The sequence below is a fragment of the Aythya marila genome (genome assembly GCF_965140915.1).
Source record: "Aythya marila genome assembly, chromosome: 2".
Lineage (NCBI taxonomy): Eukaryota > Metazoa > Chordata > Aves > Anseriformes > Anatidae > Aythya > Aythya marila.
Window position 1 is genome coordinate 20,587,830 of NC_139043.1, and position 452,689 is coordinate 21,040,518.

General features: G+C 35.6%; 4 protein-coding genes across 13 annotated transcripts in view; 1 reads left to right on the plus strand and 3 right to left on the minus strand.

Moving 5' to 3' along the window:
- Positions 1 to 1,093: 1,093 nt before the first annotated feature.
- On the minus strand, positions 1,094 to 251,889 carry MALRD1 (MAM and LDL receptor class A domain containing 1; the record flags this gene model as incomplete). The annotated part of the gene is made up of 40 exons (XM_082753206.1): positions 1,094 to 1,210; positions 1,987 to 2,043; positions 3,692 to 3,767; positions 13,187 to 13,277; positions 13,368 to 13,450; positions 46,180 to 46,246; positions 47,307 to 47,432; positions 55,293 to 55,568; positions 71,120 to 71,321; positions 76,862 to 77,019; positions 83,325 to 83,486; positions 88,739 to 88,867; positions 98,773 to 98,953; positions 123,992 to 124,149; positions 127,210 to 127,455; positions 144,563 to 144,860; positions 150,344 to 150,591; positions 154,686 to 154,899; positions 155,859 to 155,969; positions 159,658 to 159,814; positions 172,490 to 172,667; positions 175,240 to 175,437; positions 178,013 to 178,100; positions 189,137 to 189,549; positions 191,184 to 191,551; positions 192,829 to 192,934; positions 193,100 to 193,252; positions 203,053 to 203,182; positions 204,464 to 204,631; positions 209,435 to 209,544; positions 212,639 to 212,785; positions 220,880 to 221,087; positions 224,316 to 224,408; positions 229,940 to 230,097; positions 234,825 to 234,968; positions 239,310 to 239,403; positions 244,795 to 244,953; positions 245,033 to 245,124; positions 248,246 to 248,376; positions 251,717 to 251,889. The coding sequence occupies 40 exons, from the start codon at positions 251,887 to 251,889 to the stop codon at positions 1,094 to 1,096; spliced, it is 6,468 nt and encodes a 2,155-aa protein (XP_082609332.1).
- A 97,729-nt stretch (positions 251,890 to 349,618) lies between these two features.
- Positions 349,619 to 365,539, minus strand: ARL5B (ARF like GTPase 5B). The gene is made up of 6 exons (XM_082753869.1): positions 365,413 to 365,539; positions 358,314 to 358,374; positions 356,889 to 357,036; positions 353,965 to 354,048; positions 352,610 to 352,761; positions 349,619 to 351,556 (listed from the first exon to the last, which is right to left on the minus strand). Exons 1-6 carry the CDS (start codon positions 365,456 to 365,458, stop codon positions 351,508 to 351,510), a joined length of 540 nt encoding a protein of 179 aa, XP_082609995.1. The 5' UTR covers positions 365,459 to 365,539; the 3' UTR covers positions 349,619 to 351,507.
- Positions 365,540 to 365,775: 236 nt separating this feature from the next.
- NSUN6 (NOP2/Sun RNA methyltransferase 6) lies at positions 365,776 to 388,146 on the plus strand. 4 transcript variants are annotated; one of them, XM_082752612.1, is made up of 13 exons: positions 365,776 to 365,960; positions 366,196 to 366,362; positions 367,157 to 367,265; positions 368,014 to 368,169; positions 369,832 to 369,911; positions 370,721 to 370,830; positions 373,488 to 373,641; positions 375,294 to 375,375; positions 377,875 to 377,994; positions 378,900 to 379,044; positions 380,872 to 381,020; positions 382,957 to 383,082; positions 386,027 to 388,146. In XM_082752612.1, the coding sequence occupies exons 3-13, from the start codon at positions 367,191 to 367,193 to the stop codon at positions 386,237 to 386,239; spliced, it is 1,410 nt and encodes a 469-aa protein (XP_082608738.1). In that variant the 5' UTR covers positions 365,776 to 365,960; positions 366,196 to 366,362; positions 367,157 to 367,190; the 3' UTR covers positions 386,240 to 388,146. The 4 variants fall into 4 exon arrangements, with proteins under 4 accessions (XP_082608738.1, XP_082608739.1, XP_082608740.1 ...); XM_082752613.1 differs by having other exon boundaries at positions 365,776 to 366,362; XM_082752614.1 differs by lacking the exon at positions 366,196 to 366,362.
- Positions 388,147 to 388,204: 58 nt separating this feature from the next.
- CACNB2 (calcium voltage-gated channel auxiliary subunit beta 2) overlaps positions 388,205 to 452,689 on the minus strand; it is a 246,102-nt gene continuing 181,617 nt past the window's right edge. For 3 of the 7 annotated variants that reach the window (XM_082753052.1, XM_082753054.1, XM_082753057.1), the window contains 11 exons: positions 431,133 to 431,255; positions 426,020 to 426,156; positions 424,248 to 424,324; positions 420,310 to 420,443; positions 416,827 to 416,907; positions 416,446 to 416,504; positions 414,015 to 414,124; positions 401,562 to 401,713; positions 400,655 to 400,750; positions 399,108 to 399,293; positions 388,205 to 394,435 (listed from right to left, as the gene is read on the minus strand). In XM_082753052.1, coding sequence (XP_082609178.1) covers positions 393,947 to 394,435; positions 399,108 to 399,293; positions 400,655 to 400,750; positions 401,562 to 401,713; positions 414,015 to 414,124; positions 416,446 to 416,504; positions 416,827 to 416,907; positions 420,310 to 420,443; positions 424,248 to 424,324; positions 426,020 to 426,156; positions 431,133 to 431,255 — 1,644 coding nt within the window. In that variant the 3' untranslated portion in view covers positions 388,205 to 393,946. Of the gene's footprint in view, positions 394,436 to 399,107; positions 399,294 to 400,654; positions 400,751 to 401,561; positions 401,714 to 414,014; positions 414,125 to 416,445; positions 416,505 to 416,826; positions 416,908 to 420,144; positions 420,165 to 420,309; positions 420,444 to 424,247; positions 424,325 to 426,019; positions 426,157 to 431,132; positions 431,256 to 452,689 lie in introns of all 7 variants that reach the window. The other 4 variants (XM_082753053.1, XM_082753058.1, XM_082753056.1 and 1 more) reach the window with 3 other exon arrangements.

Here is a 452,689-nt window from a genome sequence, read left to right on the forward strand (position 1 = left end):
TATTAAGAAAAAAATAAAAATAAAAGAAAAACAAACAAACAGACCGAAACCCAAGACCACCACCCAAAACTAAGCAGTCTCATGAATGATGGAATGAAGCCAGGCTTCCATGTGCTTTTTTGTGTGGAGACTTGAAAGTCTAATAAATGTCAAGCATTTCAGATTTCCCTAAATTAACACAGATACTATCTGCTATCCAGATGTTTATTTTAATAAGTATGAAGGAGTACTATATATCTTTGAAACTTTCCAATGGGTTTTAAATTAAGTGAAAATACAGTAAGGGAAGAAAACATAAGCACAGCAGGAACACTTAAACCTTAAAATTGAAAACGACCACTAGATAATTAAAGTGGGCATTATAGAAGATGCTATATTCTAGTTTCTCTAGAAAAGACAGTTCTCTGTAAATCACTAAGCTAAAAACACCAGTAGCACTGTGGTAACCATTGTAGAGCTGACCAGAGGGAATTTGGTCAGACATGGCTTTCAAGGTTAACAATAAATATACTTAGTTAAAATAAATGTACATACCAGTATGTCACATTGCTGAACCACATACTTGAGCTGATATTCATATCCATGATTTATGACCATTTTTGATTAGCTTGATATGCTTCTAATTATAAAAATACTTCCCTTTTTCTTCTGCCCCTTGGAACACTAAAACAGCTATTTAAAATCCCTTTCTAATATAAAAATACAGAAATATTTGTTACAGAAATATTTGTCATCATTTCTCAAATAATAGGCACAAAATTATGATTCTCAGACCTCAGGAATCTGGATTGGATTAAACATTTTATTAACATACTGGAATTTAAATTGCCCAAATGTAAAATGAATTCACAGTTATAGTTACCAATACATTTCTGCATCAACAGAAATATGAAAGAAGACTACATATGTATATATGGATTTATATATATATATATTTATAGATTCCATTTTAATGTAATGTTACATTCTGAATATAATTATACCAATAAAAGAGTTATTATGTAGAGAGTTATTCATCATATTGCAAATGCTGCAGTATCATAACATACTTTCAGATTTTAGAACAAATCTTCAGGCAGAGTCACAAGCAATATTAATCCTGTTTTTTGTCTATTTTCAAGGAACTCCATAATTTCTCCATGTCTTCTGTTGCCTCACCATAGAGAGGATTTAGAAAAGAGGTAGCATTCACACCTTCATTAAATGGATACTAAAAGTAAAAACAGAACAAAATTTAAAGAAACAACTAATTCAATTCATTAGTTAGAGCATAAAAATGGCTGTAGATTTCCAAGTGTCAAAGTAATACAGGAAGTTCAAATAAATCAATAAAATCTCTTAACATTCTAGACCAGATTTTCAGCTGACAAAAGATAGCATAGCTCCACCAAAAATCATCATCAACCATTTACACCTGACTAAATCACTTAACCTTCTTCTGCATCTGTTCCCACTTTGTTTTATTTGTCTGCAGAGCTCCTTCTCCAACATATAGTATTATTTTGGGAGAATCCATGTACAGTAAAGTAACCAAAGTAGGTCACTAATTTTGTTACATGGTATTGTAATTTAAAGGAGAAACAATGTAGACATATATCTCTTGAAAGATACTTCAGTTCATTAACAGTTCTAAGTTTCTTGGCTGATGAACATATCAGGTAAAAAAAAATATAATATGAACTCTTCAGGCAAGGACTTTAATTGTTTTAAATATTTTATTCAGCATCTGTCTTACTGGAAATTTTTGAACTACTGTATGACATAACAAGCAGCTACATTAAATAGTATTGATGAAATTTCTATCTTGAGGACCTTGGTGGCCATTACAGCCCTGGTCATCTTTCTCAGAGTTCCAGAGGTGCGAATACAATGAACTACAGTATACCTTTAACTTGAAGTGGTTTCTTTCTATTACCTCTACTATAGCATTTTATTTAATAGCCCAACACATATCCTACTTTAGAAGAGAAATATTTTATTACATACCTCATGCCATGGAGAAACACTGATTTGAACAGTGGGTGAGGTGGTGTACCTGGGAGACTGTAAAAAGACACAACTGTTTCAGAATATTTTTATTGAGCTGCAAGTGATATTCAGGAAATACCATTCCATGTGGTTGTCAAAGTAACACACCCTGTGAATGCAGAAGTGCAAACAATAGTGTAGACAAGTGTGTCTCAACACTAGGTTTGCATAGTTTAAATGTTCAGAAAAAGTACAGTGAGAATTGTTCTTTCTTTATGAAATATAGATGCCCACAAATACTTAACTTGTGGGTATTCAGTCTGAGATAAGAGTTGTCGCTCATGTTTTATAGTATCTTTTGATTGGTGATACGTCATTTGGATGTAAGGTTCATCAGTCTTAGGCAAAACTCCTGACATAACTCCTGTTTTCTCCTTTAAAGGAAGAATTAGTGAAAACACATATATTCACAGCCTTAAGGAAAACAGGAAAATCTGGTACAGCATTGGACTTCAAACACAGTGCCTGGAGCTGTCTTCTATGAAAATCTCTCTCCAGATATTGTGCTTCTGTTTTTTGAGCTTGCTACTAAATGAAGCATGTCAGGAATCTATTTTAACTAAAATACAAACGTCCTGATAAATTGGACATTATTGTGATGGGAACATTTCCAACGTGGAGCTCTCACAAATCCAAGCCTATAAGTGAATTAACTTGATCTAATCTCTCTAAAATAATGTGTACAACTTTTATAAAAAGTAAATGAGATGACATAATTAATCCTGTTCAAAACTGTGGTGGAATCTTATATTATTGACTGTGGAAAGGACAAGGAAATTTTATTTTTTTTTCTATTTCTAACCAAACCTAATCATTTCAATGCTAATAGTATCAAACTGAAGATGTTTTAAATTTTATTTGGTTCCTAGTAAATCCAAGGTCTGTATTATTTTCAACAATAAATAGCAGACAGCTACATTTTAAGTCAATTATATTTCTCTTGTTACATGTAAAACATAAAGTTTAGCTACCACTCTAATGTGATAGTTAAATCTAGCCTTGAAATATTTTACTGCACTATGTTCACTTTTAGACATATATTTTGTTCGCAAACTTCTTTATTACTACAGAAGTCTCTTAATGATGATCACCAAATGGCATGAAGGAAAAACATGGTCAAGGATCAGATACTGTGTAGACTTGTTTGTTTAGTTTCAAGATGAATTTTATAGTGATGGAAACAGTAATGCACATTTTATTAAATTTATGTGAGTGTGCAAAGACAATTTGAGTGATGAATCGTGTAAATCATGTATTATGTTTGTAGTATTGTTTTATTTTATTTTATTTTGTTTTGTTTTGTTTTATTTTATTTCATTTAATTTCATTTTTTTCCAGAAGCAAAACATGGACATAAGTCCCAGTGAGCTTTTCTTTGATATGTTTAGCCAAATACTTAACGTAAAACCTCTTTTTCTTTTTTTCAGATTCAATAGCCCACAGCCAGTATTTGTTTAAAACATGTTCACAGAACTGAATTGATTTCAAATCTGCCTCTGTACTGAAAATGTACTGGAACTGATCTGAGTGATGCAACAGTTTAGTCTTCTTTTATCAAATAGCATTTAGTGAGGAATTACACAGTTTGTTTTAATGGGAAAACTATTTGATATTAACAACCTCATATTTTTCTGAATGTATAGGAACAGCTATTGCTGCTTACCTTTGCTTTCCCAGGTGAATTAAGGTCTTCATACAATGGGTTGGCAAATGAAGTATTAGTCGGTTCCTCTAGTTTCCTTGAAAAGTCAAGAAAAACAACAGCAACAAAACACAATATCACACAGGTTGTCAAAGAACCAGGTAATTTCATGATGAAAAAGCCTTTTTTTTTTTTTTTAAAAAAAAAAAAAAAAAAAAAAGATGGCTAAATATATTCCCAATTGAGCTCTACTGAAATTAATGAAAATAAACCAATGTTCTGTATAAGTGTGATACATTAAAATAATTATTTTTCATTTGTTTCTGTTAAAAAATATAAAGCTATTAAATATTCATTAAATGCAAGTACCGCTATACATTAGACAAAACAAGATATTAGCTAACAAATTGCATTGCTATAATGTGTATGAACTTTTAAAATTTATTCATGAAAACTTACATTTTAGGCCATTTAAATAATCAGAAAGTTCTAAAGTTATAAGAGTTCTTCATAATTTTGCTGGAAAGTCAGGAATATTTTAAGAATCACTGAAGTTATTGGAATACCAATATGATCGAATGCAATGCCATAAGCAATTTATAATAGACAAATAGGAGAAATTGTGCTAATTATGGGTCTCCTGTTCATTACCTCAGCTGGAAGGTTTTTGTTTGTTTGCTTGTTTGTTTGTTTGTTTGTTTTATCATGAAAGACGTGGCTACTGATTCTGCAAAAGCAATGTCTATTTGGGGATAGCACTTTCTACCTAGATCTTTTTTTTTTTTTTTCCCATATGGTTGACTTCAGAAGAGCTCCATTTAGCTTTTGGGTATTTTTTTCCTAATGCTTTTATGATTAAGAGCATATGCATAGCTTTGTGTATACAGAAAGCTGTATTTGTATTTGCTTTAAGCATTATCTCCCTATTGACTGTTAGACGGGCTCTGAAAGGCAGCAGTGAAGGGACAAGAGCAGCCACCGAGATACGGCTGATGGAGTGGTTGGGAAGGGAAGCTGTTGTTCCTCAGTGAGAGCTGGGGGCGAGACACACCACTTGATTTCTTTTGCAAAAAAATTGAAACCAGAATGGATGCTTAGAACAATGACACAGGTAGGCTACAAAAATATATCCCCTTATGAGTTAAATCGGTGCAAGAAAGGCTAACAAAGATATGTCTCCTCAAATTCTTTCACTGGACTATCAGAAAGCGATTCCTTCTAAGGTTAGTTTCATTATTCAGTTTGATTACCTGCCATGACAATGAGAAGAACTGAAAATTTCAACCTGTTGATTTGTTCGTGTGGTCTTAATCATAACCTTAATTATTCACGGTATTCTGATGCTTTTAGTTAGTTTAGTGAATCTATAATATGTTGGATTATTTATATGCATCTTAAGTGTATATTTGCATACTAATCCTCCTGAATAAAGGCCATAAAAATTACACAGAATAGATTTTTACTCCAAAATCACACTATGTTTCACAAAACCTGAGGCCAAAAGAAAACCAAGATAAGAAGTTTTCAAGAAACTTGACTTTGCTTGTAAACCAGTGCCCAAAGGGCCAGATTTGCATGCCTTAATTCTGGTGTCTCATTTAGACATCAAAAACCAACTGTATGGGATAACAACATGATAAGGAATTAAACACTTAGGTTCTGCTTATAGTCAGCAGAGGCACTTCCAAAGGACGAGTCACACAATTCACAGTGGGAACCACCTTTAAAGTGCTGGTAGGAAGTGATATGAATAGGGATGGCTCTAATTCTCTTTCATTCCCTACTCCCCCATTGACCTTACAGAACCTGTGCAAGGCATATACATATTACATATCTGAGCAAGAACACATTGAGTACTTAGGTGTGTCCTGATGGAAAGGAGACTGAACACACGTCTCCAGCTTCCTCTGCAAATCCATTAACCACCAGGGTGTTGCACAAAACTGTGGGCACAAACAAACAAACAACAACAACAAAAAAAAAACCACCAAAAAAGCATTGACTATTTTCTTCAACAAATTCTCTCTCCTTGCTGTATTTAGAACTGAAAATGGTGGTCCTGCCTGTGTGTATGAGGTTTTCTTAAGCATAACAATTCAAACTTGCTCAGAGTGTCCAGCATATTTCAGATGTCCCTTCACTTTGGGTCTGAATCACAAAAGAGCTTATGTAGTTGGGCACCTAATCTGAGGGGACCACGGGAATTTTATGTGCATAATACGGGCATTGTTTGAATTTACACAACCCAGATTCAGATGAAGTGGAGAGTAAGCTTTGTTAATTGCTATCCTGTTCTTAGGATTTATTTATTTTTTTCAAAACAGTATTTTGGATGTCACTTTAAGTGTATTACCTTGCATATTACATATAGACTATACATATATGCATATATATCCCGTATTCAAAGGTATTTATACAAACATATGTATGGATGCACTCTGTTTGTGAATGTAGCAAAAAATTATTTTAAAGTCTATACCTTAAAAATAAGGATAAAGTCTTATCCTTAAAAATTTCTGAAATCTTTTGGATGACTTAAAAGACCTCAAAGAATATACAAATGAAACTTTAGTCACATGTTTACACAAATGTTATAATCCATCAGCTGGATGAGGTGGTAATTGCCTGAAGAACGTGCTTAGGAAGTGAGATGATGCACTCGTTACTTTACATGTTGTACGTACATCCCTAGAAATGCAACACATTATATTTTTTGTTAATTAGAAACATGAAGCTTTCCTTATTAGAGTAAAGCTGTGTAATGCTCACTCCACTACTCTGTCTCCAATATAGTTACTGCTAAGGAAAGCAAAAAAGTGCAGTATTACTCAGTAGGATAAGTATTGCCATCTGGTCATCAGTTTACATCCTAATTTTAAACTGCCTGATTGGGCAGCTGAACTAAATGTATTATAGTAGCTTGAGTTAAGCTAATTGTTGCAGTGCTTGCTGTGACTTGTTATAACTGAAATATTACCCTCATTGGAAATATTAACCTCATTGCTACAGTAAGTATATACAGTATACATACAGTATATGACCATCATGAAGTCTCATGATGGGAAAAAAGTTACGTATGTGTTACCACTCTACAATAAGGGCAAAGGTAACCCATCACTCACAAAAACAATGAGTCAGAATAAATTTGAAATGTTGATAAATGTCATTTATGTAGAAAAGCCATAAATGCCAAGTTCAGGAAATTGTAACAAATAGAGAATGAGAATAATTAGTGTTAAAAAGCCAAGCATATGATGCTTTAGGAAAGGAGAAAAAAAAAAAAAAGACAAAAAAAGACTCAAAAGTGGGTGTTTGAGTTCCAGAGGGAGGTGGGTTTTCTAACATAACCATAAATACCACAATAGGAAAGGAGAGGATTAATCATCTTGGAATGCACACCAGGTCACGTGGGTCATAGCTTTGCTAAAGTCATCTGTATTCCTTAGTAACAAAAAATACTACCTTGTCATATAGGGTTTTCCATACAACCCTGATGGGAGAAAATTATATACTCCACAAAATACCTTCAAGAGTAGAAAGGGACTGTTGAGTAACATCATGATTTCTAAAATCAAAGTATCTAGAAAATCAAAGTATCTAGATTTGATTGATTTGGATGTAGCAAATCAGAATTCTTCACTTTTCCATGTACCTCTCAAAGAAAAATCAAGTATTTCTCTTTGTCAGTGCACAATTTTGTAGGTAATATATAATACAGAAGAATGTTTATCCTCAGGTTTATAACAACAAAATTCTAGTGAACCAAAATCACAGAATCACAGAATCATCCAGGTTGGAAGAGACCTCCAAGATCACCGAGTCCAACCTCTGACCTACACTAACAAGTCCTTCACTAAACCATATCACTAAGATCTAAGAGTCTATTACAATTAAAATACTAATTAAAATAATCCCTTAAAATAATCCTTTATACTGGTTTCAAAGCTTCTGTTCTAAATAGTAACAATAACTCAATATCTCAATTTACAAAGCATTTATAAAACTTTTTAAATTAAATGTACATTTGCAACAGTAAAGTACGTTTTGCATATCCCACAGAAGAAATGGGAGACAAGATGCAAGGAGGGAAGACACTCCAAAAGCTTAATTTGGAATCACTCTAAGTCACTTGGTTGCTTGATTAAGTTATTAATATCCTGCCTGGGCTTCCTAGGTCTGTATCTTTTACAGTTTTGGTCACTTAGGAAACGTTATATGTATATGTATATGTATATGTATATGTATATGTATATGTATATGTATATGTATATGTATATATGTGTGTGTGTGTGTGTATATATGTATGTATGTATATGTATATATGTATATATATAGTCCTTTGTATCTTGGTGACACTGAAGGCTCCAGACCAACCAATTTCTTCTATTCTTTCAGCATGTGATCTTCATTTTCTTTGCTTTCTTTCCTATGTGTGATGGCCATGAAATTTCAGAAAAACTCTGAATAACAGCAGAAAGAACCGAGTATCTCTTGTTATAGCACTGTTTTTTATGCTTCAGGAAAAAAAAAATCTATGGAAGGAATGGATTAGGACAGAAAAACTAGACTAATAAAATAACAAATATGTCTCTCTCTTTTTTTTTTTTTTTCTTCACAACTACATCTTTTTCTCTTATTCCACACAAAGAATATCTGTTTCCCTCCTAGTTCACAAGTGGAAAACAACTGAAATAAATGTTGAAATAATTATCTTATAATCTGTTTATCACTTTGAGACATAGGAACAGAAGTATAGCAGCAACCACCTCTAGCAGTCTTTCAGATGTCCCTTGAGAACCTTCCCTGGAATACACTATCTATTCCGCCACACCAAACTTCCACATGGCTTCCAAGCCATGTGGCCTAATTGGAGAGGGTACTGAGGACAGCAACTGGGAATGTTCATATTTGTAAGGAACATTTAACTGTGAAGAAAGGCTGAAAGCACCGAGCTTGCTCAGACTAAAGAAAGCAGACTGTAAGGACTATAAAATTTGCCTTCAAGTATATAACAAGATTTTTGCAGGGATGAGGGGAATGTTCATTTGTACATCTCCATGGCAAAAGGACATGAAGTATTGAACTTAAATTGCAGAAAGACATTTTAGCAGTTAGAAAAACTTTTTAAGTTTCTATCTGTAGTACCAAGATTGCCTGAGGAGGCCATCAAATCCATGTTGCTAGAGGTCTTTAAGTGATGTATTTGAGTCCCTCTGTAACAGGATGAAGGATGACATTTGTGTGTCCTATTTCCCCATGATTTTCTGTCATTCTAAAATACTTTCTCCAAAGTGCTGTTTTTCACTCTCTTGCCTGTGTGATACAATATAGTATGAGTATTCTTTGGAAAAATTTGTGTTCCATGCTCATTTTGACATTAAGCACGTTAGTGCATTATCATTGCAGCTGATGGCACAGAAGAAACAAGCTGAAAGGATCCAAAGACATTGACTGCATTGGAGCCAATCACAAAGAAACACAGCTTAGCTGGATAGAAGGCATTTGAGTTTCTTTGTGTGTGTGTGTGTGTGTGTGTGTGTGTTTTGTTCTTGAAAGTAAAATGAAGCATGAGAAGGCAGCTGCAATAAATAAAAGCCAAAGTGAAGTTTTATTTCTATTCGGTCAATAGAGACAGATGCCACTGAAGGAGTGAAGTAACTGGCAGCCTTCCCTTCTAACCTAGAACACGTCATCTCTGGAGCATGTACAGGAATGTGAGAAACATAAGCTTCCTCCAATTTGGGTATTCTATACAAAAGTTTCACATATCCCCAGCTGGGATCTGGGAAGTTGCTTGCATATCTGAATGCCACTGTGGTAATGAAATCCACTGCTGCCAAGCCATGTGGCAGGCTGCTTTTGTCCATTAGTAAATAAACTTATGTGATGACTTCCAGCAACTCCCACTCAGGCACTGAAGATTTTAAAGCCTGCAGATCAGAGATGAAATTATTGCTAAAGAGAGTGAACATACTTTCTGGGTTGGAGAGAGGGGATAAGGCACTAACACTCCTTCCAGTGAAGAAAAGAAGGATGTAATGTAACTGTCAGGTTCTCACCACTGCTAGCAACACTTTCTAAGGCTGCAGGTGACTAAGGAGTCACCAGCCTATCCCTTCTGCTTGCTGGCTAGTTTGCTAGTGAAAAACAAATTAGTTCTGTTGGACTCTAAAACTTTTCCTCTAGTTCTTGTGCACACTCTTGTGCCATTTTCTTTGAGCTACAGATGGATCTGCACTCCATTTAAAAATGTTCTAAGAGCTAGCACACATTAGTGTGCTTCTTTGAGGAGCATCTACAAATGCCTGCACATGTGGTTCTATAGCAGGAAGGAACAAAGGAGACTCTTACAGAAGTTATTAAAAAATAGCCAGCAAAAGAATTTATCAAAAATCAGTAAACTTTTGCTCAAGTTTGCGAAAGCTTCATTGTGAAAAAGTGGCCAAGCAGGCAACCTTATGTATGGAGTATGTATGGAGTATGGAGTTCCTCTAATGCCTAACACCTTTAAGAAGACAACATGACCTAGGAAGTCTAAGAGTGGACACAAACCTTTGAAACAAAAATGAGTTGTAGGAAAGCATAGTGTGCATAATTTAATGCCTCAAGTTCATCAAATTGCCTTTAAAAAAATGAGGAGAAAAATCTTATGCCTCTGTGTGGTGCTGTCACATTGTACATTTCCAGCCTTATGCGAACACAAGTCACTTCTTATTCTAAAGCTTTATCTTAAAGTTCCAAACACTGGCTACATTTTGGCTTGTCACTGCTGATTGCTGATTAAGTAGTTAAGGAATAAATTGCATTAGTTTACTGCTATGCTTCCAGCTATGATTTTTATATACAAAATCATGCTAGTTACTAGGTAGTTGAAGATGGAGAGACCATCTGGATGAGTTTATGTTCTCAAATTCAAAGTTTCAGATATAATTGTTTTCACAAATTCACAATTTCAATCAAATTATCATTCAGTAGTTAGACTAGTTCTTGATGAAGACTATAAAATGCATTTTAACTAACATTTTAAGTCAACTATAATTAAAAACAATGAACATATAAATTTAGATTCTGTACCATGGGTTAAAATCTCCATCATTATAATTTACCGTTTTGGCTCCAGTGAAAACAATCAAAACCAGAATGAACTCTTCTGTGTAAACAATCTAACCTGATTCTCTTCATTTCAGAGCTGTTTCCTTAGTGCAATAGTGAGAAGATACTTGTTCAACTCTGTTTAACTTCATACCTAACAAGAGTCTAAAATGTTCAGTATGTTGCAACATGGTACCTTTTCATGTACAAAAGCAAACAAAGAAACTCGAATCCCCACCTCTCTAGGTGTTTTTGTTTGTTTGTTTGTTTGTTTTAGGGCGTATATAATTACAAGAAATAAAAAAAAATAAATCCCTGAATAGAGATATGAAGGTGGAAGAGAAGTAGAAGACACTGCAGTAAACCTTGACAAACATTCATGAAAGCAAATCATAAAAGAAGGTGTTTAGAGCACAAGAAAAGTAGCTTAAGAAAATAATATGATTAATAAAACAAACAAGTTTTATTTGCAAAAATATTAATTGAAATTACAAAAAATAAAATCAAGCAGCTCTTGTAATACACCTTATCTTGCACCTGTGAGGTGCTTTTCCATATGTGTACTTTAGCAGGTTGTATAAATGGAAATGAATTAATTCTTAAAGCCTCTGTGAAGTAAGATAAGGCAATGCTATTATTCCCACTTAACAGAAGGTGAAGCAGACATAAAGAAAGTAGGTGAAGCTATGCACTCAATTAACAGTAGCACAACTACTAAAAGTTCTTGCTTCCCCATTTTCCTTCTGTGTTTATAGACAACTATCTGTCAAGGGTAATGTGCAGTGTTAGGAAAGGTGTCAGCAGCAATAACATCATTATAGGAGTCTGTACAGTTGAGTAGATCATTTGGGAGATAACATCCCCAAAGAGAGAAAGATTTATAGCAAAGAAGAGGCTTAAGGAAAAGAGACATATTTGAAGATGAATTCTGGAGAAAAAAATGTGGGGTGAGAGAAATCTAACACAAAAATGCGAAAGGCAATTCACTACAGGAATTCCTGAAATGGACAACACTGTTAGGTACCCGCTGATAGAAAAGGATCTAGCAGAATACATAAAGAGATAGGCAGAGAGAGAAATACAAATGTTATAGGAAAATAAAAAAATAGGAAAAAAAAAAATCTTATCTTAGGAAGATGAGAGAAACTAGAACTTATCAGAGAAGGAAGTGCTAAGAGAAAAGGGATCTGTGAAACAATGAACCATCAGTCAGGGGTATGTCTTAAATAAACTGGAATCAAATAACTGGATACACAGAGATCCCTTTACCAGTACTACCAGTAATGTTATCCAAAGCACTTGAAATAAATTTTGAAATAAAACAACACCAATTTTGTTGTTTTGTTGCTGTTGTTGTTGTTGCTTTATTCAGTAAAGATGATCTCTATGCAGTGGGCTGTCAATATAATGACTAATTAGTACTTGCTGTTTACACAGTACTAATAGCAAGCATAATACTAGATGGAAGAAACATGTATTCGGGAAGAAAAATTGCCATCTAGAGCTCTCCTTCACCATGAGTAAGACCAGTACTTGAACCACAAGCCAAGAGTCTGTACTGGGGTGGTGCTAGTGAAAGACTAGACAATGGGTGTGAGATGAAGAGGTAGAGGAAGTGGGTGGAAGGAACAGATAACATGTCATTGGTGAGGCACATCTAAAGAACCACTGATTAAGAGGCCTAATACAAAATTAAACAGAAAATCAGATTGTGAGTGTCTGTAGGAAGTAAAGGAGAGAAAACAAACACAATCATTTGTGGATAAGGTCACATGATTCTGCAGTTTATCAGCTTGTATTTTTCCAATTTATCAGAGACTTTTATACAAAACACTAGTCTTTTAAAGTGGAGAAAAAAAAACTAACACTTCTTCCATCCAGTTATGACAGGTAAAGGGAGAGTTCTCGTATGTCTGTAAGTGTTGAAATATTTAGGGCAAAACTGTTCCTTTAAGGCAAAACCATTCCTTTAGGGCAAAACCGTTCCTTTAGGGTAAAAATGTTCCCCCAGGGAAAATTCTTAACAGTAGCTTCAAGAAGAGCTGTGAACCTGCCTTTAAAAAACTAATTTAGCCCCAGAGATTTCAAGAAACCACAAATACATCAAATTTTTCATATTTAAATGCCATGTACAAAAATCAGGACTACTGCTCTTAGGATGGATTAATTTTATAATTTAAGAATAATTATATAAAGTTTAATCAAACTAATCTAAAAGTTAAGCTATAACTCATTGTCTCCAGTCCGGGTTCCACTAAGATCAAAACTAGGTTGTTGCAAAATTAGGTTTTATGTTTAGTGTTGCATATGTAGGCACACAGACTGTGGGGATATTTAAAAGTTGAAACCAAGGAGACTGGGCAGTTAGCCATTGTTTTGTGCCACATTTGTGTCTGCTTTACACAAAATAAAAGTTTCACTTACATTTCAGGCTCTTTCTTCTTCCATAGGAAACACAAGGCAGCAGCTGCAATTTTAATCAGCAAGAAACTGATACACAACCCAATCCAAATATCTGCAAAAATCAGAGCAATCAAAGGCAGTAATAAGAAAAAGGAAACACTTGAAGAATGAATAGAAAGGTATTTCTTTTTTCCAGACCCACCTTTTCGAAGGAGACTTGAAATTGGAGGTTGAAGAGGCTTAGCACTTATGTGACAACGGTTTCCTTTCCATTCTTTTCCACATCTGTGAATAAAACAAAAATTTCTGAAAAAGTGAGAAGCAAGAATCATAAGCTGTGATGAGCAAAGAAGAAATAAAAATCCTTCAAGCTTTTCTGCCAGTGACCAAAGCTCAATAAGGAGTCACAAAGACTTATAGAATGAAATTTAAGTTAGAAATACATGAAACAAAGAATCCTCCCCACACAAAACAAAACAAACAAAAACAAAACATAAACCCATCAAAATTCAGACTAGAATTGTCTTCCTTACCCATGTTGACATAGTATAGTTATCCTCACAGTAAAATAAATCTGACTCATTTCACTTCTCATTTCCCTACTTTCCCTCATGTGAGGGTTAAATACATTTCTGAACTGGGGATCTGGGACCCTAATATAGAGAAAGATACACAATTAGAGATGAGAAAGTTTTCTCTCCGTATCTGTCTCTTTTTTTGTTTTTCTATTTCATTGTAAAAAAGATATCCATTCAACAAATGTCTCTTCAAAACCTAAATACTCAATTTGAGCTAACAACTGTAACCATATCAAATTATAGTAAATTTGCTGTTTAATTCAAATGCAATCTTAATTTGAAGGAACCAAAATACAAACTGACATGAGCTTTAAAGTTCTTGCATAACAGTTAATTACAGTGCCCAAGTGTGTATCATTTCTCTCTTTATTTGTTTTAGCTTTGGGCTAGTAGCTTTTATTTTGTCCTTCACTACCGGGGTAAAGAGAACTGGGTCTCGTCTGCCTCTGGTGAGATGTGGCCATTTGGATTGCTCCACACAGTTCTTCTGGGTACTCCAAGGAATCACAAATTGCACTAGGTACCTATACGTACACACCCCAAATCAAGATTAGTGTGAAGGGTACTTTACACTGTAAAGGTTCTTTATATTGTAGAGGTATAGCTGTGTATTGACAACTAAATTTCAGGCATCACATTTAATGATCTGAATCCCACTGTGACTGTCTCACTGGGTTAACTTCTATCAGCTTTTCAATTATCTGAGTGACTGGTGGTTTAAGAACTCCAAATTGTATTTTATTATTTTTTTTAAGAAAGAAGTGACAGCAGTAATCCAGTTTCAGTCCTACTGATGTTGCATGAATAGGAAAATAATTTCACTTCTCGTGTCTTCTTTTTACGCTTTCACAAGCAATTAATTTGGGGGAATTTTACACTGAGCAGCTTTCTCACTGTAATATCAACATTTTTTTCATAGTCACCAATTTTTATGATGTGACTTCATAACTGTGATTTGCTCTCCTACCCTTATATGTATAATATGAAATTTCTTATATACACAATTCAATCTTTAAATTAATGTTGTTTTATCTGAACACATGAGAAAGAATGCTGAGCTGTTTTTCATGGGTTAGTACATGTTATTGTCTATGTGCTGTATCCTAGCAGCTGCACTCTAGGTTAACTGAGGCATTCTGGAGAGAGGGGAGTATTTCACTTTCCTGGAAAACAACGGAGTGTGTTCAGATGTATGTAGGGAGAGGCCAGTTAGGATGATAGGAGCATCAAGCATATGTCTGCAGCCTCACTGAAATTTTGGAGAATCCTGAAAGGATCAGGTTGTGTCTGAACACAGATTTATATCCTAGTCTCAGGGATGACTAGAGAAAGATGACTTCACCAAAGACCAAAAGAAACTGATGTGGAATTTGTTTTGACTTATGGGACCATGTTGTATGAAAAGTACCAAGCCTACTCAGACAAAGATAGCAAAGATTTGTATAATCCATCTTGTACCACAGACCTGAGTTTTCTCCGGTTAAGGAGTTACTTTGTTCAAGGTTAGTAACTGGTATATTAATGAAGCCTAGCATTAGAGACTAGAGCCAGTAGTATCTTCTGACATTCATTTTAAAGGAAAAGTGGAACAATTTCAGCTGACAGCTCAAGCTGTGCTCGAGACCCATTGTACTCAGTGACTGAAAATACCTGGTCCCTTTAGTCCTCCTTCTTCTTCAGGATACTACAAAAAATCATGTCATCCATAAGCTGTTCTTTTATGCAGACTGATGATTTTATACAAATGTGAAATTGCTCTTGGGCTCATACCAAGCCCTGTGGATCCATGTAGAAACATTGCAATCTGATGGTAATCACCCATCAAAATCATTTTCTGATTGCTCTCGATTGTATAATTTCCTTTCTTCCCATTTGCCAGATTTTCTGCTGAGCTAGATATGCTTTTAACCAAAATTGCCCTCTTTCTTGTCACTGCAGAACTTACTTGACTGTAAAAGTAAGAAAGAGAAAACAGATTTGCAGCTGTGCACAAGCACTACTCAGATATGGCAAAAGAGGTGCCATCTGTTGCACTGCAGCCACCAGGGCATGGTGCACCTCAGAGCTGCAAAGACATAAGCAAATGTTTATACTGGTATGAGTATGGTGAAAACCTACTACCTAGTAATAACTAATTATATTTTCATGTGCTATTATGTTCCCATTTAATGATGAAATATATCTATTTATTCAGGCTATCTGTATTCGAATAATGGATAACTGTCAAATACCTTTTAGTCTTACAGGAATTTTATCTTTTTATACATTTTAATATATTTTATAATTGACTATGAACTAACTTATGTTGGCTACTTATTCTCCTCTAAATGCCTCAATCCTAACAGAATGGTTTTATGTTTCATGGCACATACCAATTCGGTAACTGATTTCTGACTATCAGTGTGTAATTTTGGCCAGTGAAATGACTTTCCACTGTGTGAAACTGCGTTGCTATTGCAAATGTCCTCTAACATCTGCATTTTAATGTCCTCTAATATCTGCATTTAAAAAAAAAAAAAGTGACAAATGGATTAAGTTGGGGTAAGAATAGTATTCTAAAACTTGGTAAGTAATTTGGAGAAGTTCAAAAACAAATTGGTAGGGAAAAACATTGTGAGGCAAGTAGCATGGTAAGTATTTATAAGAGGTAGAAGACAAAGAAAAAAATGATAGTAAGGCCAATATAGCTAATTATCAAAACAAAACAAAACAAAAAACTGAAGATGGAAAAGGATTACTAAGGAACAAAAACCCTGAAAAATGATTGTATAGGTTGGTGAAGATTTTCTACTTTTAGCTTTGTGCATATATTTATTTGTTCATTTTCATCTTTGGAAGGGGAAATTAGCAATCATCCCCACCAGTGAGTTAAAATATTAAGTTATCAGAAAAATCCAAGTTATAATTTGAAAAGCCACTGAACTCTTTTTAAGAATTGGCTGTTCATACATAATTTGCAAACATCTTCTCAAGTAAAAAACAAGAGAAAAATAGAGCTACAGCTTGTTGAGAAGCCTACAGCTTTCAGTAAAGCTGGGAAAAAACAAACAAACAAACAAACAAAATCTGTTCATTAACATCTTTGTCTCTCAACTGATACAGATGCTGCATGAGGCTTCTGCTGAAAAGAAGCATTTCTGTGCACAGAGCAGGGAGAACTTGCATTAAATATCTCAAACAAGATTGTTTTATTGATGTTTTACAAGACTTTTATCCTTTTATGTTTATCTTACTCTGTAGAAACTATAGCTGACTACAGTGCTATCATTGTGGCAGAACTATTACTCACTAACTTGAGGGGAGAAAATAGAATGAAACTTTCAGTGGTACCGGAATCTGCTGATAACTCAGATTAGAGGATATAACAGTTCTAGATCTTGAATTTAAAATAACATACAAATAATTCTAAACAAGTTACTCCAGTTATTTCATTGCAAAATGAATAAATACTATAGATGTTACCTTATTTAGGATAACAGGAGATGCAGATAAGAAATCCACAATAATGAGACTATTCTACAGGTCTTCAGATGATATATATAATCTTTTATATATATATAAATATATATATTTATATAATATTTATAATATTATATATATATATATATAATCTTATCCTCTGTATATTATCTCTGCTATACAATAGTTGGATAGCATTAGCAGCCGCTAGATTAGCATCTGGATGAGCTGAACATGAGAGAGGGAGAGGAGAAGAGAAGCAACATTTGATGAACTTGTCCTGAATGCCTCACAGCATTTCCCACTGTTGCTGAGTTCTCAAACAGTTGCAGACTTGATAACACTAGTATTAATATTAGTAAGAGAAGCAATAATAACATTCTATTTTACTGTAGCGATAAAAATGTGACTTCAGTGAATCATCAAACATATACATATACATGAAAGAACCTTTATTTAGCCAAGCCCACCTGCTCTGAGGCCCCAGAAAGTTCCACAAGGATGACATGAATTTATACATTCTCAAAACAAAATCCAGAAGCCATTGCAGGCCATCCTTTTCAGCAAGGAATCAAATAGAAATACCAGGAAAAAAATGGGAAAAGGCAAGTTCCAAACCAGACATGGTATTACTTCAAGGAAGAGGTTCCCTTAGATACTTCTACTGAGGGCACAGAACATATCCTCCTATGCTTTTGCATTCATAACAATACAGTCTGAACCACAAGACTTGGTCTTTGGCTGATATTGCAAAGCTGTATTAGTGAATAACAGTAATAATAGTAGGCAGCTATATATGACATTAAGTCTAACTTCAACTTTCTGTTGTGCTGTGCTTGGCATATGAAATACTGAAGTGAACTTTAATTACTCCAGGTAGGTCATAGCAGCCTGTGGCACACACCTAAGAGATGGCTTACTTGAAGTGTAGTTAATGGAAGAGAACACTTAATTATCTACTCACTGCTGTGCAAGGACTGTATTTACAGTGCTTTACTTTCAGATGTGAGGCAGAGCAGTTGCTTCTTCAAAGTCACTATTAGCTTCCTGTTTGACGGGAGCAGCTGGGAGTACATGGATGATGATGTGGTGGAAGGACCTTTCAGAGCACAGATCAACCATATCTTCTGGGAAATGCATTAAATTTTCATTATCAGGGTAATGGGAATTTTGAAGAGGTTCCTTAAAAATTCTGCTATTTTATTTTTAAGACAGGCAACTCTGAAAAGGACCTGAGTTCACTGTTCGAGCCGTGAAGCTGAAACTTTACATCATTTGTGTACAATTAATTTCCTTGAACTAATTACATCTAGACTAATTAGCAGCAACATATTTTACATAAGTCTTAAGCTTATCTGAAATAGCCATTGCAATCCATTCAGACAGGAAGCTCCTCACAGTTGAAACAGGAAGGCCAGGAGAGAAAGACAGATGAAACAGTATTTGAATCCTTCCATCCCAGTGCACATCCTAATCTATCCTGCCTGACAAAATGTCTTCTGCTATTAGAAAGTTCTTACAAGAAAGTGACCCTGCAGGAGAGAATGTTAACTCTCCGAGTTTTGTTGTAGAATTTCCAGCTCATCATTTCCTAATACAGATATTGGTGATGCAGAGGAATGAACTTTAACATTGCTCATGTTGCTGCATCCTGTGCCTGGGGTTATGCCTCATTTCACTCAAAAAATGAAAAACAGACATGTTTTTCATTGTTTTTTTATGTTCATTCAGGACAAGTTTAATTTACAAGAATGTGTCTGGCTGACATAGTGCTGCATTTCAGAATATCAAACTTTATGCTGTATTATAGATAGTATATGCAAAACTCAAAATAAATGCAGATGTGTACTTGATTGCTTATTTTCCTACTGACATCTGATCCTTACTTGTGCAATTATTTCCTTCAGTGTGAGATAGATAAAAAATTCTACCACTCTAATGCATCAGTATTACACATGGGTCTTGAATAGTGACCCATGACAGGAGGAAATCTTGACAGAAGGCAACCAAGACCATGACCTCCAAGAGCAAGCATGAACACAGTGCCTTGTTAACTTGGAAAGAGAAAGTTCCAACAAGCTGTATTTTCAAAGAAGACTTTAAAGCATGTGAAAAACTGAATGCTGAAATCTGTTTTCTTTCTTTTTTCTGTTTTCTTTTTTTTTTTTTCTTTTTGCTTATTTGCTTGCTTTCCCCCCCCCCCAACAGTAATTATTAACATTTTACAATGAATAAGGTTGTTTAGTATAAAACAGTGTTCTATATTTTAAATATGTTAACTTTTGCAAACGTATGTTTCACCTTTTTCAAGAGTCCTCATATTTTATGTTGCATCTGATATAAAAGGTAAAAAAGCATTAAATCATAGGTAATGTTAATGTAGCAGCATTCAAAGCATTAATTGCATTAATTACTAAGTATACATTCAGCATCTCCTCTGCACGTCTTCAGATTTTATAATTTAATTGCAATTTCCTTTAAAAGTTTGCATTAATACACAGATTGAACATCAAAAAATATCATGAAAAGTTAATAATCTTTTGTGATCATGGAAATGCCTACAGAAATTTTATTTTTACCTATTTATTTACATCTACACGTGTAAAAGGAATTGCTTGACAAGTCATGGAGACAAAACAGAAAAAAAGTAACTGCTATACAAACAACAGTAACCAAAGCTGTTTCTGTATACAGAAATTTCCTAAGTAGATTGGAGTGAGATAAACTTAGCATGTGATAAATGTAAAAACAATACTAGTTCCTATTTTTGTCTACAAGTGTCAGTAGCATAACTCACTCAGTTACTGACAGAAAACAGTTAACAAATGGGAAGTGCAGAATTAACCATTTCTACTTGCCTCCATCAATCCCACCAGTAACTCTTGGCCAAAAAAAAAACAACAACAGTTTTTCTCTGTTTCAAGACACATCTGTTTTGCTTATTTTTCTCTGAAACATTTGCCATACAAAAAAACTACTCTGCTATGTCATGTGTACATTTAGAGTGACCAACAGTCAGCTAACCATTTAATGCAGATTATAAACTTTGCTATGTTTATAATACGTAACATGGGGATCATTACATATATGAGTGTTGACATTATTCAGGAGCAGTGCCGTCCCAATTGGAGTACAGCCTGCTCCAGAAGAGATGACCAAAAAAAAAAAAATACATAGAGAAAAAAAAAAGAAAAAAAAAGGAGTTCTCTCCAGAAAACAGACTTTATGTCCCTCTGTTATATCAGTGTAGAAGAAGCTTCTCTGTTCACTAGCCTTTATAGTCAATATTATGCAAAATAAGCTTCACTAGATATTTATGAGTATGATGAAAACAGCAACTCTTCATTCCACTGTAAGAAAAAGTAAACTCTACCTCAGAAAGGTAGTTATGCGCTTGCACTGTCTGTTATTAATAATGTACTCAAATAAATAAAAAATAATCATATTCTCTCATTAGTCTTTAATGCTGATCCAAAATATACAATATTCCAACAGCAAAAATTGCAGGAATAGCCTCAGAAGATATCATACTTATCATGAATACTTTTGCCAGCTCTCTGTAGCTGGAACAAGGACACACATGATTACCTCTGTGGTTAAAATCACAGGACATGTGGGACAAGGAGAAAACTCTCTTGGAAAAGATGTGTGAAGTGGGTGATAATCTTGAATGTCAAGAGCTTCAGATCAAGCATTCAAACACCACAGCTAGAGAGGCAAACAGAGAATCCCTGAGATCCAGAGATGGATTTTGAAACTATTCCTCATGATATCCTTGTCTCTAGATTGGAGAGACATGGATTTGATGGATGGACCACTCAGTAAATAAGGAATTAACTGGATGGTTGCACTAAAAGAGTTGCAGTCAATGGAAATGTCCAAATGGAGATCAGTAATGAGTGGTGTTCCTCAAGGGTCAGTATGAGGACCAGCACTGTTTATCATCTTTGTCAGTGACATGGATAGTGAAATCAAGTGCATCCTCAGAAAGTTTGCCAAAGACACCATGTTGTGTAGTATGGTGGACAAGCTGAGGGAAGGGATGCCATCTGGAGGGGCCTGAGCAGGATTGAGAAGTGAGCCTGTGCGAACCTCATGCGGTTAAACAAGGTCAAGTTTGATGCAAGGTCCTGCACCTGGGCTCGGGCAATCCTGAACACAAATACGGGCTGGGTGGAGACTGAGTTGAGAGCAGCCTTGAGGAGAAAGACCTGGGGGTGTTGTTGGATGACAAGCTCAACATGAGCCAGCAACGTGCGCTTGCAGCCCAGAAAGCCAACTGTTTTCCTGAGCTGCATCAAAAGCAGCGTGGCCAGCAGGGCAGGGTAGTTGTTTCTCCCTTTCTGCTCTGCTTTTCTGAGACCGTACTTGGAGGGCTACATTCAGCTCTGGGGCCCCCAGCACTAGAAGGGCATGGACCTCTTAGATCAAATCCAGAGAAGGGCCATAAGGATGATCAGAGGGCTGGAGCAGCACTCCTATGAAGACAGACTGAGGGAGTTGGGATTGTTCAACCTGGAGAAGAGCAGGCTTTGGGGAGACTTTATAGTGGCCTGCTAGTACCTAAAGGGGGCCTACAGGAAAGCTGGGAAGGGACTCTTTGTCAGGGGGTATAGGGATAGGACAAGCGGTAATGGTTTTAAACTAAAACAGGGTAGATTTAGATTAGATATTGGAGAGAAAATCTTTAGTCTGAGGGTGGTGAGGCATTGGCACAGGCTGCCCAGAGAAGCTTTGGATGCCCCATCCCTGGAGGTGTTCAAGTCCAGGATGGATGAGGCTTTGAGCAACCTGGTCTGGTGGGAGGTGTCCCAGCCCATGGCAGGGGTATTGAGACTGGATGGTCTTTAACATCCTTCATTCCATGATTCTACTACTAACAAAAAAATATACCTTTGTACAAACTTTCGTGTGCTGCTTCCTACAACCATTGAACCACTGGGTGGAGATGGCAGAGGAAGTAAAATATTTAGATATATTACCAGAGTACTATGAATTATCAATACAGTGCAACCTTTGGGGGTGGGGGGTGCGGGGGAGTGAAAACAAAATAAAAAGGTGTAGCATGTAAAAAAGGACACAGTAACCCACTGGGAAAGAACTGGACATTCTTTGAAACACTGTGTGCAGTTCTGGTTGCTCTTGTTCAGAAAGACGCATTCAGAGGACTACTAAACAGAGTAGACAAACAGAAAGTCTTTCTTTCAAGAGGATTCCAAAAGAGTTCAGCCTGTTTAGTCTACTGAAAGAAGAGCCAAAAGGCATATGGTTTTTCTCTAGAAACACTTTGGATAAACAACAGAGGTATTCATGTTAATGAAGAATACTGGCACACACAATTGGGTATAAAATGGCTACGAATAAATTTATGAAAAAATATTAGCATTAAAGCAGAAGAGAAAGCCTTTTATCTGTCCTTCATTTCCCATAGCACATTGCTTCAGAAGAGTCAGCCATCTAGCTGGTATCCTCTGTACCTGGTGCCATGTACATCAAAGAACCTCAGGTATTGGAAATTCACAGTAAAACAGCATGGTAAAGAGGAATATTCAAGCCAGGAATTCCCCATAATTGGTCATAAAATGAATCTAACTAAATTTCTGAGTAAAATTATATGATGAGATTGTGTGTGATAACAAGGGCCTGGATTTGCTGACCCAGATATATGCTTTTATTCTGAAAACTGCCAAATTCATAGCTGACAAGTACAGAAGAATTAACATGAGGCAGAATAATATGGGGTATAAACAGGTTCTAAATCAAATGTAAGCACTCTGAGAAAAGACCTGGGAATCCTCATAGATTATTTAATGAAAGTAAGTGCTCAATTTGTATCATAAAAACATACTAGGCATAAAAACTATAATAGAAAATATTAGAGATTACAATGATTAAAATCATATGGCAGAGACTGAAAAGATCAGTTGTAATTTATACAGAAGATGAGTGGGAGTAGATATGCTAAAGGTAAACAAAATGATATATGGTAAATGGAAGAAAAATTGCTTGTTGCTGTCTATCCTCTAGAGCATTCAATCAAAATGAAAGGAAATACATCTTAAACTAATAATAAAGAAGCTATTTGTCACATACTGCTTAACTGACCTGGGGGAGTCCTTGCCATAATAAGTCTTAGAAACCAAGAACTCAACGCTATGTACTGGAGACGGATCCTTAAAACAGAGAATGAAATTCTTTAGAGACTGCAGAGCTTTAAGTTCTAACTGATGGTAAATTAGAAGAAAATGCTTATATAGGCATGATCATTTTCTACATTTCTCTCTCTCTCTCTCTCTCTTTTTTTTTTTTTTTTTTAAACACTCCCAGGGCATGCTATCATATCAGGTACTCCCAGGTCCCCAGTGTGATACATTGATTGCCCACTGCTTTTACAGTCACAATGAGAAGTTTTAATTACAGCCTACATAGAATAAGAACAATACCTGTTAGAAGAAGGGACTCAGTCAGTATATCTGCTTGCTGTTAACTGTTTAAATGAAAAATATACGAGGTCTAATGTAGGAGTACAAAGGTGAGCTTTGTATCACAGACAGCTTGCGAATGTCCAGGCAATGTCCTGTTAGGTCTAGGCAATGCATTTATTAGAGATGGAAAGGTAAATACTGTCTCCAGATTCAATCATTTTAAATAGCAATGATTGGAAATTTTAGAGCAAATATTTCTTCACTGAAATTAGCAGTCACATGAAAAACCTTATATTTCACAGAGAGTTTGAATTTAATTTTTAAAGAAACTCCATTGGTGTCTGAAACCTGCATGATTTCCTGATAGCTTTATTGTCTGGCTACTATCTTAAAACCTCAGAACAAATGCAGATTTTGAAATTATTCTGCTCATTATTAGATTGATTTAAAATACAAAATGCTTTATGAGTTCAGTAGACCTCTTCCTGATTCAAACCAGCATGATAGTCTTGTACATGAACCATTTTTTTTCTGTGTATTTTATTTTATCAAAAGGAAATAAAGACCTATACTAAATTTTTTGTGGCTTTACTCTTCAATGAAACAGTCCCCAGAATTCATTGATGGGTTGTGTGTAGCATGTACTCTTTCTGATGGCACAGATTCCTTCAGCTAAAGCAATGAAGCATAGGTATTCACTCATGGCAGATGGTCAGACCTGAAATTCATCATTTCAAATATTTATGCTCATTTTAATGCTATCTTTTCTCACCTTCTTAGATAATAGTTTTCTGGTTACAGACTTCCTATTATAATGAACACTGATGGTTAAAAGCCCCAGTGAGACAAATTATAAAGCTACTCCTGGCAATGAAGAAAGTATTTGGTGTTAGATTCAACAGAGAAATGACTATCCATTTCTCTAGCCATTAAACAAAATAAAACTCTTCAAATTTAAAAAAAAAACAAAAACAAAAACAAACAAAAAACAACAAACAAACAAAAAAGCACAAAACAACAACAGAAAATGACAACAACAACCAACTACAAAAGCATTTTTTGCTTGTTTTATGTGATTTTTCAATAGAACTTTCTCTAAGACAAAAGTAATATTTCAACCCAACCTTGTTCAAAGGTCAAACCATCAGAAAGCATATTGTTTAATTCTAACTGATGCTAACATGAGACACTGACACAATTGGAAATAAATAGCTTGAAGCAGTGTTGTTGGTACATTGATCACTGACCAAGGGAGATCAGAGTTCAAATTGTCATTGAGTCCTAAGTGAGTATCAATCCACTCCATTTGAGTTTGGAACTGTGCTTTGTAAAAATTGGTAATCAGAATAAATAACCTCACCTATAAAAAAAAAAAAAAATCTTGCTATTTTTAGTAAGGATAAAACACTGAAACACAGTCATTCTGTGAAATAGGATTAAAAGGCTGGGAATGCAGGGCTGGCACCATGTTAGCTGAGGAAACTTTGGTGCAGGTACGTCAAATGACAGAATGACAGAATCATGGAATCATTAAGGTTGGAAAAGATCTCCAAGATCATCTGGCCCAACCACCCCCCTACCACCAATATCACACACTAGACCATGCCACTAAGCACCAAGCACAGCATTCAATCTTTCCTTAAACACCCTCAGGGATGGTGACTCCAACATCTCCTAGCACAGAGCTAGCACAGAGACATTTCACCAGTAAAAAGGGGCATATCACCATTTTTTTATTACTCTAATATGAAACTAGGAGATTGAATTTATTAAAAAAAAAAAAAGTTTTTACAATATGAAGTAAATCTACTCAAGAAGTCTATGTCAGTACAGAGGTATCTGAACTGCTGCAACAAAGTACCAGCTTACAGTAAAGAACCAGTGCTTTATGCCAGTCTGGCTGTCCATCTTGTTTTCAATTCTCACTTCACATTTCTTTTTTCTTTCTTTCTTACTTTTTTGGGTCTAATTTTCTGCCTTTCTTTTGTTCCCCTCTTGTGTTCCTTTGTTCATCTTTCCCTCCTCCCTTCCTTTTGCTACTCATGGAACACAGGTTTGGAACTGATGCTTGATATGCTCTTGAAGTATATTCCAAGAAGAGGGAGAGGGAGCAAGGACAAGGTGACAGAAAAACAGAAATCTCAAAAAAAAAAAAAAAAATCTGCTTTTTGCATGTTTGTTTTCAATATAGCCCAGGGCTGCAATTTCTAGAGGACTGAACAAAGATTAAGAAAAGACCTAACAGAAAGTCTGACCATGCAGGTGTATTGACAGCTGGTAGCAAAATCCATTTGCTTTCAGAAATGGCACTGATTTCAAATTTAGGTAAAATTAGAAAAACTATAGAGGAAATAATGCAATGAAGTATAGAACAGAAAACTAATCTTAAGACAGATCTGTTAGATTTCAAAGAAAAAACAAAACAACAAAAAACAAACAAACAACAAAAAAAAACACCTTTTTGCTTAAATAAGAGTTCTGTTGATAGAAGAGATGGAGTTAAGTATCATTAGAAAGCCTAATAAGAATCTGAATATATTTACAGTGGATAGATTTTTTCCTTAGTGACCTTTCCTTTCCTGCTTATTTTTTTCTATATATTTTTAAATCTTTATTCTTATTGTCTTTTATCAAACTGCAACTCTACTGCATAGTGTCTAGTTTATTACCTTCACTACATTTAGTTGGGAAAGAAATAATAGATATTTACTACAAAGTTCACGTATCTGTTTTTTACTTATATTTACTCTCTGAATAGCTTTCATATGGATGAACCTGTAATTCCCTAGTGAAAAAAAAAAAAATTATTATTTTAAAACCTTGAACAATGAATGTTTTTTTTTTGTCTGTATTAAACCACATATATGATGCAATAATAAAAATATAAAATTGTTTTCTTTCCTTCTCCCTCACCTCCCTTCTAGCATTGGTGTACTCTTTTTATCAGCTGAAATGGTCTGTTTTAGCCACAGCCTGCCAACACAGGACATCGCTCATGGTAGGTGGATTGTAGTACATATTAGAGATTATAAATCATTTTGTCATTCCCAGACAGTCATAAATTTATCTGCTTACATGGGAGACACCACTATACAATAACATCTGATGCTTCTGCTTCTCAGCATTGTACAAATGTGATGCACAAGCACAGGCTAGGATTATATCAACACATACTGATATTTTCTTTTTTTCTTTTTTTTTTTTTTTTTCTTTTCTATATTTTAAATGTATACCTATAAGAAAACAAAACCAAAAAGCCAAAAAAGTTTTGTTTTGCTTACCATCCATCTAATACACAGACATTGGTTTAAACTCCATTTGAATCATTCTTCAGAAAAGGCCAGCATTAAATTTAACATGTGCCAATGTGATCCATGCAAAAAAAAATCATGTTGGGACTCATAATGAAAATGAATTCCACAGAAGCATGGGGAATTCACTCTCTAGCATCATGCTAAGAAGTTAGAATTATGAAATTTTCAGAAAAATGACCTTTAAACAATTTATGAGAACCTAAGACACTTCAGATGCAATAAAAATAATTTCATCATAACCTTTCTCCCAGCTCCACATTCTCTTAGCGTTGTTATGGTTACAGAGTCAAGATTTCAGAATTTAGGAGAGGCTGGTGTTAAGGATTCCCATGCATTTTCAATTCAAACCCTCACGCATACTTGTTCAGACACAGTATTTAATTGGAAGATCATAAACTCCCTGGCACCTCCCTCTCAAAAACTTCAATTCTGGTATTCAGCTGCAATGAGAGTATTATCATGGCATACAGCAGAGGTAATTTACTTAACAGAAACCAGAAAAAAATATTGTTATTATGAGTAGCTAAATCATCTCTTCTGTCATCAGTGCTCAAATCTTCAAAACTTCAGCACTGAATACTAGTTTATTAGTTGACATTAAGAAAATTGTGAACTCCAAGTGCATTCTTGAAACTTTTGCTGAGGAAAATAGATCAAAATCTGGCTCATTTGTTTGAATTCAATAAAGGACCGAACAGCTTATTCCAATGTTATACTTGGCACTTTGATAAAGCAAAATCCTTCCCATGGTCTTTACTGCATATTATTTTTAATAATGTATGCTGAGATATTGCTAACGATAGAAGAATTTCAAACAGCATTCAGTTTATTCATTCAATAAACTCTTTCTTGATTGCAGCCAAGGAATATGTAGTACAGATGAAAAATGCAGAACTACTCCCCTGATGTTAATACTGCTGTGCAAGAATCACTGTACTTGAACCACTGAGAACAGACTTTATGCTCCTTTAATGTGTACCACCAGGCAGAATTAAAACCAAACCTAGTTAACCTGTACTGTTGGTAAAAAGTCTGAACTGATGGAGGTAGCATCCTAACAATCTTTGAAGTCAATGAATTCTTGCTGTGTTCTGTTTTTCTACTGATAGTCTTATGTCAGCAGTTGGGATAAGGTGGCAGGGAGCCACAACAAACATTCTGCATTAATAAGGGACAGATTTAATTTTGTGAAGGCACAGTGTTAGTGGAGTAAGACTTAGGACCAAGACTTATATAAGCTGAAGTCAGATGAAAAACTGACCTCATCAACCCCCCCTTTTTTTTTTTTTTTTTTTTTCTCTGAATGCAAGCACATTGCAATTTTTCATCAATTTGAAATAATAAAATATTTCTGCATGGTTCTGGCAGATGATATTTTTTTGCTGCTCTTGAAACAGACTATTACAAAGCTGGCACAAGGCTTTGCCTTTATTCTTCTACATCAAATAACTGAAAGAAGTGATATCTTAATTTCACAAAACTTTTCCAAGAATGAGAGCAAGAAATGTATCATGTTACTGCACATCAATCACTTCTTTTACACTTATAATAAATAAATTCACACTATATCCAAGGATGACATATTTGAAAATGTGTTCGTAAAGATTACCTGAGTAAGCTACCTCATACGTAGTATGTAAAAGTAGACTGAACATATTTACATATAAGTTTTCCATCTTTTGACACAGACTAAACATTAATGTTTTCTATTTTTTTTTGTGTAGTTTTTCTTACTAGAAAGATTTTCTCTTAGCAATTCTTTTGAATGTTATGTCATTTTTTCTCCTTTTCATGATGTACTTGATGACCTGTTTTACAGTTGCCATTTTTGTCATCTAAACATTTCCTGCCCACTTTTTTCTGTCCTTTTGTCCTGAAAAGAAGGGAAGAAAGAACAGGAAGAAAGGGAAAGAAATCAGGGCTGAGGGGAAATTTCTCTAGGGCCAGAGGAGAAAAACCTCTCAGAAAGCGTTGAAATTAACCACAACAAAACCAGGAAGCAAGGTCATGCCTACAAGGACATATAGGCAATGGGACAGCAGTGAGTAAATCCTTTTATGTCTACTCCGTCAGCCCTATTATCACTGAGTTTTCTCTATTTAGTGTCCTGATTCAGATTCCAATAAAATCTGTCTTTTAGTTTAAGAGCCTTTTTGTATTTGGTCTGGGCACATCCATTTTTAAGACAGAGCATATTACAAGTACATCTTAACGGACCCCCCCCAAAAAAAAAAAAAGCACAACATTGCTAAAAACAAACAAAAAAAAAACAACAAAAACAGCAAAAGTTTTCTCCTTGCCCTGGGTTTGACTTTGGGGTCAAACTGCAAGATTGCAATGTTGGCAGCCACAGAACTACAGCTTCCTTTTGAGGTACCCATCTTGTGTGTGTGACAATATGGTCAAAATTCCAGAAAAATTTGCTACCCCCAGGTAGCAGCTGCATCTGAGCTGCATCTGTAGACATTTTCCATATACAAGTAGAAGAGGAGACATTCAGCTACTGGGAATGGGCAGGAACTGAGCCTGCCTCTGTTCCTCTGCCTCTGAAAAGGGGACAGGCCAGAAGAAAAAGTCTTGATTGATGGACAATGTGAGACAATGAGACAACTGTGAGACAATGGTTGGAAATTAGTTTTGAAACTTTTTTTTTTTTTTTTTTTTTTTTACAGATTCAAGCAATCTCCAGCCACAAATTGCAGTATAAGTGCTAAGAATGCGCATTTTTCCTTATTCCCTAGATTGTCTCTTTATTAAAACTTTTAGTATCTTGAAATATTACATTCTATATAGTGCTGATTATGAACACTTTATGAAAAGATGTTCTGCTAACAATGGATCTAATAATGGCTGGCTTCCTATTCCTATTATGCCCATTCATATTCACAATACCATCAGTTTTCTCGTCATGTCTTCATGATTTCCTCCATCTTCACCCTACAGCTCCCTCACATAAACTGATACTGCTGGACAAGAGTTTGTGTGGTACCACAAAATGAATGTGTGTTGATTTGTTGGTCAAAGTATGCAGGCCAAAGAGGACAGCTGTCTATTGAGTTCATGCTGTCATTTTGTCTATTTTGGAGAAAAAAAGAGAAGTAAAAATTAGGTTGTCATAAGCATCTATAGTTTGTTTGTTTGTTTGTTTGTTTGTTTTGTTTTGTTTTGTTTTTTTCCCAGAAAGTTATAAAGATATAACATCCTTGTTACCTCTATCATCTCCATCACGATTGGTTAAAATTGGCTTGCAGTCTAAATATGCATTTAGGTGCAAAGTATTGTGGACAAATACCATAGCAGTACAGTCACATTAACCTTGTTTCCTCAGGGTTTAAGGTAAAAAGGTTAACAATGTAGAATTTCTCTATTCTGCCTGTAACTCTGTCCAATGTCCCTTAAGATACTGGTATGTCCCAATAATGGTCTCAGACATACCTTTTCTCATAAACCATTGAGTCTGAAAAGACTAAGGGATGGCTCACGGGTTATTTACTATAAATCACAGACAGCAGTCCTGGGCTAGAGTTGAAACCTCTCACAGGCATAAGCTTCAGTGATGTACAGACATGCTTTCAACGTAGGCAGCTACCACTGTACACCGTGACAGGGACAGTTAGTGCCCAGAATTTCTGGTGATTTCTCTTCTTTCTTCCTTCTTTCCTTTCTTCCCTTCCACTCTATTTGTCTTCCCAGCAATCTAGTTAAGTATTCAGGCTCATCCCAGAGGAAATAAAAAGGAAAAACAATGTTGGTTTTCTTCTCTTTGCTCTTAGTGGGGTACAACGCTAACGAGGATGGAAGAAAACAATATATCGCCAATATTTACATGTCTATCTCCTTATCATCATTAATGTGCTATCTTCAACTTAATTTTTAGCTCATCAGACCATCCACCTGTATCTATATCATCTCCAGTTTTAAGTTACTAATGAAACATATCCATCTTTTAGTTAAAGGTCTTAAAAAGTTATCTTTTCAGATCACAGAGCTCCACCAGTTTACAAACACTCCTACATATCCCCACAGGAGAGATTTCACTCCTACACTGCCTGACCATGCCTCTCTTTCCAGATTTCTCATCCTACCTGAGCCTAACTAAGCAAGACAGGTAGGGATAATTGACTACAAAAAAAAATAAGATCAAATAAGCTATGTTAGGAGTCTTGAAAACCATGGGTTTTTAAAACTGGGAGACACTATCAAAAATATAAAATAAATTATTTGAATATTCGAAAATGACAACTGTTATCCAAACACGTAATGTGTACGTGAAGGATTGGGTTTTGTCACAAACATCAAATCAAGATTAAAAAACAAAACAAAACAATAACAACAAAACAAACAAACAAAAAAACTTAATATAAACAATATAGAATCTTATCTTTAAGTAGCTTATACAGCTCAATACCATGAGTTAACGGTTTATTTGTTCAACAGACCAGCACCTAAACATTATATCTGTCAAGGACTGTTTAGCAGTAAGTTCAACATTAAAAGGAAACATGAATACCACATTTTCTTCAAAAACAGCGAATCGATTAAAAACAAGGCGTTGTTTCAAAGTAAGTCCTTTTGAACTCGAACAAAATCCTCCCTGACTTACAGGCTGTTTTTTTCACTCTACACTTCCAGATGGAGGTACGATGGAGGTACATCATCTGAAGAATTGGCCCAATTATTAGTGTGGCGTTACTTACTACTATGAGCTTTTTTTAGTGCTCCAGAACAAAGCCAGAAATAGAAAACCTATGTACTGATAAGAGTTGAAACTGAATTTGTTGTAGGAATTTAAAAATCACAGAACCTGAATGAACACCAGTGCAAGCTAAAGGATCTACTCAATTTGGTAAACTGAGGGTCTATCCTATTTAGTTTTGATTTCACCATTGAAATGTTGCTATTATCTCAGATTATCCTCAGTCTATTCTTGAGAGGTTAAGGGTTAACATGAGATCAACAGCGTTCATGAACACGGTGTTTTCATGAATGACCCCTTAAATGAGTTTATTTACTTTTGTGGTGAATTGTTTTTTTACCTGAGAGTTTAATGCTGTTTTAGAGGTTGTCCCTAAGCAATACTGTTCTAGCTCATCTTTCATTTCTTCTTCAAGAAATAAACTTTGAGTACTTACTTTCCATGAGGATTCAATAAAAACAGCCTTCCTGTTGCTCTGGTCACCCACACAGCAAAAAGGAAGTTAAACTGTTTGCTGACATATCTCTTATGGTTTGGGCCTGAGCCTTTGCTCATGATCAGGCTGCCAGAAGTTTGACTTGCACAGACAATACTTTGTGGGTGGTGACTTCACTGGAGATTGAGAGCCAAGAACTGGGGAAATGTCCTGTGTGCCATATCTGTGGTGATTAGAAAAACATTACTGGATGCACACTTTTAAAGTTACAGCAGATGTGCTTATTTTGTGGGAACCATGCAGTGGAAGAAAGCTGTTCTCTGGCCCTTAAGCCCCAGTTTAGCTAATCATAAAGAAGGTAAGCAAATGCAGTATTTTTCTCATGACATTTTATAAACACAGGGTTTCAAAATGAACGTGGATGGAAAGAGAAATAATCCCTTCATCCCTTGTCATCTGCATATAATTGTGGTTTGCCTGAACTGGATGAAAGCTCAGGGTAATTATTTGGAAAGATCAGCCTTGCTTAGAGAGCTAACTGTATTAATTTCTGTCTTACCTATGAATTGCTTGAGAAAACACAGATGAATGTTGCTATATTCATCTCTAGGAAATATGTAAAGTACCTGTGTTATCCTAGATCCTGATGTGGAATTTCTATTATTATCACTGATACTTCCCTACAAGGAACTTAGCTCATGGTCAGCCCTAAGAAAGCAGATATGGAAACATTAACTAACATTTACTAACAAGTGAGCAGAAATTAAAAATGTAGAGATATCAATAACTATTTAGCCTAAAGATATCTGATTTACTCCTGTTTATACTATATGACATTACAAACACAAAGGTAAAAGCTCCAGCAACAGTTAAACACTGATTCCAGGTAGAATAAGCCATTCCAATTTTGCTTATGTACATTACTGAAAATAACCTTTACTGAATATTCTTAGCTCAAATCTACAACTTCATTGCTAAAGTCTAGCAGTTTATTTATCCTACTGTTATGTACATCTATTATTGCCTCACTCCAGCACCAGGCTTCCAGAAGCTTCAATAGTGTTAAAAAATAAACAGCAAAAGTGTGCTGCTTTTAATTCAGTTTCCAATCCTTTTGAAATAAGCAAATAAGAAAATCCAAGTGTTCTGCAAGAATACATATTATGCTTTTGCATTTTTACAGCTGTAAGTCATAGTTTTTTGTTTATTTGTTTTGTTTTTTACTTTTTATTTTTTCCCCAGAAAGTGATTAACTAGCTTCTGAGGATACTCAGAAGTCTCAAAGAACATGCAGGACCTTAACACTTGTTTATGCACTTAAAAAATACAATTGCAGGTCCTGTCTCATTGTAAGCGGTCCCAGTTTCATCAAGGCAAACAAAACTCCAGAGTCCCTTTCTTGAAGAGCTTGAAACAAACAGGACAGAAAAGGCTGGGGAAGAGGGAACACTGTTATATTCTCATTACTGATGAAGTAAGTATCAGAAAGGAAAAGGGTGAACTGTAATAATATCCAAGTAGTATTATGTCAAAAAGCCTTTTGAAGTAAGAAGGACATGGACTTTTAAGTTGCTTCTGTACCTTGGAAGAACTTATATTAGGGGAGCTGCACTAGCTGGACTCTGAAGCCCTCATTTCCAGACCTGTATTTTAATCTCCTGAATGGTTTTTATACCCTCATAGAAGCAGAGTGAACACTTACTGAAGCACCGTAAGTGTTCAATTGCTAAAGCACTTTTCTCTGTGGCTTTAGAATTTTTACTTCAAAAATTTGTTTTAAAGATGACTGGTCAGTCATCTTTCCTGCCAAGTTTCATGAATCTGTGCCTGAAACTTGTGCTTGAACTGCCCTAAAAATAACAACGGGAGGGAAAAAAAATATCCATGTGGGCTCTTTGTTGCAGAAGAGAGAAATCAGTCATGAGTAATGCACACACTGGCACAGCTCTGAACACTTAGCTCCAATAATTTTTGTAACCACAAAAAAAAAATAAATAAATAAAAAATACAATTTTTCTGTGCTTCCTGTTGCCCTGATACACCAGAATATATGCTACAGATGAAATGGTCTTCTTGCAACTGTTGTATTCTGGTAACATTAGAAGGGAGACTGTTTTGGGATATTATGTGGAAATGTTTTGTAATAAGTACACGCTTTATTTACATGAAGGAAATTATTTTTAGGATGTTCAAGAACTTGCAACTCTCTTGAGAACCTCTTCCCTTCATTGTGTAATACGTATTTGCTTCTGATGTATTTGTACAGTGACAGCCCAAAGCTAGTACTGAGGACAGGGAATGTTGAATAGATATTTCCTTGAAATTTATATTAAAAAAAAAAAAAAAAAGTAAGCAAGCAAACAAACAAGAAAAAAATAAAAAGTACAATATAAGAATGAGAATGAAGACAAGTATTCTTCCTTTCTAATGATTGTAGATTGCACAGATTTTTTTCGCTAGGACAAATGGGATGTTTTCTCTAAAAAATTACTTTGTAGACACTTTTTGACGAGACAGATTTTTTTCAGAATATTTTGTTGAAATTTCTGTTTTTCATCAAAAACCTGTGAAATATTTGTTATTATAGTGAAAAATAAATTATCTCTTCTCTTGAGAATTTGTTCAAGAATAACTATATTCTCATTTTTCTTAATATGTGTGTGTGTGGGGGGAGATTGAAAGGAGAAAAAGTTAGTACTTCTTCAGCTAACTTTAATTCCAGAATACAATGTTTAGCAAATTTGAGTTCACAGAATTAGGGTTAATTCAGTCTATCTAAGAAATAATATTAGTTCCCTATTGCTCTTCACATTGAAATCAAATTGTTCTTCTCCCAGCTCCAATTTAAAAAAAAAAACTATACAAAAAAGGGTGCTTAGCCCATGGCATTAACAAAGTTTTTGTTTGTTTGTTTGTTTGTTTGTTTCCCAGAAGCCTCATGAACTACAAATTACTTTCTTAAACCAACGTGAAAAAGAGGAGAGTTTTTCTTTTGATTATTATGGCACCACACCTGTGCTTCTGAAATGTCAGCAGAGCTTTGTATGTTGAAGACTAGCCTGACTACAAAATTTTACAGTTCTCTGCTGTACTTTTTTTTTTTTTTTTTTTTTTTTTTTTTTTTTTTAATACTTGTACATTCTTCACAGTTATAAGAAAAAAATATTCCAAAAAAGATGGCCTGGAAAATTTATGAAAGTAATTGCTCTGGCTTTTGCATGCCAATACCAGCTGTGAGGGCTTTGTTACCAGAACAAAGTAGGTTATTAAAAACGAAAGCTAGAGATTGAAGATGAAAAAGTTGTAAAAGAAGCTCAAATGTCAAAGGCAAGGTTATTGTACTATGCTTTGATTCTCTGGGTTTATAGGTAAATCATATGCCTAATTCCTTCCTGTGCTTAGTCCGTGTTTCATGTACATTTTGAATGAAGTTGTTTTGAAAGACATTCTTACTTTCTGTTCAGTAAATATGAAGTATTTTGCCACATTGTGCTTTAAATGTTCACAAGGGCGCAAAGACCTGTTAGAATATAGAAAATGAGTTGCTATGTTTCTGCTCTGGAAAGGGCACAGGCTTTGTTGTCCATATTACACCCTCAACTAGCATCCAGTATTTAAAACATGTTCAAATTATATTTGTTAAGCGAGTCATAACAGATGGAGTGGGAAAAATTATGAAGACTGTGAAAGCAGAATCAATAATTGACATTTGAAGCAAAAGAGGGAGCAGTGAGATGCAAAAAGAAGAATTATATGGTCAACGCAATGATCAGAAGAGTACTCTCTGCAGCTGCTTTCTGAGGATCAACCTAGCAACCCTGCAGTCATCTAGGCAAGAAGTGACAGTGCTGTAGTAACTGAGGCACATAGTAAAGACAGCTTGGGCAAGAACATTTGTTAGATGTGACTGGTAAGAATGCATTCTAAAATGCTAAATTATCAAAGAATGTGTGAGGTTTAGACACAACCTGCCTGTAGGTAAAAGGGAAGGTTCAGAGTGGAGATTAAATTGATAAAATTCCTATAATAGCACCTGTGCCTCAAAAAATATTTTACCAAATCACCTCACTTTCACCTCTGGAAGCAAAAGGGATGTGAAGGCAACCTCAGTAGATTTCTATGACAATGTAAACACAATATTTATCATATACTAAAATATTAAACAAGTTTGGGGAAATTCTTGTTCCATCTTCCTAAGTCCCAAATAAATTGAACATTAATAAAGTATTAATTTATCAAAAGGGAGGGAGGGAGGGAGGGAGGCTTTAATACCTGATAACATGAGTACCTAAAAACGTGAAAATGCAATTGCTGTAGTTGAAATAACTATATAAAAAATAGAATTCTACTCTATGCAAAACATGTGTTAGCATGTTTTCAATTTAACAACACTTAAAAATCGTTTTGTTTAGCTCCTAGTCATGAAAAGCTGTACTTTCAGTGGCTTGTGCAGGAAAGTCAGGTATGCCAGGACTGCACAATACAGGTTCCATTTTTGAAACTAGTTGTTGGCAGTCATCTTTTTGTTAGCTTCATTTTATTACCCCAATAAATTTTTATTTATGTATTTATTTTTATTTGCTTTTGCTACTAAATGCAGTACCGCAGAAATTTCATCAATGGAAAATACAATAGCTAATAAAGAAAAGTGAGGAAGGTACAAAACTGAAATGTTCTAAATGGAAACAAGGGAACTTACATAGAAATAAAATTATTTTTCTAATATATTAACAAACCAGAACTTGAACATAATTTATGTTAGAATTTAGACAATTCTTCCTGTATAATCTCACCTAGCACTTACATTAAAGAAGCCATTATCACCTATGGCTGGCTCCAATACTGTTTTCTTTTCTAACAGGAACTTTACAAAGATTAATCTATGTGCAAAGGACATAGTTTCATAGGTCATACATAGTTGATACCTGCAGTACATCCAAGGAATTTGTACGGCCTCCAAGGTACTCTAAATATGTACAGTACTAGATAGAAAAATGTAGGAACCTATTTGGGCTCTTTGACAGTCCCCTCTCACTGACCACTAGCAGAATCACCAGTCTGGCTTCCATGTGGCTGGACAGAAGGTGAGTTAAGACATCGTTTGTTTGAGGGTGATTAGGTAGCCATCTGATGACTTTCCAGAAATCTGACATGTGATTTATCTGTGTTATTTGTTATCTAATCTGTCGATGCAAAAGCACACATATTCCAAGTAAACAAAGACAAAACAAAATATTATGTGTCCTGGCCAATTCATTTTCTCATCCACAGAGAAATAGTACAGTTAAATCCAAACTTTTTTCACCTCCATCATTTAAAAGCAAATGATCAAAACATCAGTCTGCTGTAATTTATTCCTGATGTTTATTCTGGAGTAACACTGCTGAGATCAATATTGAAACTCTTGCATGAACCAGCTTACCTTTACGTACTTAAAAAAAAAAATTTTGAAAGTTCACAACTTCAATCCATATTTTTGAAAGAGAAATATTTCTGTACATTGAAAGTATGACTTGCAGACTAGAAGTGGGCAAAATTATTTTTTCTTTAATGTATATGTACTTTTCCTTGGAGTAATATAAAAAAGTCTGTGTGGGAATGGCACATAGTTACTGCTTCCCTCTTAGAGATGCAGCCTGGTAGCTGATTAGAGCAATAGCAAACATGAAAAGATCCTTCCAAGCATTGAGAAAAATCCTCTATGTTAGCATGTGTTTAAAATTAAAATGCATGGAGCTTTCCAGATCAGTCAACACTACAAAAGCCAGGAAGAAAAGTTCAAAAGTTCTTAATTTAGTAGAATTTGCTGCTTTTAGGCAATCCCTTAGCCACCTAGCAACAGCACAAAGGGTATAATTCTTGGAGACTTAAATTCACTGTGGCTGAATAAGAGGGAAAATTGTAAACCTGCAAGATAGCTTGAGGACATTGTAACACCAGGGAGTTTTGTGGGTTAGAGTCATTAGGACACATACCAGGATGTAGTTAGTACATAATAGAAGCTAGCTGTCTTTCCTACACAATTTATATAATAACACATTATCAAATACAGATCTCCACCATCCTCACCTTTCCTCCCACCATAAGCACAGGCATAAATGCATTGAAACCTTCCTCAATGCAGTGAAAGTTCAAAATTCTTAATAATTTTCTTGATTTTATATAGATTTTACAAAAATCTCTAAGTCCCTAACAACTTCTATAAAATATTGTGCATTGTATTAGGTATACTCAACCTGTAGCATCCAGGTACCTCCTAGAGAGATCTCTAGTGATGAGCTGATCCTAAGCAATGAAGTTTTGATAGGCAGACATGCAGAGATAATCTTAGGATATGAGAATACTATATTCAGACAAGGTACTGTTTTCTATTCATTTAAATCTAGAATGACTTAATCTGAAAGGTAAGTAAGAATATCTGAACCTAGAGTGTATTAACAGTTGTTTGATGTCATATATATAATTTATGGGCCTATGAATGGATATACCAAGATGTTTTTAAATTCAAAAAAGCAGCTGCATGAATGTGAAGAAGAAAGGGCTTTAGCACAGTAATCTTTGCAAACCTTGTGTTAATGTTTCCTTCACTGGTATGTAATTCTTCAACTGTTGTCAGGTTTTGTTTTTATTGAAAAGTATTTCTGTGAATTTACACCTATTCCTTCCTGTTATGAGTAAATCAGATTCAAAAATGTTATGATTTTAAGCTTTTCATCTATTTCTCCTACTCTTCAGCATCTGGTGTTCATAGGACTAACCCTTTGTGGAACCCTCATACTTTGGCAAGCATCCAGTATCCAACATTAATTAACATCCTCCCCTGTAAAAACCTCTCTCATTATCACTCAATAAGCATCCTCTCTGACAGATATATTTCCTAGATCCTAAACTTGTCCCTCTTGTAGACAAAACTGTCTCCTGAATTTTAAGTGCAATGATGTTTATAGTCTTGGGGTATAGGTCATTCAGAGGTAAAGGTGCTCTTAAGACATTTTTCTTCATTTAGTAATAATAAAATCTTCCTATGGTAGAAACCTTATTTCACTTTGATTTTGTTTTTAAAGAGGGAATAGAAAATCAAAATAGAAATATAGGATATTTATCAGAGAGGCTGAATGTTTTTAGCATCTCAAGCACTTCTGATACTAAGATTTCTTAGTAGAGGAAAGAGGGAGACAAAAACCAACTGAACAGATTTTTTTTTCCCATAAGCATTCTTATATGCCTAAGTAATTTTCACTGTATCTGCTAAATTATGTCTATTTGCATATACTCTTATGAATAAGATTACATATATACATCATTATGTTTTAATATTATATATTAAAACATAATTTATTTTGATCAAACTCTAAATATAAGTCTCACTTTGATTTTTAGAGTTGCAGTGGGGTTGGTAAAGTACTAATTCAGGAATAAACTATTCCCCTGGTACAGGGAACAATTAAAGAATATTTACAAATTTTAGAAATATTTTAGACTGTAAAAGAAGGGCATTATACCTAGATCACATATATAATGATTCTTTTGTATTACTTGTATTCTTAATGCAAGAATGAAAACATTAATTATTAATGTTTGAGTGTATAAAATTCCACAAACCTCTAGCTGAACTCAACTGATCATTTCATATGTCTGCCAAAAGCAAACACAGAAGTTTTAAACATGACAAATTTATTTTTAAATTAAAACACTTGGTGGAAAAAAAAATCACTATTCCCTCTCTCTCTCTATATATCGGCAGCCATGCAAGAAATATTACTGGGAGATGGCTCAGTTTAGGTTGCATATACTTCTGCTGTTTACATAACTCTACCGCTTTTTTATGAAATGGGAAACATTCCTGAAGAGTTCAATTTCCTGTGATGCTTAGTGTTCTGTTATCCCATATATATTCTTAATGACATGATTGTCTGTCTTGGGAAAGACTATGAAGTCAGAAACATGAAAATCAAGAAGCAATAGGATTACTTAATCAGAAATAAACATCTTGATATCATGAAACTTTTCTGAATAAGATACAAAATGAACAGAAAATAATAAAGGAAATAGAGATTTTAGGAAAGAGTTTTACATAAGCATCAATATACTGTACATTTTATTTCACAATAAGCTGTGTCTTGTTTATTCTGGAGAATAGAGATTTTGTCCTTTCATTCTCAAATTAACCCAACTCAGGCAAACTGAATTTGTTATTTTATCTGCATCAACATCACTTTTCAGATGGCTCTTGGGTAATGGAAGGTTATGAACATGCTTTTCTAAGTCAGCTATGTATGCTTGTATATGTGCTTACATATGTCTAAAGGCATATAAAAATATTCCTTTGTCTTCATTCCCCAGAAGTCAAATCTTAGCATAACATCCCTTTTCAATGTCTTATCTTTTTGACTTCTTGTGATAGTTTTCCTTTTCATTCATAGCTACACCCTTGTTCCATTCCTTCCCTATCTAAAAGTACTTCTGCATGACTAACACTTTCTTTGGTAGATATGTAGGCTCTAAACAGCTTTACCAATTTAGCTATATCGTATTTGTTCAGCAAATCTAAAAGAAAATTCTTACAAAAATTGTGAACTCAGTAGCAGTTTGCTTTGCTTCAGCAGGTTGTAACCCGCAGTGATTCAGCAGCTGTTACACCAGCAATCCTGCCTGCAACTGAGGTGGGAATCTCTGAGATCAGCAGGACAAACAGCTGAAATGGGAATCGTCATCTTCTCCCATTGTAAACTCATTTTAATAATGAATTGGATGCATCTGTCTTGTCACTCTCTGGGCTTTATATTTTCACCAGATGACAGGCTAGATGCTTCCAAGCATTTTATTTTCTTAGTTGGGAATACTTTTTCATGGTATACTTTCTGATATTTAAACAAGTCCCCTACTTTTCGTTTTTAAACACAACTATCAGCATCCCTCCTCAAAAATCCACAGCACATGTTAGAGTAGATCCAAGGGCAAGAGTCTAGAAAAATGCAGTCATTCCTCACTGGAAGACATTGCCCAGACAGGACGTGAAATTTCCGTCATTTGGCACACATGATACTTGTCTGGAAAATGCATTGAACAAGTCTCCTATGACATTATTTAAAGTTGCATGCCACCTTGTAGGGTTTCTTCTCAAAAAAATGTATTTTGCACAGCAGAAGTAAGCACTTTGAAGACAAAATCAGATTCTGAGAAAATGTCTCAACTACTACAAAGTAATGTTTTCATATTTGTAGAATAGTGTTATTGTGCCACTGGGGATAAAATACTGTATTTGTCCATTAAAACACACCAGTTGTGATTAGAATAAAGGGCTCATTTGAGAAAGGAGGAGGAGAGAGGTAAAAAATAGGCGATCAAATAGACTATAGCTTTTCTAAGCAGAATAAGCAAAATCTGAACCAATTATAACCTTGCAAAATATATTCTTTTCTAAAAAGTAAAAAGAAAAGGCAACTCTTTCACAATTATCAATCAAAGCAAACAAACAAAATAATTTAATTTCTGTATTTGGGGCCAGATCAGCATTTAGATACACAACTACAAAGATAACATTAAATAATTATCTATCAATAAAGAGTCCTTGAAATTCTTATCTCTAGAGCTTCATTAGCTAGATGGTACATATTCAAAATTGTTTAATGAAGATGTATTTCTAATTTATAACATGACTGTTTAATTACAGGGCAGTAAATGTAATTACATTTTCTGTTTAAGGATAGAGCTTTCTTAGGCCAGGAATTAATAAAAGCACTCTCTTTATACTCTTTTGTATAGTACACGTACAGTGCAACTACTCTGAATTTTGGTATATTACATAGAAAGTGTTTATATAAAATAAAAGGAATAGCAAGCACTATAATGAGTTTATTATATGTAAGTTTTAGTATGTTTTATATGTGAATATATCTTAATCTTGTCTAATTGGTATGAGAGTTAAAATATTGCATTATTGGTCTGGGAAGGAACATTTTTATACTATTCTCAGTGTGGTTCATTTTGGTGGTGGTGGTGTTTTTTTGTTTGTTTGTTGTTTGTTTGTTGTTGTTTGTTTTTCCAGCACTAATACAGTCTTTGAAGCCTCACCTTTCCATTTCAGTGGGTTACAAAGACACATTTCCCAGATTGTTTCCCTATATTTCCAGAGCTCTGTGGTCTTTATTTTTAAAAAATAAATAAATAACTAACTAAATAAAAATGAAAATAGAGAAGGTACATGTAAAAAGTGAAAAGAAAATTTTGGAAATAAGACCTTTGTATGTACGAAAAATCTAGCATTATTGCTCAAATTATGATTATTTGCATGTGCAACCATATGATTGCCAGCACTAGCCCAGTAGCTACTTGGCTACACATCTACTACAAAAGGGAACTAAGGACAAACAGAAGCCACGTTTTGTGAAATAAGAGTGACCATAGTGTTTGAGTTCCATCGAGTCTGGCAGTCAAAAAGCACACCCAAGAAACAGTAAGAACAAGATAAACATGTTTTACGTGTATTCCAAATACTCTTCCAACCATATAGGAGAAATGAACACAAATGGCTCTCAAACCTATCAGAGAAAACCAGCACAGCCATCAAGCTGGGTTCATTCAAGTAGCAAGCTAATAATCACCTGCAAAGCACCATTGCTCTGCAGACTCTCACTGAGGACATTCACCGCGATAACTTTCTTAAACACTGTGGATTCGCACTGAGGTTACAACATGCATTACCAGCTAAGAAAAGCTATTTTCAGTAACATCAGAAATGACAACAACCCTATATATCAACCCTGTTACCCACTCCAGTAAATGCTGAACTTTTCTAGAGTTCTATCCACAGTTATCTTTTCCACCTGGTCTACTGGTAGCTCTTCATAATAGGATTTTGGAGCTCACCTTCTACCTTCTACAGAACCCACTTAGTTACAAGCTGCTGAAGTCAGGTTCACATCCTTAATATTCATGTTATATATCTAGCAACAATGGAGAATTCATATAAAATTATACAGCACCAAAAGCACTTGAGAAGTAGTAAATGTACAAAATCTCATATATTTATACATATAATCTACTATCAACTCTCAATCTCTTTAAATGTTTTATTTATTTTGCTTAAGCAGCTACTGCAAATTCGTTCTGTTTCCCTGCTGACATATTGAGCTATTTGGAGGAATGTATACAGCTAACTAGTTCAACCACATTGCATTAAAAACACAGAAAAAAAACACATCACCCCTTGTCATCAATAAAAATGCTTTCCAGACACTGTATTTTTTCAATCAAAGTACCTCAGATTGAGATAAAATCAACAGGGATTTGGGTTTTCATAGGACCGTGATGGAGCCTTGAATCAGCCAAAGCTTTGCAATCTGACCAGGCTTTATTTTGCTAAACCAAGTGCCTCAGAGAAGGCCAAAGGCACTTTTTACTTCCAGAGCCAGGTTTTATTTAACAGGAACTAGAACAAAAGTATCTCAAGTAGTCGAAGACCAGAATTCATTGTGTATGCAAAATAGAAAAAGAAAAAGAAGGATATGCCAACACAAAATCTTGCTCTCTGTGTCACTGAAGAGTAAGTCCTGTTCATTTTACTCAAACTCAGTGACTTTTGGGGTCACTTTACCTCCACGGTTACAGCTGGGTATCTAGGAAGTATCTGTCATTTCTGAGTCAGGGCATTATCTTCTGCACTCTCCTCTCTTCAGGATTCTCCTTGCTGTCCCACAGACTTCCTGCCTTTTTTTTTTTTTTTTCTCCTGATCTAGCCTGCAGTCTGGAGTAGCAGTTGCTGTGGAGAATAAATCTCCATACAATTCTGTCATCCTTTTCATCCTTTTTTTTTTTTTTTTTTTACTCTAGAAAAACTGCAGTACTTTTACATTTCTGCATTCAAGATACATTTTTGTTCATTTTTTTCTTTTCATAATGCTGGTGTGGGGGTTTCAAATATACAGAGGTTTATTTCAGGAAAGGCTAACTCCTCTGTTATTATATGTATGCTTAATTCCTTTAAAACATTATAAAGTTTTGATTGGTACTATATTTGGTTTACGTGTCAAAGTTTTGGAAGCAGGAGGGCTTCAGGAGTGGCTTCTGTAAGAACAGCTGACAGGACTGCCCCATGTTAAGGACTAGTTTCAACCGGCTTCAAAAGGGAACTGCTTCTGGCTAAAGCTGAGCTAGTGAGTGATGTTAGTTGTGCCTCTGTGAGAGCAGATTTAAGAAATGGAAAAAAAAACCTGCTGCATAGCACCAGCTAGGAGAGCAAGGAGTGAGAGCCAGCCCTGCAGACCCCAAGGTGAGTGCAGCAGGAGGGCAGGAGGTGCTCCAGGAATGGAGCAGAAGCTCCCTTGCAGCCTATGGAGAGGCCCCTGGTGGAGCAGGCTGTACCCCTGCAGCCCATCAGTCCCACATGGAGCAGATCTCCACGCTGCAGCACCCCCATGGAGGAGTCCCTGGTGGAGCAGGTGGATGTGGCCTGGAGGAGGCTGAGGCCCATGGAGAGGCCCCGGGCTGGAGCTGCCGCTCATGGGGGACAGGTGCTGGAGCAGTTTGCTCCTTGGAGATGGGTGGACCCTGTTGTACGGAGCCATGTGGGAGCAATTCTTGAAGAGCTGCTGTCTGTGGGAAGCCCCTGCAGGATCAGTTCAGGAAGGAGAGCATCCTGTGGGAGGCACTCCTCGCGGAGCAGGGGCAGAGAGTGACAAAGCATTACAGAGCGAATGCAATCTCCTGTGCTACTTGGGGAAAAGAGGTAGAAGAGGGTGGAGGGAGAAGGGAGGGTGTTTTTTGGTTGCTTTTAATTTCTCCCTGCTCTAGCCTGTTAGTAGTAGGCAATAAACTACATGAATCTATGTAGGGTTTGTTTTGCCCATGATGGTAATCGATGAGTGATCTCCCTGTATGTATTTCAGTCCTTGACCCCTTTCTCACTGTATTTTCTCACACAGTTCCTTTTGGAAGGGGGATTGAGAGCACAACTGTTCAACTGCCCAGTAGGGTAAAACCACCACGGGTTTCCCAATCCCTCTTTTTCCTCTGGTTATCCATTACATGTTATCTGCAACCTCCCCCATGTTTTCATTCCTCTTTCTCTCTGTGTACCAGGAAGTTTTGAAACAGCCATCTTGACAAAATTCCAAGCATCTGGCAGAGGCCATTCTCTATGCTATACTACTGGACATTGTTTTGGAAATCTGTATATAATTAACAATGTTTTCTGGGAGTTAAATCAAAGTATTCATATATGAAAGTCATCATGTATGAAATGCCTTTATTTTCTGAGTATGTTATTTATAACATTCTGTCAATCAGCAATGGATACATCTCTCATGAAAGATACAGGCTCTTCAATAACTGAAATTTTGTCAGTAGGCTTATTAACGTGAGTTACCTAGAGACTAAGAGACAAACCTCAATGTCTGGTCATGACTAAGACAGATAGACTGATAAGACAGTCACTTTTCTACTTTTCTAGTAATTTGGCAAACTCTTTGGCAAGATCCACTAAAATACATGAAGGACAAAACTGTGATAAAGAACAACATTGTTTTCTTTGCACTTTAAAAGTCTCCTGTAATTTCCCAGTGGGAAACAGACTGATACGTTGTGTAAATGAAAACTGTCAGATATCTCAAGACACTTTCTAATGATTCTTACATTCCACAACAGAAGTGTTTGTTTGTTTGTTTTCAACATAGAACATTTCCAGAAAAAATACAAGCATATATTTAATGCTTTATAACAGAAATACGGTACAAGTTCAGGCACCAACAAGAATATGGCCTGTTATAAATCTCATCTGAGGGACACAATACCTGCTGTATATAATATATCAATTTTCATAGAAATACATGTTGTTAAATGTGAAGCATAAGACAAAGAAAGGCATCAGGCAAACAGGCTGTCCCATGTAAAGATGGATGAAAGTTACAGAAAATTCTACTGAATAAGTAACATTCTTCTCAAAATACTCTTTCATTCAGCAACTGTAAATAAATGTATGCTAGTTATGGAGACGTTTAAAAATACATTTCTACTGAGTGTCATTTCAGTCCATAGGGGGGAAAAAAATACTCTTTCAACAGTTCCTTTACCCAGTCTGAACTGCAGATCAATCCCCATGAAACTTACTGGCATAAGGGAATGTCATCTTTGATGATGCAGGTTCCTCCATTTTTGCAGTATTCTTCAGGACAGACTACAAAAATAAAAGTAAAAATTTCAATGGAATTCCCCATCTCACCCGAGCATCACCCTCATTATTATATTTATCATTCATTATTATATTTCTCATTTATCATTTCATATCATGAAAAAAAAAAGAATCCATTCTATTTACACGGTGTTTACAGTAACTGGTAAAATACAAATATTTTTTCCAGTTAGATAAATGACTGTCAAATACTACAACAATGTGTAATCACAGCACAACAGTATATATTCTTCTATGGTTTAATATGATATTTATGCATAATAAAAGCAAATGTAATACATTAAATTAAGTCTAATTCTTTGATTTTGAGGTATATGCCACATAAAATCATTTGCTGAGACAAATAAATATAGTTTTATTCATTGTGGACACCTACAGTTTTAAGAAATGTTGGAAAGCCAATTACTTAAAAGATGTGTTGTCTGAAAAAAAAATAGTGGAAGGTTTTTAATTTACTGTCATGAAAGTCTATGAGTTTATGTTCTGTATTCTTCTACATTGAGCTAATTTCTGAATACATTCCTTTTCACTGACAATATTCCTTATCAATCATATTTAACAAGTACATATTCTCTCTGCATTGTAAACTTGTTAAATTTTGCTGTTAAAACATGATGTTTTCTCTCATATTCAAGAACTACTCCCCACACCTCCATATATATAGCAAAGACATAACAAACTTCTGGGCAAGTTATTTTACCAATAAGTCAGAAATGCTGATTTTACTTAGGTGGGTTATTCAAATGGCAAAATCAAGAGTGCCTTAAGAGTGCGCATGTTACAGAGACCTTTTATTTTATTTTTTTATTTAATTTTTTAAACAATGTGTTTATAGCTAAAGAAAAGCCCCTTGTGCACATGTTAACATGTTATTTTCTGTGTTTTTCTCACTATTACTGTTTGACATGTTCATCAGGCAAATTCATGCCTGATGAAAACCGGTTAACAGAGGGAATTCAGTCTAGTTTGTGGGCTGCCTCTGGTTTCATTAATAAACTACTGTATTTTTGTGTTGCTAATGACATTTTTATGGAAAACTAAGTACCTGAACAGCTGGACTCATCAAGACTGAAATCAATGCAGTCTGCAATGCCATCACAACGCTGGGAGACTGCTATGCATCGATTAGTTGACGCGCATAACACAGAACCATTGAAACAATCTGTAAGGGCTGGAAGGAAAAGTAACATGGCAGTTATTGTCAGCTATATTCCCTTTTCTCATTGTTAAAAAGCTATCAGAAAACTTTATTTGTATTATAGTTTATAATCTTGGGTCCACATGACCTTTAAAAGCTTTCGTCTTTAAAGTCGTACAGCTTTATTATTGAGTAGCTAAATAGGTAAACAAACACAGAATACAGATGCTGTTTTTTCCCATGTTGTATTTGTGAAGGAGAGGGGGCATATTTATTCAAAACATTGAAAGAATAAGATGCAAAATGCCAATGAAATCCCATAAAAACTATCACACAACATAGTCAACTCCCAGGCATAATGTAGTTTTAAAATTATGAAGTTAATTTTTAAGCACAAAACAAAAATTGACTTCATATAGTTTCCTCCTAATACAAGAAACAAAATACTGAGATATATTTAATGTATAAAAAGCAGAAAAATGTTATACTAAAAAACCGGAACTTGCACACCTTTATTTTCTTGGGCATTCAGTTGTCTTTTCTAAATTTTTGCAGAATTCTTATGAAAGGAAAATCTTGATGGGAATCATGTAAGCCTCTGGGTACTGATTTATTACTGACTCACTGGTATACAGGAAATACCCAATAGTCCTGAATCGTCCTGTAGAGGATAGCATTGTTTTGTCATTTTATCTAACACAATATTCTCTTATGCTTTCTTGAAGTATTATTTTTAAATGTTTTCGTTTAGGTAATATGAACTGAAATCTTCCACTGTAAAACTAATCCAAATCAGAAGGAATTCTGACTCCATTAAAGTTAGATGTATTCACATTAATTTTGGTTAGGAGAGAAAGAATCTAGAAATATTAACAATACCCCAGTGCCAAATCTAAATTTCATACTACTTTCCTACTCCTGGGTTCAAGAGCCACTTTATACAGCAATGAGCAATCCAGCTTGAACAGCCAGGCACTTGTGCTATAGGATATACCTGTTCCACCCTTAGGTATAGTCTAAATCACTGGCCTACACACTACAAGAGTAAGCTACACTTAAAATGCTGCAGTTGGATTTTAGACTGCAACAGTGGAGTTAAATCCTTCCTATTCTTGCCAGTTTTGATATTCTTACAGAATTATGAAATTGCTCATCTGATTAAGGGTTTGTGGGATCAAACCTTTTAATTATGTGTACTGACCATTTCATAGAATCATAGAATCAATTCAAGATCATCTGCTCCAAACATCACCCTACTACCAATGTCACCAAAAAAACCATGTCCCTAAGCACCAGGTCAAAGAAAAATCTGTAGAAGACTATTAAATTTTGTTTCAAATTTTAATTCATCTTTTAAGAACTTAAAAGTTTTGGCTGATTTTTAAACAATCACAACAATGTTCTACAACTGGAGAAGTCATAATAGAGAAGAGGGAATTTGCTGCTGGTGACAGCAGGATAAAAACAACCACTATTATTTCCTTTTCTAGCACACGTCCAAATGAAAGCTCTCTTTTACAATGCCAAATACATCCCTTGCTAAGTGGAGTCCACACTGTCACTTACTCATGGATATCACATTTTTCCAGTCCCTTCTGTTATGTATGTAGATTCTGTTGTGTAACTCTTCCCTTGCTCTGTCTGCTCTCTGTTCCCTATTCCCTCACTCTTGTCTGCTCTCTATTCCCTTGACCACTCAGTCTCGCCAAATAGGTCTTGGCAGACAGAAAAAAAACAACAGATTACAGCATCACTCCACTTATGTGGTGCTTTCCATGATCCACACTTGTAGCATATCCTACCATCTATCTCAGGATCTTGTCAGCTTTCCAGAATGTAACTGGCAGTCCCATGCCCTCTGCTGCACTTTCCTAACCAAATAATAATTTCATATTTACTTTGTATGCAATCAGATCCAAATCCTTGACAATCTTTGCAATTTGGGGGATGATGTCCCAATGGCATTTGAACTAGTTTTGTAAGTGTTCATTTGCACAAAAATACCCAGCCTGTAAATATAACTGCATGCTCAGACTAGAGCTTCAACAGAAACAAAGTTGGAAATTTGACATAAAGCATGTTTGTAAACTCAACAATTCTTTGTATGTGCTTTAGATCTTACATGCCTGCACACATATTTTGAGGAGACCACAAACGTGGATATAAAGTACTGTTTCTGTTTTGTCATGTATATTATGACTTACACAGAGATTCAGTTCCTGAGCTTTTACTTGCATTGAGGGTTGTGGTAAGAAGAGTGAGTGTCATTCTTTTTGACACTTCTTTAATTCCCCTAGGCCTGGCCTGGCTGCTCTACTCATACTTGAAGTAGAAGATAGAAGAAATACTAATTATTTTTGGTCCATTTATAACTGTTGATCATCAAGGTGGTCTTGATGTATCCCTTTAGCCTGAACAAGCTTGTTGCATTGAGATTTTTATACCACTTACAGAGGGAGCCTTCATAGCAATGGATCTGACTGCGCAATGCTTTGTGCAGATCCAGCATTTAAGAGAAAAAGGATTATAACACTAAATTATTGGTACAGAGATAAGTAATGTTAAGAACACATTTTAAAGATGTTATTTCTCTCATTGCATTAAAACTAAAATTAATATTGATTACTGTTAAAACAGTTGCAAGTAGCCTCAAATTTCTCCTACTAATTATTCTTTACTTTTGTGAAAGGCCTTCAAGTGCTTTTGGGATAAAGATATTAAAGACATTAATAACAGTGAAGATATTAAAGTGAAAATATATTTTCACCTATATATCATTTATCCAGTCTAAATTAAAACTCTCAAAAGGATAAAAATCTCACAGTCCACTTATCATAGAATGGTTTGGGTTGGAAGGGAGCTCAAAGATCATCTAGTTCCAAGCCCCCTGCCATAGGCAGGGACAACTTCCACTGTACCAGGTTGCCCAGGGCCTTGTCCAAACTGTCTTTGAACACCTCCAGGAATGAGGCACCTACAGCTTCTCTGGGCAGCCTGTACCAGTGCCTCACCACACTCTAAGTAAAGAATTCTCTCCTAACCTCTAATTTAAATCTCCCCCACTTCTATTTTAATACCATTCCCCCTTGTCCTGCCATTATCTGACTGAGCAAAAAGTTGCTTCTATTTTTTTTATAAGCCCCCTCTAAGCACTGAAAAGCTGCAATAAGGTCACCCTGGAGCCTTCTCTTCTTTAGGTTGAGCAGCCCCAGCTCTCAGCCTTTCTTTCATAGGAAAGATGCTCCAGCCCTCTGATCATCTTTGTGGTGCTCCTAAGGACCCACTCTAAAGATCAACATACTTCTTGTGCTGGAGGACCAAGCCTGGACACAGTACTCCAAGTGAGGCCTCACAAGGGCAAAGTAGAGGGGGACAATCACCTCCCTTGACCTGCTGGCTATGCCTCTGTTGATGCAGATGGTCCTCTGGTCTGCAAGCGCAGACTTATGGCCCATGTCAAGCTTTTCATCCACCAAAACCCCTACGTCTTTCTCTACAGGGATGCTCTCAATGAGTTCTCCACCCAGTCTGTGTTTTTGTCTGGGATTTCCCCAGCCCAGGTACAGCACCTTGAACTTAGATCAACCATAGTTGCACTTGTTGAACGTTGTTAGGTTCACACGGGCCCACTTTTCAAGCTTCTCTAGGTCCCTTTAGATAGCATCCCTTCCTTCTGTCATATCAACTGCACTGCTCAACTTGGTGTCATCTGCAAACTTGCTGGGGATGCACTCGATCCCATCGTCTATGTCATTGATAGAGGTATTAAACAGTACCAGTCCCAAGACAGACCCCTGAGGGACCCCTCTCATCACTGGCCTCCACCTGGATATAGAACCATTGACCACTGCTCTCTAGCTGCAGCTTCAAGCCAATTCCTTATCCACTGAATTGTTCACATTTCAAATTCATCTCTCTCCAATTTGGAGATCAGGATGTCATGTGGGAATGTGTCAAAGACTTTGCAGAAGTCCATGTACGTAACATCAGTTGGTCTACCCTTGTCAACTGATGAAGTTACTCCATCATAGAAAGCCACCAGATTAGTGGCTTACTAAAGGCAGGATTTGACCTTGATTAAGCCTTGCTGGCTGTCACGTATCACCTCTGTACTGCATTTGCCTTGACATTGCTTCCAGGAGGATCTGTTCCATGATCTTGCCAGGCACAGAGGTGAGGCTCACTAGTGTGTAGTTCTCTGGGTCCTTCTTTCTATCCTTTTTAAAACTGGGAGTGGTTTCCCCCTTTTTTTTTTTTTTTTTTTTTTTTTTTTCCAGTCACCAGGGACTTCACCTGACTTGCAGGATTTTTCAAATATGACGGAGAGTGGCTTGGCAGCTACATCAGCCAGTTCCCTCAGGATGCATCCTTGGGATGCATGTTATCGGGCCCTGTCCAGTTTAGTGAGGTGGTCTCAAACCTGCTCTTTGCTTACAGTGGGAGGGACTTGGCTCCCCCAGCCATGATGACTACAGTTTCAGGGAAATGAGAGACATGGAAAGGCTGGCTGGCAGTGAAATCTGAGGCAAATAAGTTATTGAGTACCTCAGCCTTCTTCATGTCTGTTACCAATTCTCCCTTCTCATCTATCAGACGGGGTACACTCTCCTTTGCCTTTCTTTTCTGGCCAATGTACCTATAGAATCCCTTCTTGTTATGTTTTGCATTCCTTGCCAAGGTTGGTTCCAGCTGTGCCTTGGCTTTCCTGATCCCATCCCTGCACATCTGGACGGCATCCCTGTACTGTTCCCAGGCCACATGTCCCTGCTTCCACTGCCTATGCAGTTCCTTATTGTGCCTCAGTTTTCCCAGTAGGTTCCTGCACAACCATCCTAGTTTTCTCCTCACTTTCTTACACAGGGGGACTGAGAGTTCTTGTGTTCCAAGAAAAATAACCTTAAAAAGTTGCCAGCTCTGTTTAGCTCTTTTGTTCCTAAAAACAGTGTTCCAGGAGATCTCATCCACTAGGTCTTTAAATAGCTTGAAGTTCACTCTTCAGAAGTTCAGGGTCCTTTGTTCTTCACCAGGCCCGTATTCCTTGAGATCACAAACTCAACCAGGGAGCAGTCACTACAGCCCAGACTGCCTCCAATCTTAACTTCTCTAATGAGCTCTTCTGCATTGGTACACACCAGGTCCAGTTAACTCTTATTCTCTGGCTGGTCTATTATATACCACTTGAAAGTATATAATTTTTAATATTTACAAGGTAATTAAAATTTAACAGAACTACAACAAATATGTTTTAGAGCACTTTGGAGTACTACAGAGAACTGAGAAATCATTGTTTATTCCTTGCTATTAGCACATGGGTTAGATGTTATTGCATCCTGTGGAAAATACACACGTTAATATACATGTATTTATTTTATACTCTTACCATTATAATCAACCAACTTAAAAAATAGATTAAATAGGTGAGATAAAGTGCTCTTCACCATAGTTGTCAGTGAGAAGAGGGATGGCCAAGTAGAACATCTATAACTGGAAAACAATTCCAAGATTTTTTTGTTAAAAGCAGCTAGTAACAAAGTCTACCATGTTAGTAAGTATAATACGGTATTAGCACTGTACAACTTAACTGCTGAGTAAATGCTACAGGAAATTCTGCCTGCATAAATCTCTAAATCATGCAGAAAAGCATTCCTGTGGTAGAAATGGTGGTTGTAGTAGAGATCTGACTAAAGCATTTTTGTTTGTTTTCCTTTGTGCTGGCCTACTTTTGCACTTTATACTTAATTTTGGCAGGACATGGAAGATAAATCTCTCTGATGAATTCCTGGAATCAGAAGTCAGAACACTTTTGAACATTTATTGTTACACTTAAATGAATGAAATTGTTAAGAGACATGGAATACACATAATGGAAAGCGTCAGCAATTCCCAAATTTAAAATTTCTAAGATTATCAGGAAGACATGATCTTCACCAAGAAAACATAAACCCACAGCCTGCTGCTGAAATCCTACTCTGTGTTCATAACTGCTTAAGAAAAAGAATAAATCAATTTCAGGTCTCTCCAAAATCTGAAAAGAAACCTCACAGTCTATTATTACAGTACATGTAGACTAGAGTTACTAGCATAGCACTCAATGATTTTATAGATTATGCAAATATTTCAATACATGTATAACAAATTTTTTTTAGTATATTTCCTTTTCCTCTCACTCATTTTCCCCATTGACAAACTTACATGGCATTTCACAAGTTAAAAGTAGAGAGCTAGAGATGAAATTATGTGCTTTCATAGCATATACATTTCGGTGGGAGAACTGAGTGCATGGCAGTAATCACCTTTTCACTGATTCCATTCCAAATCACTACTAACCACTTACTTTTTGCTTTGCCCTGCAACCAATACCTTCATAGAAAAACACAAGTTGCTGCTTTTGTATTCCCATCTCATATTGTCAAAACTTACACGTTTGTATCCTCAAAACTGAATATTGGAGTAGCAATGTGATTACAGATGTGACAGAGTTCCCACCTCACATACAGTTCCAAGGTTTATAATAACTACAGAGAATTTTTGTTCCTTGAATAGACCAGGAGTTCATTTCCCCTCTTTGTCTGGGCATTGCTTAGAAGTCAAAGGCAATGAAATGATATCTCAGTTGTTTGGAAGCACACATTAGCTACTCTGGTCTGGCATTGGGATGTACGTGTAATGGGATAGAGCAGAGAGGTCTCTACTAGAGGAGGGGCTGAGGAGGAAACAAGATAGAATGAAGATAAATTAAGAGGTGTGTATTTGATCTTTAGGGCAATTAGAATTTTCACATGCTTTTGGGGCACACAGACTTTAAAGCCTCTTAGAAAATCATATTTTTCACCAACAAAACCATGTATACAGATAGGCTGCAAAGTCCATGCTATGTATACAGAGGCATTTTTAAAAGAAATTGCTTGTGTACTGTATATTCCTTAGTTTTGATCTAAATGATTAAAGAACTGTAATTTCTAGCTTACTGGAAACTGATATTTTACTATTTATTTATTTTATTTTTTTTTTAGTTCTAATCAGGTGAAAAATAAAAAGTTAAAAAACAAAAACAAAAATGTACAGAATTAAAAGATTAGAAAAGAATGCTCTCCTATGTGTAAAAAACTATGTAGCTAATTATTTTGGCTTTCTTGTAATGAAACATCTGGTCAAGCACTGATACAGGCTTCCTATAGAGGTGGTGGATGCCCCATGTTTATCGGTGTTCAAGACATTTAGACAATGCCCTCAGTAATGTACTTTAACTTTCGGTTAGCCCTGAAGAGGTTACGTAGTTGGACTAGATGGTCTTCCAACTGAATTATTCAATTTGGCTTCAGTTCATCTGCCAAAAATGAAACATTCTGAAATGGGCAGATGCTCACTTTTGTGTCTATCTGAAACTTCATGGTGTCTTTTTATAGTTACAGTTCAGAGCCTGTTATTCTTGTTTTATTGTAGGCCATTCTCCTTGGTCAGGGCACAGATTGCTGCTACTAGATGAACAGACTTGCTTTTGAAATCCTTGAAAGAACAGGAGTTCTGTGAATGGTACTGAATTGCAGAAATCTCTCTGTCATATTGTAAAGACATGAGGCAATGAAAATGCAACTCACCGATCTATGGAAAACAGTGGAAATGCTTTCAATTATTAAGAGAAATACAATGCAAACATTTTCAAGCATTTGTCAAAGTTGATAGCCAGGGAGTAAGAAACCATAAACAAAATTGTTTGCAAATGTAGAGTGACTCTCCAAGTAACACATTATAGGCAATATAAACAATGTTTTTTCTTGACTAGGGAATAACGAATTCTACACTACATTATGTTGCTCTTTTTCATGTCACTGTTTTAGGAAAGAAAGTTAGCATGGTAGCATAGCTATAGCTGTAGCAATAAAACCAACTTACAGCAGCCAACTTCATCTTCGTTAAGGGGGCAGTCAGGCACACCGTCGCATATCAGGAGGGCTGGGATGCAGCCTTTGGAAGGACACAGGAACTCCATTTGTTTGCAGGAGTTTGGAGACACAGTGGAAGGGGTCCTTGTGGGACAGTACATTTCATCACTTCCATCCACACAATCTTCAACACCATTACATTTTGCATCAAGGGATAAACACTGCTGCACATATGCACATGTGAACTGGTTACTGCTGCAAGCTGGAGGTCGTGGTTCAGCTGGTCCTGCAAGGAAAAAAAAAAAAACAAAGCCGAGAAAGGAATATTTATTGGTTATCTTCTTTCAGTAATCACCTATACTGCTTCTGAGAGGCAGTATAGGCACTGTTGGAAAGGCAGCTGATTTTGAATATAAAATCTTTAAAAAAGTTGAAATAACTTGTATAAAAGCAGAGGCCCTAAGCATAGAATACTGTTAAAACACCCACTTTGTCACGTTGTACTAGCTACATTGTTGCTGTTGCAGTATTTGGCTACTAAAGCTCAAATCCAGCATTTCTTCTGATCCCATTATTGCTTCTACCATGTTTGTATAGAAAGGTTAATAACAAAGTATTACGGAAACTTACCGGTATCAGGAAAAGGTTAAAAAATATTATTGAAACCCCTCAAGATCTTCCTCTATTTGTATATTGAATGGATAAAAAAATATTCAAAGATATTCATCATACACGGGTATGATCAACAAGAAACTTATTTCATACAAAGCTGTTATCCATAGTAATGTCTGAACCACCAGAAAAGTAAGAAACAAAGATTTTTTACTAATAATTTATTATCATTTGGATTCCGTAGCTTTGCTTGACTTGATAGGGAATTAAATCAAATGAATGACTAGGTAACATTTTCCAGAGCACAACAAGACAAAAATTATTTTTAAATTTAAAAATTTAACTTATTCAGACAACTGACAAAGGAAGAAGTGTTCCATTTTTGCTTGCTGGAAAAAATACCAGAAAACAAAACAAAACACAATTTTCTGCGATCATTTACACAAATTAATTGAAGACATTTAAGCTCCCCTTTCTTCCTACTAAAATCACTGCAACTGAATGTTACCAGTAGAAACATCAGAACTATTTGTGAAAGCTGAATTCTAAGAAACGGTTAACCTTATGTTCTTCCCACTACCAGTGTCTCCCAGGGGAGAAATGTAACTTTTTTTTTTTTTTTTTTTTTTTTTTTTTATGTGTGGGGAAAGGAAAAACAATGTCTAGAATTTCATCATGTGCATTTAATCTTTTTCTAGGTCAATTTGTGACAGATGAGTAAAGAAACTATTAATATCAAAATATGAAAATCATAAGCAACAAGGGAAAGACAAATTTATGACACCACCTCTGAAAAAGATAGTATGATGCTGAAGGAGAGCAGATCAAATGCAAAAGTTCATGGGTGGGTCTTAGCTTGTCTTTTGAGAAAGTGCAAGCCCTCTGACCTCAGAAGTCAAATGCTACAGCTGCATGAAGATACGACACACTGTAAGGGGATACATGGATTTTTGCATTATTTTGCTACTTTTAATCTAATCAACATAAGATTATGTACCAGGATGCAGTTTTATGTGGTGAAACATGCTCTGTTTCTAAAATAATTGCATCATGAGTATCAACAGTATTTTGGCCAAAGATGTGTTGATAATATATTCAGATAAACTGAATATATAATATTAGTTTACCATCTTGTCACTAGCAAAACAATTACAAGGAAGAAGAGCTCAAACTCTGCTGTATAACGGTGACCCTTACAAGCTTAGCAATCCTTTATCTTCATGTTGAGTCAGATAATCACAAATGAATAGCTTCATACAATATTCCTGATATCATTTTATACTGATAGTATAAATTCATGCTGCCAGAAAAGATGTATTTCATACATTGATCATAATATGCACATAAAACAACAATAATGGATTTTGACACAGTAAAAATAATAACCTACTGATTTTTTTTTTGCTTGTTTGAATTCAGAATTAAATCATAAATCCCCTAAGGGCATGTACTTTTAAAAGGGATGAAAAAGATTACATTCATGATGTGTTCTATAAATGTGTTACTCAAAAAATTACTTTCACTTTTCACTTATGCTACTTCAAAAGGAATATGAAAGTTGTCTCTGATAGTTAACTATAGAAATTTTAATAACACACTGAATTTATTTATAAAAGAAGTTAATATTTTATTTTTTTTTAACTTTTAATCCTATGTTTTAGCAAATCTTTTCAAAAAAAAAAAAAAAAGAATTATTTTATAATCTTAGTTTGTATTTTCTTTTAAAAAAATAGTGGAATTGTGATATTAGATAACTATATTTTTCTTTTGTTACTTCTGATTCTTTTCATCATAGTACCTAGGAAGTATTTAAGAAGTGAAAATGACTTAAGCTGCAGTCAGTTCCGCTAAGGGATGCACTTCTGCATAGTTGAGTTTTAATTTGCCTGGGCTTGTTCTGTTACAGTGGAAATTAACCCCACAAAACTTCTTATCAAATTGCAGCTATACTGCTAATACATTTCCTATGGTCACTTATTGCAGGAACAATTGTATTTATAAAACATTTGTGAGTATTTTTAACACAATTTGTTTTCCTATAACTGTTATATTCATTACATGTTTGCTAGTAGGTTTTTACCTGAGTTTTTTCTGCAATAAAATTTTAAATTTATTCTTAAATAAATAATGCTTGAATGTGTTGTTACAAATCTGGTCTTGTGTGCTAAACTATCTTCAGGCTTTTGTAGCACTGATTTAGCCTTATAATCTCAATCATAAAAAGTACACATGCATGTAAATGACCCCTTACTAAATTCAGTAGTTAAGCAAATGCTTGAGTGCTTTATTAAATGGGGGGTGATTATTATTTTTTTCTGTCATGATTCCCTATTGTTGTTAGAAAATAATGTACAGAAACAAATTCTTCCTGACTTGCACACCAATTACTTTAGTGTGCAGTATTCACCAAGAGCAGTGAAGACGTCTTTATACTGAATTAAGTTACATTAGGGGTAGGGTTACCAAGGGTCTTGTTAACTCTGTTTTATGTTTTCAGTACATTCATAAACATTCAAAGCAATATCCTGAAATCAGCAAAATCATTTTGGATCATAAATAAGATGGGAACATACCTCAAAGGCCACAAGAATATCACCTTTTTTACTAAGTCACATTACGTATTAGTTAGTTCTTGCCTACTTGGTTTCAGATTCACTATGAAAATTGCTCTGGACAACAGTCTATAAATTGTTATGATTGCTGTGATCTGCAAAAGCTGTACGCCTTAGTTCAATCTAGTTTCCTTACATAAAGTAGGCAATATTTTTTCTTAATTATAAATTGTGTCTGCTTTAAGGAAATTAAAATTTATAAAACATTCATTAGTATTTACCTAACAGTTAAAACTGACTAATTGGAAATATAAAAATCTAGAAAATCATTAACTAATTCCAATCTGAAAAGAAATTGTAAGCAACATATTGTTAATGCAAAACTAATTACTTGCATTTAAAGCTGCTATCTACGTAGCCATTTATATTAGGCTCATTGTTGCAGTATCTACTGTTGACATGTTTCGTTCTTAATAGTGGCAATATTCATTCTGTTTCCTTGCTACAGGGAAGATTTGAACTAAAATGTTAACACTCCAATATGGTTTGCAGGGAAAAACAAGCTTGCACTAATGAAAGACTCATAATAAATATCTTTCACTGTCCTGAGTTGCACTCACCTTGCTCAGCCTTAGAAGTTAACTTTCAATTTCAGCATATACTTGAGTACTATATCCAGTCTGTAGATATATATGACAATTATGTAAACAATAGAATCTTTTTTTTTTTTTTTTTCAGTACTAATTAGGCTATCCATCTGTGGGGCTCATGGGCCATTTCAGTAACTTAAAAAATCATACGATTTAACAGTTGCCTAACCCTGGCATGCCAGAAAAATATTTCCCTCACCTTTCACCAAGTGTGGAAAAGATGTTCCCAATCCACCACTCATCTCATTAGTGTTGTGTGGCTCTAATTTTCAAACCACGTTCAGGAGTGGGAGAGATATTGTACAGGTTTTTTTTTTTTTTTTTTTTTTTTATCTATTTGAAGCTGTTTAAGGATTTGGAGATAAATCTACTGACAGTGGTGTGTTCTAAGAAACACAAGATAAAAGCTTAGCTTTCTGTATCCAAGCTGCATGATCACCGAAAACCAGGACTGGAGATACTCAGGAATACTTTCAGTATTATCACACAGATGAAAAGCAGACTAATCAAAAACAATTTCAGAGAAAACACCCTCTGCTCTTTTGAACGCTGTGTCTGGATTTAGAACTGCAAGAAAACAGCAGCAAATTGTTGAAGTTTCATTATAGCTAAGGAATCATGATTTTTTTAAGTAGCAAGCTCATAACACGTATTTATTTATTTTACTTTGCACTTTTTTTTTTTTTACATTTATTTTTATGTTGTATATGGCAAATAATCAAAATTAAAGGGTTTTAAAAAGTTCATATACATTCTACTTGTACACCATAAAAAGACATTTTAATTATGAGTTTATTTGGGTCCTAAAATTCTTTGTGAAAATTACTCATGCAACTATGTTTGGTGAGTAATAACTTAAGGACCAAGAAATGCTACCCTACCAGCATTCTCACACATCAAAGAGAAATTGGGTAGCTGAGTGTGGTGGTTTCACACTGATGGCTGGCTAAACTTCACCACACTGCTCCCTCACTTCCCTTCCTCAGAGGAACTAGGGGAGAAAATACAATGAAAAAGCACTGAAGGGTTCAGATAAGGACAGAGAGATTGCTCGCCAATTACCATCGCAGGCAAAACAGACTCGATTAATGTAAGTTATTGTCTATTACTAAAAGACTAGACGAGCAAGAAATTAAAAGCAAACTAAAAACACATCCCCCTCCACCCAACTCCTTCCCCTGAGTGGCACAGAGCAAATGGGGAATGGGGGCTGCAGTCAGTCACTAACAATTTCTGCCACTCCTTCATGGTCACTTTCTGCCCCTGCTTCAATATGGGGTCCCTGCCACAACATGCCATCTTTCCTGAACTGATCTTGCAGGGGCTTCTCACAGGCAATAGCTCTTCAAGAACTGCTCCCACAGGGCTCCATACCATGGGGTCCATCCATCAGGAGCAAACTGCTCCAGCACAGGTCCCCCACAGGTGGCAACTCCCCCCAGACCCTCTGCTCCTGTGTGGGCTCCTCTCCACGGGCTGCAGCTCCGGCTCAGGGCCTGCTCCTGCAGGGGCTCTCCATGGGCCGCAGCCTCCTCCAGGCCACATCCACCTGCTCCACCGGGGGCTCCTCCACGGGCTGCAGCCTGGAGATCCGCTCCGTGTGGGACCCATGGGCTGCAGGGGGACAGCCTGCTCCACCATGGGCCTCTCCACAGGCCGCAGGGGAACTGCTGCTGTGTGCCTGGAGCACCTCCTGCCCTCCTGCTGCACTCACCTGGGGGATGCAGGGCTGCTTCTCTCAGAAACATACAAAGATACTTAAATTACATGAAACAAGACCTCCATGATATGCATTTATTTTGTCTTCCTTATTCAGATACCAAGATTCCTGCAGAGTTCCTGCAGAGTCCCCCGTATATTCATGTATCATCTATTAACAGTGAATTCTAATTAAGACTAGTAGACATTGGCATTAAAATCAACATCAGAAAGCATGAAATAATGTTACCACACACTATTATGCAGCATTAGCTCAGTTGTGTGAGAGCTTGCTCTAAAGTCCATTTAGGCAAATAGGCAGACATTGATTTTAATGGGTCTTGCATCAGACCCTTGAAAACTAACAACCTGTGTGATACATTTGCATAAGTAGTTTGCCTACTAAATCTAATAAAAACTGCAGACCTATTAACAGTAGCTAAAAGAGTCAAAAATAACCCCCTCCAACAGTTTCCATTAGACAAGAGTATAAATTAATTTCAGACCCAATCCAGTGCATTAATTAAGTTGAAGTAAGTGGCAGTCTTCACTTCAGTACATGCTGGATCAGGGCATGAAATCAGCCTATTCAAGGTGGCTGCAAGGAAGCAACCTTATTTAAAAAATAAATAAATGCACTGAACTCGTTCAAATACTTTTAGAAGCTGTCCATGAGTCTTTATCTATGTAAGTAAGGCTTCTGCAACAAAATAAAATGTACATGTATGTGGGGAATTGAGCATGGATAATTGAATATATAGTTCTCTTTCTCACTTGAGAATATAGAAGTATAGGGCAGGGTGCTGGAAAAGATCCCAAAAACTCTGTTACAAAGACAAATTTAACAAATCCAGAACTTGTCCCATTGACATCACAGTTTTATGTATCTGTGCAGAATGTATTTTAAAGGAACCTTATTTGCATAAGAGAAAACACATAAAGAACATGCTGCTAGTAAAATCAAGCTATACAATTTCCACTCAGAGATCTACCACCATCTATGAACAGCCATAGCAATATTTATCACATTTCTGCTAAGAGCAGTCCAGAAATTGCAAGCTATGCCTGTTATCATAATGTATTTATTAAGAGCAACAAAGAACTGGAGAAACTGTGAAGCTTTAGTTTCCAGCAAAGTGATAGGCGACAGGCTTAGAGTAGAGAAAAGAACAACTAGTTATCAGGACAATTTTCATTGATGGAGCCGTAACACAATGTTATGCTTTTTTAAATTTTTTTTCTCAGCCTAAATTCTAATGAAAAGCATTTTGTACAGCTACAAATTTTTCATCACCTAATAAGAATCTCCTGAAGAAAAACTATGTTAAACTCTTCATAATTTGATAAATCTGAGCTTTACTCTAGATGACGAGAAAAGTAAGTCTTACTTAATGAACAATCTGAGAATTTTCTTCTCTCCAACAGTCTTGTGAAAATAATTATTTCCAATAATGTTTTTTAATGAACAAACTAAATTTAAAGCATCACCTCTCTGATCTGAGTCTTCTTTTTTTTTTTTTTATTGTTGTGCATGTGTATGTAAATAAATGAGACTATTTTAAAACACTATTAATAAATCCAAAGACTTTTAATTTCTTAAAAAGCATCTAGCTTGACTCAGAAGATTTCAATATTATGGAAGTATAAGAATGCAGGGAGAAACTGTAGAATTTGGACAAATGTTTATTTATGCATGATACAATTGCATTCAGGACTTGCCACTAATTATGCTAGTTTATGTTCTATAATTGTCTCATCCTAGAAATATTCCCTACTTCTCTTCCTATGAAATTTGCAAAAAAAATGTGGCTTCACTGCCAGCTAGGCCTGTGCACAGGAAGATACTGAAATAGACTGAAGAATCTCTCTAAGGTGCTGTTCTGCACCATATCTTTTGTTTCTCTTTAAAAATGCAGAAATGCCCTATCTCTGCCAAGCAAAGAGGATCTAAACCACATTCTTATTATTTTCAGGGAGAGACTAGTTAACTAGAGAAACTATTCACAAATATCCCCAGTCCTCTATCACTTCTTCCTTGCTTCTCTCTTCCAGTCCTTTGACTCCCCCAGCTTTCCCTGAATCATCTCTTGCCCTTGAGGAAAGAAACTCCCTGAGCTCTCAATCTGAGAGAGATTTCTGCTTTACTACAGCATGAGCAGACAAGCTAACAGTGATTCCCCTGGCTCTGCAACTTAAAGAAATCAGAAATTAAGTCTCCTCTACAGAGTTTTTCCCCATGATCTAATGCTGTAGTACGAGCAGCTCAGACAGTTAACCATTCCAGTGTCTCCTGCAATCAGGCTCTGGGAGTTTCAGAGGTGGATTATCAACTCCCTCTAAGCTTTTGTCAGATGAGCTCTGTTCTCCTGCAGAATTTTCTATCACTTCACATGCACACATGCAGAGTCTTCACTATGGCTTTTTGGGTTGATAGATACATGAATGAATTATGAATTCAGGTGTGAATCATGCTATGAGACCTAGTGAAATGATATTTACTTAAAGAGCCCGAGAACATTTAAAGTTACCTGTCAATGCACACTTTTTCTAGGCTGATTATTAGACTAGTTTGGCCTATAATACTTTTGCTGGTCTGCCAGTTATGTAGAAACATTATGTCAATGTTGTATTTTGCTTCTTGTTTAAATTCAAGATTATTTATTTTTCTGACTCTGAAAAGCAAAATTTTGGAGATGCCCAAAGATATAGACATTATTTTGTCACTGTCTTTTTAGTTGGCAGTTTTGTTTTAGTTTTAGATAGCATCATGCAATAGACAATAATTATGGAAGTAATTATCACATATTTTTGAAATATTTGGGCACAGTAGCTATAAGGTGTATAGAAAACCTCGTAACAAAGATAAATAACTCTGCATTCAGAGGAGTACTTGAATAGCATGCATGCATAGAACCAGAAATTCAATTATCTCTCATCTCTTTCTCTGTATTGAAGGAAAAGAAAAAAAAAAAAAAAAAAAAAGCAGAGGAAGCAGAGGGTCTTGTGAATAAAATAGGCTTCAATAATTTGATTAAAGATTATGTCAATGTATATGAACACAGATCTTGTTGGAAAGCAAATATAAGTCTGTGGCAAGAAGAGCAGAGAAAGGTTTATAGATGATCTGGATTCAAAGAGTGTGTCCCATGAAACAGAAAAAAAAAAAAAAAGAAAAAAGAAAAAAAGAAAAATCCTCAGTATATGTTGGAGAGAAATGAATAAATAACTATTAGCCAAGATGTTACAGAACTAGAATTTTGCTTTGTGGTGTCTAATCTGAAATGACAAGGGACTCAATTTCTGAAGAATGACTACTCAATATTTTCTGAAAATTAGATACCTTTAGGATAACACAGAACAATTAAAATTATAGTAGCTCAGAGCTAACTATTAGTGTATATATACAGACCTACTATAAGTAGCTCAGGCAAAATATCAGGGGAATCAGCACATGCAGTTCTCCTTCTGTTATATTCTTCCCCAGACATCCATCCTTAGTTGGCTACTACTGGGAACAGGTTATGGTACAAGCTGGACCTTTTTCATGTGATGACTGATCTGAAGTTCTGAACATATCTGTCCTAAATTTTAGGACTAAAATACAATTTCCTTTGTCAAAGCTCTTCATTGCAACATTATCTCCCAGGGAAAGTTAGAAAAGACAATCCATAGGAATAGATCCACCCACCTTTCATGATGATGGCTCAAAGTGCAGATTTAAGTTTCTAGAGTATATTAGGTTTTGGGGTAGTGAGAAGCTTTTTGGGCTTTTTTTAATTAAAGTATTATTTGGCTTGGGTTTGCACTTTTAATTCACAGATTCTGATGTGCTTTTCTTTACAACAAGTGAAAGCTTGCTCAAAGCAAGGATTACTTAAAACTTTTGTAGCAGGTCTGGTTTATATTTTTCTGCAAAGCAATGGGAAGATTTGGACACGTTATGGCTTGTCAAAGCCATCTTTTCACCGAAGCGAAAGTAGTCAACAACCACTGATTTTACTGTACTTGAGCACCTACATGGCAGATCATAGAATCATAGAATATCCTGAGTTGGAAGGGACCCTTAAGGATCATCAAGTCCAACTCTTGACACCGCACAGGTCTACCCAAAAGTTCAGACCATGAACTTTTCAGATCTCTGACCATTTTGTTGGTAACCCGTGTGGTGAAGTCAAGAGCCATGACAACATTAGACAAAAGAGTATTTCACACAACTCTGGGAAATAACACTGAGTTTTAATTCCACCATAATAGATGGCACAGAAACAGCATGTTCTGTCTGTACCGACTGCTTTCTATTATTTGAGTTACCCCTTTATCTGCAATGTATCCTTCCATAATGCTATTTCCTGTTGTACACACGTCTTCCAGGTGAAAATGAAGCTGCAGTAGGGTACAGGAGGATAGCTGTAGCACTGGCAGTCCTTTCTCATGTATTAAGCTAATAGGTTTAAATATATTTTTAACATTTTGTAGAGGAAAGAATGTATGAAAAAACAGAAGTAGAAAAGGGTCTACAATAAAATTATTATAAAAAGTAGTTCATGAAACAGAAAAGGTAAAATACTTTAGAGCATTGAGCAGGAACAAGAAGTTAACTATGAAAGAAGGCAGAACAAAAGCAAATGAAAAATACAGTGTTAAGCAAAAGTTGAAGAGAGGCAACAGAAACCCATTAAGATTTATTTCTCTTCAACTTGTTAGTTATTTCACTAAATAATGTTGATACTGAACTGGTGACAAACACTGAAAGCTTGACTAATGGTGGAAAAGCAAATACTGTTTTCTCAAACACTCTGGAGGCTAGGGTGCTGGATGATGTTTGCACTTCTGTTCATATCAGTGCACCCAAATATTCATCCTGAAGTATCAACTGAGCATGTCTTTTTTGTTTTGTTTTTTAATAAGTGAACACAATGTGCTTATTTAAAGCATTACCAGAATTTAGAACTGCAAGTATTAAGGAAGTACTAGAATTTCTAAGTATTTAGAAGTATAAGTTCACAAAGAAGCATTAGTAGAAGACTTCACTTCATGACAGGCCGCAGAAGCAGCCAGTGATGACTTTGTAGTGAGATTTATGTTCTACCTGCAGACAGTCTCCACAAACACAAATATTTTGCTTGGGTGATCTTTGGAAGAGATCACAAAAGCAAATATTTGTCTTTGTTTATGACAAAACAATGAATTGTCATGAGGCATAAATATTTATAAACAATTAAAGTAGTTCTATATGCCTATATTTTATTAAGAAAGCCTTAAGATCCTGCTTTTGGTGCATAGAGGTATGTGTAATTTATGAGTGTTTTGAGGGACCACTAGCACTTGAAATATTTGGGTTTGATAGGACTGGAAATGATGGCCACCTCAGCAATTGTAAATGGAGAGAAAGTTGTCTCCTTTATTCTGAAGTTCTGCAGCTGTGTAATATCAACCTCCAAGGAAGCATCAGTTTGTTTAATTAAAAATAATTATCTGTAGAAACTGTGACAAGCCAAATGCAGATATGGCAAGCCAAATGTACTATATATGAAGAACACTTGATAAACATGCTATTTCATGGGTGGAAATTTGAATCAATATTGAGAGTGTAAAACATGCATGTATTTATTTATTAGGCTTAATGATTCTGGATTATCAGCCAGATAAATTCTTTAAAATATATTTATTACTTGTTCACTTCCTGAGAAAACTCTCCAAAAACATAAAAGCACTGGAACTAATATCTCAATATTTAAGTAACACATACATTTTTCTTCCATTTTACTTCTTCAATGAGTGAAGAAATATATCATTCTGATTTATGTGAGTGGACTAAAGTTTGCATGTTAGGCATCTTCATAATGTTTTAATGTTAACTTGGGGATATAAATTCGGAAAAAAAGACTAAGAATTTCTGTAATGCCTCCTATTTTCAGCTGAATTACAAGAGAAAAATATTTAAAATATCTGACTCAATACTTCAGTATTCTTGGTCCCTCTGAAACAAGGAATGTAAGGGTATTTTAACTTCTGTTGTTAAAAATAAAATTATTAAATAAATTAATCAAAATTCTAAACAGTTTAAAATTAAAATATATTTAGAAATGGGTTAAAATTAAGTTTTGCAGTCAATAAGGTTCACTGATTCCTGTATTAATTTTTTGGTTTGTTGGTGGAAAATATAAAGACTTTACAAACATTTATCAGCAGAAAATAGCTGACCTTGGAAATGGTAAGAGTACATCTCATTCAGCTGTTAATGCTGAACTATGGTAGATCCTATGCTACTGGCAGCTGGCACTGCACCTTTCTCCATGCACGAGCATCAGCTACAAGTTACTTCTGTGGAAAGCCGGAGACTAGCTTGATCACATTTTGTTCAAATGTTCAGAAATATTCTTCGATCTGAAGAAACTCATGGCTAACGATGGCTGAATATTTAAAAAAACAAAACACAACTCATCCGAATTAGAGCTGCTGGTAATGCTTTAATGCTTAGAGCTCCCAACTAGCTAAATTGTGATTGCTTCTATTTAGAACATGTTGCCTGAGGAAACCCAGAGTAATTAAAGAAAAGCTGAAAAATAATAATACAGACGGGAGGAAAATCTTCAGTAGCAAAGCTATCTTCTGAAAGAAATAATTCTACAAAAAACCTGTACTGCAGGTATACATGTACACACTTCCTTGGGCTAAGTCTTTGAATAAACATGAAGAGCAAAAATCAAAGCAGGTCTGGAAGCAGAGTAGGTAAACTTTCCCACCATTTCTACTAAAGCAAAATGCTCTTGCTCAAACGTCTGCAAGAACTGCATACTGAACTCCCTTTACAGGGCAGTTATTTTGTACTATTTGTAGGACATTTCAAATTTTACGGTCTCAGTTTTTAAATCATTAGTGAAAAATAGAGCCACCTCCTGAGTAGCTACTCTTTGCCAATCATGTCTTTGTCTTGATTAAAATGTCACAGTTCTGTTCTTCCTCCTGAACAACTGGATTTATTTAATTATACGGATTTTCTGTGGTTCTCTCACCTCTTTGCAAGCACAGATTTGGCCTACCTAGCCAGAAAGCATGACTAGGAAAGGACAGTTCTTTGCATCACAAAACTGTTAGATAAATCAAAATTCAGAACACATGGAAGTAGTATAATGTAAATATTATTTCTTATCTGATGATATATCGAGTCACAAACTCACTAGGAGATTGCCTTTCATTATACAATTTATTATTCCTTATTATTGTTAGACTGGGGGAGAAATACACACCTGGGGCAACAGAAAGAGTAACTATAACATTAGAGGAGGCTGGCTGCCAGAAGAAACTGGCAGAATTGTCAGGGTGCACATACCACTGTGGGGTGGTTGGAGGAAGCAGAGAATGTTCAAGATCCTTGAGTTCAAGAAGTGTTGGACAACACTATGACTGATATGGCCTGATTTTCTGGGTGGTCCTTTGGGGACCCAGGAGTTGGACTTGATGATCCTCGTGGGTTCCTTCTAACTCAGGATATTCTATGATTCTATGAGAATGTGTGGAGAATATGAAATTAGAAGGCCTGAGAATGGATGACTGGCTAAGTGGAGATGACTGGAGATGCATTCACAAAATTTGGAATTCTGGAAGTGTCAGGATTGAGCAGGATGGATCTGGAATATTTAACACAAACTGTAGGTTACAATTGGAGCTATAAAAAATATTGTAAGGATAGAAGGCTTAATACCCTAATTCCACACAATGAGCTTAAATGAATAGAAGAGAATTTACAACAGACTATGGAAGAGAGATATTACATGACAGGAATTAAAAACCATGAAAAAGACTTCCTGCAACTAATGTATGTTAATTGATTTATTTCCAATAATCACTAAATGCTATATTATTTTCCGATAATAACTGTGTATATTCAGAAAGAATTTGTTAATTTGTAGGAGAAGAAGCAGTTGAGAGGTATCAGAATACACGACCTTCAGAACTTCAGAAGTTCTGTTAACCAAATTAATGCAAGTTAGGAAATATCTCTTTTTGGGGGGTGGAGATAGGACAAAGGGGGGGGGGGGGCAGTATTTTATTCTTCATTCATTTTAATATCCATTCATTTTGATATCCTTTATTTATGTAGGGGGAGGGAGGTAAGTAGAAACAAAACCTTACCTACGCTGTTTTTAGGGTAATCTATGTCACTTTTGGAAGAGCATAAAAAAAACAAACAAACAGTATTTCATACAGAATTTGTGTAGAGATCTGACTTATACCATAAAATCAACATTAAAATGTATGCTCCAGTTTCTACACAAGTGAATGTGAAGACGAGTATCCTGCACCTAAGTTAAGCATGTCCACAAAGTTCTTTTTCAGATAAGAAAACAATATTATAATGCAGAATACAGCAAGACTACTATTTCCTTCTTTTAAGTATTGCAGCTTGTAAGAACTTATTCCAGACTGCTTGCCAGCTTATCATAGAAAGGAATAAGTTGACCCCTGGAGACATCTGTCTGTTCTGCAGCTGGACAAGGAGCCTAGATAACCAAATAAGACTATGTGATTTATTTTTAGGTGGCTGCATGTAGATAAGATGATTTTGACTCATATTGGTTACATAAGTAAACAATTTAGTTAATCATATTTGAGTATTTTTGAATCATATTGGTTACTTCTATATAATTATCAATATAGCTAATAAGTTTTATGATATACCATATTTTCAAGGAGTAAAGAGTATGACACAGGTAGATACTTGGAAGTATTCTACAATGGGAAAATCTCTGAAGCCAATCAGAAAACATTACTTCATAAAAATTACATTATTTTTATAGTTACAATTTCAAGATACCTTAGCATGCATTTTCCAAGGAAGACTTTTTTCCTCCCTCTGAATTCATGATTGTTCATAATAAATTGCCAGAGTACCATAAAAACAGAAAGTTGCTTTATATACGTTATTGGAATATAGATCAAAATATATCATTTGACATTTTCACTTTCTGTTCTGCTATATTTAGGCATTTCCATGCATAATAATTCTTAAGGTATGATTAACAGAAGTTATTAAGACTATAAGGGTAGAACGAGCACTTATTTATTTATGTGGTTTGCAGCTCATTGTAGTGCATTCCAAAATAATATTTTCCTGAACCTACTGGTGGGAAAATAAAAACTTCTGTTGCTATTGAGATGGAGCAAATGCCACCTAAATTACTTGAACATATATTTCATTTGAAGCTTTAATCAGTGTGTGGTTAATTCTCCAAGGATCTGCTTAATCATCACAGTAAGAAAAACTGTATTGAACAGATTCACAACTAATTTATACACAAGCTATCCTATCTGAACAGTAAGAGCTGTATAAATAGAAGTGTCATTCAAGAGCATTTTTAAAACATCTGTATTACCTTTTATTTAGCCATAATCATTTGTTGTTGTTTCTTATGAATGAAAATCTACACAGAAACTTTCTGATTCTTCATTCGCTCCCCCTCTTCCTTTTCTCCTTAGGAAATGGGATGGCTGATATTCCTATGAGAATCCCTATTCACATGCATACTTTCTTTTTTAAAAATAAATATGACATTATAAGGTATTAGAATTTAACTCATTTTCTTTACAGAGTTAAAGTCACTTCATTTGTCTAGCAGAATTTATGTTACAAACTCTCAAAGAGCTTGATGACAAGGTAAGTTTGTTATACTGAGATATTTGATGAAGAGAAAAAATACAAGAGTTAATCATTTTCTTTTTAAAATAATTGTGAATCACGTTGATACTCATAAAACCCTTCCATCTCAAATTATGTACTACTTTGACTATTTTCATACAACAGAAAATTGTTACAGTTGAGCAATGATAAATCCCTCTTGAACATGCTTCATAAAAATACTTACAGGCCCTCAATGCCAGTAACATACTGAGTTGCTATAATTAACGATACGTTCAGATGCAAGTTTTAACATAAAACTGCCTTTTACAATCACAAGCAAATACATTTATCCAGACATTGCATACAACCAACAAATAGATAGGAATCACTCTGATAGGTATACTAGCTCATTTCCTTTAGAGGAAAAAGCACTACTTAAAAATCTGCCATGTGTGTTATATATGATAAATTTGATTTTCTCTCCTTTGCACATTTTTCTTTCCTTAGAAAGCACACCATTGCATGATCTTGCGGTTATTTCTTTTTGCTATTTTTTAATGTGATAAAAATATAATAGAACTGCTGTTATTTAAAAACGTAAAAACAAGATTTTGTATCTACAATACATAGAGATATGAAATGTTCCAATTTTCCTCTTCTTGAAAATAAAATGGATATTGTAAATATTTGTGTAATAACATACCTCCATCCATACACTCTGGGGTGAAAGAAATGTCATCAAGAGCAAATTCTGTGGGTTCACTCTGCCCCACTTCAGCTTCAAAAGCAACTCTGAAAGGGTTGTTACTGGAGAGGACCACGTTTGCATACATCCATTTGTTTTCTTCATTTCTACTAGAAGACCACATTAGAATATCCATTCCATGTTCTTCAACGGTGTATACCTATTGACAATGAAAGAGATGCAACTGAATCAGCATTCAGCGACAGAGGAATGAAGCTAGCTGGAGTAACGTAGCCCAAGCCAAATAGCGCAGCAAGCAGTTGAAGTACTACTGACCTTCTTAAGTAAGATTTAAATCCACACCTGCACCTTTCACCTTTGCTAATGTTAGCTCAGCTGCGAGTAAAAAGGTACTCTTAAAAAAAAAAAATATGCTAATACAATCACTAATTGGAAAACCTACAGACTGATAGAAGCTAATGAGTAAGGACCTAACACAAATTTCACCTGAACATTGAAGAAAAGACTCAGAAGGTTCTAGAGCTATCCTTTCTTCTCTAAAGGGTGACCTTCTTATAGTTGTTAGGCTGATTTTCCAGTGACCCTGGGGTTCATGTTCCCACTTTAGTGCCTCAGTTTAACAATGGGACACACACACACACAAAGAAACAAACAACATACAAAACCTTTAAGTCTGAAGAAAGTTATAGACTTAAATTTATAAATAATTATATGTATATTACCTACCTTTGACTCTCCCAGACAGCCTGTTGAGACAAACAAGGTAAAAACCCAAATGACACAACGAACCACATGCTTTATGGAAGTTGCTGTATTGACCAAAATATCAGTAATTACTTAATACTCATGTACATTGTTTCTGTGTTGGAGTAAAGGAGAAGTAAGAGGACTGACATACAATAATCCAAATTAGGATCCAACTTAGTCAAGCCTGATGTTCTGCTACAGGACTGTGTAACAGCACTATCCAGCATCAATATTCTAAAAACCAAGCTGGAATACAATGAGAAGTGTTGAGAAGAAACAGACAATTAAAGCCAAAAAAACAATGGATTACAATAGAGTTCAGATAAAATGTGAAGCCCCAAATGTCTGTTTCTTTATCTGGGGATATAGACCCAATACTCTCAAAGATTATGCCCACAGAAAGTGAAAGATGTATTCTTCAGTGAGGTTACTTTTGTCAGTGAGGGTCTGAAGCATCTTCTGAGTCAGGAAATATACTTAGTGTCTACAAGATTTTTGCTGACCTTTTCAGAAGGATATACATAATGCAACTGTTGGGTAAGGAATAAGTATGCCACTAATAGTGACATAGAAAGAAACAGGAGCATAGTTTCTCTTCAGCTGTACATTTATGTACATTTATGTGTAAATGTACAAAATGTACATTTACACATGTACATTTACACATGTACAAACCCAGCAGCACATGAAAAGTACAGCAAATTCTCATAGATATAAGTTCCCTAGAGTCCTGGAGAGTTACAGCTCTGTAATGCTTAGTGTCTCCAGAGACTCCAACACCTCCCCACACACCATCCTATGAATTGTTTACAAGTCAGTCTGGTAGTGGAAACAATTTAAAGATGAAGGGGGAAGGGAAGGGGGGAAAGGGAAAGGAAAGGGAGGGGAGGGGAGAGAAAAGGAAAATCTACCAGCCTGAGTAGAATATGCTCAATCTTATACTGATCTAGTTGTAGGCTAAATTCCATCATTTTAATTTACAAGTAACAAGCATGTATTGTACTAACTAGGCATCGTCTACTGATACCACTTCTTAGAGTGCACACACAATCTAAATCATAAAGAACAGGAATAAGCATTAGTAAAGCTATCACATCATTTACTGTGGAGTGAAAAGCTCAAGAGTGAAAATATCCCAGTACACACTTTATGGTGATTTTAAAAAGAATTTAGCATGATAATCTCCATGATGTAAATGCATGAGTGAAGCTTTTATACTTGTTTCTTGGTGTTTCTCCAAGGTGCCTTTGCCAGCTGGTTCATTTGTAGTCCATATGTGAACAGTATTCTCTCACAAAACCCATTTTCCTGCCTTAAAATCATGACTCAGTTCTAATTCACCACAGCATGTCCCGTGTGTTAGAGACTCTTGAATTCCTTTTTCAGCTTCTATCTCAATCTGTGGGTGGGGAAAGTGCATGTACTTTTGAAGGTTACAAAATACACACTGCTATTTTCTACTTAGTCATCAGCAGTTACAACTCATGTGGCTATTCTATACCCTCATGCTGACTTTCCAAGATAACATATCATCTTCCTGATCTTCCCTGACTTTAGCAGTTGGCATGCTGGAGACTACTACTATGCTCTGTCTAGAAGGTTAATTAATTGGCTAATAATCAAGAAGCCAATGCAGATTTGAGGGGTGCATAGCAAGGGGTGTATTCTCCCAACATTCCCATCCTGTTGTCTGTAATCAGCAGCCAAGGAAGCAGAAGAATCTTGGGAAAGACAACACATATTTTCACTTCACTAGGCATCAGACACATATGTCAGCTGAGAAAAGCTCCCACTAACTCCAGTGAATAATGATACTAAGTTTTCCACTCTACATCCTCAAGATCATGCCTTCAAAATGTTCTTGTTCCTCAGCAGTCATTATTTCATGTCTTCATTGGGGATAAAGCTACACTACAGGAATATTGAAATTGTTTCTCCAAAGCCCACAGAACAGATTAGCAAAATTGTATCACCATTCACTGATATCACCATTTGATTGTATTTGAAAAATTGTATCACCATTAGAGAAACACTTCAGAAAGTTATGCCCTTTTTCTCTTTATCTCTTTAAACATGGGTTTGAAGTAATAAAAAATTAGTCATTTTAAGTGAAATTGACCTGTACTATACAAAAATTTACCACACCTCAGTTCTTTTAGTATCAACAAATATCAATTTGGCTTTTAAATTAAATTTGGCTTTTAAATCTCAATTGTGTGACAAATTCCTGGAATAAACTGATAGAGAAAGCTTGCTGCAGCTTAATGAAAGCTGCATGCTTTCTGTCTAACAGATAATTAATAGGATCACCACTGAATAAAACAGGTGTTAAAATAACCTCAATTTCTTGCTGAAATGTCTCTACTATTTCATTAATCAAAATGTAAAGAGAAATTAATTTTCTAAATTTACATTTGTAGCATATATGTAATAAAAACTGTTTATATTTAGAGCTATTCTTTAAGCATATTCATGCTTAAAGACTTTAGACTAGTCTTGTGTTTAATGCTGAATAACTCATCCCTCAAAGGCTGCTGTCAAGTACTTCTAAGGAAAGCTAATGTTTTCATAACAAATCATTATGATTTTTTTTTTTATTATTATTATTTTGTTGGCTAACAACTGAACAATGAAGCATCAGTATTCAGATCTTTTAAAATAACTTTCACTCTTAGTGTAAGAGTTGTTGTAGATCTTGTATTTTTTCTAAAGGCAATAATAATAATAGCTTATGCTTTTATTTCCCCTGTAAAAAATTACAAAGTTTATGGCAATAGAATTCTCCCAGAGAAACGTGCATTGTGAATAAAGAAGAGAAGCAACTTTAATACCTACTCTTCTAATCTTGGTGAATATTCTTTTTTTTAAGTTTGTGTAGTTCAACATTATCTATTTCCAATACTGAGACATCCTTCATTTTTTTTTTATCTTTCTTTTAACCAAATTGGTGATTTTAATCATTCATCTCTGCTTATATTCTGTCTTTGTGGTCTTTCCTTTTTTCTTTTTCTTTTTCCTTTTTTAAAATCCAGACATGACATAAATGTTGCAGATAGCTGTATTTCAGATAATAGCTACATCATCATCTGTTGCAGTGACATAACTATATTCTAATACATTATTCAGATTTCCTATTACCATTTGACTTTTTTCTTTTTTTAACCTCCATTGCAACTTGAGCACAAAAAAAAGGGGAAAAAAAAAAAAAAAGAAAAAAAAAACACAGACTGCCTGTCTGACTAACTCCACATACATAGGCCGTATACACCTGCTTATTCACTAACTCTAAGGGTGCTGTAGTACTTGAAAAATTTCAGTTCAGAAGCTCCTTCAAAAAAATTTTGTCTGCTTTCTTGCACAGTAAATTTAAACAAATCTTTCATAGATGATCTTGGAGTATTTCAGTTACTAACTGATCCATAAGGTAATCACTGTTTGCTTTTTACTTCAATTTAATCTGGAACTGCTCTCAACCTTTACTTACTGCTCTGTTTACTTAATCTTAATGTGCAAAGTTTGAGTATATGAAGGTATAAATAATTGAAACTGGGAAGAATGGACTTGAGGACATGGCCTAGTACTTTAAAAGCTATATTCAAATACTAAAATTACAATATTGATATAAACTCTTCTAAAAATTCATATTGAATATCTGAAATATCTTTGCGAAAAATAAGGTTTTGAGAATTTTTATTGACTTAGTAGTGAGAAATGTTAAAATAAAATTACCTGAAAATTCATTAAAAATCAGTTTTAAAAAGCAGGCTGAATTTTGGCTAGGATTGAGTTAATTTTCTTCCTAGTAGCTGGTATGGTGCTGTGTTTTAGATTTAGGATAAGAATAATGTTGAAGGACCTGCTGCTTATAATAACTTTATGTATATTTTTTTCTCTATTTACTCTTAATTAAGTGCCCATGAACTAAGTGACAGAGATAAAAATACCATCCCATAATCATATACTTTAAAAGGACAGACAAAAAGTTGAATGAAAGGTAACATTATTCTTTGAATGGATATAAGAAGTAAATATTTCATGCTGAGGGCAGCCAAGCAGTGGCAGGGGTTGCCCAGAGGAATTGGGTAGTTTCCATTTCTGGAGGTTTTCACCTAGTCTGATCTTGCAGCTGACCCTGCTTTGAGCAGGAGTTTGGACTAGAGACCTCTTGAAGTCCAGTACAAATTATACTGTATTCCTATTGAATTGTGCTATGATCCTTTTCAGTGGGGATGAACATAAGGAAGAAAACCAAAGATAAAGATTGTCAATACAAAAACACTGGTAATGTATACATTTTTTTTTATATTCCATCACATGTAATAAAACTGACATAAATACATGTCTGAAAATACAGGTTAACAAGCTGGCACAGATAGGAGTCTTGCTCAGGCCTGTAAAAAAGGTGTTATGCAACATATTTATTCAGTGAGCCATGTGAAATGAATTATTTGCCAAGGATACACATCACTGCTTGAGATTTTACAAAAAGAATTAACAACTAAGAGTTGGCCCACTGAGGATGCTTGGGGAACAGCAAGAAGATATTTGAACTATAATCATAAATATGGTTAAATGCTTTATTGCCAGTTATTTCAATCAAACACCCTTGATACATGGTGACATTAATTTGTTTAACACTTGTCTTTTAAACTGCATATCTTGTTTTTGTCCTAAACTTTGGAAACTAACACGATTTGATGTTAAATAGTGGATTGTGCAGTGTTGATGTTCAGTAGGTCTGAGAATGATAGATAGGCAGTGTTAATTTTTGCACATATAGCAAAAGGGCTTCAAGTGAAATTAAGAGTAGAACAAAATTGTCCCTGTTGATCTTGACAGAAAATTTTTCTATATGGGTGTAGTGACAGTGAAATTGTGAAGAAGTATAGCTAACAGCCTCTGAGATTTAGATCATTTTAGACACAGAAATGCAAATACTACTAGTGCAATTATTACTGTGGCATGAATTGGTAGACTTGCTTTTTCTCTTACCTTTAAGACTCCTGTTTGCCTAGAAGCAAACATCCAGAACCAGAACCGAACTCTGCAGATCCCAAGGCTGGCTGGGAAGAATTTGGTAGTAATTATCTTCGCTCTATTTCCTTCCTTCTGGTTAGATGAGTTTACATACAAAAAACGTTGTCCTTTACCTCAATAAAAAGATTAAAATAATTTATAGTTTTTCAGTACTATTTTATGCTCTAAAGGAAAAGCATTTTTACCCACATAGATACTAGTATCTGTTACAATGTACATGTATACCCATACATTACAGAGATGTTCTGGGTTAAAACTGTGTATTTCTGTTTATTACATACATATAATATTAAGGTAACCATCAGATCTCACTGTGCCTTTTTTACCCACGTGTAAATACTTGATTCATATTAATAATAAATATGAATAATAAATTTAAATCATGTTGCAAGCACCAACACTCACTCACAGATTCTGAAAACTCAGTAAGTAGGAGCTTCTGCATATGAACTCCAAACATTACTGTCCCAAAACACTAATATCTTCTTCAATACTCTTCAGAAAGTCAGCCAATCAATTCTTTCTGATTTTAAATTACATAAATGTGTGAAATGATGGAATATGTTGGTAAGGTACAAATAACAGAATTAGTAAGCCTGCTTACAAAACTTTATCTCAGGAAGAACTTCCTGATTAAGCAAACTTTCTCAAAAATCTATTTTAAAACTTTTAAAATACCTGTTATTCAAATAAGAACTTTTTTTTTTAATTAATTATTATTTTTTTTTTTAAGGGGGAGGGGTGTGGGGTGGAGGGCAGATCATGCTTAGTCTTCTCAGGAGAAGTTAAAAGTTCAGAATTTTTAATCTAAGGAATGAATCCTAATTGCTCTTTTCAGGGACATAAGACATACCAAACATTCAGAATCATAACAGTATGCCAGTCAACCTCATGTAAGCTCTTATAAACCTTTCTGTAAATAAGTGATTAACAAATGGTATATCCAAAAAAGATTGACTCTCTGCAATCCTTTTCCTTCGTCTTATAAATAAAAGTTAATGAACATTTTGTAAAGAAGATGGCAGTCCCTGTGGAAAGGGATTTTAAATTAAGTTTCAGATAAACTTAAGTGAATTGCTAATCTTTTAGTAATCATCTTTTCTTTCTTAGGTCAATGAATTCTCAAATCCTTAAAAATAAACTGTCACCTTCACACCCACCCTGTTTATGTTTCATGTATAAAACATACATGCATATTCATACTCTGCAGCTGAATTTAAGAGCTTCATATGCTCGTCAATTTACAGTTTCACAAAAATTATTCTGCACTACTACAATACTTCGGTAATTCAAGGATGCAGATTTGGGAAAAATATGGTATAAGATTTTTGTGTCTGTTGTGAATGTAATTTTTAAGATGCTGTAATTGTAAAGAGAGCAGCAATCATGATGGTCTTGGGGTAAGTACACAAAACAAAACAAACAAAAAACACCATTTCCAGAATTGTTATTCTGGAAAGGAAATAAATATTTGTGGAACAAACCAAATAGGCATGGATCCAAAATGTTTTTTAAAACCTAGTTACTCCCTATATTGACAACTTAGCAAAACAGTTTAAGTGTTATATGCAAGGTCATGATCGCTAAATTTTCAGGCAGATTAGTGACAGTCCCCTGTCTGGCAGCTTTATTATAAGGCCTAAAAGACAATTGATATCTTTCTCCAAATCCTATTCTGTCATTTAAAAAATTCTGTTAGAAAAATATATATATATATATATATGTATATATATATTTCAGTTTGTAAGATCCATAAAAGACACAATCTGTCACTTATTAGTAGGGAGACAAATAGTGCTTTTAAGAAAGCAAAAAAAAGATGCTCACTCCTTTGTCACTTCAAGAGCCAGACTCACTTGGACTGCAGTTAAAATATCAAAAGTAATTTCTCATCTGAAGTGAGTTGCAGTTATTTCCACCTAAAATTGATTGCAATTTTAGTCCTTTGACTCATAAAGTGAGCTATGTAATGGGTTTTCAAACTGCTATTCGACATGCCATTCTCACAGACCTGTAAATGAACGTTAGTTCAGAGTGAGAATTATTCAGTTTGAATGTCAGTGGAAGGAAACCCAGAATTTGAACAATTTGTAAATGGTAGCAACTGTCAAGGAATTGCTCTTAGTTTCTATTGTTGCCTTCGAAGCAATCTTATTTGAGATGATATTTTCAAGTGGGATTATCTGGGTATCATGTTATGCCTCAAACTTTTTTAGGAAATGTAAATTTTCTCAGGTGAGAAAAAGCTATTTGAAAGATTACAGTGACATGGATATATTACATTCTTCATAAGTAGAATGGTGCTGAATATTTGCACACTAAATAACAGACTGGAAAGCCAGGGTGCCTGCCTACATATTACATAATATATGACATATGGCATAATGATATACATATGATATACAGCATATGTATACGATATACAGCAAAAGTTAAATAGACATGCTTTTTTAGTTGGTTGATATTTTTGAAGTTCAAACATTCTGGACTTGAGCAGTAACATCCTCAGAGTGTTTCAATAGCTCATGGATACTGTGGCTAAAGGCTGAAAGTGTCTTGTTTTGGGGCAGGAAAGAATAGTATGATAAGGAAATTTATGGAAATAATTTTTAAAAGTGAGACCTGAATAAGAGACATCTCAGTCAAATTGCAGAATGTTAGACATAGCTGTAATATAGTCGTTATTTTTCACAAAATGTCTTTCTGTTCAAATCACAGGATTTATCTTATCCTTGAGACTGTTCTAATGCAGTAAGTTAGTTATGTTAAACTAATGCAAATTTTTCAGAAATTAATATTGTTACCCATCTGAAATCTGTAATGTTAGTTTAGATTTTGCTAGATGAGGCAGTATGACACATTTACAACCAAACCTACACACAAAGCTGTTCCAATATACATAGTACATGGTTGGTATAATACCACAGGATTCATTCTATTGCTATAATGGCACTCGTGATCTGTGCAACAAATTTATATGCTTAGTAACTAGAGGAAATGAATTTGGAACTAGAAGAAATTGGTTTGGACCAGGAACGGACTGACAGATATTGCTGGACATTACAGAGAGTCTGTATCTAGACTGCTGGCAATTCTAACAAGTGATTCTTTTTCATTATAGCTAATGTGAATATTTCTTGCCCACTTAATTTACAAGTAAATTACAAATCTAGACAATTTTGTAAACACATTTGCTGTAATTCCATTTTACTTTTTCCTTTCTTTTTGTTAACTTTATTCTTCTTACAATTCCTGGGTAATTTCAAAGATGCAAAGAAGAATCAATTAAGTAAGAGGAACTGAAATAGAAAAACACACAAAATCTCCTTGAAGAGCCAAGGGCTAGAGGTTGTTTTATCATCACATTGCATCACAGGAAGAGCAAGAAAGCAAGTCAGACTACTGATTTACAAAGAACAGCTTGCTTGGGACAGCTGAATTAGTTTCTACCTCTACCCTGTCTGTTCTGTCCCTTTCCAAGAGGAACTTCCACAATTATAGCCAACAGACTATCTGCTTCCTATAAAATGACAAATTGTGATGTGTGGCAGTTAAACAGTTCCCTCATGATCAGGTGAACAGTTCCTGCATCAGGTGCAGGATCTGCCAAACAAAAAGGGAAGATAAATGAGTAGGACAGAAATGGTTACAGCCACCTGCTTATAAGATGTCTCTGTTGAGTTTGGAAATGTAAAACAAACAAACAAAAAAATCCACCTGCAGATCATGCTGGATACAAATTCAAGATTAAACCAGTAAAGATTGTGACACCTGTACAGTGAATCTGAACTATTCTTTGCTAATAAAATAAAAATTAGAACTGGTTAGGATTCCTAATAAATAAAATTTCTGGAAAAGAAAATTAAGCACTTCTCAATAGCAATTGGTACCTTTATGATGGAAATTAAATTTCCATTCAGATTTATAATAAATACAGAAAGAAATATAATACAATATAATTTTATATTTATTTAGTATATAATTATAATTTGCTGTCTCATAGCACAGATAACTGGAACGGCCCATTAGTACATTTTGTTATGCTGATAATCAGTAGGCATTCTGTTAGTAGTCTGGCTGTATCATCCTATAGGAACATGTTAATAGAGGAGATGTTTCTACATTAAGATATCTGGCATGCCAATAACAGGGAGAAAAGTTAAGACCTTACTTATGAACCTTAAGCATTTCACATGCATCCACACACACTGCTCATCAGTTGCTCTTTAAGTGTATGACACTACAGGAAAAGCAGATTATTCCAACTATTGACAAGTAGAGCATCATGAGTATCAGGATCTAACACAAAAGGTTTCATAACACGGATTTCATTTGAATCCAGTAGCTTCTTTGAGGAGCGAAAAAAAATACTAGTGATAGGTGAGAAAAATACAGAGCTGATGATCAGGAGAAGGAAATATAACAATAGACTAAACTGGGTTCTCAGAAAATCTATTTTTTGAACATGAGTTAGCTAAAGGTTTGCAAGATGTCCAACTATTTTGTCAGGGTGCAAGCTGATACTGGAAACAGAGAACTGGTACCGTGTTGAAACTGCCTGAAAAAAAGCCTACAATGCCACAAATTTTTCCAGAGATCGACTACAGCACAGCTAGGGTCATTGGATAGTCTCATTCAAGGTACTATTCAATACAAATCCATATTGCCTGCTTAGGTGACTAAAAAGAAATGGATGGCTGGACTACTATTTTTACCTTTGTTTATCCAAATTTGTTCAGTCATTCAACAGTACATGGATACACTGCCACAGCATTTCTGAACAAGGCCCAATACATTAACTTAGTAACGCATGGATAATGACAGATATATCCTCTTTTATGGTATTAAAATTTTCATATCGGTATTTTTTAAACATTTTTTCAAGTAGACCCTTAAATAAAAATCTCATTGAAGACTTATCAACAACAACTGCACTTGTAGAAGTATGCTGTACTGCTTTAGAAAGAGTTCTGTTATGTCCCAGATGGGATGATTAATTAGATACTTTATATCGTATTTAGCAGCTCATTGTTTTGGAAATGACTAAATGAATGCATCAAGCTAAAGTGGAGTATTAAGAATGATATAATCAAGATCATTTTGAAAATAGTAGTCTTTAAAATTACAGTGCTGCTGAAACCACAATTAAAAATATGGGCAATGGGCTGTTATGCAAGTTTTTTATTTATTTTTTTTATTTATTTTAAATCTGAGTTCAGATGGAACTAGAAATTATCAGATAGTATAAATGACAGGATTCAGTTTGTTAAAACATTTAATATTTTTGTCGTAGCTTTTTATGTATCCTTAGTTGTAATTTTAATATAAAAGGAAGTGTTTTAAACACTCACTGGAACTTTAAATATCGTAATAACCTTCGCGAACTGTACTAATTTTTCACTATTACTTGTCTGTATTACAATAAGCTCAACAGATCACATTGAGGTTTCATAGAATCATAGAAACATTTAGGTTGGAAAAGACCTTCAAGAACATCAAGTCCAACTATCAGTCTGACCTATCATGTTCCATCACAAACTATGTCCTTAGTGCAATGCCCACCCATGTCTTAAATACCTCCAAACATGGGGACTTCAATGCTTCCCTTGGCAGCCTATCACAGAATCACAGAATTTCTAGGTTGGAAGAGACCTCAAGATCATCAACTCCAACCTCTGACCTAATGCTAGCAGTCCCCACTAAACCATATCCCTAAGCTCTACATCTAAACGTCTTTTGAAGACTTCCAGGGATGGTGACTCCACCACTTCCCTGAGCAGCCTGTTCCAACGCCTCACAACCCTTTCAGTGAAGAAGTTCTTCCTAACATCTAACCTAAAACTCCCTTGCTTCACCTCCCTTCCCATGAAGAAATTGTTCCTAATATCTAACCTAAACCTCAGCTAGTGCAACCTGAGAACATTTTATTGCAATCTATCATTTTCCACCTGAGAAAAGAGATTGACACCCTCCTCACTGCAACCTTCTTTCACGTAGTTGTAGAGAGTGATGAGGTCAACGTGCTTTTCTCCAGACTAAACAACCCCAGTTCCCTCAGTCGATCCTCATAAATCTTGTTTTCTAGTCCCTTCACCAACTTCATTGCTCTTCTCAACACATACTCTAGAAACCCAACATCCTTTTTTTTTTTTTTTTTTTTGCAGTGAGGGGCCCAAAACTGAACACAGTACTTGAGGTGCACTCTACGTAAAAAGGGACAATCTCTTCCCTAGTCCTACTGGCCATGCTATTTCTGATGAAGGCCAGGATATCATTGGCCTTCCTGACCACATGGGCACACTGCTCACTTATGTGCAGCTGACTGTTGACTAATTGATGCTAATTTATGGGACAGTGTTTTTTGGAGTTCAGTGAATATTTAATTTTCCCTACAGTTATGTAGGACACATGGCAATACCTGGTGTATGGTCAGTATCAGGACCCGTTTGTCCAAAGTCACCACCTTTGCTAACATTCCAGTCAAAATCATCCCTAGAGTCTTGTATTAATCCACATACAGTGGTCCATTCTTGCTCTTGTGTTTCAAAGTTACAGCTTCCAGGAATACTTGTGTAGTAACCTGAAAATATAACAGGAAGTAAATTATCATCTCTACAAGACTGTAATGAACTTATTGTACATGGTAATGGAGAGAATTCTATTTGGCTAATACTATGATTCCTTGCACTCCCATGTACTGACATAAATAATATATGGTAGTGAGTTAGAAACAAACAAAATAACCTACCCCTTCCCAGACACACACACACAAAAGCCACCATCCTTTGCTTTCTGAAGGTGTAAACAGTGTTAAAAGTTATTGTAGACACATGGCCATGTAAGCCTTGAGGACAAAGCTGTAACCACCAATTTTAGCTATTATTCAAGGTGAATGGACAGAATGATTTCTAGCAAATTAGCTAGTAAAAATGTACTCCACTTCCCCAGTGGTGTTTCTCATTGACATATGTTGGATGACCCTTGTGAGTGTTATGTATGAAGGTAACTTTGGGATGAGAGAGAAGTTCTAGTGATTAGGACACTGGAATGAATTCAGGATATCTTTGTTAGACTTTCTGTTTTTAGATTTGTCTCTGATTTTTTAAAATGACTTTGGAAAAGTAATTTGTCAACAAAATTGTACAAATGCTGTCGAAGAGATTAATTTCTATCAGAAACACTTTTTTTGCTTTTAAAGTTCTTTTCCTTAGTTAAAAATTGTTCCTTGATCATCATACGGAAGACATGAATTTTCCAAGAGCAAATTTTTCTTTTTTTTTTCTTTTTTTTTTTTTTTTTTTTTTTCAGGTTAGAATTTGAGCAGAGGCAGCTACATGATTGCTGAGTAAAAGCAAAGACTTCCTCTGTAAAAGGACTCTGGGGAAAGATTCCAAACTATTAAACATCATGGTCAGTCATGCATTTGAGAAGCAGGTCTGACTGTGACTATTTCAGAACCTCAAATGGATTTGAGGAATTAGAGTTAATTTCTTGATTTAGAAGTATTCTGCAACATTAAAATACAATTATTTATGTATCATTGTCTAGGTATAAAATATATAGATAGAAAAAAAAAACAAACATGTAAATTGTAGACAACTTTTAGAACTTTTATCACTATCAACTTGTATTGTATGAACAAGATCTGCATACACACAGACTGTAAAGCTTTTGGACTTGCTTTTCTGTAAATATTTCTCACCATAGTTAAACGTCTAGGACAAATATCTTAAAAGAAGAATAACCTTTATTGAACCTATATCTCATTGAATGCTAGAAGAAAGATCTGTACTGTTTTGTAATGTACTGTACTCTTACTTTACTACAAGAGACTGACGTATCTATCATAAGGAGAGACTGAGAGAGCTGGGACTTTTCAGCCCAGAGAAGAACAGGCATAGTGTGCGTCAGTGGGCATAAATAATTGCTTTGAGGGTTTAAAGAAGACAAATCCAGACTCTTCTCAGTGATGCCTAATATCAGGACAAGAGGCAGTGGGCATAAATTTAAATACAGGAAATTCCATTGAAGGATAAAAAATTATATGATTTTATTTTCCTTTACTTATACTGTTGCACTGGCCATACACTTGTCTGTGTTGTCCAGGCAAGTTGCTGAGTCTCCGTTCTTGGAGATATTTTAAACAGGTCACAGCCCTGGGCAACCTGTTTTAATGGATCCTGTTTTGAACAGGAGGTTGGACTAGATCTGCAGAGGTGCTTTCCAACCTCAGCCATTCTGTTAGTGCTATTTGCAGCATGACCTTTGGAAATTGTGAAAGGAATACACAAATACACTGAGTGTTCACACTGACACTGCATTACAATCTTCATGGAAACTCAGTGAAGCATGGCAGAGCAAAGAAGGGAATCCATTAATCTCAACAGGAATTACAATTTTCTTGTACAGTTCTAAAAAGATAAAAGTCCAAACGAATTTATATATGGAATTTATACTATTCATAATAGATTACCTGTCCTCAGGAATTTTACCCTAATATTTTAACAGTACATTTAGAAAGTAATTATGTTAAATATTTATAATCAGTATTTACAGGGTTGATGGAATCACCTGACATATATGCACCTCCTGGGTACTTTTTATTTTTAGGGTAAACAGAACGTACTTAGAAGCCTTCAGAAGACAATTGTTCCATTTATCTGAAAAATTGCTTTTATTTCAATAATTCAAGCACTCCTCTAGTTGGTTCATCAACAGTGAGGTTTGCTATTAATCAAATCTGGGTGTATAATTGAGTGCAGTTCATTAAAATTGAAACTGCTTTCATGTGTGCTTTTTTCACCTCAGTACTTCCAATGGGTTATTGAAAGAGAATGAAAATTTTGCAAGATTGCCTGAATGAATGGAATGAAGCATAGAGTAATTTCTTTGAGTTTATTTTATTTTTTTATAAAAGACTTCACCAGGCTATGCGGATACAATTTAGTTTATCCAGATTACATGTATATTTTAAATCCTGCACAAGGGAATTGCTCTTCAGGAGATTATCACCCATTGGCTTCTTTGGAATTACACTGGTATAAAGTTATAGTAGAAAATGAGCCTGGAATTTGAACTCTGAGAAAATAAGAAAATTGTAGGCAAATGTGGCCATAACAACTTGCCATGGGGCAGGTTTGACTACGAAGGGCTTTCTCTGTGGGTATTTACTCTTTTGTGATAAAAGAGTTAACTTTTTTTTTTCCTTAAAAAAAAATTCCTTAAAATATTAGGTTTCTATTTCCAGATGGAAATAGTTAGACAACTCTTTCTGTTATGTAAAATATTTATGTTTTATGTATTTATGTTATGTAAAATAATTGTGCTTTTTAGGTAAATCCTGATGTTCTGCTTGAGTGAACCTACTTTATAAACATAAATGTACTTTGGTCAAAGTTTTCAGAGCTGATAGCAGGTAACTATGGACTAAAGAAAAATAGCATTAAAAATAGAGGATTATATATATATATATATATATATATATGTGTGTGTATATATATACCTGTATATATATATATATATTATATACCTGTATATATATATATTATATACAGGTATATAATATATATATATTATTATATATTATATACCTGTGTATATATATATATATACCTGTATATTTGCCTCTTAATGTTTATTTGAGTCTATATGCTTGAGAAAATGTGCATTTACCCAAATGTTAATTTGTTTTTCATTTTCAAATGTTTTCAAATGTTCATTTTTTTCATCATTACTTCATTTGTTCGATCTAATATATCTGGTAGGGTAACATTATACTTGAGACTTATCTGGGTACTTTGTACATGAGATTACATTACATTCTGTCTCTTATTTTGCCATGTTATTTTGTCACTTCTGCAGCAACACCTGGACCAAAGAGAGATGAAAATGTTTTGATGTAATTTCAAAATTTCATTGTAGCTTTTCCATGTACAATGAAAGGGTATTTCACTGTATTTATTTAAAGAGATCAGTTTGTTTTTTGTCTGTTTGTTTCCCTTGGAAAAAGTTTTTTGCACTATTGCACACTAGGTTGCTTTACTGTGATTCAATAAAAATTATGGCCTGAAATATCACCATTTATTATCTGACTAAGAAAAGAAAGTTGATGCCATTACAGCCCCTCCAGACAACACAGGCAAGCCTTTCTAAGGAAACTACTATATCCTGTAACAATATTTACAGAATAAATTATATTCCTTGATAGTTTTCTGATCATTATTTTGCTATTTACTTTGGACAGCAATTCCGATTTACTGGGTCTTTGTTAGGTCTGTAAAATGTTAAAAGGATGAGTTTACAGTGTATTTTGCTATACTTACTTTGTTTAATTACTGAAAAAATATGCATACTACAGACAGGAAATATGGAATATCTGTTTAAAAATTGTCTAGTTGAAAAAGATACCCTCTGGAAGTTATCATTCAACTTTTCATTTCCGCCCACATGGTTCACAAAAATTCACTGGAATGCAAAGCACTGCAGTAGAAGCAAAACCAGAAACAGAGACACCAGCATCAGCATATGTACTTCAGAATTGCCATTTACTTTTACAAAAACAATAAAGAGGGAGAAAGTCCAAGTTAAATGTCATGTAGTGACATTTTCATGTCTACTAAAATCTATTGTCTGTCTAAAACAGTGTAATTTACATGACCAGGTAATGGGTCATTATTTCTGTACCCAGTCCAGTCAAAGCATTTAGCAAAAATATGTGAGAGGAAATGCCTTTGATTTTCAAGGGAGTGCCAAGTGTTGGTGAATTTCGATTGAGTAAATTTCAATTGAGTACTTGGGCTTCAATGCAGTATGAACATTGATGTATGTGATTCCATTATTTTCTCTGTCTATCAAGATTACTTTTAACCATATGTGTAATATGGCAGAATTTGGTCTGGCAGTTTGAAGATTGAGAATTAGATTTATTACTGAATTACATATATGGACTGTTTAAACTTCCTGCTCCAAATGTCTGGTCTGGAAAATTATTGTCAAAAAAAAAAAAAAAATGGAGGAAGAAAACAGCACAACATTTTACTGCTTTTCAATTTCAAATCTGAATTGGAAAGACTGTTAATTTGATCTGGATTTTTAAAATTGTGCTGTGTCCGTCCATCTCAAATAGCATTAGTAAAGAATTCCTGCAGGCAAATTTTGTCTCAGTCTTCACCAGGATTGCAGAAATATAAACACACTGGATTTTGTCCAATCATTCTGAATAATGTAATAGGAAGAATACACTGTCATAGCTCTGCAGTAGTAGCAAGAACAAAGAACAATGAATATGTGGTAGCAACATGACTCAGATTGCAAAAACAGGATTAATCTGAAAGATGGACTTGTTTATGCATAATCACTTTTTTAATAACAGAATCACACCTAAATGCTCTTGTGCATTAATTTGGTTATTTAGCTTTTTTTAATTATTATTATTCAACATTGACAGCCTAAAAAGCTTTCAATTAAATAAATAAGTTTATGTATCTTTTCAGAGTAAATTTGGATTGTAATCTATGGATTTTATTCCTTAAATAAAAGGGTTTTTTTTGTTTGTTTGTTTGTTTGTTTTTGTTTTTGTTTTTGTTTTTGTTTTTTTTCTATATAATCTTTGTAATGACTAGGTTACATTTTTGTGCCCAAATGACACAAATATTTTTTGTGCAGTAAACATCTCTGAGGATCTTAAAATATCAGACCTTCTGTGCTGGGGGAACAGGCAACCAGCTTGTAATTATCTTCTGAGCAGCTGCATGAATCCACCTGAGCTATGCTACAGAATTTAAAGTTATAATTTTAACTGGAGATTACATTAACACACAAAGAGATACTTACTGCAGTCAGCTTCATCCGATAGGTCTTCACAGTCTGGTTTATAGTCACAGACAAAATGAGATTCTATACAATCCTTATTCCAACACAAAAAATCAGTGAGGGCAGGGCATTCCTTGGGATCCTCTCCAGCTGAAAACAACAGGACATTAAAATCAAAATTACAATTAAATCAAAGAATGCTCTTTTTAATTTTTTTTAGCCATTATACACCATGACTTTTGTCATGGTGTATACTTCCAACAGATGTTATTTGGTCACACTCTTTTAATGCTGCATTATCTGTGCCTAGACTACTGCACTGGCCTAGCAGGGCAGGGAAGGAAATCCAAATCAGCATCAGCATGACTGTTTCCCTTCTTTATTTGTTGTGTACATTCCATAAAATAGGATCCATGAGCCTACAAAAGGTAGACAAGTCAAAGTCTTTATACTAGTCATAATTACAGGACATCACATGGAAAATAAGACAATTTTAAATGGGGAAAATACAATACTTTACAACATTTGTGTGATACATACACTTCTAAAACCTTTATTTTTTTATTTTTATTTTTATTTTTTTTTTTAAGAGAGTAGAGAAACTTCATCAGTGTGACTTAAATTGCTTAACAACAGAAAATATTTAAAGGTAGAACTATTGGGATACAACAATTTTCACATCTTATTTCACCGCATGTGACATAGATATGTTATTACCATGCTGAAGAATTAAGAAAAAAAAATGACATTTTTCATTAGTTCTACTTTTCTGACTATATTATTCTACAGTTATTTTTGGGAAGCTACAACAATAAAATGCATCAGTGAGCCATGGAAAGAAAAGGAATGAGCTGGTTCCACATACGAAAATGTCAAAGGTGGAAAACAGTGAAATATATGATATCAAAACACGGATTTGTCACACAATGGAAATGAGAGAAATTACAGGAGGTGAATTTTTTTTTGGTATGTACTAAGCTTTTTTCTGAATATGCTATGAAAAATTTAAACAGAGCTGAAATATCTGAGATATCTAAAAGCAAAATAAAGCCTTTCATTTTAATTTAAGAAAACCATTGACTAAAAATAAACTTGCATTGAATGTTGCATTTAATGAAAAAGACTCCCCCCCTCCCCTTTTTTTTTTTACTTTCCCTTTTCCCTGATCTTTGACATAGGCACTAAACTGAACAATATATTATTTGATCCATTATACAAAGAATTTTACATAATGAAAAACATCCATACAGATACAGAATGCTGGTTTACAGTCCTAGCATAAGTAATAAAGGAATTGCTCAGAGCAATGGAAGGCCTTTTGTTGTTGTTCTTTAAATGAGAACAGAATCTCCACATTTCTATTATTCTAATTATATTATTGAAATATCTACTAATTTCCAGCACTATTGCATACTGTGTGAGTTAATTTCATTCTTCATTATGCTTTTCTCTCCCTTCTTTTAAGGGGGTCTGAAGACTATACAGATAGGCAGCAAATCAAAAGACTATGAAGGTCTAACTTTAATTTTCATGTTTCTAACATGCAAATAACACTAGTAGTGAAATTAGACATGATGCCAGAAAAAGAGAAGAAAAAGAGAAGAGAAGAGAAGAGAAGAGAAGAGAAGAGAAGAGAAGAGAAGAGAAGAGAAGAGAAGAGAAGAGAAGAGAAGAGAAGAGAAGAGAAGAGAAGAGAAGAGAAGAGAAGAGAAGAGAAGAGAAGAGAAGAGAAGAGAAGAGAAGAGAAGAGAAGAGACGAATAAGTACAAAAGGTTCTATTGGTACAATGGAAATTCCTCCATTGTTTTTCTTAACAGTCAAAATATACCTTCTCTTAGAAACAGATATTCTTCCATTCCTTTCCCACAAAAAGAGAATATTTAAAATAACAAAACCACAGACCAAAATAATAGAGAATATAAAATCAAAAAATGATTTAAAAAGATAGAGGACTTTTCTTAGCTTACAACTGAGCACTAGATCAGTAGAGAAACAACTAGATTAACAAGAATTGGTTGAGCAGTTAAACTGTTGATCTTCTCCTAGATAAAATTTGCCACACATATTCTTGTAGACCAATTTATTTACCCTTACAGTGATTAGGATTAGATTCTTATAAGCTAAAAGATTAAAATTGCTTAGCAAAATGGTAATCATTTATCATTTTCCTTTTATTTGTTTCCTCCTTGGAATGGCAGCATTTCCTGAAAACCAGGACACCACAAGAAACTATCACAGGACTTCATGTTATGCAAATCCCTAAGCCAAATGAAATGACAGTACTTGAAAAACAAAAAAGCATACACAGGTTATCACTTTTCAGTTAAGTACAATTTGGATTGATACAGCAAAAGCCATATAATCTTCTAAGTAGCTTTTAAGAGACCAACAGAATTGACTTGGCTTGTTGATCACTAAATCCTACAAAAGAAGTATGTTACTGACAGTTGCTGCAGGAACTTACGTTTACATACACTCACTTTCATTGCTAAATGTTTTGTTTTGTACAGTCAGAGTACCAGCAAAGATAAGAATTTCCCTCCTAAAAATATATGTGTGTTTGTATATATACATAAAACAAGAAAGACAGGCTTGAACAAATGTGTACACACCACAAATAAACTGAAACTCTAATCTGGATTCATCACCAGCTATATATTTACATTTTTCCAGCTCCAGTCTGTAAGTTATTTATGAAATACTAGTTCATATAGTACTCCCATAACGTATAAGCACGATGAGATGCATTTGAAGATAGTCAATAAATACATGAATATGAATCCAGACACTTTGTTTCAATTACCAGGAAAAGATCAAATATAAAAGAATTCTCAAAAATGGTCTTCTTTCCTTTATGGTTGCTACTAGAGGACTATAAATGCAAGACCTTTCTTTTACAAAGCTGTATAAGATAAAAATACTCCTGTGATATCAATCACATCTAAAAAAAAAAAAAAAAGGAAACAAACAAAAGACAAAAAAAAAAACAAAAAACCACAGGTCTTTAGTATTACGACACTTTAGATTTACAGTAGTTGTGTTTGACCATATGTGACTTTTTTGACTATGTGACTGCGAAAGGTAAAGGGTAAATCTCAAGTTAATTATTGGCTAAGACTACAGAGAACAAGACGTTGAGCTGTTTTGAGAAGCAATGCATAACTCAAACACAAGTACACTGAACTGATGCTCACTAAGAGTCTCACTTTTCTGCTCTCTCCAAGAGGAATACATGCCTTCACTTAACAATAAAATGGCACCATGTCAACAGTAAGAAACGAAACATGTATATTCAAGGTAAATAATACTTTTTAATTATTCTCTTTTTAGAAATCCTATCTGAGTAGAAATGTTTTCAAATTACAGCTGAAAATTCACCACTTTTTATTATTTGTTGTTTAAATTGTGCTCAACAGTGAGAATATATAATTTCTCTCTCTGCTTTCAAAATACCTGAAACATAGGAATAATTGAACTAAAAAAAATAAATTTAAAAAGTGTTATTGAAAATATTACTTGAGTATTTTCCCCGAAGTTTCACTCCGCTTAAATTAAAATGTATGAATAAGAAACTCCTAGAAGGCTTCATTAGATCTGCAACTCAACTACATTCAGCACTGTGAAGTTCAGAATTTATGAAACACAATTTGCATCAAGCTTGTCATTTGCTTACCTCAACTGTTTAGTACCATTTTCTACATGACTTTTTATGTAACATTATAACGCCATTAACATACTCATCAATAATGTTTCTGTTCATGAATGACCTTGGCAATCTTCTGCAGGGAAAGCTAGATGAAAAGTTTATACTGATGCAAGCTAGATATCATTTCAAATAAAGTTCTTTTGTATTTCAAAAACTGTAGGGAATTCTACTCACAATATGTGTCATTGAAAAGGCCAGATTTAATCTGAAATAATTGCTTCTGACATAAACAGCAGATCTAACAAATTATACTTACTCTTAGGAGAGAATTTCACCTGTAGATATCAAAGTCTGCTAATGGGCTTCCTAAAGATGCTCAAGGCAAGTTGGAGTTTGCCAAACTGGAAGAATAAAAACTGAATCCATAGTTCTGGAAATGTACAACTGGCTCTGGTTCAAGCAATAGGAAAGATTAGAAAAAAATTCTCTTCAACTTCTTGCACTGATACACATGTCAGGCAAAGTCAGAATATTTTATATTTATTTAAGAATGAGAAACTCTGTGTAGGCTGTATCAGCAAGATAAGGAGCTCATGCTTACAGTACACTAATGTAGAAAGGGGCAATATTTTGCTAAATTCTAAATAAGACATTAAGGAGAAGCGCTGAGAACTGAGGAATGACTAATGTTCTGGTATTCCAGGCTTTACCCTTTAGAAGTCTACAAGTGGTAACAGAGAGAAGAGGGGACAGCAAAAAATCAAGTGATTCTTTTGCAGAAAATTCTACTTCCCAATAATTATGCAAGTTCAATCACAGAGAATATTATCTCCTGAAAACATTTGACACGTGGTCTCTGCCTCATGATCATTTCCCCTCTCCCTGCACCAATGACATCCTGATTCCAGTGCAGAAAACTAGATTACATCTCAAAAAGTTCATCTGAATAGATTACTTTCAGACCTTTTCAACAATATTTAACCTACAAAATTACTGTTAATGTCATTTGCATTGTGGTGTAAAAGAATCTTGCCACTCAGTAACAGAACTCACTCCTCCCCTCCCCTGCCCTCCCCTCCTCTTTTTTTCACAGATTCCTTAGAAACATCTCATGTGAATATTATGGAGGTTGTTTAATATATGGGCTTGTGCCTGTGTGGTCCACAGGTGTTGTTGTTAACAGTGCAATGGAGTACAGCACACAGGTGCAAATCACATTATTTGCAACAAGAAGGCACTTCCTTCCTTGGTCTTGCAAAGCCATCATTAGATATGAAATTGTTACCTGGACAGGTCCCAGAGTGACCTGGACAAGCTTGAGAAGTGGAGCCAAGTGAACCTAATGAGGTTCAACAAGTCTATGTTTCAAGGTGCTGCACCTGGGTCAGGGCAATCCCAGACATGCAGACAGATTAGGTAGAGAATTCATTGAGAGTAGGACTTGGGGGTTCTGGTGGAAAAAAAACCTCTACACGAGTCAGAAGTGTATACTTATTGCCCAGAAAGCCAACAGTATCCTGAGCTGCATCAACAGAGGCATGGCCAGCAGGTTGAGGGAGGTGATTGTCCCCCTCTGCTCTGCCCTTGTGAGGTCGCACATGCATGAGGACCTACTGCATCCAGATGTGGGGCCCCCAGCACAAGAAAGATGTGGATCTGTTAGAGTGGTCCAGAGGAGGGCCATGAGGATGATCGGAGGTGTTGGAGCACCTCTCCTATGAAGAAAGACTGAGAGAGCTGGAGATGTTCAGCCTAGAGAAGAGAATGCTTCATGGAGACCTCATTGTGGCCTTTTAGTACTTAATGGGAGCTTATAAAAAGGATGGATAGAGACTTACACAGATAGTGATACAATAAGGGGAAACTGTTTAAAAGTGAAAAAGAGAAGATTTAGATTAGATATTAGGAAGAAATTCTTTACCCATGGGGTGGTCTGGAACGGGTTGCCCAGAGAAGCTGTGGATGCCCCATTCTTGGAGGTGCTCAAGGCCAGGCTGGATGGGGCTTTGAGCAACCTGGTGAAGTGGGAGGTGTTCCTGCCCATGGCAGGGGGTTGGAACTAGATGATCTTTAAGGTCCATTCCAACCTAAGCCATTCTATGATTTTATGATTCCACATTCTATGAAGTCTGCAGAGTTAACCTGTCTCCATGCAGATTCCCTTATGATGTGTACGGCTCCTTCCTATAACATGCTGTATGAAAGCAAGCTGAAAGCAAACACATGCACAATAAAATAAACCTTTGGATTTATTAAACTCTGCTATAAATATTGAATATTACTATACTGCAAAAAACAATTCTAATATTCACATGGCCTTACATAGACTGTCCCTCTCTTCCTTCTTTGCTCTCTTCAATGAAGTACATTATTTCTGTGAAGAGGCAATTATTTTGTTGTGTTGACTATAAACCATGAACTATGAATATTATTCAGCAGATTCTGAAAGGACAGTTTGTGTGGAGGAAAAGGCTACCCCAAAACATCCCAAAGCTTCAGAATTGATCTGAAATCCTTGCCCACTGGGAAGCAGCTAAACTTTCAGTGTTTTCCCATGCTTTTTCCTATTTAAGGCTTTCTTATTTCCATTCCTTGCTGTTTATTTCAAACCTGTTATTCAAGTTTTAATTTTCAACTATATTTTAGGTTTTTCTGTGCATGGTCTATTCCTCTGCTTATGTAATTACCTTGGCTAGAATATCTATAATACTGTATGAGATTTTAGTTTAATCTAAAAAGTCTCAGCGCAAAATACAGATGTGGCCTCCAGATATGGGACCCTGGCCATGTGTCAGGTCAGCAATTCTGCAGCTACAAACATGGTACATGAATAAGTGCTTTAAATCAAGTCAACCCCTGACCGGTTCTGGTCTGTATGCTACTCTTCTTGGGTTTGGCCACAATAAGATTGTGGTTGCTGTCTTTTAGCTTTGTTACAACAACCACAATAAATATGTGAACTCTGTGATGAAAAACAAAAACAAAAACAATTTAGACATGACATGCTTTCTCTGTCCTGAATGCCCCAGGCCTGGGTCAGACGGGAAATGTTGTTTTTGAGAATCTGACAAAATGTATTTTGTTTGTCTGTTCTACAAAGGTGAAGAATCAATAACAATAAAAAAGAAAAAGGTGAGATCAGGCTCCTTCATGTCATCATGCCAACAGCATACCAAAAATCTTGAGAAAATTAAGCAAACAGATTTCATCTTGTGGAGTACAAGGCAAAAAATATCATACACGGAGCTGAAGTGAAAGGCACTAACAGCGATGCAATGATCCCTCTTTAATTTGAGTCCCAGTTGTACTGTGGATATAGAAAATTAATGGGGGGTGGCTTGCTTTTTTTGTTTGTTTGATTGTTTTTTGTTGTTTTCAGATGTGCACTTGTTTTCTTCCCCCCACCTCTTTTTTTTTTTTTCTTTCTTTTTTTTTTTTTTTTTTTCATATGTTAAAAAGCAGGTATATAACAGGGTTCTGATCCTGCTGAAAAGGCATAAGCATAAACACATTCCAATAGGATACAGGCACCTAAACTTCCATGAAAACTCTGCTGTGCATAGTATAAGCTACTGAAGATGTTTTGAGTGATTTCTTTATCATATAAAGATAGTGTCTTAAATGCAAAAACATACACCATGCAAGTGACAATTCTATGAAAGATTGTTATCTCGGGATTCCAACTAACTTTTCTAAACCAATCTTTTAAAAAATGTTATTTGGATTGTATTTTGAACTGCAACTGTGCATTTTAAACTCCATGAGAAAAGCCTCCTTTGAATCACCCATCTTCATACACATTAATTTTCTGAATACTACACAGGCCTTTTCCTATGCAGAAGCTTTAAGTATGTAAAAATCATTAGTGCAAATGGTGCAACTGCTTTTCCAACAGAGGTTCTTGCTGAAATAATGCTATAAAACAAATAGTTGCTATACTGTAACAAACACAAGTTACTTTCTGATCTGGTTCTCTGCCAAGGTATTTTCATGCAGTACTGGATGTAATACACTATTAACATTCAGACTTGCAGTGTCATAGATTAAAACCAAAGTAAATTTCAGCAATTTTAGCATTTTGGGAGCTTTAAGCTCCTTCATATGACACCTTTCCAACTCCCTACTCAAACAACTTTCTTAAGCACAATGACAACTCTGTGGATTTTTTCTAGTAATATTCTTATAACAACTATTTTCAGATTATCATAAAATACATGGCGTTAAAAGTAAGCAGCAGTATTTCTACATTTTAGAAAATATGTTGATACCGTCCTTATGAATTTAATGGGGAGTCATCTTCTTAAAGAAGTAATCCTGCTACTTTTATTTGATGAATATGTTCATGTAAGTGACTGTGTAAGTGAAATTTTTCTAGCCCCCAGATGGGACAGAAAATCCCAGGAATGGAGTTTAACTAGACCCTACCTTATGAAATAATATGTCTGAGCAGAATTTGGAAACAAACTTCAAGAAAGATCAATGTCCTTTTTTTCATTCAAGAGTTATAGGGGAATGATGATCTCCCATCTCTCATTAGGGCATCCTTACCCATTTCACAGAATTTCTAGGTTGGAAGAGACCTCAAGATCATCGAGTCCAACCTCTGACCTAACACTAGCAGTCCCCACTAAACCATATCCCTAAGCTCTACATCTAAACGTCTTTTGAAGACTTCCAGGGATGGTGACTCCACCACTTCCCATTTTCCCAAAGAACATTTATTCATGTCCTTTGGAAAATGATAGCATACCTAGCTATGGGAACAAAGTGGCACTTTAAAAAAGTATGAGGGAATCACAAGCATTCATGTTTCTAAAAGAGCTTGTGAGGGTACACCACCCTTAGAATTTTATTTAAGTTCAGTTTGAAGTAGATCCCAAGTTGTATCCATTCTCACAGAATCACACAGAATCATAGAATCATCTAGGTTGGAAGAGACCTCCAAGATCACCTAGTTCAACCTCTAATCTAACACTAACAAGTCCTCCACTAAACCATATCACTAAGCTCTACATCTAAATGTCTTTTAAAGATGTACAGGGATGGTGACTCCACCACTTCCCTGGGCAGCCCATTCCAATGCCTAACAACCTTTTCGGCAAAGAAGTTTTTCCTAATATCCAATCTAAACCTCCCCTGGCACAACTTTAGCCCATTACCCCTTGTCCTGTCACCAGGCATGTGGGAGAATAGACCAATCCCCACCTCACTACAGCCTCCTTTAAGGTACCTATAGAGCGATAAGGTTGCCCCCGAGCCTCCTTTTCTCCAGGCTGAACAATCCAAGCTTCTGCTGCTGCTCCTCATAAGACTTGTTCTCCAGACCCCTCACCAGCTTCATTGCCCTCCTCTGGACTCTCTCGAGCACTTCCATGTCCTTCTTGTAGCGAGGGGCCCAAAACTGAACACAGTACTCCATTTGAACACAGAACATTTTCTATGTCTTGCTTTACACCACAGACACCAAATGGAAAAACTACATTTTTTTTTTTTTCAGATGAAATTAGGTAAAAAGATAACAGAATTACAGAATCACAGAATTGTAGGGGTTGGAAGGGACTTCAAGAGATCATCGGGTCCAACCCCCCTGCCCAAGCAGGCTCCCTAGAGAAACAGATGCACTCTAGAACTGTACTTTCCATGCTCTAGCCAGAACATGGGCATCTAGATCATGGCAGGAGATTCAATTCAGCCTAAATAACCTCCCCCAAATCCATACAGTATTGATATGTGGTCTTATCAATGCTTTTGTTACTCAACCAATCTGCTTTTATTGTCACACTGTTTCCTACCAGGGACAGAGACCACAATCTTCCTTAATTGAAACCACAATCCACTCAGTTTTCTACTTTTCTTAGTTATTGATTGATTAAAGGAAAACTGTCTATGTCCACGAAGAGATGCATTTAATAGGATGAATACCCTGTGATGGAGTCACAGGTTTTGTTTTACTTTGCTGGCCCTAACATTTGAACTGAAAAAGGAGTAGTGACAGTGGTTCATCTGTAGTCTCAACTCATTTTTATGGGAAGAGTCTTTACAATAAAATAGGGAGGCCACAGGTTTCACTTAATATAATCTGACATAATTTATATGAAACTATTATGTACAAAACCAGATACTCAATAACTGAGCAATGAGTTAAACAGAAGTTCTTACTCAAAACTGAGTAATGAAACATAAATTCAGACTTTTATTGGATTTATCTGCAGTATTTTACTAGCACTAATGCTAGACTTACTGTATGAATAGAACACTAATAAAGTTATAAAAAGGAAAACAATGTATTCATAACTGATTTTATGGATAAAGACACCATGATAAAATCAGTAAAACCATTACATACTTGAGCAAGAACATCTTACATGTCCTTTTAGCATCCCTTTAGAAACTTCCCTCTTGAATTTACCTGTGGTACAGTCGTTGAACTCTATGTCATCTATTGCTGCTCCTCCTCCTAGGTCTCTGGTACGAATGCCTTCAAAGATAACTTCAAAATTTCTCAGCTTCCCCAAGTGTAACTCAACTTTGTTCCATTCATCACCATAATTTCCTGATTCACTCCATATTTTCATGGTTCCAACATCAGTCTGAAGTTTGAATAAAATATATACAGTAAAACACATAAGCAAGGATTATCAAATACCAGTTTTTGTATAAAAATATAGAGAAGTCTGTAACATGCCCCTTCATTTTCATCAAGAAATGGTAAACATATATTTTGCTGGGATATTAGGAAAAATAGCAAAATGAGATGATTACCATAGAAATCACAAACATCAATAATAGATCAAGTCTTGATACAGAAATTACTGTGTGTATGATTGAACTCCAAAACATTTGGTAGAGTGCTATTTAAATTTATATAATACTGAGATGCTTTGTGTTTAGAATACATGACTAAATGCAAGGTTGCTTTTCCATTTTAAAATTAGAGCATCTGATAAGAAGAATCTTTAATAATTGTGACAAAGGTAGGACAAGGGGAAACAACTAACAAATGTCAAATATTCATGTTTAGTATAGTTTATCTGAAGTTAAATAAGAACATTCTGACTTTCAAATATGTTAATATATTAAAAAGAATCTTTAAATATTCAATCATATCACCTAACTAGCAAGTCAGCAGCAAAAATCATGCATCATTTTTTAATAGCGGTATTAGAATGCAGATATACCAGCTTCAATTGCTGTGAATAGATGATCCATATAGATGATGACACTGACAATAAATATTTGCAAAAGTTTTTTATATGTCCCAATTTAAATTTTTTATGACTGTATGTCTAATCATCCAAATCGTAAAACAGACATTTTTTGCCTTTTTTTTTTAACCAAAACCCATTAGTACTCCATCTAGGGTTAATACAAACATTGTGCAATGCATGAAACAAGTAAATGTAATGCATAACAAAGGCTCTAAGAAAGCAGTACATGAAGAAACAAGATCTAAGGAAAATAGTTACAACAGTAAAAAATAGCCAGGGAAGTAAAAGACTTGCATTTCTTTCTATATAGTGAACCTGTTAGATCAGATTTATGTTAATAAGATTGTCTGATGCATATTTATGATGAGAAGATGAAGCTGGGTGCTTTTGATATTGTATGCCGAATAAGAAAGCGCAGACAAGCATGCACAAAAATATTATATTAGCTGTTTCAGAACCAGGGAATTCACAGAATTATTGACAGAAGGTCCTCAAACCTACCATAGCATAGTTACTGAGGTACGGCTTGATGATGGCATTTTGGTGTTTTGGAAAATCTTCATTAAGAAATATATTTAATTGCATATACTCATTTATTCATTAAATTGTTAAATAGAAAAGAAAACACCAGGAATGATCTCCATAACTGTGTGACTGTGTGAAACTTTTACTCCATAAATATTCAGCTGAACAAATCTATTGGTGTATATCTAATGGTACTGCACCAGCAGCAATAACATCTCTTTGTAAGTCATGATGATTGATCACACAAACAAGTACAGAGGCAATCTTAGGCATTGCTTCTTCAGTGATGTCTCATTGGTTTAAAGCTCAAAGTGAAAATAACATAATAGGACATTGTTGGTGCTTTGCACCACTAATTCCACATATGACAACTGGTTATGGTATCCGCAAGGTATTTCTCGCAGTGAAAGTCCTGACTTTTATGTGCCATCATATCAGACATCCATTTATTCTATAGGGTGCCAGATGCCTATATTATCAGTTCGCTGTTAATCAACTTAGGGCGATTGAAACCAGAATGAATACTAGACCCTTTCTAAAAATTCCACTTCAACTGCTATTTGGAAATGTGTAGAGGAATCTACATTAACAAACTGCTCAACAATAGTAAATACTGTAATTTATGCTGATTTTAGCAGAGGTAAAACAGTTTTTCAAATCTAACAAATTTACTCATATTATTTTTGTTCATCAAATATGCAGTCAACAATATAATTTAATTATTCTGGTAACCCTGAAGTCTCCATTCCTTTGATTTTAACCTTTTTGAATAACTTCCAAAAGAGTATTAAATATTACTGGGGTAATTTGTTTAGTTTGAAAATATCTATTCACAACAAGAATAAAACGCATGGTTATGATGAGTTATATTTGGCTTTAAGGTTTCCAACATAGACTACAAATCTTAGAAGAGAAGAACTTTTTAACATTTTATTAATTTGTTGTTCTGGAAACTCTTTTGTCTGCCCTTGGAAAATGGAAAAAAAAAAAAAAAAAAAAAACCTCAGACATTATCTATAAGAAACTATTCATTAATTTTACAAAAGCAGTTCAGTGCTGTGTATTAGTAGTGAATTTAGGAGATTTAATAAGGGAATTCCTTTCAATTTATGCATTTTAATGAGATAGAAACATTCAAAACTTTTATGTATCACAACATTAATCTCCAAATCTATAAAAAAAATTAAGTTCAGATATATAGAAGTCAGTGGAACTTCTTTAAACGTACAGAGATAAATATTTATGTAAATTCTGAAAATGTTAAATGTAGCATAGTTAACCATAATATAAGCCTCAGTTGTGTGGCATAACCATGAAATATAAAGTCTTTATGTACTTACAGAACTAGAGTTTTCTTCTTATTAATATTTTTTATCCCTTCCCCCCTCCATATCTCCTAGAGAGACACTGAAATATACAGAAAACTTTTTGCTAGAATGAAGATTTTTCAAATTTTTCAAATAGAAATTTTACAAAAAATAAAAACAAACAAACAAACAAGCAAAGGTGTCCGTGTCTTTGCATTTCACAAACTCTCAAATATGGGCATGCTAGCAAATAGAAAGCCATTTCTTCCTCTGAGTTCAACAGTAACAGTTCCTATACAACAGCAGCATTTCAAAAAGCATGAAAGGCTGATTTTTCACTCGCTCAGCCATAGCTTTACAGAGCAAAATGACAAAAAAAACACATCCCCTATATAACTGAATGAAGGCTGTTCTAATCTAGAGTGCAAAGTCCCTTCAAAAATACAAGCACACTGTCTGTATGAAACAACTAAGAAGAGGTAGGAAACGGAGTGACAGGCAGGCTGTCGGCTCTCCTCCTCAGGTCCAGGCAGTGGAGATGGCTTGGCTAAGGGATGTAAGCTATACATTTTTTTTGTTTATATACTTGGCATGCAGGAATCATAGTTTGTACTCTTTGCAGATTCCATGTTATGAATTATTATTTTGTTTTCTTTATTCATTTAATCTGTCTGGTGCTTTGGCATTTCTTTCATATCTTTGGAATGTGTTTGCTTCAAAAACATAAATGCAGCCTGGGGGTGGGAGGAAATCAGTCTGTGCTTTGGCCTTCCCTCTGCATCCAGAAATCCTGTGACCTTTTTTCCTTTTTTTTTTTTTTTTTTTTTTCATTTCAATCTACACATATTTATGTAAAAGAGATATATGACAATCAGAGAAATGTATCTCAGCATAGAGCATGCTTGAGGCCATGCTTGAGGCCAAAGAGTCACATTTCTTTCTGTTTTGATGAGGCTGTTATACTGACATGTCTGGATTGCTCTTCTTCCTGGCCTGATGGCAACAGGTCCAGTCTAACTCTATGCTCCACTAGAATGATAAAAGATAATTAAGATTTGTGGCTTTGGCTGATAATATCAACACTGTCCATGTGTGGGGGTTGATCACACTGGCTATTGGTCAGGGCAAAAATCCTATTTTCCTACTAAGGTAAGTAAACTTGCAGGATTCTAGTTGCATGTAGTCCTTTACAAAATAAATATACATATACATATATATATATTTTTTAAAAAAAGTTACGATCTGTCTTGCTGCCACTCATCCACATCTGGTTTCAACCCTCTTCTGCATTGTAAACATCATACCCTAAGCAACACATTCCCTTCTTAGCTACAATTGCTTGAACTTAAGCTAGTCTCTTTTCCTCATGCCAATACATTTGTATCAAAGCCATATGTGTATCTTTCTTACATGTCATGACATTCACCTTGGCCTTCCTTCCAGTTCAGTTTTGTTCACCTCACACTCTAACTTCCACTACTCCCTTTCATATCTACAACGAGGTCATCATCCACTTTCCCACATGCATTGTTGCCAGCACTTCCACTCCAGCTAAGCACAATGTTAAGATACTTGTATCACTTGTACTATTACCATCCCTCCATTCTCAGCCTAAGGAGATGTTTCAAAGAAACAAAAAAAAAAAAAACAGCATCCGGAAAAGAGCGTATATGAAAGGAAAACCCATCTTCTCAAATAGAAGGCTAAACTAAATTTGGAACCATGAGACCTGATTATGACTTTTGTCTATTACGGACTCAAGTCTTTGAAGGAGAACAGAGGGTTTCAGATCTCACTGATGCAGAGCACACAAGCAAAATATATATACTTGCCCCTGAAAACTTGGTAAGTCTACTTTTTAGCAAAATATCACATTTGACAGCAAAGCCTTAACAATATCATATCACTTCTAATACATGACAACCACCATTCTTTTTTTCTATTCCTACTGAACTGTCTCATTGATATTTTTCTTCCTCAAACACACACTGAGACTACTAAAACCATATGTGAAGAGGATGTTTTGGTTTCATGCTCTGAAAAATTGTTATTAATTGTATGTCACTGCCCTCTATGGGTCGAACACAGTGGAAGGCCAAGCTGAGGTGATAAACCAACCTTAGGGAAAGTTTAATGTTTAAAAGACATATTTCTATTGACTTGTAGCATTTTTATTGACTTGTAGTCCTGGTCTTCCACTGTCCCATCAAGCTCATCAATAAAGGTTGTCAAAGACTGCGAGAATTGCAGTCCAAGAAAACCATGAACTGCTTAGATCTGTACAATTATATGTCTTGCCACATTGGAAAATTCCTATTCATATGCAGGGGAATTTTTTTTACCTACCCTCTGATACTCTGAGGGGAATATTTCTTAACAGTTTCATTACATGGCAATTCAGAATCTTCTCCATGCTTGCCTTCATCTGAAGACAATGATCTAAGTGCTTACAACCACACTTCTGAGAACATCATGGGGATGTAGTATATCTTACTGGTCTCAATGTCCTCATGAACTCACTTGAGGACACTAAAAATGAAGGAAATGGGAGAATTTCTTCCTCTCATAGAGTTCCTTTTACTTTGTGGCTGGGTTTAACATTTTCCCTATGCAGCAGAGGCCCCTATTATTCTTAAGGCTACATTTCTAATGCAGTCAGAACAGTATTAGAAACTGAATCCAGAGCATGCAATAGGAGCATGTACATGTAATTCTCCCTCACAAGATATTGGAAAGTTCTTATGCATCCACTCTCCACCAGAGAAATACAGTAAGAATTCCAGAATGAATATAAAGGTTCTGACATGAGACAATCTGCTTTGTTAATTCTACAGTGAAATAGCAACAAAATCCAGGTTTTGCTCTCAGTCTGTACCTTTCCTATTCATGTTGTGAGCTGAGAAGAATTCAGAACCTTTCCCTGGCTCATTTACATCGATATTTGTTTCAGTAGAGCCACAGGAAATGAAGCCGAGCTTACCAAACAGATGGAGGCAATAAAAACATTTGCTAAATATTCCTGGACTCCTCAAATCAAATATACTAGAGGGTTTTTTAATCAGAGAGAGAATATTTTTAAATGAATAATCAAAAAATATTAACTGTTTATTATTAATACTATATAAAGACTTTTCAGATTCACAGTATCAAAAGGCTTCCTGAAATCTTTCTGTGGAACCATTTTGACTTTTGAAAGAAGTCTAACTCTTTTAAAATTATTTTTAAACATTTAGGAAAAACCTTTTCTCCTCTGCTTTCACATACATTTGAAAACTGCATCTTCCTGACAAATTGTTGCCATACAGATTTTTTTTTTTAAGCAGAACATATGCTATACAAAGCACAAAAACATATTATAGAAACAACATGATGCAAGTTTAACTGTCACTGTTCATTTCTCTACTTTTTCATGCATGCTAATCCTTCTGTTTCACACAAGTATCAAGAAGGAAGTTTATTTTTCAGGCTGTCTTCTTGGTTCTGAATCAAAAGTATTTTAATGATGCGCAAATTAAGTTTACTAATAAATATGTTTTTAATGAAGTTTTATTTTCTTTGCAGTAATATCATCATTAGAGATTTTGATGGCTGACCATGTAGTTTAAAGTGGGACATTGCACAAATACTGCTTCTCTGCTTCTCCCTTTTACTCAGCAAGGAGTGGAGCAGTCCTGCACTTTTACATGTACATCCAATAAACAAGACATAGCAGGAAGAAAAAACACAATTTTTCCTCATTTGCCCGTATTTTAAAGACATTTTCTGTGAAGCAGTAGCTCTCTAAATCAAAAATCAGTGAATATCTTTTCTGACATTTTTAATACTATCTATCTGCTTATTTAGTTCTCACTGCTTGAGAGTTAGCCTTTCAGAAGGTGCTGAGCACCTTCTATATGGATTTTGGCAGTCATTACCTCAACACTGCAGTGCACAGAATACTTGTATATTTTTAAAGATATTGGTTCCTAGGACTAAGTTTTTCTTATTTTTCTAAGTTTTTATTTTTATTTTTAATTTTATTCTTATTCCTATTTTTTTTCTTTTCTTTTTTTTTTTTTTTGTTTTTGTTTTTTCCCTCCAAAAGAACTACGAGAAAGCATTACCATTTGATTTGTATATGCTTCCCTGGCTTGTGTGGACTTTTTTTTTTTTTTTCCTAATTCAGTGGCAGAAGAATTCTGATAGAACTATCTATTGTTTTGAAATTTCAGTGTTGGAGATGATGGACAATCACAGAATCACAGAATTGTAGGGGTTGGAAGGGACCTCAAGACATCATTGGGTCCAAGCCCCCTGCCAAAGCAGGTTCCCTACAGCAGGTTGCCCAGGTAGGTGTCCAGACGGGCCTTGAATAAGAATAACTCAAAAGAAAAGTCTATATATTTAGAACACTCCAACTGGTGTCAGGATCGGATAATCCTGGGAGGGATTTCTGCTGGTTTCTTAGACTGTATGAGAACAATCTGAGAAACCCAAGCTGAAAAAAGAATTAAAAATGTCTTAATACAGGAAAAAAAAAATCAAGATGAGGAAATAAAAGGAGATTTTTCAGGAAGCTGGAGACATGAAAAAAGGTAAGAGCAGATAATAAAGTCATGGAGATGTGAGTTATGAATGAGCACGTCTTCTGGCATGCTGTCAATCACCATGCTGATAACAATAACAATAACAAACAGTTCAGTGGCACTTTATAACAGTACTAGTTACAACAAGTCTTCTCAGTTTTGACAGTCTACTTTCTTTTAGAGAAAGACATGTACTCTGTATAGTAAGTGTAAGTGTATGCAAAGGCCAATAAAGCATTTACACATGTTGTGAATCACGTACAAAAATCCACTACAACAATTGCTACATACTATTCTTTTAGCTACTGCTTTGAAAATTTGTCCCTCTCTTTAAATAAGCTTGCAGAGACTTTTGGTTAATATAACTGTTAAATTTCAAAAATTACTGTGAATTATCTGAAGATTGAAGTTCTGCATCAAACATATAATAACATATAATTCCAAAAGTATTAAGTCCATGTAGAAGAGCTCTGAGAGAGACAAATAGGAACAATTTCAATGTAGGGAGAGCTTTTAAGGTCGAACTTTACACTTTCAATCCCTATGCTGAGGAATTCTGAAATCTTCAGAGAAACAGAGTTAACTAATAAAATAAATAAATAAAGGGAGAGGGGAGAATGAGATAACAGAATTTAACAGTCCACAGTTTAGTGTCTCAAAGGACAGGAAAATGTACGTGATGAGTAATGAAACAGCAAATTTTACTTTAGGAATATATCAGTGGAGAGTGATGAGCTTACTCAAGTCAAAATTACTTCAATGGAGATTTATGATTCTCAGCACTGAAAATAATTAATTAAAAATAAGTTTCTCTTTAATTTTTCAGAGTTATATTTTGACAGAAACCAGAAATGCTATTTAGTATGCCTCTGCCTTCTATAAAAACAATTGAAGAAGAAACTTCAAACTGATCAAATGGTATCTTTAAGAAATTATTTGATCCAGGCAAAATGTATACTGCATAAATACATTAGCATGCAAGAAAAATTGACTTCACTTTAAAGGATAACTTACAGAATCATATAATTGCATTTCCACAGTGCATTATAGAAAAGATGAAAACAGCAAGATGAAACACTGATATTTCAGCCTCTGAGCCTTTTATTAGATAGTTTGCATATATTAGTCTCAGCAGGTTTACGTAATAATAGTTAATGACAAAGCCCATTCATCCATCCCTTTCATTTTCTCCTTTGTGCAAAGCAGTAAGATGATTTTCATTCTCTGAAATATCTTGTCCATAATTTTAATTTTTAAAATTAACATTACTATTATAAAAGAATATTCATTATAATGAGAAATTTTGATAAAGCTTATACCACTGATGACATTCCTTTTTTTTTTTTTTTTTTTTTTTTTTCAAATGCACCAGTTGAGGAATTCAGCAGGAATCTCATAGTGAATTCCTTCAGATTCCTTCACTCCTTCACAGTATCAGAAGACTCACCCTGTTTAGAGTGCCAGCAATTGTGATATTTCTAGGAGCTAAATGGTAAGACTCTGCTCTTTCTTAATTGTTGTAAATGCAGAGTTGAGAAAAGCCAGTTTCAAAAACACTTTGATAAAAAGTGACTGGTAATTCATTTGGAGACATAATTTTGTTTCAAGCAGGTAGTCATTTCAAGGAATGACAAGTTGCAAAGATGAATTTATTGCTAAAAAACTCTTATTTTGGAGAAGGAATCTATATTGGGAATACAAGAATAATTTACTGATTGTCTTTGAGATATTCTATCAGTATCATCTTCTTAAAAACTTGATTTATCCTGTCACAACTATTAAAACTGTTAGATTTCATTGTAGTCAGCTTTCATTTATAACCAAGCAAACACATTTGTTTCTTGTTTGCATCTTTCTAGATTCCCCTGATACGCTTGCCATCATATATATATATCTACATGTTTAGGTTGTCCAAATACATCTTCATTCCCTATGTTATCCTTATCAATCAGAACAGTGCAATAAAATGGCTCCTCTTTTTTAAAAGAGCATTCATTATGCACCTTGTACTACTACCTCCTGCCTTAGTTTCCCTGCCCTCCTTTATCCTCATGTACAAAATTTTCTTCTTTATTCCCGTGTATAATCCACCTTTCTGTGATTGTTTTTTTTTTTAGGTAGATTAAGGGATACAACTGTGATTCCTTCCCTTCCCTTCCCTTCCCTTCCCTTCCCTTCCCTTCCCTTCCCTTCCCTTCCCTTCCCTTCCCTTCCCTTCCCTTCCCTTCCCTTCCCTTCCCTTCCCTTCCCTTCCCTTCCCTTCCCTTCCCTTCCCTTCCCTTCCCTTCCCTTCCCTTCCCTTCCCTTCCCTTCCCTTCCCTTCCCTTCCCTTCCCTTCCCTTCCCTTCCCTTCCCTTCCCTTCCCTTCCCTTCCCTTCGTTTTACTGCAAAGACTAACAAAAGCATCAAAGACGTTTTATAAGACAATTAATATAATGAGCAACTTAGTTTCACTTAGTCTGAAACTTTCCCACACCTTTGTTTTAGCCATGCTTTACAGGTTTCCGCAGTTTATTCCCATCTTAGTGTTGAGGCAACTATAATTCTGTGGAAAAGCAAACTCATGGGAAATAACATTATAAAAAATAGAAAAACTTTGGGCAACTATGACAACAACCTGTAGTGCCAATGTAAAGACAATATGCTAGGCATCATGCAGTGCTAAATTTCTTGGACTATGATAGAAAAGTCAAACCTTTATTTATACCAACTTCCTAAAAAAAATGCAGAACATGTTCAGTATCAGATGTCACAAAAGTTTATGAATCAAAATAATAAAAAGACATTTGCAGATGTGAGATAACTTGAAATCTGTCATGTTTTTCCACCTATAGAGCATATGTTAAAGTCACGACATTGGAATACGTGAGAGGCAAAACCACATTCCAGTTTGTTTTTGTTTATCAGCTTTAACTCATTTTCACCAGATCTCAAGTGTAAAAAGCAAGTATCTTCAAAATAGTCTTGACAGCTCTTAAAAAGACTTATTTTCCTCTAAGAACCATATTTTATCTCTTAAAGAAGTATACATTGGTGTCTTCTTTTATCAGTTGAGATACTGAATGAGAGATAGGCTGCAAATTTGTTTTCCAAGTACAAGCTACTTGCTCTTAATAGCTTTAGAACTTGAAGTGACATCCAGGCTGCATCCTAACCTCAGAGCACCTGGGGGGAGATGGTAAGCACAGACCTCCTTCCCACTCATCCCCAACCACAAAGGCCACTCTGAGCAGCCATGGTGAAACTGAGACATGGGCAAAACTCACATCTTGGGATCACAGAGCACACCGTCTACTGCCAAGATATGCACAGGGTGTTTTTAAAATGATGATGAACCAGCAGAAAGAAATTTTGTTTAGGTGTGTGCCCATGTATATGCATACACCATCTGAAATCAGTCAGGTGGTGCTGAGTTGTTTGGCACGTTCATTGCCTTTACTGAATGTAGAGTAAAGCTTTCAGACAGGGCAGAAAGTCTTGATGAGCTGCATCAAAAAAAGCGATTTTGTCAGTCTTCCCGGTGGCCACTGTAACAGTAAGAAAATACAGAACTCTCCTAAAAATGAAAGAGATTAATCTGGTCTAGATACTCTGACACTGAATCAGTGTTCATACAAACTAAATGGAAAGATTGACAGATTCCTTGACTCAGGTAATTACCTGCCAGTTTGGATAATTATTCAGTGTTTAACTGAACTTTTCAGGCAGTGGTACCAAAATCTTATTCATCAACACACCTCATCTTAGAGCAACTGATCACTGTACATGGTTCACTCCTGGGCAAAGATCTGCTTGGAAGTTGAGCACCTTAGTACAGCCAACCACAGGCCTCTAAGTACTGTCTGAGTGACACAGTGGGCAGACAGAAACTTTGCTGTTGGGTATGACTTTTTTCTCTGAAGTTTTGACAACGAGTGGTGAAGGGACCTTATTTTTCCCTTGAATTGCTAGACAGCTTTTATGGTAACATTACAATTACTCCTGCAGGAATCACTTGATTGTATTTGTAGAGTAATAACTTAAACCAGTATATCTCCAAAGTTTACATACATACTGGAACAAAATCTTTTGCCCAAAGAGGAAAATCTTTGACCTTTCCAATTTTGTGATAAGTATACATGGTAAGCGTATGAAAACTCTTTCCTGCTGTACCAGGGAATCAGACTTGATGTCTCAGAAGCTGTTCTTAAGCCATATGTTCCTCTGTCTAATATTTATCCCCCTTCTGGCAGCCCTCAGAAGTGGGTTTTCTGACTGTCATCACACTCTGTAGTGGCTGTAATTGTACAGATTAACTAAGTCTGACTGACTCCTTCACAAACTGATGATCACCAGACCACATAAACCTCTTTGTCTGTACTGAAATTCATTCCTGTTAACATTCCTGTGAATGTTAACATGACAGGAAGATCAGAAGCATTTTTCCATTCACAGTGTTACAAAATCAGTTGTACTAGGGGAATCATGGTATAATTCAGTACAAAGTCTACACTGCTCTTCAAAATATGAAGATTTGCTCATGAAGAATTCTAGTACTCTCCTTACTTTTGGCTTCAAAAATAAAAGTCCCAAAGCAAAGCTAATTCAGCTAAACACCAATATTTGGAATCTTTCAGGGATTTTGTTTGCTTTAATCAATTTTTCAATTTAGCAATTCACCTCAAATAAAACTTTGATTCATTATATATATTAAAAAAAAAAAAAAAAAAAAAAAGAATGTAAGAAATGGAAAAGCATATCTTTACAGGGACTTCTGCTGAGAATTTACAGATTTGATAAAAGATGGAAAACAGGTACATATATCTGCTATAAACTAAGGAAATTTGTTGAGAAAAAAGAGTTAGGGCAGTAGAATAAGATTGTAAGACTAACAACAATAATTCTTAAGACTAATAATGGTAACTTAATTCTTGTATAATTGCTTTCAAATGTTCAAGTTTTTACTAAATATTTCAGTTGTAATTTTTTCAAAGCGATAAGTCTGCAGGACAAGGATTAACATGAATATTCACTACTAATCATCAAAGAGGATCTTATTATGCTTTTCCAGAAGTATGAGAATGATTACTGTCAGTTAGATGTCACCCCTACTTTGATGTAGTGGGATGTTCACTGGGATGTAACTGTACTTTTTTCTTTGTGACATTTACAGACTATTCTTATTCCTATTGGAATGTTCTTATCAATTTGCTTGAAGCTTTTGGGCTTGTAGAAATATAGAACAGATTTCTAGTGTATTAGATGAACTGGACAGGCTCAGGAGAATCAAAACACTAAGGCTGAAAATAATGGCAAGCTCTTTAAACAGTCAAGACTTGATTAAATATTGTTAAGCCACACTGAATTGATCCCGAGCAGAGACATCTTTAAGAGGAATGCTCAAGCCCCACCTCTGCAATATTTGATGGATACAATTATTTATTTCATAGAGAATGATAAAACAAAAACCAAACAAACCAACAAAAACTGAGATCTGATTTAAATTTTTAAACTGTGGTTATAAAATGTATTCTTTACAAATTGAGGGCTCTCATAACTGACATTTCTCATTATATTAAAGCACTTCAGTGACATTCCATCTCTTACCCTAATACTCTCCCCAGTGACCATTACTTTACATGTTCAAAAACATAAAGTTAGAAGTATATAAGTATACATAAAATTAGGGATGTAGAAGATAAAGGTTTGTAAGATTTACGAGATCTTGGTGTTTAAATTGCCACCATAAATATGAACTATCTATGAAAGTATTCAATATACTTAGTGAAGTATCTAAAACTTGAATATTTGTCCAATAGCATTCCAGAATGTACACAAATTCACCTATAGAATGCTATATATTACTGTGTATTAAGATATACTATATACAGTTACATGCCTACAGGAAGCTATATGGAAAGCAATAGTCACTGTCGTTTGACCTCTTGTAGATGCTTACAGAGATAAATCACACACAAGTCTCCCTTAAACAGTGAGTAAAATTCCACCAAGAGCAGTGAGAGGCCTGGGTGCCTGACATAGTATCTGCACGGCAGGCATTTATGACTTCCAGTCACAGGAATCCCATCCATATTGTGACAGATTATAATTTAACAGCAGGTCTTGCAATCTTAATGTATTTCTTTAAAAATTAATCTAATTGCTGGAGAAAGTGCAGAAATCTCAAAGATTTCTTTCCTGTTGTAACATAGAAATAATTGGTTGGATGACACAGAGGCAAAGTGATAGATCTGAAAACAAGCATCAGCCAGACTTCAAATGTATAAAAGAGAATTTATAATAACTTTCAACCTGTCAAACAAATATAAATAGAACTAAGAAAAAGCAGGAAATTCAGTGGCATTTCTTCCCTCCTTACAGGACCACAAAAGGGTTTGGCAGAGCTTCTCCCATTAATTTTTTAGTCTTCAATGAAAAAACAAGGGGTCCATACTGGGTTCCCTCAGATATTTCTTCCAAATGCAGCAGTTGTTGCACAATCCACTTCTGTTTTACAGATTTAGTAACTGTGATAACCCTAGTTTCCCATTTCCACTTTTTCAGTTTTTCCCTATATGTTACAGACAGTGCAGAAGCGGAAGCACTGTCTGAATTTTCTAAATGGGTTCATTCCCTACAGCAAATAAACGTAGAACTAATTATCACAGAAATATAAATCTCCTTGTGTGAACTAAAGAAACATTGTGACACTACAAAAAAAAAATATATATATATAAATATATATATATATATATATATAAACACTAAGTGACAAAGCAACAGGAATAAGAGAATTTGTGGATCAGTATATTTGTGGGAGAATGCCTTTCCCACTCCTACAGCAGAAATTCACTCTGCATGGAAGAGGATATCTTATAATGAAGTAAGGAGTTTCTATATCAGTAGCATACAAGATGTACCACCAAAGACTTTTAGCCATCAGATTGGCATATTTAAACAGGTGAACTAGATGGTATGTTTTAAGTTACTTTAACATGCTTTGAGATGGCAGCGTGCCTTCTTTTGTCTCCCTATGTGGCTTCCTGCACTTTTCTTTCTCATATGACCACACCTTCTTTGGATATCATTTGTAAGGCCTTTCAGGATCTTCATCTACTCACACCACAAGTCTTCTTTTCAAGCTGAAAAGATTGACTCTGAGATAGATCTATTCAAGATAGCTTACCTCTTTGGAGTGGTCTCACTGTATCACTACTGTCAAGAGATTTCAAATCCTACCTGAAGAAATACCTAATATCTCTATACAAATAAAAATCTTGGTACAGCTTGGAAGGAGACAGCAATTTGTACAGAGATTAACTTCCACATGTACTGACTTAAACTCACTACCATGCTACACTACTGACTTGGGCAAAGTCTAAGGCTCTAAGGGAAAAAAAAAAAAAAAAAAAGTGCATCTGGTAAATCAGTGAATAATTTTATTTTTATTATTTTTTATTTCCTTACCATAGCCCACAAAATCCTAAAGCAGCCAGGAATGACTAAATAAATAAGCACTAAAAAAACCTGTCATTCTTTTAAGAACACTTGAAGAACACATCTTGTGTGTAGAGATGGAAATCCACTTAAATCATTCTGTGACTGCTAATAAACTTCTTGATAACATACTCCCTCTGAACTCCCACTGAACACAATTCTAAACTGAATCACACCGTCAAACTTCTCAGTAATGTTGTGCACAGCAGAATCCTTCAAATCTAATGAGTATTTCCACGTCATAAATAACAAGAGTCGTCTTCTGTTCACTGATCAATGAAATGAAGTAGATGGTTCATGTATCAAAATTTAAATACCACTTCTTCTGGATCACATAAAAAATTCTTGTTCAAAGAACCTCTTCTCCCATACAGATCAAACCACATGAAGTTAGAAAACAGCAAGATACTAGGTTCTGCTAGTCGGTGGAAGGCAGCAGTGAGCAGCTGAAGTGAAAAACAACATCTAGTATAGATGTATGGGCTGCAGATTTTCATTGGATAAATGGCAGAGCAGCTTAATCATACCAACATTCAGTTGAAAATGCAATATTTTTAGCTGCCCAGATGAGAGGGTATAAATGTAAAGAATACAAGACTAAACAAATTACTGAAAAGTTGCAACATTCTTTGTACCTTGATGTATTAATTCAGCTAAATATACATTGTGTGCCTGGCCCATTTCACTGTAATTTCAAACAACAAAACACAGTTTATAGAAAACATTGATAATTTAGCTACATAAAATGAATAGGTACGGTTGTATAAGAGTAATTTTCCACTGTGGTTTCATAAAACCTTTCCACAACAGCTGCCTCCTCTTACTTTTCAATGAGGATAGCAATTGCCATCCAAAAACTGTTTATAATTATTAATCATAAGATGGCACCTGTGGCATCAAACTTTCCCTATCATTATAATGAGAAATGCAAGGTGACATTTAATGTTTTATAGAAAATGGATTATTTTGCAAGTAACTAAAAATAATGGTTTGTTTTCATTGTTTTCTTGTTATCATGAGTGTTAGAATTAAAACTACTCTAAAATATTTCACTGAATTCATTCACCACCAGCCAACAGATAAAATCTAGTCTTACAGCTATTTATTGTGAAATTTTGAAAGGTATCCATGTTTTTTTTTTAGAAAATGCACTTTTCTTACAGTTTAGTCTCAAGGTTGTTGTTTTGTTATTGGTGTTTTGTTGTTGTTGCTGATTGTTTGTTTTTTTTTGTATCTTAATTCTCTTCAAAAAACAAGACTCCAGTTCTTTTAATTCTTTATGGACCTTATCCTGGTTTCAGCTAGGATAGAGTTAATTTTCCTTCTTGTAGCTGGTAGGGTGGTATGTTTTGGATTAGGATAAGAGTGCTGATAACATGCTGATGTTTTAGTTGCTGCAGAGCAGTGCTTACACCAAGCCAAGGACTTTTCAGCTTCTTGCTCTGTCCTGCCAGCCGGCAGGCTGGGGTTGCAGCAGGAGCTGGGAGGGGACAGACCCAGGACAGCTGACCCAAACTTGCCAAAGGGGTATTCCATACCCTCTGACGTCATGCTACACAATATATAGGGGTGGCTAGCTGGGATGGGGGGGCAGCTGCTAAGGGATAGTCTGGGCATCAGTCAGCAGGTGGTGAGCAATTGCGTTGTGCATCACTTGTTTCATACACATTATTATTATTAGTATTATTATCATTATTATTATAATTATTTTCCTGTCTTAATAATAAACTGTCTTTATTTCAACCCACAGGCTTCACTTTCCCATTTCTCTCCCCCATCCCGGGGGGGGGGGGGGGGGGGGGGGGCACGGGTTGCAAATGGCTGTGTGGTGCTTTTTTTATTTTTATTCCTTAGGATCCAAGCTATGGAATACAGGTCATATATAAAAGGCCATTCTTTTTTTTTTTTTCAGTTGCATTAGCCTTTGAAAACTTTCCACATTGTCTAAAATTACTGGAGCTAAAGCAAAATAAGTATCACAGATTAAAAACACTAACTGCTCTGATATGTGGGAAAGCCAAAAATGTAATTTTAAGTATACATTTCTTTCTTTACTGTTCTGGTTGAAAGGGAATATCAAATATACTGTGCAGACCACACAGTTACACCCATATATTCCAGGAATTTATGCCAAAAATGTTTTTAATTCCTTATTTCAGTAGTACTACAGTATAATTTCTTATTAGGATGTTTTACTCTGTTAGAAAGCCTTAAATGTTAAGAGCAGTACTAAAATTATAATATTAGCTCTTCAGTTTTTTAATACAGATACAGCCTGGCAAAACTTCGAATGAGGCATGCTTGGAAGTGTTGAGGATAGCTGGACAGCCCAAGGTGTGTGGCTGAACTGTAGGAAAAATTTGAGTCTGAAAAGGTAGATAAGAAACCTGAATACTCAGAGAGGCTATGATGGGATTAAATACAAAATGCAACATAGAACACTTCTGATTGTGTTTACTGGTTTGCATGGTATGTCTCACAATCTTTTTCATATCATATATTCATGTCTGTCAACAGTTTTACTTAGCCAGTATCAATCTTGGATGAAGAGCTGTTGATGCAGCAAGAAGTTAACATCTTTTAATGTGGTGCTGGCAAGAGGAGGTCGTAACAATTTATAACCAGCTTTTACAACTGATACATCAAAATGTGTCTAATCTCAGGCATTAAAGATAGGAATACAAATACGAAGTTAACTTAAAATATTTTGCCATATCCTGCCTTTTGCATATACATGCCATTCCACAGTTGCAACTGAGCTAAGAATGTGCTTAATTTCTTCCTTTCAAACTTTAAATTCAAGAGCTTCATCTGAGAGTTATTTTCTTACCACATAAGCTGTTTACAGCACTAGTCATTTTCATCACCATTTTTTTCCTCTTCTTACATGGTCTTACCATTCATGTATCAGAAGGAGGATGCATTAATACAGTCTAGGGCATGACTGCCAATCTTTGAAGTCAAGAAAAAAAAAAAAAAACACACCAATAAATAACAAACCAAACAAAAACAAAACAAAACAACAAACAACAACAACCAAAACTACTTATAAAAAGCATACATTGTTGCTTGCTCCTTAACCAATGGAGAGATATGCAGAATCATAAATTCTGATATATCCAATTCCTGTTATCACAGTTTTACACTTCTCATTAATCTTGTTCCCATAATCTTATTTAAAATATTGTTAAAAGATTGCTCTATTGAAAAGACTAAATGTTTTAAATTTCTCAATAACACAGTAGTAGATCATTCTATAAGTCATTTGATGCACTGCACACAGGCAATATTCCTAACAGTAATTTCTGAATGGGTCTTGATCCCCATCAGATTGAGACTTTCTCTAAAACTAAACCTTATAAAGTTACCTATCATGGAATAATTCAGCTAAAATACTACATTTTGACAATATAAACTACTGAATAAAGGGTCTCATTGAAAACACCAAATAACCTTAAATATGGGCAGTGACACCTAATCTTTCCGTAATAATTAAAGAAAAAAAATATGAGAAAGAGATTGTTGTAGGATTACTGACATGACTATAGAAGCTATCCTGTGTGTAATATAAATCTTGAGCCTTGGAATGTAAAATATTCATAATGTCTTATGCCAGTGTCTTTATTTATTATAACAGATTATTTGGGAAACTTTAAGTTTATTTTAAAATTTTAAAAAGGAACTTTTTTTAAAATTTCACAGAATAAGAGAACGTCAGGGATTGGAAGGGACCTTGAAAGATCATCCAATCCCCCTGCTGGAGCAGGAACACCTAGATCAGGTCACACAAGAATGCCTCCAGGTGGGTTTTGAATATCTCCAGAGAAAGAGACTCCATAACCACCCTGGGCAGCCCGTTCCAGTATTCTGTCACCCTCACTGTGAAACAGTTTTCTCTCATATTTCAGCAGAACTTCCTATATTCCAGCTTGTACCCATCGCCCCTTGTCCTATCATTAGACGTCACTGAGAAGAGCCTGGCTCCATACTCCTGACACTCACCCTTTCCATATTTATAAACATTAATAAGGTCACCCCTCAGCTGTTCCTCATAAGGGAACTTATGAGGAACTCCCTTAATCATCTTTGTGGCTCTGCACTGGACTCTCTCAAACAGTTCCCTGTCCTTCTTGAACTGAGGGGCCCAGAACCGTATTTAATACATGCAACATTAAAGCACATCTTTTACAGGGAGCCCGTACAGAGGGCACTCAGGATTTGGCACTAGGATAACATTGCAAGCAATCTCCGTGTTACTACTCAGACTTACGGACTGAATCTGATAAACTTGTCAGGGAGCACATGCAAGTTTGTGTAGTATTTCACAGATCCATTCTCAATTCATTCTTCTTGTACATTTATTTTTCTTATATGCATTTTATGCAAAACTAGTAAGTATGTGCAATTAACAGAATGCCATTTGTTTTATCAAGTTATGCCACTGATTAAAGAAGGGAAAGAAGATTAAATTTTAGAACTGTAATTGCAACATAATCAAGAAAAATAAAAAATAGAAACATTAATCAAGGAAACAGGAAAATAAAGAAAATGTCCAGTTTGTTTGGATAACCTTCTGAATTTCCCAGCTTAAAAAATAACAAAATCAAATAAAAAAGGATGAGAAAACAAACAACAAGAACTTTCATCTCAACTGAGAGGTCATGCAAAGTGTTTGGTACTTTCTGAGTTTGTTTCTTTATATTAAGAAAATAAGAAAAGGACAGTATGTCAAATTAGGCTGTAGAGACCAATTTCACTAGCTAAGGAGTCAGTACGCAAGGATTCTCAATAGACAATCAAATTTTAATAATATATCTTATTGCTTTATGTGTTGCAATTCTGTTCTTGTATTCAGTTTTAACCATATTCTTTCACCCTTAAATTTTACCTGATGATTAAAAATGTCTCTTCCACAGCATCTTATTCCTCTGGGTATGGAGAATCCATCATTATGAGATAGTGTAACAACTATGAATGGACTATGGAGTTTCCATGAGACTGCAGACAATTTGCCTCTGCACTAACCCTCTCACAGGCAGGTAATACAAAGTTATCAGGTTATGGAAAAGTATGTCTCCATGGTAAGTAAGAGTGGGAAGAAACTTAGGTTACTCAAAGTTCTTCTTACATTGACTGCTGTGAATGATCATCTCTGCCACCATGGTAGAATGTCAGTGCATGCAATGATTTAACAACTACTTAAAGCAGTCTTTCATTTTTCATTTAATTCATCATTACCTAACACAAAGGGGTCAACATACAAGTACACACATAGATTATTCACAGTGTAACAGGTGCTAAAACCTGTCTAGTCTGACCCTTGCATAAAACAAATTGGAATCAGATACCTCTATCTTTATGAAATAAATTATAGAAAAACAACAACAAAAACATAACCACTGCCTTGCCTTGTTTTCCCTTTCCTTTCCTTCTTCTTTTTCTCTCTCCCTTTTCCCCTCTTTCTCTGTTTCTTTTCCTTCTTTTATTTATTTCTTTCTGTTCTTGAAGATACTGTGAGTTGGAAGCTGAAGGCCAGAAAGAGAAAAGATTTCTGTAACCACAAAAATAATTCTTTTCATGCTAAGACCTTTTATTGATACATCAAAGTAATTTTAAGCACACTACAGCTTGATACTACAGGCCTGAGAAAGATCAAAGACTACCAGAAACTAAAACAACTTCAAGACAGTAAAAACAAACAGTGAATTAAAAATGGAAGTTGTATTAAAGGAGGAAAAAACTGGAAACAAATCAATGTTCTGCAATGAGCATCAGTGTTACTTCAGTCCTCGTGGAAGTTTTGCTAACTTAACAACAGTGCAGTTCAGTTTGTCTCACAACAGGAATAATTTTCTTAGTAGAAGACCTAGGTATCTTGTGGTATGAAAGAAAGGAAAGGAAAAAGGAAAAAAGGAAGATTTTCCACCTCTCTGATGTTAAATGGAGCTCTTGCAAATGCTTGGTTTTTATTATTTATTTATTTTTCTGTTGTTTTTGATTGGTTGTTTTTCTAGGTAGAGCTGTTCTTCAGGAAGATTATGTCTTGGGATTTCAGGTCTGACAATGCTATGTGCTTTCTAAAAGGCACCAGCAGGCAACAGGTTATACTGCATTATATATATATATATATATTAAAGAAAATATACGCTAATATAATTTCAAATTTTTCCCATTTAGAAGAAGAGATTTGAAAGAAACAGCTCAGACCTCAAAGCTACACCTAATCATTTAGAAAAAAAATCCCTTTGTCTTCATAATATTTTTTTTTCACAGCTGCTATATAAAAAAATCTAATTTTGATGTCCGTTGCTTCAGTAAAAATCATTCAATAGCAGCTCTATGATCCTTAAAAGACTTTTCCTGAGATATGCTTAAGTCATGACTTTCACTGTTGAATGTCTGCACTGCAAGGTGTTAGAAAAAGAACAAAAAAAGTGTGACTTGCAGAGATTCCCTATATACTTCAAAGCCTTATATGCTAAAAAAGCAGCTATGTAACCACTACCACTCTTTGAGATTATGAGCCCACAAATCAATAAAGTAAACCACTGGCAGAGATCTCTGATTTAAGGAATCAGTTGAATGAAAAAACACTGGAGAGCTGTGCAGCGTGGAAGAGACTGAAAGTGCATTTTTCATATCTGTCATATTGTATAATACTGTGCCAGGCTGGAATAGAAAACGGCATATTTCAGTCAGAGAGGCAGGGCTTATTGTTCCGATTGTAATATCACAGGATATTGTTATGTTACTTTGATTATTCAGTATGCATCGTGCTGTCTAAATATGTCAGACTGCTAAATTCTCTAATACAGCACTGCCCTGCATGACAGATGTGCCCTTAGTCACACTAAACCTTTACTACTCATCATCATTACCTCCCAGGGGAGATAAAAGTCATATTCTCAAAGAATTTAAACAAATAAAAAAATACTAAATAGTTCACATACAGACAATTTCTCTTATATGCCTTTCTCAAACCATCATGATTATAAATTACAAATGCTCTGATGAACCGCTTGTATTCATAAGCAAGATTCCAAAATACAAGGGTGATTCTTTAATCCTTCTTCATAATATATATATTTGTCTTCTTCAAGCATGTCCAAATGTACTATTCTGGCTCACCAAGCGTTTTGGAAAGAATGCTTATATTTGGTTTTAGTAAAAGAATACAGTGAATTACATATTATTACAATATAATATATACATATATATTATTTTCAGTAATTTGCAGGTAAGAAGATTGAAATGACTTCACAATAATCCAAGAATATAAAGTGTACTGAATGGGGTCTGTCCTATCTAGGGTTGTGCATATTTGTCTTGTCATTCTAAATTAACTATTTTTGAGAAATGATGCTTCCCCTGAAAACTGACTCATTCCTATTTAATCACTGATTCAGTCTCAATTTACTTGGACATATCCCTATATCCTTCATGGGGCCAAATTCAATTCAGTAACAACCCTCTCTGAAACAAAGCCTAAAAAAGTGGAAAAAAGCTGTTAATAGTGCTGTTATTAGATTCTGCATTCACATGTAAATGTAAAATTATCTTGTTCTTGGAAGTAAAGCTACCATAAATGTTAATCTTCCTTTTTTCTTGGCAAGTAATACTGGATTTCAGAGTAGCCCCACTGATTTCCTTTACAGCTCCTGGGACTAGGTTAGTTCTTTCTTACTCTCACTTATTAGTGCTTCCTCAGATCACACATTTTAGCAATTCAAATATAATTTTTAATAACAATTCACAGATCAACAATGAGAGTAAAGAATTTTAAATTGTTGGGTTTTGGCAGCTGTATAGATACTCATTAAATAAAGGCCACTACACCATGATGTTAAGACAAACCAGATTCTGCTGAATATCTATTTTCCTGGATTTAATAAAGAAAAACTATTTTAAATAAACAACATACTAGGACACAAACAAAGATAAATGTAAACTACTGAACATTAAAAACAAAAAACAAACAAACAAAAAAACTAGAAAACTTTATCTTTTGCATAAGATAAAGAAACTTCTCTAGAAAGTTTATTAGGTCTAGAAGGGTAAGTGAAAAATCTGTACATTTTCTACATTGTCTGGAGTATGCTTTGGATTTCAGCAGTCCCTCAAGTAAAACCTTCACGCAAATCTTTGAAACTGGAAAGTTTTTTCCCCTAGCTAAATAGAAGTCAGATAATCTGAAGGCAACACGAACCCAATGAAATCTATAACTTCTATATTAATGTGAGGAGTTGATTGTTTTTCACGCAGCCAGTGAGAAGAATCAATGCAGAAATAGACTATTTTGAGCTATGAGGCAGAGTAAGCTGTTTCCTCAGACTTTATTCTTGAGTGACTTCCCAAATAAGTAAGTAAAGTCAATGATATTGATTTGTAAAAATTTCATTTTAAACTACTCTATCCTAGAAATACAAATATCCAGAAGAAATCAGTGGGCATCTGCAGCATCTCTACTGTACGTTCACCTGTTGAAAACTCAGGACAGTGGGTTGCTTTACTAAAAATAATCAGGGACTTACAAAAAACACCCTCTGAGTCACTTATATCTGAGCAGTGACACCTGCTAGATATACATTTCTACAGCTGTAACTCTCTCCTCTCCTTTCCACCTTAGACAAGCTAAATACAATAACAATATTAAGGAAACAACTGCGGTAGCTTCTAGCTTTTGCTGAAAAGCCACAGCAACCAAGTGATGAGGTCTGTGCTCTACCAGTCTGCTAGCAGCTGGAGGAGAAGGGCTGCCAGCACCAGCTGTTTGGTGCATCAGCCTGGTTGGTCTGTCACTGTGGTGGTGCCAGTGGAGCTCTGCTTCACTTGCTGTGAGTTTGCCAGGACTTTTGCCCTGAATATCATTATGTCTTTGCTCATCTGTAACAGGATAGAATTAATTCACAATGACAAACGCTTCAGTAAGGTCCCCTGGAACTTCCTAAAAAGATCTTGTGTATATTGGCCTTGTCACATTCAGTGGAGAAAGTTACTAATGGCTAGTTTCACCTTCCGCATAAACCTGCATACATCTGCATATTCAGACTTTTATTTCAAATCCTCGTAAGAGGTCTCCCTTACTGTAAAATACTTAAATCTTCTTTTTAATTTTTATTTTCTATACAAAGGGTGAATTATCATTCATCCTCAAAAAAATATCTTCAACAAATGTTTTCTATCCTTTGATTATTGTTCCTTTCCTATTGTGATACCTAATTTTTTTTTTTTTTTTTTTTTTAAATAACAGAAACAATCTAAGTGGGATTAGGAAATATATCTTCATATCAGCATAAAAATAAAACTTCTGTCTTTCCTTTCACCTGATTTTTTTTGCTTAACTCCTTAGAAATATGTTCCAAAATTAAAGTTTCCTTCTGTCTGTGAGTCAGTATAAGACTGCTGAATAAGATGGTGGGGACCATCACCACTAAAACAGATACACTGAACTTTTTCTTACCGTAATTTTGCTTCAAAATATCTCTTACAATATACTTCTCTTGCACCTGCCTTGAAGTATAGTAGGAATATCTCAAAATACTACTTTCAGTAGAAAAGTTCACCAAAACAATTTATATCCCAATATTTTATTAGAGACACCGAAGAGAAGGTAACAGCTTTGTGGCTAGTAAATTGCACCATTGATTTGAACTTGGATAATGAGCACTTCCTGTACATATACAGGTAAGCACAAATACACAAACTCATTTGCAAAAGTTTCTTCTGCATCTAAATTTGGAATATTTGGCCATTGTACTGGAATACTATTTAAATGCCCCATGGTGACATAGCATGCACAGGGAGTTGAAATATACACATTTGCTACACTGATAATAAATTTCTGTATTTTATTCATGATAAAAATGGTTTAAAACTTACTTTTACAAGCATTTAGTGTTTTTTTTTTTTTTTTTTTTTTTTTTCCTCCTTTTTCTTTAACATGCAATGAACAGCATGGCCAATTTTTAAAGAAGGTACCAGTTTTTATTTGTAACTGAATAATTTTAAATAGGTTTTGCTTTCTTCCATTTTTTATGTCATCCCACAATTAGTAAAGAAAATGACATTTCTAAAGAAAACCAATTATATATTCTGTGCCTGTCTACATCAAAAAGACAAATAATTTAATACATGCATACTTTTGCATTTTCTTCCCACTTTGTGTTGGCTGCTATTTTTTGGTGGTTATCATTCTATCAGAATTATAGGGTTGCAAACATGTAACTACTGATACATATGACAGCAAAATAATAAAATAGCTCTGATATGGAGAGTGTCAAAGAGAAAGGTAAAATGGAAAGAAGTTCTAAAAAGTTTTTCTGTTACTTTTCAGAGAAACATATTTTGGAAGAGAAATGGCAAATGCATTTTTAAGAGACTGGAATAACAACAACAACAAAAAAGCTGCACTAAGAGGTGCCTGGGAGACACAAGCAGTGAGAGCTCTTTCAGTCTACAAGCCACTCTAACAGAGCCAAACTACTCTGCTGAAGCACACACACCTTAACAGATACCAGGTATTCAAAAGAAAGCAAATTTTTGATTACCTTAATCAGAACCTGAATACATCCTGCGGCTTTTGATGACTTAAAGTACCAGAAGCTCATCACACAACTCCTGCTTGACTCTTTCAATCTGGAACTCTTCACATGGGCTTTTTCATCTTTTAGCCCTATTGCAGTGGCCTCAAGATATAGGAATTTTCCTGAAATGAAATTACGTATTCCTGAAAAATTGTTTTTGACATTCAAATTAGATTCTATGACCAAAATTCAGCAATACAAATGCAGAGATATGAAACATGGTTCCCAAATGCATCCTGTGCTAGTGAACCTCTACCTAGGTTAAAGAATTACCCGATAATTTTCCTTGTATACTTGTTATATCAGGAATAAGCTGGGAACAGAGAATAATTCCATGTTTCCCAGATACCTTGGTCATATCTCCTTGTTCAACAACACTAGTTGCTATTTTGACAGTATATAATGCCCACACAGTGATAAATTTCATGATTAATTTTTTCTGAAAGATAACCTTCAAAATATCAAGTCAAGCCATAGAAAAAAACCACATATAAATCATTAGGTATCCCTAAGGATTCCCATTACTTTTGGCCAGCTGTACTCATTATTGTATGAACATTAAATCAAATTTAAATTATTTACTCAGAGGAAGTTGCAAAGACAAATGCCTACAGTTAATATATTCTGAAACTGATATGCTCCCTGAGTTTCCCATTCTTATTTTAATCAGAAGTATAATAAGTTCTGCAGGTTTCTGTTTTTTTTTTGTTGTTGTTTTTTTTTTTCCTTTGTGCAAGCAACGAACTTATAGTTCACATAACATAAGCATTGTATAAACAGCACACTGACAAATTATAACTGCACATCAATTGAATTTTGTATATGAATTAGAGATAAAAGCCCCATGGAGTAAAAAACATTCATTCTAACTTTGACACTTCTCTAGCTCACTTATGGCTATAGATGTTTGCCATAATATTAGGGGGTGAGAACATTGCTTCATCCCTGAGGCCAAGCATAGTCTTAACAAATGTAGTGACATTTTTGAGATAAATATTTTATTTTAAAATATACGTAGAAAACACAAATGAAAATTTCTTTTTTTTCCACATCTGCTGTTTTGTGTGTTAAAAACAGCCATGTACATAAACACCATGAGATATCAAAAGCACACCATAACATGGTGTTGATGTTTGCTAGGAAGCTTTGGCTAGGATGGATTGAGTGCTTCACATGTTGATGTTTATATTAACACCTATTTCATACTAGGAAAATGATTTCTTTTTGGAGGGAAACACACAAACAAATAAAAACCTACCAGTCTTCCTTGGAAGGAAACTTGACTGAGTGAGGGGCAGACTCGAGATGTAGTATGCTCTGCCTGCCAACTGGTCATGGCTAGCCAAGCTTGGCTAGGAAGTAATTGAAAGTCACTTAATTCCAATGAGAGTGGGATAATTCTAATTCTAATCAAATTCTCAACAATTTGATGTTGATAAGCGAGGCACTAATTAGGGGAGCCAGAAATAAACAATTGCTAGGTGCAAGCTCAAGAACTGTGGTTTTGGAAGTAAGGGTTGAAATCCCTCTTTCTTTGTACGAGGACCAGAAGGATCCCTGAATAACACAGTCTCTATCCCATAAGAGAAAATTTTAACAATTGAACTGAATTTTGTTTTGGTTCTCTCATGATGAACGCACTTATTAAGAGCTATCAGTTCTAATGATACAGCCATCACCTTTAAACTTTTGGCTACAGTAAAATTGTCAAAAGTGAAACGAATTCTGCCTCAGTGTGACATTATTGCAGTTTTTTAGTACTTAAAGGTGGCTTGTAAAAAAATGGAGAGCAACTTTTTGCTCAGGCAGACAATGACAAGGGGAAATGGTTTTAAACTAAAAGAGGGGAGCTTTAGATTAGAGGTTAGAAGGAAATTCTTTACTCAGAGGGTGGTGAGGCTCTGAAACAGGTTGCCCAGAGATATGGATTCCCCATCCCTGGAAGTGTTCAAGGCCAGGTTGGATGGTGCCCTGGGCAACCTGACCTACTGCGTGGCATCCCTGCCCATGGCAAGGGGATTGGAATTAGATGATCTTTAAGTTCCCTTCCAATCCAAGCCATTCTATGATATGATTCTATGATATTTGAAAGCATGATATCAAGACTAAAAAACATTTTATTCATTTTTTAAAGCCAATTCAGTATATACAACACAGACATGCATAAATCTGTGTTGTACCAGAACCAGATATTTTTAAAGATAAATGAAAGATAGTCCCTACATATCCTTGGTTTTATTTAATTTTGTCCTACACATACACCCTACACCTTCACCTGCTGTGGCATATTTCGTATTAAGATCAGGTCTGAGCTCAGCTTCAGTAACAACTTTGCCTGGGCTATGGGAACTTCAAAGACAAAGGAAGAAGGCATGGAGCCTGCAGCAAGAATGAGAAGAGGCTGCTTTGCCAGAACAAGTCAAGGAGCTGCACTGTTGCCTATAAGGGAGATATGTTTGTTTAAATGTATTTTCTTTAAATTATCCCAAATTGAACTATAAATAGTCATTGTCGGTAACTTCAAAATTTGAGATAATTTCTTAACTCCTAAATAGCCATTTTCCATCTCTTATCAGGTCACACTAGATATGACTAAGGAGAATAAATAAGGATTTTCCTAAGGTAAAAAAGCATTCACAGGTGTTCTCTTTAATTAATTCTCAGGGAGAAATTAAAATGTATTATTACCTTTTAAAAATCACCCCTATAAGTAATTTTGTTGCCACTCAGAAGTACTAATAACCAGTATGCAAGATATTGTATACCAGTTTGTTTGTTTGTTTGCTTGCTTTCCTCATGTTCAGAACAGCATTACACACTCTGACATGAACTGGAGCTTCCTGGAAATGAGCTCAGACTCTGGAGGAGTGGGACCCAGTGGATCTCAGATCTGAGCTAGTGCACAGATCTTTGTAGGCTGCACCCAGATCAAATGCCTCTCTAAAAAAATTATTTTGGTGTACTCATACAGAAATAGTTAAAGGCAAAACAATTAAGAATCTTTTTTTTTCCTAACTTAAAATTATTTTACAACAGTAATTAATATTTGGATACTGTTACACATGCCATTTATTAAAAATGACACCCTAATTAGACATGTAGAACCCCCCTGTTGCCTCTGAAGGGAGGTATGAGAAGATCCACAAAAACAATTACATCTCGTTTATGAACTGACAACATACCAGTTCTATTTCCAAGCGTGTGGTCCCTGGGAGGTCTTAGACTTTGAGGTGAGCCGACCCCCAGCACCCAGTCAAAATTGTCTGCCAGGGAATTTTGCCAGCCACAGCTGCCGTTCTCAAAGGTGCAGGAAGTGCCGCATTCACTCTCATCTGTATTATCCCCACAGTTGTCTTCAAAATCGCAGCTTTGTTCTGGTCTGTAACACTTGCCGTTCTGACATTGCCAATAGCCATGTGAGCAGGAGCCTGAAAGGAGAAGAATGGGGGTATCCTGGTGAATCACACTGCCATGCATTCCAGCAAGGTTACTGGAAGGTTACATCACAGAGAGTTTGATATTTAGGAGGAGGAGGGTGGTCCACGGCAGTTTTATTAAAAGCCTTTGGTTCCCCTGAAGTGCCAATCCATTATCAGTTTATTTCTTTTGTATTTTGTCAAGAGATTGCCTAAATAAATGACTGTTTTCCTTGTAAAGCCTTTGAGGGCAAGTTCCAGCCAGGCATTCCTTCACTAACAAAGCTTTCTAGTCTGACTTAATTGCTGACATTCTCCTTTCATGTGGTGTAGGATTAAACCATTCTATTTTAGCTGCAAAGTTGAGCTTAGTTTAGCAGCCCCAATTTGGAAGAAAAAGCTTTTATATTTTAACTACAGAGGTTTGCCTTTTAATGCATTTTTCTTTTGCAAACGAGTTCAATGGGGTGATGTTGTCCTTTTTGTGCAGTAGTCCTGGCATTATTTAAGGATAATTCTGCTATTGTACAGCTTCAACACTGGAGGACTAATTTTACAGGATCCATTTCCAAGCTTTAAGTTTTCATTTCAGATCAGTTTCCGCAGGTCTGTGGATAAAAAGCAGCACCTACAGTATATTCTCTAACCAGGAAGGGAGACAAACACAAAATTCTGAAAAGGACTCCCCATTCTCATTTTCCATTGTGCTCTGACACAAATAAATGCACAAGCAGAATTTGATTTACAAATAGAACTGACACTATATTAGCTCACAGACATTAAATGATAATATGCACATATATGAAAGTGCAGGCAGAATTTGAATTAACTGATGGTAAAAAATCATACAGGGTTAAAAATATATTTCCAGTACCACTATCTTAATATAAAGGAGGATCTGATAGACCTAAATAAAATTCAGCTGCAGCTGGGTTTTATTGTGAGTCCAAAGCAACAGGTTTATTAACAAAAAGAAAATAAGAGATGGTGTATTCAGCTGGAGTGTTGGCAACCTTTGTCTCTAAAGACTCTCTTTAGGCCAGAGTGTAAATTGCAAATGACTCAAACCAAGTGAAAGAGAATTGTCAACTGAGAATTGTCACACCCCTTTGCTGCATGCATTGGGTAAGTTAAAAACAAGACTTGAATCACCACATGTACAAACAAGGATTAGACACTTTTTTAAATAAATAAAAAAATCCTCCTAATAGATGTGCTTTAAAAAATAAAAATGACTTTTAACAGTTGCTCAAAGAAGGAAGAAAAAATCCTTAACAGAGGGGTGGAAGCCAGAATAAAGCTCTGATATGTACTTAGAAGAGTGAAGAAGATTAGGCAAGGGTTTCCGCAGCTGGAGACAAGGAAAATGGGTAGGCTCTGAGTAGAAGAAAAAGACCTGTATGAAGTTCATTGTTACAAGTTTATGGAAGCATCAATGTGGTTTTTATTAAACAAAATGTATGAAAACAATCCTACCCAAAAGAATGCATTCATCATATCAATACATAAGTCAAGGTTTAGTTATTGTAACTTGCAAAACAGTTGAAGTACATCAGAAACCTATCCCCTTTAACAATCTGTAGTATTAAATGCAAACTGCAGATAAAAACTATTAGGAGAGATATCTGGCAATCACCTCCATTCAGCTTATATTCCTTTGGAAGGCAGTGTATACCACAAACTTTTTGAGGGAAGCAATCTTCAGAATTTCAGTTATGTGTGTTGTTCCCCAAAGAATGATATAAATTTGTTATTAAATCTCTGCCTAACTTAGATGGCATCAATTTTTAGGATGGCATCAATTTTTAGGAGCTAGATATTATAATCTCTAAATTTTTTTTTATGTAATTGCCCTAAGAATTTAAACTTTTAAATTTATTTTCTTCAAACAAGGAATTTAAATTTTAGGATGCGGTCCATGCTTGGAAACCCTTTACCTTGTTCTTCATCATGATCAATAATTGCAATACCTATAGCATTTTAAGGTCCCTTTGCTTCCAATTTCATGTTGAAAATAAAGTGGTGTTGAAAAGTGGAACTCTTTGTTATTTGAGGCAAAAGAAAAATCTATCTTGAATCCTGGCATGAATGACTCTATTCAAGCATGTGTAATGAATGATATTACACTGTCTAACTGAGTCTGTAACGTGACTTGTTTCTGGATGTACTTCCACAGTATGTTTGTATGTTTTCTGTTTAAATGTCATATTTCATAACTGGGCAGGGAACAACTGTAAGAAAAGTTTTTTGGAGATCTCTTCCTTTCCTCTCTACTTTTATTCTCAACCCAATGAATGTAAACATTATATAGGTTATTGTGGGTGAAATAGAGAAAATTAATTGAAAGGGACTTCTACCTAGTAAGGCTCAGTAACTTCTTCATCTGAACAGTGTTTCTTAAAAATTATTAGCATGTAGGTTTTTTCCCCTATGTACTAATTACATCGACACACTAGACTGTAATGGACTCAAAGGATCTCTTAGTGTCTTTCAGATCAATAATCTCCATATTGAGAATTTATACAAAAGAGGAGAACTGCTGCGTTGGTCAATAATCCCCTTGTTTAAATGACTTGAGCAAAATTAATAGATAGAACATCTATATTTTAAAATACATAATTAGGGCAATCAATAATAACCTTTAATTATAAAGGTGCTTCTCTTAGATTTTGAGAAAAAATTGTTCCTGCAAACATCAAGAGAGAAAATAATCCTACTAGCAGAAATAGAGTATGGCTAATCTTCTAGATCAATGAACTTTAAAAGATTTAGAATAGTAATAAAGATAACATGGTATTTACATTGTAGCATTGAAGCAGAACAGCAATAAATTATGGAAAATACATTTATATTAAGAAACAGCATCAGCATGTCTTATTCATGTAAATTTCTAAATCTAGCAAGAATGGTTTGTTTCCTTAAAGAAGTAATTCCAGAGAGGGAAAAAATATTCTGTAATCTTTGAAACCATATGTTGTGCCATAACAGGACTTTTATATGAGCTGGATAATTTTTATATCAGTCTATGTCATTAGTACAAACTTCACTACTTTTTCAGGTTGTGTCTGAGCTGCGTTCTGCATTGTCCTCAGCATGATACTAGCATGTTTAATGATTATTCCAGTGCTAGTAGGGTGGATTAAGTCTCATATACATGTATATATATAGTATAGTGTGTATATATATATATATATATATATGTATATATATATATATAGTATATATATGTATACTTTCCTAGGAAAGTTGATGTCTATGGATAATGTGAACAGGAATACAGCAATTCTTATATACAATATACAATATTCCCTTTCCAAATCCAAGCAGAAATATACAACCTATCTTGTTGAAGAAAGACAAAGAAACACAGACAAAAAAGCAATCCACATGTACTTTAAGCAAAAGCTTTTTTCCAGAAAAAAATAGTATCATCATCATCATATGCATTTACTACCTTAAGAAAAATTAAATACTGATCTTAAAAGCTTAAATCACTTACTTGAGTCAACTCCTAGAAAATAAAATGAAATAAAATGAAATGAAATTTAGGTTTGCAATATATTAAGCCTAAATACTCCCAGCTTGAACTCCTTAGCAAGAACACAAGCAGAAGAAACGTTGCTTATATACAAAATCCAAAATACTTAAAATATGTTCAATAATTTAAAATATTTTGAGACTTTAAACTATTTAAATGTTTTCCTTTTGCATATGCATTCTTGTATCAAAAGGCTTAAACTCATTCTGCGCCTCCAGCTCTCCACCATAGAAGTCAGACAAACAAACCCTGTGCTCTGTGCTCATGTGAGAATATCTTGGTTCAGCAGCTCTGTGATGAAGCCAGTAAAGTTGGCTTCTGAAGGTCTCCAGGCTTGACTTGAACTTGAATCACGCACTTTAGAAGTACAGCTCACCTAAACTATGCTTTATAACTGTACATTGAAACCTTGCCCGGACAGCTAAATGTTACAGTGTTTGGATCAAAGCCAGGAGTGATGCATAGCTGATGACATTTCTGACTTAGAGACCAATGTGGTTTAGTTATAACCTCTGGTTTAAAGATCTAATTGCTATTTGCTTGCTAAAGGGTTGTTGCCCAAAGCATATGGTGTAAGGGCATTGACCTGAAATGCATTGATAAATCTGTTTTGTACAATTTGCCAGAGATGCTGGACTGTGCTCAGTAAAAGTGACAGGTGGAAAATGCTTCCCTCAAATTCTACGCAAAGCCTGGCCTACCAGCTCTCATTTACAATCACATCCCTGACTCTTGAGGCCAGAGGATGTTCTTTTGTAGGGATCAGACCTAGCTGAGACAAAGTGACAGACATGGAGTCCCAGGGTCTGAGCACCCCTGGTTCCTCAGCTAGAAGGAGCAGAATAGACTACTTTTAGGAACCCTTTCTCTAGTAAATAACAAAAAAGACATAGTTTAACCAGTAAAGTACAAAATAGTCACTGACTGTTAAGTGTCCTCAAGATTATATTGAGACTTCAGAAGTCTCCTCCAGGAACTGTTTTTTTGTTTGTTTGTTTGTTTGTTTTTTAGAAGTTAGACACTGTGAGGTGGTTCAGAAAAGTCTTTAAATTGGCATAAGACTGTCTAGTGTTCAAAGGGGAAGATACTGAATGATGTATATGTATCATTAGTTTGGGATTATTCCCATTTACAAATATCAATCTAATCACTTTAATCAGTGTTAATATTCAACAATATAAACATGTAGAATACAAAGGAATCCTCAAAGAAATATCCTTAGTGATGTACAAATGGATGTACAGAACTGCAGTAAATATAATTTGGTGAGAACCGTATAATCAATTGTACAGAACTGCAGCAAATATAATTTGGGGAGAAATCCTATGAACAATTGCAGAATTTAAAACCAGCTCTATATAAAGTCTTCAGCAATACTTGAGTAAGAGTCAGATGTAGGCTAAACTAAAAAAGTCCAAAACTGATTAAACTGAATCTCATGGCACCTATAAATCCTAAATCTCTCATTGCTCAGAAGGAATAAATTTTGGGATTTGGGATTCACCAGATGATATTACAGAACTTTCTATCCGTCTCACACAGAATGCTATACTGAGCTAAAGAGAACAAGATGATTAAAAGATTTTATTGATGCCTTGACCAGGTTTCCACACACCTTTGAGCTTCCACTAGAAAGGCCAATAGAAAAATGAAAAATGCGTTATGCTTTGCGGAAGGGAAAGATACCAACCAACTCTAATCACTCAGTATCTCAAAGAAACACGTATCTTCTAATATGGTCATCTTTTCCCTTTCCTCTGTGTAACAGTCATGTTTGTTGTTAGACAATGAAAGTGAAGAGGATGAAAATTATACTTATGAAGTTAGCGTAAGTAGTCTGAGGTGAGATTCTGCAAGTAAAGGTTGTATTAGGAACCTGTATATTCCAAATGTCACTGGTACTGTTAACATCTCCTAATGTGATTAAGTAGTTCTGCTCCTTACGTTTCTCCAGAACAATATATTTTAGCATTAAAACCATTAAAACAAAAGCAATTTTTATTGATTATCCTCATTTATATCTTCCAACCAAGCACAATGATTTATTTCCCTGAGCAATGATAGCTCGATTAATTGTACCTCAATTCAGAATGCATTCATCTGTAGCGGCACTTTTTGAGGCACACAAGCTTAACAAGTGATTGAACAAAGAAAGAACAGAAAAGTTTAAGATTGGAAAGAGAACCCTCATGAAATTCTACTTCATGGGAAACTGGGTCTTAAAAGAAATCACTCAAATCACTCAAATCACTCAAATCACAAAGTCCAGTTTGGTGTTATGAAAGGTAACCATCTCAAGCAATTCCTCTTCCTTCAATATAACTAGTAAATTTCTCCATTGTCGCTACCAGAACACTATTTTTTGGTCTTTATATAAGGAACATTTTTAGCATCTAGCCTAAATTTACATATGATCAGTTCAGATGCACTCATTCCTTTGCAAGCTCTGCCATTCAGCTGTTCTCTGCTGAGAAAGGAAGGTAAGGGAAACAAACAAAAAAGTATAAATAGATCTGAAAATTAATAACCAGTAATCACAAAACTCATATTTATCTGACACAAACTTTCACCTGCAAGTCCCACAGAAGCTAAATACTTTCTTAAAATATTCTTTTGAAGCCTAGCCAACAGTAGCCAACTTCAAAATATGGACGAATTCTAAGCTATGGTTGTGATGAAATCATTAGAATCATGTGGCATTCTAATTTATGATGAATTAGGTCTCATTAGTTCAAAGTTAAGAAACCAAATTCAAGATTCTTTTTGCATCCAAAATATATCTCTGAATCTTTCCAAGTCGACAAATCAGTAGATGATGCTTTGTATGCACCGTACAGAACTACAACACTAGATACTAATTTGATAACCAAGCTCTCAAATTAGCATTTCTAACTGATAGAAATTGTTATCTCCACTAAGGTGCCAATCCTCTCTCAGAATTCAGGAGGTCAGTCTTGGGTTGTTCCTCAAGGACAAAAGGCAAGAATTATGCTCTCCCTTGGTTAAAGCAGCCTTACTACTTTAACTTCATGACTGAAATAGATTTTTGACCGATATATATCATCTACCTGGAAGTTATTCTCTTTGGAAATTGCATTTGGATACATCTGAATGGCTCCTAAAAGTCACTATACAGAATCATGTAAGAATCTTTCACAGAAATTGATTCCAGAGGGAGTAAATTGTCTGATGTACATGAATCCATCTCTGGCCCTGCCTGGCACAGAACAGCAATATCTCTGGTACAGAAGGGATCTTTTCCTCTTTGTATAAGGAGGGAGACAAAATGTTCACTTAAGATAGCACAGATAGGACTACTCTTAAGAAAAAAAATATGCATTGACATTCTGGGTCTCATTCACTGAAATTGATGGAAACTTTTTCTTAATGCAACACCTTGTCATACTAAATCATCCGCATGTTCATCACATAAAATAGATTGCTTTGTTTTTTGTAGAAAAACATTTCTCAAGTCAGCTTTTATCAGTCTAATAAAATAATTTGTGATATCACATCTTTTAATGCTTTTTCATTCTCTATCCAGTTACACAAAGTGCTCTGTATGACACTGAACAAAATATGTGTTTATAAACTATATTGCTCAACAAGTGTAAGCACACATTCAACCAGTGAAAAGGTCTGAAATGAAAAACAATAAAAATAAAGCAGTAGAGTTAACTTTAAATTTATTGGATGACAACAAGTTTTTCATGCAACCCTGCAAAATCACAAATACCTCCTTAAAAACATGTAAGAAGTGGAGAATGGGAAAATATCATATTGTACACAACTGCAAAGAGCGCTATTACGAGAAAGGTATTTGGCTGTTGTGCTATCAGCAGGCCTTGTAATTTAATTTGGCTACATAGAATAACATTTACTACAAATACCCTGGAAACCTTTCTGTCAAATTGACTAGTGGTGTTCCCCAGGGGTTGGTGCTGGGTCTGGTCTCATTCAACATCTTCATCAATGGCCTTGATGAGGGAATAGTGTCTGCCCTCAGCAAGTATGCCAATGGCACAAAGCTAGGAGGAGTGGCTGACACACCAGAAGGCTGTGCTGCCATTCAGCGAGACCTGGACCAGCTGGAGAGATGGGAAGGAAGAAACCAAATGAGGTTTAGTAAGAGCAAGTGTAGAGTCCTGCACCTGGGAAGGAACAACCACATATACCAGTACAGGCTGGGGGATGACCTGCTGGAGAGGAGCTCTGAGGAGAAGGACCTGGGGGTCCTGGTGGACGACAGGTTGACCATGAGCCAGCACTGTGCCCTTGTGGCCAAGAGGGCCAATGGGATCCTGGCATCCATTAAAAGGAGCAAGGCCAGCAGGTCAAGGGAGGTGAACCTCTCCCTCTACTCTGCCCTGGTCAGGCCTCATCTGGAGTCCTGTGTCCAGTTCCTGGCTCCCTGGTACCAAAAAGACAGGGATCTCCTGGAAAGAGTCCAGCGGAAGGCCACAATGATGATACAGGACCTGAAACATCTTCCTTATGAGGAATGGCTGAGAGACCTGTGTCTGTTCAGCCTGGAGAAAAGAAGACTGAGAGGGGATCTCATCAATGTGTATAAATACCTGAGGTGTGGGAGACAGAGGGATATGGCCAACCTCTTTGCAGTGGTTTGCGGGGATTTACAAGGGGTAACGGCCACAAGATAGAGAACAGGAAGTTCCACACTGACATGCGAAAGAACTTCTTCATGGTGAGGGTGATGGAGCACTGGAACAGGCTGCCCAGGGAGGTTGTGGAGTCTCCTTCTGTGGAGGTATTCAAGGCCTGTCTGGACATCTACCTGGGCAGCCTGCTCTAAGGAACCTGCTTTGGCAGGGGGTTGGACCCAATGATCTTTCAAGGTCCCTTCCAACTCCTTCAATTCTGTGATTCTGTGAAATAATACTTTTCTATTATTTGACAAAAGATTTAAATTATTCTTTAGTTATACTCAAGCTGAGATGTAATACCTGAGATTTAATTGTTTTAAGGCAAAGGTGTGATAAATTTGAAATTTTATGCAGAAAATTCATAGACACTTCACCAAGATTAGAAAAAAAAAATAAAAGTACTACAATACTAGGTATCTGACAAAAAAAAAAAAAAAAGGCAGTGCTGGATAAATCACACAGAATATTAAAGATATTGAAGTCTACCATTATTTCAATTACATTAAAGTCCTTAAAAGAAATAGAAAGATCTTCAAAGCAAATGCAAATTAAACAAGAAACCATGTTTGAAGGACTTTTCCCATACCAGCTATAAATTAACCCTAATCTCTTAATTTCTATTATTTGAAAGCCAGTATTCTGAATTTTTAAATTCTCTTCTGCAGCTAATCTGGTATCAACCATCATCCTCAGCCTCTGCCATGAACCTTGCTGCATGTGGACACCATACCTGTTATCTGTCATCTGAGTAACAGTGGATTAATGCAACTAAAGAAATTTTACCTTGAGCTTTCCTTCTCTGATTTTGCCTTATGTGTCCACAAGTAATTTGCACAGTAATATCAGAGGTGTTACTTTCCTTAGTATTACTTGCCAGAGACCATTCAGTCTGAATTTAATGTCTAGAATCTAAATTAGTGTCTTGAATCTAAATTATTGTCTCCTTAATTTCTGGCTTGAATAACTGCAGCATCCAGGTGTGGGGCAATGCTACTGCAGTTCTGTATACAAAAATGTCTTTGACCTGGTCTGAGCAGAAATAGATGAGGGACTGAAGGCCTGAAATTACACCCTGTAAAAGCAGATAAAAAGCAAAAGGATTTCAAAGGGAGAAGATTGGAATAGAAGGATCTAATGAGAAAATATTTATTTATTTATTTATTTATTTTAAATCAACTCATCTCTTTGTTAGATGTATGAAGAAGGGAATACAGCCACTCCAAGCAGCAGGTTGCAGCCACTGGACATGACCAGAAGCAGACATCAGAGGGAGAGTACCTCATGCACTGCCACCCCACAACTGCTTAAGCTACAGCTAAAAGAATGTGTGTCACATCCTACACAAGATGCTGCACCAATGTTATAATAAACAGTCTCTGAGGCTGTCAACTTAACTCCTCAATGTCACATCACTTGGCAGTCATTTCTGCTTAAGCTAGCAGCAAAGCAAATCAGAAATAATTTCTGGTAAGTATAAACAAGTGTTGGAAAAAGAGACATAAAATTAAATATGTGAAAAAAAGAGTTCTAAAAAAAAAAAAACAAAACAAAAAAAAAAAACACAACACCATTCAGCTCACAGAAAGATATACATTTATGCTGTGTCTAAATTCCCATTAAAACTGATTGGGATCTAGTTGGTATAATCATTGGATTTCAAAGAGTGATGACATCAAGCTAAAATAGAAGCCTAGAGTTTTATTTGATTCCTCACACATAGAGCAGAATATTCTTCCTCATTAGCAGCTGCTCCACCTGAGGGCATAGGCTTTCCTTATATCCTGTGCTACACATCTGTCAGCACCACAGAGATTTCTCCTGAGTGGCTGGGCAGCAAAAGAGCAATATAGTATACTGTCTATAGTTGGAATTTAGATACATAACACATTGAATCACATCTAGACATCTGATATAAGTCTTGGAGCTCAATCCCACACTAAATAGTTCAAGTCTTATATAAGCCTATAAAATTTGGATTTACTTTTTGTAAAGATTCATTATGCACATTAAGCTGGTTTTATCATCTCTCTCCTTCACCCGAACTTCATTTTCACTCAGAGAACTAAAAATGCAACACACCAATATGAGGGATTTCCTCAAACAAATAAGTATTTACTAAAATGGAAACACAGAAAGAACCTCTCATCTCTCCATTTCACTAACGTATTTCCTACCTGGTCTGGCAAAAAAGAAAATCTAATTTTTTTTGTTCTTGTTGTTGTTTTGTTTGTGTGCTTGGTGAAGAGCATGTGACCTCAATCAATAACCTTCCATCTTTTTTTTCTGGAGGATAGCTTCTATGATTATTGGTGACATACCCTTTGTCTGTGTTCTGGGTTGCTTGGAAGTTTCCATATATCAAAAAAGCACTTTCTCAGTTTCCATTTCTTCAATCCCTTTTCCCTGCGTGAAGCACATTAGGTGATCTGACTTTTGATCGGTTGAGCGTGGTATTTCCACACTCAGAAATGCCTTGAGCATTTTGACTGCTAACAGTCTTTATGCCACTTATTTGTCTACCCTACCACTGAACCCCAAAATAGACACATTAGGTATTTTTTCTGAGAGCTACAGTATCATTCCACTTGGGAGATATACTCTGTTGAAAAGTTTGCAAACAAAATAAATCCCCTAATGAAAATGAAGCTGTGCAGTGAAATGCCTCTACTCTTAAACTGAGCTTCCAAATAACATTTACAAATAGATAGTGAAAAATAACATTTTTGTTTTCACTCCTGTATATATAATATTGAAAATGCAAACATTTTGACTGGGGAAGTAAAACACAGTCTGGATTAATTATTGATAACATGTGTTGAATAGCCTCTTCAGATTGTTGCTACAATTAGAGAGGGAGAGAAAAGAAATACATACATGCCTGCAGGCTTAACCACACATGGAAATGTTGTTCCAGAATATCTAGGTATTTGAAAAGCCCAACAAAGATGTATTTTACTGAAGGTAAAGTAGGATTAGATCCTGTGAAATTTAACTTTACATTCATAGAGAAAAACAACAACAACAGCAAAAACCTCTTTATACTTCTAAGAATATCCTATATTGCAGCATTATTTATCTACCTGTATGTGTGTAAGTGAAAAATAATATCAAGACTCTAGTAAGAGAAATTGTTTAGCCAGTCCTTGGAATGTAAAGGGTTAGAACTTAAGTCTTCCCAGTAAGGTGAAAATAAGAGTGGGGTTTTTTAACAGGGAGTCTCCTTTATAAGTATACTATCAGGAATTATACTTTGCCATTTCAACAGGCTGTGTCACCTGCTGCTTAAGAAACTCATTCTAGCCTTGAAAAAAAATTTCTCCTGACCTGACATTTATTTCTTTGACTGGATCTCCATGGCAAGGTTTTTGAATGCAGGGGTGGCTTAGAAGAATCTAAGAAGCTGCCCCATGGGTGATTAGGGCCAGTTTCATCTGTCTCCAAAAGGGATGGGCCACTGTCTGGAGTTGAATCAGTAAGCAAATCTGTGTGCACCTCTGTGAGAGCAGATTTAAGAAAGGCAAAGACAAACAAACAAATAAAAACTGCTGTGCAACAACAGTTGGGAGAGACAGTGAGCACCAGCCCTGCAGTCCCCAAGGTGAGTGCAGCAGGAGGGCAGGAGGTGCTTCAGGCACACAGCAGCAGTTCCCCTTAGGCCTGTGGAGAGGCCCCTGGTGGAGCAGGCTGTCCCCCTGCAGCCCATGGATCCCACATGGAGCAGATCTCCACGCAGCCCATGGAGGAGCCCCCAGTGGATCAGGTGGATGTGGCCTGGAGGAGGCTGCGGCCCATGGAGAGCCCCTGCAGGAGCAGGCCCCGGGCAGGAGCTGCAGCCTGTGAAGAGGAGCCCATGCAGCAGCAGGGGATCTGGAGGGAGCTGCCACCCATGAGGGACCCGTGCTGGAGCAGTTTGCTCCTGGGCGATGGACCCAGTGGGACAGAGCCATGTGGGAGCAGTGCTTGAACAGCTGCAGCCTGTGGGCAGCCCCCGCAGGCTCAGTTTGGGAAGGACAGCATCCCGTGGGAGGGGCCCCACATGGAGCAGGGGCAGAGAGTGACTGAAGGAGTGGGGGAGACAAAGCCGTGAAGGAGTGACAGAGATGAAGTTTTATGGACTGACCACAGCTCCCGTTTCCCATTCCCCTGTGCTGGTTGTGGGGAGGAGGTAGAAAAGCGTGGTTGGGGGGTGGGAGGTGTTTGCTTTTAGTTTCTCACTGCTCCAGTCTGTTAGTAATAAGGAATAAATTACATTAATCACCCTATGGTGAGTCTGCTTTGCCCATGACGATGACTGGGGAGTGATCTACCTGTCCTTGAGCCCTTTACATTGTATTTCTGCCCCCTTTCCCGTTGAGGAGAGGAGGAGTGAGACAGCAGTTATGGAGCTCAGCTGCCCAGCTGAGTAAAACCACCACACTGTTCTGTGACACATTTCACAGAAACAGATCTGCAGAGGCCCAAGAGCTAAAGAAATTTCTGGAGACTTTAAACTGTTCTGCGAAAAAGGAAAACAAGTGCTGACAGTGCCCTGTCTCCAAGGACCTTAGATGACATTAATCATGGTTTCTGTCCACTATCCAGAGTTGTAATCAGTTACGGGACAAATCTAGGCTCTGCTCTGACTGCTGAGTTCACAGCCCTGCATTTAATTCACGTCTCTGTCTACCTAATGTAGGGAAAGCCTTTATCCACTGTGATGTTTCAGATAACATGTTTTGTCACATTCTAGCGATAAATTAAACATGTCAGCATTATAACTGAGAATTTTAGTCTAGTTTTTCATTTTTTTTTTTAGTTACCTGCAAATGTGTAGCATAAAAATCTACTCTAACTGCTATTTTTTGTTGAATAGCTCAAGCCCCCATCAACTGAAATTTGGAACACATTGTTTCCTTTACAATAAGAATCTGTGATGATTATACCTTTTCCAAGGGACAACTCTGATAGATTCCTTATGCCTTAATCCCGGATCTGTCACTGACTCACTATGCAGCCTGAGGCAAGTCACTCATACTGCCTCAGGCTTCTCCAGTGTCAAATAAACACAGTAGCATTTACTTCACTTTTAAGTAATAAAAAGTGTACTTGCATAACTAAGAGAAAACTACAAACAGAAATGAATCCTAACCTGAACTCCTAATAACACATTTACAACATTAGGAGTTAAAAAATAAAATAAAATTGCTATTGACAGTAAAATGATCAAAAGTCTGTTTAACTGAGAACATTGCTGCCTATACATACATATAGGTAAACCTCTATATTATATAGGTATATTCTATTCTGTCTACAAAACTTCAGGAGCATATCAGAAGTTATGAGTATTCTTCATAGGCTTACTGTTGTTTTTTGTTTGTTTGTTTTTCCCCCAGCACTGGTTTTAAAGTGCTTTAGATATTTTACCTTGTTTAATGTTCTCTTCTCTCAGACAGTGGTCAAGACTGGCTGCTTCAAAGGCAGATATAAATTCTTTGTTATTCAATTCATTGTACATAAGGAGACATTTTTTTCTTCTGTAGGACACCACATTATGCACAGAAGCATAAAATGTGATTTTTCTTATATATTGATTAGAATAACTGCCAAGATTATTCCTATTTATAGGTCTTAAATTTTTTACAAACTGCAAAAGAGTGATTTAATCAGTATCTCTTGGTCTTTAGATTACATGCAGTTGGGGGTAATATCTCAAAAAGATTTTGGCAAATCTGATTTAATGACACTTTTTTTTTTCCTTTGCCTTTATTGTCATCTTTAGCTATGTTGCCAAAATCTCTATGTATTTTTTTTATGAATTAGACATTTGTACTAGAACGATTCAAAAACCTGTTTAAAAACAAACAAACCCACAGCCTTAGACAAGGCTGTATTCTTTAATGTCTACTCTTGAATGACCAGAAACATTCATGAGCAATGAAGTAAGAAACTTTGCTAGTGATAGGAAGTTAGCTGGGGTGATATGGGCTACACACAGCACCACTGCAGGACATGAACAAAACTTGATATTCTTCCATACTCTATTTATAGAGTGAGGAGTTGATAAGCACCAACCTAAAATGATGCTTATTTTTTCTCAGGCACGATGTTTTAAATGGCTCTCGTTGACTTGCCACTTCAGCATCACTGTTGCTAAGTAGCATCATGAGGACAGTTTACAGCATGCTGTCAGTCTAAAGAAAATAACAATGCTAAATTTGAAAATGATTTTTTCTAGTTGTTCAGCACACTCTTTCAGCTCTTTCAGCCTTTAAGCATTACTTTTATTTGTCCAGGGGAAAAAAAAAAAAAAAAAAAAAAAACACTTCAATGTATATTTGTATACATTTAGAACTTCAAAGAGTTGGCATACATTCAGGGGCCAATCCTTCCAAAAAGTCAGAATCCCATCCCTGTCCTGGATGCACAGATATGGATATTCAATAACTCTATTCTATTTAGTCCTTACACTATCCCATTGCATAGCATGCTATAGCATTCTGTGTGCAGAAATAACAAGCACAGGACACCTTGTTACTGCTCATAAGACTCAGAAGCATCTCCCTTGACATGTGTAATACAGTAAATTTTGAATTAAAAATAAATAAACAAATAAGAATAGTATAATAAGAATAGTATAATAAGAATAGTATTACTTTTTTTTTTTTTTTCTTTTTTCCATGTGGCTTGTTGAGTTAGTGGAAAATGAATTGCAGATTTCAGGTATTTCATAAAAAATACAAAGCAAGCTCTAAAAACAGTGAGAACAGAAAGTGCTGAATAGCAAACTTCATTTGGGTCAGAGAAGCAGTAAAAAGCATTAGGACAGTCAATATTCACTGTGCTATTTTGAGTACCTAAAATGAAGGAAACTTTCCTTGCCAGACCTGAAAAAAGGAAACAAATACCCAAATATAAAAGAGAGAGCATATTAACCAGATGGATAAATAAGTGGCTATATCAATTCTGCATCGTCATGGGAATAGACGCCAAGAACTATGAATCTTTGAGATAAAACATTTCAATTTTCTTAGCCAATATTCTCTCCAACTAAAGACATGAAAACAGATCTTCTGCATCCTCAGAAACTTTTAACAAATTTGAGCAATAGATATAAGTGTATAAGCGTTTCACTTCTGGTTAAAGCCTTTTCGTCTCTGCATATAAACAGAGAAGTCTAGGAGTCCAGATTTTTGCATCTGATTACCACATCCATTTTAACTGTCTCTAGTTATATAGTTAGATCACAGAGCTCTTTGCATAGCCCCCATTTTTCTACTGTACAGAACATTTCTGTATGCAGGAGTAGATGTCATACTCTGATTTCTAAGTCCCCATTTCAAGCAGTGATCCAAACAGATGTCACTGTTAATTAGTTGCTGTAAGTTGGAACCCTCAGTAGTTAATGTAAATTCTTTACCAGGACAAGTAAAAATTGTTGACATAGAAAAGATGGTATGTTATAAGGATGATTTTAGACCATTATCTTAAAGTGTTGTGTATCTACAAAGTTCACAAAGTACATCTTACATGAGCTACACCAAGAAATCAGTCTCTGGTGGCTTTTTCCTGAGATTTTAGTAGCTTTTTTATTATACACATCATAAAAGTATTTTGGAACATCCTTTACTATCAAAACTAAAGCTTTTAAAGTTTCCAATGTTGCCACAGAGACTCACATCTACCATTAAGCGGATAGAGTTTGAAAACATCAAAAATAAGAAATCAGAAATCTCAGATAGTGTTCCTCTTGGGGTAACATTCATATAAAACTGAACTTTAAAATACAAATCTCATTTGCAATAAATATCCATGACTGTTTTTGTCAGAAGTAGAGAGCCAATAGTGTATACTGTAAAGATTTGGTAATTTTTCAGCATATGTCTGGAAACTATTACCCACATCTTTCCTGCTTATCTAATGGACAAAGCACAGTATAATTTTTTAGGTTTGATGTAGTCTCATCAGTGGTATATTCCAGTGCCTGAGCAGTGCTTAATGATATCCTAAAGGGGAAGGCTACTCATTAGCAGCAGTAACAAAGCAAAGCAGCTCACATAAATTAATGATCCATTCTCCCAGTACTCCTTGACATTGGGAAATATTAGCTTTGTTTTATTCATCAGAAAGACAGAGAAGCTAAATAAAATGACTTGCCACAGCTATGCAGGAAATTTGTAGTAGGCCCAGGAAATCTCCCACATTCCACTTTGGGAGTTTAAATTTCAGCAAGGCTAGATGTGGAAGTAGGAAGATTTTTTGTGTTCTGTCAGAAAGAGTTTCTCCTTTACCATCCAAGGAAATATTGTTAATGAATATCATCAGTGCTATTAGGAGCAGCTATTACTTTGAGGATAGTGGGATCTGTGCCCATCAGAACTTTATAATCTGGGTAATATTTTTATAAGTCTTATTTCCTTTATGCAGTAAGTGAGGATAATGCAAATAATAGCTCCTCTGCTGATACCATATCACAAGGGAACAAGATGTGTATGGTGCCAGCTCTCAGTACAGTTTCCTACTAGCCAAAAAGCCTTAGAGCTATTCCTATGTACTTACTGATGACCTTATTACGAGATGGGTGTGTTGGCTCTGTCCTACTTGTAGTTCTTTATTCAACAATAACTATATTTTACAAGTAAATATTGATAAATAAATTCCACTGAATTAGCACGATATTGTCTAAACATACTTGGCAGAACATATGTCCTACAGATTCATAAGAATTAACTTAATACCACAAAAGTTATGTCATGAAAATAATATCAACATTTCAAAGAGCTGCTTAAAAGCATGTTGGTTTCAACATGCCATTACCAAGATATGCGTTCTATTTTTATTTTGAAGGAGAGACAAAGAAATGAAAGCAATACTTCTATGTATTCTTTCAGAATTTAGAGACATACATTCATGCATGGTTTTATCTCTAGCAAGAACATACCTGTTGGAGGCAGTGCTGTGGGTTCTGCTGGTAAAAACTCCTGGAACGGTAAACACTCCTTAGATAATGTGATGTCATCAAGTGCTATGCCATCTTTGGGACCTTTTCCAGCTATCCCTTCAAAGATGACTTGGAAATCTTCCTCTCCATCTCCAGTCAGGTTCAGTGCCTTTCTCTGCCAGAAATTTCCCTGGTTTCCAGTAAGACTAAGGAGGATTCTTTCATGTTTTGACATAGTCCTCTGGTAGACAATCAATGATCCAATGTGAGCTCCATACATATGGTAATAGAAAAGTATCTGTAAACAAGAGCAATAGCCTCAACTATAAAATTTGGTGAGTTCAGACATACTCTGCTACAGTATTTACTCTATTTTTTAAATGGAGCAGCATTAGCAGAATTCAGACTAGCTCTGTGTTTTACTAATTCAAAGACAATTTAATTAAAACACACACGAAAATGACTTACTAGTGAAAAAAATTTAATTATTCCATAAGTCAATCTTGGAAATCAGCATTACAATACTGTGACAGCTGATCTTGCATCTCTTTTGAATAACTTCCATGTGTAAATGTGAAAGAAAGAGAACACTTGGTAAAAATAAAAATTAAAAATAATTAAAAAAAAAAGAGGAATAGAGCTGTTTACAATTTTGGAAATAACTTCAGTTTTCTCGTGTTAATAGTGTTTGTGATAGATTACAGAGTGTATAATTAGTAAATAATATTATATAATCTATTATGGGAGCAAAATGACCTGTATAAATGCCAAATAATGAAATAAAAAGTAAGTAGTCCTTGGATCAGAAAACTGTGAATTTCAGTAAAAATGGGAAAAACAAATTAGTAAGTCCTAAAGTAAGATCAAATAGACACAGAACATAGAAATAAAAACACTGCAAAAGGTAGTCACCATTGACTTCTCTCCACTATTTTCAATTCAAGAGCAAAGTAACAGTTGTATTTGATTATATTAATTCTTAGGGTAGTTCAACATTGTTTCTGACAAATAGAGAATATTTCCAAGAATGATGTAATACCTTGAAAGAAGGCAATTCATGCTACATTATGCAAGAACGCCCCTATAGCTCATTTTTTTTCCTAATCTAATGCAAACCCTGAAGAATGAAAACATCTTATTTATTATAGTTATAAAAAACATAATAGCAAATATTATGATACCCATGTAAATGTTAAGTCACCACCCTCTGTATTACCTAGTGCTACAGGATTTCATAAGCTTCTGCAGTCTTTTGCAAAACATACACTTAAAATAATAATAATAATAATAATTTTACTTAATTGATCTCTGCAATTGATTAGTAAATCCATCAAGGGCTTTGTGTTACAATTCTTATGAAAATTTTATTATGGTCACTTTCAGAATATCTTCTGTGCAATAAAGTAGTCCAATATAATTTTTATTAATTAGGTTTCTTGCATGGAACTATTCATATTTACCTGCTGGTTTCCTGTTTCCAACTATATTTCTCTTAAACTCCTTTTTTAAATTAAGTTTGTGCATTCAGTATATGTGTATATCATTAAATTATACAATACTTTTCACATTTTTAAGACTAATCTCTATTCCTTTTTACTATAGCTAAATTTTGTTTCATTTTCTGACATTAAATTTTGAGCTGATATTTTCATAGAACCGCACACCACTCTGCTTCTTGATTGGCTACAGTTCCTTTCAAAGCTACCAAACTGTATTATGCCTGTTTTTCTTTTATGATCATTGAATTTTTCTTTCCCTCACCATGATTCACACACACACACACACACACACACACTCTCTCTCTCTCTCTCTCTCTCTCTCTCTCTCTCTCTCTCTCTCTCTCTCTCTCTCTCTCTCTCTCTCTCTGTCTCTCTCTCCTGGTGCAACTTGAAGCCATTCCCTCTTGTCCTAACACTCATTATCTGTGAGAAGACGCCAACTCCCAGCTTCTATTTTCTATATCTATTTTTATAAACTTTTTTCCAAATTACATTGAATAATTGAATTGGTATGTGGAAATAACATACTGATATTCTGTAATGTCACATCATTTTGAGGTATCATATATAGTTGTAATGTCACTATTGCAAACAGTTATAAATATAGTTATAAGCATGACTACAAGTCCTTTTAGAACCGGGACTGCACATATATGACTTACTCTGAGCCAGGCTGGAGCCCACTATTAATTCCTATACAGAATTTCCCTTGCATCAGAATGCAGGCTAGCTCTCTAGCCTTCATTCTCCAAGGTTCTCTAGATGTGGTCATTTATCTTGGCTACTTAATCTTTTCAGGTCTATCCTGAAGAATTTTTTCACATATTTTTGATTTATGCATTTATTTTTAAATAACTACGGGCTTTTGTGGTGACTAAATATCAGATACCACATGCAAGAAAATTCAGGAAATACAGATAAAAACAGCCTCCCTCCCCCATGTTCTTTCTGTCATGCGTCCTCTTAAAGAATTGATTTTTTTGACATTTTTCATATATTTTATTGAAACTTCTTGGCTTCATTCTTAAATTCTCCCAGAATTTATATTTAATTTATTCTCCCAGGTGTATACCACCTGCTTTGCTTACATAGTGCAATTAAAATTAAGACTTTTTTCCAATACCATCTTTTTTGGTGTCATAGTCTCTAACAATGCTGCTTCAAGGTTCAAAGGAGTAGATCTCAGGCTAGTACTTCCACAATTCCCTGTAGTGAATATTAATCCAAATAAGGTATTTAAACTTTCCCGCAACATTTTCAACATAATTATTTCCTTATTTCACTCTAGTATATATAGGTTAGGTGGTTTTCTTATAGATTCCATTTCCAAGTAGTAAAATTATGTGTCACTGACAACTTGACACTGAATTTTCCCTTTTCTTTCCCAGATTTATTTTGGCATATTCTCATTTTCTTTCTACTTGGCCAATTTTCCCCAGCTTTCTGTTCTTTTTTTCAAGGTACAGCTTGGTTTGTATACAAAAACAAAACAACAACAAAAAAAACACCACCACTTTTTTTTTTTTCCTCCCATGTACTTCCCTTTATGTTTGCTTATATATATTTGTTTTATTGGCACAAAACTCTTGTTGTCCCGATGATGTAAAAGTTCATCTTCTGTTGACTTGAATGGGCCTAAAATTCCAAACTAAGTCTGAAATAATATATGATGTAGCATTTCCTTCTCTAGTAACTCACAGAAAAAATACTTTTGGGACCATCTAATCTGCTGGGGTGAAGCTGTTGCTTGGAACAGTTGTTCATTACATACATTTTCCGTTATAAGAAATCTCACTTCCCTTGGTTAGCTGCATAAATCAAAGCTTCAGAACTTCTCAGAACTTCAAAAACAAAACAAAACAATAATAAAAAAAAAAACAAAACACTGAAATGTCATTATTTAGTTACACTTTTAGGCTTCATCATGGATGTAGAAGTTTTGTCTGTAGAAAGTACATAGACACACTGTTTTTTGTAGATGTTTTTTGAAATGACAAAAATAACCATTTCCAATAGTTATGTTTCGATCACTTCATTATATTTAATGTGTGATACATTATGAATATTCAGACACAATCCTGTCATCCTCAGTTCTTCTGCTTTGTTTTGTGTATATATTTTACTGTTCACAAATATAAGTTAAATAGTGGAAATGTTTTTGTTTGTTTGTTTTGTTTATTTAACCATAAAAAGAGATAAGGTCAAGAAATAGATGTTTTCAAATACAAAACTAAATAAAGAGGCAAACATCTACAAGCTCAGGTGAGCAGAATTTGTCTAAATTTATAAATACATTTTAGCCAATTTAGAAAATGTACTTAGAAAATATGAGACACAAATTTGAAGACATTTTTTAATGGCTAGATAAATTTTTGCTACTGACTATTCATGTTTTGTTTGGATCATAAAATCACCCCACTTATGTTTAAAACTTCATTATTTTCTTATCTATAAAGGCGTTTGAGAATTATCAAACAACTAGAAGAAATTCAGTGAAATTGACTGATCAGAAATCTCAAAACAATCATAACTCTAAGTTTCAGAAAGAAACTTTACAGGTTTTGATTTTCCTTGTAAATGAGACTAAAAGTGAGATAAATGGACATAGAAGCAGATGATTGGTAATTTTTAACAGAGATGTCATCAATTGTAAAACATTTTAGGACTATATAAAGCTAAGATAGCCCTCATTCAGTGACTATGGTGATGTTATCACATAACTAGCTTGAAGTTGTTTTTTGTTTGTTTGTTTAAATAATTCCTCTTCATGTATATTTTTCTCTTGAGAGAGCTAGTTACTAAGGCAAGGTACAGTACTGAGTACTAAGGACAAAATTCTAATATAAAATGATTATCTATCCTGTTTTACTAAATGAAATTTTACATCTTCTATAAATATAAAGAAATTGATATTTCTCAGGCCAGCACAGAGATACAAGACCAGTATCACTCAAACTAACAGAGTAAGATTTCCAATTGTGGCATCAGGAGTAGAGATGTTCCAGATGCTGGAGAACAAAGTGGTTCTTTTATGCTAAGACCATTAAAAAGCTGTTGAACAAATGTAATTGGGTAAAGGTAAAGAGCCAATAAACACTTATAAACACTTCTGCTGCCAAGTTAGAAAGATCTTCATGTGTGAATAGCAATGCAATTAGCAAAACAGTAGTTTGAATGTTGTTTTCGGTCACAGTAGTTCCAAAATTCTTTACCGTAGATTCGAGTGTGGCATAATGCTTAGACCAGTATTCATTTGTTCACAGTTCCTTTCAACTCTAATAATTCACAGAAAGGAAGGAGTGTCTTATTTGTTAGGAGAAAGTCCAGAATCTTAACTGATAGAAAAAGTAATTCCTTAATCTCAAATAAAATGGTTAAATTATACGTTAATACCTCCCTTTTCTCTTAACTATTTTTTCTGTTTGTTTGCTTTTTCTTTTTCTTCTTTTCTCTTATCCAGATCAGCTCTTTAATTCAGGAAATCCATTCCCAAATTTATCCTAAAAATTTTAAGCCATTGTCTGCTCCTCTAATTTTCTTATGTCTTTCTAAATACACAGAGGAGAAATACTATTTCAAAGTAGCACATAGTTCAACTTCCTGGAAAATTCCCTGAATTTTCAAAATATAGCAGTTTCTCAGAGATGTGTTTTGAAAGCTGTATTATGAAACTACAAATTACCATTTCAGTACAGACTGTAAAATATGTATCAAAACTGTAAAACCTTTTAAACCAGATTTGCAAAGAAATGATCAGGATCAAATCACAACAGTATGTTATAACACCTTGGAAAATAAAAGATTACTTTTTTACTTTTTTTACTTTTTTTTTTTTTTTTTTTTTTTTTTTTTAGAAAAGAGTCAAAGACAAGGCCTTCTGTCATGCAGTGTCCCTTTTGAACCTGCATTCTTTTAAAGCAACTTGTTACTGTATTTTTACACATTTTCTCCATTAAAGCACATACATAGTTTTAGGCTACTCAGGGCTGGAGTTGCATAAGGCATATTCTAAATTACATATTGCTTTCATTGCTGACCTCATTTCAATCTCCTCTGTTGTGTGCTTATGTACAGAAATCATTCTTCTCCAATAACTAGCAATGAGATTCATGTTTTCTTATGATTCCAAGGTGGAAATAAGACCAGGTTTTGCTTCTTCCACAACATGTTTGTTTTTATCAAGATATATCTCAGTGATTGTCGTTATTTATTTTAGGGATATTATCTTGGTGTAATCTAGAAATCAAATTCTGCATTCCTGCTAGTATGACACCCCACGTACCTTGCAGTTTTTATTCCTTCTGCTTAGCACAGGGCTAGCAATCCTGGCTTTCTGTCCTGGCAGATGAAGAAATGAACTCTTTATAAAAATATAATGACCAGATGGCTCTTGCAATGTATGATCAGCAGCTGGTCCAGTGCCCAATTTTGTAGTACTGCTAGTTCTGAGGCTCCAGTCAAAATCATCATTTTCATCTTGCTTCCATCCACAAATATCAAACTCAAAATCACAATGCCCAATAGAGGTACCTGAAGGATATTTGCAAACACATGAAAACTTAGTGTAACCAACATTGCTGTAAGTATAAAAAATAAAAGTAACTTAATACGTCAATCTATTTTAGGACAAATTTCCTAGCTCTAGTTTTATAAGCCAATTCATGCCCTCCATAGAGCACCCAAGACATCTGCAGAAAACTAGCCTCTTTTTGGAGGAATACTTTAAAGCCAGGTGAGATCTCAGTAGTGCTGAAAAGGATAAAAAATGCCTATATTTATGGAACAAAACCCCATCCAATTAAAAGTACAGAGCACTAGAGAGACACATCCTCCATGCAGACACAAACAGGTAAAACATAAATGTAGGAGTATTTACTTTGAACTAAATCATACCCGCAGTTAGTTTACTTTAATATATTTCCAGAAGAATTCACTGGTAATTTATTAGACAATATGCAAACAGAGATGATTATCTAAGTTTCTTCTTGAATTGCTTTTAATGCCTAGAAAAATAGAAGGTTGTGATAATTTTGATTGATTTTTATATGCCACGAAATGTATGCTCTTCACTGATTTTCTAGCTTTGAACGTCAAAACAGCCAATGTGGTTAGCCAACTGCCCACATAAATTAAGGTTAAGTCAATTACACTGGTCCAAAAGTTTAAGCTGCATATATTTCTCTACAATGCATCTATAACTTCATTATAATGATTACCAAGCAAGACTAAACTTGCTGAAATAAGCTGGAATTTTGCCAGAGCCTTCAAGAGACTGTGCCCTGAGTGTTCTTACTATTATTGCTGGAAAGGAAAGTACTTTGAAGATAAGTAGGGAAACTGAATAGATCATTTGGTCTGACAGTGTAAGAAATGACAAAAGCTTTCTCCTAAAATATAAACAAAACTTGAACCTCTTCTAGGGTTTGATAAAGTTCAGCCACTTACAAGTAACTTTATTTAATTGGCAGCTGGTCAGAAGCCTCAGTAATGAGGCCAAGGAGTCAACATCCATGGAGTCTACATGTGGACCAAAACAGTACAGACAGCTGCCTCTTAAATTTGAGGCTGAAATCAGGTGAAAGATTTATTTTTTTCTATTTTTCTTTGTGAAGATCACATGGGTGGAAGAGAACTCTGAAACATTTTCTTATAAATATGAACTAGTAAGCAAAAAATAACTTCACTTTTATCTTTGTGTGCAAATACAACACTAAATTAAATATTAATAATAACAACAAATCCCCAATGTGCTATAGGATTTTCATTTATGCAAAACATAGATAATAATTTACCCCAACTGAATATAACTGTCCTCATCTTTTGTCATTTGAGCATTTCATTACATAATATTTCAGGATCCTAGCTAAAGCAATTTCTTCAATTACTCACAAATTTCATCTCTGGTCAACAAAAATCATTCATGCAACTGACCATTTTAATTTAAAGTCATGTTTTAAAGAATCAAGGCCCTTATATAAATCCCCTTTAAACAACAAAAGCATAAAGACTTTTCTCCCTCTGACAAGATAGTAGGTAACCTCCATTCCCTATCCACCTGTTTCACATAGGGATAGAAATTTCATACTCTTGATGTTTTCTTCCCTTATGTATGACTTAGAAAGTTGAGATGCTACATGTTTATGATTCTATGTGGTAGGCATATGGTTCTAATTGTATATGTCCCTTAGTAGTTGATGAAATAAGTTAATATTGGCAGTGTTTACCTAACATTAAATTTATTCTCAAATGCATGGAAATAAAAAAAAAAATCTGAAGAAAATTACTGCTTCAGCTGAGTTGCTACTCACACATCTCAGGGTAAAACAGCTATGTCTAGAGGAACAAGCAGTACAGAACTACAGAAACAGATTTGTAGAGCTAAGGACCTGGTATTGGGAACCTGAACATACTTGGGACAGTGGGGAAAAGGCCAAGAAAGAGGACTGAAGTGTGCACAGGCTGAATGAGCAGCAGAGGTTAGAATGCATTTGATGCTCTCCTGGGCATCTCTACCAGTCATTACCTCTTCCAGCAACATAGTGATCTATTTTGTTCTCAAGTACATGCAGTCAGAAAACCATACTCGTGGCATTGCATTTAAAGAAAACTCTGAGCACATACCACTCATTTAGTGTCAAATGGAATAATTTCTAAACATTGGGGTCCTCAATAGCTCTGTAAAAGAGTATACTTGAATTATTTTACAGCATTGAAGTCATGCAGCTAGCTAAAAAGAACTTTCAAGAAAGAAAACAAAAACAAGGTACAGATCTCTCAATAGTAATTTAGCAACTTTATGAGGCATAGTTTATATCTCAGCATCTAGGTTATATCTAGACATTGCTAATTAGACTTTGTGAGTATCAGCATGTGATATGGTCCTATTAACAGTTTAGAATTTCAGGAATATTACAGAGATTAGGGACTAGTTTATTTTCAATATTTCATATTTCATTAACTAGGTTATGACGACTCTTTGTATACATAGCAAACAACATCTGTGGTTAGGGGTAGTGATCCATGAAGGCTTACTGCTAAAAGGTGCTTTGGAGAAGTCTTGAAACTACACAATTTTCATGTTTTTTAAACACAGTTGCCATGCATACCTATGTAGTGTTTCCTGTCATTTTTAACTGTACTAATGCATTTCCTTCTAAGTTTCAATTATTCAATCTATTATTCTATGGGTCAGCAATGATAAAACAGCTCTTCTCTGCTAGCTGCAAGGAATGAAAAGATGTCACAACGCGTAAATACGTGCTTCCTAAAGTTGGTCTCTTCAGAGGCAGTCTGTCTTATGAAAAAGCTGTGAAAGCATAACTAGCCTTTTTCTGTGTTCAGGGTACTAGCCTTACAGTCAGTGTGGTAGGAAATGTGGTAGGAAATTAATAAAGTCCACCACCTCGTAGTTGAAATATTAGCCTTGGGATGATTTGTCCTGGTTTGTGACCTAAAAATAAAAACTTTATAGGTCATCTTTGAAATGGGCTGACTAGAAAAAAACAGGTCATGAAACTAATTAATTATGATGACAATGAAATCTTTTTTTGTCATCACAATATGTATTGTGATAAATGTGTATGCCATTTTTGCAAAAAGAATATTTTCAGCAATTGCTGTTATACATTTCTATTTTATTAAATATATAAGGCAGTACCAAGAAAGGAAACCAAAATTCTTCAGTACATAGTGAAAACTTAAAATGTTTTCATAAAATATTTCAAGTTTGGGGTGAAAACAAGGAAAAAAGGAAAAGAGAAAGGGAAAAGGGAAAAAAAAGAAAAGTAAGGGAAAGCCAAAATTAAAGTCCAGTTCCTGTTGTTGTTACTGAAAATTCTATTAAATAACTTAGTGACATGCTGTCCCTGGTTTGGAAAAAGTTTATTAGTAAGAAAGCCAGTCAAAAAACATAGTTTCTTTGCCTAGTAGCTCCACTTCAAATGATATCAGTGGATTTGTGTACCTTTGCTTCACAGAACTGTATTCACTAAGAAATTGATAAATTGTGTTCATAACCTCCATAAAAATGAGGCTACTTTTCATACTGTAGCAAACAATGGAGATTTGATTGTGTGAGAATTTTCTACAATTTTATGAGAAAAAAAAAGAAAGTGTTAGTACTACCTAAACAATATATGTGATCCTTTTCTCCAGAGGAAAACCCATTTCTTATTAAACACCATTCTTTGTATCCAATACTACAGATGCTGTTTCTTGATATCTCTCGTAAAACTAAAATTGTACTGTATTCATACTAAAATAATTTGCTAAGAGATCTGGCAATCCTTGAAATATCAAAGAAGGTAACTCCCTATATCCCAAAGATATTATACTTCATACATTTTTTCAGCTTTAATACATTCTTTTCATATGGAAAGCAGATTTTTACTGTGCTTTTAAAGACAGTAGAGAAATTCACTAACAGCACTTTTTATTTTCCATCATATTATTTCAAAGTAAATAATAGTAATTTAAAATCCATAAAAGCCAAATAATATAATTAAATTATTACCTTCATCTTTGCTGTCTTTGGTGATGAGCTGCCAGCAGTGTTCAAGTATTAACAATTCACAACAGGCATGGTTATTTGTGATAATTATGTTTTAAAAAACTACCATACTTACTGCAAATGGCAGAGCTCTCATCTGAGTTATCTGCACAATCATTTACAAAATCACAAAGATTATCCTTTGGGATGCAGTACTTGTTGGCACATGTGAATTCCTGTAATGTGCAAGGTCTGTCTGGGATGAGCAAAGGGGAACAATCTTCAAAAGTAATATCATCCACTGCCACATCTCCCATGTAACTGACACCACGTTTTGTCCTGAAAATAATCTAATAAAAATTATAGAGATATTACAGTGAAGCATGGGTAAGATATGCATGCAACATGAATAGAACAGAAAACAATTGTTCCTTCAAATCTTGGAAGTGGTCAATTCTTATTCTTGTAGCATTGTCCTATGCATGCTTGTACCACTGTGTGTACAGATCTGTCACTACAGTTATTGAAGGACCATTACCACAGGAAAGAAAATGGGTAATACAAATAGATACTAGCTCCTGCTGTTCCTGAATTAATAGCAAGGGTTCCACTTACTTCTGCAAAGCGTGAAATATATTAATCTTTCACCCGTTATTCCCATGAAAGTTACTAGTTAAAGTTCAGTTAAAAGCCATCCAAGACAGAAGGGCAATATAACATATTTTTAAATGTTCCAGCCTGTCTCTCTGTTTGTTTTATTTTGTTGTTGTTTTGTTGTTGGTGGTGGTTGGTTGAGTTTTTGTTGTTGTTTGGGTTTTGTTTGTTTGTTTGCTTGTTTTAGAATGATAAAATTAAGCATGGCATACTCATGACTAACCATCTCTAAGGTGCTGAAGGATCAGATTATATTTCAAAGTGGATATCATGCTCAAGACTCTTTTTTTTTTCTCAATCAAATGCAAAAATACAATTCTACTGCACACTAAAGAGAAGGAAGTGGAATGGTTCTAAACCAAGTCAGTTTCAAGGATAGAAGGGAATTCTGTCTTAAATGTCTGTCTAAAATCGAAGAGAGTGAGAAATTTACGAAAACTTGTGTTCAGTTCAGGTAAATGAACAGACAGCCAAAAATATTACTTTTTTTTGTTGTTGTTATTCAGAAGGGGAGACAGAGCCGGGGGGGGGGGGGGGGGGGGCGGAGGGGGGGGGGGCGGAGGGGGGGGAGGAAGGGAAATAAGAGGGTAAAAGCAAATCATGAAAGTATCTAAAGCCAAACTGTCTGGAGAGAACATAAAACATGAATACACACCTGAAAATTTGAGCGAATTCCCAAGAACACTTCTGCTCTGTTCCATTGTGGACCTTGGGTGCCACTTTGGGTCCATAGTTTAGAAGTCTTGTTACCAGTTTTACAGAGTACCTGAAAAGGAAATAATTACTGGTCACAAAAAATCTTTCCATTACCAACACACTGCAGGTTCCTTAATTTTGTCTAGAGTATCCTGTATAATTGATCTCTGTACCAACATTAAATATCAAGCACAAAGGGATTTGCCAGTGTAAGCCACTATTCAAATAATGCTTTAAAACTTTCTGATCTGCTCATGAACACACTCTGCTCTGGGACTTACCCAGGTTAATTCACCCACTAATTTAGCTGGAACAGTTAACCACAAATAAAAATTGCTCAGGAAAGGGTCAAGATCCATTTGTAAAACATGGAAATCAGCACTAACAACACATATTAATAGTTCATGCATTTACTACATGGCATTAGATTGCTACATTGTAATTCCAGAAGAGATTTAATGTCCTGATTCTATATGATCATATGAATGATTTTTTTATTTTTTTTCCCTACAGATAAAAATTTGTTCTTCCCTTCTTAAGATCATATTTTACTTGTTTGGATAATAGAAGACTCACAAATACCTATAAGCCTTTGAATAGCCATTGAACTGGAGAAACCTAACTTCAACATTAGCACATTAGCACAAAGTCTTACATATGCTTTACTCCATCCTCTCAGGCATCCAAATTAATCTGAGCTAATAACAACCCGATCAGAGTTTGATGATGTGTCAAGTTGTGCCTTCAATCAGTAATCACAGAGTACTCAGTTCACCAGTTTATCAGTTCACCAGTTGCTTGTACCACTTCTGCTTCCAAGGATTTATTGCTACTTTGTGTAATCTTTTTAGGATTGCCCACATATTTTTGAAATGAAAAACATGCTTTTTTTGAAAATTTATGTAGTCCCATGTGTGTGCATGGTATTGTATAACAGGTAAGTTCTGGCAAGCAAATAGCAGATCATCCCAGTGAAGAATTTTCATTCCATAGGAACAAAAGAAACCAATGCTTCTGAATGGAATGGAAAACAAAATGACACCTGGCTTTATAGACAAGAAAACTGCTCCCAGAAGACATGAATTTTAAGGCAAAAAAAAATAAAAACATAGAAAAACAGAGGTTACAGATATTATTTGAGAGAATATGGGGTGCTGAATAAGAGATTTTTCTTACTCTTACATACATGCTATACAGGTGTATGAATATAAATATGAATGTTTGGGGCAATAAAGACAGATGTACAATTTTCCACAAACTGTACATTACCTACTAAATTATAAAACCAATTCCTTCATCAGTAATTCATATTTTCTCTCATATCATGCTAAAGGTTACAATTTTAAAGTTGAACATGCCCATAAATTTATATCCTATTAAAATCCAGGGCTTCTCTGTACCCTAATTTACCTGAAAGCTTTGCAAGTTGTTGAAAAATGGCTTCTAATTCTTTGGTAGAGTTAGCAATAGAAACCAGACAAAAATGTTTCCAACAATTATTCAAACTGAAGTTGCACAATAAAGTGACAACTAATCAGTGTTTAAGAAAGCCACAGAAACACAGGAAGACATACACTCATGCAAGTAGCAGGAGCTTTCAACATTTACATTACATTTGATGGTATAGACACAGACTAAGATGGAATAATCCAAACTTGTGAACTAAATAAAAATGTGATAGTCATGAGGGAGACTAACAGAAGAACATCAGTGATATTCAGCCACAGAAAAGATTCAAAATTGTATAATACTTATAATATTTAAAAGAAAATAAATAAAATAAATAAATAATTATATTTTCTCTCTCTAAGGAGAGCCCAGCAGCTGCCCCATGTCAGATCAGATCCAGCTCCAGCTGGCTCCAAAAGGGACGTGGTCAGAGCCAAGCCAATAAGCGATGTTGTTTGTGCCTCTGTGAGAGCAGATTTAAGAAAGCATTAGGGATTAACCATAGCCCCCATTCTCTGTTCCCCTGCTCTGTTTGGGGAGAGAAGGTAGAGGAGATGGTGAGGGAAAGGTGTTTTCAGTTTGGTTTTAGTTTCTCCCTGCTCTAGACTAGTTAGTAACAGGCAATAAATTACATTAACCTCCCTATGCTGTCCCTGTTTTGCCCATAATGGCAATTGTTAAGCAACCTCCGTGTCCTTATCTCAACCATCGATCCCTTTTCCATGCTATTTTCTCTCCCTTTTCCTTTGAAGATGTGGAGTCAGAAAGCAATGTGGTGGAGTTTACTTGCCAGTTAAGGTGAAACCACCACAATAATGAAGCAATTGAAATGCTACAATTTACAATGTTTACAATGTTTATTTACAATATTTAAAATTAAATGGTATTGTGATTTTCCTTTGGTACATCTTAAAATCAACTAAGTTAGAGAGGGGGGAAAGTCAATTACATAATAGAGGGACATAGTCTCCTACTAGAGGCAGCGGTTGGAACTGAGAGAAAAAAAAATCTCACTATGTTTGTCTTTTGTGGTGGTACCTTCATCCTGTGATTAACTGGGCTGTTAATTTCTGCAAAAGCATCTGTGGACTTACTTCGAAGTAACATGGATGCCTGCACACTTCAGAAGCTCTGGGACACTGGGGCAAATGGAAAGAAGTCAAAACACATTGATTTGTCCCAAAACCTTAAACTGAGGACAAATCATCTTTATACTCTGAACTCCCCCTAATTCTGATGAACTGAAATTTGAATACCTGCCAGTGCCCTAGGAAGATCTCTATTACTTTGGAGAAATTCAGTGATATTTTAAAAAATTGTTTAAAAATTCAAGGAAACACAAAATATGCTTCCTCTGAATACCTAGCAAGACAAATGCATTGGCTGGAGGACACCTAGTTCTCTATTGTCAACATACATTTTAATTTCACCTTCAAAATGGTTGAATTCTGCCAGCTTTTATTATATATGTTTTTATTATTATTATTCAGAGTAACTGAGAGTGAGAATTTATTAATAAAATTAAATTCACTGGCCACAACTAATTTGATACTCACTGCACACGATTGGGTATTATAACCTGAGTATTTTTTAAAAAAACATTTATGATGCTGTAAGTTATTGTGTAACACTCATGGGAAATTCTGTTATACTTAATATGATGTGTGGAAAAAAAATGTTGAGAACAACTTTGCTGTTTTATTCAGTCACTTTGCAGTGACTCATTTGATCTATAAGCTGCTGAACAGTTAGATTTCCTTTACAGAAGTATTTTTATTTTAAATGGAGTGTAGAAAATGGTATTGCTAAGAAAGCTTGTTATTGTTAAGTCCTAGAAATGACTCAAAGTTTCTTACATTAATATAATTAACTATTGAAAAATATATGTTAAGCTTTTGAAGGAATAACATAGCAATAAGGCATTTCTACAAAATTTCACTGTGAATTTTGAAACTACTGCTTTTTTCTAACTCCCACAATCAGCCAAAAACCTCAATTTCCAAATACATACTGATGATTCTCAGTTAAGGGGTATTATACAGTACAAGACTTTTGCCTACACAGAAGTTCCAACCATGATACATGTATAAAGGTCATCATTTTGGTGTGCTGTAGAAACTTATATTTTCCACAGTTTACACAACTAATGCTTCCTTCAAATCTTAACATATTGAGAGCAGTAGAGTGTTAGCAATTATTCATTTTTGTTTACTAGCAGCCTCATCTCTAATGAAACTAAATGACAAAACATTAATTTCCCAGCAATTTCATAGAGTAAGGATAAATCAAAATAAAGAATATCCCCATACCTCTAGAGAACCTACTGTTGAACCATTCATATGGTTCCAGAACACGATTTTGCACTTGGGCCCCGTAAGGGAGATGACTGGAGTAGCAATGTCAGCAGTGTGACCAAATTCTCCATTCGAGCTGTCTGCAAACAAATACCAACCTTCTACAGTATACCTGTTCAGAGAGAAAGATACTAATTTATTAAAAGATAATATTTAATCAACATTAAGTTAAAGTCATATTGAAGTGGTAATATTTCTTTATCCAGATATAGAACTTTCTAGCTGAGTGTCTGGATGCACTTTAATCCGTGTATTACCAGAATTCCATGAAATCCCTTGAAAAGTCATCTAGTACTTTTATATCACATCCAGACAAAATACAGAGCTGAAGACTGCCTTTACCCACAGTGTCCCATCACAGCAGCTGGAGGGCCTTTGAGCCCATCCTCCCCCACGTCACCCATCCATCCTCCTTCATAAAGAAAAGTAGAGGCCTACTCAAAGCTGGGGTATACATGGATATTTTCCTGCTTGAAGTTAAGAAATCCCAAGATATTGGGTGAAACTCTTCCTGCTGGGAAAGACAAGGCTGCCTGTGTGGTATACATCAGATTCTGAGCATATGCAGAGAGTTTTAGGGTTCTGGGTTGCTCATATTTGGTTCCTGAAACACTTTCCTTTCAAAGAAAAAAAGTGGCTGTTGACCAAATACAAGATTCTGTTCTCTTTAATGGAGATGCTACACACTCCATTGCTGAAAAGATCCTTTCCAGCAAGGGCTTATAGACTTGACTATAGGACCTATATTTCTTAAAAGGTCCTTACCTGAAATACCTTTATTAGGATTTCCTGGATTTTCAGTTTGCCTGTTTGGCCAAGCTCTGAGCTACAGCTCCGAAAAGTAGCATCACTACAATCGTGAGAAGGCACTGCCAAGAGAAATGTGGGGTATACCCAGAGGTTCTTCCCAGACTGGAAGTTTTTGCAAATAGGAATGGCGAGGACTACAAGGTACAGATTTAAGAACATATTTTTAATTCACAAGACTGCTCTAAGTAGTTAGACTTAGAACAACATAAAGGTCTATAACACTGTTGTCTGTGGTATGACTCAGCAGTAACTTAGCTGTCTTTGCTGTGCCAGCAATATTAAACAAATATTGCAAAACCTTTTTTTTTTCAATAATGTCTTGAAGTCTCTTTGAAAAAATCTGATAAGCAATTTTTTTCTTTAAAAGATGTTATAAATTAAAAAAATAGTAATTTGAAAAAAACTCTCAGATTAGAATGCTTACATTGAACTCAACATGTACTATTTAAATGATAAAATAAATCTGACATTAGCACATACAGGTTTATCATTGTAAAGTTACCACAAAGTTTGTATATTATTTTTTCTGTGTATAATAATTAGCATTTAATAATAACAAATAGCATACATGTATTAAGGTTCATAACTTGTAGGTCAAGGAGAGTCTGAATTGCACCTTATATTCAGTCATTTTAGGAGTAGCATAATCTAACTAGAGGTACTACATAGTATAAGACAGGCTAGAAACAGGTAAAATTATCTCTATATTCACAGCAATTTCCTCTGAGGATTTGAAGTCTGTTAATTCATTCTTTCATCCTTAGAATCAAGTATGCAGTAACTTATATCTAATATGACCAGTGACAGACTGATGGTCTGAAAATAGCTTGATCTTCCTGGGTAGCGCAGGGCAAAGAATTTTGCACAGTATCTCCTTTAGGTTATAGTACTTCCTATGGTTGCTCATAAACATATATTTAAATGAAAATCCTGTTCCATCTCTTTCTCTTTCTTGACAGAAAAGACCGCTAAAATTTTCCTTCAAAGGGAAAATTAAAACCTAGTAATAACCACTGACATAAAACAGCCCTTGAAAAATCTTTGCAAATCAGCATCTGGTTCACTGCTTGTTATGTAGAGTACTGCTTCCACCTTCCCTGGTCTCCTATCAGGAAAAAAAATAGATTAAACAGATAACTGCTTTAACTATGGGAAAGTACAGAAAACATTTTAGTAGATGAAAATTGCAGACAATTCTGACACTATAAATCTTTTTAGTACAGAAATTATAGTCTACGTCCTTCAGCAGGGCTGAAGAAACATGTTATTATAACTTCCATGGATCAGTAAGAGTGGGAGCACTTCTACGAGTTAGTTAATCAGCCACAGTACAATCCTTTGGTCATTAAGCACCTTCTGGAGGTTTCCCCAAACCTTATCTAACATGCAAGAATGAGAGAATAATTCTTTTTGTAGATATTGTTAAAGATGTGTGTAAATTAGTGAAAAGAAGTGGGTTATTCCCATAATTTATTTTTAGCCAGGGAAAATGATTCTCTAAACTGTTAATATATTTGCTTTATTTAAATATTAAGTGGAATACTAAAATATCTCATAAAGGAATTTATGCAGGAAAAGATAACATCATTTTGCAGACAGTTTCTTACATGCTAATTGGAGAACATGAAGTACATATGATTCATAATCAAAAATGAAGACTTTTACATAAAAATTCAATAGTCTGTGGGGTGGGTTTCCAATGTTTAGATAGAAATCAGATACTTGCAAGAAAGTCATTGTCATGATCAGAGTTAACATCTTCTACTGCAACCCATAAAATAGTTATCCACTCTGAAGAATTATAATGTTCCTTTCTTATAAAAGAAAAGCCCAAAATTTTATAGAAAAACAAACAAACAAAAACCATTTCTGAGCAATATACAGGTATGTATTTCTGAAGGAGTAAAAATGTTTTAAAAACAAATCTCAAAATGTGGGTCAAACCTTCATTTGGCATAGGTCAGACACATTAAAGGTGAAACCTCTAGGGATTGTTGGTAAAGATAAGAGGTGTTGTTCTGGTAGTGTTCTAGGGAAAAATGTATGATCTGGGAAAATCTGAATCTTCCCACAATCTTATTTTTGTTTTCATTCAGAAGCAGAAGAGAGGACTGGCTCTAAAGCTTTTCTTTTATCACAGAATCATAGAACCACAGAAGAGTTGGGAAACCTTGAAAGACCATCAGGTCCAACCTTTCATGGGAAAAGGGGGCCTAGATACTTTGAATTTCTAAAAATAAAATAATACTGAATGTTAAGAGCTGTATCTCAAGGAAGGAAATCCATACGTCCTGAATTACTATCCTTTTATCCTGGCAATTTAGACATCTTTATAATTACTACGTTCATTTACATCATCCTTGAGAAAGTTAGAAGTGAACTACTCAGAAAATAAGCACAGAATAGAATAAAATATATACAAGCCTTAGGGTAATACTAAAGCCTTCAGTAATACTAAATCCAAAATAAAAAGTAATAAAACATTTTTGTTAAAACAGCTTCTAATAAGCTGCAGTGACAACTGAAGTAGAAACCTACATAGGTTACAGATTTTTCAAGCAAGTTTGAATTTGAAATATTCATTCATTTCCCTCTTTTCTTCTGAAGAAAGATGTTGCTTCAATGTAGTAATATTTAATTTCTTTTGTCATTTTTTTTTTTTTGTCCCTCAGCTCTGAGTTTTCTACTGGAGTCTTGCCTAGAGATAGAAGAATATCCAGTTCTCTTAAGGTTTGCAAAAACACTTAAAAATTCAGAATTTACTCTGCTGCTGGAAATTCATGTTTTCAGTGTCCTAAGACTATCAGTACAATATTTAGAACAACATTCAAGAGGGCTGTTTAAACTCAGCAGAATGATAAAGAGGTCTGAAAAGCAATAACACTTAAAAACCTCTTACTTCCCAGAATGTTCAGTATCAAGTTCAGACCTCTCAGTGAGATTAGTTTGAAAGAGCAGTAGGGTACAATCTGTGCTCTGATGAAATTCAGACATCCATCTCTTATTTGGTGCATTCAGTCTGAAGCATTCTAAAATCATATCTGTCTAGATAATTCATGTCCCATAGTGCATACTCAATATTATTTTTGCCCTTGTTTCAGTGTTCACTATAAGGTTACATTTAAAACTAGTAAACCAGATTAAGGTCCCTTTGGTGATACACTTGAGTGCTACCCACACAGTGGGTAGGTCACAGGGAGAGTATGTGGTTGCAAGAGAATATTAAGTATGTGCAGGAAAGTAAAGAAAAATGGAAAGATCAGAAGGGGCTAGATAAATCTGTGGAGAGCATCCTTGTTTATGTAATCTTCACTCTTATCACTGATGACCTATCTATCTATGTTGCTGTTTAAAAGGAAAGCTTTCTGCTAATGTCACTGACATTAACTTGTAGCACATTTGCTCACAGAGCAAAGGAATCTCTATATTTATAAAGTCTTTAAGATGGCTGGCATAGAAACATAGAATTTACAGGAAGATAAACATACAATAGGGAGAAGAGTTTGAAAGAAGCAATAAGAAATTACATTGGCATATAGTTCACATGTTAGAGTACTGGCATCCCCTACAGATGTATCCTTTATAGCAAAGGCAGCTAATACGTATGTGATCCCCTGTTCAGTCTGCCAAGCTGTGACTTTAAAGTGAACTATTTCTTAGTTGGCATATATATGCAGTCATTCGGTATTCCAAAACTTTCCATAAACCCAAAAATATCAGTCTTTCTTACTTTGTACAAAAGTTTTTCTCTTCTTCCCCATCTTTATTCTTTGAATGATTTTCAGAAAATGTAATAGTTTCTTTATTCATTCTCCTGTGAAGACAGGCTGAGATAGGTGGGGATATTCAGCCTGGAGAAGAGAAGGCTCTGGGGATACCTTGTTGTAGCTTTTCATGACTTAAACGAGGTCTTATAAAAAACAAGAAGAGCAACTTTTTTGCTCAGGCAGACAATGACAGGACAAGGGGGAATGGTTTTAAACTAAAAGATTCAGATTAGAGGTTAGGAAGAAATTCTTCACTCAGAGGGTGGTGAGGCATTGGCACAGGTTGTCCAGAGAAGCTGTGAATGCCCTATCCCTGGAGGTGTTCAAGGCCAGGCTGGATGGGGCTTTGAGCAACCTGATCTGGTGGGTGGCATCCCTGCCCATGGCATGGATGATCTATAAGGTTCTTTCCAACCCAAGCCATCCTATGATTCTGTGATTGCACAATTTACTGACCTGACCCCTCCTTAAATTCCTTTCTTTCCTATTCCAAAAACTACTCCCCACTTCTATTATTATTATTATTCTTTAAACAAGATCTCTAGAAATCAATGATCTTGACTTCTTGATATGAAGGTGAGTAAATCTGACATTGCCTGTATATCTTATGCAAGTGCTGAAATTCAGCATAATAAGTATGCTGACTCTTAAAGTGTTGGCAGCAACAATAGGTTTCATTAAAATCTTGATATTTGCCCTTTGAAAATAATTAATTTTACCTCTTCTCAGTACTGCAAGCACTTCCTATATAGTGAGATTCCTATGACAGTGTAATTATCCTAATTAGTTTCATACGGAAATTGCCAACATTTTAATGGATATAAAAATTTCAACATAAGCAACTTTACATATTTTCATACTGTGATTTTGTTAATAACTTAATACTGAAAGTATCTTTTAACATAGTGTTAGCAAAGAACGTGCATATATAAAAAGATCCTTGCTGTATTTCCCCTTTCAAGGCATTCAGGAGAACACTGGGAACTGAAAGCACTAAATGGGAATTGATAACGAGGGAAAGATCAGGTGTGTTAACAACAACAACAACCAGTTGGAGCCCATCCAAAGAACTAGACCTAGCTGAAATCTGCAAATGTTATTTACCTGTAGTGTTGTCAGGTAAAGTCTCATGTTCTGACTTGCTTGTTTCACAGTAGTAATTATTGTGATGTTTGAAAGCAGATCAAAAATTAATCAGCTGAACTTTCCTATACACAGAGTCAGAAAGTTTAAAATCTAACTTCATTTAGTGTTGGACATCTCTCAGATTTTGGTAATTCATCTATGTATCTTCCACAAATTGTTTGTGATTCCCTGATTGAGTGTTTAGATGGATGCATAAGATACCCTTTACTCTCTGGTTTTCATTTAGAGTGAAATCTAAATCTGGTTGGAGAGCAAACAACTCCTTTTCATAAGTAAGTTCCAATTTCTCCCAATTCTTAAGTATAACAAGAAAACAAAAAGGCAAACAAAATAGAAATTCCAGCTTCCTGAGAGGAGTAAGCATGTCAATGATTAGCACGTGATAGAAAATTTGACATTCAAACAGCAGCAGCTACCAGTTTCTTTTCCATTTTCCTGGGTACATATTCCTGCATATAAACAATGTGTGATAAACAATCTATACAGTAAATCAGAGACCCAAAGACATGTCTATGATATACAGGGCCTATTATATAATTATAAAGCGTTATTCTTCAGCTCTCCAACAATATTTGTCCAAGATCTGCTTAGCCAGTGATCCAGTATCAGTCCGGTGGTCTAAACTAAACTAAAACTGACTGCTAAAACTAGTAGAACAACAGTAGAGCTCTAGTTTACATGCAAAATAAGCACACTTGACATATCAGCAGAATATGGGGCATCAAAGCTCAAGGTGGTGGTTTGAATCAGACAAGACATTGGCTTCAGGTTGCATTTATCACATGCCATGCATCCTTTAAGATGGTAGCAGCGTTGGGGTAATTAACTGTTTACTGTTACTGTATCTGTTTACTTTCTGCCAAGATCATAGGTAATCAGCTGACAAAACTTTTGCCAAGGTTAAGGAGGTATATACAGGATAATTTGAGTCTTACATGAACTGAGATTTTCTAGTTGGAAAACTTTTCATCAAAAGATTTCTGCACAAATTTCTGAGATTTTTTCATTAGCTAAGAGAGAATTAAAATCCTCCATTCTTTCTTTCAAACTAAAATATTTATGAGAAAAAAAAAAAAAAAAGATTCTGATGTTATTTTTTGTTGATGTCAACAAAGTATAGTATTGAAATTTTAATACCTTATACAAGTTGTTTGTAAACTGTGATACTTTGAACTTTCCATCACTCTGGCTTCATTTTATGTTGGTTCCTATTATTTCTTTTTTATAGTGTCAAAAAGCAGATGATGTGAAAATTCTGGTAAAAATTTAAGTAGGTATAAACATAAAAGCCTGTATTACAAGCCTTTAAAAAAGATTGTACCATTTCACACTTTTTGGCCACAAAGGTTGCAACAGAATCTACCCAGATGACACCCATCAATAAAAAATGACACAGAATTGGTATTGCAAGCATTTCTTGTGGTATATTGCAATGAGGTTTGGTTTGTGTCTTCAAGAAGTTATTTCTTAATAGGGGCTTTTTTTTTCTTTTTTTTTTTTCTTCCTCCTTTTGGTTGGAACACAGACAATTATTTTTAATATAAGTTCTTTCAAATCAGTTTCATATATTTTAAATGCATTTGAGCTGCTTTGGGAATTGTCTTTATAAAACAGGTTCTGATTACAGGATAAAAATTTGAAAGGGTTGGAGCTTTTATGTTTGTTTTAATAAATTAATGAGAAAAAAAGGTGAATAATAATTCCATTATTGTGTGTGTACTGTTAATGAATGTATAATTTGCTAAAATTACAAAAGAAGCATAAATCTCCTCTAGGAGAGTTTTGATACATAAATTTAAAACAAAAAACACATCTAAACTGTCAAGAGTATACTATGAACAAAGTATTCGTTTGTAAAATTGCAGTTTCTCCTCTAAAGCTAATTACTTTTTGGTAGATTCTCCAGTCAGTACTATTAAAATAAGAAGAAAAGAATATAAAGTGTCATGACCAGGCAGACCTGACTGGAGAACAGTCTGGAAAATTGGTACGCAAAAACATAAATTTGGTGCTTTAGATTAGTGAGAGATAAGTTACTGTATAATCACAGCAGAAGAAAGATGAATAAGGTATAACCACCTAAGTCTTTGCTTAGTGCTCCAGCACAATTTTGTATATTGTGCTGAGTGCCACACTTCCATATTACAGCTATATTACCAGCAGTATCTAAAATTAAGTGGGAATCAGAATACTCACATTAGTACACTTGAAATACAGCACTGACACCAAACTTACAGCCAGAGAGCAAGGTGCACAATGCTAAATGAACTACAAATGAAATGAAGTACTTCGAATCTTGTTCTCTTTCTCATACTAGCTAAGCAGAACATCTTGGAAATAGTAACCAATATCAAAATAGTTTCAAAAAACATTAGATTTCTTTCTCAAAGCATGATCTCTGCACACTCCTGAAAATACAGCAGTGCTTTCTCTATGGATTGTGCATTTTCACATTTCCAAAATCTCTGAACTGAGCTCTAGACATGCCTTTTAAAACTGCACAATTTCACCTTTTAAAATTGTATAGTGTTTGGTACTTTAAGAGCACAAACTGTATCATTGGTTTAAGGCTACCTTAAAATAGCATAAGACAGACAGACCATACAGACCATTCCAAACTAAAGCATAATAAACTTAGCTGCAAACAAACAAGCCTTTGTAACTGAATAGTAGAGCAAACATTAGTATATATCTAACCAGCCTAATCCCCACCACCACCTTTTTTTTTTTTTTTTTTGGTTTGTTCTGTCATTGTTCTCAGAGAATATCTGTTAAAACTCTCCCAAGATTTACCAATAGCACTTAAAAGTATTGCAGCGTACCAACCACTATGCAAAGCAAATGACCTCAGAGATGAAAGATTCCATGTTTTGATCATAACACAGCAGTCACCGGCTGTTAGTTAGATTTTCTCCATTGGAGATTTTAGCCTGATGGCTTCTGACTGACACAGAGCTGAGATTAATTCATGGCATTTCCATGGCTCATCTGAACTTGACACAACTCATTAACATTCTGTCATATCTCCATAAATCCTGTGAGGCTGAAGGCAAAGGGAAACAATAGGAACGAGCTTCCTTCTCAAATAACCAAGCTTGAGGTGAAAAAGCCAACCTTAATTTCTAATCACTATGGGCATTAGTTTTAATTAGCAATTTTCTGCATATCAGTATAGTATCAAATTGTACTTTACTGTAAAAGCTCCTCAGTAACTAGATATGTGCTTAGCATCAAATGTCTAATACCTATGGTCTTGTTACTTGCCTTATTGTCACCCCAGATATTTGCCAATGTGCACACAACACATTACCTGTGATGATTCTGATTACCTGTGGTACTTTCTTAGTGCTTTAATGAAGTACTAACACAAATTAGTCCATCTTTCACAGCCAGAGAACAAGCATATTCTAAGCTACACCTTGTTCAGAAAATACTCCAGAGAAAAAAATGTTTTCTGAATCTTGAATATGTGAGTTTTTCTTCTCTGAAAAAATCCTAATTAAACCAAAAAGGATTATAGAATTAATTGTTGCAGACTTCTCTGTAAATGATTTTGTCAAGATTTCTGGCAAATCTCTATCAGTAATAATACAAATATAATAATAAATATAAAAGTAGGAATTTTCTTGACCTTACTGGATAGATAGGCTAAACTTCTGTGGTTTTTGTTTGTTTGTTTGTTTTTGTTTGTTTGTTATTTTAAGAAAAAATAAAAAGAAAATAAGCTGTCTCTTCCTGTGACTTCTGCATAGCAAGTGAATCTAGAATCATTTTGTTCACCTCACCCTTCAGTTTACAACTCCACAGTTTGCCTTTTACTTCCAACTTTGCACTCTTCCATCCAGGCACTATCAGGATCCTGCAGCAACGATTTTCTCCTTGTTGTACTTATGGATTGTTCTCCTGCCCTTGCACCCATGAATCCTGAGACAGTGCTGTATCTATTAAATGAGGTTTCCCTATGGGGTAGTGATTGCCACTCACGAGAGGAAAAAAAAAGTCTTTAATTCTTTTTCCTATTCCTTGTTTTACAACTTTCAATTCATAACTGAACTAAGGGGAGAGGGGACACAACAACAAAAGCAACTGCAGTACATGGTGAATAAAATTATAGGTAATAAACACTTGAATTATTATATACAAAAAATATACATACAAAAAGTTAAAAACTGGTCAGTATTCAGTTCTTGCCTTTGACCACAGTGTGTTCCAATAATAATAAGATGATCTTAAGCAGGGAAAAACAAATAAAATAAAAACAGTAGGAAGATCAAGAAGATCCTGATGAAACACAATTAGTTTCTAACTTCTATTGTAAAAGTTATAGGGGAAAATATGCTGTACTGAAGAGGATGTTTAGTTCAGGGAACCTGTATTACTTCTGTTCCTGGCTAGTCATTTTTCCCGCTAATCTTTTGTGTTTTGATAGTTTAATATAAAAAGAAAACCTCACCTTTAGGTTCAATGTATCCAATCAGCTATTGGATATTCCAAAAAAATAAAATTCTGCATGTTGCCACCAGCCAGCTGCATCCCTTGCACAACACTTTCTAACTCATAGTTGATGAGGTCTTTGTCCCTTTCACACAAACTATTCCTTAACCAGACTTCACTGTTTTGGAGACTACATAGTATTTACCATGCACCCAAAGACATATTTCAAAGACACATTTCAATGTTGCTTTTGTTTTCAGTCCTCTGTCAAGGTTAATGGCACAAAACAAGGGAGACATATACAATATAACAAGACAATATAAAGATGTTTTTAGTAATGTCAAATAAGTGAAACACAATATGAAAAAAATTATAATTTCCTTTAAGGAGTGAAATTCAGCTTTCTCCTCCCCTCTCCTTTCTTTTATTTAATTTTTTTTTTTTTTTTGATGAGCAGTTCACTATGGAATTATAATTTTCTCATTTCTCTAAGAACTTCTTAAAGTTCTTAGACTCTCAACTCTCCAGCAGTCAAGAACTGTTTTTAAGAATATTACTTAAAAACTTTAATTTTTCCAAATTTTTCCTATGCTAAATACAGATAACGATTGTCTGAAAAGACAAAATCAAGACAGATGTGCTCAACATATGGTGATCAAGGTAATTATTTACAGAGCAATAATTATAATGTGAACTTTGAATTTTTGTTCTACATCCTTTTTGGTTTTGCTTCATTAGTTCTGATGACATATTTGGGTATGAATTATCATATCAATTACGTGCCTATGTTTTCAAATAACAGCCATCCCCAAATATCATTATTAATGTTAAAGAATTTACCATACCACTACCCAGTTTCTCTCAAATTTAAAATGGAACAAGCTGTTCTATCCTCCATTTCTCAAGTCATTATTTTCAGTTAATTAACGTAATTACAGGTTCAAATGCATATACCTCCTCCTTACAACTCATCAGCCTACATGTGGTTGGCCCAGATGTGTATTCTATGAGAAACTGGTGGTTTGGATCTCCAGCAATTCACAGGTATTCTGCTGAAAGGGGTCATTGTAAACTGTATTGTACCCCATTCTTGTATCAGGATGAATCTAGTAATTTCCATACGAAATCATCATGTTTTACTTTAGACAGCAAATACACAAGATGGAGTATTAGAGCTTCTGTCATCTAAACCATGGGAATTTGGGGAAAAAAGAGGAGAAAATAAAACATTTCACAGTTTTAATTCAACAAAATTCTGCTCAGTATTCCCTGCAGTAATTTGGAGGCCTCATGCTCCCATTCTGTTCTATAAGTCAAGAGAGACAGAGAGAGAGAGAATGAGGAAACAGCACAACCAAATTGCAAATGATGTGAAACATCACAACAGCAATTCATTTCAGTGTTGCCAGCAAACTGCGATCTTTATGGATCATTTAAGTTCACTTTTTATCGGTCCTTTTAAATATATAGTTAGTTTCATTAAACTTGGAAAACCAAGAAGTAACGGCTCCCATCAGTGATCTGATAAATAGTATTTTGACAAGGAATAACAACTAGTCACATTTTGTTGGAAACTGAAATACTACACACATAAAAGCAACACTAGGAATGTCTTAGCAGAGCAATAATATTTTTTATTTTTTTTAATGCAGTGATATCATTTATCAGAAATGCATATATGTATATATGTATATATACATATATATAAACTAAGCTGAACTTAACTCTAACTACAGGTGTTTGTTTGCTTTTTCATACTACAGTAGTTAATTATTAATTGACAGCTGAATTCACCAGACCCTTCCTTGGGGAAACATGTACTGTCCACCCCTGGCAAAATTGCATGGATAACAGTAGCTAGTAAGACATTAAAGAAAGTCTATACCATCTGAAAAGGAATTATTCTCAAACTAATCAAGATGATGACCACCATAAGCCAAATTAAACAATAAGCAATGAATTGCAAAGTCTGCTTTCAAGCTAATGAGGAGTCAGCTTGCAAAGAATTAGCATGAAAAATTTGAAATAGTGAAGAGAGTGGAAACAGCAGCAGCCAAAACTTGATTTTGTTATTCCAAAAGTTGCTTTGCTGGTTAAACAGACCTGCACAGACCAGAGCATCCTCCTCACTGGACGCTACAAGCAGTCCACATCCAACTGGTGAGATGACAATTGAGGTGCTATGAGGGGGCTGATTTCTCATGGCTTATGTATAAGTGGATTGTAGGCAGTGGCATGGATACATGTAAAGCTGGAACAGCCATGTCTCCAAACTGGAATAGTGTACAAAAATTGTCTTCGCAAAAGGGGGAACACATTTGTACCCTGCACATTCTCTGGCAGAGGAGGTGCATATGTATTACTCTAGAAAGGGAGCTGTTAGAATCTTTGGACATTGCTTATACAAGAGCATTTAAAAAATTGTACCTATTTATTAATATTTTATAACTTGATTCATCTGTTGTGTTGACAATGCTGGCCCTGTTTATCCTCAGTTAATTACATGTCAATAATAAATCAGTAAACTGCTTCAATACTGAGAACTGGGCATTTTTTTCCTGTGGTTATCCATATATGGCTAAACTCAAACTGTGCAAGAGACAGTCAAGTACCTGAAAAACTTTACTCACGTAGTATGATCAGTTGATGGGCAGTGTTCTTCTTCCCCAGGATATAGATTTGCTCCACTTCCAAGTTCCCACTTAAATATATTTGTGTCATGGATGGAATCTATTCTTGAATTTTGTTCAAAGGCTGGTTGATACCATCCGCACAGGGTTTTATCCTCAAAATTGCAGACTTCCATGGCTTTAGAGATGAACAGTGAATAATACTTCATGTTTATATAAAAATAGGGAATCATTAATTTACATTATGATAAAATAAATAACCTGGCAATAAAAATATTCAATTTAAAGTATACAGTGTATGCTTACTCACTACGAATATGCATAGTTTTTCCCTCTACAGATAAAATACCAATGATGACCTTGAGGTCTCTTCCAACCTAGAAAAATTCTGTGATTCTGTGATTCTGTGATTCTGTGATATTTTCCATATTCTTTTCTAAGGCACAGATTATTCTTTTAATAATACTGTAGTTCTTTTGCACGTTGGTACCTAACATCATATGTATTCTGACCAGATTTCAGGCTATTCAAATAATCTGTTGATTATTTGCGATTATATGCGATACACACTGGAATGTGTGTAAAATTCATCAGCTATGTATCTGATATGATTCTGTATTATTATTTCATCAGCCTAATACACTGATGACATTAGCAACCCATTGCATATTGGATACAAAATCCTCCACAGAAACTCTGAAAAAAAAAAAAAAAATCTTTGTTTCAAGCAGTCCCTGAAATACCTGAAAGTTACACGATAATGCAGCTATTTGGCATTGGTGTCAAGTACTGAATAGTTATCTTAATAAATAAATATGCAGCTGCTTGTGCCTCAGTTTTTTTGATTTCCAGAGCAACTGGACAGGAAAAGTAGGATCACTACCAACTGTTCCTCCAATGAATCCCCCTGAAAGAATGTTTAGATGAAAAAACAAACAAACAAACAAACAAACAAACAAACAAACAAACAAAAAACACGAACAAACTGATTTTTGTTTTGCTACTTATTGAATACTTATTCTCTAGTACACACTTCCTGAATATTCTGCAGAAATTTTGATTACAGATGATAATAGACTGAGGAGTGAGTTTTAATTTATAGCTTTTATATTTCCATTAATGAAGCAAACTACAACCAGTGTGGTTACTCATATAAAGATGTGATGTTTCTTGAGACTGACGAGTGATAGTATTAAGGTTTCTTTCTTTCTTTCTGTTTCTTTCTTCCTTCCTTCTTTCCTTCCCTTCCTCCCTTCTTTCTTCCTTCCTTTCAAATTCCTTTTAAATTGCTTTAAAAACATTGTTTCAAATGCCTCTGAGAAAGATAACACCTTCCTGAGAACAGATTTCTGCCCTTAATCAGGACATACTTAACTCCTATTCCAGCATTGTCATTTGAGTGATAAATTGCCATCATTGCTATAGTGATTGGAGACTTCAGACAGAGCAAATATATGAAAGTGTATTCTCCCCAGTACTTATCTCTCTCAGAAGGAAAGGATGTTTTGTGAAACAATGTAAATTTCTGAGGAAAAAAAAATCTTCTATACAAAGGGCCTTGCACATATTTTTCAGTGCAGTTTTTCAAAGGTTGGTGTTTTTGCACTCTATAAGAAATTACCCAACTGACATTTATATCATGGATTAATTCATGTAAGAAATAGACAGACGGGAGCCTAATGATACTTTTCCTAGTTGAGTCTTCAGCCCTGAAAGAAGTGATTGGAGTTTCTACACCATGTGTAATGAATGCAGAGTTTTGATCATCAGTGAGAATACGTTAGCTTGCAAAGACAGATGAGGTCAATGTCTCTAGATGTCTGTCCTTCTCATTAGTCATCTTCCGAACAACAGTAATTTCAACTATTGTGCTTTAAGGGAAAACAAAGTCTTTCACAGTTTCTTTTCTCCTAAAATGCTGTAGTGGGAACAGCCTTAACTCAAAAGCAACCAGAAAATGTCTTAGACCTCAGTGGACAACAGACAGTGTCTGGTGAACCTGTTCATTGTCCCAGCTTCACTATTCCCATCTGACTGTTCAATGAGCTTTGGGAATTTCAAGGCTGGGATTTGCTGACGTTTATGTGAGTATGCCACTCCACATACTCTAGCCTAACAGCTGGCATATACAGCAGGGTTAAATGTATTATCTTTCTGACCTAGGAGTCAGTAACTCTAGGGTAACTCTAGGTTCCTCTGCCAATTCAAGGTTTACAACTTATTTGGATGCAGAACAAAATCAGAGTTGTCAAATAAACAAAGAGGTGATGGCATAACTGAATTTCACAATCTCTGCTGCTTAAAATACTTTGGGGGGGGGGGTAGGGGGGTGGAGAGTCAATGAAGTAAGAAATGGACCCAAGTCTCCTAGATATGTGACCCAAATATAAGACTATAGAATTATTCTCTCTTCAAGTCTGGCTATTGAACATTCAAATTATAAATGTATCATTTAGTTTGAGAAACTGTGTTCACTTAAAAAAAAATAAATAAAATTTTTTCACTTTGGTAGTAAGTTGAATTGGAATATAAAGTACCATGTCTAAATCAGCCCATTAGAAAGCAGAAAGTGCATATCTCACATTTGCTTATTAAACGCAAAATGTTACTCTTTTTCTGGGGAAAATCATGTTAAAAAATAACACCTAGATAATATTATCAAATGTCAAAGGTAAAGAAACAGGTGTTAAGCAATATATTGAATAGCCACAAACTAATAAGATAACAAATAGAAGATTTAGTACACTCACCACAATCTGATTCATCAGACATATCAGAGCAGTCAGGTCTAAAATCACACCTCTGGATCATCTGAATGCAATGTCCAGAGGCTCTACAGACAAACTCATTCTCTGTGCAGTTGTTCACAGGGAGTGTCGCAGGAACTGAAGTTCCTGATAGAGTTGTAGATATTGTTGGCAAGTTTCCTTTAAGAAATGAACAAATTTCTGAGAAACAGAACCAAGGCACATACGTTTTTAACAACTTCTACACTTACCACTCACATCCTTTCTCAAGGATAAAGTTTTACTGGAAACAAGCCTGGGTGGTCATGTTGAATGTCTTAAATAACTCCCATTGGGAAGTGAATTGAATGTGTAATGGCTGGATTTCCTCAGTGGAAAGTGCTACATTGCCAACTACCGTTTAGCCAACTACCGTTTGTAAAATCCTCTACACTTGTAGGAATTTATTTATGCCTCTTACATTTCTTTCAAATTTAAATGAAATTGGTCAGTCATTTCAAAAACTGTCACAGAGACTGAAAGAACAATCAGAAAAAAATAATTTGTGAAGAAAAACTAACAGATTATTAGATTAAAATGGTCTTTTTTCAACACAACAATTACTGCAACTGACTGTGGAAATTACTATATAATTTCCTTAACTTTAAATTTCATCATTGAAAAAAATAGTTTTTCCCAGTAGAAGAATTGAGGTTATCGGCTTGTCCCACTACTTCTTTTCTGTTTCATTCACACTCATTACCATATCTTTTAAGTCCATTGTCTTTGTCTTTTATTCTTTACTATGCAAACTATGCACCTTTCTTCAGACTAACTCCCATTTCTTGGAAACCTTTGCTATCATTGTCCATAAAAAGAATTTTCATTATACAATTCCTTGTTTAAATCCAATCATTATTGAAATCATTAGCTGTAGTGCACAAAGCACTACAGTAATAGTAATACAATAAAGTAATACACCTGAGTTAATTAAAAAGTACATGTGAAGACTTTGATATAAAATGTATCTGGAACAGCAAAGATTTTTTTCCCCCCTTAAGGCATAGAGCACCAAGACTGATAATGAGGGAGGAGGAAAAACTTTTTGAATGAATAATTAAATGATATAATAAATAGATCTACAACTCATACTAGCATCAAGGACTGTATTGGTCAGAAATTTTTAAATACAGATGGAACATTCAGGTCCCTGCTCCTGCTCCCACTCCACTGGAACAAGAGAAGACTTTTTCAAACACCATAACCTTCGGAATGGAATTAACTCATTTCCCTCATTTGAAATAACCCATTTTGTAAAATTTATGAAACACCACTTTGTCTAGAGCAAATATCATTTAATAGCTTATATTTCAGGAATTCAAATGATTCATCAAAACTGTATGCTCAAGTTTCTACATCTTTAATGTTACTTATGATTGACTACCATCAGAGGCTATCAAGCCCATCCATGGTCTGTATTTCTGTATCTAGTTACAAGTGGGACAATACCAGCTGGGCTGCCAGTACTTAATTCAAGGGTTCAGGAATGAGATGTGACTGCCCAGTTTTTTGTCCCTGGTCCAACTCATTAAATCTGGTGGAAAGTGTTATAGTTATTGACTGCTTTGCCTACTATTCCCACAGTCTCTTTAAATCTTTTTTGTTTGTTTGGATTTTTTATGGTGTGGAGGAAGTAGAGGTAGTAAAATAGAAAAAGAAGGATTGTGAAATGTGTCAAAAATTACTCCAAATACTGTGTAAAAAGCACAAAGGTTTTTTCCTGTTCAGTAGTCTACTATTACAGTTGACCAGTTTAGTTTCATTTTTGCACAAAAAATAAACATTTTTTTCTCATTTTTGAACTTTGAAACTCTAATACACTTTGTACTTTGCAATTTTCTTGTTTATTTTTATATTTATGTATAACTCATTTGAAAATATGTAGAGATTTTTGCAAGGTTTTCTTCCTCAAATATAAAGCATTGTACAGTAATTGTGTATTTGAAATTTGTTCTGAATTGCAATTTACATGCAAAATTTTATAATAAATATCATTGCACACTGTATAGACATGGCAAAATTTGAGTTACTTATCTGCAAAGAAATATGCCACAAATATTCCTACTAGACCTAATTATGTATCTAAAAGAATTTTTAGAATAGCAGAATAAAACACATCTGCACCAAGATGTTTTAGACTTAGTGCTAAGATACTGATATTTAGAAGAAAAAAACTTGTTCTCAGTTGTTTGCTGTTCTGCAGCCTTTTTATGAGTGTAGCTGCAGCTAATAGTCCTCCTAAAACCCCTTCTGTGACAGAGGTAATGTTCTACAATTCTGTAGGCATTGTACTAGGTAGCAATGACTTCTGAGAACAAGCTGCCCTATCATCAGAAGTGTGCTGTAGAGTGAGACCAATTGACACTGTAACATTAAAAATTATTCAGGAGAGAAGGAAGGCCGTATGAAACTGATTTTGCTAAATGAAAGGTCAGTTTGCTTGTACACAGTAAAGTTTGTTTTTCCTTTTAGGAATCAAAAATCCAAAGAGAATGGAAGCTCCATACCTGTTAAGCACTTGTTAAAGCAGGTTTATTTAGGACCTTATGAGCACAGCAGAAACTATTTCCTGTTAATGCCTAGATATGAGGTAGGAAGGAAGGAAACAAGTCTAAATTTCCTTGTCAGATGTGATTAGTTTGATCTGGTTTTGTTTCTCCAGTAGCAATACTTACGAACGATGGAAAACAATCAGCACAGATAAGAGATTTACATGTAACTTTAATTCTGCTCTTACCATTATAAAGAGTACAGCCTAGAAAGGACATGTCATCAAGTCCAATATCTCCAGTGAAGCCATCTCCTACTGTACCTTTCACCAAGATCTGGGGAAAAAGCAATTACAAAAACATTTTTCAGTATATAGTAGACTTCCACTTCTCATTAAATATTTCATATTGATAGAACATTTGCCATGTTTCATACTTAAAATTAGATTAAAATTGTTCTATGGGATATATTCTATTTAGTGACACTTTACAGAAGAGACTGATTATTATCAGCTTTCACTGGTGGTCACATTAATCATGGTAAACCATAACACTTGCTGGCTTTACAATCATGTAAATCCACTGAAACATCATTGTGATATAAAATGATGGCAAGACATTATCATAAGTGGCACATTATGATTAGCTCCTTTGGTACTTATTGTAGTAACATTAATCATGATTAATTATCATAATGTTCATGTGAATACATTATATACCCTTATACAAATCTCACTGTGATGAAAACAATTAAACAGGCTATAGATGTGCTCTGGAACACTTTAAAGAAAAATGTTCTACAAATTTATTAGAATTTCCAATGCTATATATGCTTATTTTCTCATTAATGTCTACTGAGGAGGAATAGGAGATGTTAGTATTTCTGAATTACTCTCTGGATGACTGAATAAGCCTCGTTTCTTCTGACTGGTATTGAACTATAAAAATCCAAGCAGGTGATTATGAAAAGATTTAGTGATAATTTCCTTGATGTAACTAATTTATAAAACCCATAAAAGAAGAAAAATGTCCTCCTAAAAACACACTTCAAAAAATATTTTAGCTGATCCACTGGACTTCAAATATTAAAATTGCTTCTTTGCTTTTTATTTTGAAAAATGCTTTTGTGTCACCTTCCCCACCCACATAAACATTCATGCTACTACAAGAAGATAGATATATGTCCCTTACTATGGATATGCTGCAGATTACTTAATTTAGGATAAAACATCTAAAGTGAACAATGTAAAATGACTGTATTACTTATTACAGGTTTCATCTAGTATGAGATTCTTACTTTTCCCTCAGAATATCCACTTTTTTTTTCATGTTTAACTAATTAACTGTTTTAATGGTTAACTATTTGCCAACATAAATAGCACAAAAATGCTTAGAAACAGAAACAATCAAGATATCTATTATCTAGAAATGTCATGCATGAAACTTTATTATTCCAAAATGACAACATTCCCTTCAGTTTAATTTTGACTGTCATACACACAGGATCTTAACTAAAATCTTGACTTTATTTTTAAGCATGAGTTACTATCCACTCATAATTAAATTAACTGTGAGCTAAAATTCAGTCTTAGAGGCAGAGTGTTTGTTAAACTTACCTGTATAGTTATTACTAGGACAAAAGCAAGGTCCATAAAACTACACTATTTTTCAAGTAGCATTGTGCTGAACTCTGACTAATGTGAATCAGTAGGTTGAGATTCTCTCCCCATCTTTGTCCCTGTGCACATCTCTCCATCCACAACATTCACACATTCTGAGGATATGCTCATCTATCATCTTCTACCAACCTTTACCTGTAGGAGGTAGCATTCCTGCATCTTACATAGCAATACTTAGTGACAAAAGTGGCATTCCACAGCTTACTGTAGAAGTAACACAATTTAGAAACCTCTTTATTGTTATGATGATGATTATTGTTACATTACATAGCATTACATAGCTGTCCGCTTCCCCCCCACCCCCTTTTTTTTTGGTCTTTCATTATTTATTTATTTGCTCAAAGAGCCTGACACTTGGTCATATAGCATGAATTCAGTTAGTGAGAGAGAAAAATACAACATATAGGTATATATTCAATAGATATTCATCAACGAAGGAATAGAACTAGATATTCCTTAACTTTGAGTACATTCAGGCATAGAAGTAGAGTTCTAATCAACATAAGGGAGGCATAATCTATATGAAATTTATGATTTCTTTATAGATTTTAGAAATGAGGACCATATTGTATTGCATTTGATAGCTTACAATTGAAAATAGTATCAATTTATGATCTAGTTATGCAGTATAAAACTTCTGTCTGCACTGTGGTTAAACATTGACCACTTAAATTAATTTGCCTGCTGAAATTCTGCAAACTTCATAAGCTATTATTAAACAACCTCCAGGAAACTCATCTACCATGAAGCTCATTTCACATCTCATTTATAATTTGAATGAGGATAAATTGTTCCCAATTTCTCCAGCTTTCAGAATTTTAGAGATCCAGTCTGAATCCACTGAAAGTTTGATTCACTAAAAAGGTGGCAAAACATATGTTACATAAAAGAAGTGAAAATACTCCAGAAGGAGCAAAATTTCACTTTGGAATGACACTTAGTGTACAAAAAGAGGATGATTTTTTTATATATTTTGAATAAAGAACATTATGACAAATGTTAATAGAATAATTATGTGTGACATCGTTCTGTATAAGTGTTCCATTTACACAGTAATGCTCATTTCTGTCACTAGCCCTCTGAAGGTTAACAAAATTAAACCTGGATTTCCATGCAAACATAGTTTTAAGTAGAATTGAATTCATTGCAAAATCTGCAAGGTGCTGAAAATTCTAGATATCTGACTGTGTAGGAAATACTGATCTTAGTTCTGAAGTACTTAACTAGTCATGTAGCCAAACAGTATCTCAGGTTTGTCATAGGAAGTGTCAACTGTGTTACTTAGTGATTTTATTAGAAGTTAGAACTTGCTAATTTTAATTAGGGTTATTATTATTATTTCTGATAAGAAAACGTAGTTTACTTTGAAGAACAGAGAACAACCACACAAGTATATAATAGTACAAATAAATTACAAATATTTTGTCATAACTTACTGAAAGCAAATGCAGGATAGAAATTAGTTTATTTCAGAAATAGGCAATGAAATGCATATGAATCTATATTTTAGTGCTATGCATATACAAAGGAAAACATTTCATGCCATCAAGAAAACTAAACAATTTCTTAAGAGATGATAGAATTTTTGTAATTACAGGTAATGGACAAACTGTAGAGCCATCCATTCCATGAAATCTGTAACGAAATTTCATCCTTCATAAATCCTTGTAATGAAGATATCTTCATGTAATATACAAGTCACAATAAGTCTTCACTTTATGACCATTTTTTCAAGAATAAGTAGAATGATATCTCAACAAGTACAGTGAGAAGGGAAACTATTTAACAAATGAAGACAAATTCTCAGAATAATTGTGATAAAATCTGTGAAATTTAGATTTAATTTTGACTTCTTAAATTATTAGTTTATAGTTTCTTTGATAAGTGATTCTGAACATGTTAATTTTTTCCTTTCTAGTTTTGTTTGTCTGTTTCATCTGCCGTCAAAGAAGTCTGCTCTGCAGGGCCTGAGACCTTTGATCCCAAACGTTTGATCTAAGCTTCCAGTAGTTGCATTCTAAATATGTGGCACTGAACTCTTCTGTTCCTTCCATGCATGGTGTTCCTTGAAAGAAGTGCACTGGCAATAAAGGGTGTCACAGTACGTTGTATTAACCCTGGGAGGATTAATGACCAGGCAGTCAGGGCTACAGGTATAATGTGTACTTCTACCCCTTAAAACAGGCACAAGTAGAAAAAGCTCATCAGTTGGAAAAAACGTCAGCCTTATGTAACTACAACATTCCAACACTACAAGTACAGAAGATTGAGATTCTATTGACCATTTTCAATAGCCTGTCAGTCCTTTCCTTTTGTTTCCATGAAAGACACATTAGAAATGATTACTTCAAAATTTTCAAAGTTGAATTTTCAATGTCTTTTTCATGCAAGGTTCCAAATTCATTCTTATAAATGATCTTAAGGATATATACAACAAATATTGTGACAAATCTTGTGACAGATACTTGATGCTTTACAGTGCTTGGTTTTACAAGATACTAACATCAGCTCTGATCCAGTACAGCACTTTATCATGCTTCATTATTGCTTGTGCTCGTTTACTTATTGTTAGCTTATTGCTTCATGCTTGTTAACCCTCATGCTACTTTCTGATGTTTTTCCAAGCATTTCCCTAAAGTACAGGGAAGTATTGCATTTCTATCATTTTCCTGGCCACTCCTTGGTGCCATTGGAACTGCTCACATTTGTAATAAGTGTTTACATATAGTGGAACTCACTACGTTGCTGTATTAAAGCTTCCTTCCATTGTACAAATCTTCCTTCAAGATAAAATATCCTGTTTCCACTGTATAATATTAACATTGGAAGGATTATTGCAGATGTAATATACATATGTATATATATATATATACATATATAGTAAATTCCTAAAATTTTGAGAGAATCTAGTTTAATGAAAGAGCATGGTTAGCCTGCCCACTTGGGAGACATCTATCTGCTAATTATAATGCTAAAACTAAACTTAAATTGGTTTAAATACAAAGTTAGTTTTGACTTCATCTACAAAGATTTAGAGAAGACTCCTCTAACTAAAAAAAAAAAAAAAGCCTTAATGAGATTATTTTCAAAAGCAATCGAGATTGTAAATATGAAGTGCTTAAAAATAAAAACCACACATGCACAAAAAAGTAAAACACAGCTCTTCATTCCCCCCCCAAACAAACAAGATGACATAAACCCACACAACTGCCCCGCAAATAAAACTCATCACAGAAAAACACAAGCACACCAAACAAAAAAATAAACTTCAACAAAATCAAAACAACAGCAAAAAAAACACACCACAAACACAAGCTTCCCTCGCTCAATCTGCATATCACTTTTAATTTCAATTAATTTATTATCCATGCCTTTTTTTTTTTTTTTTTAAAGCTGGCAACAGGGGCTTAAAATTGTGAAAAATGCATATGTACCCTTTAGGTATTCCACTTGTTAATAACATTTAAAATGTTAATGTTTTATTTTCCTAAAGAGGATGGATGATGTTTTTTTTTAATTACTTAAAATTTGCTAAATAGTGAAAATACTTGGTAATGATATACTGAAAAGCAATACTAAAACATGTATGGCTAACTGGTCAAGGCCAAATTTAGTTACATACTATACACACACACACCAGAAGATACAGTAAATTTTCTCCCACTACTAAAGTACATTTCCCTTTAGTGTTCCCATATAAATGTGGTTTTGCAATTTTTTAAAAAAGCTTCAGTTGTTTCATATAGTCAATATAGTTAAACCTATAATAATATAGTTAATTACGCAACATTATTTACCTATAAAGACTTGTGCAGGTTCAGCAGTTTACATACAGATTCGCTTATACTCTATAGAGATTCTTTTTTTTCCTCCCAGCTACAATGTCCCCATGTTTAGAAAAATAAAAGTAAAAAATAAATTTAGAGGACTCTGGCTGAGTTACTATGTCACATTCCTAGGATCTGTGGTCCTAAAAGATACATCCCATATAAAACCAGAATGGCTTGTTACAACCATTTTTTTCTCCCTCTCTTTTTCCTTTTGGAGCATGTCAAAATGTCAAGGGCTGCATAAAGATGTCCCCACAGCAGGCTATCAAGAAAAGCCTGAATGGCCCTTCATTGACAGACTTGCATCTGACCTGTTCAAATGCTTACTGCTAAGACAATCCTTCCATGCTGAGCTAAGAATTATCCTGAGAGAAAATATGCATCACATTTTTTTCAAATGCTTATGAAAACATTTGTGCTGATAACTGAGTAAATTACCTGTTTGGCACCAAATACTCATGAGCACTATTACATCTTTGGCCTGAAAATGTGGACCCTTCCTTGTCCAAATCATTCTGTCTGACAGAGACAGAACGTAACATAACATTGCTGCTGCTACAGCCATACACGTGGATTCAAACTCCCAAAGAAAGAAAACAGTAACCAAGGGATATCATCAAAATATATAACCCACTATGAAGCCCTGTCTCATTAAAGATTTTTATCAGTTGTAGAATTTCTATACTGTTTCCTAATTCTGCTGCAGATATACTCTATAGATCGTCACAAATTAGTAATAAATAAATAAATAAATAAATAAAATGTGTTTCACTTAAAGCATAGAACAAGGGAAGGAGACAAAGATTCAGTGAAGTACTTCAGCTTTCCTGTGACCACTTTGAAACCTTTTCAAAGATGCCTTCTAGATCTAGTGAAGAAGGGGGAAAAAAAATCTCTAGCATTTTTCATCTTTTTGTAAAGATGTCTAAATCTTATTTTCCTATTCAGCAATTCCTCGTTAGTAATACAACACCAGTAGAAGATTTAAGACAATATTCCTAAATTTCAGAAAAGCAAAATTCCTGCTGTCCTGCTGTTTCCCTTAAATTCAAATAGCCAAACTGTTATGTAGTCTCTCTGTTGTGAAAGGTTGTGAAAATATTTAATTACTTCATGTTTTCCATATTTAAAATGGACCGATAAATACATAGATACATAAATACATAGAAGCATAGAATGTCCTGAGTTGGAAGGGACCCATAAGGATCATAGAATCATAGAAACACAAGATTGGAAAGGACCTACAAGATCATCAAGTTCAAATGTCTTCCTATCACCAATACTATCCACTAAGCTATTAAATCATATCTCGTAGTACCACTTCTAGGTGATTATTGAATGCTGTTGTTCAACTCAGCCTATAAAAATATGAAGAAATTTTGTTTAACATTGCATGCATCATTGAGTCCAACTCCTGGCACTGCACAGGTCTTCCCAAAAATTCAGACCATATGACTAAGAGCACAGTCTAAATGCTTCTTAAACTCTGACAGGCTTGGTGCCATGACTGCTTCCATGGGGAGCCTGTTCCAGTGCACAACAACACTCTCAGTGAAGAACCTCTTCTTGATATCCAGCCTGAACCTCCCCTGTTGCAGTGTGACACCATTCCCATGGGTCCTATCGCTGGTCACTAAAGAGAATAGATCAACGCCTGCCCCTCCACTCCCTCTCATGAGGAAGCTGTAGACCACAATGAAGTCTCCCCTTAGCCTCCTCTTTTCCAGGCTGAACAAGCCAAGTGACTTCAGCCACTCCTTGTACATCTTCCCCTTTAGGCCCTTCGCCATCTTTGTAGCCCTTCTCTGGACACTCTCCAACAGTTTTATGTCCTTTGGTGCCCAGAACTGCACACAGTACTCAAGGTGAGGCCACACCAGCAGAGTAGAGTGGGACAATCACTTCTCTTGACCGACTAGCGATGCCTTGCTTCATGCACCCCAGGATATGGTTGGCCCTCCTGGCTGCCAGGGCACACTGTTGGCTTCAGCTTGCTATCAGCCACAACCCCCAGATCCCTCTCTGCGGGGATGCTCTCTAGCATCTCGTCACCTATATAACCTGTCCATATAGCCAGGGTTGCCCTGTCCCAGGTGCAGGACCCAACACTAAAAAAATAAATAGACTCCTAAACACTAATCTCGGTAAATAATTGGGAAAAGCACAAAGAATAAGACTAGGAAAAGGAAGCCAAGCAATGACAAATGGAAAGTTAAAAATGAAGCTATTGCTAGAGTGGAAATCCATTACAACTAAATCCTTGTGTGAAAATTACTATCAGGAAATGGATCAAAGTGAAAATGAAAAAATGATCACAGGTGGGTATTAGAAGTCTAAAAACAGATAAGTCCTTGATAGTTTTCAGACCGGCTTCCAACACCAGATTTTAATGAAATAAATGAATTAGGCCAAATAAACATTAATGAACTCCAACTATGATGTGAGCATACACATTGAAATTGAGGCCTCAAACACGGAAGCAAGCAGATAATCAAATCAAGCCAGAAGGCTAGCAGTTCCTGACAGCAATAAACTTGGCTCCATAAGGGAAAAATGACTGCAGAAAATCTGGAATAGTAGTTAGTATATCAGAAAGGGTGAGCTTCTTGATGCATCTCAACCCGTTTGCAGCGTAATACTTCAATGTACAAGAACAGCCACACCAGAGATCAGATCACTAACTGCAGTGTGTTAACAGTATTAACAGAATATAGTTAAAATTTTTCAGCTTCATTTTAACCAGCGTAAGCCCAGATATTAAATCTGAAACCTATCAATTAATGTTTAGAGAAGACCGAAAAGAACTCTACATTTATCTGGAACTAAAAATATATTGAAATTTCAAATGCCACTGCAAACTGAGAAACCTAGAACCTTAAATTTCAATAGTTTTGATGCTTGTTATGCAGGAAATAAAAATTGAAATTTTCTCTCTTCCAAGATATACTTGGCAAAAAAGCTTAGAAAGCCATTGTCTCTTGCTACAAAGGGAACTACATGATCTTTAAAGTCCCTTCCAACCCAAATCTTTTAATGATGCTATCATATTATAACTTCTCCTGCTATATTATTTAAGTCTAAAATATGTTTTTCACCACTAGAAATGTGTAAAATAAAAATATTTATTTCTAAAGTTTCAATATTTGAAATATCATTCTTTTTGTTTGATACAGAACTCAGAAGCATTTTAAATTTTATTTGTAAAGTGCACTTATATTTGTAAAGTGCACTTACCCCCCCAAAACCTCTTTTTTCCCCATTATAACTGTTTTATTTGTTTGTTTTTTGATTTTATATATACTACAGATTTTTTTTTTTTTTTGAGGGGGGGGAGGTTAAGCAATCTTCTCTCTTCTCAGAAAAAGTAATTGCAACAAATAGTTAGAATCACAGAAATAACCAGAGTGAGATGTTTTCCTTATTACTGAGCTGTTTACCAGAATCTCCAAGCAAGAATCACTACTTCATCTCACTAAGAAAAGAAAAGGCAGCGAGTTGAGGTAAAGGTAGATATTACTTATGTAACTGTGATCAGTTACCTAGTAGTACCCCATATACTTTCTTTGTAAAACATGCCTTCACGTTACTTTGTCTAAAGCCTACAGTTTTCTCTTCACTAGGACCCTCCAGGAAAAATAAATGAATAGTCATTTCCTTTCTAACATGAAGGAGGCCTATGAGACATCAAGTACTTCAAGTTGTGGAAACACCAAAACATTTGAGAGCATGTGGGGAAAACAAGATAATAAACACGAAGACTAGAAATGTATTACTGTTATCGAATCAGAAGATGACCTAAAACTAAATAAGAGGCTATTCTAGCACACATCTCAGCAGAAATATGGCTTCAGGGAAAAAGCAGTAACAAGGTGCTGAGATCTTTCCCAAACACGTTTTTAGCCCTAGAAGGATCCTGACACTCTTCACTTAGAAGGAAGAACAGAAAGAAGTCAGATTTTGACAAGTTATTAACAACAGAGTAAGTCTCTCTCTTTAAAATTTCTGAGTATTGAAGGGTGATGGGTTGTGACACAGCACACTCCATCATTGGAAATAGAATACACAATAACGAACATCAGATCCTGAACTTTCTCTTCAGGACAAACTATTAAATGATACCTTACACCTCATGTTCCTCAAAAATTAGCATTAAAAAAAAAGGCAAAAATTCATTAAGAGAATATAGGATCCTGCAGAGAACTAGGCAAGTAAAATAGAAAGCCCTACGATAAGTAAGACAAAATATTTTCAGTTACCAAACAGACCTTCCTAACCTTCAGGAGGATAAATGTTGGACGCAGTCTTATAGTTCTTTAGAGAAACTACCAGACATAGAATGTTTCCTTAAATATATATATTTTTATCAAGTATGTACAGCTTATTTTATGCTAGAATTGCATGATAGTATATCAAAATTATTTTTTTTTGCCAAATGCCTTTGACCACTTTCAGCATAAATTGATCATAGATACACACTTATGAAGCTTCCATGATAAAAGTCCCAACATTAAAAATAAGTAGTGAAAATTTATTTTGAAAGATTTTTTGTTCAATCAAATGAAATGCTGCCACATTTGAGATTTAGTTCTTTCATTTTTACAAATGTATAACATTAGAAACTGTATGCAAATCAATGGACCTACATTACTAGAAGAACAACAAAAATAAGAGAAGAATCAGCTTGTCAGCAAAAAAAAACATTCAACTTTGCCGCATGTTGGATGAAAAGGAAAAGAAATCGGGGCTTCACAATACTTTCAACCTAGCAGTTGTCATTGACGCCAACATACCACTATCACAATAGTGCATGGTCCAGCCCTAGGCCAAATTATTGTCAGAGACGAGTTAAAAGAATGATTTTTCTATTTAAACATAAACAAATAAAATTTATTATGGTCACACCCTCTAAAACTCTATAAATTAATATGGCTTTGTTAGGATTATATAAGATACTCCTTTACATTTATACAAATGGTGTTGGCAAAAATTATGTCCTTCCAGGGGGCTCTGTGCAGTCGAAGTAGTATAAGGGTTCTTTCAAATACAGTAGAACTTTTATCAAACTGAAAATAATCCATTGGGAAACAAATATGGGACAGTCTAAAGCAGATACTGCATTTTATATTGCATTATATGCAGATACAAAATGAAGGTTTTTTTTTGGTTGGTTGGTTGGTTTGTTTTGATCTCACAGGGAGGGATGCTGTTTTTTTAAGTCAATTTTACAACCAGTTGGCAGTCAAATGAATCAACATCTACTCTAGTAAACATGCAAGTACATTAACCCAACCAGAATAAACAGACCACATGTAGCAAAGATAAATAACATGCACAACTTTAAAAGACAAGAAAGGAAAGCAAAATTTGTAGTTTAAACTTACAATAACTTCTTTACTTAAATGGTATTTGATTGTTCACCCACCCTTGCAACCAAATATTTTGAAATAAAAAATATTTTTGTCTGGAATTATAAAATTAAAGATTAATATGTAACTATGGAAAAGTCACCCATAGAAAAGCCTATTCTTTTTAACTGTCCTTTTTCCTTGAATTAAATTTTTGTGAATCTGTTACAAAACAGTCTGGAAAATAAATTTGTTCTGACCAATAGTCAAAAGCCAGAAGTCGCAGCACCTATTTTATATACCATTTGTTCATATTCAAAATATTATAATCATCTTTTTAGAGGGGAAAAAATAAATTCCACAAAAAATAACATCAGCCATATTTCCTCAAAGAAATATTACTCACAAATGGATTTCAAAGTCAACAGCTACTAACAGCTTTAAATAGTAGTCATTTATATGTTTCCACTGTTATACAATGCAGCAAATAAACATAACACAACCAAGAAGGACCATACCTGAAATGGTTTATAGCTGCTGATGTACAGTGTCTGTCTTATCCATCTGTTTCCTTGATTTCCAAACTTGTACCACAACAGCCATCCCTTGGTGTTACTCACAGTTCTCTGGAAGACTGACAGCAAGTAAACTTGCTTTCCATACATATGATAATGAAAGCGGAAAATGCAGGTTCCATTCCCAGAAGGGTTGAAGAGAGGACTAAGCAAAACTGCTCTATCTTCAAATTCGTGTGGCTCAGAGGACTCCATGTATAGATAGTGTCCCCTGCCTGTGCCTGTTGTGTGATCCTTTGACGGGCCTGTATTAACCGTTGGGGTTGGACCCTGTATTCTGATCCAGTCAAAGTCATCTTCAGTGTCCTGCTCCCAATTGCATAAACCATTTTCAAAGTTACACTGTAGGTCAGGGTCTGAAAAGCAAGCAGAACAGATGGTCAAGTGAAGGCAGTATCAAAAGGCAGTACTGTTTTAATGTACTCCCCATTCACTTTCTTCCTAGTATAGAAATAAAATATTTTCTTTTTCTCCTTACAAAAATTTCTAATATAGATAAAAGCCCATTTACTTTTTGCAAAAGTTTCCCTCCAAGGAACAAATTTACACTTATATGAACAAAAATAAAATAAAAACCTTTAGTTAATTACTTCCTCTTTCAGTATACATCTGGCAAACATTACATAATTAATTTATTGAATAAACAGAACTGTGAAGACCATGTTACTATTCACGTATTAGATATATTTATGCATTTTAAAGCATCTGAAGTCCTTTAACTCCTTTGGACAGTTAAGTTTCAGGTAAAACTGAGGATAACTGGATGAAATAAATCAAAAAATTTAGCTTTGTAGATAGATGTAATAAGTGATCTAATATGTTTTTGCAAAGCAGAAGTAGTCTCAACAGCTTTATAAAAGATAAATTTCAGGCATTTATAACACAACTGCACTTCACATGATATCAAGCCAAAATATATTGATTTGACCAATTACTTTTAATGCAAAAAAAGAAAGTTTATCATAGGTGTTGAACTTGTGTTCCACCCTTGCATCTGCCTTTCATAAACTAACTGAAATAATTTCTTTATTAAATAAAATTATTTTTTTAATTATTATTAAGCTTTTATTTATTACGATGTTTAAAACTGCAAAATCATCTAGTACTTTCTTACTATCAAAATGGGTTAAAAGAAGATAGGCATTTTACAAGAGGGAAAAACTGAGATAGAATGGAAAGCCTACGCTGTCTTTGAAATTCAGATGTTTAAATTTGACATTCAGCAGATATCAGCGCAGGCTAGTATCCCCTCAAGCATGTAAGGTATCCATTGCTTCTCAAACTCACTCTGATTTACATAATTTGGTTACCTCGGGATGTGATAAAGCACCAGTTAGTTAATTTTCTTTTATATTAATGTTCTTGAGTTCTTAAAATTGATGAATGTGTGCCTGGGGGAGAAAATCATCAACACTGCCCTTCAGCACTGCAAGGTGAATGTCAAAAATGTGAATGACCTATAGCTTTTCTCAATTCCTACAAGCTCTTTCTCTGAAAGGGACAATTGGGTCCAGTATGACTAGAATGTTATAGTAATACAGATATTTTAATATTTTCTGGTTAGAGAGGGTTATACAGAGATAGGACATGCCCTTCTCTCACTCCATATAATATCTTGCATCGCATTTCTGTCAGTGTAACCATAAACAGCACATTCACCCAGATTAATTTGCAGACTGCGAATTCTCTCCTTAAAAAAAAAAAAAGGTAAAAAATGCTTAAATGCATGTATTTTAGAAAAATTAAAGAAAATTATCTTATTAGAATAAAGCAGATTGAATGACATTTACTCTCAGATGTGATAAATTATATGCATTTAAGTTAATAATTTTCAGTGTTTCAGCAGTAAATATATTCAGTTGCATCATCTCTGGTTATGACACTGATAGACTGTACTAGTATTGTACTTTTTTGCTCCAGAAATGAACATGGCAACTAATTTTTTTTTTTTTTTTTGGCAATAAAGTAAGCATTAATGGAAAATACTCACTACAGTTCTCTTCATCAGATCCATCCCCACAGTCATCCACAAGATCACACACCCATAACCTGTCAATACACGCTTTTGTGCTTCTGCACCAGAAATGATTAGGACCTTCACAGCTTGATGCAGGTGGTGGAAGAGCACAATTTTCAAATGTAATATCATCAATTGCTGAGACGCCATCATAAAAACCCAGGCTGATCTTATTGACTGAAAACTGGAAGGGATGTGAAAGGCGTCCAAGCTGAATGAATGTCTTCAACCATTGATTTCCATGATTGTAATATACTCTCCAAAGGACAGTAGGTTCTTTCAGCCCATCCACAAGCAATTGCATCTCTGCTGCTCCAACTGACTGACCGTAATTGTAATACCTAAAATGATAGAAACAAAGTTAGAGGTGTAAATGATGAGAATCAAGTATGCTGGAACATCTTTTTTTATGACATCTTTTTTGTCATAGCTCTGTGAAATACGGGACATCTACTATGCCTATTTCCAGTTGCCTCTAATTCACTTTCCGTACTGATAGTAAATAGGTATAAAAGAGAATATTATATCAAGAATTGAAAACTGTGGGAGAAGAAGCAAACTTCATTAAATTATAAACCATAACTGAAGAGACACATTGCTTTCATATTAAGCAATGAACACTGTTCATTCAGATGCATAATATGCCTTCTACAAATTTAATTTAAGACATAATTATAAAGTTTCCAGAAGGAAAAAATGAGCATTTATTCAATGCAAAAGCACTCCTTCCAACTGTACTAGTTATTATTAACATGCTGCATTTTTTACAGTATTTTTTGAGAACATCACAACATTTTAAAATGATAAATGCATAAATGAGCAATCATACAACAAAACTCGAAACTTAACCAGAAGTGTATAATTTCCAGGCCTATACTGCAAGTCTTTGATAAAATGACATTTTCTCTTTCTATGGTAGATGTATTTGACATTGCAAAGAAACACTACACTGCATAATGCAGAAGTCATACAAACAGTTATTTATACTCCACCACCATCTTTGATTTAAGTATACAAATTATCACAGATTATTTCTTCTGTCCCTCTTTGACAAGATTGAATAGAGATTGTGATAAGAAAATAGTTGAAAGAATTTTTTTTTTCCCTGTGTATTTCAGGGTAAAGGATTGAAATTGAAGCTAGCATGCTTGCACTGGAGCTTCCTTTCAAAGATGATACAACCCAAATTTGAATATTCTTTTGATAATCCAGCTGGTAACCTCATGAGCTATTAGATTTTTGGAAGGTTTCTGATTCTTGAGAAAAATTCCATAATGTTTTCAAATCAATTTTAACCTAAGTTGAAATATTATCACAATTATGGTGGTTTTTGTCCATGTGCATGCAGATACAATCCTTTAACATAATTTTGACCAAAGCCTTATAACAAAGAAGTCCCAAGTTTCAGTTCTGAAGCTGTTCTACAGCTTCAGCTTTTTTCTGCATATTTGTATAAGACTAAAATATTAAGAAATAGAAAGAGACAATACTGCACAGAAGAGTGTATATATTACTTCAAATTATAACCACAATTTCAATCCAAGAGAAACAATCTGAGATGGTCCATAAATTTAAAACTCTTTTTTCTTTTTTTTTTCTTTTTTTTTTTTTTTCATACCAAAAAGACATCGTGCAGTTTGATCCAGCTTGCCTGAACTTTGGGCTTTGTAGCTGAGCAATTTGTGAAATGCTGCTGCTGTTTTTCAGAATGAACATAAAATGACCTATCAAAAGAAAACAGAAAACAACTTTTCAGGCTTAACAAAGAAATAATTTCTAAGCATTTGGAAAAAGTTCACAGTCCCCACTTTAAATACGATTAAAGAGTAGGTACTATTTATACACTCTTTATATGCCAGTTCTCTATTTCAAGGCTTGTCTTGTCTTACCTTCAGACTTGTTGTAGGTGTGATCCTGCAGAGGAGCTTGATTCTTAAAAGCAGGTGCAAGAGCACTACTGGAACTTCGTACCCAGTCAAATCCATCTGCACTTGCGGTTTCAAACCAGCCACAGTTATCTCTTTCAAAGTCACATACAGCAGCTGAAATGAAATAAGAAACATTTCAGTTTGACTCTGTACATGACATGATTAAGGGAGCTTTACATGACTAAGGGAGCTTTACAGTATGAAAAGGAAATTAAACATTTCCAATATGTCACTGGTATTTTAGACAAATGTCTAGAAAAGGGGTAGGGGGATGAGATGGCATATTTGTTTTATAACCGTTGTGTAAGACAACAGTCCCACAGGAACAACCAAGCTATCTCTGTACAAAATGTATTCATAAAGCATTCTCTCTAAAGACACTGCAGCCAAAGTACAAAAAGCAGTCAGAAAGAAGCTGAAAACAGACCTTGCAGTCCTCATGCTGCACAGCAGAACACAGAGCACGCAAAGCAATAACAAGAATTCTGCAAGCTCTTTTAAGGAATAGATGCTGGAACCAGAAATAAAGTCCCTTATTTCCTGAATCTCTGCGAGTATGCTAATGATAGCAAAACCATTCTTCTAGTTGGAATAGAAATCAAGCTGAATATCAGGCTTTACTGAGATGCTATGTTATGGTAAAAAGAAGACATCTCTGAAACACAAAGTGCTGTGGTGACAAAGATTTGAAAAATATATTCAGCTGTATTCTTCAATTCCTCATTTAAAAGAATAGAAATAATTTAGAAATATACATAATGCAAAAGAAATAAAATGAAAGGAAGAAGACGTTTGAATGTAATTTCACAAATATTTATGACGTTAAAATGATGAAATGTCATATTTTCCTCTTCTGCACTTAAAAAATTCCTCACTATGTCACAAAATGATATGCTTGTTACTGTAATTAGAACAGGCATTTGATGGAAAGCATAAGGAAAACTATTTCAGGAAATTTAACCAATTGTTCATTTACTATGCATATAGAATAAACCCCAAAATATTCAGACAGTCATGATTGTCAGTTCCAGCATTATAATATAAAGATTTATAACCAGTTGCAGTGGCCATAACATTATGAAATAGAAAATTCACATTTCAGAACCAAATGATGTCTCTTGGTAAACAGAATTATATAAATGTTTATTGATAGGGAAGGGCATTGGCTTTTGTTGTTTGTCTTAGTCTTACTGAAAAACCTTTCCCATTTTAGGTTATATATCATGTGTTAGAAAGAATGAAGAAATTTTAACGTATTATAATTGTTGGTTAGGGTTTCTAAAAAGATGAGATTTTTGTGGGTTATTAAGCAAAGCATACGGAAATGCATAGTTATGGATTTTGCTTCAAAAAAAAAAATAATCCACAAATATGAAAGGCCAAATAATATTTAAGGGATCAAAAAATGTGTTTTCTATACTTATAATGTACATTGTTCACAAATGAACTACATCATTTTATGATTGACAAGCGTAATAAAAAATAAGGATGATTTTTTTTTGAAATAACACTTTTCTATAATAAAAGATAAAATTATTTATGGATATACTCATATAGGTACAATGGGAATGTCTGATAATCCACTGGCAGAATATAATGATAAGGAGATACGGAAAGCTATTTCTGCTTTTCCTTTTGATTGCTATAGGCTTTAAGAAAAAAAAGAAACTGGCCCATATCCCCAGGGGAACATCAAAAAAGAATATGACAAACTTTAGACACAGATGGTTATACCAAAAGATGAAAAAAAAAAAAAAAAAGATAAAACAGTTAAGTCTCTGAGCACAGACTTGCATCTGTAACTGGAAACAAGGATAAAAATGAAAGAAAAGATGCATTTAACTTAAGCATGGATGAATACTCTGAGATAAAATAGCCCTCAAACTTCCAACTAAATCTTAAACCAACTTTTTTTTAAAAAATAGGGAAGATACAAGAATAGCATAAGCTGGTACAGCCTGGGTGAAATGCAGTTGTTTTTAATGTTTGATAGAGCTTCAATTATTTAACTGTCTCATAACCTGTTTGACTGGCACTTCTGTTTCAAAAAGACTGCCCAGAGAGAAAGGCTGTTACCTGGGTACCTCTAAAGTTCCTCTCACAGTAAACACACACAAATTAATCTACTATCTCTCCTAATACCTTACTTTCTGCCTTTCTCCTATTTCTTATTTTCTTACATGTTCTATTTTGATGGAGTCCACCCTCAGTAAGTTTGCAGAAGACACCAACTTAGGCCCAAGTGTTGATCTGCTCAAAGAAGACTCTGCAGAGGCATCTGGGTAGGACAGACCGATGGGCCTAGGCCAACTGTGTGAGGGTCAACAAGGCTAAGGGCTGGGTCCTGCACTTGGGGCACAATGACCTTATGTTACAGGCTGGGGGAATAGTGGCTGGAAAGCTGCCTGACAGAAGGGGACCTGGGGGTATCGGTCAGTAGCCAGCTGAATATGAGCTAGCAGAGCTCTCATGTCACTCAGAAGGCCAACAGCATCCTGGCTTGTATCAGAAATAGTGTAGCCAGCAGGACTAGGGAGGTGATTGCTCCTCTTTACTCAGCTGTGGTGAGGCTGCACCTCCAGTTCTGTGTTCAGTTTTGGGCCTGTCACTACAAGAAGGGCATCGAGGTGCTGGAGCATGTCCAGAGAAGGGCTCCAAAGCTGGTGAAGGACCTGGACAACATGTCTGATGAGGAGAGGTTAAGGTAGCTGGGGCTGTTTAGCTTGAATAAAAGAAGGCTTAGGAGAGATCTTAATGTACTTTACAATTACCTTAAAGGAAGTGAGGTGGGGATTGAGCTCTTCTCCCAGGCACCAATTGATAAGAGGAGGAGAAATGCCCTCATGTACCAGGGGAAGTTTAGGCTAGATATTAGGAAAAAATTTCTTTACTGAAAAGGTTGTGTGGCATTGGAAGAGGCTGCCCAGGGAAGTGGTTGAGTCACCATCCCTGGAGGTCTTCAAGAAACATGTAGATGTAGAACTTAATAGCATGGTTTAGTGGTGGACTTTTCTGTACTAGGTTAAAAGTTGGACTAGATGATCTTAGAGGTCTTTTCCAACCTGAATGGTTCTATGATTCTATCAAGATGCTAACTATCAAGCAATCTTAAGGACTCTGACAGGCTTTCTGCTTCTTCTGTGTAAGGAATTTATTGCTAGTTTTTCCTTAAACAATTTTTGGTCATCCTTACGGTGTTTTGCATGTCACCCACCACAACCTATAATCATCCTCATCCTTTTTTTTTTTTTTTTTTTTTTTTAATCTGTACATTAGTTCAGCTATTTGTTTGATGCCTTTTTTGCCTTTTTGCTTCAAATAGTCTCCATGCCACCTTTATGCATTTATTTCTCTGCTGTCCCTTTTAGCTTCTTACTTAACATGCTCCCTCAGTAATCATGAAGGAACCAGAGTAATACCGTGAACGTACCATTTCAGGATTCCACAATCCTTATTTTTCCTAATTAATTAGAAATTATATAATATAAAATAATAATATAAAATCCTTAAAAAAAAAAAAAAAAAAAAAAAAAAGAAGAATTAATTTTTATTAATCCTAATCTTTATTAATATTTTGAGAGAGCTGTCTTTACAGTGTCAGCAGATTTAGTCTTCTCTGAGATGATTTGTTATCACAAAAGTCTAGATTTCTTGCTGATTCTTGGTTCTTATAAAGTGATTTTACTCTTTTCTGTTTCAAGGAACTTCACCCAAGAGCCTCCACAAATCACATACATAGTTCTCTGTAAACTGAATCAATGCCTAACAAGAATTTAAGAAAAGTTCCTGTTAAAAACAGTACTTTAAAGTGAATGCTTAAAATGGTAGCATTTCTGCAAGACTGCAGTATCATAAATCTCTACATCCCCCAAAAAATCTTTCACTATTTGGCAATGCATGCGTATTTACTCATACTGCACCATTCTAAGAAAAACCTGACATGAAAAAATCCAGGTGAGATGATATCATCATCATTACTGGCTTTCAACTTTCTCCTTTACTTAGAAGTTGTTTAAAAAGACTCTCATGTGTCAATAGACTTTCAACCTTTTTTTTTTTTTTTTTTTTTCTTTTTAATAATCAAATTTAAGATTAAATTTAAAGATATAGATAGATGTCATGAGGACAACAATTTATTGGCAACTTCATATCTAGGAACAACAACAACAAAAAAAAACAGCTTATCAATGGCCATATACATCCTAATAAGTTATTTTAATGCCCTTTCTGACATAATCACACTGAATAGTTTTATATCTGCCTTCCCAGGTTTATGATTTCTCACACTGATACTTTTCGCTAATGCCATGATAAATAAACTCAGGTAATGCATGACAGTACTTTGTGGGTGTAACAGCATAATTTCTACAGTAAAAAATGAATAGTATTCACTAAAAAACACAAAAGTTCAGTAGTAACAAATGAGAATAACTGAAACATACAACAACAACAGCAAAAAAAAAAAAAACTAACAAAGTTCAAGTCTGTTTGAAGGTTGACAAGTCTGATCTTTACAAAATCCCAAGAACAGTTCCCCCTTCCCTCACTTTCCGTCCACAAATATTATTGCCTACAGCTCTGAAATAATTTAAAACTACTTCCTTATAAAGGCTAAAAATTGAATGTAAACACAATTTGCACAATTATATTCTCATATATTTAAAATCATACTTTAAATCTAACAATCACTCGGTGTAGATGGATACGGTAGTCTCCTCTGTAGATGCCTAGAGAAAACAAAACAGTCCAGAACATTTTCTTCCACTCTTTTTTTTGGGACATTTATTTCAATAGCCGTGAAATTGCAGCAGACCTACTTGTGATTTCAGTCACATGGGCTTTTTTAGTAATAGACAACCATGACTTGCAGATAACAACCGTGTATATATCTCCTATGTAATGGGGAAGAGTATGGCATATAAGATGGACAAAATGTACTGAGGGGAAAAAAAAAAATGCTATAAATAGCACTACTGATTTCACCTTGTGCCTATACTTTTAACAAGTTGACCACAGTACATTCCCTAACACTGTATAGTTTAGCTATAGGACTTGGAGATTCAGACTTTTATAGGGGGAATATAATGTTCTGTGTGTTCACATGCAACACTAATCAACCCCAATCTAAATATTGCCCCCCCCCCCCAAAAAAAAAAAAAAAAAGAGTAACATTGCAGTCACATGCATTTGCTACAACTTAATTTTGATGAGGCAGATATGCAATCATCTAGGTAGTTGCCTAACAGCATTTTTAAGTGAAACAGAACACACTGATTTGTTAGATCTGACATTTTCTGGAAATTCCTCAGTTCATAAGATATTATCATTTGCAAATGCTTCTCAGGTTCTGAATGTGAGTGATTAGTATACTGATATGGGAAATAGTCTCAAAACAGTAAGAGCCTCCAAAATAATCAACTGATGTTTTCATTGGAAATTTAGCAAATTAGGTCCAAAACTGTTCTTTATTCTAAAATATTAGTGTAGTCAGAAGAAAATTAAATTTCTAAAACAATGAAATAATCTGGTAATTTAGGAAGCTGGATACTCAGGTCCACGCAAAATAAAATAAGAGAAACATAGGTATTTTTTAACAATCAAGTGCTTTCTACATCAATTAGAGTGTTCCTTCTGTGTTACTGAAAGGGAAAGGATTTTTTTTTTGTTACTAAATTTTTTGTAAAAAAAAAAAAATTGTTACTACATTTTTTGTAAAAGTACAAAATTTAGGTTCATGATTTTTGGGTTCTATAGCAATTCTGAAAGTGTCTGTGGTCTCAGGCAGAAAAATGCTCTTGCTAATTCTTCAGTGCTCTTCCTTTCCACAATGTACTTCCCACTTCCCCACTCAGCTCCTTGTTCCCAGACCTCTAAGATCTCAGTTCTTTGCCACTTACAGCAAAGCTTTATGCTCTTCCCTCCCAAAGCATCACTGCTCTACATCTATATTTCTCATTCTCCTTCTCTCTGTGTTTTCTCTCTCTCCCCAAACTTTTTTTTTTTTTTTCATTATTTTTTTTCTCTCCCGTTACCCCATCACTGGCTTTTTGACCTTCTAGTCTTAATATACCCCCCCCCTGCTTCCTTCCCTGGCTTCTTCAAACCCCCTGATTACTTCTCTCCCATATTAGTGAGCTCAAGCAACGTAGTTGTCTATCAGATTATTTTCCCATTTGATCTTATTTTCTACACCATCAACATAGTTTTTAGATTGGAAAGGTAAGCATTTAAACTCCACCAAAAGCATATGGTGTAGACCTTATAAAATTTGCTATACATTCACCTTCCAGAGCACGAACACACAATGTGATAGGTATGTTAGGTCACTGTTATAAATCTGCAGCTTGAAAAAGGCAGTCAATTTTCTCTTCTACTTTAATGCATGGTAGTCATGTATAACACTTTATAGCCACCGTAAATTCTTCAGCTGTGGAAGTAAAGCTGTGAACTGATAGTCAGGAGTAGCACCACTCAAAAAATAAAACATTTCATAGATTATATTTTGTATTGTTTTTACTTTTCTCTACTATGTAGAATAAATCTAAAGGACATTTTCTAATCTGGGACATGTAATTTTGTACAATGCAACTAGGAACCCGGAAGAAGAGTCTAAAATTTATTATAATAAAAATGATAATTTTTAAAATCACATTATTGCAGCAGAACAAGATGAGGTAAACTAATTTTTAGACCACAAGTCACACGATAACAAAATACTTTCACAGTAAGTAAAGTCAGCTTTGGACCAGAAGAACCTACCAACTGCATTTGTACCTACTAAGTAAGTGCTTTTCTTACATATGGCATAAAATTATTCTCATTAAAATGTGTTGACAAAGAACACCGCCAAGATTGAAGCTTCCCAGGGATTAAATCAAAGTAGAGAGTTACAAAAAAAAAAAAAAAAAAAAAAAAAAAAAAAAAAAGTTGGTGTTAATTAAAGTTAGAATAGACCGTGCAATGAGGAAATTACTGTATGTTAATTTGCAGTAGGTTAGTCTCATAATGATTTTGAGAAAATGAGGAAAATAGATTCTTATGAAATGCCTGAGAGTTTTAGTAAGGATGAATAAAGAAATTGTTATAGATTGAAATATACAAAGAAAGCACATGCAAATAAGGTGTCAGAGAATACAAAGTCAAATAACTGATGAGCACCTCTGTAATGAAATAGAAGCCTGAAATGTTCCAGGAAGCATTTTTTCTTCTTCATGAAAAAGCAAAATTAAGTTCTAGAGCAGGTGGCTGCCTGATGGCAAAAAAGTAAGTAATTCAAGAGAAGCAGAAGCCTCCCCACCACCACCAGTGTAGAAGACATTGAACAAGGACACCTGTCCTCAGGTGGGCTAGCCATATGACACAAGTAATTAACTCATTTGAGGCCAATGGCAGATTTCTCACCTGGACTAGTCCCCACAAATATATGAATTATCTTGACCAACGTAAACACTGCTCCTGTGATACTGAAAACCTGTGGCATGAAGGTGTTTAAAGGGGGGTTTAAAACACATGTGCAGATGTAAATTTGCCATAATTTGTCAATAGGCAATGACAAATCTGAAACTAATCTCCTATTATTTTGGAAGGATTAAACACAATGACTAGGTTATTTAAATTATTAACTTCTAATCCAAGGCCCCTGAGAGATCAAGGTTGCAAGTGAAATGGCCATTAGACAACTAAGAGGAAATACTATGCTGTTTTCATGCGGGGAGGTCCTTAGATCCTATTCAGCGATGAGAATTGTTTTGGTACTGGCAGTGATTTGGGTGTCTATCAATAACAAACAGTGAAAAACACTGGGAAATTTTACTGTCATTCTCAAACAATAAAGTACTAAACTGTGTATTTATGTGTCATGACAAACGTGTTGACAGTGGAACCCCAGAAATATTGTATAATTTTGTTTGTAATTCAAAAGCATATACAGGAAGGTCCAAAGGTTTTGTTTCAAGTGTTTGTTGTTAGTGTTGTTGGGTTTTGTTTCTTTGTTTTGTTGTTTTTTGATTGATCTTATAATGCTCTTATCAGAATTATGAGTTGTTGATAGGTAAGTATGATAGAAAGGGTCTCATTTTCAAAGATAAAAAAATATAACCATCGTTTCTTATGCAGAACAAGTAATTGAATTAATTAAAAAATATTTCTGAAGGTATATGTTAGAGGCCCTGAAACGTTCCCAAGGTCCCTTTTGACTGTGCACTGCAGAGGGATTCTGAGATGCACCAAGATATTCCATGTGTTAGTTTCCATGCAGAGAAAACCTAGGAACATAGCCAAGATGGAAATATTGACACAGCCTAAATATCTTTGATCTGTGCATGGATGCTTTATTTACCTGTCCAGCTGAGGTATTGGCACATCCAAATTAAGTATATAAAACTCACAGTTTGAACAAAAGTCTGTACAGTACATTTTCAATGCCTTCTATCTCACTGTTGTCTTTAACTGAAGGAGTGTGTAACCATTAAGAGGTACTTAACACAGTGCTGCCACAGAATTTCCAAATTTGTATATATGTAATGTACTTTCCTTTCCTTTCATTTTATTAGCTTAGTTTTGTATATGTGAGAGCATGTGTGAAGCATGTTTTGCTTCACAATAGCTTCTGGAATCAACTTCCAATATCTTAAGATTAGGACTTAATTTGGTATAACACTATACCTGGTACTTAACATCTTAAGAATTAAAAAATAAAACACTGTATATTAAGACCATTATTCTAGTTTTAGTAGTAAGAGGGACATAGTTGTTAAAGAAAATAAAGGGAAAAAAATCACAATAGAATCAAAATGAAGTAACTATTTCTCAAGAGTTTTTAGTTAAATTATAGCATTTATGAAGTTACAGAACCCTGACAAGTAGGATGTACAAACATATTGACAGGAAACTAATAACCTAGATTATTAAAATTTTCACTTACAACACTTGGCTTCATCATGGCTATTTGAACAGTCAGGTGTAAAATCACAGAGTTTGTCAGGTGAAATACATTGTCCATCCCCACATGAAAAAAGTTCCGGTGAACAGTAAAGAGATGAAGAATTAGTTTCTTCCATTTCTGTTCCCCCTAAGGAAGGAAAAATAAAAATAAAAAATAAAAAATAAAAAATAAAAGGAAGAAAAATCTAGATATATCACAATGGATAAGAAATACAGCTGATACCTTATGCTTTTAAGCTATATATCATTCTCAACAATATTCAAGCAGACAAGAGAAAAATTATCAAAAAAAAAAAAAAAAAAAAAAAAAAAAAAAGAAAAACAACAACTTTGAATGGCCTGGCTCCAGTTCAGAGGCCAGGTTTTGTGTACAACCATTGTCTCACAGAGAATCAGGCAGCTTGCTGTGCTCCCCATGTCTGCAAGCAAGTCTTTCACAAAAGCTTTGTGAAAAGCTTTCACAATAGCTGTTGTCTCCCTGAGTTCAGTACACAATGAAACTTCCAATAAGCCAAAATTTTTGTGTTGCACCACTAATGGCTTGCAAAATACACATTAGAAAACAACCCAAACTTCAATGAATGGGGAAGGGAAGGGGAGGGGAAGGATTTGACAGTGATGATGGAAAAACTCTCTTGCCCTAAAGATAATGCAATGGAATTTGCTCTTCAGTGGAAGATGTAAGTTGATTTGCTTCTGTCTCTGCATCCAAGTGTGTATATGTACAGGTTCTAGTCAGTGATATCTGGAAATTCCCATCATAACTTTCTTCACAGAACTACTGCAAACTACCTAAAGCACCTACTAGGTAACGTAGGATGAAAATTTTCATTATAGACAATTCATTACAACAGATGGAAAATTTCCTCAGATTATTGTCTTCTTTCTTACACGTGTCTTGAAACTGTCATATGAATCCAATTATACATAGCAGACTTAGTGGAAAATGTTTTGAAAACCACAGAACTTACCTTCACTTTGTTGCCTGACAGCTGAAACAGCTGATAGTGATTTATTTACAACTCTACATTCTTCTGTTACACTGATGTCATCAATAGCAACAGTAGCATTCATTGTTAGAATGGTAGCTCGGAAAATAATCTGTAAAAAATAGAAAAAGTAAAAAAATAAAAATAAATAAATAAAAAGAAATAAGCAAGCCTATTAATGGTGACATGATAAAAATACATATATATTTCTTTATAATTTAACTCTCTCTCCACAAGAAGTAATACCACCTAGAACCACCTTTGATTATCAGTCAGCAAAAACTAAGATTGAAATTTGATCAAATTCAGAAATTTATTCTTCAACTGTCAAACCCATAACTACATTTACTTATTGAAAGTTATGTAACCCAGGAAACCTTGCTTCAATCTCAGGTGATAATAGCCAACACTGCTTGAATGAACTGCCTTCCTGCTGGAACTGTTAAAAGTTATACACCTTGTAAAATGAGCTGTTCAGGATAACCAGACATGGTGGTTTACAACTCTGTTTAATTGAGTTCTATACTATGTCTGCTGAAGTGAATGAGACATTTCCATGCAAGAAATCTATTTGGTGTGATGTCTATAAAATATATATCTTAACAACAACCAGAACAACAAATCATATTTCAGATTTTCTTCCAGCTAGTAAATTCATTATTCATTCTCCCCATTTCTAGTTTTCTACTAATAAATGCAGATAAAGGTACAGTACATTATTTGAGAGAGAGAGAGAGGGGGGTTGTAGGATTTTGTTGGTTGGTTGGTTGGTTTGATTTTTATTTTCTACATATGGTACCATTAATGTAACAATTACAAGTTTACATTTGCAAATACAAAGAAATTTTCAGGAGATTACAAATGGAAGTTCAGTTAAAACTTATCAGTGATGAGAAGTTCATTCTTTTAGATTGTTTTATAGATGACAGACAAAAGGAAGAAACCAAACTAGGAATTTTGCTGATTCCCCTACCAGTTCCTTCTGAGCTGTAGAAAAGTCTAGCAGGCTGAGATTATATAAAAGTAAAATTAAACTAAAAAACTGCTCATTATTTCTGAAATTAATGCTCTAAATTGAAGATCTGCACTTCTCTTCCCTTTAGCCAACATAAACAGGCCCTCACTTTTTTTGAAGTTCTTTTTATTGAAAACTCTGTATTAATGTTTCTTATTTTTGTTTAATAATAATAAAATGTTGTTCTTTAGTAGTTACACCTACTTAAAAAGGGATTTTTTTTGATGAGCACTAAAGAATAGAAGTTCTCTTTTCATATTTTATTGTGAAAGTAATTTAATTCTAAATACCAAGTTAAGTAAAAAAAAAAAAAAAAATAAGAAAAAAAAAAAGCAATGTAAATCTAACAAAGACATTGAAAATGTAATTTCTAATTACCTGAAAAGGTATGTCCCCAGCTGCACTGTCTATTGGTATAGTCACTTTTGTCCACTGCATTTCAGACAGTCCTGAAATGTCACACAGTTTTTCCAAATTTCCATCCAGGGTAGTTCTCTTAAAGACAGAAAGCTGGGAACCCTGGGACAGCCGATACCAAAATCTTACCTGTTGAAAGAGTTTTTAATCAAACACTTTAAAAACTACATCGTCAATCTGCAATATGTTTAATACCAACTCAGATACATACATTGTAACACAAAATGATTGACAGGTCTATACACTGGCTTGACATAAAAGAAAGAGGTTTATGAAACTATGGTGTGTCAGGGAGCAATATTATGTCCAAAGGTAAAACTACAATAAAAAGAAAAACTTGCCTTAAAACTTACTTCAAACTTGTATCTCTCAAGGGGTACAGACTAATTGATATGACCTCCCTTAAACTCTTTTCAGTTCAGTAAAGACTTAGAAAATTCTCAAAGATTATTTTGCTCTGCGAATGCAGAATATAGGGTAGCTTCATGAGTATGTTAATCTTTGAAGTCTTACAGCTGAGTTACTTATATGTAGGGAGCCTTATGATCCTCTTCTTCCACAATCAATGAAAATTACAATTACATGAAGACAATACTCTATTGATCAATAACATTCTGATCACATGAAACAAGTGGATTGACCACTACATGGGAAGAAAAAAAATATCTGCAGCAGGGAGGCTATAAAAAATTGCTTACCAAACAGAAAATAGAGAGAATCCTAGCACACTATGTCTGCCCTGAAATACAAAATAAACCTGATACATTTATTTTTTTATTTATTTTTTAAATACAACCCAGACAAAAATTCAGCTGAGAAGTACAGGGAAAAAAAATAAGATTTTCAAAGGTGAGTCTTTCCTGCTTTTTCACATACTGAAGGACTAAATTTTCATCAGCTGCAGACTTTCAGCTTCCCTGAAAAATCTTTTATAATTCTTGAATCTTAGTGAAGGTAAACCAAGCTGCTGTACAGTTTTCTGCCCATCTTCACATGATCTTACGCCATGCATCTTGGATTGTCACATTATATAGAGAAAATTTCCTTAAATTTCCTTTTTATTATTCCCTCCTCCCATTGCATCAACTTTTAAGCAAACTTAAAAAATGCAGACCATTTTAGGCTAATGGCTAAATGAAGTCTGTCTTTTGCCTCAGGACAATCACAGATCAATGTGTTATCCAGCTTTCAGTTAGATGCAGGAAACAACTGAAGTCTTTTATTTAAGTGAGACAGTTGACACATAATACTTTTCGAGAACCTGTTGGGACTATTAATATGCAAAACAGTGCAGTGTGTGTGTGCACATGTAATTTTTACTTAATTTATTGTGAAGAAATACAAATTTCTAATCACTAATTAGGAAAAAAAGAAAAAAAAAAAAAAAAAAAAGAAAAGAAAACAAATATGTCCTCTCAAAGCATGGATCATTTTGTTCACAGGATCACAGAATCACAGAATGGCTGAGCTTGGAAGGGACCTGTGGAGATCATCTAGTCTAATGCCCCTGATTAACAGGGTCACCTAGAGCACATTGTGCAGGGTGGCATCCAGGTAGGTTTTGAATATCTCCAGAGGAGACTTCACAACCTCTCTAGGCAGTCCTCTGTCCAGTGCTCTGTCGTCCTCGCATTTTCTCACATTCAGATGGAACCTCCTGTGCTTCAGTTTGTGCCCACTGACTCTTGTCCTGTCACTGCACACAACTGAAAAGAATGGCTCCATCCTCTCGACACCCTCTTCTCAGATACATGTTGATGACGTCTCCCTTCAACCTTTTCCAGCCATGTCCTGATCAAGATCCAAGCACCTCTCCCTGCTTGTCCCCAAGACATCTCCCCAGCCAAGTCCTTTCACATATCTCTTCCCCTAGAGGCCACTGCTTTTTCTGAAGGCTATCTGAGCAGCAGCAATGCTCAGAATAAATTTTTTTCAGGACACTAAATCTGTAAAGCATGGAAATAAACATTAATTCATACATATATGGTCAATTCTATTTATTTATTTATTCATTTATGTTAAGGGAAGTAGTGGTTTTAGGATAACCAGTCTTCAAAAGGAGTTTTTCCTCATTATCATATTTACTGTTATGTTAGAGCTGTAGGCCATTACTGTGCCTACCAAGTCAAAGAGCAGGACTAGTCAATTTGAGAACTCCTTACATGCAAATCATCAGCTAATAATCTGAAAGTCAGCATGTGTGTGCATGCACTACCTTTCACTTCACACACCAAATTTAATCCTTTAAAAAGGCAAGTGCATGAAAGATACAACTTTTATGTATCAAAGGAGAGTTTCTTTTGACTTTTGTTACATAGGACAAGGTAGGTCAGCAGTCACTGATGGAAATATTATTTGTTACAACACACTACACTATTTTTTAGTGTAGTACTCCTTTTTTCCCCACTCATGGAAATTATGTATTGTGTAAAGTAATGCTAAGATTTTAAAATAATTTTAAATACTTTCATGTAGCTTTTTCCCCCAACAGACATCTTAAGGGATACAGTGCAGCAGGTATTCAAACTCTTTTCAAAATGAGCTGTTTGAACAACTATACTCTAAACAATCAAATAGCTTTTCAAATGATTTTTTATTTTTTTTTTTCCGGGTTTCCTTATATAAGAAATAAAACTACTTTTGCTCAGTATGACTACATGTTCTACTTCAGAATGACTTCTCTGTCCATTAGGAACATAAACAGAGTTGGGATTAGAAATTTGATTCTACAACTCTTAAACCTTGATCTAAATGAAGATGTTTCTTACCTGACAACTACCGAAAAACTCAGCTACAAGAAGCTGCACAAAGAATTTACTTCTAAGCTTCAATTAACTAGTAAAGCACAATATAAGACTACTATCCCTCAACTTTGATTTTCCTTTTCCTTTATTTTTTTTTTTTTTTTCCTTTTTTTGCCACTGCAGCCAAAGAACTTGTAAAGCTTTTAATAAACATAGATCTCTTTATGCAGATCCCTTTATCCTCTCAGTGGGACATCCAGCATAGGACAACATCTCCCATTTATACACAGAGAGCATAACACACCAATACCCTTCCTAATGAGCAACCACTATTTCTTGCTCTTTCTGAGATATAAAAGTCCACAGGGAAAATGTGGCAGAAAGCCAAGATTCCAGTCTTCAGAAACACTCTTTTTCAGACCTGTATAGCTGGATAAGAACTTGCACTAGTTTTTGCTGAATCTCCAAACTTTAAATACATACAGTATGTGCATATTCAAAATTGAAAATAGCTAATTTTCTAACTTTGTACTAGAGAAGGGTATGTACATCCCCACTGCATTTATATTTATTTGGAATACAGAGCCAACTCTGCAAGACGTCTTAACTGGAATGATTCATTGATTCACACACCAGTTGTGCCCAGCTAACCTTAAGGGATTCTAAGATAAGTTCATTTGAACTTGAAAGGTGCTTATCTACCCAGTATCAAAGTCTACAAAAGAGATGTGAAGCTGCCTGAATGAATGCACTGTGTGTATAAAGGTTGTTGGTTTCCCAGGTCCCATGCAACATGCGGGATTCCAATGGGATGCTGAGAGGCCTTCTGTGCTCCCTGCAGCACCATTCTGCTTGATTTCATTCTGCATCTATTTTATTTCTGATTCTTTAGAACAGTATGATGACATGTGAAGATTAAAAAGTGAGAGACTGTGTTCAATGATATCAAGCTATTCTTAAGTTATTTAAGATTATTTGTTGGACTTTCTATTTGCTGTTCCTCCATATACTGTTTAGTGACTTTTATTTGGGGGGGGGGGGGGAGGAATAATAATAATATATATCTATATTTCCTAAATGAAATTACAGTTTTTATTGTACATTGGGTTTGAAAAAGCAATCAGTCTCAGTTTTATTCTGTTTCTCTAAAGCCTCTTCTTAACCACTAACACAGGAAAATGATTAAATGATTTTGATGTGCTTTCACTCTTTTCCTTTCCTCTTATGTGACTTCTTAAATCAGCAGGCATCATAAAGTAGCAGAAAACATAACTCTGGAATCACATATCTTAACATCTCCTCAATATATCAGAAGGTTTGAAAAGTTAAGTGATGTAAAACTAAAAAAGACTCATGAAAAAAGAAAATGCTTACATAAAGATGTACAGAATCTATTCACTTTATTCAGTGAGCAAAAATATACAAAATGTAGTTAAAAGCTGTTATATATGTATTTATTTAATTGTATATATTTCTTCAATTTCAGTTTTGAAAAAAAAAAAAATTGTCAAATGTTCCAACATTTCAATCATAAAATGGTATTTTCATTTTTTCTTCCAGATTTTTTTTCTTTATGAACAGTCCCGACCCCTTGGTTCCAGAGGTACAAGATACTTGACCAAAAAAAATCACTTCAAGGTAGGCTTTTAATGACTGCTCAGATCAGCTTAATAAACATCCCCCTCTAACTATTACTAAAATTTAGTATGTCTGGAGTACGGTAACCAACTCCCTCCAATCACTCCAACTTATTTAATCTGTATACCAACCACAGATCTCCAGGAATGGAAAGTTGGATGTAAGAGTATTTTCTGCTTACAGACAAGCGCATGATGATTCTTTGGCAGCTTTTCCTCATAAGGCAGGCTGATTTGACTGTGAGCAAATATAGCTCTAGCAATGTCCAGCTATGTTTTTCATAGCATAGAAAAATCTGAAGTATAGCCTTAAATCTGAGTCACCTTGTGGATGCTTTAGAAAGAGTAATAATCAGATATACATGTAAGCCAGTAAAGCAGTAAAAAGCCTCCTGCAACTCCCTCCTCCCAAGGAATGAATCGTCTGCTTCTTCTGCTGTTATTCAAATGGAGCTAGTTTTTCTTCAGCAATACTAACAGCAAGAAAAATACCATATCAACATGGGACAGATAGCTTACAAAGGTGGGGACACTTCCTATCAAACTGTTACCTGACAGCAGGAAAGCCCAGGGGACAGCTTGACAAGGAAGGGGCTCCCCAGATGAGACATTGCCATCTCTGTGTACATCTGATGTGATCCATTGAAGTAAATGAATGTTCCTGTAAACAAAATTCAAAGAAATATGAGAAATATGTCATGCTCCAGTGGCAAATAATTACCTCTGAGAGGTAACTGTGTTCTGTGAGGCACATGAAGATTATTCAAAAATGTAAACAAACGGAACAGCATTCCCTTCAGTTCAGCCCCTGTGGAGAAAGAGGAGGGAGCTGCACCAGGCTATGACAACCAATATCTATATAGGCAAAGACATAATTGAATTGCTGAATGCTCCTGGCTCTTTCCTCAGCAATAAAATTAACAAAGTCTAGAGATGAGGAAAGAAAGTATAGAGAAAAGTAGTATTTGGGCAGCCATTACTACAGCTATCTCGTCATGGTGCCTGCAAGCACTTTAACTTTAGGAAATAAAAATACAGAGCCCTGCAAAGGGGGGCTCACGTGCTGCTTCCACAAGGGTTTTATTGGGCAGATCCACTGGTTGCACCTTCATCTGCTCTCTTCAGGTAAAACCTTCAGACCCTTGTCCTCCAAATGCTAGCACTATGTCCTATCGCCTTGTTCACACGAAGCCCCTCCAATCTCAGCATGGTCTGCAAGAGCAGAGCATGCCGGAGATCAAACAGCATGGACCTCAGCTGGGATCCCTAAAGGACACATTTTAATTGGCTTAAATAATGTTACGAACAGAATTTGAAATAAAAATTAATTTCCTTTAGGGTACAGTATTTACTCTCAGCACATCCCAGACAGTTTTAAGCATGCTAACAATGTTGCAGACCATGGGAGCCAATGGAATAAGCTATATTTTCTCATGGGGTCCACAGACTTGACATTGTTGTCTGTGCTAGTGGGGATGAAAGCTTAATTAAAGATCTAATCTGAACTCTGGCAAACGAACTGCCTTTGGATTTGAACTACAGCAGATGTGCTTCAGACAAAGGTAGGAAAGGATAAACATCTTAAAGGGGCCCTAAAGCAGCATATTTTGAATGCCGTCAGTGCTGCCTTCACTGAATACTGAGACTTTTTCATGAAAATCTATGCAAAACAACACTAAGGACTCAGTCTTGTTTGCACATTGATATTACACACATATTGCCTTACATCTTGGAAAATCAGCTATTGTGCTGCCACAGTCATACTCTTTAGCCACTTATTTCCCATGGATACATAATGAAGCAGAGGGTTAGGTCCAGACCCATGTGAATAATCACATAGCTGTGGCAAGGCCAGTACAAAGAAGTGACCGTTACCGCCCTATGTACAAACAGGCGTGCTGCACGCTGTGGCAAGAGGGAAGCTCCCCTCATTGCAATGCAAGGGTACATCAAAGGATCCTCTTTTAATTTGCAGCTGAGGCTCTACAGTAGCCTTGTTAAGATCTTCATTAACCAAAATTTGCTGCTGCCCTCCACAGGAGAGAAGAGACACGAACACTCAGTGACATCACAAGCAACTATTTAAACTTGAAGAATTCTGATTTAACATTGACAAAAACTTGCTCAAATTCTGAAAGCCTAATTGCACAGCTGGGATGTGTCTGAAGCAAGCACAGTGATAGATGGGTACAAAACCACCCCAAGAAAGACCTTTGCACTGACTTACAAGGGTAATGCACCATTACTGGTTTGAGAGATGCTGTGAGGTAACCTTGAGATCTACCCAAGGTAGAGACTTCAACCTGCAGCCTGCAACTCCATATAAAGACACAAACCCACTATGCAGTGATACAAGTATCAGGCAGCTTAAGTGCAACAGCCCAGATCCCATATGGCTAGTTTAACATGCTGCTTAAACTGCTGAGCAGATATTTCTTCAGGCCACCCTTGTTATGACCAAATCTCACCATCACCTCAAATAACCCTTCTGGGAAAGACACAGTCATATCAGTGCTCCCTTCTGGAGCTGCGAGCACTGGGAAGCCATAAGAAACTAATACTTGCAGAGAATGCAGTAATGCAGATTCAGTGGTCCTCTAGAGTGACAATGAAATGAAATATTAAATAGCTACTCCAAAAGTGAATAGCAACTATTTGGTGCACTTTACCACTTGGAAAAAGGGTATGCGATCATGCAGTTAGAGGTATTATGCCGCATGCACACATATAATTACACCCCACTAAGGTTTCCTCGAAAAGTAAAAGTAAAAGTAAAAGTAAAAGTAAAAGTAAAAGTAAAAGTAAAAGTAAAAGTAAAAGTAAAAGTAAAAGTAAAAGTAAAAGTAAAAGTAAAAGTAAAAGTAAAAGTAAAAGTAAAAGTAAAAGTAAAAGTAAAAGTAAAAGTAAAAGTAAAAGTAAAAGTAAAAGTAAAAGTAAAAGTAAAAGTAAAATCTTGGAATTCCTCTGCCCTCAGATGTTTAAGGTGGAATACTTAATGTTTTGCTTTCCTTTAATGTGAGAATATGAGAGAAGTGTGGAGATCTGGCTGTAAGATAATGTATCCTTTAAAAAGAAATAAAGGGATATTGGACTGTAATCCAAATTTTAAAGTAATCTAATCTCCACTGGAAGCAGGATAACAAATACATTTTAATAAAATTAAAGTCACAGAGTATTTATCAGTATTATTTGACAATGACAAGCATACTAGGCAGTTTCTTTTTTAAACAGTATACTAATATCATTTTCATTTTGGAAAAAGGCTTTAAATAAGCCCTTGGTTGGAATGAACATTTTCCAGCTGAGTGCATTTTATAGCAACTATGGGATGAACGAAGAAACTGGTCATGATATTACACTCATTCTATTTATCCTAGAGAAAACCAATGAATTTACTTGTGCTCTAGAAAAAGCTGCAGTGATATTTTGTCCAAATAAGATTTTGAAAAACAGTTCCTGTGTGAATGTTGGATAGATACAAAGGTGCTTACCATATGTGTGAACAAAGTTAAGTTAGCTGTATCAATTCAAATGGCAATATCTCAAGGAAAAAAAAAAAAAAAGTTACAAAGGCATAGTAACCATATCACATCTAAGAAAAAGTATCCCTGAAAAACAACCTTTCTGTAATGTTACCTATGTTATATATATACTATATAGCAGCATACATTTCAAACTCAGTTTCATCTATCTAACATCATTAAGTATAATTAATACTTATATATGTGGGAGTGTATATATATGTAATCTCTCACCATGTCTAGCATTAGTTGTATAATCTCTGTCAGGGAGTCTGCTGTCCAAGGGAGCTTCTTCTTTCATTATGTGCCAGTCAGCATCACTTGTGTTCAATGGCTTCCATCCACAGAAGTCAGTCTCAAAATTACATATAGTGTAATTAGCTGTTGTACAGAGAACAAGAGATCATTAAGTTGAATTTGATGCGGCAGTTTAATGCCAGATCTATCAGTGATTTGTATTTGGATGTAAAAGGAGTTTGTAATCAAAGAATCTCTGGTATGTTTCACTGAAATGTATATTACTCAGCTGGAGAAGTTATAAAACACAGATAACAAATCAGGAAGGTCCTTCCATTTGTAATCAAATTCAGAACTGTGGAGAGCACCTCAAAAAGAAAAAAACTATATCCTGCTACGGATGAGACCTGTACATAGGCTGCCATCAGATTATGAATGGGCAATTGCATTTTTTTTTAAAGATACATTTTCCTGGATATTTAATCATGAGTGTATAAGGAAACAATCAAACATATTTAGTGGTTTAAATATGCTGAAAATAAAGATAAATTAAGCTGCTACTTATTTTATTTTTGGAAATGAGATTTAAATTTATGAATTATTTAGATCTTCTGGAAATTATGTATTGCAGTGTAAAATAACAGTTTCTCAGTTGATATGGATTAGACCAACTTAAACATACTCTTTCACTTCTTGAAATAGATTAATTATTTTGCTAAAAGAATAGTATAATATGAGGGTCTTTTTTCCTAGTCCAGAACTGTTGGACACAATTATTTGGGCTGCATGGAACAATTGTAAAAATTACTTTGGAATTGTACTTGGCACTTTCCAGCCTTCATGGCACATTCATTCCATCATGGGATGCATGGGAACAGCACAGAGCTGCTCCAGGGCAGGTTCAGAGTGGACGTTAGAAAAAAATTGTTTACTGTGAGAGTGGTCAAACACTGAAATAGGCTTTGTAACGAGGTGGCTGATGCCCTGTGCCTGTCAGTGTTCAAAAGACATTTGGACAATGCCCTCATTAATATGCTTTAACTTTTGGTTAGCCCTGAATACATCAGGCAGTTGGACTCAATGATCTTAGAAGATTCCTTCCAACTGAATTATTTTATTTTATCTTATAAACCTCAGACATCATATTACTCTAATTTTGAGATTGTACAAAACCAAAATAAAATATAGCTTTGTTGAAGTATCATAGCATTAAATTTCATCATAAAGTTCTTCCTGGCATAAGAAAGTTATTTGAGCAGTCTAATCCTAATGTAAAAATAAATCATGGAATCACAGAGTGATTGAGGTTGGAGGGGACCTCTGGAAATCACCCGGTCCAACCCCCTTCCAAGCAGGGTCACCTAACACACGTTGCACAGGATCTCACCCAGGCATGTTCTGAATATCTCCAGGGAAGGAGACTTCACATCCTCTCTGATCAACCTGTTCCAGTGCTCTGTCATGCTTACAGTAAAGAAATGCTTTCTCATATTCAGACTTCCTGTGCTTCAGTTGTGCCCATTGCCTCTTGTCCTGTTGCTGGGCACCACTGAAAAGAGACCAGTATCATCCACTTGACACCCTCCCCTCAGATATTTGTATACATTCATAAGATCCCCTCTCCGTCTTCTCTTCTCCAAGCTAAATAAGCCCAGCTCTCAGCCTGTCTTTGTATGAGAGATGCTCCAGTCCCCTAATCATTTTCATAGAACTACTGGAGTGAGTCCAGAGGAGGGCCATGTTCCTCTTGTACCAGGGAGCCCAGAACTGTACACAACACTCCAGAAGTGGCCTCACAAGGGCTGAGTAGAGGGGGAGGATCACCTCCCTTGACCTGCTGACAACACTTCCAAATGTACCCCAGGATACCATTGGCCTTCTTGGCCACAAGGGCCCGTTGCTGGCTCATGGTCAGCCTGCTGTCCACTGGGACTCCCAGGTCCGTCTCTGCTGAGCCGCTCTCCAGCAGGTCTGCCCCCAGACTGTAGTGGTGCTTGGGGTTATTCCTCCCTAGGTACAGGACCCTGCACTTGCCCTGGTTGAACTTCATGAGGTTCCTCACTGCCCAAATACCAGTATCTCTTAACTGGGTTCATAATGTTTATTAAAATTCAATGGAGTATGTTTTTCTGTTTGGTGTAGTATATTAGTTAAACACGGAACTTGTTTAACTTAATTAATTACAGAAGGCTTATGCTTTTGACAAGGCTCCTTGTTAATTAGACTTTGATTGTTAATACATTAAGGTAGAATATGCAAAATGATATTCCAGACTAAGCTGCTTTTCTGTATGGTAATTAGCATGCCTAGGCATTGTTCTTTGCTTAGCTAAGCAGTCTTAATATAACTAGTGTGATATAAAAAGCAAAAATTCTTTGATTAAATCTGTCTTTACTCTGAACTTCCTAAAACTTGTATAAGTTTTTCAACACAAGAAGTTGACTGAAGTGGCTGCACAGTAATATCAAAAAAGATACCAATAAGTTACCATATAGACACAAGTAACTTACTCATATACTAAGCAACCAAAAACTTGTTTCTAGAAGTTTAGAGGCACCAGGGCAGAGATAAAATAATGGTTTAAATATGACAGAGAAATTAAGATGGCACTAGTGGTTAATATTTTACAGACTGATAAAGCATTTAACTTCTTTATTTCTTTATTATTATTATTATTATGATTTTCTTTTAAGTGGAGAATAACTACTTAAAAAAAAATTATTATAGCAATATGAAGAACAGTGTCTTCCACATGCTCATGACAGCAGATCTGTCATTTAATGTGTCTCAGTGCCAGGCTCAGGGTTTTTCACTGGCTCATAGTGAAAAGGTGACTAATGAAACTACATTTGGAAATTATATACTGGCAGAGTTGGCAAAGCAATAAGGCTGTCAAATTTCCTTGATGGTCAATAGGAAAGAGGGGAAATTTTGTGAAATCATCATTTCTGAAATTATTAAGCACTAGTATAATTTCTTCTAACACTTTGTATTTAGAAAGACATGTATAAATATAGTGTTGTGGGTTAACCTGGCCGGCAGCTAAGCACCACACAGCCATTTGCCCACACCCCATCCCCCTCAGTAAAATGGGGGAGAAAATTGGGGAGAAAAAAAAAAAAAGTGAAAGCTTGTGGATTGGTATAAAGACAGCTTATTAAGACAGAAAAGAATGGAAAATAGTAATAATAATGATAATAGCACTACAAATAATGATTTGTATGAAATAAGTAATGCACACAATTGCTCACAACTAGCTGACCACTGCTCAACCTATCCCCGAGCAGCTGGTCCCCCCACCCTGGCTAGCCACCCCATGTTAATTGCTCAGAATTATGTCAGAGGGTATGGAATAGCCCTTTGGCCAGTTTGGGTCAGTTGTCCTGGGTCTGTCCCCTCCCAGCTCCTGATGCACCCCCAGCCTGCTCACTGTTGCTCTGCAACAATTAAAACATCAGTGTGTTATCAACATTATTCTCATCCCGTGTCCAAAACACAGCACCCTGCCAGCTACTATGAGTAAAATTAACTCTATCCTAGCCAATACCAGTACTCATAATATTTTTCCACTGCTGATATATTCAACCAAAATGACACATACTCAGAAAAGGACAGCTCCAAATCAAAATATTTAGCCCATTCATTTTTTTTCAGACTATTTCTGAACACTCTTATTAACTTATTAAGAACATTAATGGTGTGGGTTTTTTTTGTGTGTGTTTTTTTTTTTTTTTTGGGGGGTGGGGGGAGAAGAAAAAGTCCAACTCGAGGGCAGTATATGTTATATTCATTATATGTGAAAATGGATGCTACTGTTTTTTTTTTTCTCCTGTTGCACCTCTCTTTTTAAAATGATGTTCTATATAGAATCATCAGATCACCCTTTGATCAAAGACATTGGACAAGACACACTAAGTCTAAGTGTTCTACCATATGTAGTTTCTGTAAGTGATACTTCATGTTAATTAACAGGAGTTTTAAAAATATTAATGTGTTACAGAACAACTAGGCTATAAATGCAAGTGAAGCTTAATTGCCTGAGTTAACACTTTGACTTTAATTTTATCCCTACTTAATTCTCAAAAACTCGAGTGCTAGTAAACGTTTAATCAAACATGGAAATAAATAAATAAATAAATAGGACTTTGCACTTATGTTGACACCCAAATCTACATGAGAGTTTCTTGGTGTGTTTTTTCATTGCTCCAACATTAATCAACTCTGAGAAATGCTCCTTTCTTGTCAAAACAGTGCATAATTTTTACTATTCACAGCCTTTTAATGTTTCTGTTTGAAATATCGAGTGATTATATGCAGTGTTTTACCATCCATAGTTTGAAAATAAGTGACAACACAACCAATATTTTTTGAGGAGTTGTACTGCAGTTATGTAAGTTAAACAGATGGTAAAGCATATTTCTGGTATATGTATTCTCTCCTACTGCACCTCTTACCATCAGGGCTTATGTTATTTATTTCACTGGGAAGATTTCACTAGATCCAAACTGCAGGAAGATTTTCTATGTTCTAATAGCAAACCCAGAGAAGCCTCATTTTTGGACATTCATCTATTTATATTTCAGCAAAAGAGAAGGAAAATTAGAAAGGAAACAACAACTTGCATTTATTTTAATAAAAAGCCAAATTTGAAAAAGTAATCTATTTTGCCTTGTGGATGTATCAGTATGTCTATACTAGTCAAGGATTAAATTATTACAGCAGTTCTGCAAAAGCAATCACTCTGAGAAGTAAACAGGAGAAAAATGTTCCCCAAACACATCTACTTGAATTTCAAGAAATAAGTGGAGCTTACTAAATTCATAAAATACATTGGAAAAGTTTTTCAATTAACACAAACCATTTTTTTCCATGTGTTTTAAATAATAATAATAATAAATAATAACTTAATACTGGTAGTGTTAAGAGAAACTATTGTCAACACTGGGTCTGGAGATTGCATGAGTAAACCAGTCCTTGAAGAAAACTTCCATGCTGAAATTATCTTGCTTAGATGTTGTTTCATGTTATCAAAATAAAACCAGCTCATTAAGTGGCTACAGCCCTGTACCAGTACAGTTTTCTTTATTATGAGTTTGTGAATCTCTCATCTTTGCAGACAATTAATTATTTGGTTGAATGAACCAAACATATCTCAAAATCTTTTAAATTGTTTTATGAATCCTAGAACACAATGACATCTTTTCTTCTTCTAAAAATAAAACCACGTTGCTATCACCAAGGTATGCCAAAGATGTGAACAAAAAACATAATGGAAAAGAAACCAAACTAGTCAAAACTGTGATGGTGAAACACAAAACCAGTGCAAAACAGTGTTCATAAGCAATGAAGTTGTCTGTGAAATAATGATGTATCTTCTTTTTCTCCACACGTACATACAAGGTTGATGGACAGATACTGGCAATTCCAGAAAATTAATGTCACAGGAAACAGATAAATATTTACTAAAACAAAATATCTCAGAATAATAAAAATGCTGTATTTCACACTTGAATAGTAATAATGGGATTTGTGTGTATGTTCATCTGCTCTAGAAGTTTTCAAGAATTTGTAATTGTAAATCACTGTACAGGAATGGCTTTAAAATTATTCTAGTTTTCTTCATTCTACATCTTATCTTATTTATATAAATAGGTAGAGCTTACAGAGAAAGTTTAAGTATTGTAAAATAAATATATATTTGCTCTTGTAATAAATTGTGTTTTTATGACTATTCATGTCATGTTAACATGAGCAAAGATAAACATTATTTTCCTTCCCCGTTGTAATGAAGCAAAAGTAAATCCTCAAAGAGAAAAAATCTTCACATTGCTAAGTAACAGCTGTCTGTCTTTGTTTTCATTCAGTATGGAGATCTGTCAGCTCTGCATCATGAGAGTACTTCATCAAAGGAAACTACTGGGAATGTGTTCAAGGGTAGATGCTAAAATACCTAAAAGAAGAGGCTAAAACATGCCCTATTGTACCAGATAGTAATTTTTACTGAAATGTGAAGTGGATAGATGTAGCACACTCAAAATATCACAGAGGACAATTTCAAGATTATGTGGAAAATGTACATAATGGGCGGAAAAGAACAAAGGACAGAAATAAAGGACAGCTTTTGCTTTAGGTCTCTTTTGTTCAAGACTACAGAAAGTGTCAGAAAGATGAATTTTCTAAGCCAACCAAACTGCTCAAGAGCCAAATTCCACCTTTGGGGTCCTCTTTCCTAAAAAGCATTATATGAAGTTTCCAAGACAATATAAGCCACGAAAATAGACCAACCTTAGAAAGGTTATCTGGATATTTTTATATTGTTTCACTTCTTTATTCTCAGCCAGTAGTCAGAGAATCATGAGTCTGCTGTGATTTACTTATATTTTAGAAAACCATATTTTCCCACTTTTTTTTTTTTTTTTTTTGAGAGAGGATGAGCATGCTTTTGTGCACTGATAGAACAAGATGATGAATCTTTAACCAGTGAATATTTCAACAAAAAGTGAGGCATATAATCTCTGCATCCCAGATTAGAATCTGAGCTATGTGTTAAACCCAAGTCAACTACAGAGGCAACAGCAGAGAGTGGAGCACTAGATACTGCTATTGAAGAGGGTTGTGCAGTTCCTGGGCCAGTTCATGGGACAATACCCTAATTCCAAAAGTGTCACAAGGACAGCATTGAGACTCCTGGGCTGTTCTGGCTTTTCTTTCTTCTGCCCACTCTTTAATTTTTTCTGACCCATCCACATAAGCATGATGGAAGCAGCATTACCAAGATTGAGTCCCATATGCTAAAATACGGATTATATCTAGGTTATTTACTTGTCTTATATAATGCCAAAGTCTGGTGTCTGAGACAACAAGGGTTAAAATCAAATAGACTGTGTGCAAAATATAACTGCCTACAATGTTTTGACTTATTTTTATTTTCACTTTGTGTAGTATTAACAGCTATTCTCGTACTAGAAGAATTATTTTTCATCCCCTATTTGGCCTTCAAATTATTCTTCTAGATTCCCAGTCAATATTCACCACAATTCTCTGATAATGTTACTGAAGCAGGAACCTTAAATCACTGAAACAATTATATCAGATTTATAAACTACTCTTCACTTTCATTCCGTTTTTCTTTCTAAACAGAATGAGAAATTTATTCCTACCAGCAAGTGCACAGACTTAACAGCATAGGATCAAGTCTTGTAAAAAGGGAAAACATATTTAAAATCTCCAAGAGAACCTGGAGATAGAACACTATAAACCTTCCTATTGAAAATGTTGTTTCAACGTTCACGTATATCACTTGTTTCAGAGATGGGTCCTCCAAGGATCTTTAAGTGATTGAAAGGATTAAAAAGTTTAAAATGCGAAGCAAAGAGAATTCAGTCAAAAATTGTTCCTAAAGCCTTCTCAAAGAATTTGAAAATAAAGCATTATCAATGTCCACCATCCTGCTACTTTGAGAGACATATTTTCCAATCTGCACATCACAGCAACATATATCATTACCAATACCTGAATTATGTACACAGTTTTCTACAAAACATATTTAAGTGTTTCTGCCACAGGCAAACATACAAACAGGCATACACTGTATAATACTTATTTTAAGAGTTGTGGGTTCTCTAAGACTACTTTTACATCGAGTTCTAAAATGTTTCATAATTATTATAGACAACTCCCAGTAATTTTATTTTTTTTTCTCTTGACTGTACAGTAAAAGCTATAGCTTCTGAGAAAAGTTACCTTCAATTCAAAATATGACTAAGATAAACCTCCTGATCTACAGCTAATGTCACCTGATACATTTTCTTCCAAAAACTTATTGACAGTCTAAATTAGAAAAAGTGTGCAAACAAATTTCAAGGCAGATTTCAGTTCCTCTCAAACTGAGGAAGAATAGATTATAAACAACGTAAGCAAGGAACACATTTTGATAAAAGTGTGCAAAATTTTGTGTTTCTGCAGACACTTAAAAAGCTTGCTATCTGAATCCAAAATATATTGCTGAGGACAGACAGAGAAAGAAAAAACGTATATGATGACAAATTGAACATTGAACATTGTCATGAACGTTGTAATGAATTTTTATATCATTTAATATCCTAGGGGAAAAAACAAAAAAACAAAAAAAAAAACAAAAAAAAAAACACATATAAATAATAACAGCTTTCTAGGCATTTCTTGGATAGATCTGTTTAGGTTTCACTATACTCTTCAGCACTTTTAAAATTCACTTACAGCAGGCTGCTAGATCCTCACTGCTGTCATCAGAGCAGTCTGGGTGAGAGTCACAGGGTGATCCAGGCTCAGTGGATTGCCCATTAGTGCAGGTGAATTCTTCTAAGGAGCTGAAACCTGGTGGCTCTGATGGTGTGGTATCCAAGAGCTGGATGTTATTCAGACAGACAAACCCCCCCCTCCTCTGTATTGTTCCTTTTAACATAAGCTGTGGATGGTTAGAGTTAAAATACTTGTATTAACAGACAGGGAGAAACTGTTCTGTTTCTACCGTAAAAGAGTAATATCCTATTTGTAAAAAAGCACTATATGCCTTCCATTAAAAAACGTACCAAATATAAAATCAGAAGCTGAAATTTTGCAATGACTACTTCAAATTGATTTCTCTTAAAATTTTCAGGTAAAATGATTCGACAGATTCCAGAATTAAGAAAAAAAAAATTAAAGAAAAGCTCCAAATATAATAACTATTTGGCTAAAAAACAGCAGTGTCTCTGTACTTCACAAGAGTGCGCTGACATGTAACATCCTAATGACCATGACTTCTGTTCTGAAGTCTCTTCAGAACCTAATTTTGCTGGTGCCCAAGAAAGAAAAATCAGGTTACACTCACAGGTGAAGAAGTTAGAGACCATTATCAGACACCAGCTGCTATAGCATAAGTCACAGCTGATCTCTCTCAAGACAAGAAAGCTGCACCCAGCTATGTAGTGAGATTGGCTCCCGGTTGCTCTTCCAGGCTTTGTCTGGGAGACAACTAATTTTGCTTGAGTCAAAACCTTTCTGGGGACCATGCTAATGTTTTAATTATACTGGCTATCATATGCCAATATATGAGCCAATGTGACAATATATAAGCAGAGCCCGTGTCCTGCTTACTGTTTGAATACCACTCTTGGCATAGACATAGGGATTCAGGGAGCATTTTACTCCTACAGACTTCCCTTTTAATTTTACACAAGCTGATTTAGAGCAACGGAGTTTTAGGAGAACATCTCTTGCTCCTGGTCATTGTTTATTCCAGCTCTTTTAAGTCTCAAAGCAAGGAGATTATCCTGTGTTCACCAAGTTTCTTGTACCTGAGCTAAAGCAGAAAACGAAAGCTTTAGCTTGGCTTGAATTCATTGAGAAGATGAAAATAGTGATAGTGCATAGCACTTAGAGACGCAGCAGCAGTTGGACGCACAAATCAAAAATGGAGTTGTGGGTTTTGACAGGTGTGGGCATGGCCAGAATAGGAGCTTCAGAAAGCAGTCATGTGCAGGAGGCAGAAAACACAGTGGAAGGAAAGCTGGGGAAGATTTTTGGACAAAACATGAGGAAACTAGAATAAACATTTTGGGACATAAGGAGAAGGCTCTAACATACTACACAAGCCCTAGAAAATTGTCTAAAAAATAAGAATTATATATATAACAGTCTTCTGTTAGAGACAATTCTTCAAAATTCCAAAAATGCTATCAGTTCCCTACTAGTTCAAATGGCAGAATGCTGTGCTAAAAATGTCACACGGTCACATAATTACAGTATCTATCCTTCCCTAAGCACAAGTGATCATTCTGTTTTTGTATAAGAAAGCTGAGAGCATATTTTGTATAAGGGCTGCTGAGAGCATAAAACCTCTGCAGTCTTTTGTTTATTTACTTTTGGATACTACAGATAATCTTATACACATCTGGTTCTTTATTTTTTCCTTATAGGAAAAGCGATTGGTCTTTGTCCTTCACACAGATCCAGCTGATGTTGAAACAGTAAAATATAAAGCTTATTTACAGAATTATGAAGAAATATCTAAACAAAAATTACGTAAATTATAAACCTGTAATTCTTCTCTGTACGTTTTTAAAAAAAGGGGGGAGGTGGGGGGGAAGACACTCTCCCACAGTTACTGATTTATGTCATTCCATTGACATAACAAAAAATTAATTCACATTATTTTACTTAATAGCATTTGTATTTTAATGAGCTGGTAATAAGATGGATTCAAATGACCTCCTAAAGAATGGTGAGATGTGTATGCATTTTCTTGCATGGTATTATGTGACGCGCTTGGTGGATGAGGGAAAGGCTGTGGATGTGGTCTACCTTGACTTCAACAAGGCTTTTGACACCGTTTCCCACAGCATTCTCCTCAAGAAACTGGCTGCTCGTGGCTTGGACTGGCGTATACTTCGTTAGGTTAAAAACTGGCTGGATAGCTGGGCCCAAAGAGTTGTGGTGAATGGAGTCAAATCTAGTTGGAGATTGGTCACTAGTGGTGTTCCCCAGGACTCAGTACTGGAGCCAGTCCTCTTTAATATCTTTATTGATGATCTGGATGAGGGCATCGAGTGCACATTCAGTAAGTTCGCAGATGACACCAAGTTAGGTGCTTGTGTCGATCTGCTCGAGGGTAGGAAGGCTCTGCAGGAGGATCTGGATAGGCTGCGCCGATGGGCTGAGGTCAACTGCATGAAGTTCAACAAGGCCAAGTGCCGGGTCCTCCACCTGGGGCGCAATAACCTCAAGCAGAGCTACAGGCTGGGAGATGAGTGGTTGGAAAGCTGCCTGGCGGAGAAGGACCTGGGAGTATTGGTTGATAGTTGGCTGAATATGAGCCAGCAGTGTGCTCAGGTGGCCAAGAAGGCCAACTGCATCCTGGCTTGTATAAGAAACTGTGGCCAGCAGGGCTAGGGAAGTGATTGTCCCCCTGTACTCAGCTCTGGTGAGGCTGCACCTTGAGCACTGTGTTCAGTTCTGGGCCCCTCACTACAAGAAGAACACGGAGGTGCTCAAAAGAGTCCAGAAAAGGGTGATGAAGCTGGTGAGGGGTCTGGAGAACAAGTCCTATGAGGAGCGGCTGAGGGAGCTGGGTTTGTTCAGTCTGGAGAAAAGGAAGCTCAGGGACGACCTTATTGCACTTTATAAGTACATTAAAGGAGGCTGTAGAGAGGTGGGGGTTGTTCTGTTCTCCCACATGCCTGATGACAGGATGAGGGGGAACGGGCTAAAGTTGCGCCAGGGGTGTTTTAGGTTGGATATTAGGAAGAACTTTACTGAGAGGGTTGTGAGGCATTGGAATGGGCTGCCCAGGGAAGTGGTTGAGTCACCATCCCCGGAGGTCTTTGAAAGACGTTTAGATATTGAACTTAGCGATATAGTTTAGTGGAGGACTTGTTAGTGTTAGGTCAGAGGTTGGACTCGATGATCTTGAGGTCTCTTCCAACCTAGACAATTCTGTGATTCTGTGATTATTAAGACCAGGAGCTTTAGGCTACAAACAGGTAGACTGCTTTTATTAATTTGTGGCCAGAGCTTTACTCAAGCGACGCAACAAAGAACAGCAAGCCCTTCACAATATACATATATTTCTTAAATTCCTACACTTCCTAGAAGACTTATAAACAACAAAGTAAAACATTTTCAAAAATCAAACACTTGTCTTTTACATTCATACCTTTAATTTTTCTAGCCCTCTTGGTATCTGTATATCCACTTTGGCCCATTCCTTGTTAGTTGTCATGCTGTTTTCCCACAAGATATGTTCCTCCTGTGGAACACAGAATACGATGTTAAGAAGTTATTTTTAGACCCTTAGTTATGCCACTTAATGTCACTGATCTTTTCATATCCTAGCCAGACCAACGCTATGTATATCAGGAAATACAATTTCACATATTTGTTTGCAATCTTTGCATCAAAGTCTTTGTCAAAGAGGACAAGAAAAACATACTTATGGTGATTAAATGGGTTAATTATATATATACTTATATATATATATAATCATCAGAAGCCAGCTTGGTAATAAATTAAAGCAAATTAGTATAGAAATTAAACCATACTAGGACTGTATTTAACAATGTATTTCCATGGCATTCTCAGCACTATTTTCTCTTTTAGAAGTAACTACTCATGCCAAGTTGTGTTAATATTAGAATTTGTTTTTTTACTTAGAACCAAATTTTGGGGTCTGTCAAAATTACCCTTTAAATTGTGCTAAAAACATGTCATTTGTTTTCAATCAGTAAAACAAGCAGAGTACTACCAAGTAAGTCCTAATCATGTTTTGAGTTACCTCAATCCCCATATTTACTGTACCTACTGAGGAGTAGTATAGCAAGAAAGTTAAATATGCTAAAGGACCCTTTATGAATGCACTCAAAATCCTTTTAATGAAAAAAATCTGACAAAATCAACTCATGCTCATTCTGTTTTTGTCAATATTGAAGCTCATACAAAGAAGTATGGCAATGTGAACTTAAATAAAATGTTTCCAAGAATCAGCTCCAGTATAGAGCAAATCAAGAAAGTCAGACAAAAGGGAAGGGAATGGGAGGTGAGAGGAAAGGAGTGGAAGGGAGGAAAATTTACTATAGGATAAATGTACAAACAGATGTACCATTACAAGAATCAACACTGCACTGCCTTTTATGATACAATGCAAAGTTCTGGTCATATCTTTTCCACAAAGGGTATTACAGAATTAGTGGCAGTTCAGAAAACAATGTGAAGCCGGGTAAGAGAAACGGAAGTCTCCCATACAGAGAGAAACTGAAAGGGTAAAAACCTTTACCTTACATGAGAGGAATAAGAGGGGATATGATAGGTATATGAATCCTACCAACATTACAGACAAGGCCAGTTATCTTTTTCCTGCCTTGCAATATATAAAAAAAGAGGAGGAAGACACTGTCTGTTGCTAGATATACCGAGAGGTCTGAGCCAATAGAACAACACTGGTATGATTTGTGACCACTAGCAAATTACTTACCCCCATTGTCCTATAAAGGCTTCAACTGTTGTGACATATTAACAAAGTTGAAAAACTCTGTTGAATATGTCTTCAAGATCAATTATGGAATACTGCAAGATAAGGCTGACCCTAATGCCATAGAAAGCAAATTTGGACAAACCACATGCCATACTGATTTCAGAAATAAAAGTCAGCTGTGAGTTTTCACAATACTGTAAGATGTAGGTATTTGTCAACTTGTTCACATGATAGATATTCACCAAAAGTCTTTCAATTTCAAGGAAATTTCAATCTGCTTAAAACATGCTTGATTTTGCTAAATATTTCAACTTCTGAAGAAAATTTGTTAATGTTAGTAGACTAATACAATAGCCAGATATAAGACACAGGCAAGGATGATGTACTAGGAAGCATACTGCATAGCAGGTTAAAATGGTTAAAAGCCTGTGGCTTAAGTGTCTGCTTTCAGGAATATGTATGTTAATGTATCTAAACATGTACACATTCCTCCATCCATCCATACAGGCAGGCTTCAAGCACACTTGTATATCTTGTAGGAATAAGTATTTACTATTTATTTATTTGGATACATCTGAATACTATAATTTTGTTCACATGAGATTAACAGTTTAGGTACCCATCCCCATGGCCATCTTTCTTTCCGATTTATTTGAATAAAAATAGCTCATGTCAGTAAACTCTTGATTTTTCAGTGTGCCAGGCTTCTTAGCCTGTTTTTACACTGAAGGCAGTAAATCATTTCAGGTGCAACAACTTTTAAAATTAGCTGTTGTAACATGCAAGAGATATTACCCTCTGATTTTTTACAACTATGATAAGCCAATAATACTATTTCCCTTCCTCACAATGTTTTCTCTGTCATATCTGTCTTGCCTGTGGAATTCTTCCATCATTTTAGTATAAATGGGCTAGCCCCTCTAGCACATTCCTTTCTTTTCTAGCTATCTTTTAGGAGGTTCAATGTATTGATTTTACAGTACTTTCCCCTGAGATTTGTTTTGGTGATGCAGGAGAGCAGTTGCTCAAAATACCTTCTCTCTATTTCCCTTACCGAGATATAATGCTATCTAAAACCATTTTTTTGTAAGGCTAAGATGAGCAAGAACTGTGGGATGTGTTCCTTCTTACTATTTTTTCTCTCTCTCTCTCTCTTTCTTTTTTTTTTTTTTTTTTTTTTTTTAAGATAATGCTACTCGGTTTTGAAGAATAGAAGAGACGATCATGATTTTTTCTTATCAAGTCCATTTCTAAACCACATTTTTTATTTTTGACATTTCTCTACAGGTACATTCACATACTGCTATGCAACTGCACTCATCACACTCATCATTTTGTCTCTCTCCCCCCCTCCCCCTTTTTTTCATTTCAGAGTAATTTGGAACAAATGCTTATTTGTTGCCTCAAAATGATTAATGACCACCTTTTGCTTTTACCGAAGAGTGTACTTGCATGGACTTTGCAAGCATTGCTGAACACTTGCAGAAATTTTAGCGTATTAGGGTAAAAACATGCTTGCACATATAAGCATAGGTCAAAATAATCTTTTATCATTTTATGTTCATCTAAATGGGAGGAATGATCAAGTAATAGAGGGCATGTGATATACTGAACTCAACAATATCGTCTCTGGTTTAAGTTTTCAAATAAAAGTTTAAAATTTATCAAATGCTGAAGACAATATTGCCAAATGTGAATGCAATCACGGGCTGAAATAGAATATTAAAGATAAGTAAGCTAGAAGTACTAAAATTGGAAGGGGACCAGGAAAGATAAATAATGAAGGGAGTATCTTACTATCAGAAATTAACTTTGAGAATATGTAGGAAACTACAGATTTGTGCTCCCTGTTCTCTTGAAAGGTAAGGTAAGGTAAGGTAAGGTAAGGTAAGGTAAGGTAAGGTAAGGTAAGGTAAGGTAAGGTAAAAGCATAGACTATGCAATTACAGCCTAATCGGCTGAAAGGTGACAACACATAAGACACTGGAACGAATTGGTAACAATAATCTTGTAAGCAGGTAGAGAATTAGGAAATGAGAAGTGTCCATTAGCTGCTTCTGTTGAGAAACAACTCACATTCAGCCAGTGTAATCTGCTACTTTTTGACATAATAAACAGCCTTGAAAAAACAGAAGTGACTTGACTTTGGTGAAACTCTTAACAATCTCGTACAACATTCTTTGAGCAAATTGAGATTTAGTGCATATATAGACACACAAAAAAGTCTATGTTCACTATTCTTCTCCATTTCTAAGAGCAATTTAAATTCCATATCATCCAATGTCATAATATCAATATTAGAAAACAAATTCACCTATTTGAAGGTTGGAATAGATGGTCTTATAGGTCTTTTCCAACTTAAATGATTCCATGATTTTACGATTCTATGATCTGTGGATTATCTGTTAAAAAGGTGAGGAAGGTTAGGGATACATCTGTAACATCTGCAGTGCTTTGTGCTCTGAGAACCATACCAAGAACTGCATTAAATGTCCAGTCTCTGTGTCAGTTTTATCAGTACTGGAACATAGTAAGAATTATTCTGAGATAGGTTCTAACCATTAAAAACAGCAAAATGACAGTGGGGAACCTGCACGGTACTGGACCATGCAATTGAGAGGTTATTTTGACTGATGGCCCCCAGGACAGGCACTCTGTTGTCTTCTGGGATCAGAATCAGGCTCACGTTTCCATTTCTCAGTATTTGGCTTCTTTTGAAAATTCATTTGTTTTTCATAAAGAGTTTAACAATACAATAGCAAAATGTGTAAAAGCTACTTCCCCATTCATGTAAGAAGTTTTACAGTGAGTCTGCTAGCTTTCATTTTTAAAGCTACTGAAAAAAACATATTTTTGAAGATTTTTCTGCCAAATTCTGCAATATGAGTAACTTACATCATCTCTAAATAAGTCTACATTCACAAAACACACTTCTGACTGAAGGAGAAATTCAAGTCAAGCATCAAAATGATATAAGAATTCATGGAAACAGAGTAGACTGAACTGATTTAAAAGCTGCCAAAAATGTACATCCGATACATATGTGAGGAATTATTTATCAGTTAATTGAATGTAGGCTCCCAACACTATGGGAACTCAAATACCATTTTTTTTAATTTTTTTTTTTTTTTTGGCTTATATGTTTTGCTGCATTTTAAGGGAAAAAAAAAAACAACTCTTAAACAGGATCCATTGATGCTACTTAGACAAACCATAAAAATCAAGATTGCTAATCTGTCTCAAGGTTACCATAATCATACCTGTGAATTTATTGGCAAGCATTATAGCCCAAATCTCCATTTATTCTGACCTGAACACTGATTATGTTACAGTTCCCTGACACAGTAATAGGTCACTGAAAAACATAATTATTCCCTCTTTATGGACAAAAAATGAGCAAGAGCTTGAAGTCTTTTTCATGAATACTCGAAGATGCAGGGGGAGAGAGTAAGATGTTTATTACTTGTTCCTATATTTAGACCCCTCAATAGTGTTATAATTCAGTGGGGCTTTTTTTGCATCTTAGCTTTGTAAATTAAGTGTGAGGTGGATCGGCCTTTTTAAATACCTGTGTTGATGGGTGAAAATAATTTAGCTCCAACATCAAGATATGAGACATTAACTCAGCAAGACCAGCTGCCCTATTCTTGCTTTTATTAAGTAAAAGTACTACAGCATCAATACTAAGTTATTAAACAAGGCTTTCAAAAGAGGACATTCTATGCATAGAAATTCTCCACAACAGTTAAGTAAGAAAGAAGGAAATGGTTTTCACTGTTCAAATGGCATTTGTGTTTCAGTTTGACATGGCTGTTCTATCTATTAATAGGTAAAAGAAAAAGAAAATTACTGCTCTGGAACAGTGGACAAATTTAATCAAGTGGCTAAGTAAGTGCTTTCCAGACATACTGAGCCAGCAACTTTCCTTTATTCTGTGTTTCCATAGAGAACATGCATAGTTCAAGCTTTCCTGCTACTGATTTTCCCATTTCCAGTGAGGAAGGGAGGCTAGAAAAGCTGCTGCAGATTCTTCCCTTGAAATCTCCAAATCATTTAATTCTATAGTAGCTGGAGCTTCTCCTTGAAGTCTTATTGCAGAACATTCAACCATCGAATTAATTTATAGCTGACAGTCAAATACCCAGGTTTTACAACTGCATTCATCAGTAGAATGATACAAAGTTACTGCTTGCACAGACTAACTCAGGGGGCCTGCATGTACTAGCAGGCATATATCCTTAAATTTTTGCTGGTAAAAGCTCAGCTGCCTCTTCTTGATCATTTGAAAATGAATGCATGCTTCTTCTTACCTGATTAGTATACAGTAGTGCCTTGAGAACGCTGCTATCTGCCATGGAGTAATGAAATTGAAAATGGCAATTCTTGCTGGAGCAATGACACATGGAGCTGTTAAGATAAGCACTTTCGTATAATGCATTGTCATTAGCTTCTAACCACACCACACAGCCTGAAAATGAAAAAAAAAGTGCACTTTTTCACAAAATGTATCTTTTGTATCTCAGTCTGCAAAAGTAAGGACTGCTTTGCTGCAATTAAACCATGGTCCCCTTATCCCCCACACTGCAATCTGATTGTCATGCTGATTATGTGACTTGGATGTCACCTAAGCATTTCCTATTAAAAAGATAGATATCTATCTGCATTTGACTTACAGAGTAGTCCCAGCAACCAAGAATGACATCAGTTGACAGTATCTTGAAGTTCTTTGTGTGTTAAAAGCTGTGAGCAGGCCCATATTCAGCTCAGCCTCCTTAAATTCACAACCATTCAATCCCTATCTCAAATTTATTTGGAAACTGCTTTTTCTCTCTTCCTATTATGTTTTCCAGGATTATTTTTTTTCCCCAGTAATATTTCTTTGGGCTTTTCAAAATAAGGGGAAATTTGTTCTTCTTTCTTACAGATACAGGAGACAGTTGCATCTCCACCATGCTTAATTAAGGTTTTTATTTCTCAGCCAGAATTTCTGCAACAAAATATTGGGAGTGCATTGTCTTTCCATCTGAAGCAGGCAGGAAAGCATTTTGTGCTCTTCTTGATCTACTGCTCCTTATAAAAGCATTCCTACAGAGATCTAAAATAGTACTCCATCCCTTTAACAGTGTCTTTTATCTTTCAGAAGTAAAAAGGCTAAATACTTTTTTAATCAAATATAGCAGGTTCCCCTCTCCCTCTGCAATGAATCACTGAATGTTTTACTGCCTTCAGAAGTATCTATTAAAATAATAAACAAGGACTGATCAAAGGTCTTAAGTTTGAAGTTTCTGTGTTCATTTCTAAATGCAAGTTATCTCAAATGCAGATGCTACATAGGTTATTTCAAGCTGAAGGGAGAAACCATCATTTCACAAGTTTTTTGTTTGTTAGTTAGTTAGTTTGTTTGTTTTTCCATTCCTTTCCTTTTCATTGTTGGCAGTTTGGCAGTTTACTCTGTGCTATACAACTTTTTACATTGAAATACATGCTTGCAATTTCATTGGAATTAGGTTTGTAATTTACTGACACAGCAGTTACACTGGATAGAAATGGAATATTACAGATGTAACCCAGGATTCTATTTGAAAGACATCAACACAGCATCTATATTTATATAGCTATTGACTTCTGCAGAAGAGAAATATACATTAATGTTAGATCTATGTCTGAATTCAGAATTCTCTGATGCTGTTATAAAACCAAACTAATCTTGTTTACTAATCTCAATGATAATGAGTATTTTTTTTCTTCTTTCATTTAAAATTTCAGAATCTTTTAAAAACAAGACAAAGTGGAGTTAAAGTGAATGCTTCTAAGATAAATTGAGGCTATCTTCAGAAATGGAGACTCCAGAAACTTTCATCCAGCAAATACTGACTTCTTTCTCCCCTCTCTATAGCCTGTGTAGGTAGAACCATGTAGCCTGTGTAGGTAGAACCATGTCAGTTTAACTGGACAGGCAAAATACTGTGCTATACCTTTGTTTCCCTCTTCCAGTGAAACTTTAACTATATTACCTTTAGACACCATCTATTGATTAGCTGTCTAAAGATTAATGGCATTAGGAATATTTTTCTTTCATTATTTACAAATTTTGCAGATCTTTTCTAAGGTCCGGATTTCCTTCAGTTCAATAGACTGCATAGTATTTTAGTGTTTATGCTCTGAATTTCTTTGTGTATTGCTCTCTCAAATTTTCAAGAATTTATTTTTCTGTAGTGCCAAGCTTCCCCAAGCTTGTAGAAACAGAAGTCCCAGAAAAGTCATTTCATTCCTGCCAACTTGGTAATAGGGCTATCAAGTTGCAGAGATGTGTGCATTTCTGGCAAGAAACTCTGGGATCACTGCCAGGAGGACACTCATAGGCTAATGTCTTTCCATAAAACCGTTTTTTTTTTTTTTTTCCCTTGTGGCTGCTTAATCAGGTTTTATATAGATTATTTTTTTTTCTTTCAGTTTCGAAGAAAAAATTAATAAACAAAGTCTTAATGGCTGATCTTTCTGGAAAATTCCAACTGCAGTGGAACACAAGTAGAAACAGACCTTACAATTTGTTGCTGAGGTGGTTCAAAGTCATCTTAGAGCTGGGATTGAACATCCTGCTTACATCCTGCTACGCTGAAAGCTCAAAACCTATATATATTTATCTGCTTGTCTCTGTTTTTCCATTTCATGACTTTTAATCTAGGTTACAAGCTTCTAGACTAAATTCTAGAAGCTTTAGACTGAAAGCCTTCAGTCGAAATTAAGCCACAGAATGCCAGCTTTTCTTTTCTACCAAGCTCTCTTCTCTAGCAGGACAAATGTATCTGAACAAGCCCTTTTTAACTTTCCCACTCAACCATTTTGGGGAAAGAAAAGTTTAAATCTGAATTGACCTTGTTTCCACTCTTTGGAGATAAATTTTCATGAACTCAGAAATGAAGGATAAAAAGTAAAAATTAAAAAGTAGCACAACAGGATAAATATAATCTAAAAATTAGACTATTTTCATGTTAAACTTGAGGAATTTTCTTCGTTACAGTTACCCATGAAATATTGAGTTTAAAAGACATGGACATATTTTTTTCTTTTTCTTCATCTCATAAGCATTATTTTTATTATGCAGAGAATCAGTTTCAACGGTATCTTATTAAATAAATATTACCCCAGATGTAGGAAAATAAATGAATCCAATATAAGAAAAATGAACTAGGGAAACTGTATAGCATGCAGGGAACACCAAGAGGAAAAACAGAGCAAAAATGTACTTTCAGAACAACATTAAATGGGAATATAAAACCTCTGTAAAAACTTTTGACACTAGAGAAATTAAGAGAAAAAGTTATGGTGAAAGTGCCCACAATACAACACTGGAGAGAAGAAGCAATAAAAGAACAAAGAAAAAAAGTCAGCCAAGGACAAAGTATTTTATTAAATTTAAAAATACCAAGAAAGAAGGATTATGCAAAGCCTATAAGCAATCCTTTCTTTATAAATATAATTGTCTAGACCTCTGCTTCATAATTTAGTTCCTTACCCCTCTTCTATTTATAACAGTGAAAGCTTTGATCAAAATCAGAAGCCAGATCTTAGTCAAGCTCTATTTGCACTGCAATTCTAAGCCCTCAAGCATGACATTTTTTCAGTTTGCATACCAATTCTTTAGGTTTTAGAATTTTAGTTAATGTCTAACTTTTTAATTTATGCCTTGAAATCTGCACGAATAGAAATGTTAAATGTATTGTGACATGAGTTGTTGTTATACTTCAAATTTCTCAATATCTTCCAATGTTAACGAAGACTTAACTGCTGTGTGCTGTTTTGATACTTCTTTGTTCTCAGGTTTTCTATTTTTCTTTATGATATGGAAGAATAGAGAGTATCCCCAAACAGTTCTTTGTGTTCGGACTACTCAACTGCCTGTTCATATTCATATAATAATGAAGCCCGTTAAGCCCCTTATTCAATAGGCATTTCAATATGCATTCTGCTTCTGTAGAGGTTTCTTGTAAACCAGTCCTGTAAAAGCTACTCATAGAATTTCAGTATCATTTCTGTTAGCTCAATATTGCCATAAAAGGGAAACCCATATCAATTACTAACCCTTGAGTTATCACATTAAGATATGGCACTGATGCAACATCTCTCAAGGAGGTGTTTTAAATAAAGTCTCTCTCTCTCTCTCTCTCTTTTTTTTTTTTTTTTTTTTTTTTTTGTTACATGTCCCTTTGGAAATTCAAAGGTGCCATGCTTTTATTTTTAAGATAAAATCATCTCTATTACTACATACACTCTGCAGTACATAGATTCTATCTTAAAAAAATAAAAAAAATAATAATAATAATAATAAAAACATTTAAATTGTGCTTATATGCATTTTGCTTGCTGTTTTATTGTAACTTGACTTACATTTCCTAGAGACTATTGAAATAAATGTCAACAATTACTGCTGAAATATTTCTCAAACTAAAACAATACCTAATCACTCATTCTGTTGCTATCAGTGAGATTGAGCACATTTCTATGGGCTCAGAGTTCAAGCAGTAATCTCCACACTATCAGTTCCTCAAAGCTGCATCACAAACCACACCATTACAAATTAGTAATTTTCCCTTAATCCCTCTGAAGGCAGTCTCAATAGAGACTTTTTATTTCCCATATTTCCCATAAATGTGTATAAATATTTTCCATAAATGTGTAGATAAGCACTATACAGTGGTTTCAAAATCAGGTGATACTCATTACTTCTGAAAATTGCAACTACATTATTTCTGTTTTGCCTTCAAGAGTAACAAACTACTTTGTATAATGAGTGTTTCTCTACAGCTCACCTAATTACATGTTTAGAATGAATGTGCTGATCATGTGCTCAGAGTAATACTACATAGGTAAAACAGACAAGCATCAAAACAAACAAAAACATGCAAGGGCTTTGTTGGATTTAATGTCACCAAAAGACATACAAAGATTTAACTGTAGAGTAAAGCAAATATAAGTTTATATTGGAATTCTTATGTTAAAATCTTCCATATCTTGCCAGTACATATGTTCACAGCACCCTTACTAAACAGAACAGCAAAGGCTAACTTAAGTACAAATTCATACAATTACTTTTTGTGGTTTTGATCTGTTTCCATACTGGGTCACCACCTTTTTCCAAAAAGCTCTATGTTCTTCATGACAGCTAGCAACTATGCATTAACTTAAGTTTCTCACCTTCAGTATTATTGCTGCAAGATTTCATAGAAAAACAAGAGGCAACCCTGTGGCCAGTTTTTAGTTGTGTCCAAGAAACAAGCTCAGCTGGCTGATCCGAATTCCACTCGCACATACCAAGTTCAAAGCTGGAAGTCTGCAGTGCTAAAAGATAAAGGAAAGCAGTCATTCAGCTTCTTAAGAAGTTATCATTTAGAATACTATTTCCCATCAGAAATATATGCTTATTAAACTTTTTGGCAGCCTTTCTGACTCTGGTTAACTAAAAAGTGGTCAGTCTATCATTGAGTGTCATTTTGTATTTCAGGCTGCAGCCCTGAATGATATCATTAAAAAACAAACAAACAAACAAACAAACACTAAAGACAGATGCTTTATTATTATTATTTGGAGAAACAGACTACTATTTTCCTTATGTGATCATTGCAACTTTGGTGTATTCACTTCCACAGAGAGAGTTGCCAGAAAATATCAAAAATTACTTGTCGTGAAGAGAAATATCTATGTACTTTTCTACATAATGCTACCATAAAATCATTTCAAACTGAGAGGTTCACCTCAGTAGTATCTCCATAATATTTGCATCAGAACACTTCATTTTAGAACCAAAAAGCTCTGAACACAACTATACTATTTCAATAACTTTTTACATTCTTGAAGCTTGAGATGCTAGGTTGTAGTTGTAAAATTTCTGTAATTAATTATGGCTAGAGGAAGAAAGTCATGATTTTAAGCAGAATTACAATATGGTAACAGAAGTTCCACTTTTTAATATTATTGCTGGGGAAAGACAATCTTCTGGTTAAGATGGACTTTTAAATAGCAGTCAGAATATCTCAGAGGGAACAAGAAGATTCTTTACTGAGGAATCAACTTTATGTCAGTATAAATACACATTTCTGTCCACCACATCTTAAAGTTACTGTTTTATTCACAATACCGACATCTCAGTAAAATGTCCTGTCCTGCTGGTCCTATAAACCTCACATTTCCTCCTTTATTTTGGTGTTGTATAACCATGCAACCATGGTTATGAGAAAAGCCTGTTTGCAACTTATTTCCAATGGAAAATGCAAAATTTTAAAATTGTCTATAAAAGGATGAAAGAAGTCTATTCTTCAAATTTCAACACTTAAAAAGAGTTACAAGTAAACTCAAAGGGAGAGCCAAGCTCATCATTAAACACAAATTAGTGGATTTTTTTTTATTCATTCTGCATTTTTTTTATTCCATTGTAAATAAGATTTTTTTTTTCTTTTGACAGTAACCTCAGTCTCTTGAAATAAACCAATAAATTTTCTAGATTTTCATTCTACAGCAACTGATAACTGTGAGTTTAACATTTTGGATTTTCTGCCACCCATCCCTGCAATAGAATCAGAGTGGCTTGGGTTGGAAGGGACCTTAAAAACTAGTTCCAATCCCCCTGCCATGAGCAAGGATGCCACTAGATTAGGTTGCCCAGGGCCTCATCCAACCTGGTCTTAACTAGTCATCTGAATGACCCCACACTTAGTTCTGCATGTTTCATACTAAAGTCTACATCTTTGTAGGCTGACGTGCTACAAAAATTACACAGGGATTTTAATTTAGCTGAGATGTTGCCAGTTGAAATACTCATACTGGAATTTGTAAAAATGTATATATTATAAGTAGCACATATAACAGTTACTCCAGTTTTCCAGGAGAGATTTAACAACAACAACAAAATAGCAATAAAAGTCACACTAGTTTTGCAGACAAGGTAAACTACTTTTGCATTACAAGCAGCTTCAGGAGGACAACACAAACACCTCATTCTCCTTTTTAGTATTCCAATTTAATGCCCTGGGGCTCTTTTTTCTTATCCCTGTGGCAAGCGCAGAATGACAGTCTTAATAAAAGACAGTCTTTGTATACACAATTTGCCAGTTTTCAAGAGACACTTCTGCAGGGCAATTACAGATACTCAGATAAGAATATAAAGTCTTTGAATGGAAGGCATACTAGAACTATAATTATAGGATATTGTGTTACATATGTTCTAGAACATAATGTTAATATTTTCTATTGACATCTGAAATAGTAATTGAGTGATAACTGAATAAATTTTGCAGGTGTTGGGAAGACTGAGGATAGAAGACTGTTTCTTTTTTTTTTTTTTTTTTTTTTTTTTTTTTTTTTTTTTTTTTAATGTATGAAGTTTGCTGTTTAGGAAAACTGGACAAGAAACTGAAGTGGTGCATTCTGGGGAGGAATGAGTAGGGAAAAAAAAAAAAACATAATGAAATTACATTTATATTTATCCAGCAGAGTTTGGATCAGGAGACTCCTGAAAGCACAAATACGTAAGCTACTTTACTCATGACTCTAGCAACAACATCATATGAATGAATACAAATGAAAAGGTCATTTCACATAGATATGTTAGCGTACACTAGAAATGTAATTTTTAACTACAAATTTTATGCAATTAAAGTGGTCTTCGTTTAAAATTTATCCAGAGATTCCGTAACGACTACAGAAAAAAGTTATTTCAAATTCAAGCTACTATTAATCTGACCTTTTGTTTTAATTATTGGAAGATGTTCAACAGTAAAATTCCTCTTTCAGGGAGAAAATTAAGATTTTTTGACCCTGTTTTTGGCTGTTGGGAACAATTTAGATGTCTCTTAATGAAGTTCACTTCTCCTAATGTGGAGGCACAGAATAAGAATGAATTCTTATTAGAATATGCTTGAGTTCTGTAGTTCAATCTATATGCCTCACTATATACATGTACTTCAACAGCCATCACCTAAGGTAATTTTAGCACTTAGATTTATAAGCTCTGTTTATTTTTATTTTATAAGCTCGCCCTATTTTTGTTTCTATTTTTAACTTTTTCCTCTCTTTACAACAGTATTTGATCTGTGTGGCTGATGTTCTTTTCATTTTTGTTTGCTTTAGAAGCACTCTGTTTAGGAAAAAAGCCAATATATTTGTTAAGAGAGATTTATATCTACCAACAAGACCTGTTTAAACAGTCACGTACGTTACTATATTTTGGAGATGCATTTTTATTTTTTTATTTTTCTATTTTGAACCTTTTATCTGCAGAAATCCTCCAAGGAATAGAGTGAAGTTGTGGAGAATCCTACACCTGTCCTCTTTTCATTCAGTTTCAAATTAATTTTGCAACTAAAGTACATTGTACACTTTACTTGAGTTCATAGGCAAGTATGCTCAAGGTTTTAAAATCCCCACCTTTGCTCATTTATGTTGTAATTTACTGCTAGAAAACTTTTACAAAACAGAAAAGTAGAATGGGCCCTGGCATGAAAACATTTATATAATTGTCCATTTCAAGAAAGTTGAAACATGGACAGATACATCAGTTGAAACATGACAGATAATCAAGCTTAGTTAGCCTAAATTTCACTTCTCCAATACAGACTCTCTTTGAATCATTACAGTTATATTTGTGTCTTGTTCTTAACAGCACTCTGCCTGTGATTGCTCAGCACTCTAAAATGTTAATAACCACATGCATCTGTTTCCCCAATGGGACTTCCAGAGAGCTTTATTTTAGAATGCTGTAAAACAAACAAACAAACAAACAAACTTTCATGAGACCTAGCTGGGTATGTGTTAAATATAGCATTCCATATCTCATCCTCTCATGTTAAATTTAAAGACCAAATTCTCATCATTTGTGCTGTGACTCAGAGGCAGGAATCAAAGTGGGTAGTAGTTTGAATCAGGACTGTACTCACCTGAGGCTGCAGACTGGGTGCCACAGTGAAATCTTCTTGTGTAATAGAGGGCAACAAGTAATCTATTTTTTTACTAGGATATGTTGCATTCTTTTCCCATGAAAGTGTGTTGGGTTAGAAAGAGAAATATGAAATATTTTGCTGAAGAATCCCGACATGCACAGATGATTCAGCTGCAGAGCTGACCAGCCTGACATTACAGCTCTTGGATGTAGCAGAGCAGAACAAAATATCCCCACTACAACTGAGGAGCAGGACCTTTTACACATTTAAAAACACACACAAGTTTCTTAGGAATCTCCCTAAAGTCAGCTCCAAGGCTTTTCCTGAGCTGTCTGAAACAATTAGTTCTTTGGCCTGTTTCTGGCCAAAGATATTTTCTGCCCACTGAGACCTTGGTTTGCTCCTTGTTGCAGGGAGCTCCCAGTGTATATATGTATGTCTATATGTATGGTGTAACATACCAGATGTCTTAAGGTGTTTATTTTCATTCTTTGTAACTCTGTTTAGATGTAATATGACAGCTAATGGTTTGGGGGAATGAAAATGTGATAACGTGGAGTTAAGAAAGCTTTAGAGTAGCATATGGTTCTCTTTGTGTTTGTATTCTAATCAAAGGGAAAGACAAAGCAAAATTATCCGTTTCCAGGAAAAAAAAAAAAAAAAAAAAAAAAAAGAAGAAAAAAAAAAAAAAGAAAAAAAAAAAGAAAAAAAGGAAAAAGAAAAAGGAAAAAAAAAAAAGTATGCTTACCAAATGCTGGAGAACATCCTTCACTGAAAGAAATATCATCAATTGCAACAGTTGCATTTTGCCTCTGGGTTTCCACCATCGCCCGAAAGACAACCTACAGAATTTAACAGCAAATCAACAAGAAATGGTATTTACCAGTGCAATAGATGAAGGGGGCAAAATCAAAACTAAAACTAACCAATCAAACAAAGAAACAACAGAAAAAAAAAAAAAAAAAAAAAAAAAAACTACCAACCACCTTCCAAGATACTTCAGTCTTGTCTATATGGTTTCTATTAGAAACAAGAACTCGAGTCATAGACTTAATTTTGGAGAATTACTTTAGTGGCTTTTGCACATATCTGTGGCTTGTCAGCACAGATATATCATCTAAATCAAGAATGAAGTTGCAATTAAAATGAAGTATCTAGAAACCACAACAAAATACATTAAAACCTAAGCAGGGATCATAATATTTAGGAAATTGAGAGTGTTGTGTTTTATCAAACCATTCTTCCCCTGAGACTGGAAACATGAACCTTTCCTGGTTATTTTCAAAATTTATCAGAGACCTGTACTAAAGCCAGGGCATCAAACACTATTTCAGTCAGAAACCTTTCATTAACAAGGCTTTAGCCAAAACAAACCTTGAGGAGTACTCTGAAAAGCAAAACTCAACAGTTATTCTGCTCTAATAATACAACAGCAATACTTTTCCTAACAAAGCCTTCCATATAGATGAAGCTACAAATAGTCAACATTTCTGTCTTAAGGACAGATTTCTGTCTACTTTAGTAAATGTAGTGACTATACCACAATTCATCAGTTTTTGTGTAGTGAATTAGAAGAGGATTGAGCATCCACAGTCCTTGGAAGAAGCAATGATTTATAGTGCTTAATGTTAGAGGCAAGCATAGATGTATGAAGATAGGCTGTGCTACAGGATAATTCAATAAATTAGTCTCATGCTCTGAATTACCTTCTTTTTCCACTTGTGGTGTAAATGCCTGAAGTAACTAGGAAAATAAAACTAACATTCACATTTTTAAGGAAACGGTACAGCATTGAAGAGGCTTTCAGGGAAGGGCATAACTGCATTACCTGAGCGTTCCCTAGGCTCCCAACCTTAGATGCTATCGCGCTGGGGAAACTTGGTGTGCTAGCTCTAAGGAACAGCGCGGAGCGTAGAGTGGAGTGGAGATACCACGGCTAGGCTCTGTAACCAGGTGGGGCCTCGATTGTTCTTGTGCACAAAGCTGCACTTTTTGCCACCCTGAGCCAAAGACCTGTCATGTTTTGACAAATGCTGTACCCTAGTGTACTTTTTGTTCATTATAATATCACTATAATACCAAAACACACCTCCATCCCAAAAGCTACCCGCCTCCAAGGCACGACCACCCCTCACTGAGCATGCACACTGAATTTCTCGGAGCCTATTACTTTAAACGGAGACGGGAAAACTTTACACCAATCATAACTAAGATATGCTTGACTAGAGCCACTCAAGCTCCACCTAAAAGATAGAAAATAATATAAATTGGCCCAAGAGAGAGGGGATGTCAGGAAAGATACCACCGTCAGGGGAGATACCATCCTGAGGAAATACAACATCCTTAGGACCTCCTGACTCCTGGGATCAGTTGACGGGCTGACCCTCTCTCCCCCTCCCATTGGGACGCCTTTGGGTGAGATCTGAATATTTGCTTATAAATCTCTATAGAGTCTTTGATCCTTTTAACGCATTTATTTCTAGGCTGCGCACCTGTAACACCTGTAACACCTGTAACATCTATAACATCTGTAACACCTATAACACCTATAACACCTGTGTATTTCATGCATACTAGCTTGCTTTTGAAGACAGTCACTATCGCTGGCAATCCAAAAGAACCTGATTATCTGTTGCTGTAATAAACCATACTTGATTGCATTGTGATAGCTCTCATTAAGTGCAACTAGGGTAAGGGTGGTTATCCGTGATAGTTCAGTGTTCTGAATCCAACCAGACCCCCAGATGGTTAATGCGTTTTTGGTGAATGTCTGAACAGACCCCCAGACGGTTAATGCGTTTTTGGTGAATGTCTGATGGGACCCCCAGACGGTTAAGGTGTTTTTGGTGAATGTCCGACTGGTACAGTACTCTGAATCCGACCGGGCCCGTAACGGTTAATCAGCTACACCCCTTAACGCGACACCACTGACAACTAAAAGAAGTCTCTGAAACCTAGCTTTCTAGTTTAGGGATGCAAGTAAAATACAAAAACACACATACCCCCCAAAATTAAACATACAAATAACATTCTCTAAATGATTTCCTAGCCATCTCTTTAGATATTACCACTCTAGGCTTTTCCTGAGTCCTAGGGGCACAATCTACCTAGAGGCACAATCTAGCTCTTAATAGTGAATGTACAGAATTATCTAAGTAACAACTTTTAAAACATTAAACTTTGGGGGTAATTTTGTGCATCCTTTGAGGGTAAGGAATTGTTCCAGAATTTATAGGTAAAATGCAGGTTTTATCATCAACAGTACACTATTTCACTCTACAAGATTACACAATTCAGCAAAAGAATTGTGTGTGTGTTGTTTTAGTGTGTACTTGACCTGTGCAAAAGGTTTTTCAGCCTGCAAAATCAATTTATCTTGGCATTGTACAACCAGAGATATACACATCCTGATGCTCTGAATGCCCAGGGAAGTTTCTCCAAGGATAAAAGAAAATATTTATTTCTATTAAAGGCAATTAACCATAGGAGTGGAGCCAGATGCCCTGAAGTCTGTGAAAGGCTAACTATTGACTGGATTGGGAACAGAGTCAGCACTGCAACTCTGATCCCATCTCACTAGAGAAGTGCCGTTTCTATTTTTTTCCTCATCATGTCTTAACTTCCCCACTTCCTCAGTGACAGAAATGCTAGACACATCCATCTCTTCCTGAGTCTAAAGAAAAAAAATAAATAAATTACCATGGCTTTACCAGCAGATAACCAGGGGTACAATCTAGTAATAACCAAACCATTTCCTATCCACACTTGAGCAAGACTGTTCAGTTTTCCTTTTCAAACAAACTCTAGAGCTCTCCAGTCCAGAAGTCTGTGATGAAAATATCTACTAATGACAGCATTTGCTTGTAACAGTAATTAACAAGTGCTACATAAATACACCATTTCTATGGCTGTCAGAACAAATTAGTGCTGCAGCTCCATTAGCAGCAAATACAGCGTGAATGTCTGACACAAGCAGGGTTTCCCAAAACATTCCCATTGCAGCAGAAGAGACCAAGATTAAAGACAGGAAATGACCACAAACAGAATAGAATCCCTCAAGTCCAAAACCTTTTCTGTTGTTCAAATCTGTGAAGCAGAAGTTTGTTCTCAATAAAAGGGAGTAAAAGTAGTTTAGGAGAGCAAACCAGAACTTAGTTCTCCATAAACCAGCCAAAACAGATATAGCGAGATTGGGTTGTGCTGGAAAATTAAAGCAGTGATAATCTTCATGTTTCAGAATTCCCTATAAGTGGAGATATTTGAAAGCCAAAAAACAAAACACTACCCTGTAAAGACAGTCAATATTTTTTCTGTTTGTTTGTTTTGATGAGAAGGAGGAAGAGGCAAAAGGTATTAAACAGTCCGTATCAAAAGCTGGGAAAGTAAATAAGCAGCTGAGGCTGGTTTTAATTAAAATCTCACCTCTATTGTGCTTGAAAAATTGATGAAAAATATTCAAGCACTGTATTTCAAAAAATATTTTGCACAGAAAGGTGCTTGTTTGCTATTCATTTTTTTTCCATAGAAAATGTAATCATTACTAAGAAATTTTCTAAGTAAGAAATCTGAAAGTATAATCAAAATATTCAATGGACATGACAATTTATTGAGAGAGATTAAATGTCTGGCCATGACAAGGTTAAAGACTTTGATTATTTTGCTAGTTTGGAACAGAAAATAAATTATATTTCTAATATTTCCACTGCAATGGGAATTTTCCATGCTGGTGTGATAAACCTGCACAATTATTAATTATATTACAAGAGCTTTTTCCAAGTTAATTTGTGCATAACTGGAAACTTTTTATTGAAAAATGCTACAGACAGCCCTGTAAGGCTACGATGAAAAAAAAATACATAAATGAAAAAACAAAACAAAACAAACCAAACAAACAAACAAACAAACAAAAAAAAAAAAACAATTTCAGAAATGTAAATAAATTCCATCCACTTGCATGACCAGCATCTTGCTAGCTGTCATTGGAGGGAAAACTTGCAACCAAAGAAGGAAGTTTGCTCAGCTTTGTTTTCTGTGTTTGGTGAGGTGCCCAGCTACATTTCTTCAGACAACGGTAATGATTATTGTGGAAAGTTTGAAAACTGCCTCTTTAAAGCTGGCTGTGCCTATCCACTCACTTTTCAGAGGCCAAATGATAATAAGGTTGGCAAGCCATAATCTAATTAGGATTTGATCCAGCAGTTTAGAGGCAGAAAGACTGAATATTATATTGACAGACCCAGTCCCAGTCATTTCCCAGACCCAGTCATTTTTCTAAACAGTATGAAGAATGAAAAAGTAAATATAGAAATAAAGCCTTCCAATACAATCTCACATCGCTAAACATCCACTTTTATCAGATAAAGGTAAGTTATCAACAGGTAACAATACTGATACTTGAGTGAGTTGCACATATTTTGTAGCATACATACTTAGTCAGGGCTGAGCAGGCAAGTAATATTTTGAAAAGCCAGACTTGTGTGATGTTTTAACATAATGTTACCTCTGCACGTCAAGTAATTATGTTATTCTTATGGTTTACTGAAATAAGGCTTTGCCTTCGGATTTGTATGCTAAACAACTCTTCACAGTAACTACTGTAGAAGGAAATGTCTCTGATTTTTTTTGTCTGCTCCCAACTTTTCCTCCAGTATTTTGCATAATAAAGATCATACATTGTCCATATTATAGCCCTGTTATATTTATTGTTCTAATGCTTTGTGTAAATGTACATGTAAAAACATTGTAATAATCTAAGAGACTTGGATTATTTTTTCAGCAACTTTGAGCAAAATATAAATGTACATGTGTTCTGTGATAAAGGACAAAGCTACAATGAATAGTTAAGTATCTCTATAGAGCAGTATCTTCTAGTATAGAATAGTATTTCATAGACAACACATTTATAAACTAAATCTCATATATAACAATACAGTTAGACTGAGCCTAAATGCATAGTGTATTGAAAATTAAGATCCCAAGTATATCACTTCTATGGGCAGGTAGATAATTTATAATACAATGAGGCATTGTTTAAATTACGTTTGGCATTTAGCTTTAATACCACCAAGACATCAGAACAAGCGGTATTTGGTAGTGCCAATTCTAAGCTTCCAAATGTGCTCTCTGCTTTATCTTATGCTTTCCATTTACAAAATATTTAGATTCGTCTAATTAGAAAACACACTTATAAACCATTTACCAGGTTCAATTTACAGTCAACTCAAGTTACCCACCTCAAACTTTTCAGTGTTATTGATTGTGATGGTATTTGCTTTCCACTGATTTTGCAGTTCTCCTGAACCTTTCCAGATGTTTTTAACCGTATCCTTAGAGTGCTTTTGAAGTCCCACCATCAGTGTTCCACCCTGACTGATCCAATAATAAAATGTAATCTAGGACAAAAAAAAATCTTATTATTCCAGGGAAGTACTGTGACGAACAATGAAATACAAAGACTATGTATCAAAATACCTGGCAAACATGTTCTTGGTCAGTTGGAAGGAAAACAATGGTCCTTAAAACTGCAGAAGATCGCATTTCAGAGGACAATGAAAGGAAATAAGCTGGTAAAAAGAATAAAATGGAAACCTTATAAGTACATGAAAAATATTTACATATATATATTTAATGTATATATATGTACATTATGTATATATATATGTATGTATATATATGTGTGTATATATATGTATATATAGTTATATAAACTGTATATAAAAGGCACTATATAAAAGAAAAAGACGTAATCAGTATGAATTGGTGACTAAAAAGCTAACTAGATTTTTTTCCCCAGAAAAGATTCATAACACATTTGTAGCCGTTGTGTGCCAAGCTTTTGTTCATATTAAATTTTGATATAACACTTCTCTATTTTCTGGCTGAAATTTCAGTTAGGCTTCCAAAATATTTTATATGCTGACAGTTTGAATTCTCAGTAAGTGCAAAATTTTAGGACAAGCCTAAGACTAATTCAGTAAACTGATCAAAGGGCTTAAAGTTTTGAACAGTTTGCTTATTTCATACTTAAACAACAAACCATTGTGACCTACAAAAGACATTTATTACAGCAGATCATGCTTTTAAAGAGGTGGTGAAAGATGGAGAGGAAGCTATGGCACTCCTCTTTTCCAGAGGACATACGTATGTTTTTTGGCCACTCAGGAAATTTCCTCCCAGTGGTTGTGCTATCTCCATACATGGCCCTTATATGAAGGAATGGTTGTTCTCAGAGTCTCCACAGTACCATTACATTACAAAACAAATCCAAATAAAGTGTCTGTTTTAATTGAATGAGTAATGGTCAACAAGATCAAGTGAAATGTGGTTGTCACTACATCTCTTTCTGGCATGATTGTTTTAGATCTTCTAACAGATGGAGGGGAACTCCCCGTTTTAGGATACCAGATATTGTTAGTGAAAATTTTGCTCTTCCTTAACTGGATGATTTCAGAGGTGTTGGATGTTATAATTGAAGAAAGGGAGGAAAGAAGAAGGGAGGACTGTTATAGTAGAAGGAAGGGAGGAAAGAAAACACTTAACCTCACTTAACTTATTTTTTTTTCCCTCCTTTCCCTTCTCTCATCCTTCCCAAACTCCCAAATATCAGGTAAATTGTTGTCTTTTAATATTAATATGTAAAGGAAAGGAAAAAATGAAGAAAGGAGAAGAAAAAAAAAAAAAAAAAAAAAAAACAGAACTGGGATTGAAATTTAAAAAAAAAAAAAAAAAAAAAAAAAGTCCTAAAGACATCTACAGAAACAAAGAGCTGGAATTTTTAAGTAATTCAGTTATAAAACCACACACCTTGACTTCTCATCCTTGAGTGCAAGCAGAAAGTCATTGACAAAGGACCATAACACCACCTCAGTACTAGAGGCAGCTGAACCCCCATACTCTCACCCCACACCCCAGGAAACATCTTGCAACTTGCTAACAGTGCAGTGGCTGCACTCCCCTAGATTTTAGACCTTTCATGACTACTCAGTCAACACTTTTGGAGCCTGCCAGCCTCAAGGATATTCTTCCTACTCACAACACATGGTGGATTGGTGGACTAGGACCTTCTCCCTGACACCAATCTCTTTCATCAATTTTTCACTTCCATGATATTTTGAATTTTTTTATTTTGGTTCCTGAGGATAAATGCATTTAAACCTCTTAAACAAAATCAGATTTTACCTACCACAGGAAGTCTAAATCTTACACAGATGGGCTAGAAATAGTAACTTTAAGAAATTCTTTGAACAGTAATTTTACATTAAAACTCTGCACAGATAACAAGCTTCAATTATTAAAAAAAATAATTAGTGTTTTTGCTGGTTTTGATTTTGAAAGTTGTTGTCACTAATCTGTTCAACTACATTATCAGTGCAAATAAGAACCATGAGGAGAAACAAAGCTAAAGAGAACCAACTGGGTTCTAGTAAATGATTACATAAGCTTTCAAAGGATTACAACTACCAAGTGATCTTTGCTCTTCTGCTAATGTGTTTGCAATTACTCATCATGAAGGCAGGAACTCTTCCCTTTAATACTGTGTCATGGGGCTTAATTGTCACCATACAGTATCTTTTCTGGTCTTTAAGCAAGAACACACAGCAAGATTACATAGTCTGTTAAGTCTCCAGCAGTGGGAAAACTTGAATAGTTGTCATAAAGAGATTAGAATCAGCACTCACAGGAAATGAAAGTATAGTTTAGCCATTCACCTCGTAGAAAACTGAAATAATTTAATACATTTCATTCTCCATAGTCATTCAGTCTACAGGTCTGTATGCACAGCCTCTCATTAAGTTGAGTAGGCCCAAGTATTGAAGATTTCTGTCATCTGATCAAAATAAGAGATAGATATGGTTACAGGCCAATTTAGACCTGACAGCTACAATGGTGACTGAGCACCCTGAACAAGTAACTGGCAATATATAAATGACTGAACAGTTCTGGCCCCTTTACAGACATTTGAAGCTCATGGTTCTCAATCTTTTGCTGGCTTTGGGTATCTGAATAAGTTAAGTTTCCCATTCCCCACCCATTCTTCACAAGATAAGTTTAAACTTCTATTGGATATAGGCAAGAATATCTTCCAGGTCTTTGCTACCTCTTGGTACAATATACTACCAAGCAAAAAGAGACCCAAGAAACTTCAGCTAGGGCAATATTATTGCCTGGTTAATTATTTTTGATCTATGCAGAAGTTTAATAGATTTTTTTTCCCATTCCCAGAACCAGTCAGTCACTTTCCCTCAAAATATTAGAAAAAATAATGCTGATCACAGATGCATACATACATGCACTCTGGGAATTCAAAAAAAATAAAATAAAATAAAATCCAAGAATAGATGTAAATACATCTCAAGATAGGGGACCCAATGCTAGTTTCTAAAGTTTGCAGCTATCAAGATTTACATTATCACCTGATATCTCCATAACATCTAAATGTCATTGAGGCAGATAAATGTGACTCTTGATGACTGATTACTTATGACATACTTTTTCCTGGAATTCTAGGCTATTGTGATTATAAACACCTAAAAACTTGGGCAAGAACTTTCTATCTTATCTCAGAAAAAATGAGTCAGAATTCAACTCAGCTATCAAGAAAGTAACAATATTAAAGAAATAATATAGAACAGTAAATAATTTGTAAAAGCCAATGGTTCCTTCAAAGAACATGAGAGTTCTTACCAGTGTCATTCCCACTGTGGTCAGAGTATGGTGGTCCCACACTAGATTGACCATTTCTTCTAATCCATCCAAGCTGTAAATTCTCTTCTTGAAGAGCTTTGCAGAGATCATTTTCAAAATCACAGTTTTCACTGGGGGAACCTAAACTCAAGCAAATTCAAACCTCAAAACGAGAAACAGAAAGATACATTCTTATCATCACTTGCTACTCATACTCAACTCTCTGAGGAGGGTATGAGACTCAATACATAATTTATTCCTAGGAGAGAAAGACAGGTTTGTCTGTCCTTTGATTTCAAATAGTCTTTCTTCCATTGCATCGAACATGAAGGAAAATTGCATTGTGTGCAACTGCCTGGACTGCCCTGCCCTGTTCCTGGAAGCACTTCTTGTAATGGTGGAAAGATTTAAAAATAAAAAAATAAAAAAAAAAAAAAGTCTAATTAGATGCATCTCTAAAGAGCAAGTTTATTGCAACTTTACCCTAAACAAAAGGGCAAAAAACTTAGTTCATCTGCTTTTGCTTGAACACAACAGAGAAAGCTAAGGTAATGATCTGCTGTCTAAGCAGGATTCTGGTTAGACACAAGAGCTACAGCGCCTTCACGCTCCCTTGAAAATTAGTGCTCACTCCAGACCCTTATAAATGCTTTTGGTGTATTCTGTAATATTAACACACTTCACTAATCAATTTAAATAAAGTTGCAACTGCAGCATTTATAGTCACACTATGATGTCCAATTTCATAGCTTTCATATTCACATCAGCTTACAGCAACAGTTAATTATAAGGTGAGAGAGAGGAAAATAGATATAATTCACATAAGCATTGCAGAGTCAAGTTAATGTGCAGACTGGCTGATTCATCAACCAACATTTTATTGCTGCTTTTATTCTTTAGCTCTTTAAGTGGCTGAAGCACGTTAGTGGTTCATCAAAAGCACACACACTGCTGAGGCATATCTGCTTCACATTACAAGAAATGCACAAAGTCATGTTTAATATTCTCTTACAATTTTTCTCATAACTGAAATAAAAACATTAAAAAATCAAGATGTACAAAATAGTTAGAACACTATCTTTTTCAATAAAAACTCCTTGATCATTCATGATTAATTTTCAAGATATCAAGAGAATATTCGCTTTTACAGAAAATTTATCTTGAAAGAAAAACAATGTAAATTAGCTTGGAGATAAATTAACAAAGATAAAGTCACTGCCTAGAAAGAAAGAGGCCAGAAGGAAGAAACACTTGGGATGTTTTACCTATTATTTTTTTTTTTTCAGAATTCCCTGTTAATAAAACAATTGTAAAAAATAATCTCTAAGGAAAAAAAAAAAAGTCTCACAGAAACAAGCTTAGGTTAAGGTTCTATTTCAGTTGTAACTGTATAGAAAATGTCACTTGGGAGGGCAAAATATTTTTAAGAGAAATTGTTTATATATACTAATAGATATATATAAAATACTCAAATATTTATAGTGAATATTTTGCAATAGCAGTTCAGTTTTCAATAAACAAATAAATAAATGAGACCATAAGACTTATTCCACTCCTTTTCCAATGCTGTGCCAAAGCACAAATAAACCACATCCGAAAGCCAAAATGACATCAAAAAAGCATCATCTGAAATTCCATCTTTGATCCATTTTCAGTGCAGAAACATCTTTAAAACTGAGCAAAGCACAAAGAAAACAGCAGGGACCTGTCATGAACATAAGATTGCAGAGCTGAAGTTCAAGTAGAAAAATAACTTTGCAAAAATCCAAAATCAGAAGAGAGTGTAGCAGCAGGGTGAGAGTTCAAATTGACACCCTGATCTCTCTCTTCACATTTGACAGCTAACTTCTGTCCTGGAGCGATCCAGACCATTATCCAAGCAGCCCCATAATCCACAGCCAGTCACTCAGATCCTAGTTCCACGCCTCTTCCTCATCCTTAGTTTAAATACAACATTATTTGGTATTTAGGTCTTGCACACAGACCATAAGCTACTGTTTTTGTAAATTGAACTATGGAACAATCTATTCTACTATAATTTTAAGCATTTATCTGTAGCAGTATTCAGGTAACAAATGAGTAAAAAGCTTCAATAGAAGTTAATAAAAGAATACATATCTTCCTACATATTCTACAAGCATAATACTGAGTGTTGCCTAGTGGAAATGCTTTTTCCAAGAGAAACCAAGACTAAAAGGAAGGCTTCAAGCTATGTAGGGCAAATATAACATAACCATCTCTTGAGAAATTGATATACTAACTTGAGATATGTTAGTCACACATCAGGAGATTCAACAGGCCTAATTTAAAGTGAGATTTAAAGTGTTTCAGTGCAGCACAATAAAGTTGCAGAGTTTATTAATACACAAAATGGTGTTAACTATTGTCTTATTTGCAAAGGAACTAAAACCAAGTATCCTAGAGATGATTCTAGACTCCTGTTCCTAACATATATCTGGATTATATTTGGATAAAAATCATGTCAAAGAAAAATCCCAGGTATCTGGGCACACAATCATAACTTGAGGAATCTGGATTTAAGTTGCTGTTCTTCCAGATATCGGCTGAATGCACTAATTATTAACGTGTTCTAATTAATATGTGTGCACAGATAAACACAGATACATCTAAAGATCATCTACTTTAAATTTAAAGCTAAGCCCCCATAATCCAACAAATAAAATAGCTTTCTTTGTTACATGGTGAATGAGAGAACTTACATAAGCTTTTAATTAAAATTAGAAGTCTCAACAAATCCAAGATCTTTGAACCCCAGATCAAGGGTCCTCAGAGAGCAGGACTATCTAATGCATCATATGAAATCATTTGCAGAACAATTTTGTGTTACAGTCAGAGTTCTGAAATAGTAGATTTCTGATGCAAATTTACCCAGACAATATCAGTTCAAATGCATTTTCATTGCTTAGATTCCCTTCAGGAAAACAGCAGCAATCATATTCACAGCCTCTTAATGTTACAAGATTAAGCTAGGACTATCAGTTCATAAATTCAAGAAAATTTCTCCCCTTCTTTCTAGGAAGAAAAAAAAAAAATCATTTTTCTTTATATCTTTATATAATTGACTCTATTTACAAGTATTCTGTTTTATTTTCTTATGCCTTGATCCAGATACATTTTATGAAGCCTGAATTTCAGCAAAAAATTTTATCATGATTTGAGAAAACAGTAATTCTTGTTAAATTTCCTCTGAATTGTAAATGGATGATGAGACACTCACTTTGACACATAATATCAGTACGAAGCTTTATGAAAGAGGTGCAGTATATAGGCTGAAATTGAAGCAGGAAGAAATAAATTGAAAGAAGAAACAGAGACTTAGAAAATGAGAAGAAAAAGGAGAGACAGGGAGCAGAATTCCCAAATACTTTTTTTAACATGAAAAATCCCACCCCCAGTTCCTACCGCTGCCATGTTGTTATCGAACGGTATGACACTTATACTAAAGCTCACTGAGACTTACCTTGTCTCTCATCACTGCTGCCTCCACAGCAGTTGGTGAAAACACACAGCTCCCCAGATGGAGTAGAGGAGCCATCACCACATTGGCATTGACTTCCTGCAGGTGACTGAATATCTGCCAGAGCAACACAGTATAACACACAAAAAATTATGAATTTGTTCATGAGCTATGCTACTATCCAAGCTTTCACTCAGAAAAATATTTGCTGCTATCTGTCTATTATTTGTCATAAAGTATCTTTGAAAAACAAGTGTTTCCACACATCTCTGAAAGACTTTTTCAGAACGTCACTTCCCAAATCCACAGTTAAATGAAACATGGCTTCTATGAAGCAGCGACTTTCAACCTGGTGTGTCTTTGGATAATATTTAACTGAATTATAACATTGTTTTCATAACATTTTTTTATGACTATAAAGTTCTGATGTATGCTATGCAAGTCAAGTGTGTATCATTAACTTACTGACTGAATTTATTGCATATGGTTTTCAAACGTGAGATAAGAAAATAACAAGAGAAAACAGTAGAAATTCTAACTAACCAATATTTATAAAGAATTCTCTTTTGTCGTAGGGATTTGTCAAATGCTTACAAATCCTATGAAGAGCTTGTGCACCAAATGTAGAAACATAGCTAAGAGATTTGATATTGATTTTGCATTGCATGAACAAGAGACTGATATAGTGAAAGACAGAGAATTTTCAAAGCCTGTAAATAAATTATGTTAATAGTTGAAAGTGGTATCTAGTACTTACTTGGACTACAACTGTAGATAAAAACTGAATTCAGAGTATCCAACTGATAATAATAAGACTCAGGTGTCCAGCCACAATTTGCATAAATGAACTGTGTATTGATGATTATTTTGCAAGTGATTAGATTCTGTATTTTCTGGAAAAATCATATTTGTGTTATTGCTAGTGATGACTAAACTTCAGAAAAATAAGATATACCTTGGATATTGTATGTGAATTCTTTTGAACAGTGAGAAATATAACCAAGAACAATCTGAAACTGTCACAAGTACCACCCCTTATATTAGGGGATATCCATACAAACCCCAGAAAAATTCTCCTTCCAATCCTTTGTCCAGGGTTAGTTAGTAAGTAACAGATATAATCTTTCCCCACCCCATAATTTAAGTAATGACTAGTTCTACAATAGTACAATTATAAGAAAAAAAAGTTTATAGTTAGATATTACACAAGAGTTCCCTTTTAATTTGTCAAGAAGTGGATTTGCGTTGTGTAAACAGATTTGCAGTATTATATGCTCATCAGGGCTTGCACAGAAGAGAATTGCATTACAAAAGCATCCCCACACAGAAGGACTCCATCAGTACAAGAAACAAATGTAAATGTTCTGGCTGAAACTATCACTTGAAGTTTACAAGAAAATTCCAAACATTACACTCAGCAGACACTGTACTGAAAAAGGCAGAATTCAGAGAAGAAATCATTTGCTTTCTTTTGGAGGAAGACAACCCCACGTTACATTTTTGTAAGGACAACTATCCATGCGGTGGAGAACTGCATAGGTTATCTTCAGCACTGACTGTGTAACTGAAGATAAATAAATAATTAGCTCTCTTCCGAATTCAAACTATGCATTCAATATAAGGATTATTGCTCAACTTTGCCACATCTGTCCCTGAATCAACTAAGTGATTTTAAAAGCCTTGCACACAAGTAGAATAAATTAGTTTAACAGTCTTTAAAATCATATGAGTGCCAAAAGTGGTTTTGGGATATCTCCAGATATTTCAATTCATAGTGACCTTAAATCATGGGAATGCATTCATGTGTACTGCTTCATACATACACCGTAAGTCATTCACTCTTCCAGTGTTAGTACGATACCACACTGCGAGCTATTGTTAAAATAAACTGATAAATAATTCAAGATAGAGGTGTGGAAGAGAATTCTACTCTTCACAATCATCAAAATTTCTTCAGTGCTTAGATACCAGAGAGTGGAGTGCTGGAACCAAGCTCCCTTTGAGATTATACCAGCTGTTCCTATGTGCAGGAGTCATGCAGAAAACTTATTACTCAGGAAAACAGAAACTACACCTCTCTGCTCAAAAGTGGAACAAACTTTCACACAAGACCTTCCTGGCAGGAGGCTTTCTGGCAGTTTTAGGTTGTTTTTGTTGTTATTGTGTGTTTGTTTGTTTCTGGGTCTTTCTTCATGTCAAAGACCTTCATCCATATCAGCTCAACCCCTTGTGAACAAAGTGATTTTCAACAACTTGTGACTGACATTGTTGATGACAGCTCTGGATTTCCCTCTCCCATCATTTATTTCTCTTTGTTGTCAGTAAAAAACACAAACTGAAATTGAGTAATCAAGCAGAGACAAAAACAGAATTAATACTCTAAAGTGCATTTTGAATAACAGCCAATTAAAAGCATGATCTTCCAGTCATATGCTCAGCTTTTACAATTTACACACTTAACTATATGCACCATTTTCTTCCTAAAGGCAAACACCTTTAGCAACTGTTTATTCTAGAAAAATAAAGCAATAGGAAAAGTTCATTTCTAGATTTGCTTGCTTAGCTGTTTTTAACTTGATCTAACAATAAGGAGAATTGCAAGTGCATGGCCTCAGGGACCACCTGCAGTGTTCAACATGCCACAGCTTGGTAACCTTTCTGCTATTAGTCATAGCTTGAAAACTGTGGCTCAGTTGAACAGTGATATTAATCACTATTTAAAGAAAAGAATGGTGTTCAGGTCTTGGCATCCTAACAGGCTTATGTTATTTTATAATAAGGATGGTCAGACGATTTGACCTTTTATCTAATTTCTGTTGCCAATTTGTGGGATGGACTGCACTACTGTTCAACAAATGACTAATTACTTAATAAAAATTACAGATAAATTGAAAAAAAAGTTGTTTATATTAATCATTTTTTCTTAATTAATCTTTTGGATTTATACATTCAAGCTTTTGTTGTGTGGGGCTTTTTTCGTTTGTTTGTTTGTTTGGTTGGTTGGTTGGTTTGGATATGCCCAGGAGATGTGGGGGACAAAGGAATCCAGTTCAGTGAAAGTAAAACTGGTTACATTAAGTACAATCTCTTTTGAGCAAGACTGTAGAAGACCATAGCATATACATTAGCAGATATCTTTCTACAACAAACTGTAGCTGTTCAAATCACATGATGCTCTAACATGCAGAATTAGTTGCCTACGTTTATATCTCATTTACTAATCTGACTTTCAGTAACAGAGTCAGGTGAAAAATATGCAGAAGAAAAATCAATCAGATTAATCATTTTCTTTCAGTGTTGTACTCTGCAAAAAAAAAAAAAAAGAAAATAATCAAAGGGCTTACAATCTAAATAGTTTGAAAAGTACTTCTTTGACAACTGGGGAAAGAGACAAGTCCCAGGAATAAAGAGAAAGGAATTAGTTAACAAAAGGTCAAGAAAAAAAAGAAAAAAAGAAAACAAGAAAAAAAAAAAAACTGTATCTAGAAAGCTATACAAATAGCATAGTACACCAATTCTCATTTTTATTTCCTCAAGCACACAAACTCTACTATCCACTAAATAACTAATGCCAGTGAAGTTGAGACTCCTAAGTTCACCACTCTCCAGGAATCACAATTAAAAATAATAATAATCATCATAACAATATTATAAGTAGCAGATATTTTTATTTCTGGACAACTAAGAACGGTATGTACTACTACATTAACTGAAGGGTATCAATATTTTGTAAAGCTGAACTTTTGAAATGATTCAGATTTCCTTACCACAATAATTATCTCATGCAATCAGAAGCTTGCTTCATGTAAACAGTATCTTCTGTTAACCTTGATTTAGTATACAGTTTAACCACTTCAAGTGTTTACCTGTGGGTGTTTTCTTTTTGAAAATATTTGGAAAGCAGTAACTTGCTGAAACTATAACTTTTCACTGAAAAACACCAGTTCTGACAAAGCTTCTACATAGATGAATCAAAGATGTTCAAACTGATGTTTAAAAATAAAATTTAAAATACATAAATAGATAAAAATGAAGAGATCCATCTAGTTTAAAAAGCCAACCTTGTGAGAAGATTGAATCAACTTGGTTTATTCAGAGCAGGGAAATGGTATTAATCAAATGCCTTACATGCCCAAGCCCAGGGAAAGTAGAGATAAGAGGAAAAGGAGAAGATTATTACAAAAGTTAAAGGACAGTGTTAGCTCAAGGCAAATGACTGAGAAAACTAGACAAAATTAGGCCGACAATCATGTAAACCTTCTGGCACTATTTTAATAGGAATAGTGGGATGGGGGGGGGAAATCTAACTAGTTTTATGACAAAATTGTATTACTTAACTAAGTAGATCAAACAGTTGTCCAAGTGACAGCTTGTAACAAATATCTGATGCCAGACTCTGGAGATTTCTTCACCCTTAAATTCCCCAAACTGAATAACTGTATACATCACTGCAATACTTCTGATTTGTCCATTAGCTCCAATGAGCAGAATTAACACAACACATACCTGTAACTAAATATCAGGAAGCACAGGTGGTACAGTATCCACAAGGGGAAAAAAATAAAAATTCATAATACAATAAATCTCTCATCAGGATATGTAAACTAGTACTGCAACATTGCCTAAAGGCTGAGTCCAAGGTCTGATGCAGCTTCCTCTTATCTCCAACACCAGAGGCAGACATTTGTATTGTAATAAAGGTTTCATTTCTACGCAGAAAGCATTTTCCAGGTGATTTGGTTCAACTCCACCCATTTGATTACTATCTTTCTGTGGAAATCATTCTATGTTCTTCACTTTAACGCTATATCCTCAGGCCATACGTAGGGCTGACTGGAAAATTTGCTGAAGAAAAGCAGACTTACTAATAAATTAATTAAGAGTTCATTAAAATATAAATCAGACAGAATTCACGTTCATCAAGAATGTGTATCATTGATTTATTTTCTTCCCTGCCATGCATACATCTTAGATTAAGTGTTTATATATTTTAATATAAAAACTCCACATAAAATGCCATATGGATACTTTTGTAAAGGCTTAAAGGTTTTATACTATTCAACTATTATGTTTTCCATGCTATTTTCTCCAATATAGAATATTTAATCTCATTCCTTATTTTCCTCTATATGTTCTAAAATTCCACACACTATTGTTCTTCATGTTGACAGGATTTCCTGTTTTTTGAGCTTTCTCCAATTTTATTAAAACTTCTGCTTAGATATTCCAAGTCATTCTCCTCCATCTGTAGCATAAAATCTGTATACTAACTCTGCAAATAAGAGAGTAATTTTTAGCAGAAGCTGCTGCTCATTTCTATTCTTATAATGCTCTAAAACAGTAGTGATAAGCAAATTGCATAACGCAAGTGAGAATTACTATTAGTTCTGTTATCAATGAACATATATGAAAAAGTACCCAATTTTCAGAACACATTTAGGTTGGTGTCCATTTATTTTTAGTAAAGAAACAGAAAATAGTGTTGCAATGAAGACTTAACAAAAAGTGCAAAACTAAAGAGAAGGTCTTTTTTTTCCTCCCTCATCAATTAACAGCTAGAACAGTTCCCCCAAGACAGTGCAAAACAACAGTTTTTCATAACTCTGAGAAACATAAGAAAACACAACTCAGAAGCAAAAGACTTACAGGGAACTAAAAAGGACAAACACTTCAATTGTGAGCAGCCCGAAAGCAAAAAGAATTGAGATATAGAAAGAGGAGGAGTAAAGAGAGAATGAAGACATATAAACCAGTGCAAATTCAGAGAATATCAGAAAAGCAGAAGGATGGGCAAAGGTTTTTTTGTTTTTTTTTTTTTGTTTTTTTAAAGCAGTAGAAAAATTTTGCAGAGAAACAAAAAAATTAAAAGGAGAACAAACAATTAAAAGGAGCCAAGTACTAGGTATATTTTCAAAGTTACTTCAGTAACTTTGGTGTGCTACTACTAATAACAAAAATCTTATGTATAATAACAAATAATAACAAAATAATATAATAACAAAAATCTTCACCACAGAATGGTGAAGAATGAGATAACAGTTTGACATTTTTATCCTCACATCCATATAAGTCATCCATAGCTATTCTGTGAGCCTTTTTAAGAAAAAGTGAGTGGTGTTTTCCATCAGTGGTAATTAATTTCAAAATCTTCAATTTTAAAAGCTTTAAAATACATTATGTAACACTGAAACTCAGAACATTTCTATAATCCAGTAAAAAAACAACTTAGTAGTGAACCTTCTGCCTATCTTTATGAGACCAAAAAGCTCACTCACTGCAGACAAGAAAATCTAGGGATACAAGATAGGAGGCAAGATTAGAAATCAGATAGTAATCAACATCAAAAGATAGCTACTTGAAGGTAGTCAGAACTCTAATCTAAACAGTTAATCTTGAAAGATCAGTAAATGGATATTAATTGATTTAATGCTTATTAAAATTCTGTTTTGGAATGTTCTTTCTGTTTTGGAAACCTCATGACAATAAATAAATGATTGGTCATCCATCACTGCAAGAAAGTTACATTTTTAGTATGAAATATGTTTAATACTAAAGTAAAGTATCTCAAATACTTGAATAGCTTAATATCTGCTAAGGTTACAAGTGTGGAAGACATAGTAACCAGGTGCAATGTTTCACAGGCAGAAATTATTTTATAGCAAACAGTCAATAATTTTCTATATATGGTAAATCCACACATTATAGCCAATCTTCAACATTATATTAAGTATAGAAAAAACAACTTCTAATGGCATTTCAAATTTAAAAATCTAATGACAGACAACTTTGTGACTTGGTGTGAAACACTCAGTAAATTCAGAATGGTTTGCAACAGTACACTTACTCTACTTTTCTTTAAAATTAAGCTGTAATAATGGAAATTTTCAAATAACAGAAAGAGTTGCAAAAAGTATCATCGCCTTTCCAAAGAAACAGAATATACCCAAGTACCATGCTGAACATTTACTCTACTGATTGGCACTTTACATGTGGAACAAGTTAGCAATGTCCCCATAGTATTTTCTAAAGAGGTTTAAAATGTAAGATCTCCTTTAGATTTTTGTCAATTGACTTCAGACTTCATCATTCATTAGCTTCTTTGTTCTTCTGTTCAAACTGTTGACAGTAAAGTTTGCCAGATTTGGCTGTAGCCATTTCTGAAGCCAAGACCATGAGATGAGATTGACATAGATAACCCATCTCATATGAAAGGTGTACAATAATATCAACTTGATATATCAACCTGACTGAAAGGCGTACAATAATATCAACCAATGCCTCAGATAAAATTAGGGACTTCACTTCTACTTGGAATCTAAAGGAATTTTTTAAATACTAAATGATATACAGAATGATAATCAGGAAATGAGAATGAATATCTGAACAAAGAAAGGTCCTGCAGCTGGCTGGATGGAGGTGCAGGAAATATCAATGATAGAGATTAGACATTTCTTTAAGTCTTTATTTCAGGAAACCTTCTGGCAAATGGATTACTGACAGGGTACCTACAAACTTCCAGAAGGAAAACCAGGCCTGGCTGAAGGAATAATACCCACCAAGGTTTGGAATGACAGTGTGGAGGCAGACAACAAATCAGAGAGTTAGCCAGATATCTTCTATCCTCTGTATCCTTCTCTACAACCTGCAGCATGAGCCCACAACTTTGTGCTGGAAAACCACAATTATGGCAAGTGTTAAAGAAATTCCTATTTTTTCTTTGATTTCTTTTTGCCATTCTGACATCTTAGTAGTAAAAGCATTCTGGTGAAAACTCAGAGAGACCATGGCAGTGATTCCTGTTTGCCTGAAGGTGTCCAGGCCTGTGCAGGTGTAGGCACACCTGGACAAACCAGCACAGACTGATTTCCATGGCAAATCAGCATCATACATGTATCTCCACGGTAGACAATGGCTTCTTAACAGTGAAAACTGTTGGCAGGATATATGCAGCCCCAGCTCTGTCTGCAGCTTGCATATAAATGATTACACAAGGTGCCCTCCAAGCAAGCATGACTAGTACTGGACCAGAGGCCTCCAGAGCCACTGGTGCTCTGGGATCTATTGGCTCACATCAGCCCTGGAAAATCACAGCCCTTTCCTGACAAACTCAGGCCTTGAGTGGTAAAAAAGGACAGAAGGGGAAACCAATCTGCCAAATTGCTCATTAATCCTTCTTGCCCTTCCAGCATGATGAAAGGGATGAAGGGCAGTGCTGAGCTCCCTGTTAGAGCCAAGCTCCTTACCAACCAGCACAGAGATGGAGCTCAGCCACTGCTGCACTTGTGCTTTGAAGCAGTTTCCCTTAATAATCTCCATAACTTCAACAGAGAAACGCACAAGAAATACGTCAACAGAGGTTTCATTTGGTCATGCATTCACCTTTCCAAGAGACATATATTTATATACATATATATATTTACATTAGAAATAGAATCAAAAAATTATTAAACAGTTATATCTAAATGCTTTACTAGATGAAATTAAAATTGCATTTTCCCCAGGTATTGATAAAATGTGGTAAAAACACAGATTCCCACCTCAGCTTTTTTATGTGGTCATTCACATTAAATTTTGTTGTCTAATTTTGTTGAATGAACTTGAAATGTTGAATGAATTTTAAATTTTAAGTGCTAGAAAGATAAACAAGAGAGAGCAAAAAGCTATTCATCCTAAAGAAAGCTAAAATCCATGGTGGCTCGCATCAAATACAATATGGTATCTCCTGTGCATATGAACTCTGAGGAGGTCTTGAAGATGTAAGTTTAGGTGGAAACTTTTCCCCTGCCCTCTAAAGGGAGGGAATTCTATTTCTGTCAAATTCTATTGTGACACTGTAATCAATATTAGAAATGCATTTTCTCTGTAATTTTAAATAGAGAAACAGTCAAAACCTGCCAACAACATCAGCCAAGGCTCCATTTTAGACATTTTAGAGCCTTTTTTTTTTTTTTTTTAATTATTATTATTGGTTTTATTTTAGTTTTATTTGATGGAACTGGCTTACAACAGTTTAATAGACAGAATTTTTTAATGTTATTTATTTATTTATTTAAGAAAATATGACTTGGGGGGCTGGGAAAAGGAGACTGGGATCTGAGTTGTCTGTTCCTAATAACTAATTTCTGATTTTTAGGAGACTACAGTCCTTGGTACCTCCATATGCAAAAACAATATAATGATATTTATTAATGATGCACAACTACAGAATGAAATTATTATGGATAGTCAGACCAAATTATCAGAACAATTTGCTTTTGCCTTAAATTCTGTCTTTCTGTAAGTTAGTTAAAATACAAAACTAGGTTATCTAATGTTTTGTTCTTTAAATTCTCATGAATTCTCATAAATTCTCATTGCTTACAAGGCTTTTTTTTTTTTTCTTTTTTTTTTTTTCCTTTTTTTTTTTTTTTTTTTTTTTTTTAATTCAAGTACAAATGACAGAGTGTTTCTGGTGGCAGGCAACCAAAATGCTTACAGAGATCTAATGATACACAAGTGGAACAAATTTGAGAAAGAAAAGGAGAGGAGATTTTTAAAATCAGAAAGAATGACAGAGAATAATGCTAACAATGACTGGAAAGACAACCTCATAACAACACCTTATGAAATAAACAATAAAGTAATCAGAAATGTGCCAGGATGGACAAAACAGTTTGGGTAAAAGCTGTTATATTTGAGTTCTGTTCAAATGTCCAAAAAAGTAAATTAAAACAAGTTATTTAGGTGACAGAAGAAAATGTTTCTCTGCTAGTAGTGTACAATGTCAGAATTCCCAATGCTGTAATATACAGTAAATTTAATTGTTAGCAGAATTACTTTCTGAAATTTTAAATAATACTGTTACATGCTTCCTATGGTCACTCACACATAAAAACGCTTACAAAATAAAAGGACTGTGCAACAAAATGAAAACATATCAATCACCCACACATAAGTATACATGTCTCCAAAGCAACAGAAATGGGCCTCTGTGCAAATAGTTTACAAGAACAACAGTACTAAACTAATCTTCGGTTTTCGAAAAATATTTTTGCAAATTATAATTTCACAGAAAATAAATAAATAAATAAACTAGATCTCATTTTAGATGGACCTAGCAAAATAATTTGAATAGTATTTTAGATTTATAATATTTTTGAATTTGTTTATCACTTTGCAAATATGCTATCTTTTTTTTTAATCTTCCTTTGAATAACCTTGAATATCCTGCCCAGTTTGGTGAAACTGATGTTTAAATCTAAGTTTAATGAATTTAAAAAATGTATCACATCAGATCAAAAATCAAATTTGTGTCACTCTGTGTTTATCTTTCACCTTCTTCTCACCTTATTCTTATAGTCCTTAGTAATCACTATTACAGATTGGAAGCAAACAAGGTCTATCACTTTTGGTAGAAATTGGGTCAAAAGTTCTCTCAGAGATAGGCTTTAGAATTGCTGTTGAACTGGTCTTTCCTAAATTTAAATCCCATTAGTTTTGGAGGGAGAAAAGCAGGGGTAGCAGGTTGTTGTTGAACCTCTGTTGAATCTAGCCTCTGCCAGGGAAAGCAATTTTTCCTCTAGGAAAAATGCAATTTTTCCTCTGGCACCTATCCTAAAAGCTATACGTTCTCCAAGGTTTTGTCCAGCTCCAGTACCAGAACACCACAGAATAATACAAGGGAAAACTTGAAAAGAGAACAGGATAGCTACAGCTCCTGTGCCACCTTGAGCACAAAAAGGGATATCAACAAGAAAAAACGGTGCATGCAAATACATACAAGTAACCCGCAGGAAGGAAGATTTGGCAAACATCAGAATTGTGGTGGATGGAGTGGGTGTTAGCTCATAATACTGTTTCTGTGTGTATGTGTATATGTATATGTTCACACGGTGCAGCACTGGGAACACAGGTTCCCAGATTTACTCATGAACACAAATACTATTTGAAGTCAAAGCTGCTAGTGGAACAAGTCCTGTCACATGGGGAGGCTTGCAGATCAAAACAGAAGATTTGGATGAAACAGATGCAGTTAAAGACTTGTTTTCGTGATTCTGTAGAAAACCGAGGTCTCTCAGTTCTGTCCTATTGTAATTCTGAGAAGGCTAAACCAACTTCTCTCCTACACGCAGAACTAAAATTCCAATAAAACCAAGAGGAATTAAGATATGAACTTAATTATGACAATAAAAATTAAGCTCTAAAGGCAAAAGAAGTATTCTTTTTATTACTGAAAGTAAGTAAAATATGAATGAATGTGATATAAATTGGAAAACCATTCACTGTGTAATAGAAGCTCCAAATAGGCTTATAGACGGAAACTAAATGAGCTGGAAAAGAAAGAATAAATGCACAGGGAATGTTGTTTTTCATATTATGCACTGTGTGAATCTGAAGAGATCCTGCTATATTGGGTTTTTACCTTCAGTTTAAATGGAAATGTATTGTCTTAACAGAGAAATCTGAAACAGAAAAATTGTCTTGCAAGCATCCTCTGCCTCCGCAAGACATTCTGTAATGTTTGCACAGTCAATGGAAATACTGTCACTGATTTCAAAATACTTTGGATCAAGCCTTTCAGAAGTCAGCAAATCTATTCATGAGTATACTATTAATGCATAGTCCTAACATAACTACCTTTCTGTAACTGCCAGTGTACTGTTCTGCTACCAACTTTAAATCCTAAACCTGCTTTTGCAATGATGTGAAAAATGCTGGTGTTCAAATCATACCTCCTCGGTTTAGTATTTAAGCGGGGGTCACAAAATCTTTCCTATTTTTGTGCTTTTCTTCATGTCTCTCTTTCAGGCACATAGTTTCAGTATTTTCTTCTAAAGCTATATAAATAATATTTTTTCTTTGAGTATCTGTCACAACTGCTTTCTTCCCATGTTTCCATAATGCAAAAGTAACTATGCAACTAGTGTAGGAATGTGAGTCTGAACAAACTCTCCCCAGTCTCTTTAACACTTTTCATTACATGAAGCTGATAAAGTTTTCAGATGGACATGCTTAAGTTAATTGAGTTCTTTCTACGATCAATGAAGGCAGTTAAAACTCTTCTTTCTTCCAGACTCTCAGTGAACGCTGGCATCACAGTATACAAAAGATATAAAACAGTCAGGAAGTGGCTGAAGGAAGCTACAAAAAGGGTGAAGGGTCTGCAGAAGAAGATATATGAAGAGCAGCTGATGTCCCTTGGTTTGTTCAGCCCAGAGCAGAGCAGACTGAGAAGTAGGCCTCATGGTAGCCTGCAGCTTCTTCACGAGGGGAATGGAGGGGCATGTGCTGAGCTCATCTCTCTGGGAACAACGACAGGACCTTTGGGAATGGCATGGATCTGTGACAGTGGAGGGTCAGGCTGGGTATCAGGAAAAGGTTCTCCACTGAGAGTGTGGTCAAGCACTGGAAAAGGTTCCCCAGGGAAGCAGTCATGGCAGCTAGCCTGCCAGAGTTCAGGAAGCATTTGGACAATGCTCTCAAACATATGGTCTGATTCTTGTGTGGTCCTGTTTGTTACCAGGAGTTGGACTTGATGATCTTTGTCAGTCCCTTCCAACTCAGGATATTCTGTGATTCTATGATTCTATCAGACTAGTTCCTTGATGTAAACCAAATAGAGTCTTCTGGGTCGCCCTAAGGACTCCAACTGATGTCAATCAAATAACACTGAAAAACACAATTTTTGATCCAATTCTTCATGTTCCTAAAACAAACAAACAAAACTTTTTCCACTTTTCTTCCTTTTTTCCTCTTTTCATCATGAATCAAATACAAAAGAAAAGTTAATGCTAAATGTTAAATCTTCTTCATTCAGTATTTTAGATAAAACTTCTCTACCAGTTTCTCTCAGGCCTGTGTTTGCAACATTTGTTCTAATTTGGGCTTGGTTCATCAGGGTCATATCCTCAGTTTTTCTCCTTTTTCTCTCAGAGACAGACACATTCAGAGACACATTCAGAGTCAAATTCAGTCCCACCCATCCACAGAGGGACAGGTAGCTGCTCTCTTAACATGTGTGGTTTAGCTTGTCTGAGTTTTGGATATTGTTGAGTACCATTGCTTTATGCACAGGCTATTTACCTATCTGATTACATAAAATAGTTAATATTTTATTTCACAGTGTGACCAAGTTTTAATCCAATCCCTACAATTCATAACATTAATGCAAATAGAAGGGTTAACGGGCTTTAAATTACTTTGCCCATCTGCTTTGACTGGTGGTGGCAGTGGTGGCAGAGCTTAATCACCTTAAGTATGGAATATATCTTTGTGCTCATTCCAGGCATAATATAGAAAATTATGTGATTATAGGTTTAATACAAATGTTTTCAGATTTCTGTGCTCTTACTGAATACATCTGTCATCAGGATTTTGGCAGGTACACAATGATTTGTAAAATAAGATAAAGTTTTCATTTCTATTTTTAGACTGTTATTAATGCAGTGATAATCTCTTACTTACAGATTTTTTTTTCTTTATTACTTGTTCAATTTAATGCCTTATCTAGTTGTCTGCTTCTGTTACAGAAAGATTCTTTATTGTATCTCAATCTTTAATAAATTCATTTATGTCAAATATGTTGCATGTGTCATATTATTTCCTTGAGGTTTTAAGTCATTTTCTTTTGTTTATTGTTTTATTTAATTAAACATAAAGGTGAAGAAAACAAATGATGAAAAACAGACATACTATCATTTGTACAGATATTTTTATACCATTGTCATATTTCTCGACCTAATATCTCCATATACTTAACTCAAGATGAGCACAGTGAGAAAAAAAAAAAAAAAAAAAAAAAAAAAAAAAAAAGCTGTTAGTTTCTTGCTGTTTTGCTGTTTTATTTCAGTGAAAGAAATTATCTTGTGCGAGCAGATTACTGAGAACCTAAGGCATAGGAAGGGATTTTGTCCTGAAAATGGTTAAATCCCTGGTCAACTTTCTTCTCACATTTTTTTTTTTCTGAAAGATGTGAAGTTATTTTCTGAACAGAATTTAGAAATTCACACAGCTATTCAAAACTTTCATACTTGTGGTTAGTGATTTTATTACTGTCATGTATATACTATCATGCCTCAGGCTCGCCAAGGCGATCAGCTCCGGGGCAGGCACGTTCTGCAGCGGAGCGGAGGGATCCAGGCAGACAGGGCTTTTTTCTGTCATCGAGGCCACTCAAGGCAGCCGAGTGAGCCGGCAGGACCCGTCAGCCCTCGTGAGGGTGGCTGATGAGGCGTAGGAGGAGCCAGCAGTGCCTCCTCCCCTGACGTTCAAAGGCAACAGGTGGGGCACACAAGTGGCCAAGAGTGCAGTGATCCCGACAGGCAAACAGGGCATGGTGCAGCTATTTGCGCAGCAGTGCGAGCAGGCAGTGCTTGGAGAGGGCAGAGCATCCCACCCCACTCAGTAGAACAGCTCATCTACCTGCTGTCTACCTATAGATAAACTGCCATGGTCTGCATTAGTCCAAAAGCTCTTTCTAGAATGTCTGTGGTGACCCAGACTGGCTGCCCACTCAGTTCAGATCTGGCTGCAGGGAGTGCCTGAGCCTGTTGCTGCCATCTGAGGATGGCAGAGACACTGTGTATGCAAGATGTGAGCAGGTGGATGACCTGGTCAGCTTCGTGGCAAAGCTCAAGGAGGAGGTGGAGAGGTTAAGGGCTATCAGAGAGTGTACACAAGAGAGAGACTGGTGGAACAAGTCCCTGCCAGGCCAGAAGGAAAGGCACTGAGGTGAGACACCCCAAGCAGTGGTGGACCCCCTACCCTGTCGCTGTTGGGCAGCAGGAGAAGACCTAGGAGATGAAGAGGAATGGAAGCAGGGAATGATAAGGTTGAGTCCCTATGGATTAGGATCAGCAGGAAGGCCAACAAGGCAAGCATCCTGGTGGGGGTCTGTTATAGACTGCCAAACCAGGATGAGGAGATGGATGCGGTGTTCTACAAGCAGCTGGCAGAAGCTGTGCAATCACCACTGCTTGTTCTTGTGGGGGACTTCAACTTCCCAGACATATCCTGGAAATATAATACAGCTCAGAGGAAGCAGAGGAAGCTTAGTGATATGGTTTAGTGGAGGACTTATTAGTGTTAGGTCAGAGGTTGGACAGATCTTGGAGGTCTCTTCCAACCTAGGTGATTTTGTGATTCTGTATTTGAAGTCAGCTGGCATTCACTTGATGCCCTCGTTGTTGGAGTACAGGAGCACTAAGGAAATTTTATTCTGATTCCATGTTGTAGTCTTATGGTTTCTCAATAGGAAGAAAAAAAATTCAGTTTTACTTCCATCCAGCTAAGTAAACAGATTAGTAGAATTTGCAGCACTGAAGGAATTAACCCACAGTGTTATGCACCATTGGAACTAACATAACAATAATCATCAGATCGATACTGTAGATAGCCTTGCTCATATTGGTTAATTCAACAAACAGCTAGAAATTACTATATTTTGTTCAAAATCTTTTTAGAACCACTGCACTTTACTGGTAAAATCTGAATGTGCTACCTTTGTCTCTCTAACAACCCCAATTATGGCAGCATTTTCCATTAATACACAGCAAGCACAAATATCATACAACATTAAAACCATTATTCTGAGGAACTAATTGTTGCTCTTATTGTTATACTTTGGGTAGATAAATAATTTTATAAGTGCATATCTGTTAGTCTTATATTTCTTAAGTGCTTAATTAGAATTTCTTTATGTAACATGTGAACATAAGCTAATGAAAGCTGTAAAAGAAAAAAACTTGTCATGGATGTGTCCAGGTAAAACCACTAATCCCTTAGGACATAACTGGGTGAGTGCATATGTTCTTAATGAATGGTTTGTAAGCTAAGGTATATACTTAGGGCAAAGAACAAATTTCTAATTATCATATTACATATTATCATATATTACGTAATTTTTATGAGGTGGAAGACTACTGAATGAAGTAATGGAAAAACATGAGTTACTAGCAAAGAAAATATTAGCAGTAAGTTTCACTGTTCAGTCTTACATAGTAGGTTTGCAATTAAATGTCTGATAAAAGAATATTTTCTTCTTGAATGAGGGGGAACATAATTAATTAAAAAGAACTTGCAATAATTTAACCAAGATACAATGAACAATAGAACAGATATTTATGTTTAAATTTTGACTGTTGTCATTTGTTCAACTTCCAGTAATGTTCTTTTCCCTTTGTGTTAATTTACCATGCTTAAAATGACAGGGTCTTTAAAGATGACACAGCTTGGAATCAGTATACCGAATTCATAGACAGGAATAAGACTCCAAATACAGTAGAGAAACAAACAAATATATCTCATCAACAAGTCAAACTCGGATACAGAAGCAATTAAGAGTGTCAGAAGAATGTGCATTCTGCTTTCAAGGAAATAACAAAAGTTGCATAGAATTTGCATACAGTATACGAACTATGTTAATTTTTCTGTAAACAGACATATTTTCAGCTTTGATTCACTGTCATCACTAAATGATGAGGCTGTGCATGAATACTAATATGAAGGTATTAAATTATTCATTTACTAGTGAAACGTAGAGGTGATGTAGAGAAAGTAAATATTCTTACACTCATTGAAAGAACTCCTGTTTGATGTGGGGGCTTAAGTAGGTAGAGAAACAACTTAGCTTGATATTGGAAAAGAAGGTAGGAAGTTCACACAATAATCTTTTTAAAAATGTGTACAGCAGTTCTGGAAGAAAGAAGGGTTGATACAAGTTTCCAATGTGGAGAAAGCTAGAGTTTGTTTCAGAAATGATGTACAGGAATGTCAGTGTCTTTTTGCAACTTTATTTAATGTACTTTTAAATGCTAACAAATTTTCAAACACTTCTATTACATCTAATACTGTTAAGTGAACAATTAAAATATTACATTCTTCAGCTTAGAGATCTTTCAAGAAGAATTTTAAGTTTGAACAAACCTTTGTACCTGAATTCATGGACAGATATGTAAATCAAAGCAGATGAATGTTTTTTTTTGTGAAAGTTCATCTTGCTTATATTCATTACAGTTAGCCAGAATTTGAGGTATTTAGGACTTATGACATCAAATGACTTGTATTTGTGTAGCTAAATGCAGAACATGACTTATCCAAAACAACAATGTGAACAGATTCCATGTGATGCAGAACAGAGAAGAACAGTTGAATCTGAAGATCTCAAGTTGAGTGTGCTGGTATAGAAATTCATCTTAAGAATGCTTATTCTCTTACAGTCTTCATGAGATATAAGAACAATGCTTTCATAATCCAAGGGCTCTCCTTTTCTAATATTCTTTCTAGCATATTTTTATATTATATTCTGTTGTTTGCATTGGATAATACTGACTCCACTAAATTTGAAGATGCATTCTAAAATGCATATTTTTATAGGAGTTATTCTCATAACTCCTAGAAATTATTTTTGAGCATAATGACTACATGAGCATACTAACATGCTCATGTAGTCATTATGGACAAGAACAACTTACCAATCAAAACAATAAAATGGCTAACCTTGAATTTTTAAAGCAGAAATATATATAATTTATAACAAGGGAAAGTTGTGAAAAAACTTTAGAGAAACAATAATAATACGATTTACCTTTGGTGTTTTTGAATACAGGCATAACCACTGAAATAGAATGGTTTTTGTTTTATATCAATTTAAGTTTTGGTAATGCATTAGTAATCATGTCAGCTGAGTTTCAGTATTGAAGGTCTTATGGGCTATTGTTACAAAATAACACATTTTACCACAAGGCTGAAATTTGAAGAACAAAAATGGCATCTGTACATTTTAAAGATTGATACGTTCCTCTTTTGTATAAATTAAATAAATAAATTTATTTACATAAATAAATACATTTATACATAAATAAATACATTAATACATAAATAAATAAAAATAGGACAAAGATAGAAAGAAGACAACACTTTTGGCAATGGGGAATAACCTGAACAGGTCTGAATTAGCTTTACTTTATTGATCCAGGCTGACCAGTTTGGATTTTAAGAGCCCTCTGAATGTCTATTTTTTATCTCTAGCCTATGAAAGTAGATGTGAAGATACAACATAAATGAGCCGTGTGAAATTCTAAACAGTGTGGATGATGTCAGATCAGACAACTGAAAAAAATAAATGAGAAACGAGTATAAATGAATTAAAATTCTTTTCCTAAAACTTTCATATTTATTTAAGGGAATAAAGATATCTGGAGAGTCTTTAAAAAGAATTTGACATCAGGTTAGTTAAATAGGTATGCTACAAGGTTATGGACATTTACAATGCATATTCTTTATGTCAGTTTCCTAATTTGTCGTTTCTTTCTAGTGGTCAAAAAGCCAATTCTGATGAGTCGTTTTCATACCCATATTGCTTCTCCTATGTACACCTTCAATGACGTGTCTGGAGTATACTCCAGACACGCCAAGAAGAAAATCTGGATAGAGTTATAATGCAGTTTTGTATGTTGGAACCCTTAGCTCAGATTGAATCACAGAATCACAGATTTGGTAATTCCATTTCACAGACTTTCATATTTCTATGTTATAAAGGTCATTTTATCTATACATATCTACCAAAAGATTGGGCTAATAGCTCAGGGCTTTTTTTTTTCTTTTTTTTTTTTCCTATTTCAGGATCTTAAAAATGACACTCAACTTCTCTCTTCTAGAGAGGCCTGATGGAAGGTAGGATCAGATAATTTTGGAGCATGCATCAAAAGCATTTTGTGAGGGTTAAATCATTCATATTTCAATGGCAGACTCACTAACATAACAATACTTCCTGCAAAATAACTATTCATAAAATAATAAGTATTTGATTATTGTTTGAGTAATGCTCATAGAAGTTTCTGTTCATGCCATTCAATATTTGGAAACAATATAACAGTAGCAATAAAGGTCCATATTGGAATGACAATTGCTGTATGCATCACCAAGTGAGATTTTGCCTTTAGTGATTTCAGCAGCTCATTTTAAAGTTTCTATCTGACATTTAAGTTAGCTATTAAATATAACTGTGGGAACCATCTGGAGAGCTATCATAGACAGAATAGCCTAATAAATGTGATCTGCCATGATGGCATGCCTTTAGATTATTTATCTTCTCTTTGATTGCAGGCTGCAGTAGTAGTTTCTTTACTAATTTTAGAAAAAAAATATGTTAAAGCCTAGCAGTATTGCTTCCAAATTTGACAACAATTATCTCTGTTATCCGACTCTGGAACTTGGACCTGTTTCATTGCTGAATATGAGAATAGCAATTCAAGTTTATTTGTTTACAGAGTAAGCAGTGACCTACTGAGAACAACTTACTGTTACTTGGTATCTTCACCTTAAAAAGTACAAAGATGGCAGTGCAGAAGCGTAAATGCTGAGTTGACAGTATGGGAAGAATGTTTTTACAGATATGAAATGAAATAAAGTCTCTGGAATCAACAAAAAATAAGCTAAGTGTTCCGTGGTTAGCCACCTCAATATACATGACATCCAACTTTAATAATAGCACAGCAAAAAATTAAGGGATAATTCATGATGATTTTTTTTGCACCAAACCTAGCAGTGAGTTTACAAATGTATTGAATTAATTATGTGAAATGTTTTGAGATAAAGCGGACAGTTCCATTTTTCCATACCTGCCAATTTCTCTTTTAAGCAATATTATACTTTCTTGATATACCCATACCTCGCAGCAATTATGATCTCACTTTAGCTCTTGATCATGCTTCTCCTTCCTGCAGGTCTTCAGCAATACCTGTAGGAAAGCCTAACTGGCTCCTCTTCCTTTGAAAATGGGAGAAGAGAGATATCAGAAAGCCTAACTTCCCAGTAGTTATTTAGCAAGTGCTGTTACACTGGTCTTACATTTTAGAAATTATTTTTCTATGTCTATGAACCCTCACAAATTGTCATAGTTTATACTCAAATTATAATTCCATGAATTGTGGCTGGATAGTCTTTAAACATCTTGGCTTCGCATTCCTGTGGCAAAGTAAAATTCATAAACGTCATCAAAGTTTATTGCAAACTGTACTCTTTTCATTTGGACTTACCTGTGCATGTGAGATTGAACATTGCTGGCCTTGACCCAGAGAGTAAAGCAAGAAAATTAGAACATTTTTCTTGTCTCTCTTCCAGATTTCAGCTGATATCTTAGATTTTATTAGACTTAGACTATTTCATAGTATTCAATTAGACTTAGACCAACAAATGGAACTAGTCCATTTGATTTGTGATGTATGATTTATGATGAATTTTGAATCATCAGACCTACCCTGGGTATCTCAGAGTAACAAAAATCATTGGGTCTTCTAATAAGAACCTTGGAGAATCTGAGGATGGAAGATGATCATCAGAGTTGTTCTGCAGTCAGTTTTAAACCAAATAATATTAAAAAGTTATTTGGCTGCTGACTCTCCTTTACCTCTGAAATGCATTCATGCTTGTTTTTATGTTTTCAGAAAGCATCTGAAATGTACATCGTGTACATAAGAGAACATCACTGATGCATAATTGCTAGATATTCTTTGACCACACTCTTCTGTCTTCAGAAAGCCCTGAAGGAACAAAGCCATGCATATTAAAAGGATGAAAAAACAGTAACCCAGAAAGTGATAATATACTGTAGCCTTTTCAATTAATAATGTCACAGGCAGTTGATCACCATGGAATTAGAAACTTCACAATGCGCTACTCCACATTTTGCAAGCAAAAAAAGTATGACATATAGAGTCTTATTACTTTAGAAGAACAGTGAAGCTTGAAGACCATGCATTAAGTTTGAGCAGCCTTGGTGAAAATGAGATCTCGTTCCCTCATTATGCAATCCGACATCCTTCATCTAAAACCAAATGAGATAATAAAGTAAGAGAGATGAGATATATTTTCTGCATAAAGAACCATATAATCCTTTATCTCATTTAAATAATAGATTCATAAAATCTTTTTTTAAACATCCAACTAAATGATGCAGTGAAATATTAATAAATCTGCATATTTAATAGAACTAATACCAAATGCTAAATGATACCTAGATTAATTGATATCCATTAAGAGATACGCAGTAACACTGACGTGTTTATTTTATGGTTGGATGTGAATTTTGCAAAGGGTCACGTAAAGAAATAGATCACAGTATTGTGAAAATTCTGCCAGGTGTTGTGCATCAGCACAGCATTAAAATACTGGCTTTATTTTATGTTTTCATATATTCCCACTGAAGAGGGGACTATGCTGATGCTTAATGTTAACATGTTGTGGTGAAGAGACAATATCCTTAGTGCTTTACAGGGGAATTTCTTAACTTTTTGTAAGAAAGGCAATCAATAATTGTTGAGAATCAATGTGTTCCAGCATATCAGGAGAGATGTATGGAGAGTGTATCCTCGATAGTCACGTTTCTCTTATCTGACTTCCTTTTAGCTTTCCCTTTAGCAAGAATTTTTGGTAGGAAATAAAATGCCAGATAAGAACCTTGATTAGGAAACAATGAGCCTTTAAGGGCAAAACAAAATTATCATGGGTTTCACTGAAGAGGACAGAGCAAAAGGAAAATAAAGAATTGAACCCACTACCTGGCAACTGCTTGACAGACTGAGTGTCCAGAAATGACAGGGACAGTAGGAGAAAAATGTTTCCTGTTTGCTTCTGGCTCCGATTTCATCTGTACATCTTTGTTTTGTCACTTTCAAGCACTACATAGTCATGAATGAATTTCTGTCCATAACAACTCTGCTGTGTAAAAGAGTGTCTTCAGGCTTTTCAGAATGGAGACTTGAAACATAGATATTAGGGCTCAAACCCAAAATAGTCCTATCCAAACATATATAATGAAATTTAGGCAGAATGTATGCAAGCCTTTTCAAGTTTGAAATCCTCAAAACCCTGGTCATTCACAACCTATTTCTGGAAACCCCTTATGATGACAGAGGAGAGAAACTTACTATCAACAAACAATGCCACTTAGATAAGAAGCAAATATGAACTGAGAGTATCCCAAGCAGGATCTCCATTGTCCAAAGCACTGGTGAAACTGCATTACAGATAATTTGTGCAGAATTAGTCCTTCACTTAAAAAAAAAAAAAAAGTTCAATTACAGGAATAATCAAAAATTACCTAGACTGAGAAGAGGCATGAAGGGATAACCTTACAAAACAAGCTGACAAATCAAGGCAAGAGACACAACTGCTTTCCATAATTACATTAGCAAGCAGGAGGATAAATACACCTCATTGAAAGGAGATACTTAAAATAAGAGAGTGTTGGGAGAAAACAAACAAACAAACAAAGGCATAAAATATACAGAACTAATAAAGATTTCTAACATACAATGCATTGGAGTTCTGGAATACAAACTGAACACACAATCTGAAGTTGATCAGCTAAGCAAATGCAATATAGTGTGTGATTGTCTGAAACTGCAGGGAACTGGCCCTGGAAGTAGCCCAGGAGGTCAATTTTCATCCCATTTTCCAAGATACAAGTGAAAATTTTTCAAAAAGTAAAGTTTTCCAAGTATTCTAGATGAAGAATAAAGGAAGGTTTTCTCATTAAAAATCCTAATGTTACTGAAAGACAGGACTGAAGACAACAATGTAGCATATTATGATGAATATTATTGATATGATTATATTATATTATTATTGGTATTATTATATCATATTATGATGATATATTATGATATATTATGATATATTATATTATGATGATTATTATTGATACTGATATTATAAAGAAGAAAAATCAAAATACTGACTATGCAGATGACTATGTTCTCCAGAGAACTTAGACTTCAGGAATGTTAAAATGTATACACAAAAACTAGTAAATATATACTGATCTTCTACTGCTGATACTTATATGCTGTATATAGTGTTTGCCCATTCAAAAAAATAATATTTATTCAAATGATTAATTCTCAAAGATCTAAGATTAAAAATGAATCCAGTTTTCCAAGGGGAAAAAAAAAAAAAAAAAAAAAAAAAAAGATGGTGAAACTCCCTCACACTGCTGGTGTGACCAAAATGATACCAACCACTGGAGATTTTCTATAAATTTACATAGCTGCAAGACCACGTAGCCAAATGCTTAATGGGTCTATGGCTCTATCTCAAAGACAGGACTACCATTTTTATTCTCATCTTTATCACTAATTCAAAGTCAATTCTGGTCCAATCACCTAGTTAATAAAAACGCCAATGTAATCTGTCAGACTAATGTCAACAACATTATGTTCTCTACAACAAATGTTCTCTACAACATCTAAAGGAAACCGTATAATTCTTTTAAAGATATTTCTCTTAGAATAAATAAATAAATCACAGGTGCCTCATAGGACAAGCACAAAGATCCCAAGATCCTAAGTTTTCTCAGTACATGCCTTACAATAGACTTATTTATTTGTCCAAGAAAATAGCAACAGGAAAAGTAATTACTGTAAATAAGATCCGTGAAGACTGAGCAGAATGAAGTGAACATGAGTTCAAAATATATATTGGAACTTCACTATAGTTATACTTCCAGTATACCTTTTATCTATATCTATATCTATCTCTATCTATATCTGTATCTGTATCTATATATCTATATATATCTGTATATATATATACAGATATATATTTTCCAAATATATATAAATATAAATATAAATATAAATATATAGATATCTATATAGATATATAGATATAGATACAGATATAGATAGATAGATATAGATATAGATATAGATATAGATATATAGATAAAAGGTATACTGGATGTATAACTATAGTGAAGTTCCAATGTATATTTTGAATTCATGTTCACTTCATTCTATATCTATATCTGTATCTATATACAGATATACAGATATATAGAGATATATATCTCTATATATCTCTATTTATCTGTATCTATCTATCTATATATATAGACATAAGGTATACATTATTTTAATCTCTCCTTTTTGCTTTCTGGTATCAAACAAATAACCATTTGTGGTTATCCAAGATAAAATTGGAATATTTTTTAATGAGACATCATAGTCTGATGTGTCTTAATTGGACTTGTTATCAATGTAAGAAGATAAATGATTTGATTATAATGCCCACAATTAGTTTACAGGTGTAACAGCTTCTTTTTAATAGGGAAGTAAGGTGAATTATTATAGTACCAGTGAAAGAATATAAGCTTCTAGGTGTATTACCACCTCTTTTTCAAAATCTAAGCATTCTTCAATCTGTCCCCCTACTGTTTACATTACCATGAAACAAAAAGATACTTTATTAATATATATTTTAATTATTTAATGGATCTCCTTCCCTCAAGCAACATGTTCTTTCAAAGCTGTGCTACAAATTGCATGTGGCATGTCAAGGACCAATGGAACAGCATTTTAATCAGACAGAATTACTTTCTTTAGATTAAAGATGGTACATGTCCTTGTCTGCAGCCTGCTATAACGCTCTGTGGCATAACAACTTATTTATATAGGGATGATAGGCATTGTAGGGAGCATTAAATGAAACACCATAATTGAATGTAGGGTGAGAAATGGCTAAAACATTAATTGCCTTTGAATTGCCTGCTTTTATTTTGCTAGCATTCATTGTGTCTTACACAGTGAAAATGCCAAAAAGTTTGTCTGAACTCATAATAAATCTCACTGTGATTATAGCCATGTCCTACAAGACAAATATATGTGTGCATGTATGTGCACAGGAATCATGGAAAAAGTATCTATCCAATCTTGATTTTAACTTTGAATTTATTAGATGTTAAGAAAAAAAATAGGATGTTTGGGAAATATAACAGCTGAGATCCACGCCCCTTTTCCTATTCATAGTATCACTTAAACAGGCTAGAGAAATCAGATAGGTCCTAATATCAGAGATCACACATGGATATAATTTAAGTAGCTAAAAGGTGTTAAATAAATAAATAAATAAATGTTTGTCATTAACTGTTAATGAATCCATTAACATTGTTCCGTATGAAAAATTCAGATTTTAAACAAAGCTTAAAAAGTCTTAATACTGGTTAAATTATTCACATAAGTAATTATCAGACAACAATAAAAATCAAGACTTATCTGCATATAAAAGTAGAATTAAAATAGTATTTTTTTCATATCAAGAACTGCTCCCATAATCAGTTGCTTCACCAACTCAAAGCATTATTAACCTCACTTAACACAAAGAAATACTGATAAGATAATGCAAATTTACTTCCTCTAGATGGATTTATTCTAAAACTTAAATGATATATCCTCAGCTGAATTGGAAGCCCAAGCTTATCAAGACCCATCACTTTTCTGTGGAATATTTCTCATGAACAAAACCCATCCTGTTCTAAAAAAGTGTAGTGATTATCTTATTTTCATTCCTTCACACGCTTCACCTAAAACAAATGTCATTTGCTTTCATGACATAATATCACTATGAAGATTTATCTTCATATTTTCAAATCAAATAGTCACCTTTATAGCAACTTGATTGCATGAAGAATATTTGCCTACCAGGATACATTATCATTCTATAACGTGCACATAAAATGAGGCAAAATTAAAGCAATGTTCCACAATTTCATTATCATGACAAGTGAGGACTAAGTCATTTTACCCTGATGTTCTCCAATATAACTTCTAAAAGGCCTCAAAGTTTACAGCAATTAATACCTCTTAAGAAACTCTTTTTTTTTTTTTTTTTTTCCTTAGCAGTACATTATGGATAGGGTCAACTTGACCAAAATATTGCCTGATGCTGCTTTAAGAGCAATGTATCTTCATTTTCAGTGGATTGAATTACATGATGCTGAGAGAAATAATGCACATGCTGGCTGAATTAGCTTTCCATCACTTCTATTTTTAACTCCAAGATATGCTAATGTGATAGCGTTTTTGTTGTCATGATTAGTAAATAATAATTTTCAAAACAATTCAGGGAGGATCCAGTTTTAAATATACTGCACTATGGAAGTAGAAAGAAATTAATCCAAGGTACAACAAAATGTTGCTGCCATACAGAATAAGAAATAAGCTGAATTACTGAGCTATGTTTCATTGACATGTTTTGATATAAAATATGTTTACATTGTGTGTTTCAGCCTTTTTAAAAATTAAATAACAGGAGAGATCTTTATCAAAGGCTAAATGCAAACCTGAAGTTTTCTGCAGTCCAGTTGCTATAATGTATTATATTTCAGAAGAAAGACTATTATTTATACAAACCATAGACACAACTCTGCCATTGAAAAAAGTGTTGGCTCTTTACATCTGTATGAAGATCAGCTGATGGCACTATGCCATCAGAGGTGTACCTTTCTGTAGCTGATAGGAGGCCTGGGACCAAAGAAAACAAACAAACAAGCAAAAATCTGTGACATTCATCCTTTCTTAGAAAACCAAGTATAAAAAATTTATCACCTACACTATTACATGCTTTATAGAAGTGCCTGTTTCTATTCATTATAGATAAATGGAACAGAAGAGAGTGGATTCACTTGAACTTGCCCACTTCATTTAGGTTATCTTTATAAGGTAAATTGTACTCAGAATTGTTTGGCAGCCAATCATCTTGAGAGATGAATCACTGAAAAAAAAATGACCATAAATCCATTCTCTACATTTTTTCCTGGCACCATCCATCCCCCTAAAACCTTTGTTGCACAGAAGTAATAGAGCAGCATCAACGGAAGTAACCTTGCTACACATTGTCTTTGTGCAATGTGCTTTTTAGGCCCAGCAATAACATTTCAGAATTTAATTCTAAATTCTAACCTCTAATTTCAGCATTCTTACAAAGTTGTGGAAAGTTGTAATCTCAGAATTACCGACGTCAGACTTCTAACAGTAATGTAAATGATGTACATTTTGGGCATAGCAACCTTGATACAAAATGCATAAATGAGTTGGTAGGGACTCATATCTTTATTGCTACATATATAGAAGTTTTGCAGAGGAGACTGGAGACTTTGTTATCCATCAAAGGAAAAAGCTTCCTTGTATAACTCAGCATGTTGAGACTAGACACTATGAGGGCATGGAGAAGTAAATGAGTAAGCAAATGAGGTAAATCAGTAAGCAATTTTACTCATCTATTGAGCAACAGCTTCAGTAAGATCTGGTGTATCCCTCAGCAGCAGTCTGGAAAGGCTTGTGTTGGTTCACTAAATATAGACTTATGCCAAAGCCACCATGCAACGGGCATTTCTGCCCACTAACACTCTGAGTTTCAAATCCTCAACATGGCTTAAATAGGTCTGAAGGGAACTAGCTGCAGTAATATTAAAACATGTAGTAACAATATCACTAAATTTGTCCATATTAATCTGTACTGAGATGAAATGAGATTAGTCATATGAGTAATTTTGCACCACTGGCTACAGAAATTGTCCACCATTCTGCCCACTTTCATCACATTTTGCCTCTCTTTCAAGGGTACAGACTAATTTTTTATTTATTTGTGTGTGTGTGTGTGTGTATGTGTGTGTGTGTGTGTAGGAATCATAGAATCATGGAATGACTTGGGTTGGAAGGGACCTTAAAGATCATGAAAGTTCCAACCCCTCTGCCATGAGCAGAGATACCTCCCACTAGATCAGATTGCCCCATCCAGCCTGTCCTTGAACACCTCCAGGGATGGGGCATCCACAGCTTCTCCGGGCAGCTCGTGCCAATTCCTCACCACCCGCTGAATAACCCAGCAAACCAGTGAATCTTAAAGACAGTTTATTTGAATCAACAAATCCATATTCTTCCCCAGTCTTCTCTCCACCTTTTTATTTATGATGCTCACTGCAAGCACAGCTTCAGCAACCACCACTTTGCTAGGAATTTCAGATCTTTCTTTGCCACCAGATTTGTCTCCTTTTATTCAAACTAGGCATGGGCTTTCCTTGACATTCATACACACACATCTCCATTTCAGGTGTTCCTTTTTCTCCAGTCTTGACAAATAAATCTTTACCGATTTCAGGCTATTTGATTTGTTATTGTACAGATGACACTCCTGAATTTAACTTATTCATGTCAGTTTTCCTCTTAGTCTCTAAGTTGCCTTAATTTTTTCACTGCCATGTATATACTAATCATCTTTGGCTAGAAGCCCATTCTCTTTTCAGTGGAAAAGCTAAGGCAGCAATAAGAAAGCAATTAGAAATAGAAGACCGAGGAAAAAATAAAATGGAAATTAAAGTAGATTAGAAGTTATGAGGCATATAGGAGTGACAAGGGATAATAAATATGTTGGGGAAAAACAATTATTGTTAGAGCAAAAGACACACACATACACACACACACACACACCCAAAAAAAAAAAAAAAAAAAAAAAAAAAGCCTTTTAACCATATTGGAACAAAATCTAGCAACATTTCAACATTTTTATCATCATCAGGTGGAGATGGTAATGATAACAACACTAGAAACACATAAAAATCAGAGTGAAATGCTCAATAAAAATTTCTATTTTAAATTTGGGAAGTAGAATCATGTAAAAATTTAAAAATGTGGATGAAAATGTGGACGGGGCTGAAGCTAGGATTGTTGGGGCTGTGCCAGGGGGAACGATGGCAAGGCCGAAGGATAAGGCAATGGCCCAGCTGAAGTGCGTCTACACCAATGCACGCAGCATGGGTAACAAACAGGAGGAGCTGGAAGCCATCGTGCGGCAGGCAGGCTACAACTTGATTGCCATCACGGAGACGTGGTGGGACCAGTCTCATGACTGGAGTGCTGCAATGCCTGGCTATAAGCTCTATAGAAGGGACAGGCAGCATAGAAGGGGTGGTGGTGTGGCTCTCTATATTAGAGAGTCTTTCGAGGTTGTAGAACTCGAGGCTGGGAACGACAAGGTCGAGTCCCTTTGGGTTAGGATCGGCAGGGACAACAAGGCTAGTGTCCTGGTCGGGGTCTGCTATAGACCGCCGAACCAGGATGAGGAGACGGATGAGGAACTCTACAGGCAGCTGACAGAAGTAGCAAAATCGTCAGCTCTTGTACTCGTGGGGGACTTCAACTTCCCTGACATATCCTGGAAGCACAACACAGCCCTGAGAAAGCAGTCTAGGAGGTTTCTGGAGAGCGTGGAAGATAGCTTCCTGACGCAGCTGGTTAGTGAACCTACCAGGGGTGGTGCCCTGCTAGACCTTCTCTTCACAAACAGAGAAGGACTGGTGGAGGATGTGATTGTCGGGAGCTGTCTTGGGCAGAGTGACCACGCAATGGTGGAGTTCACTATTCTTGGCGAGGCCAGGAAGGGGACCAGTAAAACCACTGTATTGGACTTTCGGAGGGCTGACTTTGAGCTGCTCAGGACACTAGTTGGTGGAGTCCCTTGGGAGGCGGTTCTGAAGGGCAGAGGGGTCCAGGAAGGCTGGGCGCTCTTCAAGAGGGAAATCTTAATGGCGCAGGAACGGTCTGTCCCCAAGTGCCCAAAGATGAGCTGGCGGGGAAGAAGACCGGCCTGGCTCAACAGAGAATTGTGGCTTGATCTTAGGAGAAAAAAGAGGGTTTATAAGCTTTGGAAAAGTGGGTAGGCCACTAGGGAGGACTTTAAGGATGTAGTGAGGCTGTGCAGGGACAAAATTAGGAAGGCTAAATCTCATCTGGAGCTCAATCTGGCTACTGCCGTTAAAGATAACAAAAAACGTTTCTATAAATACATCAACATAAAAAGGAGGACTAAGGAGAATCTCCATCCTTTACTGGATGCGGGGGGAAACTTAGTTACAAGAGATGAGGAAAAGGCAGTGGTGCTCAATGCCTTCTTTGCCTCAGTCTTTAGCGGCAATACCGGTTGTTCTCTGGATACTCAGTACCCTGAGCTGGTGGAAGGGGATGGGGAGCAGGATGTGGCCCTCACTATCCATGAAGAACTGGTTGGTGACCTGCTACGGCACTTAGATGTGCACAAGTCGATGGGGCCGGATGGGATCCACCCAAGGGTACTGAGAGAACTGGCAGAGGAGCTGGCCAAGCCACTATCCATCATTTATCAGCAGTCCTGGCTATCGGGGGAGGTCCCAGTTGACTGGTGGCTAGCAAATGTGACACCCATCTACAAGAAGGGCCGGAGGACTGACCCGGGAAACTACAGGCCTGTCAGTTTGACCTCAGTGCCAGGGAAGCTCATGGAGCAGATCCTCCTGAGAGTCATCACGCAGCACTTGCAGGGCAAGCAGGTGATCAGGCCCAGTCAGCATGGCTTTATGTAAGGCAGGTCATGCTTGACGAACCTGATCTCCTTCTATGACAAAGTGACGCGCTGGGTGGATGAGGGAAAGGCTGTGGATGTGGTCTACCTTGACTTCAGCAAGGCTTTTGACACCGTCTCCCACAGCATTCTCCTCAAGAAACTGGCTGCCCTAGGCTTGGACTGGCTCACGCTTCGTTGGGTTAGAAACTGGCTGGATAGCCGGGCCCAAAGAGTCGTGGTGAATGGAGCCAAGTCCAGTTGGAGGCCAGTCACTAGTGGCGTCCCCCAGGGCTCGGTGCTGGGGCCGGTCCTCTTTAATATCTTCATCGATGATCTGGACGAGGGCATTGAGTGCACCGTCAGTAAGTTTGCATATGACACCAAGCTATGCGCATGTGTGGATCTGCTTGAGGGTAGGAAAGCTCTGCAGGAGGATCTGGATAGGCTGGACCAATAGGCTGAGGTCAACTGCATGAAGTTCAACAAGGCCAAGTGCTGGGTCCTGCACCTGGGGCGCAATAACCCCAAGCAGAGCTACAGGCTGGGAGAGGAATGGTTGGAGAGCTGCCAGGCAGAGAAGGACCTGGGAGTGATGGTGGATAGTTGGCTGAATATGAGCCAGCAGTGTGCTCAGGTGGCCAAGAAGGCCAACGGCATCCTGGCTTGTATCAGGAACAGTGTGACCAGCAGGGCTAGGGAGGTGATCGTCCCCCTGTACTCAGCTCTGGTGAGGCCGCACCTCGAGTACTGTGTTCAGTTTTGGGCCCCTCGCTACAAGAAGGACATCGAGGTGCTTGAGCGGGGCCAGAGAAGGGCGACAAAGCTGGTGAGGGGCCTGGAGAACAAGTCCTACGAGGAGCGGCTGAGGGAGCTGGGCTTGTTCAGCCTGGAGAAGAGGAGGCTCAGGGGCGACCTTATCGCTCTCTATGGGTACCTCAAGGGAGGCTGTAGCGAGGTGGGGGTTGGTCTGTTCTCCCACGTGCCTGCTGACAGGACGAGGGGGAATGGGCTTAAGTTGAGCCAGGGGAGTTTTAGGTTAGATGTTAGGAAGAACTTCTTCACTGAAAGGGTTGTGAGGCATTGGAACAGGCTGCCCAGGGAAGTGGTGGAGTCACCATCCCTGGAAATCTTCAAAAGACGTTTAGATGTAGAACTTAGGGATATGGTTTAGTGGGGACTGCTAGCGTTAGGTCGGAGGTTGGACTCGATGATCTTGAGGTCTCTTCCAACCTAGAAATTCTGTGTCTGTGTCTATCCCAATTCTGTGTCTGTGACTTCATGACTAGCAACAACTAGGGAAGCTGTCAATCAACACTTAGAAGTGATGTAGGCAATACACAACTGTGAAGAGTGGTGGGTACAGCAGAGAATAGTGTTGCCATCCAGAAAGACCTCAAAAGTCTGAAGAAATAGGCTGACAGGAATCTCATGAAGTTCTACAAGGAGAAGTCAGGGCAATCCACCTGGGTTAGGGCAATCCCAGACATGAGTACAAACTGGTGGAAAATTCATTGAGAGCAGCCCTGTTGAGAAGGACTTAGGGGTGGATGAAACATGAGTCAGAAGTGTGTGTTTACTGCCCAGAAAGCCAACAGTATCCTGAGCTGCAACAACAGAGGCATGGCCAGTAGGTTGTGGAAAGTGATTGTCCCCCTTAGATGACATGAAACACACTTTCCAAGACTTTGTTCTGTATCCCTTCGCAACACTGAACAGCCATAAAGGAGGCAGATGTCACACAGCCCCAGGAACCTGAGAGGTTTCTCCATTATGACAGTGTGAATACATCTGACAAAGATAATAGGATTGTGTTCTCAATTACTGATTATTCCTGTTTCAAAAGTTGGATCTAATATCTTGTCAGACACAATATAAAGAAAGTTGCAGCACGGCCCATCAACACCATTGTAAGGTGTTATGGTATTAAGAAGCATATAGACTGGATATATTGTTTCCTCAACATCTTAAATTAAATTGTTATTTTTTCTTGGCATTTTTAGGAACTGAAAAATAATGAAGTTTTATGAACTGGAATATGAGCTGTTGCTTCTAAAAAAATTAAACACTAAACTTCATTTAAACACTATTTTTTCATTAAATACTATTTTTTATATAAAAGGTGAACTGTTGGTCAAATTCAATCTGGATTTTTTTAAGCAATTTTAATGAATTTAATTATCAGATTCTATGAAAAGAGAAACATAACCTTGACTTAAGGTGAGAAATAGTAAAAAAATAGTCTATTACAGATCAAATTCCATTCTGAGAACAGCTTCCCATACAAACAAACAAGACCCTCTTACAACCTTCAAAATATACAATTATTCATATATTTCAGTCAATAATAAAGCACCCAATCATTAGATTTGCAGATGATTTTGAATTTTTATCGTATCTATAATTCCAGAAGTCCAGGTATATCAGTAATTTTGTATGTCTTTTCATTTCTGCTCAGTAGGAGCACTTCTGTTTTTATTGGATTATTTGATTCTGACACCATTTCTTTTCATTTATAGACAAGACTACTGTCTGTATACCTGTTTAAATTAATTCAAATTTGAGTGACAGTGCATATTCAATGAGAGCAGTGCTGATCTTAAGTACAGAGGGATCAATGATGGGTACAAGGAATTACTCTCCCAAAGCAATGTAGAAGAAAGTCTTCAGAATACAGTCTGCTTAGTGCATTATGTTGTCAAGAACATATTTCAGCTGTTCTTCATCTATGCTATTTCTTCTAGTCTTTTTCCTTTAGGATTCAGTGTATTCAAATCTATACACTTAAGTCTGTACACTTAAAACCCATTTTTCTTAGCACTCTTTTCCCATATGCTAATGCAAGGGGACAACATAACCATCCCTAGTGAACTGTCTCCTATTTCAATACCCATTCTTATTCTCATAAATAAAGTAATTGGATTTTAGATTTTAACTTAAAGCACTGATTTGGTTAGAATTGTACCAGCAATGCAGCATAATGTGCAATTGGTCTACTTCCTTGAAGACAAGACAGCTTCTTAACATGACTTCAGAGTTCTTGCTGTCTAAAGATAAGATGAAATTACATCTGGATACTGATCCATACTATACTGTGTTGAAAATTGGTCACAGTTTGCAGTGAGTCTCTGCATTTATCACAAGATAAAAGACAGAAGGTCTAACACAGACATGGTGTTTTTCAGCAGCATATATGGCTGCACATCATTTTCCAAACAGTCCTTTTACCGCAGCCATGGATTTTGGGTAGCATATGGCGCAAATCAAGTTCTCTTTCTTGAAGAACAAAGGAATTATACCATTCTTCAGGGGCAGATTTATCTTACAGACAGTAATGCAAAGAATCAGTCTGAATTCATATAATTTTATATCTATATTCTGCATGAAATGAAATAAATTAAAAAATATATATTTCTTTAAAATAAGATAATATACCACAGGAATTAACATTCTCATCTTTGAACTCATCTTTGAGCAGGGTTTATGAACAAATTAACTTCTGGCAAACACTTTATGAATTGTGTTTTTCAGAGGAATACTGGCATTAATTTATCTGTTCTGTAACTTCTGGCAGACTGTATATTTATTTAACGCCCACAGAAATTAATTTATAATTGCCAAACATTTCTCCATAGAGGTCATTTGTGGAGTTTTTTATTCCAGTTTGCTCTGATACTGACTAAAAAATGTGTTGTCTTTCATTATTTCATCTTTTCTTACTCCTTTCTTGGTCACTGTATTGAGGGGAAAATATATTTTAAAATATATAATCTCAAAATTCAGTTTCTTAAGAAAATATTGAATGAGCATTCTCACCTTTGATACATGTAGACCATAATGGTTCCAATAAGTAATACCTATATATATATATATAGGCACCCAATATAAATGCATCCAATAATGCAAATAATGCAAAAAATGAGAACTCTGATGAAGTGAAAATGAGTAGCTACTATAAATAACAGTGTGCACAAAGATGTACTAATAACCTAGAGAAGATAAAGCAAACATTACTTAAAACATAATTCATAGCCATAAACTAGGACAGGGACTATCCAACAGATACAGCTATATTCATTAAAATTCAATATCACTGCACTACTGTCTAGCGATCTCCTTAAAAATCTTTAGCTTTATCCCCTAAAGACCTTGTGGAAATTGAACTTGTTGACCTGACACAGTCTTCTTCAGGCATACACATCATTCTGGTTATCTATTACCTGAAGAGGTCCTGGTGGGGTCAAAGTCATTATCTATAAATTCTGAACACTATAGAGTGAGATGGAAAAAAAAGGGTACAACTTCTTCATATCCCCAAATCATAGTTTTGGATAAAGAGTATTTTTTTCCCAAGTATAAATAAATATGATGCATGGCTGATGTATACTTTTATACACAAAATAGTCTGTGGACTGTAATACCTAATCAAACACATAACAACTAATGACATAAGAGATAATAATAAATGTTTCTTCTTTAAGTATTCCAAAATTAGAGGTGAAGAGGTTGTGAGGTCAGTAGAAAATGAAAGTATAAAAGAACATCTTAAAGTAAAGAGGTCTTCAATCCATTTATAACTTTAGTCACTAAACAGATGTAGAAAAGTTCTCATAACTGAAACTTTCTTTACTTGGAATAGACTGAAGAATCTGTCTCAGATAAGAGTGCCACTAGCAGAAGCTTTAGAAAGCTACTGAAAGTGAAGACACAATTCTTATATCAGAAAAAGTTCTGAAAATTTGAAATAAAGTTTCATGATTATTAACCATGCTGCTAAACAGTGTGCTTTTAAACTGTGTTAGTACCATATGAATGAAATATAGCCAAAAAAGCCATCAATTTTTGAAAGACTCTCATTGTAAAATATTGAAAACTGTTTCAGACCTCTGCACTGAGAATACTGTGCACTAAGAAACTGGAAAAATTAGAGAAACAATGAAACACAGAATCATTGAGGCTGGAAGACACCTCTGGATATTGTCCAGAGATAGTCCAACCCTCTGTTCAAAGTAGGACAACAGAAGCAAGTTACTGAGGATGCTTTCTTCCAGTCCTCACACAACCTCTGCAGTCACCATGAACTTTCAGAGATGATCAACAGTGGCCTCACAGTGGCATCAGCCAGCTGCCTCAGCACTTCTGGGTACATCCCATCAGGTCCCATGCATCTCTATATGTCATGTTTGTTTAAATATCCCCTAAACAGAGCCATCTCCACCAAGGGAAAATCTCACTTGCTCCAAACTCTTAAACTGGTTTCAGGAACCTGGGATTTCTGAAAGCCAGTCTTATCAGTAAAGACAGATGTGAGGAAAATGTTGAGTATTTCAGCTATTTCTTCATCCTTTGCCTCCTGGTTCTCTGCCACATTGAGCAGTGGGTCACATTTTCACTAGTCTTCCCTTGCATCTGATATGCTTGTAGAAGGCTATCTTTTTTTCTTTACTGCCTTCATCAGACTCAATTCGGATGTACTTTGGCTTCTCTAACCCTGTTTCTGCATGCACAGTCAGTGTCTGTACATTTCTTTGAGTCCCCGCTCTGTCTTGATTGCTTCCTTGCCACACCTGATTTTTAGTTAGGAACATTTTGTTGAATCATGCAAGCCTCTTGCCACCTTTGCTGAAGACACCAAATGCAAGTAGCGGGTGGCAGTTCCAAATAAAAAATAGAATACCTGCTTCATATAAATAGGAGGTAAACTGTATGACTCTTTGTCTCAAGCTGCTGAGGATGTTAAAAGTTTACTTGACTTCAGAATTAACTAGATCCATTCATTGAAAAAAAATAAAATCTGTTAAGGCCTTCTAAACACAAAGTAATGACAACTGGAATAACCTTTGAGCTGTAGTTTGAAAGTGGTACAGTGTATTGGGGAACCACCTCCTCAGCCTTGTCGTGTTCCTGATCATGTTCCTGCATTGCTCCTTCGTTACATACTACGAGCCATTGTTTGCCACAATGAAAATAGTCCTCCACTGAAAAAGAAAACAAATTAAAGGTTTGGACTGGAATATCATAAATGAAAGAAAAATCACAAATTCATGTGGCCTGAGAATTAAAGCAAAAAAATTTGATATCTATTAAGGATATCAAAATATGAAAGCAGAAAGTATGGCAAGTATTTTCTGAAAATCTATTACTATATTTTTCTGTACCCTAAATTTTCACAAAGTTGTATAAGATTATACATTTGTCTTGTTCATATGGGAAACATAATCAACCAGATCTCAAAAACTGCAGTACACTCAATAAGTGAGAACTCTCCATATGTCTGTGACTGATCTTCCTAATTGAGGGATATACCATCAGTACATCTGAAACGATTTCCTGTAAGCTTTTTTGAAGGGGAAGAGTTTATGCTCTGAATCAAATTGCATATACAATGTAAGCCAGTTCCCATACCTTTATTTATTTATTTATTTATTTATTTATTTATTTATTTATTTATTGCAGCCCAGCAAAATACACAATGTTTTGTAACTTTGGATACCTCCATTGTACACTTTATGGCATCCTGTTTTCATCTCACTTAGCAGCATTTACTCCCTTATTCTCACTAGATATAGTTTAAATTGCATCAGAGATACTCACTTTACCTAACCTAAGATTTATAATTTAGCTACGGAAGCTAGTCACTGTGAATACACAGGATGGGTAAACTCCTTCAGAGGGTACTTAAAATCCCCTTATATTCTCCCCAGCAATTTTTTAGGAGTCAGAGAAAAATGGTTCCCTTTAATTAGGTGCCTGAAGCTAGGTTACATGAACAGACAGCTCAATGGCAGGCATCAAATCAGCTGGTTGAATATGCATCTTGTCCTAAGCTTTTAAAATGAAAACAATTTCTCAGTATGATATTTTTATTATCTCTGACATTTTTACTGTAAAAATAGAGAGCAGGTATTCTTGTCTGAGCAGGAGAAGCAGAGATCACCCACCATCTATCCATTCCCCCACAGTTCTAGCTTTCAAATACAGAGATGGCATCATTGCAATGCTCTCCCTACACAAAATTATTCAAATGATGACAATAAGAATAAGATCATCTGGCTTTCTAAGCTCAAAATATTTTATCTTTATGATGTATGTTCAATTATTTTTCAGCGGAAATAAAACCAACACACAGACACACACAAAACCACCACAGAATATTTCAAGACAGTATTTAGAGATACATCTTGAAATTAGATGGTCCCAGCATGCTGCATAGAAGATGCACAGATTTAACCCAGGAATGCTTCAGGGAAAAGAGTAGTACTGAAAAAAAAATAATAAAATAAATATATATATATATATATATCTCCAAATGCCCTGTATTATCTGCTTTACTGGATATATCATATGTCTATGGGAGGAAAGGAGATACAAGGGAAATAAAGAGGCAGGGCTAAAGGACAGGCAGAATTCATGTCATTATGTCTGAGGCTGCTGTTCTTTCATCCTGCAAAGATGTCATGAGGTTGTGAGGGAACAAACAGTAAAAAGGAGAAAGGCCACTTTCTGTAGTGAAAAAATAACTTGAAAAATGAGTACTGAAGATGCAAATATTCAAGTAAAGCTACTGATAGATAACACTACAGATATTTTACAGGTGTCTTTATTTTATTTTATTTTATTTTATTTTATTTTATTTTATTTTATTTTATTTTATTATTTATTTTTCATTTTAGAAGAATACCACTTGCATTTTTACTTCATTTCAGCTAGTTTTAAAGTTCCGTGTGTTCCTCTTGCCTCTGATCTACCTTGTGCAACTGAATCTGAAATGGTCGTTTGATAAAGTCTACAGAGTCCTCAAATAGCAGTGAGGAGCTATATACCTTTTCTCCTTTTTCTCTCGTCTTCTTCAGCTTTGAAGATCAGACTACCTGTTCACCTCCATCAGTAAGTAAAGGAAACTCACATCTCTCTTTGTCTTACAGAAGATGGCATAATCTTTGCCTTTTGCACTCTGCCAGCATGAACTGTTCCATAGTCCTGGAGGACACTTTCTTCCTAGCAATGGGAAGAACATAAACAGGAAAAGATGAACAACTTAAGAAAGTTATTTAAAATGTGCCTTGCATGTGAAATTCATATTCCTTTTTAGCACATGTAAAAAAGGAAAAAAGAAAAAGTGTAATTCACAGGGTATGAAGGACTCCCATGAATCAGACATCCAAACAGATCTGTGAGCCTGAGAAACACGGTCTTTATTTTTTCTAACACTGTTTTGCTATTTGACAGAATACAAATTTGACAAATTTCAGGATAGTTCTATGTGCAAGTAAGCAAACCAAAATGCCCTTAAAAACATTACACCACACTTGTGTAATGGGCTCCAGCCATAGCCCTGCCAGGAGAGCTAAAGAGGCTGTATCCTATCTCCTTTGTAGCATGGGCCAGTCATAGAGAGGGCATCAGTCCTACCCCTGTCAGCTGGGTCAGCTGCAGGCACAACAGTGCCAGAGTAGGCACAATTTACATTCTGAGAGCTTCAGTTCTGCAAATTATTTAAGTCCACAACAGTGACATGGGTAGCATAAAAGTGTTTCAGCTGAAGTCACATAATGCCATCACTAAATGAAAAATCTAAACACAGTAGAGAAACTATAAAGCCAGTGACACAAATATTATCATTACTACTTAAACCTTCTTCATTAAGCTAAGTCCAAATGCAGATAGAACAAGGTTTTCTCATTCCTCTCTCACACTTCTTTTTCTACTTGAGTTTGGAGGAAGCTTTTTTGTTGCTTTCTAGGTCTTAGAGCTCTCTCAGACATGCCATATGCACATAAAGATAAACTAGAAAATAAAGCAATGAAAAAATAACAACAAAAGACTATTTTCCTTACTCAGCAGACCGTTATTCCATTTTGTATTTACTGCAGCAGAAATGGCTAATTTTGTTTGGGTCACCTCCTTATTTACACACTTCAGTGCTGCTGGTACAGATGCCACCATCAGCTATGAGAGAGCTGCTGCAAGAACAGGGCTCAGTAGCTCATGTTTGTTTCGTCTCCTGTCTGACAGCCTGCTACAGTCCCAGCAGTACTAAATTACACACACTATGAAAAACACTTTCTGGCTCCATAAAGCTCATGATGGCTTTGAAGTGAACTGCTCATCCTATACCTTTTTTTTTTTTTTTTTTAATTTGTTGAATAGAGTGTTTGTTTGTTTGTTTGTTTGTTTGAAGAAATGAAGATTTTCAATCAGAATGATGTTGCCTTTTACCAAGACTGTCAGTTTCCAGCCTGGATCTAGGAAAGCATATGCTTAACTCAAAGCACATCAGTAATGCCAGTGAGTTCTCAGACTCTGGACTGACACCATAATAGTGTATTTTTGGCCATGCTATATAATTCTGTATAAGCAGGAAATGGGAGATACAACAATATCCAATATAATACAGCCACAGCATAGATCAGAGCACCAATTCCTGCATCTCTTGTCCTTAGAAGCAGTGTTACTAATATCAGAGAAAATGCTCAAGCTAAATACAAGAATAGCCCTGTCATGGCTTTCCAAACTAACATATGTACTTTAACTAGATAAATGTGACTTCATGTATGTACAAAGCTTTTAGAACTACAAGCTTTGTACAAGCCATTTAGAAATAACATTATTAACAGTATTTTCCCCCTCTTAATATAAAAATCATTCATTTTTATTATTTTTTTATCTCTTTGTTACAAAAGAATAAACATTTTAAAGATGTTTACAAAATTACGACTACCTGTTAAGTATGCTTTGTTTATCTTTTGCTATATTTTAAAACTTTGATAAGACACTGGGTCTCATCCAAGGTTGTGACTACCCTGTCATAGGTAAAGACCTACACAGGGTAATAAGAAATCATTAAGGTTTCTAGACATTTTGTTGTTTTGTTTTGTTTGTTTGTTTTAGCAATAATAAAATAGGAGTTTTCTGGTTTTCATATTAAACCTGTTCTTCAAAATGCAGTCCTAATTATTGTTCACTTTCTCACTTATATTAGGTTTTGATAAATTAGCTGCTACACTTCTTAAATCACACCGGTCTACATCCACCATGCATGTACTTAAAATTAAGTATTGTGTAGATGCTCACCAGACGTGCCCAGAAACAAGCATTAACAGAGAATCCATATAAGATGTTTCAGTCGTGCAAGTTAAACATGATAACATATTGACTATCCATTAGTTCAAGCTGCTGCAAATTTCTAACATAGCTCTGGGTAAATACAGGATTTCAGGGTTCTTTTGTCCTCATTTCTTTGTTGGCCAGGAAAGGTATCTTCCCCAGATCAAGATGTGCAATGAAGACATTGCCACTCTCAGCTGCTTGTCATTGATGGCTGGCTGGGTGCTGCTGCCTTCATCTCTCTGTACATGGAGGGACAGGTTTTTTCCTTTTATTTTTACAAAGTAATATATTTGGAAGAGAAATTAGAGTATCCACAACAGTAGACAGGTTGCTCCAGTTAAACTGAACTTTTAAAACAAAAAAAAAAAAAAAAAAAAAAAAATGGTATAAATTTCCCTTGGACAAGCTCCAATTTCTAACAGTTAACCTGATATTTCACAAAAACTACATTTTCAAATCATTCTTTCCTCTCTAAAAAAAAAATTACGTCTGTTGGAATAAAAATCAACAACAAATGTCTGTAGGCTTTTGTTTGTTTGCTTTCTTTTGCTTTGCTTTGATTTAGATTGTTCAATCTAAAAATTCTGTCTACAGGTGTTAAAATCAACCATATGCAAAAGATCATATTGTAGCAATTTCTGCATCTTCCCCACATCATCAGCAGTTCATTCTGTTTCACTCATTCTGGCTCTGATGCAACAACTTCAGTTACACCACTTGTGTGGCCCAGTGTTATCCAGAACACACTGCTCAGGAGATGGGTGGGTGCCCTAAGGAAGCAGCACATGATTCAAAATAAATAAATAAATAAATAAAACTGAAATCACTATTATCCTCACACCCATGAACCTATGATACTAACTTGCCCCCTGTATTTCTGTATTTATTTTGCACTAACCATATTGTCATAGTGGGCCAGACCTGGCTTTTACAGCTTTACAGCACCCCCCAAGAGAATACTTAGTGTTCTTCAGCCTCTGAGACCCAGATAACAGTATCAGGGCCAAGACTATGGGTGTTTCTTAGACAGGAAATATTAGCAGCAATGATGTCTGTGTGAACAGGTAAGCACACACAATACTGTGTAGCTGTGGTTCACAACATTGTCCAGAATGGAGGGTCTGTCAGAGCAAACTACAACTCCTATCTGGCTTGTGTGCCCAAAATGTTCTCCCACTGGTACAAAGATATGGTGAATAGATATCAAGAGATACAGTCAAGCCATGGCAAAAGCCCTTATGGGCTAAGGAAATGGGCAGTGCTCCTGAAGACCAGCATAGACATCATCGATGTGATGTGCTTCCTCCCTTAAGAAATATTAGAGAGAAGAATGTGACAGCAAGGCAGGAAAATGTGAACCTTCTTATTATGTGAAGTCCAGCAGCACATGGCATTACAGTGACCTTCTTGTGTTTTCAGTGTTTTGATTACCTGCAGTCCCATCCACTTCATTCCTCAAAGGTTAATGAGGCTAAACAAGAGAGAAGCAGAAAGGTCAGCCAACAAAATGCTGATCTATTGACAGAACCTAAGGAATGCAAAAGGAATGCAGAACCCCAGGAATATGTGAAATACTCCTGTATTGCTGATATGCTAGAGCAAACCCATACACACATCTCCTTCAGAAAGTTTTGCTGTACATGAGGTGGGGTGCCAATCCTCTCTCAAGTCCAGAAAGCTGCAGCTTTAGTGAACCAGCAGTATTACAGCCCCATAGCTGAAGTTCTATTTTGTAATATCTGTGGTAAGGTGAAACATGATGAGGAAGGATCCAGGTATGCAATCAGAGAAACGACTACCTTCCTAATTATCTACCCAATATACATGGGAGGACTGTGGTTTGCCTCCCAGCTTTACCATGTCACTTCTGTTCTTCACATCCCGTTCAGGTCTTTCATCAAGATTGTACAAGTGCCAGCCATCACAGAAGCCCTACTGATCTTACAGGTGGTATAAGCTGGAGATTTTTCTCTTCTTGTCACCAAACACAGGAGTAGAAAAGGGCAGAGGATATGTCTCCTAATCTAAATGACAACCGAGAACAATATCTAAAGAGCAATTTATGATGAGAACATTTCCGGCATTTTTTTCATTAGAAAACTTTGATCACTCAAGACCAAAACTTTTCATCGGAAATGACACATCAGTCAATGGGAATAAATGTTTGGTCCAAAGAAGCAAGGAAAAATAATTCATTCCTTCCTGTTGCTTATCTGTCTGAGCATGGACATCAAGCTGTTATTTTTAATAAGATAAGGGAGGATTTGTTTCAGATACTGAATTCAAGATTCCTGGAGTTCTTTGGGAGGTTTTTTATTTTGTTCATTTGTTTTTGATTTGTTTTGTTTTTCCTGAAAAAAATGCATTTTTTAAATGTTCATTAGATTTTTAAAAATCTATTCCTAGTCTTTGAAGCATAGTGAATATTGTTTAGTAAAAACCTCTTTTTTTTTTCTTTTTTTTTTTACCTAACACAGGTCTGTATCTATATAGCAATGTAACTGTTTTCTTTAATTACATTGCTTTGACAAGCAATAGTTTAAAACAAAACAACACTTTGAAAAGCTCTCCCTGGACTCCTGCTCTAATTGACAATGATATGAAGATACTACTATTACCGAGAACTACCAGTAAGTTGTAAGATTGTAGAATTAAATCAAAATTTCTAGAATGTTGGTTTTGAAAGAACAATCTATAACTTATCTGAAAGAATGATCATAGAACCATAGAATGGCTTAGCTTGAAAGGGACCTTAAATATCATCCAGTTCCAACCCCCCACCACAGACAGGGATGCCACCCAGGTTGGCCAAGGCCCCATCCAGCCCAGCCTTGAACAGCTCCATGGATGGGGCATCCACAGCCTCTCTGGGCAACCTGTTCCAGTGCCTTACTACCCTTATAGTGAAGAATTTCTGCCTAATGTCTACTCTAAGTCTACCCTCTTCTAGTTTAAGATCATTCCCCCTTGTCTTATCATTATCTGCCAAAGAGTCCCACTCCATCCTTTTTATAAGCCCCTTTTAAGTATTGAAAGACCACAATGAGGTCTCCTTGGAGCCTTCTCTTCTTCAGGCTGAACATCCCCATCTCTCTTAGCCTTTTTTTCATAAGAAAAGTGCTCTAGCCCTCTGATCATCTTTGTGGCCCTCCTGTGGACAGTTCTTTGAGGACCCTCACTCTAACAGCTCCACATCTTTCTTGTGATGGGGGTCCTAAGTGTGGATGCAGTAGGTCTACTTCTCAAGCTTATTCAGATCCCTTTGGATGTCATCCCTTCCCTCTGTTATCAACTCCACCATTCAGCTTGGTGTCAACAGCACATTTACTGTGTGTGCTCTTGATCCCACTGTCTATGTCATTGATGAAGATACTGAAAAGCACCAGACCTTTGAGGGACACTACTTGTCACTGGCCTCCACTTGGACATAGAGACATCGACCACTACTCTCTGGGTGCAGCCATTGAACAAATTCCTTATCCAGCAGATGGTCCACATCCAATTTAGAGGTTAAGATGTCATGTGGGACCATGTCAAAAGCCTTACAGAAGTACAGATAGATAATATTGGCCAGTCTTTCTCAACTGATGCAGTCATTCCATGATAGAAGACCACTAGATTAGTCAGGCAGGATTTGTCCCTGGTAAAGCTGCACTGGCTGTCCTAGGTCACCTTCTTGTCCTTTATGTGCCTCCTTCTAGGAGGATCCATTCCATGATCTTACCAGGCACAGAGGTGAGGTTCACCAATTTGTAGTTTCCTGGATTTTCCTTTCTAACCTTTTCAAAAATGGGAGTGATGTTTCAATTTTTCCAGTCACCAGAGACTCCCTCATTCCTTGTTGGAATTAAAGGATAAATTTCATAATCAAGACTATTTTACGTATCAAGTGGCTCAAAACAAAAACAAACAAACAAAAATTATAATCTAATCCAGTTACTATTTGTTACAAAGTGTAAAATCAAGCTAAAGATTCCAAAAACAACTTCATGCTTTATAGCTCTCCACAATCCCTTTCTGTTTTGTTGCATTTTGTAGGAATGGTGAGGCAACAGCACCTGTCACTAGACCTCTAAACAAATAATGTGTCTTCCCTTTGCATGGACCACTGGAAGGAAATTGCTGTCTGCTGCTTCCATTACTTCTCCCTTGACATAAATTATGAGCCACTTACACTGATGTAAAAGGATAGGGTGTTTTTTTGTTTGTTTGTTCATTTGTTTTTGAATGGAAACTTATCTGCTGAATACTCTGGAGCTTTGATTAATGTTTCTGCCCCATTTTGTATGAGAGCAAGGAAATTAAATATAGTTGGTACTCAGTAACTGCATCAGTATAGACAAAGATGAGCCATAGCAGGAAGGAAGTATGGGACAACTGAGGGTTTCAAATAGCTAATGGCATAAATGAGATCTATTACAGATCTGGAGGCTGAGGCTGAATAGGAACTTACCCCATCCTCAGTCACAGCAATGATGGAACAAGCTATGATACACTCAGAAATTATGAGAATGGAAGACTAAATACTGCACTGCATTTGTGGTTGTGGTGTCTGTCTCCTACCAATGGGAGGTACTTTACCGAGTCATTTTTTACCTTTGTGCTAAATTATTAATGGCTGTTGTACTGCTTTGGGAAAAAAAAAAAAAAAAAAAAAAAAAAAAAAAAAAAAAAGCAGATATATGGAGCAATTGGTGCTCTAGAGGCACTAGTTCATAGTGATTCATCTGAGGAACCCCAGGCAGTGCAAATGTGGCAAGCCTTCAGCAGGAGTTAAGTGTAAGGAATTTCTTCCACTAGTGTGCACAACTACACAGGAACATCGGTTTCCGTAAAGAAGCTGGATAGGGCAGCAGAAGAGACACAGTATAGTAAAAGGGAGGATAATCACCTATTGTTTTGACACAAAGAGTAAGGGTAATTTACTAAATTACAAGCTCCTCCTTTGAAGGGAGAGGGGCTCTTTATACTTGGTATCAACTGTTACAATAGAATTTAAGTGCAAGTTCGTCAGAGAGCACCAGAGGCAGAAAGCCTGACATTGTAAAAAAAAAAGGTGCAAAACTCTCAAATAACAGCAGCTACAGTGTGTCACATGTTTCCCAAATAGTTAGTGTGCACAAAAAACAGCTAAAGAACTGAGTTTGTAAAGGGGAGCTAAAATAAAGTATGTGAGTATCAATACTTCTGTCCTGTTTCCCATGACTTTTGTGGTGTCCATGTTGTAACCAAGCCTTGCAGTCAGCATAAATAAACAAACAGAAACACCAGATCAAATGCAAGCACTAAAAATATGCTTCCCTTTGATAGCAATAAAACAACATGTAGGAAAAGCAACATGTAGGAAAAGTGTGGCAACTTCCACTTGTCTGACTGACATAAAGGTGCCTCTGAAACAGCTGGGTTCTTCTGCAGCCATACATATATTTAAATATCTTCTAATGGATATTATTTTTATGGAGTGAACCACTCCATATGTCCCTAAAACAAGAATGTGTGTGTGACTAGTCCTTGATGACATAACATTAGCTACCAGGAAGACACATCCTGAAGGTTGCTGGAGAAAAACAGTATTATTGCAGTATAGAAGACTAGCACGGGAAGAGAGCAGAGGCCAAGAGAGTACAGACATGGGATGGTAGCAGCAGCCCCAACTGTACAAAAGCAAAAAAGCACTAATGCAGGTTGCTGCATATATATTACATATACATGTGATTGTGCTGTGAAAATTACTCAATATTAAAACCCATCCAACTGCTGTAATATTAGTGGCATATTAATTACACTGTTTGAAGTAAATTTTCTGCTTTTCTCCAAGTTACAGGTCTGGGATGCAAATTTCTGCTTCAAAATCCCTACTTTCTGCATAATGAGGAAGTGATGCTGGGGCAACTCAGGGCTCCTCTGGACTACAAGGATGCAAGCAGCACACTTGCTCATCACCTCCCCAGCCTCCTTCGGTTGGGTGTTATAGCAGGCACAGGCAGAGAAGGAGCCTTTCTACTGTTCAGAGTGTAACTGATGCCTGAGCAAATAATTCCCACTTCTTCCAGAGAAAAGGGAAGATGATGGGAACAGAATGAAAAGGAATTCATTTAAAATTTTCAATAATGATGTTTGTTTCTTATCAAAATATGTCACTTTACTTGTAAAGGTGGAACCATTTTGCTTATGTTATACACAAGGAGAAAACATTTTTTTTTTTCATGATTTTTTAAATGAAAATATTGTTTGAAAGAGAGTTAGGATATACAGAAGAGTGGCTACAGCCTTTACTTGTGCAGAACTGCTCAGGTGTGTTCTCCTCTACAAGGCAGGCTTAGGACCTGATTTCTTACACTGTGGCTACAGGGAGATGAGGTTCCCATTTATAAAACCTAGAGATGTTCTAAAGGAAGTTTCATCAAAATCAGTATGCATAACAATAATTTTTTTTGATTCTTTTTGTGAGAAGAAAAATCTCCAGTTAAAAATTCTGCCTTGATTTAGTCAGGACTTTCTGGCTTACAGCATTCACTTTCATGCTACATATCATAGAGCTAAAAAGCTTTCTTGGAAGCCCAGACATTTCGGAGTCTGCAGGCCCAAGTGCGTAATTTTCACTGTTTTCAGGTGACTTGAGATGAATGCCTGAAAGTCCACAAAAACAATGTCTGAGGCCATCTTCTTTTTTACAATATATTACTTCTTAATCAATAACAACACATATACACCCTTATATAAATGCACACAAGCACATAAATAAAGATTATAGTGACTATGTATGAGGCAGTAGTTGAATGATAGATACAAAAATCAAAAGACAAGAAGACCATTAAGGTCATTGAAAAGAATGTATGAGGTTATACTACAAGGTAATTTGGCCATGTGCAGGAAAAAATATTTATTATTTCATAGGTTTCAGGCACAAAATGGGCTGTTAGGTTTATCTGGTCTAAACTTCTGCATAACTGAAGTTATAAACATTATGTGGAATTTCCTGGATCTGATTTACAACCCAGAAATATCAGTCTGGAGGTAGACAAAATTGTAATAATGAAAATATGTTTCCATTGTTTTGAAAGAGATAGATAGACTATGCAAGCAATACAGGTCTTACCACATCAGTTAGATCACTGTTACAAATATAAACCTGTAACCTGTAAGAGAAATCTATGAATTGTGTAAAAGATAATTATGCAAAAGCTTATAGGAGAAAGAAAAAAAAAAAAAAAAAAAAAAAAAGATTTTCTGCTAACATTACAGATTTTTTTTTTTTTTTTTGTTTAGGCATCAGTGATTGAATTGTCCAAATAGGAAGCTCATCAATATTAAAGAGAAAGCTATATTAATTACAAATTAAATTATCTTGTTCTTGTTGATTTGATTAAACATAATGAAAAATTGAATCAATCAATGAAAAGGAGAATGAGGTCAATTAACAGGCCTCAGACACACATTCTTAGGCATGTCTGTGTCTTTAGAGTATGCAATGAAGCAAACAGGCATATCTGAACTTCCACCCTGGACACAGCCATTCTGAACTCCTTCCTTCCTGCATTTAAAAACTCCTTCTGGTTGTAGTTCTTATAGTTCAGCTTTAGGTCAATGTTAAGACATAGTAAATTTTGAAGTGGCACAACAAATTCACTTAAAGCCAACAGAGAACCCTTCTAACAAAGATCAGTGTAAACATTTATCTTATCACAATGAGACTTGAATTCCTTTGTGGATAACAAACTTACAATTATGTTTTAAAATTACGACCATCTATGGATACTTATTCACAAAAAAATGGAAGATTTTTTAAATGTGCATAATATTGCTTTACCTAGAAAATACTTGCCTCTATGAAATGGTTGAAGACTAACTTACTGTAACAGCTAACCTGATATTCTTGACTTGAAGTTGATCATTATTTCAACTAGTGAAAAACAAACATACCACTCCTAGATTTATAGGAAAAAAAAAAAAACAAACAAAAAAACTTCATTTCATGGAGTTAGCTAACTAATTGCCTGCAAGTCTAACATGTAGCTCCTACAAATATAAAGTCTGTAATTTATTTTTTTAATCCAATATATTGCTATTTATTAAATGAGTGTTCAAATTCCATCATAAGGCACTTACAGGAACACTCAGAACACTTAGAATGCATTTAGATGTAATTTAGAAGTAAACACATAAAATAATTGTTAAGACCAGACACAAATGTCTTAGTGACTATTGTTTCTTGTTTTGATAATTAAATTGCGTTTTCCAATTGCTTTTTATTTGAATTTCAATTGAGGCTTCCGTTATAGGATTGGTTTATGATTTTAGGTTCCTTTAAGCTCATGTGGGTCCAGTTCCTTCTTCTGAAGCTTAATGTGCAGCATTTCCCCCTCAAATGACTCACCTCTAGCATTGGGAGTATTCTGACCTTATCTTTGTTCTGGATGGCCAAATTAGGTCTTAAACTGTTTTAATTTTAATTTGATTTAAGTTCCTATTGGGTTAAATCAGTCAAAATGATATTATGGAATCTGTATTCTATTTTAATTTGATGAAGTATACACAAAGAATATTTAAGTTTAGTTTAAAATATGTCTCAAACTACCAGAGACTCAGACATCTGATCAAGTTGACACAGCCTAACAATACTAAGGTAATCTGTCCACTCCAACCCTACAGCAAAAAGAAGCCATGTTATTCACTTTATTTTTGTTGAACTGTGACTTAAGTAGGCTTAACTCAATACTTATCATATTCAAAGAGTGCATAAATTATCAATTTATCAAGGATGAATTGATGTATTTCAAACTAACTTGTTTGTCTGTACCTTAATGTAAAATCATTTTTTTTTTTGCTTGCTTTAATTAAATCAATTTTTAAAATATTCCATTAGTTAAGATAAACACATTTTGTGTGTGTGTGTGTGTGTGTGTATCCATAAAAATCAGCTAACTGTCAGGATTTCAGTGGGTGGTGAGGGGAGGGAAGGGAGGAAGGCGGGGAGAGGGAAGGAGACCGTAACTTGCACATTTATCTTTTAAAAAAGGAGACAGAAGAAGAGAAAGAAAAATAAATGTATAACTGAGATAAGGAAAATGTGGCTTACCACATATGTTAGAATATATTGCTTTTATTTGAAATACAGGTTTCTTTTTCAAATAAAATCTGTTGTAAAACAAAATGCTAGCAAATAATATATATTTTCATTTAAAAACTTTTTAGCTTACTGATCTGCTGAATTTGTGGTTCTATAATTGGCATAATTCTGTAGACTTTGAGAGAAGTACCAATTTAAAGCTGATAAAGAGCTTAGCATTTTCTTTTCATCACTTTCATAGTGTTTTTTTCTTGCCACTTTCTATCTTATAGTTTCCTTTTTCTCACTGAAAAACAATTTCCTTCTGAGATAAGAAGCTTTCTGGTACATTTGATTATTTTCGAACAAGGTAACACTTTGCAAACAGAACCAGTCACATGTAAAAAAGAGGGACTGTCAATACAGAAAGGAAGGCTGATATAAAACTTTACAAAAAATAAAAATAAAAATATCACTGGATTAGAATCTATGACTACATTAAGTTAAATTCCTTAATACAATGTTCCCTGTATTTTCTTTTTACGTCTCAATGGTTATTCAAAAAGTAGTCTTAAGCAGCACCACTGCAATGTGTCTGCACTAATCCAGAAACCAAAATAGTTTATATCACTGCAGTCCCCTGAAAATTATATACACAGGAGGATTATTAGAAAGACTTCAATTTGTGTAGTTAGAGAATCAAAAACTATGACAGTCAGAATGCAACTTAGGTGATTGTCTCTAGGAAAGCAGTTTGCACGAGGCTGAGAACTTTCTGGCCCTTAGAGGATTTAAGAATTCCTACCTTGGAAGAACAACTGAACAGAAACACAGCTTCATATCAATCATATTCATAAGATGATTTCACTTCTCGTCCAATGAATATATGAAACTTTTTTTTTTTTTTTTTTTTTTTTTTTTAATAAATCTACTTTTATAACATATACAAGAGAGTTTGGAGTTTAAATGTTTGTATCTATCTTATCATGATTTTTAGACATAGATAAATAAACTAGACTGAAAGACAGACATATATTTTATCAAATTACTAACAAAAACTTGTTTTGCTAGCCTAGAATCAAAAAGTATTTGGATGGATAATCTTTTATTCAAATCCTTGATGGTAAGGAAGATTCTGTTACAGTAGAACCTTATTTTGTGTCCATGTCACCAATTTATTAGTGGAATTATGCTATATGCAAGTATATGATTGAATTCATTTATTCAAGGAAGGAAGGAAGGAAAGAAAGAAGGAAGGAAGGAAAGACAATTTAAAACACATATAATAAAAACTATTGAAATGACAGCTGGAGGAAAAACTGGGTGGTGGTAGGCTCACATTTTGTTTGAGTTGTTCACATTTACAGGTTTCAGATAATCCATTGTTCCATGTATGGTCACATGACTGGCTTTTTGAGATAGTTAAGATGGTGAGACATCATACCTACCTTCGTAAATAATAGTTTAACCGTGACTGTTAAGGAGACTTCACAGGTGATATGGGGATTTCAGTAAAGGCATTCTCAACAGCTTTGCCTACACACTTTTAGATTCAAAGGGACTCTATGTCATGATTGGCATTTATGAGCACTTGGAACAAAGCTCATAATTTCCAACATTATATTAGTGGAGTGACTTATTTCTGCTGCTACCAGTTTTAAAAGTTCAGAATATTAATGACATAAATTAATGAGAGAGTTAAGCAAAGCATGCATGACTTGAAAGTTAAGCAAAGCAATCCTGCTTCACCTGTTTCTTTGGATGACACCTAACAATGCTGCAGTGAAAATGTTGTGACTAGCTACTATTTTGGGGCCAGTAAGTGTACAAGGTAGATATATTTTTTCCCTTTTATAGCACTAATCTTATACACAAGACAAAGAAATTCACAGCTAAAGAGGTGCCAAAGTGTAGGGGAAAGAAATCAGTGACTCTAGTAGTTTCTATGTCAAAAAAAAATAGTCAGAATTAGGCACAGAAAACTATCTGACACAACAGTTATCCAGACCAAAGTGGGAAAATAAATTAGTTAGCAATTCTAAATGAAGTTATACAGTAAAATTGAAACTGCAAGCTCAGTTTTATAGTCTGAAAGAGAAGTCTGCATGTCTTTTAAACATTAATGATTGAACCACACAATTCATGATGAGAGTCATCATCCTCAGTTGACAGATGGAGATATGTGCTCTGCATTGAGAAATTAAAAAGTGGCATTTCCAAATGGAAATTAGAATTAGGCTTAGGTGAGTCTGGTCCTGCTTAACCTAGAAGAATCATTTGACTTAGGGAAGTCCATAAAAGACAGCAATGGAAATTATAAGTGAATGAGGCAAAGAACAGAGAGGAGGAAGACAACAGAACAGAAAGAAGAAGGGAAAATAATAATAACAAAAAAAAAAAAGGGGGGGGGGGGCGGAGAACAAATGAAAATCAAAGGCATAAAAACCCAAGTAAGGTGGAAAAATAAATGTGTGGAAAAGATAAGGAAAAAGGAAATGGAAATTTGGATTTCACAAAGGGAAAAACTTTTAGCAGGAATAATTAGACAATCGGAAAAATTTTCCTAGGAGTAAGGTAGCCACTTCAAACTGAATGCCAAACAAATTGGGAATTAAATAGGAAAAACACAAGGAAGCTGTTCAGGCTACATTTGACATCTTCTCTACCTTATTTACTGTAAAGGTCTCAGAACTCATTAATACTATGGAAAGCACTAAAGAAAGTTTCTTCCACAACAACAGCTCAGACTCCCATGAGTAATTTTGCTAAGTATATGATTGTCACATCATATTAGGGTCACATCAAAAATTGCTTCATTAATGCTTTGAAAGATTTCTCTAATTCCACTTTAAGCACAGTCTTATTAACAGAGATGATTTCAGTGGTAGGCATTTAGAATTTTATCAACCTATCATATCATATAAAAAAGAATGCATTGAGATTTGCATAGTATTTTATTGTAATTTTCCTGAATGAAGTCTGTTGTGGCTGTTTATTCAAGTACTACTAAGTCTAATTATCCTTCTATCATATCAAGCTGCATACCTAGGCAATTTTAATGTGCTTCACTATGTTATCTTGTTGTTCAATGAAACTTTCATTTTGCAGCAGTTACTGAAATAATAAATTTTATAAATACTTTAGTATCTATCTTTCAGAGATGGCACACTGATTTACCACTCCACAGCTGTCAGGTGGATATTTTTTTTGTGAATAGAACTTCATTAATTTCCAGTAAGTTATGCTGAGCCCAGCTCAGAGTGATTCTCAGCTGGTTTATGTCTTCATATCCATAAGCAAATAAAGTTGGAAATTTTGAGTGAATTTCTCTTAGAGTAACAGAAGTTCAAGCTCAGCTAAATTAATACTCTAATAAAAGCATTCTAACTACTCATCAGATAATTAATTTAAAGATGAGTTAGCATCCAAGGAGCAAAGATAACTATGAGAAATTAAAATAGCTCCCCTCCCAGGATGTTCTCAAAAAGAGTATAAATAGCATTATAAGAAACAAAGGAGGGCTAAAACGTATTAAATACAATACTGGGAAAATGAAGACTGCCAGGACAGATGCAGCAAAGAAAAGTAAAAACATTCGTCCTCTGAAAACCATGTTCTATCCAGTTTAATCTGGTTACCAAAGAGATAATGAACAGAAACTGCTTGCACACTGAACTATAAGGTGACAAAAAATCCAGAAGGAGATTGTTCTTTAAGAATCAATGGTGAATGTATCTTCAGGGGATCCCCTTTTGCTTGTATTTCAATTACTCTCTTTCATGCTTTAGGAGCTTTCAACCAAGAAGAAAAATGTTCTAATAACCAATAGCTAAAGTTTCTCTGTGCTGTTTTTGCACATCAGTCCTACTAGTAAAGGCTCTTCTAACCAAACGACACTTGCTCAGCTTTACTGGTAATAGCACTTCCATAGATTGCTCTCTGTATTCATGAAGAATAGAAATGAAAGTAAAGCTGTTGTAGAAGAAGACAATACTTTCATGTTTCATAGCATGTAACCAGGCTAAGACAAAGTGTGAAAACATGCTTATTTTTGTACTTTTCCTGTGTAGACCTTCCAGTTCAGTGACCACACCAATCTGCTCCTTTAGAGAACATGTATCATCAGCAGTTTTTGAAGATGTTTTTCTGAAGAAAGGGTAGTTTGCTCTTTGGGAGTGGTTTGGTTTTTAGCTATTATTATTTATTTGTTTATGGGTTGGTTTCTTACAAACAACATTCTAAAAGTGTTTGTAGGAAGAAACATCAGCATATCAGACTACATACTGCATATATACATGAAGCTACAATTTTTTCACAGTTCAATAGCTGTCTTTGAGGGCTGCAAAAATCTAAAGTTTGCAATAACTCTTTGGTCTGTCAGAGATACAGGGTATAAAAAAGGGTTGTCATTATGGCTCTACAGGCAGAAATAAGCAAAGCAAATTTTAGAATCTTTCCAGCCAATTTATCTAGGCCAGCATAGATTGTAGGGTACAGATTTTCATTCTGGTCATCAATGTGCATGGAAGAACTGACTGGATAAAAACAAAAATGTTTGTGACCACATTTTGACAGTTTTATGCTGCCTATCTAAATAAAATCTTTGTTTGAGACAGGTTAATAAAGAAAAAAAGCAATCTACAAAGTGGACAGGGACACTGCAAAGAGAACAAACATTTTTCCTAGGTTGTTTTTCATATGCTCTGAAATAGATGTCTTCTGTTTTTAACAAGGCTCTGTTTACAGTTCCCAAGATTAGCCTCTAAGCAACCAATCAAGTAGCCCTCTATCAGCCTGACACAGAAAGACTTGGGAATAGAAATCCTTTGAATAAGAAGATATCAGCATTCGGAAGCATGCAGAGTTATAATAAAAATTTCCACTTGACTTAGTGCATTGTTTCTAATTCTTCACTTCCTTCTGCTGCAGAAGTGGCAATAGTGTCTAGGCTTTGCAGGCTCCAAAAATGTCTAACACTAAATGGTATTGTCCCCACTGAAACAAAACAATTTACTGAATTGTTTGATGGTTTTGGTAGTTTTATTTACAGGCAGAAGAAACTACATGTATTTCTAACTACAAGTTCTTTACAGCTTACATGATCAGACAGATTGCTTTGTTTCATAACCTCACAGTTACATATATGGATTTTTCAACAGAAATTACAGAAGGAGATCACATCATGTGCACCATGGCGTGCAGCCCTGCATGTATGCCATATTATCATTCTTTCTCCTGTAGGCCACAGGCAGGTGAGACGTCAATGGAGACATGATTCTCACTAGTTCTAGACTTGAATATCACTTTTCTAAATAATTTTGTTCTTCCTGAAAATCATATAGTCAAGTTTCTTTTCTTTTTTTTTTTTTTCTCTCACTACTTGAACATAAGTGGGGATCCTGCAGAAGCTCTCCATCAGAATCTTAAAGCTTTCAGAGTTAAGTAATCTGCACTGCATGTTAAGGAGTGTTCATTCATCTCAAAAGATTTTTTTCTTCTAATGTCTTAGGTATTTTATTTGCTAGCCAAATCTGTAGTTGTCCTGGTCTAGACCAGAAGATATGAACCATCTTGTTCATAGCTGCAGCTACCCCTGAAGCATACAAAGTCCATCAGTACCTACTCTTAAAATTCAGGCAACTATCTTGTTTTCCAACACAAATCTGAAATAGAATTTGAGTTGGTACTTAAAACTGGAAATCCATCTTATAGGTGATCTTATGAAATTATTTCTTACAAAGTTCCCCACTCTCACCAGGTCTAAATGTCAATACTTCCAGGTCATGCCCAGGGAGACTACTCATTGCAATAAGTGAATTCTCAAATTGTCACGGGTGACCTGTTCACCAAATTTGCGATTATACTGATAAAAAATATGCAATTAATATGTAGAATATATGTCACGAGAATGGTGTTTTTACCTTAGATACCATGGCTATTTCTCCCTTTCAGCTGGTGTGTCTAAGGGAAAGCATTCAGCAATAACTGACAGTTTTTAGTCTGGAAAACCTTAATGCTCAAGAAGACAAAGTTTGAGAGACAGCCTTAGAGCAGGCTGGTACCTATTCTTACTTTTCCCTATCTCAGGACACTGTCTGTTCTTTAAAGTTTAGACATGATCAGCTATTTACGCTAAACAATGATATATATGTGTATATCATATAAAATACTATATAATAATGTAGTGTACATGGGCATACACACATGTATGTTATATATCATATATGAAAATTCTTAAAAGTTATATACAAATATATTTGTATGTATTTTTATCAATATCATCCTTTCTCCAGGTATAAGAAACAATCACACTATAAGAGAAAGAAATCATATACACCACAATGGGGAACTGAAGGGTGCAAATTTGCTTCTGCAGACAACTCTATTTCACATTCACTTTTTTACTGGTGCTATTAATCCTTAGAATTAAGCTAGCACTTTGCAGGACATAAAAAGGTGTGAATTTTTGCTTCCTATGTCTTCACAATTGCCAAAGGTCAATCATTGGAAATCTTTCCCCCAGAAAAACAAAAAGAAAAAAGTAGACTCAGATTTTTACAATAAGTGGAATAGAGCTTTCAAAAGCACAATTATCTAACAAATTTTTAAAAGTAATTAGAACCTAGAACTTTGACTGAAACTAAAAAGAGTCCTACGTTTGAGAACTGTCCAAATTTTGTCCAGTTATTTGAAAATCCACTACTTGTGCAACTGATGGCACAACCAAATCCTAAAACCACATAACACAAAGTGGAAGCCATTTTGTATCATCTTCCATGGTTTCTTCTAGACATCAGAAAAGTAAATAAATACATAAAATAAATAAATAATTAGATAAATAAAATAAAATAATAAAAAATATTAAATTAAATAAATATTAAATTAAATTAAATTAAATTAAATTAAATTAAATTAAATTAAATTAATAAAATGAATAAATAATAAATAAAAAGATTTGTGGCTTAGCTTATGATTATCCAGATGAGAAATCAATGTAAAAGTTATTTGGAACACAACCCCAGCCAAAGGAAACTGGTAATCACTGAAGCAAACTATTGTCCAAAGAGGAAAGAATACAATAAAGAAAACAATATGCCTGTGCTACAGAGGTGGTACCATCAGACTTCTTTAAATTCTAGAAAATACTGGAACATGGAAAACAGCAAGATGTGATGATGCAGAAAAAAGAAGTACATTTAAAAGGAATAGACAAGTTTTATGAAGCTAACCTTACTGTACTAGTTTTATCAAGTTCTTCGTAATTGCAAATTATGTCTTTTTAATTATCATGCTAAATCTCACTTCGCACTTTAAAAATCAAAATTATATGGAGTGGAAAACAGGGTAATACAGTGTTGAACTACCAGGTTTTCTAATACTTAAAAAGATTTGGACCTCTACTGCTGAGACAAATAAGAAAATAAAACAAACACAGTACCTGCTTCCATCTTTACAAGATAATATGAAAGTGCTTATTTCTTATGGACAGGCTAAGTAGAAATCACAACTGAATTTTAAAAACTGGCAGATGTTAGAACCCATGAGACATCTCAGGTATTTGAACCATGAATCTGAAATGTTTATGGGTTGTTACAAACACATCAGGAAAGCTAGATGATTATAGTATAAAATTTCTCTGTATTCCATGTCAAAATTCATGAAAGATTCTGTAATACATAAATCATCAAAGCGCCCAAAGTACAGCCAACTGTACTTACAAAGTACAGTTGTTTGGCAAAAACAAAAAGTGTGACAGCAAAGGCAGAGGCATATCAAAACAAAAACAAAACAAAACAAACAAACAAAAAACTGTAGGTGGAATTGAAAGCAGAAGTGTAAACTTTTGCAAAATAAGAATTAAAGCTCCATTTATATACTGAAGAGATGATACAAAAGGGGCCACTGTCATGCCATACCAGGAAATTGTTTTCTCTTTTATTCCCTTTACCATTATTTAAACCATTTTATTCAATGCACTCATAGAAAAATGACAGTTTTAAAATGTAGTTTTGAATTTGCCCTTGGAGAAGCATTATACAAATCTCATCAGAACAAACTTATAGGACTGAATTTCACCTAAGAAGAATTTCTACTATTTCTATCACAAAAAAAAAAAAAAAAAAAAAAAAAAAAAAAAAAAAAAAAACTTGTGAACATGAGTGATTCCTAGCAGGAAGTATTAATATTAAATCAGTGGTGCTGAAGGGGACTAGAGACAAGCAATAGGTCTCTGTAAGAGCCCTATTTCCATTAATACTAATATACAGCACAAGGCAGAGCATCTGATCATTGCACTGCAAAACTATAACATGCACTTTCTGGTGAGAAAGGTAGGTGCTGAATATTTGGCAGTATATATAATATACATATACTATACATAATAGTTCATTATGAAAAAAAAAATGCTGTGATTTTTACCAGGACACACATTGAGTTGGCTGAGTTACTAGCTAAACAACTGCAGAGGAATCTGTCCAACATACTAATGTATTGTTTATGGCCTGTATACCATCTAGAAATGAATGAGAAGAGAGAACCAAAAACTTGTGTTAGTTTCTGTTGTGTGGGTTCCAGCATGTTCATTTGCCCCCAGTGGCATGGAGCAGTGAAGCAAAAGAGAAAAGCCTGAAAGAAACGCAGATTTGCAGATACAGGGAACTTCAGCTGCAACCTGTGGAGCCCCAGACAGCACTGAAGATTGCTGTGGTCTCTTTCCTATGTCTGCTTTGCTTCCAAGCTGAAGAATATCTTCTTAAAGATCTGTCTTAGTGGATGCTGAGTTCTTCTCAGTTCTTCTTTATTACTAACAGTTGTGGGCAGACAGACCAGTGCTCCAGGATGCATCTTGGTAGACGGGCACATATCTCCATCAATACAGACAGTGAGAAAAATTCTTTGCAAAGAATGCACATTTCTTTTGCAAATGAGGAACAGACCAAAATCCATGGCATCCTTTGTATTGACTGTTACAATGTACAGATCTAGGCAAGTGAGGAATCTGGTAGGGTTTTGCTGAGGATGGTCAGACAAGGAAGCCATTCCTCCTTCTATGGAGGCTATGGTGTTGCTAAAGCTGACAATATGAACTGTGCTAGAGCCTTTACCAAGTTGCCAATTACCAAGTGTCATGGTTTTGTCTGGGACAGTTAATTTTCTCTGTAGAGGATCATGTGATGCTGTGTTTTAGATTTTTGATGAAAATAATGCTGGCAACACACTGATGTGTTTGTGGCTGGGCAGTGCTCACCCAGAGCCAAGGCCTCTCCTATTCCACATGCTGCCCAACCAGTGAGGGGCTGGGGGTGCACCAGGAGCTGGGAGGGGACACAGCTGGAACAGCTGTCCCAGGCTGCCCAAAGAGGTGTCCCACCCACCTCACGGGGCGTCAGGCTCAGCAATAACAGCTGGGGGAGAGGAGAGGGAACATCTGGAACAGGTTGCCCAGAGGTGTTGGATGGGGTTCTCAGGGACATGGTTTAGTGTGTAATATTGATGATACAATATTGGTACAGTTGGACCAGATGATCTTGGAGGTCTTTTCCAACCTTAACAATTCTATGATGGTGTTTGTCTTCCCAAGAAACTGTTAAGTGTGATGGGCCCTGCTTTCCTGGGAGTGGCTGACACCTGCCTACCAATGGGAAGCAGAGAATTAATTCCTTGCTTTGCCTTGCTTGTGCACAAAGCTTTTACTTTACCTGGTAAACTGCCTTAATCTCAACTCACGAGTTCTTGCTCTTTTACATTCCTGATTCTCTCCCCCATCCTACCTGGTGAGATTTAGCAAATGGCTGTGTGGTGCTGAGCTCCCTGACAGGGTTAAACTACAGCTCTAAGAAAATGTTTTGTACTACATTATAATCTATAAAAAAATGAATAAACAAATTTAGCCACTCATTTCTGCTTGAAACTAATCACAAATTGAATAGAACAGATAAACAAATGATTCCAATATAAGGCAATATCACCTTTGACTGTCTTCAGCTTCTAGTTTCCCATGTTGCCCACCTACTTGAACACGGAAATAAATAATTTAGATTCTGTCTTGTAATTTTCACTCTAACGTTTTATAGGCATGAGCTATGTCTCTTGTTATTAAAGGCATATGTGAAATCCAGAGTCAATACTCCATCTGGTGGCAGATCCTTACATTTTCTGTTAACAGAAATACACTTAAAAACCAAGTTTTTATAAATCAGTTAGGACTGAAAATGTAAACATAGAAATCTTTTTCCCAGAGTTAGAGCATAAACATCTGCACATCTGTATGTGATGATAGGATGTAATTACTACTAGAAATCCCTGATTTGCACTAGTGCTTTTCCCCACCAAAACAAACAAACAAACAAAAAATCTCACAAATAACAACATTAATGATAAAATAAAATTCCTGAATTTTATAATAATATTAATTATAACATATCTTTCACTACTTTGATAGAAAATAACTTAAAATGGAATCACTGGACTAGCTAATCTGACTTTTTATATGTTGTAACTCTTTAAGTACTGATCAAAAACTCTAATACTTACACAAAATACTGCAGCCTTCCAAAACTAAGACCTATGCTGCAAGAAAAGAATATGTGGTGTCACATTAATTTCCCAGAGATACACTCATCTTTCTCTGATCTATACGCGAATATAAAGAAAATCAATGGTCAAACCATTATCTGGTTCTTTTACAAAACTAGCTTTGTTCTTCGTTCTAAAGAAGAAGCTGGAAGCCCTTAAAATGACATAGATATATCAATATCAAATTGTAATACTGAATCACTCCAAGTAATCGGAAAGTCAAAAGACTAGCAAAACCTAACAGTCACGCAGTACCAAAGTCTTCTCTTCATGTCAGCCATGTGAACAGACAAAGAGAGTTCTGAAAAGTCTTAGAAAAAAAATCAATAATAGGTAGATAACAGAAAAATACTGCCCTCAAACTATTTTCATATATGTAGTTTGCTACCCTAAAAGGCTCAAAGAGATAGTGTCCTTTGTAGGTTCTGATTTTTTTAGTCTCTTAGTTTCATGAGAAGTCAACATTTTCCTTCAGGAACTTTTGTTTCATCTCCACAAAATGCTTTAGTGGATATCAGGGGTAGCAGATGCCAAAAATAATTTAGTTTATTTTTCAAGATAGCTTTTGTGGGAACATATCAGGCTACATCTGTATTATTGGAGCCCTGTCTACATTATCAGACTCAAGAATGTTTTCAGGTTCTTTTCACTGTGTTCTAACAAAATACCAACTCCATATCAGAGTAAGATGATCAAGAAGTCCTTCACCCACACACCGTCTTCCATGGCAAGGAACTATATATTTGCAGTCTAGATGGGAACATCATATATTGGGAAAAGTGAGTTTGTGTTGTGGGCTGAATGTTTGCAACTGCTCCACCTCTGATCACAGTTAGAGCCTTTATCAAATAAAACATCTGTTCTTCAAAAGGAAAAATCTATCATTAAACATGCTGACAAACACCTCTAAAGAAAGCATCACAGGTAGCCAGTAACTAGCTTCTCACTGCCTAGATTCATTTACAGAATAATACAAAAGTGAGAAGTCTACAGGAACTCTGCTACAGTAGCTGGGCATCCATTTTCCTCAAGCACATCCAATCAAATCAAATGAGATCCACAGAGTACTGTATTGCACTCACAGATAATCTCTTTATTCATGGTGGAACACCAGACCAGAATTGCCATTAGTGTTAATAGCAGCCAACAGGATAATCTTGTTTTAGAGGTAAAGAGAAATAGTGAATAACCATTGCAAACTCAATACAAAGCTTGGCTCATTTGTATTTCATTTTCAAGATCTTCTGTAGGGAAACCACTAAGACATCAGGGAAACTCATCCAAATATCTAGTTATATTAAATATGAGGGACAGCATATTCCAGCCCGTTCCTTACTTTCACCCTTCCACCAGACCATGCTGTTTAACATCTAGTTGAAGATGAAATACCAAAACAGACAGGCATGAAAAAAAAGGAAAAAAAAAAGTCTTTTTTATTTTTATTTATTTTTATTTATTTTTATTTTTTACCAATGTCACATAAAGTAAAACTTCAGACTTAGTATTCATTCTGAATCTTTACTACTTTTCATTCCCTTTATAGTTATGGTCATCTTCCTCTGGATAGAAGGTTGTCCCCAGTATTTTATATACATACAATCATGCTTCATTCATGATCTGATCAGTCAGTGCTGATGACTATAGCTTATAGCTAAGAAAGCCCAGAAATAGCAGTAACTGGTCTTAAATACCGTGGCTGTCTACTAAGTGTCAGAGGTCACCATAAATGCATCAGATTATTACTACTTAATTGTCTATACTGACTGTACAACAAATAGAGCTATTCAAAAGCCCTTTTCTGATATGCACAGCTTTCAGTGGTTTTAGAATCACTTGCTTGATCTCCCCAAATGGACACTGAAAGATTAATTGAAAAATTGGGGGACTAGCCACCAAGAGCTATCTTCATTTTTAACACTATGTTTATGCCAGAAATCTCATATAAAAGGTATGTTGAGGACGTTTATAACAGAGACAAAGAGAATGTCATATGATCTGTTTGTGATTAAAGCCTCTCAGATTTCCAATACTTGGACAAAACTATAAAGTAATATACAAATTAGTATTCAGACAAGATTTTGCAGTAAGCATGATCAGCTCAATATATTCTTTGCCTTATGCTAAGTGATATTATTGACTTTTGATAAACTTTATATTTTTGCCATTAAAATTTACTCAGAGATAATGAGAAGAAAAAAAAAAAAAAAGAATTAAGGATTTAGTAACTGATCATTTATATAATAACCTTTATTAAACCTCTTAACTTCACCTGAAAGAACTACTTATACTTCAGTAATTATAGAATTACTGAAGCTTATGAAAAGCTAATATACAACAACTGAAATGACAGAACCTTAAATTCAGTGGTTGCCAAGAAAATTAGTGCTCTGGTTTTCCAAAGATTTCTTGTTTTTTCCAAAGATTTTTTTGTTTTGTTACTTCAGTAATTATAGAATTACTGAAGCTTATGAAAAGCTAATATACAACAACTGAAATGACAGAACCTTAAATTCAGTGGTTGCCAAGAAAATTAGTGCTCTGGTTTTCCAAAGATTTCTTGTTTTTTCCAAAGATTTTTTTGTTTTGTTTTTAATAGAATTTAGTATTAGAATAAAAGAGCACTTATAAATTGCTAGAAAGAAACTTTACCTTACTAAGTTTTAAAATCATCAAAATTTAATTGTACAGGCAAACTAATATAAACAGCATAACTCAATGACTTTTTCTGATACAATCTGATTGAAGATATCCACAGAAACATTTTCTGTAATGTAAGCAGTCTATCACCTCTATTTTATCTGCTATGATCTTGCTTTTGCAGACAGGACATTTTCTAACCTAACCAAAAGAAAATTAAAACAGCTTTAAATTATATTCTAAATGTAATTTATGAAATTACAAATTTATGAAGGGGAAATTAATTCCCCTTCTTATGTCAATTAGATATAATGCTATTCACTTCATGTTCCACTGCTAACAGACCTAGAGCATGTCACGTATCTGTGCAGGTGAGTAGATTCTGTGTAGATATTCTACAATGTAGCTGGGGTGGAAACAGTGCCACATGCATAAATTTACTATGGATAGACATTTTTCATCCAAACAAGTTAGTATCTGTGGAATTCATGAATTTCTCCTCTTCTCCGCCATCATCTGTATCCCTGAGACATCACACTGCTCCATTGACAGCCCGTGACCACAAATGTCCCTGTTCTCTAGCATCATCTGGAGACTTCCCACTGAAGGTAATACAGGTACAACAATGGACATAAAAAAAAACACACACTGAATAATAAAACAGAAATCCATAGAGGTGTAAGAAGGGATTAATTTTCCTCTTAAATTGTGGAAAAAGTTACTGCTAAGAGGAAATAAAAAGTCCTGGTGTTTTCACAACCTTTCAGTAGAAAGATCAGCTACTATAAGATGTGAAAACAGAGTCCTTAGCACATCTGGCTGATGGATGTATAAGTAAGAAGTGTTTATCTGTCTACACAAGTGTTTAGATAACGTGTAAAGATGATACTATGTTTCTACTGTACAGCAAATTATATGTTCTGACATTCCTACTTAAAGTATTTTTTAAAAATCCTGAGAGAAAAAAGGTATTTCTTAAAGGCTCCAAATAATAAAACTGATTTTATTTTATTTTATTTTATTTTATTTTATTTTATTTTATTTTATTTTATTTTATTTTATTTTATTTTATTTTATTTTATTTTTTATTTTTAAGTACAGGATGGTCCCTTCATCTAGTGAAGAGTAGCCTACATCAAAACCTAAAGCTAAAGCCTTTTTCTCCTACTTTTCAGGGAGTCTCAGAGAATTTTATCACAAAAATGTTTAAAAATCTCCTTGTATTTTTATTATTATTATTATTCTATAGTAGCACCTGCAATCTTGTCCCATTATGCTATTCACTATATATTTATACTGTAAATTGGGAAGACTAGAGAGAGAAGTTTAAATTACCATCTGAAACACTAATGAGCCTTTTCATGGAGATAACACATTCTGTTTCTGCTGATGCTTTAAAGTAGAACTTGGCAAACTGGAAAGCAATCAGAAAAGAGCTACAAGAACTAGTCCAGGTTTGGGAAAGCTATTTTAGACTAAAAAAAAAAAAAAAATAGTCTGTTTAATGCAACTTAAAAAAAAGCTACAGTTTAGACTAACTAAAAAAAAAGCATGTCAGAGAACATAGCCTTAGTCCTCTTTGTGAATTACAACAAAAAAAAAAAAAAAAAAAGAAAGAAAGAAAGAAGAGAAGGAGAGAGTGCAGTAGAAGTTTGAGTAGAAGGGGAAAGATGAGAGATGGATTATTGGCCTTAATATGCTAATATAGAATTATGAATTAATATCAAATTAATTTGATATTAAACTTCTGCCTCTCTTAATAATACTAGTATTTGGACCAAGAGGGAATAAAATTGTTTATCTGCAGTATTCGTAAGTCTTCATCTTTTCTTAAATTGCAGTTAAATCACTAATCTAACCTATTTTTTCTTGGGACATAGACAGTTGTACAAGCTTCTCCACATAACACAAGACATAAAACTTTTTATCCCTTCTTCCCTCTGATCTTCCTGTAGTTTCACAGCTTGTCTTTCTAATAAGATTATCTTTCTCCTACTTATTCAGATATTTTTTCCTTGTGTTTTATCAGCCCAGTTTGGGGCCTGAAGCTCATCCCAGCTCTTCTGCTGTGACTGACGTGCACCAAAGACAATCAGAATGGTAGAAAAGAAAGTCAGTAGACACTGTCTTCTAAGAAGAAGAATGTAAGTATGAAGTCCCAAAAATTAAGCATGTTACTTGTCAACATCTGCTTTTTGTATGCTGCTTCATGGAAATTCTAATGTTCTAGGTGGAAACATTCTGGAAAGCAAGATAATTTTCTGAGACCTGAAGACCGCTGGAAAGTGGAGGAGCATAGGAGGGAAATGCAGTCTATACTTGTTCAGCTCTCTTTCTCCTTGCTAGGCATCAGTTCCTTATGACAAATAGGATACTTGGCTGGGAGAATTTTCGATCTAATTCCATACAGCAGATTGGAGGTAGGATCAAGGAAAATGCAAAATAAAAAAGGGGACAGAAGTTAAGATAAAATGCATAGATATTTCTGCTTCTACTTGACTTACACATTTCTCACCATTTTTTTTGGCTGTGTTTTCTCTCGCATCCTTAATGCTAAGTGAGTTCCATACCAGCTAATTAATTTATTCCCTTTTTAATTTCCATATGCTTTCATGAACACTCACTTCAGAGAACTGTGCCGCCTATGGCTAGAGTGAACCAGCTCTTGCTCCCTTCAGAAGGAGCTGATGTAGGCCAAGCTACAGCAGTTGGGCTGAGTCCACATCACAACACATCAATCATTTTCACTTGGAAGTAAAGGAATAGTGATTCAGTACCTGGACTCTGCCAAGTTGGCCATATTTTCTTTTTGTTTAATATATTCTTTTCCCTTTTGGCTTTTGTTAAAGATCAAGACAAGTTCATGCATAATGACTGCACACACTTGAGAACCAACACTGATTCTCATGAGGTAAAGAAGTATTTTTGTGCCACTATGGTTATGTAGTTACACAAAAGAGAACATGTGAGTTGTGCCTAATCAGTTTTTCATCTCTTCACAGTCAGATGAGCCTGCCTTTGTGAAAAACATTTTGTAATTCTGAACTTCACACTTAACTGAGTGGAATATGTGAAAGTCATGGTAGAAAATTTGTTCTTGCTTCTGAGAAGTAACAGTCTAGTTGTTGGTGTGAACACCACTGCAGGAAATGCCTAGAGGCCTTCGGCACAAGACACTTTATAACTCAGCATTTAGGATTATTCTGAGGTTACAGTGGTATTTTTTAAAGCTAATTTTATATGTGAGTAATGAAACAATTATTCATAAGCATATATAACTTCCTTTAGAATACTGGAAGTGTTTTTGCTCCATCAACAGTTTTCTAATACCTATTTTCAAAAGGCAGAATGATTTCAGAAGCCATTATCCCACACCCTTGTCAGACAAAACAGAACATCAATGGCCTAGGGACTGACCCTTGAAAGATTTTTTCTTACAGCTTCTTGGAATAAAATAAAATAAAATAAAATAAAATAAAATAAAATAAAATAAAATAAAATAAAATAAAATAAAATAAAATAAAATAAAATAAAACAAAACTTTCTTCCTTTATCAACTTCCAGATTTTGTCATTACTCTGACAATTCTTAAGGTTCTTTTAGAGAATCAAATGTGAATTCCAGTCTCTATTAAAAATACATGCATCAAAAATAAATACTTACGCTTCTTTTCCTACATGAAAGGTGACAAAACTGAGTAAGTTAAGAAGAATCAAAACATTGAGGGCAAAGAGAATTATATCTATTTATTACATGTATTTTTTTATTTTAAACCTCATGGTGCTAAGTTTATTGATGTTAATTTTAAAGTACTGATACTTCAGCTTTGCAATGTTGATTATTGCAGTTAGAAGCTGAGGGCATAAATTAATGATATAAGTGTAATTCCTCTCCTATTGAGCAGATAAATATGATCAATGCATCTGAGATTGACTGAGCTGATTTGGGGTGTTGGGGGGGGGGAATTTTTCAAGTTTTAAGACTAATGAACTAGTCTTATTCTAGTCTGAATTAGATTGTTGATGAAAACTATGATCCTTCTGTTTCTACCTTAATTTACATTTTCCTGACCTTTTCCACTTCTGTATTCTAAACAGCATTTTAAAATGTCTTAAAATACTTCAATCTGAAGAGCTGTTCCTGTTTTTTGTTTGTTTGTTTGTTTTTGTTTTTTTTGTTTGTTTGTTTTTGTTTGTTTGTTTTTTTTGTTTTGTTTTTGTTTGTTTGCTTGTTTGTTTGTTGAGATAACTGTCTCTGTGTGTAAAGATGGAGTTCTGGTAACTTGTAAATGTTGTCTTATAAAGTACCTACATATTTTTTAGATTTAAGAATAAAAACTGATTTAAGTAAAAACAAGAGAATTGACAATCTTGACCTCAAACAATTCTAAAATTATTTATGAAGTTTATCTAGTCATATTTTTGTATCCTTTTAAATAGCAGGTAGACAATGATGTATCTGCCAGCATTCTAGCAATGAAGTGCTAGAAAATGATCCCACTAGTAAAGCCCACAGAGAGGAATATAACTATTTGCAAAATATGCATGTAGAGACAGTGTCAGAAGGAAACTACTTACCTTTCCAATTTATAAAGCAAAGAATCTGTCCTGTAATAAAGGAAGGTGTAATAAAGCTAGTGTTAAACTTCAACTTAAAAGATTAATTTACCAAACAGTAAGTGAAGTTGACAGGACTGACAACTTCATACAGCAGGGGATTTTACTCACTGCCACCTAAACCTGAAGAGAAAGGAGAGCATGGATGAAGATGAAGTAGATCCTGCCACTTAGCACTTGCTTTATAACAAAACCAAAATATTTGCTTTTCTGTGACAACTTACCTTTGGTAGAGATAGCATCATAGGATCATAAGCTTGTCACCTAGCATAACCTCTGATTTGAGCAGCATCAACACTGAATTTGAAACTTACTTTAATGAGTGTTTTTAAAGTCAGAAAAAGAACATTACAACCTATTTTTCATACAGATAGTATGCTTTTAGATCAAAAGCACTGGCATCAAATATTAACAGAAACTCTATGCAGAACATCAGAAGATATATCTGCACAGCAAAAGAAACATCCTCTTTAAGTAGTGCATTCATATGTTTCCCTTTTTCTTTTCTTTCTTTGAAAAAATTAGATGAATTTGCATCATCAAATACAGAAGTAAAGCATATATGATGCTGGTGCCAAAATTTACATCAGCAATAATAAGCAAGATCCTGTAGTACTGTGAGAGTCCGGTCCACAATAAGCAAAGAAACCAGGGGCATAAAAAAAGGTAGAAAATGTTTTACTTTTGTAAAATTTGTGTACTAACAGGAAAAAAGCCACTGACATTCTGTACCTAAAAATTCCATCATGGCACTACTGTCAGTAAAGAAGTTGTTAGACAACTGATAATTATGATAACTATAATTTCAGTATGAGCAACTTTTTTTTTTTTTTTTTTTCCTAGCAGAAAATGCTTCTCCAAAGAGAAAATGTGTGAATGTATTAAGATAAAATTATTTTTTTGTTTCACATTATAAACATTTTTGTGGAAACCTGTTTTCTGAAAATAAATAAATAAATAAATAAATAAACACTATTAAGATCCTATTATAGCTCCTACTTTTTCTTCAGTGCTAAAGATAATAGTGTGAGACCCCTGTGTGATAACAAGAAGCCATTGTCCCAAATGGGGCAATATATAATGAGGATTAGTGGCAGAAATTTACCATTTTTCTCATTTTCAACTATGCCAAAGCTGAAAAATGCATTGTCTTTGTGCAATGTGATTCTGTATAAGAACTTTTCTTGGAATGTAGCCCGAGTAGCTACCACTTTTTTTATTATTATTTTTATTTTTAAACATGACTGCCCACACTAAGTTTAGAAATAAACCAAAAAATACAGGCCAAATTAATTTACCCACTGATAGCCATGTAACTTTTGACTTCCAGCAAATCACACAAGAAACTTTAGCTGGATCTTCAAGCTGGGTCCTTAATACTGGTCTTTCCAGTTCAACTTCCATTAAAGAATTTAGTTATATTTAGTTGTGCAATAACTTCTGCCACATCTAAGACAGTGTATATGTATTTATAAAGAGAAACTATTTGAGGAATGAATGTATTTGGAATGTTGTCCAACTCCTTTTAAATCCAGTGAAAAGGTTTATAGTTCCTATAACAGACTTAAAGAGAGACATTCAGGAATTTAAAACCTATAGAAATCTTGCAGTCAAACACCTATAATTAATCTTCTGTTTTGCCAGCAGCCAATGAAACATAATACAGAATCAAGTTAAAGTGGAAAAAGGATCAAACAAGAGATTTCACTACTGAATTGTCCAGTAGCTATGTGCAAGCAAGCCGTTCAGATCAATATTTTATGTCATGTTTTGCAGTGGGCTCAAGGATTAGAATTTGTATGATTAATACGGGTTTCAGGATAAATATTAAGTCTGTCAATCCACCAACATGTTGAATACAATTATCTGCCTATATTAAAGGCACATTAACAAAAGCAAATATTTCATATTCATGCATAAGTATTTGATGCATACAAGACATTACAAGTTTTCCACTATACAGTGTCTTAACAATGGTAAAACATTGAATTTAAGTCTGTGGACATTGAAACTGCTCTGTCCACAAAGGGTAAAAGCAACACTTGCATGTTACCTAAAATTTAGGAACAGTTTGCTGATAGATTATATCACAAGAATCTGCTTCATAGAAATTAAATTACAAATAATAGAAGTTGAAATCAAGTCCAAAGTAGAGAGCAGAAAAAAAAAATGAGACAACAGATACATAGCTGAAAAATAATGCTCTGGTGCCTCAGACTATTATGTAAATTATAGCAGACAGGTTTATGTATTCTATTCAGCAAGAGCGACAGGGAACTTGAAAGTGTACTAGAGGAAAAAAAAAAGTACACGAGAAGTTCATATGTAAAAATAAAATGTATGAAAAGAAAGGTCAGATAGTGTACATATTGTGAACAAGCTTCAATTTGCAATTTCAGATCAGATTTGGACATACTTTGCAAGCTGCAGTTATCCTCTTATAAAACATTTGAAGTGAGGAAAAAAAAAAAATGAAATTCAGGAAATCAATTCTAACACCTTATCTCAAGGAAGATTTGTTTAAGAGCAACTCTATTCATCTTCAAACAAAATACACTCCTTGATTTATTAAGAGTTTTGGAGTGAAACTGATCCCCTTCTCACTTCAGCAGAAGGTATCTTAAAATTTTGCAAACACCCCTCAGATCCTTCCTGTGTCCCCACCATCTGTGAGCTTCAGCTGATGAGGAGCACTGGGTGCTGACCGAAGCTTGAGGTGCAATGGTCTTTCCTTTGGTCAGGAGACAGTTCTGGGTCTCAGCCTCTAGGTGGATGACAGCTTTCACAGGAGTCACAGAAAAGGTGATACCTATAAGGTTTTCATCACTCTGACAATTTGTTGGAAAGGGAATAAGCTCCAATGCAATTTGGCAAGAAATGACAGGTTAACAGACAGCAATGGATTCAACCACCTAAACATTCTTTTTAGTGCCGTTTTTATACCCTGAACACTCAAGACACAGGATTAGCAGATGTCACCCAGGACCTACTGGACTTTTGAACTGGCAACTAGAAGGCAAATGAGAAGTGTTAAGGTACCAAAAATGACATCGCTTGTTTTGGCAACTGGTAGTGTGAATATATGTCTCTTGTTTCTCTACAAAACCAGGCTTAAAAGAGAAGAAATATTTATTATGTCAAATAAGAAAGAAATCTGAGGAGCCCTAAATATTTCCCATCTGAATGAGAGGATAACTAACAACTCTTCTTATGGCACAGCATATATATATATATATATGGAAGCTAGAGAAATAGCAGAACAACCATTTTCCTTTTTTATATTACAGAGTTGTTTCATATTTCTAGCTATCTAGCATTGCTCTATCTGGGTTTCAGCTCAGTTTCTCTTTTTATATGGGTACTTTTCTATAAAGAATAACAACTATTTTTAGTTCTTCAGTCTTCTAAATGCAACACCATCAAATGAAATACTAATCTATTGCGATCTGCCAGCTATCCCATTTAGTGATTAAATGCAAGGTAAAAATAGCCAAATGGCTTTATATATTATAAAAAGTGGAAAAGGCAGATTGCTTATAAGATAAAAGAAGAAACTATGATGAATCAATCATGAGCTATGATTGATTCATGAGAGGAGAGCTAATAACACATATTGTCATGAATGAAGACTGGCGTGCCCATTACCAAAGTGGATAAAAAAAATTATCCGTAAAAAGATTAAGTATGATGGCATGAAGTTAAAAAAATAAAATGGCTAGACTTTATATTACATGGAAGTTCAGGGGCTTCAAAAGAATTATTAAGATCTGGTGTGAGCAGAAGCCTCCATGAACAAAAATAACCAGTGAGATTATGCTACCCCTTAATGTAAGAAAAAAAGTGACTAACTTATCTCTTCTACGACCATGCAAAGTAGAGATAAATTATTTATAAGAAAGAAATAGTAAAAGAAAGGATGAAAATATACAGTCAGCTGTAAATTACTGCAGAAGAAAATAACAAAAGTAGAAGATAATTGCTAGGCAAACATAAAGATCGGCATAGCTATTTAAGTGCCAATTAGTTATCTAGAACTCAAAGAAGATTCTTTTAGCCACAGATGACCCATAAATTTGTAGCTGATACAGTCTTTTAAGGAGTGGGGCAGCTACTATTGATCATCTTACACAAAGTTGTGATAAGCATGGAATATAGCTTGCATTCTGTTCCTCTAGCATCTTCATGGGCTTCTGGCTCTTCTTTATATTGGATGATAGAGTGAGCAGCAGGCCTCTGTCTTCAGAGCAGTACTTGAACACTCAGAGGAAAAATGACACAGTCCCTTCTGCAACAGAACCCTGCACCAATGGATTTTCCCAATATTGTGGCTTTTCAGAGGTTTAGTGAGCCATATACTCACAGGTGCTGAGAGAGCTGGCAGATGTTATTGCTAGGCCACTCTCCTTCATCTTTGAAAAGTCATGGAGAACAGGAGAGGTGCCTGAGGACTGGAAGAAGGCCAATGTCATGCCAGTCTTCAAAAAGAGCAAGAACTACAGGCCTGTCAGTTTAGACTGAAGTTTAGCATTTTGTTACTACATCTTATTCATACACTGAAGACAAAAGAGCTGGACCAATGTATCAAAAAAAAAAAAAAAAAAAAAAAAAAAAAGTATTTACACCGCACTGATGTTTTATACCTGAAGTTCAGACCTTTTTCCTTCTTTTCAGATTTCATATTTTTCAATGAAGTTTTGCTAGACTGCATTTATAAGCCTTTTGGTTTAGTATCTAGGAAAGCCATCAGGAGATATTTTTTCTTCACTACTATCTTCATGTTTTTATAAGTAACCATTTGCTTGTATTAGAAAAAATCCTTGAACAAAGATGTGCATCTTTTAACACTTGCAACTTAGCACGCTATTTCTATGCAGCCTGTATTTCAGGCATATTTAAAAGATAAATCATAAATGTGGTGAACTATAGATCTCAGAATTTATTTCAGGACATTTATAAATTATTCTTTACAGAACTAAGAGAGGCCTCGAGATTAACTCCCCTTGTCCTTATGGGGGACTTCAACTTGCCGGACGTTAACTGGGAGTGCCACACGGCTGACACGAGCAAGTCCAGGAGGTTCATGAAGCACCTAGATGATAACTTCTTGGTGCAGGTGCTAACGGAGCCAACTAGGAAAGGTGCCCTCCTAGACCTGTTGCTAGAAAACAGAGAGGGTCTGGTGGGAGATGTGGTGATTGGTGACCGCCTCGGTCATAGCGACCATGAAGTGGTTGAGTTCAAAATTTATGGTGACAGAAGGAAAAGTGCCACCAAAACCTCATCCCTAGATATGGCGAAAGCGGACTTCAGGCTGCTCAGGGAACTAGTCAGCAAGGTCCCCTGGGAAACTGCTCTTGAAGGCCTCGATGTCCACCAGTGCTGGTCACTCTTTAAGCGATGCCTCCTAGAAGCACAAGATAAGGCAATTCCAAAATATCGCAAGTCAGGCAGGCGGGGCAGGAGGCCGGCGTGGCTGACCAGGAACATTCTAATGGAGATTAGGCGGAAACAGAGAGTGTTTCGCTACTGGAAGGAGGGCCAGGCGTCATGGAAAGAATACAGGGATGCTGTTCGTGTTTGTAGGGAGAAAGTTCGAGTGGCCAAAGCACAGCTAGAGTTGAAGCTGGCTGTGTCTGTGAGAGAAAATAAAAAGGGTTTTTTTAGATATGTGAATGGAAAAAGGAGAACTAAAGAATACATAGGGCCGCTCCTTGATAGGGAAGGTCTCCTCACAGACGATGACGTAGGCAAAGCAGAGACGCTTAACGCCTTCTTTGCCTCTGTCTTCAATGCCGATGATGGGCTTCGGGACCCAGGGTGTCCTGAGCTGGAGGGCCGGGACGGTGGGGATGACAAACTCCCAACTGACCCTGAACGTGTGCGGGATTTGCTACTCCACCTGGATCCCTACAAGTCCATGGATCCAGATGGGATTCATCCCTGGGTGCTGAAAGAGCTGGCGGATGTCATCGCAGAACCTCTTTCAATTATTTTTCAACAATCCTGGGAATTTGGAGAGGTCCCGGTAGACTGGAAGCTGGCAAATGTTGTGCCAATTTTCAAGAAGGGTCAGAAAGAAGACCCTAGCAATTACAGGCCTGTCAGTCTCACGTCAGTGCCTGGTAAAATCATGGAGAAGTTGGTTCTCGGACTTATTGAGGCGCACCTGGGGGACAAAGCAGTCATTGGTCCCAGCCAGCATGGGTTTGTGAAGGGTAGGTCCTGCCTAACTAACCTGATTTCCTTTTATGATAAGATCACCCGTATGGTGGACCAAGGGAAACCAGCTGATGTGATTTTTTTGGACTTCAGCAAGGCTTTTGACACGGTTTCCCATAGGATCCTACTGGACAAAATGTCCACCATACAGCTAAATAAAAACATCATACGATGGGTGAGCAATTGGCTAACGGGCAGGGCCCAAAGGGTTATGGTAAATGGGGCTGCGTCAGGCTGGCGGGCGGTCACCAGTGGGGTCCCTCAAGGCTCCATTTTAGGGCCGGTACTTTTCAATATTTTTATAAACGATCTGGATGTAGGAATAGAAGGTATTTTGAGCAAGTTTGCTGATGACACCAAACTTGGAGGAGTTGTGGACTCAAATGAGGGCGTAAAGGTCTTACAGAGGGATCTGGACAGGTTGGAGAGCTGGGCGATCACCAACCGCATGAAGTTCAATAAGAGCAAGTGCCGGGTCCTGCACCTGGGACGGGGAAACCCTGGCTGCATGTACAGACTGGGCGATGAGACGCTGGAGAGCAGCCTAGAAGAGAGGGATCTGGGGGTCGTGGTAGACAGCAAATTGAATATGAGCCAGCAGTGTGCCCTGGCAGCCAGGAGGGCCAATCGTGTCCTGGGGTGCATCAAGCACGGCATCGCTAGTAGGTCAAGGGAGGTGATTGTCCCGCTCTACTCTGTGCTGGTGCGGCCTCACCTCGAGTACTGTGTGCAGTTCTGGGCACCACAGTATAAAAAGGACATGAAACTGTTGGAAAGTGTCCAGAGGAGGGCTACGAAGATGGTGAAAGGCCTGGAGGGGAAGACGTACGAGGAACGGCTGAGGTCACTGGGCCTGTTCAGCCTGGAGAAGAGGAGGCTGAGGGGAGACCTCATCACAGTCTACAACTTCCTCGTAAGGGGGTGTCGAGAGGCAGGAGACCTTTTCTCTATTAACACTAGTGACAGGACCCGCGGGAACGGGGTTAAGCTGAGGCAGGGGAAATTTAGGCTGGACGTCAGGAGGGGGTTCTTCACAGAGAGGGTGGTTGCACACTGGAACAGGCTCCCCAGGGAAGTGGTCACTGCACCGAGCCTGTCTGAATTTAAGAAGAGATTGGACTGTGAACTTAGGCACATGGTCTGAACTTTTGGGTAGACCTGTGCGGTGTCAAGAGTTGGACTTGATGATCCTTAAGGGTTCCTTCCAACTCAGGATATTCTATTCTATGATTTATTTCAATGGTATGTGGTAGCAATGAAGGAAAAAAAAAAAAAAAAAGAGTTCCACATTAAATGCATTTATATCTTTCATTAATACAAACAGATAAGCTGAAGTATTGGTGTATAGCATTAACAACTGTTTTATTTAGTCATTATTGTTAGTACGTCACAAAATTTCAAAGATAATAAAATTATCACTGAAGATTTAGAGACAGATTGTAATGTTCTGAATTGTCTAACAAACTACCTAACAAAATATCATTGATATTTGTCATGCTAAAGACAGGTAAAAGGAAAGAAGGAAGGAAGGAAGGAAGGAAGGAAGGAAGGAAGGAAGGAAGGAAGGAAGGAAGGAAGGAAGGAAGGAAGGAAGGAAGGAAGGAAGGAAGGAAGGAAGGAAGGAAGGAGATAGTTGCATTTTAATTAGATTTACTTTAATTTTCATTTTAATTATAAAAGCATGTCTGCTAAATATATCCCTCAGTGGTACCAAAGCTGATTTGCAGAGCAGTTACCAAATTTTTGGGTTTAGTACCCTATCTTGGTACTAAACAATAGAATATTAACGCTACTAATAAAATATTTATAAGGTAGTTCTCTGTCTTAATAAAACCCAGGTTTTAAAATCAGATACACAGAAACACACTATGCCTTGATTTAAATGTGTAGATTTATAAGCTTTCAATTTCAAATCATGACCTATTATATTAATTTAATTTCCTGAATTTTTCATAGTTCTTATCAATACAGTATGAGCCAATGGTTTTATATACAAAATGTCCCAACTGCTTAAGGAACTATATATATTTAAGGAAATATATATGAAAATTTATATATTTAATTGTCTAAATTTAGGAGCCATGAATCTCATCCACAATGTCTACCAGGCATTTTTGTTTGTTTCTTTTGGTTGATTAATTTATCCAGTCTGTTGCAGAGGTCTCAGTGTCCAAATGTGTGGTTGCAATTAAGGATTGATGGACTCAAAGTGAAAATTTCAGTTGTGCTAAAACTCATGCTTGCCACAGATCATCAGTGCTTGACATTTCCCATTTCTGCAGAATTTTGCTACTCCCTCATGCCTGGATCTTTAACTTTAAAAGCATGGGATGAATGATAGATAAAACAGCACAGAGTTTGCCCTCTGGATTTCAAATAGCACATAGCTATTTCCTGCAGAAAGAACTTCATATTTTGCTGAAATAGAAGTTTAAACTATTACTTAAATCACAGCACTCTCGAGATGTCTCTAAAACTGAGATTTGCTTCAAGTAATACTAGAAATCAGTGGACAAAAACAAGGGTATGGGTGTACACTGATGATAAGTGTGGGTGTAATGATCATAACTATCTTAAGCATATTAATGCACCCAGTAAGAGTAGGCTGAAACAAGCAATAGCAAAAACGTATGCAAAATATTGTATTCTAATTTTTCAAGCTTCTAGTTGAAATAAAAAATTCCATTTTTTTTTTGTTTTTGTTTGCTTGTTTGTTTGTTTTGTAATCAGTCCAAGAGACATCTACCCCACCCAGATATTGTACAGACACCAGTTTTTCCAGTGCCCCACTAGTTGCATGTTGCAGAGTACTTTCCAGTGCCCCACTTTGCATGTTGCAAAGCACTAGAACACTGGAAGTGGTTTGGGATTTTTCCCTCATGGGGAAAGAGAAAGAGAGAAAGAGAGAGAGAAAGAGAGAAAGAGAGAGAGAGAGAGAGAGAGAGAGAGAGAGAGAAAGAAAGAAAGAAAGAAAGAAAGAAAGAAAGAAAGAAAGAAAGAAAGAAAGAAAGAAAGAAAGAAAGAAGGAAAGAAAGAAAGAAAGAAGGAAAGAAAGAAGGAAAGAAGGAAAGAAGGAAAGAAGGAAAAAGAAAGAGGCAGTTTAAGCTTAACTTTACAAAAGCAGTCCATGACTACTAAAAATAACTTTTCCTCCTTTTCCCTGAAGGAGGACAGAGACCCTCTGAGACAGGCAGCAGTGAAAAAGATGGTTGAGTCCTCTCTGAGTAGGGCTTCACCTCCTCTCACACACTGAGCTGCACTTAGTTCAAAGGAGTATTCCAGCCAAATGAAGGAAGTAGTTACAATCATAATAAACATCATAATTTCAAGAAAAAAAAAAACAAATTATTTCATTTTTGAAAGAATAAATAAAACTAAACTAAACTAAAATAAAATAAAATCCATCTTATCTTATTCAGCAAGATAAGATGAGAGCTGTAGTTCTCAAAGAAGATGTTGCTTGATACTCCCCACTAAATGATATGAAACAGGGTAAAGCTAAATCTGTCTCTCTATTTTAGGAAAGGTATGATTTAATCAAACATCAGAATAAATATATATAATTTTAATTCTATGCATAGTGCACATCATGAGAAGAAAGCCCAACTCGACTGGTTCCAAATAAGACATTTTTATTCCAACAAGAGAGGTACCAAGCCCATGTTCCTTCTCCCATAATTTATCAGTTTAAAAAATAACAGGGTAGATGTTAGCCAAAGAACTCTAGTCAAAGAGCAGCTGCTGACATGTTTTTCCTGAGTAAGTCCACAATGGAGAATTATAATTATTTTCTTTGTATTCTTTCCTCCTAATTAAAGAAACAAGAATTTTAATCCAAATGGAACTGTATAATGGAAGAAAATATCAAGTCTACTTAATTTTTGTTAACATTTCCTGTCATCTAGATAACAACATACAATAACATTAAGCGTTAAAATGGAAAATAAATAATCCACATTTACTTTTTTCTTTATTTATTCTCTGTGTTTTTAGAAATGTTCTAAAACTTTGATTTTTTGTTGCATGCTACAGAGATTAGGATATAAAACCTGCAGCAGAGTATAATAAGGATACCTGAAACTTTTATCAGTTCTTTGTGTCTTCCTGTGATGTCTTTGAATGATTTAATGTAGTAGCATCTGTTAAAAATAGACAAGAAAACTGAAACATGATAAGGAATGTGAAAATTCTTTGTTAAGCCAAATTGAATTGAATTTCTCTTTTTCACATACATAGCTGATGTTAGTTTTGGAGAAATATCTGTAGAGTAAGCTCAAGAGGCAGGCATATATAACAGCATGTTATTCAGGATTATTTTTTCCTATCATCATGAACAAAAAGTAATTTTAGTGTTATATTGGTCAAAGCTATTCAGTAGTCTGTTAAGCCAATAAGAATTCTCACTGACACCTCTCTCTCTTCATGATAAAAGAAACAAACAAAAGTAACTTCTAGCAGCACTAGACTTGCAATCAATTCTCATTGATTTTGAGTCACAATCTGAAGACTGAAGATAGAGAGGCATTAGGCAACTGAATTATGTTACTGAACATCCAGAACTTCCGAGGACCAGGATCACATCCAACATGCAAAGATGAGGGCTGTTGCTGTTGCATATGCCACCTCTTCCTTTGTCTTTGGGAAGAGAAAGATGTGTGCCTGGAGCTTCCAGCAGTCTCATTCAGGCTGTTGCATCCTAGCCCCAAGCAGTACTTTGGTAGTAGGGAGCACTTAGTACTTAGGTACTTTAGTACTTAGCACTTAGTACTTAGGTAGACGGGAGCAGACCTTGCACTGCTTCCCAGGCATGGTCCAGCAGGAGAGCTAAGCCATCATGAAAGACAGTGAAGATAGGGAATGGAGATTATCATTTTGTCTCTTATCCAGTGACTTGCTTTCCAATAAAATAAACCTGTTCATATCAAGACAGGGGAAGAAATAGATAAACAGGAAAATAAGTTGATATCTTTTGTTTCACCAAAAGCTGTAAAAAAAACTTGCAAGTGCCTCAGGGTCACAAAGACAACTAATACATGTAGATTTCAGCGCCTTTAAAATTCTATATACATTTATACAATTTCTGTTATCTTCTTTCTGAGTATAAGCCTTCTTTCCAGTGCTCCTCTGACCCTGATTCTCCTGCTACAAGCAGAAAGACCTATAGGCATTTTAATATCACTAGTGCTGCAAACTTCTACAAGATTTTTTGGATGTTCTTCAGACAATACTTCTACAAAGGATGCCCTCAGGGCTGACTGTAGTCACAGACGGTCAGTAAGACTTTCTCTGAGGTAATGATGTTCCCATATCCTACTACACTTTAAAGATCTGAAGGAAGTTTATAGTTCTGCAATCAGTACTGCTGTCAACATGTCCCTCTGAAGAGCTGTGTGGAAAAGTACCCATGATCTAACAGCTGTCAGAAGGAAAAGGCTGTTTTGATCAGGTTCCTGCTTCTGAGCATTTTTCCCATTGGTTATTAAATGTCCAGGAATAAAACTTGGGAAAAGATACACCCAAGGTTGTAAAAGATGCCACAACAAACTTCTCCATGACAAAAGGGTGCATCTAAACTTTGATGTTTGACCAATGTTACATCTTGGATTGCAAAGAGAAAAAAATAAAAATAAAATAAAACTTGAGAATAGTTAAAAAATTAATTTCATTATAAATGAACAAAATGAATATTAAAAGCCTATTCACCACCCACAAAAATGATGGCTGAGTTTTATTAACAGTAGTGGTGAGGTAGATCCTTCAGTAATTGATTCCAAGGGGGAAGGGGTGGGGCAGGGAAGGGAAAGCAATTGTTGCCTGGGAAAGACTGGATGTGTGAGTGTAATAATTATTTTCCTCAGAAAATGTCTTACACTGCAGACCTGAGCCAATAAGAGGACTGAGCTTTCTCTCCTTTAGAGAATATGACAACCACTGTTTTAATGTTAACAACTTTATTCGGACAGGTCACTGATTCTGGAATGGATCAGTAGTTATACAGGGTAATTTAAAACTTTGTACCTATACAAAGACCAAAACACAACATGGGTTAATTCTACATCTGTGGGGACATACTTTTTCTAGTGTGATCTTGAAGAAAGGGCTGTTGGGAAGGATCAGTTGCAGGAAATGCTGATCCAAGCAAGTGGAAACAAACAGAAAGCAATATGGAAACTACATCAGCATGCAGGATCTGAACCTTAAGCCTCTTCCGTAGCTTATGAGGATAGAACTTCCAAACGTCCCAGTGTTATTAAATATGTCCCACAGTTCTGTCAGGTCTACTAAGATTGCTTACAGTTGTGCAGAGATTCTAGGGTATCTCAACAACCTTGACAGAGTAACTATACAGTAGGTCCATTCTAGGAAGGAAACTTGGAGACAGCAAAGCCAAAAGTCTGTTATGAGATCTGTTATGAGGTTAAGTCTGTTACAAAGTGCTCAGCAGCCTCTTCATGTTCACCTCTTCAGCCTGTTCCTCAAATGACAGACCTCTTCCCTTTCACACAGTTTCCTCCATCATTCTGACATCTGCTAAAAACTCCTTCAGACAACTCACAAAGACCCAATCATCAGCTCCTTCTACATCTCCAATTTTAAAAAGTTGTCTTGCAAGACCCCACAATACCAGTATACGTTTCCAGTTTCATGTTTGAAAGCTTTCTGCGCACTCTGCTGTAGCTCTCTTGTAGCATGAAACAACCCTGCTGTGCTTGACCAGAGCTACATTGAACAGTGGCAGCAATGCATATCTCTTAGGCACGTATCCCATCCTGTTTAACAAAAGACTTACAAAATAATGCACCACTCCCTCCTCAGGAGCCAGTGAATCCAATTAAAAAAAAAAAATAAATTAAAAAAAAATAAAAATAGTTGAATGGAGCTTTGACCAAAACTGTTTCAAGTAAGCAAATAAAAATATCATAAAGGTTTTATCATATATGCATTTTAAACTGTGCCAAGTCCACTTAATGGGTCCCTTTTCCCTTTGAATAATTAAGTAGTTTGCTGGTGCTTTTCTTTTTAGCAAGAAGATTTAAATAATTCATTTATTGGTCATTTTTCCCTAATCTCAGTTTCCCATATAATTATATTTTCTTGTATTAATTCCTTATGTCTCATTTTCAGAAACATTTATCACCTGTTTGTAAGAGAAAAGTTAGTCAGCTGAGAGACTTTTTATTTAGTATCTCCATTTTCAGCACCTCTGTAATCTATAACAAGTAACAGTGAAAAAAAAAATCCAGTGTACAGCAATATATATCAGTTATCTCTATGACAAGTAACTTTCAGGAAATAAGTAAGAGTAGTTTTAGAAACTATTGAGGCAATGTTTCCCCAGGAGTAATAAGGGCGGCTCAGAAAGTGCCAGTGAACTCCATCTTTTGGAAACACATCTCGCATTCTCTGCCTCCATTCTCCTGTTTGTACTCATTCAAGATAATTGGGGAAAAAAAAAATCATTAAATGCAAAACAGCTGAACTTAGGGCTATGAGTTATGTTATGTTTTGTAGAATAAAACAGCATGGAGATGCTGAAGAAAATAATGATTTTTTTTCTTTTCTTTTCTTTTTTTTTTTTTTTTTTTTTTTTGAAGCCAGGGAATGATGAAAAGCAACATAATCTTGAGAAAAAAAAAAAAAAAAAAAAGAAAAAAAAAAAGAAAAAGGATGTTACTCTTGCAATCTAAGAGACAAATACACAGGTTTAAGTTGTGGGAGGACTCAGAATGATGAAAATTTGTTTTGCAGGAATGTAACTACAGGTGTTCTGCTCTACTGCACTTGTAATTGGCTTGTCTCTTCTTTGGCTGGCCAGTGCTCAGAGGATGTTCTTGGCATGCAATCTTCATTTCTCATTGCATTTGCTTTTTTTTCTGACCCTCCTAAGCAGGAAGATAATGGCTGTTTTGGAGGCAAGAAGGAGATGGGCACCTCTGAGAGGAAGTCTGGAACCAGGAGTGGATAAAAGATGAAGGATGGGTAGTGAGGTACTGAATTATTTTATTAGCATGTTGCAAACATATTGGCATGCCTGAATCTCTCAGGGCTAGATGGCTAGAACACATCTCACTTGGTTGGGTGAAGGAGAGCAGTTTTCTGGTCTGACACAACTGTGCTGTGACCAGATATGGGAAAGGGGTGAGAATCCATCCATATTATGAACATTGGCAATGGGACATGCTCCAGGCACAACAGCTACTTCTACATAATATAGCACCAGATGCTGTAATTGTCTGACACATTACTTTGCTTCTGAAATTCATCTGGTTGGCAAAGACAACAGACTAAATAATATTTGAACAAACTTATAAAGTGCTGTAGATCTGGTTAAAGGTGTATTTTAAATGATGCTTTTCAAATACCTGTATTAGCTATGCAATCTATGAAACCAGTTGGTTTTTGGATTATATCTGAAATAAAAGTAAACTCTCAGGACAAAACTGATTGCTACTTCCTTATTTTACATAACTTTTTGAAATATATATTTAAATGTAAAAAATTAATGTACAAGATCAGAGTAAGATGGGAGAGAGATAGAACACTTCTATCTAGGAACTACTAGTAGAAGTAGTAGTTCTACTAGTAGAAGGAACTACTGTTCCTTCTTGAATGGTTTTCCAAGTTATTTGCTTAATAATAAAGGTTAAAAAAAAAAAAGTAAACACCATCATCACCATATTTAAATAATTAGACCACTTTGAACAAAAATCTATGGTTTATCTTAGGCAAAAGTTCTTTTATTTACTTTTTTATTTCTTAATATTTCATACTAATGGTGAATAACACATTCACTGTTCACTAGGAACTGGTTTTATGGCAGAGGTACATACAAGGAACACAGCCACTAGGAAATCTTTTTCATGCTCCTGCAGTGTCAAACTACAGGGTGGCATTGGCATATAAATAAATGTCCCAGGGGAACAAGTGTGCAAACACACTTTAACTTGTGACCCAAGACAGATCTCAATCCAAGTTGGTACCTGAATATAAAAAAAATAGGAAAGCCTTTGTGGGGCTCTCCTCATATGCAATTCTTCCCCAGACTCCTCGGAGCAGATAATTACAGTCACATCAGTGAGGTCTTTTAAGCCTTGGATAGCTGTGTCTGCAAATAGTTCCTAAATGACCTAAAGCTTTCTGATGCATAATCACACAGAATCACAGAATTTTCTAGGTTGGAAGAGACCTCAAGGTCATCGAGTCCAACCTCTGACCTAACACTAACAGTCCCCACTAAACCATTTCCCTAAGCTCTACATCTAAACGTCTTTTAAAGACCTCCAGGGATGGTGACTCCACCACTTCCCTGGGCAGCCTGTTCCAGTGCCTCACAACCCTTTCAGTGAAGAAGTTCTTCCTAACATCTAACCTAAAACTCCCCTGGCTCAACTTAAGCCCATTCCCCCTCGTCCTGTCAGCAGGCACGTGGGAGAACAGACCAACCCCCACCTCGCTACAGCCTCCCTTGAGGTACCCATAGAGAGCGATAAGGTCGCCCCTGAGCCTCCTCTTCTCCAGGCTGAACAAGCCCAGCTCCCTCAGCTGCTCCTCGTAGGACTTGTTCTCCAGGCCCCTCACCAGCTTTGTCGCCCTTCTCTGGCCCCGCTCAAGCACCTCCATGTCCTTCTTGTAGCGAGGGGCCCAAAACTGAACACAGTACTCGAGGTGCGGCCTCACCAGAGCTGAGTACAGGGGGACGATCACCTCCCTAGCCCTGCTGGTCACACCGTTCCTGATACAAGCCAGGATGCCATTGGCCTTCTTGGCCACCTGAGCACACTGCTGGCTCATATTCAGCCGACTATCCACCATCACTCCCAGGTCCTTCTCTGCCTGGCAGCTCTCCAACCATTCCTCTCCCAGTCTGTAGCTCTGCTTGGGGTTATTGCGCCCCAGGTGCAGGACCCGGCACTTGGCCTTGTTGAACTTCATGCAGTTGACCTCAGCCCATCGGTGCAGCCTATCCAGATCCTCCTGCAGAGCTTTCCGACCTTTCACATGGTATTTGCTCCACATTCTTTCATATAATATTCTCTAGTGTAGGGAAATGTTTGAATAAACACTTCACTGTAACAAGTGAATGGAAGAGTAAGTGGCCAAACTGGGAAAAGAAAATGAACTGAACTATCGATATTTGTTCATGAGTTCCTGACTAAGAATGACAACATCATCATTCTAGTCTATTTCTCCTTGTCCCAGCTCTCACTTAGCAGGTAATGGTTACATTAAGATGGTTCTCTCCTCGGAGTAGGGATTACCTGCTAATGTCTTTATGAAATACACATCCCTGCACAGACTCCAAACGTAAGTAGCAATGAATATATTGATGTGCTGGCTCTAGCTTAAATATTTAGGAGATACCTGAGTCATTTTAGAGACATTCCATTGCAATACTTTCACCACCACTAATACCTTCCCTTAATGCAATATTTTTATTTATTTTTTTATTTTTTGAATAGGTCAATTTTTTAAATTGGGTTTAATAAAGACAAAAAGTCTTAATTTGCTAACAGAAAGTAGAGGAATTTTTAAGGTATTAAAAAAAAAAAAAAATCTTTACAACTGTATCTCCTTTTTTTTATCTTTTTTTTTTTAAATCTTTTTTTCTTTTTTTTTCTTTTTTTTTTTTTTTTTAATGGAGTGAAGATATAAACTTATGGGGAGAGAGAGTGACAAAGAATACACACAAACACAGCTGTGTTTGTTCATGATTTTTTCATTTTTAATTACTATTTAAATTTTATGCATAATGTATTTTTAATAAGATATTATCCTTACGGATAGCAAACTCTACAGTCCCAAAAAGCTCAGCACAGCTGCACATAGTTCAAGCCAATACACATTTCAGATGAAGCTCTTTTTACAGGATGCACCCCAATTAAGCAGACTGACTGGAGAGCATTAAAGCCATTCGTTATACATTAAGTGACATATACAATGAAAATACAACAGGTTTTATTATTTAACATCTACTTTGTGTTTAAAAATACATGTTCAATGTTTTGACAGTTTAAATGGCTCTCATGTTTCATGCTTCTAAGTCTGATGCAGTACTTTTGCTAACTCTCAGTGTCAAAACACACATGCAAAGTTTTTTGTTTCTGTTCTCTTTAGCAGAACCTTGAGAATTTTAAGACTGATAACTTCTTACAAACTCAGTAAAGCATATATAGGATATTAGAAGTGATACAGCGTATTTACTTTTCACAGGTTACCACATGACCAAATTTTTTCAACAAGTGATGGAAAACTACATTGTGCTATCCTCATGGGTTTGGTGTAATTGCATTGTTTCCTCTTCACTGAAGTTTCTTTAAGTGGATGGTGATAAACCGACGGTCTTATGTAAGACCTCTGCAGTTTGAATAATCCAGTATAGAGCACAAGATATGATTAGCTAACAAGTGATGCACTGAGTACCATGGAAGATCACTGATCAGTACTGATCAGTATCTTGGGTAGAAATCTAATGCTTCAGTGGAAGGTTCATCAGAATAGAAGGAATTTTAGATTATTAAATTGAAATATTGCATACACACAGAATAAACCATGCAAATTCTGTCAGAAATCTCATTACACAACTGCAGATGTTGTCAGGGTATCTGCTGAATGATTAATTCATCCTCAGCTGAAAGAGGAGCTGACTCTGCATATCAGTCACTCATGCGTTCAATCCTTGTTCTACAGTGGTGTGAATATCTTTTACAGGCAATTGATAATCTGTAATTTTCATGGTTTGCAGCAGTTAATATGTCGTTCTTCTAGCATTTAACTTTTACTGCCTCCAAGATATTAAATCCCAAAATTTTCCAACTTCCAACTTGCGGGTTTGAAGCTGTATTGAGTCTAAATCACCGATCATTTTAAGGACCTTTCTTTTGTAGCTTTCTAGGACATATATTGTGTCCTATGTATTCAAAGAACATTTTGCTGTCATAAATACATTGAGAAAATAGAGATCTACCATTAACTTCATTTTCAGTCGCATTTCCAATTACATTAATATTTTTAATTTTCTTTAAGTCATGAGTGAAAATAGAAATCACACAATTGCCATGTTATTTTATCAGTATAATATTTCAGAAGTCTGAGATAATTTTTATTTTTATTTTTTTACTCTTGCCATTTGCAACCAAACATTTCTGTACAGAATGTGGTCTGAACCAATCTGCATCAGAGGCCACTTGTTTTATTGTAAAATTATGTTTTACACAGAGATCTCTTCTTCCAGGAAGCTAGTTTATAATAGTTCTGTTAAATATGCTTCCTCTATTTTGATGGCAAATGAAGGAAAATTGAGCTGGAAAAAGCAGGCTGGTGATATTAAATTCACATATAGGGAACTTATGAAATATCTTTAAGACGTTAAACTTTAAAATCACAATGAAGCTGGGCAGCATTGCGTGGTATAGTATATTGGAGGAAAGAAAATGATGAAAAGGAACTATGTTTCTTTGATCTCTAGAGGAAGCTACCAAGATCAAATAAGATTATGGAAAACATTACTGAATAAACAAGTTTAAATCTTAGGGGAAAAAAATAAATAAAAAAGGCCTTTTACATCACATGTCAATCTTCTTTAGACTTCAGCTAGTATTTGGTGGTAGGACTGTTGTATGCAGGAAGAATTTAAAAGACATATTATCCGCATTTGCACTTATCTCAGGTTATTAAGTGGTATTTTATGTTTATATTCGAGTGAAAAAGGTGTGCAGTACATGCAAAATATTAGTTATATAAGAATGTCATTCACAGTTATAATACTCTAAATGTTATTTGGGTAACCCAATTTATTAACCTTATCCACTGTAATATACAAATCTTGAAAAGAAAACTCAAAATTTTCTGAGCTGAAGCTTCACTTAGAAGCCAGGGAAGGAAAAGATAGAAACAAAGAAACCATAGATAAAATATTCATTCTTTTTTCTTCTCCTTATTATATTTTTTTTACATGCTATCTCTAGAATATCACCTTATATAGCTCAGCTGTACCTAAGCTTTCCCTTTTGCCAAATCCCATTTTCTTTGGCTGCATTGTCCTTGTTGAGAGGAAAAAGAACAAGGATTTAAATAACAGGCGTAAATCTCTGACCTAGAGCTGTTTTTTGAATTCAAATTACTATACGAGAACTTGATCTCCATGAAATTTGGTTGTCTTATTATCATGCTATGTACTTCAAAAACCTGATGCTGTACAACAAAAAAACATCTTAAGATTATTTGTAAACAGTATAAAGCACTGAATTGCTGTTAGAGTTAGCAGATTTGCATGTAGAATCAGACAGAATGTGACAGCTTTCCATTACAAGTCCAGATCTCCCAGAGGCTGTTATTGAACTTAACTTTATGCTAGGGAAAAAAAAAAAAAAAAAAAAAAAAAAGGAGCAAGATCTGGGACAGGAAGTTTCTGTGAGTCTGTGAGGTTTTTGTTTGTTTAGTAAGCACCAGGGTTTTGGTTTTACATGTATTTCTCACACCAGTTCCACTTAGAATTGGAATAGTGCTGCATGCTGCATCATTGATCTTTGATAAAATTGCAGCAAAGGCTGTTTTTTTTTTTTTGTTTGTTTGTTTGTTTTATGGATCCTGAATTTGATACATTGCTGAGAAGTGTACTTTTGCATTTTTGAATTTTATTTTGGGAAGTAGAAATAAGTCAATGGATCCTGGTTGTGTTCCCTGATCTTCCAAAACATGATTTACATTGACAAAATTTCTCATGTGCTGAAGTGTAAGAAGTTGTGTGTGTGTGTTGAGAGGCGGGGTGGGAAGGGACAGTTTTTGCATTTACTGAGAAGTCATCCTTTTTCTCCACATTCCTCTACCTCACTTTCTTCAGGAAGAAGAGCCAGGAGAGGGGCCCTGTTAACTGTTGTTATTATTTCTCTTGAAGTCATTTAAAGGTTGACTTTTAGCCAAAACAGCTCCGTGATTCACAGTGACAATGAAGAATGTTTAAAGCAATTTCAATTTCTGGTTACTATGAGTCAGTTCAAGGAAGGAAGACAGCCATAGGATTCTCTATTTCTGCAGACAGAAGCTAGTTCTGAAATAGCTGATGGACACTTTTAAATAGACAATATAAGGAATAAGTTAAGGCAGAAAGAGTCTGCAACTAAAGGCTGAAAAGACAAACTTGTGATTTTCAGAGATTATGTAAATGGAATCAAATAAAAAACAGAAAGTAGGAAAAATATTAAGTAACTAGAGCCAGAATTATTTTTTAAATAAATAATAACAAATTTTCCAGACAAATATCACTAAAGTAGAAGTTATATTTACATGTATTACATACAGAACAGCATATAACGCTACCATGACAAAGCAAAACAAAATGTTACCAAAAACAAACAAACAAAAAGAAAAGTGAGAGAAATGAAGCAGAAGGACATTCAGATGTTAACAATGGAGTCAAGGCAAAAAAAAAAAAAAAAAGTCACACAGAGCAATAAAGTGTGGCAGAGTCACAAACCGAGAATATGACCAATACTTGGAAATGTAACTGAAACAATAAAGTGGCTCCCATGATTTTACCAGAAAATGCAAGTGTTAGCAAACCATAAGCAGCATGAGCAAAACTGGAAACAACATTATTAACATATTGGAGGAAATGAACAACATTGCTGTAAAAAGTGAATGGGCCATCAATTTTCAGGAAAGCAGAGTGTTTATTTCAAATTGGATGCAGGTGAACAATCTGGTGTTATCAGGTCATGGTAACTGTTGCTCTTGAGAGAAAATCTGCAGGTAAACAGAAGAAACTCAAATGCTATAGTAAAGATTTTACTCTAAGCTGGTGAAGCTTCTTAATTTAATGAACAGTAAACTAACGCAATACAAAAGGTACAATCTATATACAGTATTAGCAGAAAGAGGAAAAAATGTCAAATATCATGAAAGATGTGTCCTGACATCTGCTTCTCCACTAGGGAGTGCTGATATGAGAGGCATCAAACCAGAATAGCTACAGAAAGAGTTTGAGGATGTTTCTTAAGGTGAAGGCTTGAGAAAGCCCATCTATTTCATGTTCCTCAGGCTCAGCGAACATAATGTTTTCTTGTGTGTAGGATTCACCAGCTGAATTTGGACATCTGAAACAAAGCAGATATGTCCAATTTCTCACTACCTAATGGTTTCAGAACCAGCAGACAGGCGTCTTACCAAGCTTCATTCAGCACTGCCCAGTTTGGCACCAATATATTTAATTTTTCTTCTTCATCAGGATTCCATCCACAGTAGAAATAGAGGTTACAGGGATGTTCAATTACAGAAAATATATGCAAACGTTTAACTGCTGAGTTTATCACACAATGTCATTTTACAGTCAATGTTTATAAATAAATAAATATATATTAAATATATATATATTTAAAAAAATCATTAGCATTGCATGCAACCACAAGTGATGACAGGTATTTAGCTACTATATATAGCATTAGTACAATTTCTATGCATTACTCTACCGGAAATTTCTTTATTGGCTGTATATTTAAAAATAACAAATAGATCTTTTATTTTAAAATGGACATCATCCTGCTCTCAAAAGTTTTATTTAACAATTTCAGATGTGTTCAGAATACCAGTATCACCCAGAAAGGACACAGCAATGGGAGAATTGACCTTGTCAGCTAGAAGTAGTCTTCTCTCTTCCTTGGTACATTTAACTCATAGATGCAGTCAATTACCTTCAGGTAATGCCTGCTTCAGGGGTTTTATTGCTTTGTTCCTTTGAAACAAAATAGATTTATTTGCCTAAGTTGGATCTGTTTTGCCTGAAGTTTCAATGGTGTTTAACATAATTTCAGCAATTTAGTATTTCAGTATTAGGCTTTAAAAATAAAGCCAACTGACATCTGTGTCTCAAAGCAATCAATTATTTATGAATCTTGTAAGTCAATTTTTCATAACCCTGAATTCATTAGTATGCATGTTGAAGGAGATTTATAGGTTCAATGGCTAATTTTTACTTGACATGTTATATAAGTGTTATGGACAACTTTTAGCCTAAATCCATGTCTGTAATTTATGGGGAGAGTCTATGGGTCTTTGGTTTAAACCAGAAATCCTGGCAGAGGGAAAACAGGGCACAGCAGTATGCCATGGTTTACTACTCTGTCACCAGCATAGTCTCTGCCCAAGAATGCTACAGATTTTGTGTTCGGTGCTGAAAAATCCCAGCTGACAAGAAGTCAATAGAACAGTTGAAAAGATAAAGATTGTAATGTAAAGCCAATGGCTTGCACATGAACCCCTTGTTTATTACTTGTTCAGTACAATTAAAACCAAACAAAAACTCAAGATCCTTTTACTCCCAAAGAACCTTCCAAATTAGTCACACAGCAGAATGTAGACACAGATTCTGACAAGGTAAAAAAAACCCTGACCTTAGAATGAGAGTGCTTTTACCCCCTCCTTGTTTTAACTTGATCATAGTTACCTTGTTTTCTTTATTTATTTATTATTATTTTTAATGAAATATTAACTGTACAGTAATGACTGCACAGAAGAGACAATCAGAACAACAGCTGAATTAAGCTGAATTGGATTGGTTATTATCCATATATACACAAATAACGTTAAAGTAAGAGCCCCTTCTCATTGCAACTAAAAAGGGAAAAAAAATAAAATCATAGGAAGTGAAAGAAACTTTCTACAACATTTAAAGAGAATCAGTATATGAAATTCCAAACAGTCCAATATTGTGTTCATTACCTTCTAATTAGATAGTCCTATAAAGAAGAAGTGCTGCTGGATTACATACCGTATTCCAAGTCCATACTTGAAGTATGGATATTTCCTGTAGTATGTTTATTCTCACAGAAGCATAGGATTTAATTCTGCAGTAATTAATTCCCAATTTTCCTCTAGAGCAAAAGCAGATTAGCTTTTCTACTAAAACAAAAATTGATTTGATCAAGTATCTGCTATCTTGAAATTTACTGAAAAAGACCAGCAGAAAATATTTTGAGTTTGTATTCATCTTTCTAATGTGCAGAGTCCAATAGTAATCACTTGATGGGAAAAGCAGTTGCCAGAGCTGAGAACAGCGTTCAGGCCTTTGTAAGATCAATACCAATTTTGTTCAATATTCTCTGGACAGAGGAGGGTAAGAATGGGCATCTTTTTTTTATATATAAGAGAAAAATATAATAAATCTTCAAAAATTAGTCATTCTTATTCTCCTACAAGTTTGGCTTCTTCAGCCAGCCTTTGTCTAATTGTAGTATACTCAGCTGACATCTATAGCAAATGTCTAACTATATATGTGTATATAAATATTGTGTATATATATATTGTATATATATTGTTATATGATATATACAATATATCATATAACAATATAACATATTATATATGTTATATATATGATATATCATGTATCATATAACAATATAACATATAACAATATATATCATATATCATATATATATATAATATTTCTAACTATACATATATATATATATTTTTTTTTACCTCAACACTGGAATTTGGATGTTGTTGGTGGCTGAAGATTTTTGTTGTCAAATTTTAAAGCTTGACCAAAATTTTTTTTTCTCAACATAAGATTAAGATACCAAACATCCAAGCATAACGTCTTCAAACAGCAGCTTTCTTTATGACTTCAATAAAGTGGGTGAATTTTTGAATTGTTGGCTTTAGTTCTGTTGTCTACAGAATAACAACAACAAAATAATAATCCAAGGAGATTTGTGAGTAGCTGATGTAAAAATTAAAAGCATTCAAATGAATCAGTGAAAACATTTCTTACAGGACACAATCTTGAACAATAAAGGAGGCCCAAAGCCAGAGTTTGTTCGTTTGTTTGCAAAGAAAATGGCTATATTTTTTTTACTGTTGTAAAAGATTTTGACCAGTGTTAGCAAGTTACCAAGACTTTTCGAAGTAATTGTCAGCTTTATCACCTCTATTTTTGCAACATGTCTTCTGAGAAAGAGAATTCAGTAGACTTCTTCCTGACCAACGGGATCCTTTTGGTCTTTGATCCCAAAAGATCAGTGGTTACATCACATCTCAAAATTTTAGCTCTTACTTCACTCCATTTTATCTCTTTGCGCCTTCCATTTCAGCTGTCAGTGTCTTCACTGGTAATCATGATCTTTTCTGGAAAACAGTGCAGTGAAACCAAAGCCATCTCTGGAGGTAGAGCTTTGTGGATGCAGAGTGCACTTCATGCACCACTGTGCAGCACAGGAGCCTCTGTATAGACTTTGGAGACAGCTTCTGAGGGCTGGACACTCCAGCCACAGAAGGGGTATACAGGTGAAATCAAGGTGTGGAGATCTCAACTTTCTCAGAAAGCATGTTCAGTTCTTGAAGTGTGTGTGTTTTTAATACAATCCTGTGCTTGTGCTAGTACATTTATCTGAGCAGATTTGTGAACAGAGTCATATCTCTTCCTACAGACTCAGAGCACAGAGGGAGATAGGTCATGACTGCTTACACTCACCCCTATAGATTTGTCTGAACTTTTATGCATGAAACACTTTCACAACTAGCTGTGAAAGGCATGCTGCAAAAACACATAGAACGTGAGTTTCAAGATTTTTTTTTTTGGCTTACTACTTTATTAAAGAATATCCTTAGAGAAAAGCTTAAGTAAATTACGGTCTTTTTAGACTTGATTCTCCAAGTGCTCCACACTGTTCACCACTTCATTTCTTTCCCAGTAAGGAGGCTAAGCTTTTAAGACCATACAAGTCAATTCCACCTGTAATGAAGATTGGCCAGCAGTAACTCTTGTGGTGGACATCACTTGAAGTGCCAAGTATTAGGCAATTCTCCTGTCAATAGTAATAATGTAAGTAGTTTGGAAAACAACATCTGTATAAATACATAAATTATGAGGCCATGAAATATAAAAAGAGGAATTATACATTCACATTTAGTTTTATATAACACTGTTTTCCTCTTGTGTATATTTCAAAGTATTTTACAGGAAATGATTTTAAATTCTGTAAATGTGCTGCACAGATGAGGATTGAATTCAGTTCTATGATTAAATATGATGACACTGGGCTTTGCAAAGTCACGAAGGAAAGATTTAGCAGGGACAGAAGGAGAGTTATTTTGCTGTCTAGCCCTAAGTGCCAAACAGGGGGATGCTAGAGAGGCAGATGTAATATATTATTACCTATTCTGGGTTAGTCAGGGAAAAAGTATTTTTCTGTGTCTGAAGTGCCCTGTTGGTTAAAAAACAAAAACAAAAACAAAAAAAAACACTTTTTTTTTTTTTTTTTTCAAATTCTGCTTTATACAAGAAGCAAGGTCAAAGATCCTAATTTTACCACCATAAGGACATGGTTGTGAATGCACATAATAATTCATACTGGCAACCATGCCTTAGGTAAAATTCAGATTGGCAAAATTCCACTGTTTTCATCAAAGTCATCAATAAGACACTCTTTGGTAGAAGTTGTCATCCTGTTTTGTTTGTTTGTTTGTTTTAAGACTGCATTTTTTTTCTTATTATGAATTGTCAAATTTAAGGCTTTCCATACAGCTTTCCATAACTACATAACTACTGGAGAACTAATAGCATGACATGTCACCATACTGTGCTTTCCCACTCCATTCCAACCTTTCTTCAGCCAGAAGCAGTATTTCAGCACTATACTTCTGCTCTAGTCTCTCCTCTCACCCTTACCTGAATTTCAAAGAAAGAAAATTCTTGCAGGCACCAAAGCGTCTCAGATGCTTTCATTTATTTTCATGAACCTTGTAACGTTTGGTACAAATCCACATTCCTTACCTCTCTCATTTCAGATATTTTGATAAATACTGAATCATTTACAACCAATAGTACAGAATAGCAAGAATTACTGCCAATTCACAGGAGACATACATTACTTCTTCTGCAACAGAAATGAGATGGGCAATGAAAGACTGTTGGTGGTACTTTTAATTGTCTTTATTCTCAGATGTAGCTACAATAAAAGGTAATAATTTGCAATAGCGCAAATAATTTTAGCCATAGATGAGAGACAAAATGCTTTTAAGTTATAGAAATGAGATTCAGAATTCTTCAGAACTCACAGAAAGCTTTGCAACAGAAGGGATTCAGCTGACCTCTCCTCTGTGCTTTCTCCTTTGTATCTAAGCGCGGTTCCCACAATTTAGCTGATACACACAACCACTCTTTTCTAATGAGGTATTTTAAAAATCCCTTATGGCCACACAGAAGCACACCAGTTTTGCAGGTCTGGCATGGTTAAAGCGATCCTCTCCTGCCATCTAGAGGATATGCCGTGCACATATGGAAGAACAGGAGCAAGATCTATGCTGCAATAAACAGTGTGTGATTATCAACACCCAGTAGAGAGAGTAAAAAGAAAAGATCAAGATATCTGTGATCCCAGAAACTGAGAAAGTTAGGAAAAAAAAAAATACTCGTACTACACTTGATATTGTAAAAATTCAGTTCAGTGCCAGAACCTGCTTTCCAAATATGCTTTTTCAGCACCTCATGCTCCTGCCTCATGGCAGGCAGGGCAGAAACTTAGCACTGACCCCCTTCCACACACCATGCAGCCTGTGCACCTTTCTTAACAGAAACAAAATATAAAAATTTTCATCATCATAACATCATCAAGTTAATTACAAATAAAAATAAAAGAAGTTAAAGGTCATTCCCAGATGCAGGTTCTCATTGCTAGTGTAGGCATCATGATCATGTTTATCATTATCTGCCCTCTTTGCTGTAGTCTGCTTGTCTGTTTCACATGGCAGACTACACAAAAGAGCAAACTCAGCAGTCAAGTGCACACACAAAAATCCAAACAAGTTTATTTCCTGCTTTTCCATTTCGACTTGTTTTCCTCTTACTTTGAAAGGCAACAGTAAAACAAACACCCTTCATGAAAACAAACAAAGACCCGTACTTCCCATGGCTGAAATGATGTGAAAGTCTCATCAGGAGCAAAGCTGGAGCTTCCCCTGGGACAAAAGGAAGCAGGTGTCCAACCAAGATGTTTTGTGAACTGACTACATTTAGGAAAAATGTAAGCCTTGATTCCAACCCAGGGTAAGGATGGAAGATGAAATGTTTTCCCTGAAAATGTACAGAAGAACTCTTCAATTACTTTTATTTTGATAAAAATATTTTGAGTATCTCTGCTCAAATTCTCTTCCTATTACTGTATGCAGTGTGTTTAAACAGATAAAAAAAATATTGGTTTAGAAATATTGAAGTGCTTCTCCAAATAGGCAAGAAATTGCAAAAAAATAAACAACTTGTAGGAAAAGACTGAGACGAAAACTTTGACAGGGATCACAACTGCATACAAAAACTGTGTAAAACTGTGTAAAAGCCATGGCGCCAAACAATTTAGAGAAGTATAATATAAATCTGTTTAAATCACTGTTATTTCTTGAACAGTGCACATTTCAGAAGAAGAATCTCAGTAGTTAATGGCAATTTTTAAATTTGATACAGAAGAAATTGGAAAGATTAAAACTAGAAACTGCTAGCGCCCATAGGTATCAAAACAAGCTGTGACGTGGATTCTGAGTGTTAGTTCAGTCAGGCGGGCTATAATTTGGGAAATCTATGCCCCTGTACTAGGAACTGCTGTCCCATTTTTTTTTGTTTTTTATTTTTTTAAGAATATCCAGTTATGGAACTTTTTAAGTCCCCAGATGAGATCGCAATGACATCAATTCTCTTGAAAAAATGAAGACTGCTTGGTGTTGGAGGATAACCATGAACACAAAGAAACAGAAGGTACTTACTTAAGGGGTATTGGTGGTGGTGTTGAGGCAAGCCAGCTGTAGGTATGATGAAAATGCAGCTTACTTGGTATACATGGAACTTTTTTTTTTTTTTTTTTTTTTTTTACTTACCTCATAGGCTTTTGTCTGTATCTTCAGCCTCACATGCTTTCTTGCAGCCTCAACCACTGGTATTCTGTGATATTGAAAACACTTTAGCTCATGTTGATCTTATCAACCAACACCCCCAGAGCCTTCTCCTCAAGGCTGGTCTCAATCCATTTTCCACCCAGCCTGTATTTGAGCTGATGATTGCCCCAGCCCTGATGCAGGACCTTGCACTTGGCCTTGTTGAACCTCAGGAGGTTCACACAGACCCACCTCTCAAGCCTGTCCAGGTCCCTCTGGATGCCATCCCTTTCCTCCTGCATGTCAACACCACCACACAGCTTGGTGTCATTGGCAAACTTGCTGACTCAATCCCACCATCCACGTCACCGACAAAGATGTTAACCAGTGCAAGTCCTAGTCCCAAAGCATGAGGAACACCATTCATTACTGATCTCCAATGGGACATTGAGACATTGACCGTAACACTTTGAGTGCAACCACCCAGCCAATTCCTTACCCACCGAGTGGTCCATCCATCAAATCCATGTTTCTCCAATTTAGAGACAAGGATATCATGGCGGACACTGTCAAATGCTTTGCACAAGTCCAGGTCGATGATGTCAGTTTCTCATATAAACTATTTAAATAAAAACAGCTGGCTCAAAGGGGGAACACATCAGGGCAGTCATTTTAAAATGTGATTACATTTCAAATAAAGTAAATTCAATTTAAGTAAAAGAAACTTCCAATTCTTGAAAGACTACTTTCAAAAAAGCTGATCCTTCTAACCTCAACCAAGCATGATGAATATTGCTCAAAGGTGCTTGCTCATAGAAGCTGATAAATCAAAACTACTTCTCTCATAATGAAATACTGTTTTAGCACAATGGGTATGATCTTATGAACTATAACATGTTTATCAATTGCTGTATTGCAACATCCTGTATTTTGAGTAAATTGGATTCAGGAAAAAGTGCTCACAGTATCCTGAGAATGTTTCTAATGTTTGCTTACATTTGTAATTTTTGACAAGATGATTAACAGCTTTCTCAATAGTACATTAAGCATGGAGCATTTTCAAAGTGCAAAACATCCTATCATATATTTACTATCTACATATACATACAGACAAAAATCATGCAGTGTTTCAGAGAATTACAGAATAGTTGATGCTGAAAGAAACTGCTCAAGGTCCAACACCCTCCTCAAGTAGGGCCACCTAGAACAGCTTGCCCCAGGACCAAGTAAAGGTTGCTTCTGAGGATCTACAAGGAGGGAGAGTCCACCACCTTTCTGAGCAACCTGTGCCAGTGCTCCATCACCTCACAGTAAAGAATCACTATCTGATGTTTCAGCAGAACCTCCTGTGTTTGTTTGCACTCGCTAGCTCTTGCCCTAGCACTGTATCACTGGAGAGCCTGGCTCCATCTTCCTTGTACTCTCCCTTCAGACATTTACAAGATTCCCCTGAGCCTTCTGCAAGAGGGAAGGGATGGCATCCAGAGGGACCTGGACAGGGGTCTGTGCAAACCTCCTGAGGCCACAAGGCCAAGTGCAAGGTCCTGCATCAGGGCTGGGGCAATCCCCATCTCAAATACAGGCTGGGTGGAGAATGGATTGAGAGCAGCCCTGATGAGAAGGCCCTGGAGGTGTTGGTTGATGAGCTGAAGTGTTTTCAATATCACAGAATACCAGTGGTTGAGGCTGTAAGAAAGCAAGGGAAGCCATCTGGTCCAAGCTCCCTCCTCAAGCAGGGCCACTCCGGTCACCTGCACAGCAAAAATAAATAAAAAAATGCTTCCTTATATTTAGATAGAACCTCCTATGTTTGTTTGCACTCATTACCTCTTGTCCTGGTACTGTGCCCCTGAAAAGTGCCTGGCTCCATCTTCCTTTCAGGTATTTTTTCGCATTAACAAGATTCCTCTGAGCTTCCTCTTCTCCAGACCCAACTCTCTCAGCAGAGAGGTGTCTCTCAGCAGAGAGGTGTCTCTCAGCAGAGAGGTGTTCTAGTCCCTTGATGACCTTTGGTAACCTTCTGCCCGGCTCTTTTCACTATGTCTCTCTCTCTCTTGTACTAGGGGGCTCAGATGCGGACACAGTTCTCCAGATACAGCCTGACCATTGTTGAGCAGAGCAGACATACAATACCTTCCACAACGTAGCCAATAATACTGTTAGCCTTCTTCACAGAAATAAGATTACTTAACAACAAAGAATTTTTTTTTTTTTTTTTTTGGGGGGGGGGGGGGGGGGGAATGTTTGGCAGTAAAAAAAGCTATAATGCTCTAAAACACCCCAATTGAACCACTTTTCCTCTAATAGGCTCTGAAGGTGATGAAGAATATGAACCTGAAGATTCCACACAAAGCCTTTTTCAAAAGCCACAACACACCAGCTGTGCTATTAACAAATGGATATCATAAATGGAAAACTGTTGTAGTAAATTAAGTAGTACGCTCATCAAAATAATTGCTCTTGTCAAGAATTGTTTTTCTGTAAAGGAGACGATAAGGTATTAAAACATTTTGTTAATTCTAATATAAAAACCTCTGTTTAAAAAAAAAAGCTCTATCAGTTCAAGGGCTGTATATCCAGATGATGATATATATATATATATATATATATATATAAACAAACATATTCAGGATCACATCTTAAATTACATAAAGTTGAAAATAAATTTAAATTACAAACAGAAATTGTCACCACACAAGAAACCTCATTCACAGTATCATTTATTTTTTCATTTATAATTTACTTCCCAAGGAACAAAACAAAACTTATTTTCACAAATTAGAACAGTTGTTAGCATGAACATCACAGCAATAAGCTTTAGTATCAGAGTTTAACTTTGTTTTGCATTCTCTTTTTAAGTATTAGTTTTGGTTTGTAATATTTTCTGAGCATTTTGACTTGACACTCAACGTAGTCTCTCCTTTAAATGTGACTTTTGCTAGCCAACAGTAATATGTAGCAACCAATCGTTGATTCAATTTGTATTCAAAATCTTTTTAAACACTTATATTTGATGGCATCATTAACATTTCATTAAGCTTTGTTCAAATAAAAATGGAATCATATTGAAAATTTACAAAACTTAAAATTTTATTAAAAACTCAGTGTGCTTGAATTATTAAAACAAAATTCATCAAAAACATTTTGTCATTAAAGGACTGTAGTCAATTAGAATTTTTTCCTAGTGACCATGCCCCATGTTCACGCATATAGAAGTGCAGAAAGGTGCTTTTGTGTACTTTAAGCATTTATGTAGGTTAGACATCTCATTGCTAGCTGGATTTCTCTTGGAAATGGATGTCTAGTATTGATCCCCCCCCAATTTGCATTTTGTGTGTCCAATATGATCAATTAACACAGAATCTGTTGTTTCAGATTCTCTTTCCAGATCTATCATCATCTTTCATCTTCAAATTGAATTACAAGTTACTAGGTCCAATCTTTTACCACCTTTTTTTTTTTTTTTTTTTTAACTGGAAGTTCTCGACTTTTTCTGCTTCCAGTTCATAAAGTTAAGGTGAATGAGTAACTCAAACCACAAAATCAGAATGTCTCTAATCCTGCAAATAACAGTAAAAACAAATATAAGGCAAAATATTTTCCATGCAATGGAATCTAAAAACATTTAGATTTGATAGTATGTAAATAAGGTCAAGTTCAGCTTCATTCTCAAATCCACAGATACAGCACCATGATTCTGTTCTGTTTATAAATCTGGCTTCCCTTTTGATTTTACATTCATTTAGAAAACAGCACTCTCAATAAAAGGTGAGGAAGGCTCATGTATGTACAGCATTTAAAATTTTAACAGATTACACATAACACTGTCTGCCATGATTCCAAATTTAATTACCAAGAGGTTTATTTTTAAAAATGGTATTTGAAGTCTAAGTGAATAAACCAACACTTAATAACAAAAGAATGTTAACCACTGTGCAGAGATCTGTTTTCAGGTGAAAGAGTCATAACCTAGAATTACTTAGACAAAATGAGAAGGACAGATTTCTTTTAAGGCAGAAATTCAATTATATACTAGGTTAAAAGCTACTTTAATTATTGACTATAACTAACTCATTCAGTATTTAAATTTTTGCATTCATAGCTAGTGCTGGCTACAACTCTGCCGATGTTCCAGGAAGCCCAACTGAATGTTTTTTAGTCCCCCATGGTTATCCTTGGAGACTAAAAACTATGCCAGAGTACAGTCAAACTACTCACTACTTTTTCATTATTAAACAAACTATGTTGATTTATTATGTTAGTAAGTTATAGAAACTTTTTAGAAAGAGGAAGTATGAAATTTTGACAATGACAAAACAGATTTTATAAAGCTATCATTGAAAAAGTTAGAATACATAGAGGAATTTAAATGCTTAAAAACAGATTCATATATGTCCATCCAGTTGAAGATTAGTGTATTAAAAAAAGGTTAAGAAAATACTTTGTGTTTCAAGTTCAACTGCACTTGATTCAAGTACAGCTTGGAGATTGGCTGATATAAATTAAACATGGTCACTGGCTCAGCAGCCAGAAGTACAGAAAAATGTACATGTTCACAGGATAAATAGAAGTCTCTTCTTTTGGAAAAAAGCTATCTCACTCCAATACGGGAGGTCATCCACTCCAAGCCTTGGCATAATCTGAAAAATAAAGAGATATTATATAGTACTAGATCTTGCAACATCTTAAAAGTGTTTTCTACTTCTCTTACAGCTAAAATCATTTGCTTAAAATTAAAAATCATCTGGAATGGGTAATGAAACATGAACAGAATACACAGTGTTTTAAATTAAGTCCACTTAGGCTTTAGCCATAAGAAGCTGGTCAAACATGCTATTTTATCGAAGCTTGGCACTTTTTCAATGTTTGTTCTAAATCTAGAACATGCTACTTTTAATTTGCTTACTCAGAAGTACATAGAACCAAATCATGAGAAACTGCCTAACTGAACACTAGATCTTTTCACTCCAAGACTAAAAGACAAAAGCTCAGTTACCCAGACTGAATTGGACCAAAAAAAAAAAAAAAAAAAGGCAGTGTATCACGAATTCCACAATACCATTAAAAAAAATGTAAGCATGTCTATAATGAACAACAGGATCACATGGGATCTAATTTGCTTGCTCACTCCTTTTGCATCTCTATTTAAAGGCTTTCCATTTCAAAAGACAGGATTCCCTTTGATTTGCTAGGGATTCAATTACCTAGTCTACACCACCTTTAACTTCACCTTTTTAAAGTAAATTATGATTTACCAAAGAAGGCCAGCTTCCCTGTCATGGTGCTAATCTCCTTAGATTATTCTCAGTTCATCCTGAAGAGGATCACTCAGTGATTTTACTCTTAGTCGTTTATTGTGTTTTCCTTTGTTTGTTTGGATAAGTTGGTCTCAATGATATCACAGTTTTAGGAGTTCTAATTATTCAAGGTTTCTTATGGGAAAAAAAAAAAAGAAGCAGCCTAGGACGACTAACGTTTCTGAACTGATGTTTGTGAAATAATTGGTGATGCCACAAAAATGTTATATTATTGTAAAGGCTGTATATATAGCACAGCTGAAAAAAACTGAAAAACACTAGAAAAACACTGGAATACTGGTAAAAAAAAAATACTAGAATACTGCTTTAAAAGACAATGAAAAATGCGTGTTTTCATTTACCATATATTATTGTACTTAAACAGTAAACATTTACCCTTCTCCTGTCAAAGCACAACAGGACTGAATGTGCCATGGGTGATCCTTTATGGAGCTAAGGGTGAGGTATGTAGATATCTCAGCAGCTGTCATGCAGCCTTTCATGTCCTGCTTGTTTGCAAAGATGAGAACTGCAGCTTTCCGTAAATCCTAGAAGTAGTTCAAAGTATTCATAAAAAAGTTATTATATAGAACTAACAGGCTATTGCGTTAACTGAATGTCTCAAAAAAAAGTAGATTAGCTTGTATGCAATTACACAGTAACAGGTAGTTTTAACAGCCTTACTGCATTAAAAAACAATTACATTAATACTGAAGAGACCAATTTATTTAGAAGTGTTCACCACAGGGAATCAAATTATAATGTATTATACTACTACCCTTTTGGTTTTGTCCATATGCTCGTTATGTTAACTAAAGAAAGTCTTGTTAACATCACTTCACAGAGCTCTAAACCATCCAGACAGTGGATTTATTACTGGATAAACATTCAAGAAAATGTATTAGATGCTACTCAAATGGAAAACCCTGCTAGATATCATTCCCTTGAAATTACTTTCCACTTCATTAAGCAATTTCTGTAGTAATTAAAACAGTAACAATTAAAAAAAAACTTTACTGCTGTTCCAAAAAGGGAGCTCTAATAATGCCACAGCAGCTTTAGGAAAAACAGAAGCTAATAAAAAGTTGTTTTGTTTCTGTATGGAAATTAGGATTCCACAATGCAATGAAACAAACTGGGCTGCATGGTTTTAGGAGTAGAAGAGGGAAAACAAATCCAAAATGCAGGCAGCTGGCAGATTTAATTAAAGTGTTTAACATATTTAAATTGTATATTAAATTTGGAGACAATTTCTCCATTAAGAGAAAAACAATAAACCTTTAGGATCCAAAGATGAAAACTCACAAGTAGTACTTATTACATTTGAGGCCTACTGATTGTTTTCAAGAGATAATAGTTCACAATCTTCTGATCTTATAACACTGGAAACTAATTACAAAAAAAAAATTTCACAAGAAGTCTCATTTCCTTCTTTTTAGGTAATATGTTTGCTCCTTACTACCAAATCCAAACCAGATTAATGAACTTTAAAGTAAAAACACATTCATTTGAAACATTGTAAATCACTCAAATTTTTGATTACAATCAAGCAAGCCCTACTATTACTAGAGTGCTTCATGATAGCTTTCACTGTTCATTTATAATTCATATGGTTTCAAAACAGTCAACATGCATGCACATTTAAGCTCAACTTTTCTGTGACAGTGTAACTTCTGTAAATATAGGAAGCATGTAGTGCTATTTGACTGATCACAACAAAGGGAAACAATTATCCCAACCCCCTACTTTACCTCATGAGCCAGCATTCTATAAAGTTCCTCTTTTGTAATAGAAAGTCGCTCTCTGTCAATGCTGTCAACAACCAGAATGATGAACTAGGGAAAAAAACAATAGTATAATATGTAAAGTACAAAGCGTAAGTTATAGAAAGTACATTTTCAAGTGATCACTACCACGTCGTTGTATGCAAGACACACACTTTCAGAGCACATTAAAAAAAATAGAGCAAGAAGTTTATTGTTACAGCCTTTTGTCAGTGCCCCAGGAATCCTATATATAGATTATAGTTTTTAAAAAAAAAACATATATTGCTTATACATTTCAGCACTGCTATTAAGCTCTACTTTTATGTACCACACTTAAATCACCAGGCTTGATTTTCAGCCCCCACATCATACACAAAACAGTGATGTAGGTACCAAAAGTACCTGCAGATCATGGATCACACTTAAAACATGGATTACAAAATTGCTACAAAGTTATCAATGAAAACAGCTAAGTCTACTACTGCTCCTGTACTCAGGAAAACAAAACTGAAATCGAAACTCCATATTTAAAAAAACAAAAAAGACTTTTAACAATCTACGATCACCACCCTCACAAGGCTTAAGAGAACTGATTTCAAAGTCCTACATCAGACCTCAGAAAGCTATGTACCTGGAGGGCTTAGCATTACAGTGCAACACCTTAACCTCTGTAATGCAAAGTTGGCCTCTCACAACTTTGCACCCTTCTACCTAGGCATTTGGAGACAGCTATGGCACTGATTTGACCCTTAATGTTCTTCCAAGTGGCATTATTCTCATGGTCAGGCACTTGTGAATCCTTTAACACTGCTAGGCATATCAAATGGCACATCAAATTTTCCATGGGAGGCAATTGTCACTAGTGTGAAAATGACTCTTTTAACCCCAGTTTCTTTCTTTTTTTTTTTGGTGTATTTTAATTCACAGCCTTATACTAAAAGGCTATATAATTATATACTTACACTAGAAGGGGAAAAAAAAATAGTGTTACATAGTAAGTTAGATACACTTAAACAGCTTTTAAACATTATGCAATAGTGTGCATACACGAACTATAACAACTGATCAGTGTTCAGCACTTGCCCTGACCAGAGTACACATTGAGCTGCTCAAATAGCCTCATAGGTTGCAGCAACCAGTAAAGAGATCAAGAGGGAATCTTATAAAAATTATACAGCTACTGTAATAAAAGAATTACAGGGAACACATGCTGCACTGGAGAGGAAACACAGGAGATGACATTCATCTGAGAGTCTCCATTGCTTCCCTTCCCAGCTCTCCACTGGGAATATTTTGCCATCCCTTTTTCTCTTCTACTGTCTTTCCTTTTGCTTTTCTCCCTGCGAATAACTTATCCATGAGAGCTCCCTGCAAATCCTGGGCTCTCTCTTAAAATAGAATTGCAGAATCAATCAAGTTAAGTTGAAACTAAATAATAGGTATGCTCTACAATTTTTTCCACCATTCCAAAGATTTCCTTTAGATTGCTTCAATTGCTGAATAAGAGAGAAAAGACACATAAAAGCTGCACGTGAGTCGGTAACAAAAAAGGAGGACTAGAAGTCACCGTTACAATTCTCCAACATATGCTCCAAATCACTGTGCCTTAAAAAAAAAAATAAGAAGATTCATTGCCCATTGAAAATGACCACAAACTATGAAATACTAAGTCAATTTAATGCTGCTGTGGCTTTGAGATGTCTAGCAGATGAGGAGGAACAGTATAGCAATTATTCATAACAGGGATGCTAGGATTAGCATACCAAACAGACCCTTTTCTTCAGCTGTTTCCAGCTGACAAAGCTGATAAATTCTTTCCAAATGCTAGAAAGTGTTGGATTTCACACGCTTACTATGCAGAACATAATGGAGAGCATCTCCAAAAGGATCAAAAAAAAGAACTAAGACACAGGTCTACTCAAATTCCAAAAATCAAAGAATATTCAATGAACAAATGTCAAAAACTTATCTGCCAGATATTACTCACAGATGTTCTTCACCCTCTTGCGTATTTGTATGACATGTACCCATACTTTTCCAGATAAAATTAAAAGTAAGCTTAAAATACTAGAGCTGAAGATTGAGATGTTATCACCAGGCTTTTAATACATGAAAAGTTTCTGAACATCTGGATTGGATCACTCTAACCTCTCCTCTCTCAAAGAGGGGGATACAGCAAAAAAAACACTACACTTATTTTCACGTAAGGTTTACATAACATCTACAAAGCATCTCTATTTTGTTAGTAGAAACGGTAAAAAAAAAAAAGTTTAAAACCCTTTACATCAAGGTAAAATTTCTGTAGCCTTACTATATAAGTGCATGTTGTGTTCATAACCTTTTGGCAAAGAAACAGCAGTTGATGAATTCTACTCCATCCTTTCAAGCAATAGCAGCTTCATCAATACCTCATGAGTACTGCAGTTAGGTTTTCCTTTATCCTTTAGATAAAAGCCACAAGCTGACGAACTTTAAATACTGCTGCCTAGATAAAATTTTGCTCTTTATCTTTAGTTATCATTACTTCAGAACCACTTCAGCCTGGATGTACAGAAGCCAGGTTAACCATTGCATACCCTCACTGAACTTGAGGAGTACATGGAAAAATTTGCTTTAAAATCCACTCAAAAAATATGCAATAACTCAATTTATTTTTTTGTGTTTTTTTTTTTCTTATTTTTTCGATTGCCTATGACAGAAGTCTAACTCCACAGTTTATACCACAGATCAAACAACATTAAAGTAAACATGAAAAATACTTAAAATATTACCAGGAAATTGGCTGCATACCAAACACATTAGACTTAAACAATACAACTACAAACTTGATAAAAATCTACCAATGTTTCTCTTAAAAAAAATAATTTTAAGCTTATTAAATTTGCATACTTAAAAGTAGCTTCTCATACCTCTGTGTTCGAATAATAGGTATTCCACGATGACCGTAACGATTCTTGTCCTCCAATATCCCACATTAAGAAATGGGTGTTTTTCACCACTATTTCTTCTACATTGCTTCCTATGGTTGGAGAAGTATGAACCACTTCATTCATTAAGCTAAAGGAAACAATATAACATCATGAAGACCAGCCAATAAAATTCACAAGGCTTGTCACAGCTCAATCACAACAAATTTGTTGCAGAAAAAACTATATATTTCTAGCTCTGATGAAAACTTAAAAAAGTCACTTCTCAACAATCTATACATATGAATTTCTATGGAAATAAAATATTTAAGAGCTGTTATTTAAACTAACCTTTTTTTCACTAATATGAATTTAGTGGTTGACAAAATTCAAATGTACTTGTTTTTGTAGCAGATTGTAGAGATCAACAATACAAAATAAGCATATAAAACGTTTATAACTAAGCATAAGCATATGCATTTTAACAGTGTCATCTTTTTTAATAAGACATTTTTCAAATAACTTTTTAGATAAATTAGGTTCTTAAAATGCTCTAATTTCAAAATGAGAAGTCACCTTTCTGAAGATCACAAATAAGGAGAGCAATTAACCATGCAAAATGCAAACCAGGATATAATTTTAGAAGAGCATTCAACTTAGCAATTTGATAACTAAATAAATTCTGAAGGACTGCTTGTTTACTTAGAACTGAGAAATTTTTAGCTACCGTTAAATATTGACAAAGAGTTTAAAGTGTTTTTTGGGAAAATAACCTTTGCTACTTTCATATCTAAATATATAGATAGACATTTCATTATGCACTCCTCCTTCTCCATAATTACAACATTAACTATGTACCTGTCAATATTCTTGTATTTATCACAGACACTCCTGCAATGCTTGCAAGATTTGAGGGTGATATGATACATTGCAATGATGCTATTTAAAAAGTTTATGGTTGGACCTAGGCAAGTTGAAATACTATTCTGAGGAAAACTTCCATCACAGATTTTAGCCACTGGAACAAGAAAACCTTTGGAAACATTTATGGATTTTGCACAGTGGCTAGAACTCCCATTAACATAAAAATCACTTTCTTCTCTGCCGTTCTCAGTCAAATTATTTTTTCAAAGTTTACCAATAAAAATAGGCTTTGATACTTTACATGTGCATGAATTTTACATGTGCTTGTATGTGAAATTTTGTTATTCAATTGATTTACAATTCAGTTTTAAAATATTTCAGTTCTTCCACTTAGCATTTCAATACTAAATCTAAGTATGTTTAGAAGAACTAACACCATTCACATACAAACTGCAACCTACCGCACCCCTAGACTTTCTGCCAGGTTCCAAACCTGAATTTTCAATTATTAAATCAATGACAACTAGTAAAACAAAAAAAAAAAAGAGTAATTTGTATACTTACAACTGGTAAAGAATTGTAGTTTTTCCAGCATTATCAAGTCCCACTATGATTACTTTGTGCTCTGCGTACACAGAAAAAAAAAAAAAAAAGACAAGAATAAACTAGCAGAAACAGCAATAATTACAATTCTGGTTAATCACTTTTTCTTACTTAAGAAAGTAACGGCTTTTTGGTCTAAATACATTGTGATGGCTTTTAGGGAAAAAAAAAAATCGACAAAGCTTCATCTTCTCTTAAGACTACAGTTTAAGGACAAGTCAGTATTGGAAGTCTTCATAAAGGAAGAATTACTAGCATGACTCCATTAAAAAAAGGAAAGAATGAAAAATACGAGGAAAATAATTTAACTCGTATCAGTATCTTCTCTTACGAAGATGAGCAAACATCCAAAATAAAATTTACAGTACATCAAAGCCAAATCTTAGCAAACCACCAGTTATTGAGAATAAAGAGCTAGTTTTCTACAGAATATGAGTCTGTTTCTCAATGATGCAAAGCAAATCCAAAGTGTGCAGAAAACATTAGCCTAAAACACAAGGCTAAACAATAACCATTAGTTAAGGGACCACACCACCATCATTTTTGTGGTACAAAGAGGAAGCTCTATTTCCAATAGATCACAAATTCCAACACTCAAGTTCTGAGCTGAAAAGTTCTGCTTATATAACAGCTATCTCCCAAATGCTGCAATGTTATTTTTCCAAGCATTGGGGTAACAAACAAACTAACTCCAGAACTTATCCATTTCTCTGTATTTAATCCTTTTTAGAATTTCAAATACAACAGCCCAGTCAATTACAACATGTTTTTTTTTGATACATGCCAGAAGTCAGAAGATACCAATTTGCCTACTGACAAAAGATGCAAATCACTTGAGAGCAGAGAGAAGCTACAAATAGATACCAGAAGCAAAACTCACACAAAAAGCTTGTGAACAGGCTCACTCACAAGGGGTCATATTTAAAATTCTAAAAGCACTTATTCCAAAATAAAACTTGCTTAACAGCTCAGAGATTTCCTCTAAAACACCATTTTCAAATCTACAAGACTTACCACAAATTACTAAAAGGTCTATCAAATATCAAGGTGGTAGGTTTTTTTTATCCACAAGTGAGTAGTCTAAGGAAGAATAAGGAATTTGTTAAGATGTAGATCTATTAATGTATATTCCGGTTTTTCATACTGAAAGGGATTTTAGTAAATTCCTTTGGACTTTTAGAAGTTTTGTTAAGAGACATGGCCCTAACACACGTTGAAACATACTTCCCCGTATTGATTTCTGTACTGTTACATCCTGCCAATGTATCCTAAGGAAATACCTTACCCTAGCCTTAAGTCCAGCAATACAACCAGAAAAAGCAGCACAACTGATTAATAATCTTCCTTGATATATAAGTAGTATGAAATCCTCTCTGCTTTCAACGTTAATAAAACATTCCACATAGCTAGACTCTCCTTTTCTTCTCCAAATTCAGTACAGTTAAAAGGGCTTTCAAAGTTTAAACACAGAAATACCCGTCTGTTGTTTTCAAAACAACCATATTTTTCAACTATTGTCTGGAATATGACTAATTTCGCAACACTCTGTTTGCATTACTTTCAAGAAGGAAAAGAAACCAACCAACCAGAAAACGAAAACAAAACAAAAATTTAGTAACATTACATCTGCTCTTTCCCACATTCACATCAGAATCCAGAGCCTCGCTTAGGAATGATTAAATGGTACCAGCCTACTGAAAGTAAGAAAAAAATAAAAGTATTTTTCCCCAGTCAGACGATTTTTTAAAAGCCACCAATATGCAAATGATTCAACTCTAATTGGGAAAGGGATGGCTGGGGGAGCATGATGACACGCACAGCTTAGCTCTGTAGTCAAATAGCATTTTATACAGTAACTCAACATCCACATACAAGGAAGTCATACAAGTATTAATTAATGAGGTGAGGATAAAATTAATGAGATTAAAGCATCAATATCTTATGCAAATAGCTGTCTCCACCTTTTATTAAAATTGGAACAACTCATTGCTTTCAGAACTGTCATCTATGCTAACAAAAATCTCTTCACTTACAAACAGAGAAGTTGAATTTCTGTCTAGTTTGGTTAGACAACAATTTTTACTTGTACGCATACATTAACAGATAAACACATGACCTTAAAAATTGTTATACTAAGACAGAACAAAGCTTTAACAAGTACTTGTTTACAAGAGCAACAAGTTGAAGGCAGATGCTTCATTTAAGAGGAAGGATGATTATGGGGTAAATCACAGGCTCCGATTTATGCTCTTTGTGTTTTCTACTTCGAGACTAACCCAAGTTTCTTATACTGGCTGGTATTGGTATCAGTTTGGGCTGTACTCCTGAATATCTTCCCAGTTCACTATGGTCTTGGCAATGGAAGAAGAAAATCCCTAAGATAGTTGCCACAGTAGAAGAGCAGAGTCTTTATAAATCAGGTAGAAAGAGGAAAAAAATGCAGTAGAAATTAGAAGAAGAAAGCAAACACATTAAAAAAAAAAAAGACAGGCTATTTGAAAGAATCCAAAGAATTCCGTTATTATTAACCTTTCTTGGGCAGTTGTTAAAAAATGTATCTAAGTGGTATTGTTAAAAAAAACTGCTGACAGTTCAATATTACAACATAACAGGAAAGTTATGATCTTGCAGATGTCAGAAGACAGACATAATATGCTCTTCTCTTCACTTATTCTTATATATTCCCCTACATAAGGGTTTTGTAAAAGGATCTGAAACTGAAGATTCTGTTAGTGTTTTTGCCTCTTCCTCTAACTTGAAAAAAAATAAAACCACAAAGAAAAACAAAAGGCTAAATACTTTAGTGATGGGCAAGATTCTGTATTTGGAAGAAATCAGTGAGGGAAAGAGTACTGATCATTATCAGGCACCAAACAGCACTGTCCAGTTGCTAAGAAAAAAACATCTTAGAGGCTTCAAAACTGAAGGCAGATGGAAGTTTGCTAAAGAGAAGGCAGGAGGAACAGAATTTTACCAGAAATTTTCAGCATAAGAATGCATTATGCACACTAAGTGAAAAGCTGCCTTTGAATCTTGTATTCAAGCAGTTCTCTTGTGTTAAATAGATCTTGTATTTACAGACTTACTAACAAGAATGAAAAATTGGCTATAAACTTCATTAGTAACCGGAATCAAACCCCAGATGGATTTCCAGATAATGATCTCTGCTAGCCTAACTGTATGGTCCGGGGACTGCCAGCAAGCCTAAATGAAGTAACCCATGGAGTTACAGAAGTTCTACCACCTTGATTTAGAGCCAACCATTATTTTTCTTATAGCAGCATTTTCTATTTATTTATTTTTAATCTATAGCATTTATTCAGAGCAACCTAGAAGATTATGAGCAGCTGTCATTTGAAACAACTAAAATACAGATGTGAACTTCTTAAAAACTGCACTCACACATGCACACAAGGAATAAGGTACTGCAAGAGTCAAAAGTTGCCTTTATCGAGGTCGCTATACTCACTTCTCTTTTCCTTGTACCTCCATTAAGAGTTACACAAATAATGATGAATAAGTCAAGCAAGTTTTATCCAGATATGTCCTGACACAGGCATTAAGTTAGTTGCTCCACCATTTATTCATATCTCCACATGTTGCTTAGACTGTGTTATTTGCTTTCTTAATCATAGCTTAAGAAAGACTTAAAGTCTAATTTTTAAAAGATATACTTTTAAAAATGAGTTTAAAAATAAAAGTCCAACTTGAACTTACAATAATTTGTAACTAGATTTGAATTGGCTGTAGGCAACAATATTTTAGGTGAAAACAATACTCAGGCAATGTTTTTTGACAATTTTAAAAACACGGAAAAAGAATCAGGAAGCCATCAGTAAGTCACCTAGAACAAAGATAACAATCTATTTTTACACCAATTGTTTCTCTTATAAGAGAAATACCTACACATCAGTTTGCATCGTTCAATTACTCCTCGATTAAGAGCCAACATATTGAGAGCTGAAAAGCTCAGAAATGTTTAATCGTCCATTTTCAGTCTGTACTGTAAAGGCATGAACACAGGAAAACACTAAAAATAAAAAAAGATTAAATAAGGCCCTGGACCACTTTTGATCATTCCTACTACCACCAAACAAACAATAATAATAAAAAAGCTACTGTCCAAAGGCTACTGCCAAAAAGTCTGGAAACAAACCCTACTAAACACAACAGCACAATACATGTTCCCTGACAGACTGTTCTAAGGGCAGACACTCTTAGATTTCCTCTTTCGTAGTCATCCACACACAGATCAGCACAGGCATCACTCGAATTCCATAAGCTTGTCTGCACTGCACCTTGTCTTGTTCCAAAATCCTACATACTGGTTTTGGTGAGTAGCTGATGCACTGTGATAGAAGTGAAAGCACATTCTGCAAGGGGAGTAGGAGAAAGCAAGAAAGCTTTCCCTATCTAAAACTTTCCATCATTGGCCGTTGTCACATAGCACCATTTCAACTATTTTTTTTTCCATCACGGGCCAGTACAGATTTGCCAAACCAAACCACAAACAAAATAGGGTGAACCACCTGGTACAGTCTCTATTGCAAGTGTGGCGAGTTGGAACAGAACTGACAGGCTCAGCTCCCTGGCAGAAACAAACACTCAGATGCTACCTCTACAAAGGGCTAAACCAGTTAAATACAAAGAGAAAAATGCTGCCAGAAGAGGTTAGTAGAAGAGATTAGAGTATCACTGGATGCCTATAGGAACATGTTAGATCAAGTCTCTCCACCTTTTCTCCAGTACCTCATCCTTATTATTGGAAAGAATGGTAAGAGAAACAAATTGCCAGAGAAGTGGAAGACATGTAAATTAATAGTGATGTTCACTGCTTTAGTAGGACATGAAGTGTCTCCGTTATGAGTCTTTTTTCGCTTTGCAGAAATCATTCCGAATGAAATCAACTTTCTGTACATCACGCGTTTACTTTAACTGTGCTTAAACCAGAGGCACAAAAATGCCTGGGGCTTATTTTAAGATGTTAGTATCTTAAGATGCAAGTTTTTGAGAAAGCTACCTGACTACCTCTTTCCTGTAAGTTAACAGCATTAGCTCACCAGCTGATATTTCCTTAATGTATTTAGCTGTCTAGATACTATTGATTAAATGCCTTTTAAATTTGGCATTTTCAACTCAGCTGCTATTAACCTTTACATAAAGTAAAACCGCACTGTGTAATTAATACCAGAGCGAAATGGCCATGACTTCCTGAGCTGTATCTTCTAGCACTTTGGCACAATTCCTCTGCCACGTTCTCCTCGATGGAAGCCACATGGCACTTTCTAAATCTTCACTTTGTTGGATCTTTCATTTTGCTAGTATCAAGCACCTCAGACTATCAGCACAAATCGTGCTAGCTGTGATGAACTGATTGATGACATGCTCCACACACATCTGGGTCTGTTTTTATATTTGGAATATTCCCTCTCATTTGCAAACACAATGATTTTAACCACACCAGTCCACTCAACTAGGAGTCTCATGGGTCAGTCCATGAATCATTCTCCAAACTCATCTCCCAAAAAAAAGTCTAGATTTAACATAACTAGAAGAACAACAAAAACAAATCAGTAATTACTGCCTTTATAATTAACATCATCATTATGGGAAAAATAACTGTGCATTTAGAGGATCCTAGTAGATTGGCCACAAATTTATTGTTGAAGAGAGGTTTTCTACGGTGGAATTTCAATCTTGGCCATGAAAAGAAACTCACTTTACTCTCTGCAGTTGCCACAATGGAGAGAACAAAACAAAAATGATTAAAACTCACCCCATGAACCCTCCCATTGGGATAAAAGGTGAATAGTAAGCATTTCACGGTACTGCCTCATCCACAATAACGTCATACTAACAGTTAGTATTTTGAACACATTAAAAATAACTTTTAGAAATAAATATACAGTAAAAAAGACTTTTTCCCCCACTAACGAAACGGAATCAACATAACTCAGTGATGTCATATACTAACAAAGAAAGAAACCAAAACAATGAAACTGTAACTCTTACTCCCTTCCTGAAAATAAATGTTGCCATCATAGGGGACGGTACAGCCCGGCAATAAAAGCCACCAGAAGTTATGTTCTAATCAGATCTCTGCACACAGAGAACTCCACCACGTCTTGGTGGAGTCCTTGAGGGAAGGAAGGGAGCAGCAGACTGCAATATTTAATAAACACCAAAGAAGTATTTCACAGATTTCTGGAGAGTAAGGGGGACCCTGAATCCTTTCAAATGTTTTTTTTTTCACTTGAGAAAAACAAGAATCATCAAATAGATGGAAAGTAATCATTCTGAACACTTTGATAGAAGGCTTCACGAATGATGCGAGGACACAGCGTGTGAGTGGAGGGGAAGACAAACGGTTTGGCTCTTACTCCTCACTCCCACGGAGTGAGAAAATGGTATGAGAGGGTCGGATGGTACTAAGCACGGCACGGAGACACGGCTCTGCTATTTACAGGCTCCGAGAAGTTCACTCCTGGTGACAAGGCCATTAAAGGGGCACCGGGTGTGCTCTGCTCCCACAACTTGTGAAATCGTGCTGAGATCGAGCCACAAAGCCGCAGTAACCCCGCTGCGGGAGGTAACAGATGGAGAGTGGGCACGGAGCCGGCACTGGCAGCCTGAGGAGAACAATACCTCCACCGGCCTGGCCGGGCCTCAAGGAAAAACAGCACACACGAGGAGCTGCTCGAGCACTCCATCCCCTAACCAACGGAGGCTGGGGGAACGAGATTAATTACAATACAATAAGCGGGTATGAAGGAGCGTATTTTAATTTATGGTAACCGAGCTAGCGGCAGCCGCAGCCACCGAGCTCGGCACGAGCCCTTTCCGCGGGGCGCACCGGGAAGGACCCGTCGCTCCGTTGGGCTCAGAGGCGGCTTTTTGGGGTCCCCACACCGCCTCCAGCACCGCCCGAGCCCCCCCCCTCACAGGCCCCGAGGCCGCCCGGGACGGAGCGGCGGGGAAGGGGCGAGCTGAGCTGCCGGGGAGCCCCGCGCTGAGAGAAACCCAGCCCAGCCCAACCCAGCCCGGAGCCCCCCGCGCCCACCTTGGTTCCCGAAGAGGCTCCAGAGCTTAGCGAAGACGAGGCCCATGCCTGGCCCCGGGGCTCGGCTCGGCCCGCAGCGGCCCCGGGGCGGAGCGGGCGGGGAGCGAGCGTTAACCCCGCCCCTAACGGCTGCCGCGTCACGGCGCCGCGTGCGTCACCGCGCACGGGAACGAACAGGCGGGGCGGGGCAGGCCGCGGTTTCTTGCTCCTGGTTGCCATGGCAACAGCCGCGCCGCCGCCACCGCCCAGAGGGGTTCCAGCCAATCCGCGGAGGCCGCAGGGGCGGGACTTCCTGCGGCACCGGCGCGCCGGCAGGTGGGGGCCGGGGGGGAGCGGGAAGGGCCTGAGGAGGGGGCGCGGGGCCCTCCGGGTCCTTCCCTTAGCAACGGGGGGGGCTCGGGGAGGGAGCCCGGGCCCTGCTTCCCCAAACCAGCCCGGGTTTGTCCTCCTGGGGGGAAAAACGTGGAGCCTGAGCCTCATTCGGGACCCCCGGGGCTCCGAGTCCAGCCCCGAGCGGTTTAGGAGGATGGCATACCCACATTGCTTTGGTACGGACAGAATGAACCTCACTGAGTGTGTGGGCTTTCGTGCCATTTAAACAGTTTTAAATAAACTACTGAATTCGTAGGTATTTTCATTTCAGACTAAAACGCGTGCAATCTGTAAAAATACAAACCATGAAGGGATGGGCAGACACAATTTTGGGAAGATAGCTGTGTTTAATTACACAGTGGTTTTGTTTTTTTTTTTTTTTATTGCACAGTTTTGTTTTTTACTACACAGATTTATTACCGCAGAGAAAAACTATAAGGAAGTAAAAGGTGCCTTGAGGCTGAGCTACAATAGGGACTTCATAGTTGGACTTTGCAGAAGGAATTAAAGCAGCATCTAGAAACATCCTGTATCTGCTAACTATGTAAACATTCACCAGACGGCTTGAAGATTTTCTGGTAAGGTTCAGCAGATCTTCTGTTGCATTAATTCTTCACTAGTCCTTCTCTGAATTAAATACATACTGTAAATACAGAGAACTGTGACTTACAGCGCTTTTGTAATTTTTGAAGTCTATATGGAAAAAAATCTTTGTCCCTAGTCATGTGCATGTTGCCGGTTATGAAATTTGAATCATTTGGACTATGGAGGAAGCCTAAAAAGTTCAGCTTGAGAACAGAAATCTGACAGGGCAAAAATAGAAGATACTCTAAAAAAGAGTAGATATGATGATGTAATAGGATAAAAGTTTCAAAGTTGGGACTCAGAAGTCAAAGCTGAATTCTATGAGGAGCCCTTGTGAGTGAATCCTCAGAGTAGATGGCAAGTTGCCATAAGGAGGAGTAATAGGACAGTATTTAGAGGTGGTGACACATTCAGGTTTCAGACAGTGATACTGGAAGGTATTCCTTGTCATATCCTTTTCATTCCTTGTCATACCCTTTTCAGCCCTACCTTCTAAGGTAGGGCTGAAAAGGGTATGACAAGGAAACTGGTAACGTCATTGCAATGAGTGTGTTCTACACTGCAAATGCTAAACCCTTTACTTAACCTGTGCTGAAATCTAATTAACAATAACATTACAGTCATAATCTGATTGATATCTATTTTACTCAAAAAAGTAAAGTTGCATTGTCTGAACAGAAGAACCAGAAGGGTAGTGCAGCTTACTTTGTTACATACGTTTTACATTACATTTGTAAACTTAGAGATTCTGATAAAAACTGCTAAGAAAATATGTTGCTTATTTCAGATCTCTGCCAGGAGAATTTAAACACTGAAGGAAGATGTCTTTTTTCCCCAAAATATCTTTCCATCGTGAAGTTGAAGAATATCTCACCAAAGTATTCAGAAATAATGAGGTATGTGAAACAGATGCTGCTACTATTCATCAGCAAATATACACATTGAACACTGTTAACATTCCTTCAATTTAATATTTTGTTTGACTAATGCCTTACAACAAGGTATTATCTTCATATTAGTCACAGATTTTTAAATGTAGTTCAGTTTAGAATATAAAATTATTCTTTAGGACTGGTGGGTCAAAGTGACATGAAATATTTAAACTAAACAGTAAATCTGAAGCTTCAGTTTTGGATCCTGCTGAAGAATGGTCACAATGGAAATTAACCACATATTAATCCATAATATTAAAGAGAAAAGTTTTCTTGCCCCAGTCTTGCCCAAAATCAAAAATACTATAGACAAGTTATGAATTACTAATGTCAAGGGACACAAACATGATGGTTTTTATATCGGTTTAAGAGTTATCAATTGATAATTTTGAATCTGGTTGTCCATCTCTGGCGTATTCTTTCTTCAGTATCACAAAGCTCATTAGCAGTTGCCTTTGGTATTTGCTGCAGCCTTTTTGGAATCATCTTGCTAATAAGACCATTTTTGAACAAGTCCTTTTCAAGAAATCTATAAGGTTATCTCTGGGATTAGACCTCTGTTGCATAGACATTCCTCACTACTGCAAACCACACAACCATTGCTCTTACATTTCTACATAATGTTTATTTTATGTTGTTTTTACAGAGCAAAAGGCTAGCTGCTGGGTGAATCTTGTTAATACTTTTAAAATTTCTCTTCTTTCCCTCTTAGCTTATAACTGCTTTAGGTGCAAAGGAAGCAGAGAGTAAATATCAATCTCTGTTAAGTCATCTATCTCATCCACCAGCTTTCACAACTGTTAGAGTCAACACCCACTTGTCCTCAGTGAAACACGTGAAAAAAATGCTGTTTGAAGAGATCCAAAAGGTTTGTGCAATTTCTTTGTTACAGCAAAAATAACAAGATTTTTCATCTTTTGCCTGATTAAGAGAGCTTTTCATTACTGGAAACTATTCCTTAACTTAATACGTGTCGACTGCTATTAACATTATGCAGTCATATTGATTTCCTGTCAGCATTAAATGTTAAATGAAAATTCATTGTCTAGCAGGATTCAGCAGCTAATACATCCACAAAAAGCAAGACGAGAAGGAAAAAGACAACCAAGTCTTTTTGTAGATGGCAGATACAGACTTTAGATAGGATTGGAATACTTAAGTAATAAACATGTAATTCTAGAGAAGATGGTAGAAACAGTTGAAAACTGTAGTTCAATATACTGTGTCTAAACTAGCATGTTTAGAACTTATTTTTAATAAAGATTAAAGGAGATTGGATGAATGTTTCCCTGCACAAACTTTTTAAGAAATTGAGACAATCTACATGTTGAAGAATCTTGCTAGAGTGATGCCCAGCAGCTGCCATGATTTTTTTCCTGTTTTTTAATCTTTACATGTTTTTCATTTCTACTTAATTAAACGTTTCTTTATGTGATAATATGTAAGCAATAATGTTTAAGAAGCAGATTATTTGGAAACGCTATCCTATGTCTTTACTCTGTCTTAAAAAGATCCAGTTATTTGAGTAAATTATTAATGCTAGTGGGTGTATGGGGAGCTATTGGATGACAGGAGCCAAGATGTTTCTGTGATGCAGAGGCAGTTGACAGTATTCTGTTGGCTAGAATGGTAACGAGTTATGCTAATTTTAGCTTGATTTTAGAAATCTGGAAATTGATATTTTACTTTGAGGGAACATGCTTTGCTGAAAGCTGAATTAAAAAAAAAGGCTTTTTGTAAACTTTTTATATTTTCAATTATGGTTATATTAGAAAAGGAAATGGCACAACAGTTATTAATAAAATTGTGCACATTGATTGTATTCTTTCTTAAGAGAAAATAGTTATTTATCAGATGCAAACTGATTTATGGTTTTGCATGTTTTGGGCTTGTATTTCAAAAGCCTTACACAAGGAGACATCCTCCTTTTAAAGTCCAGGAGTAGTTTTAAATTGGCAACCTTTCATTTTTTATTTTGCAACTATACACACAGCTCAGCTCTCAGTATCCAATCAAAGTTACATTGTTAAAAGAAATAAAAAGTGTTCTAGCATGGCATGTGTAGTACAACAGAAAATACAGAAGTTGATTTTTACTGTAATTTATAATTAATAGCATCCAAATAATAACACAGATTAGACCCAAGTTTCCCTGGTGGTGTTATTGTGACCTGGTGATAACATGACACAACTTTCCTCCACAAGAGAGTATAAACAAGTGGTAGGGTTATGAGTGTCAGGACACCACCCCAATCCCTGAAGTCAGTTCTCTCAGTGAATCCCTTTACAGCCTTGATACTTCTCTATTTGTTCATTATTCGGTGTTTTTATTATGGAGTGTCCCTTCCAACATAGCATTTCCCAATCTCTCTCAACTGTTTTCACTAAATTTTTTTTTTGTACTCTACAGCTTTAAATTCTAGGTGGAAAAATAGTTTTCAGTCTACTTAACTACTTCAATACTACATTTCATTCTTAACAAGTGTATGTGTTTTTTTTTTTTTAATTTATTTTTTTTTTAATTTTAACAGCAATTTAAAGGAATATGTGTTCCAGTTCTTGAGCACCCAGAACTCCAGGACATCTTATTAATTCCTGCCATTGGACCCAGGTTTGAAATTTTCAGTCTTTAACTGTAAAATGTCACAATATATACTTTACATATACCCACGTATTTACGTATTTCTTGTTAAACAGTTAACTAATTTGCTACAAATAAAACTTCTTTTATATTAAGACCTATTGGACAGTCAAATTGGGTGAGAGTTTTAGTCCTTAAAAGAAAGCATAGAGACGTCTTTTTCCTTATGAGATAAAGTTTTTATAGGGAAAATATAACATAACTGCATCCTCTCTGGAAAGCCAGGTAGGTGGCAGAGTAAAGAATAAAACTTTTTTTTTTTTGGGGGGGGCGGGTGAGACGACAGGAAGGATGTAGAGAATTACTGGATATAGTTTTAGAATAGAAAGTTTGTTTGTTATAAACAAATAGCTTAATGCAGTGTTTTCTTCCCCTGGGATCAACTCCAGAGCAAGGGGTAGGGAGACTGGAATCAATAATGCTGAGAGGACTCTTGAATAAGTTTTATCCCCTACAAAATGACTATTCGTTCTTCTTTCTTAAGCTATATTGGAGTATTTCCCTTGTTGCATCTCTGTTTGCCCCTCGGAGTTTTTTTATCATTTTATTGAATTAATTGATGAACATTTTATTGAAAGTATTTCCTTTGTGAAAACTAACATACTTCAGTTTACCTCTTGGAAGTAAAATGAAACATTTACATTGAATACATGATAATATAGAAGAAAAAATATGTAACTGACACACAAAAAAGTTATGAACCACATAGATTATTCGAGGGAGATATATATGTATTTCAGTATTTTGTTTTTTTTGACTTAACTATATCTTGTTTTCAGGCAGGATTTAAAAAAACATGAATCTGAAGTCATTGTTGGAGCACAGTGTGGGTACGCAGTACTTCGAGGAGCACATGTTTATGTTCCTGGAATCATATCTACCTCAAAATGTAAGAGATCTCTAAATACATCTAGTTAAGATTTAAATAGGAAGGAAAAAATATCACCCTGATGAATTTCAGATAAATAGTGCCATTCTTTTTTTTCTTCTCTTCACAGTTGAAATGAATCTTATAGTTGTATTATAGTGTAAATACACATTTTAAGTTTATTTAGCTTTTGCTAGAAAATTTCAGTATTGTTGTGCTATACTTACAATAAATTATATGTAATTATTTCTCACTTGCATTGTTACAAGTTCTTTACAATACATAATTCCTAGCTGAAGTATTAGTTCTCAAAGATTTCAGTTTCTTATATTTATTTAAAAAATTATATTTTTTATAAAATTTAAATTTCTTATATTTATTTAAGTCATGTTTAAAGTAAAACCTGGCTGGCTTTTTTTTGTTTGTTTTGTTTGTGTTTTTTTTACTAGTGATGCTTTCCAATGTTGTGGAAAAAAAAATTAAAAATATTTCCACAACCGATGCATCTGGATGGTAGGTGAATGTAAGGTGATAATTTAGTAAACAGTACTTGAAGATGTGTTCTCTCTTCATGAAGCCATGAAGGCACTTGCCTTTATGATCCTCTCATATTCCAAGTTACAAAAATTGATGTTTTTTTCCATTGGTAATTTTTTTCTTACCATTCATCTCTTTTGATTTGAGAGATCTAGGAGATCTAGTAGAAACTTCTAGATGAAAAAAAACCTTCAATTGTAATGCCAGGTTCTTAAGAAATAGAAATTTGTGTTTTTCCATCTATCAATGCCTGTTAGACAAGCCTATTTATTTTTTATTTAAAGGTCAAATTAACTTTATGTGAAACTAGTATAATTTTGAATGATTCACCTCATTATTCTATTGTGATGAGATGTACTGATGATCATAGTCTTTATTATTAAACAAAGTGATTCAGGAAAGCCTTTTTCTATCCACTTAACTTAATTCTTTTGCCAAAGAACACATTCAAGAAGTTTTAAGCATGTGCGTAAGTCCAGTTCACTGAACAGGAATGTTTGTTAATCTAGGACTTGCTAAAGAAATAAACATATTTGTGTAGCAGTTGTTGAAAATGCTTATTTTGACAACTTCATAAATATTAAAATCCTTCTTCGAGTCAGTAGTGATTTATCATAATTGCTGCATGTAGTTTTGCATAAAACATCAAATTCAAAGAAAATAAATGATATTATAACTAAAACTTTAGCAACACTTCAGGAGAACTGCAGATTTGAAAATAAAATGCATGCTCCTGCAGGCCAAATATAATAAGGCCATATTAAGCACAGATAGTTTTAACTAGGGAAAACAGAATACAGCAAGAACAGACATTTAATCACTGAACTAGCAACCCAAATGAGAATAAACTAATTATCAAGGGGGGGAAGGGAAGGAGAGTTTAATTTAACTGTACAAATTCTAAGTTTCGTGTTTGTGAAGTACCAGTATAAGCTACCCAAGTTAACAGAAAGGGCAGTTATCAACAGAGAGTGAATTAAAATCCTTTTTGCTTGAATACTGAAAAAAAAAAAGGTAAATACTGTGCTTGTTGGATGGGTTAAATTGCTGCAAATTTTTGTTCTGTGAAAATTAAACAGACAGTAACAAAAGTTACTGTTACACATTTCACATAATGTTTTGTGTCATGCATAAAAGGAAGCTACGCATAAACACACACACACAAAGGAATGTTCAGTGGCCATCCAGCAGATACTACCATTTAAAAATTCAGAAGGCTACTTGAAAAGTAGAAGAAAAGATTCCCAAATGCAACTCACAGAATTTTTGGGAAGCCGAATTGTTGTATCTTCTGGTTTCACCAGCCAGTCAGCTACCTTAGAAGTGTCGTTTCAGAAAATTGTTTATTGCAGTTAGTGGTGACCTTTATTTTTAAGCATGTTTTTACCCAAGCATAGAGCTTTCTCACTATTCTACAAAATCACCTAAACCACCCCCCTTTCCCATCTATTTTTTTATTCCAGCTCAGAAAGCTCATTTAAGTCCCTAGACCTGGAGTTTTTTGTATACCTAAAAACTTTTAATTGGAGAAGTAAAACTTTTATAGGATTACTGAGAACAGCAGTTGCTGTAGAGGAAAGAGAGCCAAAGTGGAAAATTTATGTTAACAGGAATATATAATCTTGTGTATTAAAGCAACTGTTGGGGATAAGCAGCTGTAGTTATGTTCTACATAGCTATTGGAAGTTCATTAGACAAATTTAGTATTACTGTCTTTGTGAAATAATTGTCTCTCTGGGTATGAGCCAGTGTGGTTTGAAGTACTTCTGTGCTTGGAGTACACAGAAGACTGAATCCTGAAGAGCATGCTTAAAACTCCTGGGTGACCATGTGGTGATAAAAATAAATAAAGTGAAGGTTTGTCTAGCCTCTAAGAAACAAGTCAAGCTGTCTGATTTGTAATCTAGTGGCTCTCAATACCTCTAGCTAATTGATAGCTATTCACCACGTACACTTTCAAGCCTGATGTCAGTTAGTGTTTTTTTTTTGTTTTTTTTTTTTGTGTGTGTTTTTTTTATTACACTAAGAAAATCTAAATTATGCTGTGATATAGGAGTTGAAGTAATCTACTGAAAATCCTAAAATATTTGGTCACTACTGTCTTGTCAAGTATAAGACTAATCTCAAAATTTCTTTCTCAGTTATGAAAGCTGGAGATTTGGTCTCAGTATATTCGGATATTGAAGGGAAATGTAAAAGAGGAGCCAAAGAATTTGAAGGAGTCAAGGTTTTCCTTGGAAATGGGATTTCAGAACTGAGTCGCAGTGAAATCTTCAGCTCACATGGCCCAATGAAGTAAGTGCTTAGTAACTGCAATCTTTACCTACAGCTTTTCCAAGGGAAGGGAGAAGATGAGAAGGCATTTAAAAATGTTCTGTACCCTGTATGAAAGTCAAAGTTGGCTTTGACTGAGACCTGTGTGGCAGGTAGGTATTTCACTATTTTGGGGGAAGCATTAGCTTTTGAGAATATAATAGTGTTGTCCCTTCTGCTCTCTTGTCACTTCACAGCTAAGGTGGTAGCAATACAATGACTCTGTGTGGCAGCATGTGAAGGAAATCCAAATTATGATTAAAATTCTACAGTCAATATTAGCAGAAAACACATTTAGTTGCGTAATGGAATCCAGATACCAATTTACTTGAAAGACAGGAGGAAGTAAATGGAGTGCTTTTCAAAATTTGCTTAGCATATGACTTCATTAATATAGAACAGATATTAATATAGAACGAAAAAATGTTAGTACAGAACAATCTGTGGTAAAATTATATTTTGGTAAATTCTTCTCTTATTTGGATGGAACAGAGCTGTAGCCTTGCCCATTTCTCTATCTCCTAAAAATATTTGCAAGTTGGTTTTTTTTTGTTTTTTTTTTTTTTTGGAGGGTGAAGGGAGCAGGTCATATATCTTTAAAAATATAACAGCATCTGCCACGGTAGTTATCTAATTAAGGATTACTTGCTTCTCTGTTTTGTATCCAAAGCATATGGCTTGTTCTTCTTCTGTTGTCTAAAATGTGTACAAAAAGCAGTGTATGAAGAGTGTGACATCAAATTAATGACTGAAGCTTTACATCATAAGAACAAACTGCAAAAGATATAGTAACAAAGATCACACTGTTAGGGGATTTTTGGTGTATTAGAGCTTAAATGTTGTAGATGTATTATATTCTTGTGGCATTGCTGACATAGACTGGCAGTATGTAAGATCTGTAGTCTGCGAGTTTGCTTCCTCATATCCTTCCTTCTTGTTGTAGGACTGTGCAGTGCATATACAAAATAATATTCTTGTTATCTTCAGAACATTAGAGTATTGTTTTCAGACTCAGTTTTGTGTGTTTTGTGATTTTCTTTTTATTGTCGTCCAGTCTCTTGTAAACCTATCCTAACATAACAAAGTTATGTCATAACTTCATCCGTATTTGAAACTTCTGTTTGCTTCTAAGTTTAAACCTTTGTTTTGCAGGTAAATAAGTGTTTTGAAAAAGATTTTCTGTAGTTATTTGAATGAAATCTCAGTCTAGAAAAACAGAGGAAGATTTAAGTGCTAGTGCCCTAATGCATACCTGGTTAGCCAAAAGCAGTTATGTATTGAAATTAACATATTTTAATCTGTTTTTCTGCATTTTCTTGTATTGTTAAGGCTTGGATTAGATATCCATTTGTCTTATGTATAAAGCACGTAACTTCTCCTTATGCAATTTTTTACATATCATTCCACTTTATAATGTAGGAGATTCTGTGTTACAGTTTACCCAACTTAATGATGTCATCTTAAAGAATATCAGATTGCTAAATTATAAAAGTATGTTTCTTAGTCAGTTTATAAACGCTTTTATTTTTGCAAGATTTTCTTTCAAATTTCTGTAATAAGCACAATGATTTTAATTTAATACTGTTAAAATGATAAATCTGAGTTCTTGAAACAATTTGTTTCATGCTTTTCAGTGGAATGGGCATCAGAATGATAGAGCCAGTCTACCTCAGTCCGTCCTTTGACAATGTGCTCCCTAGTCATTTGTTTTTACAGGTATGTTTTTAACAAAAACAAAAATCTCTACTATTCACAGAATAATGAATATCCTCTAAGAACCCATTGATTATGTATTATGGAACCTAATTCACTATTTGGCTTGAAAGAAAACAAAGCACTGAAAATGAACGTAGTATCTACATGAAGCTAGTTTAACCACACTGATTCTGAGATATTAGAAGGGACTTCAAAGTGACTTAAGAGATAGTTTAAAAAGCAAAAATTCTTTTTGCACAGATATTCCACAGAACTTTTAGCTTTTTGGAATTGGCTTATGAACTACAAAATACGAGCTTCTTTCAGGGTACATCATTCTGTAGATAATGAGGAAAATCTCCAAATATTCCATTGACTTTAAGCTTAAGAGAACTTGAACTTCATTCAAGACAGCTTTTTCTTTTGCAGCTTTAATGCTACTTTTCCCACCCACAACAAATCTGATTAAAATATGCAAACATGACAATGGGCCACCTGTGCTATGTTGAAATGTAGGACGATGAAATCATGGAACTTTCTAGTTTTCTTAGATCAGGTAAATTTCTTAATTTCAGTTTGTTGAAATAATAATAATAATAAAAAGAACACTTCAAGTAGATGTCTGAGACTATGCCCATAATTGTTGTGTTTTTTTTTTTACTGTAAGTATGAACATTCCTTGGGTTAAAAAAAAAAAAGAAAAAGCAAGCCATCCAGCCCTCAAAGAAGTGGTTCCAATCCATAAAGCAAATGTAAATTCTATGTCAAATAAACCCACATATCATGGTCATATCATGGCCACAGTCAGTTAGGTTTGAATGCCTCCAAGGATGAAGACTTTCTGGGCAACCTGTTTCAGTGTTTGATCACACTCACAGTTAAAAATAAATAAATAAAACACTTTTTCTTGTTTTTAAATGGAATTTCCTGTACTTCAATTTGTGCTCATTGCCTCATGTCCTGTCACTGGATAACACAGAGAACAGTCTGGCTTGATCGTCTTTACTTTCTTCCAACTGTTATTTATATACATATGGATAAGATCCCCCTGAGACTTCTACATATGTAGTGGGTTTACGTGGCAAGGTTTTTAGACAACATGCTAAACAGTCTCAGCTCTCTCAGCCTCTCCTTTCATGCCGGGTTCTCCAATCCCTTAAGTATTTTTGTGGCCCTTAGGTGGACCCACCCCAGTATATCCATGTACTGGGGACACAGCACTCCAGATATGCTTCACCCGTGCTGAGTAGAGGGGAAGGATCACCTCCCTTGAACTGCTGGCAATGCTTTTCCTAACAGAGCCCTGGAGGCTGTCAGCCTTCTTTGCCAGGAAGGCGTGTTCCTGGATCATATTCAAATTCTTGTCCACCAGCATCCCCAAGGCCATCTCTGCAAAGCTGCCTTCCAGTCAGACTCCAGCCTGTGCTGGTGCATGGGGTTATTCCTTCCCAGGTGCAGGATTTAGCATTCATGTTTGTTGAGCTTTATGAGGTTCCTGTTAGTCCATTAATCTTCCAAGGGACCTCTGGAAGGGTTATGCTGGAAGACAACATAACCTTCCAGTTTATTAACTACTCTTCCCAATTTTTTATCCTCTGCAAATTAGCTTAGGGTGCACTCTGTTCCATCACCCACGTCCCTACTGAAGAGGTTAGATGGCATTGGCCCCAGTGTTGACCACTGGGGTACACCACTATTGACTGTCCATCTGGACTTGTTGCCACTGATCACAACCCTTTGAGACTGGCTTGTCTGACAGGAATTTGCAGTGTGTGAGATGAAGGCCCATGTATGATAGTGTATGATAGAATTAATTATTGTTCATTTTCTTGAATGCTGTGGCATGGAGCTTGAAAATTTGCTAAGCAAAGAGAACATGTAGTAAGGTCATCCTTAAAAGATTTGTGTACCTTTGTGTTCAACCATATTATAAAATAATTTTTGAAGTATTTCCTTATTTTGTACAATGCATTTTTTTATTTGTTCACACTGCATATTACTTCTCTTCAGTGTATCTGTTCAGTTAATACAATTAGTAGCACAGTTTCTCAGTACCTTAATTGATCAAGTTTAAACTCCTGCCTGTTAATCTGATTGCTTGATACTAAACTACACCAATATATTCATGGAGTAAATGTTCCAATATACCAGGTTAACATAAAATACTTGTAATATACAAAGCCACTCTATGTCTGCAGTAGTATCAGTTTATTTTATCTTTGTTTTTAGCAGTGGTGTCTCCCTAGTCATGAATATTTAAATTTCAGTCATGGATACTCTTGGATGCAGCTTTAAATAAAAATATTAAAAAAAAAAAAAAAAAAAGCCACTGGTGATTTCAGACATCTATTGTTTCTTTTATACAAAAATCACAATATTTAATTTTCTCTTAAGGAACTGACAGCAATATCTTAAGTATCTTCACAGATTAATTACTTTTTTAAACATATTCATCATTTCTTAATACAGGTTTTGGTACAGACCATAAGATCTAAATGGTCCCATTTTTGTTTTTGATAGAACTTGCCTTCAGTGGTTGTGAGCCATGTTTTAAACCCTCAACCAGGAGAGAGAATTTTGGACATGTGTGCTGCACCTGGAGGAAAAACAACCCATCTCGCAACATTAATGCATGATCAGGTAAGAGGAGTCATTAGGCATTTTCTGTCTCAATAAAGAAAGTCTGACCATTTTTCGTTTTAATAGTGTACTTCACTTACCTCTGTGAGAATGCACAGATAACAGCAAGCTAATATTTGAACATTCTGCTTACCAGTGTATTTTGTTTATTACTGAAATGGGCACAAACTAACAAATACTCATTGTCCCATTTAAAACCTTATTTGCTGCAAATTGAAATCAGACATTTCAACAGGTCACTTTTTGAATGTTAGAGACTTATTTATAATGGAAAAATTTGCTTTCCTTGCATGCAACTCAGGAATATGCTGGATTCATGAAACTGATGATGTTTGGAAATTGTGGCTTACTGCTGTGTGCTGAAAGAGTGTACAGCTTTAAAATAGGAATTGGAAAACAGTATAAAAAACACTGTCTAAAGCCCAGACCATTTTATCCAGATGTCTTTCAGGAAATAGTTCCAGTAGTGGCTGGAATGGGCCAGATGGGGAAGACCTGTTTCAGTCTGTGTTCTTGTTCCTGAGAGACTCTAAAGAGAGGGAATTATCTCTGTATATCCACAGTACAGCACATGTGCAGTAAATCCACTGTTTTAGCAACAGACGTAACAACTTTCAAGCACCATCAGATGTTAATGTGCATGTGCAGTATGTTGAATGGTGATAGGGAAGAAGCAGTGGTACCAGGTCATCGAGTGCTTGTATAAGGGGTGATTTGGCTCACAAGAATGAGGACTACTGATTTGGCTTTGGAGAACGAGGACTACTGGCGTGTAGATTTAAGAATAATAATATTTAGGGAAAAATAAGCTTCATTCATTACATTGCTTGAAAGGGAAAAAAAATCAGGAATTGCACATCCACTTAATCACTATGTTTTTGATTTTAAAAAAACTTTTTTTTCAGGGTGAAGTAATAGCAATGGACAAGATAGCTAACAAGGTCAAAAAAATTAAGCAGAACGCTGAATTACTACAGTTGAATTGTATTAAGGCATTTTGCTATGATGGAACAAAGGCACTTTCAGTTGAGAAGAGAGAGGATGAACAAGGTAAAGTAAACAACTTGGGTAGTAGTAGTATTTAGAATAAGTAATAATCTTTTTTTTTTTTTTTTTTTTTTTTTTTTTTTTAATCAATAGTATTAAACCTGCCACGAGTCCACAAGTTTTGAAATCTTGGCAGATAGCTAGGTTGCTTCGGCACTGTGGATGTCCTATTATTTTCTACTCTGTTGTGATTATCAGCTTCTCCATAAAGTAAATACAAAGCTCAGACTAACTGTCCTTATCATAACCTAATATGCTCAAAAGAAATGCATTCCAGATACTATCAAAGATTGATGAAGCTTTAAACCTTCTTTCATGAAGATGTTTAACCCCATACTCTGAATTGTTTGGCTTAGCCTGAGAAATAAATTACTTCTGCAGAATTGTTTGGTTTTCCTGCCTCAGAAGCCTCATCTGTAAAATGGGGTTATTAATACCTAGCTCCCGGGTGTATTGCAATGTTTAGCTCATTAATGTTTGTTCAGCTGTTTACGGGAAAGTTCTATAGAAGCACAGTGTATTATTTTGAGTTCATTTCATTTGCTTTTCTGTGGTACCATATTTATGATACTGGTTCTGTTCCCATGATGAAATGATTTGAACAGTATCTGCTGTCTAGATTATTTTTAGTTTGTTGTGCAAAGTATGCTGTTCTTTCTCACTCTATCTCATCCCAGTCACTGGTTAGCCTAAGTAGGGATCAGGTTGCATAATTCACCTTCCTTGTCCTTCTAGTTTGTTCTTAAAGGTATTTTTCTTAATCATCTATGAGCATAAAATATTGTAGGTGGTTTGTAGCACTTACACAGATGAACAAGAGCTAGCTATAATACTGAGAGATCATGAAAGCTTTTCTGTACAGCCCTGCAATTATGACATATTTTGAATGTTGTAGTAATGAATCAGGGGTAGATAAATTGGTAGTGCCAAAATAGACTCATTTCTGCAGTGCTGGAACAAGCTAGGCAGCAGTAGTGTGAAGTCACCCACTGGTTTTCACTTGTGACCTAGCTTGCATATCTGAGGGACAGAAGGAGAAAAGGAGGCAAAACTCTTCCTTGTTGGTTACTCACAGATACACATATGGAGCCTAGACTTCTGTTTTGGTAATCCTGAGCTGAAAAGTTTTTCCAGCACTAAGACAACAGAAACTTTTGGGCTGTTGAGCCAGTGGGATTTGGAAAGTTGAAAGGATAGGTTCTGCATCTAGAAATTGCATATTCCCTTATCTGTACAGGCAGTATTCAAAATTAGTTCTTGTCTTCACAATCACTGTTTATTAAATTGTTCTGCTGTGGAGGAAGCATGTGTATTACATTAGAACTTGTAATATTTCACATTATTATGAAGCTCTTTATGTTCTATATGCATCACAGTTATTATCTAGATAGTCCAATTATGTTACTTCAGGCAGTCTTAATAGTTAAATAGTCGTAAGGTTTCTCTCACTGAAGATTCACACACTTTTTAATTCAGTTATGAGCTGTCTGTGGTTCATAACAACCTGTATGTACAGCTGGTTACCTAGCACCTCTGACCAATCGTATTTCAACAGATTTGATTTTTACATTTTACTTTCAAAATATTAAAGTTGAAAAATATTGCTGTCTAAAGCGATCGTGTATTGTTTGAGCTCCCAAAATGCTAAAAATTCTGTGAGATGAAATCTACCACAGGCAGTGCTGATGCTTGTCTCTAACTGCAATCACTTTTGCAGAAACCATCTATAGCACTTAAATGTTTTATGTCAAGCAAGCACTAACAGCTTGTCATTATCTGTAGTGAAATCTCAAGGAAAGACAACCACATTTTACATTGCTGTTTTCACAGAAGGACCTCCGTTCTTACCAGAGTCATTTGATCGGATTCTTCTTGATGCTCCATGTAGTGGGATGGGGCAGAGACCAACCATGTCTTATTCCTCAACTTTAAAGGAAGTGATGTCTTATCAGCCACTGCAGCGCAAGCTTTTCACTGTGGTACGTATTAATCATTGAGTAGCTAAATTAAATTGAACATCAATAGTTTTGCAGGGTAAAACTTATTTCCCCTCCCTCCCCCCCCCCCCAAACGATGCCTCATCTTCCCTATATTTTCAGGGGTTAGGTGTTGGGATGTAATTGTCCGGAGCCAAAAATTTCAAAGTTCTTTCTATTCAAGGCAAATGGATTGCCAGAGTTCCATGAAAAAATCCATGAAACTATTTGCCATTCCCTCTTTGTATGTCCCTCTTTCTGAATATAAGTTTCATGTTCATTCTTTGCCCTTTTCTAGGTCCACTTTTTTTCATTCCTAGTTGCAGTTCTTAGCTGCTTTTAGATTCTATTCTTATTTGCTATAATATAATACTGCAAAGCTTTAAGTACTGACATTTCTTCTTTATCGGAGGATATCTTTGCTAAGCTTTTCTTCTTTCTTTGCTTTCCCAACTAAAATTTTTTCTGTCACAAAGTCATCAGCAGTTTTTAGCTTATCCCTAAACTTGTTTGAAGAATACTGAAGCTTATGCATCTTGCCTGATTTCCCAGGAGATCTTGTGCTATCATAGTCCTTGGGGACCAGTAGTTCCCAGAACGCTTGTTCTTCTGCAGATGTCTCCTAGGGTGCAGCCTGTCCTTTGAAGCTCAAGTATCTGAGTAACTTTCATAAATTGAAATCTACCTAGTTTTCAGTTTCCTATTCTCTGTACACCAAAAGATTTCCAAATTTTATTTTTTTTTCTTAGAGGAAGTAGTGTTTAATGTATCTGTAAATTTGGAATTTCCTGTTTTAGAACTAAACCCAACATCATCTAAGACTTTGTTTTCTGATAGCTACAGAGACTGAGGAATTCCCAAAAAAACAAATCACTTGGTGTTCTTTCAAGATGTTAGATCTTTGGGGATTTATTTTCCTCTTGCATCTGGTGTTGTGGAGAACAAGTTAAAGAACTTAGGCCATTTGGTCAGCTTTGTTTTCTCTCTTTCATAGCTGATGAAGTCAAAAGAGAAGGAGGAAATTTGAAATCATTTATGACTGTTTAAATATTTATAAAACAAGACAGTGCTCTCCAGTCTTTCATAAAATCCCTCCTTTAAGTAAAGATATAATTCAATTAGTCTTTCTGCTCTATCATATCTGCTACTGGGTAAAGTCAATTCATTGAAGCATGGGAAAGATACGTGTAAGACATATATAAAAATTTTTGTATTTGTTTTTATTTTTTTTAATCTTTCAGTTTCATCCATTTCTGTTTATAATAGTTGGAAGAATATAAGTCACAGAGCAGGTTAAAATATTTTCTGTGCAGCAGCATGGACTCTTGCAACTTCACTGCATATAACTTCCCTGCAGTGGTGCTGTAAGGTACTATATGGGATATGTGAGGGAGTACAAAGCTGGGAGGCCATATTACAACTTCCCTTGCTAGTAAGAGAGTGGTTGGGCTGATGCTGAAGGACAAGATTCCATGATTCTTGCCTACATTTGAATTATATGTATTCAAAGTGAATCACAGCTTGAAAAGCAGCATAGATATAACTTCATGCCAAATATGTGGCAATAGCTGACATCTAATATCACTGATAAAAATACTGTATATTGATGCTTGGCAACAGGTAATGAAAACAGAATGCGACTGTCTGAGATAGGCAGAGCTGTACAAATAACAAATCTTACAAGGTGAATCATATCAGTAGCATTAATAAACTGCATGAGCTATAATGCTGATTTTGAAAGAAAAGCCATTCTATGCCATGGAATCCTTTAATGTAGTCCCTGAGAAGAAATAGCATCCTAATGTCTATCTTAGACAGAAAGATTTGAGTTAATTAAGCGTTAAGTTTTAATAATATAGCTTAATTGATTTATTGGTTAATGTTGCTTAATATGCAGCTTTTTTACATTTAAATATAAACTGTTGTTTTTTCTCTGCAGGCAGTGAAATTGCTGAAGCCAGGAGGTGTTCTAGTGTATAGTACATGTACGATTACACTTTCTGAAAATGAGGAGCAAGTTGCATGGGCCCTAGAAACTTTTCCATGTCTCCAGCTTCAGGGACAGGTACTGCTATTTACAGCATACTTCACACAAGCCAATGAGCTTGTTTTGGCACTGTAAAATTGTGCAGTGTATTTACTGTCAATAAATATCGTTTTTACTGGAGAGAATTCTAACAGCTCGGGATAGAAATAATGCAGGGACTTCTGAGACTCTTCTAAACCTATTTCTAAACCTAATTGAGCTTCACTTAGGGAACATTAAGTAGTTTCTCACTGTGTACTATGGTTGTTTTGATTTGTACAACAGTCATTTAAAACACAAGAGGGGTAAAAGATAGTTCAGACGGGTTAAAATTTCTCTTGCTATTCTTACTTTATATTAATATATTTTACTCTGTTTTTCTGCACATTAATAGCAAAGGTGAACAAGTTTTTATTGAAGCTTCTGAAGTAGTGAAGACTTAAAAAAAAAAAAAAGAGTGGGAAATAAATTGGAAGAACACGGTACTTTGAGAAAGGAAGATTTTATATGTATGAGAACCATTTTTGTGTTACTTTAAGAATGAGGGAATAAATTTATTTCAGGCTCAGTGTCCCAAGACTGTACCTTGTCTTTTCTGGAGCCAATGTCTAACATAAAGGTATCTACGTAGGTAGTATATAGGGAGATGCTAGAATTTGTATGTATGATGCGTGCATTTCAAAAATATATCACTTTTATTAGTACCTCAAAAATACTTTATCATCAGACCATATGTGGCTCTCTTCTTCTTTGCTGATGTGACATATTGGAGCGGGTTAGTGTTAATAATCATGGCTTTGGGGAAATGCTTAGATCTGGTACTTGTTTAACTTGTACTTTCTGTAATGACTTGTCTTAAGAAGTTTAGATACATCTGATGCACAAGAGATACACGAGAAATTATAAGAAGGCTGCTAAAGATTTAAGAGAACTGAAGCTTTTATTAAAACATTTTGTTTGTCATGGTTCTTCTACCTGTTGGTACAACTCTAAACATCCCATCTATTTCCATCTTCTCTGTATTTTTCAATTCAATCTCTTTCAGCTGAGATTGCACGTTTTACCTAACAGGATAGAAAATCATACTCAATAGAATGACAAATCAAAACACAAGCCCTTTTAACTTAAATGCAAGATTTTGATTTCATAGACTTGATCTCTCACCAGCAGTATGTCTTGAGTTTTCACACAAAAAAATGGCATCTATATAAAAATAAAACTTTTGTGTATTGTGTATTTTAAATAAGATACTGGCTTGTTTACCTACAGATTATAGTATTTTACAACCAGATCCCCAGTAATGTAAACTAAGGTGATCTTTTGCAATGAACAGGAAGCTAGAGCCTAGGGCTGACTTACCTTATGGTCCTTCATTTATTTCCCATGTTCTGTAGTCTCTCAGTGGACACCTGCTTTACACCCAGTCCACTGTTTCCCGTGTTCTCACTTTTACAATGGGTCCTGGAATCATGTTGTTCAAGGCAAAACAGGAGATGGAGCCATCGGTGTTGATCTCATAGGTGGAGGTTACTGCATGGCAGCCGATCCTTTGTGCAGACTTACTGCCTCTTAGGGATTTACACACAGGGTATATTGTGTATCAGCTTAAATGCAGTAACTGAACTGGAAGGGAAAAGGAGAAGGTAGAGGAAAAGAAATTGGTCTTTGAGCGAGCAAGTCACTTCACCTTGTGTAATATTTTCAGTAGTCTTTTACCTTTCCATCCTTCAATTTCATTGCTTAAGTCACTACCTCTTTTCTTCCTTTGTGTATTATTTTTTCTCAATTTGCTACAGGCACCTCCTTTTGTCTCTTACCTGGAAAGCATTGAAATCCTATTGAGGGAAAGCAAGAGAAGACTCAGTCTGCAGCCTCTCGGCTGCCCAGCTTTAGAGCACACAGTACATGATTAAGCAATTAGCTCGCATCATGTGCTGTCTGGGTGAGCTCGTGTGTCAGCAAAGTCTGAGGGCTCAAAAATTCTCTGCTGCATTACAGACTATACCAGACTAGATTTACAAAGGAGTTCGTTCTTTTGCCATTACAATTCCGGCTTTTTTTTTTTTTTTTTTTCTCTTTAATGCACTGGAGGAATTACCCAGCTAAGAATTAGATTTTTCCACAAATCACCATATTTATTAAATAAAAAACATCATCAGAAGAGGGCTGTGACTTTAAACACAGCTCCTTTCTAGGATTTTGATGCTAAATGTCCTCTCCTAAACTGAAGAACACTAAAGTTGTTCCTTTCTTTCTTTCTGTCATATACATGTATACACGTATGGGGTAGTTACAGTATTTTCATTTACCCATTAGTCTAATTACATAACAAAGAAAACCCAAAGCTCAAACTTTTTTCTGCAGCATCATCATCTTCCAAAACGATGCCTCTTTAGGCAGAGTTCTGGAGTGGCACTTTCAGTCTCTCCCGTTGAAGTTTATAAGGTAAAGAATCCAGTTATTTCTACTACTGGTACTAAGTATGTTAGTAACTGACTAAGGGATCACTGTTTCTGACAACTTAAAGCTATTAGTATACAGAAGAGCTTCAACACTTACTTAATAGTGGAAAAATAAAAAAAAAAAAAACTAAAACCTTTCAGACATATTGGCTGGTGATAACAGCTTTTTTGTGATGTAGGTGATTTCCCTCTTGGGTGATGAAATGATTTGGATCTGTGTATGTACCTGTCCTCTGTAAGTGCCCTAATGACTAAACTACTGGGCTAAAAGCGCTTGACTGCACCACCACCTCCTCAGCGGTCTGTGGGTCTGGTGCATGTACCCATGCACACAGCTGCCACATTAAGACAAGAAAAGCAGGGCTGCATGATTTCCAACTTTTCCCCCAGTGTGATGGATACAAACCTAGCTCGGCCGCATTAAGAGGCAGGCAGCTCTGCATAGCCTTAGAGGAATACGTGTAGGAAACCAGGAACTTTTCACTGATGCAGTAATTTGCTTTTCTGTGTCACTTGCAAAGGAACCTCATATCGGAGGAGAAGGCATGAGGGGAGCTGGACTGGCACTTGATCAGCTGAAGCTGCTGCAGAGATTTGATCCATCTGCTGCAACCGTGCAAGGAATGGATATTAAAGCTTTGCAAGATTCCCAGGAAGATGATTTGATTTCACTGGCAAATAAGGACTGCATAGGATTTTTTATTGCAAAATTTATTAAACGGAATGGTAAATAAGCATGCAGCAATACAACCTGAAAAAAAAATACCTCTGTGAGGCTGAAGTATGGCTCTTGGTGCTGCGCCGTTGCCAAGCCAACAGGCTGACGGCAGGGTTGCTGTGGCAGCCAGAAAAGCTGCCAGCTGCTCTGCTGGGAAAGGGCTGCGGGCTGGGGGAAGGGCACGGTCATTTGGGGTCAGTTTGCTTTCCTGTGACAGCAGGTCACTGCTTGAATGACAAGCATGTTCAATCACACTTCAGTCTGTTGGCTCTCGCCATGCGAGCAGCTTGGCTAGTGCAGGAAATGCAGGAACAGGGTGTGTTTTTTTTTTTTTTTTCTTTTTTTTGGGGGGGAACTGGGGAGGTAAGGTCCTTTAGAAAATGCAATCATCAATAGGTGGGAACTATTACTGTGGATTTTGGAAAAAAAGCAGTTTCAGTGGAGATTTACTGATTGTTAATGCTTTGTTAAGTAGTGCTTCAGGAAACGCTGTAACATTTTTACAAATAACTTTTATAAATTGATACTTAGAACCTCATTTCTCTTTTATTTTAATACAAGCAAGATTCTCTGTACACATAGTATATACACAAAATACGATTAGGCTTTGTAGCATGTCTTTTATAGCAGCATGAATATATTAAACCATCTCACTCTGGGAATGTAAATAAATATTGTTTCAACATCAAACTTCCCATGCATAAACTGTATTGGTTCCCAAACAGCCTATTGGACTGGCTGACAAGTGACAATTTTAAAATCAAACATTTGCAGTTGAAGGGGCTACAGCTGTGATAAATATATCAAAAGACAGAAAACAATGCATAATATCATCTGAAATGTTGCAAATCACCTTTCAAACAACTAAGAATATTAACTCTACTGGTTAGAAAGCATCAACGACTAAAATCATATGAAAATTTAAACTGGGGAAGCATGCTAATGAGAACTGACTTAATACACTGCTCAAAGTTTTAATAATCTAAATTTCTTAAATGTGTCGTATGTATTTGAAAAATTCTGCTTCAGTTACAGAGGTGTTCTCTGTCTGAATAGTGTTCTCTTTTGTACTGCTGGAAATAGCACGAAAATCGGAGGGAAAAAATAAGCATGGTTCAAAAACCTAAACTGACGTCTGTGTTTTGTTGTGGGCTTTTTTGTTGTTGTTGCTGTTTTCCCACTGATTTTCAAAGCATTATCTGGAAAAAAATACCTTATTTTGCACACGATTATTTGGTTGGATTAAAGACTGACATTTCTAGTTTGCTTTCGTACTGTCAGAAGTGCTTTTGCATTTATTCAAAACAATTTATAAAACTCTGTCACTAGTCTGGCTGTGTACTTATATTTGCTATAAATGTTTTGATATATGTTTTGTACTATTCTTGAATAAATCAAATGTCTCCTCTTCTGTTCTGCTAAGGCTGCTTAGTACGTACTCTATTAGGCCTATCCTAGCAGACTAGAAGGAGGGAACTCTTGCTTACTTTGGTAGCTCACTCCTTGCTGTTAACCGTGACATGCCAAAAGAAGATTTAAAGTCATCTTGATTCATCAGTAGTAGGTAAGATAACCCATTTACAATTGTAATCACTTGTATTATAAATTACAGTCTTTTTAGTCAAAATATGACTACAATAACTACTTGGTAACAAAATGTATTAGTCCTTTACTGTAAGTACATGTTGAAATCTTTAACTTGGTGCTAGTAAAAAAGCATTTTTTTTTCAGAATATATAAACTCTGTAAACATTAATCAGCATACATAGACTATATATTGAAATTTGCAGATACCTATAAAGGGAGGAATTTTTGCCTCCAGTTTCAGTAGCAGGATCTGTGCAATGCTGAATTCTTTGCGAAAATTTGAGAAGTTATCATATTTATTAGATATAAACAGTCTTTTCAAGAAGGTGATCTTGATTTTATATGAGAAATTTCTTAACCCTTCCCCCCCCCCCAAAAAAAAAAAAAAAAAAAGCAAATGACTTACATTTGATTCCAGTGTAATTGCAAACCAGACTTAACATGGAAGAAAAAACACTGCTGATATCTGAACTTCTAACTATTAGAGTTGTTTCTGCAAAAGTCACTGATAGACTTGAATAAGCAGTCAGTATATTAAAGAGCTAAGCCTCAGCTGTCTCCCCTGGACCACCTCTCTGCTGGTAATTTAGGGAGAGGGGATAACACAAGGGGAGAGAGAAAAAGATTTCTCCATCAGGCAGTTCAGAACAGGAACTTAATTGAGATGCTTTAAATCATCACTGGAAGGAGCCAGCCTCATTTTGACTGTGGTCAAAGCTTGCTAAGTTAGATGTCTAAAGCTGGATAGATGTTCTTGTTTATCTTTCCAGTGTGACTGTAATTTTAACTAAAAGTACAGGAATTATAGTACTTTTCACAAATCTTAATGTATGGTGTATATGTATTTTTTAATACCAGATGTGGTTATTTTCCTGATAATGCTTTGCAGACTGAATCATGCTTCACTGTCTGGTGCTGAAAAACAATTGAAATACATATATATAATACATACGTATATATATCTCACACTGTGAGATATTATATATTAAATTAAGAAAAAAAAAGTTATTGTAATTTTAATGAAAGATAAACCCTACAAAACAGATTAGGCATACAATCAGATCCTGTCTGGAAAAAAAAAAAAATGGAATCCGAAAAGTACCTTTCCCTATTTGCAGAAATAGATTATTAGTAATGGTGCCAAATCTAAATATTTATCTTGGTCAATATAAAAATATGAAAATTGACAGCCTAGGATAGTATGATGTATTATTATTCATGTGTCATAGAGCCCAACAACTTTTAGATCAGAGGGTTTCATGTGCTCTTTAAGGAAGAGGGAATGCTTTAGTAACAAACAGGCTAGTCAAGATGATTGACAAGTAATAACTTTGGAGTTGGTAATTTAAAATAAAAAGCCTTCTTTTTTATGTTTTGTTGTTCACTGCTAAAGCTTTATGAACAAATCCAGTTTCTACTGTTAGAATTTACTGCCAAGTAGGATGCCTGATAGATAATTGGTAAGAATAAAGTAACAAAGGAGACAGATAATATAGAAGAACCAGCTGAATCTCTATTATATCTCATACAAATCTTTTTTGGGGCTGCGTAGGAACACATCTCTAGGGTGATAGGCTATAAAAAGAAACTGTCCATAAAACTACTGTAAGCACATATTTAACATAGTTTGTTATATAAAAAGTAGGGAAATAAATTATAGACAAATTGCCGAACAGTAAATCTGACTGAATAACATTTGAATAAAAATATTCACAATATAATGTCATCCATGTATTTTAAAGATGATAGAACAGCTAAAATTTTGGTGAACAATCTGCAGTAAAGTAATAAATATACATAAATGTACACCAGAAATATTATATTACATTCTGAAAATGAATTTCTCTGGTCTTTGTCGAGACTGTGTAATAGTTGTTTGCAGTGTGCTATTTTCACAGAGGGAATACAATTAAAGTCAAAATTGTAAGAACAAAAAACAGGTTCATCAGAACGAGCATTTGGGAAACAGCCTGATGCATCAAAGCAATCAGAGGTCAAATGTAACCAGAAACAAAAATGCATCTTGAGGAGGCGTCAGTAATGCCACAGGAGGTGGTTTACTGTAACCTTGTACTTTTTGGACAGACACTGCCGAAAAGCCATCGGGACCACTCACTGCATTCCAGCTATGGGGAATGCTGATACGTCACCTTAAACCCTCTGCAGTTGTCACAGAACATGAATATTACTTTACAAACCAATGGAGCTTAAAAATGATGATTACTAACAATTTCACAAAAGATAGTAAGTTAAAGGGGCAGGATACTTGAACTGAGCAGGAACTTCGGGGATAGGATGCAAAAGATCTGCATGCAAATGCAGAGAAAAGTGAAACTAGGTATCTATATTGATTTGGTGAGTAGAACTGAATTTCTTTATCCTCCATTTAACAAACTCCACTTAAACTGTAGCTTTAAAACCTGCCTTCATTATTTAGGGCCAAATCTTTAGGAGTCACTATTTATATTTTACACATTGAGAAGCATAAATTGTCAAAGACTCTGAAATTCTAAACTCCTGATATCAGACTATGAATTCACAATTACTCTAGAAAAGTTTTTCTTTTTTTTTTTTTTTCTCCCATCTGCAAATTCATTTTTCAATTCCTAGTCAGTGGATAAAATTTATGGACCTATTTCAAATAGTTTCTTCTCTTAACACTTAACCAACTCTTAACACCTAGTGATGCTAATTGTGTATAAACCTGTTGCTTATTTGTCCCCACTGTCCTGTTCCTTTACAGGTCTGGAGACTGTTACTCCCACCTCCTTCTAACCCCTCCTCAAGAATCCTTTCTTCTGTGATGTCTGTGATACTAAACTGATAGACTTGAGCTGCTCAAAAACACTGATGTGTACTCATTTGAAAAGACATATAAAAAAAGTTAACACCTAACATATATACACAGAAATGTTAAATTGTATCACATTCCTTCCGTATACTGTAATCCTTTAGAAAAATATAGAGTAGAGCTGACAAGACCTATGTATCACTCAACTGTTTTATTTTCCTCCCTTCTCACTCATTGGTTTTATCATCTTTCTGATTCATTTGAATAGAAATTTTACAGGTTATTTTGTACCACACACACATAAGAAGACTGGAGCTCACTGGGACCTCTAGCATTCCTCAGATTCAAAGCTCCTGAAACCAGATACAGAAATATGAACTCATTAGTATCCTAATGCAAACAATATTAAACTTTCTATTTGCAAAACTCTGCAAAGACATTTCATCACAATAACCTTTGATATGTCCTCCAGCTGGAGTATTTTTAAAGCTTCTTGTTGAAATAATTCTGTTAAAGTGCTTTTCAAAGTAGTGCTCAGCAGGCAGGTGGTATTGTGCAAAATCTGTAGTACAAGCTCACATTACAACTGATTTGTCACTCTTAATAACTGAAGAAAAATACCTTAGCAAGGCTAAAATAAACCTACTGTCTGCCTAAGAAATGCGTTAGTATGTTGCCTATACATTGTTAGTTGAAGTATACAAAAGATTATTCATTAACTGGACGGGGACATGCCTTTCTTGGTAAGATATTTATATTCCATAAATCAATATCTAGACCATACTTAAATATTAGGGCTTGGACTGTGCTCTTTATTTTCTCTTTATTTGTCTGTACATGGTTACCTTAATCCATGGTTTTAATATACTGTTCAGTGCTTTGAAATTCTGCCAAACATTCCTTCAAAATAATTTAAGAAAGGTGGGAAATTAATACCTCCTGTAGCAAATTTTAAAAAAGAAAAGAACAAAAAAACATTCAAGGTATTGTAGTGGAATCTATACATCACTTCTTGCAAGACAAAACCGTCGTGTAACAGTTGTAGGGAGCAACAGCAGTTTCTGAAGCTGGTAAAATACCTAAAGCCAGGCTATATAGAAAGCAAGACAATTTTTTTTTTTTTTTTGCATTAAAATGCCATCTGATATGATTCAAATAACAAACTCAATGTTTTTCTCCACTGATACCCTGACAATTCCCTCATATCAAAAGCCACTTTTTTATATATTCTTATATATCCATTGAGTAATACAACAGGTCTACTTACCTATGCTTCCTTTGTCTACAAAGTCATTTAGATGTTTAGAGAAATGCTGAGAAATTTCTTTCTAGAAAATATACCCTTGTGTTCCCCACAGTTCATGCTTTGAACCAACTACTACCCTTGAATAACCACAACGGTCAGCAGCACTAGCAGAAACGTCAAGATATCTGACAGCAGAATTTCACACTCTTGAGTTGTAAAAAATGCATATAAAGCATGAGGGAGAGCAAGGTATGTGTAAGAGAGTCAAACTGAACTGCTTGGATGCTAGAGAAAGCATGCACCTCCATTTCACTAAAATGATATTCAAAAATCAGGCAATGCTGATATTCCCAGAATTAAAATAATAAATAAAAAGAAATTCCAGCTAAATGAATTATTATCCCACTACAGTCTTTATATAATGTGATATTTACAGTGAAATACAAAAAGTATTTCATTCATACAATTACTACAAAGACTATACGTGATGCAGAACAGCCTTTACACTAGGCAAGGGTATGGAACCTGTAGCCAACGATAATTATGAATTTCCCCCCACTTACCAGTGCAACAGGTGTTCAATGCAAAACAAACTGTTTTCACTCCTTTTGATTTCAATGCATTTTCTCTAGTAAGCTCGCAACAGAGTACTTTGTCACGTTTTTCTAAGCTCTCACTGGCAGCACAAAGCAGTGAGCTGGCTGCAAAGTGGGAATGCAGAGGAATTGGCAAGTGTAGAAAAAGTGGAGAAGCTACAAAAATTTATTTTCCAACAAAATAATTCTCCACAAGCTGTGTAAACTTTTCTTACTAAAACAAATACTCTAAAACACAAAGATTTTACATTTCCAGTGAAACACTCACAGTAACATTTGCCTGTTTTTACTCTCTTGAAGTCTGAACAAGAGCCAGCAGATTTATGCTTTCTCAATTACCTGGGTCAGTAAACTCCCTCATATTCCCTGACTGCAATTTGGATTTTTAAATCAACAATAGAGTGAAGAAACAAACACATTGGGCTTTTGAGTAACCTTTGTTTTCTTCAGTAGATTTTCACACTTTGCTGCCTGATGTGCACATGCACACATTTGTCCATCCATTGTCCACCCAATCACATACACACCTCCATCACGTGTGCTCTCTATTATTCTGAAAACAGAACAAAAATTAGGTAGTGTCCATTGCAATTTTGTGACCTGTACGGAGAAGAATTATATATATAGTGGTAAATTAGTTATCTTTACCAAAAATTTAAAATGCAAAGTTGGGTTTGCAAGGACAGCATAACGTATAAGAATTGGTTAGATCCTCTGTCTCAAGCACTCATTTGTATTTACAGAAGTATAAGCTTTCTGCTACAGAAGAAAAAAGTATTTAGATTGAACACTGTTACAGATTTCCTAAATGAGGCTAGTTCCAGTTGCCAGTAATTCAAAAGCAAATCTGCTGACTTGGCATTAGGACTCTAAAACAGTGTGATCAAACTTATATAGTAAGAAGGTGTCGGCAGAAAGAACATTTATAAACTGTATATACAGTACACAGTACCAATACATAGAAAATTGATTTTGACTTTATGATCCCCTGTGTGTAAGGCAAGACTGAATTCCGTCCTCAAATGGAGACCACCAGAGGTACAAGCAACAGACAGTGGCTTTTAAATCAATATGCAAATCAAGTGCATTACAAATTAAAAATCAGAGCAGACAAAAAGTTTTAGATTTTTATGTGCTGATTCTTGCTTGCTGAATACACGGGAAGTTATTTAACATCAAATGTACCTTTTTCTTTTTTAAAAAACACTAACAACACCTTGATGGCAACAGATATTGTTCAAGTGGCAGCTACCAAAAAACAGCTTGAAAAACAGCATAGTACAACATCAGGAACTCTGCAGTTGTACTACGCTAATTCATATAGCACTAACCAAAAAAATAAGTATATGAATATTCTATTTCATGCTATTGCTATGCAAGCAACAGCAATACAAATCAGCATACAGAAGGATACCATATGTTCTGCAATGAACAACCCAAAGATATTTTCAAGGGGCATTGTTACAAGACTTCAAAGAAACACAAGAGTGCCAGAGGCAAAAGTTACTGACGGATGTAAACATCCCTGTTCCATTCTCCCACGTCGTTACGTTTTTTAGATATCACTTCTCCATCCTTGTCACAATATTGGTCCCTCGATTTATGACGACTACGTTGTTTGTTGCATTCATTGTGGTCCTGCTCCCGGTCCCTCTCCTTTGAGCGATGCCTTGATTCTCTATGTCTGTGATCACTGCTCCCATGGGACTCGTCTCTGTGATTGTGATCCCTGTGAGAATCATAGTGGTCACCATGCTCGTGTGAGTAGTCCTCCTTTGGCTCTATGTAAGCTGAATCTCTGCTATCTTGTGTTTCTGAGTCAAAAGTTTCTTGCCTAGAAAGGCCTCTAACACCACTGCGATGGTTATGGTGTTGGGTTGAAGAGCGATGCTGGGATTTCTTGATGGGTTCAACCCGTGCTTCCTCTTCAATTTGTGAACCGCTGCGTTCAGGGACTGAATGGTCATTCCTCTGGTCTCCTTGAGATCCCTGCTGTCACAACCACCAATGAGTTCACATACGTGAGTATACATTTTAAAACTTTCCCCAATACCATATTAAACTAGAAAGCATCAAGAAACAAATGAAATTTAAGTACACAACACTCCACTTTGGATCTAAACTATAAAAGAAAAACATTTGAATTCAACTTTTACTGAAAATTCAGTATTATAATACAAACAATTCTTTTCACTCTAATCAGAAAGGAGGGTGGCACGCAGTGTCTGTGACACTGACTCGTCACCTGTGTTTTGACTGTGTCAGTTAGCTGTAATTGCTATCCAGACAAAAAGAGAGCATGCAGAAGCAGGACAAACTGCAGAAAAATTAAAGACACATCATGCCAGGAGAGGGCACATATCAGTTTAGAGTTTACAAATGCCTGCTTGGAAACAGACACTAAGGGAAAGCGATTACAAAGGGCTTAGGAGACTCCGGAAGAGAACCAAAGTACAAAACCTTGGCTCTTTTGTAGTAGCTTCTTTCTCTCTCTCTCTTTTTTTTTTTTTTTTTTTTTTTTTTTTTTTTAAGATACAAATGCAATCGGATTTGGAATCAATAAAGTTTGTATTATGATACTAATAGTATCACTGACCTCCTGTTTTTCTCAGCAATAATTTGATTTCCTCATAGTAATGAAAAATTAAAACATTAACTTCATAATTTTAAGAATCCAAAAATACAAACCATTGCCAAGGAAAGCAGAAGGACAGTGGTATTATCACCTAAAGAACTTCCTAACACACCACTGCTATTAAAAAACTAAAATAAAAATTACCAGGTAATATCAAACCTACTCTTCGCCAGCATAATGCTTTGAAATCACTGCAAAATGAACAAGTGGCATTATTTAACTCAATTTGGGGTTTCATTATATTAACCCACTTTTATTCCCAAACCACAGCCAAAGGTTTTTCAAGTTTAATTGCCAAATCTTAAATAGTTTATGGTGAAATTGAATTACCCTTCTCACATTAGCTTAAGAACTTCAAGACAAAATCATTGCTACTGGCACAAAATTAAAAGTTGGTTTTAACGGAGTTATACAGTCATTTGTTTGTGAGACTGTACTGTAGTTACCAAAGTTAGTCTAAAGTTTGTCCTCGTATGTTCATATCTCTGAAAATAAGATTGCCTCTAGGGCAGCTCACAGACGTATTTTCTGTTTTTGTATGTTGTGGAAAAGAGCTGGTAGAAGGAAGAAATGTTGTCCTTCAGCCACAGATTCTGGCAGGTGGGTTTCCTAGCAACCCAACAAGTAAAATTACAGGAAATTGGACAGGAAAAAAACTGTATTTTATCACGATTTTATCAAAAGCAACATATTTCAAATCAGAAATTTGACATATTTGACATTTCTCAGACAGTATTTTGTACTATAAACTTCCCAGTAACTAACTGCGCTGCTCCATGTGTTCCTCGTTTGAAACAAACAGCATATATGAGAACAAGGTGCCAGAAATGGTGATACAGGTTTTTTGTTCTTGTTTTTATGATTACCAGGATGATTGCGATTTGCTGGAAAAAGAACGTAGTAATTGTAAACATTAGTAGATGTGTTCAAGGTGAATTGAATTGATTCTGTGGAGGTGAACTATAAAATGGAATCAAGTGAAAGGCTAAAGAGTAAAGCAATGTCTGCTTTGGATGTGTAAACACATTTTTATTAGTTTGTAACCATGACTTTTTAAGACACACAAACTGGATACACACATGAAAACCCTTTAATTCTCATATGGCCAAATGCCGAATATGTAGGCACCTCTATACAATTGTGACTAATAAAATCTGTCATTGCTGTGGTTTGAGAACAAATGCAAGATCCGAACCTGCTTTGAAGAGAATGCTGGTTTAGAAACTCAGATGCAACTCCTCTGCTATAATGAGCTGTGAGCAGGAGCACAGTCAATACATTTAGAACCAATACTCTTATTACCCTGCAAGTGCAGAATAGTGTTGGGGCTACTGGCATTTGTAAGCAAATTCATTGAAACTAAGTATTACAGGGACACTGAGCTGGTACAGTTTGAGTATGGATTAAGATCTGGCTTTGTGGTTCACAGACAAATTAGGGCTCTGAACTGGATTAGATTTTGCAGTGCAGAAATTTCATGGCCCAATCTCATAAGGTTTTCATCTAAAATGGAGAAAGTTTGAGATAAACTTGTTTCATTATTCAGGTTGTAATTGCAAAGAAGTAGGGGTTCTTGAAAAGAAGCCTAAGCAGCCTTGAAATGAGAGAGAAAAGTCTGTGTCCACACACTCAATTAGACTTGTTTTCTATTTCCATCCAGAGGGCCCCTAATCACCTACACCATGCGCTTGATCCCAGTCTCCTTTTTGGAATTCGTCAGCTATTTCCCTACAAAAGGAAATCTGAGAACAGATGTCAGTTATCAGGACACTTTGCTACAAAGTGCAGCCCATCAAATAGGCAGGTGGGATATGGTGTTTACCAGCGCATTCCTCAAGCACCTCATGCCATGCAACGCACGCTGTCAGCATTGTGCTACAAAAATACCACTCTGGCAGCTGGCAACACAAATCTGTCATTACAATATAGACCTGGGTCTATCAAAAATACAAAAAACAATTACGTCTCATGGCAAAGGGGTGCCACATTGGACCCAGAGGAGAATACTTTCCAGTGCAGATGTGGGCCTACCAGTCCAAATGCCTGGTGGCAAGGTTTTTCTCTCTAGAGCAGTTCATAAAAATAGTACAAGGCATGCACTTTAAATTCTCCTACTAGAGGGTCTCATCATTACTGAGAGAATGGTTTCAGCTACTGTAAACCCCCTCTATTCCACGACCTTGACATAGGCAGGTTTGAGATGTCAGCTGAAGGTGTGTCATAGGAAAATGAAACACAAGGAACATTAAGTTCTACATTCCACAAGGGACCCCCATTGCTCCACACTTTTGGATTAACAGGCCTTTTGGATTAACAAACCGTGAAGCTACAAGTACACTCGTTTTTAGTCTTTAAAATAAAAAGTTGTTAATTTGTAAGGAGATACAAATAACACAACATTCAAAAAGGTGTTATTAACCTCTTTATAACTCCTCCAGGGCAGGTGGTTAATATTATGAGTAAGTGAATTATAAATCCACACCCAAAAGAGAAAAATCTTGAGCAAAATAATTAACAGATCTACAAAGCAAAGGAAGTTTATCTAGCAAGTCTGCACACAATGACACTGAATTTCATACTCAGAAATTCTTCCAGCTCACAATTTTTTCAGGGTGTTTCAGCTCTGAGGACAGAAAAAAAGGCAGAAATGAGCTACAGCTTACAGTCTCTCTTTTCTTGCAACTGCTTCTGAAAGCAGAAGGAGATACCCTGTAAGGTTGGTAAAGCAATATTCCTCATGAAAGAGAGAACCTGATAAGTCTGTGGCCTTCTAATGGGAAATAAATTCTTCAACACACACACAATTGTTTTGCAAGACCATAACAACAAAGAGCGATTTAAAAAACAAATGTTCAGCATATCAGCTTGGGTGCAGAGACTTTTTTTGTTCCTTCATTTTCTAAAAGGACGTATTTTTCTTAGCCAAAGTCATGAATTCTAATATATAGGTACACAATTTTGGTGTAAATTTGTTACTTAGGTGGAAATTCAGATATAATAAGACATTCCTAGAGCTGGAACAGATGCATTTTAATCTCCACTGTAATCTCGACCTCAAGGTGTCACTCACTGTTTATAATGAAGTAGCATCTTTAAAGTCCTCATTTCAAGTCATGCAACACATATACAGAGGAAAGGCTCTCTTTATGCTGAATATCTTGATATGATTAAATAAAGCAAAAGTGAAGAGAGAAGAGAGAGGACACTATGTCCAATAACAACAGGCAGGTCAGTGCAGAGGTGAGAAAAAAATGAATTTCCCAGCTTGTGGGTTCAGAGAAGACTGCCTCTCGAGGTCTGTCTGTGCAATATGTGGCAGGACTCTGTTTTTATATCAGAGTTTGGCTTGAAGGAAATAGGTACTTTTCATAGCAATGGCCAACGAATAAAAGAGCAAACGAAACACTGGGAGGGCCACCTTGACCTTGAGACGTCACTAACTCAGTTAGCCATTTTCAACCTCTACAACTGTACAACTGATAAGCACAGATTCCCCCTACCCTTTGTGGATCTGCTCTGTACTTAAGCCAGTTTGTCACGGAGGGCCTCTGGGGCTGGAATTTGCCTAGTAGAGATAGCGTGCCTATCAGTTAGAGATTTACCAGAGGCAGGAAAATGCATAGCATTAGCCCAGTTTCATTACTATGACTAGATTCCATACAACCAGTTATAAAAATGCTTGTGGCTGGTACACGTTACAGGCACAGTGGCGTTCTGGGCACAATGAAACCTTAAGTATTCCACTACAAATCACAATATGTTTTCAATCAAGTTTGCTTAGCCTTTGGCATCAAAAACAGCCCACTAGTCAATATGCTAACACATGCTACTGTGAATATAGCAGTGGTAACCATAATGTGTTTGTGTTTGGCTTTTATACAAAAAATGGGCAACTGTCTTCTGAAAAACTACTTACTCTATCACCAGCTGTAAGACGTATTCAGCATATTCTAGTATCAGACCAACACTGTGCTTTGGAAGGGGAAGTCGACAGGGAAAAAAAAAGAAGAGGTTACATAAAAACTGTACCTGTAAATTAATATTTGGACCTGGACTAATAGGAAGAGTAGCTGTTGCAAGTGTGCGAGTGAGAAGCTGGTTAGGAGGATTGCTGCTAGGTGGATGTGTGGCCTTCCAGTAGGCTTCCAAATAGTCAGCAAGGTGCTCACAAGCATCTTCCAGCTGGTTCTCATCAAGAATTACATCAAACATTTCCTAATAAAGGAAAGGTTTTAGTGAGAATAACCACCTGATTAAGGGAGATCAGCTAGAGACATTGATTTTCACACTCTCCATTCATCAAAAATGAACCACATTTATAACACTTGTGTTAAGATATTTCACTTTTTTTTTTTTTTGTGCAAGTGATACAAAGGACAGCAATCATAAATACTGCTAACGTTATACTTGCCAAAGCAATTCCTCGTGACTTCCACTTAGTAGCACCAATAGTCAATAAAGATGGGAAAAAGCTGCTTGAACAAATTTTAAAACTCAAATATTCAGAAAAAAATATTAATTGAATTTTATCATATTAAATAATTTTATTATTGAATATTAAAGCTTCAAAGCTACTGGAACAAAATGGAACGTGAAGAAAAAGAATTCAACCTCCACACCTAGAATAACTCAGTCAAAATGAAGGCAAACTGAGACAAATAACTTATAATAGTAATAAACAGGATTAAGAAAGAGCATCTAGTTTCCAAGTTCCATGCAAATATTATGTGTAAGATTAGTTACAACCATCTACAGTTAGGAGGAGGGTTTCCTCCTTGGTCAGGGAGACGGAAGTTCTCCTGAAAGCATCTCTGAGACCTTATGCATGTTTCTAGCATTGTTCGTTGCCTTCTTGAAGAGCTGAGGAGATTAGTCTCTTAACGGAGGTGCTTGAACTTAAATGATGAAATTTCCACATCTGCAATTGAACTGGACTTCAATTGAATTGAATATTCTGTGTTCTTAACATACTCTTGGGAGCTGAGTATGCAGATAACAATGCTTGCCACATTTTGCACACATCTGGGGTCTCATCACCTTCACTTTATATGTGGAAGTTGAGAGAATTTGCATAAATGCACATCAACAGAAGAACCATAGAGCTTCTCAGCTACATGGTACCCCAGAGGTCTTTGCCTAAATTGTGACCAAGAACATAAGCAGTGATGAGCTGTGGTAACATATGCACAGAGAGCTACCACCTGCCTTATCCTAAACTGCACAGTCATCAAGAGAGATCATTAGTCCATTTTCAGACAAATACCATCACCACCACCACCCAAAAAAAAAAAAAAAAAGGAAAAGGTAAAACGAAAACTCGTTTTGTTCTAGCAGCGTATGTGTTCAGCACACATCCAAGTAACTATGACAATGAGTGTTTTTTTTTCCCTGTACCCTTGTGAAGAACCCAGACAGGAGGCATTCTGCAAAAAAAGCAATAGTGAAATATGGCCAGAAGGGGGCAAACATTCCTAGAAATTACAGAAATTACATAATTAAATGCCTGAAAGTAAAGGCACCTTTGAACAGGAATCAGATGTTCTCAACTGAACAAGACATAAATTAACATAACTCACAGGAGGACACTGTGCCAGTTTATCAGCTGCCACCATCTGAACATTAAGGTGTTTGGCCTGAGATTTCCCTCGAGATTTTATTAACCTCTGTAAAACCTGTGGAAAATAAGATATTAACAAAAGTATGTTGGTAGAGGAGACAAAAAGAAAAAGGTTTGATCCTTCTCCCACTAATTTTTAGAAAGTTTTTTTCAGTCAGTGGCCTGTGAAGAGCTTTGGACTTAATGTACATCTATAGCCACTCAAAATGTTCATGCTTTTAGCTGTCCACTTGAGCAGATCAAATTCTTCATTTGCTGGCTTCAGGAGCATCTCTCATGCTGCTTACATGTAGGACAAGCTAATGTTCACATACTCCCCAGCATTTAATTTTCTGTTATCAACAGTAAAAAGTTCCCTTCCTGTTCTCCTCTGCTGTGTCTATTGTCGTCTGTCTCTAATTTGAAACTCTTTAATTGCTTTCCTCTTCCATCTTCCAACCATTTGATCTTCTCTTCCAAGTACCTCTTCACAAGGTCTGTGTAGGTTTTTTTGGAGAATGAAAGTACATAACCAGGAGGTGTTAAGAGTTCACCAATCATTCTGATACTCAGTATGTTAAAATCTTTCTTTCCTTTCTTTATTATTTTGATTGAACAAACTGTAAGCACTACTTACGTGGTTGATACTAAAGGACAGACGAACACATACAGCATGATCCCAAACTACAAACAGATTGGAGCTACAGCATCTTTTCCAAAATGGTTTTTGGTAACCCAACACTTAAGATATTTGTTGATTAATAGTATTCAAAGGAAAGTAATAGCAACATATAACTCTTTGAACTTTAGTAAGGACATATGACCATCTGCATTTAATGATGCAAAACAAAAAGAACACAGCACAAATAACAGAAAAAAATATTTACCTTAGGAGAAGAAATCTTTACGTATACTATAATGGGCGCCAGAGAGGTTTTGCTCAGTTGTGCTGGGTGATTAATGGTATCAGCATCAAGCACTACCAACTGCAGTGTCCTTGCTAATTCAAAAATCCTCTCAATTTCACTTTGAACTTCAGCTGCAGATAAGTAGAGAATTAGAGTTATGGAAATGTTAAAAGGCAGTTAGTAGTAAGAAATGTAAAAACTGGGGTAGGTTGATGTGTTGCTCCACCGAGGCATGAGGAGAGTGGCAGTAGCCATTAACCGCCCATGTCACTGGCACACTAGGGAAACGCTATGGCACCATTAGCCAGAGCGTTTTGCCCAGTTTGCTTCCTTTGAGGGAAGGGGTACTCCCTGCCCTCTCAGCCTCCACCACTTTGTGTGATTCCAACCTGGAGAGACACTGTTAACATGTTCCTGTATGACCCTACGCATGTACACAGGAAAAAATGGTGTAAGTACACCTGCTGTACACATGCCAATCCCTATGCCATTCATTCTCTACATGTACATAATTTCATTTCAGGCATTAATTCCACACAGCAATAAATTTGCTCAAACTGGAGCACCCAGGATAAGCTGTAAGTTGTACTGAGGTGTCTATGTCAGCAGAAGCTTCTCTTTTTCCATTTACTTCAACTTACCAAAGCTCCAGAAAACAGGGTTTCCTTCACATACTGGCCTCCGTATGGTGCCAGATTAAATATTTGGTTAGCACATGTAAAACACTTTTAAGAACAAATAAATCAATAATGTAACTTGTACTACAGTATCAACTTCACAACCCTATGATTTCTGGAAAGGTGATTTTCTCACAGAAAATCATCTTGTCTTCTACTAACTCATGCTTCCAGCTCCCTAGCACCCTGCTTTATGGGAGTAGCTTCCAGGGGAAACCTCTCCATGGCAGATGTACTGTGTCCACTTTCACAAGTGATGTAGAAACTGGCTTAATTTCCAATGGAAACAAAACTAAATGATTAAATAGCAAAATAATTCTTGAAATGGAATGACATCTTCCTGCTCAACTCTTGCCATATCTCTACTTCTATCTTCGTATGTCTGCTAAGAAATTAAACAAGTTGGGTGATTTTCACATGTCTATGTGAACCCAACAAGATTGTAATTCATATGGGTTCTCCTTATAAGACTGTGCACACTCCATGAACCAAAACCATATTTGATACCTATATAATTTAAAGTAAATATTAGAAGATACTCGACAGACAATGTCAGCAAGAGCTATCAAATACTTACTTATTAGAGATTTTATTTAAACTACACTATCAGCATGCTATCTATTGTGCTGGTGACAAATATTATTTGCTGGAAAATACAACCTACCTGGTCTGGCTACCTGAAGAGCCATTCACAAAAGAAGCATCTCTCTCTCCAAAGACAGATGTCCCTTTCAAGGGCATTAGGAGATTATTTTTTTGTCTTAGAACAGAAACTGAATAAAGTAGGCAGCATGATAAGATTGCAAATTTTCCAAGAAAGATCAGCTAGTCTCCATTTAGCTGAGTCTTTTGCTCCAAGTCAATAGATGACTACTATGATTGTTTTATAAACTAAATAGTAACTTGAATGGCCACCAAAAAATCTATATATGATGTTCTCTACTGGAGGAGGTTTACATTGTATTGGATCTGTTAGAGATCACCTCCATCCATCTGCAGTTGTAGCTGTGTATATGCCCATCAGTCTGTTACAGCAGAGAAGATTGTGAGATGTGCGTGGTGTTCTGGTACAGACAGCATTGTTGCTTGCTTTCCTGCTTGTCAATAAAAGCACTATGGCCCAGCTGCTGTCTGAATGAGGCCAACATTTTTGAAGACAGGACTTCTGATGGTTCTTGGCACACTCACGGTAACATTTTCCGCAACTTCATTGCATATAAATATTGTTGGAATGATTCAATACCATTGTCTCTGTGATTTAGTAGACGATAGTCAATAGTCTATCCCTAATTAAAGTCCAAGTGGCAACTAGAATAAATAGATCAGAGACAATTTGTCATACTGTTCTGATGATGAGTTTGAATTGCCTTCCTGCAATTTCAAACCAGGCTCAACACTTCAGTCAATATAATAATAACAACTAATGCATCATTTTTAAGACCATTCCAGACTGCTGAAAACACTTGTTCAAGACAAATTGTACCAGCAAAATCCAGCCTTTTTCCAGTGTATCATAATTTTGGCTGGAGAAGTAGCATTTGCTACACTGCTGGAAGCAATTTTCTGTCAGTTGGATACATCCCTGTATACTAGATTTCCTGCTATACTTTTTGAATCAACCCTTTGCTAGGGCAGAGGATGCCTCACTATCTTCTTTTGTGAAGCATACTCAGGGCAATAATTGCAGGTAACTGTGGTCCTATGAACTAACAGTTTCCACCTGAGTCTTGAGGTGGAGAGATATCTTCTCCATCAACTAAAGAGCACTTCAGTATTTATATTTCTCAACTCCGGTACAAAAGAAAAGTTCAAGGACCTACACTGCATGGCTGCTGAACTAACATGTTGTGCTTCAACCTCTCAAACCAAGAATGGATGGAAAAAATGCTAAGAGTGTTGCCAAATAGGTCCTGATCACCTGTCCCTTGTAGTACTTCTCCAGCTTCTGGAAATGCCTGCATTTTTCTTAAAATCTTCCTTGTATTCCACCTTTTCACTACATGTAAGATGGCTGCAACTACTAAAGTACTAATAGCTTCTCTTTTTAGCTTTTTTTATTTTCCATCTTTCTTTTGTCACATCTCTCAGAACGCAAATTCTGTACCTCTGAAGATTCCTTCCCAACAAGATACTTAACACAGATTTTCTCTCTGACTTTTGACCAAAGTAAGCAAAGACTAATTTTCATGAAACATAAATGTCACTGGTAGTTAAAATAGAGAGCTGAGACCAAAGAACAGTGACAGTGTGGAATCTTCAGCAGCACTGTAATAGGTTAGCAGCTTCCCATCTCCATGAATATCTTTCACCACCCATTTCCCCTCGATCTCCTGCCCCATACTGGTAGCAAGGCTAGGCAGCTTCTATGCCCCCTTAGCATAGCCAGCTAAGAAGGAAAAAGTCTTAGATGGGAATGTAAGCAAGTAAGAGGGAATAACCACTCTAGCTGAGTCTTCAGGCAATGGGACAGAAGATACTTGGACTACAGGTGTTTTAATGTGACTTCTGACATAAAAGAATTTTTTGTGAATACAGTTACATTTCCCTGGTGTCCACTAAGTCCTTAACCACCAGCATGTTTCATAAAAAAGGGGGGGGGGGTGGGAATGTGGATGACTATACTTCAGGGAAGTGGCAGTGTGCATTACTCATGCTCAAGAGCCAGAGTCGCTGCAAGGCCCAAGGCAGAAGGGAGAGGAGCAGCAGCAAGACCGGGCGTCTGCTACTGCTTCGCTGGACGCTCACATCTGGGAAGCCACCAGGCGAGGTGCTGCAGGAAAATGGGGCTTTCTGCTTTCTGTTTGCTGAGGTTCAGCATGAACAAAAGCATTCATGGAATGATGATTCTTTTGCCAAGATTGAACTGGAAGTAAAGTTTAGCGGCCTATGAACAAAGGAGCTTGAAATCAGTAGATGGCAGCAGAAAGATAAATGGACACAGCACACTGAACACAGGGGAAAGCTGCATGGAAATGACTCTAGCACAACTGCAGGTGCTCAGAAGGGGCTGTGTACCCATCACTAAGCTCCCCTACACTCTGTTAGTGAGTACATGGGTAGTAAAGACTGCAAGGAACCAGTCCAACAATTATTTTGCTCAGGAGACCAAGCAAGTGTCTCCTCGTTGATCATGATAGATGTGGCCGTATCAGGCTGCCACTAACTTGGATACTTCTGCACCATGTCTCATTACTTGGCTTACAGATATGGTCCATAGACACTAAGTAAGTGGTCCCTAGGTTTGTTGTTTTATTCAGAATAGACATAAATAAAAACATACAGTCTTCCTCCCAGATAGGATAGGGAGCCACCCCACTGATGGCTATTCAATCTCCTCTGCTGATGCTATACTGCTCTTAAAAAATTTATGCATTCACTGAGTGGGAGAGATACCAACATAGTAGCCTGATGCTTAGAGTGGGAGGACCTGGATTCCAGTCCTTTCTCCAGGGAAAGTTAAATTATTATGCGAAGTGCATAAGACTCAGCAGGAGCGACTGACAACCTTCATAAAGGTGATCATAGCCCTGTCATGGGGATGGGAGTTATGAGCTAATATCTCTGTTAGCAGAGATGAACAGAAAGGAAACCCAGACTTCTTTGCATTCTGGTAGAACAACCTAAACCCTTACTCTTGGGCACAGACACCAACTTTTTACCAGTTCCATAAGCCTAGGACAAAGAAAAAATACTGGATCAATATAAACTCCTGGTGTGAAAAGTTTTCAGGGAAGCAAACAAATAGATTATTAAAAATATTTAATTCACCTATCCAGGTACCTTAGTTATTACAGACATACCTATGACCTTAAAAATATTCTTGCATTTGTCTCTGCTTTGTCTCTAAAACATGCTTTGTTTCACTACAGTTATAAATCATACGTATTTCAATGCAATACCATAGGCAAATACAGTGACATACTGCTGAGAGCTCTCTCTAATTTACAGAAATCAAGATTTTTTTTTCTCATATGTCCTTTGGAAGCATGCAGAAAATTTCATTAAAATACTTTGCCAACACTGTATCAAGAAAAGCATTTGTAAGTTAGAATAGCGGAAAAGTGAGCATCAAAGTTCTGTCACAAAACTAACTGGAGAATTCATTAGAGAAACACTGATATTAAATGTTAAAACAAAGCAAAAAAAAAAACAACAGGGCTGGCCCAGAAGGATGGATGAGCATGTTCAGACATATAAGGCATATAATATAACATTTTATATGTTCAGACATATAAATTATAACAAGTGTAGGGTCTTCATGCCACTCTTTCCCACCCCTCTGTTAAAAGAAGTGTAGCCCTGTCCCCAGGATAACCCAAAGGCTCGTGGCTTCTTCTGGCTCAAAGCAGCTTGTGGTTTAGCATATTACTTTACCAAATCTGAGGATTTAATGCCTTCAACTGATACTTCTAGACCTTCATCCCAGCTATTTTTAAGATACATTATAAAGAGACAAACAAAATTTTCCTTAACAAATTGAACACTTTTTTTTTTTTTCTTTGAACTATATTAGATTCCCTTAGACTAATACACCCTTAGACAAATTTTTGCATTTGTGTTCCATGTCCTCTGTAAGTAGGGAAGGAGTCTTCTGAGGTTTAACTAGCACTCTTTTAGGCTTCCCTCCCAACCTCACTATTATCAGGGCAGTATTTACTAGAAACATCATATATATACAACACCTGTCATTAAATCATCAAACAGAATACGTAACAATATTATCATATATACATAAGGTGTGTGTAAACTGTTACCATAGTTTCAAACATTGAACTGTTGGTTTTTTTTTTCATATACATCAAGAAACTAAAAATACAAGGCTGAAATTTGCACTGATAATCCATTACTATTTCTTCAAGCATTTATGTTTCATTTCCAGAAGACAAAACTCTGCAATATCAATGAAATGATGTGAATGGGAGCTTTATATTTGTCTTGAGACAAATTTCCAAAGGACACACTCTAGTGAACATGCAAACTAGGTGCATATAATAATGCCTTATGGCATATGTGCATACGGTTAGGTACAATAGTAAATAAACAGATTTACAGCCTTTGGACTGCAATCTATTTACTATACACACAATGACATCTTAGATCAGCATTCACGTATGTGTGTTAGAATATGCAGATTAGGTACAGACACCTTAGAAATTTATAGTGGAAAACCTAATCTTTAAGTGTTTACTTGTCAATCTCATCTTTATTTTTAGAATTGCTTAATGAAGGATTTTTGGATAAAATAAAAACAAATTTAGCAACACAGTACAGCACTGGCTTTTGTCTATCAGTGAGTCACTTACTAGAAACACAAGTGGTTTTGTGAGGTACAATAAAGCATTGAACACAAAACAGCAGGAAAAGTAATTTGCAAGCTTGTATACATACCCAAAACATCTGGAAAGGGAGAGCATTAATGAAGCAAAGAATGGAAAAAGCCAAGACAATCAGGTTCTTGTACAAAGCATACAGCATGAGGCAAGGTTATAACAAGTGTAACATACACAGAAACAAGAAGAAAAAGGTTCGGACCGTTTTGACAAAGAAATGCAGCAAAAACACAAAGCTGGTTCAGCAGTTCTGCAAATGGCATGTACACATATGGAAATTTAACTAAGCCAATTGGGACTGCTTTTCAGGTGAATGAGATTTAACCATCTACTGTACCTGCTTAGAGAGTAAAGTCTTTTTAAAAATAATAGATTTTTTTATGTTCTTTTAAAGAAATGAACCAATTGCCCTTTCCTTAAATTTAATTCTAGCATTTCACATGTTACACAGATAGCAGTATTGACAAGCAAACATTTCCCTTTAACGTACAGAACAAGCATTTATATAGGAGAGGAATAAAACTGTACTTTCCTACTAAATCTTTGAGTCAGTCACTATATTTTAATAAGATTCTTGGAGACATTAACTTTACAATAGAATACTCAGAGAATCATAAATATTTAACGGTAGCCTTGGTTTCCAATGAAACAAATCCTCAGGTGTATTTTTACCTGATTACTTTATAGAAGCAAACTTTCAGTCAACAGGTGTCAATTAAGTCCATTGAGACTTCCCTATAATCCTGTGAAGATGGTTCCTCATGCTAATTCCTACTCCTCATTACCATGTTGTTTGTGTATGCCTCCTTGAAATTAATTGTTTTATTTATTAAATCGGTTCCAAATAGTGGCAACTCACTCAGCTGTTTACTGTGCTATGAACATTTATGAACAATATGCACCATACTGCAAACCTATACTGAGGGATACGGGAAGAGGTGCTCATTGAATTATCAGGCAACTGTATTTGGTATTGATGTATTAAGCACATTACCTCTGTACCATACTCATTCATTTCTAGAACAAGAGCCATATATTAAAATAATACTTACATTAAAAAAAAAAGGATATATTTTCAAAGGTCTACAAAATAGCCTTCTCTGCTGCAGTTACAACAGCTGCTCACAAATGTGAGCATAATTTAGCCAAAAATTAGTCAACTTAACTGTTGAGCTACATGAAGGTGGGTGAGAAAGCGAACATTTCCCATTGAAACTGGAAGGGATCTGAATGAACACAGAGCAGTTCTGGGGAAGCTGCATTTGCCATAATACAAAGACATTTTTAAATTATACTGGATGTGGAAATAGGCACATGGGTTTCAATTCATGCACTGCTGGCTGTTCAAGGAGGAGACCAAGAGCAACTCATGCCTCTTGTCCCATAGCCATGGAGCCAGCAGCCCCCATTCAGAGCAAGCCCATCCCAACTCTTTCTTCATTAGCAAGATCAAATTTCATTGCAATAAATATTATTTCTATACATCAGACCAGAATAAAGTCATTGTAGATGTACTGAACAAAAACAGCCACAAATACAGTGTTTGCAAAAATTCTTTTTCTTGAGGTAACTTGGAAAAAAAAAAAAAAAAAACAGCCCTATTATTCTTATAATTCAAAAGGGAAAATATAGGTGAAAAAACTTACTTCCCAGAACCCATCAGCAGACCTGTAGTAGATGCTAGAAAAGAACTAAGGTAACCTGAGTCCTGACTTAATGATTTATTTATGACTGATGTTTTTAATAATATATTTACTGAGATACTTTTAGTAATACATACTGGTACAGAGCATATATATACATATTAATATGTGTTGCATATGTATTGGCTGCAAAGCTAACACTTAGAAGTTAGGAAATGACAAGATAGCTGTCTTAAATAAAACCTTTTGTGGTCTGTAATATAAGACAACATTCTCAAGAACACATAGTAACATTTCTGTAAGGCTACTGTCTTAACCAGCACACAACTCCATACACCGTCAACTGATAAGCAGCTATTGAATCATTTACTTCACCTTCATCGTCAAATGTGTGTTACATGTCTCATTTAGAGCACATTGTTCAAACACTTCTCTGAAAATTGAAAGAATAACTTGTTTGTGAGCTAGCTTATGGAACTTACTGTGGTGGTATTTCACTGCTCCAATAAAATCCAATAAAGCATCCCAGTTCAGTGAAAAACTGGAATTATTTCTATTTTCCAGATATAAAATTGGATGTCAGAAAATAACCATATTATCACTCATTTCAGGGGCGGGGAGTGGGGTTCAATTTTGGAAATACAGTACCTGATTCTTCAGAGCAATTACTATATTAAAAATTAATTTCAAACTAGGAAGATGGAAGCCATCCTACAGGAAACTCTGAGTTCTGGGGATTCTTTCTTCCAAAATAGAACATAACCTTGAAGCTTCTTTTAAAAGTCAGTACTAAGACTCAGGACATTCCTGATGCTACTGCGTACTGTCAGCACATGACATCAGTACTGACCTGAGAGAAGAGAAAACTTCTTTGAGCTAGGTAGGGCATGAAAAGAATATCTCCCCAGCTGAATGACTGCAAGGAAAGAGTCTAAAGTAAGAGGACTTCTGGGGAACAAAGCATCGTAAACCTGGTATTTGGCAAGGTACCCAACAGTAGCTCCAGCAGCTCATAAAATACTGCCTGGTTTCCATCTGCATTTTTAAAATCAGTATGCTACCGTGTAAAATGCTGATTTTGATGACACACATTATCTTTTGATGTGTTCAAAGCCCAAATCTCAGTTGTAGCCACAATACTTAGTACCTCTATAAATCATGCTTGAGGAATGCAGAAAGGTACAGGGGTGGTGGTGGGAATTGCCATCTATAAAGAGCCCGTAAACAACTAGTCCAATGCCATATGAGAAACTCTGTATCAGAAACAGTATGAGCCACTACTGCTAGTTTGGTCAAAAAAGAGCCTGCCTTTCCACTCCTTGTACACTGCATCTCACCTCCGACTTGGTGAGCCCGAATTGCCATTGGTGCAGCAAAGGGGCCCGTCAGGAAGGGGACCAAGGGGATGCCCCTTCCCCTGCACCTTCCTCCAGGCTCCATCAGCACCAAGCCTGGCTCTAGGCATGGTTGGTCACCATGATGCAAGCACAGAATGCTCTGAGCTCCCTTCGTGAGCTTTACAAGATGCCACTGCCAGCTACTTGTAGGCCCTGGGTGAGGAGTGCAGGCTGCTGAAATTCAAAACAGATGATCATGGCACATTGTGCTGTAGCTTATAGACTACTGGGTTGTAGGCAGCAGACCTCTCCCACTGGAGCAGTCCCATTTTTGAACAGAGAATCAACGTCTGCTGAACAAAAAGAGAGAGATCAGTGCTCAGTATACTTAACACTGAAATTGTGATCCCTCTTCCACACCAGATGCAGCAGAAGCTTGACTCTGGGTGTTGTATAGCTCAAAAATGTTTTAATTACTGGGGTATGAGCTGCTTTGAATGTAGAAGATGGGTGATGATGAATATTCCTCTTTATGAAAATAATTTTACCTTATTTTGGTTCCAACAAATCTTCTCTGTCAAAACTAGCAGATATACCGCCACAAGTGTTTTTGTTCAAATCAGTATTTTCTGGCCTGCCATAAACTTAAATTGAAAATGCCCTATTGTACTTTTAGAGACCTTCCTTTGCCTTCCTGAAGTTTTTTGCCCTATGTATTATGCAAACTTAATAGGAAGTGAAACAGTTGCTGACTTGTTTCTGAGCAGTTCCGGTTTCCCATTACAAATTTATACATTTTTCAGAAAATAAGAAAAACTAAGGCAGAGAACTGATGGAAAACTAGACCATAAACACACAACCAAAGACTAAACTGCAGAGTACATAAGTTGTGGTATTAAGCTGAATAGTTAACCTTTATACTATTGCTTCCTAAGCTTTATTTTGCACAAGCTTAATTTGAAAATCTAATAATGTTCTTGTAATGGATTTTTGGTGACTTACAAGTATAGCAGATTCATCACGTAAACTGAAAATAAAAATTCCACTGTTTGGTATGAGATTGCCACTCACCTCTGCTACCTGAGTCAGCTAAGCACTCACAGCAGTGATATGCTGTCATATTCTTTGTGAACCACTGCTAGAACAGGCCACCTAAAGACAGGCTACAATGATACTTTTGGATTCTGATTCTAATTCTACCTTGATGTACATTGCAGCAAGCAAGGGAACAGACTGTAACACTCCTTGTATTTTTTCTGTTTTTTATTTTCTTTCCTTTTTTTTTTTTTTTTTGCCCTTGCACAAAGGTTTTCTCACTGACTTACAAAAACAGTTCTATTTTCTGACTCCAGTTATTTTATCCCATCTTAGTTTTCCTCCCAATCCACTACCCCGCCATCATCATTTCCCTTTCTGGCTTTCTTCCTGACTGGTTTTGCTCTTCCCATGGTTTCCCCCAAGTCTGGAGCACAGCCCCTAGGAGTGCTTCACCAGCAGCTTCAACCTTCCTAGCTTCTACTCGGTAACTCCAACCTTTTCTGTAACAGTCTCTCACAAGCTTTTCTTTCTCCCTACTCCTTCAGTTGAACACCTTTAAATTAAACATCTTTTTGCTCCATTCTGCACAGCACAGTAGATAATGAAAGCTTGAACACAAGTACCTTCCTGTTTCATTGTGTTTTTCTGCCCTGATCCAATCCGCTGGGGGCAGATTCTGCTCAGCATCATCGCTGGACCTTGTCCAGCAGGAGCCAAGTCTTTAAGTAATCCAGATACAAAGCTTGGCATGCATTAACTGAGGCTTCTACTAATGCTTATAGGAACTTGGTCATGGTTTCTCATTATTTTAATAAAAATACCCAGGAGCACATAACTGGAATACATTTCAGCTCACAAATTTCAAAACCTTGCTAGATTATTAAGTGTATGGGAGTATTGGAGCTTCTGAAATAAAAGGTTTTGAGATTTTTTTAACACAGGTAAAATTAATTTTTGTCCTACTGTGTTAAAAGTGACCTGGTTGATCTAGTATTTCCCAAGATAATTTAAAACAATTTTATAAATCAGTTAAATTTTAGAACAGTTATAAGCAACTGAAAAACAGATCTATAGCAGGAAATATTGGCTAATAATAACAGGCATCAGTTCAACAAATAGACAGACATACCTGCCTATAAACATTTATACATAATCAGCCATGTTTTGGATGTTTCCAACTGAGATTCTGTCAACACTTCCATCTTAAATAACTCTAAGATGTTGATAGACTTAAGGTATGGTTTTGCATGAGATAAAGGTGAACAGTGATACCTATTTTCTATTTTACATGTATGAAAATATTTTAGCATGGGGAGTAGATGATATTCTTTTTATTACTGCATATATTGTACAGCAGTGTAACCTCATGCTTTGATGTTCAGTCTGGGAAATTAATTCCCATGCTTTCTGCTCATGTTTCATGACTAGGTGACCTCCATCTTTATTACTAATTTTCAATTCTATTAATAAAAAACAGCAGCACTTCATCTTTTTACTACACTGTTTAACAGGCTTTGGACACAAAATTGAAATTCACACTAAAGAATATTCTTGCATATAAAGATATTCATTATATTGTTACATTACAGTACGTTTTATATTTGAAAACACTCAAATTAAGACAAACATGGAAGCCATCAGATTATTTCTAAGTGAAGATTCACATAGCTGAAAACAAGGGTTTTCTGAAATATGCCTTCAGGAAAGGGAAGTCAAACTTTATAAGGCAGAAAAGTACTCTACAAAAGACAGTTATTTTATGCAAATGTGAAATAGTCAATGCTCAGATGTGCTCAGAAATTCTGTTATAAGATATGATAAGGAACACATTCAGAAGGCTGAATGATACTGTTTCCGGTTCCACAAAATTATAAGATTTCAAAACATGATGCGGTGTCCAGGAGAAATTAATTTCTCTCAAAAACTTCTAAGAGAAATACAGTCTTGTAAAGAAAGCCCTATCTTTGTCTCTTAAAAAGAAATCATAAAATGTGTACTTCAACACTTTTTTTCAGGTCTAAGATATCAGTAGACATCACTACTTGGAACCTCACCAAAGATAATGCATAAAATCAATAACATCTATATAGTTTGAGACATTCTGATACTGTCACTTCTATACAACCAGAAGAACATCTGCTTAGATTTTATTTAGCTTATGGACAGTTACTTCTTCCCACCAAGGCAAAGAACAAACATGAAAAGTGAACATAAGCAGGATAAATCAAAATCAGCACTACATGAAGTTTATCTGGTAATGATTTAAAAATGACTTCCAGAGCCAGGATTTCTGAAATACAAGAATCATGATTGTTTCACAGCAGAGAGAAGGCTATTTTTAGCTTACACGTATGAATTGAGAGTAGTGCACTATACAGCCATTTGTTAGATAGCATCATTTACTTACCTAAGCTTGATCTCGTGTTAGATCGCTCTATTATCGCATGCTTACTGGGGTTATTTAATACTGAGCGTTTGGCAAGCGAGATGTCTGCTGTGACTCGTGTAATTGATATACTGAAGAAACAAAACAAAATAGAACAACGTTATTTATCTTGTGGGGAGAAAAGAGATTTGTCTAATATTAGAAGATGTCTAAGACTAAAGGAAAACAAGTTCTCATTGCTACAGTATGCTTTGAACAAAGAAAACAAAAAAGAAGATATTTTAAACTACTATTGTTACAAGAACTATTGTAAAGACACCTTCCCTTCTGCATAGCACCAAAATGCTACTGCATTTTGACCATGGACTGCAAAGCTACATAGATCTGCAAGAGTGGAGGCATGGGCAGGGCAGAGACATACTGCAGAAGACGCACTTGTCCTCCCTGGGGACTCCAGGCTTGCTGTGGTGAGACCTTGCACCCAGTGTGCCCAGCATCAACTCTACAGAGTTTCAGGGCTCTAAAACTCCCCATTCACTGAAAGGAGATGTAATTTGTCTCCGACTAAATAGTCTGCTTTCTTGTTTCCCTCATTTTGATTAAATCTTTTCAAAGATTTACAACCTGGCTTACCTCAACCATATGTAGAAGAAATGTAGGGATATGCAGAGTTAATAGGTGAAGGTAAAGCTCCACAGACAAACTAATACAGCCATGCAACTCTGATCTTTATTGTTCAGTTTACTAGCATGTATTTTGATTTTTAAACTGAGTGCAAGAGCTACCTATTTTTCCAGAAAGATCAAGAAATATGCTGGCCTCCTATAAATGGAGACTGCAACACAGAGAAGCAAACCACAGTAGTGAGGAAGCAAACGAAAACTCTGGGCTAAGTATCTCTAGTAAGCTCAGTTTTGTGTTTAGGAGAAAACATAAGCCAAGAAAAAAGTGGTTACTTCCAGCTGTTTGTGCAGACCTGGTACATAACCTTCTGGATATTCTTCTTCCTAGGAAAACGATTAACCCAGTTTGTTTTGCTTTCCAGGGTCAAAATACACCCTTTGTCTAAATTCCCCTTTAAACTCTGGTCGAATGAGATTTAGAGGTCACGTTTTTCCAGTGCTGAGGGTTAAATCAGACTGATGGTATTCCCTTGTTCTTCCTTGTATGATTTTATTTGCAATTTAAAAGGAGGAAGTGGATTTGCTAAGAACAGGGAGAGCTCCTCTCTAGAAAGCACACTCAAATGCTATTCAGCTGAAATGTAACCAAAGAAGTCATTTCCCAATGAGTTCAACATGTGTATATTTTTTGTAAAGCCCTATAAAACGTAACAGACCCAGATGTTAATACAGAAAAGCAGAATTATTTTCAAAATACTGATCAGCAATATTATTTTGAAAATTTAGGCATGATTTAACTTAAGCTAAAAACATAATCAAGTGCTATTTCTGGCACAGCTCCTCACAGATAATCCCATTAGCCTTAAAATGAAATCCAGCATGTTGTCTGTGCTACTGGTTAGTTATCTTTATTTGCTAATTGATGAACAGTACCAAATTTTCCTTTTTTTTCCTTCCTACCTGCTACAGGGAAAAAAATCCCCTTTTTCAAACTCAATTATGCAGTATTAAAGAAAGAGTTATCAGTAAAAATGACTTTTTTTTTTTTTTTTTTTTTTTCATTTTAAGATCTGTTAACAACTTTTTAAGGTCATTTTAATATCTTTTGAGATATATCATAGAATCACCTGATAGGTGATTGAATATAGAATAGAACATCCTGAGTTGGAAGGGAACCACAAGGATCCTTTAGTCCAACTTCTGGCTCCACACAGGACCACCCAAAAACAAGACCACGTGTCTGAGAGCATTGTTCAAATGCTTCTTGAACTCTGGCAGGCTCAGTGCCGTGACCACATCCCTGGGGAGCCTGTCCCAGTGCCCGACCACCCTCTGGGTGCAGAACCTTTCCCTAACCCCAGCCTGACCCTCCCCTGTCCCAGCTCCATGCCGTTCCCTCAGGTCCTGTCACCGTCCCCAGAGAGCAGAGCTCAGTGCCTGCCGCTCCACTCCCCTCGTGAGGGAGCTGCAGGCCGCCATGAAGCCTCCCCTCAGCCTGCTCTGCTCTGGGCTGAACAAACCCAGGGCCCTCAGCTGCTCCTCATAAATCTTCCCCTCTAGACCCTTTACCATCTTTGTAGCCCTCCTTTGGACACTCTCTAATAGTTTTATGTTCTCATATTGTGGTGCTAAAAACTGCATGCAGTACTTGAGGTGAGCCAGCACCAGCGCAGAGTAGCATGGGACAATTCCTTCCCTTGACTGATAAAACAACAACAAAAAATAGCCCACTCTCCAAACAAAGGGTACATACGCCATTATTTCTTAAAAACTAATTAGTGCCTAAGTAGAACCTGAACTCCAGTAAATTTGCAATGCAAAGTACTTACCGCCCTTCGAATCTATGTTTTAAAAAATCAAATAATGCTTTCTGCATCATATCTGTTACCTAAAAGCAAACAAACAGCAATTTAATATTCTCATATGAAACTGATAATACTTGATGTTATTAATTTGGAAAAACCTGTAATTAAAGTTGACAGCAAATCTTGTATCTGAACAACATGATAGGAATATAAGTAATTAATTATTTATTTGAAATTGGATATGAAATAAAATACATGTGACCAGGTATCTAGTAAAAGTGTAAGCTGTATATATTTATCTATGAAAAAAAAATATGTGATTCAGTTTAATTAATTTTGAACATTTAAATTCACGTAAAGCAAAATATTTTTGGCAAAATAGAACTATTCCCAACAATCACTTACCTCATATCCCTTCAAAGAAGGCCCCACTAAAACTACTGGTCGCATAGAAGGCACTACATCATAGGGAGGGATGTGCTCTGTCTGTAAAACAGAAAAAGCTCTCAGCATTGCAGCACCTAGGTAGAATGCTCATTACTTTCAATATTAGGAACTCTGAATTTCCAGTGATGTCACCAACTGAGGAACTGTGAATTCATTAACTTTTCGTGAAAACTGGTACAAGTTCACAGGTTCAGGGATTTCTTTTGAAGAAGCTTTTAACTGACTTTCAGTTTTCTTACTATTTTCATGTTTGCTCTGGGTAGCTCGAAAACTGTTATTCTGGAGATGTGTGGATGTGCCACCCCATAATTCCTGACTGGTTAATTGAAAATGTTATTTCCAATAGTTAATGACTTGATACGATTGACTCTAGAGAGGTGACATCTGTTTTCCCAACAAATTTTATTAGGCAAATTACAGAAGAGAAAAATAAAACAAGAAGGGAGGAGAGAAGTCTAACATATCCTTTGCGCTCCAATCTGCGTACCGCTTTGCAAAACATCATGACACCACTGCAAATTCTAATGGAAGCACTCATAATCTGACTTCAACATTTGCATCCACAATTCACTTCCAAAAGAAAACAAAATAATGACCGATCAAGTTAGTATTTACAGAAAACTTTCATAAACAGAACTTGGGATAGCAATACTTCCACTTTAGGAAGTTTCCATAACCACCCAAGAGTGGATTATGTTAGTACAATATCCACCAAACTACTTACTGATGTATCATGCATGATTTACAAAAAAACATTTTGAATTAGAAATGTAAAAAAGATTGCCTGTTTCCAAAGACTGCCAACATTTTTATATTGTTATTGAAACAAAATATAAGCAGATTAAAATTTTATTTTCTTTAATAAATGGCTATCCAATATATATATATCCAAGAATGACTAATGTTGTCTTATCAGAAATGGCTTTTTGTTTTTCAGAAAGCGTTTGGTTTATCTTTGTCTAGGGGAAAAATGTTTCAAATCCAAACCCAGGAGCCTGTGGGTGATGCAGAAAGATGGTATACCAGATCCATTTTTCAGATGCTTACATAGTACAAATACATCAGTCAAGACTGTAGAAGACAGTCATTGTTCATTGTTTCAGTACTCAACATATCCCAAGATGTTTCACAATAACATTAAAGTATATACATTCCAAACACAAAAACACAGACAGACATTAATACAATGACAGCACAAAATGCTACACAAGCAGCAGTCTAAAGCAGTCTAAAACATGGAAAACATTTTTGCGAATGTTTTTAAATATAGTTTATCTTCTTTTTTGTTACCTGTAGCTTTACCAGATAATTAGTAACATAAGAATGAATACCGGTGCCCAAGGCATCATAAGCATGTCAAATGAACTTATCTTAAACAGGGCAGAATCTAACTCAACACATTTCAAAGCAAAACCCTGCAATTACACCATTCCAGTATTAAAATGCAGCCCTCCAACGTTCTTGCTGATATTACTAATAATCTGATAAATGTATTAGTCAGCTCCTAAGAGAAAACAGTTACAGATGTGACAGTGCTTATAGTATGAGTGTCCTGATGCAACAGATCTTTATTTTAATGCAGCAAACTCAACTGAAGATATTCATGCTAGTACTTAACCAGCTTTTTGAAAATTAGGAAAAGTACAGAAGCTATCTTATTTGATGGAATATGGGTTATATTTAAGATCTGTTCTGCTGAAACAGGCTTTATTAATATTATTTTTAATTTTTGCAGCTTGAAGTAACAAAGATATCAGCAGAAAATTGACTAAGCAATCTAATGGAAGCGCCTAAGTAATTCAGTACTAGTGAATTTAATATTCTAAGGGCCTGGCACTAAGCTATACAGTTTTCACTTGCAGAGTCAAGTTCAAACACGAACCTGGAATAAAAACTAATGTAGTTCAGATTATATACCTTAGTGGTTTGACCATGAATGACTAGTTTGGGATGCCCATTCAGTTTTTACTGTAAATGGCAGCATTAGAAAAGCAACTATAACCAGTAAAGACTGTGATATGGAAGAAAAGAGGCCCCACACAGTTAAGAGAGATAGAATTTGTCACTATCCAGCAACATGCTTTTTTGTCCACAAAACACATCTTCTAAAGATGCATTATGCAGATTAGCATCTAATATACATCAACATGCTTCCTTAGCATTTATACTTGGTTAGAAATACGATTAATGAATAAATTATTCAGAAGCAAGAAACTGCTGTTAAGTTCCACAGTGGGCTGTGAATGACATGGTACTTAACACACCCTACTGAAGAAAATACTAGTGACTGAAGATGAGAAGGATATAGTATTTAAAGGAGCTCATGAGAGAATAAAATGCTTTATTCAGCTAAACAGGAGAGCATCCAATAGCACTGGCACCAGTGTCACTTGGTACTGTTTCTAAGCACCATATATAGTCTGTTGTTACTTTAGATGTGAGTGGTTAAAACAAATGAAGAAGAGCTATGAAGAATTAGAAGATTTAAAACAAAAGTAGAAATGTAATATCCAGTTTCATAGTTTGGCTGCTAGCTAGTGTCTTGATAACATATTCCAGCAAAGATCCTAGAAGCATATGGCACAGTTTGCTGTAACAGGTTGCCAATGGCCTAATTCTGCAGTGCTTTGGGCTGTATATGGGGAGACATTGTCTCTCCTGTGAGCCATCAGTACCATTTCCAATAGCTGAGATACTAAAAAAATCTGACCGATGGAAAGCAAGAACGTTTGTCTAGTAATTTATACATGACAATAGGATAAACTCACAGTAAGCTGCCGAAACAAGTCTGCAGTTTTCCACTGGTCTTGTTCATCTGCAGATTTTGCACCAAGTAAATTAGAAGCTGAAATACTAAGTAAAAAATTCAAGGATTCTGACTATTTGTTGTGTAAATCCAATCTGAGTATCTGATTAGATTCCAAGAATTATTTCAATAGACTGAGTTCTAATGAAAAAAAATACTCTGAAAAAGAGATAGAAAGAACAAGCATGCACTAGAGGGGTGTATTATATATATTTATAAGAAATAAATTCCTCAGAGATTTAGAAGGCCTTCAAAGTGTGTCTATTCATTCCATCAAAAAGGATAAGTACTGTAGCAGGGTTTCATGGATGCTCACTGAACTTAGGACTTTATCTTTTAGTGTACTGAATCCTCTAATAGCTTGATTAATCTCTTCTTTCAGTTTAGGATAGCTGCATTGTTAAACTGGGGTAATAATGCTAATGATGCCAGTGGCAGGATAAACATAGGTAATGCTGATATAAACTTACCGATTTCTGCTTCTGCTTAGCTACAGCAGCATGGAAAAGAAACAAAGAACAACAAAGCATGCATGTTATTGGCTTGTCAAAGGACGCAGACAATTAACAGGACTAGAAATGTGACGCAGTGCAGGTGAGCAGGTGGACAAATGGGAGCTTGGAAGTTGGTGTTACCTTCTTAAAGAAGGGCATTCTTTTCTCTTTGGAGTGGGGTGATGTTACACTGTTTGCACTGGGTTTGGGGGAGCGATGGTTTGCTGGAATATCATTTTCTTCTGCATCTAAGCCAGTGGCATCTATGTCTATAGCTATATACAGACAAACAATTCAGAATTATCAGATGACAGGGAAAGTAAAAAAAAAGGTTAAAAAGGAAATAAAAAAAAAATAAAGAAAAATCCTGTCCAGAGTAAAATAAAAATTTAAAAAAACAACCATGAATACAAAACACAATAAAACAATGGGAAAAAATTTAAGGTGCAGTACATTAGGATTAGAAAACACGAGGCAGTCTGTAACAGCTACTGTAACGTTTTCCTCTGATCCCTTATTACAGAATTAAATCAGACATACACATAATTACTCTTAGAAAACAGAGGAGTGGCCAAGTTTTTTTGTTATACCAGTGTAAATCCAAACTAATTCACTGGAATAAACGAGACTTGCACAAAAGTAAAAAACAGAATTTGACCAACAACATTTGGCCAACAATATTTGCATTGTTTTATAGTGATAAACACTAAATAAAAAATGTGCATCATCAATTTAAATTTAAAATGTTACCGGTGTGTACTTGGAAATCAAAATAATAATAATAATAATAATTTTTGGAGCCAAAAAAATAAAAATCAGCCTAATAGTGGTACAGTAATACAAACATTTATCTTAGGGCATACTACAGTTGGTATTTTTAAGTCACCTTAACTGAATATGCACAGTAGGCATAAGATACATTTATTAAAAATAACATAAACAGACCTACTGATAATGAAAACTAAAAAAAAAAGAGGTATCAGAAGAGAGAAAATAGATCCAAGTTATCTCAGAGACCTGGATCCTGTATGAAGAGTGAGGATATAGGCAGAGCAAAATGGAGCTGAATACAACAAACCTCTTTCAACCTTTCCCAAGGGAATAAACAGCACTCAAAGCCTGTACCATAAATATAAAATAGCTACCCTCTTTAGCAAGTAACTAGCTTGCAAAGTATCATCAGAGACTCAGAAATAAACACATCTTCAAAATGCAAGGCCATCCTGAAGGCAAAGCCCAATGAATACCTGACAACCAAAAAATCAGACAGTTTATACGCCTTCTTGTTTACAGCACCCAATCCTGATCTTAGGTACTGTATTACCATTGTTTTCATAAAGCAAGTACATACACAAAAGTGATCTACAAACATGCTGTACAACATCACCCTTGCGTGAAAAGATCTTACCCATCTCTTGACACCCGCTGGTAACAGGCCCATCATCTCCTGCCATTATCATGCATTGAATGTAACCCTAAATAATCTGTAAGCAGTATCGTTTGCATAGACTTTATCCAAAACTATAATTAATCAGTGTAAACTATTATGAAACCACCTTAGTGACCTGCTTTCAGATGTTTGATGAGTGGGACATCAATTAATACAGCAGCTTGTGCCAATAAATTATGCAACACACAAATATTTCTGTCAAGGCTATGTGCAACTGCTGATTTAAGGGACACTTGGGACAGTGATCTCCTCCGTTTGAGAGGAGTATATTTTCCCATTTGAATTGTCTACACATCTAATGCCACAATCCCTGACGTGCCTTGAGTTTATACCTCTCCCTTTGAGGCTGACCTTGCCAGGAAAGCCCATGAGCAGATCTGCAGCCTGTTTCTATACTTCTGCTCCTAAAAACAGCCACAGAAATCACGTAACATTTTCTTCTAGCAAAGCTGTTCCTTCATCCTCTTCATAATTATAAAAAGAACATATTATCTTTTCTTGAATACAAGCCAGCACAGCCGCTATATAAACCCCTCATAATAAGACATATTAGAACACCTCCACTAAAATCATCTGTAAAGAAAATTGGGATTGTTAAGTTTTTCCTGTAAAAGAGAAATGCAGCATTTGATCAGCTATCAATATCTTCATTTTTCATTCTCAGTTTTCCCATTACATAACATCTGTGACAGGTGTGTTGTTTTTTTTTTAACTGTCAATTATTTTTAGTTAGCTGATTTTTTGTGTCTTTTTTTTTCTTTTTTTTTCCCAAACTCATTTTCCCAATTATCCACATCCTGCTTGGTAGTCAGTGAGGACTGTATGGGTTGATTTATTTACTTGTTTTCAGTCTTTCTTCACTGTGTTCCATGCTTTTGTGGCACTAGTTTATATTGGGGAAAAAAACAAACCCTAACTCAAAGTCAAAACATGAAGTTACCTTATTTTTGTTATCTTTTCTTCAAATTATTAAATAATTGATGTGTTTGCCATTTACTACACTTTCGCAAAGAGGAGGCCTGGGAATAGCAGAAATGGACCAGGTCAGAATCGAACTGCACTTCAAAGTCAAGTGAGTTCTTGACTTTTGAGTTCGTTAGTTACAAATTATGCTTCTTTCACCCTTGGTATGTTTTAAGATAAGCAACAAAATACTGCAGATCCCAAATATAAAGATCATAGTATAAGCAAACACAATCTACTCATAAATACTCTCCAAATTTGCGATGTAACTGAAACAACTTAAATAGATTTTCTTCTTTCTCCAGAAAACTATGTTTCTGAAAACTACTGTCTGAAGAAATGACTCAATGCAATGAAAATTACAGCATCACTAGCAATCAGTGAGTGGGCAACCTAATTATGCTATCTGTTCCCTTACCTTTAAATTCTGTGCAACATTCTGAAAATTTCATATGCACTGCTATCTAAGTGGGTTTAGTATATAAAAATATTATAACATTTCAGATGCTCTAATTAGAAAATTACAATATAGGTCTATGGACACTTTCTACTGCAAAAACGCAGTCATTGAAAAAGGGGCCTTAGCAGTAAATAGGACAGTTAAAGGCCTTTGTAAAGCCACAAAAGATTAAAGTGTGTTCTACCAACTTGTGACAGACACATATTAGTAAACTACGTATTTTCTTACAAAAATGGCAGATAGGGAACATAAGTGGAATTTTGATAAACAAACCACAACTGTAATAAAGTTGGTCATTACAAACAAATTTATGATTTCACAAGGACAGATACATTTTTCAATTAATTTAACCACATGAAGCTACTATCATAACTTGACTGAACTCCTGTCTCTCTCTTAATGTCCATGTAAATGCTTTAAAATCTTCAGGACCATTTTAAGATGCCTGCTCTGTATGCCAGCTCCATATAAACTAACGTGACATGAAAACACTCATCTTTGTCTCTGTAGGCAAGGTGCTAGCAATATTCACTATTTTTTTGTGATTTCAAGTATTCCAACTGTCCTTTTTTTCTCTGAGGAGAAAATAAAGATTACACGCCAGTGTCCTACATGAACTCATGAAGAATTTGCTTCATACTTCTTAAATCTAACATAACCAAAGTTAAGTCTGTTGATGCTCTAAATTCAAAACAATACTCATGAAAAAAGTCTTCTGTCAGAAAAGAAAAAAAAGATAACCAGTATGCTATAGTTATGTGAAGCAGATTTTCATTATCAGAACTGTGAAACTGAAAACTCCTGTTAAAAAAAAAAAAAAAGTCGTTGTTGATGCTATGGCAGAGACTTCATGAGCATTTTTATTCTTATTGCTGTTTTTCCTCCTCTACCAGAATATATTTCTTGTTCAGCAGGATTCCCCAGACCAAGTCTTTAACTATCTCATCGCAAGACTATATCACCACTTGACTATTCCTCTGCTATAAAAACTTGCAGGAGAAGCAAAGAAGGAACTCTGTGGATTGCTAAGAGCCTATCATTGCCTACCCTTGCAGACATTAACTCTACTACTTCAAATGAACCCAAATCAGACCAAGAGGGCAACAAAAACACACTGGAAATAAGAAAAACAGAACTAAAAGTAATATAAATTTTAGCAGATGAAATGCCTGATTCTGTAATCTGGAGGGTTCATGACCTACTCACCAGATGATGGAGGCGTCGATTTTCTGGAACTAGGAACTATATCACCCAGACTGGATGAAGAGTTTCCTCCTGATTTACTGGAGTAAAGCAACAAATTAGTTTGAAGTTTTATAGCTTTATCAGTATTTATTCTAGCCTATTTATTACTTGTTTTATAAATGAGCTGTTAGACCAGAAGCAAACAGTATTTCTGACAGTGGTATAAAATATACATCTTACACTAAACGCATGTACATTTTTAAGACTGAGGAAGTGCAAACACCAATCACGCTCCTTGCTCTGTGCAACTTCATTCTGCTACATATGCTCTTACTGTGATCTTAATGTGATCTGATCATTACTGACAATTAATATTATTACTATACATAATTTTTAAACCAATAAGAATATCTGTTTAACAGAATAATTATTAAGAGCACCCTAATGAAACTGACAGTGTGTTTGTCTAGCGTCTTTTCAATTTAATTAAGCTACAAATTTGTTTGCTGTCTTGGTACAAGGTAGCACTTCGGTAAAAGAAGCCCGTCCAATGAAGACAAAACAGCCTAAGATTTTGTCAGGCTTTGTGAAAGCCTACCCAAGTGTTGCAAATGGAAAAATATTTTTAGCAACATTTTTGTTACTGTAACTAGAAAAGCACTGAAATGAAGGTAAGAATGTATATTTCTCTCTTCAAACAATTAATGCGGCAGTACTAGTTGATACTTTCTCTATCTAAAAATATTTATAATCACTAAGTAAATTCATTTGTAGTGTAGGACAGTGTTATCTCCAGCGAGAAGTTCTGGTGAACAGAAGGTTTTACAATTTGGGAAGTGACCAAATCATTGGGTCAGATGTGGCTGCATCAGAAAGGCCAGGAGACAAGTAAGGAACCAGATTCCTCCTGCTGAGGATGGGACACTCAGGGAAAGCATTTCCCAGCCAGTAAAGACAGCTGACGCTGCAGCATCCTGGTCTCCTCCTCATGTTGACTTGCTCTTCAGACACTGCTGCCCTTCCCATTGGAGCAGAAAAGCCTTTCTTACTTCCCAAATGTTTCCCAGATGTTTTCTCAGCTCCAGCTCCATCCCACTCAAACATAATAGAAATATTTCTGTATCCTATATAATCAAGGAGAAGCAAATGGCATTTGTTTCTATGTGTTACCTTTTGATGGAAAACTACTGTATTAAGAATTCCATAGAAAGATCACGGTATTAGATCTTACATTATTGTACAATACTGTTAGATACTGAATCTGTATTTTTATGTCATTATGGCTGCAGTCAGACACAACAAATGAGACAGATCAAAACATTTTTCTCTGACAGCTAGATAACAGCCACGGGCTTCGCTTTATGAAAAAAAAAAATCATATTAGCATCCTCTGAAATTTCTGAAATCATCTTTAAAATAGTTTAGTATAGTACATATAGTATTGTGAAAAAAAAAAAATGTTATAGAACTTAGGGGGATTGATTTTTAGCTCAAAAATTGTGCTTGCACATAACGAATGTACTAACTGCAATGTGTATCTACAAATACTGTATGAAACTAAACCAGAATCAAAATCACAGGCCATCACAGGCCACCAACCTAAGCACTCACTTGCACTCTGCAATGGCAATGACATTATTAATCGTATACATAAATACTACTTTTTTCATTGACTTATAATTTTTGAAACCATCAATTTTAACAATTAAAAAGATCTACAGCATACACAGCATTGATTTCCAAAATAACTGCTACAAGGAGTGCTACTACTTCTAATGTTTTGTTGTTGTTACCTGGAGTAGAATTTCCCTTGCTTTGCCTTTTGTTCATGCTGCAGCCTCATGTTTTCTAGTTTGACTGGGCTTGGTATGAATCCTATTTCACAGCCTTCTTTTACCAACCGTCCTATCCACCAGTCATTATTAAATTTCTACAAAAAAAAAAAAAAAAAAAAAAAAAAAGGAAAGAAAAAGTCATGTACTATGAAATTACTGTATTTGTGATCATTTTGTTATTATTTTTAACTTGCAGCTAAGTCATTTTATGTAATTCTTCCCTGCAGTTAATCATTGTACTATGTTATTATGGCAATGAAGAATAGTGGTAATGTTCAGAAATACATTAAAATAATTATACCTTCCAAATTATTAAAATGCTACAGTACTTAAGCAGAAACTTTCTCTCACAAAACATCATGATTCTCCCTGGCTGTTAATTCCACCCATTTCACCATCTTTATTTCTTCCTGCTTCACAGTCTTTTCTCTTCATACATTAGAGTTTCTTTTGTTCTCCCTTGATCTTTCTCCTCAGTGGACACCTGAGATTTCTTCTGATCTGCTCTTATCGAACAATTTTTACAATCTGTTTTTTTCTTACTGTATTAAAATCAGTTCTATACTTTAAATAAAATACCACTTCTTAAACTCTACTGCTTCTCTGAACTCACTACTACCTTCTGAAATATGAAAACATTCCACTTCCTATATATCTTCTACTACCTACCTAAATACCGCTCATGTGATCTGTATGTTAAGCAGACAGTGACAGATCCACAAGGAATGGATATCTTTGGACAACTAAAAAAAATTACAGTTATACATATGCACATATTTCAATTAACTGAATTTCAGCCATTTAAGTATGAGATAATGAGTGCTCCAATTTAATAATATTTATTCATACATTGTATTGGGCTTATGTGGCAATGGTTTGGTAGCAGAAGGCTGCAGGCATAGTCTCTGTGAGCAGAGCCCAGCAGCTGCCCCATGTCAGAGAAGAGCCACCTCCAGCTGGCTCCAGAAGGGACCTACCGCTGGTCAGAGCTGAGCCAGGGTGCAACACCGGGTGGGCCTCTGGGAAAGCAGATTTAAGGAATGGGGGGAAAAAATACAAACTGCTGTGCAACAGCAGCTTGGAGAGAGGGGTGAGAGCCAACACTGTTGACTCCAGGGTCAGCGTAGCAGGAAGGCAGGAGGTGCTCCAGGCATGCAGCAGCAGTTCCCCTGCAGCCTGTGGAAAGGCCCCTGGTGGAGCAGGCTGTCCCCCTGCAGCCCATGGGTCCCACATGGAGCAGATCTCCATGCTGCAGCCCGTGGAGGAGCCCTCTGTGGAGCAGGTGGATGTGGCCTGGAGGAGGCTGTGGCCTATGCAGAGGCCCCTTAGGAGCAGACTTTTCTGAAAGCTGTGTTAGTTCAAACATCTTATTAAAATTATAACTTTTTGCTACAACATGCTAATTAAAGACATGCATGTGTATTTCAAATACTCTGTAAGACAATATAGGTGGAGGAAGACTATAGTAATTGAGTCAACAGAGGTTGCCATTATATGGATCTGGCCTACGTTATACACAAAATCTGCAGAAGTAGTATTGCTTAGCTTGGTAAAAGGAAGAGACAGATAATCAAAAAACGAAACAAAACAAAAAAAAAACCAACACCATTATATTAAAATCTGAACAGTCAGTACTTATTAAAACTTTCCTATCAAACAACAGACAAAACTAGTCTTAATTTGTGATTCTGCGATTCTGAATTTAATAGAAGTACTAAATCTATAGGAATTTTTCTTCTTACAAAAATAAAAGCAGTCATACTTGCAAAGTCTCAATGCTAACTGCTGTTGTCAGTATATGAAAAGGAGGATAAGGTCCTCTTTAATATCTTCATCGATGATCGGTCCTCTTTAATATCTTCATCGATGATCTGGACGAGGGCATCGAGTGCACCCTCAGTAAGTTCGCAGATGACACCAAGTTAGGTGCGTGTGTCGATCTGCTTGAGGGTAGGAAAGCTCTGCAGGAGGATCTGGATAGGCTGCACCGATGGGCTGAGGTCAACTGCATGAAGTTTAACAAGGCCAAGTGCCGGGTCCTGCACCTGGGGCGCAATAACCCTAAGCAGAGCTACAGACTGGGAGAGGAATGGTTGGAAAGCTGCCAGGCAGAGAAGGACCTGGGAGTGATGGTTGACAGTCGGCTGAATATGAGCCAGCAGTGTGCTCAGGTGGCCAAGAAGGCCAACGGCATCCTGGCTTGTATTAGGAACAGCGTGACCAGCAGGGCTAGGGAGGTGATCGTCCCCCTGTACTCAGCTCTGGTGAGGCCGCACCTCGAGTACTGTGTTCAGTTTTGGGCCCCTCGCTACAAGAAGGACATCGAGGTGCTTGAGCGGGTGCAGAGAAGGGCGACGAAGCTGGTGAGGTGCCTGGAGAACAAGTCCTACGAGGAGCGGCTGAGGGAGCTGGGCTTGTTCAGCCTGGAGAAAAGGAGGCTCAGGGGTGACCTTATCGCTCTTTTTAGGTACCTCAAGGGAGGCTGTAGCGAGGTGGGGGTTGGCCTGTTCTCCCACGTGCCTGGTGACAGGACGAGGGGGAATGGGTTTAAGTTGAGCCAGGGGAGTTTTAGGTTAGATGTTAGGAAGAACTTCTTCACTGAAAGGGTTGTGAGGCACTGGAACAGGCTGCCCAGGGAAGTGGTGGAGTCACCATCCCTGGAAGTCTTCAAAAGACGTTTAGATGTAGAGCTTAGGGATATGGTTTAGTGGAGGGCTGTTAGCGTTAGGTTGGAGGTTGGACTCGATGACCTTGAGGTCTCTTCCAACCTAGGAAATTCTGTGATTCTGTGATTCTGTGATAAGGTAGTTTTATGAGAAAGTAATACCACAAATAACACTTCCTAATATTACAAAGCAATAGCGGGAATTTTGGTAGTGATGTGACCAGCTCTCAGGGTGCTGGGTGGGATCAGTGATTCTCTTTAAGACTTGGAGAGCTTGGAGAGCCAAGTGAAATACAAAGAGGAATTAAATGCAAAGTAGAATTATGGCCATGCATTTAAGCCCTGAAAAATTCAGTATTGACTGTGACGCAGGACGCAATCTGTCATCTTTATATATACTGAGCTTTAATGACTCTAACTTAATAATAAAAACAAATTTCCCTCATATTTAATCAGTGCAGCCCTCAAGAAAAAAATGAGGTTTTCCTTGCTTGAGCCCTCTTAGCAGCATAAATTGGAGAAAACTCCTCACAGATAAGAACAGGATAACATCAATCCTATATGGTATTGCTGTGCAGTCAAACATCACAAGAGATTGTCGTACTGCTGTTTGTTGTTGTTGTTGCTGTTTTTCTTAAATATTTGTGATGTGAAAATCAACGCTACATTTTATAGCAGTGTATATAATATGATATTTTTTACTTTCATCTGCAGAAATAATTAAATTTTAGAGATTTCAGTTCTCCCTACATTAACTCTAGAGAGCACCAAAATGAATGAAGGAGAGATGTCTGGTTGGTTACAGAGCCTTGGAGAGCAAGTACGCGAGGGCCACCACAGGGGAATGCGTAGGCTGAGGAAGGGGTGCTGCTTGAGCACCCTCCAGAAGAGGTCGGAGCCCCCCAGAAGCAGCAGCCACTGCCCAATGAGTCTGATTCCTTGGGCTCCCAGCCTGGCAGTGAGCCTGACCTGGGGCGCAGGGTCCCAGCCACATCCCTGCTCTGGCCTAACATCACTAGACAGCCAAATTCCCTGAACTGCTCAGAGGGGAAAAAAGGTTTTTGATTTTTAAAGACAATTAGTGCAGAGTGCTTGTTGTATTACACCTGAAGCTGCATAAAGAACTGCAGTCTCATCTTGTTTTTCATTCCACAGCGCTACATGCACCCACCCACAGACAATATAACACCTCAGCTGAGTTAAGCTTCCTTTCAAGGTATTTCTGAAGATTAGGAAAAGTTCGGGAAACTCTGTCTTCCTCATTATCTTCCATGTATTTTTACACCAAAGACTAAGTTCAGCTATGAGGAAAAAAATATATATTCTAACAGAAATATGCTGACAGCCTGTTTCTGGTTCACATGGAAACAGGGGAAAGGCTTGATGTGAAGTCAGCGACTACCAGCTCATTTGACATATAGATGGAATAGATAATCATACAAAATCATTGAATCTAACCAAACTACACCAGATTAATCAGAAAATGCTGATGGTTTTCTTTTGCCAAGACTGTGCCTGCTCATCCCTACTTCTGTCATAAGAAGTAAAGCAATTCTTTTTTGCATTATCATCAGACTTCAAACATTGTCTTTGCTATATACACTTGCTTGGAATCCAAATCATCCTTTTTTTCTATGTGTTTCATATATATGGAAAATGCTGATCACTAATCATCAGGGTACTAAAAGTCCGCTTCTCGTGTTTCCTTTGTATTTGTCCACCTGCATTTCTTTCTGTGTATTAGGGAAAGCTTCTTGCTTCTACAAAGTACCTGTCCTAGCAGAAATTGCTATGCATCATGAATTGTAGTGACTGAGGGATTTTTTCAGCATTAAAAAACTGGATAATCTAAAATGGGTTTAACATATAATTTCAAGTGTATGACTACGCTGTTCTCCTCAAGCAAATTTTCCAGTTCTTCTGCTACAAATCTCTGTTGTCGGATGGACCACTTTGTGGCAAAATACAATGGAATATGACCAGAACCTGGGAGATCTGGTAAAATGAAATCATTCAAAATAGAGCAGTAGGGTGCTTAGGAAGGTTTGTAAAGGAAAGTTACCAAGTTTTAATTATCTTGCAAGGAGGAGAGAAAGAACAAGAGTTTAAGTGTTTGAAAGTCCACAAAACCTGAAAATTTTCAAAGAAAAACTACAGAAAAAGAAAAGCAATGCAGCAAACTCAAAGTACGTTTTTTGACAATTGATATGTATATCTTGAAATTTATGACTTCAATTCTTCAGTATGTAGCTCTTAACAATAAAATATTTTCTGTGTCAGGGAAATAACTTTCATGAAAAACAGGACCTGAAGATTTGGGAGGTTAATCTAACCATTAAGAAATGGTAGCACTGTTACTCAAACAGATCTTTAAAGAGATTCACTTACTCCTTAAGTTTTACTTACTTCTTTAACGTGAAGAAAATCTTTAGCCTCAAATGAGATGGCCATGCCTGGGACTGGAACATCGTCATCATGAGCTGCACTGTAACCAACATTTGTCCGAACTGCAAACGCAACAGGTTTTGTCTGCAAAGTAAAGAAAAAAACCATAAGGATTTCCCTCACAAATGTGCATATATACAATTGTACGCACAGAAGATGATTTCTGTAAGTTGTCTTTTTAAAATAATAAAAATGACAAGGAACTTTCAAAGCATATGCTGTTCTTCTCAAAATATTTGCTGATCATATGACAGTCAATTTATGTGAGGCAAATGGCTGACACTTTGTTCCAAAGCAACTGAATCATCAGGAATGCTTGCGTTAGGCTCATCCAGAAGGTCAAAGTCTTCAAAAGTTACTAGCAACTGAGAACACAGAAAGACTGAAGCACCTAAAATCTCTAGTTGCCATGGAAAACTCAGAGCGAAAGTCCATATTAAATGTACGCTGGATCAACATGTTGTGAAAAATCAACATTCTACAAATCACACTAGGAACTAAAGGACAGCATAATTTTTTTCCTGTTGTTAAACAGAGAAGCTCAAAATGCTTTATGCTATAAACTATCCATTTAAAACATTATGAAGGGTCATGTTTACTTACCTTTGTTATTTAATATCAACACATTTTATGGATTGCAAGATTTTTTTTTCTAGCTACTAGCACTCTGAACTCATTTGGGTTAAACCAAATCAGGAATTAGAATCATAAAACAGTTGGCAAGCCATATACTATGCTCAGTTATGATGGAATTGCACAATAGATCTTCATTTGGCTGAGATTTATTGGAGATTTCTAACCATAGTTCTGTACTGAGGTGGTCATGCATCTCACTTGCATTGCAGTATATTTAAGAGGTGTGCTTGCACTTGCATGCAACATTTATTCTGCTTTCAAAGCAATTACAAGGCCCCTATTGACTTCAGAAGGGAATTAGAACAAGGGAGTCAGACTTCAGGTTTGCCTAGTACTTGGTTCTTGAAGTTTAAATTGCAATGGTTTACTATGTTTTGCTAATATACATAGAAATACAATTAAAATGTATATAATAATGAGAATTTAGATATACACAATATAAGTCATGAAATTCAAACATGGTTATGGCTAAACCTATTGTAATTTGGCTCCACTGCCTACACACTGTAATCCCACTCACATCAGCAATGGAAGGAAGAATAAGAAGTATGAGGCACATTTACATTTATTTTTAAGGAAGCCAAATGGAGTCCTGAGATTTCATCAGCAGCACTAATCTGTTACCTATCCCCAGCACTAAAACAGAAGTTGAGCACTTCCTCCTCAGCTGAGATGAAAGTCTGCTTGCAGTTCTGTTGCCATGCTTGCCTACAGCTACCTTGCACTATGAAGAGTCCCATGTCAGCCCCAACACAGCCTTCAGGAAACTCCACAATGAGGAGGATCCAGCACCCATCAGGGACCCTGAGCAAGGTGCCTCGCTGCAGAGGCATTCTGAGAGTGTGGGTTATGTCAGGCCATCACCAAATACTGGCCACAGAGAGACTGGTTGATTCCCGTAACTCATACCTATACCGGTAGTCAGTATCGGTAGGTTACAGGATTTTTTCAAGTTTTATTTTCAACAAGCAGTTGCAGGAACAGCCAGTGGGTCCTGTGGGCCCACACTGAGGCTGAAAGCCTTTCTGCACAGGAAGGGTTAAGCAGGTAGCAAGAACTGCTATCCAGCTCAGTGCAGCCTATACAAGCCTATATAGAGGGCTTCCTCCTCTTGGAGCTGCAACCAGAACACAGGAGAAAAACCTCCACTGTGGTTTATTCTCCCCCCAAAAATGCCTTGAGCTTGCTCTCCTGGCAGAGGATACGAAGCACAGCATTCCTAGGACCCACCGTTGTCCCACCCCAAATCCTCCACACTGCTTGCCAGGTCTGGTCTAAAGGCTCCACACATTATGGCTGGTATATCTTTGTGAACTGAGACCCACGTGTGCTCACAACTGGTTGAGGAGGGTGTGACAAAACTTTTCATCTCAAAATATATTAGAACTTTTGCCAGACAACAGTTTTAGTTTTATTCGTAATGATTTCATTGATACCAATTTGAATACAACCAAGAGCAGACATAGTTGATACGGGTCATCATTTTATGGTTTGGGTAAAGAGTATGATATTTTGCTAAGATGACAATGTGAAAACAACAATAACAACCACCTCATTTCCTATGTAAGGAATTGCTTACATTTCTTCTTGAGAAGGAAGATATGAAAACACATTGCATACTTCATGAATGAAGACCCAAAAGCCTGAGACCAAGAATCATGCAATATTTTTCTGATTACCAAAAATCCTTGACTGTTCCACCCAGGTTGATTCTGACAACTTGCACCATGCTAGAGGTCAGAAATCTGCAGCATTTAAAACCATGATAAAATAGTGATGGAGACATATAAATAATTCCAAAAACAATATCATGCTACCTGGCCTGGAAAGGACAGTTGGAAATGACAGGGGGAAAAGGTTCCCTGCTGCTTAATTTAGGTCTAATGTGCTATAAAAGCCACGGGGTTCCAATAAAGCACATTTTAAAACCACTTAAATAGGCCTGTATTTGAATGAACTGCCACAGTCAAACAATTTACATCTAAGTGCATATTCTAGGGAGGATTTTTAATTTAGAAGGAGAAATAGTATGCTTTTTCGTAACATTGGGTCAAGATTGTCTCAGTGTCCAAAAATGAAACAGTTTCACTAGCAATAAGTTGTGGAATGGGCTTCATATTTATGTGGTATTTAAAATCTAAATAGGCATGGGCTTCATATTTATGTGGTATTTAAAATCTAAATAGGCATTTGTACAAAGAGATCCTCAGGAAACTATCAGAAAAAGCCTTTATCAATTCTGTTCATTCTTTGAGAGTTAGTGGAAAAATTGTAAAGGCTGTGGATGAAGGGCTCTCCAGGCTGAAACTGGCACCATTTAAGCTGTGAGGCTGAACATATTTATGAGTTACCTGGCTGTGATTGTTCTGCTACTAATTCCTCTCCTCCCCATCTCAGTGTCTAAAAGGAGTTGATGACTAGATCTGAGGTTTTAAAAAACTGGTATATCAGTCACCTGAGTGAAAAATAAGTGATCGTTTCAACATAATTCTTACACATGACCGCAGGATTACGTTATTACAGAAGCCACACTTAAACATGGAAAACAATTATAGTTGAAAACAAATCTGCTCAGTACAGTTTCCTGAAACTTTCTGGAGAAAAAAAGTTGTTTGTTTTTTTCTTTCCTTTTTTTTTTTTTTTTTTTCCTTGTGCAATGGGACATTAATTAACAAAAACCTACTTAAACCATCTTTGCATATTCTTCCAGAAGCCTAAAAATTCACTTTCGGATAGTATTATGGACAGAAAGTAACACTTATCCCAACCCATGTGATTGTCTGGCAAAAGACAATTTACAATTTACCTTCCATATCAGCAACAAGTTCAGAATAAACTCCACAAATCCTCACGTGCTTTTAGTTACAAATAGCAAAACGGGTAGAGATGAAAATAGGGAAGTGACTCTGTTTTTCTCTTGCTTTTAAGGGAAAATGGAATGTTTTAGGACTTATTTTTCCTTAAGGGACCTCCTTTAATACGCAAATCAAAAACATGTTTTCTTTGGAGATAAGTCATACGTTATAATAAACAACAACAACAAACACACATGGAAATAATTAAAGAGTAAGTTTTGGCACTTGTGTATTGACATCACATTATTCAGACTTTTCATGCAGTACATCTTAGTGCTTCTTTATCTTCTCAGAAAAACTATTTATTTATTTATTTATTTTTCCTACTCTGGTTCTCTTTGCCTGTGAATTTAGGTATGTATTATGCATCATATATACTGTGGCTATGAACCACTGCCTATATTTTCTGCTTGCCTCCCAGCTTTCAAAATAACACATCCCAAGAGTTCATTGTATTTCTTGTTTAGCTACATTTAGAATATTACAAACACTTAATTGCTTTTTTGGAGATCACTTCTTCAAGTGTTGTTGAAACAACAACATAAATTTTTAATCAAAAATTAACAAACTAGAAAAAAAAAAAAAGTAGAGTACTATGCAAAAAGCAACAATCAAATAGCCAATAATTTAAAATATCTAAGCCTTCTTTCAATGAGAAAAATCCTATTGCTGTTGGAACATGTTAGAGATGCTAGTCAGGAGGTAAATTATATGAAAAGCTTGACTGCATTTGCATTGTGCAACAGAATAAAGCTCAAATCAGAATTTATATTTAAAACATACGTGGACACACCGGTTACATTATTCTGATCAAATTCATCCATTAACAGGAAATTTGTAGCAAAATATGTATGGCAAGGGAACTGATTGATTAAGATTATTTTACTAGATGTTCTTATTAGATACCACCCTATATTAGAGAATGATAGCCACAATGATAAACATTATTTGCATATAAACAATTATATGTAAATATACATTATATATATATACATATATATATAATATATACATATAACAACACAATCAAAAATGAGCAGATGCTTATTTTGCTTTGCAACTTTTTAATATCCTGAACTATTCCATTTTGATGCAGAAGGACACCTAACAGGATTTCTGGATTCCAGTACAAGTGAGATGTACGTAAAAGCTAGACACCCAGGTCCTTTAATAAGTTCACCTTGTCATTAAACAGATGAACTGTTAGAAGGGCATCAAAACATGACTATGCATTCATGAATACATTTCTGAAAATGGGCATTTATGAGAATGATCATCCACAAAATAAAATTTGGCGATTCCTCCATAACAATTTAAAAACATTGCAGTGTTGATGCAACACGGATGTCCGATTCCTAGCAACCCAACGTCATATCTGATTCAATTCCTCTAACATTCTTAGTTTCAACAAGCACTCAGTTCCTATGCCACAGATAGCTAAGTATCTATGAGATGGTAGAATTAAGTATGCCAGAAAAAAAAAAAAAGTAGTCATATAGATACTGAATTCACTGGTATCAAGTATCTTCCTTAAAAATAAAAGCCAACACAAATTATCGGTTCCTTTTTTTTTTTTTTTAAATATACATATTCATAGAAAACTTCACAACTTTCTTCAATATAAAAATTCTACACTAACAGAGTTGATGCTTTATATGCTATTATTCATTTCAATATCGGAAAATATGGATATGAGTAAGCATTAAGTTGTCAAATCTCCTAAATAATACATTATCATTGAATAGCAGAGAATTGAACATATCATTCATTGTTACAAAGAACAAGTTTTCTGCAAAGCTTGTTCTGCGTTACAGAACAAGAATGAAAATATTAAGGAACAATCTCTGCCAAACACTGGTAGGGGGGATAATACACTTACTTATCCTATCTCACATTTCCTATATCCTCTAGCAAATGTAAAAGAATGCTCAGCAGAGTATTGTGACTTACTTCTAATAGTATCAGTGGATGAAGGACTTTAGGCTGACTAAAGACTTTAAAATCTCTGCTGCATTGCAACAAACAGACAACTTCAGCAAGCTAATGTCCTTGACATACTTCTCAGTATTCTAAAATTTCCTATTAGAGGCTACTCAAGAAGAAAAGAAAAAATGAAAACTACTCCATACCCATCTGAAAATGAAAGTTAAGTAGCAGGAAAAAAAAAATCCTTTTTCATTTTCTGCAATTGAAAAATTAATGTGAAAATGTAAGTAGAAAGCAAAGCAGAACATTTAGCTTCCAAAACAGTTCATGTCCCATTTTAGACACTCATCATACTGGTACAAAGGGAGACTAAATTACCATGGGATTAGACAACAATAATTAACCTTGCCGAACATTTAAAACTAATTAATTTATAAAATTTAAATGCTAGCTTTTTTACATAGATAAATAATTCTGAAACTTCCACAGAACTGTAGAATTCAGTGCCTTTTCTTTTCTTTAACTCTACTGTCTTGGAGTAAAATAATCCAAGTCTGTTATGCAATTCCTTACTTTCCTAAGGATCTCAAAAAAATATATAGGACCTTATATTAAATAAAATTAAAAACAAAACAAAACAACAAAAAACCTTTTTTTTGAAACATACACATATGTATGTTTTAAAATATATCTAGCATTTGCCTACATATTGTACAGTTCTAAAATTAAACTTGGTCAAAACAGTTAAGTACTTTCAGTTCATTCTCCAAATCTCCAGGAAAATGTGATGGTAGTTTAGCACTCACTTAATCCACAGGCAGGACTGCAGGGACAGATATTCCTAGATGTTCAACACTAACATTTTCTCTCTCCTGAAAGGAATAACGCAGCTTGAAAATGTACACATCTTCAAAATGAAGATTTGTGACTTCTTTTTATTTTTCCCTCAACGGACAGAATAACCCACAAGGAGAACAATAGCTAGTCTGTTAACATCACCATAATCTGTACCACTGGGGCAGCAGGTGGCATACTCTGGTGTGGCATTCTTCACAAACCAGTTTCAGCTTCTGATTTAAATGCAGAACGTAAATCAATGAAACCATATTCACCAACTGTTAAGCAAACTTTGGCTGAGGAGTTTTTTGTAACAGAAATAAATTAAAGTGGGACTGGGGGGACCTGACTTAGTATTCTTTTTTTTTTTTTTTTTTTTTTTTTCCTGTCTGGATCTCATTTCTTCCTTTTCGTTCACAAACTATATTCACTTTTAAACATCTTTGTGCAAACTCTCACTATTAAGTCAATACTATTTACAGTATTATTATACTCTACTACTTATATTCCTTATCATCTGTTTTATGACTAACTTGCATTCAATACGTACACAAGCATTTGCACAGTATCTATCTCACTCTGTTGATTTAAGCAAATTAGCACCTGCTTGGCTCAATCTGTACTTGAGAAATATTACACCCTAAAAAATACAACCTGTTTTCTAGTAAAGTACTTAAAACATGACAGGACCATCTTTTTCCGATAACTCATTTTAGATTTTTTATACTGTGCCATAAACCCAGTGCATGCAGCCCTAGGGATCCTCGCCAAGTAGGTAAATTTTCTGACGCAGAATTTGCTCACAGAACAGGTCATCTCCCTCATGGTCACTAATTTTGGGAAAGGTGCTTGATAATCAAGGTATCTCCATTCCCTGGTTAAAGCATTCTCCAAGACATTTTCATTTACACCTGAGGCTGTCCTACACAAAGCAATGTTGAAGGAACACAAGCAGGAATTAAAGCTGCCTTTCCTTTTTTCAGCAGTAGGTGATGAGAATCTAGGGTCTCAGATCCATCCATCTCATTTCTCACTTTACTTCATTGTACCCAGAGTAGAGGTATGCTGCATTTACACAAGCTTAAATGAAAACTGAATGCTGATCAGACTGCATGTTTTATGAAGATAATGCCAGTTAAGTCCAGAAATGACTCAGAAAACGACTTCAGTTATAATTTTGACGAAGTGCTTGTTGATGTTGGCATCTGTGTTAAAGTTCAGAAAATTCATCTTAAAGCAAGTCACCTCCCTTGCTATTTATATATAATGTTATGCATCTTTCATATCCACTTTTCATGGATGCCTGTAACTTTAGCTTGAAAGCAACGAGTTATTTTTCTCTTGGGTAATGAATATAATGGGTCTCACTTGAAACACTACCAGGTTTGCACTCATGAAAATTTAAAAAAACACTTTTTTTTTTTTTTTCCAGCTAAGGAAAGATGATACTACTCCCAAACTTCTCTTTAGTAGTCTTGGTCAGGAGTAAATATGTCAAGCGATGACCTACATTTGGCACTATTTCTGCAGAACAACCCCATACATACTGTTTGTGCCATAAACGAAACTTATACACCACATAGGACAAAGATCAATAGGAATGTGACAGTGCAATAGCTGCAGTCTTAAAATATGTCATTTTGTTTTGCCCTGCTGATGGCTGAGAGTCAAACATATAGTGCAAAAGCCAAATGTTTTAGAGAATTACAAGATTTTTGTGAACAACTCAATTATTTTAAGGGAGTTTGCCATGTTATGAAATAAACATGGTAAACAAAAGTAGCTCAAGTGAAGAATGGAAAAATAAAACTAACAAAAGAACTTTTAGCTTTTAAATTCATTATTTGGTAATAATTTATAATGCTGTTACAAAAGAAACAAATCAAAATCACCTGAGTATACATACAATTCACAAATTTACATCCTAAACACTGATTATTGTTGGAGCCACATTACAGTTAAATAATCGCCCAACCTCTGCTCAGCAACCTCATTGCTAAGGAATCAACAACAGTTCATGGATGTCCCAATGGAAAATCAGAGTAAACCTGCTGTAAAAGTAGCGATCAATAATATAACTTCCCAGCAAAGACTCAGCCCTCTTTTATTTGTGTGGGTGTATGCATCAGACAAGGCTGGTAGCAAGACAGAATCACTGAGTAACTTTGATTGGAAGCAGCCTCTGGAGTTGTCCAATCCATCCCTCTGATCCAAGTAGGTCTGCTTAGACCATGCTGCTCAGGGCTGCATCCAGGTGAGTCTTAAGTGCCTGCAAGGACAGAGACACCAGCACCTCTCTGTGCATCCTGCTGCAGTATTTGACCACCCTCTTGCTAAGAAAAAGACCATATTAGCCACATATTTATGATTAAGGATATAAAATCACTAATGGATCACAAATACTGGATTTTATGCTGCACTACAAGGAAAATCAAACAGTATTACAAGTGGAAATCACCATTTTCCAATTTTAATTGCAAGTGGCCTAAAACGAATATTTTTAAAAATATACATTTATTACTATTATTATTATTATTATCAGCGGCAGCAGCAGCATCATTATGTGGGTATTGGAGGGCAAGGGGGTATTATTTCAGGTTAACACAGCAATTTTATTACTTCACTACAGCAGACAGCAGTGCTTCCATAACTTATCTAATGCCTGAGGCTCAGCTCTTGGATTTGTGCCTCCCAGTGCAAGGTGCTGTACTCAGCACTTCTTACAAAGCTGAAAAACAAAAATATGCTGGGAGAACAAAACACAACAAAATTGTAGTTAACAAGAAGCAGCCTAAGTATAGCTACTGTATAATGAGATTCAAACTACTGAATTATTAAGACTTTTGATATTATGGATCTGTCTTGAGGGACCTGGGAGACAGTCAGCCAGAACATTTCATTCTGGAGCCAACTTTCATCATTTCCCAGTGTCCAAGTCAGTAATTGGATCTGAGTGTATTTTATCACATATTTTCCAAACTAAGGCAACATGAACTATGGGCAGCTGTTACCGGTGCTTGCACTGCCATCTTACAGCAGGCCGACTTGCCAAATTCTCACCTACGAGCTTGTGCACCCTGACAGGAGAGCAGCAAGTGAGGAGATATCCCCATTACACAAGCCACAGCCGCCATCAGCCTTTTTGGCCTCTCCAAACAGGCTGTAAGGGAACAACATGGAAACTGAGTTTTTAAAGCTTAAGTGTGATTGTCCTTAGGATCGAGGCCCACTGGTGAAATCCACTGAGGAAATCTCTGAATCCTTTCGGTTACTGAGGCTGTCTGAGACTGGGAGGCCTATTCTCAAAGAAAGGAAGGAAAGTTTAACACATCCAGCTGGCACAAAAGAGTCTGCCAGATCTTTTTTTTTTTTCTTAACAATAGGTACGCTTAAGAGAATTTTTTGTCCTCTCATACTCTCTAGAGATACATTTGTTACTATTTTAGCTCCTCTTCACATACAGCTTGAAAGTCATGCTTCCTACTTCCTTTTACGAAATCATATTTGAATAGAGAGTCACCGATGTCGGTTTACATTCAGCTCAGGAGGCAGCAAAGACTGAAATAGCTTTAGTGACGCACACAAAGCTTTTTCATATGAGCTGGGTCTTTTTTTATTAGAGCATAATGCCATCAGTCAAAACTCATCGGTGGCATGGTGTTGTTTGCATGTAAGTATGCCAGAAAGGTGGATCTGCCGTACAACCCTCATGGGGAGCCGATGGGAACAACTGGAAACAGCACAGCTGAAGTCTGTTTGTGCTTACTGAAAACATGCTTATTCTGGCAGCAAAATCCAGCAGATGAAAGCTGTCATTTGCAATAAAAATACTGTGCTGGGATTTCAAGTTCTTTTTTCAATGTCACAAGTGAGGACATTTTATGCTTATGAGACATTTTAAGCTTATGAGACAGCATTTTAGTAATCTTAGCATGTTGGCTAAACCAAGGTTCACATAGAGAAAAGATCTGCATTAGCATTTTCAGATGATTCACAAACAGAAAATTGTCCAGGAAAAGCATAAATCTGTGACACAGCAAACTAAAGCAAACACTAAATAAATCAATAATGCAATGGCTGTTAAAAATTAAGATGCTATTTTCAAAACCTTCTGAAAGAGGTACAGAATTGAAAATGTTTCTTAATTCAGTATTATGCTTGCAAATTTTATTGCTAGTTCCAGTATTTAAATAATTTCACACTTCATTCTTTTTCAATTGGATCAGAAAATCTGTATGACCACTAGAGTCAAAGGTTAATGTTATTAAAACATTTTATTTTTACATGATATGTTAAGCATGCATTTTTAAAAAAACTATTCTAAAAAATTCTTTCTTGGTTAGAAACATACATTTCATAGCTAGACTGCCCTATTTACAGAAGTGATATGAATATAAGTTTAAGGGGTGATATTTTAGAGTTTGAAAAGTCAAATGTCATATTAGCTCTTAGTACACCGAACAAAAACTTAGAAGTTATTTCAGAAGATGGTAAACTCTACATCTCATTCAGTGGGCCTTTCAAATGATTACAATTTATGTGCATAGCTTATGTTATCCCACTCATCAACTAAGTGCAGTTTCTTAAATCCTGCACTATCTGAGATACTTTCCATATCTAAATTCAAATGGAATCTCTACTCCAAGTCTCCATGACAGCCTAGATACAGATTACAGAAATTATAGCATGACACATACATTTAAAGTTCTGCTGAAAGAACATTTCTTAAAGTTGAAAGTTAAGCATTCTAGACCTTGGAAAAGTCAAAATGGAGTTGCTTTTAACTTAGGCAAACAGTGGTATCTTTAACAAAGCTCTAATTTTGTACATTATTATGGTACAGCCATTAACTTCATAATGATATGCTGTCTTCCACCCTAGTATATCTTATTTGCATGCAGGATGGATCTCCCCTTGGGATAGATAGATCAAAAATATATGAAACATAAAGGCCTATCTATAGCATCCTAAATTCCTCTGAGGGATTAACTGTGGCTAAAGAGTTGGGCTTACCGAGTCCAACAAAAAGAGGTAAGCAGTCAGTAAGGAGTGGTTTATCTTTAAAAATAGCACAAATCACATTTTGCTTCTTTCTTCCCCAACTAGTGAACTAAAGCACCAATCCTTAGCTGTCAAAGCATATGAAACCCTACCCAGTACTCAGTGTTATGATTGAAAGGTTTCTTGAATTTGACACTCAGTATTAATGGAAACTTTTGATCTCGAGCTGAGATTTAGCTGCCCAACTGCTATCCTATAAAGATAAATCATTGTTCACATAACATTCAGCTTCTCAGTAAGGCCCCACAAAAACTAGAAAATGTTACAGAAATCAGTACTTCCCTATTCTCAATATGCAATACATACAACATTGGGCCACAACAAGAAAGAAAACCAAAAATAATCAACAACTGTGTGTTAAATATGATCAAACTACATAGTAAAAACTATAGCATTATATATTCACACTAGAAGGAAAGTTAAGCTAACACAAACCACCTCAATTTTCTAGTTTTAGAACACCCGATAATGCTTATTTATGTATTTGTTGTTTTGTTTTGGCCAGTGCACAATTTTCTATGTTTAAATAAAACAAACAACAAAAAGATCCCTGAACTAATAATACATTTTAGTGTTGTGTTGACATTTGCATTTATTGACAGGACAACTAAAATCTTTATATTCATTGCCAAAAACTCCTTGCAACTCCAACTGCAGAATTAACAGACCGCAAATGGTTTACAGCTCTGTAATAGGAATAGCCCTAGACAGAGTTGAGGCCTGCTTTGGCTGTGATCTTTTCAAATATTTGCTGAAAGCAGAACAACTGTGAGACTTGGGAACTAGAGCTATTTAAAGCAAAGCTAATCAGAAACACATAGTTTTATATGATCTTTATATATATTTTAAATAATATTCAGCTGAAGGCAACATGAAGCACAAAAAAATATTAGGGCAAATATCTTAATTTTGGCAGAATGACAAACAAAAACAAAATAGATTCTGTGACACCGGCTTTATCTGCTGTAAAGTTTATTTGTTTATTTGTCCTCCTGTAGCTATTATAATCAACTAATAATTTCAACCCTCAGGTGAGACCCATGATCTCAGGTCCTCAGACCAGCCATCGCTGTGGCCATGCACACCTGGGAACACCTGTGAACACTCACCCCTCCCTACTCCTTCTCCTTGCGTAGAAGAGTTTCTGCGAAGCTGAGCACCAGCAGAGCTGCTGTTGCACTGCAGTTCTCCTGCCCTTTTATAGCAGGGTCATGGCCTTACCCATATGTTCTGGTGATCTCTTTCTGCCAGAAAAGACCCCTGGAGATTGAGAATTAAGTCAGAGCAACATTAAGACTTCTCTGACATAAGCCAGGAACTAGCCAGAATCGTGCTGGGGAGAAGCCAACATAAGAGTGGCTAAAAGCCAGGATCTGGGCCATTCTTCATCTAAGCTGTGCCAAGAGCAGCCCCTAATCAGGGCCTAAAGATTTAAAAGAGCTCTCATCCCATTCCAAAAACAATCCCTCAAAGTAACATACTAGAAATGGATTTACTTCTCTTTAGTATTTCCTAACATTCCTAAAATCCTTTTCCTTATAACATCTCATTTGGTTTCTTTGCTCCCAGCACAAGATAAAACAGGTTTCCTGGTGGGTGTATGAGATCCAAGAGTGAAATGCGGTGATGACGCTATCCTTACAGAATATATTATACAGCTGGTGCACAGCTAGTCATCAAACCAGCAGATGAAACACTGGCTGGCAATAAACCTTCCTCTTATAGATGTAGAACTGCTAATGTTTAATTCCAGGTTGCATGCAGCAAGAGTTACTACAAAAGCATGAAACAGAGCGACACAGAATTGCATTCTTCATAAGAAAGAGGCATGGCATCAAAATGGAAAGTGGTGACAAATCCAATTTGGGTTTCTTGAAATAATTAATTTACACTATTCTTTACATTCCTCAGTGGACTACATTTTCTGTGGGTATGCTGGGAGGTAGTTCCTTGGACTGAACCAAAGCAAGTGGAGTAGACCACACAGTCTTACCAGAGAACGAGCCTGAGTAGGATAATACCCTTGTACGATACAGCTGCTGCTCTACACAGAGTTTACCTTAGGGAAACCACATTATTTGTTATCACCAACAGATGCACTGGGGGGATGCCCAGAGGAGGACATTCATCTGGGGACCCCATCGCTTCTTTACTTCTTTTCCCAGCTGGCCAACAGATGTCCTTTTTTTGTTTGTTTGTTTTTTGTTTTGTTTTGTTTCCTCTGCCTCCTCTGTCCCTCACTTCTGGCTTTTTTTTTTGTGTGTGTGTTATTTTTTTCCTTCCACAAGTACCTTTTGCTAGAAAGAGTTGATCTAGGTCATCGCCTATGGACCTGGTGACAAGGCCTTGTGTACGCAGGTCTGACTCAGCACCCTTTGTGCATTAGTGCCATTTGGAAATGGCCATTGTGGCACAATTCATGTGTACACGGTAATACTAGGGATGCAGGGAAACAGATGGTAGATTTCTGCTTTTTAATTATGTATTTAATTTAAGTTAATTTTATTAGTAGTGATATTGTGTTTCTCAATTTACTTAAAGAAATTAGGAGATTGTAGTCAAACTTAAAAGGAGGATATTAACCCACAATACCGTTAAAACAGTCTATTTTTGTGAAAAAAAAACTGTTTATGGAGAATGGAGAGCGAACAACAACAAAAAATCTGTTGTCATAATTTAATATATTTTCTTAAAATTTTATCTTTGTATTTCTTCCCCAAAGTGAACAGGTGTTCACATTGGCAAAGAAGATTATTTAAACTTGTTGGTTATTTGTTATCAAATGCAAGATTCCTTTCATTTATTCCTATGACTTTGCTCATTTTTGAGGCCACATTAGAAGACAAAAGTATTGTTTACCAGCTTACATATAAACTGAATCCTTTTGTGCACAATAGGAATAAAAACTACTTAAAATGAATCAATGAATACAATACTAACTTTACATAGCTTTGTAATTTTTATGACTTTAACACACAACCAGCTTGATTTTTAAAATATTCATTGTAAAACATTGTTATTTAATATAGCACATCATGATGATACAAAGATTGGTTTCACATGAAACAGTGCAGACTGTGTACCAAATTAAGTAGCATCCTTCCATTTGTTAAGAACTGAAGAAGACTAACTCATCAGTTTATTCATCACAACAAACTGCATACATCTTGTGTTGTCACTTTGCAATGTCACCAATATGGGAAGTGAAATGAACTGGAAGTCCACTATGTAACCAAAATTATGTCTTAATTAACAAAACAGTTGTGTGATAACAATTTGCATAATTAGAATTCACATGAACATTTTCTGGAAAGGAAAAGCAAGATGCTGTCTAGCATAACAAACACACGGACCTCCTCTAGGGTTCAAAATGCAGACTGAGATAGCTCACTTAAAGTACCTGATTTAAGGATAAAATGGAAAAAATAAAACAAGAGAAGTGAAATGGAAGAGATGTTATCAAGTCTGGAGAAGGAAGTGATTGATGACAATTTTATTTGAATAAATACAAATCATATAAAAGTAGTTTAAATATGCCATTAAAACAAAGATTTACTGAGAATGGAGCAAACGACGATACAGAGTAATACCTTTGAACATTCTGGAAAACCCAAGTAGGGAAAACAACATAGAGGGGGATCTTCTACATTTGTTTCTAACCAAATGCTACAAACTGTCTAAGAAAGGGAAGGGAGAGATGTTGCAGTTCTCATAAAATGAAGAAACTTACCAACAGTGAGGAAAGAATGATAATAGAAGAACAAATGCAATGATCTCTGGGAAAGTAGATTTTAATATACTTTCAGTATATTCTCAAGTAAAACTGCTTCCCACGGGAAGCAGATCTCAAGGAAAAATTAGTTCAGGAAAGTGACAGGTCCTTAGTGAAATAATATTAAGGGCAGAAGCACAAACTAACCTATATGAAAAAAGATAGCAGGTACATAACCTGAAATTTAGGAAAGAATACTAAAGGGTAAAACTAATATGAAAACATGAATAACACAAAAACAACAGATAAGTGTTTTTTTTGTTTGTTTGTTTTTGTTTCCTTTTTTTTTTTTTTTTTTTTTTTTTTTTTTTTTTACAAAAAGGCAGCATAAAATTATATACAATTAGTTAGGAATATTCAGACATTTTTCCTCCTACTTGTAATGTGTATTAATAGTAAAAGGATGATCAAGAAGAGAGAGCTCTCACCCAAAGTAAAAAATAAATAAATAAACAAACAAACAACAAACATTAAAACCCAATGTTCCTAACAAAGCAGAAACACAATGCATTTCTGGTTTAGTCTTCAATTTTTTAAAAGTTCTCTACTCCTGCATATTTAATAATTTTAAAAATGCAGTAATGAAACAAACACCCTGCTAGCAAATGAATAAAAAATTAAGGATAGGGAAGGAAAAACACAGGTGAGAGACAGAGGTTTAATAGCACTCAAGCTACAGTATATCTTTCTCAGGCAATCTTTGATCCATAGGAAGAGGGGATAAAGGACCACCAGAAGAACAATAAGGCTATGTTCAGTTTCTAGAAAAACGTAATTCAAATGAAAAGGTTATGCAGAAAATGCTGGAAGATAACAAGAAAAACATCTTTGACAAGTCCACGCAGTCCTAACTTCTTTCTGTAGGAGAACACGCAGACAGTGAGGATTCTCTCTCTGCTGCTCTGATTGATGCTCTGAACTTTGCACCTGAAACAGTCTAAACAAGCAAGCTCTAAAAGTGCTTAAGTAAGGGGACTGCTCAATGGATTGGAAAAGCTGATGGTAGGTTGACATCAAATATGGAAGACGGGTTAATTGATTTTCTGCAGCTTTGTGTCCTTTGTCCATTTCTAATCAGTATTTAACTATTTAGATGATAGGATACAGAAAGTCCTTTTTAGGTCTACAGATGATAGCAAACTGGGAGAAACAACAACAACAAAAAAGTGTAAGAAAGGACAAGAATTCAAAAATTGTCTTTCTGAATTATTCAAAATAAAAATAGGCCACAATTTAATCAGGAGCACAGCAGATGAGCAGGCTTCATATTTGTAGAGTTGGCGACTGCTAAATATATAACTGACTTGACAGTTGTCCTAACAACAGGATCTAAGGACTGGATCACAATTAGAAATGATGGTCAGACACACGTGAGAGGCAGTACCCTGTGGAGGATGAGTAGGCAAGAATACAGCCTGAAGGGGACAGAACAGTTCTTCCATGTGATTTGAGAGGGTTGGGGCAACAAGAAGCATGTGCTGCCCAACCTTGTGCATAGTGCTTCCATAGGGTGTATGAGAACAGAATTGGTTTGGACAGGAACAGCAAAGATGATTATAGAGTTGTAGAAAACAGAATATAAGAACGTTCTCTGCTAACTGTCAGAAGTTTTAAGAATGAGTTACACAAATACTTACCAGGAATTGTTTAGGTACAACTCATACTGAACTGACGGAGAACAGACTTCCTGAGGATCTTCTGAAAACCCTTTAAGTCTTCACTTCATTTTAACCTAAACTCTCACATTTACATGGGTTTATTTTAAAAAATAAAATATCAACCTCATTAAACCCATTTAAATGTAAATATATATTTTAACCTCCAGTCTCGGCCAGCTATTATGTCAAAAGTGGGATCATTTGCCACTGTTTAAATCTTTACCAAAACAAACAAACAAACAAACAATAAAGATTACTTTAACTACCAGGCAATGGACTGTAGAACTTAATAGTCACAAAACAGTCAAAATTTCTCTGTTTTGCTACTTCCACTCACCCAGTCAAACACATGCTGGACTTCATGGAGTCACCAGAAAAGCTAATCTCTTTGCTCTTGCATATCTCATAATATTGTTTTATCAAAACAGAGATATAACTAGTGATTTTTTTTTTTTTTTTGGTTTTGTTTCCAAAGCAAACAGACAGACTCTATATGAATATATAGAGGTTAGTTAAGTTGATTCTCTGATTATCTCTGATAATCAACAAGCTTCTCATGTGTTTATTATGTGGCATCTAAATGCCACACAAAAATTCATAAAGCATTCATATGCAGTTTGCAGTGGCAATATGCAGGCCGAGAAAGATGAATAAAAAAAATGAAAGACCGAAAGTGACAGAAGGAAAGATTTTTTTCTTGGATCCCAAAACAGACGAGATGGAGTTTATAACAACTCAGGAAGTTCTTGGGCAGAAAACAACCCTTAAAAAAAAAAGACCATCTGTACTCAGGGCAGAAGTCATCTTTCTCATTTCCAGTCTTCTCAGTTTCATGAAGTTCATTGTTCTAGTTTAAGTTTTTAGGGAGTTTTGAGCAGATCTCAGGCACGCTGAAAAATGAGAAAGATCTCTGTTTTGCTCCGCTCTTTGTCACCACAAGGATAGACTATGGAATGGACTCACCAGAAAGGAGAAGCAAACAAACCCTTGTGTACTGCAGGCAGACTGCTCTACAAGGAAAGTTGACCAAGGCCTGTGTGCTATAACTGCTGCTCAGACTGAGACAGCACTAACTGCAGAGGAGTTAATGCTGGCTCTGGGCTTGGGATTAGAAATTCTACCACCCTGCCTGTGGTTTTTGGTTGGTTGGTTTGTTTGTTGCTATAGTATTAAAAATAAAATAAAAAATCCAGTACAAATCATATCTTTTACAGACATTCACACTTTTGCAACTAAAGGTACAAAGCCGTCACCATTTAACTTTCCTTATCAACTATTATTCTAAGTTGTCTCCTATCATTTATTCTTATTTTATGTAACAAGACAAAAGATATAAACAGTTTTTAGGGCAGAAATAGCTAATTTATTCCCCCTTTTCTTCAATCTAGCACTGTATTACCTATTCTGTCCATGTAACTGATTGTTCTTATAAAAGCCCTAGAGCTCCAACCCTTTCTGATTTACTAGCATCAATATTATTTGTTTCATTTTTATTCCACTTTTTTTTTTTTCCTTACACAGGATCACATTAGCCATTTCTTAATTCACAATGAGAGGGTATTGTTTTTATATTGGTGTTTGTATCAAGACTGTATTTTCCTTTGCTTCTGAAATCCAGAAGCACTGGAATTAAGCCAGCTGCACAGACCCAAGGTGTTTCTGAGACAATGCATAAGCAACAGAATGAACTCACAGCATTAAAACAGTGGCTGTGCATGACTGTGTTCTGGTGCTTTATTGGCTTGACATCCCACACACCATGACCCCTTCTCCCAGTAAGTTTCCAATCTTTCACACACATTTGATAGATAGGGTAAAAATCTACACAAAGTAAGTTCTTTTAAGTTTTATGATAAGTGAGCAAGCAAAAGCAAATCAAAAAAAACCAACAACAACAACAAAAAAAAAAACACAACACTACAAGTATATAACAGTGCCACTAATGTACAAATGTCAACTATACTTTGCAATCAATCAAAATTCAAAGTCATAGAAAAAGAATATTTAATTCTAGTGCTGGAGAACCTCTGTGTTTTGATGGTAGCATGGTAAAATGACAGCCTCAGCAAAGAGAAATCCAGTATGAAAAAGGATCTAGGGTTTACAAACTACATTTGCTACCCTAAATGCAAATCAAGTTAGGTAGTAAACTCAACAAAAGGAAACGTCTAGACATTCTGTGAAAAAGCTGTGTTCTTTTGAGCAACCTGCAGGAGTGTTTTTCTGCCCTATGCTACAAGCAAGCAGTGATGAGCATGCTGCTGGCACTGGCTAAATCACATTATACCAGATTTGAACCATTAGCACTGAAAGCAACCAATGAATTCCTCAGGAATCAGAAGCTGTAGCTGACCCAGTAATCCTTGAGAGGCTTAGGACAAGCTTAGAGCCTTTAAAAGCATAGCAGACAAGCACCTAGCAGATCCTCCATCATAAACAGTTTCCTCTCTTGGAAGAGAAAATCCCACCACCACAATGAAAAGACCTTGGAAGATGTATCCTTCTTCTCCGAGGGGGATATTTAGTCAGGCTGCCGAGACAAGCACCATCCCATGAGACATGGGAGGGGAATGAAGAGAGGGAGGAGACTTCAATTCCTGGGAAAATGCCTCCTGAGGTCAGGAGATTACTGCTGACCAAGCCAAGAAAAGGGATGCACTATTCCCAGAAGGAAGAGGGAAGGAGCAAACAACATAAAACCTTCACCCTTTCTGTTCACTGTATCAAAGTGGTCAACCCAAGGGTAATGGTAGCTTACTGGCTTTCTCATCCCATAACCTCCCAAACTACTGGAAGCCTCGACCTCGTTATTTCTCTCCCTTCAACATTTCATGAGCTGTTTCTCAAGATTTCACCTTTTCTGTTCTTTTTCAAAACTCTTCTACTAGATGACACTGGCATAAGTCTGTTACTGCCGTTTGAAAAGTCATCAATTTCCACACTGGAGGTTTATTTTCTGTTTAGATAGATGAAAGTCTTCCAAAATTTCATTGCTATAAAAGATATTGGAGACAGAAACAAACAAACAAGCAAACAGAAAACAAAACCAAAGACAACTATTTCCACTGAAGGACAGGAGAATTTTCACAAAGAAACACAGGGAAAAAAAATAAATAGGTAATAAGAAGTGAAATAATTGTAATATGGGCTGCAAATTTTTACTTCATTTTCTTGTTCCAATATGCAACTAAGCTGTATTGATCTTAAGGTATACACTCACCTCAAACGATGATTAAAAATTCATTTGGATTAGGGGTTAATGAGTTCAAATCAAATTAATAGTAAATGAGTTTTAGAGAAGTGTAAGGAGAGTTTTAAGTAAGTTAAATAAGAATAAAATATGAACAATAACAACACCTTTCCAGAAGTTATTCTATTCTAGGGAAAGTTCTCAACCTTTCAGTGAAACGATAGGGAAACATAATTTTATTTCTTTATGTAGCTTCACACAAACCTGTTAGAAAGCAGACATTCTGTTTTACCTGTAAACACTGTCAGAAAACTTTCGTATGTGTCAGAAAGTTTCAATACAATTAGAAGAACAACTAATCAAGACAAAATAACCTATTGGATAAAAATCTAAAATAAAGTATCCTGCAGTGTACCATTGTGACAACAGAACATAAGTAACTAATCAACTATTTTAGAAATGTGATAAACCAGCCATTTTGAAATCTTATCTATTGTTAATGTAATATAAAATTATGTTTTATAAAGATACGCTAATCAAGTGAGTGCTCAAAACAAAGTCTCTTCTTTCACTGAATGGCCACCAACAATCTTGCATTTACTACAATATCCTTGATTCTCAATTAGCTCTCCAATTATATAACTGTATACTCCATATCAATTTAGCAGGGTTAGTGTCCTCCACTCAACGTTACTATTTCCATTAGCAACATTTATAACTAATATACAAGAACATATCTGTTGTGAGAGCTATTAATTGAATGCAATAATTATAAATGACTTTTCATTCAACATTAATCCTGGAGAAAAAAAATGACCAATCATCACATAGGGTAGTTAATAAATTATATCTTTTTGCACCTCTAGTGCAAAAAATATTACATTGAAGAAACAGTGTCAGAGGGGAAGCTGGTGAAAAAGCAATCTCAAGTCATTTGTTTTCTTTGGAGGAAAAGGTAAATCTCCTCTTTAAGAACACAAACTTACTAACCCTACCATTTTTTTTTTTTGAAACAAAACAAGGATAACTACAAAGCATACATAGATTAAGATGGTGTCAAACAGTTTTGTTTTTGTTCTTCCTCTGCAGGATAGCCAGTTTGAAGAATGGAAGCATGGCAAGATGCTGCACAGGTCTAAAAAGCCACAGTAAGGAAGCTTATGTTGCTACTTGCACATATGCAGGACTGACTAAACCTTGAAGTGCCCCGTAGAAACCGTGAAATCACAGGTATTAAGATCTGTGGTGTGCTCTAGATATAGATAATTTAGGTCATAACCATAAGAGATACAAGCAGTCCTCTGAGATAATCCTCATATGACACTGTTACTACTTTAAAAGGAGTATTTCTATAATAACTCTTGATTAAATATAGAAATATGACAGCAGTGACTAAATCTAGATGCTTTATGGTTCTTCTGTGAGGTTCTTCACTTAAATCTGACTACAGTCACTGGACAGACAGCATTAAGGTTTCTCACAAGAAAACTGGTTTCCTTTTTGGTAATTTAGTCTCCCATCAAGGCATTTGTACATTTTAAATATGTTTTTCAAAATGGTTTTAGAGATACAAACGCACTGTA

Coding starts and splice junctions, on each gene's coding strand:
- NSUN6 (XM_082752613.1), top strand. CDS start 367,191: ATGTCTTTTTTCCCCAAAATATCTTTCCATCGTGAAGTTGAAGAATAT. Junction 367,266..368,013: donor AAGTATTCAGAAATAATGAG/GTATGTGAAACA, acceptor TTTCCCTCTTAG/CTTATAACTGCTTTAGGTGC. Junction 379,045..380,871: donor GAAGAGAGAGGATGAACAAG/GTAAAGTAAACA, acceptor CTGTTTTCACAG/AAGGACCTCCGTTCTTACCA.
- ARL5B (XM_082753869.1), bottom strand. CDS start 365,458: ATGGGCCTCGTCTTCGCTAAGCTCTGGAGCCTCTTCGGGAACCAAG. Junction 357,037..358,313: donor ACTACAATTCTTTACCAGTT/GTAAGTATACAA, acceptor TGTTTCCTTTAG/CTTAATGAATGAAGTGGTTC. Junction 352,762..353,964: donor ATAGAATGCTGGCTCATGAG/GTAAAGTAGGGG, acceptor AACTACTTCTAG/GATTTACGGAAAGCTGCAGT.